This window comes from Podarcis gaigeae, assembly GCF_964106915.1.
Source record: "Podarcis gaigeae genome assembly, chromosome: 18".
Taxonomy (NCBI): Eukaryota; Metazoa; Chordata; class Lepidosauria; order Squamata; family Lacertidae; genus Podarcis; species Podarcis gaigeae.
In genome coordinates this window covers 10,795,301-11,367,291 of record NC_139696.1, presented here as the reverse complement: position 1 = coordinate 11,367,291, position 571,991 = coordinate 10,795,301, and the positions used below count along the sequence as shown (strand labels likewise).

Genomic DNA, 571,991 nt, shown 5'->3' with positions numbered 1-571,991 from the left:
ATGCAGAGGGAGGGAGAAAGCAAGTGAGGCAGAGAGTGAGAATGGGGGCTGCTTAGTTGGGTGTGCCTGTTTTTTGATGGCACTTAGTGAAGTCAAGTGGCAACCTGCCTCTCTGCACTGCATCCTGTGCAGAGGTGGGTTATTGGAATGAATGACAGTGGGGATGGGAGACCCTCATTGTTCTGACAAAGCTGGGGTGATAGGCACAAGTAGGCATCCCCTACCCTGTTCCTCTTTTTGGAGAGATCACTCTGTCCTCTTACCCCTCCCAGCAAACTTGGATTACTACTATTACTATTATCATTATGTAATGTGTTATGTATCCTGCTGTTCAGCCAAGGGCAGCTTGCATAAAATCAAAACAAGGCAGTCCCTGGTGCCCATACAATCTGCAAAAAACCCCACGACACACAAGGGAAAAGGGGCAGGGAGAGAAGAAGAAGATCAAAACAGGCAGCAATTCCTAATGAGTAGTTCCCTACAATGACCAGCTGGCAAAGGTCATGGGCAGGAGGTGCCTGATGGAGCTGGGCCCCCAGCAAAGATGATGGAGTCAGCCTTCTGCTTCCCCTCTCTCCCACTGAAGTAGCCAGTGAGTGTTCTGGTTTTCACACATTCTTTTGGAAACCGAATGTCCGACAGGGTTTCCGCAGCTTCCACTTGGCTGCAGGTGCTTCCTGCAGCCAATCAGAAGCTGCGCTTTGGTTTCCAAACGTTTTGGGAATGGAACAGAGTTCCAGAATGGATTCCGTTCAACTTCCAAGGTATGTCTGTATCAGTGTCTGATTTTAAATTGTTGTGAGCTATCTTGCAGATTTAGGATAAAAGGCAGGTACAGTGGTACCTCGGGTTAAGTACTTAATTCGTTCCGGAGGTCCGTACTTAACCTGAAACTGTTCGTAACCTGAAGCACCACTTTAGCTAATGGGGCCTCCTGCTGCTGCCGCACTGCTGGAGCCCGATTTCTGTTCTTATCCTGAAGCAAAATTCTTAAGCTGAAGCACTATTTCAGGGTTAGCGGAGTGTGTAACCTGAAGCGTATGTAACCCAAGGTACCACTGTAATACATCCTCCTCATTATCAGCCAAATTCCAAAGGTCTCCAGTCTCCTCAGTTACAGGCAAGAGACTGGCAGAATGGCAATACCATCAGCTTTGCTCCTTAACAGTCCCCTAGAAATCCACAGAACATTTTTTTGGGGGGGGGATACCCACCTTGCAGGGAGGGTGTTAGTGGGGGATTCCACCTTTTTAAGTGCCTCTGGTCACTGGACAAAAACCAGCAGGGCTTATTGCATTCCAGGTGTCGCTTCAGGCTCCTCCTTTTCTTTCCAACAGGCGTTTTCTGCGGGAGACGTTGAAAATGTCAAATGCAGAAGACCTGAATCGGTTAACAGCCTGCTCCCTCGTCCTCCTGGGTCACATCTTCTATGTTTTGGGGAATCACAGGGTGAGCAGCACAGGCTCTCTAGAATCGTGCTCTTGTCAATGTTTCACTTCTCCTCTGTCCCCAAAGGGGACTGGAGCGTGGAATCAATCCAGCTTAAGAATGCTGCTAAGCAATGCTTTCCATCCCCCTAAGCTCGTCAGGCCTCTGCTTACAAAATTCCCAAGAAAGCAGCGGTGCCTTGAGAGTATATTGGGCACATTGTGACACTCGCAATCAGTTGCCAACTTCTGTAATGTGGTTTGCTTATTTGTGTGTGTTGGGTGGGGGGGGGGGAGATGTACAGAATAGATGTCCAAGGGTTTGCTGAGGAGATTGGAACTGTAAATCCCCTCCCCCTGCCCCGCATCCCCTTTAAACTGGTGGAGGCATAGAATATATGTATCATAGAATATATGATAGAGTTGGAAGGGACCCAAAGGCCATCTAGTCCAACCCCCTGTAATACAGGAATCACAGCTAAAGCATCCAACCTCCGTTTAAAAACTGCCAGTTAGGCATAGTCCATCACCTAAGGTAGTTCGTTCCACTGCTGAACAGCTATTACCATCTGGAAATTTCTTCCTAATGTTTAGCCAGAATCTCGGGTCATCCCCTCTGGAGCAGCAGAAAACAAGCTCATAATGTCTTGCATGTTATCATATCTTCTCATTCTAAACACCCCCAACCCCCTCAACTGTTCCTCACAAGGCTTGGTTTCCAGGACCTTGATCATTTGGGTCGCTCTCCCCACTGTTGGAGTGCAGACAGTAATTTCCCCCACTGTACATAAATAAGTCCTACAGATAACTGTCCACGTGTTTAGAACAGTTGCTTCCAAAGTGCTGCCTTTGGAGAACTCTGCTAGGCTGCCGCAAGAAGTGAATTGATGGGATTATTTAAGCCCTCGGTGAGGAGGAGGGAGCCTCCTGCATCTCTGTGTGATTGGCTGCTCTGGAGTTGCTTCCATTTAGAGCTGGATAATTCTGCCACGGCTTTACCTGAGGTGTGGGTTGGAGTACTCATCCAGTCTAAGTGGAGCTCCTCAGAGGAGGCTGTGCATCGTGTCTCTGTAGGAACCTATGATCTGGAGGTGGAATAGTGACTCGCACAGGAACGTGGTGGGTACCACTCATTCTTACCCATCCGTACATCAAAATCAAAACTTGGAAGAGTGCTTGAGCTATCAGAAGTTTAGAAAATACTACTGTTTGGGGGTGGGGGAAGTCCAATTTGCTCGAGCTGCCTTGCCGCTTTCCTGCATTGCAGGAGGTTGGACTAGATGAGCTCTTGGGTCTCTTCCTGCTCTACAGTACTGTGATTCCAAACGGTGTTTGTGTGCTGCCACTGGGGTTGAGGCATTCTGGAATTCCATTCTTGGGAGTCTTTTAAGAGGTGGCAGGCACAGCCCACTCCTGCGGTTTGGTGTGGGGCATCTCATGCAGAAATTTGGGGAGCTGGGGGTGGATTTGTCCACATGTGATTTGCTCACACCCTTTGATCCAAGGCTCTGCTACCCCTAGGAGAGTAACAACATGGTGGTTCCCGCCATGCAGTTAGCAAGCAAGATTCCAGACATGTCCGTGCAGCTGTGGTCGTCGGCTCTCCTGCGAGGTGAGTGAGTAGCAGAGCAGCTGCTTGGCATGCAGAAGGACCCCAGCTCAATCGCTGATGGCATGTTTTGTTTCAAAAGGGGCAGTTAGCAGATGGCGAGACCCTGCCAGTCAAGAGTATACAATACTGCGCTAGATAGACCAAGAGTCTGACTTGTTTTTTGTGTGCTGCCTTTAAACTTCCTGCCAAACTGTCCTTGAGGGTGAACTCTCTTCCTAGTTATTGGAGGAGAGGTGGCTGGCGGGGGGGGGGAGACTTTCCCCCTTCCTCCAGGTGCCTGATACTCAACTTTGATTGGAGAGGGGGAAAGTCTTCGCTTTTCACTCACTGCAAAACAAGGCCTCTTGAAGAAAGAAAGAGGGCAAAGGGTTAATATGCAGGCATTTTTTTTTTTTGTTTGGGAACAGTCGGGATGCCACATTCAAATACAGAACCTTTGCTTCGTTCCTGGTAGAGAAAATGAAATGGTGGCCATTTCCTGGGCTTTCCAAGGACCCTTCGTGCAGCTACCATATAGGTGTATATAATCTTATTTTATTGCCGTGTTTGCTCTGCCACATGGCAGGCAGAGACTCATTCTTCTTTCATGGGAACTTATTTCCATTTTTGTGCATAAAGAATCTTATATGAACAACTTAATCATCTTTTGGGGGTATTCTTTCTCTATAATCCCTAAGATAAAAGCTTCCAGGGTGTTGTTTTTTTGTATAATCACTTTAAACATCTTTTTTATTCTATATCATTTGCCAAAAAGCCCTTGCCAAATCTGTGTATATCTTTTGCACCTGGATCTTCTTGGGGAGATATTGGGGAAAGTTCTGACTGTGTGGCCTATTGCCCTTGGCTCTGGTTGGTGTTCTACTAAAAAGGCAAATTAGGCCTGACAGGCCAAATGCCTGCCTGCCTACCTCCCTAACATTGCACCATCTTTGTGGGTTGGTGCTTCTGAAATGGACAGAGACTAGGTGTGTAACCCCACCGGGAGTCTGCCATCTCACTCTCCTTTCCTTTTTTCTCCCTTCCCTCTGCGGAAAAAAAGACCTGAACAAAGCCTGTGGGAACGCCATTGATGCCCACGAAGCTGCGCAGATGCACCAGAACTTCTCTCAGCAGCTTCTGCAGGACCACATCGAGGCCTGTAGTCTCCCAGAGCACAACCTCATCACGGTATGTCAGACCCTCTGGACGTTGCTGGATTCTGGCCCCCAGCCGCTGCCACTGTAGCTCATGTTCAGGGGGCGATAGGAGGCCAGCAGCATCTGTTTCCCAGCCTGCCTTTATATAGGCATCCTGAACTTCCAGATTTGAGCTGGTTTAGGGTGCCCCTTTAAATGTGTTGTGGGAGGGGGGATTATTGGTTTGAGGTTGGTCTTATTTCTGCCATGTCTTTCGTGGTTTTAATATTGTAATTCTGTGTTGTGGACCACCCTGAGATCTACGGGTCAAGGGTGGTATATAAATTTTAATGGTGACAATTATTATAATTAATCCTCTGAATGTCATTCGCTGGGTAGAGTCACCACCATTGCTCTTCAGTCCCTGCTCGTGGGTTTCCCTTTGAGGCATCTGGTTGGCCACTGTGAGAACAGGATGCTGGACTAGATGGGCTGCAGGGCAGTTCTTATGGGTGGCTTTAAAAATATATTAGATCAATTAATGGAGGAGGACAAGGCTGTTGGGAAGGCCGTCTGCCCTTGAATACCAGTTGCTGGGATCACAGGTGGGGAGAGTTGCTGCTGTTGTGCTTAGGCTCTTCTTGTGGGTTTCCAATTGTGAAAGGAGGCCTGCTGTGTTAAAATTACTGTTTTAACAGGGATGGGGGTTTAACCTGGGTGGGTGCTGTTTTATTTGGAGGATGGTGGTGCTTTAACTTTTTGTTAAATGTTATAGGTTAATTTGGATATTTTTATTTGTGAGCTGGAGTATTGTTTAGGGGCTTTGGTTGGGGAGTGTATTGTTTATTAGTGTGTATGCTGCATATGATGCTTTTTGAATAGCAAAGTGGCTAATAAACCCTACTTAAAAGTAAACAGTCAAGCATCCCCATAATGCAGGCTGCTAAATGGTACTGGTTTTGAGGGTAATATAACATTTCCCACTTTGGTTGCTCACTGACCCTCAGCTTGTGTTTCTCCACCCCCACCTGCAGTGGACAGACGGACCCCCACCTGTACAGTTCCAGGCGCAGAACGGACCCACCACCAGTCTGGCCAGCCTGTTGTGAAAGGAGGGCGATGTGCAGTCTTCACTCGGAGAAGAGGAGGCGACGGAGTTGGGGTTTTTCTTACGCTGAGCTTTTTTTAAACAGACAGTGGGCTGCAGATTCCTTGCCTTGCAAGTGTTGCGTTAGGGAAGGAGACTTCACAGACCTGCAGGATAGCATGGCCACTCTCAGCTCCTTCTTAAGGTTTCTGTGTTTTGCCTGGATTGCAGGTGTGTGTGTGTGTGTGTGTGTGTGTGTCCATTGCACACACACAAACACACACACAATTGTGAGAAGGGGTTTTGATACATCCGTTCCCTGACCCAGAATTAGGTTTTACGCAATTCACATGGAAAAGTGTTCTTTCCATTAAGCTGATTCTTTTCAACAAAACTTTACAGACAATTTTCTAATGAAGGAAAAAAACTGGGTGTGGGGAAGCAGGGGAGGAAACCACCCAGCTAATTTGAAACTGCCTGTTATAATGTCACATCCTTGCATTTTAACTGGCACACTCCCAAGGCTGTTGCGTTTGTTTTTTTGAAGGAAATCAATTCGGTGGTTCGGTAGCCACCAGCCAAGACGGACTGTGCATTCCCTAACAGTTGACTCCTTTTGGCTTGGCATATAGTAGAAAGAACTGTGCTTAGAAGCAAAGTGAATATGGAGTGTGGGGCACTTCAGGGAACATTTGTTCCATGTTCTTGGGGATGGGAGGCTTGGGCAGTTCATGCAGGAGAGCAGATCGCAACTACTACTGAATCTGCCGGGTCAGCTCCTCCCCCCCCCCAATAAATCTCTTTCCCTTTCATTGTTTTTCATCTTTGTTTCTTAAAAGCAAAACAGAAACCTAGATCAGTGATTTCCCACTGGGAAGGCAAGCTCCTCAAACCTTGTCCTTTTTCTTTCCGTAGCTCCTGAGGTTTATAGATGCAGGCTGCCCCAGTTGCCATACCTCCAGCTTACCAGAGCCAAGTGCCCCTTGCCCGCCCCCGCCCCCACCTTTTACCAAGGTGGCTCCGAAAGGACCCTGCTTCTCCCAGCCCTCTTGTCCTCAATAAAGAAAGTGGGAGCAAGAAGGAATGAAGGCTTGGCTTGGATGTGCCTGCATAGATGGACATCAAGGGGCACCAGAGAAGTGCAGGATGTGGTACTGGGGCCAGAGTTCAGTGCATGTAGAATCTTTCTCAAAAAGGCAGATTCCCAGCCTGCAGTGGACTTGAAGGCTTTCTGTGGGCAATTATGTTCCGAGATCGTAGAAATCAAGAGGCTTTCCTGTGTTGGGATAAAAGCGTGCCCTTGCCCCCTTGCCCTGCTCTGGCTAGCAAAAACAGGAATATTTTATGCAAAGTACTAAAACTAATTATGCATTGGTGATCAATTTGCATAATTTAATCGTGTTGCAGAATCCTGCTTTTCTTAGTGCAGAACTTCTGTTTTTGGCACAGGGACACAGTCATGCTTTTAGTGTGCGTGTGTGGGTTTTTGTTTTTAAAAAGGAAATATTTCCTTTCAACCAGATTAACTTGAGCATTCAATCATGGATTTTTCAAATCAAGAATACAGTCGCACCTCTTCTTACATATCCCTCCGGTTATGTAAACTTCGGGATTCGTAAGTGACAAACCCGGAATTATATTTCTGGGTTTTTGCCCCTTGTGCATGGGTAGAAACGCTCTACTGCTGCCCGTGTGTGCACAGAAGCAGTCTCTCCAGTTTCGAAAACCTCGGGATCCGGCCAGACCTCCAGAACGGATCCCATCCGCAACCGGAGGTACCACCGTATTCATAAACTGAAAAAATGGCCTGTGTCCTCTATCTAATCATGTTCTCTCGTGGGGCTGCTTCCTTCTGCTACTGAAACCTGTTGCAGACCCTCCAGGTTTTCTGGAGATGGTTGATGATGTGCAAAAAAAAAAAGTCCCAGCAGGGAAGTTGCTTTCAGTGTCTGCAGAGGGTTTGGAAGTAATGCCCCAAAGAAGCTGAGTGTGTTGGCTCACTAGAGCCTCTGCTTCTCTTACCCCTAGAAGAGATCATGAACTGAAGCTTCCCTTCAGCCTTGAGCTGTGTCTTTCTCATCCTTGCAGTGACCCTCGGACCTGCTTTTTCTCTGACAGGCTTGCCCTACACTTGGGATAAAGAGCACCAGAGTTACCAAATGTTCCAGGAAGGTGTTGAGACCAGTGATAATAGACCTGTTGCTTTCTGGGGGGTGGGGGGTGGGGAGTGTTTAGCTCCTCCTTTCCTCAGTAGCTTTTTCAGCTGAGACACAAGTCAAGCTGGATCTGCAAACCTGACATTTCTGCAAACCCTTTTGAATGGAATGGATCTTTCATTTGCTTGTTTGTCTGAGGGCAGCACAGAAGGATGGTGTATTCCCAGGATTTTCAGGCAAAGGGGAGGCGGTGATTATGTTGATTTTCCCAGACAGTTGCTCAGGGACCAGAAGTGTATACTGCCGCAGAGGCTGAACTCTTCACCCTCCCTCTGCCCCCACCTCTAAGACACCCTTTGGGCACCATCTCTAGACTTAACAAGAGGACAGGTTGTTCAATATTGGCATTAGTATTTTTTTTTTTTAAAAAAAAAGAGCAAAAAGTGATATTAGTGACAAATTAAGCATGTTTTGACAAATGTGTTTGAGAGGCATTAAGTGGTTCTTACAACTTGGAAAAAAGCACTAAGTTGATCCTGAGAGAACTCTCCCACACTTTGGGTTAGAAACTCCCCACCCCTTTGGGAAATCGCTTGTGGGGGTTGGCTCTATCAGGCCGTGTGTTGAGTATGTCTGCTGTAATACCTGCGCCCTCCTCCCCAAAAGTTTCCCACCTGCCCACCCCATCCCAGCAGACCCCTGCCTTACGACCAGGGGCCCCACCTTCCCAGAAAACCCTCACTTGGGCCAGTTAGGTGGGCACCTTTGTAACTTTGCACAGTTAAAAGGGTGGCACCTGCTCAACTTGATGTGAGAAATTATTTGCTTGGTCACTCTTAACAGTCCTCCTCTCTCCTGCTGATGTCAGGCTCTCTGTGAAAGAGTTCTTTTTATGTACTTAAAAAAAGAAAGTGCGCTTTAGTAAATTTGTACAGTTTTGTCTTTTAGCCTTTTTCCAAAAAAGTGTTTAATCTTTTCCTAGCGATAACGTGCAGACATTAAAAAAAAATGTACAGTTGTTTTATTTTGTCTTCATTCTCAGGAGCAAAAGTGGCTTTTCACCTTAGTTCATGGGGTAGGTTTTCGGAGAACCTTAGGTTTTCTTTTGTCATTGGGTGTGTCTCTCTATTTTGAGCAGAGCTGAGTGCAGGTGTCTGGATGCAGGTGCTTCCTTTCAGCTTGGTTTTTTAAAACGAAGTCTCTAATCAAGGTGTGACTCCTAGGTAGGAGCAGTGGACCAAGTGGTTTTCCAGCAGAGGTTGGATGACCATCTGTCATGGATGCTTTAGCTGAGATTCTACATTGCAAGGGGGTTGTACTAGATGACCATTGGGGTACCATCCAGCTTTACAGTTCTTTGATTTATGCATTTATCCATTAAGCAGTAGGTAAAGTGCAGGTACAAACATCTTGGTTACATGATGTGGTAAAATGTTTCTCAATTGTAGGTCAAGAAACACAAAAATGGCTAGCGAGCCATTTACGAGGTCTGAGCCTGGAGCCCCAGACAAGACCTTCAAGTACTTACAGTGGTCAGGCTAATAGAAAGATCAACTGGAGAAAACCTAACTTTCTTGTAGGTGAGGGGTGTGACCAATACCTAGCTGAGTCTAGGGATATAGATTTATGGTCTTAACCTCTTGGTGCAATAACTAGCATGGCACATGCTATGGTTATAGTTGGCTACAATCTCCCACAAAAATACTTATGCTTAAGCTAGAATAGAAGAGGCAGCAGTTCTTGTTCGTCAGCCCTGACCCCCAGGAGAGCTGAATCATTTGTTTGCATGTTTTGTGTTCTGAGAAAGAACTGTCTGGCTACATGCAAACTTGTAAAAAGGTGGAGGAGTGGGTGTGCTCTAAGGCCTGAGCTGGGAATTGAGCAAGTTCCCTGGTTTGAATCCTGCCTCACCAGGTGTTAAGCCCCTTCTGCATCGGATATCCACATCAGGTTTCCCTGCCTGTGCTATGGAGGCTAATAAATACTGATCTTGGGTTGTAAGCCTTGCAAAAAAGGAGAATGGGTAGGAGGAAATTTTGGCTACTATTCTTAAGAAAGAAAATCAAGTTAAAGTCTCCCTTGCAGAGCTATTCAGCCCCTCACATTCATTTCTCCTTAAAAGAAGCATGGAGCCTGTTGAGACACTTTTAAGTCCCAACCTATCCCTTTAAAAACTTTCTTATTGGTGAACTGGCTTTGTCAGTCAAAGAGAGCTGAAGAATCACTTGAAGGACATGGATTGTTATGGTACTGGGCCTTGATTATGGTACTGGGCCTTGATTTTGATAGGTTGGGCTTGCTTAATTGATGCGCCAACAATCCATTCTTCACAGAGGATGATGAGAACATTTGTGGAGCACAGCGGTAAAGGGTTGGGGAGTTTGAATCAGCCAACACATCCAGTTCTGATTCAAGTGCCCTGCTCCATTTCAGGGATTTAGAAATAAGATTAAATTAGCCCACAAATGTGCCTAACACTTACCTGGGAGTAAGTCCCATAGAATTCTATAGGGCTTCATCATGGTATGCATTCTTTCATTTAACCTCAATGTGTTTTCTACATCTATGCCCTAAGGCAGAGGTTTTCAACCTTTTTGAGTCCACAGCTCCCTTTACCGACCACATTATTTCTGTGGGTCCCCTATGGGATACAGGGGAAACCCCACTTAACACTGGGACTTGGATTTGAAGGTTGCTATGTTCTAACCCCAACAGACCTCACTGGAAATCAATGACAATGTCTGCCGTAACCATCAGCTTCAGTGGGCTTACACTGAGTAAAATTAACACTGGCAACAACCCTATAGAATATATGATACAATACAATACAATACAGTGGTGCCTCGCAAGACGAAAAGAATCCGTTCCGCGAGTCTCTCCGTCTAAAGATTTTTTCGTATTGCGAAGCAAGCCCATTGACGGATTAGCGCTATTAGCGGCTTTTAGCGGATAAGCGGCTTAGCGGCTTAGAAAAAGGGGGGGAGGGGAAAAAACCCGCAGGAACTCGAAAGACATTTTCGTCTTGTGAAGCAAGTCCATAGGAAAATTCGTTTTGCGAAGCACCTCCAAAACAGAAAACTCTTTCGTCTAGCGAGTTTTCCGTCTTGCGAGGCATTCGTCTTGCAGGGCACCACTGTATAATATAATATAAATCTGGCTCAGGGAAGACCCATTGGAGGCCAGTGACCCCCGAGTCAACCACACCAATCAGTTTTAGTAGGTCTCTTGGGTATTATTATTCTTACTATTGCAGTTTATTGCCCATCCATTACCCACCTATTTTAATGGGTTTCCTCTTGAGCAGGACTCAACATTGTCTGCAAGCCAATGATGATGAAGATGGGTTTCCCCAGCAAAGGTCTACTCAAGAGTAGAATCCACTGGGGTCAAGGGGTCCAGGTTGCTCCACTATCTTTCAACAGAGACAGCTTTGGCAGGAAGAAGTCACCCCATGGTGCCACAGCACACTGCTTGAAAACCTAGGCCCTAAGAAGTAGGTCACCACACAAAAAAACCAACCACAGCAAAAGCAAAAAGAGAGAGAGAGAGAGATACGGACACCCTAATAAGTGTCTGTGAGAGGGGAGGTCATTTTATCCTTTCCTAACTTCCTATTGAACCTGCCCTGAGGAGTAGAATCTTGCTGCATAATCTGGAAAATGAGAATTTACTTATTGGCAGTGCATAGGTTCTATCCCCAGTTACAACTGTGACCCTGAAAATTTACGGAGGAAATACAAAACTCCTTACAAAGTGGGTAAAAACAATTATAACTTTTATTTTTAAAAACTCCGTTGCTTTCAAATGGGAACCTGAGAGGGCCAGTGCAATAAATTGTACTTTTATGTGCTTTGACAGAGTCAGCAACAGAGTCTGTTGGGCAAAGCAATATATTAATACACCAACTTGCAATGGCACCTGTGTGCCTTTTATTATTAACTATCAATGCAAAAACGAAGAGGATTTTCCCATAGAGACCGACTGCCACTCTGATTCCATGGGGGGATAATATATCCACCATCTGATGCTTTCGCTTTCTTACCCGAAGACGCGATTGTCTCTCAACTAACTCTATGGCAGAAGAAAAGGGGCGTGGAGAAGGGGAATGACGAAGGAGGCGTGTCTTAAACCGGGTGCGATGAGATTGAAGGATCCTTTGAGACCCGCCCTCTGTTTGTTCTTATTGGCCTATTCCTCCCCTTCCTCCTCCACTGACCTCACCCTTTAGAACTTCCCATTGGCCGCATCCCGCTGCCTATCAAGCAAAATCGGCGGATTAGAATATCACGTGAGGGGGCGCGCCTCGAACCGGCGCGCAGATACGCGAGGCGAAAAGAGGAGGGGCGGGGAGTCACAAAAGGGGCGTGGCCTCTACAGAAAGTGGGTGCGGCTAAGAGGCACGCCGACGTGCGAGGCGAAAAGAGACGCGCGGAATTGCCGGAGAGGGGCGGGGCTTGATCGGAGAGGGGCGGGGCCTGGAAGGGGAAAGCTGTGACGGCGGAGAGGAAAAACAGAAGGGGGCGTGGCGCCGCGAAGCCGGCGGATAGGCTGCGGTCGGTAAGTGGGCGGGGAGAGCAGCCGGCGTCGCCGAAAGCGAGAGAGGCAAGAGGGGGCGGGGCCCGAGGCGGGAAGCCGATCGCCCGCCTTTTCCTCCCCTTTGCCCTTCCCCGCGCACGCGCACTGGCCTCCCGGGGCCTTTCCTCCCGCCTCCTGTCAGCGGCCACCTGAGGGAGCCTCCTCCCCTCCCCCACCGCGCTTCCCTCCCCTCAGCCGGGCCAAGCCGGGCCTTGCCTCGCTGAGGGAGGAGGAGGACGAGCCAGGAGGAGGAGGAGGAGGAGGCCCTCGGGAGGAAAAGCTGAGGTAAAGTCCGCGGGGCCTTCGTTCGGGGGCTTCGAGGGGAGGGCGAAGAAGGAAGTTCCTGCGTGAGGGGGGATTTTTTTTTGGGGGGGGGGAATCCCCACCCCCACCGCGTGTCACTGAGGAGGGAGGGAGAGCAAACGGAAAGGGGCGCATTTCTAATATTTTAATTATTTTCATAGTATTTCTTAAATTTCCATACCCCGCCCTTCCTCCCAAAGGAGCCCCCACATTTTCCGCCCCCTTTTCTGTCACGCGAGGGCGCAGTGTGGGGGAGGGGAGGGCAGAGGTGTGTGGCGTGTGCGCTTTTTCTGGGGGTACTCAGGGGGGGGGGTGCAGTACTGGCACCTTTTTCCCCAAAAAGAAAAGCACTGTTTATATAACATTATACCTGTATGTATGTCTGTCTGTCTGACAGGCCAGTGTGAGTATTCATAGATTTTTTCCCGAGTTGGAAGGGACCCTGAGGATCATCTAGCCCAACCCCCTCCAGGCAGGAATAGGCAGCTGTCCCTACGTGGCCTTCTCAGCACCTCGCTCTAACCGGGAGCCGTGTAAACGTCTGTGTGTTTTCGAGCTGGTTTTGTTGGTTAAGGCGCAGAAAGCAGGGGGTGTTCCAGAGGTTGAGCAGAGGGAGTTTTTTGGGGGGGTTGGAGGGGTTGAGGAGAGAAATCTGGGGAGGCATTTGGAGTTTAGGGGGCGTTCAGGTTTTGCGGCTGAGTAGAAGTTTCTTTGGGGGTGTTTGAGGGGCCGAGAAGCAGGAGTTTTGGGGGAGGGTGTTGAGAGGATGAGCAGAGGGAGGTTTGTGCTAAGGTGTCAAAGGATTTGGTACTAGGAAGCAGGAGGGGTGTTTGCAATGGAAAGGAGTTCAGTTTGGTGGTTTAGGTTCAGGGGGAGCAATAATAATAATAATAATAATAATAATAATAATAATCTTTACCATCAATGGCTAACATTCATTCATTTGTTCCCCACGCATCTGACTGGGTTGGTTGCCCCAGCCACTCTGGGTAGCTTCTAACACATAAAAAACATAATAAAATATCATACATTTCAAATCTTCCTTATACAGAGCTGCCTTCAGATGTCTTTTAAAGGTTATATAGTTACTTAGCTCCTTGACATCTAATGGGAGGGCTTTGGAGATGGTTTGTGGGAGGGGGGGTTCAGAGGGATTTTGGGGGTGCTCAAAGAATGAGCACCGAGGACAGCATTTAACAATATACCACTTGATTGTCACAAGTCTTTTAAGGGGTTTACAAGCAATATTAAAATTATCAATAAAAGCATTTACAGATAATTGAAATTAAGAGTTAAAAAACAATAATTGTGCTTCACAACATCTAGGGAGCCCAGCTTATGGGTCCATCCCTGTTGCACATTACAATTCTATGTAGCTTTCTGGATCTAGACCCTAAGGTTTTTCTTCTGCATGTAGGTGGCAACTTAAGCAAGGAGATGGTAAGTGTCTGGCACGTCTCCCTTCAAACATTAAGGGGGGGGGGGGGACTGTTGCAACACACTGTTTGTCAGGGCTGCTGTTCAAAATCATCTGGAAACCTGGTCCAAAATGGGCCTTCTCAGTAGTTTACACACCCACACTTATGGAGTAACTTTCCCAAGGAGGCTTGCCTGGCCCCATCTCTCTGGTGATGAAGTCCTTTCTTTTGATGTTGCTATCTGCAGCTCCCATTGGCCCCAGCATACATGACCAGTGGCCAGGGATTATGGGAGCTGTGGTTCATCAACATCTGGGGGAGGGGCAAAGATTTCCCACACCCGATTCTAGACTTTGGGTGTCCTGAATTTATATTAACCTTTCCCACCTTTGTTTCTTCCAGGTGTTTTGGACTATAACTCCCAGCTGCCACAGCCAGCACAGTTGGGAACCCATCAACCTTGACATCATAGAACCAGGCTGGCTAGAGCAGATGAGAACTGTAGTCCAAAACTTCTGGAGAGGTTGGCAAAGGCTGGCTTCAGTAATCTGAGCCTTTGATGTTTTTTATTTTGGGGGTGTGGCATGGCAGTTCTGTTTTGTTGTTTTCATCCACCTCCCCTTTTAAATGTTTTTTTTTAAAAAAACTTTTCTTTTTTTAGCCCCCCCCCCCCCATTTATCACCAGCCATCCAAAGGACCTTGTTATGGGGCAGCATAGAAATATCAAAAAATAAATAAGGAAGAGGTACCAAGAGTGGTGGGTGAAGAAGAAGGAATTTGCTTTGCACATATGGAGCTGACTTAGACAAAATCTGATCATTGGTCTGTTTGTCCCAGTATTTTCTGCACTAACTGGCAATAGTTCTACAGGGTTTCACAGTCAGGTGGTATTCCCAGCTCCTAGAGGTGCCTGCGATTGAACTTTGTACTTTTTACATGCAAAACATGTGCTATACTACTGAGCTGTGGACCTTCTAAAGATAATGTAAAGTTCTGATCCTCATGCTTATGAACAGGTTTAAATAGGAACATGCCTTCTACAGAGCTAGACTCATTGGTGTATCTGGCATTGTCAACACTGGCTAGCAGTGACTCTCCAGGGTTTTGGACCAGGAGTCCTTTCCAGCCTTACCTGGAGATACTGAGGATTGTATTTTAATATTCTGTTGGAAGCCGCCCAGAGTGGCTGGGGAAACCCAGCCAGATGGGCGGGTTATAAATAAATAATAATTATTATTATTATTATTATTATTATTATTATTATTATTATTAAACATGCCTTCTGCATGAAAAACAGTTTACCACTAGGCTACAGCCCATCTCCAAATATAGTTTCTAGAGATATGTGTGAGGGAACATGGAGGGCTCAATGAGAATGCCAGGAGAGGAGAAGAGCCGGTTCGGGAGACTCGGGAAGAGGGTGAGGTTGGTGTAATTATACACAGGGTAGTATGGGAATCCACTGGGTCCAGGTGTTCCAGGAAGGAAGGGCAAGCTGAACTGAGATCAGGGAGGTGGGGAATCAAGAGGTACAACTAACTAGAGGCATGCAGGGGCTTGTTTTGTCTTAGAGATGGAAGTTTTGCTGGTGGCAGAAGGCTGAGCACTGAAAGAGCAGCAAAGGGAAGGAAAGAACGCTCCGGGCAACATTTTGGCTAGCTGTGTTAAGTGTCTGGCAGGAAAAAGAAATTAAACCTTAAAAAGACGTAACAAATGTATTATGGTGGAAGCTGTCATGGACTGGAGTCTAGTACCCTCAGATACGTAAAGTCACTTGTCTGGTTTATAAACCCTGCCATATGCGAGCAGTGTGGTATCTAAAAGTATGCTTGGAGTGCCAAAAGTCGACAGAGAGTTGTTCTCTCCGTCTCTCATAACACCAGAATTCAGGACCATCTAATGAAGCTGAATCTTGGAAGATTTAGGACAAAGGAAATACTTTTTCAGACAGTGCATGATGAAACTGGAATCCTCTCTCACAAGAAGTAGTAATGGCTCCCAACAAGGATTAGATAAATTCATGGAGAATAAGGCTATCAGTTGCTGCTGCCTATGATAACCGTACATTACTTCCAGAATCGGAGGCATAATGCAAGTTGTTTGGGTTCAGAAGTGGGAGAGTTGCTGTGGTTGCACTCAGGTCCTGCTGGAGGCTTCCCATTGGGACATCAAGTTGGCCACTGTGAGAACAGGATGCCAAACCAGATCAGCCACTGAATGAACTGCAGTGCACTTTTAAAGTTTTTATGAGGGCTGGGGGGAATTAATATAGATAATGACAAGCATATATATATACACATAACCTTCATTCCTGCCCATCATCAGAAGACCTTAGGGCTGGTTACAGCAACTACGTAAATAAAACCCAGTAATAAAATATCACATAATGTTGTCAAGTACGCTTGTTTCTCACTACACAGGCTGATATTACAGTCTTCACAGAAAGGCAGGTCCTCAGCCAGCATCTAAAGCTGAGGACATTGCTCTAACCTGGTTCAGTTTTAATCTCAGGATTGTGGGTTCAAGCCCCACAATGGGCAAAGGATTCCTCATGGGTTTATCCAACTCTGCAGGACCATGAATGCTGCGGTCGGCCTAACTCCCAGAGGAAGTGCCTTCCACAACTGGAGCTTCTGTTGCTGAGAAGGCCCTCTGATGGGTGACTGGTCCTCAGATTTAACTAGTTATATTAGTTAAAGTGCAGTATTCATATGCCATTTAATTACCTAGATTTCTAAACTCTCTAAAAAATAATGAAAAGCATGTAGTGGATAAAACCTATTATGCAACAGAAAACTTCACTGCAGTGCATTGCTGAAATGGAAAGGCCATGGCAAGAAGACCTCTCTCCTCCCAGCCAGGAGGAAGCTCCACATAATTGGGCCCACAGTACTGAACACACTTAAGGCTGGAACTTGCGGCAGGGCATCCCCTGCAGATCTTGGGTCCCCAGCAGGACAATATGGCGAGAAGGCCCTGATCCCAAATTGTTAAGGACATTATATGGCAAGAAGCTACGGCTTAAATCAGTGTAAAGTGCTGCTGTTCACACGTCCTGGCATTGATAGGGCAGTTGAAACTTGTACTAAGATAAAAACCAGATCTAAGCTGTATGTAGGAAGCTGCCTTATGCTGAGCCAGATCAACACTGACTGGCAGCTGCTCTTCATGGTTTCAGGCAGGGGAGCTTCCCAGCCCTGTGTGGAGATGCTGGGGACTGAACCGGGGATTGACTACATACAATGCATGTTCTCTACCTCCGAGCTGCATCTTTCCCCCCTACCCACCCCCCTGGATAAATCCGTGGAGGGTCAGAAGAGGGGTGTCAAGCTATGCAGGCCCACAGAAGTAAACTAGCCCCTCAGATATTTTATTTGGAGCCAGCCAGTAGCCCAGGTACCTAGCACAGTGGCGAGGAACCTGTGGCCCTTCAGATCTTGCTGAACTATCAGCTTCCATCCAGCCGCAGGCAACATGACCCAGTGGTTAGGGATGACTAGAGTTGTAATTCAGCAACATCTGGAGGGCCACAGGTGTTCCCCACCCTTCCAATGGGAGAATCTGTTTCATTCTAAGCCCATGAGGCAGGTTGCTTGAGACATGATTTTTGGGGGGGACGGATGGATGGACTAGTGCTCTAACCACTTCACTTCACTGCCTAGGGTGGCCCAGGAATGCAATTCCAATAGCCTATGATGGAATGCTCAGCTAACCACCCTTCTCCCCTCCCCTACCCCGCAATTGATTTATGTTCCTGAAATAGCTGGGGAAGTGAGACATTTCCTTCCTCTTGGATACAATGACAGGGATGTTAAGTCCTCAGGTGATGAGAGAACTGCCCTACTTTTCAAATCATTAAGCCAGTGCTTTGTGTGTTTATGCTGGGGGTGGGGCCACCAAAAGCAAGGATTTCTTCTTTTCACATGTCACTCCCTCCCTCCCCAAGAAATGTGCTTTTGGAAGAAAATATTACATATGTGCCCCTCCCGCTTACACAGGCCATGGTTGGGGGTTTGGGTTGAACAATTCCTTATAGGAATCAAACCTTTGCTTTCTTGTGCTCCATTCAAAAAGTTATTTTAGAGATGGAGTTGCGTTGTGTTTGTGTGTGCGCCTTTGTTCTACCTTTCCATTATCTCCAAGACAACAGCTGAAAAATTAGGAAGGTTGTCAGCTGTGCAAATCTTCGGGGGGGGGGGGGAGTTTATTAGCCCATGCTGTGCACCCATCCATACCTGTGCTAGACAGCTGTGGCACGTACCCTGTGAGAAATGTATTTGGAGATATTAACCTTAGGAGACAGGGAAAGGCAACTAACACGGAAATGTAGAAATAAAGGGGTGTTTATTTTTTCCTTTATTTTTTCATAGTACTGGGAGTCATCTAGTAAAACATACCATCCAACATTTCTCTGATGAAAAAAGGGATGTCCTATTCCATAACATATATAGTAGTAGTAGTAGTAATAATTATACCCTGCCCACTTTGGGCGGCTTCCAACATACATAAAAATATAATAAAACATTAAACATTAAAAATAACTTCCCTATACGGGATGGCTTTCAGATGTCTTCTAAGTGTTGTATAGTTACTTATCTCCTTGGCTCAGGGGTTGCATAACACCCTACCCTCCAACATTTGTCCCATGAAAATTGGGACAGCCTACCATACCCTCCAACATTTCTCTGACGTTAATAGGGATCTCCTAAGGAAAAGTGGGACATTCTGGGATCAAATCAGAAACCGGAACAGCTTCTATAAATGTGGGACTGTCCCTGGAAAATAGGGACACTTGGAGGGTCTGGTAAAACTGAATGGAGATAGAATCGGAACTTAAGAACATAGGGTTGTATCCAATGTTAGAAAGTATGCATTTTGAAATGAATGGATATGACTAATGTAGGCCCATTATTTTCAGTGGGTCTGCTCTGGAATAGAACTTAGTTGAATGCAGCCCAAAGAAGAACTCTGCAGCTGGACCAGGCCAGAGGAGGACCGAGTAGTCCAGAGTCCTGTTTTTATAGTAGTGAACTGGATGCCCCAATAGTAAGTCCCCACAAGCAACACCAACTCTCCCCACCCATGATTCCCAGCTGCTAGCCATGATGGTTGTGCTCAGGGCCTCCTTGCTGGGAGACAGCAATGTTTCTGAATACCAGTTGCTGGAAGCCCCATGATGATGGTGGTTAGACCAATTTATGGAGCACACATTTATTAGCAAGTTATTAGTGTCATGCGAATGTGAGGTCCAGTTTAAAATATCCAACCAGCACCTGCCACTCCCTCAACGTTCAGCATACTTTTAACTGTCAGAATTGCCTGGTGCAGGCTGAGATTCCAGCATAAAGGCGGCAGCAGGGGGAGTTATCTAGAAACCTTTTGTGCATGGAACTGTATTTACTTCGAAAGCTTGCTTCCTTTTCTGTGTGTCCCCACTTCCATTCATTGAACAACTGCCAAATGTATAAAGGCCCATGTCAGACTGGAAGCTGCAGTCCAACTCACTGAAATGTTTTCTTGCAAAATTCTCTTAAAAGGGGGGTTATGAAACACACCTTTCCTGTTTATGTTGGGAGCGGGTGTCTTGCCACTGAAAGTGGTGATAGCTTCTTTCTCACCCTAGTAAACACATTGGTTGTCTCCAACAATTTCCTACTCAGAGTAGACCCATTGAAATTAATGGACATGAACCGAGCATGTCTTATTTTCAATGGGTCTACTCTGAGTAGTGTTAGCTTGTGTCCAGTGCTAGTCATCCTCAGAGTAGGCTCACTAATATTAAAAGGACACAACTTACTTAGATCCATTCACTTCAGTGGGGCTACTCTAGTTTAGTTGGATGCAACCTGCCTTTAAAAACAAAACTATTCTGAAGAATTTCACCCACCTTAAAACAATGCAACTCCCCCCCCCCGCCCCCAAAGAGTGTTTTATGAATTGCTAGTTTTATAATGACGATCTTAACTCTGGTTATGCCCTTCGGACTACACTGCCTGATGCTTCTCTTTGATGGCTTTGGATTGATGCTGGTCTTTGCTATGGGGATTGTTTTCTATAACTTAATGTACAAAAAACAATCTTAACTCACTTTTGCAGAGAGGGTGGGCCACATTTCATAGCCTACAGAAAGCATGATCGTTTATAGTGTGCATGTTCTAGAAACATGGCTCTGTAGGGGTACATGAGCAACAGGAGAGAAACGAGAAGTCTCTGTTCCAATGATTTTACAATTAGAAAGGTTGATGGCAAAGGAATGTGGGAGAGAAATGGAGCAATATGAGTATAGCACAATGGATGTGAACCAATGCGAGGCCGCATTCCCTTAAGACTTTATTTTGTTAGGGGAATGTACAAAGTAGTTTATAAAGGGGGGGGAGCAAGGGGGGAACCTCAGGCCCATTGCACAAAAGCAGCTCCATGCCTCTCCATTTGGCCGTCAGGACCAATGCTAGAAATTCACCAGGCACATTTTGCACTTGGCTATCGGCCACTTGCGACCATGTGAAGATGCCTGGGCACAAGGATGGCACCTGACGTCTCCACCATCTGGAGGTGCATGCCTAGGGGTCCTTGGACCTGGAACTTTTTCACAAACTAGCAACACATTCTGTAGAATTCTATCCATTATATTTTATCTGCACAATCAATGAATTTCAGGAACCAAAAAGTCATATTGGAAAAATACAACTTTCAAGCTGCCTGGCCCCAAAATGGCAACTAGTCATTCTGTTTTGGCGACTGTAACCCTGGTTTAAGGAGCCATTTTGTGCCAAGTTTTTTTTACTGCTTGGGACTCTACCCAGGCCAGCATCTCTCACCAGCCCTGCCTCTTTATCTCCTTGGGTAGGAGTCCTTTAATTCTGACAATGGATCTTGCTTACCTGAATGGAGGGCAGAGGGGTGTGTGGGCGTGGTGTAGAACACACCTATGTGTTGGACGAATGGTACAAAAGGTAAAATTTGCATTTATTGCTCTGCGCACTTTCCCTTCTGGCTCTGCCCATCACCGCAATCTAGCCCCTGGAAGATTAGCCCAGGTCTTTATTCCCATCCAGGGGCAGAGTGTGAAATGTGGATGAGGAAGGATGCCATAGGAAAAGCAGGAAGCTAAAAGAGAACAGGAAAAAAGGAACAACTTTTTGCTTGGTGCGAAATCTAATCGCTGTCGACAACTTTTCCAGGACTCCCAATTATTTCAATTGGAAAGTGGGGTGCAGGCCATTGCATGCCGAGGGAATTTCATGTCCGTTCTAGCTCCACAGGGGCATTCTCAGAGTTCAAGAACACATATCCCAACCCAATCTGTGAGGCAGGATAATAGCAGGCTTGCAAATGCCCCACACCTTGGTTACCTGTGGAAGAGCAAGAATCATCTCTGGCAGAACAGGTTGGGAAGCTTTATGAGAGCCCGTTTCTGTGTCTCTTCTTTCTAACCTTTTTGACACAAGTTGTGCATTTTTGGAAAACCATTTTAAAATATGGTTAGCAGCAGCAAAAAGATAAATGTGGGCGGGTGACTTAATTTGTAAGGCTGTTTATTCCCATTTTAAAAGATGGAAGTGAGCACTGGGAACTGATCCCCCCAGAGCCAAAGCCATCTACTGTTAGGGTGGGGTGTAGTGCGCAGGATAGCTGCGCCACCTCCAGAGTTCTGCAGCATACTACTGTTCTTGTCCCCATCAGCAGTTCAGAAAAACAACGAGTTGTATTTTAATCCCAGGTGTGCAAATCTTGCTTTGAGGTCAACAGATTCCTTTGCCCCTCCCTCCGTCTTTCATATACTGTACACAAACCTATTTATTTAATGTAAGTTGACTCATCACCTTGTCATTCCAAGTGCACCTTTCCGCATCCACCTGAACAAGTTATGCTAAGTGGTTTCACTTAAGAGCCCAGCTGAACAAGCCCCGCTAAAGTCTGACACCCAAGGGTGCTAATTCTCCAATGAATACATAGATAGGCAATCCTTTTAAGTCAGGGATTTGAGGTGGGGGGCACGTTTTTCAGTTCTAGGGCTGCATTCCCTTCTGGTAAAGGTTTTGAGGACTGCATGCATGTGGTGAGTTGGGCCACAGGCAAAACTGGGCAGAGCAATGGATGCAAATTTAAGCTTTGGGCAGTAGGCTGGTTTCTGCTCACCCACACTTTTCTCTCCATCCTCCATCAAGGCAAGCAGAGAGGCTTTATCACAAAGGCACAGTGCGGTCAAACCAAAACACTGTGACAGGATGATGCAGGGTGGCAACTTGAATCAAATATTGGGGGGCCCAGGTAAGCCCCACCCTGTATAATCGATCACATGACGCGGTACACACACACCATTTGAATGGCAATGCTCATCAACTCTGGGGGAGGGGCAGCACCCTCAAACATTTTATTGTGTGGGGGAGACTCTCAGACCATAGGAGTTGGCTCCTATGGGGTGATGCATGGGGAGAGTTTTGAGGGCCAGGTAAGCTGGAGGGCTGAATTCTGTCCATGGACCTGAGGCTCCTTAACCATCCTTTAAATGTTTTCCTTTTGAAAAACAAAAAAAGCAAAACTTAGATCCTAATAGGATTCAGTACACGAGTGATTTCCATGCCAGGGCTTGAAAAAGACAACTGCCATTTTGAAAGCATCATCTCCTTTGTGGAGCAGGGAGACCCCAAAGAGCATTGGCCCCTCTGTTGTTGTTAAAATTTCTATACAACCCTTCATCTGAGACTCACAGGGTGGTTTATAATACACCTCTCTGCCGTGGGCAGGGCTTTCAGTCTGGGTGGAGGGCAAGGAATAATAATAATAATTTTATTATTTGTACCCCGTCCATCTGACTGGGTTGCCCCAGTCACTCTGGGCAGCTTCCAACATACCGTATATAAAAACATAACTAAACATTAAACAATTCCCAATTCAGGGCTGCCTTCAGGTGTTTTCTAAAGGTTGTATAGTTACTTATCTCCTTCACGTCTGATGGGAGGGCATTCCATAGGTTGGGCGCCACTACCAAGAAGACCCTCTGCCTGGTTCCCTGCAACTTCATTTCTCACAGTGTGGGAACTGCCAGAAGGTCCCTGGAGCTCAACCTCATAGCTCTGTGATAGATTATCTGCTTTGCATGTAGAAAATTCTGTCCCTGGCATCTGCAGGCATGACAGGGAAGAGACCCTGCCAGAGCTGCTGCCAGTCAGTGTGGACAACACTAAGCTCAATGTACCAATGGTCACTATTAAGGTTTCTTCCTATGTTCCTAACTGAATGCCAGACTACATGGGCCTTTGGTGTAATCCAGCAGGGCTCTTCTTCTTTTAAAATCACCACCTCTGCTGTATGGATGGTTCCTGTGCACAAACCTCTTCTTATTCCCCTGCTCTTCTGCCATGTGCTGAAATATTCCTGTGCTTCATTATAATGATTTTAAAAGAAAAGTTCTGGTCTGTGTGGATCAGAGGGCCACACCTGCTTGGTACCATGCAGATTTTGTTGGCCACTGTGAAAAAAGGATGCTGGAAGGCAGGACTTGAACCCATGGCTTCAAGTGACAAGAAAGAAGATTCTGACTCAACCTCTGGAATAACTTTCTGACAGTGGAACAGACGCCCTCAGGAGGTGGTGGACTCCTTGGAGGTTTTTCAGCAGAGATTGGGTGGCCGTCTGTCCTGGATGCTTTAGCTGAGATTCCTGCATTGCAGGGGGTTGGACTAGATGGCCCTTGGGGTCCCTTCCAACTCAACAATTCTATGACTGGATAGGCCACTGGCTCAATCCAGCAGGGCTCTTCTTACATTCCTCGTTCTTGGCAATCAGCATGGCCCAATGGTCAGAGATGAAGATAGCAGAAGTGTACTCCAACAACATCTGGAAGGCATTACATTGGCTAACCCTAGGGGAGGTGACTAGCCTTCACACAGCCTACCAGGCAGACAGGTATACCTTGAACTGTGTCCCCCTTTTCTTCCCTCGCTCTCAAAACAGTGTGCAATCTCTGGCCTGTCTCAAGAGAACACACACTGTGTTTGTGTGTGTGTCCGCGCACACATTAATATTTAGGAAAGCAGATGATGTAACCCTTGCTATTTCTGTCGCCACTATCCTTAGCTGGAAGGAACCTAAAGGGAAACTGCTCCACGTTTTGTTCATTTTGAAATATTAGTAGTATTTAACTAAGGCCCTCCTCGCTTGACCCAACATGCTTGCTTCCTCTTCCAAGGCCCTGGAATCAGAACATTAATAGTTAAACAAATGTGAAAATGTAGGCCTGTGATTTGTGACTTGGCGTTGTTGTCTCCATGCCTCACCGTTGTGAAATGGCATTAACATAGTTTATTAGGCCTGCTTCCAGAGGGACTGTCTTTGTTCCCATATTTGCAAGAGGATGTACTGTATGTTCTGCTTTCCATGCAAAAGGTCCCAGGTTTAATTCCAGGAATTTCCAGGTAGGACTCGGAGACACTTCTATCTTTTAAAAAAAACAAAACCATGGGGACTGGAATCTTACTACATCTTTGAAATTATCCATAGGTTATGTTGTTCTTAACACTGCATGCTATTAGTTGCAAACCTATTATTCAGACAGCAACAAGGTTAGGGAGATCACATGCACCACACCATTAGCTTCCATTGGGGATGCGGGGCAATAGTCAGGGATGATGACAGCTAGAGTCTAGTAATAATACTAATACTAATTTATTTGTACCCGACCCATCTGACTGGGTTGCCCCAGCCACTCTCGGTCACTTCCAACAGAATGTAAAAGTACAATGAAACATCAGATATTTTAAACTTCCCCATACAGGACTGCCTTCAGATGTCTCTGGAAAGTCGTGTAGTTGTTTATCTCCTTGAAATTGGGCGGGAGGGCATTCCACAGGGCAGGTGCCACTCCCAGAAAGGCCCTCTGCCCGGTTCCCTGTAGCTTCACATTTTGCAAAGAGGGAACCACCAGAAGGCCCTTGGAGCTGGACCTCAGTGTCCAGGCTGAATGATGGGGGTGGAGACGCTCCTTCAGATATACAGGGCCAAGGCTGTTTAGGGCTTTAAAGGTCAACACCAACACTTTGAATTGTGCTTGGAAACATACTGGGAGCCAGTGCAGAACAAGGGAAGCATTTGCCAAACAGGTCACTCTGTGGCAGCCCCTAAGCTGTGGAACCCCCTCTCTACAGAGGTGAGCATGGCAGCTTAAATTGTATGGAATCAGAACTGTAGAGTTGGAAGGGACCCTGAGGGTCATCTAATCCAAACCCCTGCAATGCAAGAATCTCAGCTAAAAGCCATTCAACCTCTGCTTAAAAACCTCCAAGGAAGGAAAGTACTTTACTGTATGCTGAAAAAACACCTTTTTAACCCTCACCTTTGACACCCTAATTTGTTCCTCTGAATTTCAGTTCCTGGGAATCACAAGTGAGGAGAGATACTGTTGCACCTGTGTCCTGCTTGTGTTTTCCCCCCCTCAAAAGCGGCATCTGGTTGGTCACTTTGAGAACAGGATCATATGCTAGATGGCCTATTGCCCTGAGCAGCAGGGCTCTTCTTGTGTTGCTATATTTTAGGACCCAACCTATCCTTCCTGATTGTAAATTCTTTAAACAGTTTCAATATTGTCTTTATACATTGCTGTAACCTGCCCCAGCATCTTATGGAGAAAAGTAGTAGCGAGTGCTAGCCCTACTCACAACAGACATGCTACAATTAAAAGGCCAAAGTGAGTCATGACCATCAATTGCAGCAGGTCTACTCTAAGCAGGACTGGTATTGGGCTTTATTTCTTGGCCACTCTGACCTTAAACTTTGCACGTGGTCACCTGTTTACTGTACACTATCTCCAAACTCCCTCTTAAAATGCCAGCTTCTTCTGTAGCAGATTCCTGTTTCAACTTCTGCCCTCCTGTTGAGAATTTTTGGTTTAAGAAAGCTGGCCATGTTTCCCTGGCAAAATATAAGAAAATGAAAAAGGTCTTCCTCTATTCCATTTGTTTAGGTGAAGAAGGGGGGGAAAAGACAGTAGATAGCCATTTTCCCTTCGGACCCACCCTGCTCCTACAAACTCACCAGGGAGTATAATTAATGCAGCACAGCTGATGCCCTCCATTCTTCAAACACTGTGTTACCTTAAAGGCACACCCCAGAACGTGACACCTAAAAGACCTTGGAATGCTGACAGCCATCATGGCCAGCCTCAGCCTCATGACCAGCCAGACCACACCTTTTCACCTGCTTTGCATTCCAGGTTTTATTGTGTTCACCGAAGGGTAGTTGGTGTAAGGGCTGGGCGTGTTGCTGCTGCGCTTGCCTCTGGTGTAGGCTTGAAATCTCATCCTCAAACATGGGGTGGGGGAGCTGTGGGGGAGCTGTAGTGGGCACAAGAGATTGGATGGAAGTTATTAATACCGTATTTACTCAAATCTAATCTCATTTGAGGGACGCGGGTGGTGCTGTGGGTAAAAGCCTCAGCACCTAGGGCTTGCTGATCGAAAGGTCGGCAGTTCGAATCCCTGCGGCGGGGTGCGCTCCCGTTGCTCGGTCCCAGCGCCTGCCAACCTAGCAGTTCGAAAGCACCCTCGGGTGCAAGTAGATAAATAGGGACCGCTTACCAGCGGGAAGGTAAACGGCGTTTCCGTGTGCAGCTCTGGCTCGCCAGAGCAGCGATGTCACGCTGGCCACGTGACCCGGAAGTGTCTTCGGACAGCGCTGGCCCCTGGCCTCTTGAGTGAGATGGGCGCACAACCCCAGAGTCTGGCAAGACTGGCCCGTACGGGCAGGGGTTACCTTTACCTTTACTTTTTAATCTCATTTGGCCAAATTACGCTGCGAAAATTCAGGTGCGCATTAGATTCGATGGCACATTTGCATTTGCCAGCAAATACCTTTTTTGGTTTCAAGGGTCTGAAAATTGAGGTGTGCATTAGATCCAAGGGCACATTAGACTTGAATAAATATGGTAACCTTAAAGAGACTTAAAAGTTGCTGATGGAAGAAGCCAAAGAGCTGCAGCCCACAAGAGACTGGAGTAGGGTCCACCACTGTCCAAGCCTTGCACCCAAAGTTATACTCACAAGTAGACCCACTGAGTAGCACCTTCTATACAGGGCAGACCCACTGAGATGAATGGACCTGTGTTGGTTATGTCCATCAACTTCAACAGTTCTAATTCCTGGGTAGAATTAGCATTAGATACAGCCCACTCAAATGAAAGTACATGGCTAGATTGGGCCCATTCATTTCAGTGGCTCTACTGTTGAGTAGAACAATGCTTTTCATGCAGCCAATTCCTGGAGTCTCTCCTTCTAAATAGAAGATGAGGTGGGGTGCTTCTGTCTGCGACCCCTGGAAGCCACTGCCAGTAGAGCAGTAGATGGAGGTGGCTGGTGTGTGTGCCCCCCACCCCAGTGGCTTGAACCTGGGACCTCCTGCATACAAAGCAGGTGCCCAACTGCTCCCCCAAAACAAATTAAAATTACAGTCCTCCAGCTCTGAATCAAGTGCTGGTTTTAACGGGGAACACAAAGGAAACCTGCCTTATGATGGCTGTGGCTGATTGAAGTTTGGAGCCCAGCAGGGATTGGAGGCCTCAAGGGGTTTGGCCATAGGTGCTTCTTTATAGCTCTCCTTTTAACCCAGATTGTGAATGCCCCAATTTCGCGGAAACTTGTCCCGAGCAATTGTGGTGGAGTGGGTGGGAGAACCATAGAACTGCATAGTTGCGAGGGGCTTCAAGGGTCGTCTAGCCCAACTCCTTGCCATGCAAGAATCTTATCCCCGAAGTGGTGCTCGAACCCACGACCCGGAGAGCCAGACTCTACCGACTGAGCTGCCCTGTCCCTCGCATTAGGAGGCCCCAACCAAAATGCCAGAAAGGCGAGAGCAGGCTTTCAACTCCGCAGCGTCAGCGGAGAGCTCCGGAGCACCTGGAAGCTTGCTGACAGTTTAGTCGGCCGGCCCCGATAAAGGGATTACCGTTCCGGCCGCGGCCGCCCTTATTCCCGAGTAAACGCAGCAAGCAAACTCGTGTCGTCAGCACCCCTGGGCCTCGCAAAGCGCCAGGCAGCTGCGAGTCCCGGACAGCCGTCCTGCTCCTTCCTCTCCCTCTCCAGGTCCAACAACAAGCGCTCTCTGGCACCGAGGCCCTAAGCGAGGCTGGCCGGCTTCTCCGCTTCCTCCTCCCCCCCCCAGCATGCAAAGCCCCATCGGATGTAGCAGTTAGCCGCCACCTCCTCTTCCCTCCCCGGAGTGGGACACGCAGAAAGAAGCCCCCTGCCTCTATATCGGCACATACCCAGACTTGGTTTGCCGCGGTCCAGCCTCTCCACGTGGCCCCCAAGAGAAAGAGGAACACCAAAAAAGTGGGGGACCACCCCCGTCGCATCCTTAGCCATCCTCCCTTCCTTCTCTGCCCCGATCTCCAAGCCGATCCTTCGCTGCGCTCTCTTTCTACGCCTATCTCCTGCCCGAGTCTCCTCGTTGCGCGCGCGCGCGCTCTTCCAGCCGTTCCATTTTGCGCAAAGTTTTCCGAGCAGAGTTGGCGAGGGCGGGCGGAGAAAAAGGAAGGAGATGGCAGAGGCGGAGTTTGCCTGCTGCCATCTAATTAAGAGCTTGGCCGGGGGAGGGAAGAGAGGAAGAGGAAGATCGGAGGAGGATTCAAGAGCCAAGTGGGCCGGCGGCGGGCGGTGCGCGCATGCTCGTGCCCAGCGACTCCATGTGTAAAGAGCGCATTTGGCCAACGGAGGGGGGCGAGAGCGCAGCAGGATAGGGAGAGAGGAGGGATCTCGCCGGCCGGTTCGAAAGAGGAGGCTGCTGCTCTTCTTCCTCGCTCCCCCCCCCCACCCCCGGTGAAGGGGGTGGACAGAAAAGGGAGGCTTTTTGAAAAAGAAGCGGACCTACCCGACCTTTCGATTTGGGGGATCGTGGAAGCGGCTTTGTAAGTGCGTCTCTCTAAAAGTTGGGGGTTTTCCCCCTTGGGGGTGGGGGGGGGAGGAGGAGCGAGGCGGTGGGAGGGGGATTCCTGCGGCCTCTAGCGGAGTGGGGTTGGGGTTGGGGCCGAAAGCCTCCTTATCTCCCCGGCCTGGCTGGCTTGGGAGTTTGCTGCGCCTCCCGGCCCCTTCGCCCGGCAGGGTGGGGGAGGCGAGAGATTGCGCTTACTCGACTTCCTGGCAAAGCGTCTTCCGAACCTTCGACGGGGCAGGCGCGAAGCAGCTGGAGAAGAACTTTTTCTTTTTCCAAAAGGTTTCGTCTTCATAAAAACTCGCCAGGAAGTGGGTTTTCCTTCTTTCTTTGGCGTGCTTCACCGAGGATGGAAGTGGGGGGGGGGGGGACAGAGAGAGAGAGACAGGAAGCTGGAACTTAGGTTTTGGAGGAGGCTTCCTCTTGACAATATACACTTTTATTTCCACGAGAAGTAGTTTCCAAACTCCTCCGCTCTCTAGCAGCCAAACTCGCCGGGTTCTGTAGCGTTATCTGATAAAAACACCCACCGCGGCCTTTTGGGTGGGAAGGAGGAAAAAAGCTTGTTTCAAAAAGTTAGAGCCCTGTTTTGTCCTCCTTCCCCGGCCTTGCTTCTTCACTTCCTCTTCCTCCTCCTGCCACCGTCCCGCACTCCCTCCTTTCCCTCCCAGTTTGGGAAGAAGAGAGAGAGACTGGAGTTGAGTGGGGGCGGGGAGGCAGAGGGCGGCCGGAGCCCTTAAATACAAAGCATGGTTCAGAAAATAACTCCCCTCTGCCCCCCCCCCAAAAAACACACAGTTGTTTTCTTGCGTGTGGGGAGGGAGAGCACTTCTGGGGGGAGCTTAGGAGACAGGTCAGTGGGGTTTCTGGGGCGTCTGAAATGGCTTCCTGACTTTGAATGAGCAGGCCACTGGCTTTATTGGGCGTGGGGGGGGGGGCAGAGAGGGAGAGGTAAAAAAAAAATTCGGAGGGGAGGGGAGCTTGAGGACATAATTGCGTCTTCTCTTAGCACCTAAACCTGGCAGGTCGCCAGACAGGATTCTGTTCCAGAATAAAAGTCCCTCCTCAGTCCTCCTGTTAGGATGAAGATGATGATGATGATGGTGGTGATGATGTGCTGGAGGGGTGGGACCTAAGCGTCCCCCTGTAGCCCGATTCGCCTGGCAGAGACCTTTTCTCACTCTTGCTTGCCCCCTCCCCCACCATAAATCTTGCCCCACCTCTTCCTGGAGTTTTGCATTTATTTATTTATTTGATTTTCCACTGAGCTCTGTCTCTGTGACGGTTTCCTTTCCCACTCCATGGACTGGCCACTGTTGCTTCAGGCTCTCTGGTTAACCAGCTCTTCTTTTGCTCCAGATGGCTGCTCTCACTCTCTGTGTATAGGGGAGTAGTTCCTCTTCTCTTCTTTCCCGCACCCCCTCCAATCACCTTCAAATCCTTCTCAAAATATCATTCCTAATGGGCATCTCTTTAAGCTACAGAGAGGGAGGGAGGGGAATGGGGGGGAGCTGTGGCTCCTCTCCAGGTGTTATCGATGCCAGAAGGCCCAGATGTTGCCCCTCTTCAGTCTGCAGAGCCCCCACTGGTGTATATAAACAGGGAGCCGCTTTCCATCAGAGAAGACTCTGGTTGTTTTGGGACTATAACTCCCATCATCCCTAGCTAGCAAGACCAGTGGTCAGGGATGATGAGAATTGTAGTCAAAAACATCCCAAGTTGGGGAAACACTTCTCTAGCCGAATCCACCCTAATCTGTGAGTCATGCAGAATTCCAGGGGTTCCGAGTGCTTCACCAGGGTCTGCGCTTGGCCTTTGGGAATGAGGCACAGCGGAGACGCGGGTGTCTCTAGGATATATGGCTTATTTACACAGATATACCGCCCGAGCCTATAGTGGAGAGGTTCACAGCATTAACACCCCAAAAGCGTCTTGTTTCTCCCATAGCTGCGGCCTTGGATTCAAGCAGAAAGCTCAACATTGTGCTCTGCCTTTTCCATCCTGCAACCTTTTCCCATATCACAGCCAATTGTGAAACTCTGCTTCAAAACTCTGCTTTTTCTTCAAAACTAATTCTGAGTTGAAGGAGGGGGCCCCCCTCTTTTGCCTTCCTAATGGCTAATTACCTTCCTTTTGTCCACCACCCCAGGCAATTTCCTAGTCAGGAAATATATTTTAACATTTACCTTGATTAAATTCTAACTCCTGCTGGACACAGGAATTTAAGGTGTCTTGCACCCACAAACATAACATTTTCCAGTGATAGCCAACATGCTGCCCTCCAGCTGTCTTTGAACTCGCAGCAACCACAGAATTGTAGAGTTGGAAGGGTCCCCAGGGTCATCTAGTCCAACCCCCTGCAAGGAAGAAATTATGGGCAATGGTCAGGGAAGATGTTGGTGTTGGGTGTTTTGGTCCAGAGGCCACATGTGTTGTTCCCATCTCCGGAGCAGTCAGAGGGATATTCATCTCCCTTAACACTAGTGGTCAGGGTAATGGGAGCTGGAGTCCAGACACTTCTGAAGGGGCCCTATAGATGTTCCCCATCCCTGCTCCTAGGAATCAGCATTCCCTACTCATGCAAGAGATGGAAGAATGCCCCTATTTAAAAGAGGCATTCTCTCCAGGAGACTAGGGGATGCCTCTTAAATCAAATGGGAAATCTGTCACCCTCCTGATGTTGGGCTCCAGTGTTAGAAACTCAGATATATAAGCTAAGTGCCAAAAGGCTCCTTAAACCATTTGCCAAAACTTTGTCTACTTGCCGTTGTGGTTCAAGATTGCTCTCGTGTCTTATTTTTCCAGTGATGGGACTGCCTGATTGATTCTCAGTCAAACATCTGGCTAGTTCAGATGACAACCTTGAGCTAGGTTGAGAACTTAAAGAAGAAAAGTCACTTGATCCAGGGATTATCTGCCTATCTATTGGCCTGTTCCTACTTCTTTTTCTTAATGGTAACAGGAACCATTCATAACCTAGGAATATTCTTCCCAACTGTGAGCAGGGCAGTGGGGTAAGAGAAAACAAGCAACAATTCACTAAACCACTGTTTCCTGCTCAGGCTGCACAGAAAAAGCACTTTGGTTCCTGAAATACATTCTGATTGTACAGATAAAATAGATAGAATTCTACAGGATGTGGTATTAGCAAGTGAAAACAGTCCAAATCCATTGATGCCCACGCATGCACCTCCAGGTGGTGGAGATATCAGGTGCCATTGTGGCGTCCAGGCATCTTCACTTGGTTGCAAGTGACCAATAATCAGGTGCAAAAGTGCATCTGGCTAATTTCGAACACTGCCTGAGAACGTCATGCTGGCAGCTACCTCTGTGCTACATTGCAGAGTTATTATACACAGAGGACAGAGACTGATGCCGTAGAGTGATATTCAGCTCCATTTTACTCAGAGTAGACCCACTGAAATTAACAAACCTGTCTTGGTCGTATTCATACATTTCAGCGGGTGTACTTGCTGTGAAACTTAGTTGAATGCTGCCCTTGTGGTCTTGCTTGGAGTGTGTGACTGACCGCTGTTGGGAACAGGACACTGGGTTACATGGAATTTTGGTTTGATCCAGCAATTCTTCTTGCCCATGGATAATCTTCCTTTTAAGTCTCATGGCATGCAAGCTAGCAGCATGTCTTTGAAGACTAGATCACTGGGGTGATGCCACTGGGTAGGGTTTTGGACTCCCTGACATTGCTAAGTGAATTTCTCTGCTGACTGTCCTCTCTCAGAAGGCAGTAGATGGAAGCTTTGGGCCTGATCCTGCAGGGCTTCTTCCCTCTACTTCAGTTTATCTTCTTATTTATTTATTTAAGAGCAGTCTTATTCGGAAATAAGTCCTGTTCATGCTGATTGAACTGAAGACCCCCACCCCTTTTCAGAGCTTGCAGGGCCTGGGATTGTGGCTTTACAGATTCTGGGGTTAAAAGCTATCATGCATGCAAATGCTCATGGTTTTTACTTTCGCTTCTGAGCTCTGTACTTCCCCTTGCTCTTAAAAAAAAACCTGTGAAGGTGTAGGGGTGTGTGTGTGTGTAAGTGTAACTCTGAATGGGGGAGTGAGGTTTAACAGGTGGTCAAGGCAGGGTAAGACCCAAATATTGCTAAAATGGGTAAAAAGGTAAAAGGGACCCCTGACCATTAGGTCCAGTTGTGGCCGACTCTGGGGTTGCAGCACTCATCTCGCTTTATTGGCCGAGGGAGCCGGCGTACAGCTTCCGGGTCATGTGGCCAGCAGGACTAAGCCGCTTCTGGCAAACCAGAGCAGCGCACGGAAACACCGTTTACCTTCCCACCGGAGTGGTACCTATTTATCTACTTGCACTTTGATGTGCTTTTGAGCTGCTAGGTTGGCAGGAGCAGGGACCGAGCAACGGGAGCTCACCCCGTCGCGGGGATTCGAACCACTGACCTTCTGATCGGCAAGTCCTAGGCTCTGTGGTTTAACCCGCAGCGCCACCCGTGCTAAAATGGGTAGCTCTCCCATAATTCAGTAGAAGAGGAAGGTGGCTTGAGCACAAGGGGGAAAGACAGAGGGAGAGGTCTGCAGCAGTTGCAAAGCAATAATTTCCAGGGGGGTAACCTTGTTGTCTCCAGAAATAACAGGTTTTAAAACAGACAGGGGTGGTAAAAGTTGGCCTCTCACACAGGATTTGTTGTAAGGCTAGCTGTTCACTGGGGGCGAGAGTTAGTGTGGTGTAGGGCTAGGCGACATCATGGTATACTGCTATATCACGGTGTCTAAAATAAGGATGGAGCTGAGTAGAGCCATTGGCTGGCTTCATAGTCTTTCCCGCATCATGATTTTTGCTTAGCGCGCGCACGCATGCGCGCGCGCACACACACACGCACACATGATTTGTGATATATTGCCAGGTAAACAATAATGAAACCAATATGACAATATCGACTTCAAACTGGTTTTGGATGATATACAGTGGTACCTTGGGATACAGACGCTTTAGGTTACAGACTCCGCTAACCCTGAAATAGTACCTCGGGTTAAGAACTTTGCTTCAGGATGAGAACAGAAATCGCATGGCGGCAGCGGGAGGCCCCACTAGCTAAAGTGGTGCCTCATTTCAGGTTAAGAACAGACCTCCGGAACGAATTAAGTTCTTAACCAGAGGTACCACTGTATCAATATATCACCCAGCCCTGGTGTGGTGTGGTGGTTAGAGGGTCAGACTTGGACCTGAGAGACCAGGGTTCGAATGCCCACTCAGCTGTGAAGCTCACTGGACCATTCCCTGCCTCCAGGTAACCTACTTTGCAGGGTTGTTGTGGGGGTTAATTGAGGGGGGGGGAAGAATCATGTGTGCCACCTTGAGGTCTTAGGAGAAAAAGGTGGGGTAGAAATGCAATTAAAAACCAATAAGTAAATACCACTGTGGGGAAAGAGCCATAGCTCAGAAGTGGAGAACCTGCTTTGCAAGCAAAAGGTTCCAGCTTTTATCCCCAATGACGTCTCCAGGTAGGGTCTCTGAAAGCCTGGAGGGCAGCTGCCAGTCCGGGAAGGCCACACTGCTCCAGATGGACCCAATGAGAGCTGCCCCTGTGCGTTCATAACTCTTGCAGGTTTCCCCAGAGTTTGCAGCTGGTTAGGAGCCAGGATGTCAGGGTTGGTAGGCTGGAGACCCAGGATGCCTTGAGTTCTCCCTCGTGTTCCTAACAGACCCCCAGAATTCTGCCTGTTCCTCGCCTCTCCTTTTCCTGGGTCAGTGGGAGCATAAATTCCGCCTTATTACAATCACCTGGCTGCACGGTGAAGATCCCACACTACTTTTTTAAAAAATTCCTGCTGCGAAGGCATCTTGGCGTCTGGCTGCTGCGTGAATGGGCATGGGGGGGAGGGGAGGGAGAATGTTGCGTAGTCGTGTCCCAGCATTGCATCAGCATCGCTGTGTACTTGGCAAACATCCCAACCCTTGGCTGTTTTTCAACATCTGGATCCTTAAGACGTCTCCCGGGAGTTTGAGTTGGGGGGGTGCACAAGAAGGGTGGGTGCTGCAGGGAAGGACGCATCTGCCCCGTGGGGGGGGGGGGCATTTGGTGTTGTGCGCCCTCTTGCTCCCACCCCCTGATGCACATAGTTAACACATGGACACACACAGCCTCCATGGAATCCTTGAGCATTTGTTCATTCATTCCTGGTAATATTTGGACAATGTTCCACTGATGTCTTGGAGCAACTTGCAAACTAAAGCGTCGGAGATAAATTCATGGAGGAACCGTGTTAGAAACTCTGATATAAAAGCTAATTGCCAAATGACACCTTAAGCTTTGGTTGTGGTCTAGATGCTCCCCCCGCCTAAAATTTATTACTATTATTAATTTCATTTCTATACCGCTTTATATTTTAAAGAAAAAAATCTCAAAGTGATTTACAACACATTAAAGCATGAAATGAAACAATCCATAATAAAAGAAGTTCAAGCTTCCAGCAATATATTTCAGATCCTTCTCCAAGAGACATTTTGCTTTCCTCAAATTTATTCAGTGACTTCATTTAGAGCAAGCATGTCCAAAGTCCGTTTTGGGATCCCAATCCGGCCCGCCAGCCAGTTTAATCTGGCCCCTGTGGCAGTTAATTTCCTGGGTTAAAATCCTAAAAAAACAACCCTCAACAACCTCAATCCTAAAAAAAGGTCAACAACTTTGGTTGACCCATTGGTCAGCCTCCATGGGCCTTCACTTCACCAAATCCGGCCCTCTTTGAAAATTTTTTGGACACCACTGATTTATAGAGCTGCCTCATAGCAGAAGGACTCTAGGTTGGCAGGGTGGGGCAGTGGCTAGAGCGTCATACTAGGGAGAATTGAGAAATCAAGGCATCCTAGGCCTCAAGCGTACATCGTACTAGGACCTGGCAGATCAGGGTTCAAATCCCCACTTGGTCATGAAGCTCACTGCGTGACATTGGAGCCAGTCACAGCTTCTTAACCTCCCTCGCAGGGTCGTCATACGGAGTGTGACTCATGCACCACTTGAAGGAAAAGGTGGGGTATAAAGGCAGTAAATGAGCTGTTCTGCCGACCTGCTTAAGAAAGGTGGAAGGGCCGGCCAAATGGAGATTTCAGTCGCCCAGAGATCTCCGCAGGGTTGCAATTGGACCCGTGCCGGTTGCAAAATGAGCCTGGTTCCTGGGGAATTTTGAACACTGTGGAGGAGGGAGGGGCGCTTTCAAGGGCTACTGGGCACGATAGCTGTGCTCTGCCCACCTGTACAGTTGTGAAAACTAGCAAGTGGGGAGCTCAGGCTATGCTTGCAGGCTTTGTAAAAGTGGTGTCTGGTTTGCCATCATGAGAACAGGATGCTGGACTGACTGAATAATAATAATAATAATAATAATAATAATAATAATAATAATAATGTTTTATTTATACCCCGCCCTCCCCAGACAAGACCGGGCTCAGGGCAGCTAACACCAGGTATAAAAACAATCGATTAAAATACAACTTAAAAACAAGATTAAGTACAGAGCTGCACAGAGCTGCTCAGATCAGACCAGTGTTTCCTAAACTTGGGTACCCAGCAATTTTTTGGACTACCACTCCCATCATCCCTAGCTAGCAGGGCCAGTGGTCAAAGATGATGGGAACTGTAGTCCAGAAAACAGCTGGAGACCCAAGTTTGGGAAATACTAATTTAGATCTGGGGCAATAAAGCCTCTCATAACCAGTTGTTGGGAACAAGTGGGGAGACCTGCTTTTGTTTTCAGCTCTTTCTTGCCAGCTTCCCTTTGGGACATCAGGTTAGCCATTGTGAGGACAGAATGCTGGACTAGACGGGATCCCTTCGGCCTGACTCAGAAGCTAGACTCTCTTTATCCTTCTTACAAAATGCATTTTTTAAAAAATGATGCAGAGGAACAAATTGCAGTTTTAAAAATTGCATATATTCCTTTTTCTTTACCTCTGTAGCAACTTGGTGTGCATAGCAGTTTACAAAATGAAATAAGCAAAGGCAAACTCCTGTACTGTTTGCAGTCTTGAGTTCTCCTTGAGGAAGGAGATGGGGAGGACAAGGCAGGCAGGCAAACACTGCTGCAGGGGGATAGGAGCAAGTGGCAGGTTCAATATTCAGGGTTCCTTGACGGTGGGACAGCCTTTGGCTACGCCATGCAGGCTTGGCATTTAGCATTGGCATGGTTCAGCATCAACCATGCACCCACACCCCAGGAAAAGCCCCACTGGCAATGGCTTCCTAAACCTGTTCCTCTTTCTCACCATTGCAATATTATTATTATTATTATTATTATTATTATTATTATTCACATTTGCCTGTCGCTTTGCCCCAAAGGGGCTTTGCAACAAGATAAAATACAAAATGGGTAAAAATAAAGGAGAAGCCAATTTTTGAAAAGACAGAAGAAAGCAACACATAAGAAGCAAAAATTTCCTAAATAATATATCTTTATTGAAGATAATAAGGATTTAAAAAGCAAGGTGTTGATCTGCCACTCATTAGTGGCAGCCAGACTAACAGTAGCACTCTTCTGGGATAATATATCCAGGCTTACACTTTTGGAGTAAAAGGAAGTTGGAGCATCACACTAGCAATAAAAGCTAACGAGTAAAAATAAAAAGGGCAAGAGGGGCAGATCTGTCTGATCAGCTAGGGTTTATGATGCATGTTAACAGAACACGTAAATCACGCTGCCTCTGCCATATGCTGATCTTTGGAACCTACTGAGTATTGACAGACCACAGTGCCTCTAAACAGTCATAATAGTTCTTTGTAGTTCATATGTGTTTTGTGTGCACATGCACGCATGCTCTGAATAAAAAACATTCAAAAAAAAAAAAACAACCCTTGCCCCAGAATGGCTGAAAATGCTTATCTGACCATATAGCAAAGTAAGGAAAACCTCAACCTAGTAAGAACTCAAGAGACCTGGTGGGTCAGCTCAATGGCCCATCTGTCTAGTTCAGCATCCTTTTCTTACAGTGACCACCTAGATGCCTGTTGGAAACACACAGGAGCGCAGAGACGGGAGCATAGCCTCCCTCATGTCTAGCAGCCACAGATAGCCTTTACCTCCATTAATTTGTCCGATCTCCCTTTTAAAGCCACCCATAAGATGCACACCATTGTAGAGTATTATTGTTATTAATATTAGTATTATTGTTTATGTGTCATGGATGATTTAGTTGATATTCCTGCATTGTAGGGGGTTGGACTGGATGACCCTTGGGGTCCCTTCCAACTCTATGATTCTATCTCAGGTGTCAAGATAGCATGCTCTCAAAAAGGCCAAGGGGAGTCTTAGTTTGGAGCCTAAAAGCTGACTGTGATGGCACCAGGCAGGCTTCCAGAGGGGAGAGTTCCTCAAAGGCTTTAAACCTTGGGTCTCTGGTTGTCTTTGGGCTACAATTCCCATCATCCCTGACCACGGGTCCTGCTAGCTAGGGATGATGGGAGGAGTTGCAGTCCAAAACCAGCTGGAGACCCAAGTTTGGGAAACTCTGCTCTAAACAGAAGGCAGTTTTAAAATCCAGCATGAAGCACTGACAGAGCTTAAGAGCTAAAATACAGCTTTCACGCCTTGTTTTCTCATCTGGTGCTGAAAATATAGTATCCATGACGCCTCTCTTGCAGATTAGTTCCAAGAGCATGGTCCCATTACTGACAAGGCCCTGCCGCTCACCCTCTTCCACTCGACTTCAGGTGGTTGGAGTGCAGAGCCTCTGAGGCTGCTCTTTCTAACCCAACAGGTTCTTCAGGGAGCAGGGAGTTGGTTCAAGAAGCCTTGAACCCCGGAAGCCGCCTTTCTGCTGAGTCAGACCACTGCTCCATCCAGCGCTGTCAAGACCAATTGGCAGCATCTGTCCAGGGATTTAGGCAACAGACATTCCCAGCGCCACTTAGTGCTCAGCTATAGATGCTGGTCCTCATGGTCCTAGTTTTAAATAGGAACCTAGAACCTAGAAAGCTGCTTTTGACTGAGACAGACCGCTGGTCTATCTAGCTCAGAATAATAATAACAATAATTTTATTATTTATACCCCGCCCATCTGAGGATAGAATTGGGAGGAGGCGGCTCATGCATACCTTGAGCTCCTGTGAGAAAAGGTAGAATACATAGATGTAATCATAATTGTTCAGATACACATGAAAGCTCATAGTTGGTCTCTCAGGTGCTACTGGAAGGAATTTTTTTGTTTCGACTACGGCAGACCAACATGTCTAGCTACCTGTAATAATAATTATAACTGATAAATAAGGCATTTCCGAATGTTCTCTGCTTTTTATTTCAATCTTTTTGCAATTTTTGGAGGATGGGCATTTCTTAACTATGTCTACTCAGAAGTAGGTCCCATTGACTCTAATGCGGCTGACGCCCAGGTGCGTGGGGTTATGATTGCAGCCTTGGTCCACTCTGCCAGGGAGTCATGTGCTAATGTCATGGTGATGTCACTGCTTTGCGCAGCCAAATGGACTGTGTGATGTCACTGGGAGGAAAACTCAGGGATTCTTTTCAAGGTACCTGCTGAAACTACCTTGAGGGTGCTGTCCTCCCCCCTTTCGGTGTACAAATAATCACAGGAACGATGGCAGACTAACCCCCCTTTTTTTTCCTTTGCCAATGCTGAAAGTGTTAGCCAGCAAACAGCGAGCTTTGGTGCACTCCAACATGCCAAGAACTCAATCCTATAGACGTAATCGGATTATCAGAAGAGGCCCGCGGCTGGATCAGGCCCAAAGGGGCCCATCTAGTCCGGCATCCAGTCTTGACCGTGGCCAGCCATATCCCCCCAAAGGGAAGCCCGTAAGCAGCCTGAGAGCTCCGCAGTTACAGCTCCCAGCAACTGGTATTCAGTTTCCATTGACAGCCGTCTCCTCCTCCCCCATGAGTTCGTCTAATCCTCTTTTTCAAGCTGTCTGCAAGAACATCTGGATTTCCCCGTGGATCATGCTAAGGGGGGGGCATGCAGCCCATGATCCCGTTTTCACAGCAGCAGCCAGCCAGATGCCCCCAAAGGGGGATCCACAAGTGAGGTGAGCCATGCTGGCATTTGCGGATCTTGCCCATCCCCAGCAAAAGGCAGGAATCTTGAGCTACCTTTGGGCAGCTGAGCATCACAAAATCTGTGGGTGGGGAGAGAGGGGGGGGCTTGCATCTCATTTGCTAGCTGACTTTGGTCCCCTCTGTGCCAAAAAATCGAGGCAAATTGGCCAGCCAGCAGGAAACCTTTTTCTGGGCTAATTATGCTTTTTTTCTCTCTCTCTCCCCTCCCCCACCTGCAATCGCCAACCTCTCTCTTTGTGGCTAAATTAAGAACTTCACTTTCCTGTTAATGACACCTTTCAATGCCTCTCCCTCCAACTCTTCTTTCTTTCTTTCTTTCTTTCTTTCTTTCTTTCTTTCTTTCTTTCTTTCTTTCTTTTTCTCCCCGCTTTTTAAGGACCCTTCCCCCCCAAAAATATACAAGAGCTGCAAATGTACCAAGCTAAGGGCTGCAGCAAAACTTTGCAACAAACAAACAAAGCCTGCCTGTCTGCAATGTGTGTGTGTGTGTATATATATATATGAACATAATAATAATTATAGCGGGGGGGTGTCTATTGTACCACTTGAAATGGTGTCCGCCAAGCTAAGGTCCCCAAGGTGGTTGCTTAGCAACCACAGGAGTTCTCCGGCGACTCCCTCTTGAGAAATTTAGAAAGTCAAAAAAAAGGGCTGCTATTCCTCCAGAAGGGCCAGGCCTCGTGAAGCTGGCTGTGCTTCCTGCTACTAGCTCTGTTAATTCTCCTTTGCATTAAAACAATTGCAGAAGTGTCCAGTGTGGATGGAGGGGACCAGCACTTTCCTATCATAAAGGGGATTTGTTGGAGAAATGGTCAGACAGCAGATCTTGGTTTGCATTCTGTAGTGCAGGAAATGTTGCTTTTGTTGTTTGATTTTTTATTTATTTTTTTAAGCGCATTTGTCAGAATTACGATTGTCCCTAGTGATTAGGGCATTTCTTTTCTTCAGTGGGCAAGCTTACAAAAACACAGCCTCCCTGTCTTTCATCATATCACAAGAAAGATAGCTATTCCCTGTATAGGGGAGTAGTTTTAATGTTTTATTATGCTTTTATATTTGTTGGAAGTTGCCCAGAGTGACTGGGGAAGCCAAGTCAGATGGCAGGGTACTATAATTATTATAATAATATAATATAATATAATATAATATAATATAATATAATATAATATAATATAATATAATATAATATACAGTCATACCTCTTGTTATGCTTGCTTCAGGTTGAGTGTTTTCAGGTTGCATCCCGCAGCGACCCGGAAGTACCAGAAAGGGTTACTTCTGGGTTTCACCGCGTGCGCAGACGTGCAAAATGACATCATGCGCAAAAGCGGTGAATTGCGACCTGCGCAGATGCGGGTTGCGTTCTGCTCATGTTGCGAATGGGCCTCCGGATAATAATAATAATTAATATAATTAATATAACGAAACATAACATAATATGGCCTGCTCTTCAGCCAAAAAAAGCTTCCTCGAGTGGTTTACGTAAAACCAAGGCTTGCAATCTAAAATAAAAACAAAAACACGACATGCAAGGCAAAAGGGACAGGGAGGGCAGAGGAAAAAAGCAAACCCGGGCACTGATTCCCACACAGTGGTTTCTTAGAAAGGCCGGCTGGCATAGAAGCCGTCCGGTGTCAGGAGGTGCTGAATGGGGCTGGTCTTTCAGCAGTTGCTGATGGAAAGCGTCTCTCTTCTTATCTCCCCCTCAGAGGCAGCCTAATGGGATGCTGCTGCCTGGTGGGAAAGGAGCCTTGATGGAGCTGGTCTTTTTAATGTTGGCAGGACTCTCATTTCATCTGGGTCTGTCTCCTGCATGCGCCTGGCTTATATATCATGGAGAAAGTGTTATACTTTGAGGGAAAACGGAATGCAAATGATATACAGGTGGTATCTGACACCAAGCTAAGTTGGTGAAGATGCATAGATCTGCGTCAAACATCTGATGGAAATGTGAAGAAGTAAAAGACTCGTTTCATCACATATGATAGACGCATAAAGTGGCTAAGCACTTTTGGGAAATGATCTATAATGAGATAAAAAAGATATTTAAGGTAATTCTCCCAGAAAGTCCAGAAGCCACTTTATAATGGAAACAGATGTCCCCTTCAAAAACCAGGTAAATCTATTTCTTTACGCAGCAACGGCAGCTCAAATACTATATGCACAAAAATGACGGGGAGAAGCAGTGCCTACGAAAGAGGAGTGGCATTTGGAATTGGCTAGTTTGACTTGTAAAATTAGAGATAAAAAAGAGACTGACTTTGAGTAGGTTTTGAAAATATTTGTAGATTATTTAAAAACTCAGTGTAAACGTGTTAAGATACAAATAGGATTTGACTGAGAACAGCAGTGGGAAAGATGGTGGAGTTTTGTGTTTTGTGGCTTTTTGTTTTTTGCAGAAGCGAAGACATGGAGTAACGAATATGCAGCATAAATTTAAATTTTGGGCAAACCATGGAGGGAAGGGAGGGGAAGTCCTAGGTTGACCGACTGATTGCAAAGCCTGAAATGTTGTTGGATTATTGTTGATCTTTTAACAAACTCTGTAAATAGAATGAATAAGACAAATACATGGAGGAGAAGTCTCTCAGGGGCTACTGACCACTAGGGCTAGGCTCTCCCTCCACTGTCCGAGGCTGGTGGCTCTTGTGCCCCAGGCCTCCTTGTGGCCTTCTCATTGGGGTCATCTGGCAAGGATAGGGGGGGGACTGCATTCAATGGGCCCCCTTGGGCCAGATCCAGCTGCAGGGCACTCCATATTGAGCCCCTGCCCAAACAATTATTTCCAGGCGTCTGCAACCCCCTCCTCTTAAAAGAAGTGATTATGATCTCATCAGGGCGAACCATTTTTCATTTCCAGATGGATTTTTAAAATTTATTTCCTCCTCTCTCTTGCAGCAAGTGAACCAACTTCTTCCTGTGCACGTATTTTATATATATATATATATATATATATATATATATATATATATATACACACACATACATACATACACACACACACACACACACACACACACACACACACACACAAGCCTTTAGTGAAGGGAAGGCAGGCAGGGAAGGATGTCAAATTTGGGGGGTGGTTTTTTCCCTCTGTGTCTGACCTGGTGGTGGTTGAGGATGGCATGGGGGGTGGCGGCTTTTTGTTTTGCTTTTGGAGGAGGCGATTGCAGCTCCATTCTCACACGCACAGGCCCGCGTACACACACCAGGCCCGAAGAAGTGGGTGTGGCTCTGCTATATTAAGTCCTGGGCTGGTGCCAGCATAATGTTACGGTGACCATTTTAAGGCCTTCTCCTTGTGCAATCCACTGGGGAACGGGGAGCAAAAACTCCTGCTGCCTCTGAAAGCCAAGGATGCTGCGGGAAAGCTCTGGCTCCCATCACGAGGGATGAGAGCAAGTTGACTGTTAGAGCTGGGCAATACCTGCTTTTCAACATCGCAATATATCACCAGCCAAACATCGCGATCTGCTGGTGTATCACAATGTCTGAAATATGGATGGAGCTGTGTAGATGCATTGGCTAGCTTCACAGTTTCCCCCACATTGTGATTTTTACATAGTGTGTGTGTGTGTGTGTGTGTGTGCGCGCGCGCGCACACACACACACACACACACACATATCATGATTCACGATATATTGCCAGGTCATTATGAAACCAATATCATGATAGGGACTTCATACCGGTTTGGGGTGATATATCGATATATCACCCAGCTCTACTCTTTATGCCAAATTGGACCACACCAGTTTTGTCCACACTGACTGGCAGCACAGCTCTCCAGGGTTTCAGGCAGCAGATACCGTATTTTTCCATGTGTAAGACTAGGTTTTTCCCCTAAAAAATAATGTTAGAAATTGGGGGCGTCTTATACAGGGATACATCTCCGTCCCCCAAAATAGGGGGCATCTTATAGATGGAAAAATATGGGTGTCTTAGAGACGGGAAAATATGGTATCTCTCCCACCTCTACCCAGAGGTGCCTTTTGGGACTGAACCTGGGGCCTTGTGTGTACACCTGTGCCCCTTCCCTAAAAATAAAGCGCAAGATTGCAGTCCTCATGGCAACGAATCAAGAGCCACTGCCAGTCAGTGTGGGCAACATGAGTATAGGGTGGCTTCCTGTGTAAATCAGCTCTATTCGGAACATTGAGGACTGAGTACTTTGTAGCTCAGTGGCAGAGTAACGCTTTGTATTCAGATGGTTCCTGGTTGGAGCTCAGCATTTCCAGGAAGAGCTGGGAAAGGCTGTTTCCTGGAACCCTGGAGAGCAGCGTAGCAGTGTTAGAAACTCAGATATATATATAAGCTAATTGCCAGATGGCACCTTTAACCTGGGTTGTGGTCACCACAGCAGAATGTCTACTCGCCATCCCCCCCCCCGTTGTTGTTGTTGTTGTTCAGTTCATTTCTATGCTGCTTTATATTTTAAAGGAAAAACCTCTACAACACATTAAAACATCAAATAAAACAATCCAAAGTAAAGCAAATTCAGGCTTCCAGGGAAATATTTCAGATCCTTCTCTAAGTGACATTTAGCTTTCCCCATATTTATTTATTTACCTACTTAATTTATATAGCTGCCCCATAGCAAAAGTACTCTAGGAAGCAAGTGCGGTATAGTGATTTGGGTCAGACTAGAGCTAGGAGATCTGGGTTCAAATCCCCACGCAGTCATGAAGCTCACTGCGTGGCCTTAGGCCAGTCACAGCCTCTTGACCTACCTCACAGGGTCATCACAGGGAGGGTGAATCATGCACCCCTTGGAGAAAAAGGCGGGAGAATAAGGTAATAAATAAGTTCTGCTGGTTACATGCTTAGGAAAGCTGGAGGACCCAGCTAGGTGGAGATGCCAGTCACAAAATGAACCTGGGGGATTTCGGACACTGCTGGTGAGCTGTTCCAGTCAGTGTAGAAATTCTGATGGAGCCAGTGGAACTGACCTGATAAAAGGCAATTTCTGATGTTCTTATTGTATACTCTGATGGATCATCACCTAACTTTTCAACATATGGTGGGACCCTCCTAGATTTTGAGAGCAGGCTTTCTGTTTCAGTCGGGTGGCAGGGCGGCACAGATCCAGCATCCTGCTTCTCTCTGAAGTTCATCAAATGCTTCCACAAAGCCCATTAAGGAGAGCTGGAGAGCCATGGGCTTCACCTCCAGTGTCTCTCCCAGCTTTTGATGTTCTGGGGTATATTTCCTTGTCACATAAAGATTCTGTTTGTTTAGTAACCTATCTTACAATTTTATAAACAGCTGGCAGCTACTGAATCAGCATTCAATAAGGTGAAATGGAAAAAAGAACCCAAACTCTTGAAAATCAACAACAACAGTTTCATAATTAATGTTTGCTTCAAGGAAAGGGGGCCTTAAATGCAAAGTTCTTCAGTAGCTGCCGAAAACACTGAGACCCTGTCTTGATTTCAGCTGGTAACTTGATTCCAGAGGCCTGGGGCTGCCATTGTGGCTAATAACACAGAATACCGACCCTCTCCCCCCCCCCCCTCGGCTGCACATACAGTACTAGATTTGTCATTTGTGGCCTTGGAAGGGAGAAATTCAACACCACTTTGTAAATCTGGGATTGTGAACCTCAGCCCCTGAGGGGCCAAATTACCCCCCTCCCCCCGCCTCTATGTCTGCCCCTTGAAACTTGCCCCAGGCCACACCCCTCCACAGCCTCCCTCTGCACTCCCTCCAAGTGCTTGGGGGTTTTTTTTAGCGTAGAGAAAAGGCGAGAAATAGGTATAACTGTTGGAAGTTTATGAAATTATGCACAGCATAGGGGAAGTGGAGAGAGAGAAGTTTTCCTCTCTCATGGGTATCAACGGAAGCTGAACATTGGAAGATTCAGGACCATCCTCCTTCACACAGTGCGGAGTTAAACTGTGGAACTCACTGTTGCAGGAGACAGCGATGGGTGCCAGCTTGGATGGCCTTAAAGAGGATGAGACTGTCATACTGGAGGTAGAAGAAGCAGGCCATCAGTGGTTTCCAGCCACCATGGCTATGGTCCGAGGCAGTAATTGCTTCCAAATTCCAGTTGCTTGAAACCATGAATGGCAGTGCTCTTGTGCTCAGGTCCTGCTTGGGGATTCCCCACAGGCTCCTGGTTGGCTACTGTGAGAAGCAGTGTTCAAAATTAGCCAGGCGCCAAGCATAATTTTCACCTGGATATCGGCCACCAATTGATGGGGCCTGGGTGCCAGGATGGCACCTGATGTCTCCACCATCTCTTAACCAGGCAAAGGCAAACTTGGCCCTCCAGATGTTTTGAGACTACAGCTCCCATCATCCCTGACTACTGGTCCTGTTAGCTTGGGATGATGGGAGTTGTAGTCCCAAAACATCTGGAGGGCCAAGTTTGCCTATGCCTGCTCTTAACCCAGCTCAAGGTTGTCCTCTGAACTAGCCAGATGTTTAACTGAGAATCAATTGCAGTCAGTCCGTCCTTTGAAAAATAAGACTTGAGAGCTGTCTTGCCCCAAAATGGCAACTAGACATTCTGTTTTGGCGATTGCGACCTTGGTTTAAGCAGCCATTTAAGAGTCATGGAGGAGGAGGCTACGCTCTGTCTTCACAGTTGGGAAAGAGGAGGTGCTTCTGAATGCCTTTAACTGGAAACCACAGTAGGGGGGAGAGTTGTCTTCGCTTGCTTGTGGGCATCCCATGGGGGCATTTGGCTGGCCACTGTGATGACAAGATGCAGGTGGGTCTCCTTTGGGTCTGATCCAGCAGCAGGGGGGGATTGTATGCAAACATCACCTTTAAAGAAACCAAAAGCTTCCCTAGGTGAAATATCCCCATAAACACCTCTCCACCACTGACTGCTCCTACAAAGTTTTGCAAAGCTGTTGCAACAGGTCATGTGATCTTGGACCTAGCCCTTGAAAACAAACAAAAACATAAGCAAACCACAATTAACCTGTATCTCTCTTTTCCACCCCCACCCCATGTCTCAAAGTGCTTTGTTTGAAACTTGTGAGAAATTCCCTCTTGGCGTCCTAAGTTGGAGTCTCTCCTCACCTCTCTGCGAAATATTAAAGCAGGGCTGTCTCAGGGGTGCGGAGTGTGTGTGTGTCACAGTTTTGTGTGGCAGAACCAGCATGGCGTTCCGTCCCTCCATTTCCAGGAGGACAGTGGCCTTCCTTTTCCTGCTTCTTGCCTTCCATGGCCATCTGGTTAGCCCCTGTCTGGGGTTCTGTCGGCTTGTGACAAGCCACCCTGCTAGATGGACCCTTCTGTCTGCTTAGCAGATCTCTTTGTGATGTATGTGAAAAGGATCTAGGAGTCTTGGTTGACCACAAACTTGACATGAGCCAACAGTGTGACGCGGCAGCTAAAAAAGCCAATGCAATTCTGGGCTGCATCAATAGGAGTATAGCATCTAGATCAAGGGAAGTAATAATGCCACTGTATTCTGCTCTGGTCAGACCTCACCTGGAGTACTGTGTCCAGTTCTGGGCACCACAGTTCAAGAAGGACACTGACAAACTGGAACGTGTCCAGAGGAGGGCAACCAAAATGGTCAAAGGCCTGGAAACGATGCCTTATGAGGAACAGCTAAGGGAGCTGGGCATGTTTAGCCTGGAGAAGAGGAGGTTAAGGGGTGATATGATAGCCATGTTCAAATATATAAAAGGATGTCACATAGAGGAGGGTGAAAGGTTGTTTTCTGCTGCTCCAGAGAAGCGGACACGGAGCAATGGTTCCAAACTACAAGAAAGAAGATTCCACCTAAACATTAGGAAGAACTTCCTGACAGTAAGAGCTGTTTGACAGTGGAATTTGCTGCCAAGGAGTGTGGTGGAGTCTCCTTCTTTGGAGGTCTTTAAGCAGAGGCTTGACAACCATATGTCAGGAGTGCTCTGATGGTGTTTCCTGCTTGGCAGGGGGTTGGACTCGATGGCCCTTGGGGTCTCTTCCAACTCTAGGATTCTAGGATTCTATTCTGTGGTGGCTGTTGTGGAGCCTCCATATTGAAGAGCAGTCTTATCTCTTGAGTTCCAGGAGCTGGAGAAACAAAAATGCCAGGGAAGGCTGTTGCTTTTGCAGCCTGTTTCTGGGTTTCCCTGAGTTGGGCTGGTTGGAGGATGTGGGGACTTGGTCTGATCCAGCAGAACCTCCATGGTTAGAGGCAGTATATCCAGAGCCACTCACCATTCCTAGGAATGTTGAAGGGACCACCTCAACTCACAATAGCCCCAGCCAGGGTATGGCCGGGCATATAGACAGCAAAATAGCACTCCCTGCCATGGATGTCCTAAGGAGGACGGGCAATGGTCTCAGGTTCAGTCCCTAGTAACTCCACTTAGGGCTGGAATTACCTCCTGTTTGAAACCCTGGAGAGCTGCTGCCAGTCACTGCAGACAGTACTGAGCACAATGGACCATTGACCCAGCTTAAGACAGCTTCCTGCTTAGGGAGGGTCCATAGCTCATTGGTAGAGAACCTGCATTCCCTGTCTGAAACCTGAGAGAGCTGCTGCCAGCCAGTGTAAACAGTACTGGTCAGCATGGGCACCTTCTTTCACTCCCAGTAGAACCAGCACTTTATTCAGAACGATGAGGACATGGAATCCTCCTTTACTTGTGGCAGAGCGTCGGCTTTAAAGGCAGAAGGTCCTGGGTGCAAACCCAGGTGAGGACTAGGAAGGTTCCCCCTGTGCTGCCAGTCAGTGTAGGCAATCCCGGGAGCCAGATGGACTCGACACAAAGCGGCTTCCCAAGTTCGCATTTGGGGTCCTCTGTGCGAAGTGAAGCGGGTTCTCCTGGGACTCTGATCGCGCTCTGCTCTCCTTAACCCCCAATAAATCCCAAACCGCCGTCATCCTCCGGAGCTGACTTTTGCAAAACAAGCAAGCAGACAGCAGCAACAATACCCCCCCCCCCCCCAGTAAGTGGCTGGCTGTCTTGTTTGGCAGTGGGGCGGCATCCCCCCCTCCCTGCCGGGCTAATGGCACACGCAGGATCCATTTCCAAGCCCCTTCCTGTGCCACAAGCACACTTTGCTTTTGTGCATAATGGCACCGGGCGCGCGGGGGACTTAATCTTGCTTTGCAATCCTGCCTCTTTGAAGACGGTCCCTTCTCTCCCTCCCTCCCCACTCCAGAGTCCTAAGGTCATTCCTGCAACTGCCCCGGAAGCTTAAAACCAGCTTACAAGACGGGCATCACCGCCAGCCTCCTGTTATTGGCTCCCTTAAGAGGCGAAGGAGAGCTGCTTCCCGGGAGTCTCATCCCTGACTTTCTTTCTTTCTTTCCCCCCTTCTTCTCCTCCTCTTTTCGGAAACGCCCACGGGAGAAACAGCTCCCAGCTGCTCGGGATGCCAGGCACTTTCCGCGCGTAGGTAACACCGTGGTCCGGGGTGCTGGGCTCGCTTCTTTCTGCTCATTCCCTTCTGCACCCCAAAGCTGCACCCCTTTTTCTCTTCCCCTCTCTTGTTAGCAAATCACCCCCCCAAAAAAAGGCAGTTTCGGGGTGCGGGGTTGCGTGAGAGAAGTTGACTCGGAGTTTGCTGGGAAACAGGAGGAGGGAACCTACAGAAAGCCGGGCAGCTGGTAAATTCTTCTTTGCAAAGCAGAATGAGAGTGGAAGGGAACCAGATTCTGAAACCTTGCACCTAATATATGTATATATATATATATATATATATATATATATATATATATATATATAAAATCTTACAAAAGAGATCACTCTACGCCTCGCCTGGCACACCCAAAGGGGCTTCCTGTTTCAACAACAACAGAACCTGTCAAGATCCACAACTTCCATCCTTCCAGAATCCTAAGGGGCACAAGGGTTTTTAAGTGTGTGTGTGTTGAAAAACAGTGTTTTCAGTCTCGTGCTACTTTTGGGGGGGTGTGGTGGGGCAAAGGTGTTCCAACTCTAGTTTTAAAACCCTGTGCAGTTGGGGGTTTGTGTCAGCTGTGCTTGTGATCGAAACTCTGCCCAAGGAGAGGCTCGTTTATGTTGTTGTTCTGGTTTTTTGTTTGTTTTAAATTAGAAGAGCAAGGCTTCATGCGATAATAAAATAATCTGTGGCCTTGTATAAAGGAACCGTTGGCCAGTTACTCAAGTTTCTCTCTTCTCCTACAGCTCTTGGGGGAGGGGACTTCTGCCCCATCCCAAGTTTCTGAGGTGGGAGGGAGAGTTGATTTATTCAAGTGGTTTTCCAAGCCTAACCTTGGATCCCTGGGGGCCAGGAATTTGTGTGTTTCCTTGCTTTTTTTTGTGGGGTGGGGTGGATGTTCGAATTCAGAGCCCCTCCAGGATTGGGTTTCTGTAATATACCTGTCCGTTGCCCCGACCTGTAACTTGCTGGTTTGCAGATGTGCGCTTGAGCATTACTTAAGTGAGCATTTGGGTTATGCGCCTTGGATGCTGAAATAACTCAGTCAGTAGAGCATGAGACTCTTAATCCCAGGGTCGTGGGTTCAAGCCCCACATTGGGCAAAGAAATTCTTGCATTGCAAGGGGTTAGACTAGATGACCCTTGTGGTCCCTTCCAAATCTACAATTCTCTGATTCTATGATACTTACCATATGTGCAGCAGAGTAGGACCCTGGGCCCATCTGTAGCCCAGAGGTGTGTCCCTCCATATAGGCCAAGGATGGAGGAACATCTGGGGCGCTCTGGATGTTGCTGGGCTCTGCCTCCTACCTAGCACCCCCCCCCCCCCACGATCAGTGCCCATCCTGGCTGCATATACTGGGAACATAGGAAGCTCCCTTATGCAGAGTCCAGCACTGAGTGGCATCAATTGCTCTCCATCCCTTCAGGCAAAGGTCTCTCCCAACCTTCCCTGGAGAAGTCATGGATTGAACCAGGCAAAGCAGGTGCTTGACCACTGAGCTGCAGCTTCCTAACAATGATTTGTGCGGAATAGATCCCGATTAGCCTGTGGAACGCACTGCCACAAGAGGTTGCATCCAGCTGAGCCTACCTTTAAAGGTGACTCGAAAACTACAACTAATCCAGAATGCGGCTGCCAGACGGGTGACTGGAAACAGCCATCTGGATCATATAACACCAGTCCTAAAGGATCTACATCGGCTCCCAGTATGTTTCTGAGCACAATTCAAAGTGTTGGTGCTTTAAAGCCCTAAACTGCCTCCGTCCAGTATACCGGAAGGAGCATCTCCTCCCCCATTGTTCAGCCCAGACGCTGATGTCCAGCTCTGAGGGCCTTCTGGCGGTTCCCTCCCTGCAAGAAGTGAGGCTACAGGGAACCAGGCAGAGGGCCTTCTCGGTGGTGGTGCCCTCCCTATGGAACACTCTCTCATGAAATGTCAAGGAAATAAAACTACAATTCCGGAAGTCTGTTCTTAAATCAAAGCATTTTTAAACCAAGGCGAGCTTTCCCATAGCAGCGGGGGACTCAGTTTACAAATGGAACACACTTGACAGGAAGCGGAACATGTTCTGCTTCCAAGGCAAAGTTCACAAACCAAAACACCTACTTCCGGGTTTGCAGCGTTCTTAGTCCAAGTTGTTCATAAACTAAGCTGTTCTTAAACCAAGGTACCATTGACTTTTTGAAGGCAGCCCTGCATAGGGAAGGTTTTAATGTTTGACATGTTAATATGTTTTTATATGTGTTGGAAGCCTCCTGGAGAGGCTGGTGCATCTAAGGCAGATGCATTCAAATTAATGGGCCTATGTAAGTCATTTACTCCGATGCTATGGGTCTCCTCTGAGTATTGCTAAGCTTAGATGCAAGCCAAGAATCCTGGCCAAACAAGTACTGGCAGTGGAGATGCCGTGGTTCAGATTTTTGGGGTGGTTCTGCACGGCTCACATAGTGATGGGACAGGGAGGGCCATTTCCGTTAGTACCAGGGACAGCCTTGCAACCACTTTGTGAGCCCCCCCCCCCACTACAGTGTGAAAAAGCAGCGTGGGTGACAGGTGTGGGTGGGCTGCACCTTTTTAAAAGATATACTTAAGCCACCAACGTCCTGGCTCAAAGCAGAGCCTCTTGCCTCGGTACATTCTTGCTGGTCGTTTCCTTTCCCTTTTGCTCTTCAAGCTGAATATTATGCCAAGTCCGTGTCCAAAGAACTACTCTCAGTTAGGACTTCAAGACAATCTTTTCTCTCTCCACCCCTGGGGCCAAGCCATACAATATTCGAAATTAGCCAGGCGCTTTTTGCACCTGGCTGTCGGTCACTCGTGACCAAGTGAAGATGCCAGGATGGCGCCTGACGTCTCCACCATCTGGGGATCCTTGGATCAGGACTGTTTTCACACACTAATACCGCATCCTGTAGAATTCTATCCGTTATATTTTATCTGCTTTGTTTGCCTGGCTGGGATATGTCCTTGGAACTCTGCAGCAGCATGGTGTAGTGATTAGGGTGTTGGGCTAGTTCCAGGGTTCAAGTCCCTGCTTGGCCAGGAAATTCATTGGGTGACCTTGCTCTAGTTGCTATCTCTCAGCCAAACCTACCTCACAGGGTTGTTGTTTGAATTATAAATGCTGAGGGGGGGGGGACTGTGCACACCAGCTTGAGCTCCCTGCAGGAAAATGTGGGATGTAAAGGCAATTAATAATAATAATGTCTTCGTTTGAATAGAGCAGGGTTTCCCAAACTTGGGTCTCCAGCTGTTTTTGGACTACAACTCCTATCATCCCTAGCCAGCAGGACCAGTGGTCAAGGATGATGGGAATTGTAGTCTAAAAACAGCAAGACGCTCAAGTTTGGGAAATCCTGGAATACAGGATAGAGAGGGGGTGGAAACCCTCAGAAGGGAATGTGGCCTTTGGACTGGGAAGCCTGGAACAAACTAAGGTGGGGAACCTCCAGATGGTGTGGGGATCACAAGTTCCACCATCATCCCTGATCATTGGTCATGCCGCCTAGGGGGGCTGACGAGAGTCAGTGTCCCACCAATTCCCGCAAGGCCTCAGGCATCCCCAAATCCTGCTCTTAACAACCCCACCTGTCCACCTGGGTCGAAGGCAGCTTCAGATGAGAAGAGCTCTGCAGCTCACGCTTTTTATTTCAGCAGGGTACTCTTATCTCTGCATCAGAGTGTTCATTGGGGTGCTTTTGTTTTTATTTTGATTGTGTATTCTGTGTTTTTATATTGTGTTTTTATGTTGTAACCACCCTGAGACTGGCGGGTATAGGGCGGGATACAAAACAAACATGGAACATGTTGGGTTCATGCTCCTATCCTGCACCCCTTCTTTTTTTAAAAAAGCCAGTGAGTGGCTATTAGCCACAATGGGTATCTTCTCCCTCCGCTGTCATGGTCGGTAAATACTTCTGAATGCCACTGCAGGGAGAGTTGGTTGCTCTGGTCCTCCTTGTGGGCATCTGGCTGGACCAGTTGGACCCCCTTTGGCCAAATCCAGCAGGGACCAGGTTATGTTTTTAAGGTCTCTTGTCTAAATCTCTGCCTGCCCCACCAGTAACCCAGTACGCCTTTTTCTCTTTTGCCTTCTCCCTAGGTTTCTTGTAGTCGGGATCCCCCTCCCCAAAACAACCTTCGGAAGGACTGAGCAGACCTTTCCTGGGAACCCATGAACGGCTGGGACAGGTAGGAGCTTCCTGTCTTGTGTGACTTGGAGGGTTGAGCCCAACAGTAGTCAAACTCAGAGCGGATCCACAGAAACTGGAATGTGGAGCTCACTCGCCAACTTGGATGGCTTTAAAGCAAGATTGGACAGATTCATGGAGAAGGAGGAAGCGATCAGTGGCTGCTAGCCACGGTCAGAGGCAGCAAATGCTTTTCAGGAGACCAGAGGGGCCCGTGTGCTCAAATCCGACTTGGGGTTTCCCACAGTAGGCATCTGGTTGGCAACTGTGAGAAGATAATGATGGACTAGATGGGCTTGATCCAGCAGGCTATTCTTATTTTCTTACTGATGGACTTGACCGTGTAAGATCCGTTAATTTCAACGGGCCTTCTCTGAGGAGAACTTAGTTGGTGACAACCCTTGAGGATGATGATTTTAAGATGTCACTGTAGCCTGGTGTCTGGAAAAAAGAAAAATGATAAGAATTGGTTCTGGCGACTAAAGCTGGACTCTCCCATTTTGTTTTTTCCAAGGTACCACAGTTGCTGGAGGGCAATCTGCAGGGACCAGCCCTAGCTTCTGTTTCCCCAGAAACATTAAGCTGCCCTGATAAAGAACTTAGGCCCCAAATGGATCAGCCTGCTGGATCAGGCCAAGGGCTTATCTAGTCCAGCATCCTGTTCTTGCAGTGGCCAACCAGATGTTCACTGGGAAACCCAAAGCAGGACCCAAGTGCAACAGCAGCAGGGTTCGAAATTCACCAGGCACATTTTGCACCTGGCTATCAGCCACTTGCAACCAAGGGAAGATTCCTGGGCGCCAAGATGTCGCCTGACATCTCCACCATCTGGGGGTGGGTGCCTGGGAGTCCTTGGACCTCGACTGTTTTCACACACTAATACCCAACCTTGTAGAATTCTATCCATTATATTTTATCAGTGCAATCGGAATGAATTTCAGGAACCAAAATGCTTTTTCAGTGCAGCCTGAGCAGGAGCAGTGAACAGTGTTATAGTGAATTGTTGTAACATGTCTATTCTTGCCCCACTGCCCTGCTCAGAGTTGGGAAGAATATTCCCACGGCATGAATGGTCTGAGTAGTAACCATTAAGAAAAAAAGGTTGGAATAGGCCGGCATATATGGGAACTGGATAAAGTGACCTTTCTTCTTTTAAGTTCTCAAAGCTTCTTAACCTGGCTCAAGGTTGTCATCTGAACTAGCCAGATGTTTAACTGAGAATCAGTCACAGTCAGTCCATCATTTGGAAAATAAGACTTTAGAGCCGACTTACCCCAGAATGGCAACTAGACATTTCGTTTTGGCGACTGTGACCTTGGTCTATGGCAGGGGTCAGCCGACTTACCCCAGAATGGCAACTAGACATTTCATTTTGGCGACTGTGACCTTGGTCTATGGCAGGGGTCAGCACACTTTTTCAGCAGGGGGCCGGTCCACCGTCCCTCAGACCTTGTGGGGGCCGGACTATATTCTTTTTTTGGGGGGATGAACAAATTCCTATGCCCCGCAAATAACCAAGAGATGCATTTTAATAAAAGCACACATTCTACTCATGTAAAAACACGCTGATTCCCAGACCGTCCGTGGACTGGATTTAGAAGGCGATTGGGCCAGATCCGGCCCCAGGCCTTAGTTTGCCTAACCTGGTCTACGGAGCCATTTGGCTCCTAGCTTATATATCTGAGTTTCTAACACTGAACAGCAGCAACTCTCCCCACGTGCAACTCCCATCAACAGTAGAGGGAGAACATAAGTGACTGTGGCTGGTATCTGCTGATAAGTCTTGTCCTGTGCAGATTTGTCCAACCCACCCCCCACTTGCCTTGCAAGGGGCTGGAATAGATGAGCCTTGGTGCCTTCCAATTCCACAGTTCTGTGATTCTATTATTACAACCAGGCAAAAGGACTACCGTGATGAGGGGCATTGCCTGGGAGAGAAGGGGTGTGGTCTGGAAAAAGAGAGTCCTCAGGGCTGGACAGTGGGTCGCATTTGCCCCCAAGCCCCCCCCCCATTTCTGCTATAGAGGCAGTTAACTGTGCATCACTAGCATAGGAGCTCACTCCTAGGGGCTGAGGTCCCTTCGAGTCCCCACAATAAAATATTTGAGGGCCTAAGGCCCCCCAAAGTTGATGGGCATTTCCAATTCAAATGGTGTGTGTGCACCGCCTCTTGTGATCAATTATGGGGTGGGGGGCTTACCTGCCCCCTACAAACAATCTGGGGTATGTGGTGGCACGGTTAGGAACGGGCAGTAACTCATCTGATATAGCCAGGAAAACCTTGGAGACTGTTTAAGGGGCAGCCTTTAGTTAGGAGCACAACCAGTTCTTGCAATTCTCTGCCATGGGAAACAGCGAAGGAGGCAAATTGGTGGCAGCGAGGAATTCAAACAGCCCCTGAGTTTTGGAGTTTAAGATCAGTTGCCAGGGAGGGCTGGCGGTGCTCATCTCCTATTTGCAGGGTTCCCCCGTGGCATCTCTGGCTGGGCGCTAAGGGAATCCGGACACTGCTTGATGCGACAGACCTATATTCCTGCGTTGGAAAATCTGTGTGTGAGAGAGCAAGAGGCAGGAATAGGAAGTCCACCCTGTATCGTTTGAGGTGTGCTCAGCCTCGTTTCCTGTGCATTCCCTCCCTCTCTTTCTCCCTCTGGCAAACAAGGCCACTTGAGTCCGGCTGTTGCAGTGAAATTGCCATGATCCTTAAGTGACCCAGGTAGGGCTGGACCCGTAAAATGCAGGTGGCTGGTCCTTGGTGTGTGTGTGTGTGTGTGTGTGTGTAGGGTGTGTAGGGAAGCCTCTCTGCTTGCTCCCAGATACTCTCTTCTCCTCCTGACTTTGAGCAAGGAGGACCTAACCCCATAGCATAGCTGTCAACTTTTCCCTTTTCTTGCGAGGAATCCTATTTGGAATAAGGGAATTTAAAAAAGGGAAACGTTGGCAGCTATGCCCCATAGGTATGTAAGGGGGCAAGTCCTTTCCTACCAGCTGCCGAAAGTCAACAGGTGGAAACTTGAGGTGAAACTCGAGTTCCTTGGCATGGTAGTAATGGCTAACGCTACACTTGTTGGACTTGACACCTGCAATGGGACTCCCTGTAAGAAAAAGCAGCATCAAACACTACCTCCTTCTCCCCGTATCCACTGCCTGGCTTCTGCGTTGTGGTCATATATGAGTGTGACCAAGATGAGGACCCAGCTGCAGACCCTTTTTTTTAGTAGTTGAAGTTCCTGGTCAAGAAGACCTCCGCTCCTTGCACTGCGTCCCCTTCAGAGATCCTGAAGTTGTGTGCGCATGCAATGCATATTCCATCCACAGAGGGCAGGAGCTCCGTGGCCCTCCAGGCGCTGCTGTACTACAACTCCCATTGCCACACACACGTGTAACATGCATGCACACACACACTCTATCAAACAATTGGTGGGGGGCTACTGAGATCTGAGAGGCCAGCAATAGCTGGAGGGACACAGAAGTTTCCCTGTTCCTGACACTGGGAGGTACTGTGTCCCCTTTGCCGCCCCCCCACATCCCCTCCCCAGTATTAAACTTACAGCCTACCAACATGTTTCGGAATCTTACCACACTGCCCTGTGCCTTTTAAATTAAATAACTTCTAGTTAGCTTTAATCCTGAATAACCAAACAAAATGTTTAAAAAAACCCAAAACTTATGCACCCCCAACTTTTATTTATGTATTTTGCAGGCATGGTAGGGTTCCTTAAAGCACCCACTGTCCTTTCTTTCCCCCATTTCTCTACACTCCCCCCCCCCCGAAAAAGGCGGGGGTTGGTTGTTGGTTTTTTTTTTTTTGGTATTTTGGTTGTGTCCTCATGCTGCTTTCAACTCAGCCTGGCTCCTGTGACTGACAAGCGATGGGGATGTGTGGCACAGGAAGGGTTAAGGTCTGCCATTTTGTTATGTAACACCCTTAATGGACATATCAGTGAATGGCATGAAGATGGCAGGGCTTAACCCTTCGTGTGCTGCAGCTCAAAGCTCGACTCTTTAGAGTCCCCCCCCCCCTTTGTTTTGTTTTTAAAGCTTTGACTCCAAATACACACACCTTTTAAAAAGAATCCCAAAATGCAACTTGATTTCTCTCTCTTCAGACATAGCATATATATATATGCATGCGCATACATATCAGGTTAATGAAATAGAACTTGCCTTTTAAAATAAGTGTCAGTCTTTATTCAACTTGAGTCCTACTGTAAGTAGGTTGGTTGAAATCAATGGACCTACAGTTAGGCTGCAATCCTTAAACCTTACTTACCTGGGAGTAAGCCCCAGCAAATTTAATAGGACTTACTTCAGAGTAGACCTGACTGGATTGCACTGTCCTGCCCAACATTATTTTCAAGGAGCTACTCTGAGTAGAACTGAAGACAGCTACATTCCAGAATATGAGCTGTAATATCTGATATTTTTCTTTTTCCAAATAATTCTAGGAATGTAGGGGAAATGGTTTTTTGTTTTTTTTTTTTAAGGGACCTGTTTCACAAAGGAGAGAAACTTTTATTTTCTGCTTTTCTTTAAGACTAAAACATATATAACATTATTATTATTATTATTATTATTATTATTATTATTATTACAAGCAGGAATACTACTTTGTTTACTTGGGGAGAGCAGGGGCCTGCCTTTAAAAAAAAATAATACATATTTTAGTATGTCCACAGGTACAATCTCATGCTTTAGCTGAGATTCCTGCATTGCATGGGGTTGGACTAGATGACCCATGGGTCCCTTCCAATTGTACGATTCTGATTCAACAGAACAAATAAGGAAAGGGTGGGTTTATAAAGGATCAAGGGAGGAAGAGTGTAATAAAAAAGGTCCAGGCGGAAGAAACTTTTGTTTCACTTGACATTGAAAAGCTTGTAAATGAAAGTTGGAGCAAGCTATTTGCACTCGTACTGAGTGCTCACCACATAAAAAGAGCCCTGCAGCCGCAGGATCAGGCCATTTAGCCCAGCATCCAGTCCTGAGCATGGCCAGGCAAATGCCGCCCACAAGCACAACTGGAATCCAGACTGCAGAGTTTCCCAAACTTAGGTCTCCGGCTGTTTACTGGTGGGTTTTTTTGTTTTTGTTTTACTACAATTACCATCATCCCTGGCCACTGGTCCTGCTAGCTAAGGATGATGGGAGTTGTAGTCCAGAAACAGCTGGAGAAGAATTAAGTTTGGGGAAGCCCTGATCTAGAGGCATTTACCACCTCTGACCGTGCTGGCCGAACAGCATCCATCCTGACTGGCAGCCGTGGAATCGCCCTGTTCTCTTCACCTTCCTTACACACCAATGTTTTGCCTTGGTTGTCTAGTGGGGATTGTTTTTCCGCCTCTCCAGCATTCTGCTCTCTCTGGAGACCCATTTCTTTAAGATGTAGGCTTTGATTTGCATTAGTGCTGGAGGCAACAGCCCTGCTTCTTGTCCAGAGAGGCTGCCGTTCTGCGAGTGGCTTTCTGTTTTTCATTGGCTTGTTCGGTTTATCCTCCCTGCACCCCTACTTTCCTCCAGAAGGAGCTCAGAGAGGTCTGTGCATGTGGCCCTCCCTTGCAAGGTGGTTGTTGCCACTGCATTGCTATTTTTCCCAAAAGCAAGCATAGTTTCTATACATGGACTCTCACTTACCCCTCTGCATGCATCCAGGCAAGCGAGAGGCGCGATCAGGATTCCAGGGCAATTCTCAGTTGGTTAAGAGACTGTGACTCTCAGGGTTGTGGGTTCGAAACCCATATTAGGCAAAAGCTTCCCGCGTTGCAGGGGTTGGACTAGATGGCCCTTGTGGTCCCTTCCAACTATGACTCCAACCAGACAAAAACACTCAAGAGGAAGAGTGCCTTGCCCCCACCCCAGACAGGCTTCAACATCCCTGTCCCTGCTGTAGACAACGGCCCTGCAAGGTAGGCCTAGCCACAAAGCCAGTTGCACCTGTCATAACCCTAACCCACCATTTCCTCTCGAAGGAGCCCAGGGCAGCAGAGAGATGGGCAATCCAAAATTAAATAATAATAATAATAATAATAATAATAATAATAATAATAATAATAATAATAATTTATTATTTGTACCCCGCCCATCTGGCTGGGTCTCCCCAGCCACTCTGGGCGGCTTCCAACAAAGATGAAAGATACACTAAAATGTCACATATTAAAAACTTCCCTGAACAGGGCTGCCTTCAGATGTCTTCTGAATGTCAGGTAGATGTTTATCGCTTTGACATCTGGTGGGAGGGTGTTCCACAGGGTGGGAGCCACCACCGAGAAGGCCCTCTGCCTGGTTCCCTGTAACTTGGCTTCTCGCAGTGAGGGAACCGCCAGAAGGCCCTCGGAGCTGGACCTCAGTGTCCGGGCAGAACGATGGGGGAGGAGACGCTCCTTCAGATATACTGGACCGAGGCCGTTTAGGGCTTTAAAGGTCAGCACCAACACTTGGAATTGTGCTCGGAAACGTACTGAAACATTTAAAGCTGAAACATTTTTAAAGCAACTGCAATTAAAAACATCTCAGAGCTGTTACAGCATTCTTCTATCCAGTGGTCTTAGGGCTGCCCGCAACAGTCTTCTTCGGCCACCACCAAATGCTTGGGTAAACAAGGAACGTGTTCCGATAATAAGCATGCCGCCTCCTGTGTAGACCTGGCCATATGGTGAGGGCGATGCCCTTTCCCAAAGCTCTTCCCTCAATATCCCTGCATCAGAGGTGGAAATATGAACTTTGGAAGCAGCCGGACTACTTGTCCCTCTAGCTCTGCATTGCCTACACTGGCTGGCAGCAGCGGCTCTGCAGGCAGTTAGAAATTAGCAGGCACATTTGCAAGTGGTGCAGGTCCAATTGCGACCACACAGAGACCTCTGGGTGCCAGTTTGGCAACTGGGGTCCCTTAGAGAGAAGGATCTGAAATTTTTTCCTTGAAGCTTGAATTTATTTTATTCTGGATTGTTTGATTTGATGTTTTAATGTGTTGCAAACTGCCCCTTTCCTAATACGTTTGTTTGCACGCAGAGTTAGCTGGTTGCCCAAAACTCACAGGATCAAGAAAGATTTCTTTTTTCTTCCCCGGACAGCAGGTAGAACTCGCTCTGGAGGCTGTAGTGGCAGCTATGTATGGAAATGTCTGTATATACCCGATTTCTTTTTCTCTGAGCACCGGTTGCTGGCTGAGCTGCTGGGTATCGTTGCTGCTGCTTGCGTATTTCTGTTTGGGGGCCTCTGTGAGGGCAGGATGCTCAATGGGACTCCCCTCTGGTCTAGCCAGCTGCAGGGCTCTCCTTACCTTCATAAACTGAAATTTACCCTTTGCTTTTTCTTTTCTTTCCTTTCCCTTATAACCTTCCCAGCAGTGGCGAAAGAAAGCGGTATTACTCTCCCGCAAGCTCCTTTTCCCCTCGCCTCTCTTCCGAGCAGGAGGTGAATTTATGTCAATATGTGATAGGATTCTGTCACGAGGCACCCCATGCTGGAAAAGACACTGCCTGAATTATACCAGGTTTGTCTCCATTTCTTTAAAGGAAGGCGGTTGGGGGTATTTTTTAAAAAAATATGTTTCTAGGGCTGCAAACAAACAAACCCCGACTTCCTGTCTTCCAGGTGATAGAAGGGCCTGCCCCCCATTATTGTGACAGACAGGAAAAGGGGTGGCGGGTGTTAAGCAAGTGGCGAGTGGACAATTGCAGAGAGGCAACTAGGCTGAAACTGACAAAGGTTGTGAGGTTTTCTTCTTCCTTTAGTTTGCAGGCTGGACTAACCACTAAATCATAGAATTGCAGAGTTGGAAGGCTCCTTGGCCATTGAAAGGAGTCTCTGCCCAGGACTTTTGCGGCTTCCCTACCCCTAGGAAGGAGCACTTCAAGCGTAGCTGTAGGTCCAGTTCTCCTTCCTCCTAAAGTCCTGCTGGGATCCGGTTGTGCAAGGTGTTTACTCACACACAAACACAACTTTGTTCATAGCGCATTTTGGGCTTCTGTTTTGCATCTTTGTGCTGTCCACCGCCCTGGCAGGGCGTTGTGCCAATTTAACAAACAAACAACACACCGGCAGCTCTCTAAGGGTGCAAAATTCTGCAGACAAATTGTGAGCTTTGAGAATGGGGAGCACTTGCAACCCCCCCCCCCCAATGTTGGGCTCCGACTGCCATCACTCCTAACCATTGGCTATGCTGCCTGCAGGGAGGGGGGAGTCCCTACACCATCTGCGGAGGGGGGTGGGCAAGCCCCTTGATCTGAGGAGCCAGTTCCTAGGGGCCAAGGTCCCTTGGGCCCCCACCCTAGAATATTTGAGGGGGCCGCCCCTCTCCAAAGTTGATGGGCATTGCCATTCAAATGGTGTCCATGCACCGCAGCATGTGATTGATCCTGTGGGGTGGGGCTTACCTGCCCCCCCCCTCAATATTTTATTCAGGTTGGCACCCCTGGCAGCCGGTGGCAGAGGGCTGGGCGCCAGTGAATCCTGGCTCTCCCCCAAATTGACAAAGCAGCTTCCTAGACCTCGTGGTTTGCTAAATGCGCTGCTGCTTCGGCTCTGTGAAGTCTGGAAGGGTTTTCCGTTGCAGGGACAGACCACCTGCCGCAAATGCATTTATTTTCCTGCCTCCACCTTGTTTTTTTACGGAGGGGGAAGTTTCTTCCTCCTGTGCAATGCATCCTGGGAAGCCTTTCCTCCTCCCCCCCCCCCACCTTCCTGGTTTGGAGAAAAGTTGCTTTTTCTTTGCCAACTCCCCGCTGGGTGATTCTCCTGGGGGCTGGGCTCATGGTGTTCATTGCACACCCCCTAGTCCTTGACTTTGCACCCCCCTTTTTTCTATATCTGTCTTTTACGGGCACCCCGTCTCACCCCGCTTCTCCAAAATGGCTTTCTCAAGCCCGGCCGGCTGACCACCACCTGCGCTGCCCCTTTAAGAGCACGCTGCCGTGGGGTGGTCTCCCCCACCCCCTTCCCCTTATTCCCTGGGACTCTGTGTTCTGGAATGCCCATCTGCAGCCCCCCAGCCCCACCCCACCCACAAGCAGATGGAGGGACGGTGGTGGCCGCAGCCGCTCTCCTTGCGCTCTCTCTGCTGCGAGGGGTTAATAACACATAGCCTTGTTGTCTGGAACCAGTTCAGACCGGTTTTCTGGAAAGTGCTTTGTCTCTCCCACTGAATCCTGGGAAAGGGTCATGTGTGGACCCAGTGATGTCATGGGATCACAAACTGACTCAGCTCTTTGCTCCCTGCCCTTCCCCACCCCTGCAACGCCAGCCCCCAAATCAGAAGAGGTTTGGTGTGTGTGTGTGTGTGTGTGTGTCTGCCTCTCTTGCAGGTACAGTTGGAGAGGGAACACACGCCCCCCCCCCAGGGTGGGGGCAAAATGCAACCCTCCACCCCACCACCACTTTTTAAAAAACTTTTTTTTAAAGCCCCCCAAATCTCTCCCAACTACTTCCACTAGTTCTGAGCACTTCCTGTGCAAAACCGGTGGGGAGGGAGGGGTGCAGAGAATGGCCCCCCCACAGCCCTTCTCCTTTAAGACATTCTCTCTGGTGGCTTTTAGGGCCGGTGGCGGAATAAAGCCTGTAATCTCTTTAGCAGTAAAAGGCATGTTCTCTGTACCTTAAAAAAATAAAATGCAGGGCCTTTTCCAAACCCCAGGATGTGCCAGGAGGGAGAAGCAGGTGTTCAGGATAACGGGCAGGTTTTTAAAGGGGAGGGGGAGGCAAGCAAAAAAAATTGTGCGTAGGGAGTCTCCATATCTTCTTGCAGTGAACTTGCCCCTGATTTTCAAAAACCCATTTTGACTTTGCATTTTTCCATTTCCCCATGAATTGCGTTGTGAGTTCTGCTTGAAACAGAGCTGAGCGCCCACTTTTGCACTCCCTAAGCAGCTAGAGCAAACTGCTGCTTTTTTATTACTATTATAAAAAAACAACAACACATTGTGATACTCTGATCTGTGTTGCCTGGATGAATTTACCTTCTTCCTCTTCCCTCCCCTTTTCCTTTCCTTGTGTTACTTCCCCACTCCATCAGAGTACCATAATGACAGAAGAAGCTTGCCGGACGCGAAGTCAGAAGCGCGCCCTCGAGCGGGAGATCACCCAGAACGACGTGGACTGCAAGAAGATGAAGATGGACAAGGGGCTCCTGGGAGCCCCCGAGGCCAACGCGGAAGGGGGAGACCTCAAGGTGAAGAGTGAACCCACATCTGGGAGAGTCCAGGGACTGTTAAAAGGAGGGGAGATGAAAGCCACGATCAAAGTGGAGGTGCAGACGGGAGACGAGCCGGTGGACATGAGCACCTCGAAAAGGTAGGTGGCCTGTAGATGTCGAGGAGAGAAAGAACTACACATCTTGTGGAAGACATCTGGAGGCAGCCCTGTATCAGGGCGTTTTTAATATTTAACGTTTTATTGTGTTTTTATATGTGCTGGAAGCAACCCAGGGTATATGGATAGTATATTATTATTATTATTATTATTACTACTACTACTACTACTACTACTACTACTACTACTACAGTCATACCTCAGGTTACAGATGCTTCAGGTTGTGTTTTTTTTAGGTATGGACCGGCTGAAACCCGGAAGTACCGGAATGGGTTACTTCCGGGTTTTGGTGGTCGCACATGCGCAGAAGTGCCGAATCGCAACCTGTGCGTGTGCAAACGTGCCGCTGCAGGTTGCAAACGCTGCGGGTTGCGAACGTGCATTCCGCACAGATCATGTTCGCAACCTGAGCGCGTCCACTGTATTATTATTATTATACCACCCTTGGGTGTCCCAACAGCACCTGGGAGGATGCACATTTTCTTCATCTCTGATCCAAGAAGAGCCATTCCCCTTTCTCAGAAAAGAATTCCTCTTCGGAAGAGAGGCATTCCTCCCATGAGATCTGCAGGGCCACTGGTGCTTTCCCTGTCCCTGATCAAAGAAGAGGCATTTTTCTTTTCTCAGGGCGAATTGCTCTTCTGAAGAGAGGCATTCTCCAGGTATAGCTGGGAGAGACTCCTGCCTGAAGCCCTCGAGATCCACTGCCAGTTAAAGTGGGCAGTTCTGAACTCGTGGATCCAAGGGTCTGACTCTGTATAACCCCTGGGGGGGGGGATGCAGGTCTTTTGAGGTCCTGGTCTGAATGAAGGCCCTCCTCCATCTCTTGCATGCAGAATGAATGTGACTTCTTAGGTCAGGAAAACACCAAGATGCCTCCAGGGGACCTCCTTCCATAGTAGGGATGGGGAGCCTCTTTGGCCCTCCAGGTGTTTGACTCCCCATCACCCTTGGCCATTGGAGGGGAGAGCTGCTCTTGCGCTCCGGTCCTACCTGAGGTTTTCCAAAGGCACCTGGTTGGCCCCTGCGAGAACAGGCTAGATGACCTGATCCAGCAGGCTCTTCTTCAGGCAGAGGCTACAGTTCCCATCATCCCTGACCACTGGTTCTGTTAGCTAGGGATGATGGGAGTTGTAGTCCCAAAACATCTGGAGGGCCGAGTTTGCCTCTGCCTGCTCTTCTTATGTTCTTAAAGCAGACTAGGGGGAGAATCTTGGGCCCAGTCTTAGGTGAAAAGCCAGTTGTTCCTTATTTTGGGTTTGCAGTTTTTCTTGAGTGGCATGGTGTCCTCTTTGTAAGTTTTGGCTAAGGGAGCTGGGCATGTTTAGCCTGGAGAAGAGGAGGTTAAGGGGTGATATGATAGCCATGTTCAAATATATAAAAGGATGTCACATAGAGGAGGGAGAAAGGTTGTTTTCTGCTGCTCCAGAGAAGCGGACACGGAGCAATGGATCCAAACTACAAGAAAAAAGATTCCACCAAAACATTAGGAAGAACTTCCTGACAGTAAGAGCTGTTTGACAGTGGAATTTGCTGCCAAGGAGTGTGGTGGAGTCTCCTTCTTTGGAGGTCTTTAAGCAGAGGCTTGACAACCACATGTCAGGAGTGCTCTGATGGTGTTTCCTGCTTGGCAGGGGGTTGGACTCGATGGCCCTTGGGGTCTCTTCCAACTCTAGGATTCTAGGATTCTAAGTGCATGCCTTCATTTGGCCAAAAGACACACACACAGCGGCCATCTCTAAAAAGTGTTTTCCAAGGCTGGTGATGAGCAAGCAGCATTCTGGGGAGGCCATTTGCAGGCTCCGCTTTCCCTGCTCTTTTAAACTCTTAACCCTGGAGCCATTTATTCTGTGGGCACAATTGGTGGAAATGTGAGAAGGTCCGCATTTTAATTTTAATATCGACTGCCCCGTCCTGCCCAGGTGTCTCTTCGCCCTTCTTGGAAAACTACCTGACGCCTGGTAGCGTTTAAGGCTGTGCTGAATTTTAAAAGATTTATTTGGGATTGATAACACGGATCCTTGATCTACTGGCTCTTCCGGGAGGACAGGTTATGCTGATGAGCTGTGTGTGTGTCGTTTGTTTGTGTGTGTGTGTGTGTTCGTTTGTTCTCCACACCCCACCCTGCAGGCACTATTCACCACACAATTTCAAACTCTGCAAAGATGTTCTTCTGAGGTATTTTATTTTATTTGAGGAGGAGGGTGGGAGAGATGGCATTTATTTCTGCTCTTTTTACTTCCTGTTGGGGAGAAACTTCTTGGATTCCAAAGAGACTTCTTTCATCCCCAAGATAAGTTACTGCAGGCACACACCCACATGACTCTTCCTGTGGGTCCAGACCTGGGAGGGACATTCAAATCTGCTGAGTATCCAGAACAATAGAGACTGGAACCTTGCTACCTTTTTAGAGGAGAAGGCCTCGTGCAGGGCTCTTTTCTATATTGCACAATGTTAGCTGTGTCCATCAGTTTTGGTTCCTCTGCTCAGAATGTCCCATGTCCAGTCCCTGCCATCTCCAGGTAGGCGAGGTTCTCACCTGGGCAGCTTCCACCAGTAATTGGTAGGAGACAATACTTGCCATTCTTTGTTCTTTCATACTGAGCTAGATGGCCTAGTGGTCTGACTCTGTATCCTGTCTGGTTTCAGATTCCAGATCAGTGTTTCCCAAACTTGGGTCTCCTGCTGTTCTTGGACTACGAGTCCCATCATCCCTAGCTAGCAGGGCCAGTGGTCAAGGATGATGGGCATTGTAGTCCAACAACAGCTGGAGACCCAAGTTTGGGAAACACTGTTCTAGAACCATGAGGGCTAGAATCTTCTTCTTGTCTTTTAAAGGCAGGAGCCTGAACTCTGTGCTAGAGCACCTGCTTTGTACCCAGAACATCCCAGGTTCTAATCCTGATTTATATCCAGGTGGAGGCTGAGGAAGACACACACACACACACACACACACACACACACACCTAAAACTTTGGACGGTTGTTGCCAAGTGAACAATGCAGGGGAAGGAAGGCTGAGCTGAATAAAGCCAGGGTTCTGTGCAGGGCAACTTTCCAACAGCATGAAGGAGAAGCAGCATGGATGGATGGATAGATAGATGATAGATAGATAGATAGATAGATAGATAGATAGATAGATAGATAGATGATAGATAGATAAAAATTATTTGCATTGTATTGAGTTTATCATCCACTGCTTAGGGGCTGTTGTAATAAGTGGTACATAAATGGTTGAAAATGAATAATGATGATAATGATAATATTAAAAATAGAAATACCCACATGAACAATAAATGCTGCAGTAAAAGAAGAAAGAAGAAAAAGCTGCCTGGACAGCTATTGCAGGGGGTTGGACTAGATGACCCACAGGGGTCCCTTCCAATGCAACCATTCTATTATCCTTCATCCTTCCCCCAACCCCCTGAAAAAGGACTTTAATATTTGGGGGGAATAAGTTCCACTGGACCTGATGGAGGCTTGCTCCCAAGTAAGCGTATGTGGTATGTTGACGTTTGAACAAGGGAGGAGGCCCTACCTAAAAAGCGTTGTGGGCAGATAGAAGTGTGTGGTTTTGTGCACAGTTTTTCTTTGCAGTGTCTTCCTAGATTTGCATACATTTCCCACCATTGCACCCAAAGTGGGATACCCTGATATTTTCATTTTCAGCTGCTGTTGTTGTTTGCATTGTTTTGAGTTTATTATATGCTTCTGCGTAGAGGCTGCTGCAGTTGAGTGATATATAAATTGTTGAAAATAGTAATAACTCAGTTGGTTAGAGCGCAGTGCTGATAATGCCAAGGTTGCAGGTTTGATCCCCGGACAGCTACATATTCCTGCGTGATCCTCAGAGTCTCTTCTAACTTTATACTGTCATACCTCTTGTTGTGTTTGCTTCACATTGCGGCTTTTCAGGTTGCGAACATGGCAAACCCTGAAGTGTATACTTCCGGGTTTCACCGTGCCCGCTCCCTGCGCAGAAGTGTTCTGCATGCTTCGCACATGTGCAGAAGCGCTCTATCCCGCTCTGCGCTTGCGCAGAAGCACCGCTCTAGTTGTGGACTTTTCAGGGTGCGAACGGCACCCCAGAATGGATCGTGTCCGCAACTAGAGGTACCACTGTAATTCTAATAGTTATTTGCATTGTTTTGAGTTTATTATCCACTGCTTAGGGGCTGTTGTAATTGAATGGTACATAAACTGTTGAAAATAAATCATTGTAGGACCTTTTGGTATATAAAATTGTTGATGATGATGATGGTGATCATAATAGATATTTGCATTGTTTTGAATTTATTATACTGTATGCTGCTTGGTGGCTGTTGTTAAGAAGCGGCATATAAATAATTGAAAATAAATAATGATAATATTAAAAATAGAAATACCCACATGAACAATAAATGCTGCAGTAAAAAAGAAAAAAAAATGTGAATCAATACAGAAAACAAATTCAGTAATGTGGGTTATAGCAAGAGAGCAGAGCTATTGAAACGAATGAACTACCTTAAGTTTCTTAATGGGTCTACTCTTAGTTGGATGAAACCCACCTAGAAACATCAAATTGCGTGAGTAGGTAGATAATAATGAAAGCGACAAAACAGCACTTCAGACAAGTTTTTTCTTGAACCTAGTAGGATGCCATTAATCGCTGAAGCCACATATAGTTAATGGTTTGGCTTTTAAAAAATATGTATATTATGTTACGCATTTTGTGGTTTTATGTTGTAAACTTGCTTCTGATCTTTGGATGAAGGGCGATGTATAAATTTAATGAATTTATACAAATCTAAATAATAATCATAATATCTATTGCCATAAGATAGAAAGTTTCTGTTTGGCAGTCACTGCAATAAATATATAAAGATATTATGCAAAATGATGCAACTTGACCAACGAAATTAGTGCCTTAAAACGAAGCAGGAGGAATGATGATGTTCAATGCAGAAATAAAAAAAAAGTTAGGTGTACAAAATCTGCAGAATCTCACCGTTCAGCTGGTTTCAGAAAGTTTTTTAAGGTTCTCCGTCTTTGCCTGCCTGCCTGCCCTTTTTTTCTGTGTGTGTCTGAATGAGAGAGACTTTTCCTCCTTCCGACCCCCTCCATTTTCTTTCCACTACCTGTCTCCGCCTTCTCTTCCTCCTCCTCCTCCTCCCTTCCTTCCTCCCCTCGCCCCACCCCAACAACAACTTCCCACTCCACAAAATGAAAGCAAATGTGTCACGAAACCGGTTCCGACCGGTTGGTTGCCATGACTTTTCCCAGGATGTGGAAAGGAATTGTTTTTTGGGGTTGTTGTTTTTTTTTAATCCACATGACCAATGGGATCATGTGACTTTTTTGGCGGCATGGAGGGGGGGAAGTTCACCGTCTTATGATGATGCCGTGATAACTGATTATACAAGGGTGACCGTGTGCGTTGTGGATGTGTGCGAGAGATTTTTAGTTTGCACATAGCAGAAGGGGTTAAAACTTGCATGATTCTTTTAAGCGTGCAACAGAGGCATACAATTGAACAGTTCAGCTCAGGATCCCCAGCGACTCTCCAGGGTTTCAGATACAAGATCTCTTTTTCTCAACCATGTCTGGAAATGCTGGGCATCAAACCAAGAGCTTCTGAACCCAAAATCTGACCACTTCCCAGGCTGAATTTACACCTCGCTACTGCCTTGGACGCAGGTGGCGCTGTGGGTAAAACCTCAGCGCCTAGGGCTTGCCGATCGAAAGGTCGGCGGTTCGAATCCCTGCGGCGGGGTGCGCTCCCGTCATTCGGTCCCAGCGCCTGCCAACCTAGCAGTTCGAAAGCACCCCTGGGTGCAAGTAGATAAATAGGGACCGCTTACTAGCGGGAAGGTAAACGGCGTTTCCGTGTGCGGCTCTGGCTCTGGCCAGAGCAGCGATGTCACGCTGGCCACGTGACCCGGAAGTGTCTCCGGACAGCACTGGCCCCCGGCCTCTTGAGTGAGATGGGCGCACCAACCCCAGAGTCTGGCAAGACTGGCCCGTACGGGCAGGGGTACCTTTACCTTTACCTTACTGCCTTGGGCATCCATCTGTCTCGAGAGGCAATGGAGTCTGCCTCCGGGGGTGAAGCCAAACCGCTGTGTTAGCAGCACTGAAGTGACTTCCCCCCTGGGTGCAAGCCTGGGCCGTGTGTCTGGGGGGGGTCCTGGGCTACCCAGACAGCAAGACCCCCCTCAGCCTCCCTGATGGGGGTCCAAAGGAAATCAGAGCAAGACGTTGGGCACCAGCTTGGCTGCAGGAGTTGCCAGAAGGAGGCAGACAAGGCGCCATCCAACCGCCTTAGGGACTCCACTCTGCATTTGAGTAGGGTTTATTCTTTAGCCTTTTCTTCTCCCAAAGACCTTCAGATGAAGGGTGGTGGATGATGATGATGATGATGATGATGATGATGATAATCATCATCATCGCACAAGGCAGCAGAGGTTCCGGATCAGAGAAAACATCTTCCGCAGTTCGCAAATTGGAGGAGTGGGTGTGTTGGAGCTTTTAACAGAAGCCAGTGGTTTAGGAAGCTCTCTGCTTGATAGTATTTTGTGGCAGGGAAGATTATAGGCGCACGCTCTCCTATGTTGAAAGCAGGCTGGTGTAACGGGCCCTCTGTAAGAAGAGGATGCTGAGATTCCTGCGTTGCAAGGGGTTGGACTAGATGGGCTTTGGGGTCCCTTCCAACTCTACAATTCTGTGATCCAGACTGGACATTCCCTTCTGTAGTCAGGGCTGGAATGTTGCAGACGTCCCAAACCCAGGTATCTCCCAAAGAGAGGGCCTTATTTGCATTGTTTGAAATTGTAAGCTGTTTGTGTCCCCTCTCTACGACTGCCCCCTTCTCCAAACTTGGCATTGGCCTGGTAGAAACTGCTTTCTTCCTCAAGAGTTCATTCCTGCAAAACTTGACACTTTTAAAAACCACAAGCCAGAGCTGAAATGTTATCAAGGAAGAGTACAGCGTTATCTCTGGTTGCAAACAGGATCCGTTCCGGAGGCCCGTTCGCAACACAAAAAGAGCGCAACCTGAAGCGCTGTATCTGCGCAGATGCGTGGCGCGATTTGGCGCTTATGCGCAAAGCACGATTTAGCACTTCTGCACATGCGCAAGCAGCGAAACTCGGAAGTAACCCTTTCCGGTTCTTCCGGGTCGCCGCGGGACGTAACCTGAAAGAACGTAACATGAGGTATGGCTGTACATTGGCCAGTATCTGCATCAACTGCAAGAAAAATGTTTTACCTTAGTTCTACTTTGAGTAGACCCATTGAAATGAATGGGCTCCACGGTCAGAGGCAATAAACACCTTTAAATATGGGTTGCCGGGAGTCTTAACTGGGGAGAGTCGGTGTTGTGCTGTAGTCCTTCTTGTGAGATTCCCTTTGGGGCATCTATTTGGCTACTGTGAGGACAAGAGGGTGGGCTAGTATAGGATCAGAGTTGGAAGGGGCCCTCTAGGATCATCTAGTCCAACCCCCTGCAATACAGGAATATGCATCTATCCCTTATGGGGATTGAACCTGTAACTTTGGTGTTCTCAGCACCACACTGTAAGCAACTGATGGCTCCCCTCTGGCCTGGTTCAGCTGCAGGGCTCTTTTCTGTATTGCACAATGTTACTTGTGTCCATGCGTTTTGGCTCCTCTGCTCAGTGTGACTACCGCCAGATACAACAGGAATGCTTGCTTGCTTCCTTGAGAGTTGTTACAAGAGCTCTTCTGCAATGTAGTGTGGTGTGGCTAGCCCAGGGTTTCCCCAACTTGGGTCTCCAGCTGTTTTTGGACTACAGTTCCCATCATCCCTAGCTAGCAAGACCAGTGGTCAGGGATGATGGGAGTTGTAGTCCAAAAACAGCTGGAGACCCAAGTTGGGGAAACCCTGGGCTAGATTGTCAGACTAGGAGCTGGGAGACCAGTGTTCAAATCCCTTCACTCAGCCATGAATCTCACTGGGTGTCAGTCACGGCTTCTCAGGCTAACCTACCTCACAGGTACAGATAGGTAGCCGTGTTGGTCTGCCATAGTCAAAACAAAAAAAATTCCTTCCAGTAGCACCTTAAAGACCAACTAAGTCAGTTCTTGGTATCAGCTTTCGTGTGCATGCACACTTCTTCAGATACGTCACAGGGTGGTTGTTCTGTGGGTAGAATAAGGGGTGAGGAAAGAATTGAGCTCCTTGGATAAAAAGGTGGGATGTAAATGCATTAAATGATGTTTAAAAAAAGCAAACCAAAAAAACAAGCGAGTGGAAACTAAGTTGAGTCTGCAGCAAAAGTCCCGTGTTTAGATCCATCCATTTATTTATCTATCTTCTTCTCTGGAATCAGGTCTGCTTATCAAAATAAAGAGGGGGCCTGTGAGAGAGTACTTGAGCTAGGGGCTTGTTTTATTGTCTACTGAAAGAAGTGAGGGCGGGTGGCGCTGCGGGTTAAACCACAGAGCCTAGGACTTGCTGATCAAAAGGTCGGCGGTTCGAATCCCCACGACGGGGTGAGCTCCCGTTGCTCGGTCCCAGCTCCTGCCAACCTAGCAGTTCGAAAGCACGTCAAAGTGGAAGTAGATAAATAGGTACTGCTTCTGCGGGAAGGTAAACGGCGTTTCCGTGCGCTGCTCTGGTTCACCAGAAGCGGCTTATTCCTGCTAGCCACATGACTCGGAAGCTGTACGCCGGCTCCCTCAGCCAATAAAGCGAGATGAGCACCGCAACCCCAGAGTTGTTCGCGACTGGACCTAATGGTCAGGGATCCCTTTACCTTTACTTTTTGTTAATAATAATAATAATAAATTTTATTTATACCCAGCTCTCCCAGGCCAGAGCTGGGCTCAGGGTGGCTAACACCAATAAAATCACAGTAAAACCATAATGGGGGGGGGACAATTTAAAATACAGGTTAAAGTGCAATTTAATATGCAGCCACATTTTAAAAGTAGCCCATAGATCAAAACCATAAAAGGAGGGCAACATAAGGGTCAGACCGAGTCCAAACCAAAGGCCAGGCGGAACAGCTCTGTCTTGCAGGCCCTGCGGAAAGACGTCAAGTCCTGCAGGGCCCTGGTCTCTTGGGACAGAGCATTCCACCAAGTCGGGGCCAGTACTGAAAAGGCCCTGGCCCTAGCTGAGTCCCTTGCGACTTGGGAAAGTCAGCCTAGAGACCAGAGTTGGTTAGAGCCTAGTGCTGATAATGCCAATGCTGCAGGTTCAATCCCCATAAGGGGCAGCTATATATTCCTGCATCACAGGGGGTTGGACTAGAGGACCCTTAGAAACCCCTCCAACACTATGATTCTAAGAAGGAATAGGACCCTTTGGGTAATGTTTGCAGAGGAAGAAGTGTGCTCTTTCACAAGCCGTGCTATATCTGGCTTGAGCCTCTCAAGTTTAGTGGGTCTCCATTGAGTTAAGGTTTAATTGCATGGGGTCCTATCGGGTCCACAGATCTGCCGTGGTTCTTAAGAAATGGGGAAGGGGAATAACCTCTCTCTCACCTTTTGTCCCCATTTGGAGGAATGATGCATTTAGAATTGTATTGGACTGCCCTCTAGAGACTCTTCTAAGTATTGCAGCATCCACAGAAACCTCTCCTTGAGACCACTTGCTACAAGTGGGGTGAAAGTTCTGCCAATTTACAATAGCAATAATTTTATTATTTGTTCCCCGCCCATCAAACTGGGTTGCCCCAGGCACTCTGGGCAGCTTCCAGTATATACAAAAACATAATAACACATAGAACATGAATAATAGCAATCAGATCAATATAAAACGTCACAATAACTTTCAAATGAACAACTTATCAAATAAAGCAATATTCAATAATTCATTAGAATCTACTAATAAACAGTAAGATTAAACATCATCATAATAATACTTATTTCCTTGACATCTGATGGGATGGCATTCCACAGGGTTCCCTGTAGCTTCGTGTCTCACACCAGAAGGCCCTGAGAGCTTGATCTAAGTGTCTGAGCTGAACTAGAAGCTCCTAGTCTCAGGACCTTGAGAGACCTGGGTTCGAATCCCCACTCTGCCCTGCAACTTGGGCTACATGAGGCGTGCTTGTACGTGTGGCAAGAACCACACCCACCATCTCAATCTCCTTGAAGGAGATGTACATTTGGTAATAAATGAATAAAAATATTGGTGTCTCCCCTCCAAAGACCAGTCCACATGTTTGGCCAGCCTTCCCAAACCTAGAGCCTTCTCAGCATGTCCCAGACAACAGCCAGCCGTGATGGACATAGTTATAGCGCAACAACATCTGGGGGGGGTCACAGGTGCCCCATCCCTGCTCTCAGAAGGAACATTCAGTACTGCAGTGGTTCTCCAAGTGGGCAGTGCCACTGCCTAGCAGGTATAAATGGCTGTCGAAAAGCCAGCATCCCTGGATCAAGTTCATCGATTTTGTCGAAACTAAATAGTTTCAGTTGGATGTTGAATAAATGTGCACCCAGTTGTTGCTGAATTTGATTGTGTTGTCTGCTTCAGTGGGCTTTGCAAACCGCTGTTCTGAACGATGCTTTCTGCAGGGTAGGGGGCACTGGGGGTGAGTTTATGGGACCAGGGGGGACAGTGCCCTGAAAAGGTTTGGTAGCAGCTTTATACAAGAGGTGGAGGAATGCCTCAGTTTAGAAGAGCCATTCTCTCCTAAGAAAGAGGAATGCTGCTTCTTACTGCAGGACCGAACAACCTTTGGCGCTCTGGGTGCTACTGGGCTCCATCTCCCAGTAGCCAGCATGACTAGTGGTCAAGGATGATGAAGCGCAGCAGCCTCTCTGATGGACATACATTGGGGAAGGTGGGGTGTTAATTGAACAACAGCCAGCTGGAACTGTTTCACTGTGTTGTCTTAATTTACTGTTATTTTTTCTCTTCTCTTCTCTCTGCTTTTCTTTTTGCGTGTGGGGTGGCTCCTCCAGCGACGTCAAGCGAGAGAGGAGGGTCCCTTCGCCTGATGTAATAGTACTATCGGACAACGAACCATCGAGCCCAAGAATGAATGGATTGACGAAAATCCCGTTAAAGGAGACCAGCACAGAGGTGCTGATGGTAAGTCTTAGCCCTTGCCTTAACGTAGCTGCCTCTCCTCACTGGCATTCAGGCCAGGCGGCTGTGAGCTTTCTATTTTCATTGCTTCCCCCTGTTCTGTCTTCTGCTGGGACTTTTCCTTGGGTGTGGCGCTGAAACAAGCCATCCCTTTTTGTACATCTCTTCTGCCCCTCATCCACGCACATTTTGCTGAAACTCTGATTCACCCAGTCACCGCTTGCCTTGACTTCTGCAGCCTTTGGCGTTTTACCCTCAGGGGCAGCTGGAGCCCACTCAGGCTGGGTGCCAAAATTTATACAGATGTACCTTGGAAGTCAGGACGTGGGTGGTGCTGTGGGTTAAAACCACAGAGCCTAGGACTTGCCAATCAGAAGGTTGGCGGTTCGAATCCCTGCGACGGGGTGAGCTCCCGTTGTTCAGTCCCTGCTTCTGCCAACCTAGCAGTTCCAAAGCACGTCAAAGTGCAAGTAGATAAATAGGTACGGCTCTGGCGGGAAGCTAAACGGCGTTTCCGTGTGCTGCTCTGGTTCGCCAGAAGCGGCTTAGTCATGCTGGCCACATGACCTGGAAGCTGTACGCCGGCTCCCTCGGCCAGTAAAGCGAGATGAGCCCCACAACCCCAGAGTCGGCCACGACTGGACCTAATGGTCAGGGGTCCCTTTACCTGTACCTTGGAAGTCAAACAGAATCGGTCTGGAAGTCCGTTAGACTTCCAAGGCGTGGTTTCCGATTGGCTGCAGGAAACTGCTCCGGACGTTTGGCTTCCAGAAATCATTAGAAAACCGGAAAAATCATTTCCTGTTTTTGATCGTTCAGGAACCAAAACGTTTGAGTTTACAGGCATTTGGCTTCTGAAGTTCCACTGTACACTGTTTTATTATTGAAAAATAATATCACTAAGAAAAATTAACAATAATAAGATATTTGAAAAGCTAAAATGCAGTAGACTGCAAGCAGATTAAAACTCACACCAGCTTTCTAAATATCTGACTAGGCTTGTCTAAAGAAAAAATGTTTTTAGCCGGTGCTGAAAAGGGATCGGTGAAGGTGCCTGCTTCATCCCATAGAATTGTACAGTAGGAAGGGATCCCAAGGGTCACCTAGTCCAACCCCCTGCGATCTAGGAGTCTTTTGTCCAACGTGGGGCTTGAACCCATGACCCTGAGATTAAGAGTCACATACCACATGTGACAGTTCCAATCTGCAGGTGCTGTCCCCAAACCACGCCTGCAGACAAGCAAAACAAAAGGTTGTCCCTGGGCATCTGTAATGACAGGTGATTGACAGGTGAGCAGCCCCACCCACCTGTCAAAGGCGCCCATAGAGCAAGGAGGGGAGGAGGGAGGTCTGGATCCACTCTGCTGGCTGGGGCCAGTCCTGCACTCCTTACCACCCCATGGCTGCCACCTCTCCTCCCTGTAGACCCCTCCCCAAAACGTCATCCCTTTTGGCAAACCCCCTAACTGGAGAATTAAGCCCCCTTTCCCTCTTGCAGAAGAGCAGCCCCGAGGAGCGGGAGCAGATGATCAAGCAGCTGAAGGAGGAGCTGCGGTTAGAGGAGGCGAAACTCGTCCTGCTGAAGAAATTGCGGCAGAGTCAGATACAGAAGGAGACGACGGCTCAGAAGGTGAGAACGCTTCGCTTGCTGCCGGCTACTCCGCGGTGGATTGCCAAGGGGGTCCCAAGAATTTCAGGAACCAAATAGTCACATTGACTTTTAAGGCGTCAGGTCCCACACTGGCAACTTAGCATTCTGTCTGTTTTGGGGACTGTAACCCTGGTTGAAGGAGCCATTTGGTGCCTAGCTCTTATTTATTTCTAAGACTGTAGGCCAGGTGTGAGCAGCCCATCGAGGGCTCCATTCCCTCTGAGAGACTCTCTTGGCCGCACGCTGCCGCTGGGTGCAAAAGCCTTCTGGGTGAACTCACCTGGAATAAAGATTGCCCTGCTTCACCCTTGGATGCCCCTGGTTTAAAATATTCCCAATCCCTTGCAAGCTACTCAGAAGTAAGCTCCACAGAGTGTGATAAACAGTACATTCAAAGACTTATCCCAGTTCCACACCCCCCAACAACAACAGGCAAATAGAGATGTTGTTCTGGAAAGTGGCTTAAAGTAATTCTTTCAGTGGTGGGGTACAGGGATTAAGCCTGAGGACCACGCTCCCTTCTGGGGAGGGCACTGCATGGCCGTGGGGGGTGGGGCCAGGGGCAGAAGTGGGTGGGGCAACATTTCAGTAGGCTAATTTCTAAACGCAGTGGCACACCACCCCTCCCTCTGGAGCAAGCATGGGGACCTGTGGCGATTCAGGGTCCACCAGCCTCAAGCTCTCAGCTTCCCTAAGAGCTGGCTGTGTGGGGGCTGCTTGAGAGTTGCCTCTGACCGCATCTGGAGTGGGGGGCCCACAGGGTGCCCCATCCCAGTCTTGGAGCCGTCAACGGCTGTTGAGAAGCCAAACAGAACTTCCCTGTTCAGCAGCAGTCTACCACTTTGCTCTCCGCTTTCAGGCATCCCAGCAAGACATACAGTTGGTTGCTGGTGTCAGCCTGGGTGTGCTCTATAGAAAATACTGTAGGGACTGAGAAGCCTCCTCCCCCTCTGCCCACCCCCATCCCTGGACTTGTTAACCTCGAGATGTTGGGCAACGGTTCCTAGTGGCCCCCAGCAGTCAGGGAAGATGGTATACGGCAGATGGGAAATCCAGCTATGTTACTGCATTGTAATTTTAAATTTTATGTTGTAAACTTTTACGCTGTAGACTTTTATAGACTTGCATTGTGTGGTTTTACAGGGAAGCTTTTCTGCTGTTCGTTGTGAAGGCCTTTGGCTATATATATATATATGGATGTGGATATAGATATAGATATAGATACATACATTAAAAATTGATGGATTATTTGAATGCACTGCCGTTTAGGGTATACAAATCTGAGCTAGACAGACTATGGTCTGATTCAATACAAGGCAGTTTCTGTATCCCCAGGACACAGGAAGCGAGAGTGCTGGGTACGGGCAGGTGGAGAAGCCAACTACCGCAACACTCCCAAGGATTTTCAATTGTCTGTTCCCTAATTGATCTCTCTTTGATCTCTCTCCCCCGACCCCCTGCAACGTGCCCTTTTTGGCTGTTGCTCCTTGTAGCCCACCGGCTCCTCAGGAAATGCCGTGGCGACTCCCCCACCGTTGGTGCGAGGGACGCAGAGCATCGCCTCCAGCAAGTCAGCCCTCCTCCAGGTCAGTAAACACAAGGGAGCCGTCCGCACACGGCAGAACTGGAAGCAAAGCTGTGTGTGCATTTTGGGTGGGGAGTGAGGAGGTTAAGGAGGGGAATGCAGTTTGCTGGCCCGAATGCTCTGCCAGAGCCACCCCAGCAGATGAGACCTCTTGCAAGTTGGTTCAGACCAGCAAATATGCGGCCTTGCTTGAACCGTAGGCAGGTCAGTTTCTGTGCTGTTTATTGGGGGGACTGGGGAGCAGATCTTGCTCACACTAAGAGAACAGTGCAAGTTTGCAGGTCTGACAGATATCCAAAGCTGTTCAACAGCAAGGGAACCAAAATCTACACTGGTGCTCCCCAGATATATATTTTTTCCTGGATTACAAAGCTGCCACATTTCACTCCTTCCCTCTTCTTTTTAAGCAACCAACGGTTAAGAATTAGACACCTTCTCTCTGCCTTGGGATTGACTGAGTCTCCTCAAATGTAGCCCAGTACAGAGAGTCTCCTGCAGAAGCTGAAGGAGGCTGAGGCCAGGGAAGTGGCTTATTCAGAAACACAACAGGAAGAAGCCTCTGCTGGGTAAAGACACCCCAGAGGCTGACTCTTGGGACCCAGCCACTCACCCCCAGATGGGCAACAGGAAGCCTACCTGGAGGTTCTGGGGCAAGAAAGACATAACCCCCCCACCCCCAAGCGAATCTATTTATTTGCTGCATTTATATCCCCACTTTTTCTCCATGGAACTCAAGGTGGCTTACATGATTCTCCCTCTCCTTGTTTAATTCCCTGACAACAACCCTGTGATTGTGCCTTGTCAGCGACCATGTGATGAGGGCCAGTGTGGTGTGGTTAGAGCAGGGTTTCCCAAACTTGGGTCTCCGACTGTTTTGGGACTCCTGGTCCTGCTAGCCAGGGATGATGCAGTCCAACAACTGCTGGAGACTCAAGTTTGGGAAACCCTGGTCTTCCCCAGATCCTAGCCCGACTCTAACCACTACACCACACTGGCCCTAACGCTGTTCTTTAGTCCGTTTTGGAAATCACTGGTCTGTTTTCAGGACCTCCTGAAGAGTATAGCAAAGATTCTGGCGACAAATGATGCATTGGTGGGTGGGGTGCTTATAGAACGGACTTCCTCCTTCACTTCCTTTGTCTTCTCGTGCCATACAGAATTCCTCGCGTATTCCCGGGACTGTTATCCCTCCCCCCTTGATCCGCGGAGGGCAACAGGCATCTTCGAAGCTGGGCTCTCAGCAGAACGCGCAGATAGGCATGCCTCCTCTGGTGAGAGGAGCACAGGTGAGCTGCTTTTCCCCGCCTTGTGCTTTCCGTTTCCTTTCCGCCCCCACAGCCTCAGCTTGAAGGGCTCAGTTGGGGCTGCAGCTCGGGGGTAGAGCACGCACTCTGCAGGCAGAAGGTCCTGGGTTCAGTCTACGGCAGCTTCTCCAAGCAGGGACCCCTGTCTGAAACCCTGGGGGAGCCACCATCCGTCAGGGTAGAGGAGAGCTTTCCAAACTTTGTGTCGCAACACCTTAGTGTGTCGGCTGCAGTGTGTAGGTGTGTTGCACAAACACTCCCTGCACTCCTCCTGGTGCTGCAAGAGGCGTTAGTTTAACCTCCAGTTTGCTGGTGAAACTGAATGTGTCACAAAATGATGCATGTCTAAAAAGCGTGTCGCCAACATGAAGGGTTTGGAAAGCTCTGGTGTAGAGAGTGTTGAGTTAGATGGAGCACAGTGCTGATCATGCCAGGGTTGCAGGTTCGATCCCTGTATGGAACAGCTTGCATATTCCTGCTTTGCAGGGGGTTGAACTAGACTAGGTGGTCCTCAGCATCCCTTCCAACTCTGCAGGTCTATGATTCTGTAGTGGGCTCCTGCTTTAAATGGCGCTTCATTCAGACATCGGGATGCATCAGCTGCTAGCCCTACTCAGAGGACACCCATTGAAATTCCTGCATTGCAGGGGGTTGGACTAGATGACCCTTGTGGGTCTCTTCCAGCTCTATGATTCTGTGAAATCAAAGGACATGGATAACTCCATGCTCTTAAATCTTGGTGGAATTCAGTTGGGTGTTTCATTATGACTGGGAGTTTGGCAGATGGGGAAAGGCTGAACTGTCAGCTTCCAGCCTTGTGGTGTGGCCCAGTCGTCCCCTGGAGAACCAGTGGCGAGAGGGTCACTTCAGGACCCAGGAGAGACCAGGCTGCAAATCCCACTCGGCCATGAAGCTCCCTGGCAGGGAGGCAGACACTGCCTATCTCAACCTAACCAACCTATAGAATCATAGAATGGTAGAGTTGGAAGGGACCCGAGGGTCATCTAGTCCAACCCCCTGCAAGGCAGGAATCTCTGCTTCAGCATCCATGGCAGAGGGCCACCCAACCTCTGCTTGGAAACCTCCATGGGGAGTCTGCTCCGCTGTGGGAACAACTCTCACCGTCAGAAAGTTCCTCCTGAAATTTGGTTGGAATCTCCTTTCTTGTAACTTGAAGCCATGAGTTCGAGTCCTACCCTCCAGAGCAGGAGAAAACAAGTTTGTTCCTTTCTTCCATGTGACAGCCCTTCAGATATTTGAAGATGGCTCTCCTGTCTCCTCTCAGTCAACCTGGCAGGGTTGTTGTTCTGATTCAGTGAGGGTGCGAACCATGTATGCCACCTTGAGCTCCCTGAGGAAAAGCTGGGATATTAGTGGAGGATCAGTTTTTCTGCCATTTCTTGTCTTCAAAGGGAAAAAGAAGTTAATATTCTTGCTCTCTTATTCCCCCCTCCTTTCTGCATCTCCCCCATTGCGCCATCTTCCTCTCTGCCTTCTTCCCCCTTGGCTGTCACCCTCCGCTCCCCCTCTTCTAAAATTTCTCTTCCATCCCCCCTCGGATCCCATCTATATCAGCCCATCTCTGTGTCTCCCCAGCAAATCCACAACATCCGCCAGCACTCCAGCTCCGGGCCCCCTCCCCTGCTCCTGGCCCCCCGGGCCTCCGTCCCCAGCGTGCAGATCCAGGGCCAGCGCATCATTCAGCAGGGCCTCATCCGCGTCGCCAACGTCCCCAACGCAAGCCTCCTGGTCAACATCCCGCAGGTGAGGAGCTGCAAGAGCGGGGGGGGGGGGCGGGCAGGCGCCACCCCAGAGGCAGCAGCCAGGTGGTACTGGCTGGGGTCCCACTTATATGTTATATAACTTGTGTTTAAACACAGCTGCAGTGGTTGCCAGTTCACTTCCCTTGTCCAGTTTTTTAAAAATATATATATCTTTATTAGTTTAAAATAAATACATTTATGAAAAACAGACGTACATACAAGTAAACAAACATACAATCAAACAAACAAGTAACAGAAAAATCAAACCACCACACTATAAGATATAAGAAGATTAATATAATTATCATCATATATACTCCTGGTATTGAACACAATTATAAAATTTATAGAAAAGAAATTTAAAACTGACTTCCAATTTCTCTCACTGTATTTTGTCTATCCATTACTTTATACCGCACAGTTACATATTTCTTGTATAATTTCTTTTTACCTCCCTACAAACTTACATTTATACAATACAGGGATCAGTCTAATTCTGCCAAGATGTTTCCTTTATTCCATAGTTTTCTAAATATTCTTTAAAGATTCTCCAATCCTTAAAGGCTTTTCGTTTTGGTTGACCTCTTACTCTTCCTGTCACTTTCGCTAGCTGCAGATATTCTACCATTAGGATTTGCCAATCTTCCGTGTTGGGTATTGTTGTGTTTTTCCAATTTCTTGCTACTAAAATTCTGGCCACCTTCCGTGTCCAGTTTGAAGTTGCACATGTTTTTAGAATGTTGGATTATTTGATTATTTGACGTTAGCCGCCCTGAGCCCGGCTTCGGCTGGGGAGGGCAGGATATAAATAATTTATTATTATTATAATTATTAATATTATTATTATATTATTATTATTATTATTATTATTATTATTATTATTATTATTATTATTATTATTTTCAAAGCCCTGAACAACTCAGGCCCCCAAAATCTGAAAGGCAGCTTCCTTGTCTGCAGACCCTCTTGGGTGCTGAGATCAGCAGAGTGGCAATTTCTCTGACTTCAGATGCTTGGGGGGGGGGCCGTTGGGGGAAGGAGAGGTCTTCTGTGTAGCAGATCCTAAGCCTTCAAAATCTCCCCAGAGATTTTGGCACCTTCGCTAGACAGATTTTGACAAATGTTGAAGACACGTCATTGTTTATTTAAATTTGTATGCCGCCCTATACCCGCAGGTCTCAGGGCAGTTCATGAGATAAAACCACAATATAAAAACACAAAATGCATAATAAAAATTAAAACAGGAACAGCACAATAATCCCCTCCCCTCCCCGGGCATTGGGTGTCAATCAGCCAAAGGCCTGGTTAAAGAGAAAAGTTTTTGCCTGGCGCCTAAAAGTGTATAATGCAGGCCCCAGGCAAACCTCCCTGGGGGGAGAGCATTCCACAGACAGGGAGCCACTGCAGAAAAGGCCCTTTTATTGTGTTGCCACCCTCTGGACCTCTTGAGGAGGAGGCACACAAAGAAGGGCCTCAGAAGGTGATCTCAGGGTCCAGGCAGGTTCATATGGAAAGAGGCAGTTCTTGAGGTATTGCGGTCCTGAGTCATTTAAGGCTTTATAGGTCAAAACCAGCACTTTGAATTGGGACTGGAAACTAATTAGCAGCCAGTGCAGTCGGACCAGGATAATTAATAATAATAATAATAAATTATTTATACCCCCACCCATCTGGCTAGGTTTCTGCAGCCACTCTGGGCGGCTCACCACAGAATTAACGATAATGACAAAAAAGCAATAAAACATCAGACATTAAAAACTTCCCTAAACAGGGCTGCCTTCAGATATCTTCTAAAAGTCAGATAGTTGTTTATTGCCTTGAAATCTGATGAGAGGGCGTTCCACAGGACAGGCACCACCACCAAGAAGGCCCTGGGCCTGGTTCCCTGTAACCTCACTGATGGCAGGGAGGTGGACCTCAGGCTGAACGATGGGAGTGGAGATGCTCCTTCAATATGCTCAAACCGTCTTGCCCTGATGAGCAACCTGGCTACTGAATTCTGAGGGGTATATTTTCAGAACCTGCCTTATTTTTGAGACTGCAAAGGCTGTTTTAAAGTCTTAAACCAGGCCTTTGACCATTAAACAATCTATGACCTTTTAAAGGTGGGGAAGGGAGTCCGTTATTACGGGGTTTTTCTGTGATTTTTTAATTACCGTATTTTTCGCCCTATAGGGCGCACTGGCCCATAGGACGCACCTCGTTTTTTTGGGGGGGGGGAATGAATAAAAAAAAATATTCCCGCCACGGGGCTGGGGCGGGGGAAGCCTGAGCTTCCCCCGACCCCAGCCCCCAGAACAGGCTGCTATCCGCAAGCTCCCCCGGGCTCCCCAGGCTTGCAGATAGTTTCCTGAAGCCTGCATTCGCCCCATAGGGCGCACACACATTTCCCCTTCATTTTTGGAGGGGAAAAAGTGTGTCCTATAGGGCGAAAAATACGGTACTACTATGCTATATAACGTTGTACACCACCATAGGATCTTTGGATAAAGTGCAGTATATAAGTGGAATAAATAGAAAATAAAAAAGTGTTTTTGATATTGTAACCTGCTGTAGGACCTTAGGGTGAATGGTAGGCAATAAATGAGGGTGGTTATTGTGATAATATATGATTATTTCATAAAATTTATACTCAGCTTCATTGTTTTTTTAAAAAATGAATAAAACAAGAAAACTATTTGAATCAATAAGATTATTATTTTAGCCCAGGGTTTCCCAAACTTGGGACTCCAGCTGTTTTTGGCCTACAATTCCCATCATCCCCGATCACGGGTCCTGCTAGCTAGGGATGATGGGAGTTGTAGTCCAAAAACAGCTGGAGACCCAAGTTGGGGAAGCACTGTAATCTAGCCAAAGGCCATGACAAGTTTGTAGCCGTAATATTAACAAGATAATGCAGAACATACACCTGCGATATAAACTGACATCCGTGGTGTGGGCAAAAGGAGACACCGGAAAATGAGCTTAATTTCAAATTAAACCTCCCAATCACCAAAGCAGCTTTATAGCAATTTTATCTAACTCATTGTTCCCGATCTTTTTTGCAGCCAATGATCAAATTACTGGTAGCAACTGTCAAAACTTTTTAAAACAAGCAAGCAAGTAATGAGCTCTTATTTCAGTGTGACGGCACAAGGGCAGGGCAGTCTGCATGAATCATAAGAGTCCCAGAATCATAGGGGTTGGAAAGGGACCCGAGGGTCATCTAGTCCAACCCCCTGCCATGCAGGAATCTCAGCTCAACACCACCCCTTTTCTTTCCTTCCCGCTCCCTCAGGCCTCGCCAACTTCGCTCAAAGGTGCGGCCGTGACGGCGGCCCAGGTGAACGCTGCAGCCACTGCCACCAGTGTAGCCTCCATCGTCAACTCCAATGACTCCCCTGCCAGCCGCCAAGCGGCCGCCAAGCTGGCGCTGCGGAAGCAGCTGGAGAAGACGCTGCTGGAGATCCCTCCGCCCAAGCCGCCGGCCCCCGAGATGAACTTCCTGCCCAGCGCGGCCAACAACGAGTTCATCTACCTGGTGGGCTTGGAGGAGGTGGTGCAGAACCTCCTAGAAGCTCAAGGTAAGAAGAGGGATGTGCACACGCATTCTCTCCTCCGTAAAAAATCCTTCTTTTCTCCTTTTTAAACTGGAATCCAAGGCTACCTTCGCAGCATACATTTAAAGCAGGGTGATATCCCTTTAAGCAGCTGTGGTGTCCCCCAAGGGATTCTGGGAGCTGTAGTTTGATAAGGGTGCTGAGAGTTGTTGGGAGGACCCCGCCCCCATTCGCCTCCCAGAATTCCCTGTGGAGATGGAAGGATTGCTAATCCACTTCATTTGTTTAGTAAGAATAAGGGTAGGACCTGAACCAATGGAATCAGATGACTAGAAATGCAGGCAGAACAGCCTGAGCCCAAAGAAACCCAGACATTTCCTTTAAAATGTAAAACATGCCCATCTGACATGTTGGGCCTTCAAAAAGAGGACGTGTCTGTCTGGGTTTTCCCGGACGTATGGCAACCCTACAAATGACAATAAAGGAGAGTCTAACTGAACATTAGGAAGAATTTTCTGAGGGTAGGAGCTGCTCAACAGTGCGACAGACTTTCTCAGAAGGTGGTGGGCTCTCCTTCCTTGAGGCTGTCAAGCAGAGGTTGGATGGTTCTCTGTTAAGAACTTTGAGAACTTAAAGAAGAAAAGACACTTGATCCAGGGGCAGCCCACATATTTACTGGCCCATTCCATCCTGACTGCTCCTGCGCAATGAAAGCATTTTGGTTCCCGAAATGCATTCCGATTGTGCGGATAAAATTTAACAGATAAACTTCTACAGGATGTGGTATCAGTGTGCGAAAACAGTCCCGGTCCAAGGAACCCCAGGCATGCACTTCCAGATGGTGGAGAGTCAGGTGCCATCTTGGTGCCTGGGCATCGCAAGCTGGCGGATTTCCAACAGGGCTTGGGTGTTCTTTCCAGCTCTGCAATTCTGTGACCTGCGTGCATCCCACAACTTTGGGCAATTGATGGGTGGGGAAAGGCTGTCCTGTTTCGTTTTTTCTTCTTCTGGGCTGACTTACTCCGTTTCTCCCTCTCCCTGCAGGCAAGGTTTCTGCTGCCCCTTCCTCTCAGGACCCCTACACATGCGTCCAGTGCAAGACGGACTTCACCTGCCGGTGGCGGGAGGAGAAGAGCGGCTCCATCATGTGCGAGACATGCATGTCCTCGAACCAGAAGAAGGCGCTGAAAGCCGAGCACACCAGCCGGCTGAAGGCCGCCTTCGTCAAGGCCCTCCAGCAGGAGCAGGAGATCGAGCAGCGGATACTGCAGCAGGCGGCCTCCCCCGTCCAGACCAAACCCGAGCAGATCGCACAGCAGCATCACTCGCTCAAGCAGGTGGGGACACGGCACTTTCTCTTGCTTTTAGTTCATAAGAACCGTAGCATTGGAAGGGGTCCTGAGGGTCATCTAGCCCAACCCCCTGCAGTGCGGGAACAGGCAGCTCTTCCTTACAGGAACTGAACCTGCAACCTTGGCGTTATCAGCAGCATGCTGTATCCAACTTAGCTTTCCAGTTAGTTTGTTCTGCAGGGGAGAGAAATTTCCCCACCTGTGCCAGGTGACAGTGGTATAAATATACAAGATCATTGGCCGACCTCACCGGGTTGTTGTGGAGGGTGAGGCCTGGAGCAGGAGAGCCGTGTACTTGGAGCTCTCCTTGGAGGAAAAGGTGGGATATATGGCTCCGTGGCCGGGCTGGGCAATAGATTGGTAAAGGTAAAGGGACCCCTGACCATTAGGTCCAGTCGTGCCCCACTCTGGGGTTGCGGCGCTCATCTCGCTTTACTGGCCGAGGGAGCCGGCGTACAGCTTCCGGGTCACGTGGCCAGCAGGACTAAGCCGCTTCTGGCAAACCAGAGCAGCGCATGGAAACGCCGTTTACCTTCCCGCCGGAGCAGTACCTATTTATCTACTTGCACTTTGACGTGCTTTCGAACTGCTAGGTGGGCAGGAGCAGGGACCCAACAACAGGAGCTCACCTCATTGCAGGGATTCAAACTGCTGACCTTCTGATCAGCAAGCCCTAGGCTCTGTGGTTTAACCCACAGCGCCATCCGCGTCCCTTTTGGCAGATCCCTTTTGGTATATTGGTAGATCGTCCAAAACTGGTTTGAAGTCCATATGATAGTGGTTTTATAATTTGTGACTTGGCAATATATCACAAATCATGGGGGGGGGGGGGTGTGCTATGCCAAAATCACGATGTGGAAAAAACCATGAAGCCAGCCAATGCCACTACCTAGCTCCACAATATTTCAGACATTGTGATGTATCATGTATGTTTAGCTGGTAATATATCACGATGTTGCAAACCAGATATTGCCCAGCCGTACTCAGTGGTAGAACCACCTGCCTTGCAAGCAAAAGATCGCAGGTTCAATCTTTGACGCTTCCAAACAGGGTTGAGAAGGACTTTATGCCTGAAACCCAGGAGTGCTGCTACCAGTCAGTGCAGTGGTACCTCTAGTTACAAACTTAATTCGTTCCGGAGGTCCGTTCTTAACTAGAGGCGTGCTTTCGCTAATGGGGCCTCTTGCTGCCACTGCACCGCCGGCACACGATTTCCGTTCTCATCCTGGGGCAAAGTTCTCAACTCGAGGTAATTCTTCCAGGTTAGTGGAGTTTGTAACCTGAAGCGTTTGTAACTCAAGGTACCACTGTATAGACAGTACTGAGCTCGATGAAGCAGTGGTCTGACTCAGTAGGAGGCAGCTTCCTATGTTCCAAATGTAATAAAATAAATAATAATAATAAATAAATATAAATAATACTAAAATAAATAATAATAATCAGTTTAAACAATTTGCAACCAGATGAACAGGGGTGGGTCCTAAAATAGGGAGGGGTGGCTGGGTGTAATGACTGGCTGGCTAAACCAGGGGAGGGGAGTCAATGGGTCTCAAACCCACAGTTAGGGGCTTCTCCTGCATGCGAAGATCAGCTCCGGAGGATGGAGCGGATGAGACCAAGTGGTCCAGAAGGCGTCTCTGCGCATGCTGTGGAGGGAAGTGGGGCAGATGGGGCTCGTCCACCTGGGAAGGGAGCCCATTAAATAGAAGGAAGATCCTAAACCTTTGCTGCCTCGCGGAGTATCTTTGGGAGAAGAAAAGGCTCGGGAGTAAACCCTACACAATTCCGGAGTAGAGTCCCTAAAACAGTTGGATGGCGTCTTGTCTGCCTCCTTCTGGCAACACCTGCAGCCCAGCTGGTGTCCACCATCTTGCTCTGATTTCCTTTGGACCCCCTCAGAGAGGCCGAGAGGGGGGTCTTGTCATCTGGGCAGTCCAGGACTTTCAGATACACTGCCCAGGCTTGCACCCCAGGGAGCTGCTGCTCACCAGTGGTTTGGTTTCACCGCCGGAGATGCCCGCCATTGTCTCTCGAGACAATGCCAGCTACAATATAATCCACATGTGCATACCTCTCTTGGGTGCCAAGGCCCAGGGGAAAGAGCTGTGTCTTCCAGCATATAGTGGAAGTGCTACGTGCACCTCTGTCATATGGACCGACAGCTTGGTTCGGTGTCAGGCAGCTTCCTCTCTGCCTGTTTAAAACAATGAGGGCTGGGATCTTAGCTTTGATTTTAAGGGGCTGACCATGACTCCGCGCTTGTAGAAGGTCCTAGGACTTGGGTAGGCTGAGTGTTGCCTGGAGCAGCACCACTCAGGGCTGGACCACCTGTTATGCATGCAGAAGGTCCCAGGTCCGATCCACAGTAGGGCGGAGGGACACCTGAGTCTGACACCCTGGAGAGATGCTGCCGGCCCATGCAGGAAATACTCCACTAGCCAGCCGCCTCTATCTCCAGTATGAGGCCAACTTCCATCATCCTTACGGATCTAGAACAGTGTTTCTGGCTGGTTTTGGACTACAATTCCCATCACCCCTGAGCCACGAGGATGATGGGGGTTGTAGTCCAAAAACAGCCAGAGATCCGAGTTTGGGAAACACCGAATGTTTCCCAGAGTTCTCACTTGGGCACAGAGCGGGACTTTTGCTCCGGCCTCTCTCACCTTCCTCCTCTCTCCCCGTTTTCCCTCCCCCAGGCCTCCAGCCAGCTTCCCCGCAGCGCCAGCACCCCCCGCGGAGTGTTGCATGCATTTAGCCCGTCGCCCAAGTTGCAGAACGCCGCCTCCGGTGTGGCCGTACTTGGCGGCAGGCAAGGTAAGCGTGCTCAGAGACCCGTCGGCAAAGGAAGTGCTTGCACTTGGAAGAAGACTCTCGTCAACGCAGGTAGACCACTCGCTCTCGAGAACACTCTTAAAAACAAATATTTGCCGTCGCTGGCTGAGCTCCCTTGCCCAGCCAGCAAACGGAGCAAGGCTGGCTCTTTTCTCTTCTCTTTTCTTCTCCTGGGTGAAAAGGGTGCTTCTCTATTCCTTTGATTAGAATTATTAGTTCTTCCTCTCGCTCCTCTTTGGTGCCTTTTGCAAAGCATTCTGGGACTCCAACCCGCCTTGCAGAATTCCCCTCCTGGGACGCTTTCTCTCGCTTTCGGTGGTTTCTCAGGGCTCTGCTTTTAAAACTTCGATTTATGATTGTTTGTGTTTTTTGTAGAGTTGGGAGGGGACCCAAAGGGTCATGCAGCCCAAACCCCTGCAGTGCAGGAATTTGTAATTGATTGGTTCACATTTGCATATGGATGAAAAGAATCTCATTGTCTTTTGGGAGGCTTGTGGTAGGGGGAGAGGCTGTAGCTCAGAGGCAAAGGGATAATACGGCAATTCATAATTATTTATTTATTTATTTATTTATTTATTTATTTATTTATTTCCCGCCCATCTGGCTGGGCTTCCCCAGACACTCTGGGCAGCTTCCAACAAAATATTAAAATACAGTAATGCATCAAACATTAAAAACTTCCCTAAACAGGGCTGCCTTCAGATTTTTTTAAAAAGTCAGGTAGTTGTTTATCTCTTTGACATCTAATGGGAGGGCGTTCTACATGGCGGGTGCCACCACCAAGAAGGCCCTCTGCCTGGTTCCCTGCAACCTCACTTCTCGCAGTGAGGGAACCGCCAGAAGGACCTCGCAGCTGGACCTCAGTGTCCGGGCAGAAAGATGGGGGTGGAGACGCTCCTTCATGTTAGTGGTTTCTTTAAAAACCAAAGACTCAAAAGGTTTGGGCTTTTTCACATTGCCAGCATAAATGAACATATGATTCAGTAACTGATCCTTTTGATACCTTGCATTCCCCCCCCCCCCCCCGGTTTTTTTTTTTTTTTTTTTTACAGAATAGTAGAATTGTAGAGCAGGAATCTTTCTCGAGGTGGGGCTCAAACCTCCAACCCTGAGGTTAATAGTCTGGTGCTCTACCGACTGAGCTTTGTCTCCAAAACCATCCGCACGCTCCGGCAGAGTTTGCCATTAGCGGGAACGATTGTCAGTTACCACGTACCCTTTATGTGCAGGCGTGTGCTGTGCCACACACACACACCCTGACCCCCTTCTTTCCTTCCTTTCTTCTCCCCCTCCAGGTGGGACGCTGAACTTTGTCAACCCCAGTCTCGCTGTGCATAAAACTGCCGCCTCGGCTGTGGACCGCCAGCGTGAGTACCTCCTAGACATGATCCCCCCACGATCCATCTCTCAGTCTGCCACGTGGAAATAACGCAGGAACCTCCGCCTAGAGTGGAAGACTTCTCCCTTTTTCTTCTTGTCCCCCCCCCCCCCCGTTTCCCCACCCTCCCCAACCCAACCTTCGATTCCGCCACCTGCCCAGCATCCCACCACCCGGTGGGGAAAATGACGACGACAACAACAACAGCAAGCCTGCTTTCAAGCCTCGCCCGGATCACGCCTGCAAAGGTCGCAGGAGGGAAAAGCTTGCTCCCGCCAGCGCCGCTCTCAGCAAGGAATGGCGGCAGAGGGGGGGCAACGACACTTCCCTGCAGGGTGGAACGGACACTCGGGGAGGTTGCAACGGACATTAGGCAACCGGACTTTCGCATTTTCATTATTATCATTTTTGTTCTGCTGTCTTCGAGAGGAGAGTCGCCCTTTTATCATTCTTTCCTGCTGGCCACACACACCCTGAAACTTATTTTGTCTCTCTTATTAGCATTTTTTTTGGGGGGGGGGGAGTTACATGTCATTCTTCCCCCCAGCCAGCAGTAGTACAGAATGAGGAATAATTGCGCAAGAAACTTGCTCTCTCTCTCTCTGTCTTTCTCGCCTGCTTTCGTCCCATCCTCCCCTTTAAAGAAAAAAAAAGCCGCTTTTTTTTTTAGTTCCTTTTTAGATTTTATTGTTGTCGTTATTATTATTATTATTATTATTATTTCCGTTTCTGAGCGATCGTACAACGGTCGTTAGCGATCAAGGATGTACTATTTCCCGCTCACGGAAAGTGGAACTGGGACCCAGCGCTCATGGAGAGAGAGATCCGCAAAGGGGACGGACTGGCTCCAGCCCTGCCTTTTTCGTTTTTGCTCCCCCCCCCCCTGCAATTCCCGTGTGGCAACGTGATAAACGGAGGGGGCAGCGAGGGGGTTGTTGCGGTGGAGGGGGCGTGAGTGGCTTCTTAGGGTTGTTGGTTTTATTTTTTAATTAAAGACAAACCCGCTGATAACTTATGTTGTGAACAAATGCAAAACGGACTCTCCGCCCCCCCCCCCCCCGAAGATGTGGAGCGACAGGACTCAGCGGGGAGGGGGGGTTGCGTCAAGGGGGGGGGTCGGAGGCGCACCTGTCTTGTCTTTCTTTGAAATAAACAGGATCCTGTCTCAGATAGATGTTTTGCCCCGGACATTTGATAGCCCGAAAACTTTACCGGACAGTTTAAAAGGAGTTCCCTTCATCTGGAGAGAATGAACTGTGGGGAGGGGGCTGAGCCTCTCTTCCCCCTTCCCCACCTCAAACATCCCAACAGGGATCAAGGAAGAAGAGATGTATAATTTTTTTGAATTTTTATTTTAAAATCTCTACTGGGTCCCTCCCACCCCCTCTCCTCCTTCCGCTGTGCGCTTTCTGTGGCGGGGGGGGGAGTTGTACTTTGGTTTTCCAGAAGCCATATGCAGTTTTAGGCAACCTGGAGTAAAGAAAATGTCCGGTGGATTTTGGAAAAGGAAATTTTGTGGGGAGGCTGTTTTTTGTTTTTTTTTTAAGAAAAGGGGGTGGGAGAGAAAATTGATTCAGCTGTGCCACGAGATAGAGCCTCCCTCAGCCGCCGTTTGCTACCAGATTTTTTTTGGGGGGGTGCAAAACGGCCTTCGTACTCTTTGAAGAGTTTTCCGCAGGGCTGGTCACTGTCCTCAAAGCACCAACCCAGACCCTGCTCACAGTGCCCCAGACTTCATTCTCCTCCTCCCAACAAGCAAATTCTCTTCCCCCCTGCCCCCCAAATGTTTAATTTCTAGTAGCACCTTGGGTAACCTTTATTTTTGCTTTAAATTGCGTTCCCCACCCCTAACCCCACACAAAAAAACCAGAATACTCCAAGCTTTAAATCAAAGGAGCACCTACAGTTTGTTCCCTCTTTGTGTTTTTAAGGTTGTTTTAAAAAAACTTTTATTTTCTAGAGGTGGAATTACAGCCCCCGTTTTTAAAATGACTTATTCCTAACAACATGTTGGTACTAGATCTAGTGCTGATAGGAGAGGGGTTCGTTGCAAAATAAAAAATAAAAATTATATAAATATATAAATATATATATCTATATATAAAGAGGAAGGGGGTGGGGAAGGGTTAATGCAGTTGAACCTCTCTCTTTTTTTTCAGGCAGGTGGGGCAGTGGGGAGCCAGTCTGGTATTTTGTTAGCAAGTTAGATACTTAATTTAAAATAAATTTTTAAAAATACAAAAAAAAATTACAAAACAACCATTGCTGTACAGGGGTGGGGGGGGAGTGAGGAGGGGAGGTCCCCTCTTCAGATTATGACTGTTGCATTGTAATAAAAAGCTCCTTATAATTCCTCTTTCTTTCTTTCTTTCTTTCTTCTTCCCCTTCCCACAAGTGTGGATATTTGGGTTTTAACTATTGTACGTGGACCTGTCTATATGTTATAATATCCCACCTCCCCCCCCCCCATGGAGTTCAAGGGAGGGAGTCCTCCCCACCTTCACCTTCGTAAGAACCCTGCGAGGTCGGCCAGGGCTGAGGGTGATCGCTTTTGACGCAAGGTCACCCCTAGCAAGCTTGGTGGCTGAACGGGAGGATTCGAACCCTGGTCTCTCTCGGGTCCTAGCTCAACACCCAAGAGACACACACACACACACACACACATGATATCTGGCACTGCTGTCTAAAGGGTCCAGCGATGTCACACATGGAACAGACCACCTGAAACCATTAGGTTGTATCTGACCTCAGCTGTCCTACATTCCTGGCATCTCTACATAGGGCTGCAAAGGATTCCGTGCCAAAAATCCCAGAGAGCCACTGAGGAGGTGCTTGTTTTTATTCAGTATAAGGCAGCATACTCTGTTGATCTGGGACTTTTCTTTACAGAAAATCTGTGTTGCCCAGGTAGCCAAGAACTGGACCCAGCGTTGGGAATTAGCCAGCATTCTGCAGAGCCGTCCAGATATCTCTGAACTCCCCATTCCCAAGTCTGGATCAAACATCCTTTGGCATGCTGTGATCCCCATGCCTTCCTTCTCAACTACAGCAAAATCACTAGCACAATTTATTGGGGGGGGGGGTGTTTGCAGACATGAAGAATGACGTGGGGTGGGGTGGGGGTGACATGTATCTAGAAGACACTTGGTGAAAATTGGGGGGGAGTGTTTTTGAACTTGTTGCATCCTGAAGAAATGTCATCAGAGACTGGTGTTGCTCATGCCCTATCAATTTGCTCTTAAGGACTAGAACAGTGGTTCCCAAACGGGGAGGGGAGGGGGGGGGACGACCACCACCACACCTCCTCGGTTCTAATAATACAGTGGTACCTCAGGTTAAGAACTTAATTCATTCCGGAGGTCCGTACTTAACCTGAAACTCTTCTTAACCTGAAGCACCACTTTAGCTATTGGGGCCTCCCGCTGCTGCTGTGCCGCCGCCAGAGCACGATTTCTGTTCCCATTCTGAAGCAAAGTTCTTAACCTGAAGCAATATTTCTGGGTTAGCGGAGTCTGTATGTAACCTGAGGTACCACTGTAATAGTAATAATAATAAATTTCTCATACCCCTCCCCAGCCCCAGCTTCCAACAAAATACAGCATCAAATATTAAAATTTTCCCTGCCTTCAGATGTCTTCTAAAAGTCATAAATACTTGCTTATTTCCTTGACTTCAGACAGGAGGGCGTGCCACAGAGCGGGTGCCACCACCGAGAAGGCCCTCTGCCTGGTTCCCTGTAACCTCACTTCTTGCAGGGAGGGAACCGCCAGAAGGCCCTCGGCGCTGGACCTCAGTATCTGGGCAGAACGATGGGGGTGGAGATGCTCCTTCAGGGATACTGGGCCTAAAAGACAGGATTACCTAGCAGGGTCAGTTGATTTCCATCCAGCCAATTAACCTATTTTTCAGCTGCAGATTGTTCTGCTCAGAGCAGACCCATAGAAATTAAAAGGACATGGCTTATTTTTGCCTATTCATTTCAGTTGGTTTACTAGTCTAGAACCTTACTAGTTCCAGTTCAGCTCAATAGAATTGTAGAGTTGGAAGGGGGCTCTGAAGATCATCCAGCCCAACCCTCTGCAATGTAGGGACCGCAGCTCAAGAATCCCTGGCATATGGCAAACCAACCTCTGTTTAGAAAACCTCCAAGGAGAGAGAGTGTTACGAGTATTTCTGAACGTGCACAGAGTGCATTAAAAATCTTAAGAACCGGCAATAAGTAAGAACATCCTTAAACTCTTTATTCCTGTGCTGCAGGGCGTTGGATTAGAGGGCTTCTCTTAACAGGACTTCTTACTAAGCAGGGCAAGGACTTGCCTTGTATAGTTTTAGAAGTTATTTAAAAATAATCGGGAGCAAATGAACACACCCACCCAAAAAAGCATCCAGTACCTTAGCCCAGTTTCATTTCATCTGCCCTTTTCCCTCTGGTAACATCAGCCGTTTTGAGGAGTCATTTAAACCCTGCGAGGCAGGCTATTTATTAATTATCATTACTATTATATACTGCCTTTATTTTCCAAGGAGTTCAAGGTCGTGTGTTTGGTTCTTCTACTACCTATTTCATCCTCACGACAATCCTGTGAGGTAGGCTTAGGCGGGGAGAGGCATAGCCCCACCCAGTGAACTTCCTGGCTGCTAAGGGGGATTTGGACCCTAGTCCCTAACCACTACACCACACTGCCTCACATTGTTGGACTCCAATCAACTAAAGCAGTATTCAGTAATTTATTAGAATGTAATAAACAGCAAAATATCAGCAAATAATCATTAAATGTTGTTGTTTAGTCGTCTCCATGACCCTATGAACCAGAGCATTAAATAGTTTTTTAAAATTACTAAACTAATCAATAAAATAACAGCAAATCACAATGCATGAAATACCACAAAACCATGGGAAACGGTCAGATTGAGAAAGAAGGACACACAACTTAATTCAGGGATATTAATTAAAAAAAAAAATCACTGAACTTCTTCCAAAACATTACCAAATATACAATTTTCTCCCTGAACCTGTTAAGACTTTTTTTGCACATGGGCAAATTTATCCTTTTCTCCTGGGAAGCAAACCCTCTGAGGGGTGGCTGGTAGAGGGAGACCGCTGCTCACCTGCTGGGCATGCAGAAGCTCCCAGGCTCAATCCCTGATGATGGTCTCCTTGCGTAAAGAGAATCACAGAATGGGAGAGTTGGAAGGGACCCAAGGGTCATCTAGTCTGACCCCCTGCGATGCAGAAATCAGCTGAGGGCTGGGGGGGAGCCCTTTCTGTGTTTGATGCGCTAAATAAAAAAGCAACTTCCCCTCTTTCTATTTCAGTTACAATCGGCCAGATTTAGGTTTGATGAGGCCCTAATCTACTGAAGGTAATGGGGCCCATTATATGTCCAGCTGACCTTTGTCAACAACAAATTGTCGCTGTTTTTTGTGTTGAATATATGCTATATGGTAAATGATGGATCTCATAGGACCCGGAAGCTGTTTGCAGACAAACGCTGGCTCCCTCGGCCTATAGAGCAAGATGAGCGCGCAACCCCAGAGTTGGTCACGACTGGACCTAATGGTCAGGGATCCCTTTACCTTTACTAGGAATCTCAAGCCATTTTCACATAGCAAAATATGTATTTTATCAAAATAATTGTTGAACTGAAATGCAATTAAGAAGAAGTACAGTATATTAATAGTGAAATAATTATTAAGCTTGGTTTTGGAACGCTTTGGTTTTGGAACAGACTTCCAGAAAGGATTAAAGTTTGAGAACCAAGGCACCACTATATAGAAATGAGCAAACCAGTGATATTTTAGGAAGCAGGCCGGGCCCATCATAGGAACCTACACAACACAAAACACGGTTGCTGCATGTAGGTTTTATTTGTTTTTTGTCTTATATTTTGGAAATGTACATCCAGTTTTTTTTCCCTTTCAGTTTTTTGGGGCCCCCAAGAGAGCGGGACCCTAAACTAGAGCTTATTGAGCTTCTGCGTAAATCCGGCACTGAGTCTGATGGCCTGCGATGCAGAAATCAGCTTGTTTAGTCAATTAGTAGCATCGGACTCTTCGGGTGACCCCCTGGACCAGAGCACGCCAGGCACTCCTGCCTTCCACTGCCTCCAGAAATAATAATAATAATAATAATAATAATAATAATAATAATAATAATTTTTTATTTATACCCCAGCCAAGACGGGGCGGCTAAACCAGGTTAAAACAATTGATTAAAATACAACTTAAAAACAAGATTAAAATACAACATTAAAATGCATCCTCATTTCAGTAGAAACTCAAATCATGAACTTTTTGGGGGATGAAAACGTCAAATCTTCACCAAGGCCAACTATCCAGACTGGTCCTACGTGGGCCAGAAAAAAGCCAGGGAAATCAGCTGAGGGCGGGGAAAAAACAGAGCAACGTCTTTATATTTGCAATTGCAACCCTTGGCTAAGAGCCATGAGGATCGCTCCTTTTTTAACTGCGCCCTGCTCCCCAGAATGGCGTGCACCTCTGCTCGTGGGGTTACGGTAATAGGGAGAGGGCGGCCGGGGCGACGTCACGCTAAGGCGCCCGGCGGTGTCTCTGACGTCAGAGGGCGCGCTGCCAGGAGCGCTGGTCCCGCTTCCAAGATGGCGGCGGGAGCCGGGAAGGTGAAGCAGGACATGCCGCCGCCGGGCGGATACGGCCCCATCGACTACAAGAGGAACCTGCCCCGGAGGGGGCTCTCGGGTGAGGAGTCGGGCCTCCCCCGCCCGGACGCCTGGGTCCCTCGGAGGTGGGGGGAGGGGGGCTCGGGCAGCTGGGTCAGAAAGGGGCGGGGGGGAGACCCATCCCCAAAATCAGGGAAAACAAGAGACCTAACTAACTGCCCCCCCACACAAGTCCTGGCTGCCCCCCTGCCTGGCTCCCCGAGGGGTGGGGTCCACTCTCGGTTGGCCCCCCTGCATGGGGGGGGGACCTCCGAGGGTCGCTTGGGGGCCAGGATTCAGGGGCGCCTCGTGTCGTGGGAATGCAGCGGGACCTTGGTTCTCAAACAACTTGGAACCCAGCTTTGCCTTATATCCTTTTTCATATATCCCGCTAAGGTATTTCGTTCCATTCAGTTTTGTGCGACAAAACCATGGTAATGGAAATAGTATAATGAGAACGATTGGAAGTTTTAAGCAGAAATTCTTGTTTGATGAACATGATTTTGTATAAATGTTTCCCTTTTCCCTTCATCTTTTCTTTCTTTTCTTTTTCGTCTTTTTAACTTTTTTCTTACTCTTATGTCATGATGTTTTTTCTTCTGTGCTGAATTTTTCTATATTTACCTTCATTGTAAATGATCATTTACATCTGTATTTTAAACCAATAAAGATTTACCGGGGGGTGGGAGGGACTTGGAACCCAAACACTGCAAACCTGGAAGCAAGTGTTCCGGTTTGCAAACTTTTTTCGGAAGCCAAACATGCTTCATTTGGAGTGTTACGCTTCCGATTTGAGTGCCACACTTTTGTTTGGAGTGTTACGCTGAGGTCTGTTTGTTTTTGCTATTTATTTTGCATTTATGTTTTTACTGCTCTCTCTTTTTGTTTTTGTGACTGTGTAGAACCCAGTTCAGCTACTGATTGATTGATTGATTGTATGACTGGAGTACATTCTTGCTTTCATTTCATGGATCAATGGTCTCGTTAGATAGGAAAATCCATGTTGGAACGGATTAATCCATTTTGCATTACTTTCTATGGGAAAGCGTGCCTTGGTTTTGGAATGCTTTGGTTTTGGAACGGACTTCCGGAACGGATTAAGTTTGAGAACCAAGGTACCACTGCATAGAGGTCAAGTCCCGCTCTTCTTCTCCAAAGGGTTGGGGGAGACAAAATGTTCAGGGGCTCACATGTTTCCTCTCTTTCTTTATCATCTATCATTTGTTTGCTCGTTCTGCAAACGAAGCCCAAACAGGGCAGCATCTAAAGCCAACCAAATAACAATGAAAAATGCCCCTAAAAGTACAAGGAAAAACCTATAAACAAACATTTTGTTAAGGCAGCACATGCCAGTTCAGTAAATCAATGATATACATATGCAATTCACAAATGATAGGGAGTGCTCAGAATCAGTTTTCGGGTACAAAGACGATAATCTTTACTCGGTCGAGCATTATAGTACTAGTACTGGCCACTGGAACAGCTTCTCAGCTTAATTTCGCCATCCAAAAGGGAATAGCTGTCAAAGCAGCCAGAACCTCAATGTGGACTAGTAACCTTAATTCAAGGGATCTTCGTATAGGCAGTTGCTGAATGCTATCACCCTTTTGTTTTGTGTTTCTCCTTCCCCAGGCTACAGCCTCTTTGCAATTGGATTGGGGACCCTCATCGTCGGCTATTACAATATAGTGAAGTGGAATCGAGAGAGGAGGTGAGTTTCTCTAGCCTTTCTGCTAAGCAGGTGCTGCGTGGGAGATGAAAGAAGCCGAAACGACCCTTTTCTCTTGCAAAATCTAAGCCTCCACATCAGACTTGCCCACCTTCCATTGGACTCCCAGCAGCCAGCGGTCAGAGAATCGTAGGGTTGGAGGGGAAGCCAAGGGTCATCCAGTCCACCCCCTGCAATGCAGGAGTCTTTTGCCCAGCTTGGGCCTCGAACCCATGACCCTGAGATTTAAGAGTCTCATGCTGTACAATGAGGGTTGGACATTGAGCCACCGATTCCCTGTAACCTCAGTTCTCAAAGGGAAGGAACTTTCAGAAGGCCCTCGGAGCTGGACCTCTGTGTCCGGGCTGAGCAATGGGGGTGGAGATGCTCCTTCAGGTATACTGGGTCAAGGCCGTTTAGGACTTTAAAGGTCAGCACCAACACTTTGAATTGGACTCTGAAACGGACTGGGAGCCAGTGAATATATTTCAGGACTGGTATTATATTATTATTATTATTATTATTATTATTATTATTATTATTACTACTACTACTACCATCTTCTATTATTTATACCACACCCACCTGGCTGGGTTTCCCCAGCCACCCTGAGCGACTCCCAACAGTTTAAAAACAGAATAAAATACCAGACATTATTATTATTATTATTATTATTATTACTACTACTACTACTACTACCATCTTCTATTATTTATACCACACCCACCTGGCTGGGTTTCCCCAGCCACCCTGAGCGACTCCCAACAGTTTAAACACAGAATAAAACACCAGACATTAAAAACTTCCCTAAACAGGGCTGTTTCCAAGTCCCAGAGCGCATGGCAGTAGTCCAAGCAGGAGATAACCAGGGCCTGGACCACCCTAGCGAGACAGCCTTCTGTCCATGCCCAACTTCCTTGCAGATTCCTTCCTCTGTGTTTGACTCTGGCGCATGCTCACGCACACTAAGCAGCTACAGACTTATCAACTTTAGTGACCAATGTCATGAGGATATAACACTCCACTAATACGTTAAAAGCAAGGTTTCTCAAACTTGGGTGTCCAGCTGTTTTCGGACTACAGTTCCCATCATCACTGCCAGGGTTGATGGGAGTTGTAGTCCAAAAACAGCTGGAGACCCAAGGTTGAGAAACCCTGGTTAAAGAGTACCACTGGAAAAGAGAAACAAGGGGCAGGATTCACCTGTTCTTGCATGCGCAGAACGCAACAGGATTCCTCCCTCCCCATTGTCAAACCCAGAAGCTGGACCAATCAGATGGGCGGGGTGTTGTTATTGTTGTGTTTCTCCCTTCGCCAGACGTCTGAACATTGAGGATCTGGAGACACGGATTGCCATCTATCCTCTTCTGTTGGCGGAGAACGACCGGAGGTATGTGTGGATCCCATGGGATTCCTCTGAAGCAAGTGACCTGCTCCTCCTGGGTCCTTCCTTTCTCTGTGGACATAGACCTCAGAATTCGTGAAGTTGTGGTGGGTTTAGAAGCCCAGGGGGCTTGTTGTGATAGCCGCTGTGGCACCACCCCTCCCCGAGGAGAGCCCCAAACACAGGTATTTGCCTTGAATCCAGTAAGCACACCCATAAACAAACGAGGGGGCAGTGTGTACTTATTTCTTTTTTAAAAAATCTGTATATTGCTACATCAATTAAAAAATATATATCAAGGTGGTTTGCATCATTAAAACCATTAAAGTGTTTTAAATATTGGATTTTAAATTGTTGTGATTGGGACCTGAAGGTGCAGGGTAAGTAAGAAATTGGATTATTATTATTGTTGTTGTTGTTATTAATAATAATCGTGTGTTGCTGTGTTATTTGGGCCAGTAGGACTGTGATCCTTTGCACAGCTTCCTGGGAGTAAGCTTAGTTCAGCTCGCCAGCGTTCACATGCAAAAGCGCTCGTTCAGTTTCTAAAACACAGAAGAGGTTTAGCCAGAGATGCAACCTTCAGCTCTTAATGCAAGTGTGTGCTTATTTAAACTTCCAGTGATTAGCAGGGACCCTATCAAAGGAAAGGAAAGATGTGCCCAGCCTCTTGCTCCATGCTTTTCGACATTACCTGGCTGTCTCCATCTATGCTCATCTATAGCAAGCGAACTCGAAAGCCTCATTATTGCTCCATTCGCTTGTTTGAGCTGGGAGAGTCTTATCAATGTTGTGCATGACAGTACCCACGTTCCATCAAAAGAGTGGTGGCCCAGGCTCTCCTCAGAAATAATTATAGTCTGGGAGTCAAAGCACTGGCTCTGCCAGCTTTTTAGGTTTTTTCCCCATAGAATTGTAGAGCTGGAAGGGACCGAAGGGTCCTCTAGTCCAGTGTTTCCCAACCTTGGGCCTCCAGATGTTTTTGGCCTACAACTCCCATCATCCCTAGCTAGCAAGACCAGTGGTCAGGGATGATGGGAGTTGTAGGCCAAAAACATCTGGAGGCACAAGGTTGGGAAACACTGCTCTAGTCCAACCCTCTGCAATGCAGAAATCTCAGCTGAAGCATCCATGACCAATGGTCACCCAACCTCTGCTTAGTGGCCAGTAGCCTGCAAAATCCTTGAGTTACACCCAGGTCCTTCTCCAAGCAGGTGTTGCTGTGATAATTAGTGATGGATCAAATAAAAATGCAGATAAGCCAGCCTCCAACCCGCAGAAATAACCTGCTGACACCTGAGTAGATCCATTGAAATCAAGAGACTTGTGCAACTTGGCTGTTTTCATTTTGTGCCTCACTTTCTTGTCCGTCTCTCGTCTTAAAGGACCCTGCGCCTCTTGCGGCAGAATTTGGACGAGGAAGCCAAGATCATGAAGGACGTCCCTGACTGGCAGGTGAGGACCAGCCTGGGGTTGCTTCTGGGGTGCAGTGTTAAAAAAAATGGGGTTGCTCAAGCACTTTCCTACCCTCGTGGCCTTAAAAGAGCCAAGTCCCTTGTACAGTGGACTGAGAGCGTCCGCTTTTGAATTAGCGCTCACCTGTGGCGAGCTTAGGGACTTTCCCAAGCGACCAAAGAAGGAAGCTGCCAGACTGAGCTGCAGTGCCCCCACAATAAGTGGTCAGAGGTGGTATCACTTATCATAAGGATATTGGGGGGGGGGGGGTTGTTCTTTTAAGTTCCTTGTTACCTGACCCAGGTGAGGCCGACAGATTATCAATAGCTTCTCTTCCTCCCTGCAGGTGGGCGAGTCCCGCTACCACACCACCCGCTGGACGAACCCCACACTAGACGAGCTCTACTTCCTGCACCCGCAGAGCAAGCAGGAAGAAATGAAATTCGGGTGCCAGTTCTACGTGTGAGCTGCCCGGGAGGCGGGGGGAGAGGGCTGTGGGGTGGGCAGCCCATTTTTCACGATATATTTCTCAATAAACAAATCGAAGGGAACACATTTTCGTTGTGTGTTTCTGTTGTGCTCCTTTAACCATCCTCCCTCTTATATCATAGAATCACAGAGGTGTTGGGAGCAGGCAAGATCTTGACAGGGGCTCCACGGATAAGGGTGATGGGTGAGCAGCTGAGAGTCCAAGAGAGAGGCAGCAAGGTTTAGTGCTTAGAGCAGGCATAGGCAAACTCTGGCCCTCCAGATGTTTGGGACTACAATGCCCATCACCCCTAGGCAAACTCTGGCCCTCCAGATGTTTGGGACTACAATGCCCATCACCCCTAGCTAACAGGACCAGTGATCAGGGATGATGGGAATTGTAGTCCCAAACATCTAGAGGGCCGGAATTTGCCTATGCCTGGCTTAGAGCATATGGGAGGCCAGGGTTCAAATTCCAGCTGAGCCATGAAGCTCCGTGGGGGGGACCTTGGGGGACGATTGCCGCCTTTCAGCCTAGCCTACCTCACAGGACTGTTGTTCTGCAGATAAGATTCTTTCTTTTTCTTATTTGCCCATTAATATTTATTGGTATCTCCAAATTTTTAACGGATCAGTGTGAAATTACATCAGATTTAATGTTCTGTGGATACGGTTAAGGGTTGTTGAGGAGAACCATCTTGAACTCCTTGGCGGACTAGGCAGAATATGAATGCCCCCCAAAAGAGAAAAACATACAGAGGGACTGAAATTGGAAAGAATGCTATCTGGTGTGCTTCCGCCACTAGAATAATGAAATGTGGTGTGTGTGTGTTTACAGACTTGCATCCAGAAATTATGCAGCTGCTCAGGCCCTGATCCTGTACACACTTATTCCAGGAGTAACTGCTCAGCCTTTGCCTGAGTAGATGTGGATAGGATTGTGTGGTTAGGAAACCTGTCTAAAGATGGTGGACTCTGCTTCCTTGGAGGTTTTTAAACCAGTTGGATGGCTGTCTGCTTGGGATTCTCTCTTTGGCTTCGAAGCCCGCGTCGCAGGGGGTTGGGCTAGATGACCCTTGGGGGCCCCTTCCAGTTCTATGAACAGTCACAGTCAAAGGTCCAAAAAGCAAAAAATTAAAGCCAGCACACTGGACTTTATTTATTTAAGAAAAAAGCAGACCCCCACAATCATGAATATATATCTATATCTATATATATATAACCTTGCAAAATAATTGGTTCAGCTTCAGTAGTAGAGCTGTTGAAATCCAAAGACATTGACTGGCTTGGGTCGATAAATTTTAGTGGGTTCTATTCTGAGCAGAGTAAAGTTCCGTTCAAACCCCTGTTATCAGCAAAACTTCTATGGGTCAGAATGGACCCATAGAAACCAACGCTCTTAAGTTGTTCGTTTTGTAACAACAGCAACATCATCTTTAATAAAAGGCCTTGCAGCAACTCAAAGGTCTGTGGCTTGTGGGGCTGAGCCGGCCCCATAGACAGACCTGTGGCACCTGCGCCAGGTGAACTTGCCAAGCATCCTTTCCGTGGCCACTTGGCTGGGCTTGAAATGCTTCACCTTCTGGCCTCCCGTCTTCCTTTCTGGAGCTTTGATGCTGGGCTGCTGCAGGAGGGGGCTTGCCTTGTCCCTGGAAGTGCAGAGAGAGAGAGAGGGAGGATGAATCTGTTCACCTTGTGGTCCACTGAGACCCCTAGATCCTTTGCAAGCCAGGTGTGCCCCATCTTACATTTGTGCGCCTGGGAGGAAGAAGTCTCCTTACCCACTATCCAGAGGCAGCTGCTCTTCCATCAAGAGTTCCTCCCGCAGCGAACTCAGGACTTGCGCGATCAGCGAGTGATGCCGGCTGGTGGTCGTCTCCTGAAGCCTCTGCAGCAGCAGCTGTGTGGGGAGATGGAAGTCTGGGGGGGAGGCGGGAGGCTGGGGAAAGTGGGTCAGGAAAGCAGGGGGGGTGTGAAGAGAAAGAGGCAAAATAGTGTTTTAAATTGGGGGCATGTCCAACGCTTGACCCAAGAAGGTAGGAAGAGAGGCAAGACTTTGCAGTGACAAGAGCATACCCTCCCATATTTCTCCAATTAAAATAGGAATGCCCTATTCCATAATAATGATAATAATAATAATAATAATAATAATTTTATTATTTATACCCTGCCCATCTGACTGGGTCGGCCCAGCCACACTGGGCAGCTTCCAACACATATGAAAACATAATAAAAATTTAAACATTAAAAACTTCCCTCCCCAGGGCTGCCTTCAGATGTCTTCTAAAGGTGTGACTTATCTGACTTATCTCCTTGCTCCAAGGGTCGCATAACCTCCATATCCTCCCACATTTCTCTGATGAAAATAGGGACATCCTAAGGAAAAGCGGGATATTCTGGGATCAAATCAGAAACCAGGACAGTTTCTGTAAACGTGTGACTGTACCTGGAAAATAGGGACAGCTGCAAGGGTCTTCCCTTGAGCATGTTTAAAGTGCATTCCGGTTGCACTAAGCAACCAGGCCTTGGAAGGTGAGGGTCCCAAGAAGAAATCTGCTCATCCCTGGTTGAAAACCCATCCCCATCCTCAAGCACGGACAGACCTGGGTCACACCAGCACCCATATTGGGTGTGTGAATTTACCTTGATTGATTGCAATAAGTGATCTTCTCCTAGCTCTTGCGGCGTAATCTTAAGCAAGGAAACAGCCGTTCTGAGTTTTGGTTCCTGGGTCAACGCGGCCAGCAGCGTGGTTTCCTCAAGCTCAGTCAAGTCGTCCAACTGAGGACAGATCTCGGGGGCCTTGCGGGTGCTCTCAGCGTGGGCACTGGGTGCTCGGAAGGGATCCCTGGGGAGCAGCGGCAAGGTGTCCTCAGGGATGCTGGTATCTATGGAAGCAGCAGTGGCCATCTCTGAGCTGTGTCCTCCTCCTTCAGTGGGGAGATCTCCACTCTCCATCTGCAGATGTTCTTCATCGTTTTGGCAGTCTCTCTCCGACATCTCTGGAGAAGAGTCCGAGAGGTCCAATGCTTTCTCCAGGATGGGTCTCAGGTCGACGAGGATCGTTCGGACGGCACGCTTTTCTTGAGAGTCTCCATTTTCTGGAGCGGACGAGGGAGGCACCGTGTGGCAGGCCGGGGCAATGGGCTCCTTTCTGTCTTCCGCCTTGGCTCCTCGGGTGCAATCCTGGCAGCGCTGGGGCAGATGTGTCCTCCTGCTCCTTTGGCCCAAATTGTGACCCTCGCTTCCTGGGTGCTGCTTCATGACTGCCGCAAAGGTTGCGTCTTGCATCTCTTTGGGTGCCACTGAAATGGCAGATAATATTCTTTTCCATTTCATTTTGCAATGTAGTAAAAAATGATTTATTAATTTATTATTTTCACCCCACCCATCTGCCTCGGTTTCCTCAGCCATTCTGGGTAGCTTCCAGCATATACAAAAACATAACAAAAATTAAACATTAAAAAAACTTCCCTCTCCAGGGCAGCAGAGAGAACAGCTGTAATGACCGATGAAAATTAAAACAGGGAAAAAATGCAACAAAAAGAAGCACAGGGGTTACCTTTGGACCGGCTGTGGTGCAGAGGGACCCGGAATACGAGATCAGCCCAAACGATGTGCGGTGGCCTCGTTGTCTCATGGGGGCCCCAGCCGGCTGGCATCATGGCTGTCGTCTTCTTCCAGGGAGCAATGCAGCGACTGGTGGGAGCTGAGCGCAACGAGCATCCGTGCACCAGCGAAGCAGCTGAGCTCTGGAGAGATGCTCCTTTCCTCCTGCTCCTCCACGCAGCTGACCTCTAGCACAGCTGATCTCAGTCACCACTGCTTAGCTGATTTCTGTGCATGAGATGATGGGAAAGGAGGCGATAAGGGAGACCAGGAAAGATGCAAGGATGGCGTTGCCCACCTCTGAAAGATAGTCTGCCTTTCGGATAATTTTTTGGGAGGATGGTATTGGGGCTGGGACCCTTCAGCTTGTGTGGCCCCACCAAATCCGTATTGTGTGGCAGATTTCCTGCTTTCCGGGGCTCCGTTCAGTGTCCCTTTTTCACAGATATTTTCTCTACTGTGTTCAGACCCAGCTAGTATCTAAGCAATGAGGGCTGGAGTGCTTCAAAACACTCTGCTCACAAAACACACAAAGGAAATAATGCTTAAATAATAGCTTGGCCGCCCCGTGGAACAATATTTGTTTTATCTTCCTGCAAGAATTGGCAAGGTTACCAAGGATTAAGGTGCAAGTCGGGACGGGCAAGAGCTCTTGAATTTCATTCTGCTCCTTATGAGGATACATTATTTGCCTGTGCAAAATTAACAGCAGGATTAAGAGAAGCGAATGGTGTGTGTTCTTATGGAATAATGGTTGCCTTTTTCGGACTATGTAAAGAAATGTTATGGTATGATGAACTTGCAAACAGGATTTGAGCAATGAGCAGCAGGAGGAATTAGATTATAATAGAGAGAAAGAGCAACTCTGGAAAACGGGGTGGGAAGTCAACAAAAATAAGAGAAAAGATTAACTGTGTTTGGATTGTATTGTAGCACCCTGCTTGTGGTTAACGCTTAGCTGGAATGAAATATTCAACGCAGCAATAGAGAAATTAAAATAATAATTTATTTGTCAGACAAATAAATGAGAGGCACAGTGGTATGGTTACCAAGCTCTGGCCCTGGCCTCCTGCCATTCTGGCCAACACTTATATTTCCTTAATCCAGCCCCCTTGCTCCTCCTGTGGCTGCCTCTGTCCAATCAGCCTGGTTGAAATTCCTATTGGCTGTTTGCTAGAACCAATCACAAAAGATACACCCACTTCCTTCTGTCCTTTTATGGAACACAAAGAGCTATATATTCTTCCATCTATAAATGACAAATAAGTAGTAATATATCTTACATGTGTCTCAACAAGGAATCTTAATTACCAGCTCACCTCTTGCCCTCCTTGCCCTATTGCCTTCCAAAACAGATAGTTAATCTTGAATTTTTATCTTCAACAGATGTCAAGGATCTTGAGTTCACATCAACATTGAAAGATCTCCTTCATTTGAAGGTTTCTAAACAAAAAGCCTGACAACTATATATCAGGAGTGCTCTATGGCGTCTCCTGTCTGGCAGGGGGGCTAGGCTGGTGGCTGACTTAATTTCAGGATAGTTAAAACTCTTACAACTATATGAAATAAGAATCTAGCATTTCTTAAATCCTTTGCATAATTACATTTAAGCCAATATATTTAATACATTATCATAGGTAGCCTTTTAAAAGGAATAAGGCCTTTGTAAAGTAAAAAAGGAACTCAGTAAAAAAAAACAGCTTCAAAAGAAGCCTCTTCAGTTTACACCCCTCCTTTCACCCCTCCTTTCCCATTAGCTCTTCCCAACATTTATTGCCCTTTAACTCTCTCAGTTAAAAAAAAAAGAAACAGCTTTAAAAGATTTCCTTAAAATGCTCTCTTTTTCTGCCAGCTAGATGCCTCTCCATTGCTCTTGGCCTTTTTAACCTTAGGAAGAAGATATGGCTCATTTTACTGGGAGGCACATGGTATCATTTTATTATTTACTCATTCCTAATTATGTTTATCTCTGCTTTTTTATCTTCTGTAACATGTAGGATCAGTGTCTGCTCTCAGCCTGTAATTTCCTTTTTTACGACTTTGAGAATTGTTTTCTGCTATAAATCAGGGGGCCCCTTGTCTAGGAGGAAAAAAACATTGCCAAGGCCTTTTAGGCAGCTGGTCTTTTGCCTGGCATGAAACATTTGAAAATCTTTAAGATACAGGCCCTGATTGAAATATATAAGCTTTGATAAAAAATGCAGGCTTATGATTAGATGCCTCAGTATAGGTTTAAAAAGTTGAAATTTAATAAAATATAATTGGGGGAAAATATTATTAAGTGTTAAATAAATTTATTAGTTGCTTCTTCTTCTTCTTCTTCTTCTTTTTTTTGCCACAGCATTTACAATACTTTAATCAGCAAAACCAAACGCACGCAAGCATGAAAAAGCCAATCTAAAAGACAATTCTATTTTTAAAAAACCCAGATTAAAACATCCTACCCATAGACAGGTAAATGCCAAAGGTCGGTTTAAAAAGGAATGTTTTTTCCTGGTGCCTGAAGATCATGTAGCACCTCTGGGGAGAGCATTCCACAAACAGGGAGCCACCACAGTAAAGGCCCCGTTCTCGTGCCCCTCAGAAGGGACACATACAAAGAGGGGTCTCAGATGACAATCTCAGGGTCCGGGTAGATACATATGGAAAGAGTATTGTGGTCCTGAGCTATTTAAGGCTTCATAGGTCAAAAGCAGCACTTTGAATTGGGCCCGGAAACTAATTGGCAGCCAGTGCAGCCGGACCAGGATCGGTGCAATATGCTCAAACCTTCTTGCAACCTGGCAGCTGAATTGTGCACTGGCTGACATGGCCACTAGAGCCCAGATAACAAAAAATTGTATGTATTCAGAATGGTGAGGATTAGAATCTGACTTCTGGGGAAGGTTGCAGCTGAGCGGCTGCCTTGAATTGTAGTAGTCTAGGTCAAGGAGGGGGTCGCTTTCCCCAGCCCTCCCTCCAAGCTACTAGTCCAGGGGCCAGCAAACGTACTGCACCTCAGGCCGGTGTCTCCAGCGCTGATCGTGTAGCGGGCCGGAGGTGGGGGAGCATGTGCCCATACGCGTGTGCACACGCTATTTCTGGTGCACTTCTGGGTTGGAGGAGCACCGGAAATAGCTTGTGTGCATGTGCATGGGCCTCCTCTGACCCAGATGTCCACCGGAAATAATGCTTGCGCATGTGCAAATAATGCTTGCGCATGTGCACAAGCTATTTCTGGTGCTCCTCTGACCTGGAAGTGGGCAGCTACACAGTCCAGTGCTGGTGGCGGCGGGGATCGCTGCAGGCCAGATAAATGAGTCCCTCAGGCCTTATCCGGCCCGCAGACCTTAGTTTGGGGACCCCTGTACTGGTCCATCACACACAGGAACCGAAGGGGTTCTGGGGCTTTATTGGCTTCTTCTCTGGCACCAGCTACAGAACATCAAGTCCAAAAGGTGGCATGTTCTCTCCCCAGGGCAGGCTAACCCCAAGATTTATAGGGGCTGGGGGATGCTGGCAACCAGCTGGCCCCATCCCATGCATCCCCCTTTGGGGACTGTGACCTCCTGCCTGAGAGGCCCCATCCCAGGATCCCTACTGCCTAGGCTGGGCATCTTCACCTGCAGCCTACCTGGCAAGGCTGTTGTGCAGGGACAAACTCGGGGAAGGGCAGGGAAAATGAATTGAGTTTGGAGGGGGAAAGAAGATGGGAATAGGGAAAAAAGAGAACCAAAGAAGTAGGTAACTGATTTAAATGGGCCTACTATGCAAATTCTATGGCAGAGCCCTTCTTCCCCCCAATTGAAGGCAAGACATTGCAAAAGTGGTTATGAGGTTAGCAAAGGAGAGGAAAGAGAGGTCAGAGGGTGACAAAGAAGGACCGAACTTTTTTTCTGTATGCAACAACGGCAGCAAGGATACTCATCGCTAAATACTGGAAAACCCAAGATCTACCCACACTGGAAGAATGGCAGATGCAACTGATAGGCTACATGGAACTGGCCGAGATGACTGGCAGAATCCGAGACCTGGGAGAGGAGAGGATGGAAGAAGACTGGAAGAAATTCAAGATTTATTTGCAAAAACATTGTAACTTGGTTGAATGTTAAGAAGGATGCTAGATCATAAATAATTTGGCACCACTAAACTAGATGGAGTAATGAGGATAAGCTATTTAAGAATTTAAATTTTTTTGAATAATTACTAGATTATATTTAAATTATCAAGATTTGGTTATAGGGCGTTGGAGATTGATAAATTGCTGGCAAAATTTTATTGGAATGAAGGTAGGAGCGGGAGATGAGAGGAAGTCCAAAGAAGTGGTGAAACTATGTTGGGATATATGTTATATTGTTTTATTTTTATGTATTGTATTAAAAAAGTCTTAATAAATATCATAAAAAAGAGAGGAGGGAGGATGCATTTATTTTAAAAAGGGACATATGCATGTATGAATATATTTTGCATGTGGATCACTTAGCTAGAATTGCAAAATATCCCTTCGCAATAATTGCAAAATATGGAACGCTTCACGAATTTGCGTGTCATCCTTGCGCAGGGGCCATGCTAATCTTCTCTGTATCGTTCCAATTTTAGTATATGTGCTGCCGAAGCGAGCACGCATGCTACATGCGCGCAGTTGCTATATAAAGCTCGGGCGATAGAAATGTTGTAAGGTCATGGTGACCACAAATGCAAAGCCATTATTTCCCTTTAGAATTTTTCTCGCATTTTTTAATCAAGGGAAATGATTCTGCGCCTCTTCTCCTCTGGAGTGAAGTTTTTTTAAAGGAAAGTAGCAAAAGAATGGGAGAAATATAAAAGGAAACTTGGCATTGATCTGGCGATGCATGATGGGGAAAGGAGGCGGAGTCTTCATAATGAGGTTGACGGGGCGGGTGAACCTTGGGACAAAGAGGTAGGAAAAGTGCTTCTGCGATGGAGCATCATTTCCGGATTTCGACCGCAGCTTCCGGTATTCATAGGTACTAGGGAATCAAAGAGGTCAAATGAGGGGGGAGGGGGAGTTTTCCTTCGGCATCTGCAATAGCTTTCTTCACGACGCAGGTAGAAATTCAACAGGTGGAGGTGCATTCATGGAAAGTATTGTGTGGGTGAGTGGAGGAAGTAAAAGAAAAAAAATCATTTTTTGAACATTTCCCCCCAACCTACCCAATCACATTCAGGGAAAGATAAAAGTGCTTTTTTTAAAAAAAATAATTGATCAGTCAAGACTCAAGCTCATCTCATCTCCACCCTCTAGGACACATGTTAATTCAGAGCCGGAAGCGTTGTGTTACAGCCTCTCAATCTTGACCGCATCCCCTTTGGAGCTCCTCCTCCTCCTCTTCCGCAGTTTAGACATGACGTTCTACTAGAGGGTCTGCGTCCTTTGCGTGCTTTCCCAGAATCCTCTCCGTCCCTCCCATTCTCCCGGCTCGGCGCTTCTCTCTCTACCTCTCTCTCGCCCCGCCTTCTCCACCCGCTGACGTCACCGCGCCCGTCGTGGTGGGCGGGGCGAGGAGGAGGAGGAGGAGGAAGAGGAGATGGGAGGGAAGAGAACCAAACAAGATGGCGGCGGCCGGCGCGGACGCGAAGGGGGACTGAGCGGAGGCAGCTCGGCGGCGGGGCGCTCCTTCGCCGGCCCCCCCTCAGAGGAGGCGCCCCGAAAAGGAGGGGAGAAGCCGGCCCAGCTCGAGCCTCCCTCCCCGTAGGGCCTCGCTCCCACCCCAGCCTGGTATCCTCTCACCCCCCCTCCCCACACCTATTGACATCTGTGGGGCGGCGCTCTCTTTTTTGGGGGGGCATTTTTTGGGGGGGAAGTTAGTCCTCCTTCCTCCCTCGCCCCCTCCCTTGTATTTCTTTTTTTTGGGGGGAAGGTGTCTGTTCCCCCACCCCCCAGTTCTGAAGGGGAAGGGTGTATATGTGGGGTTTTGGGGGCCCCCGCAATCGCCCCACATCCATCTTCCTCCTCCCCCCTTAGATTGGGGTGTTTTAAAATAGGCATATTCCTCCTCCCTTTAATATCTTCCTTATCTTTCACCCCCACCCTTCGATTTTGGGGTCTGCTTAGCATCCCAGCCAACCCCCCCAAAAAGGAAGGGGCTTTAAGACTCCTTTTCTCTTTCTCCCTTTTTGAGGCTGGCATTTCCTCCCCCCCCCCCCCATTCAACCTGATCCTCTTCCCACAACGGTGGCATTTGGCAGCCCTCAACATCTAAATCAAAGGTTTTAACACCCCCACCCCTTTTTCTTTTCCTCTCCCCAGCCCAACTTGGGGTGTTTTAAACTTAGGCATTCCCCCCCCCCCTTATTATTTTGCTAGCATAGTCTCTTCTTTGTCTGACCCCTTTCCCCAATTTAAAGAAGGGCTTCACACAACTTGATCTCTTTAGGATCTCTCTCTGCCCCCCCCTCGGAACCCTACCGTGTTGGACCCCCCCCCCCGACTCCCTTTTGCTCTGTTGTCTTGGGGTAGCTCCTCTTCTTACTGGGGACTATTAGTGTTGCACCCCTCCGACCCAAAAGTCCCATTAGATTCAGTCTCTTCCCCCCCCCCCCCAGCCACCTTCCAACATTATATAAATTGCAGCCTAGGAAGCTTAACATTCCCCCTCCCTTGCTTTCTTTCTCAGTATCTGAGGTGCCTCCCCCCCCCCAAAAAAAATTCCCACCGGTTTACAAAGTTGCTGAAACTTTTGCATCAGCCCATTTAAAAGACAATTTCTCTTTATCCTGCTGTGCGTGGATTTTTTTTCCCTTGTGGGGAAGGAGTGACTCTTCTTTTTTTTGTTTTTCCGCCTCCCCCTTGGCCACTTTCCCCCACCCCCTGGAGAAACCTTACCAAGACGACCCCACCGGCCGCTTCCTGAGCACTTTCTGTTATCCAAATCTGAATTCGCCCGTGGAAAGCTAACACCTGTCTTGGAAAAGGATGTCAGAGAACCAAGGCAACCACCACCACCACCCAATGAACAATAATGTGGGCGGTAGGGCCCCTGCCGGAAACAACCGTGGGGTCCGCAACCTCAACCAGAACCCCCTCATCAACGTACGTGACCGCTTGTTCCATGCCCTTTTCTTCAAGATGGCCGTCACCTATGCCCGCCTCTTCCCACCTTCCTTCCGTCGTATATTTGAATTCTTCGTACTTCTCAAGGTAAAGTGGGTTTTTTTTTGGGGGGGGGGGGAGGTTGACTGCATTCAACATCTGAAGCCCTTCTTTGTGTACCCTCTTCACGTGAGGGTGGCAACATGAGAACAGGGCCTTTTCTGCAGTGGCTCCTTGTTTGTGGAATACTCTCCCCAAGGAGGTTTGTCTGGCGCCTCCACTATATATTTTTAGGCACCATATGAAAACATTCCTCTTCAACTAGGCCTTTGGCTGATTAATATCCTACAGCCTTTTAAATGTATCTGTGGGAAGGGGTGGGGGTTGTTGTTTGGGTTCAATTATTTGGTATCTTGTATTTTGTTATGTGAACTGCACTGAAATCTTTTGAGGAAGGGTGGTATGTAGATTAAATAAATGGATAAATGAAAGTCAAATACGTTGTGCTGCAGGGACCTTTAACTCAGATCAGGCCTCCTCCTTGCCTGGGCGGAGCAGAGACAAGGTGTGTAGGAACTAGTCTACGCAAAGTAAAAAATACATTTCTTGCTCTGCCCACTTTTGCCCCTGGCCCCACCCAACACTGGCCCCTCCTGAAGGTTTCTCAATGTGCTCCTCTGCCTGAGAAAGGCTCCCCACCCCTTATATATCAAGGAAGCCTTTACTTTCCACCTGCTGAAACCCAACTACTTCCAGTTTCAAACATACATTTAACACAGCATTTGCGCACCGTCACATGGAAATAATTTGTGGCACATAAATTTTGAGTTGGAAACACTTTCCCTCCCCACTCCTCTCTTAAGCTTTTACAGGATTCTTCCTGGTTGGCCGGCTGCAACATTTAACCGACACAGGCGATTAGCAGGGTTTGAAATTAGGGCGCCAGGTGCATTTTGCGCCAAAATATTATCCATTTGCGAGCACCTCAAAAAATCTGGGTGCCATTTTTTGTGCCCAGCTGATGCTCAAGGATTACTGTAAAGTATGTGCTTTGAAGCCTCAAAGTTAAGGATAGACAATATGTTAAGGAGTTTAATAATAAAGAATAGAGTGTTTTGAAAACTGAAGTATGGTACCAATATTTTTATTGTAAACACCAAATTAACATGTATTAACAATTTCTGATAAAAACGTGATATTAGCAGTGTGTCTCATGTGGATTACGTATTAGTTCATGCTTATCAAAATAACAAATAAAACGTGTTGCCGACCCCCCCAAAATGGTGACTAGACATTCTGTTTTGGCGCCCACAGCCCAGGTCCCAGGAGCCATTTGGCTCCTAGCTTTTCTATCCCAGTTTTTATCACTGGCAACTAGCCTGCTGCATTGCAGGGGGTTTAACAGGATGACCCCTGGGGTACCTTGCAACCTTACAGCTCTTAAGAAAGAGGAAGGTGGGTTTTTTCGGTGGCTTAAGCACACACACAGAAGTATTAGGAATGCTAATGTTGATATAGGCTGCAGCTTGGTTGTAGAGCTTGCAAAAGCTCCTCGTTTGATCTCTGGCATCTTTGGATAGAGTTGAGAAAGGCTCTTGGCTGGAGATCCCTGTGCCTGTCATTGCGTTGCAGTTCTGGGTTTGGATGGTCTGGCCAGGTGAAAGGAAGTTCCTTCTCTGTTAACCCCACAAAAACAGCCCCCCTAGCAGAACTTACTGAGAGCTGTCAACTTGCATGGACAGTTTTGCAAATCCAGGCTCATAGAATTGCAGAGGGGATCTTGTAGGTTATTTATTCAAGCTTCTCGCTTCAGGCAGGGAATCCTGACAGGTGCTACGTCACTTTGTGTGGGGCTGCCCTTGAAGACTACCTAAAAGACGTCAACTCATCCAAAATGCAGCTGCCTGTTTACTGGCTGGCCTCCGTTTTGGACTCTCGTGACCCTTGTTATATAACAGCTGCATTGGTTGATGGTTCATTCCTGGGTCCAGTTCAAGGTGGTGCTGATATTAGTATTCATGACTCGGGTACCAAATATCTAAGTTGACTTTGGCCGCTTCCCTTCAGACACTCTCAGGAGGGGGCTCTCACTGGAGGGGGGGGGTCCCTCTTGGTAGTTCCACTGCCCTCAGAGTTTTAGGGTGGTGATGACTCGGGGGAGAACATTCTCTGGAAGCTCCTCCAAACAGTCAGCCAAAGTCTACCGTCCTGTAACTCCTTTGGCTCTACTCAACCCACTTGGCCAAGACTCAAAGATGACCAGCGTTAGAGTGCAATGGCTTCTGGGAGGCCCCGGGGGTCCCTATCCCTGTTGTAAACATTTGAGGAAGTTTCCTGTTCATTCAGCCTTGCAAATTAATACACAGAAGCTAACTAGCCCACAAAAATTATCAGTCAGCAGCTTTTTTGGGGGGGGGTGTCCAAAAAACGTTCTCTCATCTTTGTGTGGTCTGGGATGTGTCCATGTACTCTGCTAATGCCTCTATAGGACAGAGTGGAGTGTGTAAGTGTGTGGACGTCAGGCATTGGTTGGATGCAGAGGGATGTTGGAGGTACCAGCAGGTGAACCCCCAAAGGAAGAAGGCTCAGAGCCTGGGGATTGGTGGTGGGACAGTGATTCTCATAGCGTTGGAAGGGACCCTGAGGATCATCTAGTCCAACCCCCTGCAATACAGACATATACAGCTGTCCCTTATGGGGATTGAACCTGTAACCTTGGCATTATCAGCCCTGCACTCTAACCAACTCTAACCTTGGTCAGAGGGAGAAGAATGGGAAGAGTTAGAGTCGGAAGCTGAAGGGGTAACAGGGCTTAGTGAGCAGGGAGAGTCTGTGGCAGAGAGCAGTCCAGAATCAGAGGTGGAAGCTGCAGCAGGAGAGGAGGGAGGCCAAGATTATGAGTCCAGCTGGTGAAGTCACGGGTGTCCCCCCTCCTGCTGTGACAGGTCTTGTCTCCCAGAACCAGGAGAGGCATGAAAGGGTGGAGGAGAGGTTGCCTTCACTCTGTTGCAGTTTCTGATTGCTTGGAGAGGAGGGGACTTTAATGGCTGTGGGGAGGCAGGGACTTTCAGTCTTGGCAACTGATCTATGGGTGCCTATTGGGCATGAGTTCCTGTGCCCATTGCACCTGACCCTCCACCAGGTCTGTGCAGATCCTGTTCTAATAAAGAGTTAACTCCAGTGTGCAGGGTGTGATTTATTGCTGGCTAGCTCCTGTCCCAGTAGTGATGTATGGAAGTGAAAGCTGGACCATCAAGAAGGCTGATTGCCGAAGAATTCATGCTTTTGAATTATGGTGCTGGAGGAGACTCTTGAGAGTCCCATGGACTGCAAGAAGATCAAACGCATCCATTCTTAAGGAAATCAGCCCTGAGTGCTCACTGGAAGGACAGATCGTGAAGCTGAGGCTCCAAGACTCCCTGGAAAAGACCCTGATGCTGGGAAAGATGGAGGGCACAAGGAGAAGGGGACAACAGAGGACGAGATGGTTGGACAGTGTTTTCGAAGCTACAAACATGAGTCTGACCAAACTGCGGGAGGCAGTGGAAGACAGAAGTGCCTGGCGTGCTCTGGTCCAGGGGGTCACGAAGAGTCGGACATGACTAAACGACTAAACAACAACAACAACAAGCTCCTGTCAGTATGTCTAGAAACTAGCTTGCCATCTACTGCCTCTATTGGCGTCTGCCTCTATTGCCCCGCCCACTTTTGCATTTGGCCCCAGCCAGCACAGTCATGTGACCCCAGGAAGGTTGACCCCTCTGATAATGCCACTTGCTTGTTCAGATGGAGGAGAGAGAGACGGGTGGGAGTGTTCAGAAACTAGCCTGTGGCACTACTCTAAGAAGGGAATGTGGTCCTTGATTCCTGTTTCTCCTGCTTCTAATTTTCCCGCCTCTCTCCCTCTTCCAGGCCCTGTTTGTGCTCTTCATCCTGGCGTATATCCACATCGCCTTCTCCCGCTCCCCCATCAACTGCCTGGAGCACGTCCGAGACAAGTGGCCGCGCGACGGGATCCTGCGGGTGGAGATCCAGCGCAACTCCAGCCGCGCCCCCATCTTCCTCCAGTTCTGCGAGAGCGACCGCTTCCCGGGTATGGTGGTTGAGGCAGCTGGCGGGGAGGAGGAGGAGGAAGAAGAGGAGGAGGAAATGAGCGTGGAGATGTTTGAGAACAGCTCCATCAAGGTAGGGTGGAGCACAGCAGACCATCTCTAAGTGGGTGGACTCTCTCCTTCGTTAGCAGTTTCTAAACAGAGGTTGGACGCAGCTTTCAAAACTCCCATTATTCTTGGTGCATGGGAAGTTTGGCTTTGCTTTTTGCAGGCTTCAGATGAGGACTAGAACATGTGAAAAATGAACATAAGATTTTAGCTGCCGTTCATTCATTTTCAGCTTTGTATTCTTGTTATAAAAAAAGCCTGCTTAGACACTCAGTTGCAGCGCCCAAGACCTAGGTTTAAGGTGCCTTTAGCTCCTAGCTTTCATGTCTGAGTTTCTATCAGTGGTTGGACGGCCACTTAGCTTTGATTCTTGCATTTCAGGGTGTTGGGATGTATGAGCCTAAAGGGGTCTCTTCCAACTCCAGAGTTCTGCATTCTTTTCCCATCTCCTTGCTGTGGAGATCCTCTTGGGTATGATCCGTTATCACTGGTTCTCCCTGCTGGGAATTCAAAACCTGGATGCTTTTTAGAGAGAGGACTTCTCAGTGGCTAATTGAGGCCCCAAGGAACTGTTTGTGAGCAGCCTCCGTTCAAGGCATTGCGTAAGCAACACCAGCAGCTGGGAAACCCTAAGTGTGGACCTTCTAGGCCTCTCTATTTAGCGTTGGGGACTTTCCCCTAGGCCACGCACCCTCACCAGCCCTGCTCCGCACCCTCCTTGAGCATTTTTTGCCTGGCTGAAACGTGTCCTTGCACTCTGATCGTGACTCTTGCTTCCCTAGATAGTGGATCAGGAGAGCTGAAAATAATATTTCACATCTGGCAACCCATGCGCCCCTTTGGTTTCAGTTAGTAAATGAGTAAACGAGTCTAAAAATCCCTGGGCACAAATTTTCACGGCCCTCCACTGACTCTGGTGGCTCATCTACTAGAGGTAATGTATTTTGTGCCAACTCTGGAAGTGTGTACTTGATTCTGACAAAACTCAGCCTCCAAGATGCTCATTGCCTTTTAAAGCCGTCAGGCTCCTGTCCCATCAGATTTCACTCCCATCTAGTCCCAGAGCTAGACAGTTGCTTCTAGGAAGCCGTCGAGTAATGAATGATCTATCAGCACAGCTTTGAAAGGTTCAGCCCTATATTCTTGATTCAGCATTGGGTCCAGTTGTATCCCTACTTGGACGAAAACATGCTCTTGGGAACCGTCATGCAAAATATGGTTCAGTATTATAAAGAGGTTCCAAATAACATTGCGAACAAAAGCTTTCCAAAAATATATAGGGTTTGTCTCTGCCTTTAGTCCTACTCAGAGTAGACTCGTTGAAATTAAAAGGCGTGACATTACAGCCTATTAATTTTAGTGGGTGTACCCTTGAGTAGAACTTTGTTGGATGCAGCCCATATAGTAAATGTATGCAAGTTTTTGGCAGGTGTCTGAAACAGTACAGTGAAGGCGCCTGCCTCATATCAAGAGGCAGGGAGTTCCAGAGGGCAGCTGCTGCCACATTGAAAGGTCTGTTTCTCACTAGTGCAGAAAAAGACGTGGTCCTGCTGGGCTGAGTTTTTGTTTCATTTCTTCCAAGCCCTACGGAGCCGGCAATAATTAACGGGTCCTCTTCCCCACCCACCAAACAGTAATTTCCTTTCCTCCCTTGCGATCGAACCAGCATGTAGTACATTAAAGGTTTGTTAAACCAAATTAATGCCTTGTGTGAACAAATTGCCATGAGTCCCTGGGTGGCAACGCAGCTGATTTAGCTCACTCAATTTACTCCTTAATTTCATTTAATTTTCTCCAATATGGCTCCTCTTTTATATATATATATTTCCATTTGCGTTGAGTGCAACCCAGAATGGCGATTAAATAAACCAACTGAAAGCTACCATTTGCTGTCTGCCACCGCAGTTGTGCTTCGTATTACACCTCATCTTGCCTTTCAGGGCTGGGGGACTATTTCATTTCTCTGTTTAGAGATTATTTTGCCTTGGGGGAGGATGGCATGAGGCTGTGGGGGCTTGTGTGTGTGTCTAGCTTCTCCGTATGGCTGTTTAAAGGTTGCTGCATGTTATAAAAGTGATTTTGGATCCTTAACAATGATGCACAATTTCTCCGTGGCACAACAAATGTTCTTCCTGAGAGGAGCTGTAAAACGCAGCGTAAACGACTAGATTCTTTATCGCCCACTGAGAGAAATGCCTTGTTGCACAAAAGTACAGAGGCAGATCCCGCAGATGCAGCAAATGGTCAGATGTGACTGTGCATCTGCATTCTCATTCAGGGTTAGGCAGGGTGGGGTCCTCAAGATGTTACTCCCATTTATTTAGGCTCTTAGCCATGTTCATTATGCTGCAGACACACCAGGCTGCCATGATCTTTGACACCTGATATATGTGGTTGATTGGCATCCGTCTGTCTTGGGAGACAGTGGAAGAGTGTGCTTTAGTGGGTGAAGTCAACCTGTTGGAGAGTTGCAGCTCATGTTGTGGCTTCAGAGACTAAAGCGGGAGAGACGCACTTCGTTGCATCTGTGGGAGATGAAGGCGTGTGTGTGTGTGTGTGTGTGTGTGTGTGTCGGGACTCACCCTCTTCTTCTGACTGTAAATGGTTTTAATGGTTTTGGATATTGCTTCTTTTAAATTGCTGCCATGTGCCCTGCAATCTTACAGCGGACAAATAATAATAATAGAAGCCAACAGGTTAGATCGGTGGTTCCCAAAAATACTAGGTCACTGCCCCCTTGGTTCCATCCCCAGTGCCTCCTATAAAAAGGTAAAGGGACCCCTGACCCTTAGGTCCAGTTGTGACTGACTCTGGGGTTGCGGCGCTCATCTCACTTTATTGGCCGAGGGAACTGGTGTACAGCTTCCGGGTCATGTGGCCAGCATGACTAAGCCTCTTCTGGCAAACCAGAGCAGCGCACGGAAACGCCATTTACCTTCCCACCGGAGCGGTACCTATTTATCTACTTGCACTTTGACGTGCTTTCGAACTGCTAGGTGGCAGGAGCAGGGACCGAGCAACGGGAGCTCACCCTGTAGCGGGGATTCGAACCGCCGACCTTCTGATCGGCAAGCCCTAGGCTCTCTGGTTTATCCCATAGCACCACTCGCATCCCTTACCTACCCTATAAAAAGCCCTAAAATTCAAAACAGTAACAGTTAATTGCACGTTTCCCCCCCAAAATCCTGTTTAAGCTATTTACTAGGACTGGGCGATACTTGGTTTCAACATTGTGATCTATCACCAGCTAAACATTGCAATCTACTGATATATCACAGTGTCTGAAATGAGGATGGAGCTTTGTAGAGGCATTGGCTGGCTTCACGTTGTAATTTTTGCATAGCACCCCCCCCCACACACATTATGATTCATGATATATTGCCAGGTCAAAAACTATGCAACCAACATCATGATTGGGACTTCAGACCAGTTTTGGACAATACAGTATATCAATATATTGCCCAATCCTATTATTTAGCTGAATTAATTCAACACAATGGATGAACTTGATCCAGTGATGACAGCTTTCTAGAGTCTGGTGGTCATTTACACCTCCCGCTGCCCCCCCCCCCCGCTGCCCTCTTGCCCCTTAGCACCCCCCCAGGCAATGCCCACTTTGGACACCGCTGAGTTAGAAGGACCAGTGGATCTGATGTTTCTGCGTTTCCCTGAACTCTTCTCCTCTGTTTCTGCTGATCCCAGTTTGAGCTGGATATCGAGCCCAAGGTCTTCCTCAAGCCCTCCCGCCTGGGCGGCGCCAAGGTGGCAGCCCCCAACGAGAGCCAAGAGTTCTCCTTCAGCGGCGAGCCGGCGTCTAAAGGTATGCAGCCCCTCAGCGAGACGGTGTCCCAGTTTGAGATGCTAGCCAAAGCAGGTAAAGAGACGACATTGCAGACCCTTTAAATAACCCTCCTTCCCACTCCTCACCTTTGCCACACCCTTCCCTTTGCACCTGCCACTTTCCTTTTCTTTCGCTGTTTGCCTCCTCTCCTTGTGTGTGGGAGAGGTTCCTTTTTGATGGGAGTGGGGCCACAGCAGAGAAGGCCCCGCTGCCTGCGCACTCTCGGGGCATGCAGCCTTTGAAACTGACCCGCTCTCAATGACCTTAATGCCATGGAGAGGGGCGGGCAGCGATATTAAGAGGTTGAAAAGATGCACTCTTTATAAAAGAATGGAGGCATTGGCGGTGGGGACTATTTTGGAAAGCACTACAAACAAGTTAAATTGCAGGCAGGAAAGGAGCAGGAGAAGGAAAATGATAACGTAATTGTACTAGAGGCATTTTTGCAATAGGCAAGAGTTTGATATATATACATACAAAAACACGGGAGGTGGAAGTGGGAAGTCTATCAGGAAACGAATGTAAGCATTTGATTTAAAGTCAATTTGTAAAAAAATGGAAATTCAGTAAAAATTGTATGGGGGGGCGGGACAGTGTCCTGAATCTCTCAGCGTTCAGTTTCATTAGACGTCCACAACTCCTAATGTTATGAGAGAGCGAGGAAAACCTTTCTCTTTTTCCATGCCCTGCATTAATTTTACAGGCTTCTAGCATGTTATAATGATAATAATAATAATAATAATTTATTATTTATACCCCGCCCATCTGGCTGAGTTTCCCCAGCCACTCTGGGCGGCTCCCAATCAGTGTTAAAAACAGTACAGCATTACATATTAAAAACTTCCCTGAACAGGGCTGCCTTAAGATGTCTTCTGAACATCAGATAATTCTTTATCTCTTTGACATCTGATGGGAGGGCGTTCCACAGGGCGGGCGCCACTACCGAGAAGGCCCTCTGCTATGAGGAATGTTGCCTCTTATTTCCTTGACTAAGAACACCCAAACACTGTAAGCTTTCCTCATAGCAGAGTCATTTTCCCTGTCCTTTTCCCCAGCTCCTTGGAGCACCCAGCGAGGCTTCTTTTAATCGACGGGCGTGCTGTGGTGAACTAGGCTGAGGCAGTACCCCTGGGGGCACCTCTGGGTTTCCATCCTCTTGGCCTTTTCAAAAATACCATTTTCTTCCAGTCTGGCCCCAGGAAGAGTACATCGTGGAATACTCCTTTGAATACGGGTTCCTTCGCTTGTCGCACAGCACCCGCCAGCGTCTCAGCATCCCGGTCATGGTTGTGACCCTGGGTAAGAAGGTTTGCTTTTCCGTTCAGCTGAGGGTGGAGGTTTGTTCATTTGCTGAGCCTGCTTGGGGCAGGGGCAGAGGGAGGTTGAGCAGCAGGGTACAAATGTGGTTGTTATTATCTTTATCATCTAGATGATTTGTTAATGGAAAAAATAGTGGCAAACATAATGAAAGAAAGAATCAACAATTTACCGTATTTTTTGCTCTATAAGACTCACTTTTCCCCTCCTAAAAAGTAAGGGGAAATGTGTGCGCGTCTTATGGAGTGAATGCAGGCTGCACAGCTATCCCAGAAGCCAGAACAGCAAGAGGGATTGATGCTTTCACTGCGCAGCTGTTCTGGCTTCTGAGATTCAGAATATTTTTTTTCTTGTTTTCCTCCTCCAAAAACTAGGCATGTCTTGTGGTCTGGTGCGTCTTATAGAGCGGAAAATACGGTAAATCATTAAGTATCACAGCCTGGAGGTACAAAAGTACAAAGGTGCAGCAAAGGGGATTTATTGCCACGCTGAAAGATTGATTCCTGTGTTGCAGACGGGAAACTGCCTGCCTGAAACTCCACCTAGTGAGCTTAAAGGGGTGGTGGCAAGATTTGAACCCGGGATTGCTCCTTGTTGCTTTTAGGCCTGCCACGACTTGGTCCCAGCTTTTTCTTTTCCCTGTGCCATGGTGCCTCCCTCCCAAATCACAAAACGCCCACTCCTTCCCCTCCAGAAGTTGGAGTATTTCTGAGCATCCCGTGACACCCCTCGACTTGCTTCTTTCTGCTGCTGTCAGCACAGCCAGTTTTCTTTCCACCTATTTTCACAAACCCTCTTCTCCATATCCTCCCCAGACCCCACTCGAGACCAGTGCTTTGGAGACCGGTTCAGCCGCCTGCTCCTGGACGAGTTCCTTGGCTACGACGACATCCTCATGTCCAGCGTGAAAGCCTTGGCTGAAAACGAAGAGAACAAAGGTTTATATTATATAATTGGTCTCTGTTCTCACTCAGTTACAGATCTGGGCTGGGCTGTTGCAATCTCTGGTGGGGCAGAAGGCGGCAAGTCCAACACTAGATGGTGCCAGAGCCAACTAATTGGACTAAGTCCACTTTGGGAGATCTTTGTTGCTGAAACTTCCTTGTTTTTCCCCTCTGTCCATCCCCACCACTGCTGCCTTCCCTTCCCTTCTATCCTTGCTCAGGATTCCTCCGCAATGTGGTATCTGGGGAACACTACCGATTCATCAGCATGTGGATGGCACGGACCTCGTACCTGGCAGCATTCGTCATCATGGTCATATTCGTGAGTATTCTGTGTCAGCTCGTGGGCTGCTTTTCAGCCCCAGTAGATCCCAGGAGAGTTCTTCAACAATTATTATTATTGTTGTTGTTGTTGTTATTGTTATCATCATTATTATTATCATTATTATTATTATTATATTTTCTATTAAATTTGTATCCCACCATTCACCCTTAGATCTCGGGGCAGTCCACAACATAAAATTGCAATTATTATTATTATTATTATTATTATTATTATTATTATTTATTATATATACCCCACCCATCTGGGCGGCTTCCAAAAAAAATATTAAAATACTGTAATACATCAAACATTAAAAGCTTCCCTAAGCAGGGCTGCCTTCAGATGTCTTCTAAAAGTCTGGTAGTTGTTGTTCTCTTTGACATCTGGGGGGAGGGCATTCCACAGGGAGGGGGCCACTACCGAGAAGGCCCTCTGCCTGGTTTCCTGTAACATGGCTTCTCACAGTGAGGGAACCACCAGAAGGCCCTCGGAGCTGGACCTCAGTGTCTGGGCTGAACGATGGGGGTGGAGACGCTCCTTCAGGTATACTGGACCGAGGCCGTTGGGCTTTAAAGGTCAGCACCAACACTTTGACCTTTAACAACAAATCAATAACCCCCCCCCCCCACAACACATTTAAAAGGATATTGGAAATGAATACCCTTTTAACAGCCTCGGGCCTGTAGACCTGAAGGAGCGTCTCCACCGCCCATTGTCCAGCCCGGACACAGAGGTCCAGCTCTGAGGGTCTTCTGGCAATTCCCTCACTGCGAGAAGTGAGGTTACAGGGAACCAGGCAGAGGGCCTTCTCGGTGGTGGCACCCGCCCTGTGGAACGCCCTCCCATCAGATGACAAAAAAATAATGGAAATAAACAAGTATCTGATTTTCAGAAGAAATCTGAAAGCAGCCCTGTTCAAGGAAGCTTTCAATGCTTAATGTTTTATTCTGCTGGGAGCTGCCCAGAGTGACTGGGACAACCCAGTCAGATGGAAATAATAATAATAATAATAATAATAATAATAATAATAATAATAATATCAGCCAAAGGCCTGGTTGAAGACGAACAACTTCACCAGGTGCCTAAAGGTGTATAATGAAGGAGCCAGCCAAAGCTCCCTGAGTGGTCTGTGGTTAAAATAATTGACCGAGAACCCAGTGAGGTTCCTGGCTGGGTGATGTTGAGGAATGCCTCTCAGAGGCCTTCACAACCAGCAATGAGGTCTGCATAATTACTAAAATCATCTTCTTCAAGGGGAGAGGGTTGTTCCATGACAGATCACCACACCTTTAAAACATCTGCACTACTGACATTCAAACTTTGGGAATGTTGAAATATTGTATATACAACAACAAATTAATCGATCTGAGTTGTGCGATTTCAAAAATTTTAGGCAGTGTGGACTAAATTCGCTTCCGGGGTCCCTCTGGAATTGGAGGCCCTGAAGCTTAAGGTTCATTAGTTTCCTAGCTGAGCCACCCCTCGATCACAGAGTCGGAAGGGGACCCCGAGGGTCATCTAGTCCAACCCCCTGCAAGGAAGGAATCTCAGCATCCATGTCAGGTGTCCATCCATCCTCTGCTTAGAAACCTCCAAGGAAGAAGATGATTAAATAAGCACTGACTATTAAATAGCACTGGAGATAAGATTATTAAAAGCTAATTATTTGGGAGCTCATGTGTACAGTGCCTTCAGTATTTAATTCAGGCGAAAGGGCAGGTGTCTGCAACTATTAGAATTTTGGTTGGTTGGGGGTGTTTTTTTTGGGGGGGGGTGACACTGCCCTACATTCATAGGGAGCTGGGGCTCTAACACTTGCCCACCCCTTCTCTTTTCCAGACTCTGTCTGTCTCCATGCTTCTGCGATACTCGCACCACCAGATCTTCGTTTTTATCGGTAAGTATTTCATCCGGTCTTGCTGGCTTTCCGAGAGCCCAAGTGGTCCATTTGCTGGAGGACAAAGACAGCAGTTTTCTTCTTTCCCCAACCCCCTGGGTAGAGGGTTCAAACAAGACTTGCCACTTCGGATCAGTCAGCATCAGAAGGTTCGCAGTTTGAAGGGAACCTGAGGGTCATCATTCTTGCAATGCAGGAATCTCAGCTCAAGCATCCATGACAGACCAACCTCTGCTTAAAAACCTCGACAACCTCCTGAGGGAGACCTTGTATATAACAGTTAGAGAATGTGAGGCCCTTGTGGAAGCGGCCGCTCTGGCTGACCACTTTACTGCCAATCCAGGTTCAGGGGTCTTGTATTAATTTTAAAAGCCCTGAACAACTTAGGCCCGGGGTTGCTCAGGGGCCTCCGGAACCCTTATATTCCAGCTTGATAACTGACGCCACCTGCAGGAGCGTCGCTGGTCCTTCCCCGAGTCGGTGAGGCTGGTTTGACAACAACAAGAAACGGAGCCATTGTTGTAGTTGGCCCAGTCCTGTGGAACTCCCTCCCACTAGAGCATGGTTGTCAAAGGGTGTCAGAAGAGAGGATGGCAAGTGTGGCAGAAAGATTCAAGGGCAATCAAATAAATTTTGAACAGCTTTTATGTAACTGCATTGTTTTATACTTTCTGGATTGTATTAGGAAGTAGTTGTGTTCTATATTATAAAAGAAGCACTGCTAGGTTTTTTTGTTTTGTTTTCCAGTGTATTTCTTATTAATAAAAAAATAGGTGTGGTGCGAGCAAATTTTTATTCTGAAAGTGTGACTCAGAGAACCACTGCACTAGAGATTTAGCAGGTGCCTTCTGTGCCAATTTTTAAACACCTGCTGGAAACTTTTCTATTCCGCCCAGCCTATACAGGCGATGAAGAATGGTTAATTGGTGTCTAACTTTTTAATTTTAATTGGGACGTGGGTGGCGCTGTGGGTTCAACCACAGAGCCTAGGACTTGCCGATCAGAAGGTTGGCGGTTCGAATCCCCGCGACGGGGTGAGCTCCCGTTGCTCAGTCCCTGCTCCTGCCAACCTAGCAGTTTGAAAGCACACCAGTGCAAGTAGTTAAATAGGTACCGCTCTGGCGGGAAGGTAAACGGCATTTCCATGCGCTGCTCTGGTTCACCAGAAGCGGCTTCGTCCTGCTGGCCACATGACCCGGCAACTGTACGCCGGCTCCCTTGGCCAATAAAGCGAGATGAGCGCTGCAACCCCAGAGTCGGTCACGACTGGAACTAATGTTCAGGGGTCCCTTTACCTTTACCTTAACTTTTTAATGGTTTCATTGCTGAAACTGCTTTGATACTTTTTTAAAAAGAGAGAGAGAGATGCAGTGGTATGATAATTTAACTTAATTTATTTACAAAGTTAAAAATAATATTTTGAAGCCAAGTTGTAGTTAGCACTAACCACAGTTTGTCGACTGATTTGGCAAAATTTGCAGCCCCTCTCTTGCCTCTGCTTTTCGCATTCCTTCTAACTGGAGATCAACCCTGGGGTCATCTGTGTTGAGGGGTTCCTCTTCCCCCACCCTGGGCTGCCACTGCCTCCTCTCCTCTTGAATGTTTTTTCCTCCTCCCTCTCACAGTGGACCTTCTGCAAATGCTGGAGATGAACATGACCATTGCCTTCCCAGCAGCCCCGCTGCTGACCGTCATCTTGGCTCTCGTGGGTAAGGAGACCGCCTCGCAGGAATGTCAGGAACTGCCTTTGATATACCAGGCCCATTCATTCTGTCTCTTACATCTTGCGCACCACCTTTTCCTCCCAAGGAGCTCAAGGTGATGGGCATGATTCTTTCCCCTCCCCGTTTTATCCCCCCAGCAGCCCTATGAGGGAGGCTAGGCTGGAAAAGAGTCAGAGGCTACTGGCCCCTGGTCACCCAATCAGCTTCAGTGGCTGAGTGGGGATCTGAACCTTAGGTCCTGAGCAACAGTTCCTGGGAATCACAGGGGGGGGGGGGAGTTGCTGCTGTTGCGCTCAGGTCCTTGGGGCAGGTGGGTGTGTGGGACTCCCTGGGGCAACTGTGCCCCTGAAGGACCAGGTATGCAGCCTGGGGGTCATTTTTGACTCACAGCTGTCTGTGGAGGCGCAGGTGAATTCTGCGTCCAAGGTGACTGTCTGCCAGCTCCATCTGAGACCCCCTCTGCCTGCACACTGTCTCACTAGGGTGATGCATGCTCTGGTTATCTCCCACTTTGACTACTGCAATGTTCTCTCTGTGGGGCTACCTTTGAAGGTGACTCAGAAACTACAACTAATCCAGAATGCGGCTGCCGGGACCATATAACACAGGTCCCAAAGACCTGCATTGGCTCCCAGTATGTTTCCGAGCACAATTCAAAGTGTTGCTGCTCACCTTGAAAGGCGTAAACGGCCTCGGCCCTGTAGACCCAAAGAAGCATCTTCCCATCATTCAGCCCAGACGCTGAGGTCCAGCTCCAAGGGCCTTCTGGCAGTTCCCTCATTCCCTCCTTGTGAGAAGTAAGGCTACAGGGAACCAGGCTGAGGGCCTTCTCGGTGGTGACGCCCACCCTGTGGAACGCCCTCCTGTCAGATGCCATGGAGATAAAGAACTGTACAACTTTCCAAAGACATCTGAAGGCAACCCTGTATGGGGAAGTTTTTCATGGTTGTTGTTTTACTGTGTTTTTAGTATTTTGTTGGGAGCCACTCAGAGTGGATGGGGCAACCCAGGCAGCATATAAATAATAAGGATAATAATTCTCATCTGGGCATCTGGTTGGCCACTGTGAGGAGTGGTTGCTGGACTAGGGGGGCCCATGGCCTCATCCAGCAGGCTGGTCTTACATCTCTCTTGGGACGCCAAGCTCCCTGATGACTTGCTGGCCTTCTCTCCCCCCTCCTCTCCACCATCCTGCGGCAGGCATGGAGGCGATCATGTCGGAGTTCTTCAACGACACCACCACAGCCTTCTACATCATCCTCATCGTGTGGCTGGCAGACCAGTACGACGCCATCTGCTGCCACACCAACACCAGCAAGAGGCATTGGCTGAGGTAAGGGCACACAGAGCTTCTAATTCCTGGTGTTTATGGGCCTCCTTTTCTCCCAGCCCGCTTGAGGTGGCCTGTGACGTCCTCCTTCCACCCCTGCTTTATTCATGCAATGGCTCTGTGAGATAGGTTGTGGTTCCTGCATTGCGGTGGGGTTGGGCTGAGTGACCCTGGGGTCCGTTGCAGCTCTGCAATTCTTTGATTCTATGAGAGGCAAGGGATGGGCCCCAGGGTCACACGCAGTGAGCTTCATCGCCAAGTGTGGGACTTGAAGCATGGTCTCCCGGTCAGCGTTCAAAATTAGCCAGGAACCAGGAACATTTTGCACCTGCCTGTTGTCCACTTGCAACCACGTGAAGATGCCTGGGTGCCAGGATGGCGCCTGATGTCTCCACTATCTGGAGGTGCCTGCCTGGGGGGATCCCTGGATCCGCCTGTTTTCACACACTAGCAACACATCCTGTGGAATTGTACCCGTTTTATTTTAACTGCAAAATCAGAATGAATTTCAGGAACCAAAAAGTCTTACTGAAAAATACGATTTTCCAGCTTTCCGGCACCAAAATGGCAACTAGGCATTCTGTTTCGGCAACTGTAACCCTGGTTTAAGGAGCCATTTGGAGCCCAGTTCGATTGTAAGAAAAGAACTAGCAACAATAACTTAAAACTTTCAGAAAGTTAAAATAGCAATAGACTAGAAACACACATCAACTTTCTGGTTTGTTGGCATCCGTCTGTCTCGAGAGACAACGGAGTGTGCCTCTGGGGGTGAAGCCAAACTCCTGTGTTTGCAGCACTGATGTGACCTCCCTGGGGCGCAGGCCTGGGCTATGTGTCTGGAGATCCTGGGCTGCCCAGACGGCAAGACCTGCCTTTCAGCCTTGTTGGTGTCCAAATGAAAGCAGAGCAAGACCTTTGGCACCAGCTTGACTGCAGGAGTTGCCAGAAGGAGGCATGCAAGACACCCTCCAACTTCTTTAGGGACTCTGGATTTGTGTAGGGTTTATTCCAGACCCTTTTCTTCTCCCAAATATATTCCTCAAGACAGTGGAGGTTTAGGATCAGATTCCTTCTCCCAGATGGGCTCCCTTCCCTCCACAGCATGTTCAGAAGGCCCTTTTTAAACAGGCATGTTTTTAGCAAGCTCCGGAAAGAGCACAGCGAAGGCACCTGGCATCAGTAGACAGGGAGTTCCACAGGTGCTGCCATGATAAAAGGCCGAGTTCTTATAAATGTGGAAACGATCTTTATGTGGAGTCTGTAACAGGGCTAGTTCAGTTGATCCAAGAGGTCAGTACCCATCATTCTGCACTAACTGCAGCTTCAGATCAAGTGTGATTGAAGCCCTACGGAGCGTGTGCCGCCGCAATCCAGTATTGATATATGTGCTTTAACCTCCTTTCCCCCATGTCTCTGTTCCTCTCCAGGTTTTTCTACTTGTACCATTTTGCCTTTTATGCCTACCATTACCGCTTCAATGGGCAATACAGCAGCTTGGCATTGGTCACATCCTGGCTTTTCATACAGGTACGTTGGCAGTTTCACCATGTTTGTCTGGAATGCAGGAAAATCCGCAGGGTTAACCATTCAGGATGTAGAACTAGCCATAGCAAGGAAGCAGGATGATGTAGAACTCAGCAGGACTTTGTGGAACAGTAAGGGGAGCTGGGTGCTTTTAGCCTGGAACCAGCGGCTATTGGCCACTTGTAACCAAGTGAAGATGCCCGGGTGCCAGGATGGCTCCTGAGATCTCCGCCATCTGGAGGTATTTGCCTGGAGATTCTTGGATATTGACTGTTTTCACACACTGCGGAATTCTGTCCGTTCTGTTTTATCTGCACAATCAGATAAAACAAATTTCAGGAGCCGAAAAGTCGTGTTGAAAAATACAAGTTTCGAGCCGTCTGGCCCCCAAATGGCAACTAGGCATTCCCTTTTCGGCAACCGTAACCTTAGTTTAAGGAGCCATTTGGAGCCTAGACAGAGAGGTGAAATGAGACCCATCTGAAGGGCTGTTCCATAAAAATGTTTAATAATAATAATAATAATAATAATAATAATAATAATAATAATAATGTGCTGTCCATCTGACTGGGTTTCGCCAGCCACTTTGGGTGGCTCTCAACAAAATATTAAAAACACAATGCAACATCAACCATGATGAACAGGGCTACCTTCAGATGTAGTTCGGTTAGTTCCTTTTACTGTGTTGTGAAAACATCAATAAAAAAGTTCAAAAAGAGGGCACAGAATTCAGCATTCTTCAGTACTGGGCCTGGGTTATTTCGGTGGGTAAGCTTTCTTTTAAAAACACCAAGTTTCACTCAAGGGGCTGGGAGGGGGAAGCAGGCAGCGGAATGGGCCAGGATTCAGAAGGCTTGGCCAGTGCGGATGTCAGCCGTCTTTGCCCCCCACCCCCAGCTCACCCCTTATGCCCCTTGCCTTTCCCACAGCATTCCATGATCTACTTTTTCCACCACTACGAGCTGCCGGCCATCCTGCAGCAAATTCGGATCCAGGAGATGTTGCTCCAGAACCAGCAGGGAGGGGCCCAGACCACCCTGCAGGACAACCTCAACAACAACAACACTGTTGCTCCCGCTGACCCGGCCGGACTGCGTCCCCACCTGGACGGGGGCCCCGCTGGGGACGGCCCCCTGGCCCCCGAAGATGCCCACACAGCAGCCGTCGTAGCCGCCACGGTGGCCTCTCTGGGCGACAACTTCAACTGGGTAGCGGAGACCGCCGTCATCGCAGAGGCCTCCTTCATGTCCAACCTGAGCGGCTCCCTCCTGGACCCCAGTGTCGCGCCAGAAGCCGCCGGGCCCAGCGGGGACCTTCAGGACGTGGCGTCGGCCTCGAGCGTCATGACCCACCTCCTGGTCAGCAGCGACCTCGCAGAGGCTCCTGTAGGTTCCATTGCCATCGAGGTCACGTCCACTGTTGGGGTTCCCTCACCAGGCAGATCGGCGTCTGCTGCCGCCGCTGCCGCCCCCCTCAGTCCAGCCCGTGAGGACATCCCACAGCCTCCAGAGAGCTCAGCTGGCCGCGGCAAACCTCCGGACACAGACTGCCTCGCAGGCTGCTGTCCACTCGGCTCTGCTGCAAGCGGGGCCCCGGACGAGGCCTCCGAGGAGGGACTCGCGCAGGCGGACTCCTCGGCGCCGGTGCCTTTGGACAGTGCGGCTGATGCGGGCCCAGATTCCCACTGCCTCTCCTGAGCTTCCTGCGGACGGGATGCTTCTCAGTTTGACCGTCCATTGTCCCTGGGCTCACCTGCAGTTCCTCCGTTGAGGTGCAGAGCTTGAAAGGCCAGAGGGAGAGGGAGAGAACCTGCCCCCCCTTTCTCTCTTTCTCCCACCCCTTCTTCCGCCAAACCCAGGAAAGGAAGGGAAAAATGTGAATAAAAAAACGAGGGGCTCACACCCATAGCCAGTTCGCCCCCCCGCATCTGAAGAGAGTCCTCTGGTTCCTTCCTGTTGGGCGTACGGAGCCACAGCCCCCCCCCCCCGCCAGTCTCTCTGCCCCCCACCAAGCTTTTTTCAAATCATGGGACTCCTCGCCCCTCCGCCTTTGGTGTCTGCCAGAGACGTGGACTTAATTTTGCCCTGGAATTACTGCTGTTTTTCTGCGTGTGCTTCTCTGCTTTTGTCAGGAGGGGGCGCTGGGGAGGCGAACAAAACGGGTATCATGGCGAACTCTGCGTCCGGGGAGGGGCGGAAACGGGTGGCTGCTGGAGAAGGACTTGAGACCCTTGTGCGGAAGGGGGCCCTGAGACGAACCCCCTTTAATTCTGGGGTTCCTGGCAGCCACCGCTCTCGAAGATCTGTCACCCCAGAAGCGCTGGAGTCATAGAAACGTCTTCCTGGCTTTTTCCTTTCCTTTTTTTTCTTTTTAGCATGGGGGACAGACTGCATTTTACTCTGAAAGAAGCCACGTTTATAGATGCATATACGCAGCCTCTTTCAGAGTAAAACAGCAATAGATCTTTCTTGTTAGAAGGGTGCTTTTAAAAATTAATGTGAAGGGGAAGATCTGGAGGTGGATTCTATCTCTCTCTTGACAAGGAAGCCCTTTTTGGCCACTGGGGAAGGGGGTCCTCAGAAAGCCACCCCCCCAAGGTTTGGCTGACTTTGCAGTGGCTTGCCTGGTCGCTGGACTGTGTGTCGTCGTCCCCCCACCTCCCTGTTTTTAACCTCTACATAGGAAAGCCCAGCAGTTATTTTGTTCTCAGAGCTCCAAGGTTCTAGCAAGTTGCATCTTAACGGTGCATCCTTAGCGACTGCGAGAGGGAGCAGCTCCTGATTTTCAGTCTGACATGGGCTTGATGATTGAGGACCGGGTCACTCGCAACACCCTTTCTTAAATGAGGGGGGTTTGGGGGGGCTTTAAAAATTGGGTGGTGTGTGTTTTTTTAAGCTGTCATTTGGTGAGAACCCTCGCAGCTCCCTCTCTCTCTTATGCCCTTGCACAGATGTTGACAGGTGAACTCAGTTCTTGTTTTATGCAGTGTGGTCATTTAGGATTATTCTCCACTCCCCCACCCTAAAAAGTTTCCCAGCCCAGTGCCTTATCTCGTAAGCAGGATGTGTTTTGAAGAGTGTGCATGTCAAAAAATGCCACCTAAGTTCCTGGAAACATAAGGAAGAGAGTGGGGTGGGGGGCAGGGGGCACCCCTCCCCAAAAAGGACCCGCTTCCCAGGAGACTTTGCCCATCCCTTTCTGGAGCAGAGCTGTACCCCTTAAATTGTGGGGTGCATGTGTGTGTGCGCTAGCTGGGAATAGGAAGCATCGTAGAACGCAGCTGGCTCCAAACTTTTGATTGCCTTTGTACTCAGGTGATCTAGCAATAGCAAGGGGAATTCCGAGACTGGAAGGTTCAGGGGGTAGCGCGGCTGGACCTAAGGAAACCCTGCCCCCATGACCTCACTGTCCTGCCACATGGTCCTTGGGAGCAGGCAAGAGCCAAGGACCCTGGGAATCTTAATTCTTATTTTTTTAGTTCTGCCATGAGGTGCAAAGTGCAGTAGGCAGGTACCCCCTTAAGCAAGCAGCAGCCTTTTTCGAGACTGGAGCCCAGGAGCGCCTGTGAGATGCTCTGATTTTGCAGTCAAAATCACCTTTGGCTGCTGTGCTCTACCCTAAAGCCAGGGAAGGGAGAATCCCTTAGATGGGTGACGTGTAAGTAGTTTGGGGTGGAGGGTGGGTTGGCCGACAACAAGCATAGTGGTGGTATTCCCCCCCCCCGACCCCCATTCATGTGCAATATGTTGGTGGGATCATTCGCTGCCCGCCCGCCCACCTCTGCTTGGCAAAGGAGTGCTTGTAGATAACCGGACATTAGGGTTTTTACGTTGTAGTCGTCAGGCAGAAAGGATTGAGGGGTTGAGAAAAAGAGAAGAATCACACCAAACTATACCAGGAATGAAGAGTAGAGTTCATTCTATTTAATGTACAAAAAAGTATGTATATATTATATATATTATATATATAATAAATACTATATCTAACAGCATTGCTTCCGTGCTCCTTTTTTCCCTTTACCTTGGGGTGGAACAGAGTACGATTTGAGGCCGGGGCAGAGAGGGAGAACTTCGCCCGCCCCCCAAGCTGTGCAAAATCCAGTCACGTCTGCAAGGCGGCTTCTGTTCCAGAGAAACGCTCGGTTCATGGAGGGCTGAAAAACCAAATCTCCATTTTACACACCACAATCATCCCAAAATCAAACCAGTTGTCTTCTGCTCAGCACCACAAATGCTTGCTCTGCACCCCGCAAAATCCCAGAATTAAACAAATGTGATGCTCGTCACATCAGCCATCCCCAGCAGCCATGTTCAACACTCCCATTGTTCTAGGCGCGTTTTGCAACGGAATTTCATTAGCGCGAGCAGTTTCTGAGAGCAGCGCAGTCCTGAGCCTAAGATTTCAGATTAAAACTGCAGTGGAAGGAAAGGAGGACCTTTTTCTGCCTCCCCACTTCCAGCCACTCTCTGAAGACTGGAGGAGACACTCTTAAGAATATTAGCGGGGTGGTCAGGGGAAGGTCTAGAGCATGTGAAAAAAATGAACATCAGATTTTAGCTGCAGTTCATTAATTTTTGGCTTTGTATTCTTGTTATTTAAAAAGTGCCTAGACATTCCGTTGTTGCACCCATAACCTAGGTTTAAGGTGCCATTTAGCTCCTAGCTTTCATATCTCAGTTTCTTACACGGCCCAGCAGCTCCCGTCCGCAGTCCCAGCCCGACCTCTTAGGGTTATCTCCAGCGAAGGCTTTCTCAGAGCAGAACGGACCTAGATTAGTCACATGCATTGATTTCCGTAAGTTCGCTTTGAGCAAGTCTAACACTGGCCGCAGCCCTTATTTCTTTGAAATGCTGTGTGGTTTATTTTCTGCACTCCAATGACCAGACCTCAAGGAGTGGTCCAAACTGATCTTGCCATCCTCAGCCCCACCTGTGAAGAGTTTCACCCGGTGGTTATCAGCCTAAATTGAGCATGACCTGCCACACTGCAGCCTGAAATCTGTGGCAACTTCTTGAGGTTATTTTGCCCCAACGTATAATCTGTGCAGAAACACCACCCTCTTATATTCTGGATGTCAAGAATTCTAGGCAGTTTTTGTGAGTTTCCGGAACACAGCTAGACAGAAGCAAACAAATGACAGAAGCTAGCGCATTTGTCCGTCTAGCTCAGAGGTTTTGAGACAGAGCCACTACCAGGAGCTGCTGTTGGGCATCAAACCTGCAATCTTCTGCATGCAAAGGAGAGGCTCTCCCACCTTCAAAATAGAAGTTTCTAGTCCTCATTATTCTGAGTAGTAAAGTTACCTTGCAGTTGGTCCAGCTAGTTTACAGCTCTACACTTACTGGCAGGGAACACAGCCAGCTCTACGTGGAAATTCAGGATTTGAACCCGGGACCGTCTTGACTGCGAAGCGGGTGCTGTGCAACTTAGCTACAACTATTCGAAAAACCCGCATCCTAATCTTTTTTTAAGAAGATGGCAGAAAGCTGTTTTTGGGAGTCCTTAAAGTCTACTGAGTATTGTAATAAGCAGTGGAGCTAGTCTTTTGAAACGAGACCAAAATCTGAGGCTTAACCACAGTTCCAAAGTTCTCTCATACATTCAACACCCTCTAAATTTGTTTTATATTTATTATTTGTCAACATCCAAATATTTGGTCACGTAATTGCATGTGTGCCTAACGGAGCCTTTGGGCTTGCATTAATTCGGATCTGTGGTAGTTTTCTTATTCCTGCATTGCAGGGGGTTGGACTAGAGGACTCTTGGGTGTCCTAACTCTGCGATTCTAGAAAATGAGATGATCCAATGCAATTCTGGCATCATATGAAGCTGAAATTGCTTGTTGCCCTGCCCTATTGTTGCATTTTTAAAGGGAGATGCCAGCGACTGAACTGGAGGTGTTCTGCTGGTCTACAACTCCCACCATCCTCTGTTCCTAGGCCGTGTTGACGGGCTCTAATGGGCACTGGAGTCCAATGTCAGTCAAATGTTCCCCATCCCCGATCTCCAAGGAGAGGAGACCTACACCAAACTGGGTGTTGCTGAACTCCTAACAAAACCAGCAAGCATCGCTGAGGATGATGGGAATTGTAGTCAAGCAACATCTGGCAGGCCACCTGTACCATCCATCTGCCCATCATTAGGAACAGGACCCCCTCTGGGTGCCCAAAGGCTAAATGCCAGCCTTCGCCAACCAAGCACCCTATAGAAGTTTAGACTACAGCTCCCATCAGCCAGTGCAGCTGTATAACACTGCAGCTGATGGGAGTTGGAGTCCAAAACCGAGCTTGGTGCCGCGTCAGTTGCAACGGATGAATTCTAGAGTGATGGCATTGGTGGCTTCTCAAAAATACATCAAATTATTTCAAACAGAGCATCTTACTTGGAATGCAGATTGCATTTGGGGTTATTTTCCAAGTCTTTCTTACCTCCCCGCCCCCTTATAATCTTATCCCCTGTCCTGCATTTCGTTTATCTTATATGAAAGGCAATTCATGAATGAAAATAATATTACGTCCTGAGCATAATCAGAACAGCTTCTGGCTAGGCTGAATAAAAAAACAAAGAGGTCTCTTTTTAATAAATAAAAAATAGAACCCGCTACATTTTCTTCCCCCTGAAGCAGAAGGTATAATGAGCTCTGAAATGTGGGTGTACTGAGATTATTATTTTTAATGAATATTTGACAGCTGGGGTTTTCGAGCAAGGTGCTGTTATTTTTGTAATAAATTCTTCAAGCAGAGAGGGATTCCGCCCCCCTGAATTTTTATCTTGTTTGCAGGTTTGGTTTGTGTTCCTTTTTCAGGTCTTTGCCTAGCCAGTAGCCAGGTGAGATTTGGGGTGAATTGTTTGTGAATTGCATCATTAGAGTACTGCAGCATTACATCTGCAAGGAAAATGGGGTCTGAACATCAAACCTCCACAAAACAGGCTAGTATTTAGGGCACATCTATACCAAAGATTTGAAGCAGCTGTCTTTCCATACAGATTCCTGGGAACTGTAGTTCATTAATGGTGCTGGACACTGTAACTCAGGGGTCAGCAAACTTTTTCAGCAGGCGGCCAGTCCACTGTCCCTCAGACCCTGTGGACTATATTTTGGGGAGGGTGGAAAATGAACGAATTCCTGTGCCCCACAAATAACCCAGAGATGCATTTTAAATAAAAGGACACATTCTACTCATGTAAAAACACGCTGATTCCCGGACTGTCGCAGGCCAGATTTAGAAGGTGATTGAGCCGGATCTGGCCCACGGGCATTAGTTTGCCTACCCATGCTGTAACCCAGGGGTCAGCAAACCTACCGCGCCTCGGGCCGGTGTCTCCAGCGCCGATTGTGCGGTGGACCAGAGGGCGGGGGAGCGTGTGCCCATGTGCATGCGCACACGCTATTTCCGGCGCACTTCTGGGTCGGAGGAGCACCGGAAATAGCTTGTGCGCATGTGCACAGGCCTCCTCTGACCCGGATGTGCAACAGAAATAACACTTGCGCATGCGCAAATAATGCTTGCACATGCGCTCTAGCTATTTACAGTGCTCCTCCAACCCAGAAGTTGGCAGCTGCGCAGCGCAGCGCTAGTAAGAGCGGGCGGCAGAGGTCGCCGCGGGCTGGATAAATGAGTCCCTCGGGCCCTATCTGACCCTCGGGCCTTAGTTTGGGGACCTCTGCTGTAACCCTTTGAGGGGTGAACTACAGTTCCCAGGACTGTGGGGGCAGGGGGAGCCGTGTGTTCAAATATATGGTGTGGATGTGTCAATAGAACAACTATGGTTTTCAGCACGCACCTCCTGCAGTGATCTATTATGAAGCCACCCACCCATGTATATATCTTCTTATATGCATAAAAATGTAGGGTCCTCATCACCCAGCCCACAGTGGAGGATTTGTAGTGCAAGCCCAGATCTGCGTGATGACAGCCTTACAATATTATATATATAGGAAGACATATGCACATACACAGTGAATCAATTTAAAATGCTCTGTACAACCAGAGCAAAAGAACAGGCACGTTGAATTCTCTTTCTAACAAATGAGCATTTAAAAGTAATACCAGTTTAAATTTGTTCCTTTTCACGTTATAAAGTTGTTCTATATAACTATACTATTCTATTTTGCAGAATTTTGATGTTCCCTTCAACACTCCAGTTCACAGACACTGATCTGGCTCTTTCAATATGTGTTTGCAAGTGATGATTGCATGGGTGAATTTTTTCACTCTTTCGATGTGGGTCTTCTTGGAAGGCGGCAGCATTGAATGAACTGTGAACTGGCTTGTTGCCTCTCAGCCTCAGTTTTTCCCTGCTGCAAAAATGGGCAAGCAGGTTCATTCGCTGCACCTACGTGCTGTGAGGATAAGCAGAAAGGAGGAGGGGGGTAAGAAATTATACTAGCAACCTGAGGATCCCCAATATCTATGCCCCCCCCCTTGTTCCAAGGGGGAAAGCTCACATCTGAGCTTAATTATATTGTTGATTAACGAAAGCAAGACTTTTCCGGGAACTGATCTTTGCCCGAGCAATGATGTCATTTTTAATATGTCCTCTGCAACCTAATTTTGGAAGAAGCTTTCCACTTATTCCCTCTGCTCCTTGGCAAGTTAGTTAATCTTTGCTATAAGCTAAGCATTGCTAAACATGAGCTGCTTGATCAAAGCAGAACACCCCACCCAGTTTTGCTAAACTGGCGCTGCCTGAACAAAAAGCCCACTAAACTCTGCACAAGCCCCTTACCCTGTCCTCCAGTTCTTCAAGTTACTTAGGCTAAACTTTGCAAAACCTGAGCTGCTGGCTTCAGTTGACCTTCGCCAAACCTGAGCTGCTCAACAGATCTTGGATTGTTCATCGTAAAATTGAGAATGGGACGACCAAGCCTGGTATCCCAGCAGAAGACTGTGGCTAGGAGCCTACACCGCACTGGCAAGGACCTGTAAGCCCCAAATCACATGATTCCATTCTGGCATTCCTAGTCCGATAACATTTCTGGTGTTATGATGCCACTTCAAACAGCCACAGTTTTCCCCATGGACTCCTGGGAAGTGTAGTTAGCTCAGGGTGCTGAGAACCGTTAGGGTGCCCCCTATTCTCCCTCCCAGAGAATTTGCAATTCTCAAAGTGGTTAATTGGTTGTTAAACCACTCCAGGAATTGCGGTTGATTCTCAGTGCCCCGAGCAAACTACACTTTGGGAGAAAAAGCCAAGAGCATTTAAAGCAGCATAGCACTGCTTTATCTCTATAGTGTGGATTGGGCCCATGCCAGCCATTAAGGGCCACTCAAGGGAGGGGCTAGGGGAGGTGCATGAAGAGTCCGTGTTGCTCCCACTGGCTCTCAATCTTGTCAATCATTGCTTAAGAACCTCTTTGGCAACCTAGCCCAACACCTGCATTCGAACAGGTGAGGAATGCTAGCAATCTGAGCCCAAACAATGCAATCTATTAATTATTATTAACAATAATAATAATTGCCAGGTTGTAGCCTGATTAGGCCAAAGGCCTCTGAGCTGTGCAGGAAACCCAACAGGTCATCATAAGGAATAAATGCATTAAAATAAAACCGCCTGCGGAAAGGCGAAGGAAAGGCCCCATCAGAAATAGACCAAAAACCTCCGAAATGTGAACATCTTAATCTGCCATTAACAGAGTCAGACCATGGGGCGTCCACCCCAGGGATCGTGGGGGAGTCTTGTGTCCCTCCAAGAAACTGCTGAACTCCCAGCTCAAAAGAACCCGAGATGAGTTTTGCAGCTGGTTGAGGACAAAGAGAAGCATCTAGTCTAGCCCCCTGTCCTCACCAGATGCCCCCAAAATGCAAGCAGCAGCATCTCTCCCCCTGACACACACCGCCCCAAGGTCTCCAGCAACTGGGATTCAAAAGCGTGACTGCCTCTGACCGTGGACACAGAGAGCACAGCTGTCCTGGCTCGTAGCTACGGCTGGGTGATATATCAATATATCATCCAAAACCGGTTTGAAGTCCATCTCGTGATATCATGATTTGTTTGTGTGCTATGCAAAAATCACAATGTGGGACCAGCCAATGCCTCTACATAGCTCCATCCTTATTTCAGACATCGTGATATTTCTATGTATCGCAATGTTTAGTTGGTGATATCTATCACAATGTTGGAAACCAGATACTGCCAGCCTCACCAGTAGCCCTCAATCGCCCTCTCTTCCTCCGCAAATTTATCTGGTCCTGTTTTGAACCATCCAGACTGGTGCCCATCACTCCTGCCTCTTGGTCAGCAGCCCTGACCTCTGAAGAGGCCTTCCCTGCTCCCAGGAGAGAATGCCTCTTCTGAAATTGCCCATCTCTCCTTTGCCACTGCTGAGGACACCCATGGCTTTCCTGGTGTTGCAGGACTCCAACTCCCATCCTCCTCCTCCTTGACCACTGGCCCTGGGGATGCTGGGAGTTGGAGTCCTACATGGAGGGGCTCAAATACAACAGCTCTCCCAAGCCCTGGTGTTGCTGGAAAGGATTGGACCTCAGACTGCCTTCCGTTCAAAACTCTGTGTTTTGTCCCTGACCGACTGCATTTCCCCTTCCCTGATTGTTCTGTCATTCCAATATACGTTTCACTGGGACGGCACCTGGTGGCCGGAGAGTGCGCCAACTGATTGCTGGCAGGCCTGCTCCTATGCGCCCAGCGGCTGCTTGGCGAACCTACCGAGAACCAGCTTGCGGCGGCGAGATCTAGCGTGTCGGGGCCTGAACGTACGAACAAAGCAGCCTTATATATATATATATATAACGGCTCTCTCCTGGGACTCGCTTGCTAGTTGAGATCTTTTAAAAAAAGGAAAACTGGCATTGCCGCAAGTTGATCCTGGAAACGTCTGCATGCAAAGTGCAGGCTGAGCACGCCACCGGCCGCAGCCCCCTCTTGCAAAACGACTCCGGGAAACATGGCAGACTCCAGAGCAAACCTTTTCCCTGCGCCCCCGGCTGGCCACCCCAAGCTGTTTCCCAGCAGCGCTCAAGCGCAGAGGTCCTCGTGCAGCCTTTCCGAAAGTGTTCCAGAGCCCGAGCGCACGTTGCTGTTGCTGTCCGTCTCCACAACTGGCTGGAGCCGCCCCGCACAGCCAGCCGGTGAGAGGCGGCCCCCGTCCCTGGGCATCACCTCTTCTCGTTGCTCTCCTTGATCAAGGCCTTGAGGGCGGGCGGCAGACGGGGCGCCTTGGGTGGTGGCCCCAGCGCCACCATCAGCTCGCTCTTGCGCGCCAGGGCAGCCCGCAGCTGCTCGCGCATGTCCTCGATCTTGCTCTCCAGCTCCTTCAGCTCCTTCTCTTTGTCCTCCTTGCTGCCCTGCTGCGGATCCTGGCCGTTCATGCAGTGCCAGACGGGGGCCTCTCGCTCCTCATCCGAAGCCTCCTCCGGGGCGTTCTCAATGTTGAAGTGGACGCGCTTGTCCTCCTTCTTCACAGCTGCCCGGCGGAGGTTATTCCAGCCTGGCTGGTTGGAGGGCGGTGGCGGCGGCGGCGGGACCTCTGGTTCCTCTTGGCTCTTTTGGATGTTGCACCTTTGGGGGAAGGTGGAGAGGAGAAAAGAGGGAGAATTGGCTTTATTTATTCATTCATGCCCCACTTTTTCCTCCCAGGAGCTCAAGGCAGATTGTCCTCAACACAACAACCCTGTATACGGATGGCACAGTGGGAACATATAATAGAAGCATAGAACTGTAGAGTTGGAATAATAATATTTAGAAGAATTTTATTATTTATAAAGGTAAAGGTAAAGGGACCCCTGAGCATTAGGTCCAGTCGTGGCCGACTCTGGGGTTGCGGCGCTCATCTCCCTTTATTCACCGAGGGAGCCGGCGTACAGCATGTCCCAGCATGACTAAGCCGCTTCTGGCGAACCAGAGCAGCGCACGGAAACGCCGTTTACCTTCCCACCGGAGTGGTACCTATTTATCTACTTGCACTTTGAAGTGCTTTCGAACTGCTAGGTGGGCAGGAGCAGGGACCGAGCAACAGGAGCTCACCCCATTGCGGGGATTCAAACCGCCAACCTTCTGACTGGCAAGTCCTAGGCTCTGGGGTTTAACCCACAGCACCACCCACGTATAAAAACATCATAAAATGTGAAACATTAAAAAACTTCCCAATACAGGGCTGCCTTCAGATGTCTTCTAAATGTCAGGTACTTGTTTATTTTCTTGACATCTGGTGGGAGGGCGTTCCACAGGGTGGGCGCCACCACCGAGAAGGCCCTCTGCCTGGTTCCCTGTAACCTCACTTCTCACAGAGAGGGAACCACCAGGGGCCACAATGGACATCTAGACCAATCCCCTGCAATACAGGACACATGCCCAACTTGGGCTCGAACCCATGTCTCTGAGATTAAGAGAATTTTGAAGACTGATTTTCAGCTAAAGCCAGACCTCTTCCTGCTGGGACTTATGGGTATACAGTTAGAAAAGGACTAGGGAACTTTGTTACAAGATACAGTGGTAGCTCAGGTTAAGTACTTAATTCGTTCTGGAGGTCCATTCTTAACCTGAAACTGTTCTTAACCTGAAGCACCACTTTAGCAAATGGGGCCTCCCGCTGCCGCTGTGCCGCTGGAGCATGATTTCTGTTCTCATCCTGAAGCAAAGTTCTTAACCCGAGGTACTATTTCAGGGTTAGCGGAGTCTGTGACCTGAGGTGTATGTAACCTGAAGCGTATAACCCGAGGTACCACTGTATGTTCACGGCTGTGAGACTTTTACATGCGCTAACATGGCGGAAGGACAAATCATGGCCAACGATGGAAGAATGGCTGTTAAAACTTATGGACTGAGCCGAGATGGCAAATGGACATGTTTAATCAGAGAAAAGTCATTTGTTAACATTTCTTAAAGATTGGAAACCTCTCAAAGACTTTTTGCGTGAAAAAGAAAAAGAAATAATGACATTAGGATTCAAGGATTGAAGATCATGTTTGCTTATAGAAAGTAGATTTGTTGGGTGTTATACTGGACAAAGTGGATATTGTTTATATTTGAAGCATAGATGAAGCATCAGAAGTCCTTTCCTTTCTGAATTTTATTTCTCTCTCTTTTAACCTCTTCTCTCTCTCTCTCTCTCTCTCTCTCTCTCTCTCTCTCTCTCTTCCTTTCTCTCTCCCCCCCTCTTTATTGTATTTAGATCAAAGTCTTAGTTTGGACAAAAAGAGAGCGGAAAAGCACAACAACCCTGTGAGGTAGGGAAGGCTGAGAAGCAGTAATTGCCCCCCCCCAGGTCACCCAGTGAGCTTCATGTCCAATTGTGGGGGCATTGCTGGGTAGTTGAAGAGCTTGGTGCACAGGCTCCCAAAGGAAATTTGCATAAGATTTGCCTATGCCAATTTACATTTGCTTGTGCTGGTTTGCATATTTGCCCTTGCTAATTTGGGGGACATTTGCATGACATTTGCCAATGCTAAGCTGCATAACGTTTCCCTGCGCTGTGTTGCATAACATTTGTCTGTACTAATTTGCATGACATTTGCATATGCTAATTTGCATGGCATTTGCATATGCTAGTTTATACTGGGCACCTGGTCAAATCCTGATGTGGAGTGGCTGCCTCTCCTATAACAGGGGTGGTCAACTCCCAAGAGACTGCGATCTACTCAGAATTAAAAACTCCCCTTCGGCAGATTGTGCTACAATGGAGGACAGGGCAAGGGGGCTGGAATCTATTTTACCACCGCTAAGGAAAGGGAGCTAGCAATCTACTGCGATCTACCAAAACCTCGCAGGGATCTACCAGTAGATCGTGGACCTGTTGGACATCCCTGTCCTACAACAACAGCCTCCCCCTTCCTCCATCACTACACTTCCATCTTTCTTCGTGCCCCCTGAGAAAGTCCTGCATCATTTTTAAAAGACGATAGCATGACAACAGCCTTACAATTTTATGTATATAGGAAGAAAAGCCCAATGGCATAAACTCCTCCTTAGCAGCTGATTAAATCTGGACGATGGAAGCCAAATTCTTTCCGGCTGCAAAATTTATCCCGAGATAAAGCGACAGAGTTCAGAGCAAGCCGCAAGGCCGAGTGTGGAATGGTTCCTTAATTACCTTTTCTCCAAATTCAGCTTTTTGTTCCTCTGCTCCTCCAAACCCATGTTCAGCGCCCGGTGGATTTTCTGGCATATATTAAAAACAAATTAAGAAAGTAATGGTGAGGCTTCAGATTGGCTAGATAACATCTAAATTGGCAAAAAAACAGTGTCTGAGCATGTGAAGTGCATGCAGCTCTCGCTGATACTCAGAAACATGATTTCCTTGGGAATCCTCAAGTTTTCACAGTTAAATGCTTTGCAACGTGAGCAGAAAGCAGGAAAGTGGTCCAATCAGCATGCAACAGAACGATAGAGTTGGATGGGATCCCAGGAGGTCATCCATCCCAACCCACTTGTTGAAACCAGAAACACCTTGGAACGCCACCCCTGCAAAGTAGCCTTCCCGTATTTGAATTTAAGCTGCAAATCCTGTCAACAACGCAAGCTTGGGAGCCGGTTCTTTTGAGACACGAAGAGCTGGCTGATCTCTGGTGGGCAGGGATTCTCTTCTTTGCAGACGCACCTGGGAGGAATGCGGTGGGTGGATAAACAAGCCGCCCTCTATCCCAGGCTTAAGAGAGTTGGGAACAGAAGAGGAGGCTGCCACCTGCGGATCGCCGCCCTGCAAGCTCAGGTTGGGCTTTGGCAAGTTTGGGAGGCGACCTCTTACCTGGCTGGTGTGAAGCCAGTAGTTGAACTTCTTCTTGCGTTTGATGCGAGGCAAGATGAGGCGGTAGAAGATGTGCTCTCCGAGGGAAGTCAACAAAGAGCCACAGAGACCAATGCAAAGCAGGACAAAGAGACCCGAAAAGTGGTAGATGCCCATCTGCAGGGTCTGGGCAAGGAGAGAGAGACAGAATGAGCAGAGCTCGGAGCCCACACATACTGTGAGCACTCGCCGTGTTTGGAGGAGGAGGAATGCTGCCTATGACCCCAAGAACACCATCCCCACCGTCAAACATGGAGGGGGACATATTATGCTTTGGGGGTGGTTTTCTGCTAAGGGACAGGGCACCTTCCCTGCAACGAAGGGACGATAGACAGGCCCATGTATCGTCAAATCTTGGGTGAGCACCTCCTTCCCTCAGCCAGGTCATTGAAAATGGGTGGAGGATGGGTATTCCAGCATGACAATGACCCAAAACACAGGGTCAAGGCAACAAAGGAGTGGCTCAGGAAGAAGCACATTAAGGTCCCGGAGTCGCCTAGCCAGTCTCCAGACCTTAATCCCATCGAAAATCTGTGGAGGGAGCTGAAGTTTTGAGTATCTACACATCAGCCTCGAAATCTTCCTGACTTGGAGAGGATCTGCAAAGAGGAGTGGGACAAAATACCGTATTTTTTGCTCTATAAGACTCACTTTTTCCCTCCTAAAAAGGAAGGGGAAATGTGTGCATCTTATGGAGCGAATGCAGGCTGCGCAGCTATCCCAGAAGCCAGAACAGCAAGAGGGATTGCTGCTTTCACTGCGCAGCGATCCCTCTAGCTGTTCTGGCTTCTGAGATTCAGAATATTTTTTTTCTTGTTTTCCTCCTGCAAAAACTAGGTGCGTCTTATGGTCTGGTGCGTCTTATAGAGCGAAAAATGCGGTACCTCCTGAGATATGTGCAAACCTGGTGGCCACCTATGTCTGACCTCTGTAATTGCCAACAAGGGTTTTGCCACCAAGTACTAAGTCATCTTTTGCAAAGGGATCAAATACTTATTTCACTCATTATAATGCGCATCAATCTCTGACTGTTGTCTTCTGGGTTTCTGGGGATTTTCCTGTTGTTATTCCGTCTCTCACAGCTACAATAAACCTACCATTAAAATTATGGAGTGGTCATTTCTTCATCAGAGGGCAAACGGGCAAATTTAGCAGGGGATCAAATACTTTCCCCCCTCACTGTATCTGTTATCATTATCTATTTATGCCCCAGCTTTTCCTCCAGATGGCTCTCCCCCTTCGTCATTTAATCCCCCCAACACCCCTGGAAGGCTGGCAAGGCCGATGGCGGTGACTGGCCCCAAAAGGCCACCACTTGCGAGCTTCACTGCCAAGCGGGATTTGAACCCAGGTCCTTTTTTAAAAAAAAATTATTCATTTTTCTTTTTCAATTCATTACACACATCTCATATTCATAACATTTGCTAATGCATTCCTTCCTCCCTCCCCTGCTAGGCTTCCCCCATCTTCTGGTTTGTTTCTCTATTCGCCCACTTTGCTGCCTCCTAAAAGAAAAAGTTACTAATAACATATTTATACAATAACATCAAACCGAAAAACATAAAAATGAGTAGTACACCATATTATTTCTCTATCTTCTACACATTTTCTAATACTAACAATGTGAATGTTTATTTAAATCCTGCCGTCCAGCCTATAGACTTTCTTTGTTTCTGCAAGTATAATGTAAATGGTTCCCATTCTTTTTCAAAGTCGCTGTTGCCTTTTTCTCTTAGTCTTTCTGTCATTTTTGCCAGTTCTGCATAGTTCATCAACTTCTCTTGCCATTGTTCTTTAGTTGGTATTTCTCTAGTCTTCCAAATTTGTGCAATCAGCATTCTCGCAGCTGTAGTGGCATACATAAATAGAATCCTCTTTTCTTTGGGTATATCTTGGCCTAAAATACCTAGTAGGAAGGCTTCTGTGAACCCAGGTCCTAGTCTGATACTCTAACCCAGGGTTTCCCAAACTTGGGTCTCCAGCTCTTTTTTTGGACTACAACTCCTATCATCTCTAGCTAGCAGGACCTGTGGTCAGGGATGAAGGGAACTGTAGTCCAAAAACAGCTGGAGACCCAAGGGACCACAGACCCTGGGCGAGTGTCTGGAACCCCCTGGAGTCTTGCAGAGAGTGGGGGCTGGCACCCAACCTTTGCAACAATGCATGATTGTTCTTTCATTGTGTGCTCCCCAGCCCCCTCCATACCTCAGTGACAGCAAAGACCCGCTTTCCACAGGGGACCATCTTGTACCATTTGTCGTGGAGAAGGTCCATGAAGCCGGACGATTTATAGCGGCTGATGAACTCCGAGATGTTGGAGGTCAGGGGCGAGTTCTGGGGAAGGCCGATCCCGTAGCCTGGAAGGTGGCACAAACACAGATATTGTGGTGGGTCGATGCAAAAAAAGAAATAAAGGGTGTTGCTAGAGGAACACCAATCTGGGTTTCGAGCATGTGCAGAGTGCCTTCTGGTTCCAATATCAGTCAGATATTAGAACATAAAACAAGGAGAGCCTGACTGCTAGATCAGGCCAGTGGCCTCTCTGGTCCAGCATCCTCACCGTGGCCAAGTCCTCCTGAGAACCTAAGGATCAGATAGATTGCCTCTGGACATGGAGGTTCCATTAAAATATCTTCAATATGCAATGGCCGCAGCTCAGACTTTGGTGGCAAAGGGGTGGAAGGAAGAAGAAGCCCCAACAATAAGGGACTGGCATAACAAGCTACAAGAATTTGCTGAAATGGCGCAGTTGACAGCCTGAGAGGCAACTCAAAACAAAAAATTATGGAAAAGTGGGATAGATGTAAGATGTATGTTCAAAAATACAGCAAAGGTTGGTGATCTATGCTAGCATTCGATTGACGTTGGAGAGAGACTGAGTTGAGAAATAAGACCAAGGGTACATATTGATATAGGAATGTATTAGACAAAATGTAAAGAAATATACAGTAATAAGAGTACATTCAATTGTAAAAAAGGAATATACAACGGGATAGACAGGAAGTCCAAAGTGTTGGTACGGATACGGCTTTGGAATAGTTTTTTGTCCTTGTTCCCCCCCCCCCTTTTTTTGTTACCTTTAGGTATATAAACTTAGTATATAAATTTTGTGTACATGTAGAAAATTATATAATAAGCATTGTATTGTAATATCATATTCTTTACTGATGTAACATAAGAATGTTAATAAATAAATAAAATATAGTTTAACTGCGTGAAAAAAGTCCTTTCTTTAATCCGTCCTGAATACCCCAACCTTCAGCTTCATGCAAGCTGTAGTGTTTCAGGAGAGGAAGGAATAATAATAATAATAATAATAATAATAATAATATTTATATCCCGCCCATCTGGCTGAGTTTCCCCAGCCACTCTGGATGGCTTTCAGCACATATAAAAACTTAATAAAATGTCAAACATTAAAAACTTCCCCCATCCACTTTCTCCACGCCACGCATCATTTTACAAACTTCCCTCAGGACATCTCTCACTCGTCTTTTCCCTGAACTGGAAAACTCCAAATGCTGCAGCCTCTCCTCACATTTGATCCGTTCCATCTGATCATTCGGGGACCAAAACTGGACACAGAAACCTAAGCATTTGGCTGTTAACCAGGAGGTTGGAGGTTTGAGCCCCACCAGCAACAGTTGTGGGCAGGATTATTTTGCCGCATCAAGCAGTTGGTCCCTTCCCTTTCCCGCCCCGCCCTGGCCACAGTGATCCATGTGACGGTCACCTCCTGGCTTGACTACTGTAATTCGCTCTAGGCGGGGCTGCCCTTGAAGCTGTCCCAGAAACTCCAGCGGGTGCAGAATGCTGCAGCGAGGCTCCTCACGGGGTCCCTGCCATGGGAGCATATTCACCCAGTGCTTTACCAGTTGCACTGGCTCCCGGTGGAGTATTGGGTCAGGTTTAAGGTGCAGGTCTTTCTTGACCTTTAAAGCCCTTTGTGGCTTAGGGCCCTCGTACTTACAGGACTGCCTCTCCTGGTCTGCCCTGCAGAGGACCTGAAGGTCCATGAACAACCATAGTTTAGAGGTCCCGGGCCCTAAGGAAGTCAGACTATCCTCCACCAGGGCCAGGGCCTTCTCAGTGATGGCTCCGACCTGGTGGAATGCTCTGCCCCATGAGACCAGGGCCCTGCAGGATTTAACCTCCTTCCGCAGGGCCTGTAAGACAGAGCTATTCCACCTGGCTTTCAATTTGAATTCAGCCTGATCTTTTATTCCCCTTCCTTCCCTCCCCCTCCCCTTTTATGAAGATTACCCACTCTGGGATCCCACAGCTAATTCTCCCCTGGTCTCCTCGCTGGCCCAAATAGGACTAATTTAGCCAGCTAGACCTGGTGATCATCTAATGTTTATTGGATGGATTTTCCCCCTAAACCGATTTTTGAATTCTGAATTTATTGTTATTCACATTTTATACTATATTTTATGCTTTTTTTCTTGCATCAATTAAGTGTTTTAAATTTGTTGTTGAGCCCAGTTTTCTGAACTGGGAAGGGCGGGGTATAAATAATAATAATAATTATTATTTATTTATTTATTTATTATTGCAGGGGGTTGGACTAGATGACCCTGGGGGTCCCCTTCCAACTCTACCATTCTATGATTCTACAAGTGTAGTCTGACCACAGATGGATATAAATGGTGTTACGGTACTGGCAGTTTTATTCACTATATTCTAGCGGGTGGGCGGATGGAAAAAAAGCTATTCAACCTTCCTATTGTTGCTGATGCAACTTTGCACCTTAATGTGACTGATCCGTGGAAAGAACTCTATGAACTGAAAGCAGAGACACTGTATGTACTTAGGTAACCCAAGGAAATATTTAATAAGAACTATTTTTTTCCAAACCCATTCTCGTTTTTGTTTTTATTAAAAGTTTTTCTTGGCTTGCAAAAGTACATACAGAGCCTCTGCTTTCAGTTCATAAGAGTTCTTTCTACAGATCATTCATATTCAATATGAGACACTAATGTTATAAACAGTCTACAGTTGGGGAAGAAGGAGAATTGCAGCTTTGCTTTGTTGGGGGGGGGTGGAGATTCTCTGACCTGTCAATCACTTCACCTTGGGGTCAAGAATATCCCCTGGCAGTCAACTCTCATTTAGGGTGGAATGTACACACTGGTAAAAGATTTCTGGAGTTAAATCTTGGCAGAAACACTAAACATTACTAAAGAAGCTATTGTTTGCTGTTCAAAATTAAAAGTCACAGAATATTTTTGGCGATATATTGTCAAAACAATCAGTCTCCTCTTGACAGTCGTTGCCGCTCAATGAAAAACACTTCTCAAATCCTACACTGGCCACTTGGTACCACTCACTCTGGAATAGGGAGAAAATTACGCATGATTTGATATTTTGACAAGGACTTCTGGCACTTTTAATGCAATTTGGCACTCCTTTATGCCACGTGAAGCATCATTTTCACGGCAGCCCGCATCACGAGCCTTGCAAATAGATAATCTGATAAAACTTACATTCTCAACTGAGATTTTGTTATTTGAACCCCTCTGCGACTGCACTCATTCTATCGTTTTCATCTTTCAATTTTCACCTGTCCTCTCTGTTTGATATACGTTATAAAATGAAATAAAAAATCTCCTACCCACCCACCCCCGGCAACCCCCCCCCCCAAAAAAAATATAAATCTGGCAGATGAGACTGGATCAATTATTGGGGAGTGGGAAGAAGTGTGGTGGTGGGGGGCGAAAGAGAGAGAGAAATAATGGGTTCATTTGTATTCCACTCAGCTCCCCAGTTTGCCGAAGAGCTAATGAGAAACAGAAAGATCAAAAAGCATTTCAGATGATGCTCCAGCGAGGGCAGCCTGGAAATAATTAGGGATGTCAAGAAGGAGCAAAAGCGTTAGGGGGTATCGGGTGCTCCCCTCCTCCACCTCCGCACCCCATAAACCCAAAGAGGATTTGCAGCAAAGTTTGCAAGGCCGCCCCCTGCAGACCCCTGGCTGCTCCTGGGGCAGAGGGATGGGGAAACAGAATATTCCAGCATGGAGAGGAAGTAAGAAACAAAAAATGAAACAGATTTTCATGCAGGAGCAGTTGCAGGGAACGGCTCAGTAGAACCCCCAAATGCTAGGGACAAAGAGGTGCCAGACACAAACACTTCACCCAAACACACACACACACACACAAAACCCGATTGTGAGCTCTACTCAGAGAAGACTCCTTGAAATTTGCAGATGTAGAGAGTCCCACTCAGAGGCAACCTATTGAAATGAAAAGGTGGTGACTCACTTCAGTCCACTGATTTAGTGGGGGCTACTCTAGAACCTCCCCTTCATGGATCACTGCCTTGCCGTGGCGAAGGGGCTTGAAGCACTCAGAGAAGCTATGAACTATGCCGAGCAGGGCACCCAAGATGAACAGGTCATAGTGGAGAGTTTTGACCAAATGTGATCCACCTGGAGGAGGAACCGGCAAGCCACTCCAGTATCCCTGCCAAGAAAACTCCATGGACAAAGACAATAGGCATATAAAAGATATGACGCTGGAAGATGAGCCCCTCAGGTCGGAAGGCGTCCAACATGCTACTGGGGAAGAGCGGAGGACAAGTACAAGTAGATCCAGAGCTGATGAAGCGGCTGGGCCAAAGCCGAAAGGACGCTCAGTTGCGGATATGCCTGGAAGCGAAAGGAAAGTCCAATGCTGTAAAGAAAAATATTGCATAGGAACCTGGAATGTAAGAACCATGAACCTGGGTAAGTTGGAGGTGGTCAAAAATGAGATGGCAAGAATAAATATTGACATCCTGGGCATCAGTGAACTAAAATGGACGGGAATGGGTGAATTCAGTTCGGATGACCATCATATCTACTACTGTGGGCAAGAAACCCGTAAAAGAAATGGAGTGGCCCTCATAGTCAACAAAAGAGTGGCGAAAGCTGTACTGGGATGCAATCTCAAAAATTATAGAATGATCTCGATACGAATCCAAGGCAGACCTTTTAACATCACAGTAATCCAAGTTTATGCACCAACTACTTGTGCTGAAGAAACTGAAATTGACCAATTCTATGAAGACTTACAACAACTTATAGAAATGACACCAAAGAAGGATGTTCTTCTCATTATAGGGGATTGGAATGCTAAAGTAGGGAGTCAAGAGATAAAAGGAACAACTGGCAAGTTTGGCCTTGGAGATCAAAACGAAGCAGGGCAAAGGCTAATAGAGTTCTGTCAAGAGAACAAGCTGGTCATCACAAACATGCTTTTCCAACAACACAAGAGACGACTCTACACATGGACATCACCAGATGGGCAGCATCGAAATCAGATTGATTATATTCTCTGCAGCCAAAGATGGAGAAGCTCTATACAGTCAGCAAAAACAAGACCTGGAGCTGACTGTGGCTCAGATCATCAGCTTCTTATAGCAAAATTCAAGCTTAAACTGAAGAAAGTAGGAAAAACCACTGGGCCGGTAAGATACAATCTAAGTCAAATCCCTTATGAATACACAGTGGAAGTGAGGAACAGGTTTAAGGATTTAGATTTGGTGGACAGAATGCCTGAAGAACTATGGATGGGGGCTCGTAACATTATACAGGAGGCAGCAACGAAAACCATCCCAATGAAAAGGAAATGCAAGAAAGCAAAGTGGCTGTCCAACGAGGCCTTACAAATAGCGGGGGAGAGAAGGCAAGCAAAATGCGAGGGAGATGGTGAAAGATACAGGAAATTGAATGCAGATTTCCAAAGAATAGCAAGGAGACACAAGAAGACCTTCTTAAACGAGCAATGCAAAGAAATAGAGGAAAGCAATAGAATGGGAAGAACCAGAGATCTGTTCAAGAAAATTGGAGATATGAAAGGAACATTTCGTACAAAGATTTCCATAATAAAGGACAAAAGTGGAAAGGACCTAACAGAAGCAGAAGACATCAAGAAGAGGTGGCAAGAATACACAGAGGAATTATACCAGAAAGAAATGGATGTCTCGTATACCCCAGGTAGTGTGGTTGCTGACCTTGAGCTAGACATCCTGGAAAGTGAAGTCAAATGGGCCTTAGAAAGCACTGCAAATAACAAGGCCAGTGGAAGTGATGGTATTCCAGCTGAACTATTTAAAATTTTAAAAGATGATGCTGTTAAGGTGCTACACTCAATATGCCAGCAAGTTTGGAAAACTCAGCAGTGGCCAGAAGATTGGAGAAGATCAGTCTACATCCCAATCCCAAAGAAGGGCAGTGCCAAAGAATGCTCCAACTACCGCACAATTGCACTCATTTCACACGCTAGCAAGGTTATGCTTAAAATTCTACAAGGAAGGCTCAAGCAGTATGTGGACCAAGAACTCCCAGAAGTGCAAGCTGGATTTAGAAGAGGCAGAGGAACCAGAGACCAAATTGCAAACATGCACTGGATTATGGAGAAAGCTAGAGAGTTCCAGAAAGACATCTACTTCTGCTTCATTGACTATGCAAAAGCCTTTGACTGTGTCGACCACAGCAAACTATGGCAAGTTCTTAAAGAAATGGGAGTGCCAGATCACCTCATCTGTCTCCTGAGAAATCTCTATGTGGGACAAGAAGCTACAGTTAGAACTGGATATGGAACAACTGATTGGTTCAAAATTGGGAAAGGAGTACGACAAGGCTGTATTTTGTCTGCCTGCTTATTTAACTTATATGCAGAATTCATCATGCGAAAGGCTGGGCTGGATGAATCCCTAGCCGGAATTAAGATTGCCGGAAGAAATATCAACAACCTCAGATATGCAGATGACACAACCTTGATGGCAGAAAGTGAGGAGGAATTAAAGAACCTTTTAATGAGGGTGAAAGAGGAGAGCGCAAAATATGGTCTGAAGCTCAACATCAAAAAAACGAAGATCATGGCCACTGGTCCCATCACCTCCTGGCAAATAGAAGGGGAAGAAATGGAGGCAGTGAGAGATTTTACTTTCTTGGGCTCAATGATCACTGCAGATGGTGACAGCAGCCACGAAATTAAAAGACGCCTGCTTCTTGGGAGAAGGGCAATGACAGGCCTAGACAGCATCTTGAGAAGTAGAGACATCACCTTGCCAACAAAGGTTCGTATAGTTAAAGCTATGGTTTTCCCAGTAGTGATGTATGGGAGTGAGAGCTGGACCATAAAGAAGGCTGATCGCCGAAGAATTGATGCTTTTGAATTCTGGTGCTGGAGGAGACTCTTGAGAGTCCCATGGACTGCAAGAAGATCAAACCTCTCCATACTGAAGGAAATCAACCCTGAGTGCTCACTGGAAGGACAGATTGTGAAGCTGAGGCTCCAGTACTTTGGCCACCTCATGAGAAGAGAAGACTCCCTGGAGAAGACCCTGATGTTGGGAAAGATGGAGGGCACAAGGAGAAGGGGACGACGGAGGACGAGATGGTGGGACAGTGTTCTCAAAGCTACCAGCATGAGTTTGACCAAACTGGGAGGCAGTGGAAGACAGGAGGGCCTGGCGTGCTCTGGTCCAGGGGGTCACGAAGAGTCGGACACGACTAAACGACTAAACAACAACAACAACAACAACTCTAGAACCTAGGGAAACGGGTGGCGCTGTGGGTTAAACCACAGAGCCTAGGACTTGCCGATCAGAAGGTTGGCGGTTCGAATCCCCGTGATGGGGTGAGCTCCCGTTGCTTGGTCCCTGCTCCTGCCAACCTAGCAGTTCGAAAGCACATCAAGGTGCAAGTAGATAAATAGGTACCGCTCCGGTGGGAAGGTAAACGGTGTTTCTGTGCGCTGCTCTGATTCGCCAGAAGCGGCTTAGTCCTGCTGGCCACATGACCCGGAAGCTGTACGCCGGCTCCCTTGGCCAATAAAGCGAGATGAGCGCTGCAACCCCAGAGTCGGGCACGACTGCACCTAATGGTCAGGGGCCCCTTTACCTTTACCTTTACTCTAGAACCTATTAAGGTTCAGTTCAACTCACAGCCCCACGGAGTGGTCGAGTTTGAGGGGATCCCTTTCACTGGAGGCTTTTAAGCAGAGGTTGGATGCCCACCTGTTGGGGATGCTTTAGCTGTGATTCCTGTATTTCAGGGGGTTGGACTAGATGACCCTTGGTGGACCCTCCCAACTCTACCATTCTACGCGTCTCCACGGTCTTGCTTCTCCGCTTCCCATAATGCTGGAGTAGACAGACCTTTGGTCTGATCCTGCAGGCTCTCCTAATGTTCTTACAAACCTTTTTTTCAAACTTAAAGCCACAATCCCGATAGGTCACTCAGAAGAGCACATGGCCCTCAAAGGGGGGGGGGGCTTTCCCCTAAAGGACAGGTTGTGTGTGTGGGTGGGGTGGGGGTGGGAATGTGAAGTCTGCAGTCTCCAAAGGAGCCAACTGTGCCGTTGCGTCTTCCCGCCTCCTCCCCCAAAGGAAAACAGTTGACCCCCGGAGAGGCATCTCTCATCTCCCGCACTTTAATATTTAACAGCCCCACTTAAAAGATTGATTGAGGTGACCCAGTTTCATTACGGCGAGATTGGGACTGCGATCTCCCCCCTCCCGCCCCCCCTCCTCTCTCTCTCCATCTCAAAACCCTTCCGCTAGGATTCCTCGCTAAATGAGCAGGGCTCGGGGAGCCATGAAATAAAGCCCTTTGACGTTTCCCCCCAAACCTTCGATCGCAAAGGGTTTCCCGACGGTGAGGAGCTTGCAGTCGGAGTCGATGGACACCTCGTAATCGAGCAGAGATTTGTCCATGATGAAGGCGTTCAGCTTCGGAGGGTTGGTCCTGATGAGGAGAGACCCAAAACCCCGAGTTAATTAAGACAGATAGACAGAGCTAAGACTGAAGCGCTAAAGGTTTTGCAAGCAGACACCATAAATTATTAGAGGTATGAATTGCCCAGTCTGAATTGCCCTTGAACCACATAACCCAGTTCTGTTGCAGATCAACTGAGCTCCATTTCAGGGGGTTGAACTAGATGACCCCTGGGGTCCCTTCCGACTTTACAAGTCGATGTTTCCAGCTCCTTAGAGAACTGAGCTAAGCACCAAACAAATGATGGCAAATGGCGCTGAGCCTCTGTTGCTCCATCTTCAGTAAAGCAGCCATTCCTTTGCTGCAGAACTTTGGCAGGTCAGCAAGCCATGACCTTTGCTAAACCTGAACTGTTGCATAGCTCAGACCTAAGGTATTGCAAAGAGCAGATGCACAAACAGTAGTATATATTGTTGGCCTCCATCAGTCTTGAGAGACAGTGGACTGTGCCTCCAGGTGTGAAGTCAAATTGTTGCAGTGACCGGCCTGGGGGGCAAACCTGGCCAATGTGTCTGGGGGTCCTGGACGGCCCAGGCAGCAAGACCCCCTCTTGGCCTTGCTGATGAGGTTCAAAGGAAAGCAGAGCAAGACGTGAGCAGTGACTACATTATTACATGAGCACTGTTCCACAGCATTTGATATTTTCATTTACATACATTCATTCGAAATAAGATGGGTTTATGAAGCAATTCTATATCCTCCCACCACGCTGACAAAGAATTCTGCGAAACAGTAGTCAATATCTGGAATCACTGTTCAGTGTTGGACATCATATTTGCTGAATACACAAAGCTTCACAGCTTGTCTTTCATCCTACACAGTCTGGTACCTTGATTCATTTAAAGATTTTCAGAGACTTTGAGACTAAAGATTTCATTTTGTTATGGTTTGAAGGAATTCTATAAAGGTTGTCCATTGCGTATGTATATGGTCATCGTGTTGTCTAGACATTGCTGACGTTCTCTTTGCAACACAGGGGGTGGTTTGGTTACCTACTGGCTGCAGGAGTTGCCGGAAGGAGGCAGACAAGGCGCCATCCAACCGCCTTAGGGACTCCACTCTGCATTTGTGCTGGATTTACTGCTGGGCCTGGTCTTCTGAAGATATCCCGCAAAGCAGCGGAGGTTCAGGGTCAGAGTTTTCCTTCTCCCCAATGGGCTCCCTTCCCAGGTGGACAAGCCCTGCCTGCCCCTCCCTTCCCTCCACAGCATGCACAGAAACCCCTTTTTCAACAGGCGTGTTTTTAGCAGGCACCGAAAAGAGCACAGTGAAGGCACCTGCCTTCTTGACTCCTGGACCCACACTTGGTCTCGTCCAATTATTATTATTATTACTATTATTATTATTAAAAGGTAAAGGACCCCTGACAGTTAAGTCTAGTCGCAGACGACTCTGGGGTTGCGGTGCTCATCTCGCTTTACTGGCCAAGGGAGCCGACATTTGTCCGCAGACAGTTTTTCTGGGTTGTGTGGTTAGCATGACTAAGCCACTTCTGGCGAACCAGAGCAGCACACGGAAACACTGTTTACCTTCCCGCCAGAGCGGTACCTATTTATCTACTTGCACTTTGATGTGCTTTCGAACTGCTAGGTTGGCAGGAGCTGGGACAGAGCAATGGGAGCTCACCCCATCGCGGGGATTCGAACCGCCGACCTTCTGATCGGCAAGCTCAAGGCTCTGTGGTTTAGACCACAGCGCCACCCATGCCCCTTTATTATTATTATTACTACCCCCCCCTAACACCCCATACTCCCCATCTATCTATCCATGGGCGTAGCCAGGATTTACTGTATGTCGTGGGGGGAAGGACACCCAACTCATTATTCTTTATCTGGCTTTGTCTAGCAGATTCGGAATGAAATGTCTCCACAACCATTGTTTCGAATTACTTTCTTTTGACCCCAAGTGGTCAGAAAAATCTGTCGTAACCCTTCTACAATTTCTGCTTTTAGTTAAGTATTGTTATTTATGTAATTGATCACAGAAGGGGGCTATGCTCATGTATCTCTTTTACCTTTCCAATGGTACCTCTCCTGGCTGTGCTGGCACCACCATTTCAAAAGATGGGTTTGTTTTGGCTTGCATATTTCGGGGGGGGGGGGGAGTGTTGATTTGGTCGGTCTCCCTTCAAATGCAAACCGAACCGAGTTTTCCCACCCCCTCCACCCCCAACTCACTTGAGCATTTTGATGCCTGCGGGGGTCGTGGGGACACTCAGCCGCCGCATGTATTCGTGCATGTCTGGGAAACTCTTCTTGATGTATTCCTCCGCGCTGCTCTCCCAGACGGTCCCAAATCGGAATCCTTGTGACGGATGGTGCAGCTGCCAAAAAGCAAAACAGGGACCACATGGTGGGGGTTTTTTAATAGAAGCAAGCGGACTTAAAATCTTAATTTGAGATTCCTGTATTGCATGGGGTTGGACTAGATGACCCTTGGGGTCCCTCCCAACTCTGAAGTTGTGGTCTGGGAGCAACAGCTGGACTACGGCATTAGTTGTATAAATGGCAAGGGCCAATAGGTGGTGCTGTGCAGGTGATGCTGTGCCGTGCGAGGGCCACTAGGTGGCGCTGTGGAGCAGGCAGAGCCATGCAAGGGCCACTAGGTGGCGCTGTGGAGCAGGCAGTGCCGTGCAAGGGCCACTAGGTGGAGCTGTGCTGCAAGCAGAGCCGTGCAAGGGCCACTAGGTGGAGCTGTGGAGCAGGCAGAGCCGTGCAAGGGCCACTAGGTGGAGCTGTGGAGCAGGCAGAGCTGTGCAAGGGCCACTAGGTGGAGCTATGGAGCAGGCAGAGTCGTGCAAGGGCCACTAGGTGGAGCTGTGCAGCAAGCAGAGCCGTGCAAGGGCCACTAGGTGGAGCTGTGGAGCAGGGAGAGCCGTGCAAGGGCCACTAGGTGGAGCTGTGCAGCAGGCAGAGCCGTGCAGGGGCCACTAGGTGGAGCTGTGCAGCAGGCAGTGCCATGCAAGGGCCACTAGGTGGAGCTGTGCAGCAGGCAGAGCCGTGCAAGGGCCACTAGGTGGAGCTGTGGAGCAGGCAGAGCCGTGCAAGGGCCACTAGGTGGAGCTGTGGAGCAGGCCGAGCCGTGCAGGGGCCACTAGGTGGAGCTGTGGAGCAGGCAGAGCCGTGCAAGGGCCACTAGGTGGAGCTGTGCAGCAGGCAGTGCCGTGCAAGGGCCACTAGGTGGAGCTGTGGAGCAGGCAGAGCCGTGCAAGGGCCACTAGGTGGAGCTGTGGAGCAGGCAGAGCCGTGCAGGGGCCACTAGGTGGAGCTGTGCAGCAGGCAGTGCCATGCAAGGGCCACTAGGTGGAGCTGTGCAGCAAGCAGAGCCATGCAAGGGCCACTAGGTGGAGCTGTGGAGCAGGGAGAGCCGTGCAAGGGCCACTAGGTGGAGCTGTGCAGCAGGCAGAGCCATGCAAGGGCCACTAGGTGGAGCTGTGCAGCAGGCAGAGCCGTGCAAGGGCCACTAGGTGGAGCTGTGCAGCAGGCAGTGCCATGCAAGGGCCACTAGGTGGAGCTGTGCAGCAGGCAGAGCCGTGCAAGGGCCACTAGGTGGAGCTGTGCAGCAGGCAGAGCCGTGCAAGGGCCACTAGGTGGAGCTGTGCAGCAGGCAGTGCCGTGCAAGGGCCACTAGGTGGAGCTGTGCAGCAAGCAGAGCCATGCAAGGGCCACTAGGTGGAGCTGTGCAGCAGGCAGTGCCATGCAAGGGCCACTAGGTGGCGCTGTGCAGCAAGCAGTGCTGTGCAAGGCCAGCAGGTGGCGGCACTCAGAGGTTACCCAATCCTGCACTGACCTTGGGGTCGTGAATCCCAGACAGCTCCTCAAAGGTCTTCTCTCCCACCATCACGGCAGCCAGGTTGGCGGTGTAGCTGGAGAGGACCAAGAGGCAGAAGATGGCCCAGAGGTTCATCAGGAAGCGCCCGGTCCAACACTTGGGGGTCTTGCTGGAGACGGTTCGCCCAAAGAGGATGGCGTAGCAGAGGTTGAGCGCCGAGGAGTAGGAGAAGATCTTCATGCGGTTGCGCCCGTGGGGGGTCATCCCGTAGGGGCTCTTCCACTCGTAGAGGGTGAGGAACAGGGCGGTCATGTGGAGAGCCACAAAGATGCCCACCCACATCGTCCAGTGCAGCGGCCACATGAAGGCTCCAATGGGAGAGGCCGTGTCCCGGATCCTCACCAGGATGCCCAGGCTGGTGGAGAAGAAGGGGCTGGTGAAGTCGATCACTTGGCTGCGGGCTGAGTTGATGCTGAAGGACGTCACGGCCATGTGGGCCGTCCCGCTCAGGAGGTCCCCCACCAGCCCTGTCCAGCGGCCGTTCTTCCAGGCCCCGTACTTCCCATCCCCCACGATGTAGAGGTCAAAGTCAAAGGGGAGGTCCTCGGCCAACTTCTCCAGGAGGTCAATGCAGTAGCCGTAGCAGCATTTCCGGTATTCGGCGGGGACCGAGCCATTCTCGGAGTTGAGCTCGTCAAAGAGGGTGTCCAGCACGGCTGAGTCGTTGGTTCGGGGGTCCAGACACAGCTGGCCAGCAGGACAGTTGCCTTCTTCATCCACCTGCATAAACCACAAATTACCGTAGTCTCTCTCTCTCTCTCCTAGATGTCAGGAGCCAGCCAGCAATAAATCACACTGTGCAAGTTGGAGTTAACTCTTTACCAGCAAAAACACGATCTGCACAGACTTGCCGGAGTGTCAGGCCTCATGAGCACAGCAGTTCACCCCCACTAGGTCTTGCCATGGATCAGTTGCCAAGACTGAAAGCCACCCATAGCCATTTAAATCCCCTCCTCTCCAGGGTTTCTCCCAAGCAATTGGAGACTGCGTCTGTGGGCAGGCAACCTCCCCTCTGCACTTTTCATGCCCCTCCTGGTCCTGGGAGACAAGAGGGAGGGGAGCTTCTTGCAGCAGGAGGGGGAGACACCTGTGACTCTTCAACATCTCTGCCTCCTGGCCTCCCTCCTCTCCTGCTTCCGCTTCTGCCACTGACTCCCCCTGCTCACTAAGCTCAGTTACTCCTTCAGCTTTCGACCCTGTGGCGTTAACTGGTGGAACTCCTCGCTGCCGGGTGTTCCTTATCCCTAGGACAGAGGTTTTCAACCTTTTCGAGTCTACGGCTCCCTTGACCAACAACTTTCTTCCTGTAGGACCCTTGTGGGCCTCAGGAGCCCAGTTATGTCCCCCCTTGCCTGCAGAGCTGGCAGCCTCTCATCCTTTTTTGGACACCCTCCCTTGTTGCCCCTCTGCCCTCTCCTTGGGAGTCCTCTGGGCAGCCTGGGAAGAGGATGCTCCCAGCCTAAGTGGCTCAACAGAGACTGGCCAAAGGTGAACATGAGGCCAGCAGCTTACCTGTTAGAATTCCTGCTCCCTGATTGCAGTCATGGGACTGTTGTCTATCACAAGACGGTATATGTTTTGACTCCACAGAGTGGGAAGTGACGGAGCCAGGATGTTTGTGTTCCTGTGTTCCGTGAAGTGGGACTATTGTCCTTTGTTCTTTTTCTCTTTGCTGTCTGATGCTAGAGAAAGAGGGAGCCATGTTGCAGTGCTCCGTGTGTGTTTATATGTAAATAAAGTAGATTAGCCAAACTGCTGAGTTGCTGGGGTCTGTCACGCATGATGCGCAAACTCTGCAGATCCCTGAGTGTGCCGGGGCCTGTTGGCATTGGTCGCTGTGATGTTCGGGCTGAAGAAAGCTTATGAAGCTCCCGAACGATTGACCAGGAGGGAGGGAACATGCCAGTTGGGCATGTGTCTCTGCCAGGGTCCTACTCGAGTGTAGGCTGATCTCCTGACATTACCTTGGGAGGCAGCAGTGGCAGCAGTGGGCACTGCCAGGCCTGCACGGCAGAAAAGCTCCTCTTCTGAGCACTGGGCACTCAGCTCCCAGGCAGGCCTGGCAAGCAGGAAGCACAAGGCCAGAATAGTGCCTGGCTGCCCAGCTGCCCACTTGTCTATCCATTCCCAATTGGCTGACTGGGCTCCCTCACCTGCTTGCTTGCTTACTCCAAGGCTGCCTCAGCCCCTGGCACCCAGCACCCCCTGGCCAGCCCCAGAGGCACCATTCGCCTGCGGAGCTTGTAGCCAGGGCTGCTGCAACAAACAGCTGTGCAAGCCTTGGAGAGGCAGTGATAGAAGAGGGCATGAGGGAAGGGAAGAGGAATAGAGGACAGTGATGCCCGCTGCACCCCAGGGTGCCACAGAACACGGGTTGAAAACCCCTGCCCTAGCTCAACAAGGAAGCTTGGCTTAAAATGATGGGGAGAATGGTTATGTAAGCTTTCAGAATATTGTTGTTGTTGTTGTTTAGTCGTTTAGTCGTGGCCGACTCTTTGTGACTCCATGGACCAGAGCACGCCAGGCACTCCTGTCTTCTTCAGAATATTTAGAATTAGCCAAATTGACAGATATAAGAAGACAAAAACCAAAAAGTGAAGTGAAAAAGGAATGGGGGTGCCTAAATGAATACCTTAAAAGTCAAAGTTTGAGGACAGAAATCTGGCTGAGTCTGAAATAACCTTGTGAAGTGACAGGATAAGAAAGAGGGATTTATATCTAGATGTTAGGATAGAGATGATCAGGAAAACAGGAAGACACAATGAGAGGTAAAGGAGGTGCTGTGGGATTGGTGGAAGTCAATGTTTGTTTTTCTCTTTAGTGTTTATATTATTAACTTGTAAGATATGGATTTCTTGTTTTTTTGTATGCTGGTTTTTGTGTTTTGTGTATTTTTATTTTTCAATATTTTTCGTGTGGTTGCTGTTGTGTGGAAAATATTAATAAAATGTATTTTAAAAATTTTAAATTACAAATAAAATAAAATGATGGCTCTGTCTCCTTGTCCTCGTGGGTTGTGTCGTACTCAGAGTAGGTCCACTGAAATCCATGGGCATGACCAATTTAAGAAAGTGGAGCTCCTCTGAGTCTGACTTGCATGGACACCCTCCTCTGTGAGTGGTTAATGTGTGTTAACAGCCAGCCGTTCTGCACATTGACCAGCCTTCCTAGAGAATGTGCACATCACCTGTCCACGGAGAGGGGATTTTGCACATTTCCTGGTAATGTAGACAATTACCAGCAGGCTTTGGGGAGCACGTGTATCTTGACTGCTTTATTCTTTTTTTCCTTTGGTACATTTCCCAGCCATTGTGCATAAGGTACAAGAGGCTGTGAGGAATGTTGCACAATGACTGGCTGTTATGCACATTAACCCACACCTCTTACCCGACGCAAACAAGATTCCTTTTTTTAAAAAAAAGCTTTTGAATAAATGCAGGCGCTTTCTGGTTCGTACACACCTCCCTGGTGAAGACGAAAGGGTGCTCTACCAAGGTCACCACGCGCAGTTTCATGCGGCAAAACCCCTCTGCCTGGTTCCTGCGCTGCAGGTGTTGGGGCCACGTCCCCTCCTCCACCTCCATCTCGCCCCCTTTCCAGGTCCCCACCGTCACCCAGGTGGGCTGCCCCACAGAGTCCCTCAGGAGGCTCCAGACTTTGTAGTGGCGATCTGTGTGGACGCGGGACGTGTTGTGCACGAAGACCTCCCCCGTCTGGCCGCGGAAGGACGTGTTGGCTAAAAACCTGGAACCGAGAGAAGAGGGAGAGGAAAGCAGGAGGCTGGGTTCCTGGTAAGATACGCTGCATTGGTTGTATATGTAAACTTGTGGAACTACCTGCCACAAGAGAAAGGGGAGCAGGAGCATGACATTCCTGGTCGGTCGTGCTGCAATAGTTGGATGTTAACTTGTGGATGTAGCAGAGCCTTAAAACTGTCTCAGGGGTTAACAGGAAGTGAGTGCAAACCCCTCCTGATGAGGAGCACCCAGGTTCCCAAAGGAGCCTGCGGATCTGGACCTGCCTCCTACCACTCCCTCCATGACTCCCTCTCTATTCTGGGGATAATTGAATCAGTCGTTCTCTCCCACTGCAGGGATACAGCACAGCTGCTAGTCCTCACAGGCAGCTGCCCGTCGCAACTCTGTATGAGTCAGGGCTTGCCAGACCAGATCACCTCCATTCCTGCAAAGAAGAAATGGAACCACCTGCCCACAGGAGAGGCTGCCTGTTGCATCTCTGGAAGAATCCCCATTCTTAGCCTGTCACATCTCTTGACAGGTCCCTGTTTTGGGATTGCCTCTATGTCAGGCATCACCCAATCCATGCAGAGATGAGGCTCAATCACCTTCCTGTTGCACTTCTGGATGAATGCCCCTTCTCAGTCTGCTGAGAACGGGAACTCGCACTGGCCACAGGTCTTCTAAAATGCTTTTTTGTCCTCCCCCTAGCCATCACAAATTTCTGGGACCCCCGGCTTACTCACTGGGAGAGGTAGCGCCCTGAGGACTCGGAGGCGACGGTGTGCTTGTCGTTGCAGTTCACCATGTTCTGGATGAGGGCGAGGTCCGGGCGGACGTAAACGGCCCTGGAGATGGCCCTTGAAACCAGCTCCACTGCGTCGTGGACAAACTGCTCCAGGGACGGCCTGCCCACCTCCCCGTAGGCTAAGAGCCCCAGGGGCAGCCCTTCCGTCCGAAGCTCGTCCACATTCTGGGGTTGCCCCAGCACCCAGTGGAACTCCTGGAGCACCCCGAGGTCCCTGGCCGTCCGGAAGACCAGCTGGGAGTGGCGGGCGTTGCAGCCAAAGAGCAGAGCGGGGCCGGGAAGTTCCCGGTACTCCTCTAAGTGGCGGCGCAGGAGGCGGGCAGCCTCTTTCTCCTCCAGGAAGCTCAGGTCCACCACGGCCGTCCTCTCCAGCTCGGCGTAGCTGCTCCACAGGTCCACAAAGGCAGGGACGTCCCAGGCCTGGCACAGCACCAAGGTGACCTCGCGCCATTTGTTGGAGCGGAATATGTTAGCCAGCAGCTCCAGGAGCGTCTCAAAGTCGTTGCTCCGGTCCATGTGAAGGTGGAAGGGGTTCTGATCCGGGAAGGATGAGAAACAAGGGGGGGGGGGTTTGAATTATTTGAAGAGCAGCTGTAATCAGCAAATTACACTAGTAGGACTACAAGAAGTTTCGTAAGGAGAAATATACAAAGTGTCACCAAGTAGTAAAAGATAGAGATATTGGTTATGAGTTTGAAATGTACAGTGGTACCTCGGGTTAAGAACTTAATTCGTTCCGGAGGTCCGTTCTTAACCTGAAACTGTTCTTAACCTGAAGCACCAATTTAGCTAATGGGGCCACCCGCCGCCACCATGCGATTTCTGTTCTCATCCTGAAGCAAATTTCTTAACCCGAGGTACTATTTCTGGGTTAGTGGAGGCTGTAACCTGAAGCGTATGTAACCCGAGGTACCACTGTAATAGGGAAGATAAGAAATGCATACTAAGAGATTAGACTGGAAAATTTTCAGACAGGATTGATGGAAGTCAAAAAATTTGAATAAGGTGTAAAAGTATGTTTAATTACTGTTGAAAATGATATGTCATAAAACTAATATATATATATATATATATATGAGAAACAAGGGGGGCCCGCAGGGAAGAGAGTTATTTGTTGATTTCTTTACACAACCACGGCAACACAAATATTATGCGCCCCAAAATGGCACAAGGAGGTGATACCTGCCAAAGAAGAATGGCAGCTGGAATATGGAGAACTGGCAAGTTTTGACGTGCAAAATTAGAGATCAGAAAGAGACCGGTTTTAAAGAAGGTTGGAAAATGTTTGCAGAATACTGAAAAAATGTTAGAATGCAAATAGGATTTGAGTGAGAACAGCAGCGGGGGCGGACTTTTTGTTTGTACAGTGAGATTAGGTGAAGGTCTAGAGTTACTATGACATTGCAGCATAAATTGAATTTTTGAGGGAACCGTGGAGGGAGGGAGGGAGGGAGGGAGGGGAAGTCACAGGTGGAATGACTGATTGATAAATTTGAAATGTTGTTGAATTGTTTATTTAAAATAAAAAAAAAAGTCTGCTGCTGGGATCGCCATCGGCAACAATGCAGGAGAATGTGGTATTTGTCTCACGGAACCAGTAACGAATTTGGTTTTATTATTATTATTTATTTATGTATAAAATTTGTACACCGCCTTTCATCCATAGATCTCGGGGTGGTTCGCAACAGAAAATTACAAGATAAAAAAAGCAAAATGCATAATAAAAAACGAACCCAAAATCCCACTTAAGGGGCGATTCTATGGCAAGATCTGCAGGGATCTAGCTTAGGATTCAGTGGATCTCCAGCTCATCTGGCTGATTCCTGTTTGGCCAGCTGTAAATCCCCAGTACCGGGACAGTCAAATATATATAGGCATAATTTGTTCATTCTGGACCGGGGGCGGGGGGGGGACTTAGACTGGATCCTAAGCCTGCTCAGTTCTGTTCTGGCAACCCAGCATGGAACACTAACAAAAATTAAAATTGTGATTAAAATTGTATAACCTGATTAATATTCTACAGGCTGATTAATATTCTACAGCCTTTTTAATGTGTCTACAGGAAGAGGGGGGGGGTTACTGTTTTGCTGTTTTGTTTCAATTATTTACTTGTTTTTATCTTGTATTTTATTCCGTGAACCGCCCTGAGATCTTATGATAATGGTGGTATAAAAATCTAATAAATGAATAAAAACTAACTCCATCATGCATTAATTAGACTTAAGCATGTTGGTTATATGAAGCTGGCTATTCCACAGCTGTCTCATAGGTTTTTATTACACACACACACAGAGAATTCAACAATTCAACATCATTTCAAGTTTAGCAATCAGTCATTCCACCTGCGGCTTCCAGTCCCTCCTTCCAGGGTTTCCCCAGAATTTCAATTCATGCACCATATTATAGTTACTATAGACCAGGCATAGGCAAACTCGGCCCTCCAGATGTTTGGGACTACAATTCCCATCATCCCTGACCACTGGTCCTGTTAGCTAGGGATGATGGGAGTTGTAGTCCCAAAACATCTGGAGGGCTGAGTTTGCCTATGCCTTCTATAGACCTTGCCCTTATCACAAAAGAAAAATGGAAAGTTCACCCCCACTGCTGTTCTCACTCAAACTCTACTTGCATTTTAACATGTTTTACACTGAGTTTTTAAGTATTCTGCAGGCATTTTCCTATCATCTTGAAAAACCAGTCTCTTTCTTATCTCTAATTTTGCACATCAAACTTGCCAATTCTACATGTTCTCTCAATTTCAGCTGCCATTCTTCTTTGGTGGCTGACACAACCCAGCCAGATGAGTGGCTAATAATAATAATAATAATAATAATAATAATAATAATACGTAGGTGAGCCCCCAGTTGAAAGCAGAGCAAAGAGGCAGGCGGCCACTAGAGGTCAGCAGAGTTTAAGCTCACCTGTGCCAGAGATGGAAAAGAGAGGTGGACTTTTAGGAGGGTGGGATGTTTGAAATCCCCCTCCTCTCATTGGGAAAGGAGGGGTGCCTTGCAGAATCACGAATGTGGGCTAAAGTTTGCTGGGCCAGGTGGCTCTTTACGTCTGAAGAGCCCTTCTGGATCAAGACCATCTAGTCCAGTGTGCTGTTCTCACAGTGGCCGCAAGTACGATTCGAACACAAGACCAACTCTCTCCCCTGCTGCCATTTACAGCAACTGGAGTTCAGAGGCATCGCTGCCTCCATGGGGGGTGCAGAGCATAGCCATCCTGGCTAGCAGCCACAGGTAGCCCTCTCCTCAGTCGGTAGAGCAAGAGACGCAGGGTTGAGGGTTCAAGGCCCACGTAGGGCATTGCAGGGGGGTTGGACTAGATGACCCCCGTGGTCCCTTCCAGCTCTAGGATTCTATGAATCTTCCTCATCTAGCTCAGTATTATCCACACCAGCAGTTCTTCTCCGGGCGACACTTTGAAAAGAAAAATTTGCAGCATTGGAAAATAAAAACAAACAAATAAAAAACACTGTGGAACGTCCTCCCGTCTGATGTCGAAGAAATAAACAACTATCTGGTGTTTAGAAGACATCTGAAGGCAGCCCTGTTTTGGGAAGTTTTTAATGACTGATGTTTTAATGTATTTTTAATCTTTTGTTGGAAGCTGCCCAGAATGGCTGGGGAAACCCAGCCACATGGGCTGGGTATAAATAAAATAATAATCTCACCCGGGAAGAATGGCAGATGAAGGTGATGGACTACATGGAACTGGCGAAAATGACTGGCAGAATCTGAGACCAAGGAGAAGAGTCGGTGGAAGAAGATTGGAAGAAATTTAAAGTCTATTTACAGAAACATTGTAAAATTAAGGAATGTTAGAAGGATGTTGGAATGAAGTTATGTGGTTTTAGCAGAAATGATATAAAGGTTTAAGTAAAAATGGATTGGTAATTAGTGAAAGAAGAGATTGTAAAATTATAGTATATTAGGATAAATTATTAGGATAAAAACGAAGATGGAAAGGATTTGCTGAAATATATAACTGAACTAGAATACAAAAAAGGGAGGTGTGAGGAGGTCAAGGAAATAAGCAAATGAATGTTAAGTTATGGGAAGGTTTGATTTGTTTTTTTTAATTGTTTGTATTTTTTGTATTTTTTTTAATTGTTTGTATTTTTCTATTTCTTTTTTCCTTCTCTTTTGTAACTTTAAAACTTTAATAAATATTATTTTTTAAAAAAGAAAATAAATAAATAAAATAATAATAATAATAATAATAATAATAATAATAATAATAATAATAATACAGTTCCGAGCAGTACTTGATTTATAACACAGAACACCACTAATTTATCATATAATCATGGGGCACCCAGAAAGTATAAAACAATGCAGTTACATAGGAACAGAGAATCATAGAATTGTCGAGTTGGAAGGGACAGCAGAGTCATCCTGCGACAGCCTTTGAGAACCACTGATCTACGCAGATCCTACAAGTGTCCCTATTTTCCCAGAAAAGTCCAAGACTTACAGAAGCCATCCCGGTTTCTGATTTGTCCTACTTTCCTATTGGACGTCCCTATTTTCATAGGAGAAATGTTGGTGGGTATGGAGTTATGCAACCCCCGAGCAAAGGAGATAAGTCACTATACAAGCTTTAGAATACAGCCCTGACGACAGCCCTGGATAGGGAAGTTTTTTAATGTTTAATGTTTTATTGTATTTTTATATATGTTGGAAGCCGCCCAAAGGGGCTGGGCCAACCCAGTTGGCTGGGCACGATATAAATAAGAAAGTTGTTGTTGTTGTTGTTGTTATGATGGAATAGGACATCCCTAGAGCCTAGGGCTTGCCGATCAGAAAGTTGGCGGTTCGAATCCCTGCAACGGGGTGAGCTCCCGTTGCTCGGTCCCTGCTCCTGCCAACCTAGCAGTTCAAAAGCACGTCAAAGTGCAAGTAGATAAATAGGTACCGCTCCAGCGGGAAGGTAAACGGTGTTTCCGTGCGCTGCTCTGGTTCACCAGAAGTGTCTTTGTCATGCTGGCCACATGACCCGGAAGCTGTACGCCGGCTCCCTCGGCCAATAAAGCGAGATGAGCGCCGCAACCCCAGAGTTGGTCACGACTGGACCTAATGGTCAGGGGTCCCTTTACCTTTACTTTATTTTCACTGGAGAAATTTTGGAGGGTATGCAACAGCCCCCCAGGGTGTCAGAATTAGGGGAATCTCCCAGCCCTACCTGAAGATGCCACTGGAGTTAAACCTTCTGCATGCCAAGCAAGCGCTCTGGCACTGGGTATCATCTCCTCACCCCACCCAAGTCCCATGTTGCTCTGGGACGTTCTACAAGACTGGCATGCGCTCTGCGCCAGCGACTCCCAACCCTTCTTTTACACACCAAGTCAAGGTTCCGGACCTCATCATTCTGATTTTCAAACTGGAGCAAATTGAGCTGCCTAATACTGACTCGGAACGCCAAGCTACAGCCGCCCCCCTAAAAATAAATAAAAATAAAGCATGATTCCAGCACGAGGCGTGAGAGTACGCACGGTTGGTTCAGGCGCCTTCCCTCATGCGCACATATGTTGTTGAACACTGGGAGTGGAAGAGGAGCAATGCTCAGAAAGACGAATCGCCAGCCCAGAGCTGGTACGATCACGTCAAGGTCGTCTCCACAGGGCGCCTTGAGCCACACTTATTGATGTTTTCATTACTGTTTTTCTTAATAAAAAAAGTGTTTATCACTTTGGGATGCTTTAATGGGAAGTGATTGATGAACACAATGAAATACACTGAAGAAAATGTGCCCGTGTTTGTGGGTGATGCAGGAAATTGAGGTGGGTGGGTGAGGGAATTGGAAACGGTAACCACGTCCGATGAAGACCATCATCACATGTGAAATGTCGGTTGCTAGCTAAGCAAATAGATCTGAAAAGAGCGCAGGGATTATTGCAGGGTTTCTATGGTGCCTGCTTGCTCTCAAGAGGCAGGGAGTTCCACAGAGCCACACGCACAAAATGAAAAGGTCACAGTGGAAACCATTAGCCCCCTGCAATCGGAAACTGGAACGAAATAGTGACTGAGCAGGAGATCCTAATTCTGTTTGATGCAAACAGCTCATTCGGTATGCAGAGGCCTGGTTGGAAAAGTGCTCTGTGTCTCTTAGGAGAGAATGCCTCTTCTGAATCAGAGTTTTCCCAAATTGGGGTCTACAATTCCCACCATACCTGCTAGCTAGGGATGATGGGAGTTGTAGTCCAACAACAGCTGGGGACCCAAATTTGGGAAACCATGTTCGAAACAGAGGCATTCTTCCACCTCCCGGAGAATTGCTCTTTTAAAATAGAGGTGTTCCTTTGTCTCTTGCATGCGGCAGGAAATATTGAGGCAATGTCTCTTCTGAACAGAGGTGTTTCTCCATCCCTTGTAAATTTATTTTTGTTCCTCATAGAATTGTAGAGTTGTAAGGAGCCATGAGGGCCATCTATTCAAATCGACTTTTGCCCAACATGGGGCTCAAACCCAGGACCCTGAGGTTGAAAGTCTTATGCTCTACTGACGGAGGTATCCTGGCTTTAAAACAGGGCTGTCCAGCCCACCAGATCTCCTCCTTTGGCTGACTTTGCTGTTTCAGCCAAGTCCCAAGGAGAACCACCGGCCCCAGCTGCCTATGTCCAGAACTTTCTAATAGACTGCCTGGAGACAGAGGAAATACAGCACAATAAAAGCCTCTTCTCCGAGTTCAGCCATCATTTATATCGCTTTGGACAGGAAGCAGGAGGAAAACAGAAAGTGCCCAGGCAGCTTTTCCAAAGTTAACTCAGGCTCCGGACTCCGGGTGGCAACTCTGCTGCAAGAGAGATTTGTGGGCTGGATGGAAGCCCTGGTGGAGGTTTGCAAGATGACACCACACAAATAGGAGTTGTTGGTGCCCGTCTCTGTAGGAAAAGGAAACATTTGGGAATGGCACAAACCAACGGGACCTCATATTCAAAGGTAGGTGCTGACTGGCCATGGAGGTTCTATTGAAATATTGCCAGTCAGATGAGTTGGGTATAAATAATAAAATGATGGTGGTGGTGATGGAATAGGACATCCCTCCTTTCATCAGAGAAATGTTGGAGGGTACCCATTTTCAGAGCTCAAGGACACATTTCCAGGCTGCCAAAAGCACTAAAGCAGGACTGGTGAGGGGCATGGCCCGTGGAGAGGGGGTGTGGCTTGGGGAAAGCCCTGAGGCTGGGGGGGGGAGAGGTCTTGAGGGCCACATCAGACCACCACGTCCTCTCTGATCCAATGAGCCCCTGCCATAAGGCTGCCTAATCTGGGGTCTAAAATTATCAAAGTGCAGCGCGGATGAGCCCCCGATCCCCAAATTTCGAAAGTGAGCCAGACTCCCAGAAAGTTTCTCGTTGTGCTGCCTACAGAGTCGGTCTCTCCCCCTCCCCAAATGACACACTTTCCAGCAGCAGTGATGGGAGCAGTGACTAATTGGCCATGGCAAAATCTCCAGGGGGATCCTCACTGTGGGATCATGAAATTATCATAACCCTTCTTGCCTCGCAGCTGATAAAGATCACCAGGAATGCCCTGGCAGAGGAAAGCCCCTATCTCCTGCCCCCTCCCCAAACCCCACTCGGCTGCTACCTCATAAATATACGGCTGCAACTCCAGCCCTGCTGAGAATGAGGCTTTGGGGAGACCTCTGCAATGGATGTCCTTGAGATCGTAAGTGGGCAAAGCAATTATTTACTAATGGAAGCCGGTTATCTTTTTGGAGAGACTCAGCGGGACCCCAGGGGTCACCCTGAGCAAACATTTTCCTCTCTGCTGACAGGCTCTGGCTGCTTTTATTTAGCAAAGAGTGAAATGGCAGGGAGGACGAGGTGACAATTTGAGGCAAATGGATGCAGATTGACACAGCCATCTGGCTTTAATTGTGGGCCCCTCATTGTCAACGGGTGGTTTCCAAAGCTCTCAATGAATGACTCTCACAAGAGAAGGGAAGGATCTGCCCCTCTCCCCAAGGCCAGACCCTCCAAGTGTCTCTATTTTCCAAGATTTACAGAAGCTGTCCCAGCTTCTGATTTCACCCCAGAATGTCCCGCTTTTCCTTAGGAAGTCCCCATTTCCATGGGGAAAATGTTGGAAGAAATGCGACCCCAGAGCCAAGGAGATGAGTTAACTAAACAACCTTTAGAAGACATCTGAAAGCAGCCCTGGATAGGGAAGCTTTTAAAAATGTTTTAATATACAGTGGACGCTCAGGTTGCGAACGTGATCCGTGCGGGATGCACATTCACAACCCACAGCGTTTGCAACCTGCAGCAGCACATCTGCGCACATGCACGGAACCTGTTCCGGTACTTCCGGGTTTCGGCGGGTCCGTAACCTGAAAAAACACAACCTGAAGTGTCTGTAACCCGAGGTCGGACTGTACAGTCATACCTCAGGTTAAATATGCTTCGGGTTGAGCACTTTCGGGTTGCGCTCTGCTGTGACCCAGAAGTAACGGAATGCGTTACTTCTGGGTTTTGCTGCTTGTACATGCGCAGACGTCACGCGCATGTGTGGAAGCGGCGAATCACGACCTGCGCATGTGCAGACGTGAGTTGCATTCGCTTCAGCATGTGAACGGGGCTCCGGAACGGATCCCATTCGTATCCAGAGGTACCACTGTATGCTGGAAGCCGCCCAGAGTGGCTGGGCCAACCCAATCAGAGGAGCAGGGTATAAATAATATGCCAGCATTTTTCTGCATTCCTGGGGGTTGGACTAGATGAGCCTCAGGGTCCCTTCCAACTCTATGATTCTATATTGCCTGTGTGGTGTGGCTTTATCAGGGCCAAACAAAGCCTGAGAGATGGAAGAACACCTCCATTTGGAGAGAGAAAGTGCCCCTTCAAAGACCAGGCATGGAGAAATCTACAGGCCAAGGGGAGGTTAACTTTCCCCGTGTTGCACCATAAACCGTGCTCAGCCCTGAAGCCACCTCTATTTCAGCCCAACTCCTTCCCTCTCTCCTCTGCAGATGGGAGACCTCGCCTTGCCAAGCAGTGACCGTGTTGACTCATCTTTCATTTGTTGCAGGAGAGAGATCTACGATGTCACTTTACCTTGGATCCAGAAGTTATCTGCTCCATAACGAGGCTATTTTTCACAGCAGAAGGGAGCGATGTCAAGGTAAAAAAAACCTCCGGAAAAGTTGCCAAATGTATTTTTTTTTAATTTGTTTTTTAGCTGGAACCTCAACACCTGCTGGGCTTTCTTGACGGATGGGTGTGTGGCAACGTCAAAGAAATGGCTGTTGCGTTCTAAAGAGCGAGGCAAAGAAGGCAGGATGGACGGTTCTAAAGATCTTGGGGAATTTACAACACCACTGCTAAACCTGCCGTGCAAATTGGGCTTTGCAAGAACTTATTGATGGCCAAATGTTCTGCCTCCAGCATCTAGTATCTCTGAGCACAAGCTGCTGGGCGTGGTATGTGGGGAGAGTGGCTGTTGCACTCAGGTCTTGCTTGCGCAGGGGGGGGGGCTTCCCATTTGGGGTATCTGGTCAGCCTCTGTTAGGACAGGAGGCTGGACTTAAGTGGCCCATTGGCCTGATCCCACTACAGGGCTCTCCTCAGTGGAGCCTGCATGAAGAGAGCTAGTGTACCTTAAGGTAAAGATAAAGGGACCCCTGACCGTTAGGTCCAGCCGTGACCGACTCTGGGGTTGCGGTGCTCATCTTGCTCTATAGGCCGAGGGAGCCGGCGTTTGTCCGCAGACAGCTTCCGGGTCATGTGGCCAGCATGATTAAGCCGCTTCTGGCGAACCACAGCAGCGCATGGAAATGTCGTTTACCTTCCCGCCATAGCGGTACCTATTTATCTACTTGCCCTTTGACGTTCTTTCAAACTGCTAGGTTGGCAGGAGCAGGGACCGAGCAACGGGAGCTCACCCCGTCGCGGGGATTTGAACCGGCGACCTTCTGATCAGCAGGTCCTAGGCTCTGTGGTTTAACCCACAACACCACCCGCGTCCCTTAGAACACGTCTACCTTAAAACAGTGGTAAACAAGTGTGGGAGAAGATTATTGCTCTCACATGGATGGCAGCTAACAGATTGGGCTTAAAAAGTGCCGTTTTGTGGGGGACAAGGGGTGGGTGGGGCTGGGGGACTCCCCGGTCCTGAATGGGGTCACTGTGCCCCTGAAGGACCAGCTGTGCAGCCTGGGGGTCATTTTGGACTCACCGCTGTCCATGGAGGCACAGGTCAATTTTGCATCCAATTTTGTCTGCCAGCTCCATCTGAGACCCTCCCTGCTTGCACCCTGTCTCACCAGTGGTCCATGCTCTGGTTTTCTCCCACTTGGACTACTGCAAGGCACTCTCTGTGGGGCCACCTTGGAAGGTGACTCCAAAATGACAACTAATTCAGAATGCGGCAGTCAGGCTGGTGACTGGGACCATATAACACCAGTCCTGCAAGACCTACATTGGCTCCCAGTACGTTTCCGAGCACAATTCAAAGTGTTGGTGCTGACCTTGAAAGCCCTCAATGGCCTCAAAGGCCCAGGATACCTGAAGGATACCCATCATCCAGCCCAAACATGGAGGTCCAGCTCTGAGGGCGTTTTGGCAGTTCCCACACTGTGAGAAGTGGAGTTGCAAGGAACCAGGCAGAGGGCCTTCTCGGTGGTGGCGCCCACCCTGTGGAATGCCCTCCCATAAGATGTCAAAGAGATAAACAAATGACTTTTGGAAGACATCTGAAGGAGGCCCTGTATGGGGAAGTTTTAATGTTTGGTATTATGTGTCGGAAGTTGCCTAGAGTGGCTGGAACCCAGCCAGATGGGTGGAGTATAAATAATAAAATTATTATTATTATTATTATTATTATTATTATTATTATGCTTACGGGCTTCCCTTTGAGGCATCTGACTGGCTGCTGTGGAGATAGGAAGCTGGACTTCTTATGTGCTTAAATGCCACAAGAGCGCACCTCTCTGCTTGTAGCCCCTGGGAATCATGTAACTCACAGGTCTGAAAATGTGATGTTTGAAAGAGGCTGTGCTTTTCTTCTTCAGGTTTATTTGGAAACCTGTTTAAAATCGAGCCTTTTGCTTCTGCGCCGAGAGGGAATTGGTTTTTTTCTCCCTCCTTCCCCCATCGAGAACCTGTGAGCAAAATACAGATTGCCTATATTGGCTGCGGGGAATTGGACCAAAGGAAACCAGCGATGAGGAAGGAATTCTCGGAGATCACTAATGTCCTGGCGACAAGACAGCGCAGTTGAAAGGAGGGGAAACAACAGAAAAGAAAGAATCAAATCAAATCAAATCAAATCCCTCCCTTTGCCCCCAGATCTTGGCAAGACCTTGGGAGGATATTACTATTTATCATCTTGGAATAATTCCTGGATTTTTCCAAACAGCAGCCTTGAATGGCAAAGACGAAGAAGGAGACCTGAGCTTGTTTGGTGTCACAAAACAACCAACTCCTTCTAAAGCTGGAACCAGATTCCACCCCAATCTTTGCACCTGATTTGGCTATCTTCTGCTCCCCAAATCCAATAGGCATTGTTGGGGTGTTGCTGTCCCTAGAAACTGCAACAGACGGCTGCTGCTATGACAAGGTCCCGGTGCCCCAGCACATATTGATTAGCAATTTCTTCCCCTATTCCCACTGCAATTGCATTCCCCATGCATTCAAGGAGAGTTGGGGGGGCTCCCTCCGAGTTTTGCAAAAAATAATAATGACTGATTATTTTTTTTTGCTGTCATCTGCTGGGAAAACAAGGGGCAGAGTCTTTGCACTAGGCCTGCTTGCCAGGGGGAGGGGGTATCTGTTTTGACCCAGAGTATGAAGAACATAGAACTGCAAAATTGTAGAGGTGGGTGGGACCCCCAAGTCCAACACCCTGCAACGCAGGAAACATTCGCCCAATGTGGGACCCGAACCCACAACCCTGAGATTAAGAGCCTCATGCTCTACAGACTGAGCTATGTGGTAGCAAAGCTGCCGCTTCTCAGCTCTCAGGGGTGGTGCGGTGCAATGGGTAGCGTGGTGGAGGAAGAAGCAGAGTGTGCTGGGTTCGAATTGCCTTCTGTCAACAAAGCTTACTGGGCGACCTTGGGTGCCTCTCTTTTCCTGAAAGACTGCCAGTTAGTGCAGGTAACACTAATGTTGATGGGCCAAAGGATCTGAGCTTCTGGTAACCCTGTTCAAACCAGAATCTTGAGGACCAACATCTTTTCATTTTAGGGGGCAAAGGCCCCACGGCTCAGCAGTGACGTCCCCTGCTTTGCACACACACAAAGTCCCAGGTTTGAGGCGTCTCCAGAGAGAGACCCCCTCCCAGCCAGAGACCCCCAGAGAGTCAGCAGCCCTGAGCTAGACCGTCTCCTCTGATATAAATCAACTTCCCAGGCCGAGAGCTACCAAATCCTTTCCCGTTAAGAAACAAAATTAAATGCAGAACGGCCAAGAGCCCGGCACAGATGGGGTTCCTGGTGGCTTTGGGCCACCGGAATGCAGTAGCATGGGCTCATATGTGCGGAGGAAGGATATCTATGTAGAATCACAGACTCGTGGAGTCGGAAGGGACCCTGAGGGTCATCTAGTCCAACCCGCTGCAATGCAGCTGCCCCGTACGGGGATCGAACCTGCAACCTTGGCGTTCTCAGCACCGTGCTGTAACCAGCTGAGCTATCCAGTGAATCTTCCGGTATCTATATCTATAGCTGTAAAACAGACCAGCTCAATGGGAGGATTACTGACTCCCTGCATGAATTGGCAGAGGACCGTGGCAGGATTACACCCACCCACCCCTCTGCTTTCCTATCTTGATTTATGGGCCACAAACAGGTCCCGGGGCCCAGGGCGTCTCTGAGCATGACATCCCATCGACAGGCATCGTTCTTTTTTGAACAACTGCTCAGCTGCGCCTGTTTATTCCAGAGCGGGGCGATCGGATGCCTCTTGCATCAATCACCGGCATTAAAAGCCAGCAGGCAGGCTGACGGTCCTGGGCTGAGAGCCGAAAAGCCTAATGACAGTCATCGTCCCCCTCAATTTAAAAACCCACTCTGTTGGGTTGTGCCTCATTTACTGGGACTGATCATCTTGAGTAAGCAGTGCCTTTCATTTCAGTACATCTACTCTGAGTAGGGATAACATTGGGTTCAAACTGAACAGGTGTGGGAAAGGAAAAGTTCAGTGTGTGTGTGTTCCCCCGAAACAGAAGGGTTATACCCACCCCAGTTTCCTGTCTCCAACAGTGGGGTGCAAAATGGACGCCCACTAATTCTTTGTCCGTAGCACCAGGGGGTAGACTACCCCTTGGATACAGAGGCTTTTGCTCTAAAATAAGAACAGGGGTGGGTGGGGGTGCCCTTGCTGGGACTGGGGCAAAAGGACCACATCCTGCTTCCAAACAGGAGGCAGATCCGTGTCCTCAGAAAGGACACCAACATGGAATAAAGGCGATGCTGCCTTCCTAGTCCCCGGCGGCTGGTGCTCAAAGGTAGACTATGTCTATATGGAGACGCTCAGTTTCATTATAGAATTGGAAGGGACCCACAAAGGTCATCCAGTCCAACCCCCTGCCATGCAAAGGCTAATAAGGTCTGACAGAACCTTTTAAGGGCAGAAGCAATGAACTTACAGGGCTGTTCTGAAGAAGGGCTGTTCTGAACTTACAGGGCTGTTCTTACTGTGTATCTGAAGAAGTGTGCATGCACACGAAAGCTCATACCTAGAACTAACTTAGTTGGTCTTTAAGGTGCTACTGGAAGGAATTTTTTTATTTTGTTTTGACTATGGCAGACCAACACGGCTACCTATCTGTTACAGGGCTGTTGTTATTTTTTATTCCTGCATTGCTGGACTAGATGACCCTTGGGTACATCATCATTATCATCATCATTATTAGAATATATATTTCCGTTCACTTCAGGAAGAAGTACCGATTGAGGTCTCCATCTAGTCCAGCCAACCAGGGAAAGGGATATCCTTCCCTGATTATCCTTGATCATTTATTATCCACCCACAACCTCCCTCTTAGCATGGGTGCAAAATGGGCATTTGCGACCGACATATTTGCCTCAAGCTTCCAGCTTCAGATGCAGCCGACCTCTTGAGGGCAAGGAGGACCAAAAAGGCAGCTGGCAACACTGATGATGGAGGAGGAGGAGGCTCACAGCCTTTCTCTCCAGCCGAGGTAGACTGCCCCTGCAATGGAAGTTCGCCAGGTGTACTCGCAACTCAGGGACCGCCTGCTCTGCTGCCTTTTGCCAGCCTCTGGTGCTCAGAGGTTGACTTCTCCCAAACATGGAAGCTCAGGGATCGAAGCAATAAAAGGATTATTAATCATAGCTAATAGCTGCAGACATTCCTTGCCCTTTCTCCCCCTGTGTCCAGGACCCTCAGGTAAGATTGACCCTTGACATAACAGCCACTTGGGCTGCAATCCTTTACCTGCTTACTCAGGAGTAAGCCCCATGGCCTCAGGTGGGACTTAATTGTGCGTGGATATGATTCCTGTATTGCAGATTCCCATGAGGTCCCTTTGAATTCTACAGTTCTATGATCCTATGTGAAGCCTTACATACAATTAATACAGCACAGTTGTATTAATAAGTTATGTAAGTAATAATAACTCTTGAATTATGAGAAAAGAACACAATACTGCATTATAAAATGGTACGACGGCCACAATCACAGCAGTATTAATGAGTTATGCAAGTAATAAGAATAACAAGTATTTCAGGACAATAAAAAATAATAGATCATATTACGTTATTACCGTTCGTAATGAAGCTGCAACCTGCTGTGGACTTTGCTTATGATGGGTGGAGAAATATTTTAAAGTAATAGCCACGTTTAGCCTGTGCGCTGCCTGGGTGACTCCAAGATAGACTGCTCCTGACTGTGGATGTTCCTAGACACCAGCCATTCAAAGCTGTGATCCTTGCACTGCAAGTGGTGGCCTTGAGGTTCCTTCCACCTCTACAATTCTGTCATTCTGTGAGCAGAATCCTGTGAGAAGGCTCTCTAATAGGGAGGGCTGCCTTCCTCCTGAAGGGCAATGATAGGCTCATTTAGCTACCTGTCCCCAAAGACTCTCCAAGGTAGACTGCCCTTGAATGTGGAGGTTCAACCATGTAAGTAATCAAAGCTGAGATTTCGGCACAGCAGGGTGGGCCCTGCCCACATGACCCACAGAGTCCCTTCCAGGTCCATCACTCAGGGAACCCAACCAGAAGGTCTGTCATTTGAGCTCAGGACGGCTGTGGGCAGGATTCCTGCACTGCAGGGGGTTGGACTAGATGACCCTTGAGGTCCCTTCCAGCTCTGCGATTCTATGATCCCTAAATCCAGTGCTATTTTTATAGAGAAAGAGGCACCAGAACTCACCATGAACACCTCCCTTGTTCTCTTATAATGGCAATGGGGGGGGGGTAGCCAAGGGTGGCAGGGGGCAGCTGCCCCCCCCCTAAATCAAGTAAATAAGTACAAATACTTAACTAACTGATCAATTGTTTTGCAGAGCTCGGTTCTGCCTCCGAAACATAAAACCTGACCCCACAACATAAATCCTTGCTATGCTCAAGGTGCCCAATCTGTAGCCTGCTTGCTCGTGGGCTGGTAGACTGCTCTTGACCTAGGAGGCTCTCCATCGGGGAGGATTTTTTTAAATGAAAAAGAGGGGGTGTTTTTCTCCTTACCCGGCTCCTGAAGGGCATGGGGGTCTTCGCACTTTGTCCCCCTCTGCCTTCCTCCTCCTCCTCTTCCTCCTCCCGGATGCTGACGAAGGGGATCTCCAGGAAGGCGGCGGCGAAGTCCAACTGGAGCAGCTCCCTGCGGGACGCGGGGAAGGCGAGCACGGCGGCCACTCCGCGCACCACCAGCGCCTGGCACAGCCAGCGGGCCAGCGAGGCCGGGTCCCTCTGCCGGGGCGCCCCGGGGACCACCTCCAGGCTGAGGTTGTAGGGCAGCGCGGAGGTGGCCGTGCGGCTGGCGCGGGCCAGGGCGTTGCGCGCCCGGCTCTCGGCTTCGCCTGCGCGGGGAAGCAGGGCGCCCAGGCGCACGGTGTGCCCGATCCGTGCCAGGATGTGGCACGGCTGCGGGTGCCCCCGGGCCGCCGGCTGCCCCGCCAGCAGCAGCGACAGGCACCACCAGCAGCAAAGCGCCCGGCGCCTCTCCATAGGGCAGGGCGCGCAAGGCGCAGGGGCGCGCAACCCCTGCGCCCGCCCCCCACCCGCGCTGGGTGGGGGGTCCCCTAAGGAGGCAGCCGGGAGGGGGTCTCCCAGGGGCCGCCCATCAGGGTCCGCTGAAGTGGGGCAGAGCAGGAGCAGAGGGAAAGAGCAGCAGCAGAGGGAAAGTGAGGTCCCCCCCGCCCTATCCAAACGCAGCCGCTGCCGCCGCCGCGCCTGGGCTCTTGCGCTCTGGCTGCTGCTCGCTCGCTCTCCAGGCGGAGCTGGAGGCTGCTCTGGCGGGAGCGCGCCGCTAGGGGCGGCAGAGGGCGACCCTGCCAACCTGGGGATGAAGATGGTACTTGGGAGATGATGGCACCCTCGCCAGCCTGTTGGAGAGGAGAAGCGCCGCTTGGCACGGGCGCCTAACGCGCCCACAAGCAGCACACATATAGAGGCTGCATCGGAAAGAGACGTCTGCGTTCCGGAGAAGGAGATGCAGGCGGCGCGAGGCGAGGAAGCGGAGAGGAGGACGAGCCTGCCTCTGGGCATGCACAGAGCGCGGGCGAGGAAGAATCGCAGAAACCTAGAATGGCAGAGTTGGAAGAGTCATCTAGGTGAGGTGAGAGGTCTGCGCTTCGTCCAAGGAGATGCAGGCGGCGCGAGGCGAGCAAGGAGTCTCTGGGCATGTACAGAGCGCGGAGAGGCAGCGAGGGAGGAGCCCCGCTGGCGCTGTGGGGAGGGAACGAGGCAGACAGAGCATGTGCAGAGTGCAGGGGGAAGGAGGGACGTGAGCTCGGTGGGCTCTGGGTGTGTGCAGAGTGCGGAGCGGGGAAAGCGATGGAGGACTGAGGCAAAGCGAGGAAGACGAGAGGAGATCGGAGATGCCAAGGGAATGGAGCATGTGCAGAGTGCAAGGAACAAGGGATCGGAATAGACGCTGCTGAGAAAGATCCTCAAAGGAGGAGAGGTTGAGGGCGGGCTCCTGGGAAAGCAGGCTGCGCGCGTGTGTGTGTCCATGGGCACGTGCAAAGTTCGGAGAAGGTGCTAGAAAGGCACAGAGGTGGGAGAAGACTGGGCTGGGCTGGGCTGGGGCGCACCAGACTTTTCCAGAAACGCGGGTCGGGGGGGGAGTGACAGATGGAAAGGAAAAGAATCTCTGAGCATACACAGAGGGGCAAAAGAAGGCAGGGTTGGTGATGCCGACACTGGACATGGGCACCCAAAACCGCTTAAAAATTGGCTAGTTCTGATCCAATTAGCCGAATTCACTAATTAGAGGTCAATAGAGGGGCATTAGGTACCCTGGACGTAGCCAGTATTGGGGGGGGGGCAGAACCTCAGTTAGCTATGTATTTTTATTGATTTTCGGGGGGTGGGCAGTTGCCCCCCTGCCCCCCTTGGTTATGCTCATGTTAGTAGAAAAGCAGAATGGAGCCTCCAGGTTCAGAAACAGTCTACCTCTGGAACAACAGGTGCTGGGATCAAGAGAAGAGGGAAAGGTGTTAGCTTTCATTTTGGCTGCCCACTGACAGAAGCAAGTTGCTGGGTGCAGCGTAAATTTTGCTCAGGCTCCGGGTTGCGAAAAGTGGAAAGAGCTGCTCTGAACATATGCAGAATGCCGTGCCCCCCACAAACTGTGTTCTTATTAAACTCCTCCTGTTCATATTTAGAGTCATAAAATTTATAAAATTCACAAGGATACTTTTAAAACTCATGTGATATACAAAAAAACTGGTCAAAGTCAAGATATATGTGCATCAATCTAGGAAGAAGCATTCCTCTGCAAGGAAATGTATCTTCTGAAATTAGTAAAGGCATCTTCTAAAATGGTCTTTTTTTTAGGAAGACTCCAAAATTGTTGAACTTTTTAAAACAAACCCCAAAGTTGTTGGGTTTTTGTTTTGTTTTTTTACAAAAATACCAAAACCCCCACACTATTTTCCTAAGATCCAGGATAAATTCATTCCCCCCGTCAATTCCGCCTTTGAAATCCCCGTAATGTAGCAGCCCCACTAAAATAGTAGCAGTTGTTGCACCATGTATTGCTTTGTGCTGTTTTCTTTTTAAATTGAATTTGTATGCAGCCATTTTAATTAATTTTTAATTAAAAAAAATAAAATAAGAGGCACCCTTCCATTTCTTGCCTGGGGCAGGAAATGCCTCTTTTTCAGTTGACGGACCTGTGACCTCCGGATAATGTTGCCCTTCATGTCCCATCATCCCTGACTGGCAGCTAAGGCTGATGGGAGTTGGAGTTTGACAACTCCTCGAGCAGACGCACGTCCCACCCCACTTCCCTGATTTACCCACACCTTTGAGACTCTTGAGACTCTTGAGAGTCCCATGGACTGCAAGAAGATCAAACCTCTCTATTCTGAAGGAAATGGAGCCCTGAGTGCTCACTGGAAGGACAGATCCTGAAGCTGAGGCTCCAAGACTTTGGCCACCTCCTGAGAAGAGAAGACTCCCTGGAAAAGACCCTGATGCTGGGAAAGATGGGGGGCACAAGGAGAAGGGGACGATGGAGGACGAGATGGTTGGACAGTGTTCTCGAAGCTACCAGCATGAGTCTGACCCGACTGCGGGAGGCAGTTGAAGACAGGAGTGCCTGGCGTGCTCTGGTCCAGGGGGTCACGAAGAGTCAGACACGACTAAACAACTAAACAACAATTGTTTCTTACACAGAGGGAAAGCAAATCCCACAACAAACAGGTCAAGGCCCAAACTCAGGATTTTAAGCAGTCTGCAAATGGTGGTCAGCCATGACAGCTAAGGAGAACCTCCTTGTTCAGCCACAGTCTATCTCCGAATTCCAGGCCCAGGGGACGTATGAAGTGGGGAGGGCTGTGCCTTAACTGGGACCCCGGAGAAGGCCAGCCGGTCAAATGGCCAGGGATGAGAAGCGCAGACACGCGTGCGGAGCGCCAGCCACAAAAGGCTTTCGCTGCTCTTTTCCTTTTCAGCGGCCTATTGATGAATGCCGTCCCCATTCGCTTCTCTCCTGTTTTATTTGGAGACCAATTCACTTACGGCGGTAATTGTGTTTTCAACCTGCGTTACCCTTCGCTGTCACGGAAGCCCTTCATGGACCACTAGGGGATTTTGGCAAGGTGGCGAAATATTAAAATGCCGTTAGAGTCCGGGAGCTGTGCGAAAGCACCACCTCCTCACCAGGCCTTTCCCATCTCAGTTCTCTGTCTCCCTTTTTTCTCTCACCTTACTGAATCTTTCAGCCTCCTTGCCTGTGGACTCCCTTAGCCGCCCTGCCAGATTATGGTGATGATGATGATATTTATACCCTGCCAATCTGGCTGGGTTTCCCAAGCCACTCTTACAACACATATAAAAACATACAAATATTTCTGTTTGGCCGCACCCACAAATCCTGTCCTCCTTTGTGTGGCTCTCCGTGATGTTTTAATCCCAGCCAAACTGACGCCTTCCCCTTCCCTCACAGAAACTGGACAGCCTACATTGGTGAGGTCACAGCCACCGGGCTGATTGGTGCTGGACGCTTCCCCGCCACCTAAGGAAAATACAACATATTCATAATAATTAATATCCAGGCTGGAGATCAAACCTGCAACCTTGGTGTTATCAGCACCATGCTCTAACCAACTGAGCTATCCATTGGATATTAATCATGTTTAGCCTAGAAAAGAGGAGACTGAGAGGAGCTATGAAAGCCATCTTCCAATATCTCAAGCAAGGGCTGTCACAGGGAAGAGGGAGCAAGCTTGTTTTCTCCTGCTCTGGAGGGCAGGACTCGAACCCATGGCTTTAAGATTCCAACTAAACCTCAGGAAGAACTTTCTGACATGAACAGCTGTTCTACAGCGGAAGGACTCCCTCAGGAGAAGGTGGACTCCTTCCTTGGAGATTTTGAAGCAGAGGTTGGGTGGCCCTCTGTCCTGGGTGCTTTAGTTGAGATTTCTGCATTACGAGGGGTTGGACTAGATGGCCATTAGTGGTCCCTTCGAACTCTACAATTCTATGATTCCACTGAGGGGGAAACAGAAACAGACTCTGAGTGCCATAAATAGCTTGACTGCATTAATAATATAATATATATATATATGATAACACTTCCAATGTTCCGTGTACTAGTTGACGGTTACAACAGGCCTGCAAGGTAGGCTAAAGTTCCCATATTTCAGATGGCAAAACCGTGGAGGCAAAGCAGAGTCACCAGGGTTAGAAACAAGCAACGTGAATTGCCAAAGTGAGATATAAACCGGGGGAATTCCTCACCAATGCACTCCACCGTCCCTGCTTTCTCAGCTTCAGGTCCACACCCTCCAACATTTCTCTGATAAAAAAGGGACACCCTATTCAATAATAATACAGTAATAATAATAATAATAATACCCTTCCCATCTTGTTGGGTTGCCCCAGCCACTCTGGGCAGCTTCCAACGTATATAAAAACATAACAAAACATTAAACTTTGAAAAACTTCCCTCTACAGGACTGCCTTCAGGTATCTTCTAAAGGTTGTCCAGTTCCTTACTGGAGGGTTGCAGAAATTCCTGGACATACCCAGAATACTGCCGTCAGAAGCAGTCTCCAGGCGGAAATTAGCAAAATGTCCGAAGGTATGGCAACCCATGTCAGCAGTGCCGTTTTTGGCAATTTTACTTTTTTAAAAAGCTCAAAAACATCCTATTTATCTCCTTGTTTTGGTGGTTGCATAACTCTATACCCTCTGATGAAAAGTGGGACATTCTGAGATCAAATCACTTCTGTAAGTCCAGAACTGTCCCTGGACAATAGGGACAATTAGAGGGTCTGCAAGTTTCTAGATCTCAGGGCAACGAAGGCGATAGGTGAGAGCCGTGGGAGATGGAAAAGTGTGCAAGACCTCCTTGCAAAGAAATTTGTGCCATATTCCGCAGAATAAGACAGGTTTTGTGGATGCTCTTAAGATGCTCCTGTTTGTTTGCAGGGCTGTGAAACTCTGGGGTTTTTGTGATGCAGAATTATTGCGGGTTTCCCTCCCTCTTGTTTTCGGTTGATGCTGTCCTCCTTGTTGGAGCATTGTACGCAACAGCCCCGGAACGTGCTCTGCATGGCTAAAAGTCATAAGCCCCAATTGAGAACCTTGAATAGCCTGACTCCATTTAGCTTTATCAGTAATGAAAGAAAGAGAGAGAGAGAAAGAGAAGCCACCTCTTGCTAATTTTACAATTTCCTTGTAGCGCTTTGGAAAAGCCGGGCAACTCGGATTTCCTCACCGCTCCTCCAAAGCAGACGTCAAAACGCACGGAAGGTTTTTTTGCACAGTGCAATTCAATGTCAGTCGCGGCTGCCCTTTGCTCTTTTCCGAGCCAGATTCCTGCAAGTACGTTGAATCACTGACTCCACCTCCAGGAATAACATAGGACTGGTCTGGTTTCTTTTTTCTTTTTTAAATGAATAATAGAATCAAAGAATTATAGAGTTGGAAGGGACCCCAGGGGTCATCTAGTCCAACCCCCCGCAATGCAGGAATCTCAGCTAAAGCACCCATGATAGATGGCCGTCCAACCTCTGCTTAAAAGCCTCCAAGGAGGGAGAGTCCACAGCCTCCCACTGTGGAACAGCTCTCACTGTCAGAAAGGTTTTTCAAACGTTTAGTCAGAATGTCCTTTCTTGTAACTTGAAGCCATGGGTTCGAGTCCTGCCCTCCAGAGCGGGAGAAACAAGCTTGCTCCCTCTTCCATGTGACAGCCCTTGAGATATTTGAAGATGGCTATCATATACTGTGGGACACAGATGGCGCTGTGGTCTAAACCACTGAGCCTAGGACTTGCCAATCAGAAGGTCGGCGGTTTGAATCCCTGCGACGGGGTGAGCGCCCGTTGCTCGGTCCCTGCTCCTGCCAACCTAGCAGTTCGAAAGCACCTCAAAGTGCAAGTAGATAAATAGGTACCGCTCCAGCGGGAAGGTAAATGGCGTTTCCGTGCGCTGCTCTGGTTCACCAGAAGCGGCTTTGTCATGCTGGCCACATGACCCGGAAGCTGCATGCCGGCTCCCTCGGCCAATAAAGCAAGATGAGTGCCGCAACCCCAGAGTCGGCCACAAGTGGACCTAATGGTCAGGGGTCCCTTTACCCTTTACCTTTATCATACAGTGTAAGTAATATTATTTGGTCTCGTCTTCCTTCTGACAGTCTCTGCTTTTGCCCACACAACAACCCTGCGGGGTAGGACAGGCTGGTGAACGAGCGCTTGCCCAAGTGGCAAGTGGGCAGAATTGCTCCAGTTGTGGTCCAGTCCCACTGGGAGGCTTCTTTTGGGGGGCATCCAGTCAGCCATTGTGAGAGCAGGAACCTGGATTAGATGAGCCCCCTTTGGCCTGCCCAACCTTAAAAAGGCATTAGACAAATCTTTGGTTTTTTGCCCAATTTCTATTAAATTTTAAAATCTTTACCTATAAATTCCAGATTCTGAATTTGTTATGCGTTTCTCTTTAAGACTTGACTTCCCATATTTCCCTCCATGCTGTTCTTAATCCCATCCCATTTGCATACTTCATTCTAAGACAAATTGCCTTTCAGATATTATCAATCTTCTAGCGCTGCTCATATTTCAAATTCTGCTCACAAATCCACCTGGTTATGATATTTTTTCAGATATTCCAAAAAGGGCTTCCGTCCCTCCATGAACAGTTTGTCATGCTGATTTCTTATTTTTGCTGTTCATTTTGCCAGCTCCACAGAGTCCATTAGCTTTAAAATCCATTCGTCTGGCATTAGACAAATCTGTGGAGGGGAGGGGTCTGTCGCTAGCTACTAGTCCTGATGGCTGCCTTAGAATCTGAGGCAGCCGACTCTGGGTTCCAGCTGTTGGGGAGAGTTTTCAGTTGTACTCAGGTCCTGTTTGGAAGGGTCTGGTTGTCCAACAAGAAAATAGGATGCCAGACTTAGATCAGGGGCAAAACTAGGCTTTATTTCACCCGGGTCAAAGATCCAGTTTGGCACCCCCCTACTCACAGTTGCATGGAATGCGGGTGGCGCTGTGGTCTGAAAACCACTGAGCCTAGGACTTGCTGATCAGAAGGTCGGCGGTTCGAATCCCCATGACGGGGTGAGCTCCCGTTGCTTGGTGCCTGCTCCTGCCAACCTAGAAGTTCAAAAGCACACAGTGCAAGTAGATAAATAGGTACCGCTCTGGCGGGAAGGTAAACGGTGTTTCCGTGCGCTGCTCTGGTTCGCCAGAAGCGGCTTAGTCATGCTGGCCACATGACCCAGAAGCTGTACGCCGGCTCCCTCAGCCAATAAAGCAAGATGAGCACCGCAACCCCCGAGTTGGCCACGACTGGACCTAATGGTCAGGGGTCCCTTTGCCTTTACCTTTCTCACAGTTGCACACACACACACACACACCCAGGCAGGGTGCCCCCCCCCCCAGCTACAGTCCTGGTTTGGAGGAACCCTCTTTGGCGTTGTCACTTTAAAATCCAGACGCTTCCCCGCTTCTTATCCCATTCCTGAATGGAGCCTCCATGGAGAGAGACAGTCTAGCTTAGAATGCAGGAGAACCAGAACTGGAGAAGGCTATTGCCCTCACTTCGTGTTTGTGGGGTTTCCCATTTTGGGCAACTGCTGGGAGGACAGGATGCTGGGGCCCCTTTGGCCTGACCCAGCTGCGGGGGTCCTCTTAGGCCAAAAGAGGCCTCGTTCTCCTGCCCCCAATCCTGGGCATGCCAAGCGATGCTCACGGGACCTTATGCATGCAAACTGAGTGCTGAGCCTCAGAAAAGACAGTTGCACAGGGGTTAAATCCCCCCCTTAAAAAAACCTAGGACTTTTTGCAATTGAAAAACGCCCACACCCACACAGATACCCCCTCCCTCTCCGCCATCAGCTCCCACATCCCTACCTATGCGCACTGGGCGTGTGACAACAGGTGGCACCCAGCGGCAGCACTGGCACGGAGCGATGGGCTGTGCCAATGCGCCAAACGTCCGTCACCCACCCACCCACTCACCCAGGATATTGCAGCCTGCGTGCCCACAGCCAGCCAGCCAGCCAAATCTCTTCGGCAGATTCGGGGGGGGGGGTTAATGCGGCAGGATTGTGGGGGCACCGGCTCCCTGCCCGCCCTGGCTCCATTACGGATTCCAGAGATCTCTATTGTCGTGGCATTAATGCTGGCAGCGAAAAAGCCTTTTGGTGTCTATAGGTATTGAATGGGACTTGCGAAAGCCAGACCGTTTGGAGAGCTCTCTTTTTAGTAACCAGAGCTAAGCCCTCCTGTTATTATCACTCTCCGCCGCTTTCCCTCAGTCATGCATCGATGTGCATGTGACCAGAATTCAAAAATCTAAGCCCCAGACTTCATTTCAGGGAGCTGGGGGAGAGGGGGGGGATGTTTTCAAGAGAGTGCTTGCAGAAAGTCTTAAGGAGATCACTGTTCCCGGGAAGATGGGACTTTCAGAGAGGCTTAGACAAGCGTCTTGGAATGCGTTTCTTAAAACAAACGAAAAAACCAAGCCCAGAAAGGATAAAACCAGCTTCTTTTTTCCAGCGCGGGGAGCTTCTGAAATGTCTCCTTGGATTTTGCAGCGCTGATCTGCAGAGCCTTGGGGTCTAGGTGGCATCAAGCAGGGCCGGATTTAGATGAAGAGTGGCCCTCGGCTACTCCACTTGTGAGGCCCCTCCCCCACCCTCACAACTAGAAGAAAATGGACGAGTGTTATAAACAAAATTGAGTGAAACCAAGGATGGTGACGTGTATTTAAAATTCTACAATTCACAATTTCTCCTCTAAAGGACATAAGATGATACAGTCATACCTCGGGTTAAATGTGCTTCAGGTTGAGCGTTTTCAAGTTACACTCTGCGGCGACCTGGAAGTAATGGAGTACGTTACTTCCGGGTTTCGCCACTCGCGCAGACGCTCAAAATGACGTCACGTGCATGCGTGGAAGCGGCAAAACATGACCCGCACGTGCGCAGACGCGCTGTCACGTCTTACGTCCTGTTCGGGATGCGAACGGGGCTCCGGAATGGATCCTGAGGTACCACTGTATTGTTAAATACCATGGTGATTTTTAAAAATGCATAAAATTAACAATGAAAAACTTTTGCAATAACTGAACTTTGTAAACCTTTTGTGGCCTAGGCACAGGGCCGTCTTAAGCATATCCGGCAACATGGTGCAAAGATCTCTCTGCTCCCGCCCCGTTTCCCAGAGTTGTTGACCTTTCCCCAAGCCTCTGCGGGGTTCACTCTTCTCCCGCAGAGGCCCACCCGCCAGTCATATGGTTTACCGGGCACAGCTGGCAGGCATGCAAGGAAAGGGGAGGCCGCTGGCAAAATCGCGCAGCTCCCCCACTCGCTGGGGTGCCCCTGAGAGGCCAGCGCCCTGGTGCAATGCGCCAGTAAGCCCAATAGGAAATACGGCTCTGTCCAGGGAGGCCTGGAACTAGTTCCCATGTCTTGTTCCTCTCTAAGGAATCAGGTTCAGCCTTCATGGCATTTAAGCATGGCTCAGCATCCTCCGAGGTTAAACTTTGGACCTCTTCGAAGCTTGAAGGTTCCCAAAACTTCTCTGAGTTACTAACAACAGTTGTATCTGCTTTGACTGTTTTAGTAAACTCTTCAGCATACCTTTTGGGTGGATTACCCTGTGTGGCCCTTTCAGATCTGCGTACTATACGCATGTCTTCCATGCTGGGCAAGCCAGGTCACCCTCTTATATACCTGCTGGGATTGACAAGGAATCTGACCCTCACCTGAATCTCATACCTCTCCTGTAGCTGCCTCTGATTAGTCATCATTTAACTCTTGGGGGAAATAATTAGCATCACACGTCATGTGCATAGAAGTTGCCGAACCAATTAACCAACTAGAAGGATTACTGTTAATAGGACCAGTTCTCCTATAACTTGATATTGCTGGATAGTTTTGATGAACTGCAAAAGCATTTTTAGTTTACTTTCTGTTGCCACCCTGGAACCTTTCTTTATTAGTGCCACTTTGTTTTGTACGATTCCTTGCAAATGAAGGAAAACAACTTTTCTGCTTGTATATGTTGATAACATAATTTTGGTTACTGAGGAAAAACAAGATTATATGAAAACAAGATTGGGTGCAGGCGTCCTGACTGTGACAAAGGGGACCTGTGTGCTTGCTTGCTTGCTTGCTTAACAGCTGTTGGGAACTTCAAGGCCCCTGCTCTCCCTTCTTATGGTCTTTGTACTGGACCTGGAGACTCCAATAGAGAGCATTCCAGGTCAAGAAGGAGGGCAAGTGGGCACTCTATCAAATGACAGGGCAGGAGTTACATGGAGCAAGGCCTTTTCACTGGTGGTGCCCATTGTATGCTTTGCTCTTCCCAGACCTGCTCTCTTTTGGCCTGTATTTTGGAGCTTTATAAATTAGGAATACTTTGGAAGAACTGGTTGATAAATCTTATCCGTTGCTGACGTATGAGCGGATTTTATTTGCTGCTATTCTGTGCTTCTGGTGCACCAGGGTTTACACCAGCGTAATAGAGTTGGCCAGGATGCCAGAAGGGATACAATTTATGAGCTTTCTCCATTATCTGCACAGCAGTGGGTGTTCAGTCAACAGTGCAAAGGCTGAGCTGAAGCATTCCTTGCTGGTTACCTGCTTTCAGCAATAGGGGTTACTGTTTGGTAGTACCCAATTTGTTAGCTATCAGATTCTAGAACTCCCTACTGGTGGCTCGTAGGTAATTCACAAAATACAGAGTCCATTCATAAAACACAGTGTTCATTCATAAAGCAGTAACATAAATCTCCATTGCTACATATTGGGTGTATATTTCAGCGGTTGAACATACAAGTTTATGGCCATGCTGTAGTGTAGTGCCAATGCAACTGTGAATAAAAGGTGGCTGGGCTCATTGTCTCGAGGTATGGGAGGGAAGGGGTGACAAACTGATTTCCAATAAGTGCCCCCTCTTTATTTCCATAACAAGTCCTTGAGTCTGTACTCTGAATGGTGACACCGGGGACCTAGAAGGTGCAGGGCTTGTCAGTCCAACCCCTGCACAGTCTTATCAGGGCTGACCTTAAGGCAGTTGGAACAATTGAGCCAAATTGGGCCCCGTGGGCCACTCCTAAGGGGGTCCCTGCACCAGGGCAATCTAGATGGATTTTATTTATATCTATAAGATTTTGCAGACTTTGGCTGTGAACTGGGGCCCTACAAAAAAAAAAAAATCAAGTTGCACCCCACTGCTTCAAATTGTGCCCCACTAGCTAGACCTAATAGTTGCTGGGCCTGAGTTGCCCTGTCCTTGCATGAAGTATTGGGTTTACAATTTTGGGAGAGGGGAGACTGCAGCACTGGGGAGCAGTAGGGCTGGCGAGGCCCCCTAGATTTAGGGGCCCTAGGCTTCAGCCTACTTAGCCTATATATAAATCTGGCACTGGGATCAACACTCTGTGTGGTGTAGTGGTTAGGAGCAGAAGACTCGTAATCTGGTGAACCGGGTTCGATTCCCTGTTCCTCCACATGCAGCTGCTGGGTGACCTTGGGCTAGTCACACTTCTTTGAAGTCCCACAGAGTGCTTGTTGTGGGGGAGGAAGGGAAAGGAGGTTGTGAGCCGCTTTGAGGCTCCTTAGGGTAGTGATAAAGCGGGAAATCAAATCCAAACTCTTCTTCTGGGTTCTTGGCAGCTCTGCTGTGGTTTTTTAGTTTTGTACAGGCTCGTGAGCTGTCAGACGCCGATTTCCTCCGGTTAAGGACTTCAGAAGAGGCTGCTGCATCAGGCTGAAGGAGCCTGCTGTGGCAACCATAACCCAGCTTAAGGTTCCATTTGGCAATTAGCTCATATATCTGAGTTTCTAACACTGTGAGCTAGATAGGCCATTGGTCTGAGTAGTCAAAATTAGCCAGGCTCTAGGTACATTTTGAAGAAGAAGAGTTTGGATTTGATATCCCGCTTTATCACTACTAAGGAGTCTCAAAGCGGCTAACATTCTCCTTTCCCTTCCTTCCCCACAACAAACACTCTGTGAGGTGAGTGGGGCTGAGAGACTTCAAAGAAGTGTGACTGGCCCAAGGTCACCCAGCAGCTGCATGTGGAGGAGCGGAGACGCGAACCCGGTTCCCCAGATTATGAGTCCACCACTCTTAACCACTACACCACACTGGCTCTCAGCACCTGGCTATCGACCTCTGGCGACCAAGTGAAGATGCCCGGGTGCCAGGATGGTGCCTGACATCTCCACCATCTGTAGGCGCATGCCTGGGGATCCTTGGACCTGGACTGTTTTCACACACTAACACCGCATCCTGTAGAATTCTATCCGTTATATTTTATCTGCACAATGAGATTGAATTTCAGGAACCGAAATGCTTTCTCTGTGCAGCCTGAGCAGGAGCAGTGAAGGGCGTTATAGCGAACTGTTGTCACTTGTCTTCACTTACCCCATTCGACTGCCCTGCTCACAGTTGGGAAGAATATTCCTACGTTATGAATGGTCCATATATTGTCACCATTAAGAAAAGCAGGTCAAATAGCACAATATCTATGTGGCTTGTCCCTGGATCAATTGACTTTCCTTATTTTAAGTTCTCAAAGCTCTTAACCCAGCTCAAGGTTGTCCTCTGAACTAGCCAGATCCTTAACGGAGAATCAATCAGAGTCAGTCGATCATTTGGAAAATAAGACATTAGAGCCATCTTGCCCCAGAATGGCAACGAGACATTCTGCTTTGCAACCTTGGTTTAAGGAGCCATTTGGCACCTAGCTTGTATATCTGAGTTTCTAACACTGGTTTGACTGGGTATATGGCAGCTTCTTCTGTTCCTATACTGGAAAAGAGGGAGGTGCTGGCCCAATATCACCCAGTGAACCTCAAGGCTAAAGGGTGGTGGGTGGGATCTGGAGACCCTCCAAGGGACAGTCCATAATATACAGAAGCCTTCTGATTTGATCCTGGAATTTCCTGCTTTTCCTTAGGACATCCCTATGTTCATTGGATAAATGCTGGAGAGTATGGAGTTATGTGGGACGTGGGTGGCACTGTGGTATAAACCACAGAGCCTAGGACTTGCCGATCAGAAGGTCAGTGGTTCAAATCCCCGCGACGGGGTGAGCTCCCGTTGCTCAGTCCCTGCTCCTGCCAACCTAGCAGTTCGAAAGCACATCAAAGTGCAAGTAGAAGTGCAAAGTGCAAAGTCCCGCTCCGGCGGGAAGGTAAACGGCGTTTCCGTGCGCTGCTCTGGTTCGCCAGAAGCGGCTTAGTCATGCTGGCCACATGACCCAGAAGCTGTACGCCGGCTCCCTCGGCCAATAAAGCGAGATGAGCGCCGCAACCCCAGAGTCGTCCGTGACTGGACCTAACGGTCAGGGGTACCTTTGCCTTTTTCTGGAGTTATGTAACCCCTGAACCAAGGAGCTAAGTATAGGGAAGTTTATTAATGTTTAATGTTTTGTTATGTTGTTATATATGTTGGAAGCTGCCCAGAGTGGCTGGGGCAACCCAGTCAGATGGGCAGGGTATAACAACAACAACAACAACAACAACAACAACAACAATAATAATAATGGACATCTCTATTTTCATTGGAGAAATATTGGAGGGTATGGATTTGAACCCTGGTCTCCCAGGTCTCAGTCGAACCATTTTGCTACTCAAGGACCAGGTTCAGAATGAGACCTGCTTCCCTTTTTGTCTTATCAGTTCCAAAACTCCATCTCCACCTGGTCCTCAGGCCACACCCTTTCTCTAGCCACACCCAATCCTCCCAGGCCACGCCCACTCTTCCCCAGGCCACGCCCCCACCAGCCCTGCCTCACAGCTTCCTTGAGGCTTTTGGTCTGGCTGGCATTGTGTCCTTGGACCCTTGCAATGCCTCTTCCTTGCCTGGCTAGAGGGGGGCTCAGCCTACCATCCCAAAGCAAACAATTTGCATTTGTGGCCCCGCCCACTCTCACTTCTGGCCCTGCCCACCAAAGTTGCCCGGAACGGATTGTAGACCTTGGATTGGATAATGTTTGCCAGTCCGATTTACAATGAACAAGAGTGCGTTGAAACTCTCCCTTTAACAGTTGACTGCTAAATAAAAACTCGTTAAGGATTAATTAAGTTTTCTACGTTAATTTGCTCAGTTTGCCAGCAGTGGTTGGGACTTTGCAGAGTCTCCCCAAACCAATTACTAGGGACAATTAGTACTGCGAGATCAAGGCTGAAGTGTGACCTTCCCAAACAGGTAGTTTCTAATTACAGTGATATCTAATTACAGCAACTCTCATTCTCCATCAAACCCTCCTGGATCCCTCTTCTCTTCTTGTTCACTCCACACCCACCCTTCAAAAACATGAGACTTGTGGTTTTGTTACGTATGATTTTATTTTGAAGCTGTCTGTTTATTTTGGAGTTGTTTGTTGTAAAGAATATATATGATGTGAATAAAACAATAAAGGATTTTAAAAAAGAGAAGCATTTCCTTTCCCTCGGCAGATCCACACACCTAACGCTGAAAGTGTGCGCCTTCCTGCAAAGAATCCTGGGAACGATAGTTTCCCCCACGCGCTGCTGCAGCGCCCAGAAGCCTTTGCAAACTATGCTTCCCAGGATTCTTCAGATGTGCTTTAAGTGTATGGTGCAAATCTCAGAAGGCAATGGATGACCAGCAACCCCAAATCAGGGAAGATAGCCATCTTCAGATATCTCAAGGGCTGTCACATGGAAGATGGAGCCAGCTTGTTTCCTCCTGCTCTGGAGGGTAGGACTCGAACCCGTGACTTTCAAGTTACAAGAAAGGAAATTCTGACTAAACATCAGGAAGAACTTTCTGACAGAGCTGTTCAACGGTGAACGGTCTCCCTTGGGAGGTTGTGGACTCTCCTTCCTTGGAGGTTTTTAAACAGAGTTTGGCCACCTGAATGCTTTTGCTGAGATTCCTGCATTGCAGGGGGTTGGACTAGATGACTCTTGGGGACCCCTTTCAGCATGACAATTCAGTGATTCTTCCTAGAACTACAACAAGCTGATGCCCCATTTCCCCCCTTTTTAAAACATTTTCCTTTTTAAGGAGGGTACTGCTGTTGCAGCCACCTTTTGCTCATATTTTTACTTTTTAAATCCCAATTCCCTCCACCCCTTTCTTAAAATAAGAATAACAAATAAATCTTTTCTCTCTCTCCTTCTCCTTAAAAACATGTGTCCCCCCCCCCATTTCCCCCTTCCTTTCTCCTTTTTAATTATTTTCTTTTCTAAGGGGGGCACTGCCGCTACAGCCACCTCTTACTCGTATTTTTACCTTCTAAACCTTAATTCCCTCCCCCCCTTTAAAAAAAAATCTCTTAAAAACCGGCTGATGACCGTGCAAGAGTGTAAGCCCCAGCCGAACGGATGGCTGCCCTTTCCCTCACGGAAACGGGTCTGCTGGCGTTCCGAAGGCAGGAAGATAAGGGTCACTGAAGAACAATAGTTCATGTATTAAATCTATAACCAACTCTTGCTCCCAAAGGGGCCCAGGGCAGCATTTTTTAACAACCATGTGAGGTTTTCTGTTAGCATTATTCATAAAGGTTTTTATTTTATCTCTTTAATAACCCACCCCTTCCTGTTTTTTGTCACATTTACAAATGAAATAAGAGCCACAGGTTTGCTACTCAGCCCCGAGGGACCCGCGAAAAAGTGAGCATGTTGGAATACAAATAAAAGTAGAATTTAATAAAAATGTAGGAAAAGAAATGGCCCAGTCCGAGCCAATGGGAGCTGAGAGCTTTTAAAGAAAAACTTCCCCTAGAAATTAGATGCATGGAACTAAGAGAGCGAAGGGTAATGCTAGCCTGCCAGGAGGCCTAGAGAGGACGAAGGCCAAATTGGTGTTAGAATTCCTGCTCCCTGATTGCAGTCATGGGATGGTTCTCTATCACAAGACGGTGTGTGTTTTGACTCCACAGAGTGGGAAGTGACGGAGCCAGGATGTTTGTGTTCCTGTGTTCCGTGAAGTGGGACTATTGTCCTTTGTTCTTTTTCTCTCTGCTGTCTCTCTCTGCTAGAGAGAGAGGGAGCCATGTTGCAGTGCTCCGTGTGTGTTTACATGTAAATAAAGTAAAGGTAAAGGTACCTCTGCCCGTACGGGCCAGTCTTGACAGACTCTAGGGTTGTGCGCTCATCTCACTCTAGAGGCCGGGGGCCAGCGCTGTCCGCAGACACTTCCAGGTCACGTGGCCAGCATGACGAAGCTGCTCTGGCGAACTGGCACCAGAGCAGCACACGGAAACGCCGTTTACCTTCCCGCTATAAAGCGGTACCTATTTATCTACTTGCACTTAAGGGTGCTTTCGAACTGCTAGGTGGGCAGGAGCAGGGACCGAACGACGGGAGCTCACCCCGCCGCGGGGATTCGAACCGCCGACCATGCGATCGGCAAGTCCTAGGCACTGAGGTTTTACCCACATGTAAAGTAGATTAGCCAAAATGCTGAGTTGCTGAGGTGTGTCACGCAAGCTGTGAAGAATCTGCAGATTCCCTAAGTGTGCCAGTGTCTGTTGGCATCAGTCGCTGTGATGTTCGGGCTGAAGAAAGCTTTTGAAGCTCCCAAACGATCGACCAGGAGGGAGGGAACATGCCAGTCGGGCATGTGTCTCTGCCAGGGTCCTACTCGAGTGTAGGCTGAACTCTGACAATTGGCCCCACCCACTTTTCCTTCCAGCCCCACCCACCACTGCCATGCGGCCCCCGGAAACTCGCTGAGAAAAGACTGCGGTCCCCAGGCTTGGGATAAAAATCATCTCATTTGAAACAAGGACCCAAATTGGCCTTTCCCCCTAAGCTTGCGGCATGTTCTAATTTTTGCAAATTCAGTTGACTGAGGAAAAAGTTTATACCAACCAGTGGAGTAGCGTGGGTTGCAGGTGCCCAGGGCAGCCAAGCCAGTCACCAATGCTTGGTGACCCACCAACCCCACAGCCAAGCAGGGCTGTGTTGTGCCACCTGCCTGCTTGCACAGGGGGGAGCCCTTGGCAGGTAAACGCCCCCAATGCCCACAGAGAGGAACATGGGGCTGGATCAGCCAGGGTCGCCCCTTGCCCACCTCCCTAGATCTGTGCCCACTCACCATGGGCCTGGGCTGCTCCTGCTGCCATCTGGGAGCACAGTGCCCTGAGCAAACAGGGAACAATTCCCCTGTTCCCTGTCCCTAACAGCGCCAGGGCGGCGAGGCCAGGCTGGGCTCTGGGGAGCAGAGACCCTTGCCGGCAGGTAGGCAGGGACAGGTCCCGCCAGGGCACACCTGGACAGCGGTGGCAGCCCCTGACAAACTGATCTGCTCAGCTGCCTTTGCCGTGGTGGGGATCCCCGCATGGGGCGCCTGGTTGTTTCCCCCTCCGAATATTGTGCCCAAGGCCACGGCCCCCTGCCCCACCACGCTATGCCACTGTATTAAACCGAAAGCCCTATTTAGCAAAACAAAACCAGACAGTTTGCCTTCCAATAAATAATAGAGGTGCCACTTGAAGGATGAGGCTTCCGAGACAAGCGCGTTCCTCGTTCGTCTCGTATTAGCTCATTTATCCACATCTCTCATTTTGAAAACCTTCATACGCTGTGCTTTATGAGACAGCAGAGTCACACTTTCTCCATAACTGGCCATGACAATTGCTGTGGCGGCTAATAAATGGATAATTAACTATCTTTCATAGAAGGTGGTGTTATTGGGGTTTTTTGCTGTTGTTCTTGTTTTCTTATCTATTTTGTGCTTCTATCTTGCATGGGGAGGGGTAGCACCTCTCGTGGGCGTCATATTTGCTCCTTCTGGGGTTGTTTGTCCACAACACCACAGCCAGTGTGGTGTAGCGGTTAAGAACCGTAGACTCATAGTCTGGTGAACCGGGTTCGCGTCTCCGCTCCTCCACCTGCAGCTGCTGGGTGACCTTGGGCCAGTCACACTTCTCTGAAGTCTCTCAGCCCCACTCACCTCACAGAGGGTTTGTTGTGGGGGAGGAAGGGAAAGGAGAATGTGAGCCGCTTGGAGACTCCTTCGGGTAGTGATAAAGTGGGATATCAAATCCAAATTCCTCCTCCTCCTCCTCCTCCTCCTCCTCCTCCTCTTCTTCCTCCTCCTCCTCCTCTTCCTCTTCTTTGTTCCCCACCTGCACTCCGCTCTCACCTGCGGCTCCTAGAAGCTGCCAGCAGACGACAGCGGCCACAATCCTGGGAACGGTTTAACCAGCTGAGGGGAGCCGATGGGTCGCAACCCCTCTGCGAGTTAGGGGCTTTCTCTGCATGCGAAGACAGGCTGCATACAAAGATGAAGCGGGTGGGACAGGTCCATCAATCAAGAAAGCGGTTTCTGCCTGAGCTGTAGAGGGGCCCATCCACCTGGGAAGGAAGCCCATCCAGGAGAAGGAAACTCTGACCCTAAACCTCCACTGCCTTGCAGGATATCTTCAGGAGGAAAAAAGGCTCAGAGTAAGCCCTACACAAATCCAGAGTGGAGTCGCTAAGGCGGTTGGGTGGCGCCTTGTCTGCCTCCTTCCGGCAACTCCTGCAGCCAAGCTGGTGCCAAACGTTTTGCTCTGCTTTTCTTTGGACCCCTTCAGTGAGGATGAGAGGGGGGTCTTGTCGTCTGGGCAGCCCAGGACCCCCAGAGAAGCTGCCCACCCTTGTGTCTCGGGGAGGGCACTTCTAATGTCTCTTGAGACAAATGGCCATGTAATCTCACTGTATACAAGTTGTACAAGTGACAATAAAGTATTTCAATTCAATTCAGTGTTGACTGGGGTCTTATGGGAGTTTATGGAGGAGAGCCAATGGCATCACTGTCGGCAGAGCCATTTCTCTCTCCCTAACTGAACTCCCAGCAACTTTGCAAGAGGCAGAAATCCAACTGGTGCAGCTGTGGCTACTGCCTTCCAGGCAGTTTGTAACAGTGCAGTTTTTAAAGGTGGTGGAAGAGAAGGTGAAATCCCCGCATGAGAGTCAACTAACACTTTATATAAAGGATAATTGTCTCCCCTTTGGAAGAAAGATTGTCTCTTTCACATCAACAAGGGATCGATAAAACATCTCACAAACTGTTATCTATTTAAGTCCGGACTCCTATAAAAGAGAAAGGAATCGGAGAGTTTAAAAAGCTTTATTCCTATGACAATAGTAAAATAGTACATTCCCAAAATAACATCTTCTGGCCTCTTTGGTGCTTATTGATTTGGTATGGAAACATCTTAATTTGAAGACTCACCACCCCATGCAGACCCAGAATCTATTCTGAGCGCAGCCTCTGGCCTTCAGCGGGTGATATGGCGAGGAGGGAACCTCTGAGCATGTGCAAAGGGTTCTTTCCCATTGCAGGACCCTGCAGTCAAGATGTCCCATCTCCCCACATAGATGGGGTTATAAAATGGGATTTTGAAAGTCTGGGGAGAGGGGGCACTCTGGTTGCTCAGCTGTTGCAAATGACAGCCATTTTCAGGTACCTAAAGTGTCTGGACCTCAAATCAAGACTCTGTAGCAGGAACCCCCCCCCCAATCATTCAGTTTGTACAAACTTCACACACACTCACACTCACACACCACATACGCTACGCTTCTGTTATAAATTCATAGAAAATCAACCATACATCGGATTTGCACTGTTCCACTTTTATTTTACTCCATGAAGGAAGGACTACAAAATGGGGAAGGTTTGATACAGGGCAGCCATAATCCCTTGAACATCCCAGCACATACACGGGAGCCCTGCCCAGTTGCTATGCCAACCCTGATGGTCCCAGACAGAAGACCATCAAGATCACAAAGAACTTGCATATGGGAGTGGATTCAGCACAGGGACTGGAACAAGGGACAATGATCAGCTCTTCCCTCTGGGGGCAGGAAACTGTAAACTCCCCTCTGTCACCTTGAAAGTACTCATGGGGAGTGGGGAAGGGGGAACCAGCCAGGTAACTCAGGTTACCACCACAACTCCTCCCTCAACCCCTCCTTTCTGTGATGTATGTATGATGTTTCTGGGGGTGGTCTTGATCTACAGGGTGGCAATTTCAAAAGTCTTTATAAGACCTGGCACACCATTTTTGTGGGTCTCTCCTCTCTCCTGCAAGTGAGGGGAGCACCCTGTTGCAACAGTTCAATAAAGGCCAAGCCTACAGGCTGCTGTTTTGCTCCAAGTTATCCTGGTTGGTGTCTTTGTTTTTGTCCAAGGGAGCCCTCGGATTTTTCCGGTAACACTCATACAACAACAACAAAAATAATATTTAGAACTTACTGGACTCCATTATGCTTGTTTATGAAAGGAGTATTCTAAGACATCAAGCTGCTGGAGATATGACAGAGATAACACTACTCTAAAGCAGACATTTGTGCAATCTCCCACATCGAAAAATTTCTGGCAGATGGTAAGAGAGACGATCAACACACCTCTACGGAACAATCTTACATTTGCAGAGGAAAAGATGTGAATTATATACCCAATATATGAAACCTAACAAGGGGACAATACTCTCCACACTCTTATTACAGCAAAAAGACAGGTATTGATGAACTGGAAAAATTAAAACGCATCTCCCTTCAGCAGTTGGACTGAAGATATGTACAAACTTGTTTCGCATGAACAAGTTGCACAGAAGCGTAGGCTTGCCAGGGTCAAGTTCAGCAATATTTGGAATTCATTTTTATAAATTCTGTATTAGGTTACGGTCTGGTTAACTACAATAACATTTTTATTTTTATTTGGTAATGTATATAGTTTTTTCACAGAATCACTGACTTGTAGAGTTGGGAGGGAGAACGGGGGTCATGTAGTCCAGTCCCTGCAATGCAGAAATCTTCCACCCAATGTGGGACCCTGATGTAAAAACTGGGGTTTGGCTTTTGCTGCCCAGCTCCCCATGGGACTCTGAGTCCCCTAAGTCCATGATCCAAGAATGGATGGAGGCAGGATCCAGTGTAAGGCAAGGAGGGAGAGACCCTGAACAAAAGTGTGCAGGAACCTTTAAAGACTTTTGATGTTGCCCAACCCCCTTAGCCAAAGCCCATCACACATACATCATCGGAGGCGATCTACAGCAGAAATCTTGTCTGCCAGGATACCTGATAATGGTCACTGATTGCATTACCTGGGCAAGCTGGCCATTCTTTTGCGATAGTTTGTGATGGTTCCTGAGTCCAGGTAACAGCCTCACCCTATTCATACACAAATACGCCCCTTAAAACAGGATTTGTAAGCGAAAAGACGCCTCCCTTACTGCGAAGGAATATTTGAGGTCACTGGGAGAGTCACAATGGCTTCAGGGTTGCTCTCCTGTACTATTTCAGACACATGGTTTATATACAGGTGTTTAGATATGTGTGCATTTATGAATATTTATTCTATATTTGAGACCTTAAAATTCTTATAACAACTTGAACCTACAAGCCTGAGAAGCCTAAGTGACATTTTGTTGTTGTTCTGTTTAATTTTCTACCCGGGTACTATTTCCTTACATTTCCCCCTTCCTTTTTTGTGTCTTATCTTACTCTGTGCACTTGTAATCATGTTCTTTTCATCTTTCAATAAAGAATTAATAATAATAATAATAATAATAATAATAATAATAATAATAATAATTTTTATGTATACCCCGCCCTCCTGTGCCAGAGCCAGGCTCAGGGCGGCTCACAACAGTAAAAAACCAATTTAAAATACAGGTTAAAATGCAATTTACATATTTTAAAAGTACAGCTGGAGGCATGGTCCCTCCAGAGGAGAGGGCCTGGACCAGTGGATCCAAATGGCAAGAAAGGACGGACTTTGGGGTTTCGGGAAGAACTTTCTGACAGCAAGAGCTGGTCCCTCAGTTAGATGTCTGTCTGTATGTCAGGGATTCCCTAGGGGCGTGGCCTAAGGAGAGGGGCGTGGCCAAAGAGAGAGCCAGACAGAGAAATTGAGAGGGACGCAGCTGGCCTGGCTCTGCAGTTTATTCCCACATCATTTGACCAACCATCGCTGCTTTCTTCTTCTCACGTTATCTCTCCCTGTGTAAGTTTGAGCAGTTTTTAAAACATAGGGGCAAGAATCGCAGGGGATTGGACTAGATGACCATTGGGGTCCCTTCCAACTCAACAATTCTGTGAATTCCCCCTCCCTTTTCCTTTAATCAGTTTTTTTCCATTTTGAAAGAACTGCGAGAGAAAGATAGCAGGTCTTCGAGAAACTCCGCAACAGCTGTGCAGAGGTATAATCAGGTAATCTATTTCCCCCGCTTTTAGATTTACAGAGGCTTTAAAAAAAATGGCATGGGAAATCGGAAGGGGTGAAGAGACGGTCTCTGCCAGCTGTGCGGAATAAGTCAAAACCTTGCCAGCAAAATAAAGAAATTTAATCACATTTGTTCTTTTTGTTTTTTGGCATTTTCACACTGTTCTCCCCCCCCCCCCCCGTTCAAATCAGATCCAAGCCAGGGTTGGTATTCAATGCTAATCCTACTCAGAGTAGACTCTATGGAAGTTAATAGGCATGACTTAGCTTGGGTTCATTCATTTCACCGGGTCTAACTCTGAGTAGGATTTGGGCACAGTGATTGCAACAAGGTCACCCAGGATTTGAACCCGGGTCTCCCATGTCCTTGTCTGGCACTGTGACCACTATACCAGCTTGCCTTGAGGTCACGGGGACAAGCAGCAACTACTGCTGCCATCTTTGTGACATTCCTGTCCGTCAATGACTGTGGGTTGCATCCAAATATTAGTCCTACCCAGAGTAGACCCCTTGAAATTGGGGGGCAGCGTGGTTTGAGTGTCTGACCAAGACCTGGGAGACAAGGGTTCAAATCCCCACTTGGCCATGAAGCTCACTATTCCTGCATTGCAGGGGGTTAGATTAGATGGCCCTTGGGGGTCCCAACTCTACAGTTCTATGGTTCTACCTCAGCCCAACCTACCTCAGAGGGTTGTGGGGATGAAACAAGGAGCGGGGGAAGCTCTGTGAGCCCCCTTGATCTCCTTAGAGAGGAAGGCAGGATATAAATACGGTAAACGGATTGACGTTAATAACTTAGGTGCAGTCTTTGAAATAGGTCTACTCTAACTGAGCTGCATACGCCCCTCCAATGGGTCTATTTGAAGGAATCTGCGCTCCTTTTACGGGGGTTGTTGAAATTGCAAAATCTTGTTTTAATCTCAGCTGGCCCCCAAACAGCAGCTCCCTCCATAAAACCAAAAACCAATTATGATAATAACCACCACTTTTAAAAGTGGTGGTTTTTTATAAAATGAATCATAATTGCCAAATGTCCCTGGCCCAAAAATATTGATCACCCCGCAGGCAAATGTAATGAGCTGCAATGAGCTGATGGATTCCGAACCTTCTCCTTGCAGCCCAGTTCTGCCCATGTCTTCAGCTTTGGATACATGGGAAAAAATGCTCTCCCATTTTTTAAAACCAGTAGGGGGGAGAAGTCAGACGACGACCAACACCCCCCTCCCAAATCGAAGGCTTTTTATGGGAACAGACTGGAGAACTGAACCAAAGCAAACAAAATTAATTTTTATAGTGGCAAACGTAAGGTTCTGCACTTAGGTGGGAATAATCGGGCGCAAAAATATTGGACAGAGAACACCTGGCTTGCCAGTTATACATATGAAAAGGACCTAGGGGTCTTGGTGGACCACAAGATGAACATGGGACAACCGTGTGATGCAGCAGCAAAAAAAAGCTAATGCTATTCTAGGCTGCTTCAACAGAGCAAGGAAAATAATAGTTCCACTCTCTTCTGCCTTGGTCAGACCATACCGGGAATATTGTGACCAATTCTGGGCACTGCAATTTAAGAAGGATGTTGACAAGCTGGAAGATGTGGAATCACAGAATCGTAGAATTGTAGAGTTGGAAGGGACCCCCCAAAGGTCATCTAGTTCAACCCCCTACAATGCAGGGATCTCAGCTAAAACATCCAGGACAGGTGGCCAGCCAACCTCTGCTTAAAAACCTCCAAGGAAGGAGCGTCCGCAACTTCCAGAGGGAGATCATTCCACTGTTGAACAGCTCTTGCCAACAGAAAGTTTTTCCTGATGTTTATTTGGAATCTTTTTTCATGTAACTGGAAGCTATCGGTTCGAGGTCTACCCTCCAGAGCAGGAGAAAACAAGTTTGCTTGATCCTCTATGTCACAGCCCTTGAGATATTTGAAGATGGCTCTCATATCTCCTCTCAGTCTCCTCTTTTCCAGGCTAAACAGTTGGCTAAGCAGTTGGCTCCTTACCTCTCTTGCCCTGACCTGGCCACTGTGATCCATGCGACGGTCACCTCCAGACTTGATTACTGTAACTCGCTCTACGTGGGGCTGCCCTTGTGACTGATCCAGAAACTCCAGCGGGTGCAGAATGTCGCGGCGAGACTCCTTACGGGGTCCTTGCCGTGGGATCACATTCACCCGGTACTGTACCAGCTGCACTGGCTCCCAGTGGAGTACAGGATCAGGTTCAAGATGCTGGTTTTAACCTTTATATCCCTCTACGGCCTAGGACCCTCGTAGTTACGGGACCGCCTCTCCTGGGATGTCCCACTGAGGACCTTACGGTCTTCCAAACAAAAACATCTTGGAGGTCCCGGGCCACAGGGAGGTTAGGCTGGCCTCAACCAGAGCCAGGGCTTTTTCGGCTGTGGCCCCAATCTGGTGGAACGCTCTGCCCCAAGAGACTAGGGCCATGCGGGACTTGACATCTCTCTGCAGGGCCTGCAAGACAGAGCTGTTCCACCAGGTCTTTGGCCAAGGCACAGCCTGACTCCCTCCTTTGGCAATCCTCACAGAACTCTCGCCCAATGGCTGCCATTAATTTGATTTTGAATTGATTTTAGAATGAATTTTAACTAATTGATTGTGCTAATGCAATTCTTGGTTGCATTAACAGAAGTCTAGCATTCAGATCAAGGGAAGTCGTAGTCCCACTCTGTTCTGCCTTGGTCAGACCACACCTGGAATACTGTGACCAATTCTGGGGACCGCAATTTAATAAGAATGTTGACTAGCTGGAAGGTGTACAGAGGAGGGAGACCAAGATGCTCAAGGGTCTGGAAACCAAGCCTGATGAGGAACAGTTGAAGGAACTGGGGGCATTTAGCCTGGAAAAGAAGAGACTGAGAGGAGATAGGATAACCTTAACTTCCTTAGAAAGGTGGTGGACTCTCCTTCACTGGAGGATTTTAAGCAGATGGCATCAAGAATTTTTCAGATGTGATTCCTGCATTGCAGTGGGTTGGACTAGATGACCCCCAGGGTCCCTTCCAACATCACAGTTCTATGATTCTTATTTCCTTCCCTGCAGGCTAAACACTAGATTTCCTGAGACAGAAGGAGGTGGTGTGATATGAGTTAACTGTTTTGCAGGAGGAGGAGGAGGTTTGCGGGGGTGGGGAACCCTGAACATCTTTCATCTCTGCTTTGTACAGATGCAGATAGACGAGTTGTACAGCACCCTGCAAAGTCACCAGAGTGAAAGATGGGCTGACTCAACAGGTCATTTTTCTCCATCTCTCTCTCTCTCTCTCTCTCTCTCTCTCTCTCTCTCTCTCTCTCTCTCCTTCTGCTGAACTATTAGCCTTTTAAATCATCTCGATTGCTTGCCATTTCTGAGATGGTCGTTGCTTTTTTTCTGCTGAACGGGGAGGCTGAATTTTGATGGAATATCTTCCTCTTGCTTTCTCTCAAGGAATCAGGAGACGGAGAATCTGTCCCACTGTTCAACAGTAGCTGCTAGCCACACTTCAGAAGAGATGCTTGTCTTGCAACATCTTAGCTGTGATTCGTCCATTGCGGGAGGTTGGGCTAAATGGCCCTTCTAACTCTGCAGTTCTGAGAGACAATGGAGTGTGCCTCCAGGGGTGAAGCCCAACTGCTGCATTCTCAGCACCAAAGTCACCTCCTTGGGGTGCAAACCTGGGCAGCGTGTCTGGAAGTCCTGGGCTGCCCCCTCTCAGCCTCACTGAGGGGGTCCAAAGGAAATCAGAGCAAGACATTGGGCACCAGGAGATGCTGGAAGGAGGCGGACAAGACGCCATCCAACTGCCTTAGGGACTCCACTCCAGATCTGTGTAGGCTTTACTCCAGGGGTCAGCAAACTTTTTCAGCAGGGGGCCGGTCCACTGTACCTCAGACATTGTGGGGGCCAGACTATATTTTTTTTGGGGGGGTGAGCGAATTCCGATGCCCCACAAATAACCCAGAGATGCATTTTAAATAAAAGGGCACATTCTACTCATGTAAAAACACGCTGATTCCCGGACCATCTGTGGGCCGGATTGAGAAGGGGATTGGGCTGCATCCGGCCCCCGGGCCTTAGTTTGCCTACCCATGGTTTAATCCTTGGCCTTTTCTTCTCCCAAAGATGTTCTGCAAGGCAGCGGAAGTTTAGGGTCAGAGTTTTCCTTCTCCTAGATGATGATGATGATGATGATAATAATAATAATAATAATTTATACCCTGCCTATCTGGCTGGCTCCACGGTTTCCACTGCTCCATCTTGATTTTGCATAGCACACAAATGCACACATGGTGATATATTGCCAGGTCAAAAATTGTGAACCTGATATCATGATAAGGACTTCAAACCGGTTTTTGCATGATATATAGCCCAGTCCTGTCATCTTCCTCCTCTTCCTCCTCAGTCTCAAGTCTTCCCCCTTGTAGAAGTCAGCAGGGAGGAGAAGGAACAGAAGGAGGAGGTTGGAATCTGAGTGGTTCCCATCACGTTCTCTGGCTCTGCCCAATTCTGGGTCTTCCCTGCCTTCTGCCCCACTGGTCTCAGTTGGCAGCAGAAATGGTTGGGAACCTGTGACCTGTGTTCAGAGTGCATCTATTTTGATTGCCTCTCAAATTATTCTTTTACTCAGAGTAGACCCTTTGATATCAGTGGGCCTAAATTAACCATGCCCCTTTTATTTCAATTAGTCTCCTCTGAGTATGACTAATAATGGATACAGTCCGCTCTAACCAGGCTGTTCTGGACAGATCGATCCTCTCCCATCGATTTTGTCTAATCCCACCTCCTTCTAATAAGATCATTTTTAACAAGATCAAGTCTTTCTCAGTGGAGAGGAGATATATATAAAATATCAGTTGGTATCTGGATGAATTCAAAATTGTTTCTAATATGTGTGATTCTTACATTCTACTGCAGAATACTTGGAGATGTAGGAAGAGTTTCGTAAATGAAATGGATAAAAATAAATAATGGTAATAAGCAATAATAATTGACAATTATACCTAGCTGAGCTAGGGCTTGTTTTCCACAACAAATCATTGAATTGTAGCCTCATCTAGTCCTACCCCCTTCAAGGCAGGAATCTCAAGGGATCCATCCACGACAGGCTCCATCTTTGGCGGGTCAATCCTCTTGCATCCATCTTGTCTCATCCCACCTCTTAAGATTTGAGGATTCTTCCCAAGCGAAAGAAAACAGCAGCATCTTCGGATGAACGGAGTGACCATCTCTCCTCCGTCAGCAAAACTTAGCCAAGCATCTTCACTTTGCACTTTTGGGTCAGCAGCGGATGATTGACGGGGCAGAAGGGGAATAAATAGGACAGGGGAAGGAAGCTCGGGTTCTCCCCCAACATTTAATTCCTGCCCAGGGACAGCATGACTGACAGTATGAGATCTGCCAGGGAGATCTCCCGCCAGGCGTGCAAACCGGAGAGGAGATGGCGTCTCTGCTTGGTGCGCCGCAGAGATGGAAGTGCCCCTCCCTGCCGTGTGGTCAAGGGCACAGAAATGCGGGATGCTGCCGTTCTCCTCCAATCTTTCCAGAAGAGCTACTCGCCTGTGGTGAGCGGGTGAACAGCTAAAGGCGCACTATTGCGTTATGAGAAAGAACACTGTTCCTTTTCCCTTATGGGGCACCCAAGAGCCCATATTGTAGATTCTCTTTCGGTAGGAGAAAATAATAGAGACCAACCAGAGAATATTGAGAAGCAAAGCAGTTAGTAAAGGTAAAGGGACCCCTGACCATTAAGTCCAGTCGTGGCCGACTCTGAGGTTGCTCATCTCGCTTTATTGGCCGAGGGAGCCGGCGTACAGCTTCTGGGTCATGTGGCCAGCAGGACTAAGCCACTTCTGGCGAACCAGAGCAGTGCACGGAAACACCGTTTACCTTCCCGCCAGAGCCGTACCTATTTATCTACTTGCACTTTGTGCTTTCGAACTGCTAGGTTGGCAGGAGCAGGGACCGAGCAACGGGAGCTCACCCCGTCATGGGGATTCGAACCGCCGACCTTCTGATCGGCAAGTCCTGGGCTCTGTGGTTTAGACCACAGCGCCACCTGCGTCCCTAAGCAGCCAGTAAGCCTGATTAAAGCTGTTGCAACGGGGGGGGGGGGGGGACGAGGCACCCCGAGCCATGCGTGCAAACCCTTATATAGACATTTTAAATTGCCCACCCTGGAGTCCAAGACCATACATACTTCACAGAAGGGGTGTGGCCCAAGACCACCCCGTTAATACATCAGAAAAGGGGCAGAAATCGGGGTCTGTTGTTTCTTCCTGTTTGCCAGGTTACCTATTTGGATTACCTGGGCATCCTGGCCACTCTCTTGTTCTGATAACTACTCAATTCCTGAATCCAGGTGACAGGCTCACACCCTATGCATATCTTAAATGTGCCCTTAAGACAGGATTTGTGAAAGAGACAATGGGGAGAGTTCCCATTTCCTTCGACCTTGTAGAGAAATATTTGAGGTCATTTTGGGAGAGAGAAAATGGTTTCAGGACTTTTCTGTGGGTTTCAGACATGTGGTTTACATACTTGTATGTGTTTGCTTGGTACATTAATGAACATCTATTTTATATCTGGGATGCGGGTGGCGCTGTGGGTTAAACCACAGAGCCTAGGATTTGCCGATCAGAAGGTCGGCAGTTCAAATCCCCGCGACGGGGTGAGCTCCCGTTGCTCGGTCCCTGCTCCTGCCCACCTAGCAGTTCGAAAGCACAAAGTGCAAGCAGATAAATAGGTACCGCTCTGGCGGGAAGGTAAACAACGTTTCCGTGCCCTGCTCTGGTTCGCCAGAAGCGGCTTAGTCCTGCTGGCCACATGACCTGTATGCTGTATGCTGGCTCCCTCGGCCAGTAAAGCAAGATGAGCGCCGCAATCCCAGAGTCGGCCACGACTGGACCTAACTGTCAGGGGTCCCTTTACCCTTTACCTATTATATATATATAAGACCTTTATAAAACTCTTATAGCAACCCAAGGGGTGCCCTCCTGTTCTCAGTGTGACCCCCAAATACCCCCAAAGTGAAGCTGGCAAGCAGGACCTCGTTGCAGATATTAAATACTGCAAAGCTTGAAGCAATTGGAAGCATAAGAACTGGCTCCTTTGGAAATGAAGCCTTGTCCAGACCCCTGAAAATATTATTCAAACTTTTACAGGCGGAACTTTCTTCAAAACATCGGAAATATCCATACAATATCTTGTGCTGTGCAGCACAGGCTGAGTATCTTACAAAATATGAAATAATCCAAACAGACCTATAAGCAAAGGTCTCTCTTTCTCTCTCCAGGCTGTTTTCCTTCAGGAGAGCCATTTCCATGCCTTATTCTCCCTGTGGCTTTAAGAGAGACATCTCCCCTTGCATCTTCAACCCATTCATTTTGGGAGGCCAAGAGGACTCAAAAGCAACTCCTTTCAAAATGGAGATGGTGACCCAATACCTCTTGAATGATCCCAGCTTTGCAAACCCTCACATGTTAGCTACCTGTTAGTTAATCATTAATAATAATAATATAATTTTTTATTTATATCCTGCCCTTCCTGGTTCAGAAAACCGGACTCAGGGCGGCTAACAACAAATTCAAAACACTTAATTGATGCAACAAAAAAGAGCATAAAATGCAGTATAAAACGTGAATAACAATAAATTCAGAATTCAAAAATCAATTTAGGGGGGAAATCCATCCAATAAACATTAGATGATCCCCAGGGCTAGCTGGCTAAATTACGTAGTCCTATTTGGGCCAGCAAGGAGGCCAGGGAGAATTAGCTGTGGGATCCCAGAGCGGGTAATCTTCATAAAAAGGGGAGGGGGAGGGAAGGAAGGGGAATAAAAGATCAGGTTAAGTTCAGATTGACAGCCATGTGGAATAGCTCTGTCTTACAGGTTTAAGTTAACTTAAGCTAATCTTTGGTGCTGACCTTTAAAGCCCTAAACTGCCTCGGTCCTGTATATCTGAAGGAGTGGCTCCAGCCCCATCGTTCTGCCCGGACACTGAGGTCCAGCTCCAAGGGCCTTCTGGCAGTTCTCTAGCTGTGAGAAGTGAGGTTACAGGGAACCAGGCAGAGGGCCTTCTTGGTGGTGGCATCCACCCTGTGGAACGCCCTCCCATCAGATGTCAAGGAGATAAACACTACCAGACTTTCAGAAGACATCTGAAGGCAGCCCTATTTAGGGAAGCTTTTAATGTTTAATAGGTTATTGTATTTTAATGCTCCATTAGAAGCCGCCCAGAGTGGCTGGGGAAGCCCAACCAGATGAGCTGGGTATAAATAATAAATTATTGTTATTGTTATTGTTATTGTTACAGTTAACTTAAGTTACATCTTACAGTTAACTGAACAAGAGCTCAGAGTCCTTTAGAAAAACTCTTGTGGACCCCTCCCCCCCCCCCCCCCCCGGTGTGAGCAACACACATGGAGCCATTTTCCATTTTGAACCTTTGTTAATACATTTCTCATTTCTGTACAAATTAAACTGTTATGTTTAACAGACCTGAGCACACCAGTCTGTGCTGATCCTGAACTTGTACGGAAGGAAGTGTACTGGATAGCTCAGTGGGTTAGAGCCGGGTGCAGGTAACGCCAAGGTTACGGGTTGGATCCCCAAGTGGAACAGTGGCATATTCCTGCTTTGCAGCGGGTGGGACTAGATGATCCTCAGGGTCCCTTCCAAGTCTATGATTCTATGAGTCCAGGTCAAGTAGGGTTGCCATATTTCACAAAGGAAAAGCCAGGATCCCACAAAAATTGCTGAGCTTTCTTTAGAACACCAAAAAAGTGATTTTTTGATTGACTTCCCTAAGATCTAGGACAAAGTGATACCTTTTATAAATCCCCCCTGGACGTCAATTCCACCTTTGAAATCCCAGTAAAGTCAGGGAAAATCCAGGCACATGTCAGCCCTAAGGTCAAGGAAAGTCTAATCCCACTCCCTTCTGCCTTGGTCAGACCACATCTGGAGTCCTGTTTCCAATTCTGGGCACCACAATTTAAGAAGGACATTGACAAGCTGGAAGGTGTGCAGAGGAGGGAAACCAAGATGATCCAGGGTCTGGAAACCAAGCCTGATGAGGAACGGTTGAAGGAGCTGGAGGTGTTTAGCCTGTAAAAGAGGAGACTGAGAGGAGACAGGAGAGCCATCTTCAAATAGCTCAAGGGCTGTCACATGGAAGAGGGAGCCAGCTTGTTTTCTCCTGCTCCGGAGGGCAGGACTCGAACCCATGACTTCAAGTTACAGGAAAGGAGATTCCAACTAAACATTAGGAAGAGCTTTCTGACAGTGAGAGCTGTTCAGCAGTGGAATGGTCTCCTTCAGGAGGTGGTAGCCTCTCCCTCCATGGAGATTTTAAAGCAGAAGTTGGATTCACATGCACATGGATGCTTGAGTTGCAGTTCCTGCTTGGCAGCGGGTTGGACTAGATGACCCTTGGGGTCCCTTCCAACTCTACCATTCTACTGTGATAAGAATTTTAAAGTCTTAAATATATTATAAATGTTCATAAATGTACCAACCAAGCATGTACGTAGATCAGCACAGGAAGACCGACCTGAAATCATTTTTGATTCCCAAACTGACCAAATGTTTTCTCTGCAAAGGAAAATGGAAAAGCCTTCCCATTGTCTTTTCCTTCACAAATCCTGTATTAAGGGTTTGTCTGTGTTTGAATAGGGCGAGCCTATGACCTGGCTCAGGAAATAAGTATTTGTCATTACAAAAGACTGGCCAGGCTTCCCAGGGTATCCAATCAAGTGAGCATTGACAGGTAACCTGTCAGACAGGAGATAAGCAATGCACTCAGATTTCTGTTGTAGACCGCCTTTTCTGTGATGTACATATGATGTATGGGGTGGTGGTCTTGGGTTACACCCCTTCTGTGATGTGGTGGTCTGGAGCTCCAGGGGTGGTCTGGAGCTCCAGGGCAGGGAATTTAAAATTTCTATATAAGGGCAGGCACACCTTTGTTCTGGATTCCTCCTCCTTTCCTGTGTGTGAAGTGGGCACCCTGTTGCAACAGATCCATAAAGATCAGGCTTCCTAGCTGCTTTGCTTCTCAATATTTTCTGGTTGGCCTCTATTATTTTCTCCTACCAATAGGGAACCTACGTAAGGACTCTATATGGGCTCTTGGATACCCCATAAGGGGGGAAAAGGGAGATTTTTGTTTACAAAAGTGCAGGTTGATCCAGACGGCCTACCCAAAAGGTATCTTTGCACATTGGCAGTAAGTCAGCCTTGGGTGACAACTTTGAGATCCCTCCCAGCTCTTAGGATTCTATGAGCACATACAACCTTGGCTGTGGGATCCTCTCGCCCTGCCGCTCCCCACATCCAAGAGAATTGCCGAAAGGTCTTCTGCTTATGTAAACAAATCAATGCAAGCAGCAGAAATCGACTGCCGTTTGGAGAATTAACGTGCCCGGCGAGACGATGAGCTTCTTTCAATTTAGCCTTTTATCTGTAAAGTGCTCCCCAGACGCCAAGGTGGGAACGGATGTGTCTTAGCTGGAAAGAGAGATGTGGGAGCCTGTGGCCCTCTCTGGATGTTCTCAGACTCCACTTCCAGCAGCCCTGGCCAGCCAGCAGGACCAATGGTTAGGGCTGGGAGATGGAATCTAGCAGCATCTTTAAGAGGGCATGTTCCTCATCCTTGATCAGAGGAGAAACTTTCCAGAGGTGGAGTCATGCCTCTGTTCAGAAAAGGCTTCCCTCCTGAAAGCAAAGAAGGCCTCTTCTCAGATCAGGGAAGCTAGAATCATAGAATGGTAAGAGTTGGAATGGGGCACCCAAGGGTCATCCAGTTCAACCCCCTGCAATGCAGGGATCTCAGCTAAAGCATCTAGGACAGATGGCCATCCAACTTCTGCTTAAAAGCCTCCAGGAAAGGAGCGCCTGTCACCTGCCAAGGGAGCCTGTTTCAACGGCTCTTACTGCCAGAAAGTTTTTTTCCTGAAGTTTAGTTGGAATCTCCTTTCTTGTAACTTGAAGCCATGGGTTCGAATCCTGCCCTCCACGGCAGGAGAAAACAAGCTGGCTCCCTCTTCCGTGTGACAGCCCTTGAGATATTTGAAGATGGCAATTGATCTCTTCTATTCCAGGCTAAACATCCCCAGCTTCTTCAAGCGTTCCTCATCAGGCTTGGTTTCCAGACCCTTGGTCATCTTGGTCACCCTCTTGGGCCCACATCCCAGCTTGTCAACATCCTTCTTAAAGGATTGAACCTGCAGCCTTTGGCATGACCAGCACCATGCTGTAACCAACTGAGCTATTCAAGAAGGACGAAGAACAGCTTCTTTGCAAGGCTGAGAAGGCAGCATTTTTGGCGACCGAATCCAGTGGGAGGGGAAAGGAGGAAGATCGTCTTCTCAGAAGAATAGCACAGAGGGAGAGTTTTCCTTAACACACACAAAAAAACCATATATTAGCAACAAGGCCAAATAAGCAATTAAGCAAATTCCCAGGATGGATAGTTTATCTGCTCAACGGCTGACAGTTAATTAACTAGATCGATGGCCAAGGCAGGTGCACGAGATACAAGGCAGGCAGGCCCGTTCCCCAAACCCCCATTTGAAGGCTGTGGGGGGTTGTGGGGAGATGGTGTCCAGAGGGCAGGTTTTATCTAGAATCAGAGGGGAGATGGAAGACCCACGAGTGACCTGGCAGGAAAACCCACCGTTGGGCAAGGACCGTTCCAACCCATTGCTGGCAAGCCAATTTTTCATTTCTGGTGCCCCGACAGGCTAAAGTGAGATAGATGAGGCACCTTATTCCTGAGGAGAGAAAAGGATGGAGATTGCCATTTTGGGGCTTGGGCGGCAGCAATTGGCCAGCCACCCTGATCTAATAGTCCTGCTGCCTCCTGCCCCCAAAACGTGCAAGCAGAGGCTCTTGCTTGGGAGACAGCGTGGCACAGTGGTTAGAGTATTTGGCTCGGGGGAGAGACCAGGGTTCAAATCCTCCCACTTGTCCAGGAGGCTCCCTAGGCGTGACCTCTTGGCATAACCGACCTCACAGGGTTGTTGTGGGGATCAAAAGAAGGAGGGAGAAGCATGTATACCGCCTTGCACTCCATGGATAAAAGGGGGTATAAAAGGTAAAGGTAAAGGGACCCCTAACCATTGGGTCCAGTCGTGACCGACTCTGGGGTTGCGGCGCTCATCTCGCTTTACTGGCCGAGGGAGCCAGTGTACAGCTTCCGGGTCATGTGGCCAGCAGGACTAAGCCGCTTCTGGCGAAACCAGAGCAGCACACAGAAACGCCATTTACCTTCCCACCGGAGCGGTACCTATTTATCTACTTGCACTTTGATGTGCTTTCGAACTGCTAGGTTGGCAGGAGCAGGGACCGAGCAACGGGAGCTCACCCCGTCGCAGGGATTTGAACCGCCGACCATCAGATCGGCAAGTCCTAGGCTCTGTGGTTTAACCCACAGCGCCACCCGCTTCCCTTAAAAAGGGGGTATATGAACGCAATAAATAAACTGTAGGAAATATTCAGATATTCTTCTTCTTCATCATCATAATTTATTTATATCCCGCCAAAACCCGGCTCAAAATAGCAGTTTACATAAAATCACAGTCAATTACAGTGGAACCGCGGGATCGAACGGGATCCGTTCCAGAGCCCCGTTCGCATCCTGAATAGAATGTAAGACGCAACTGCACGTCTGCGCATGCACGGGTCGCGTTTCGCCACTTTCGCGCATGCGCGTGACGTCATTTTGACCGTCTGAGCATGCGCGGGCAGCCAAACCCGGAAGTAACGCACTCCGTTACTTCCGGGTTGCCGTGAAGCGCAATCCGAAAATACTTATCCTGTAGCGTATTTATCCCGAGGTATGACTGTAATTGAAATACATTCTAAAATCAGTTCAGATTCAAATTAATGACAACCATTGGGCCAGAGTTCTATCAGGATTACCAAAGGAGGGGGTCAGACTGTGCCCTGGCCAAAGGCCTGGTGGAACAGCTCTGTCTTGCAGGCCCTGCAGAAAGATGTCAAGTCCCGCAGGGCCCTAGTCTCTTGGGACAGAGCGTTCCACCAAGTCGGGGCCAGTACTGAAAAGGCCCTGGCTCTGGTTGAGGCCAGCCTAACCTCCCTGTGGCCTGGGACCTCCAAGATGTTTTTGTTTGAAGACCGTAAGGTCCTCCGTGGGACATACCAGGAGAGGCGGTCCCGTAGGTACCTACATCAGCTGTAGATACAGGGCTCAGGAGTCAGCATCTGAGACCCTCCAAGTGTCCCTATTTCCCAGGTACAGGCCCGGATTTACAGAAGCTATCCTGGTTTCTGATTTGATCCTGGTAATGTTCTGCTTTCCCTTAGGACATTCCTATTTTCATTGGAGAAATTTTGGAGGGTGTGGCATCGTGGCCTCCAACCATGGAGGCAAAGCATCGCTGTCATGGCTAGTAGCTAAGAATAGTCTTCCCAGACACAAATTTGTCCATCAGGATGTCAGATGTGGCTGGATCAGACCCCCGAGGGGCCCCATCCTGCACCTTGTCTTTGCAGTGGCCAAGCAGAACCTCAGTGCAACAGCATTATCTCCTCTCCTGCAATTTCCAGCAATTGCTATTTGAAAGCATCACTGCCTTGGTAGCTTGTTTTTTTAAAAAAAAAATCAGTCCGGGGTGCTCTGGGGACAGCGGAATAAACCCATCTGGCTGACGGGCCCCGTTAAAAACTCTTTAATTTGCGAGGTCGGGAACAGATCAAAATATGCATTCCTCCTGAAAACATAAAACAACCCTCAGCTCCTTGTTGGAACGAGGGGAGCAGGCATTGATTAAGCTAAAAGCACTATTATCTAAGCCTACTGGCATGCAAGATGGGCAATCGGTCCAGACACTCTAGGTTATTAAGCCACACTTTAAATCAAAATGGGTTCTCCCCACTTTTTGGAATAGCCTGTTGGGTCTCCCGCTCCTGCTTTAAGAGGGAAAATACTTTAAAAAGAAAAGAAAGAACTTAAGGAGAGTCAACAGCCCATCCTGTTCCTACAGCGGCAAAATACCAGGAAGAAGTTAGGAATCCAGATAGACTGCCTCTGACCTGGAGGTTCCACAAGGACAGAAGAAGAACCTGATAGCTGAATCAGGCTAACAGCCCATCTAGTCCAGCACCGTCTTCTCACACTGGCCAACCAGGGGCCCCAGAGATATTCCCGCAAGCAGTATTCAAGTCCTCTCCCCTTTTCTGGTTTCCAGAAACTGGAATTCAGAAGCTCTGTGTGTGGATTGACTGATGAATTCAGACTCTTGCAAAAGATGCTCTTAATCTCAGGGTTGTGGGTTCGAGCCCCAAGTTGGGCAAAAGATTCCTGCATTGCAGGGGGTTGGACTAGATGATCCTCATGGCCCCTTCCGACATTACAGTTCTATAAAAAGGTAAAGGGACCCCTGAACGTTACGTCCAGTCGTGGCCGACTCTGGGTTGCGGCGCTCATCTTGCTTTATTGGCCGAGGGAGCCAACGTACAGCTTCCGGGTCTTGTGGCCAGCAGGACTAAGCCACTTCTGGCAAACCAGAGCAGCACACGGAAACGCCGTTTACCTTTCCGCCAGAGTGGTACCTATTTATCTACTTGCATTTTGATGTGCTTTCGAACTGCTAGGTTGGCAGGAGCTGGGACTGAGCAATGGGAACTCACCCCGTCGTGGGGATTCGAACTGCCGACCTTCTGATCGGCAAGTCCTAGGCTCTGTGGTTTAACCTACAGTGCCACCCGCGTCCCTACAGTTCTATAATTCTATAATTCTATTTAAAACCCATCCACATTAGTGGCCACCCCTGCCCCTTGTAATGGCTGTTCCTCTTTCTGGGGTAGACTGTGTTGGGATATTAAAAACACAATTATGGGTTATAGCAGGCAATATTATCATTTTTGATTAAATTTCTATACCACCCTATAACCATAGACCTGAGGGTGGTTCACAACATAAAATCATGATATAAAAAACAGAAAATACAGACACACAAAAATAAGAGCAGAAAGGAACAAGCAATCTCCCCTTTCATAACACATTTAAATCAGTCAAAGGCCTGGCTAAAAAGGAACATTTTTGCCTGGTGCCTAAAGGTGCATAATGAAGGCTCCAGGTGAACCTCCCTGGGGAGAACATTCCATAGACAGGGAGCCACTGCAGAGAAGGCCCTGCTCTTGTCTTGCCACCCTCCGGACCTCTCACGGAAGCAGTACACGGAAAAGGGCCTCAGAGGACGATAAGCTGTTTCTCCCTCCTCCCATAGAATCGTTGGAAGGGATTTCAGGGTCATCTAGTCCAACCCCCTGCAATGCAAATCTTTTACCCCATGAACCCGTGATTAAGAGCATATTTTGCTCTTAATGTGTATCCCCCATGTTAAAGTTGCCTTAAGCAAGTAGCAATCCCATCTCCTGGCAGCGAGTTCCACAGAGTAATGGTTTGAGAATAGGCCTTCACCCCCACCATTTCCTCTAGGGGTGCGCTGGAGTTGCAAATGACTGGGCCACCACTGAATGAAGTTCGCCTCTTCTGTAGAATTTTTTTTAACTGGGTTTTGTATTATGTGTGCCATTAATCACTGACGCTTTGAATTTCATTGCGCTGTTCTCTTAGTGTGCCATACAAACTGCGGTTGCATTTTCCAGGGCCGGGGGCACTGGGGATGAGCTTATGGAACCAAGGGGGATGGCGGCCACCCGGAGAAAAGTCCAGGAACAGCTGGCTTAGAGGCTGAACAGCAGGATATAAAAATGGCAGCCTCTGCCTGGCGCTGCTGCAGAAACAACAGGGTCTTCAGGGAGGAATGACAACCAGAAAGTGATCTCTGCATCCCAAGGCGCCTATTTGCTTGAGGAGGAAGCTGCTGGTCCCACCCTGCGCTCAGAGAAGCAAAGGCCCCTCCAGGAAGCCAGGATGAGAGCAATCAGCTCCAGGGGCAGAGAGACGAGATTGAATGGGACATGCACAAGCCGCTCCCCGTTGTGCAGTAGGGAAAGAAGAACCCGAAATCTGCAGATCAGCTTGCGAAGCCACATCTTCCTTGGAGGTTTCTAAGCAGAGTTTGGGTGGCTCTCTGTCATAGAATCATAGAGCTGGAAGAGACCACAAGGGCCATCGAGTCCAACCCTCTGCCAAGCAGGAAACACCATCAGAGCACTCCTGACATATGGTTGTCAAGCCTCTGCTTAAAGACCTCCAAAGAAGGAGACTCCACCACACTCCTGGGCAGCAAATTCCACTGTCGAACAGCTCTTACTGTCAGGAAGTTCTTCCTAATGCTTAGGTGGAATCTTCTTTCTTGTAGTTTGGAACCATTGCTCCGTGTCCGCTTCTCTGGAGCAGCAGAAAACAACCTTTCTCCCTCCTCTATGTGACATCCTTTTATATATTTGAACATGGCTATCATATCACCCCTTAACCTCCTCTTCTCCAGGCTAAACATGCCCAGCTCCCTTAGCCGTTCCTCATAAGGCATCGTTTCCAGGCCTTTGACCATTTTGGTTGCCCTCCTCTGGACACCTTCCAGTTTGTCAGTGTCCTTCTTGAACTGTGGTGCCCAGAACTGGACACAGTACTCCAGGTGAGGTCTGACCAGAGCAGAATACAGTGGCACTATTACTTCCCTTGATCTAGATGCTATACTCCTATTGATGCAGCCCAGAATTGCATTGGCTTTTTTAGCTGCCACGTCACACTGTTGGCTCATGTCATGTTTGTGGTCAACCAAGACTCCTAGGTCCTTTTCACATGTACTGCTCTCAAGCCAGGTGTCACCCATCTTGTATTTGTGCCTCTCATTTTTTTGGCCCAAGTGCAATACTTTACATTTCTCCCTGTTAAAATTCATCTTGTTTGTTTTGGCCCAGTTCTCTAATCTGTCAAGGTCGTTTTGAAGTGTGATCCTGTCCTCTGGGGTGTTAGCCACCCCTCCCAGTTTGGTGTCATCTGCAAATTTGATCAGGATGCCCTTGAGTCCATCATCCAAGTCGCTGATAAAGATGTTGAATAAGACCGGGCCCAAGACAGAACCCTGTGGCACCCCACATGGAGGCCTTAGCTGAGATTCCTCCATTGCAGATGAGACTGCTGGGGCCGCTTTCAAACTACAATTCTAGGAGACTGTGTACTGAGCGATGCGCCCCCTGCAAAGACCCGGAGGCAAGCGGGGAATCCTCTTTGCAGAGAAGTGCCAACGGCCACCAACCATGGCTGTTTGCCCTCTGCCGAAGGAGGAAGTAAATGCCTCCAAAGGCCAGTTGGGTCCTGCTGGTTGGCCATGGGCAGGGTATCAGGGCAACAGATGCACTCAGGGGTAGGCTGCCCCTGAATTTGGAGGTTCCATTTAGCTGTGATGACTAAGGACAAGGGGAGCCTTCAGCATTCGGCTTCTTTGAATGTCCTCGAGTTCTAGTGTTGTGAGGGGAAAAAACCCTTTCTCTAGTCAACTTTCTCCATGCGTAATTTTGTATGCTTCAATCCCGCTGCCTCTTAAGTCGCTTTCTCTCTAAACACTCCACCAAAATGCAATTTCAGTAAACAGTCCTTTATTTAAAAAAAGTACAAAACGAAAACAAAACAAGAAATAAAAGGAAAAGGATTTGTCAGAGGTATTTCTTCTAAAGGAAGTAAAATGAAGAAAGACAAGGGTTGTGGGTACAAAAAAAGTTGCTTGGGATACAGAGCTGCGTGTCCTGACCAACAAGAGGAGGGTTAAGGATACGATCTGGCGCACCGTGCATGACGGAGCTGCGTGAATTTTAGTGGTTCAGTTCAATGGCAGGAAGGTCTAATTTGTGCAGGCTCAATAAAAATGTAAATAAATAAATCTCTCCCTGCATGTAAAAATGGCATGGGGGGATGGCTAGCTTTCATAAAGCAGGGAGCGCTTGGGAGATTTGTGCACGTTTTTAATGAGGGGAGAGAACTGTTGAGAAGCACAGCTCACCCGGAGAGGTTTACCCAGCCCAGAATCCAATGCCTCATTTCTGCAGCCTGCGGAACGATGAAACACAAGACTCTCTCCTCCCCCCCCCTTCCAAAAGAGGGGGGCTCTGTCGCTCTCAAAAACACAGTGTTAAAAGGAATTGAGGCCTCTTTGCTGACAATGGCTTTGGACCGTTCTCCTCCTGAACTGACAGCGGCCAGGAGATCTGCCTGCCGGTTGGGGAATGCCAGAACGGCTGGTGAACCCCCAAAAGCCGCCTGCATGCCCCCTCCCCAAAGGAAGCTGGCGTACTACTGATCATCAATCCCCGGCGGCAAAGGCAGCGGTGGAGCAGCAATAGGTCGTATGGCGCAGCCCAGAATCCTTTACAAAATGAGAGGATGCGGAAAGGGCCCGTTGGTTTGTTTGAGGAAGAGGAGCAGGAAGGGGGAACTGCCATGTCTCCTTGCAACGCCCTGTTGGAACCATCCTGAATTACACCATCTCTGCCCCCCACCCCCCATTTCTGGATGTGTGAGGTGCGGTCCTGCCAGCGGGCAAGGGTATGAACAGCGTTCCTGCCCCTCTGACCAGGGAAGAAGTTTTGGCAATCCAGGCGCTGTGTGTGGCTGCCACCAGGTTCTTGTCCCAAGGGGGACAGCACTCTGCTGCCACCAGGCTGGGCTCGGAGGAGCAGGTTCGCCCTCCCCCCCGCACCGCTATTTGCCCTGCTTCATGATGAGTCGGCTGGAGAAGTCGAAGAGGCCTTTGTTGATCTTGCGCAAGGTGCCCACCTCTTCTTCCAGTTGAGTCACTTGGATCTTCAGCTGCTCCTGGTCTCCCATCAAGTTCTGCAAGGGAAAAAGGGGGTTGAAAACTAAATGGGGAGTGGAACCAGGGCGGGGGGAGAAGCGGAGGAAGGATCAGAGTATCGCCTTTGCCCGTCCTGGGACCCTGAACTCAGCGGCAACGAAGGCGGATGGCGTGAGGGCCACAGCGACCTTCATCCCTGGTAAAAGGTGGAGAAAACCTGTCTCCCACCAGGCAGAATTTGAGGAATGGTTCTATTCAGAAGAGGCACTCCATCCTGGGATGGCGAAACCCGTATCCATCCAGAGGGCATTGCAACTCCAGATGCCACGAGCTTCTGCCCACACAGCTTTTGCCCATGCAAACCCTTAAGATAGCTGCATCCAATATGGAAGTAGTGACTCTCTTCCCCTGCCAAAGGCTTGCCTGACCCTTTTCTCCCCTCCCGGTTTTTAAGATGAGAGAGATGAAGTCGCTTTGGAGAGTTGCTTTGGGGTCGCCACAACCAGTTTGACAGTGGCACAGTCTCCCTCGGGAGGTTGTGGCCTCTCCTTCCTTGGAGGTTTAAAGCAGAGGTTGAGTGGCCATCTCTCAGGGACGCTTTAGCTGAGGTTCCAGCAATGCAGGGGGTTGGACTAGATGACCCTTGGGGGTCCCTCCCAACTCTCAAGATTCTATGGTTCCCCTCACTGCTTCCACCAGAGGCCCAATCTGATTTTTCACGGTTCTTTTTTCAAAAAGCACGTCTTGCCGCCTGGCATTAGGCTTTTATTTCTCAAGGTTTTTATTTTTCAATTTCAGCTTTTCAAGGGGAGCAAAGTGAAGGATTACCTGCCGCAGTGCACAGTGTAGGAATCGCTGGCCTACTGTTAAAAAAATTTGCCAAAACTTTACTGCAAAGCAAAATGCTAATGGTATTTTAGTGCGCCTTATACACCTGCCTTGTTTTTATTGTCTGATTTGCAAATGGCACGATGGTTGACTTAACTAGCAATAAATCTGATTTGGTCAAGAAAAAAATAAAGTCTGCACTGTGTCAAGATCAAGCCTCAAAATTCGCCTGTTGTAGGGAAAGAGAGCCTCACCTTTTCTCTTGTCGCACACATCTGCGAGTACAGCCGCTCTTTTTTCTCCAGGTTGCTCTCTCCGGATCCCTGTGGGAGACAGAAGAACAGAGGGCTCCAGATACAAGCCAAGGATATTTTTGAAAATGCCATTGTGTAGACATATTGTCAAAAGAACCAGTCTTATAGATGGTCTGAGCAGCTCAAACAGTAATTGCAACCCAGTTGGAAACAGCTGACAAATCATACATAGGGCGCTGGGTACCCACTGCTCTGGAAAATGGGAGGAAATTGTGCGTAATTTGAGATTTTGACCAGAACTCCCATGCACTTTTTGTATGATTTGGCATTCCATACACAGAGAGAAGGACCATCATTTTCGAAACCCTTGCTACAAGCCTGGCAAATCTGGCATGGAATTGCAGCGATGGAAGGGACCCTAAGGACCATCTAGTCCCACCCCCTGCAATGCAAGGAATTTGCAGCTGTCCCTTGCGGGGACAGAACCTGCGACCCTGGCCTTGTCAGCACCATGCTCCAACCAACAGAGCTACCCAGGCTGTCCCCACTAGACTTGATAACCAGGTAATGCCTATATCCTATACGGTGGATGCTCGGGTTGCGAACGTGATCCGTGCGGGAGGCACGTTTGCAACCAACAGCGTTTGCAACCCGCAGTGCCGTGTCTGCGCACGCGCAGGCTGCGATTCACACTTCTGCGCATGTGGCAAAACCCAGAAGTAACCCGTTCCAGTACTTCTGAGTTCGGCGCGGTGCGCAGCCCAAAAACACACAACGTGAAGCGTCTGTAACCCGAGGTATGACTGTACTCATAGACTTCTGTTATTTCAACCAATGTGCAACTGTACCCGTTCTACAGCTTTGTTTTCCATGTTTCATTTTTTATCTGTTGTTATGTTATTTTTGCTATATCAAACACACACACACTACAGTATGAAATAAAAAAATCCTTAACCCCCACCCAGAGGATACAAGAAACTGCTTTACACAAAACTAAGCATATAGCCCTCATGGTTCCTAAACAGCTATTTTAAATACATATGAGTCAGACTGTTGGGGCCACCTAGCTCAATATTCCCAGCACGGGCTGGCAGTAGCTCTCCAGGGAGATGCTGGGGATTGAGCCTAGAACTGAGGTATGTCCCAGGTTTCTGCTTCGGTTGAGCCAAAGGCAAACTGTCGGCTTAAGAGCCACACCCTAGGAGCAAAAGCTGTATTCCAGCATAATGGCGGGGAGGGAAGCCAAAGAATTTCAAGTGCTCCCTGATAAAGAGTTTCCGCAGCGCTTAAGGAAGAAGCTAAAGGGATAATCTCTCACAAAGAGATCTGGAGAAGCTCTGCCAGCCTTGGAATTCTTTTAAAGGAAGAGGATCACACTGCACCAACAGTGATAACAGGGGACAAAACGATTGCTTGAGAGGCTTTTTTTTTTTTTTTTGAGAAGGCATCCATCAGAGAGAGAGAGAGAGAGAGAGAGAGAGAGAGAGAGAGAGAGAGGACTGATACGATCAGCTGGCCGGCCATGAGAGAGGAGTGACAAGGCAGGCCGCTGGAGGGAGCAAGGTTTGAACATGCCTTTCGACAGGAGAGAGCAGCAGTAAATCACACCGAGCGACTTGCAGTCAAGTCTTTATTAGCAAAAACAGGATCTGCACAGGCGTGCCAGGTCCAATGAACACAGCAAAGAATCCCTGGTAGGTCTTGCCCCCATGATGCAGTTGATGAGATTGAAAGTCCCTGCCTCCCTACAGCTGTCTAAGTCACCTCCTCTCCAGGGTTTTCCCCAAGCAATCAGAGACTGGGCCTGCATGCAGCCAACCTCTCCTCCGCCCTTTTCATGCCTCTCCTGGTTCTGGGAGACCAGCAGGGAGGGGAGCTTTTTGCAGCAGGAGGGGGAGACAACTGTGACTCTTTACCAGCCAGACTTCCCCTCTGCCTCCTGGCTTCCCTCCTCTCCTGCTTCAGTTTCTGCCTCCAATTCTTGACTTCCCTCTGCCACAGACTTTCCCTGCATGCTAAGCCCTGTTACCTCTCCAGCTTCTGACACCTCCCCCCCCCCAGGCTTCTCCCTCTGACCACTCACTCTTGTCCCACCACCATTTCCTGGGCTCTGAGCCTTCCTTCCTTGGGGTTCCCCCAGTTGGGACCCCCTCATTCCTCTGCCTCCAACCAGTCCCAGACACCTTTGCGGTTCGAGGCAGCTTTGCCATTTGGCATACCAAAGCTCAGCACTCTGTGTCCAGAGAGCCATTTTGGGACTCTGCGCTGCTGCACGCTGAAAGAGAAGCATCGGAGTTGGGGGCAGGGACCCCTGGGTGCAGGGACCAAGGAGCGTCGCCCTCTGGCTCACAGGAGTATCCCCAAGCAACAAAGCGCAGAAGAAATTACTAGCTACGCGAGGCCTTTCACTACCTGGGCTGACCACACAGGGCTCCTTTCCTGACCACATCGCAACAGCCTCAGTATTGTCCACACAGACTGGCAGCAGCTTGCCAAGTTTTCAGGCCCCACCTGGCCATGACATTAGTGGGGAACTGGACCAGGAACCTTCTGAAGGCCAAGCAGGTGGTCTGTCAGCGAGCTGTGGTCCTTTCCTTCCAAATAATGCAAGATTCTGGTCCTCATGATTCCAAGCAAAGAGCTGATCTAACTAGGAAGGTGCCTTATACGGAGCTAAACCATCAAGCTGTCTAGCTCAGCCCTCTCTGGAGATTCGAACCTGGGACCTTCAGCGTGCAAGGCAGCTGCTCTGCCGCCTTGCAGAAGTGCCTGAAAACCTCCCCCCACCACCACCTCGAGCCTCAGCAGCAGCTCATCGTGAACTCCAGACACGCAGCCCGAGACTCTCTGTTCTAATTTCGGAGCAGACACGCAGCCGATAATGGGAGATAGAGGAGATCTTTATCCTGCGCGCAGGACGGAGGGGATCCGCAGAGCCCGGCTCTGGCACTCTCATTCCAGCCTCCCCCCTATCATCTCTAGATTATTACTGTCTGCAAAAGGAAGACATTGTGTTATTGGGGTTTCTCTCCCTCTCTCAACGCACACAGGACCTTCACAGCAATCTCTCTCTTTTATTTTATAGCAAGGGAGCAGCGACCTTTTTCAAAGGTTACAGAAACTCTTGCTTCTCTCTCTCTGCCCCTCTAGGTCCTTCTTCACCTTCAAGGACATAATAAAGGTCAGGCCAGTGGCCCATCTAGTCACAGAATCATAGAGTTGTAGAGTTGGAAGGGACCGTGAGGGTCATCCAGCCCAACCCCCTGCAAGGCAGGGATCTCTGCTCAAGCGTCCATGACAGATGACCATCCAACCTCTGCTTAAAAACCTCCAAGGAAGGAGAGTCCACCATCTCCCTGGCACAGCTATTCCTTTAGATATCTGAAGCTGGCTCTCATATCTCCTCTGTCTCCTCTTTTCCAGACTAAACATACCTACCTCCTTCAACCATTCCTCACAAAGTTTGCTTCAGCAGCCTGTTCTCACAGCGGCTGACCAGATGACCGAAATGGGAAGCCAAGTGAAAGATCCTCCTGTGGCCTGGGGGTAGGAAATTTCAGCCCCTGGACCTCTGAAGTCCCCCAGACCTCAAGATGATGTAGCTATCAGTCACCTCCCCCCCCCCCCTGACACCTGCCCATGTTGTCTTGAGATTTTCATTAAAGCTTTCCATACTGCAGCAAGATAAGCGCTTCAAAAATTACAAATGGAATCCACAGAATGTGGAGTCCTTTCTTAAGTCCACCTGTCCAGGCTGCCTTGGAGGAGGTGGGTGGCAAACATGGGAGGGTCTTTTCAGCTGTACCCTCTATTTGTGGGGGACATGATCTCTCTCTCACCTGGTCTGACACCAATTGGTAATAGTGATTTCATTAATTATACCCCACCCATCTGGTTGGGTTGCCCCAGCCACTCTGAGCAGCTCCCAACAAAATATTAAAAACACAACAAAACACCATCCGTTTAAAACTTCCCTGCCTTCGTGTCTTTCTGATGCCAAGCAGATACGTTTCTCATTTTCCCAGGTTTTCAACCTCTGATTTATTTATTTTCTGTCAACGCTGGGTTTTGCTTTTTATTGAATTGTGCTGCTTTTTTTTATTGCTGTTTTACGGTCTGTGGTAAAACCGCTCTGGAAAATGTTTCCGTCAGAGGGTGGTATTAAAAAAAAAGCAGCTATGTTTTAAAACAAACCGGGGACAAAAACACAGCCTCAAAAACGAGCTAAAGAACCCTCAATTCAGGAGCGACAAGCGAGATGGTTCTGCACAACTGATGCCAATGGCTTTTCAGAATGCAACCAATGGCTCAAAAAATGCTGCATCAAAAGCAGTTAGCCCCACGAGCAGAAGCAGTGATGCTTCTGAACTCCAGGAGCTTGAACCTGCCTTCTGGTTTTCTATAAGCACCTGGTCAGCCACTGTGAGAATAGGATGCTGGAATTAAGGGCTCTCCTTTGGCCCCTTCATGGGTTCTTACGGATGGCTCTGAAAACAGAATTAACCAAAATTAATCCTACTAGCTACAATGGCTAAGTTCTCCCTCCACTATCACACTCAGGTCCTCTTCCGAGAAGGAGGATATGGTCTGCAGTGTTAGAAACTCAACACACACAAGCCAGGCACTAAACGACTCCTTAAACCAAGGTTGCAGTTGCCAAAACAGAACCTCTAGATGCCATTTGGGGGCAAGACAGTTCTTAAGTCTTATTTTCCAAATGAGGGACTGACTCTGATTGATTCTCAGTTAAACATCTGGCTAGTTCAGGGGACAACCTTGGGTTCAGTGGTGGAGCTAGCCATTCCGGCATCTGGAGCGGTGCACATGTCGTGCACCCAGGGGAGGTGTGATCCTTCGGCGGGGGGCCCATCGCAGTGCGGTGGCGCAATCCACCCAGGGGGGATTTTGTCACCTGCCTCTGGAATCACACCCGGGGCAGACCACCCCACCACACACCCCTTCCTACGCCCCTGGCTGGGTTAAGAGCTTTGAGAAAGCAAAGAAGAGAAGTCACTTGATCCAGGGACAGTCTACATATGTATCGGCCCATTCCGACCTCTTTTTCTTCCTAGTGACACAGACCATTCGTAACATAGGCATTCACAACTCTCAGCAGGGCAGTGGGGGGGAGCGAAGACAAGTGACAACAATTCACTATAACGTTGCTCACTGCTCTTGCTCAGGCTGCACTGAAAAAGCATTTTGGCTGCCGAAATTCATTCTGATTGTGCAGATAAAATACAACAGACAGAATTCAACAGGATGGCGTATTAGTGTGTGAAAACAGTCGAGGTCCAAGGATGCCCAGGCATGCACCTCCAGATGGTGGAGGTGTCAGGCGACACCCAGGAATCTTCACTTGGTCGCAAGTGGCCGATAGCCAGGTGCAAAATGCACCTGGAGCCGGACTAATTTCAAACACTACTGGTTGGATACTGTGAGAAACAGAATGCTGGACTAGATGGGCCCTGACTGGCCTGACCCTGCAGGACTCTTCTTATGTGTTCTCGCAAGTTTTCAGTCTCCCACCCTCCCCCAAGCAGTCATGAGGGCTAGAATCTTGTTCTGCTGTCAGGATTCTGCCAGACTCCCCAAGGTGAGGGGGAGCTGAAGTTTCCCAAACCAGTCCAACCTGAACAACCCCCTTTCCTGGTTTGGAAACATCCTTCTTTTTGCTGGGTGAACAAGAGACATCGCACCTTGGAGGTTTGGGGCCGCTGTCAACGTTGCAGAGGAAAGGAGTAGGGCTGACAGTGGACGCTCCTGGGAATCTGTTACAAGAACGCTAGATGAGATACCTGGCGAGAGCCTTGGGGTGGGCAGCTGGACACTTTGCCCGCCGCAGCTCAAGGAAACTCAGAAGACGAAAAGGACGAGCCGTGCGGTGCCAGGGGAGAGAAGCGGGCACGAGGCCTTCCTTCGCAAGGAGCTAATCCATCAAAGAAGACGGCCCCATCAGTCTCGCGGGTGGAGAGGGAAAAATGACAGGCAGGAGAGATAACACATCAAAGTACCCTTTGTGTTTTGGGGGGAGAGGAGACAGGCAGGAGAGGAGAAAATGCCTCCGCAGTGAGCGATGGTTAACAGGCAAGGCGGATGAAACGCCGGCTTCCCTCCTTCTCCCTCTCCTTGGAGCGGCTGCGAGAGGGCATCGGACGCAACCCCTTGCTGGGAAAACAAAATGCATTCCTGGCCAAGGGGGCTTGGCGGGTTTGAGTGGGGAGGCTGAGATTTTATGACGTTGTGGGGGGACATGAGAGCAAAGCCACCTCCCATTTCCCTGCAGTCAGGCAGCCAGGTGTCCCCGGAAAGCTCGCCAGCAGGTAGCGGGACCCTTTCCCCGCTCCCTGTCCACCTGAAGTCACGTGGTCTCCACTCAAAGCCACCTGCATAAACCCAAGAGAAGAGTCCCAGGCAGAAAGGAGAACCTCCTGGATCGGAGCAGAGGCCCAGCTCTTGTGAAACCCAAGTCTCAAAGAGGGAAGGAGGAATGCTCAGTCGACTCTGCTCAGAGACCAGCTGCCCTTTGCTTATCCTCAGCTGTCATTCTACCAGACGGCAGTCAAGGGAGAGAAAAGAGGCAAGGCCTGTCTGACAGCACCAAGAGAGCCCCACCAGAAGGTCTCTGTGATCAAGGCAGGGCAGAAGGAATCGGGCAGTCCTTGAAGCACTTCAGATCCAAGCTGTCGACACAAGGAAGGCCTGGCTGGAAGATTCAAGACAGATAAAATAAAACTCTTGTGCTCGGATCCTGCTGGTGGGCTTCCCTTTGGCACAACTGTTTGGCCACTGTGGGGACAGGATGCTGAGCCAGATGGGCCACTGGCAGGGATCTTGCTGGCCCCCCCCCCCCCAACACTGGAAGTTAATTTATGTGTTACGGCCGACCTCATCCCTCAAGATGCCAAGGTGCGGTGGAGATGTTCCAGCCTATTACTGCCTCAGTGCCCAACAACAGGATTATAATACACTCCCTCTCTCTCTCCTGCCAACCTGTTCCTTTCCCTGAGGGATAATTGTACCAGAACATTCAGCCCTGCCTCTCTCAGATCTGCATCGCCTCCTCCAGCAGGGAACAGCCACCTGCTCCCGCTTGCATCGGAAGGCGAAGGAGGCTTGGCACACAGGCATGCAGAGCTCAGAGGTGTGCCCTTCGCCCACCACGCCTGGGTCCCACTTCCGTCCCTTCTCTCTCCCCGTCTTCTGCTATAAAACATGTCTTTATTTGGTTTGATGCGTAATCAGAGAAAGCAATTACAAACTGCAAGAAAAAGACAAACTCAGCCCTGTAGACCCCCATCATTCAGCCCAGACACAAAGGTCCAGCTCTGAGGGTGGTTCCCTTACTGCCAGAAGTGAGGTGAGAGGGAGCCAGGCAGAGAGCCTTCTTGGTGGTGGCGCCCTCCCTGTGGAACGACATCCCAGCAGATGTCAAGGAGACAAATAACTACAGTGGTACCTCGGGTTAACAACTTAATTCGTTCTGGAGGTCCGTTCTTAACCTGAAACTGTTCTTAACCTGAGGTGCCACTTTAGCTAATGGGGCCTCCCGCTGCCGCCGCATGATTTCTGTTCTCATCCTGAAGCAAAGTTCTTAACCCGAGGTACTATTTCAGGGTTAGCGGAGTCTGTAACCTGAAGCGTCTGTAACCTGAAGCGTCTGTAACCCAAGGTACCACTGTATACAACTTTTAAAAGACATCTGAAGGCAACCCTATATGTGGAGGTTTTTAATGTTTGGTGTTCTATTATGTTTTTATATGTGTTGGAAGCCGGTGAGAGAGGCTGGGGCAACCCAGCCAGATGGACTGCATATTATTATTATTATTATTATTATTATTATTATTATTATTATTATTATATGCATTCAAGACAGAAGTCCTTTTAAGCCCCCTGCCTTGCTGGGGGTGGGGGACAAGGCCCTCTCCATGTGCCAGTTCTGGCATAGGCTTGCGAGATCTCCCAGGACTGTCTGAATTCCTGCAAGATCTCCTGCGAGCATCTCTAGCCAAGAATCATGGTCAATCGCCATTTCTGAAGACTGAGCTGTGAGAGTGGAAGAGCAATGAATCTGCTTTTTGTACATTCTTCTAGTTCAGACACGTCCCACTCTCTATTCTCCACCTGGGCAGCCAAAAGGCCTTATTCTTAACTTTGACCCCTGCATCACAGGGGACTGGACTAGACGACCCCTTGGGTCCCTACCAATTCTATGATTCTGCGACTGTGCCTTTCTGACCGAGGATCGAACACCGGGAAATAGCCTCAAATCTATCGGTCTTAGTGAGACCTTTATACCAGTGGACCTGGGGCGTTAAGCATTCGGCCATCCTTTTGCCCACCTTCCTCAAGAGTGAAGGGGGATTTCTAGCTTGGTGGCCACTTGGCCCATGTTTGCTGGGGAAGCAGCCCAAGACCCCCTACCTTCTGATGTATTCCCAGGCACAGCATCATCCCCTCGCTGGCAGGGCTCCCCGCGTTCTCCAAGGTGTAGAGGTGGCGGCTGAACTTGGGCAGGGGGACGCGGGGCTTGCTCTCCGGGTTTAGCATGTTGGCTGGAGCCAGGGTGATGAAGGCATTGGTGACGGGACCTGCAGGAGCAAATTGGAGAGAAGGAAAGATTTAGTGGCAAGGTATGTTTATGGCAGGGATGCGGGTGGTGCTGTGGGTTAAACCACAGAGCCTGGGGCTTGCTGATCAGAAGGTCAGAGGTTTGAATCCCCGTGATGGGATGAGCTCCCGTTGCTCAGTCCCAGCTCCTGCCAACCTAGCAGTTCGAAAGCATATCAAAGAGCAAGTAGATAAAGAGGTACCGCTCCGGTGGGAAGGTAAATGGCGTTTCCGTGCACTGCTCTGGTTCGCCAGAAGCAGCTTAGTCATGCTGGCCACATGAACCGGAAGCTGTACGGTGGCTCCCTCGGCCAAGAAAGCGAGATGAGCGCCACAACCCCAGAGTCGGCCACAACTGGACCTAATGGTCAGGGGTCTCTTTACCTTTATGTTTATGGCAGGGCAAATAGGCATGTGGGATGCCGTATGAGGGGCTAACTGCGGAATTATAGAAACTGGAGAGTTTGGAAGAGGCCCCCAAGGGCCTCTCGAACATGGAGCTTGTGGACCCTCCCCTGAAAATGAAGCAAGATGATAGTCCTCATGGTTCTTAATAAGTCAAAAGCAGCCTTATGCTGAGTCAGGACACCAAGCCATCCATCTCAGGACTGTGACTGCCAGCAGTTCTTTGGGCTATCGGACGAGGAGTCAGTCCCAGCCTTTCTGCACAGAGCACGCACCTTTCTATTTAGGAGACAAGTCCCACAGCTCAGTAAGGTTTCCAGTCCTCATAATGATTTAAAGGGGTAATTCAACAGAGGCACAGGAAGACTGCCTTAGACGAAGCCAGACTTTGGGTTCACTTTGCCCAAGATTGCCTGCCACAGTGGTTCTCAAACCTTTTCCAGCTTGGTTCATCAACTCGCCCCGTGTGCTCACTACTCTGCACCACAAAAAGCATCATTCAGAGTAGCGGCTTGCACGGCGCACTAAGGGAGATGATGACACGATAAAATTCAAAACAGCGGCAATTAATTGCCCGTTCACTCAAAGCCCAATTAAAAATTGTTCAATTAATTCAGCAAAGCCGACAAACTTGATCCAGGGAGACGCCAGCTTTCCAGAGCCTGACTGTCATTTACAGGGGCCCCCTGCTGCCCCCTAGCAACCCCCACTTAGGTATTCGCCCCACCCAGGGGGCAGTACTATTCTCTTTGGGATACACTGGTCTACACTGGCTGGCGGAAGCTCTCAAGGGCTTCAGGCAGGGTGTATTTTCCAAGCCCTGCCTGGGGGAATAATGGACGGGACCCCTTGGGGTCCTCTAGTCCAACCCCTTGAAGTGCAGGCATCGCAGCTGAAGCATCCATGACGGATGGCCATCCAACCTCTGCTTAAAAACCTCCGAGGAATCACATCTCCTCTCCACCATCTTTTGGTGGTTCTGCTCTACAGAATCCAAGGCATGTGTGTGTCTGCGTTCCTCCTCGCTGTCGGTTCCCCTGCCAGCTCTCCAAGCTTCTCCTCCAATTAGCTAGGAAGGCATCTGGAGGCGACCGGAGGGAACTGTTTGGAGACCTCCCCGGGGGCGACCAGGCGCAGCCCCAAGCACCGCGGCCTCTCCGTCCTCTGCCGAGCGAGCCATCCATCACCCAGGCCCCGGTGCGCTCGCGGTAATGATCTATCGCACACATCCGCTCAGCGGAGTTAATGAGCGCTTTAATTACCGCATTTACCCACACGGGCTGCCGTCAGGCTCCCGGCGCCTCCCTGCCACAACCTCAGCTCACCCCTCTGCACTCACAAATTGTTGCATCCATTGCCCTGGCAAACTAAGTGGAGGAAGAAGACTTCGGAAGCAAGAGGACAGGGCCAGGAACGGCCTGCTGGGTGGGTCAGACAGGGTCCTCAGCTCATTGCTCACCAAGCCAGGCGTTACTCGGTATATATACACACAGTGCATCCAGCAAGTCCTTCCTCCTTCCCAACCCATTTGAGAGCAACACCCGTTGGAAACAGCAGCCGGAATAACAAAATTCGAATCCCCTGCTTGCAGCTGCCAAAGGCTCAAGGCTGGTCTTTTGACTCTTCAGATCTATTTCCAGCAGTGTCCCTGTGAGCTTTCTCTGCATCTACCCCCCCCCCCAAACCTGGTTTTGCTTTAGAGTTTGCATGCAAAACCAGGCGGACCTCCGCAGGGCCCGCAACTGGAGCTCTCAGGAGCTTTTGGTTAAGTGCGCCCCCCGCCACCCCCCCATCTGCAAGGCACTGGGGCAGAACAGGGTGCCACACCCATCCATTTCCCAGTGGCAGGGAGGCAGGTCAAAGAGGATTCGTCCATAAATAACTTTTTAAGAGCTCAGATGAGCCTCTGGTTCTATTTATTGATTGCATTTCTGCCCTACCTTTCTCATCCTCCCCATTTTATCCTCGCAACAGCCCTGTGAGGTAGGTTGGCCTGAGAGAGGCTAGTTTCCAAGGCCACCCAAGCAAGCTTCATGGCTCAGTGGGGGGATTCGAACCCTGGCCTTTCTCCCAGGTCTTAGTCCTGATGCTCTAACCACACTGGCTCCCCCAACTCAGTGTCAGAAAGATAGTAAGTTCTGCCTCGGACTGGCCTGCGGCCCACTGGTACTGATGGAGGAGAAGGCATCAAATCATGCATTTCTTGGAGAAAGCAGAGAGCAGCTTTCCTCCTGCTGTCATAACATTATAGCAGGTAAAAGAAAATCCTTCTCCATCAAGGGAAGTTATGGTACCACTCTTTTCTGCCTTGGTCAGACCACACCTGGAGTACTGTGTCTGATTCTGGGCACCACAATTTAAGAAGAATGTTGACAAGCTGGAATGTGGGCAGAGGAGGAAGACCAAGGTGATGAAGGGTATGGAAACCAAGCCTTATGGAGAACGGTTGAAGGAGTTAGGTATGTTTCATCTGGGGAAGAGGAGACTGAGAGAAAATAGGAGAACCATTTTTAAATATCTCAAGGGCTGTCCCATGGAAGAGGGAGCCAACTTGTTTTCTCTTGCTCTGGAGGGCAGGACTCGAACCCATGGCTTCAAGTTACAAGAAGGGAGATTCCGACTAAACACCAGGAAGAACTTTCTGACAGTGAGAGCTGTTCGACAGTGGAATGAAATCCCTGAGGAGGTTGTGGTCTGGATGGCCGAAGGGTCTGATCTGAAACAAGGCATGTGCTGATGGGAAATCTCTCTCTGCGGAGAGAGGACGGGTTGTTGTGAAGTGTGAAAAGCATATTTCACCCTGTCCGCTTCTGGCACTCCTGTTGAATCTCTGCATGAGTCACTGCCTTGGGCTTGCATCCTAGGGAGTGGAACGGCACCTCGCACAAGAAACGGATTGTGGGTTCATTCTCTGCCCATGTTCCCTGTGCAAATCACTACTGCACTCCCAAGGCAGCAAACCCAGGGCAACAACTCATTCAGAGGGGCAACAGCAGCCCCCTGCTTCACTACTACTACTACGTTCGCGTGACCAAAGAATCCTGCAGCAACCCGTGCCATTATGTGGCGGGATTAACTGGGTCTTGCCAAGGTGAGGCTGGAGCAGAGACTCACGCAGAGAAGCGGCAGGCATGCTCACGGGAGACTGACGCTATTTCACTTGCTCATTTCTCGTGGCACAGCTCCCGGCTCAGCCATTGTTGACCCAAGTGCTGCTCCTAAAGCTGGCGAGTGCTTAAAACCAGCTGCAGCTCGTTACAAAACGAAGGATGGCTTCTTTCTCTCTCCTCCCGCCGCCCCGGAGCTCAGTGGAAGTGCCGGACACGGAATGTTATTAAATTACCCGAGTTTGAGCGGCGCTCCAAAGCCTCGTTATTAGGGCTGTCTCGCCGCTTGCACCGCACAGAGGATTTACTGGCTTCTGCGCCCTGAAAAGAGATGAGTTTTGAAGGGATGGAGCAAATGCGAAGAGAGGCAGGCGGCGCTGGGAAGCAGAGCAGGCACCCTGGCTCAGGGTTTAGCGGGTGGGGAGGAGGGAAGCTCCGAGGCCGACGTTGAAAGGGGAGGGTTTAGAAGAAAAGAGAGACGTGTCGGGAACTGAGCTGCCAGCGGCGGCGCCTTATCAAGTGTTCTGCGCAGCCGAGATAAAGGATGTTAATGCCTCCCCCGGGGCACCGATAACAGCAGAGAGAGTTGCCAGCGTCTGGACAGGATTCTTTTCGGAGAAGGGAGAAAAGTAATTAGACATCTGGAGGGGAGGAGGGAGGGACGAACAACGCTGTTATATAAAGGACAGGGAGAAGAGGGCTCTTTGCCCTGTTGCGAAGGGGGGAGCAGTTCAAAGCTAGTTTGGAGACTTTCCCTGTCCTACCTGGAGACTGGACCTGGGACCTCGTGCATGCAAAGCAGGGCTAGGGCCCTTCCGCTAAAAGTAAGATTCTAGTCCTCATGTTTCTGAATAATGGGATGTTTGAAAAGCAACAGAGGAAGCTGCCTTATGCAGAGCCAGGCCATTGGGCCTTTTCAACCTCAGTGTTCACAGAACTGTAGAGTTGGAAGGGACCCTGAATGTCATCTAGTAACCCCCTGCAATGCAGGAATTTCAGGCTAAGGATCCATGACAGATGGCTATCCAAACTCTGCTTAAAAACCGCCCAGGAAAGAAAATTCCACCACCTTCCGAGTGAGACTGTCAAACAGCTTTTACTGTCAGAAAGTTTTTCCTGATGTTTAGACAGAATCTCATTTATTGTAACTTGAAGCCTTTGGTTCGAGACCTACCCTCCGGAGCAGGAGAAAACAAGCTGGTTCCCTCTTCCATGGGACAGCCCTTGAGATATCTGAATATGATTACAGTGGTACCTCGGGTTACATACGCTTTAGGTTACATACACTTCAGGTTACAGACTCTGCTAACCCAGAAATAGTACCTGGGGTTAAGAACTTTGCTTCAGGATGAGAACAGAAATCGTGCTCCAGTGGCGCGGCAGCAGCAGCAGGCCCCATTAGCTAAAGTGGTGCTTCAGGTTAAGAACAGTTTCAGGTTAAGAACGGACCTCTGGAATGAATTACGTACTTAACCCAAGGTACCACTGTATCATATCTTCTCTCAGCTCCTTCAAGCGCTCCTCCTAAGGCTTAGTTTCCAGACCCTTAATCAGTCTACACACAGACTGGATCGCAGTGGCTCTCTAGGGGTTCAGGCAGGAGATGCTACCAGTCCTGCCTGCAAACTGGACCTGGGACCTTCTGCGTGCCCAGCAGAGGCTTTGCCACAGAGCTATGGCACTGGTTTGCATCCAACTGCATCATGCCAGGCACAATCAGTAGCAGGTCTCTGAGCTCCAGTCCACTGCACTGCTCCTGAAGGAGCATCTCCACCCCCATCGTTCTGCCCGGACACTGAGGTCCAGCGCCGAGGACCTTGCGGCAGTTCCCTCACTGCGAGAAGCCAAGTTACAGGGAACCAGACAGGGCCTTTTCAGAAGTGGCACCCACCCTGTGGAACAACGCCCTCCCACCAGATGTCAAAGAGAACAACAACTACCAGACTTTTAGACGATATCTGAAGGCAGCCCTGTTTAAGGAAGCTTTTAATGTTTGATGCATTACTGTATTTTAATATTGTGTTGGAAACCGCCCAGAGTGGCTGGGGAAACCGAGCAAGATGGGCGGGGTATTAATAATAATAATAATAATAATACTACAGTGGTACCTCAGGTTACATACGCTTCAGCTTACATACATTTCAGGTTACAGACTCCACTAACCCAGAAATAGTGCTCCAGGTTAAGAACTTTGCTTCAGGATGAGAACAGAAATCGTGCTCCAGCGGTGCGGCAGCAGCAAGCCCCATTAGCTAAAGTAGCGCTTCAGGTTAAGAACAGTTTCAGGTTAAGTACAGATCTCCGGAACGAATTAAGTACTTAACCTGAGGTACCACTGTAATAATAATAATAATAATAATAATAATAATAATAATAATAATAACTCCTGTGCCCAGGGAGAGACCTGTGTGGTAGAGCAAGGAGTTTTCAGGGGCATCAGGCATGTTCAGCCTGGAGAAGAGAAGGCCAAGGGATGGCATTATGGCCATCTTCAAGTACAGTCATTCCTTGAATCTCAAAGGAGATTCAACTCAAGGAGTTTGAGATTCTCAAAGGAGATTCAACTCAAGGAGTTTGAGATTCAACTCAAGGAGTTTTCAGGGGCATCAGGCATGTTCAGTCTGGAGAAGAGAAGGCCAAGGGATGGCATTATGGCCATCTTCAAGTACAGTCATTCCTTGAATCTCAAACCCAAAATTGAGTGTTCTGGTTTTTGAGCTATTCAACAGCGCAACGGTCTCCTCGGAAGGTTTTAAAACAGGTTGAATCCTGCCAGGGATTCTTTAGTTGTGAATCCTGTGGTGACGGGATGCTGGACTCCGTGTGCCCTTGGGCTCATCCTGTGAGGTTCTTATGTTTCTTCCAGCTCTACAATTCTATGATTCCATAACTGGGACCCTGAGGGCACCCACTGGCACACAACACTTGCTTAGAGGGTCAAGGGGACATGCAGCCACAGCATGGAGGAGCAGTTCTAGAGTCAGGACACACAGGGTGGCCAGCCAGATGGGTGGGGTATAAATAACAAATTATTATTATTATTATTATTATTATTATTATTATTACCACCACCACTACCTGCCCACACTGGCTGACGCATGGGCATCGGCTGGTGCCTGGAGTCCTAACCACCCACGCCAGTTTTCCAAATGCTGCTGCACCACAAAAGGTCTTGCAAACCCGGCAGTTTTATCTCCCAATCCCCTTTCCTAATAAAACTTGTGCGAAAATAATTTGCCTCTCCTCTCCAGGAAGGAGTGGGTGGACAAGGGCTGCCTCCCCATTGGCCGATGCCGAACCAGCACTCCCCATGCCAGCTGCATTGTTATATCCTGGCACTTTTTTCTACCCAGGATTAGGGGGAAGAGGGTGCAGGCACCAAGCGCAGCTCAGCACATTGAGAAATTTACGATCCTCAAGTCAGATCGTGAGGTTTTTAAGATTCAGCCATGCAGGCTTTATGGCTCCTTTTCTCTTTGCCAACGCAAGGCTTTGAGCATCGCTTCAAAACAAAGCAGGGCACATGCCAAACACACGCACACAACCAGCCAGGGCTAAGAGGATTTTGCAAATTGGGCTGTGTTCTTGGGGGTGGGGAAGAGAAGAGTTTTGCCCCTAGACAAAGAGAGATAGCTAAAATGAAGATTACGTAAAGATGACCCGATATGAGGCAATGGTGGCTCGGATAACAACAAGGACACCACTTCTCCTGTTCAGGGAGAAGAATTCCAGAAGAAAGGAACCCATAACGGTTTGCTGAGAATGCCTAAAAACTCTGCTCTGGAGTAGAAAGTTCAGCAGCCTGGTATAAACAAAATATTTGGGGTATGTGAGCTGGGAAGGGCACCTCCCAGGAAAGGGACTCTGATCCTGAAACTCCAGGAAGGATTCTGCTAGATGGACAACGGGTCTGATTTGGCATAAGGCAAAGTCGTCCATTCCGATTTTAGCTATTTGCTTGGAAGCATGAGGACTAGCAGGGTGGCTCACTTTTACTCCCAGCATCTCCAGGCAGGGCTGGGGAAAGAAACTTGAGTTTTTAGTGTGGCCACTGCAGCCCTCTGGAATCCCGGTTACCAGCTGAAATCAGAGCATCTTAACATTCAGCTAGATAGCAGAAGGGGACGCAGGTGGCACTGTGGTCTAAACCACTGAGCCTCTTGGGCTTGCTGATCAGAAGGTTGGCGGTTCAAATCCCCATGGCGGGGTGAGCTCTCATTGCTCTGTCCCAGCTCCTGCCAACCTATCAGTTTGAAAGCATGTCAAAGTGCAAGTAGATAAATAGGTACTGCTCCGGCGGGAAGGTAAATGGCATTTCCATGCGCTGCTCTGGTTTCACCAGAAGCGGCTTAGTCCTGCTGGCCACATGACCCGGAAAAAACTGTCTACGGACAAACGCTGCCTCCCTTGGCTAGTAAAGCGAGATGAGCGCCACAACCCCAGAATCGTTCACAACTGGATTTAACTGTCCGGGGTCCTTTACCTTTACCTTTTTTACTCTGTGTAAAACTTGAGCTGGATGCAAGCTAGTGTGCTTTGCTTAACTGAGCTTGCAATTCCCTGCCTTTTCTGCATTTCATCTGATCTTACGTACTGCACTGGTAGCTTTTCGCCAAAGAGAGTTTGATAAACCTGCAAAACAAATATGCAGAACTGGCAAAACTAACAGGAAAATTAAGAGACTCTAATGGTGTGTGTTTTATGGAAGAATGGATGCCTTTTTTGGATATTTAAAGAAATATTATAGCATGAACTTGTGAGCAGGATTTGAGCTATGAGCAACAGAAGGATTTGGACTATAATATTGTGGTTGTGATTCAATAGGCAGAAGAGGAGTAGCAGGAGAAGGGGAGATGCAACAACACCGTGGAAAATGGGGCGGGAAGTTGAGAAAAGACGAAACTGTGTTTTGATTGTATATGTTGAAGATGTTGAAACTTAAAAAATATAATTTTTAAAAGCAAATGAACGAACGGACTGTAGGGAACCTGCCTCACACAGAGACTCACCTTGGTCCACTTCACTCAGGGCTGCCTGTGCTACTTGTGAGCAAGGTCTGTCCAGGGCCCCAGGTGGGAGTTCTGCTCAAGAGATGCAGGAGAGGGTTCAAACCTGGGACCTTCTGCATGCAAGGCAGGGGCTGCGCTGCAACCCTTTGCGGAGGTGCATATAGGACCACAGCACTTGCGTACCTTTGTAATTCACCGTGCGCAGACACTGCTTGCTCTGGATGTCCCACAGCCGGACGGTTTCGTCATGCGAGCCGGACAGGAGCAGGCTTCCGTCGGTGGAGACGGAGAGACACGTCACCTGGTTCCTGGAGGGAAGACAAAGGGCCTCCAGGTTGTGTCTTGAGCGTAATTGAAGTCATCCCCGTTGATAGAGAAAGGGGCTGAGCATGATGCAGGGTGCGCCCGCAACCCCAATGTCTGGCCCCTCCCCGCCAAAGCCCCTTAGAATCTAAGGTTTATGTTGGGACGGGCAGCCCTCAGACCTGTGTGTTTCGCGCACCTTCTCCTGAGTGCTGTGGCCTGGCTGGAATTCCCCCCACCCGATCAAATGAAAGAATTGCGGATTTGGAAGGGACCCAGAGGGTAATCCAACCAAACCAAAAATCACCGCATGTAGGTAAAAAAACCGTCCCTTTGTTGCTCTACCCCACCTTTGCTGCAACACTCACCGATGCCCTTTGAAGATCTTGGCAGACTCCCTTTCTGTCTGGAAGCCCCTCTCCCTTTGCACGGGCTGAGAGAAAGAGGAGGGGGAAGTTACAAACTATATTTTGAAGTATTGCCAGGACAAGTGGGTAGGTGGGAACCAGGAAGCTGCCTTAGGTACTTGGTTGGGGCTGCTGGTTCACACAGCCAGGAACTCAGTTCCGGCCCCTCTCAGGTGGGCGACATGGCCATTCTAAGAGAACAAGGGAGGCGTTGGTGGTCAGTTCCAGCTCCTCTTTTTCTCAAAAAATAGCACTGCATACAGCCCAGATTTGTCTGCTCCAGAAGTGGCAAATCTCCAACCCGCCCCACAAGTGTTTTTTAGTGATGTTCAGTAACTGACAGGTGGGCAGACCCACCCACCTGTCAATCACTGAACGTCACTAAAAAACACTAAGAGTGGACTGTCCGCACCCTTACCGTGGCAAAAAGACTGGTACTGATGAACTGGAAAAATAACCATGCAGCTCGCTTTAATGATTGAAGGTATGTACAACTTTGCTACACATGAACAAGTTGTGTACAAACGTAGACTTGCCATGGACAAATTCAGCGATATTTGGAATTCATTTTTATAAATACCTGTTAGATTAAGGTCTAATTAACTACAGTATCAAATTTCCCTGCTTTTTTGGGGGGGTAATGTACACAATATCCCCTCCCCCCCGTTTTGGTACTATTTGTTTCTTCTCTTTTTTGTGTGTCTTATCTTACTCAGTGCGCTTGTCATTTTGTACTTTTTTAAAATAAATAATATAATACAAACAAAATCTCTTAACCTGCCCAACACCTGACTTCCCATGTAGCTCATTGGCACTTCAAGGTAGGGTTGGGAGAAACACCTGCCTGGCCCGGAGAGCTGCTGCCAGTCAGTGTTGACAGTATGAAGCAACACAGAACATACATACTTTGGTTCAGTGTGTAAGGCAGGCGGGTTCCTTTGTTAAGTGCTACATTTCACTTTTAATTTGTATACTGCCTTTCCATATTACAGTGCACAAGGCGGTCTATAGCAACACAAAAACACCCCCACAAAAAAAACCCCACACCTTATATTAATCTGGTCCAATACAGAAAATTGTAATAAAACATAACTTTAAAACAGAACGACTTATTTCGAATAAAGTGACATTCAGTAATGTATTGGAATATAATAAATAGTGCACAATCACATTAACATGCAAAACATCAGCAAATAATTATTAAACAGAAATTTGCTCTTAACAGTTACAATAAATAATTACTAAACTGCGATCAATAAAAATAACTGCAAGGTCACAATGCATAAAATGCCATGTGTGGAACTGGACCTACCCAGGCGCAGAGGTCGACCTGGAAGATGGAGCCGTCCATGCCGCCACAGAACATGTGGTATTCTGTGAGGTCGAGAGTCACTGACAGGATGCCCACATCGAAGACGACAGAGAGCAGGAGGTCACCAGAGGAGATCTCCCAAAGCTGGAAGAGAGGAGAAGAGGAGCCATACAGATAGCTCAACTGATACAGCACGAGACCCCTTAATCTCCTTGTCGTGGGTTCGAGCCCCATGTTGGGCAAAAGACTCCTACATTGCAGGGGGTTGGGCTAGATGACCCTTGTGGCCCCTTCCAACTCTACAATTCTATGGATTTATTTAGGACCAATCAGCCAAGGGTGTACAAAGGTGGGCCAGGAATCCCTGCAGCTCAAGAAGGAACGGCAGTGGAACACGACAGAGGGGCTTGGGAATGGATGGGCAAACTCTTGCAAGTGAACATGAGATAAAACCAGGGGAGGGGATAACATTTGTTGTCCCATCCTTCCTGACCCTATGACAGAGGGCGGGAAGCTTCTATCTAGAAGAGACATTCCCTCCTGAGAGATCAGATCAGGGATGGAGAAGATCTGTGGCCCCCGCAAAAGTTGCTGGGCTCCAGCTCCCATCTTTCTGAGAAGGAGGGGCAGGTGTCAGGCAGGAGGGGAAGCTGCAGGGGTCCCCCGCAGGATCAAACCCCTCCTGCCCTCTCCTCCCATGCTCCCCAGTATGTTTAATGTTAAAGGAACCTGTTATTTATTTGTTGCAATTCTATCCCTCCTCTCTCTCCAAGGATCCCAAGGTGGCATGCCTGGTTCTCTCGTTCCCCATATAATCCTCACAACGAACCAGCAAGGCTGAGAGGCCGTGGCTGTCACAGGGCCACTGACGGCCTTCGCCATGAACTTTTGGGCTGACTTGGCTGAATAATGTTCAGGCCACAAGAGATCTGTAGCAAAGAATGATGTCGCCGGTAAATGAATTATTATAGCTGATGCAGGCAAAACGTACAACAGGGAGGTGTCAGCAGTCTTGGAGGAAGCCCTAATGTTCGAAGATATATACACACACATGCGCACACACACAAATCTTTATAGAAAAAACTCCCGGAAAACAGAAGAATACCAAGCGCTCCATACTACATTTTCTTGCTGCTCCCGTTTGCATCTGTACAAAATGTAGCCGTGTGCATGTTTGTGTGTGTGTATGTGTGTGTATGAGGCTGTGTACAGCACCCCACAACCTGAGAACCACCTGCCCTGAATCAATTTGGAGGGGGGAGTTTAACGCCCAATTAGAGAGTCAGTGTGGGGCGCAGTGGTTAAGAGTGTCGGACTAGGACCTGGGAGATCAGGGTTCAAATCCCCACTCAGTCATGGAACTCCCGGGATGCCCTTGTGAGTCAGTCACAGCCTCTTAACCTACCTCACAGGGTTGTTGCAGGGGTTAACCGAGAAGGGGTGGTGTTGAACAAGGGACTCCTTGGATAAAAAAGCGGGAGATAAATGCAATAAATAAGCTCTTCTGCTGACCTGCTGGAGAAAGCTGGAGGGGCCAGCCAGAGACAGATGTCAGTCGCCAAACTGGCATCCAGAGATCTCCATGGGGTTGCAATTGGACCCATGCAAGTCACAAAACGCACCTGGCTAATTTCTAACACTGGGGCTTCCCACTGGGCCATCTGGCTGGCCACTGTGGGGGAAAGACGCTGGACTAGAGGGGCTTGATCCAGCTGCCGCAGGGCTTCCTTGCTGCGACGCTTCTGCCCTGCTGTCAGGACTGGAGTCAGATGCAGGTCAGCAGGAAAAGCGCAGGGCTCCGTGGTCAGTGAAGTTAACTTTTTATTCAAGGAAATGGCATACAACTTAGCGACCCTTCCCAGGTGGTCCTGCCCCCTGGAGCCGTTGCCAGGACTGAAGTCACTTGACTCCCCTCCCCTCTGCTTCAGCCGGGAGTCTGAACTGCTCCCTGTCACAGACTCCTCCTGCTCACCAAACCCTCTTGCCTCTTCAGGATCCAACACCACCTCCTAATCTTCCCCCTCTTCAGTGTCCCACCACCAATCCCTGAGCTTTCCTCCTCCAGGATTTCCCTTGGGGGTTCCCTGGCTGGCACCTCCCCCCACGCCTCCCCGTGCAGGAGCGCCACTCCGCTCCCCTGGCCTGCTGGCCTCCCTTACCTTGGCCGTCTGATCTAGGGAGGCTGTGGCAGCACGGGCCATGGGACCACCCATGCCGCAGCAGAGGTCCGTGATGGGAAGGCTGTGTCTCGACCACACATGGCGGGGCTCTGGGCTCTGGGAGTTCTCAGCCTGCAGCACGCTGGGGAAAGGGGGGAAGGAAGAGGCCTCAGCACACAGCAAGCGGGGCAAGGAAAGCGGGGGGGGGGGTCCCAGGAAACGCGCATGGCGGGTGTGAGGGAATGTCCTCAGAGCACCCTCTGCCATTGGATGGCAGTTGACAAACAGTGGAGAGCAAAGGAGGTTGGGAACAGCGGCTGCAGGATCCAACCATGGGAGCCTCCCCTCCGGCTGGCTGTCCTTGCAGCCTCAATGGCCAAAGCAATTAAGGAAGAGATGCCGCCTGTCAAAAGCTCTGCTGGCCCAGGGGGTCAGGGACGTGCTGGCATCTCCATGCCAACTGCTGCTTCGGTGTGGAGGGAGCCAGCAAACAACGTTGGCACAGTGTGCAAAGTTGGGGGGGGGGGGGAAGAGTCAGAGGCTTCCATAGTGCCATTATTTCTGTCAAAGGGGGCCCAAAGCAGCCTGGTTAATGAGAATTGAGTGCCTGCTTGCAATGGGAGGCGAACAGAAGAAGGCTTGGCATCCTGGCAGCTCCTGTGCTACAAAACCTAAATTGTTTCAGGAGGAGGAGGCTGCCCACAGGGTCCCTGCATGAGTTGCTGTTCCACCCTCGCCTCCTTCTGATCAACCACTGGTCTGTGCAACGGGCTCAACCGCCATCATCCCACAACCCTGCCCCAGAAACCGCCTGCCGTGACTCTGCAAGACCTGCGGCTCTGGGGCTGCATCAAAGCCAGCCATGGTGGGAAGCTTTGGAAAACGAGCCTTCATGTTAAGAAGAGACTCAGCCAGAGACAGACAGGAGTGGGCCAAAAGGTTGTGGAAGAGGAAACCTCTGCAAACGGAACAAGCAAGTGAAGACTTTTGCCTCTTAGAATCGTCTGATCGCAGAGCTGGGAGGGAGCCCAAGGGTCAACTAGTCCAACCTCTAGGTTAGAAGGGATATAAAAGGAGAAGGAAAGCAACCTTGGAGAGCTGCTGCCAGTTTGTGTATGCAACACTGAACTTAATAATAATAATAAGAATGATAATAATAATGATAATAATAATTTATTATTTATACCCCACCCATCGGGCTGGGTTTCCCCATCCACTCTGGGCGGCTTCCAACAAAACACAATAACAAGATGGATCATAGAATTGTAGAGTAGGTAGATGGCTATTGTATCAAACCCCCACAGCCTGAGGAGGAACGGTTGAAGGAGCTGGGAATGCTGAGCCTGGAAAAGAAGGGACTGAGAGCAGATGGGAGAGCCATCTTCCAATATCTCAAGCAAAGGCTGTCCCGTGGAAGAGGGAACAAGCTTGTTTTCTCCTGCTCTGGAGGGCAGGACTTGAACCCATGGCTTCAGGTTACAAGAAAGGAGATTCCGACTAAACATCAGGAAGATGCTGACACTAAGAGCTATTCGACAGAACGGCCTCCCTCGGGAGATGGGGACTCTCCTTCTTTGGAGTCTTAAAGCAAAGGTTGGAGGGCCATCTGTCATGGATGTTTGAGCTGAGATTCCTGCATTCAGGGGGTTGGACTAGATGACCCTTGGGGTTCCTTCCAACTCCACCATTCTGTGGTCTCTCACTCGCCTCCTTCCCAGGCTAAACATACCAAGCTCCTTCAAGTTCCTCATCAGGCTTTGCTTCCAGACTCAGGATCATCCCAGTCGCCCTCCTTGGCACACCTTTGTCCATCTTTTACCTGTACAGGTTCCACACTATCACAAGGCTGTCCTTTGCTCCGGAGAGGAAGTGGCTGCTGTCGTCTGTGAAGGCCACGCAGGAAAGATCCTGGTAGTGTCGGTTCAGAATGGCAAGCAGGTTCCCGCTAGACACCTGGGGAAGCGACCCCAACATATTTGGGAGGTGGGGAAGAGAAGAGGAAATCAGGAGAGATTAGGAATCGAATGACACCCTGGACCTGATTTACCAAGGGAGACTGTAAATATCAGAGTTCAACACCTAATACCCACTTCTGACACCGGGTAGATATTGTACCCCAATATTTCCCTAACAAGACCACCTGCAAGCTCAGGACTAGCAGAGTTTCCCAAAACTCGGTTTCCAGCTGTTTTTTTACTATAATTTCCATCATCCCTCACCACTGGCCCTGCTAGCTCGGGATGATGGGAGTTGTAGTCCAAAAACAGCTGGAGAACAGAGTTTGGAAAACCCTGATCTGCAGTGATTCAAAATGCCTCCCCAGGGATGCAGGTGGGGGATATTCCAGCTCTGCCTGGATACAGCACCGAGGATTAAGCCTGGGACCTTCTGAATGGGAAAAGCAGGTACTCTGCTGCTGAGCTTATGCCCCTTCCTCTAAAAAGAAAGCAAGGCTCCGATCCGTGTGAAGGCTCATTTCATAGGAACGCAGGAAACGGACTTTTTAGAGAATCAGATGCTGGTACTGTCAGCACTGGCTGGCAGCGGTTCTCCAGGGTTTCAGACTCAGGGGTCTTTCACAGCCCAACAGAGAAAGACCCTGGGAGCTTCTGCATGCAAAGCACTCACACCTCTGCTGAGTTAAAGTCCTTCCCCTAAACTCTAGAAATTAATAAATGGTAGGGTTTTTATTGATTGGGATGTGGAGGGAGAAATACAAGCTGCAGCGGAATTCCTGGACTAGCCTACGCAAAAGGACCTGGCCACGCTAGGGCCACTTAGGAAGAAATAGAGGGCCACTGAGGTCAACTGTCCTCCCTCCTTGCCCTGAGACTGGCGGTTTGGAAGGCTGCAGGATAACTGGGTGTGGAGTGGCAGGAAAAGAGAGGGGTTTTAAGCAAGGTGTGCTGGGAAGAAGAAAGGGAGAGAAGGATGGGATCCATCTTGGGCAGGTTGGCTGAAGGCTGGCTGGGAGAGATGCCTTGGAGTCCAGGGCTGCACAAGCCCCTCTTGAAATGACCATGCTGTAAGATCGGGACTCCCTCCAGGCAGACTGAAGGTGTAAATAGGGGACTAAACCATATTTCTTAAAGGTATATCAGTCTCCGCCGTGTCTCAATTCTCCAAAGGACCACAGACCCTGCGTGGGTGCCTGGAACTCCCAGAGTCTTACAGTGGGTGGGGGTGGCACCTGACTTTTGAAACAATAGGATTCTGGTCCTCATTGTTCTGATTTAGATAGGAACCCACGAAGCTATACCAAATTACATTGTCAGACCTTCATGCTCAGGACGATCTACAGTGAATCTCTGGCGTTTCAGGCTGGGGCTTGTGTGTATGATATTCCAAGCCCTACCTGGAGATGCTCAACAGCTAATCTAGGCACAAAGGCAGGAAGAAGCAAAATGTTAAATGATTCTAGTCCTCATGACTAGACTGACATTCAAAGGACTGATTTAAACAGGAAACCTAGGAAGCTGCCTAATGCTGAGTCAGGCTGCTGGCCCAGATCATAAGAAAGGCATTTCCAGATGAAGGACTACAAAGGAAGACTTTGTGTTGGCCACCAGGCAGTGGCTTTTCCACCTGCCTTGACCTCCAGCCCTGGGAGCCTTTCCCAGAACATGACTTTGAGAACAGTAGAAGCATCCGGGAAGAGAGGAGTTCCTACATTTAAACCAATTTTATACGTTGTGTGTCCTTGTTTTTCAATTTGATCCTTTTACATGGCTTTGTATGTTTTGTTTTGTTTTATGCACTGTGACTTGCCATTATTTACCGGTATATTGATTATAGTTGAGTAATTCTTTATTGCAAACGCCTTAAAGCCTAGATAGCTCAATTGGTTATGATAACGCCAAGGTCGCAGTTTCGATCCCGGGGTTGAACTAATGATGAGTCCCTACGATGCTATGATTATTTGCTATTTTAATTTTACTGCTTACTATTATATTCTAATGGATTACTGAATATTGCTTTATTTGACAGAAGTTGTTTATTATGACTTCTTTTTGTCTTGGATCAGATTCTTATTAGAATCTGCGCGATCTTTGCTGTGTATTTTGTTGTCCCTTCAGCTCATAAACCGCCCTGTGTACAGTAATACAGAAAAGCGGTATACAAAAAGTGAAATGAAACCGTCCATCTAGCTTAATATTGTGTACACTGACTGGCAGAGGCTCTGCAGGGCTTCAGGCAGGGAGTCTTCCGCAGCCCTACCTGGAGAGGCCCCATGGGAACGAACCTGGGTCTTTTGGCATGCAAAGCAGGTGCCCAGCATGTTATTCCCAGGCACGCGTATTCAAGGCTGCAGCCCAGTTGTCTACCTCTATATCCTCCTGTCTGATGACACAGTGACAAGGCAGAAGGCGTCAAGACCAAGACAGAGACAGGAGCCTCATAGCCTCGGGGCTGCTGCTTGGGTGAACCTGTAAGGAAGTCACAAGCCACAGCCGCCTGGCGTATTATTAGCCGCATCGCGGAATGATTTGCATTACAATAAGCGGACAGTTATCAGCCCTCTGGGAGTATCGCTTGAGCTGCTGATCTGGTTGGAGCCATGCCAAGGCCGCTCTCCTCCTCCAGAACCAGCACCCAAGGGATACCCGTCTGACCCCCCTCCAATGGCAGCTTCTCAAAAGCAGGGCTGGAGAAAGTCATTTATCTCCAGCTGCCTTTAACTAAGAGGCCGAACTTTTAAGCTCTGTATTGTTACTGGGTTCAAATCCTCGGTTTTTGATTCCTTGCAATGCGGTTCAGTTAAACACAGATGTGATCCTGGCCTTTTGACTGCTGTTTCCACTTGCTTTGATTTTTAAAAATTTGAATCCTGGTCTGTGTCTTAAAGGAAGCTACTCTGTGAAGGGTTTGAGTTTAAAGGCACACCAGAAATCTTTAAAAGAAATGTATTTTGATAACCGCCCCGCCCCAAATTGGTTACTGGACATGGGGTAGGGTTTCTTGTGTGCCACGGGGAAGGCGACTTGTCTGCCCTGAACTTTTCTGCACCCCTATTTGAATTCAAAGCCGGATAGACAGCATAATAACTATAAGGCTAGAAAATAAGGTTACAATCAATCAATCAATTTCCTTTATTCGACCGATAGTCAGAAATAAAACACAGAAATAAAACACAATAGAAAATAAGGTTACAGAAAAACAGAAACACAAAATTTGATTCCTGGGAGTTCAAGGAAGGAGTTCTATATAGAGCTTGTGAGTACTTCATCTCAGGAACTAAGAGGAGGGCCTGAGAGATCTATTTTTTTTTGTTTCTCTATGTGCTGGAAGCTGCCTAGAGCGGATGGGGTGTAAGTAATAAAATTATTTATTCCTCCCTCCAGCTGCCCAATTGCTCACCTGCATAGACACTGCTGCTCGCCCTAGGCTACCAGGGTGCAAATCCTCCCACACTCAGCCTTGAAGCTCAGTGGGTGTGACCTCGCGAGCCAGTTACAGTTCCTCAGACTAACGCCACCTTGCAGGATTGTGACAAGGAAGAAATGGCAGGAGGCAGAGTACCAGGTAGGCTCCCTTGAGCTCCTCAGGAAGAAAGCTTCATGCCATTGCCTTTCCTCTCAATGGTCACCTGGGGAGAAGCCGTTCCACTAGACTACTTCAGAGGGAGAGAGATAGGAACCACCAGGCACTTCTTGCCCCTGAATTGTGCTGGCTGATAGTTACAGAAACCAGTGCCTGAGTTCGGATTTTCCTCTTCCCTCCTCATTCCTTTCCCCTTGTGTGCTATGCCTTTGTAGACTGTAAGCCTGCAAGCACCAGCGGCTGAACTGTATGAAAGCCATTCTGGGAGCATTTTGGAGTACAAACGCTCAAAACAAAATAAATGTTAAATATATATATATATAAAATAAACAGCCGTCAGTCCTAGCCAGGCTGATTATCAGCATCTCCCAATATTGACGCACCAAGCAGACGAGTCAGTTGATGCGAGGCTGTTCTGGGAGGGGCTCACTGGCAGATGGTCTTAGCCAGGCTGGAGAAGCCAGGGGGCGTTTTGATATCTTGCCAGCCAGGTGGAAAGGCTCTGCTGACGGAGGCAGAGGTGGGAAGGAGGAGCTGATCCAGACTTGTTACAACTCGTGGGAGAGGAGGGGGCTGCCATGCTTCCCTGCTCTGATGCAGCCGAGCGGAAGGGCTGCTGACGGAGGCGGTTCTGAGGAACGCGGCAGATTTCAGAGATCATGGTTGCTGGGGTGCCGGCAGCAGGTGAAGGGTCACTGGCTGCCCCTGGGCCCTGCTTGCACAGAAGCATCTAGCTGGCCATGGAGGAAAAAGGGAATGCAACAGCAGGTTGGGGGTGTGGAAGGAGAAAGGCAGGCAGGCTCCTTGCGTCCACACCCCCACCAGCAAAGTTTGTATAAAGATAAAAGAAACGACTTCTTCACGCAGCACAGAGTATGGAAACCCCTCCCACAGAAAGCAGTGCTGACTACCAACTTGAGACGAGGGCAGGGCGATATATGGCCCTAAACCGTTTTGAAGTCCATATCATACCAATATCATAGTTTTCGACCAGGCAATACATCAGGAATCATGATGTGTTAGGGCTGGGCAATATATCGCCCAAAAACATTTTGAAGTCCATATCATGATATTGGTTTCATAATTTTTGACCTGGTAATTTATGGCGAATCATGGTGTGTGTGTGTGTGTAATAGAGAGATACAAAAATCTCAATGCAGGGAAAAATGTGAAGCCAGCCAGTGCCTCTGCATAGCTACATCCTTATTTCAGACATTGTGACATATTGCTATGTTGTGATATTAAAAAGGTAAAGGGACCCTTGACCATTAGGTCCAGTCGCGGACGACTCTGGGGTTGCAGCGCTCATCTCACTTTATTGGCTGAGGGAGCCGGCGTACAGCTTCTGGGTCATGTGGCCAGCATGACTAAGCCGCTTCTGGCAAACCAGAGCAGCGCACGGAAACGCCATTTACCTTCCCGCCGGAGTGGTAGCTATTTATCTACTTGCACTTTGACGTGCTTTTGAATTGCTGGGTTGGCAGGAGCAGGGACCGAGCAACGGGAGCTCACCCCGTCGCAGGGATTCGAACCGCCAACCTTCTGATCGGCAAGTCTGGGGAGTCTGTGGTTTAACCCACAGCGCCACCCGTGTCCCTTATCGTGATATTATCTGGTTATAAATAGCGATGTTCAAAACCAGGTATCGCCCAGGCCTAACTTGAACTTGGCAAATTTAAGGAGGAGGGGAAGGCTATCAGCAGCTACTAGCCATGATGGCTCTGCCCTCGCAGTTGGAGGCAGCAATGCATCTGAATCCCAGTTGCTGGAAACCGCAAGAGGGCAAAGGGCTCTTGCGCTTGCACCCAGCTTGCAGGTTTCCCCACTGAGGCCTCTGTTTGGCCGCTGTGAGAACAGGTTGTTGGTCTTGATGTGACACTGGCCTGATCCAGCAAGCAAGCTCTACTTATGTATTTGAAGTCACCAAGAAGTCACCAAAAAAGGAAACTCAAATTTGATTCCATTACGGCTTTAAACTGTCCAAGACGGATCTAATTATTTTACAGTGCTGCCAATATTGCTATCAAGCCACCCACCACTTTCCCTCCCTGCCGCCACCAAAAAGCATAAATGTGACACCTTCTGGGCTTGATGGGCGGGTGTCCTTTTGCTTCCTTCACCCTGGGGTGAAGGGTTACTGCAAGCAAGCGTCTTGGGCGGACAACTTCAAAAGGAGAAAGTTTTAAGGGGGAAAAGAGACTCCGTCAGCAGTTCCACAAGGCTCATCTTTTGCAATATTCATCCTGCTCCTTACCACCTTGCTCAAACGTGCAGAAGAAATTGGGGCAGGGACAGGATACTGGGTTGTGAGGCAAGGAAGGAGAAGAAACTGCAGCTAAGTGGAGCATAAGGACCCAAAGGTTGTATTTTTGGGAGCAGCGCTGGAGGGCAGCCAGGAGAACTGGGTATGCTGCCAGATACCTGCTCAGGCTATATGTGCTCTACCTAGTGCGGCTACTTGCCGCTTTTTCTCCCTCTCTCGTAATGCCAGAACTCGGGGCCATAGGATGAAGCTGAATGTTGGAAGCACAGCTCCCTCTGTTGGCTCTGCTGTGACAGGCCAACTCCATCAGGCCCCCTCTCCATATCCCCTCAGCCTCTTTATTACTACTATTAAGAGACTGGAGAAGCCAGTATAAGTTGCATTTTCAGCTGAATTTGGGGAAACCACTCGAAGCATCCGTTGTGTTGAGCTATTTAAATTGCTTTTGTTTGATGTGTCAATGGAAACAGCTAAAAGTCTGTAAATTTTAATAATACAGTGGTACCTCTGGATGCAAACAGGATCCGTTCCAGAGCCCCATTCGCATCCAGAGGCGAACGCAACCCACGTCCAGCGTGTCGCGATTCACCGCTTCTGTGCATGACATCATTTTGACAGTTTGCGCATGCGCGAGTAGCGAAACCCAGAAGTAACGCTTATTCCGAAAATACTTATTCCGAAGCTACTTCAACCCGAGATATGACTGTAAACCTGATTTGCAATGGGGGTTGAATAATTTCAATGGCAACTGTAGGAAGAAGAGCTCCCTCCATCAGATCTGCTGCGACAAGCCAGCTCCACTGGGTCTCCTCTCCCCTCAACCTTCATCTGGAGGCAGCCTCAGTGGGAAAGATAGAAAGCAGGGCTCCCTCCATCAGCTTTGCTGGAAGCCCAGCTCCAACAGGCACCTCCTGCTCCTGAACTGTGCCAGATGATCATTACAGGAACAACTCTTTAGAAACTGGTGCCCAAGTTTCTGTTTTCCTCTTCCCTCCCAGTCCCTCTTCCCTTGTGTGTCGTGTTTTCTTTAAGACTGTAAGTCTGTAGGGAAGGACTGTTTCATTTTGACTGTATGCAAGCTGCTCTGGGAGACTCCTTGGTTGAAGAGCAGCATAAAGCTGCTCTAACTAAATAAAACAATTATTTACACGGGGAGGTTCAGGCAGAAGGAAGGACTTCTTGGCATGGTGCATTTTTAAACTGTGGAATTCGCTCCCGTAAGAGGGTGTGATGGCCATCGATTCCACGACTGCTTTAGAAGAGGATTAGACAAACTCACAGAGGTGGCTGTCATTGGCCACTTGCCACAATGGCTATATTTTACATTGTGATTTTAAACTGTGAACCACCCCGAGACCTGCAGGTATACTACCGTATTTTTCGCTCTATAACACGCACCTGACCATAACACGCACGTAGTTTTTAGAGGAGGAAAACAAGAAAAAAATATTCTAAACGAAACAGTGGATGTATGATTTTTGTGGTTCATGCTGTGGCCACAGACGTGATCTGACGGTGAGTTTGGGGTAGCCCAATGCAAAAATCCTGAGGATCCATGCTTTGTAACCACATTTTTGCGCCATTGCAGCCCCATGAAACAGTGGGTGTGGGTGTGTGTTTTTGGTGCAGGCTGTAGCCATGGATATGCTATGTGATCTGATGGTGAACCTGGGGTGACCCAGTGCAAAAATCCTGAGGATCCATGTCGATCCGTGCTTTGTAACCATGTTTTAAGTGGGGAGGGAAGGAAAAGCATTCAAGGGACAAGGAGCACGCGTGGGGTGTGTGGAGAAGGATGCGGCTAATAATGCAGGCGAGGGGTCTAAGGGGAGAAGGAACACGTGTGGGGTGTGTGGAGAAGTATGCGGCTAATAATGCAGGCGAGGGGTTTAAGGGGAGAAGGAGCTCGCGTGGGGTGTGTGGAAAAGGAGCTTTTCGGCGAGCTGAGCGGGGAGGGGGGAGGGAAAGAGCACTGTTGCTTTAAAGGAGCCAACCGGACAGCAGCCACTTACAGCAGTGTAAGCAGCTCCTTTCCTCTCTCGCTTTCCTCCTTCTCTCCCTCTTTGCTGCTTTACACAGCTAATGGCCCAAGTCCTGCTCAGCGGATCCCCCTCTCCCTCATCCCGTGCCCTCCTGTCCCCAGCAGCCTTTTAAAAAACTTTTTTACTGGTTTTCACTGCGCTCGTGGCTCAGAGCCCTCCTGTGCCCTGCCGTCCCTCTGCAGCCTCATTGCTCCATTTAGAGAGCGCACGGACCTTTGCTAGCTGAGGCTGCAGCAGCTGTTGCTGGCTACGCTGCGCTTTTTCTGGCTCGCTATGGCTCCCGTCTGTCCCTCCTCGCGTGTAAGTGGCTGCTGCCCGCTTTGCTGCCATGGCTCTCCTTCCCTCCCTCCTCCCCGGCTCCTCCCCCTCCTCCTGGCTGTAAAGCAAGCAAAGTTAGAGCGGGACAGAAGCCCTGCAAGCGGCTCCCCCTTTGCTTGACTGACGGCAGCCATGAGTGCTTTCGCTCCGTAACACGCACAGGCATTTTCCCTTACTTTCCAGTAGCAAAAAAGTGTGTGTTTTGGAGCGAAAATTACGGTAATTTATTTATTCTTCTTCTTCTTCATCATCATCATCATCATCTAGGTCTGCTGTTAGAGGCAGTAAACGCCTCTGAACGCCAGTTTCTTGGAATCGCAGGAGGGAGAGATCCTGCTGCATTCAAGACCTGCTTGAGGGTTTCCCTTCGGGGCATCTTTTTGGCACTGGATTGGGGTTGGGGGAGTGCGCTCCCTTGGACTGACCCAGCCCAAGGGCCCTCCTGATGGTCTCTTCTTGCATAACACCTGGCTGGAGAGCTTTAAAATGGCTGCAGGAAAAGGAACAAAGCTAACTAATTTGGGCCAGATTGAAGAACTCACTTTCCCAGCCTTGCTCCTTGCCTAGGAAACAGGATTAGCATCATGGACAGGTGAGGAGACAAAGTCAGCTCCTGCCCCCTTGTGGCAAGGTCTCATCCTGCACATCAATAAGGCTTCCAAATATCTTTTATTTCAGGTATGGTGGCAAAACGTGAACAGCTTATAATATTAATTTTATTATTTGCACCCCACCTATTTGATTGGGATGCCCCAGCCACTCTAGGTGGCATCCAACATATATAAAAACATAATAAAATACTACACGTTAAAAAGTTTCCCAATACAGGACTGCCTTCATATGTCTTCTAAAGGTTATCTGGGTACTCCTCTCCTCGACATCTGATGGGAGGTCATTCCACAGGGTGGGTGCCACTACCAAGAAGGCCCCCTGCCTGCACCTAGCTTGCTGTTTGGACTGAGGAGGGAGGAATACAGTAGCCCATCTCCCACTGTTGCATTCTGCCTCTTTCCTAGTGGCTCTGTATCTGTAAAGTGACCTTCCCTACTGGAGGTTTTTAAGCAGAGGTAGGATGGCCATCTGTCATGGATGCTTGAGCTGAGATTCCTGCACTGCAGGGGGTTGGACTAAATGAGCCCTGGGGTCCCTTCCAACTCTACGATTCTATGATTCTTTACTGAAGTCGCTTCTACAAGGGCTGAAGCATTAAGGACCAAGCATGCAGAAGGTCCCAGGTCCTTGAAACCCAAATTAAGCTTAGGCATCAGGCACATTTTGCACCTGGATATCGACCATTTGCGACCAAGTGAAGATGCATGGGTGGCAGGATTGCATCTGAAATCTCCACCATCTAGAGGCCTTTGCCTGGAGATTCTTGGATCTGGACTGTTTTCACACACCAACACCGCATCCTGTAGAATTCTACCCGCTATATTTTGTCTGCACAATCGGAATGAATTTCAGGAACCAAAATGCTTTTTCTGTGCAGCCTGAGCAGGAGTGGTGAACAGCGTTACAGTGAATTGTTGTTGCTTGCCTTCGCTCCCCCCCCCCACCCGCTCCTACGTTATGAATGGTCTGAGTCACCATTAAGAAAATGAGTTCGGAATAGGCCAGTATATATGTGGACTGTCCCTGGATCAAGTGACTTTCCTTCTTTCAATTTCTCAAAGCTCTTAACCTGGCTCAAGGTTGTCATCTGAACTAATGTTTAATTAAGGGGAGAGTGCTTTTGTGACCTGGTTCTACCTGCGGGACCACCTCTCCTGGTATGCCCCACGGAGGACCTTAAGGTCCACAAATAACAACACTTTGGAGGTCCCGAGCCTCAAGGAGGTTAAACTGGTTTCAACTAGGGCCAGGGCCTTTTCAGCACTGGCCCTGATGTAGTGGAATGCTCTGTCACAAGAGACTATGGCCCTGCGCGACTTGACATCTTTCCGCAGGGCTTGCAAGACAGAGTTGTTCCGCCTGGCCTTTGGTTTGGACTCGGCCTGACCCATGTTTCCCTCCCCTTATGATTTATCAGCTACTTTAAAATGAGGCTGCATTTTAAATTGCATTTTAACCTGTATTTTAAATTGGTTTTTTTCTTCTTTTTCTCCCCCCCCCTTTCCCCCCTATTATATTTTTACTGTGATTTTATTGGTGTTAGCTGTCCTGAGCCCGGCTCTGGTGGGGTATAAATAAAATTTATATTATTATTATTGGTTTTCCTGCTGCCACCTGGGTAGGCACTGTGAGGACAGGATACAGGACCAGATGGGCCATTGGCCTGATTCCACAGGCTCTCCTTGTGTTCTTATGAGGTTCTCCAATCCTGCTGAAGGCCACCGGTTCCTCCCACCCCACCCCTGAGTGGCCAAGAGAGATCACCCACCCACCCACATTTGCCACCTTCCTTACCTCCCAGAGGTAGATGCTTTCGGCGATACCTGCCAAGATGTAGAGACCGTTGGGAGCTGCAGCCAAGCAAGACACCAAGCCTGGGCAGATTATCTTCTGCTGGAGCTGATCCTACGCAAAACATCAACAGCAAACCTCTGGTTACGTGAAACGTATTCAATAAACACATATTCAATAAATACTACTCATTGTACAGAATTGTAGATTTCAACAGAAGTAGCTCATAAAGTTCAACGAAAAAAGTAGACGACCCAGTGGATCAGTTCATTCTCTAATCAGTTTATGCATAAGGTGTTTATTCCACCTGTCTGTTCATAGAGTCCAACAATCCACATTCGTGGACCTTATGCATAAACTGAAATCTACAATTCTATACAACGAATAGCATATATTACTCTTTCAAATGTTCAGCCGGTTATGTCTTGTGTGTTTATTGGAGTTTATCCTAGGGGCAGTGGAGGGAAAGAGTATTATTTATTTGTTACTTATTAAAATATTTCTGTACTGCCCCACACATCAATCTCTGGGCAGTGTACCTCAATAAAAACACACACAGCCTAATACCACAATAAAAACATGGGAAGATTCAGGACAGATAAAAGAAAGTACTTCTTCAACGCAGCACATAGTTACTGTGGAACTCGCTCCCACAAAAGGGTGGGACAGCCACCAACTTGGTTGGCTTTAAGGGACAAATGAACAAATTCATGGTGGAGAGGTCTATCAATGGCTATTCACTGTGACAATATGCTCTGCCTCCACAGACAGGGGCAGCAATGGTTCTGAATACCAGTTGCTGGAAACCACAGGAGGGGAGAGGGCTCTTGTGTTCAAGTCCTACTTCATAAGATCACAGAACCGTAGAGTTGGAAGGGATCCCAAGGATCCTCTAGCGCAATGCAGGAATATGCAGCTGCCCCATTGAACCTGCAGCCTTGGCGTTATCAGCACCATACTCTAACCAACTAAGCTATCCAGTTGGGTTTTCTTGTTTTCCACAGGCATCTGCTTGGATACAGTGAGGATGCTGGATGCTGGACAGGATGGGTCATTGGCCTGATTCTTCAGGCTTCTTATGTCAGTGAGTAGATTAATCATTAAAAAAATTAAAAACCCATATTGGAATGGAAAGCTGATCAGATGCTGAAAATGGATGCACTAAAAGAGTAGAGTGGTACCTCAGGTTACAGACGCTTCAGGTTACAGACTCTGCTAACCCAAAAATAGTACCTCAGGTTAAGAACTTTGCTTCAGGATGAGAACAGAAATCCTGTGGCGGCGGTGCAGCAATAGGCCCCATTATCTAAAGTGGTACCTCAGGTTCAGAACAGTTTCAGGTTAAGAACGGACCTCTGGAACGAATTAAGTTCTTAACCCGAGGTACCACTGTATCCACTTGTGGATAGCTCAGTCAGTAGAGCATGAGGCTCTTAATCTCAGGGTCATGGGTTTGAACTCCATGTTGGGCAAGAGATTCCTGCATTGTAGTGGGTTGGACTAGGTGATCCTCCTTTACAAATCTAGGATTCTACCCTACATAGTAAAGCAGGGGCCTGCAAAATGTGGTCTGCAAGCTTCATTTGGAATGTCTGCCGCATTTCTGTGAAGACTTGATCTGGTGGAAGTCTTTTGTGTGACTGGCGGAGATACTTCTCCCTACCTGTTCCCCAGTGTGGGGCTGCATACACATTACAGTTTACTACAGAGCAGGTGCCACTCTTAAAACAACCTAGATCTGAGTTTGATCGCTGAAATAAGATGCCTTTGTGTGCATCCCCAGTCAGGAGTTTAAGCTACTGGGAGATGTCGCTGAACACTTCTTTTTTTAAAGTGAGTTGGGATTTCAGTTCTAATCCATTACAGTATTTGGGGAAATGCTTAAAAACTCTGGCAGAGCACAGTTGAGAGAGGAGGAGGCGGCTTAAGACGATAAGAGGGCTGGGAAGAAAGCAAATGAACTGTGTTGTAGCAGAGAGGGATATCAAGCTATCCAGGACAGAAGGGCTAGAGAGGAACTGCAACCCAGACAGGCATAATAGGCTTGGCTTTTATCTTTCAGCTGGAGTGACATAATGCGAGTGGAAAGACGGTTGGAAATTCTGCAGCAGCTAGTGAAAGATTACCCGGTTCTGAGGGTCTAACGATTTAAAGCCCTAGCACACAGAAGAACCACAGCCAAGCTATGCTCTGTGTTACTTCTGCATGCAGATTACAATTAACTTGGGTGGCTTTAAAAGTAGACTGGGCAAACTGGCACCAGTCAGAATGGCCAATCTCTGCTTCCCTGATCGGAGGCAGTAATGTTTCTGAATACCAGCTGCTGTAAACCACGGGAGGGGAGAGGTGCTACTCTTGCACTGGGGTCCAGCTTTCAGGCTTCCCATTGGGGCATCTGGTTGGCCACTGTGAGACCAGAATGATGGACTAGCTGGACCCCCCTTTGGCCTGTTCTGGCAGGCTCTTCTTACATTCTCTCTCAGCTCCCCTCCATCTGCAATGCCGGGTTAACAGTACAGGGCTACCTTGCAGGGCTGTTGTAAGCCTTATAATGCAATGCACGCAAAGCCCAAGATAAACAAACTGTATCATTATCAAAAGTTTTCTATTTATTATGAGGAGGGGGTGATGTTTTAGAAGGGTGCTGGTCTCCCACAGCTTTTCAGGCTGTTGTGGAGGAGAGCCTTGTCTCCCCACCCAGAATGTATTGGAGTACAACTCCCAGCATCCCTGATCATGCGCCATGATGGATACTGGAGCAGGCGAGAGCTGGAGGTCCGAAAAGCAGCTGGCTATCGGCCACTTGTGATCAAGTGAAGATGCCAAGATGGTGCTGGACATCTCTTCCATCTGAGGATCGTTGCATCTGGACTGTTTTCACACAGTAATATCCCATCCTGTCAAATTCTATCCGTTATATTTTATCTGCACAATAAGGGTGAATTTCAGGAACCAAAATGTGTCGTCAGTGCCGCCTGAGCAGTAGCAGTGAACATCGTTATAGTGAATGGTTGTCACTTGTCAGTTGCCCTACTGCCCTGCTCAGTTGAGAAGAATATTCCTACGTTATGAATAGCCCATGTCCCTATTAAGAAAAAGGGATCGGAATAGGTCAACATACAGTGGTACCTCGGGTTACATACGCTTCAAGGTTACATATGCTTCAGGTTACAGACTCCGCTAACCCAGAAATAGTGCTTCAGGTTAAGAACTTTGCTTCGGGATGAGAACAGAAATCGTGCTCTGGTGGCGCAGCGGCAGCAGGAGGCCCCATTAGCTAAAGTGGTGCTTCAGATTAAGAACAGTTTCAGGTTAAGTATGGACCTCTGGAACGACTTAAGTACTTAACCCGAGGTACCACTGTATATGTAGACTGCCCCTGGGTCAAGTGACTTTTCTTCTTCATGTTCTCAAAGCTCTTAACTGAGCTCAAGGTTGTCCTCTGACCTAGCCAGATGTTTAACTGAGAATCAATCACAGTCAGTCCATCCTTTGGAAAACAAGACTCAGTCTAGAGCAGGGGTGCCCCTACTTTTTTCAGAGAGGGCCAGATTTGATGAAGTGAACATGTGTGACGGCTGACCAAAGTTACTGAGCTTTTTTTTTTTACAATTTTACCCCAAAGTTGTTGAGCTTTCTTTAGGATTGAAGCTGATGAGCTTTCTTTAGGATTTTACCAGGACATATACAGTGGTACCTCGGGTTAAGTACTTAATTCGTTCGGGAGATCCGTACTTAACCTGAAACTGCTCTTAACCTGAAGCACTACTTTAGCTAATGGGATCTCCTGCTGCCGCTGGAGCACAATTTCTGTTCTCATCCTGAAGCAAAGTTCTTAACCTGAAGCACTATTTCTGGGTTAGCGGAGTGTGTAACCTGAAGCGTCTGTAACTCGAGGTACCACTGTACTACCACGTGGGGGGCGGATTAGGCCCCCCGAAACAGACTTTCGACATGCCTGGTCTAGAGGGAATCTGGGGGGGGGTTGATGTCTAGAGTTGGGGTTTCCATGGGAACCCCATCGGGGGGTCACTCCCGGGGGCGGGGCTTCCTGAGGATGCGCACGCACGCGCAGCCCCCTTCCCCCCCCCCGTGGTCCTACCTTCCTCTGGAGCTCCCAGGCGCCCACGCAGGCCTTGCCCAGCTGCGCCCCGAGCAGGTGCTCCCCGCCCAGCAGCGCCATCCCTCGAGCCGCGCAGCTGAACCCGCGGTATCCGGCCACCGACGCCCCGGAGCCCACTTCCCACACCGAGCAGCCGCCTCCGGACGACGAGGCCGCCTCAGCCGCCGACACCAGCGCCACCTCCACGGGGCCGCCGGCAGCCGCCATCTTGGGCCGTCACGCCTCCTCCCCGCGCGCATGCGCGGCCGCAGAAGGGAGCGCGAGGGAATCTTCGCCTACTAAAGACACGCCTCCTCCGGCTCCAGGCCCCGCCCCTTGATTGTCGGAAGTGACGAACAAAACAATAGAGGCGGAGAACCATAGAGTTTGCCCTTAGGACTACAGCTCCCAGAAGCCCTCAGCCCCCAATGGTCAGGGATGGGAGCCGTACAGCGTTTCCCAACCTTGGGCCCCAAGCTCCTTTTTTTGGACTACAACTCACCTCATTCCTAGCTACCAAGGGGTGATGGGAATTGTGGTCTGGAAGCAGCTGGAGACCCCTGGCCTAATGGATCTGGGTGGGTCCCTGGAACTCCCTGCCTCTTGAGATCCAGCAGGTGTCTTCACAAAATCATAAAATTTGAACGGACCTCCCACATTATTCTGGCTGAGTTATTAATAAGAATGCTATCATTGTCTTGATTATGGCAGTATCGTTGTATTTTGTATTAAGCATATGAATATGTGTACTACTGTTTTTTTAAGCATCAAGTGGCACTTCCCACAAGCTTGTTCTAGTTTTCGGAAGGATGCCATTAATTCCTAAAAGGCGGGTTGGGAAGATGCTGGCTGAACTCCCAGCTCAGCTCCAGCAGCCAGCATGGTCAGTAGTCAGATACGATGATTTCTGGAAGCCCAGTATCATCTGAAAGACCACAGTTCTCCCATCCTTGCTCTAAGAAGTAGGATTCCCTTATTCCATGTGAGAGATTGAGGGATGCCTCTATTTAGAGATGAGGAATGGTGAAAGGCGGTATCCCTCCAGATATCACCGAAGGAATGCCTGTTTGTTCAGGAAGGAATGCCTGTCTCTTCTCAGACCAGGGATGGGGATCCAAATATTGTTGGAAATCAAATTCCCACAAGCAACAGCCAGCACAGCCAGGGGGTCACAAATCCTTCATTCGTGTGCTAAAACCCTATTATTGTGGTGATCTTGTAGTCGTCTGTCTCAAGAGGCAATGGAGTGTGCCTCTGGGGGCAAAGTCAAATCGCTGCGTGAGCAGCACCAAAATGACCTCCCTGGCTGAAAAAGCTTCCGTGCCCCATGAAAGCCAATCAATAAAAACAACAAATACAGCTCACAAACACCAGATCTATCAATTAATGCAACTCTTTTATTGGTTATTACCTCATTAATCTCTGTAAACTTGTAGCAGTACAAAAATATTATTCTTTGAATTACAATGCATTTCAGGAGTTTTTATTATTACTTACGGTGGAGAGAGGAAGCAGCTTGCCCCAACCTTTACCCAACAAATCTAGCCATTACCCGAGTTCCGGCGAAGGGAACCATAATACAGACCGTTGTGTGGGATGGGCGCTTAAAAACTGAACACCAGAGAAACAGACACTTGTCAGTAAAACGGTAACTGAAGGTGTCATGGAAGGGGGGGGGGGACAGGTATCAGGGTTAAGCCCAACAAAATTCTACTCAAGAGTAGACCCACTGAAATCAATGGATGTGACTACTGATTTCAGTGGGTCAGTGCTGAGTAGGTCGAATGTTGAGCACAACCCAGTACTGGGATGCAACTGAACACTTAGGGTAGCTCAACAGCTTTTAACTTTTCTGCCCTCTTCTAAATTTGTTTTTGGGATTCCCCCCAACCCACTCGATTTGGGGGGCAGGCAGGCAATTAGAGGAGGTGGGGAAGTTTCACTGGACAGGTAAAAACTGTTGTGGTGGCGTTAACTGTTTACACTGGATACCTCTAGGAAAAAGTACCTAACGGGATGTTTATAACAGATGTTAAGAAGGGAGTGGAAGCAGTGGGCAACCTCTGCTTAAGATGGTGGGCTAGGAGAGCTGAAACTAATGCCAATATATTTTGTACCTGGCAACCAACGCGTCCCTTGGGCTTCGGATGGAACATGGGTAGACAAGTCTGAAAACCCGTGGACGCAAATTTCCACATCCTCTAGCAGCTATGGTGACTCATTTTCCAGAAGAAATGTAATCCGAGTCAACTCTGGAAGTGTACACTCAATTCTGACCAAACTAAGAGTCCTGATGTATATTTTGCTCCAGGAGACTTTATTTGGTCATAATTGATTCTACACTTCTAGAGTTAATGCTAAAGTCATTACATCTGGCCAATGAGCCACCATAGCAGTTATAAATCTGAAACCCAAGGCGCGCTTTGGTTGCCAGCCGCAAAAAAAATTCCAGCTCTTCTTCGCCACTAACAAGGCAAGCACATACACACTCTTGTGTCAGATATAAGGTGCATCATTGGATGATGGAAAAAGTAGCGCAGGAAGAGAAATACTTTTAAAGGGGAGTTTAGAGGAAGCCGCGATGGAGGCTGCTGTGTGCTCCAACCCTCACGGAGTCAGCAAGAGAACCAGGAGAGGGGAGCAGATCTGCACTTCTTTGGAACAGGGCACAATGCAGCTAACACCACAGGCCCATGCATGGACAGAGTGCGGGCAGGAAAACACGGCTCAAGGAACTGGGAGCGCCCCGAGTGGTGGAGGAACTGAGCTCCGCTATCAACACTCGTGCCCGGCAAAATGGAGTCGGGGATGAACTCCAAATTGCTTCTTCTCACGAGAAATGCTACCACTGTAAAAAATGTCCTTGTGTGGATTCGGGGTATATAGCAAGTGCAGAGGGCTGCATTGAAGAAAGCTCCTCTTGGGGCAGACCCCTTGAAATTAATGGCCCCACGTTCATGATGATTCATTTCACGCAGGTCTCCGAAGAAGTTTGGATAGAACCGAGTGCTTCTTGCATGTTATTCTGTTTACAGGGTAGCAAATGAACCAGCAGGCAGCCGTTGCAGGGACACACAGCTGACACACAGTTGGCCAATTCCCCGAAAGCTGCACATTTGGGGCTGATAGCATCCCTGTTAGAGAACAATCTTTTGAGCACATGCAAGTTCATGTGTGTCTTAAGCATGGTTATACCGTTGGCGGGGAGGCTGGAGGTAGCCCTCAGTGAACACACCCAATCGTGCAATTGGGCAAACACCCCCCCCCCCGATGCAGTGTGTTTCCCCCACCCCCCAAAAATGTGAACTAGCTGCTCACCGTTTTGCATATTCAGCATAAAAATCACAGATCAGCACTGCGGGGGAAGACGGCGGTTCATGCAAGAAAAGCCACTTTTGCCCAGGTTTGCCCCTCTCTCTCAGACGCAAAGAAACAGCTGGCCAAGACAACACAGAAAATACAGGTTGGTTGGTGTTTTGTTTTGTTTTTTTAAAAAAAGAAGGGGGTCGCCAGTTTGCAAGTCCAGAAGCAAGCAGGGATCGAGACGGCGCATCAGTTCGCCCCACGCGAGAGCTTCACTGCAGAGACTAGTCCGTCTCATTGTCGTCATCTGTGATGCTCTGCCCATTCACCGCTGGCGAGTCGTACGGCCCCTGGGAAAGGTCCTCAAAGTCGTGGCTGGTGGCAGGGGAGATGATGTCCGGGCTGGTGTCACAGGACTCCGTGCTCTGCTCCGAGGTAGCAATGGTGGTGGCGGTGCTTCTGGGGATCGGGTCGAAGTCGTCGTCTTCCAGGATGGGAGATTCGTGGATATCTGAGGATCAGAACAGTAATGAGGCAGACCAACAGACGGGGCAGGTAAGAGCGGGTGGCTAGAAAGCACATGCTGCCTTCGCCAACGGAACGAAGCATTAGGCGTGTTACCTGGAAGGCAGAAAGGTGGTCTAGCCTATGGGACCACTGTGAAGACTGTTACTGTTAATGCAGGTGAAAAGGGTTTTGAGAGCACAGGAAAATAATCGGCGCTGGGCTTGGGGGTTTTGAAACATGTGCAAAGTGAACTTTTAGGAGAGGCTTACAAGAGTTGTAAAGACAATAAAACATGTTCAGTTCTGGACACCAAAATTTGAGAAGGATGCTGACAAGCTGGTAGGTATGCAGAGGAGGGTGACAGAGATGATGAGGGGTCTGGAAAGCAAGCCTGGTTAGGAGCGCTTGAAGGAGCTGAGGATGTTTAGCCCGGGAAAGAGGAGACTGAGAGGAGATAGGAGAGCCACCTTCAAATATCTCAAGGGCTGTCACATGGAAGATGGAGGAAGCTTGTTTTCCCCTGCTCTGGAGGGCAGGACTCGAACCCATGGCTTCAAGTTACAACAAAGGAGATTCCGACTAAACATCAGAAAAAACTTTATGATAGTAAGAGCTGTTCAGCAGTGGAACAGTCTCCCTTGGCAGGCTGTGGACTCTCCTTCCTTGGAGGTTTGTAAGCAGAGGCTGGGTGGCATCTGTCCTGGATGCTTGAACTGAGATTCCTGTATTGGACTACATGACCCAAGGGGTCCCTTCCAACTCTACAATTTTATGATTCTATACGACTACCTTACACTTGTTTACACAGCATTGCATTTGATGTTTTACTGTTCATTCACACAGCCTGGAGAGCAAAATGCACACTATTTCCTAGGAAATATGACTGGTTGGTGTTGTGGTTTTTTTTAAGGAAATGGTTTTTAAAAAGTGCTGTGCTGCTTTTACAATACGTATTTTAAAAGGTCTGCTTCTATAGGGTTTATAGTTTAATTTCTATGCTTTTTTAACCTTCTGCATGTGTGTCACTGGTGTAAGCTGCCTTGTCTCACTCTGGGGAATAGGGGGATATAAATATAACGACAATTAATAATAATAATACTCACTACTAAATGCCTCTGGATACTGTTTCGCGAGCTTCCCTTTAAGAGTCCTGTATGAGACACAAACATGAAAATCTGTCAGGTATTATTTAGCTAGGATTCCTCTGTTGTTTGGGGTTGGACTAGATGATTGGGTACCTTCCAATTCCACAATTCTATGGTTCTATGGCATACCATTAATGCCACAAAAGTAGAATAAAATGAGCAGCCGAAAATACAAGGGTGGGTGTGTGTCAGAATAATTTCCAGACCTCCCCCCTCTCTGTTTTATCCCCCAAAAACCTGTGAGGAAGGCTCGGCTGAAAAACAGGCTGCCCAGTGAGCCTTGTGGCCGAGGCAGGATCTGAACCCTGATCTCCCACATCTTAGACTTAGATCTCCCACACCAGGGGTGGCTAACCTGTAAACCTGAAGGTGTTACTGAGCCACACCTCCAATCACCCATAGGTGCTGTAGCCAATAGCAAGGAATGATGGGAGTTGTAGTTTAGTAAGATCTGGAAGGCCGTAGATTCTAAGCAACAGCATTACTTGCCCCGTGGACAAGATGGGAAGAATGCCCTAGTGGTCGGCCAGCCTCACCTGATTCTCCGGAAGATGCTATCCAGATCTTTCTTCATCTCCACTAAGGTCCGGGTGTGGTGCAGGAACTGCTCGCTCATCTGTTGCATGCGGACGCCAGACAGGTTATTGAAGTTGAGCAGCATCTCGTTGGTTTTCTCAAATCGGTCCAGCCTGGGCAACAAAGACAAGCTGTTGGCTTGGGTTGGCTCAAGAGGCAGGTTTAAGATTACCAGGATTAAGGAATGTTTTGGGAGCTGCAGGCAAGCATGAAGAATGTGCAGTGTTCTAGACTTACCAAGTTTTGGGAAAAAGTGCTGGATTGTATAACTGACTGCAGAAAAAATTAAATCTTTCAGCAGAGAATATTCTTTTGAATTATGTACCTAGTGTATGGAAATGGGATTCTACACACCCTAATGGTACCCAAGAGACTGATACTGATGAACTGGAATAAAGATATGATAACCTTTAATCAATGGATTGACAATAGGACAACACTCGCTACTTATGAACGGACTGCTTACGGATGCAGACTTTGCTTGCATAAAATGACAACATTTAGAATGAGTTTGTACAGAATGTATAAACATCTATATAGGTATTAGGATGATAACACTATATCAATTTATGTATGGGAGTACACTACTTTGCATTTTTGCATTTTCTTTCTTTATTATATGAATGTTTGTTCCTTTGTGTCTTTATAATTGTAATTTATTTATTTCTATTTTATTATAATTGCTAATTCTTTCAATAAAAATATTAATGGAAAAGCTTAATAATAATAATAAAAAGCATGAAGAACGTAAGCGGAGCGAGGCCAAAGGGAGTCCACTGAGCCCAGCCCAGTGGCCAACAGATGTCCCAAAGGGGAAGCCTGCAATCAGGACCTCTCCCCACTGACAATTGCCAGTAAATGCATTCCAGGGGCATTTACTGTCTCCAACGTTGAAGGGAGAGCACAGCCAGAGTGACTGGTAGTCACTGGTGGCCTTATCCTCCTTCAGTTTGGACCAGTCCCAATAATAATAATAATAATGATAATGATAATCATAATCATAATAAATTTTATTTATATCCTGCCCTCCCCAGCCAAGACCGGGTTCAGGGTGGCTAACACCAGGTATAAAAACAAGATTAAAATACAACATTAAAATGCAGCCTCATTTCCGTAGAAACTCAAATCAAAAACTTTTTGGGGGATGAAAATGTCAAATCTTCACCAAGGCCAACTATCCAGACTGGTCCTACATGAGCCAGAAAAAAGCCAGGGAAGTCCCCAAATAGGAGTTCCATCAGAGAAGGAGAAAGGAAAAAGGAAAGAGGGGAAGGGGATCAAGTTGATTCCAAGCCAAAGGCCAGGCGGAACAACTCTGTCTTACAGGCCCGGAAAGAAATCAGATCCCGCAGGGCCCTGGTCTCATGAGACAGAGCGTTCCACCAGGCCAGAGCCATCACTGAAAAGGCCCTGGCTCTGGTTGAGGCTAATCTGACTTCCTTAGGGCCCGGGACCTCTAGAGTGTTGCTATTTATGGACCTTAAGGTCCTCCGTGGGGCCTTCCAGTGGCCACCACTGCCTTCTGCGGGAGTGACTTCCAAAGTTCAGTGCTCCTCTCCAGTGAATGCTGAGAGCCATGGAAGGGTAAGGCAAGAAGATGGAGACATGGAGCAGGAATTTGGAAGGAGAACACCCTGCCCACCATGCATTGCAGGGGGTTAGATTAGATGACCCTTGGGGGCCCCTTCCAACTCTACAATCCCACGAGTCTATGATGAGAAAGAAGCACTACCAAGGTGGGTAAGTCCAGTGCTGCAAAATAAGAACAGGGGCCACTCACATGTTCTTTTGAGCCAGAATGATGGCGTTCACATCCTCCGAGTTGACCATGCCAAGGACCCGGCTGCAGAAGACAGCTGAGGCCGTGGGCTCCATCTTAACGTGGGGCTTGTACCTGAGGAGGAGAAGGAAGAGGTCAGGGTGGAAAGAAGGAAGAGGGAGAACACTGAGGAAGTGATTCAGAGAAGCCACGAGGATCTAGCAGGCAAGGCGCAGATCAGAAGAGCATCTGCGCGAGAGGAGGCAGGCGCTAATCTACAAGGAATGGGGATGTTATCTCAAGTAAGTGAGCCAAGCTGCGAGCAGCAGCAGAAGAGACCAAGCAGCCCTGGCCTTCCTGGGTGGAAAGATCCAAAAGGGAAGTGTAAACTGTCTTTTTTCTTGTTGAAAAGTAAGCAAGCCCCTTCCCCACAATTAAAAGCCCCTTGTTATCTGAGAAGCACTTTTGCCACGACAGGCAAAGCCCCTTCCCCATAACAGGAGCACCCCTGCCAAGGAAGCTTCCCCACTGACCACCTCCTCCTTCAAAGCCCCTGAAACAAGACAACCCCCCAACAACAGACAATCCCCACCCACTCCAACCAGAAGCCCCACCCACAACAAGCCCCTCCCATGCAAAACCACGCCCACCAATGCAATAATTCCCCGCCCACAAGCTTCCAACAACAAAGCCCCGCCGACCAAAGACCCCGCCCACAAACTCCTCCCCAATAAGCCCCACCCATTGAAACCAGAAGCCCCGCCCACAACAAGCCTCCAAGAGCAGAGAAAGCCCCGCCCACCAAGGTAAAGGCTCCACCTACCTAATGCAGAAGGCCCCGCCCACAAGCCCCCCCAGCTTACTCCCCCCCCTCACAAGAACAGCTCCTGCCCCTGGGAAGGGAAGGCGCCCCCCCTCCCAGGAGACCCCGCCCCCGGCCTACCTGAGGGGCCTCGCCAGTTCCGGGCTCACCTGTCCGTGGCCGGGGCGGGGGAGCCTTGAGGGCCCGTCGAGGCGCCGGAGGTGAGGGCGGCGGCCCCTCGCTCCGCGCCGCCGCTGCCCCCGCCGAGGGCCGCCTCCTGCCCCGGACAGGCGCGCGCACGGAGCCCAGCTTGCTCGCCCGCTGGCTCACTTCCGGGTTGGGGCGTGGCCCCACGCACGGCGCGACCTCGCCGTCCCCTTGCGCGCATGCGTGCGTATGGAACCCGGCCCGTTTCCTTGGCAACGCGGGGCCTACTTCCGCGCTTAGCCCAGCGAGGCTCTTCCTCCGTCTCGATTGGGGAACTCCTCTGGCCACGCCCCCTTGCCCGCCCTAGGCCACGCCCCCAAGCGTCTGGCTAGGAGCGCGGAGGAGACGCCAAGCGGGTGCCCCTGAGCATGTGCAGAGTGCATCTCCACAGACAGCAAAGTAGGCTCTAGATTTACGATATATAACGAAGTAAATGTAATAAATTATAATTTAAGGGAGGGGGAGAACCCCGGGGTTCTGGGCACGTGCAGAGTTTATCTCTTATTAAGAAAATAGAAATAAAAAATTGACATTTACACCCTGCCCGTCTGGTTGGGTTGCGCCAGGCACTTTGGGCAACTTCCAACACATATATTAACAACATGGAAAACGAATTAGGTAAAGCTTGACACCCTTCTCCGAGTTTCTGAGCATGTGCAGAGTGCATCTCCACAGACAGCAAAGTAGGCACTATATTTACAATATATAACGAAGTAAATGTGATAAATTATAATTTAAGGGAGGGGGAGAACCCCGGGGTTCTGGGCATGTGCAGAGTTTATCTCTTATTAAGAAAATATAAATAAAAAATTGACATTTACATCCTGCCCATCTGGCTGGGTTGGGCCAGGCACTTTGGGCAACTTCCAACACATATATTAACAACATGGAAAATGAATTAGGTTGACCACCTTCTCCGAGTTTCTGAGCATGTGCAGAGTGTGTTTCTCCCTACACAGCAAGATGGGAATATGCTGGCCCCCAGGGTTTCTGGGTATGTGCAGAGTGCATCCCTGGACAACCGGTTAGTTACAATCTGCTCCCAGTTGGGTTTCTGGGCGTGTGCAGAGGTTTCATTTCTCCTTAAGCAAGATGGTCGGTCGCACCTTCCCCCCTGGGTTTTCTGGCCACATGGAGAGGGTGTTACTCCAGAGGCAGCAAGGTAGGCATATGTTGGCTCACCAGGGTTTCTGGGCACATGCAGAGCGTAGATCTTGATAAGACTAGGTAGGCACAGGCTGGCTTAGCCTACCTGGCAGTGGCGCATGGCCTGAGGCTGAAATGTGCTTTTGGGGTGCAGTTTTCATTCTACTGCCTGTTTCACGCTGCCTTGAGCAGAGTCCTCTTAGAAGCCAACCCAAAATGTGATTAAAGCAAGTTATAAAAGTAGCTAATACAAACAGCACCCCAAACCACCACGGGAGTTACTTCTCAGAAGACATGTGCAAGATTAGATTTGCAGATTAATCCAGTTTAATTTTGCAGTGTGTGTGTGTGTGTGTGTGTGTGTGTGTAGAAGTCCCTTCTTTTATCTCTCCTGAATCTTACAGCGCTGAATCTTTTCCAGCTGTATAATATCCTTTTTGAGGTGAGGCGACCAGTCCAGCACACCGCATTTCAAATGTGGCTACATCATAGATTTGTAGAACAGCAGCTTTATTCTCAATTTATTTCCTAATGATCCCTGGCATGGAATTTGCCTCTTTCATGGCTGCCACATACTGGGTTTAACATCTTCATTTGAGCGAACTACTATGAACCCAGTGTTACATTCCTGGTCAATTATTGCCAGTTAAGACCCAAGGAGCATATATGTAAAATTTATTTTTTTTTTTGTCTCCAACATGCATCCCTTTACATTTGCATTGCACCTCTAACAATTTAGTTTCATCTGTAAACTTGGCCACATCAGAGCTCATTCTGTGACTGCGAAACTTGGCAAAAGCTGATTTATTGCACACTTAATGTAATTAAATGCCAGCTATTGCAATTTCCCCTCTCCTTGGCTCTTTTATTTTTGAGAAATCAAAGGTGGAGGGTTGCGTGGGACAAATACTTGGCTGAGAGACAAATACTTGGCTGAATGGTTAATGCATAACCTGACTCTTGTGTTAGGCAATCCAGGCGAGTCTGCACTCTGCTTTTAAGGACACTGGAAGTTAATCCTCTTCCCCATCCAGCATTTTCCCACAAGGTGTGGGAAGTTGAGAGAGTTGCCTGCTGAGGTTTACTCTGCAGGCAGGTAGACTGCAGCTGAATGTGGAGCTTCTGTTGAGTGTGGAGGGGGTCTAAAACAAGAATTTCCTCGGTTATAAGCTGGTTTGAGCCAGTTAAATGTTTTCAGGAAGCTCCTGTACCTGGGACAAGTACCTGCCTGCTGTTTATCCCACATCCAGTAGTCAGAGATAGACTTCCTCTGTATAGGGAGGTTCCCTCTCTCTCTCATGGCTAATAGGTGACAGTGGCCAGCCTCATTGTTGCTGGATTCTGGACCCCCATCGTTGGTGATGGCAAAGACATGGCATTGCAGGGGCTGGACTAGATGACGCTTAGGGTGCCCTCAATACTCCTATTAGATTATTAAACATTCCTATGAGTTGCTAAGGACGCGGGTGGCACTGTGGTCTAAACCACTGAGCCTAGGACTTGCCGATCAGGTCAGCGGTTCGAATCCCCGTGACGGGGTGAGCTCCCGTTGCTCGGTCCCTGCTCCTGCCAACCTAGCAGTTCGAAAGCACCTCAAAGTGCAAGTACAGTCATATGCTTCAGGTTGCGCACCACATCAAACCCAGAAGTACCGGAACTGGTTACTTCCGGGTTTTGGCACATGCGCAGAAGCACTAAATCACGCTTTGCGCATGCGCAGAAGCATCGAATAGCGACCTGCGCGTGCGCATATGCAGCTCTGCAGGTTGTGAATGCTACGGGTTGCAAATGTGCTTCCGGCACGGATCACATTCGCGACCCGAGCGTCCACTATAGATAAATAGGTACCATTCTGGCGGGAAAGTAAACTGTGTTTCCATGCACTGCTCTTGTTCGCCAGAAGCGGCTTAGTCATGCTGGCCACATGACCCGGAAGCTGCACGCCGGCTCCCTCGGCCAATAAAGCAAGATGAGCGCCGCAACCCCAGAGTCGGCCATGACTGGACCAAATGGTCAGGGGTCCCTTTACCTCTACCTTTTTATGCGTTGCTAGGCTGTATATAACACATTTAACAGGGACAGAAGAACAATGAATAGTGCCCTATTTTAATAGCTAAATGTTGGGCCAGATCTTATTCTTAATATGTCCTGGGGCCCCCCAGGGTTTGGACCCTGTGCCTATTGGCCAGCTGCTGGTTACACAGGAGCAAGCTGAATTATGACTGTGATCCTTACCTGGGAGTAAGTTCTATTGGATGCAATAGGACTTATTTATTATCCTCACAATGTCCCTATGAGGTACCTTGGGCTGAGAGGCAATGACTGGCCCCGGGTCACACAATGACCTTCATGGCCAAGTGGGGGGTTCAACCCTGGCCTCCTAGTGCTCTAATCACTACACCACATTACCCGTCAGAAGAGCCCATGTAGCCTATTAGTCCAGGATCCTGTTCTCACAGCGGCCAGCCAATGGGAAGCCCACAAGCAGGACTCACAGATTCACAGAACTGTAGAGTTGAAAGGGACCACGAGGGTCATCTAGCCCAACCCCCTGCAGTGCAGGAATCTTTTTGCCCAACGTGGGGCTCGAACCCACAATCCTGGGATTAAGAGCCTCATGCTCTACCAACTGAGCTATCCCAGGTTCCAAGAGGAATCCAAGCACAAAAGCTTCCAGCAAGCAGCATTCAGAAGTGTTGCTGTCATGAGGACTAGTACCCTGAGGAAACATATACAGAATTACTCAGTTGAATGGGCTTGCTGGACTGCTATAGGTGGCTATAGCAGTGTAATTTGAAACGAAGGCCAATGCCTTTATTTTGCTATTAATCTGTACCCAGAGTCCTTAAATTTATTTATTTTTGCCCTTTGCATCCTATTCCTCATTTTATTATCACACTTCAATAGTCTGCCCTCTCTTCAGAAGCAGCCCAAGGAGGCATGCAGACGTCTCTCCCTCCCTGTTTCCTCCCTAACAACGACCCTGCGAGGTTGGGTTCTGGACACCCTTTTGCTAGGGAGCAAGCCCTGCACAAAAACATGGAAAAGGACCAAACTGAGAAACAAGGACACACAACTTCTAAAATTATTTAAAAAAATAATTTCATTTTTCCAAAAATGAAATAATGCAATAATACAATAAAATTTTACAGTCAGGCTGTTTACGAATTTTAGGCAGCAAAATAAATCAGATCTGCCTGGGAAATATTTTTCCTCCCTTTCCCTTTAAGAGGGAGGGGGCAGGCTTTGACTGGCAGCCCCATTAGCCAGTAGCGTTGACTTCCTGTTGTCAGCTGAGCCAGTGGTGGGGGAATTGAGGTGGGGGTTGGTGGGAGAGGAATCATTTCTGGACCAGGTGAGTGCCTTGCAAGCAATACATTTGGGGGGGGGGGAGAAGAGGGGAGGGCAGGAATGTGGGGGGAGTTCTTAACAGTGGGGAAGGCAGTGATTGCACCCATGCAATGGGGAAAGGGGGTGCTGGTGGTCCAGGAAGGGCAGTTGCCTGGACTTTGCAACCTGGGCGGGGGTGTTTGTGTGTTTGCAATCCTTTCTGCATTAGCTGCCTTCCCCTCTCTCTCCCCCGCCCCCCTAAAATTTTATCTTGTTTTGCAGGTCGTGCATGTGGCGCCTTTCGAATCCGGGACTCGAGGGCTCGAACTCCACGCAGCTCTTGGGAAGCCCATAGCGGTAAGCCCAGGACCCCGGATTTGCCATTTGCTCCTCTGTCTGGCTGCCAAGTTTTAGGCAGGGGGGGGCGGGGAGGGATTGGAGGGAGCGCCTGGGGATTAAGGCCTAAACCTTGGAGCCCAGCCAGGGGGAGCCTGGGCCCATGTGGGGTGGGTGGTGTTTCAGAGGCTAGGCCACATCACGTAGCCCTGCTTTGAAATCCAACACAAATCTTCTCTCCGTTTCCCCCGTGTTGCTTCCTAGTCCTCAAGATCTTGTGCGTTGGGTGTGGGTGTGCACCCTTGACTCACTTTTGTGGTCTAGAAATACACATTATTATTATTTTTATTATTATTACTAATTTCATTTATCCCGGCCTCACCAGCCCTTGCCACCTCTCTGCGTATGGGTTGAGGTGAGGCACGAAAATATGTCCTGGGTTGCAGCCGTCTTTGCCTGCCTGCCTGCCAGCCTGCTTGGATGTGTTGGGGCAGAACCTGGCTTTTGGATCAGGCTGCTGGGTCTGAGCTTTGCTGTCCTTTTGTGCCTGCCTGTATCAGAACGCTTTAATTTTAATTATAATCCTGAGATGGCATGCTAAAATGGAATGGTGGTTATTATTATTATTATTAGATAATTTATGACGGTCAAAGACCAGCTCGCATAACATAATAAAAACAGCGTTCATAAAGAGAAAATATACAATCAGAGCAGATTGCAGCAATAGCTCATGAGTTAAAATTGAGATATATACATGCACAGGTACAGCTGAGATTTGGGCTACCATAAAAATTGACCCTGAGGTGCCCCAAACAGTGACTTCAGCATTTCCCTAGTAAGCTATTTTATTCTAGAGGATGATCTGTGCCTACATCTGGGTGCAGAATCTGGCTACCAGGTAGGTCATATTATTATTATTTTATTATTATTATTATTTATTTATTATATTTGCCAGAATGGTCAGATCAGAGCACCAATGAATTACAACAACCCTTCAAAGTGTTGCAGCAGGTGGGGCCCAGGGAAGGGTGCCAGGGGTTTGGCTCAGAAAGAAACAGAGGGCGTCTTGGATAAGGATATCTGCTTAGGGAGTTCAGCAGAGGCGAGATTCGAACCCGCCCTGGCTTCCTGCTTTTCCCCTTGCATGCACACAGAATCATAGAGTTGGAAGCGATCGCTAGGGCCATCTAGTCCAACTCCCTGCAATGTCTCGAACCCATAACCCTAAAATTAAGGGTCTTGTGCATAATAGTACTCTGATATTGTTCCGTCCCATCTCTTGAGCCGTGAGCATCCCTTCTGCAAAAGGCAAAATTGCAGGCAGACTTGCTCAAAGCTGGGAGGCTTTATCTTCTTAAAAACCTTTTAGCTGGCTTAACACTGTGTCCCTGGAGCTCAGTACTGCCTGCACTGACTGGCAGTGGCCCTCCAGGGCTTCTGGCAGGGCACATTCCCAGATGTACCTGGGCATCCCATTAGGGATCGAATGAGCAGCCTTTTGCATGTGACGCAGGCATTTCGCAACCAAGCCCTTCCCTCGGGGAGTTCCACAGGTTAATGACATGTTGCGCAGACACTGGCTGCTTCCTGTTGTTTGTGCTGCGAATTTGCTGACCGTGAGTTGCTTGTTCCCTTCCCTGTCCTGGTGGAGCCTGAGAAAGGGGTCAGCCTGGGGCGCCCCGGGGTCTGTGCTGGGGAGAGGATGGGTGCTTGTGAGTGTAGAAGGCATGTGAATTTCTGAAGGTTCAGGGAGACTTGGCCCCCAAAATAGGCTCCTCTAGGAACAGAACCGATGAACAAACTCATCATTACTTAGATTTAGAAGACATCTAGATTTGTTTTATTATGTTTTTACGTATGTTGGAAGCCACCCAGAGTGCCCGGGGCAGCCTAGTCAAATCGGCGGGGTACAAATAATGAAATTATTCCTGTTATTATCATTATTAGGAAGGCATGTGAATTTCTGAAGGTTTGGGGAGTTTTGTCCATGAAAAGCTTCCTCCAGCAGCAAAGTCTATGAATAAGCAAATTTACTTATTATTATTTATTGTTGTTGTTATGGGAAAGTGGGATTGATTTGTTATTGATTTATTTGTTTGTTTGTTTATTTCTCTGAGGACCCCAAGGTATTGTATGTGGTCCCCCTGCTCCTCATTTCATCAACACAACAGCCCTACAAAATAGGCACTCTATCCGCTACACTTCCCAGTGTTAGTATTAATATTATTATTTTTCTGTAGGAAACAATTTCCAAATTCTCTCTCTCTCACACACACACACAGAGGAAATCATAGAAAAGTGAATATAGCGCTATATTATATAATATATTTCTCCAGCTAAGGGAGCTATTCAAACCTATTGGACTTGGTTAGTCATACCCAGCGACTTCAATGGGTTTATGCCGATTGCTATGACTAACATTGAATACAGCTCATGATCATTGTTTTAAAAAAGGACATTTCCAATGTAGGTCATATCCTGAGCAGATCCATTATTGAGATCCATGGGCATTGCTAGCGCAGGTCCATTAATTTCCAAGGCGCCTGCTCCTGAAAAGCTCAGCTGGGAACGACCCATTCTGTTTATTCTTAAGGTAATGTTTTCTGACCCTGCAGTGAGGCAGGTGCCGTATTGGCTGTGATTGATCCCTGCATTGCTGGGGGTTGGGATGCATGACCCTTGGGGTCCCTTCCAGCCCTGCAGTTCTGTAATGAACCCGCAGTAAAAAATTGGCAGCTGTCTGCCTGCAAACCCTCAGCTTGGTCCCCAAACTGGCTTAGGGGACCTTCGCCCTGGTGGGTTTCTCTCTTGTGGCCTAGCCTACCTCGCAGGGATCGGCGCAAGAATGAAAATTCTGATGATTCTGATGATGTGTTATGGGAATGAGGATGGGAGTGCAGGGATTATTGGTTTTTTCTTGTTTTTGTAACATAAACGGCCTCGGTCCAGTATACCTGAAGGAGCGTCTCCACCCCCATCGTTCTGCCCAGACACTGAGGTCCAGCTCCGAGGGCCTTCTGGCGGTTCCCTCACTGCGAGAAGCCAAGTTACAGGGAAGCAGACAGAGGGCCTTCTCGGTGGTGGCACCCACCCTGTGGAACGCCCTCCCACCAGATGTCAAAGAGAACAACTACCAGACTTTTAGAAGACATCTGAAGTCAGCCCTGTTTAGGGAAGCTTTTAATGTTTAATAGGTTATTGTATTTTAATATTTCTGTTGGAAGCTGCCCAGAGTGGCTGGAGAAACCCAGCCAGATGGGCTGGGTATAAATAATATTTATTTATTTATTTATTTATTTATTTTGTGTTTTATGTTGTGATTTTATGTTGTGAGCCACCCTAAGACCCACGGGTATAAGACGGCATGCAGATTTAGTAAGTAAGTAAGTAAATAAATAAATACAAATAAAGTAAATAAATAAAAACAAACATTACATTTGCATACTGCCCTTCAATCTGTAGCTCTCAGGACGGTTCACTACATAGAAAAAAATAGGGGGTCTCTGGGTAGCTCAGTCAGCAGAGCACGAGATTCTTAATCTCAGGTGAGTTTAAGCCCCACACTGGGGGAAATCTACCTGCATCGCCTGGGGTTGGACTAGATGACCCTTGGGTTCCCTTCCAACTGTACAGATTCTATTATTCTTGCTTCCCTCCCTCCTTCCCCCCTGCCCACCCACCTCTTGAACTTTCGGGCAGGAAGGGATAGGATCAAAATCTCTATGGGTTTTTTAAAAAAGTTATCAGCGTCTGCAATCTCACTGGGTCACAGGGTGGCTAAGACCCTGGAGATGTCTTGATCTGTCCATACGGTCATTTCCCCACCCCCAAACCTCGGGGGGGGGGGGGCGGCCTGGCGATTTCTCCAATACGCATGCTTGGGGTTCTGTTAAAGACAAAGGGGAGATTCGCACCGTCTCCTCCTAACAGCTGGGAGGTGGTCTTGTCAAAATAGGAGCTGAATTGTAAGCTAGGAAGTCCCCAGTTATCATGGCTGCCTTTTGATGTGGGCTAGAACCTGCTAGAGAGTGCAGGGTTCGAATCGTTGCAGAGACATGAAGTGTGAGCTTGGGGGCCGGTCTCCTCTTTCCACCAGACCTACCTTGCAAGGTTGTTGTTGGATCTTAAAATTAAGAATTGGGATCGCCAAGTATGCCACATTGAGCTCCTTGCACAGAGGAGGAGGGTGGCTGAGATGGAAACAGAACCTTATTAGGAATGGGGTGTTTGGCCTGGAAAAAAAAGAGACTGAGAGGGGATAAAACCACGGAAAGGTCCCCCAAAGGTCATCTAATCCAACCCCCCGCAATGCAGGGAATGGCCATCTTCCAGTATCTCAAGGGCTGTCACACGGAAGAGGGAACAAGCTTGTTTTCTCCCGTGTTGGGAGGGCAGGACTCGAACCCGTGTCTTCAAGCTGCAAGAAAGGAGATTCCGACTAAATATCAGAAGGAACTTTCTGGGGGTAAGAACTGTTTGACATGAAGATGTGGTGGACTCTCCTTCCTTGGAGGTTTTCAAGTGGAAGTTGGTGGCCATCTGTCCAGGACGCTTGAGCTGAGATTCCTGCATTGAAGGGGGTTGGACTGGATGACCCTCGGGGACCCCCTTCCAGCTCTTCAGTTTCTGTGATTCTGTGATCCTTGGAGGGATACAGGGAGAAAGGTGGGCTGAGACCTGCGGGTATAGGGTGGCATACAAATTAAGTAAGTAAGTAAATAAATAAATAAGTTAATGCCGTACCCGAAAAAATAAGAGACCCAAGCGCCCCAACCTTTCTTCATAGGGGTTTCACACCATTCCCTTCCCTTGATTCCCTCTCCCCATTTTATTTTATTTTTTAGAAATAATTTTTATAAAATTTCTGTTTTACATTTTAATAATAAATAATAATAATAAAATTTATTTTATTTATACCCCGCCCTCCCCGGCCAGAGCCGGGCTCATGGCGGCTAACACCAGTAAAATTACAGTAAAATCATAATAGGGGGAAAAAACCCAATTTAAAATACAGGTTAAAATGCAATTTAAAATGCAGCCTCATTTTAAAATAACTGATAAATCAAGGCCATAAGGGGAGGGAAACATAAGGGTCAGACTGAGTCCAAACCGAAAGCCAGGCGGAACAGCTCTGTCTTGCAGGCCCTGCGGAAAGATGTCAAATCCCGCAGGGCCCTGGTCTCTTGGGACAGAGCGTTCCACCAAGTTGGAGCCAGTACTGAAAAGGCCCTGGCCCTAGCTGAGATCAATCTAACCACCTTGCGACTTGGGACCTCCAAGGTGTTGTCATTTGTGGACCTTAAGGTCCTCCGTGGGGCATACCAGGAGAGGTGGTACGTGGGTCCTAATATTCACTTAACCATCCTTAAAATATCAGTAACTTCCCTTCCTCTCTTTCCATGGTTCATTTTGCACAACATAAATACCTGCATATTTTATATAAACTAAACCGTTCAGTATTCCATTATTACATCCATCAAAACTTATTTACCCTGTTGAGTTTATCTTAATGCTGCCCACGTTTCCAAATAAACACAATTTCCCTCCATATATTCAATAAACATTCCCCGATCTTTTTAAACGTATGTTCTTCTTCCCTCCCCTTTTTCGTTTTCCAGCTGCCCTGATCCGCCGCCATGGCTTCCGGGGGAGAAGGTCTGGACGACATTTCTCCGGACTGGGCGGGGGCCAGCCTGGTGGACCTGACCTCTCCCGAGCTGGCGAAATCCAACACCTCCACGCTGGACAGCGGGGAGGATTTCGAAGTCCTGGATAACGACGAGGAGGAAGAGGAAGGGCGAGACGAAGACCTGAGCGGCCTCCCTCCGCTGGAGGACGTGCCCAGAAACGACGGCCGAGGGACGGCCGCCTCGCAACCCCCTGCTCCAGAAGACGCAGAGGAGACCCCCGAGTGGGTGGATGTGTTAGGTGAGGGCACCTTGCCTTTGGACGGCGCCTTCAGCAAAAGCTGTGGCAGGCAGAGGTTCTGCCGGTGCAGCTGGGATTGGCTTCTCCTCAGGCCCACCTCTGTTTCTCCCTTCTGGAGAAATTCTATGATTCTGTGATTTTCCCACTTCTGCCTTCACTTCTACTTTTTCCTCGTTGTCTCCTTCCCACCATGTCAAAATTCATTGCAAAGGATGCAGGTGTCAGGATGGTTCACAAGATAAAACACAAAATACATAAGAAAAATAAAAATAGGAACAACTCAAAAAAAAACCCCTCTCTGCCTTTATATATGTCACAATATATGACAGATGTCTGATAAAGGGTCTTTTTAGTTACTTTTTCTCTGCTCTTTTTCCTCGCTTTTGTAAGGATCATGAGTATTTTATTTTATATTTTCTTTTTCTTTATTATGCTTCTCTCTTAATATATTGATTTTTATTATAGATGAGTTTGGCACGGGTGGCGCTGTGGGTTAAACCACAGAGCCTAGGGCTTGCCGATCAGAAGGTCAGTGGTTCGAATCCCCGCGACGGGGTGAGCTCCTGTTGCTCAGTCCCTGCTCCTGCCCACCTAGCAGTTCGAAAGCACATCAAAGTGCAAGTAGATAAATAGGTACCACTCCGGTGGGAAGGTAAATGGGGTTTCCGTGCGCTGCTCTGGTTCGCCATAAGCAGCTTAGTCCTGCTGGCCACATGACCCGGAAGCTGTACGCCTGCTCCCTCGGCCAGTAAAGCGAGATGAGGGCCGCAACCCAGAGTCGGCCACAACTGGACTTAATGGTCAGGGGTCCCTTTACCCTTTACCTTTTATGTTAAAAATCTTCCATAAAGTTGTTGAAAAAAATCAGGAAGAGCAAAACTTGCTTCTCTGATAAAAAATACACATTTCTGGTATCTTATCTGTTTCACATTCAGTTATACATCTGCAAAAAATATACACAGAAGGTCCCATCAATTGCCATCTCCCCTCATTCATAAACCCAATGCCTTGTTGCTGACCCAATGAGGAACACCAAATATCATCCCAATTAATTAAAGTGTATACAAACTTCTTTCTGCTCTCCTTCATGTGTCTCTCGGTTCCTCCCCGCAGGGAGCGGTTTGCTGAAAAAGAAAGTCATCGTTGCAGGTCAGGGACCGGAGACCCGGCCGGTTAAGAGCCAGGATGTCACCGTTCGCCTTAAGACCATGCTGCAGGGCGGCACGGTGGTCGAGGAGAACCCCAGCCTCACCTTCACGCTGGGGGACTGCGATGTCATCCAGGTGCGTAAAACTCTCTTTTGGGTTGTGAATACCAGTTTTGAGGGAACCAGCTTCTGAATACCTGTGGTGGCCTGGGAATCTGATTCAAAGGCTGAACCGGAGGAATCCCAGCCTGCACAGGAGTCCCCGCCTCCAGGGCCAGCTGAGCTGGGGCAGGGGCTTGAACCTGAAGGGCCCTCACCTGTGCCGGATCTTCAGGAGCAGACACCAGATGAATCCACTCTGGCTCTGGAGGTGATTGAGGACCCATTGCCTACAGGTGCTCCTCTCCCAGCCCTGTCAGGGGAAGGTGAGCCTCCCCCTGGGTCCAGTAACCCTCCAGCCTCTCCTGAGCTGCAGAGGCTCAGGGCAGAGAGGCGGAGGGAACTGGGTTCTCTCAGGAGGAGTGCTCGCCTTAAGGCCAGGAGAGGTGGGTCACCTGTGGGGCCGGGACCGCCCCTGGCCTCAGATGTTCCCGACCACGCCCGGCTTTTGCTTCGAACCCAGCTTCCCCCTTGGTGGACACTGTCCAGACCCTCGGCTCAGGACCGGACTTTGACAACGCCTCACGGTAACCCCCCGGGACCAGCACAATACCAGTTGTGAGGGAACTGCACCTGGTTGGTCTCAGCTTGATCCAGTTTGGTTCCAGAGCAGGAGAAAACAAGCTTGCTCCCTGTTCCATGGGACAGCCCTTGAGATGTTGGAAGATGGCTCTCCTATCTCCTCTTCTCCAGGCTAAACATACCCAGCTCCCTCAACCATTCCTCATCAGGCTTGGTCTCCAGACCCTTGGTCGTCTCATTCGCCGCCCTCTGCACATATTCAGGCATCTCAATATCCTCCTTAAATTGTGGCTCCCAGAACTGGACACGGTGTTCCAGGTGGGGTCTGACCAAGGCAGAACAGACCTGGATTGTGCCTTCCCTTGACCTTGACCCTGGACTTCTGTGGATGCAGCCTAGAATAACATTAGATTTTTTTTGGTGCTGCAACACATGGTTGACTCACGTTACGCTAGGGGTCTACTTAGGGTCCTAACCCTTGTATTTACGGGACCGCCTCTCCTGGTCTGCCCCGCAGAGGACCTTAAGGACCATGAATAACCATTGTTTAGAGATCCCGGGCCCTAAGGAAGTCAGATTATCCCCCACCAGGGCCAGGGCCTTCTCAGTGGTGGCTCCGACCTGGTGGAATGCTCTGTCCCAGGAGACCAGGGCCCTGCAGGATTTAACTTCTTCCACAGGGCCTGTAAGACAGAGCTATTCTGCCGGGGTTTCAATTTGAATTTAGCCTGATCTTTTATTCCCCTTCCTTCCCTCCCCCTCCCCTTTTATGAAGATCACACACTCTGGGATCCCACAGCTAATTCTCCCCTGGTCTCCCCACTGGCCCAAATAGGACTAATTTATCCAGCTAGCCCTGGTGATGATCTAATGTTTATTGGATGGATTTCCCCCCTAAATTGATTTTTGAATTCCAAATTTATTGTTATTCACGTTTTATACTGTATTTTATGCTGTTTTTTGTTGCATCAATTAAGTGTTTTAAATTTGTTGTTAGCCGCCCTGAGCCTGGTTTTTTGAACTGGGAAGGGCGGGGTATAAATAAAAAATTATTATTATTATTATTATTATTATTATTATTATTATTTATTGATCTTTTACACATGTACAACTTACTGACAAGCCAGGTGTGCCCCATCCTGTGTTTTTGCAGCTCTAAGATGTTCTCACAACTCTTCTTATGACAGCTGAATGGAGCCCCTACCTCCGGGTGACAGATTCTGGGGAGCCGCAGGTAAAGAGGGCTATCACCCTCCGATCCTGTCCTCAGGCTGCCTTATAATAATAATAATAATTTATTATTTGTACCCCGCCCATCTGGCTGGGTTTCCCCAGCCACTCTGGGCGGCTTCCACAAAGACCAAAAATACACTAATGTGTCACACATTAAAAACTTCCCTGAACAGGGCTGCCTTAAGATGTCTTCTGAATGTCAGGTAGTTGTTTATCTCTTTATCTGGCGGGAGGGCGTTCCACAGGGTGGGCGCCACCACCAAGAAGGCCCTCTGCCTGGTTCCCTGTAGCTTTGCTTCTCGCAATGAGGGAACCACCAGAAGACCCTTGGCGTTGGACCTCAGTGTCCGGGCTGGACGATGGGGGTGGAGATGCTCCTTCAGGTATACTGGGCCGAGGCCATTTAGGGCTTTAAAGGTCAACACCAACACTTTGAATTGCTCTATCCTCTTGGCCACAGTGAGAACCAGATATTGGACTAGATGATCCAGCTTTTCCTGCTAGCTGAAACGGCTGTGTTCTCCCTCAGAGTACCAGCTGCCAAGAATCTTACTTCTGCTCTGGGAGGGGTCTCCTTCCGTCCCAACAGTTGCTGGAGTCATTTTCTCCCTTTGCAGGCCCTGGACCTCTGTGTACAGCTAATGGAGATGGGAGAGACAGCGCTCATCATCTCAGACGCAAAGTACTGCTTCGGCCGGCAAGGGAGGTAGGTGAGGGGGGGCGAGGGATCCCTTCCCCCAGAGGGCTGACGGCAGATTCAGTCCCCGAGGAAAGAGGATCCGCTGAAACCTAAAGAAATCCTTTTGCTTGTCCAGAATCTCCCATTCCTCCCCTTCCTAGGATGACCCTGCAGGATTCAAGTGTCATGAGTGTCCTGTGTAAACCGGATAAGAATATTAATTTTATTATTTGTAGTCCTCCCATCTGAATGGGTTGCCCCAGCCACTCCGGGTAGCTTCTAGCATATACAGAAACATAATAAAACACCAAACATTAAAAACGTCCCAATACCGGGCTGCCTTCAAATGTCTTCTAAAAGTCAGAAAGCTGTTTATCTCCTTGACATCTGCAGGGAGGGCATTCCGCAGGGCGGGCACCACCACCGAGAAGGCCCTCTGACCAATTCTCTGTAGCCTCACTTTTCACTACCAGAAGGCCCTCATAGCTGGACCTCAGTGTCTGGGCTGGACGATGGGGGTGGAGATGCTCCTTCAGGATCTTTGGGGTGCCTCACCTGCAGTCTTGCTGTCCTCTGTCGGAGTCAGGGTCCTGGGCTGGTGGGACTTTGGCTCTGATCCCGTAGGGCAATGCCCATGCTTTTTATGAATGGGGTATTTTTTCCTTGGCCTTTCCAACCAGGAGTCCGGACATCCCCCCTGACTCCTCTCTGGAACTTGAAGTGGAGCTGCTAGCGGCCCAGGATGCCCCCGACCTGGAACTCCTAAGTGGGAAGGAGAAGATTGAGCTGGCGAACCGGAAGAGGGAGCGTGGCAACTTCCACTACCAGCGGGCAGACTACGTTCTGGCTATCAACTCGTACGACATTGCGCTGAAGATTATCGGCTCCAGTTCAAAAGGTGCCTGGTCCTCCATGGTGGATGGGGGTGGGGTGGGGCTAACAGGCACTCTTGCTAAATATAGGAGGACGAGCAGCTTTGAGCCCCAGTTTTCAAAAGAGTTCATTAACTTCTTGAGCTGCCTTGTACCCTGAAAGTTCAGTATCAAAAGCAACAACAATCTGATAAAAGATATCTCCCTGTACACATAAAAACGCAAGGCAGTCATGGCAGGATTTGTAGTGACTCATCACAGTCCTGGACTTGCGTGGAGGCAGGGTGCAGTCGGCGAGCATCATTCAGCCCAGACACAGAGATCCAGCTCCAAGGGCCTGTGGAGCGCCCTCCCATCAGATGTCATGGCGGGCGCACATGCGCAGAAGCGCTAAATCACACTTTGCACATGCGCAGAAGTGCTGATTCGCAACCCACGCGTGCGCAGAAGCGCCGCTGCGGGTTGTGGACGTGCATCCCACACAGATCACGTTTGCAACCCGAGTGTCTACTGTACACGACTTTTAGAAGACCTCTGAAGGCAGTCCTGTATCAGGAAGTTTTTAATGTTGATGTTTGACTGTGTTTTCATTTGTTGGAAGACGCCTGAGTGACTGGAGAAACCCAGTCAGATGGGCCGCATAATAATAATAATACAGTCATACCTCAGGTTAAATATGCTTCAGGTTGAGCATTTTCAGGCTGTGCTCCACGGTGACCCAGAAGTATTGGAACGGGTTACTTCCGGGTTTCGCCGCTTGCGCAGACGCTCAAAATGACGTCGCGCACATGCGCAGAAGCGGTGAATCGCAACCCGCACAGACGCGGGTTGCGTTCTACTCAGGATGCGAATGGGGCTCCGGAATGGATCCCGTTCGCATCCAGAGGTACTACTGTAGTAATAACAATAATAATTTAAAAAATAATAAAAAATAAGGAATGGAGAGACATAGAGACAGCGCAAAGTGAGCAGGGCAGCAGACCCTACACTACTTATTCCATCTTCTGCTCTCTTCCTAGACACTTTGGATGAGTTGGGTTTTATTTTATACTTTTACAGCTGGGGCGGCAGAGGGGGAGATTTAGGTTGCGGGGGGGGGGTGTCTGCATTCCCTTGCAAGACAGAAGCAGGGGAATGATGCTTAATGGCAGAATGTGCTCCCTTGAGAGGTGGTGGTCTCCCCTTCCTTGGAAGTTTTCCCACAGAGGTTTGAGGGCCACCTGCCAGGGGGTTGAGCTGGGTGACCCTCAAGGTCCCTTCCAGCTCTACAGATTCTTTGGAGGTCCACAGGTCTCCCATTCCCAGGAAGAGCCCTTGTTTTGCCATTTTGAACCCTGCCCAAGCTGCAACCCTGCCCCCTTTCTAGTAACCCCCCTTCCCCCCCCCCCGCAGTGGACTTTACCCAGGAGGAGGAGGAGGAGTTAGTGGACGTCAAGATGAAGTGCCTGAACAATTTAGCCGCCTCTCAGCTCAAGTTGGACCACTACGACGCGGCCCTGCGATCCTGCAACCAAGTCCTGGAACAGCAGCCGGACAACATCAAAGCCCTTTTTCGGAAGGGGAAGGTAGGGGTTGTCTTTCAGGGGGTGGGGAAGGGGAAGGGTAGAGGGTCCAGGTGGCTCCTTGTTTCACCCTCGCAACAGCCCTAGGTGTGGCCGAGACACAGGGAGTGGTCCAGGGGCACCTGGTGGACCTGCATAGGTATGGTTGGATTTGAACCCAGGCCTCCGGAAGGTGCATGGATGCCCCCCCCCCCGGGATGCTGGCAGTGTGGTGCAGTGGATAGAGTGCCTGGCAGCCTGGGTTTCAAATCCCCCACTTGGTCATGGAAGGGTTGCAGCGTATGGGGCCTTTTTCTTCAGCTGTTTTTGGACTACAACTCTTTCATAGCCAGCAGGACCAGTGGCCAGGAATGATGGGAATTGTAGTCCAGAAACAGTTGGCTTTTCTTATGTCCTTGAAAATGGCGGAGTTTAGAAACCTGCAAAACGATCCACTGTAAACACGGGTTTCGTCTATGCTCTCCTAGGTCCTGGCACAGCAAGGCGAATACAGGGAGGCCATCCCCATCTTGAAAGCCGCCTTGAAGCTGGAGCCATCGAATAAGGTAAGGCCCAGAGCATCGTAGGTCTGGAAGGGGCCAGAGGGTCATCTAGCCCAACCCCCTGCAATGCGGAAATTGGTCAGAATCTGACCCGCTGCAGGATCTTGAACCGGGTGGTTGTCAAACGGCTGGTTAGTTAGTTAGTTAGTTTGATTTATTGGCCCATATCTAAAACAATACATCAAAATTTATCCATAAACAATACAATTTAAACAGTTCCAAGTTAAAACACCCATATAAAACCAATTTTACTTCAATTAAGTAAACACTATACACAATAAGCTCCCTCTATGTAAACCGCAATTCAAATCCCTCAGATTTTGGGGGATATGCGTCTTAGTTCTGGCACTTATTGATGGTTCTTAAGTTTAGCTAAGCTGTCAGAGTCATACAGTGATCCATTTCTCCTCTTTTGAAATAAGACATTAATCAGGTATCTAGCGACTGCAAGGGATCTACTTGTGTCTTCGTCGTTTAATAAGTATATTATTTGGGCTTCCTGAGGTCTGTCAGCAATTCTCGATAAATATGGGGCCAGAAACTTGGACCGTGAAGCTGAATGTAATGGGCAACAGAAGATTATATGATATAACGATTCTATAGGTCCACTTTTACAGTCACAGAGGAGTGAGATCTGTCCGTGTCAACGGCTGGTAGCCAGAGGCGTATGTCGCCGCTGCCCCCAGATGTGGCTTTCTTCTGGCTTAGATGGCTGATAGAATCCTGGTACCCTTTGAGGGCATCCAGTCCAACCCGGCGCCTGAAGCTGGTTGCCCAGATCCCTGACCAGCAAGGGAGAGAGTCCACCAGCACGTTAGGTCATTGCAAACACTCTGTTGCCCTGCATTAAATTAAGCCGAGAGCCAGGTACGGTGGGGTTGAGGGCCACAGGTTCCCCCAGGAAGCGTGGCAAAGCCCAACCGGGGTTTAGGCTCAGGTGAGGAAACTCTGAGGTTGCTCTAGCAAAGGGCAGGTGGCAGCTGAGTCCTTATATATAATAGATGCAACAGGTGTAACCCAAGTTTTAGGACTCACCTGTCCTGCAAGAGTCTGAGTCCAGCAATCTCCAGCAGAATCCAGCATTTGCGATGCTCTTATTACGTTCTGTCATGTTCTTATAATTTCTTGCACGGTTTCCAGCTGTTTTTGGACTACATTGCCCATCATCCCAGAGCACTGGTCCTGGTAGCTATGGATGATGGGACTTGTAGTCCAAAAAAACAAAACTGGAGACCCAAATATATCCATGGCTAGTAAAACTTTCCTCTTCAACCAGGCCTTGGGCTGAGTGACATCCTATACCCTTTTAAATGTTTGTGAGAGGGGAGTTAATGGGTTCCCCCCCCCCCCCCGTTCTTATTTTTATTATGCATTTTGTGTTTTTATCTGGTGTTTTTATGCTGTGAATTGCCCTGTCATCTATGGATGAAGGGTGGTATACAAATTACATTACTTTTTAAAATTAGTTTTCAATGTCTTATTGATATTCTTCAATTTTTTTTTTTTGGTGTAGATTGGTCTATGTATTTTAGTCATTTTTTTTTTTCAAAAACACTTAATTGAACCGCTCAACTTTTTTTAAAAAAAAATCGAGTGTGGTATAGTTTTTCTATAAGCCAAACATTGGCCAAGGCATCTGAATGGAGCCTCCACATTCCACAACAGTCTATCCCTTGAAACAACATATAAACCCAGAGAGGCTCGTCTACGTACCCTTTTGGTCTGACCCAGGAAGGCTCCCTCTCCTGCTTCCTCAAAAATACGTCTTCCTTCTTTCCCTGCGCCCCCCACCAGACCATCCACACGGAGCTCTCAAAGCTGGCGAAGAAGCACGCTGACCAGAAGTGCGTGGAGACAGAGATGTACCGCAAGATGCTGGGCAACCCCAGCGGACCCACCGCCAAGTGCAAAGACAAGTCATCGCGGGTAGGTCACACGACCACTGAGCCGGGAGGGCTCCCATGGGTCATCTAGTCCAACCCCCCGCAAATGCAGGAATCTGTGTGCACGTGCAGGCCGGCATCCGTCTGTCTCGGGAGACAACGGAGAGGTGCGCCTTTGGGGGTGAGGGAGGTCAAGCCGCTGGACGGTTGAGGTCCAGCTCCGAGGGCCTTCTGGCAGTTCCCTCGCTGCGAGAAGCCAAGTTACAGGGAACCAGGCAGAGGGCCTTCTCGGTGGTGGCACCCGCTCTGTGGAACGCCCTCCCAGCAGATGTCAAAGAGAAAAACAACTACCAGACTTTTAGAAGACATCTGAAGGCGGCCCTGTTTAGGGAAGCTTTTAATGTTTAATAGGTTATTGTATGTTAATATTCCATTGGAAGCAGCCCAGAGTGGCTGGAGAAACCCAGCCAGATGGGCAGGGTATAAATTAATAATAGTAATAATAATAATAATAATAATTATGCTGCGGCCGCAGAGACCCAGGTGGGAGAGACATGTTTTCTCACAGGCAGGGCAGAGGAAGGCGCCCAGCTGTGCAGCTGTAGATGCAGCAGGGAGCTCCTTCTCTCTTCGCTCCTCCCAGCGGTCATTCCTCCTCTGGTCAGGAGAAAACTGTTGGCAAGAGCTGTTCAAGAGCGGAACAGTCTCCCTCTGGAACTTGCGAAGTCTCCTTCCTTGGAGGTTTTTAAGCAGAGCTGGGATGGCCGTCTGCCAGAGATGCTTTAGCTGCGTGACACTCCAGCAATGCAAGGGGTTGGGTCTGGTCTTCATTTTAGAATTGCTAACACCTTACCTTAGTGTTGCTGTGTTGTTGTTTTTTACCATTTTAACATAATTCTTTGACATTTCTCATTTTTAACATTGCTTTTAACTTCATGTTGAATAGTATGCTTTTCTTATTTCTTCTCTACTAGTCGTTGACTGAAATATTTATATAAGAAATAGAATATAATAATAGCAGTAATAACGATTAGTATTAATACAATAATAGTACAGTGGACGTGCGGGTTGCGAACGTGATCTGTGCGGGAGGCGCGTTCGCAACCCGCAGTGTTCGCAACCCACAGCGCCACGTCTGCGCATGCGCAGGTTGCGATTCGGCGCTTCTGCGCATGTGCAAAGCGCGATTTAGTGCTTCTCGCATGCGCGAGCTCCGAAACCTGGAAGTAACCTGTTCCAGTACTTCCGGGTTTGGCACAGTGCACAACTCGAAAACGCACAACCCGAAGCGTCTGTAAGCCGAGGTAGGACTGTATAATAATAATAATAGTAATAGCAGTAATAACGATCAGTATTAATACGATAATTGTAATGCAATAACAGTAATTGTAACGACAGTACCATCTCTCTTTCCCAGTCAATTCCGTGGAAGTGGCTCTTTGGCGCAACAGCCGTGGCGCTGGGGGGCGTGGCCTTGTCGGTTGTCATCGCAGCCAGGAACTAGCGCCATCTGCTGGCAGGGACGGCGAGGAGCCCAAGCGGAAACCAGCCCCTCTTTCCTCCATCCCTTCTCCCCACCACGGCACCCCCATCCCACCCCCACTCCGGCTCTCCTCGACAGACGCACACGAAGCTCTGGACTGTAGGGTGGCAGCTGGGGTGGGGGGCGGGGCTTAGCCCCTCCCCTCCCCAGAGGCTCCGCCCACCCTCCTCTTAGTTGCAAGATGCAACAGACCCCTTTGCAGTGGGGCCGGCGGAGAGATCTGTGGGGCAGGGTGGTGGTGGTGGGGAGGTTCGGCGCCATCTCTCTCACTGCAGAGACTGGAATTCGCAGGATCTCAAAGGGACCTGGACTTGTGGGTATCTTTTTGCGGTGGGGGGGACGGGACTTGGATTTCACTGGAAGTTCTGATCAATCCTTTTTTGAGTGCCCCTTTTGGCAGTTCCTTGTTTCTGTCGGGAGGCGTGTGGCGGGCACAGCTTGTGCAGCCAAGTGTGTTGGGGGGGTCTTTTAGGGTCCGGTGCAGAAGAGGGGGAGCCAGTACATTTCTGCGCAGGGGTTGATATGGAAACAGGACCTCCGCAGCGAGACAGGGGCAGGTGGGTTGTCTCTTTGCTTTGGTCCGGCCACGAGGAACCGTGGGGACGGTTTAGGGCTGTGCAGGGAACCGTGGGAGCTCTAGCTGTACTGATTCCGACCCACAAAGCGAGCACCATGGAAACTCAGCACACTTTTGGGGGGCATGCAGTGGGTTGAGGGGGGAGAAGAGAGTGGAGATGAGGACGGGTGGGGGGAGAAGAGAGTGGAGATGAGGACGGGTGGGTGTTTCCCCCCAAATCCCCCCCTCCGGAGGCCAAACGAAGGGGCAGAGGCCCCCTTTTGAATCCCCCCTTCTGAATTTCCCCCATGACTCCTTCGCCCCCATCCCAGAGCCTTTCTGGCACCAGCCTTATGGCGGCATTCTTGGGTCCCCACCCCACCCCCCACTGGTCTGGCCTTCCCCAGGACATGTCCCGCCCCCAGCCCAGGCAGGACGCTCTCGTTTATTAATTATTATCATTATTTTGACCGCTGTCAGGTTTTAAACTGTGGATACCACCACTGCCCCACAAATTCTCTAATAAAGAAAATCTGTCAGCAGCGGACCACAAGAGTGTGATGCAATTTTTTAAATTTTATTTTTTTGAGGGGAGGGCATTATGTAAAAGATTTGGGTGACCGAAGAATAAATATGGAGCCTGATGTGTATTAAAACTGGGGGAGCACAACCTGCTGGGAAAGTGGCCCTCGAGGACTGTCTGTGTGGCCCCCAGAAACCTTCCCCGGTAACGTAGTTTCAACTACATTTTGTTTCTGGATGTGTCGCCTCTGTAACAAAGGTTGCTGCACCAACAGGCGATCATTGACGTGTTTTCAAATGGTTCAGTTTAAGGGTGTTGCCATGGCTTGAAAATTCTGAGTTCTAGCTGTTCAGATAGACTGCTCCTGGCTCTTGCTCTTTGCAGTAAATCAGCTCAGAAGCTCTTTAAAAAACCCATTTTTAAAGCAACACACACACACACACACACACATCATTGTTCAGATCTGTTGCTGACAATTCCTAAGTGCATGTAATGTATTAGTGCAACCATCTAAAAAAAGAAAGTCCTTTTTGGGGAAATTTGGGGGCTCCCAGAGGTCTGCTTGCTCCAGCTTTCACCCTCCCACTAGGGCTGCCCAGATGCCTCTGTAGCTGCCCCAGGCCTTCCTTCCTGTTTGCCTCCCAATAATCTGGCATTTGTAGGTAGACTGTTGCTAAAGATGGAGGCTCTCCTTCAGGATAGCTAATGGCTATCTCTCAGCCTGTTTTGCATCCTGATTCCCACTGTGATGATGAATATACACGGTATATATATATATATATTATTTGTCCCCAGCCACTCTGGGCAGCTTCCAATGATTAAAAATACATTAAAACATCAGTCATTAAAAACTTCCCTAAACAGGGCTGCCTTCAGATGTCTTCTGAACATCAGATAGTTGTTTTTTATTAAATGATTATTTACAATTCTGTACTCAAACAATTGCAAATATTCTTTACACCAAATTTCAAATATTCTTTACACACACACACAACTACCTATGATTCTAAGAAATTGATCATCTGAAACATTTTAACATTTAACATTAAGGTCTCTGAAGCATCTAATGTTTGGGCTCCTACTGCAAGGCCAGGGTGATTTTACAGACAGGATCTATTGAGTAAAACTACAAGTAGAAGGTGCAGGGTTTGACTTTCTCTTTGGAAAGTAAAACTAGGATGTTTAATGATGATCCAGTAAACCCACAAATAAGATTGTTCCCCTCTGAAATAAAAAATTGGCTGGAGGCTCAACCACGCATGGTTATAAGTCACCGACAAGGCCGTAAATCCATCTCATCCAACCACAAAACGATGTTTGTTAGCCAAATGTGCTTGGCTGTGGTAGGCTGCAACTACAGGACCACTGAACCGCTGCAGGGGGCACTCCAAAATTTGCCTGGCCGTCTGCCCTTACTAAGCCTCCCAGCAACTGATAACTTGGGTTTCCGTCTTGAAATCCTGCCAAATTGAATCCTGCCTTCAAGAGGAGGAGAACCGTGCCATTGGAAGAGTTGTGCCCCCTATGTTAGTCATGCTCAAAGCAGACCCACCGAATAGATGTTGGTAGAGCACAAGAACTCTTAGTCTCAGGGTCTTGGGTTCATTGCAGGGGGTTGGACTAGATGACCCTCATGGTCCCTTCCAACTCTACAATTCTATGAAAGCAAGCAAAAACACAACCAATGTGCAAAAATAAAACATCATTTTTTATTGTGGATAAGGAACAGAAGCATAAATCAGGTTGGTGATTAACGTGGAAAAAATAAGACACACAATTTTTAATTGCACACAAGGAAAAGAAGTGCACATCGCTTTCAAAGGTGATTAATAAATTGGAAATATTAGTCAAGGCAAAACGCTCTTTTGAATGGGGAGCCAAGCTAAGATGTCGCACTAATTCCCACAGTAGCTGCTGCGTGCCCAAAACGTCCACACTTTTCAAGCCTCTTGCGGCTTCTCCGGGTCCTTCTCTGCGCTGGTTCCCGGAACCTGCTGGTCGGCCGCCTTCACGTCGATGGGGATGGCTTTTGCGGCAGCCAGGCGGGGGGCCTCGATGCACAGCTGCCCGTCGGGTGCCAGGGAGCACGTCACGGCCTGGAGGTCCACGTCGGCGGGGAGGAGAGTCTCGCGGTGCACCTCGTGGTGTTCCCTCACGCAGCCGCCCTCCTCGCTTGTGTTCTCATGCAGCCGCTTGGCGGACACCGTCAGCTTCCTGCCGTCCAGCTGCACAGCCACGTCCTCCGGCGCGAAGCCGGCCACGTCCACCGAGAGGCGAAACTTTCCGCCCGCCTCGCCGTCCCGAGCCACGCTCTCCTCCGGCGACGCTTCCCGCAAGAACTTGTGCAGCGGCGAGGCCTGGAAGAAGGCCCTGCTCATCGCCTCCATTTCCACAAACTGCCTCTCCACGTCGGCTGCGACCCGGTCGACGAAGCTTTGCCCGGCTGCCGGCCAGAGGGCCTCGCCAGCCGATTGCGGCCCACTGAGCCAGACGGGGCCAAAGCCCTGCAGCGGCCAGCGGCACACGGGCAGCATGCGGAGCAGGTAGCGGGAATAGCTCGCCATGGTGGTGCCGCAGCTGAGGAAGAGATGATCTAGCAAGCGGAGCTCCTTCGGCAGATGATCTAGCAAGCGGAGCTCCTTTGGCAGATGATCTAGCAAGCGGAGCTCCTTCAGATGTGCTTCCTTTCTGTCTGGCCGAACAGCTGGGGAAGAGATGATCTAGCAAGCGAGCTCCTTCGGCTGATGATCTAGCAAGCAGACCTGCTTCGTCTGTGGTTCCTTTCCGTCTGGCTGACTCCGAGTGCGCTGCGGCTTTTTATCTGCCGGCCAGCTCCTTGGCACGAGCCCAGAGACTGACGCAAGGTGTTGTAAGAGGCCTTTCCCGGCGGACCTGGAACCGAGGAGGCCCTTCCAGAGACGTCGAGACGCAGCCGAGGGGAAGGCCTTGGCAGAAGTCCAGAAATGACGCCACAGTTTGCAAGAGGATTTGCTAGCCGGTGTTGTGCCGAGAAGCCCCAGGGAAGGCACAGAACTGGCAAAATTAGCAGCAAAATTCGGACGATGAGTGTTTTTATGGAAGAATGGATGCCTTTTTCGGACCGTTTAAAGAAATATTACAGTACAACGAAGAATGAGCAACGGGGAATTGGATTGTAATATTGTGGTTGTGATTTGATAGAATAGAGCGTTTGCAGAAGGAGAGAAGCAACAATTCAGTGGAAAACAGGGTGGGAAGTCGAGAAAAAGAAGAGAAATTGTGTTTTGACTGTATATGTTTAAAAATGTTGAAAGTTAATAAAATATAATTCAAAGAGGGAGAGAAAGGTGCAGGGTTCAGCTAGGCTCCCCCACCCTGCAAAAAAAGTGCCGCGGGGTGTTGGAAGGGCGCCAGAAGCACCCCCCACCCAAAGCTGCTGTATGGAAAACAGGAAATCAGCAGATCCTTCTGGAAGACTCTAGACTCTAGTAGAGAAATTCCTCCCACTTTTTTTTGAGGTCACAGTAATCTGAGAAGAAAAGGCTGCCTGTTCTTGTGAAGGGGGGGGGGGTGCCAGACTGGGCTGTGGGGCCAACAGGGATACTGCTGGCCAGACCTGCTTTCCAAACCTGAGCTCTGTCTTTGTCATAGAATCGTGGCGTGGGAAGGGACCCTGTGTGTCATCTAGTCCAACCCCCTGCAATGCAGGGGTCTCACACAGCCCCCTCCCAGATGCCAACCACGTTTTCTTCCTACCAGCCCTGCGAGGGTGGCCAGGCTGAGAAACAGCACCGAGTTAAATTCTCTCACCTAGATTTCCACATCCATCCATCCCTCCTTTACTGTCTCCCGAAGAAACGACGCAGTCCTGCTTTTGCTAGGCAAAGGGGAGTTATGGAAAAGCTAAGAAAGGGAATTTATATTTTTTTAAAATAGCACATCCACTTCCTCACTTCCTGCTTCAACCCCCTTCTGCTTCAAGTCTCACAATTTGGGTGAAAGGTGTTGAGAGAGGGACGGCATCATTGGTTTCTTGCAAGTCCTTGCATCAGCTCCCAGTCCAGGCCCAAGATAGAAAAAGGAAGAAGCAAGGATATTTTTTTTCCTGCCACTCAAAATTCCCCCAGGTGTTCCTAAAACATTTCAAGCCCATGAAAACCGGGAATTTAATGCACACACTTCGAATTGCTAAGGGGCAGTGTTGATGTGGGTGTATCTTTAATTTCTACCTCTCACAAGTCAGACCTTGGGACACTGACCAGGCCTAAATCTACATCTGAACCACCTCAGTATAATAACAGTAACAATAACAATAATAACTTCTTTTTCTTCTTTGACTGAGTTGCCCCAGCCATTCTGCGTGGCTTCCAACACTTATAAAAACATAATCAAACATTAAAAACTTCCCTGAACAGGGCTGCCTTCAGATGTCTTCTAAAAGTCAAATAGTTGTTTATCTCCTTGACATCAGATGGGAGGAAGGGCGCCACCACCGAGAAGGCCCTCTGCATAAAAGCATAATATCAAATTCTGGATTTGTAAGAAATGTATCTTTTCACTCCCTGCCTCTTGACGTTGGGCAGGTGCCGTCACAGTATTATTTTCGGCAACTGCTAAAAACATTTTTGTTTAGGGCAAAGCCTGTCTAGACACAAAGAATGTGGACCCAGGCCTTACAACAGTCAATTGTAATCGTATTTCAGATGATTTTAAATAAGCACCCCATAATGCATAAATAGTATTGTGTATAAATATTTATTATTATTATTATTATTATTATTATTATTATTATTATTATTATTATTGAATAGGACATCTGTTTTCCTCGGAGAAATGTTGGAGGGTATGAGATCCGAACATAAAACACAGCATCGAAACATGAGATATGAACAAGGACAAAAAACCCAAAAAATCCTCCACCCTGACCTGCAGGCTTCTGCTTTCGTTCATGAAGCCTGTTTTCCAGAGATATATCTGCAAATTGACCGACCACCACAAAAACATTCATAGGCAGAAAAGCCCTGCTCCAGAGTCCCAAGTCCACCCAGAGTCTCTGCTGCGCCTCGCTTTCCCCTCAGCCTTTGGTCCTGCGGCCTTCTGTGGTGGAGGCGGCTTCCTGGCCGCTGCCCGGTGCTCGGCCGACCTCGATGGGCACCGTCCTGGCGGGCGGCCCGGCGGCCTCGATGCGCAGCTGGCCCTCTTGGGAGATGGAGCAGCTGAGCTGCTGGCGGTCCACGCTGCCCGGGACGTCCCACTCGCGGCGGAAGAGCTCGTAGCGGAAAGGTCCTCCGGGGGTCTGCGTGGCCTTCCTGCTGGTCAGCACCAGCTTCTGGCCCACCAGCTTGACCACCAGTTCTTGTGCAGATGGGCGTGCGGCCCCCGGGACGGAAAGCCTTCTGACTGAAAGGGGACCTGGACTGTGCAGGAGGGGAGGCGGCTCCATGGCAGCATCTTGGTGGCCTGAGGCCAGTTCTGGATGCTGCTCTTTGGAAGAAATTTGGAAGAAATTCAGAGGAGGGCAAAGAAAAACAATCAGAGATAAGTGGGGAGACAGAGGAAGCCCCTGGGGGAAAGTGTGAAGGAGCTTGCAGAGAGAGGTTCAGCTTGGAGGGGCGGAGGCAGAGAGTTAAGACCTCAGCAGGCTTTGAGGCCCAGCTGTTAGAGAACCAGAGTTGGGAGGGGTCCCCAGAGGTCATCCAGCCCAGCCCCTGCAATGCAGGACTCTCAGATAAAGCATCCCTGACAGATCCCCGCCCAAGCTCTGCTTAGAAACCTCCAAGGAAGGAGAGCCCCCCATCTCCTCAGGGACCCATTCCAGACAGAAAGGGCTTCCTCGTTCTCAGCTGGATTAGTGACCCCCACTCCAGCCCCTTCTGCCCCACTGCCTGGTGGCAAGAAGAGGCCAGAGCTCAGCACTGTGGGGCGGCAGCCCCCAGCAAAGAAGACAAACCGTCCTGAGTTCTGCAGGTGAAGGGTGGTGCACTAGTAATCATCAACAACAACAACAGTAATAATGACACCCAGGACTTACCTTGCTAGCTTTCGCCTTGGTACTTGTGCTGGGACCCACCTCCTCCTCCTCCCCTTCTGCGATTGCTGGAGAGGGAGCAAAAACACCCCAGAAGTCACAGCTGAGCAGGCGGAGCCCAGGGTGGTTGGCTGGTGGCAAGAAGAGGCCAGAGCTCAGCACTGTGGGGCGGCAGCCCCCAGCAAAGAAAGGAAAGGAACTAAAGACCACACATTTTCCAGCATAGGAACATAAAGAGAGCCCATCTAGTACAGCCAGGGCCAACCATGTGCCCACTGTGGGTTAGGACCCGAGTGCAAGAGCCCTGCCACTGGTTTGCCATTCAGGGGTAGACCGCCCCTGGCCCTGGAGGTTCTGATATCCCAACAGACCTGCTTAAGAGGAGTCTGGCTGCTGGGGGAAGCCAAAGGGTCACTGGTCAACCAGCTGCCCCACAAGCAGGACCCCGAGCAGAACAACTCCCCACTGATGAATCCCAACCATTGCCCTTATTCTCCTGCCTCTGTCCATGGAGGCCACCAGCCCCCCTGCAACCACAGAGCCAGGGGTGGTTGTGGCCCTTCCTCCTTACCTCCCAGCCTTGGTTTCTCCACAGGAACCTTGGCCGCTTCCTTCGGGGTGGACGCTGTTTTCCTTCGGTCTGGGCTCTTTCCCGGGCTCTTCTCCCCCCTGGCGTACGCTGAGCCCAGCTGGAGGCATTGGGACACAAGAAAGGACATTTAAGAGCAGGGAGAGAAAAGGCTCCCTCTCCCCAGGAGTTCTGGGGGATGGGGGATGGGGGTGGGGGTCTTTCTGAGCTCTCAGGGCAGATTCCGCGGAGATGTTTGGCTCTAAATCAGTGTTTCCCAAACCCGGGTCTCCTGCTGTTGTTGGACTACAACTCCCATCGTCCCTAGCTAGCAGGAGCCTGTCTTCACATGCAAGGGAAACTCACTGAGGGTCAGAGATCCCTCAGCTCCCATCAGCTGCTTCAGCTGGCCAGTCAAAGCCATCTTGGGATTGTGGCCGCTGTCACCTGCTGGCAGCTTCTAAACGGTGGGAGCTGAGTGCGGGGTGGGGCTCAGAAGGAGCAGGACATGTCCCCCACCAGATACCACCCCTCCACTAACCCCCCACAGCCCCTTCCCCTCACCTGGAATCTCCCTGTGGCTCCCAGTGGGAAAGAGTTGCGTGGCCGGACGAGGCAGCTCCTTTTCAGACCTCTGGCCAGGGCGATCTTCAGGCCGTACTTTAGGCAGATGGGGTCCACCCGGGGGTAGGTGCCCAGGATGTAGTTCTTTATAGCTACAACAGAAGCCCCCTTGCCTTTGTCCAGGGTCTTCACGGCCTCTATTACCATGGTCATCATGGGCAGGTTGGGGCAGTTCAGGGGGGGCCGGGGGCCGGCCAGCGAGGCAGAGGACTTGGCTGCAGAGGCAAGAGAAGGAGCGCATTTGCCAGGCACCCTGCAACTGCCCCCCCCCTTAAGGACCACCGTCCCCCTGGGCAAGCATTTCCCTTCAGAGCCCTCCAGCGGTGGGACTCGGTCCCGCAGGCGAATTTGCGGCGCCCCCACCTGGAACGCTGCAGAGAGGTGCACCTGTGGGCAGCCATTGCCCCTGTGGCTGTTGCTGCGTCCTGCGCGTCCATCAAGGGGCGCATGTGTCTCCCCCCACCCCAGCCGCCTGCTTGGAAGGGGCCCCACTTCCACCTCCCCAATCCAAAGGGGCTTTGCCCCCACATGGGAAGCGGCTGGGGCTTTGGACCTACCCAGCGTAGACACACGTTGGCCACCACCCCTGAGCTGCTCTGGCTAGTGGGGGCCACTTTGGGCACCCCCTCCCGCAGTGCTGCCACATTGTCCAGCCCCCACCAAATTCCTGTAGCTGAGCCCCAGTCAGTGGAGCCCCCAGCCCTGCAAGGGAAGACCTCCACCTGCAGCATGGGCAGGTTCTGGGCTCAGGTGGAGACACCACCTGCAAAGATTACTCGCATGTAAACCTTCCCTCTGTTTTAAGAATTCTAAGGTGCCAGAAATAAAATGAATGTTTGTAAGTTCACAAGCTAAAACACACACAAATGTAACCCAGTCAGATGGGCGGACTGTAAATAATAAAATTATTATTATTTCTAAAATAGAACAGGGGAGCAATCCAGAAGTCATCTTCACACTTAAGGACCCCAAATTTGTTCTCTGCAAAAGAGAATAGCTTGGAAACACCTCTCCCAAAGGTTCTTTTCACTTACAAACCCTTCCAATCCAGTCAAAAGGGCACATTTTGTGTGTGAATAGGGCAGGTTTCAGAAACCATTTCAAAAATCTCCCAGACTGGCCAGGATAAGGCAACCTGCCAGCATTACCAGGTCTTCTGACAAACCCTCTCTTTGGCTAAGGGGCGGGGCAGTCCCTAAAATCTTTCAAAACTGCCACACCCCTTGGTTGGGGGTCCTATCTTTTGAATAACACCTCCAAGGACTCCTGGGAGGGCAGGGGGCTGAGGACCCCCTGCTTTCTTTCTGGGTGCCTTAAGAGATCCTCTCCCTCACCCCCCAAGTGCTCCCCCCTCCCGGGAGAGAAGCCTCCAGGTTTGGCTGGAGAAAGCTCCCAAACCAGCACTCCCAGCACCTACCTGCTGACAAGGCCTCCAATGCAAGCAGCTGCCCAACTCTTCCTCCCCTTCCCTCCTGAAAGCTTCTTTCAGCCAAGCCCCTTGCTAAGCCCCTTTTATGCAGGAGGGAGCCTGGGCTGCAGATGAGTCTCACCTGGGCTGCAGGTGGACTCCTCCCTTGCCAGCCCTGTGGCCCCGATCCTGACCCCACTTGCACCAGGGAGCCCAGGAGGGAGGCTCTGCTGCAGGGTATTGAACAGGGCAGGGGGGTCTCCTGTTTGGGGGGAGAAGCCAGAAGCTTGTCCTGCCCTTTTTCACCTGTCTCTGTGCAGCCCTTCAAGGCACCGTCCAATTGTCCTGGAACCTGTCTGCATAAAACAAAAACAACCCAATCCCCCCCCCAACACATTTTTAAAGTTCATTGAATGTCAGTCAGCCAAAGGCCTGGTTAAAGAACCTAGACTTGATTTCACCTGGGTCAAAGACCCAGTTTGGCACATTTGTGTACATGCACACCGGCTGGGCACCTCAATGGAGGCAAAACCCCCGGCTAGCCCCCTGGCCCGCCCCTAGCTAAGGCACTGGGCAGCCAATTTCTCCCATAGAGCTCAGAATGTATTAGAAAAATTATATAGAAAGGTTTAATTTTTTTTGTACATTCAAATGTAAGATAAAACATGCAAAGGGACTTGACAGGAAGTCAAAGTTGAAGAAAAGATTTTGGAAGATAAAAGTGGGAAAATATTTACTTTCATTATTATTATTTTGTGGGGGTGTGTGGGTGTGTAGGTGTCTGCACATATGTGTATTGTTGGATGCAATATTTGGGAGGAAATAAGATGGTAAATAACAAATAACAAACTAAATATTGATGCATGTAATTTTTATTTCTTAATTATATTTAATGGTGGTATGGCTGTATTGTTTTTTGTAACATAAAATCATTCACTAAAAATTATTTTTTTTAAAAAAATTCTCCCATAGAGCTTATACCCTGCTGAAATCCCCTCGGTGCAGAAAGCTGTTCAAGGTGCAGGAACCCGGAAACAGAAATGAGAGCGCAATCTGAATCCAAGCAGGGGTTGGGGTGTGTAAAAGAATTTGGGACCCCCCCTCCCCTGCTGGCATTTGGGCAACCTCCTTTCTCTCCCCCCCCCCCCCCAGCTCTGTGTCAGATTGATATTTATCCCCATTCAGAAAATAAAATAAAAAATGTAAGCTTTCCTCTCTCTTTCTCTGTCTCCCTCTCAGGTGTGTTCCAAGGACGTTGGAAGAAAAGGTATGTTTGCAGGTGGCTGTGGAGCGGCTTCTGTAATGGGGTTTGACTTGGGATCTTATTCCTGGGCTGCCTTCTCTCAGGTGTGTTGGAGGTGGCGGTTGGTGACATTGACCTTTTTCTCTTGCCTAATGGACTGATCTCTGGCCGTGAAGGGGATCCAGGGACTGGGCAGACACGGATGGTTTTGCCTCAGGGGAAAGGGGTCTGGGGTCAGACTCGGGAGAGGGGAGCAGCGATTTGTGGAGACCTGCAGCAGCCAGGAGGCAAGAGTCAGAGGCCAGGGAAGCTTCAGAGCTGGAGGAAGAGGAGCAGGAGGCAGACTAGGCAAGGGAAGGGAAGGGACGCCCTCTCCTGCACCACTTGTCTCCCAGATCCAGGAGGGGACTGACAAGGGAGGAGCAGAGGACGTTTCCATGCAGGCGCAGTCTCCAGCTGTGTATGCGCAGTCCCTCAGGGAGAGAGACACAAACGGGTGGAGGAGAGTGTGTTGAATGGTTTCTTGAAATGTAAAGGTTCATCATTGTTCCACCCGATGTCTATGTCTTTAAGGGGCCAGAGCAAAATAACAAGACCCAGCTTTACCGCTGTGAAACATGGCAGGTGCTGCTGAGTTGTGTTCATCAAGCTGTGTCAGCAATTGGGTCAAGTATATTAGCAGCAGCAGCACCTAACTCCTCTCCCGTTACCCTGGGGGAGGGGTTGGTGGTTGGGTCTGGTTTGTTGTTGATGTATTTAGTGTAATTTTTTTAAGCTGACCTAACCTCTGTGCATGTGCAGAGTTCATGTCTCAGCAAATCTTTTATACCATTTAAAATGTTGCATCTTTGGGCTAAATTCCATTTGAATAAAGGAAGGGAAGGGTAAGGAGTAGATTTTTAAAATAGGGTTAGATTTTTTTAAAAAATAAATAAGAAACTCTGCAATTCAAGGGATCATGTTTCCTTCTCATCTGGCCAATATTGTTTTCCTGCAGCCCAAGCAAAGGGAGCGGTTCCTTTATTTACAGGGAATTGAGAGCAGGTGTTTATTAAAAAATGTGGGCTATCATTTTGTGTGATTTCCCTCTGGTCATTCATGGAACAAACAGCCACGCCCTTATATATGGGGGGAAATGGCCAGAGTCAGAATTCATAGGATCTTTAACATTCTCAGTCATTTCAGCCTCACCATTTGCAGACAAAATTTTCTGCCCTTTATTTATTTTTTAAGTCTATTTGCCAATACTTCTGCAAAAATTTTGTAATCATTGTTTAGTAATGATATGGGTCTGTAATTTTTTATATTCAATCTATCAGTGTCGGGTTTGGGAATCATCGTGATATGTGCCTCCTTCCAAGTGTCTGGTATCTTCCCTCCTCGCAAAATGCTGTTCATGACCTCGCATAAGACTGGAGTGAATTGATCTTCTAAAATTTTATAATACTTGGCCGATAATCAGATTAGTTTGGGTTCCCATTTTTCCTTAACATAGATCACTACCCCTCTTTTTTTTGTTCACATTTGAGTTAATAAACTCAACCCCTAACCTTTTATTTGTCAAAATATGTTTATGTTTTTTGGCCACATGCGTTTCCTGTAAACAAATTACATCAAGATTCTTTTTCTTCAATACATTCTCAATTTTATTCCTGGATATGGATTTATATGACACTCTACATAATATGAAAGCTGATCCTGACCATGCTTTTTTAAATATCATTTTAAAAGTCATTCTTTAGTAATAAGGAATTCCAAGTGTATCCAATACCATCTGAATTGCTTGCAGAGGATCAACAATCTCTTTTATATTACCTTTCCTTAAAACCCATTCTGGTCTCTGCCTTAAAACTATTGTTGTCCTTAGAGGAGTTGCTGGGACAGAGAAATGCCCCTTTTTGTATGCGGCCAACTTCTGTTTGGCAAGCATTCTTCGTGCATCCATTTGATGTTTCCGTGCTGGGAGTTTAAACAGGCTCTGAAGGCGAGTACCTACTCGGGAGCTGCCTCGGATCTCAGAAGCTCTTCTTGAGTCCTTTGAAAGAAGAGCAAGCAGCTGGAAGCTATTTCCAATTATTTTAGCTTAACAAATTTAGCTAAATAGTCATTAAATTTATTCCATTCTTCGTGGTGTTCCTCCTCCTTCTGGTCGCAGACTCTTCCGGTTAGATCGGCTAGCTCCATAAAATCCATCATCTTCATCTGCCATTCTTCTACTGTTGGTAATTCTTGAGTTTTCCACTTTTTAGCTAACAAAATACGAGCCGCAGTTGTGGCATACAAAAGTAAATTAACGTCTTTCTTGGGCAATTCTGAACCTATTATTCCAAGAAGAAAGGCCTCTGGTTTCTTTATAAATGTATATTTCAACATTTTTTTCAATTCGTTATAAATCTTTTCCCAGAAGTCTTTCACCTTGGGGCAGGTCCACCACATATGAAAGAATGTTCCTTCTTTTTCTTTACATTTCCAACATGTATTATCACAATTTGTAGCCTTATGAGGCTTTGCCCTCGGGTGGGAAAAATATTGCGCCCGGGAAAAGGAAGTGGGAGTCAACAGACACTCAAGGAATAGTTTCGGAGAAAAGGCTTTTATTTCTACCATCCATGAACTGGTAGAAGAAGCAAGTGTGATAAGTCACAAAAAACATGCACAAAGTTCACAGTCATGTGCACAAGCATATATACCCCTTTCCAGTTCCCTCCTCCTTTCTCCTCCCTCAGGAGTCCTCTGAGCATGAACAGAAAGCTGTCTTGGGACTATTGGGACTCTTGGCACCCTTCCCAGGAAAGGGGTTTCAGAGTGTTCAGATATGTTTCAATCTCTTGTTCTGGCATCGCTCCCGGACAGAAAGCAAGTTGCAATGTGGTTCTTTAGCAAGTCCAGAAGGCATCAGAAAGGCCTGAGAAACAATGGACTGTGTTCCCTACCTTTGTTGCAATCTTTTTAGTTACAGCAAGCGGAATGTTTCTGATGCTTAGCTAATGCCTTTTAGCTGCTGAGAAAAATGATTTTGAAAAGCTCTGAGAAGCTTTGAGCCTGCTTTGGTGGGGGGTGACTTCGGACCTAGGTGAGGTCACCTGTCCTCACCTTCCTTCAGATTATGATACATCTTTGCTAATTTTACAAGAGTCAAATACCATCTATACATCATCTTCATAATATTTTCCTTTAACAAAGTACATGCGGTGAACTTCACTCCTTTCTTCCACAATCTTTCCCAGTCCTCAAACATTATATTATGTCCTAAATCTCTTGCCCAATCATCACCAATTTAACTTGTTCATCTTTCGTAGGCCACTCCAGCAAAAGCTTGTACATTTTAGATATGTTTTTACCTTCAGTATCTAACAACTCCATCTCCAACTTAGATTTTTCCAAGGCAAAACCATTTTTCTTATCCAATTTATACAATTCGTTAATCTGGTGATAATGTAGCCAGTTTAGCTTATCTTTAATTTGCTCAAATGGTCTTAATTTATAACCTTCCTCCTCCTCTATTAATAAGTCATAATATCTCAACCATTTGGTATCCATATTTAATTTTTTCTGGGCCTTTGCCTCCATTGGTGAAAGCCATCTGGGCATCTTTCTTTCTAAAAGGTCTTTGTATTTTATCCAAACATTATACAACAATTTCCTAATTATATGATTTTTAAATGCTTTATGGGCTTTTACTTTATCATACCACAAATATGCATGCCAACCAAACACATTATCAAATCCCCCCAAATCTAGTAAATCTGTATCTTCTAATTTCATCCATTCTTTAATCCAACAGAGTGCAGCAGCTTCAAAATAGATTTTTAAGTCTGGCAGAGAGAATCCTTCTCTTTCTTTAGAATCCGTAAGTAATTTGTATTTAATTCTGGGTTTCCTCCCCTGCCAGATAAATCTAGAAAGAGCTTTTTGCCATTCTTTAAAACATTTCACATTGTCTATAACTGGGAGGGCTTGAAACAAAAAAAGCATCTTTGTAATTCATCTTAATCACAGAAATCCGGCCCATTAATGATAATTTTAAGTTAGACCACACCTCTAAATCTCTTTTAATTTCATTCCATATTTTCTCATAGTTATCCTTATACAGATTCAAATTTTTCCCAGACAGGTTCACCCCCAAATATTTAACGTTTTCCACAAAATCTAGGCCCATTTTTTCTTGTAATATTTTCGTTTCTTCATTATCCAGATTTTTCTCTATTACTTTGCTCTTGCTCTTGTTTAATTTAAATCCTGCTACCTGACCAAACTCATGTATTAGCTCCAGTGCTTTAACTGCACTGGAGTGTGGATCTTGTAATGTCAGAACCAAATCATCAGCAAAGGATTTTAATTTGTATTGTTACAAACCTACTGTGATACCTTTGACTTGCTAAGTATGATTAGAAAAGATGAACAATACCTCCAGAACCGAGATAAATCGCTTTAATACCATTTATAAAATCATGACCTCTCCTCCTTCTCCTTTCGTTCATAGAGACGCCTGTTTTCCAGCATTATATCTGCAGATTGACTGACCACCACAAAGGGAAAGGTTATAGTGAAAAACATTCATGGCATGGGCAGAAAAGCCCTGCTCCAGAGTCCCAAGTCCACCCAGAGTCTCTGCTGCGCCTCGCTTTCCCCTCAGCCTTTGGTCCGGCGGCCTTCTGTGGTGGAGGCGGCTTCCTGGCCGCTGCCCGGTGCTCGGCCGACCTCGATGGGCACCGTCCTGGCGGGCGGCCCGGCGGCCTCGATGCGCAGCTGGCCCTCTTGGGAGATGGAGCAGCTGAGCTGCTGGCGGTCCACGCTGCCCGGGACGTCCCACTCGCGGCGGAAGAGCTCGTAGCGGAAAGGTCCTCCGGGGGTCTGCGTGGCCTTCCTGCCGGTCAGCACCAGCTTCTGGCCCACCAGCTTGACCACCAGCTCCCGGGGGTCAAAGCCCGCCATGTCTTGGGTCACTGCAAAGGGGGCCTCTTCTGGCCCCCGGGACGCTTCCTCGTGGCCCCGGAGCGGCCAGTTGCTCCAGTTGCCCAGCAGCTCCCACAGCGAATCCATCTCCCTTTCCAGGTCCTCAAAGAGCGAGCGGGTGGGGGGCCACAGAGCCCGGCGGAGCAGGGGGCTCTGGGGGGCCATCAGGTGCAGTCGGCACAGCATCTTCGCCTCAGGGATGCTTCGAGGGTCTTCTCGCTTTTTGGCTGTGGTCCTACAGAAGCGGCTCTGTTCTGCTCTCTCTTCGAGAGCCGGAGACCTTTTATTGGGGTCCCAGGCGTCCGGCGCTCTCCTCGCCCCCAAAAAGGACTTGGTGCAAAGGGAGGGGGCTGTTAGTCAGACCCCCAAAAGGGCTCGGTGAGGCAAGGGACCTGCTGCTGTCATCCCTCTGCTCTCAGTGCTGAGGAGACTTTATAATTAGGGACCAGCTTCCATGCGCAGCCAGGCCAAAATAGAAATCGACAGCCACCTGAGTCACTGGGAAGACAGCTGTGACTTAAACCCTGAAGGACACGTCAGTAAGATCCGAGGCTTGGAACCCCCCCCCCCCACATACAGATGCTTTGTGGATGTGTGCACGCTTAATCCGTACCCTCCGACATTTCTCCAATGAAAATACGGATGTCCATTCCATCACAATAATAATTTTATTATTTATACCCCACCCATCTGACTGGGTTGCTGGAAGTCTGTCAGTTTTGATAATAAACCTGATTTGCAATGGGGGTTGAATAATTTTGATTGCATCTGTATAAAACCTTGATAAAACATGAAACATAAAAAAAATTCCCTATTCAGGGCTGCCTTCAGATGTTGTATATAGTCACTTATCTCCTCGGCTTGGGGGTTGCATAACTCCAGACCATAGCTGTCAACGTTTCCCTTTTTTAAAGGGAAATTCCCTAACACGAATTTCACTCTCTCAGACAAAATAGCCATGATCAAAATGATCACACTCCCAAAACTAACCTACCTATTCCAAACCCTCCCAATCTGGATCCCCTCAACCCAACTTCGCAGTTGGCAGAGAAAACTACACTCTTTCATCTTCTCACATAAAAAACCAAGAATAAGCCCCAAATACCTGCACCTCCCCACCTCAGAAGGAGGATGGGGAATCCCCAACATAGAAGCATATTACAATGCCAACCAAATACACCATATAATCCCATATATACTAGAAGATGAGACAAAACAATGGGTACACCTAGAGAGGGACACAATTGAAAACACCTGCACCACAACATACCCACTCCTCCCAAACAAACTAAAGAAAATTCCCACAACACTTAACAGGTACACACAGACCATGCTCAAAGCATGGAAAACACAAATAGGCAAACTATCCCCAACCCCATCCCCACTAATCCCCCTGGCGTACCACCCATTATTCCACCATGCAGCACAAAACCTCCAGATAAAAGCCTGGCGAACCAAAGGCTTATATCGCCTAATAGACTTTTATAAAAATAACAAACCCTTGTCAACACAAGAAATACAAGACAAACTAGAAGACACCCAAATGCCCTGGTTAACACAACACCAACTACATGCCCTCTTAAACAACCCAACAGTAAAATCAGCAGCAACTAGGCCCCTGACAACCTTCGAAAACCTCCTCCTAACAACAAAGGGAAACGGTAAAGGGACGGTATCCGCAATATACAAAATACTACTCCAAAATCCCGCAAATCCCCTAGACACAATCAAAAAACAATGGGAGAATGACATAGGCTATGAGATTAACCCCACTCAATGGACCAGAATGTGGTCTAAACCCCCCTTTAAATCCATATCAACAAAAAGAAAAGAACTCACACTGAAACTCACCTACAGGTGGTACCTAACACCAAGGAAACTAGCGCTAATACACCCAGGAACCTCACCAAAATGCTGGAGAGGGTGCACCTCCGCAGGCACATACCTCCACATGTGGTGGGAGTGTCCCAAAATTCAACTATTCTGGACAACAGCCATACAAGAAATATGTAAAATAACTAAGCAAGTAATAGACATCACCCCAGAATTGGCCCTACTAAACATCTTCCAAGACAACAATGCCCATTTACACCACAAAGAACTCATAACCCACCTGCTCTCAGCAACCAGAAACATCATAACCAGACACTGGAGAGACCTGTCAGGAGTAAGCATGGACCAATGGTACCAAATAGTATGGGAAACAGCCCTACTAGAAAAATTAACTAATAAACTGAAACTGACACGGGGACAAACAGAAGAAGACGCCTTCACCCCGGTATGGCTCCCCTTTATCACATACACAGCCCAACAGGACAACGACAATAATCCACCAACAGCATACAAATCAATATGGCTAACCTGATCCAAAACACCCACCCACCTCACTCACACAAGAAAACAAAGATCACCACAGCCAATCACAAACAAACAATCACACCCTAAGCCAACCCCAACCTCTCTCACCACCAAAGGAACACAAGTGAACAACACAAGCAACGCTGACACCAAACTCTACATACATTAAACATAATAGAAACACCGCCACCCGACCCCCATCCATCCTCCCTCTCCCCACCCCCCCTTTCTTTTTTCTTTCTGTTTTCTTCTCCCCCTAATGCCTCAACAAATGAAACGGATTTGTAAAAACGTTACATGGAAGAAGAAGAAGAAAAAAAAAATACGAGGCGCTACACTTCTGTAAAACAAGAAAATCCTTAATAAAAAATATTTTAAAAAAACAAAAAAATAAAGGGAAATTCCCTTATTCTGAATAGGATTCCTCGCAAGAAAAGGGAAAAGTTGACAACTATGCTCCAGACCCTCCAACATTTCTCCAGTGAAAATAAGGATGTCCTAAGCAAAAGCAGGACATTCTGGGATCAAATCAGAAACTGTCCTGCTTTCTTTCTCTCCCTGCATTGCTGAAGTACCACATAGAATCATAGAATTGTTGAGTTGGAAGGGGCTCCAAGTGTCATCCAGCCCAACCCCAAATGAGGGGCTCGAACCCACAACCCTGAGATTAAGACTCCCATGCTCTACCGACTGAGCCGTCCTAGACATGTTATGCCACTCTGGAGCAACAGACCAGGACCAGGATGATCCAAGTTCAAATCCTGCGGTCAGCTGCTGCCTCCCAGCCTGGCCTACCTCCCAGGCTTGCTGTGAGGATCACCACAAATGGCGGGTGCTGCTGGAGTTAGCAAAATTGACAGATTTAATAAGGCATACGGTAAGTCAAAAATTTTAATTCAGAAACAATGGAAATGTTTAAATTATTATTTATACAAGCAGGGCTCAAATACGAATGTTTGGTTGTGTGTTTGTATGTAAACACTTTTTCTTTGTTTAATTTCTATTTTTTGAAAAAATATAATTAAAAAAAAAATTAAAATGGCGGGTGCTGCCAAATTGCAACGATGAACCAGACGTCAGGATGGATCTGTGACCTGGAACCAGAGCTATGGGAACACACTGCTCACATAGTTTATCCCGTTAGGAGGTTTCTATTTATATGCATCCGTTGTAAACATCGCAAGGATGCCAAGCCCACAGGCCTCTTGAAATAGACACTGACCCCTCATGAGTCACCCAGATTCCTCCTTTCCACCCACCAACTAGCAAGAAATATTTCCTGCAGCAGCTGTCAGGTCCATTCCTTCCACATCATATGAAAACATCACTTAAAAAATGCCGAACAGGCCAGAACGTTGCAGAAGCTGAGAAAAGTCTGGGTGCAGGATGAAGTCAAAGGGGGCCCATCTAGGAGACCCATTCCTTATTTATTTACATTATTATTCTCCTTCCTGGGACGCGGGTGGTGCTGTGGGTTAAAACCACAGAGCCTAGGACTTGCTGATCAGAAGGTCGGCGGTTCGAATCCCCGCAATGGGGTGAGCTCCCGTTGTTTGGTCCCAGCTCCTGCCCACCTAGCAGTTCGAAAGCACATAAAAGTGCAAGTAGATAAATAGGTACCGCTCCGGCGGGAAGGTAAACGGCGTTTCCATGCGCTGCTCTGGTTCACCAGAAGCGGCTTAGTCCTGCTGGCCACATGACCCGGAAGCTGTACGCCGGCTCCCTCAGCCAGTAAAGCGAGATGAGCGCCACAATCCCAGAGTCGGTCACGACTGGACCTAATGGTCAGGGGTCCCTTTACCCGTTACCTATTCTCCTTCCACATGGAAAAGGTTCAGAACAGGGCAACCCAAAATGACCAAGGGGGTGAAGACGCTTCCCTATGGGGAAAGGGTGCAGATTTTTTTTAGTTTAGAGAGAAGGAGAGGAAAAGGCCACACAATCAGTTTATAAAAATTATGCCTGGGTTGGAGAAAGTGGAGGGCAAGAAGTCTCTCTCATAACACTAGAATGTTGGGAGAGTAAAGGCAGAAAAAAGAAAGTACGTTTCTGGTTGGACTTTGGAACTCCTTGCCACAGGAGACAGTGATCTAGGTCACCAACCTAGTAAAGGTAAAAGGACCCCTGACCACTAGGTCCAGTCGTGGACGACTCTGGGTTGCGGCGCTCATCTCGCTTTACTGGCCGAGGGAGCCAAGGTACTGCTGTACTTGGATTCAAAAGAAAGTAAGTTAAAACAACTGCTAAAATCTGCTGGATACAGCCAGACAGGGGATGAGGGCAGGTGAGTCCAAAATGAAATCCTGGCTCTGCCCAGGCCTGGAAAGCATGGAGGACAGGTAGGCGTGGACAAGGTCCTGAGAAGGTCCTGTGTTGGATGCCCAATGGCTTGTCCAGGCAGGGATGGGAGAGACCCATCTCTGAAATGCTGGAGTGCTGCTGCCAGCCAGTGTAGACAATATTGAACTCTTTAGAAGGCATCTTCCTCTGTTGCAGAAAGTGGTGGTGGGGATGAGTGTTCAGACACCTGGGCTCTCACTTGTGGGGTGCCTCGGGGTTCCGTCCTCTCCCCCATGCTTTTTAATATCTATATGAAGCCGCTGGGAGAAATGATCAGGGGGTTTGGGCTGGGTGTTCATCAGTATGCAGATGACACCCAGCTCTACCTCTTTTAAATCAGAACCAGTGAAGGCGGTGAAGGTCCTGTGTGAGTGTCTGGAGGTGGTTGGAGGATGGATGGCAGCTAATGGATTGAGGTTGAATCCTGACAAGACAGAAGTACTGTTTTGGGGGGACAGGGGGTGGGCAGGTGTGGGGGACTTCCTGGTCCTGAATGGGCTCACTGTGTCCCTGGGAGTCATTTTGGACTCACAGCTGTCCATGGAGGCACAGGTCAATTCTGTGTCCAGGGCAGCTGTCTACCAGCTCCATCTGGTACACAGGATGAGACCCTCCCTGTCTGCGCCTTGTCTCGCCAGAGTGGTGCATGCTCTGTTTATCTCCCACTTGGACTACTGCAATGCACCTTTGAAGGTGACCCAGAAACTACAACTAATCCAGAATGCGGCAGCTAGACTGGGGACTGGGTGCAGCCGCAGAGACCACATAACACCGGTCTTGAAAGACCTACATTGGCTCTCAGTACGTTTTCAAGCACAATTCAGAGGGTTGGTGCTGACCTTTAAAGCCCTAAACGGCCTTGGTCCAGTATATCTGAAGGAGCGTCTCCACCCCCATCGTTCTGCCTGGACACTGAGGTCCAGCTCCGAGGGCCTTCTGGCAGTTCCCTCCTTGCAAGAAGCCAAATTACAGGAAACCAGGCAGAGGGCCTTCTCGGTGGTGGCGCCCGCCCTGTGGAACTCCCTCCCACCAGATTTCAAAGAGAACAACAACTAGCTGACATTTAGAAGACATCTGAAGGCAGCCCTGTTCGGGGAAGTTTTTCATGTGTGACATTTTGATGTATTTTTAATCCTTGTTGGAAGCCGCCCAGAGTGCCAGGTGGGTGGGGTACAAATAATAAACTATTATTATTATTCCTACGGAAAGCCAGAGTCGGTCAGACAGAAGCCGCCAAACACCTCAGTGTGAAAAATTAAGGCTTTATTGCAAATTCCAAAAAGAGAGAAGACGTTTCAGTATGAAAAAGAGGGCATCCGGTTTCTGGAAGGCGGCAAACAGTCAGAAAGGTTCCCCTTGCTATGTTGCAGTGCCAATCTCAGCCAGGAAAGGAGACAGTTGCCGTTATTCTAGGGAAGGGAAAAAGTCAATAGGTAAGTTCTCCATTCCAGGGTCAGGGTGTGTGTGTCTGTCTGTGTGTGTGTGTGTGTGTGTGTGTGTGTGTGTAATCAGTTGTCAATTCCAGGGGAACGCTAATCAGAGGTGAGCACAGCACACACCCAAGGAAAACAAGCTGCAGTATTCCAAATTTTTAAAAGGCATTTCGGTTGCTCAGCAATAGGGCATGCAGAATTAAATTTATATACCTCCTTTCTTCCAAGGATCACAGGGACGTTTTACAACATAAAACGCCAAAAAAAATACATAATGTAGTAAGAAATGAAACCGTACCAACACCCCCCTCCACGATTAAAAAGGCCATAGATTGTTAAAAGAGCCAAAGGTTTAACCCCTGGCATCTGCAGAAAGGATGGGAATATCCCCTGCCACACACACACACCCAACGAGAGTCTGCCAGTCAGTGTTGACAACACTTACTGTATTTTTCTGTTTATAAGACAAGGTTTTTTATTATTATAAATTACTGTTAAAAATTGGGGGTCGTCTTATACATAGAAAGTGCAGAGGGGGGATGTGTGATTGGTGGCAGTTGTGAGCAGGAGATTGTAATTGGTGATTGGGCGGCTGTGGCAAGGCCTGCTGGTGATTGGCGGCTCCTGGTGGGCAGGCAATGGGTGGCTTTGTTGAGGCGTGTGATGTGTGATTGTCAGCGGCGGTCAGGCAGGTGAGCCAATCTCCCCCCATTTCCTAAATTTGGAGTCCCCCCAAAATACGGGTCGTCTTATACACGGGGGCATGTTATACACGCAAAAATACGGTAGCTAGATAGATCAATGGACCAACTCTGTATAAAGGCAGCTTCCGAGGTTTCCTATTGAAATCAGCCAGAACCATGAGGACTGGCACCTTCTACGTTTTTTGTATTTTTATGAGTGGTTTGTAGTTTCATTGTTAAGACGAGAGGGATGTAACAAACCTGATTCAATTTCTTTTTATGCTTTTTGACTCTTCTTTCCTCTTTAAAAATTATTTTTAAATTCTCATTTTCTCTTCACCCCCCCCCCCTATTTTTTCCCGGTAGCCAATCCCCCAAATGGTGAAGACCCCACAAGCAGGATGTGGAGAGCAGTAGCCCCTCCCACGCTTGTTCTCCATCCTTAGGTAGACTGGCTTTGTCCATGGAGGTTCCATGGAGGGGTCATAAGGAACTAAGAAGAGCCTGGCTGCAGGATCCGACTCAGAGGGGGACCATCTCATCCAGCATCCTGTCTTTACAGATTTTTTTTTTGGGGGGGGACAAGGAGGGGATTGTGATGACGGTGATATCACACACAAACTTCTGATGCCAACTTTCTAGAACAAGGTTTCCCAAACGTGAGTCTCCAGCTGTTTTTGGACTACAATTCCCATCATCCCCACCACTAGTCCTGCTAGAAAGGGATGATGGGAGTTGTGGTCCAAAACAGCTGTTTTTCCTTTCCTTTTTTTAAGGGCAAAGTTGAAAAGTCAACCTTTGGAATATTTCAAATCCCTGTTTTTATAACTTTTAAAAAACCCCTGATTATTTTGTTTCTGCAAACAGCTCAGAAGGTATAAATTTGGTCAAATAAACGGCACCCCTGCTGCGCACCCCCCACCCATGACATTCCTCCAGAATCCGAGTCTCTTTCTCCCCCACACACCCAAGAAAATGTGCATTATCCCCTCCAGGTCAGCAAGTTGTAGTATTGCTGTTCTGCCACTAGAGGGAGCGCCTGGACCACCACGATTTCATTTTGCGAATTCTTTGCTTCCCGGAGACTCAGCCTGTCGAGTTCATCGAGCCCCTAGCTTAACCCATTTTTATTATTAAATATCCTTACTAATAAAAATAATAGCAACTGTAAGACCTAGTAAGTATTATTAATTATTATTAGTTGCTATATAAATGCAGCCTTTTGCCCTAAGGTTCCAGGACAGGTTACAACAATGAAAAAGTATTTTTAAAACAACTTGCAAATCATGGAAATTCCTAGGCAGAATGTTGGATCAGGACTTCTGCAGGAGCCCCCTAGAAAGGAAATTGCAACTAAACATCAGGGATAACTTTCTGACTACGTGAATGGATTCTTCATGTCCTTACTCGTATTTACGGGACCGCCTCTCCTGGTCTGCCCCGCAGAGGACCTGAAGGTCCATGAATAACCATAGTTTAGAGGTCCCGGGCCCTAAGGAAGTCAGATTATCCTCCACCAGGGCCAGGGCCTTCTCAGTGGTGGCTCCGACCTGGTAGAATGCTCTGTCCCAGGAGACCAGGGCCCTGCAGGATTTAACCTCCTTCCGCAGGGCCTGTAAGACAGAGCTATTTTGCCTGGCCTTTAATTTGAATTCAGTCTGATCTTTTATTCCCCTTCCTTCCCTCCCTCTCCCCTTTTATGAAGATTTCCCGCTCTGGGATCCCACAGCTAATTCTCCCCTGGTCTCCTCGCTGGCCCAAATAGGACTAACTTAGCCACCTAGCCCTGGTGATCGTCTAATGTTTATTGGACGGATTTCCCCCTAAATTGATTTTTGAATTCTGAATTTATTGTTATTCACGTTTTATAAAATATCTAATATTATCCAAACAGATGTAGAGTTATGGAACTGGATTTGCCAGCTGTTCTACTGATGCCCTATGCCCTCAAATAAATAAGAGCTTTCTGATCTTAAGAGCTGTCTGCTCAAATATAGCCACAACACGGAGCTAATAAGTATGGCAAATGTATTATTAGTAGTAGTTAGAATATAATCCAAATTTTACAAATCATAAACATCTATAATGTATGTATAAGTACAAGAAATAATTCTGCCTGCGTCGTGGTGTTCCCTGACAGCAATTTATTACGTTGACTATTTCTTGTTTATGGAATTATACATACATTATAGATGTTTATGATTTGCAAATTTTGGATTGTATTCTAACTACTACTAATAATGCATGTGAAACTCGAAAAATTAGAATATCGTGGAAAAGTTCATTTGTTTCAGTAATTCAACTTAAAGGTGAAACTAATATATGAGATAGACTCATGACATGCAAAGCGAGATATGTCAAGCCTTTATTTGTTATAATTGTGATGATTATGGTGTACAGCTGATGAAAACCCCCAATTAAAAATCTCAGAAAGTTAGAATATTGTGAAAAGGTGAAGTAGCTACTCAATCCATAACACCTGCAATGGGTTCCTGAGCCTTTAAACGGTCTCTCAGTCTGGTTCAGTAAGAAGCACAATCGTGGGGAAGTTGAATTACTGAAATAAATAAACTTTTCCACGATATTCTAATTTTTCAAGTTTCACCTGTACATTTACCATACTTATTAGCCTTGTGTTGCGGCTGCATTTGAGCAGATTATTCTGCATTGCAACCCAGGGGTAAGAGCTGTCCGACAGTGGAGCCTCCCCTTCCTTGGAGGTTTCTAAACAGAGATTGGGTGGCCGTCTGTTAGCCGCCATTCCTGCACTGCAGCGGGTTGGACTAGATGACCCTCGAGGGTCCCTTCCCTCTCTGCAATCCTGTGATTCTGTGACGCTTACCGCCGCTCACATTCACCCACTGGTCCTGGGAGTTGTCACTGGAGGTCATCTCAGCACTGGGGTCGCGGGACGGCAGGAGCATTCCGCTCTCCGGTGGAGCAGGGCTGGTGGGATTCGCACCCGGGTTGTCACCGCCACTGTCGGGCACCTCCTTGTCTGGCTGCTCACTCCCGTCCCCGGAGCAGCGGGGGTCCAGGGCCTCCTCCCCAGCCCCAATTTCCTTCCCTGGATCCTCCTACAAACACAGTGAAAGAGAGAGAGAAGCTGGACTGTGAAGGAAGCTGCGCTCTGCGAGCAGGATTCGAACTCCGAGCAACAGAAGGAATTAGAGATTCCTGGTATGTTGGTTAAGATAGGAGAGAGAGAGAAGACAGGGTGCAGCAAGGGGGAGAAATTAAAAAACACAATGGAAAATGGAGTGGGAAGCCAGGAAAATAAAAATAAAAAAATCTCTTATGTATTGGAATTAAGCCTTAAGCAATCTTAGCAGGACATCTTGAGGCAGTGAGTTCCACATGTTAACGCTGTGCTGTGTGACAGCCTCCTTGGCTCATCCAGAAAGGCAGAATGCGGCCCCCCACCCATCTTTAAGTCTAAGCCAGTAAGAAGAAACATGTCCTCTTTCGGCATTGGCAAGATGTCAAGAGCACCTCTGAGGACGTGAAGAGGGCCCTTTCCCCCTCACTGCCTCCCCCGGGGCAAATCATCTTTCGTAACCTGCTGAGCTGGATCTTCCTTCAGCATCAAGAATCCATCTTTCTCCTCTACCTCCAAATTGACATCGGTGTCGTTCTGAGATTTGTATTCTTCGCTGTCCGTCTCAGAGACGGTAAACTGGGAAGGAGACACAGAGAAGGGGCTGATCAATGGCTGTTCAGTCAATCAATCCATCACTCTCTGCGCCAAACTCTGGGAAGTGTAGGCCCATTTTAAGTCCCATTGAAAAAACAATAATTTCATAGATTTGTTTCTCAGTTTGACCCTTTTACATGGTTTTGTATGCATGGTTAGTCATTGGGGCCTGCTGTTTTATATTGTTCCTAGTTTAGTTTTTAAAATTTTTGGTAACAGTTTAGTTTTTTTATTGTAATTGTTAAGAGTGAATTTCCATTTAATTATTGTTTGCTGATATTTAACTTCATTGTGTACCATTACACGATGATGGAGTGCTGCTTTATTTGAATTAAGTTGTTTATTTTAAAGTTATGTTTTTATTACGGCTTTTTTGTTTTGTTTCAGATCAGATTATTATGGCGCCTGTGATCTTTGTTGTTTCTTCAGCTTGTAAACTACTTGTGTATACAGAAAGACAGTAATGCAAATTAAAATTTGAATTGAATTGTAGCTCTGTGAGGGGAATGGGAGCTCTCTAACAACTCTCAACACCCTTAAACTACAACTCCCACAATTCTTTGTGAGGGGGAACCTCAGCTGTTTTAAATGGTATCACAGAACTCAAAGAACTCGTAAAATCATAGGGTTGGAAGGGACCCTGACGATCATCTAGTCCAACCCCCCAATCAGGAATCGTATGGTGTGAGCGTGGCCTTAAGTAATGATTGGGTGCTTTTTAACATCTACACGAAGCCGCTGGGAGAGATCATCAGGGGGTTTGGGCTGGGTGTCCATCAATATGCAGATGACACCCAGCTCTACCTCTCTTTCAAATCAGAACCAGTGAAGGCGGTGAAGGTCCTGTGTGAGTGTCTGGAGGCGGTTGGAGGATGGATTGTGGCTAATGGATGAAGGTTTAATCCTGACAAAATAGAAGTACTGTTTTTGGGGGACAGGAGGCGGGTGGGTGTGGAGGATTCCCTGGTCCTGAATGGGGTAACTGTGCCCCTGAAGGACCAGGTGCGCAGCCTGGGAGTCATTCTGGACTCACCGCTGTCCATGGAGGCGCAGGTTAATTCTGCGTCCAGGGCGGCTGTCTATCAGCTCCACCTGGTATGCAGGCGGAGACCCTCCCTGCCCGCAGACTGTCTTGCCAGAGTGGTGCATGCTCTGGTTATCTCCCGCTTGAACTACTGCAATGCACTCTACGTGGGGCTTCCTTTGAAGGTGACCCGGAAACTACAACTAATCCAGAATGCGGCAGCTAGACGGGGGACTGGGAGCGGCCGCCGAGACCATATAACACCGGTCTTGAAAGACCTTCACTGGCTGCCAGTACGTTTCCAGCACAATTCAAAGTGTTGGTGTTGACCTTTACAGCCCTAAATGGCCTCGGTCCAGTATACCTGAAGGAGCGTCTCCACCCCATCATTCTGCCGGACGCTGAGGTCCAGCGCCGAGGGCCTTCTGGCGGTTCCCTCATTGCAAGAAGCAAAGTTACAGGGAACCAGGCAGAGGGCCTTCTTGGTGGTGGCGCCCGCCCTGTGGAACGCCCTCCCGCCAGATGTCAAAGAGATAAACAACTACCTGACATTCAGAAGACATCTTAAGGCAGCCCTGTTCAGGGAAGTTTTTAATGTGTGACACATTAGTGTATTTTTGGTCTTTGTGGAAGCCGCCCAGAGTGGCTGGGGAAACCCAGCCAGATGGGCGGGGTACAAATAATAAATTATTATTATTGGAAAGAAGTGCATTGCAGGGGGTTGGACTAGATGACCCCTGGGGCTCCCTTCCAAACTTTACAATTCTATGATTATATGTCTTAAAGGAAAAATAAAGCAAGGAGCAACTTATGGGATTTATCTGTGGTAAGGCGTGATCCGGATGAAATCCAAAATAAGTCAAGGGCCGACGTTTCGATGGCTGTGTCAAGCGGTTGTGGGGAAAACAACTTGCTTGCGTTAACAATGTGCTCCCAAGTCCCAGAGGTACCTCATAAGTCGGGTCCTCGGGATCATCTTCATCCGGTAATTCTTTCTGGAGAAGCTCAGCCCAGCAGAGCTCCTCCTCTAGAGTAACATCGTCCTTTTTCCTTTTGTTCCCTTTGCCTGATGGGTGGACGGGGGCGTCCAATGTCTCTGCAGGAGGAGCAGCAAGATTAAAAACCAAACAAAAACAAAACAACCTGCAGGTGTCTTGGCAAGGTTGCAGGTTCGGTCCCCAGGTGGGGCAGCTGCCTCTTCCTGCATCGCAGGGGGTTGGACCACTAGGTAATCCACAGGGTCCCTTCCAACTCTATGATTTTGAACAGTAAGAGGAGATCCAGAAAAGCAGGCGTGAGGCAGGGTGGTGCCCTGGTTTGAGTGCTGGCCCTGGGAGACCAGGGTTCAAATCCTCCCACTCGGCTATGAAGCTCACTGGGACTGGGTGACCTCTCAGCGTAACCTACCTCTCAGGTTTGTTGTGGGGATTAAATGAGGAGGTGGGGGGAAGCTGCTTGAAGGAAAGGTGGGAGAGAAATGCAACAAAATGGGGGGGGGGGAGTGTAAAAAAATGCACATGAAATTAATTAATTAATAAAATAATAATAATAATAATAATAATAATACCCCACCCTTCCCGGTTCAAAAACCGGGCTCAGGGCAGCTAACAACAAATTTACATAACAGCAGCAGCATAAAATACAGTATAAAAACATGAATAACAATTTTTTAAAAAAATCAAAAATCCATCAGGGCTAGCTGGCTGAATTGGTCCTACTTGGGCCAGCGAGGAGGCCAGGGGAGAATTAGCTGCGGGGTCTCAGAGCGGGTGATTTTCATAAAAGGGGGAGGGGGAGGGAAGAAAGGGAAAGATCAGGCTGAATTCAAATTAAAGGCCAGGAGGAATAGCTCTGTCTTACAGGCCCTGTGGAAGAAGTTAAATCCTGCAGGGCCCTGGTCTCCTGGGACAGAGCGTTTCACCAGGTCGGAGCCATCACTGAGAAGGCCCTGGCCCTGGTGGAGGATAGTCTGACTTCCTTAGGGCCTGGGACCTCTAAACTATGATTATTCATGGACCTTCAGGTCCTCTGCGGGGCAGACCAGGAGAGGTGGTTCCGTAAATATGCACCCTATATAGCAACGCCTGCCCCCATCCTTTGCCCCTGCCCCCGGGTCTCACCTTTGGGGACCAAATCCCGTTCCATGACGGTCAGATATCCGAAAGCACGCTGGAACCTCAGAGGGGCAAAGGCAAGGATGATATGCGCTACGGTTCCCAGCCGCTTCTTGGCGCGGCGCACGGGTCGGTCCGGAGACTGTGCCAGGGATCCTTTGGCCGTGGGGGTCCCTGCAGGGATGGCGAGGCGAGCCCAGGGGAAGAATTTGCGAAGGAGCTGGAACTGAGCAGCCAAGAGCAAAGGAAAGCGATTTAGAGACGTACACCAGTCGCAGGCTTTCGTAGCAAACACAGACATGTAGAATGGGATATATAGGGAGAATAAAACATAAATCTGAACCTCAGCAGCGGATCCCAAGAGGAGAAAGGAATAAACACTGGGAGATTTGGCTGTTGAGGTTTCACCAGTGCTGCGTATTATTCTTATTTCCATTTCTATACCACTTTACATTTTAAAGAACAAATCTCAAAGCAGTTTAAAGGTAAAGGGACCCCTGACCATTAGGTCCAGTCGCGAACAACTCTGGGGTTGCGGCGCACATCTCGCTTTATTGGCCAAGGGAGCCGGCGTGCAGCTTCTGGGTCATGTGGCCAGCAGGACTAAGCCGCTTCTGGCAAATCAGCAGTGCACGGAAACACCTTTTACCTTCCCGCCAGAGTGGTACCTATTTATCTATTTGCACTTTGAAGTGCTTTCGAACTGCTAGGTTGGCAGGAGCAGGGACCGAGCAACGGGAGCTCACCCCGTCGCGGGGATACGAACCACTGATCTTCTGATCGGCAAGTCCTGGGCTCTGTGGTTTAACCCACAGTGTTTACAACACATTAAAACATCAAATAAGACAGCCCAGAATAAAAACAAATTCAAGCTTAAAGGGATATATTTCAGATCTATCAAGCCACCTTTGGGATGCCTCTGGGAAGCCTACAGAAAAGTCCTTCGTGTCCCCCTTCACATTCAGCAGGTAGACTGCCCCTGACTAGGCAGGTTCTATTCTCTAAGAAAGCTTAGAGGACTATTTCAAGGCCTCTCCAGCTTATGTCAGGCAGTCTACTAGCACCCCAGAAGCTAAAGTGGCCCCACCCTCCTGGAATAATAATAATAATAATAATAATAATAATAATAATAATAATAATAATAATTTATTATTTGTACCCGGCCCATCTGGCTTCCAACAAAGATGAAAAATACATTAAAATGGAAAAGCTTGAAAATCTAGGGCTGACAAACTGAAGATGTCAAGGCTGTGAAAAACAACTTGCCATGTCCTGGTGCAGCAAGAGAACGAGTGAAAAAGTTCCCTTTTCACACCTCTCTAATTCATTTTGCCAATTCACAATTCCTAAAAGATGCTCTCTTTTATTCTGTCCCAATTTGACAAATTCCTAACCGCCTCAAACCCTGCGAAGTAATATTAAGAGCATCTCAATAGTTTTTCATCTTCTAGCCTAGCAACCTGCCTCCAACAGGGGACAGCCAGGTAAAGCCAGGAAGCCTGCAAGCAGCCCTTCCTTGCTGCCGGGTTCCTCGCCACCCCCAGGGACCAGATTCGGGGAGACCGGCAAGCACCCCGACACCCTAAAAAGGCCCAATCCACAACCCCACCCCGACTGTGACTTACCAGATACGCCAGCAGACGACAAGGGCTTCTTACAAACCAGACTGTCCGTGGCACGGAAGTCTATAGGAAAAGAGCCCAATCTGCCAAGTTAGTAGGAGGGAGGGGAAGCGCATACTGTCCCATGAGATTTTAAACAGGGCGCAAGAAATCTGATGCCCTTTCAAAATGTGTTGGAGAGGATTATTGGATTGTTTTTGTCTTACGTATTTTGTGTTTTTATATTGTGAAGTGCCGTGAGACCTGCAGGTATAGGGTGGTATACAAATTTTATTCATCATCAGCTCCTGCACCTGTCCTTGTTGCATCAGTGAATACACAACTATTAAAAAAGAAGAAGAAATGGCTTCTTTTGCACCTCACAGGTGTGCTGTTGAAGGAACAGCCTCTAAGCCCTGAGCCCTTGCGTCCAGGAAACTTTGCTTCCAGGGAAACAGGATTGGAGAAAGATGGTGTTGGAAATGCCCTCGGTGCCAACCCATCAAAATTTCCCCAGAGAAACATGCACAGATATCGGCCACAGGACTTCAGCCCTCCAAAATAAAACCCTTTGAAGTAACTTGCTGTATAACTCCTGGTTGCTGTACCCAAGTACAGTAGTGCTCTCTCTAACAAAAAAAAATTATTATTTTTTTTAATTTTTAACCAACAACCAAAACCCAGCAGTGAAACCTCCCAGGCGGCTGATACATTGGGTATACATAATCAATAATAACATATTCAAATAGACCATATGTACAATTCTATATACGTTAACACTCCTCCCTCCACAAGTTTTATTTAACTTTTAACATTTTAATTGCCCCCAATTGTTCAAAACTACCCAAATAATTCAGTATCTTCTCAAACCAAAATCTTCTCAAATCCTCCTCCTCACTGACCTTAAACCCTTTCACTTTGTGTATCTTCACAGTTAAATTATAATATTTTTCAGTTTTTCCCTCCATTGGTTCACCCCTAGCTCTTCTCTGCATTTTTCCAAGTACTCGCTATAACCCATCTGGCTGCAATTACCATCAATTCTACCCATTTACATTCTGCTTTTGTTTCTAACTTGGTGCTAATAAGAACCATTAATTTAGATCTACAAAAAACTAGATCAAAACACAAAGGTTCACAGTTCGTGTGTCAGACTGGGAGCTGGGTTCAAATCCACTATGCCACAAAGCTCACTGGGTGACCTTGGGTCAATCATGGCCTCTCGCTCTCATTTTCTCTCTCTGCCTCGCCTACCTCCCAGGGTTGTTGGGACCGGGATATACGCTTCCTCATTATATCCTCACACAGAGCTTTTCTCAGGTGCACAGGTGAGAACAGTAACAGATTACCTCCCAGGTTTGCTGCAAAGACGTAATAATGTAGGTTTCCTCAACCTCGGCCCTCCAGATGTTTTGAGACTACAATTCCCATCATCCCTGACCACTGGTCCTGCTAGCTAGGGATCATGGGAGTTGTAGGCCAAAAGCATCTGGAGGGCTGAGGTTGAGGAAGCCAATGCAAAACGCACAATTCAAGCAACTTACAGGAACCACAGAAAAACAGGCATAAAGTCAGAAGGGACCCCGAGGGTCAGGGAGTGCCATCCTTTGGCCAACATGGGGCTCAAACCCACAGCCCTGAGATGAAGAGTCTCGTGCTCCACTGACTGAGCCATCTTGGTTCTCAGGAGAAAGAGGTGAATGGCTTGCAGAATGATACAACCATTCTCCCAAGAAGGTCTTTGAAAGGAAAGTCAAAAAAGTCTTCCCCCCAAATCAATGCAGTACGAAATAAACACAAGTATTAATTAAAATAAATGCTAAATAAATGGAGAAACTCCCCCCCCGACCCTGCTGCTGCAAGCCTTCCCCCTGGAAGCCAAAAAACGATGAATTCAGAAAGTCTTAAGAGCTGAACAATTTCCCTTCCTTACTGGAACACGGCAGTTTGATGCAGGTAGACCTACCTTTGCCGGACTCCTTGGTTCCTTCTGCTCCATTGCATGGAAAGCAATGGGGACAAACTCGGATTCAATTAAGCAGCACACCCCACCCACCCTTTAAATAGACCCTGACTCAGCTGCCCCCCCAACAGATGCTGCCTTAGGTCCCGATCCTCAAATCACTTAGCCAGGGATTGACCTGAGACACGTTTGACCACATATCCAACTCAAATGGCACTGAAATGGAGAGCTCAGCCGGTAGAGGAGGAGACTCTTAATCTCAGGGTTGTGGGTTCATGCCCCACACTGGGCAAAAGATTCCTGCATTGCAGGGGGTTGGGCTAGATGACCCTCGGGGTCCCTTCCAACTCTATGATTTGTTTTAATTCAGACCCTGTGATTTCCTCTAGATTAGAGGCTGCCTCCAACTCCAGCTGCCTTTACACTGAGTCAGACCATACGCTCATTTGGCTAAGAATGCCTACACTGTCTGGCAACGTCTCTCTGTTAGAATTCCTGCTCCATGATTGCAGTCATGGGATTGTTGTCTTTCACATGGCAGTGTATGTTTTGACTCCACGGAGTGGGAAGTGACGGAGACAGGATGTTTGTGTTGCTGTGTTCCATGAAGTGGGACTATTGTCCTTTGTTCTTTTTCTCTTTGCTGTCTGATGCTAGAGAAAGAGGGAGCCATGTTGCAGTGCTCTGTGCATGTTTATATGTAAATAAAGTAGATTAGCCAAACTGCTGAGTTGCTGGGGTCTGTCACGCATGATGCGCAAACTCTGCGGATCCCTGAGTGTGCCGGTGTCTGTTGGCATCGGTCGCTGTGATGTTTGGGCTGAAGAAAGCTTATGAAGCTCCCGAACGATTGACCAGGAGGGAGGGAACATGCCAGTCGGGCATGTGTCTCTGCCAGGGTCCTACTTGAGTGTAGGCTGAACTCCTGACACTCTCCAGGTCTTTTCAGGCAGGTGATTGTTCCTGGAGACAGCAGCAAAGTGTGGGGTTGCCGCATAAAACAGGGAATAAGCCCCATTGACCTCAGCAGGGTTTACTTCTTCGTAGGCATTGCACGAGACCGCATGGGCACTCTGAGAGTGGGCCTACCTGACAAGGTAAGGCGGAAATGCCAGCATGAGAAAGCCGGAATGCAGCCTTGAGCTTATTGGAGGAACGGCTGGGTAGAAATCCAATCAGCCAGTCTTTCAAAGGTTAAACTAAGAGCTAAGGAGAGCCTCGCAGGATCAGGCCCATTTAGCCCATGGTCCACCGGCCAACCAGCTCTTGCAAAGCTAGCAAGCAGGAACATGGTAATTTGCCTTACTAGAGCTGGAAGGGACCTCATCCATACCCTCCAACATTTCTCGCTAGGGTGGTCCATGCTCTAGTTATCTCCCGCTTGGACTACTGCCATGCGCTCTATGTGGGGCTGCCTTGGAAGGTGACTCGGAAACGACAACTAATCCAGAACGCGGCAGCTAGACTGGGGACTGGGAGCGGCCGCCAGGACCACATAACACAGGTTCTGTTGAATTTGTATCAAAATGGGAGGCCTTAAGAACATATCTTAAACAAAATTATACCATGTTAAAATCTGTAGCAGCTTTTGAGTGATCCCAGCAGTTTTTTTATTAATTGCTTATATAAATAGAAACATTTATAAATTGTGAAAATATTAACATAAAAAATAGTATTTTGATATGGCAGTAAAATTATGTAAAAACAATTAAGGAATAAATGGGAAGTCGGGCATAAAAGATAATGAGATTTTTTACTTTTATTGTAACATGAAATTGTAATCAAAATTTTTTTGTCATAATTTTTATCTTAATAACAGATTGTGTAAATTTTATTTTCTTTCCTTTCCCCTCCCCTCTTAAGTTGTACCCCCTTTTCAGTATCATTCCCTCTTTTTTTGTATGTAGTAATAATGGAAATAAGCATGAGAAAAACAAACAAACCAACAAACCAATAATAACACATGTTCTAAAGTATCTACATTTGCTCCCAGTGTGTTTCCGAGCACAATTCAAAGTGTTGGTGCTGAGCTTTAAAGCCCTAAACAGCCTCGGCCCTGTATACCCGAAGGACCATCTCCGCCCCCATCATCCAGCCCAGAGACTAAGGTCCAGCTCCGAGGACTTTCTGGCGGTTCCCTCCCTGTGAGAAGTGAAGTTACAGGGAACCAGGCAGAGGGCCTTTTCAGTGGTGGCGCCCTCCCTGTGGAACGCCCTCCCAGCAGATGTCAAAGAGAAAAAGAACTATATGACTTTCAGAAGACATCTGAAGGCAGCCCTGTATAGGGAAGTTTTTAATGTTAGGTGTTTAATTGTGTTTTTATACATGTTGGAAGCTGCTATCATTATTGTTCCACGGCTTCTCACGGGGTTTTCCTGGTTCATCCTGGACCAGGCTGTTTCTGGGACCTCCGCTGAACTCCTTGGTAGATCCCAAAGGCAACAGAGGCAGAGAGCAACCTTGTGCAGTATCTGAGGAAAGCCACCTCCAACCCAGACCTCCCCTTTGTCTGCTGGGCTTCTGGCTAGACAGGCAGAGATGCCTCAAGACAGCTAATGACAGGTTTCCACCATGCCGTTGATGGATGGGCTGGTTCTTTTGAGAAGGCCAGGGTGCTGGAGTCGTAGGGCAGGGCGTGCTTTGCAGGAAATGGCACTTTGGAGATTAGGGTCGGGGAAGAATCTCTGCAACTCTGCAGATGTCTCCAGGCTCCAACTCCCAGAGGCCAGCAGGTCTATTTCTCCATCCCTGATCTAAGAAAACACCATTCTCCGCTGAATTTAGGAGGTGGAAGGAGATCTCTATTTATAAGAAGCATTCTCTTCTAAGCAAAAGATGAACTGGTTAAATCAGCATACCCTCCAACCCTGATGAAAATAGGGATGTCCTATTTAATAAAAATAATAAAAATAAAACAAATAAAACAAATAAAACAAATAAAACAAATAAACAACAACAACAACAACAACAACAGCAATAATAATATACCGCCTCACCCATCTGACTGGGTTACCCCCAGCCTCTCTGGGTGACTTCCAACATGCATAAAAACATAATATGACATTAAACATTTTTTTTAAAAAAACCTCCCTATACAGGGCTGCCTTAAGACGTCTTCTAAAGGTTGTAATTTACTTATCTCCTTGGAGCTCGCATAATAATAATAATAATAATAATAATAATAATAATAATTTGTTTATACCCCACCCATCTGGCTGGGCTTCCCCAGCCACTCTGGGCGGCTTCCAAGAAAATATTAAAATACAGTAATGACTCCCTACATACGTAACTCCCTACTCTGATGAAAATAGGGACATCCTAAGGAAAAGCGGGACGCGGGTGGCGCTGTGGGTAAAACCTCAGCGCCTAGGACTTGCCGATCGCATGGTCGGTGGTTCGAATCCCCGTGGCGGGGTGAGCTCCCGTTGCTCTGTTCCAGCTCCTGCCAACCTAGCAGTTTGAAAGCACATCAAAGTGCAAGTAGATAAACAGGGACCGCTTACCAGGGGGAAGGTAAACGGGGTTTCCGTGTGCGGCTCTGACTCGCCAGATGCAGCTTCGTCACGCTGGCCACGCGACCCGGAAGTTTCTGCGGACAGCGCTGGCCCCCGGCCTATAGAGTGAGATGAGCGCACAACCCTAGAGTCTGGCAAGACTGGCCCGTACGGGCAGGGGTACCTTTACCTTTTACCTTTAAGGAAAAGCGAGACATTCCAGAATCAACTCAGAAACCAGGACAGATTCTGTAAATCCAGGACCATCCTTCAAAAATAGGGGCACTGGGTCTTAATCAGTCACGACACAAACTGAGGCCTTTATTTTAGGAATAATAGGGTCATATCCCCCCAAAAAAAAGATGATTAGCTTATTTATGAATGCAACAACAGCCGCCAGAATCTTGTATGTGCAGAACTGGGATGAAGAGAAAACACCAACAAAAGAAGAATGGATTTTAAAGCTTATGGAGCTGGCAGCAAAAATAAAAAAACGAACCAAGCCATTCATGGATGAATTGAAGCCCTTTTTGGAATATCTGAAAAAAATCACAAAGAGATGAAATCATGACTTTTTTAAAAAAGAGACTTTTAATCTCAGGGTTGTGGGTTTGAGTCCCACCATGGGCAAAAGATTTCTGCATTGCCTGGGGTTGTGCTAGATGATCTTTGGAGTCCCTGCCAACTCTGTGCTTCTGTGATCTATGATCCAGTCCTCTCCGGAGGCCTCAGGGCTTAGCAGAGAGAATGCCGTGAGCCAGGATAGAGCCCGAGGCCCCAGGCAGGGGCAGGTTGGCTCCAGGCCCGTTTGCAGCCGGTTGGGCAACCCCCATGGAGAGATCCGTCAAGGTGTTTGCTGTCGAAAAGCTGCCCGAGAAATAACAACAGAGCAAAACAGTTTCCCCAAGCCGGGGGCTGTTTGGTGCAGTGATACCAGGTTGCTTAAGCAAACTTCCTAACCCCGGGGAGAAACTTCTCCGCACATGGCAAGCGTCCACATTTCCAGACCAAGTGTGACGGGTGATTTCGCCCCAAAGGGAGAGGCGCTGACAGGCTGCTTAAGCCTGCTCTGCCCCACCCTCTCCCCTCTTCATAATTTGGCCCCATCCCTAGATGTCTTTTTTCTTGGGGCTGAGTAGGATCTTTTCTGGTAGACTCTAATTGACCGGGGTCTTCTTTTTTCGCCTACTCCATACTGCATACCCTCCGATGAAAAAATAGGGATTTCCTAAGCAAAAGCGAGACATTCCTGGATCAAATCAGAAACCGGGACGGCTTCTGTAAATCCAGGACTGTCCCTGGAAAATAGGGACACTGGGAGGGTCTGCGTGATGTTTGTTGGAGTGTTGTTCCTTCAGTTTGGCTAATTGGCATGTGGTCCTGGCAGGGACGTGGGTGGCACTGTGGGATAAACCGCTGAGCCTAGGACTTGCCGATCAGAAGGTTGGCAGTTCGAATCCCCATGGCGGGGTGAGCACCCGCTGCTCGGTCCCTGCTCCTGCCAGCCTAGCAGTTCAAAAGCACGTCAAAGTGCAAGTAGATAAATAGGTACCGCTCTGGCAGGGAGGTAAACGGTGTTTCCATGTGCTGCTCTGGTTCGCCAGAAGTGGCTTAGTCCTGCTGGCCACATGACCTGGAAGCTGAACGCCGGCTCCCTCGGCCAATAAAGCGAGATGAGCGCCGCAACCCCAGAGTCGGTCACAACTGGACCTAATGGTCAGGGGTCCCTTTACCTTTACCTGGCAGATTTCAGAGATTTCAGATTTCCAGATTATTTCAGAGACAATGGAATGCTCACCTGAGGCAGTGTTTGGCCTTTGGCCTGACGGACACATCAGGGTGAACGTTGGCTAATGGAGCCACGGATGGAGGATCTCAGGAGACCTTGCTGTGGGCACACAGAGTGCAGCTGTTACCTTGCCCAGGTGATCGGGGCAGAAATTACCCCCATGTATTAATGAACACCTGCCCACATTTAAGTTGATTTGGTTACATTGGTTGAATCTGGCTAGTTCATTGTTTTTGCAGATCCTCAAGTGGTTAAAGTTAATAAATAAAACCTATTCATCCACGTTGGGTTTTCTGGACCCTTCTTCCTGATATGTTGGCAATGGAGGGATGCCTTTAAATTTCATCCTCACAACAACCCTGTGAGGTAGGTTAGGCTAAGAATCACGGAATTATAGAGTTGGAAGGGACCCTGAGGGTCATCTAGTCCAACCCCCTGCAATGCAGGAATCATCCAATCTCTGCTTAAAAACCCCCAAGGAAGGAGAGGCCACAACCTCCTGAGGGAGACTGTCAAATGGCTCTTACTGTCAGAACGTTTTTCCTGATGTTTAATCAGAATCTCTTTCCTTGTAACTTGAAGCCATGGGTTCGAGTCCTACCCTCTGGAGCAGGAGAAAACAAGCTTCCTCCATCTTCCATGTGACAGCCCTTGAGATATTTGAAGATGGCTCTCAAATCTCCTCTCAGTCTCCTCTTTTCCAGCTCCTTCAACCATTCCTCATCAGGTCTCGTTTCCAGACCCTTGATCATCTTGGTCTCCCTCCTCTGCACACCTTCCTGCTTGTCAACATCCTTCTTAAATTGCGGTGCCCAGAATTGGACGCAGTACTCCAGTTGTGGTCTGACCAAGGCAGAAGAGTGCAGTACTTTTACTTCCCTTGACCAGGACACTATACTGCTGTTGATGCTGCCTAAACCTTTTTGCTGCTGCATCACACTGTTGACTCATGTTAAGCTGGTGGTCCACCAAGACCCATTTAGAAGAGGTATCCCCTCCAAGAGATTGAGGAATGGCATTCCCTATGACAGATGCACGGACGTCTCTGTTTAGTAGAGGCATTCCCACCTGGGGAAAAGGGACGGCCTTTCAGAACATGTGGCAAATTTGGTGAGTCCCTAGCATTTTGTCTTGTCTCTAGCATTTTTGTCTTATCCTGCTATGGCTGTATGCTAATACAATAAAGGTTTAAAATGAATGAAATGGTGAGTCCCAGGCGGTGCAAACTTCAGGGACCTGCAGACCTCAGCTGGAGCTGGTATCTATCAACCTTTGGGGTGCAGAGCTGCCCCTCGTCCCTATATGATTGCAATGTTGGCCTACGCGGAAGACTGAGAGGTTGTACCCGGTCTATGGGAGAAGCTGCAGAAGGCTCGGGGAGAAGATAAATCCATCAAGTGACCACAAAGTGGCCTGTTTGGTCTGGCAGAGGGTGCGTCGCGTCCAGCAATGCTGTCTTGCCGGATCTCCCAGCAGCTTACAAGGTCTGGATGGAGACACTTGACCTCCCATAAAGGGGGCCTCATACATTCAATACGTCAGAGATTGCATTTGTCTGCCCCATAAGCCCATACCCTCCAACATTCTCTGAATAAAATAGGGGTGTCTTATTTTATAATTATTCTCATTGGGGATCAAAATTTTTGTTGCATTGACACCTGCAGTTGTTCTAACCTAATTTCGACGTGCCGATTTCATATCTGAAGTTGGTTTTGTTCTGTAAGCTCTAGTTTTATTTTTGCAATTCATGTTTTTCACTTTTCACCATAATCTTTGTTTTCACAATGCAAGAATTCAATATTTTATTAAACACATAGCCAAAGTAGTACAGTATGAGTATAAATGTAAGTGACTTGGAGGTATGCAAAAAAAAATGTATTCCCTTGGGATACACAGTATACTGGGGAACAATTTTTTTTTCCATTTTCTGTTGCATGAGATTTTTCAACTGTTCTTATAGTCGTAAATTGAAAGATAACTAGAGCGTGTACACGAAAATCAACTTCAGATTTGAAATCAGCATTGAAAGAACATATAGGAACAGTTGAAAAAACTCATGCAACAGAAAATGAAAAAAAACTTGTTCCGCAGTGAATTTCTTCAATGGAAATAGGGCTATTATTATTATTATTATTACTCCCCACCCATCTGACAGGGTTGCCCCAGCCACTCTAGGTGGCTTCCAACATATATAAAAACATGAAACATTAGAAAACATCCCTATACAGGTAAAGGTAAACTTATCTCCTTGGCTTGAGGGTCACAAAACTCCCTCCCACATTTCTGTGATGAAAGTAAATGTAAAGGGACCCCTGACCATTAGGTCCAGTCGTGGCCGACTCTGGGGTTGCCGCGCTCATCTCGCTTTATTGGCCGAGGGAGCTGGCATGCAGCTTCCCGGTCATGTGGCCAGCAGGACTAAGCCGCTTCTGGCAAACCAGAGCAGCGCATGGAAACGCCGTTTACCTTCCCGCCAGAGTGGTACCTATTTATCTACTTGCACTTGGACGTGCTTTCGAACTGCTAGGTTGGCAGGACTGATGAAAATAGGGACGTCCTAAAGGAAAGCGGGATATTCCAGGATCAAATCAGATACCGGAATGTCTTCAGGACTGTCCCTGCAAAATAGGGACACCTGGAGGGTCTGCAACAGGTTCTGAGGTTCTGGAAACAAACAGTTTTGTGTCACTGTAGCCGAGAAGCCCCACTTCTGAACATTGTTATCTGCAGGGCTTTTTTCTAACAATCTTTCACCTTCTCCTCCATTAATTTGCCCAAACTTCTCTCAAGGTCAGTGGCCGTTGCCATCTGCAGTGGCAGGGAGTTCCATAGCTCAGCTATGCGCTCCTGAATTACAGCCATGCAAACAATGGTCCTTTTGTTCTTATTTTCACTTTCTCCTCCAACAGAGACCTTTTCATCTGCCTGGTGAGTCATTTGTTCTGCAAATGATATTTTTTAAAACACCCCAAGGCACACACCCGCTGAAACACACCTTTATTGCTCCTCCCCCCCCTTTTCAGTGGGGCTATTCCAAAACCTGGCACGGCTTGGAGAGTTTGCTTGCCAACGGTAATCCTCCCATTTTAAGGAAGGGGAGCCTCATTGTTCTATCACTTCATGTTGCCCAACATATCTGTCTTACGCCCTTCAATCTCTCCAACCTCCCATCACCTTCCTTGAACAAAATGCATCCATCCTGCAGCTCCCTAATTTCAGGGATTAGCGACCTGACTCCCAAAGAGGCTGATTCGAGATGAGAGAGCAGCGAGCTTTGATAAGGCAGATTCCTATTTTTCCAGAGATGTTTTTATTATTGGATTTTTAAAAAATACTTTTATTTTGCTTTAAACAAATACAGACAAATGTAGACAACCAAAATTACAAAAGGAAATTCCTTAAAAATATTGAAAAAAGCTAAAAAAACTACAAAAAATATCAAAGTACATGGCATAGAACATAAGCCATTATGGGAAGGAAAAAGGAAAGGAGGAGGAGGAGGAGGGAAAAGAAAAAAAAAAAAGAAAAAAGGGGGAAGAAAAAAAAGAAAAAAAGAGGAAAATGAGCCAAAACACAAGAAGGCTCATCTATTGTCAAGGTCACAACAGATCATTATTATTATCAATTCTCTCTATCTGCATTCCATAGATTCCCTCATCTTGGTATCAGGGAACATTTCCCTGATATGTTCCCTGTTTTTATTATTGTTATTTCATTAAACTCCGCCCCTTTTTACCTTTGTTTTCATAGTTTTGTGTGTGTGCGCAGACCCTCCAAGGCTCCCTATTTTCTGGAGACAGTCCCAGATTTTCAGAAGCCATCCCAGTTTCTGATTTGATCCCAGAATGTCTCACTTTTCCTTAGGACATCCTTATTTCCATCGGAGAAATGTTGGAGTGTGTGTATCTATATGTCTATGTCTGTCCTTGGAGGTTTCTAAGCAGAGGTTGTGCGGCCATCTGTCCTGGATACTTTGGCTGAGATCCCTGCATTGCAGCGGGTTGGGCTGGATGACCCCAGGAGAGCCCTTCCAACTCTACAATTCTTTCTATCATCTATCTATCATCTATCTATCATCTATCTATCTATCTATCTATCTATCTATCTATCTATCTATCTATCATCTATCTATCTCTATCTATCTCTATCTATCTATCTATCATCTATCTATCTATATCTATCATCTATCTATCATCTATCTATCATCTATCTATATCTATCTATCTATATCTATCTATCTATCTATCTATCTATCTATCTATCTATCATCTATCTATCTATCCATCTATCTATCTATATCATCTATCTATCTATCTATCTATCTATCTATCTATCTATCTATCTATCTATCTATCTATCTATCTATATCTATCTATCTATCTATCTATCTATCTATCTATCTATCATATATCTATCTATCATATATCTATCATCTATCTATCTATCTATCATCTATCATCTATCTATCTATCTATCTATCTATCTATCTATCTATCTATCTATCTATCATCTATCTATATCTATCATCTCTCTCTTTCTGCAGGTCACTTGCTGTGCTTTAATAATAATAATAATAATAATAATAATTATTATTATTATTATTATTATTATTATTATTTATACCCCGCCCACCTGGCTGGGTTTCCCCAGCCACTCTGGGCGGCTTCCAACAAAGTATTAAAATACAATAGTCTGTTAAACATTAAAAGCTTCCCTAAACAGGGCTGCCTTCAGATGTCTTCTAAAAGTCAGATAGTTGTTGTTCTTCTTGACATCTGGTGGGAGGGCGTTCCACAGGGCTGTGCCACCACCAAGAAGGCCCTCTGCCTGGTTCCCTGTAGCTTGGCTTCTCGCAGTGAGGGAACTGGCAGAAGGCCCTTGGCGCTGGACCTCAGCGTCCGGGCAGAACGATGGGGGTGGAGACGCTCCTTCAGGTCTACTGGACCGAGGCCATTTAGGGCTTTAAAGGTCAGTGCCAACACTTTGAATTGTGTTCATGTACAAATAATGAAGAATGCAGTGTACCAATTCCATCTTCTGACGTGGGCTCCAGTCAATATTTAGACTGCCACGCTGGGACATGCCTCTGTCTTCATAGCAGCGCTTATTTTTAGCCCTCTGCAAACAGTCGCAAGTGTCTGCTCAAGGACCACAGCTCAGCTGAGGAAATGGCACAACCGTCATCCCAAAGCTTTCAAAGAAGGATGGGGAAAACTCCCCTTTTAACAGAAAACTGGGTTCTCTCCAGGAGTCCCTTTGCAGAAGCTTTGATCCAAAGCCGGAGAATTGTTGTCCGTTTACTGCACTGGGCTGCTGTGAAAGAAGGGAAGAATAGAATAGAATAGAAGAATAGAGTTACAGACTTGGAAGGGGCCCCAAGTGCTCCGACCGAGGACCCTGAGATTAAGAGTCTTGTGCTCTACTGACTGAGCTGTCCACTCATAGCTGTTTGTTAAGAAGGAAAGCTGGCAGCTCTTCCAGGTCTGGATTCAGCAGAATTTTAAACTGTGGAACTCCCTGCCACAACGACGGCCATTGACTCGGATGGCTTTCAAAGGGGGCTGGGCAAATTCATGCCACAATGGCTTGATTCCAAATTGGCACCTGACAACATCTGAAAAGAGGTGAAAACCTGTTCCTCCAGCTCAGGAACCATCGTGCTAAACAGAGGTGTCTGAATGGCAGGCCGATAACTGCCTGAAATAAGTCTTGTCGATCTTCCCCACCCAAGAACAAAAAACAAAAACAATGTAAATTTTAAAAATCCATTTTAATTTTTTTTAAAAAAACATTTAATTTTTATCCACCCTGAATTTTGAAATATAAGCAGTGGATTGTTGAAATATTTAATCAGACATTACTCTACTGTATGACAATTCTACAGTTCACTGGATGTTTTCAAACAGGTCAGCTGCAGTTCCTGCGTTGCCGGGGGTTGGACTAGATGACCCTTGGGGTCCCCTCCAACTCTAGGATTCTATGAACTGCTTCTCGGTTGGGCAGGAATGTGCCCGTTGGCTTGTGGCAAAGGTCAGCTGGGTGTGTTGGCCGAGATGTTTGCCAAGCCAGGAGCCCCCAGAGCCGCCGCAGGGGATGTGGGTGACATAGCCACTTCTGCCTTAGGAGGAGGCGGAGTTGTGGGCACCCATGACCCCTCCACGTGCGCAGGGGTGTGGGCAGCCCTGCACGATTGGGGGGGGGGGATTCCCAGCTGTGTCACTGCCCAGGCAACCGTAATAAACGAAATTCTGCCCTTATTCCCTTATGGGGGACACAAGAGCCCTTATAGAGTCCTTTGCAGGTTCTCCATCGGTCGGAGAAAATAACAGAGGCCAACCAGAGAATATTGAGAAGCAAAGCAGCTAGCAAGCCTGATCTTTATTGAACTGTTGCAACAGGGTGCCCCCTTCACACGCAGGAAAGGAGGAGGACCCAGAACAAAGGTGTGCCCACCCTTATATAGACATTTATAATTGCCTTCCCTGGAGCTCAAGACCACCCCTCCATACATACATCACAGACGGGGTGCAACGTAAGACCACCCCCCAGACACATCATACCTACATCACAGAAGAGGCGGTCTACAACAGAAATCTGAGTGCGTTGTTTACCTCCTGTCTGGCAGGTTACCTGTTAATGCTCACTTGATTGGATACCCTGGGGAACCTGGCCAGTCTTTTGTAATGATAAATACTTATTTCCTGAGCCAGGTCACAGGCTCACCCTATTCATACACAGACATACTCTTAAGACAGGATTTGTAAAGGAAAAGACAATGGGGAGGCTTTTCCATTTCCTTTGACCTTGCAGAGAAAACATTTGGTCAGTTTGGGAGTCAAAATGGCTTCATGGCTGTTTTCCTGTGCTGCTTCAGACATGTGGTTTATATCTTTATATATTTATGTACGTGTTTGCTTGGTACATTTATGAACATTTATTATATATGTTGTTGTTGTTGAGTCGTGTCCGACTCTTTGTGACCCCCTGGACCAGAGCACACCAGGCACTCCTGTCTTCCACTGCCTCCCGCAGTTTGGTCAGAATATATATTATTATATATATAAGACTTTATTTTTTTTTATTCCAATCTACTGGTGGTTAACTCTTTAAAGATGGGCGGGAGTCAGATATAGTCAGTTAGGTCCAATGCCTAAACCAATACCGCTCACAATCTGTAACCTATGAAGTTGTGGCCTTTTTTTAGCTCATTAACCTAAAATACAAGTGTCTTATTCAACCTTGTGGGGATTGGGACCTTGCCATGCAGCACCCTGGCAGGGCCACCTTGGAGCAGAGCCCGGGGCGGCAGTGGCATAGCGTGGGTTGTCAGCACCCGGGGCAAGGCAAGTAATTTGCACCCCCTAACCCGTGGAGAGTGAGTGAGCCAGGTAGGGGCAGAGAGCTGCGAGTGCGAGCGCCACCCCCAGATGTTGCGCCCGGTGCGGCCGGCCCCTCCTGCACCCCCCACACTACGCCACTGCGGGGCGGAAATGTTGCAAGGAACCCCTGGAGACGCAGGATGCAAGGGGTCAGGGAGAAGAGGCCTGCGGGTGGTCAGTGTTTGAAACAATGCTGTGGTTTCTTCCCAGGCTGGTTTCTTGAGCTTCTTCCGGCACAGGAAACGATTTACTCAACCCTCTGCAAGGCAAGAGGAATCTTTCATCCGGCGTGGGGCTCAAACCCACAACCTTGATACTAGTTACCTCATGCCCTACCAACATATGTTCTCCTCCTGCACAAAATGAACCTTCCTGGGCACATTATATTACTTCTGACCTCACGGTCGGTCAGGTTTAAGGGGGGGGGGAGAATTTCTCTGGCGTCAGAGTAAAACCCGGGGCTGCCTTTCGTCAAGCGTTCTGACAGGGCATAGAAAGATTATGGGTGTTTCTCTTGCCAGAACAAAGGCAGTGTTGTCCCTTGTTGGCACTGCGGGAAATATTTAGGTTATGCATTCTGGTCATTTTCCACACCCCAGTTCCCCTACCCCACCCCGCCGGCTCCGTAGTTTCACCTTGGAAGCCTGACCCCAACCCTGAACACCAGCGATTTATGTGGGACTTCACAGAATCGGGCCGTTAAAGGCTCCCTGAGCAGCTGCCGAGGAGCTCAGGGTGGCAAACAAAGTTCTTCTGCATTTAGCCCCTACAACAACCCTGCGAGGGAGAGCAGGCTGAGAGAGGCAGGGACCCCAAAGTCACCCCCATCAAGCTTCCTGGCTTGGTGGGGATTTGAACCCAAGTCTCCCAGGTCCTCATCCGGCACTCTAACCACTGTGCCACCCCATCTCTCTGTGTGTTTGTTGCAAGATAACACATTTGTTGTGACATGGGGTTTGTGATTTCAGCTCTCTTGACTACTAATGCACCTCGGCAAAGCCATTTCCCTCCAATAGGTCTGTCATTTACACTAGCATTTTATCGTACACTTTATTGCACGCACATTTTTTCATGCACATGATTTGCACGTATTATTTGTATAAAGGTGTCTATTAGGAGAAGTCAATGTTCGCGATGGCTTTTCAGAACGTCAAAGGGTATGAAGAACACTTTGGACTCGATGGCCCTTGTAGTCTCTTCCAACTCTATGATTCTATGAAATGGGAAGAGCAAAACTTAAGATTGTGGGGTGGGAAACAGAAATTGAATTTGTGTACCCCTGGGGGTGGAGATTCATGATGTACAGGAAGATTCCAATGTGAAGGAAATAAGCAGCTATCCTGTCTTTAAAAGACATCTGAAGGCAGCCCTGTTTAGGGAAGTTTTTAATATTTAATGCTGTATTGTTTTTAACACTCGATTGGGAGCCGCCCAGAGTGGCTGGGGAAACTCAGCCAGATGGGTGGGGTATAAATAAATTATTATTATTATTATTATTATTATTATTATTATTATTACAACAGAAAATCCTATGAATCTCTCTTATTACTTTTATTTTTACTTAAGATTTTTATTAAATTTTCATAACTTCAACCAATTAATATAACATTTCAGATCTGTTATACATTCCTCTAGGAATTTGACTTCTCACTCTTCCTTCCACACTGCTAATAGGCCCATCATTTTCACATTCTGCATAACACCACACATTTCAGCTAATATAGCTCCTCCATTTCATATATTATCGTTATCTTCCCACTGCTCAAACTTCAAATCCTGCCCATGATTTCATTTGATTTAGCCCTTCTGTGAGTGCACTCTTTCCCGCCTGGGCAGGGGGGGAGGACAACACAGCCTGACTTTACAAGCCTGTTGTAAGGGTGAAAATGGTGCCATGTTTCTGAGACTTCACCCTCCACCCCCACCCTCTCTATGGCATAGCTGTCAAGTGTCCCTTATTTGAAGGGACAGTCCCTTATTCCAGCGCCATGTCCCGCTGCTGTCCCTTATTGATGGAAGTCCCTTAAATGATGTCCCTTAAATTTCAAAGGAAGCAGCTCCTCCCTCCCTCCCTGCTGGCCAGGGAGGAGGGAGGCTCCAACTGTGTTGCTTGGTTGTGTTGCTCACCCAATAAGAAGTCTAAGAATGACTGGGGGGTGGAGCTTGCATGCCTTGTGTGTGGCTAGTTAATGCAAGCTGAGGGGGTTTTTGAATGCTGGATGCCATTTTGTTGCACGTGCTGCTGCAAACCTTGCAGTGCAAAGCCAGGCCGGGGAGCCATCTTAAGTTGAGGCTGCATAGGCCTTGTGGTGCATGTGATTCAGATTCTATTCAGTTGAACCTCTGGTTACAAAGTTGGTTGGACAGTGTTCTCGAAGCTACCCAGCATGAGTTTGACCAGACTGCAGGGGGACAGGAAGACTGGAGTGCCTGGAACAGGTGAGGCTGCAGGTCCTTTATTTTGGCTGCTGGTCCCTTATTTTCAAATCTGTAAGTTGACAGCTATGCTCTATGGGGGCTTTTCACCTTCCCAGCGGGTGTCCCAACCACTGCTTTCCCCCTTTCCGCCAGTTACACACTCTTCAGCATTTCCCTGATCAAAATAGGGACCTCCTATTCCATTATTATAACAACAGCAATAATTTTATTATTTATACCCCGCCCATCTGACTGGATTGTCCCAGTCACTCTGGGGGGCTTCCAAAATATAGAAAAACAGAATAAAACTATATAGTCAGATGTCTTCTAAAGGTTGCATAGTTACTTATCTCCTTGGCTGGGGGGGGGGGTGTCACATGACTCCATACCCTTCAACATTTCTCTGATGAAAATAGGGGCATCCTAAGGAAAAGCATGCAAAAGGTTGGACTGGATGAATCCCTAGCCGGAATTAAGATTGCCGGAAGAAATATCAGCAACCTCAGATATGCAGATGACACAACCTTGATGGCAGAAAGTGAGGAGGAATTAAATAACCTTTTATTGAGGGTGAAAGAGGAGAGTGCAAAATATGGTCTGAAGCTCAACATCAAAAAAACGAAGATCATGGCCACTGGTCTCATCCCCTCATTGCAAATAGAAGGGGAAGAAATGGAGGCAGTGAGAGATTTTACTTTCTTGGCTTCCATGATCACTGCAGATAGCAACAGCAGTCACGAAATTAAAAGACGCCTGCTTCTTGGGAGAATAGCAATGACAAACCTGAACAGCATCTTAAAAAGCAGAGACATCACCTTGCCAACAAAGGTCCGTATACTAAAAGCCATGGTTTTCCCAGTAGTGATGTATGGAAGTGAGAGCTGGACCATAAAGAAGGCTGATCGCCGAATAATTGATGCTTTTGAATTCTGGTGCTGGAGGAGACTCTTGAGAGTCCCATGGACTGCAAGAAGATCCAACCTCTCTATTCTGAAGGAAATCAGCCCTGAGTGCTCACTGGAAGGACAGATCCTGAAGCTGAGGCTCCAAGACTTTGGCCACCTCATGAGAAGAGAAGACTCCCTGGAAAAGACCCTGATGTTGGGAAAGATGGAGGGCACAAGGAGAAGGGGACGACAGAGGACGAGATGGTTGGACAGTGTTCTGGAAGCTACCAGCATGTTTGACCAAACTGCGGGAGGCAGTGGAAGACAGGAGTGCCTGGCATGCTCTGGTCCAGAGTTGGACACGACTCAACAACTGAACAACAACAACAACAAAGGAAAAGCAGGACATTGTGGGATCAAATCAGAAACTGGGACGGCTTCTGTAAATTCAGGAATGTCCCTGGAAAATAAGGACACTTGAAGGGTCTGCAATTATATTTTTCACTTGCTGTTTTCCAGCTGTGACCTCCTTCCCTTGTCCTCCTCCTGCAGCTGACCCCATTTCCAGCTTTGGTGTCCCCTATGGAGGGGTTGGGGGGGGGGACTTGGGTGGCAGGGAAAGGGTTAAGCACACATGCAGGCCCCATACACCCTTCTGCCTGGTTCCAGCTGGAACCAAGCTCCCATGTGCGTTAGCATTCAGAAGAATTCAGCTGTTTCCTTTTTTGCACCACAGGTGAGATATGGGGATCAGGTGACTGTACCGCCAACAGAGCCCAGATCTCCCCCTTGCCAATTTCATTGCCAATCCCCCCCCCCCAGCTCCCCAAGGTGTGATTGATGGGGTGGCTTGGCAGACAATGGGTGGCTATTTTTGTTGTTGCGTCGACACAGCGGTCCGGGACACAGCACTTCCTTGCTGGAGGTGTGAAGAAACGTATAGACGTCAGACGAGACCGGCTGCTGGATCAGGTCCAAGTGGGCCCACCACCTAGCCCAGCAACCTGTCCTTGCAGGGGCCAGCCAGAGACCCCCTTGAAAAGCCCCCAAGCAGGACCTGAATGCAACAACGGCACTTGCAATTCGCAGCCACTGGGATTAAGAGGCATATCTGCCCCTGTTGGTGGAGGCAGAACACCAGCAGCCCTCTCCTACCAGAATTTGGTTTTCAAAGCCATCCACGTTGGTGGCCAACGCTGATTCCTGTGGCAGTGAGTTCCATGGTCCACTGATTCACTACTTTCTCTTCTTTGTCCTGAATCATCCTGCATCCAACTTTGATGAAGGTCTGCGAGTTCCAGTGTTATGAGAGAACTCATTATATTTCACAAGCCCTATATCTCCAGCCACTGTCGGCTTTGTCACTATTCCTGAATTTCCAGTTCCTGTTAACAACCCCAGAAGAATTTGGTTGCTTCCCATGAATTTGGAAAGCCAGCATTGACTCTCCAAGTTATGTTACAAACTCAGCCATAAATAAATCCCATGCTCCTTAACAACAACTTAGAGTTGGGACCAGGAGTTTAGAAAGTCAGCGGGCATAAGCTCAGCCCAAACTGGATCTCCAAAGGCCAGTCTTCCAGTTTTAAACCCTTCCCTTCTTCTTGGCCTGCAATGTTGAGAATTCAGAGATAGGCTGCTCCTATATATGGAGGATTCATTTAGTTGTTTACCTGCTGGTGGCTGGGTAGGGACATGAAAGCAGGTGTTGTACATCTTGGCTTCCTGATGGAGGGAGAGAGAGAGAGGAGGAGAAGAAGGAGGAGGAGGAGGGGGAGGGAGGAAGGAAGAAAGGAAGGAAGGAAGGAAGGAAACGGAAGGGAAGAAATGGAAAGGAAAGATCCTTTAGATATTTATTCCTCATTATATTGGCCACTGTTGGAGACTGTTATGATTCTTAGATCAGGGAAACCACAGGAGGAAACTGCAAGGACTATGTCCCCCCTTCATTTTTGGAGGAGGTAAATTCCTCGGAATGCCAATTTGCTGGGAATCATAAGTGGGGACATTTGCTTCTGTTGTGCTCAGCTCCTGCCTGGGGGCTCCCCAATGAGTTCCTTTGTTTTGTTTAACAACCAAGCGAGTTATTGGTTTCTTTTAGTTCTTGTTTTTGTTATGTATTTTTTTTTGTGTTGTTTTTTTTAAAAATCTTGCCAGGGTGTTTTATTTTTATTTTGCATTGAAACCATGACGTCCTGAGCGCAGTTCTAACTGGAAAGATTCCTGGATCAGGCGGCCGTGAATTAAGATAACACACAATGGCGCCATAAGATGCAACCAGCTGCGCAATAGGGGTTTGGCACAGCTGATGGGGAAACCCCGCCTGGGCCCTGCCAGCTCTCTCTGGGCAAGTGGCAAGCATTTCTGAAATGCTTTTTCTCTTCATTTTTGCCCACCCTGCAAACAGATCCAAGCAGGTATGAGGGACTCCCTGGTCACTATGACCCTAAAGGACCAGGTGTGCAGCCTGGGGGTCATTTTGGACTCACTGCTGTCCACAGAGGTGCAGGTCAGTTCTGCATCCAGGGCGGCTGCCTACCAGCTCTATCTGAGACCCTTCCTGCCTGCTCCTTGTCTCGCCAGAGTGGTTCATGCTCTGGTTATCTCCCGCTTGGACTACTGCAATGCGCTCTCCGTGGGGCTACCTTGGAAGGTGACTTGGAAACTGCAACTGACCCAGGATGAGACAGTCAGACTGGTGACTGGGAGCAGCTGCCAGGAACATATAACTCCAGTCCTAAAGGGTCTTCACTGGCTCCCAGTCCGTTTCCAAGCACAATTCGAAGTGTTGGTGCTCACCTTTTAAGCCCAGTATACCTGGAGGAGCGTCTCCACCCCCATCGTTCTGCCCGGACACTGAGGTCCAGCGTAGAAGGTCTTCTGGCAGTTCCCTCCCTGCGAGAAGTGAGGCTACAGGGAACCAGGCAGAGGGCCTTCTCGGTGGTGGCGCCCTCCCTGTGGAATGTCCTTCCATCAGATGTCAAGGAGATAAAGAACTGCACAACTTTTAGAAGACACCTGAAGTCAGCCCTGTACTGTATAATAATAATAATAATAATAATAATAATAATAATAATAATATTTATATCTAGCCCTCCCCAGCCGAAGCCGGGCTCAGAGCAGCTAACAACAGTAAAATGACAAAACATTCTAAAATCATTTCATTATAAAATTATTATTATTATTATTATTATTATTATTATTATTATTAAGCTGGTTTTCAAGCTGCATCTGTCCAAGCTGTCTGTGGAATCTTATCGGGTTTGGTTCTCAGTGAAGAAGATAGATAATGGTGAATGAAATACCTGAAAGGAGACCTTCTTTCCCCCAGACCCTCTCAGGTGCAGAGATCAGCAAAGGGGACCTCCTAGTATCTCCTCCTCCATCCATCCTCAGAGACTTGGGTTGGGGGCTAAGCTGCCCCAGGAGGAGGCCTTCTCTGTAGTGGGCCCTCAACTGCAGAACTTCCTCCCCCCAGAGGTCCGCCTAGCACCTTCACTTATACAGCTTCTGGAGAACGCTGAAGACCTCTTTCCCCTGACGTTTGGCACTTGAGGTATGTGTTTTCAGCACCCATCTTATTTTTATAAGTTGCTTTTAATGCTATGTTTTAATGTTGTAACAGAATCCTTCAGGTATTGCAGTCCTGAGCCATTTAAGACTTTATACAGGAGTCAGCAAGCTTTTTCAGCAGGGGGCTGGTCCACTGTCCTGCAGACCTTGTGGGAGGCCAGACTATATTTCTTTTTTTTTGGGGGGGGGGAATGAATGAATTCCTATGCCCCACGAATAACCCAGAGATGCATTTTAAATAAAAGCGCACATTCTGCTCATGTAAAAACACCAGGCAGGCCCCACAAATAACCCAGAGGTGCATTTTAAATAAAGGCACACATTCTACTCATGTAAAAACACGCTGATTCCCACACTGTCCACGGGCCGGATTTAGAAGGTGATTGGGCCGGATCTGGGCCCCGGGCCTTAGTTTGCCTACCCATGGCTTTATAGGTCGAAACCAGCACTCTGAATTGGGCCCAGAAACTGATTGGCAGCCACTGCAGTCGAGCCAGGATCAGTGCAATATGCTCAAACCATTTTGTCCCAGTGAGCAACTGGCCGCTGAATTTGTTGGGTTTTCCAAGACGTTGAAGTGATTACCACCCAAACGCTGTTTCCAACGGCCGACAGATTTCTGACGATGGCTGTGCTTTGGTTCTCATATTATTTGGAAAAGGAGCTGCATCACACAAACCTCTCCCTCAAAACTTGTTTGCTATAATGATGAATATTCACTACTGGCAGTCACTACAGCTGATCTCTTATACTTGAATCCCTGTGGGTACGACCCATTGAAGAAGTAGAGGGTTTTATCCAATGGTAGCCATACTCACAGCAGACCCACTGAAAGAGACCCACTGCTTTGGGTCTCTTTAATTTTGCCAGAAGTGGCTTAGTCCTGCTGGCCACATGACCCAGAAGCTCTCTGCGGACAAACGCCAGCTCCCTTGGCGAGATGAGCGCGCAACCCCAGAGTCGTCTGCGACTGGACCTAACGGTCAGGGATTCCTGTACCTTTTTACCCTGAGAAGATCTTAATTGGCGACAAACCCTGAGTTTGTTTACACCTTCAGGATGGACAAAAGAACCCCAAACACCGAAGATTTCAAGAAAAAAAAACATTCTTACAATCCGTCACACCTGGCGAATAATGATTTGTTTTGGTTTTGACACATGGCATAAATAAGAAGGTTGCGTCTCTTTCGAATCCTGCCCACTTTCTTTGTTTGCCAACAAAAAACCTGCAACTTTGGAGAGGAGTTTCCCCTGATTCCGGCCTCTTGTCCTCTCATAAGTAGGAGAAAACCAACAGCCACCAATGCAAACCCTTCCCCGCGTACATACAAAATCCCTGATCGACAGGAAATTCTCACGGAACTGGAAATCTGAGTGGAACCAGGCATCCAAGGAGATGGAAATCTGCACGAAATGGCACCGGATGAAAACTTCACCTTGCCCCAGAAGTCCTCCAAAACTGAGAATCTTCTTGCGAAACAACTTTCACAAACAAGGCCGGATACAGCTATGCAGCACCGAGGGGGTGGCTTTAATTGAAAAATGCGTAGCGCCCCTCACAACACGGTCCCAAAAACCAGCCTTTGTCCCCCCCAACAGGTGTGGGGCATCCGCTGTTGACTGAGTGCCTTAATTAGGCTGGAAACCCCAGGTCTCTCTCCCTGTGATTTTTTCGTTCCTCCCCACTCCCCTCATTAACCGCAAAAATAATATTTGCTGAGGCTGGCTGTTTAATGAGACCTGGCCCGTTGGGTCCGATGTCTTGAGATACGGTTGAGCTGTCTTACAATGTTATGAAATCGCTCCTTTTTTCAGGTAAGGGTTGGGTTCTGCCATTGATTGATGCCTTTGCTGAGGGTGTGGCAGCCTCTTAAGCTCATAGATCCGCCGTCCCTGGCATTAGACGTGTCCACCGTACTGGGAAGGCTTGCAAGGGCAGACGTGGGGGACAGCTGATCTCCAAGGCCTTGGAAGATGGACTGGAGACGCCACTCAGTCCAGCATTTCCTCAGGAATATATTTATCATCTTGATGGTTTCCTACCATCTGTGGGCAGCACCAGGTAGGGTTTATCTCCACGCCTCCTACCCTTCCCCAAATGGCTAATTCTTTGGTTGCAACCATCGAGGCAACCCGCACAACACTGCAGAAGAGGTGCAGAAATGCTAAGGGGACACAGAAGTCTTGGAGGACTCCGTTGGTTAGAGTGTGGTGCTAATAACGCCAAGGTTGCAGGTTCGATCCCTGTAAGGGACAGCTGCATATTCCTGCATTGCAAGGGGGTTGGACTAGATGGCCCCCAGGGTCCCTTTCAACTCTACAGTTCTAAGATTCTGACTTCTTTCTGAAGGCACCCAAGACAGGGAGCTTAGCAGTTTGTCAACTGGGTGTCCCATGTGGCACAAACTCGTTTCAGGGGGATGTGTTGGAGAGTTTGCAGTGGGGTCTTTGTCATGGGGAAAGAAAGGCAACAGTGGGAGATGTTGAAAATAGCATCTGTTAGACTCCTGGTTCTGAAATCTGCCCTTGATATGTTTCCCTGGAGAAAATCCTGCAGGAAGGCAAGGAAAACATCTGATCCTCTTGGATCAACAAACAGCCAGATTTTGCAGAATTCCCTCTTGCAGAATTCTGAAAGCAGGAGAATGGGGAATGAATTGGACAACATGTTCTCTCTGGAGAAAATAATAAAGGTGGGAAGGGAAGAAGTTAGCTCCTCTTGGGTCAATGAACACCCAGATTTTGCAGCTTTCCCTTCTGCAGAATTCAGCCTGCGGAATTGCATCTTTGGACCTGAAAGCAGGAGACTGGGGAGTGAATTGGATCCTCTCATTGGAATAATGTTTGTTTCAAGTCTGCAAAAGGTTGTTACAGTCTTCCCTCAGGCACTTGTCCATTTGCAGTACAAACAGCAAAGGTTCCTTGGAATCCCACCCAAACCTAAGTATTTGTGCCACGGTGTTTGATCAATTTTGCCCTTCCATATCAGTGTGGGACCATTGGACAGAGCCAGTGGACTGATCCATTTAGCCCAGCACTGTCTGCTCTGGCTGGCAGCAGCTCTCTACGGGGTTTCTGGCAGAGTCTTTCCCCACCCCCACCACCCCTGCCTGGAGATGCCCCTGAGAATACCTAGGACCTTCTGCATGCAAAGCAGGCGTTTTACCTCTAAACCATAAACAAAACCAAGTTTCCAGACCTCATGATTGTAAGGACTAAATGAAGCTGTTTGATACTGAGTTGGACCAATTGCCCCATCTAGCTCCATAGTGGCCGGTTGGCGGTGGCTGTGCAGAGTATCAGGCAGGGAAGCCTTGAACCTGGGACCTTCTGAATGCCAGCAAGGGTCCTGCTACTGAGCTGCAACCCTTCCACCTTCCTGGAAGGGCAAAATGTTGAATGGTTCGTTTGTTTTTGCGTGTTTTTGTGGGTGGGTGGGTGGGTGGGTGGGTGGTGTTAATGTTCCCATTTTGCAGACAGGTCCGAGACTGCCCAGGGAGAGAGCCCTTCAGACCTCCATTTCCTCAGTCCATCCGCTGGCAAAGAGCCCATCAGATAAGGAAATGCAATTCGCAAATAAATCAAGTGCCTTCCAGAATGTTATAAATCCTCCACGTGTAATGAAGCAGAACTGAAAAGAACACAATAAACACACCGATTTGTTAGTCTTCTTTTTTTTTTAAACAAATTTTATTAAACAAATTTTAAAAAAGCATACATACCAATAGATAGAAATACAAATACAAAAACGAAAACAGTCAGATAAAGAATACAAAAAAGGAAAGAAAAAAGAAGAGAAAAACAAAAAAAAGAGACCTCCATCCATCTCAGTTTTGGGTTACATAATCTTATACAGTTTCTGCAGTTGTTCTAACAATGACTCTAAACATCGTAAGTGTTAATTACCGTCTACTGTTAGATTGTTAATTCCCAAATTAATCTCAATATAGTTTAGAAATTTAATCCACTCACTTTTTAGTTTTGCAGTGCTATGGTGCCTAATTCTTTGTGTTAAACTTGCTAATTCTATATATTGAAACAATTTCGCTTGCCAATCTCTGATCGAAGGTATGTCGGGTGATTTCCACTTCTGTGCTATTAAAATCCTTGCCGCCGCCGTGGCATATTGAAAAAAGGTTTGGTCTACATTTTTTATCTCCTCACCAATCATACCCAAAAGAAATGCCTCAGGTATTTTAGGGAAATTATACTTCAAAATCTTTTTCATCTCCTCATAGATTTGTCCCCAGAATCTCTTCACCCCATCACAGGTCCACCAAACATGAAAGAAGGTCCCTACCTTGTCTCTACATCTCCAACATATATTGTCCGCATTCCTGTACATCTTCCCCAGCTTTGCCGGGGTCAGGTACCAGCGATACATCATTTTTTCTAAATTTTCTCGGAGAGTTGCACAAGCCGTGAACTTCGTGCCCTTCTTCCAAAGCATCTGCCATTTATTATATTCCACCTTGTGCCCAAGATCTCTATCCCATTTAACCATCACTCCTTTCACCACTTCCTCTTTGGTGTCCCATTCCAGTAATTGTTTATACATTTTGGAGAGGAGTTTATTATTACTTTCTAGGATTTCCACTTGATATCTCAATTTTTTTTCGCTCATCCCTAGTTTTTTGTGTTCACCCCACAATGCGTTAATTTGGTGAAAGAGCAACCATTCCTTAATTTTATCTTTCATCTCCTCATATGGCCTGACCTTCCACCCCTCTTCTGTTTTAACTAGCAGGTCTTCATACGTCCACCTTTCACCTATCATATTTACTTTTTTAATTTTGACAATATCAACCGGGGAGAGCCACCAAGGTGTACCTTTTTCAATCAGATTTTTATTTCTATTCCAAACTTCAAGTAACGGGCCTCTAATGATATGGTTGGAGAAGCCCCTATGGATCTTCCCTTTCTCCTGCCACAGATAGGCATGCCATCCAAACCTGATGTTATAGCCCTCTAGATCTAACAAGTCTGTGTTCTTTAGAGTGGCCCAGTCCTTTATCCAACATAGGCAGGCTGCCTCATAATAAAGCTTTATATTCGGGACTGCGAAACCACCTCTCTCTCTAGAGTCCGTAAGGTATTTAAACTTAACTCTGGCCCTTTTCCCCTGCCATATAAACTTGGCCGGGATTTTTTGCCAGTTCTTAAAACAGGTGGTACCTTTGATTACTGGAATATTCTGAAATAAGAATAGCAGTCTTGGAAGAATACACATCTTAATCGCAGCCATCCTTCCTGTCCATGATAGTTTCAGTCTATGCCAGGTATCTAAATCCTTCTTAATTTCTTGCCATACCTTGTTATAATTATCTTCCACAAGGTTTATATTTTTCGGCGATAGCCAAATTCCTAAATATTTTACCCTATTCACAACCTTGATTCCAGTCCTTTGCTCCAACCCGATTTTTGCATGTTCGTCCAAATTCTTTGTTAAGATTTTAGTTTTTTTCCTATTTAGTTTAAATCCTGACAATTTTCCAAAATCCTCTAAAAGTTCTACTGCACTGTTGGCACTGTCCACAGGATTCTCTAGAGACAAGACCAGGTCATCGGCATACGCCTTAAGCTTATATTCCTTTTCCCCGATTTTTATCCCCCTTACATTTGATGTTTCCCTTATTTTATTTGCGACTACCTCCAAAACCATAATAAATAACAGGGGTGACAGTGGGCACCCCTGTCTTGTCCCCTTCATAATCATAAAGGGCTTGGACAGATTATTATTAATGATCAACCTGGCCCGTTGCCTTGAGTATATGGCCTTGATGCCTTCCATATAAGGACCTTCTATTCCTGCCACTTTCAAACATTGTAATAAAAATTCCCAAGAGACATTATCGAAGGCCTTCTCGGCATCAATAAACATCAAGGCTGCCGGAATGTCTGTCCTCATATCCAGGTATTCTATAATATTTAATATGTGACGGACGTTATCTTTCAGCTGTCTATTAGGGAGGAATCCCGCTTGGTCTTTATGGATGTATTTCTTTAGGTGCTTCTTGAGTCTATTTGCCATGATATCTGCAAAAATCTTATAATCACAATTAAGCAATGAAATTGGCCTATAGTTCCTTATATCTGTTTATTCCTTTTCCGTTTTTGGTATTAAAGTAATATATGCCTCCTTCCAAGAATCAGGGATCCTCCCCCCTTGGAGAATGTTATTAATGACGTCCGTAAGCACCGGCGCTAGGTATTCCCCTAACGTTTTATAATACTTCGAGGACAGACCGTCCGGCCCCAGAGCCTTTCCGGGCTTCATCCTCTTAATAGCCTCTTTCACCTCATCTATTGTAATATTCTTATTCAGTTGTACGCTATCCTCTTCTGCTAGATATTTCCCTCCGCATTGGTCCAGGTAGCATTCTATTTCTATACTATCTTCCTCTCCTTTTTCATACAGCTTCTCAAAGAATTGGATAAACCTTTTTTCTTTCTCATCTGGGTCTTCCGTCGTATTATCCTCCGTTGTAAGTTTATTAATCACCTTTTGTTTGTTCCTTTTTCTTAGCTGCCACGCAAGTAACTTTCCCATTTTATTTGCCGACTCAAAATATTTCTGCCTCATAAATTTAATTCTCCATTCTACCTCTTGGTTTAATAAGGCTGAATATTGTGACTGCAACACTTTAGAAGTTTGAATGATCTCTTCGTCTCCCGGGTTTGTAATCAATTTCCTCTCACAGTCTCTTAACTGTGTAAGGATATCTTCTTTCTTTTGTTCCCTTAATTTCCTTCTATAACTATTTTGTTGTATTAAAAAACCCCTTAGGACCGCCTTCCCGGCGTCCCAAACTGTATCTATGGGGGTGTCTCTATTCAAATTTAAATCAAAATAATTTTTCAAAGTACTTTTAGCCTTTTCTATCACCTCTTCAATTTCGAATAAATGTTCGTTCATCCTCCACCTATACTGTCCCTTTGCTGCATTTTTTATTTCCAAGACTAAGGGGCAGTGGTCAGAGAGGGTCCTGGGTTGAATTTCGAAACTCATTACACTCAACGATACTACCCTTGATACCCAGATCTGATCAATTCTACCCCAGCTCCATTTCCTCAGTCCATCCGCTGGCAAAGAGCCCATCAGATAAGGAAATGCAATTCGCAAATAAATCAAGTGCCTTCTGGAATGTTATAAATCCTCCACGTGTAATGAAGCAGAACTGAAAAGAACACAATAAACACACCGATTTGTTAGTCTTCTGGTAACCACAGGTCTCTGGGCTAGGCTTTAAAAAATGTTCCTGCAAGAGTGTGGATTCAAACAACCGGCAGTCTGCGACCATAGGGGTGTAGCCAATGTCAGCCACCCTCGGAGTAGACCCATTGGCATTGCTGACTTAGATGCATTAGTTCCAATAGGTCTGCTCTGAGTAGGATCTAGTCTGATTGCAACCCTTAACCTGTTCATCATACAGGAGAGTTTCGGCATGCCCGCTTATGTCCTACTCCGAGTAGACCCAATGAAGCCCAGGGACTGGGCTAACTCAGTGGACATGCTCTGAGCAGGATTTACTTGGCTACAATCTGAGGGTCTTCTGGTATTTAGGTTTTGCATCACATCTAATAGGATCATAGAATGGTAGAGTTGGAAGGGAGCCCCCAGGGTCATCTAGTCCAACCCCCTGCAATGCAGGAACCGCAGCGAAAGAATCCCTGGCATTGCTGTCCAACCCAGACCCTCCCACATTTCTCTGATGAAAACAGGGATGTCCTATTCAATTATTAGGTAAACGTAAAGGGACCCCTGACCGTTAGGTCCAGTTGTGGCCGACTCTGGGGTTGCGGCGCTCATCTCACTTTATTGGCCGAGGGAGCCGGCGTACAGCTTCCGGGTCATGTGGCCAGCAGGACTAAGCCGCTTCTGGCAACCAAAGCAGCACACGGAAACGCTGTTTACCTTCCCGCCGGAGCGGTACCTATTTATCTACTTGCGCTTTGACGTGCTTTCAAACTGCTAGGTTGGCAGGAGCAGGGACTGAGCAACGGGAGCTCACCCCGTCGCGGGGATTCGAACCGCCAACCTTCTGATCAGCAGGTCCTAGGCTCTGTGGTTTAACCCACAGTGCCACCTGCGTCCCATATTCAATTATTAATTATTAATCATTTATTATTTATATTATTTATTATAATTAAATTATTTATTATTAATTTTATATATGTTGGGTGGCTCCCAACATATATAAAAACATAACAAAACGTTAAACATTAAAAAGCCCTTCACTATACAGGGTCGAGGGTCAGATGGGTCGAGGGTCAGATAACTCCATACCCTCCATCATGGATATATACAGTGGTACCTCGGGTTAAATACTTAATTCGTTCTGGAGGTCCGTTCTTAACCTGAAACTGTTCTTAACCTGAAGCACCACATTAGCTAATGGGGCCACCTGCTGCTGCCGCGCCGCCGGAGCCTGATTTCTGTTCTCATCCTGAAGCAAAGTTCTTAACCTGAAGCACTATTCAGGTCTGTAACCTGAAGCGTATGTAACCTGAGGTACCACTGTACAGTTGCGTTTTAAGGCTCCCTCCAGCATCTATACCCATAGCTGTCAACGTTTCCCTTTTTAAAAAGGGAAATTCCCATATTCCGAATAGGATTCCTCGCAAGAAAAGGGAAAAGTTGACAGCTTTGCCTATACCCTCGGTCACGAATGCTTTAGCTGAGATTCCTGCGCTGCAGGAAGCTGGACTACTCTAAGTTTCCTTATCTAATTTCACCCTCTCAAACATGTTTCTTTTATATATATATATAAATTTTATTAGTTTTCATTCAGTTATACATTTTATCCCAAATACAACAAATCATGACTGTTTTGGACTTCCTTCAGCGTCTCTGACAATCATCCATATTTATACCTTTAGTACACATTCCCTTCTTTCGTTTCTTAATATATATTGCTGTTTTCCTACACTTCAAACCCCACTGTGGTCTTCACATATAAAAATTAGAAAACTATTTCCTCTTCTCCCTTCCCAGCTGCTTCTGCTGTACTTAAAAGTTTGTTGCCAATAACAATGACCACATTGGATGGTCATGTAAATAGGCCAAAGATTATTGGGAGATGATCTATGTGGAATTAAAAAAGACATTGATGATTATAATGATTTCGATTTTATTGCATTAGCCATGTGGCCATAGCATAATATATATAGAAATAACAACATAAAATGGGGGTGGGGAGATAAAAGTGGATGTCGTCCTGGGCGAATACTTTGAAAAAATGAGGATAACAAAAGTAACAAGGGATTTAAAACATCGAGTGACAGAGAATACAAAAACAGGTTCGATTGTGCGGCGTATCGACTACATCTGGGGTATTAAAGAAGAAGCTGGTGCCGCTTTCCTCTTCATCACACTAAACAGGAAGTTAGCTGTCATCTCGGTAATCCAAAGGTCAGAATCCTGCAGAAGAAGGGACACTATCCAAGGCTGGATTGGGAGATGAAGCTTGTTCACAAGAGGAGTTAGAAACCGAGATCTTTCATCTGTCCAGTTGGGACAGAAGAGCATTACATGTTCCAGAGTCTCCAGAGCCGTGTCATTGCAGGTGCATGTTCTATTTGCGATGGGAACTCTGGAGTAACGACCCGACAGAACTGCTGTAGGAAAACAGTTGAGACGGGCACAGGTAAAGGCCCTTCGCTTAGCCTCCGAAGGAATTGTAAAGCAGTATAGAGGGATCCCTTCAGGGGGTGGAATAGCTAGGGCTAAGCCTGAACACGGCCCTCTTGCTTGGGAAGCTGTGTTAGAGAAGTCAAGTTGGTGTAGCTTCTTTTTGATTGGAGGTAGGGCCGCCGGGCTAATACACTCTAAGTTAAAAACAGTTTTGCGGTTCAAGTTGAGAAGAGAGCGGAATTTGAGATTAATTGCGGTTTTCCAAGGAGAATTATGAATATCTCTTAGGATCGGATTGGAGAAACCACCTCTAATTCGAGCTCTAATTTTAATTTTTAAAAAAGACGTTTAAATCTATGTTTCTTTTTTCAAAAAATGACGCCTTCTTCCAGGGTATAATAGATGATGCAGTTTCAAAGAAAGCACTCAGTCTATTTCTTTATGCAACAGCAGCTGCCAGGGAGGTATATGCCAGAATATGGAAAGAAAGTGAAATTCCAACCAAAGAACAATGGCTGAATAAACAGATAGAAGACGCAAATCTAGCAAATATGACAGCAGAAATAAGGAATCAGGATGAGAAGCAGCTAAGAGATGAGCGAGAAAATTTTTTGGGGAGAGTATTTAAAGAGATATGGCACCAAAATTAACCTACAAGTAGGAATAATTATATGAGCAACAGCTAATAATAACAAAGGAATTGATGGGAGGAAATAGCGTGATTTGCAGGTGGCTTGGGAAGTCCATAGAGCATGGGTAGGCAAACTAAGACCCGCGGGCCGGATTCGGCCCAATCGTCTTCTAAATCCGGCCCGCGGATGGTTCGGGAATCAGCATGTTTTTACATGAGTAGAATGTGCTCTTTAATTAAAATGCATCTGGGCTATTTGTGGGGCCTGCCTGGTGTTTTTACATGAGTAGAATGTGTGCTTTTATTTATAATGCATCTCTGGGTTATTTGTGGGGCATAGGAAATAGTTCTCCCCCCCCCCCAAAAAAAAATATAGTCCAGCCCCCGACAAGGTCTGAGGGACAGTGGACAGCTGAAAATGTTTGCTGAGCCCTGCCGTAGAGTAACCATCGGTAATGGAAATGTATGACGTACAAGCAGAAAACTGGAAAATGTATAAATGAATAAATAACCCAATGAGCTGGATGGAGCGATGGGGCTGGATGAGTCAGCTCACCTGTTTCACTCACCTGTGCATTTCGGCCGTTGGGACGGAGGTGGGGAAAGGCGAGGAAACCCATAGCATAAAAGGCAATTAGAAACGGGTTTCCCAGTTGGTGTTACTCTGCCAACTTGTCGGGTAGCGAAGCCTCACGGTATCTGTGACATCTTTGGTGTTTTGGAAACAGAGCGGTTGAAACAATGCCGAGATATATAAACAGAGGAGCTCCTTTGAGCAAACCACAACAAACCTCCTTTTTAAAAATTAGTTTTTATTAAATATTTTTTGTGTGTGCTGTGGGAAGGAGTACTTTCCTTTGGCTGATCTGAATCTTCCGATGCTCAGGTGTTACCCTACTACAATCAGGAATTCCCAGTCAAATAAAACGATGGTTTTTAAAGGCCTTCCTTTCCTTGGGGAGCTGTGTGGCTGTTTCTGCACGTAGATCTGCATTTTCCTCCCCACACTCTGTTCTACTCTAAACACACGGACTCCAAAAATATAGATTATAATCTCTACTAAGGGGCAGAGAAAGAATGTTTCTTCATCGCAGGGACATCCCTCTGCTGATCTCAGGAGATTAAAACTGGTGTTACATCACTCACTTTCGTTCCCTGAAAATAGTGTTGCAAAAGTTGTCCCCCTCCCCACTTTCTGCTGAGCGGTGGCAAAATTCCACAGGTGGTTTTTTTAGGGGTCTATGTTCCCTTTTCCAAAACAACAACAATAATCAGTGCTTTTTAAAAAAAAGAAGGTGGGGGAACTCACCACAAAATTTGTTTGCTTGCTTGTTTATTGTGGGCCCAGTCGCAGTGCCGCCCGCAGTGGCTAAATGTAAAACGTGATTAATAAACTCAAGCAGACAATGATCTGGATTAGAAATGGCCACAACTTTATTGATTTTCAAATATGGGTAGATTTTTGGCTCAGGCATTTGCTGTATATCCATCCCAGCCCCCAGCCCCCCCGACAAAAAGCATATTTATCAGTGGCAAGAGCCAGTGTTAACAGCAAGAACCTTCCTGCCACTTACCACCTGGCCCAGGGCAGGGCCTGACGGGCCTCACTAAGACAGTTGCTGTTACTGCTGGAGGGGTGCAGAGTGCTTTTAAAATGTTTTAAAATTTTTATTTTGAATTTTTTGTATGTGGGGGTGGGGGTGGGATGGATGTTTATTGGGCCTGGGAATTTGTTTTGATTGTATTTTTTTGTAATTTTCATTGTTTTTTGTTTGTATTGTTTTATTTGTTTTTTTTTTTAAGGTTTATTAGTTGTTCTTAAGGGGAGGGGTCAGGGCTGCTGGGGAGTAGGTCCCAGCCCACAAAATGGCTGGGGCATGTTCCACAGGGGGGGAATGCACTGGGACAACCGATCTCAGTGATCACGGGTAGGAGGAGGAGTTACGCTAAGACCAGACCATGTCATTACAGAGGAGGCAGGTTTAGTCGTTGTCTGAGGACTATCCCTGCCTCCGGGTCTGGTCCTGACCGGATGGATACTAGAATCAGCAAGGGATACCCACATGACCTGAATGTGTTGCTGTGCAATGCCAGGTCAATGATTCATAAGACCACTGCCATCCATGACTTGATCATGGATGGAGGACTTGACCTGGCATGTGTAACAGAGACTTGGTTGGATGAAGCAGATGGGCCTGTCCTTGCCGCTGCTTGTCCACCAGGTTTCTCTTACGCACAGCAACCCAGGTCATGTGGGCGGGGAGGGGGGGTTGCAGTGATTTTTAGGAAGTCATTAGTTTGCACCAGGCGTCCTATTGGGAAGACCCAATTTTCCGAGTGCATGTTCTGGAAGTTGGGCAATAGGGGCAGTACAGGATTCCTTTTGGTGTACCGACCTCCCCGCTGCACCAAGGATTCCCTGCCCAAGCTGCTTCAGGTCGTGGCAGATGTTCTCCTGGAGACACCTAGCTTGGTTGTCCTAGGGGATTTTAACATCCATGCTGACACGACCTTACAAGGGGCAGCTCGGGACTTCGTGGAAAGCATGGCCTCCATGGGGCTGTCCCTGAATAAGTCTGGCCCAACTCATAGTCATGGACATGCCTTAGACCTGGTGTTTACCTCTATGGATGTTGGTGATCTGACACTAAGTAAAAGCGAAACGAAAGAAGTACCATGGTCAGATCACTTCCTGGTGCAACTGGACTTCTCTGCCACCCATCCCCTCTGCAGGGAGGTGGGACCAATTCGGATGGTCCGCCCCGCCACTTAATGGATCCAAATGGTTTCCAGAGAGTGGTAGGGGATGCTTTATCCCATGTTGATGGCCTTTCAGCCGATTCCCTGGTGGCCCGCTGGAATGTGGAGTTAACCAGGGCTATTGACTGTTTGGCTCCGAAGCACCCTCTCCGATTGCATGGAGCCCGGAGAGCCCCGTGGTTTTCCACGGATCTGAGGGCAATGAAACAATCGTTGAGACGGCTAGAGCGCCGGTGGCGGATAACTCATTCCGAATCTGACCGGACACAGGTTAGAGCTCAACGTCGAGCCTACCAAGTGGCGATAGCGACGGCGAAGAAGACTTTCTTCACCGCCTCTATTGCATCTGCAGAAAACAGCAGCAGGAGACTTTTTCAGGTGGTTCACAATTTAGCGGAACCACCTGCAACATCGGGGCCCAGTCGGGATTCAGGCCTCATCATGGGACTGAAACTGCCTTGGTCGCACTGGTTGATGATCTCCGGCGGGCTAGGGACAAAGGTGAGAGCTGTTTCCTAGTTCTGCTGGATCTCTCAGCGGCGTTTGATACCATCGACCATAACATCCTTGTGGACCGTCTTGAGGGGCTGGGAGCTGGGGGCACTGTCCTACAGTGGTTCCGCTCCTTCCTCCTGGGCCGTGTTCAGAAAGTGGTGGTGGGGGATGAGTGTTCAGACCCCTGGGCTCTCACTTGTGGGGTGCCTCAGCGTTCTGTCCTCTCCCCCATGCTTTTCAACATTTACATGCAGCCGCTGGGAGAGATCATCAGGAGGTTTGGGCTGGGTGTTCATCAGTATGCAGATGATACCCAGCTCTACCTCTCTTTTAAATCAGAACCAGTGAAGGCGGAACAGAACTGTACAACAGGGGCAAAGCAACCGCTTATATACATTTCAGAAGGCCTGGGCCACTCCCACTCCCAACGTGATTGGCTGCCTAAACATCCAAGCTGCGAATCGTGACTCAGAGTTTAAGGGCCAATGGCAGAGGCCCAAATCCTGACATGTTCTGTGATTGGATATCATGTATTGAATCAGAACACAGAAGCTCAGAATCCTTAGTTCAGGCAAACACAGACCACTGAATACATAACAGTAGAGCTGGAATGGATCCTAAAGGACATCTAGCCCAACCCACTGCAATGCAGGGATCTTTTGTCCCACATGGAACTCGAACCCACGACCCTGAAATGAAGAGTTTCATGCTCTACCGACTGAGAATGGGTTTAATCCGATTGGATGGGGAACTTGTGGCCTTCCCGATTTTGTTGGACTCCGACTCCCATCAGCCAGTGTGGCTATAGGGCAGGGACAATGGGATTTGTAGTCCAGGGTCGTCCAGAGGGCTGTATCCTGGCTATCCTCTGCAATGTAGCTCGAGGCCCTTCACTGCAGGAGTTGTGCAAGGCTGGGCACTTGTTTGCTTAACTTGAAGGGACGAGCAAAAGAGCGGCAGGGACAAAAGAGAGAGGCTTAGAAGTTCAAAGAGAGTTTGGTCAAGGATCCAGCTGCTATGCCGTTGCTAGGCAACCAGGGGTGTGTGGGTGTGGGTGTGTGGGTGTGTGAGAGAGAGAGAGAATGTGAGTCACAGGCTCTCTGAGTCATCCCTGCAAAGTGGAGAGGCCTGGGGTGGAGAAGAGGGGGAGGCACAAAGGGTTGCAGCCAACAAAGTCCCTACTCAGAGTAGACCCATTGCAACGAACAGGCATGAAAAACTTGGAATCATACAGTTGGAAGGGACCTTGAGGGTCATCTAGCCCAACCCGCTTCTTTAATTTGCAACTGCCTTTTCCATACCCTCCAAAATGTTATCTGATGGAAAAAGGGACATCCTATCCCATAATTTTGCTGTTTATACCCCACCCACCTGACTAGGTTGCCCCAGCCACTCTGGGCGGCTTCCAGCATATATAAAAAAATAATAAAACAATAAACATTTTTTAAAAACGTTTTAAGAATTGTATGAAATAGAAATAGAAATAAAAAAAACATCCCTACACTTCAGATGCCTTGGGGGATGGATAACTCCGCACTCTCCAACATTTCTCTGAAGAAAATAGGAATGTCCTAAGGAAAAGCGAGATATTCCAGGATCAAATAAGAAACCGGGACACCTTCTGTAAATTTGGGACTGTCCCTGGAAAATTGGAGAGTCCTCATTTTCTGCACAGATATTCTGAGGGTTGTTAGGCCCCAAAGACATTTCCTAAATAGGGAGTTTATCTTTTGGAAATACGTTCCAGATATAAAAGATGGCAGTCCTCTCAGAATATAGATGTGGGAATAATATTCATTTTGAGTGTGTGCATCCTTTCCTATAAGGTAAAGTTTAATGACGCCGATCTGTCAATTTCTAAAGACTCAGAGCAAACACAGAATTGATATTCCTTAAGTGAAGGAATAATCTCTTATTTACCTAATTGGCACTAGTAGGTAAATACTGGTCTGATTTGGACTAGTTAATGGAATTCCCTGATTTTTTACCAAAAGCTTTCCATTGTTTGCAACAAAAGCAGGAATACTAGTCTGAGGCTTGGAAATGAACGAATGAATAACATTTGCAAATAAAACCAATTTATATTAAACTGCATCAATATGAACTGCTCCGTCAGTCTCACATTTCACCTTTTAATGTGCAATACCTGTTAATGTGTAATGTTTTTATATATGTTGGAAGACGCCCAGAGTGGCTGGGGCAACCCAGTCAAATGCGCGGGGGTATTATACTCACCATCATCATCCTCATCCTCATCGTCATAATGTTGTCTAATAGCGCAAGCTAGGGGTTGTAAACAAAAATTGAAAAACAAAGGTAAAAGTGGGCATCCCTGCCTAGCCAGTGGAAAGGTGGCAGATATAATGCCGTCCACATGATCTCTAGAGATAGATGAGTCATAAATTACTTTAATATATTTTATAAAATCCAAAAGGAAACCCAATTTGGTTAAAACTACTTCCATATACTATTATTATTTTTTTGTCAAAAGCCTTTTCAGAATCTAGTGATTGAATTAAAAACAGATCAATATTTCTATTTAAATCTATCAAATCCAACACTAACAATATTATCTGCTGCCAGTTTCATTTTTATAAAGCCAGTTTAGTCATTTTCAATAACCACTGATATTACTTGAGAAATTCTATTTGCAAAGGTTGCTGCCAAAATCTTCATATCAGCATTTATTAGTGATGTAGCTCAAACGTTTGCACAAAATGTGTAGTCTTCATCTGATTTCGGTATAAGCTCGATAAATACCTTTATTAAGTAATATAATATAATATAATATAATACAATATAATATAATATAATATAATATAATATGTAATATAAGTAATGTAATATAAGCTCGATAAATACATTTATTAAGTATCTCTACATAAAATTGGTGAAGTATTGGTACTAATAAGTCAACATATTTATTGTATGATTGGAGGTAAAACCCATGTGACCCTGAAGTATTTCCAATTCTTGTTTTAAAAATAGTTCACTTAATTTCTGACTGCATTATCGGTGCAAACACTGTATGCCTTTGTAAATAACCCAAAAAAAGTAATTTTATCTTACTGGGGGAAAACGGCACGGTATCTACAAAAATGACGCCCTTCAGATTACTAAATAATTCTGAATAAAATGTTAAACATTGAAAGTTAGTATCTTTACATACTTTGTAAAAATGAACATCCCTTTGGGATACAGTTTTACTTTTATTTAACTTTAAACAATTTCCCAATATTTAACGTTATCATTAATGATTCACCTAATATCTCACATGAAGAAACAACAGTTTCTCAAGTATCTCAAGTTACCGAAATGGGAAAGACGGCAGCTGAAACAACGATTTCTCACTCTACTCCAGGTACATCCCCCAAGAGCGGAGAGGGGACCTTAGTTGAAGAAAGTGCCCCATCACCAATAAGTAGCGGAACCCCAACAGAGAGCAGAGAGGAGACGTCAAGCCCACCTCAAAGAACTTCAGTTACCGAAACAGGAAAGACGGCAGCTGAAACCATGATTTCTCACTCTACTCCAGGTACATCCCCCAAGAGCGGAGAGGGGACCTCAGCTGAAGAAAGTGTCCCATCAACAAGTAGCGGAACTCCTGCAGAGAGCAGAGAGGAGACGTCAAGCCCAGCTTCAACAACTTCAGTTATCGAAACGGGAAGGACGGCAGCTGAAACATCGATTTCTCACTCTACTCCAGGTACATCCCCCAAGAGCGGAGAGGGGACCTCAGCTGCAGAAAGTGGCCCATCACCAACAAGTAGCGTAACCCCTACAAAGAGCAGAGAGGAGACGTCAAGCCCAGCTCCAACAACTTCAGTTATCGAAACAGAAAAGACGGCAGCTGAAACAACGATTTTTCAGCCTAGTCCAGGTACATCCCCCAAGAGCGGAGAGGGGACCTCAGCTGAAGAAAGTGTCCCATCACCAAAAAGTAGCGGAACCCCTACAGAGAGCAGAGAGGAGACGTCAAGCCCACCTCCAACAACTTCAGTTATCAAAACGGGAAACAACGCAGCTGAAACAACAATTTCTCACTCGACTCAAGGTACATCCCCCAAGAGCGGAGAGGGGATCTCAGCTGAAGAAAGTGCCCCTTCATCAACAAGTAGAGGAACCCCTACAGAGAGCAGAGAGGAGACGTCAAGCCCAGCTCCAACAACCTCAGTTATAGAAACGGGAAGGACGGCAGCTGAAACAACGATTTCTCACTCTACTCCAGGTACATCCCCCAAGAGCGGACAGGGGACCTCAGCTGAAGAAAGTGGCCCATCATCAACAAGTAGCGGAACCCCTACAGAGAGCAGAGAGGAGACGTCAAGCCCAGCTCCAACAACCTCAGTTATAGAAACGGGAAAGACGGCAGCTGAAACAACGATTTCTCACTCTACTCCAGGTACATCCACCAAGAGCGGAGAGGGGACCTCAGCTGAAGAAAGTGGCCCATCACCAACAAGTAGTGGAACCCCTACAGAGAGCAGAGCGGAGACGTCAAGGCCACCTCCAACAACTTCAGTTATCGGAACGGGAAAGACGGCAGCTGAAACAACGATTTCTCACTCTACTCCAGGTACATCCACCAAGAGCGGAGAGAGGATCTCAGCTGAAGAAAGTGCCCCATCATCAAAAAGTAGCGGAACCCCTACAGAGAACAGAGAGGAGGCGTCAAGCCCAGCTTCAACAACCTCAGTTATCGAAACAGGAATGACGGCAGCTGAAACAACGATTTCTCACTCGACTCCAGGTACATCCCCCAAGAGCGGAGAGGGGACCTCAGCTGAAGAAAGTGTCCCATCACCAACAAGTAGCGGAACCCCTACAGAGAGCAGAGAGGAGACGTCAAGCCCAGCTCCAACAACCTCAGTTATCGAAACGGGAAAGACGGCAGCTGAAACAACGATTTCTCACTCTACTCCAGGTACATCCCCCAAGAGCGGAGAGGGGACCTCAGCTGAAGAAAGTGTCCCATCACCAACAAGTAGCGGAACCCCTACAGAGAGTAAGGAGGAGACGTCAGGGCCACCTCCAACAACCTCAGTTATTGAAACGGGAAAGACGGCAGCTGAAACAACGATTTCTCAGTCTCCTCCAGCTACACCCAGCAAGAGCGGAGAGGGGACCTCAGCTGAAGAAAGTGTCCCATCATCAACAAGTAGCGGAACTCCTGCAGAGAGCAGAGAGGAGACGTCAAGCCCACCGCCAACAACTTCAGTTATTGAAACGGGAAAGACTGCAGCTGAAACAACGATTTCTCACTTTACTCAAGGTACATCCACCAAGAGCGGAGAGGGGACCTCAGCTGAAGAAAGTGGCCCATCATCAACAAGTCGCGGAACCCCTACAGAGAGCAGAGAGGAGACGTCAAGCCCATCTCCAACAATTTCAATTATCGAAACGGGAAAGACAGCAGCTGAAACAATGATTTCTCAGTCTCCTCCAGGTATACCCACCAAGAGCGGAGAGGGAACCTCAGTTGAAGAAAGTGCCCCATCATCAACAAGTAGCGGAACCCCTACAGTGAGCAGAGAGGAGACGTCAAACCCAGCTCCAACAACCTCAGTTATCGAAACGGGAAAGACGGCAGCTGAAACAACGATTTCTCACTCTACTCCAGGTACATCCCCCAAGAGCGGAGAGGGGACCTCAGCTGAAGAAAGTGGCCCATCACCAACAAGTAGCGGAACCCCTACAGAGAGCAGAGAGGAGACGTCAAGCCCACCTCCAACAACTTCAGTTATCAAAACGGGAAACAACGCAGCTGAAACAACAATTTCTCACTCGACTCAAGGTACATCCCCCAAGAGCGGAGAGGGGATCTCAGCTGAAGAAAGTGCCCCATCATCAACAAGTAGCGGAACCCCTACAGAGAGCAGAGAGGAGACGTCAAGCCCAGCTCCAACAACCTCAGTTATCGAAACGGGAAAGACGGCAGCTGAAACAACGATTTCTCACTCTACACCAGGTACATCCCCCAAGAGCGGAGAGGGGATCTCAGCTGAAGAAAGTGCCCCATCATCAACAAGTAGAGGAACCCCTACAGAGAGCAGAGAGGAGACGTCAAGCCCAGCTCCAACAACCTCAGTTATAGAAACGGGAAGGACGGCAGCTGAAACAACGATTTCTCACTCTACTCCACGTACATCCCTCAAGAGCGGACAGGGGACCTCAGCTGAAGAAAGTGGCCCATCACCAACAAGTAGCGGAACCCCTACAGAGAGCAGAGAGGAGACGTCAAGCCCAGCTCCAACAACCTCAGTTAAAAAAACGGGAAAGACGGCAGCCGAGAAAACAATTTCTCACTCTACTCCAGGTACATCCCCCAAGGGCGGAGAGGGGACATCAGCTGAAGAAAGTGCCCCATCATCAATAAGTAGCGGAACCCCTACAGAGAGCAGAGAGGAGACGTCAAGCCCACCTCCAACAATGTCAGTTATCGAAACGGGGAAAACGGCAGCTGAAACAACGATTTCTCACTCTACTCCAGGTACATCCACCAAGAGCGGAGAGGGGACCTCAGCTGAAGAAAGTGGCCCATCACCAACAAGTAGCGGAACCCCTACAGAGAGCAGAGAGGAGACGTCAGGGCCACCTCCAACAACTTCAGTTATCGAAATAGGAAAGACGGCAGCTGAAACAATGATTTCTCAGTCTCCTCCAGGTACATCCCCCAAGAGCGGAGAGGGGACCTCAGTTGAAGAAAGTGGCCCATCACCAACAAGTAGCGGAACCCCTACAGAGAGCAGAGAGGAGACGTCAAGCCCAGCTCCAACAACCTCAGTTATAGAAACGGGAAAGACGGCAGCTGAAACAACAATTTCTCACTCGACTCCAGGTACATCCCCCAAGAGCGGAGAGGGGACCTCAGCTGAAGAAACTGTCCCATCACCAACAAGTAGCGGAACCCCTACAGAGAGCAGAGAGGAGACCTCAAGCCCAGCTCCAACAACCTCAGTTATCGAAACGGGAAAGACGGCAGGTGAAACAACGATTTCTCACTCTACTCCAGGTACATCCACCAAGAGCGAAGAGGGGACCTTAGTTGAAGAAAGTGCCCCATCATCAACAAGTAGCGGAACCCCTACAGAGAGCAGAGAAGAGACGTCAAGCCCACCTCCAACAACGTCAATTATAGAAACGGGAAAGACGGCAGCTGAAACAACGATTTCTCAGTCTCCTCCAGGTACATCCACCAAGAGTGGAGAGGGGACCTCAGCTGAAGAAAGTGCCCCATCATCAAGAAGTAGCGGAACCCCTACAGAGAGCAGAGAGGAGACGTCAAGCCCAGCTCCAACAACCTCAGTTATAGAAACGGGAAAGACGGCAGCCGAGAAAACAATTTCCCACTCTACTCCAGGTACATCCCCCAAGGGTGGAGAGGGGACCTCAGCTGAAGAAAGTGCCCCATCATCAATAAGTAGCGGAACCCCTACAGAGAGCAGAGAGGAGACGTCAAGCCCATCTCCAACAATGTCAGTTATCGAAACGGGGAAAACAGCAGCTGAAACAACGATTTCTCACTCTACTCCAGGTACATCCACCAAGAGCGGAGAGGGGACCTCAGCTGAAGAAAGTGGCCCATCACCAACAAGTAGCGGAACCCCTACAGAGAGCAGAGAGGAGACATCAGGGCAACCTACAACAACTTCAGTTATCGAAACAGGAAAGACGGCAGCTGAGAAAACAATTTCTCACTCTATTCCAGGTACATCCCCCAAGAGCGGAGAGGGGACATCAGCTAAAGAAAGTGCCCCATCATCAACAAGTAGCGGAACCCCTACAGAGAGCAGAGAGGAGATGTCAAGCCCAGCTCCAACAACTTCAGTTATCGAAACGGGAAGGACGGCAGCTGAAACAACGATTTCTCAGTCTCCTCCAGCTACACCCACCAAGAGCGGAAAGGGAACCTCAGTTGAAGAAAGTGCCCCATCATCAACAAGTAGCGGAACCCCTACAGTGAGTAGAGGGGAGACGTCAAGCCCACCTCCAACAATTTCACTTTTCGAAACGGGAAAGACGGCAGCTGAGAAAACGATTTCTCACTCTACTCCAGGTACATCCCCCAAGAGCGGAGAGGGGACATCAGCTGAAGAAAGTTCGCCATCATCAACAAGTAGCGGAACCCCTACAGAGAGCAGAGAGGAGACGTCAGGGCCACCTCCAACAACTTCAGTTATCGAAACAGGAAAGACGGCAGATGAAACAACGATTTCTCAGTCTCCTCCAGCTACACCCACCAAGAGCGGAGAGGGGACCTCAGCTGAAGAAAGTGGCCCATCACCAACAAGTAGCGGAACCCCTACAGAGAGCAGAGAGGAGACGTCAGGGCCACCTCCAACAACTTCAGTTATCGAAATAGGAAAGACGGCAGCTGAAACCATGATTTCTCAGTCTCCTCCAGGTACATCCCCCAAGAGCGGAGAGGGGACCTCAGTTGAAGAAAGTGGCCCATCACCAACAAGTAGCGGAACCCCTACAGAGAGCAGAGAGGAGACGTCAAGCCCAGCTCCAACAACCTCAGTTATAGAAACGGGAAAGACGGCAGCTGAAACAACGATTTGTCACTCGACTCCAGGTACATCCCCCAAGAGCGGAGAGGGGACCTCAGCTGAAGAAACTGTCCCATCACCAACAAGTAGCGGAACCCCTACAGAGAGCAGAGAGGAGACCTCAAGCCCAGCTCCAACAACCTCAGTTATCGAAACGGGAAAGACGGCAGGTGAAACAACGATTTCTCACTCTACTCCAGGTACATCCACCAAGAGCGAAGAGGGGACCTTAGTTGAAGAAAGTGCCCCATCATCAACAAGTAGCGGAACCCCTACAGAGAGCAGAGAAGAGACGTCAAGCCCACCTCCAACAACGTCAATTATAGAAACGGGAAAGATGGCAGCTGAAACAACGATTTCTCAGTCTCCTCCAGGTACATCCACCAAGAGTGGAGAGGGGACCTCAGCTGAAGAAAGTGCCCCATCATCAACAAGTAGCGGAACCCCTACAGAGAGCAGAGAGGAGACGTCAAGCCCAGCTCCAACAACCTCAGTTATAGAAACGGGAAAGACGGCAGCCGAGAAAACAATTTCTCACTCTACTCCAGGTACATCCCCCAAGGGCGGAGAGGGGACCTCAGCTGAAGAAAGTGCCCCATCATCAATAAGTAGCGGAACCCCTACAGAGAGCAGAGAGGAGACGTCAAGCCCATCTCCAACAATGTCAGTTATCGAAACGGGGAAAACAGCAGCTGAAACAACGATTTCTCACTCTACTCCAGGTACATCCACCAAGAGCGGAGAGGGGACCTCAGCTGAAGAAAGTGGCCCATCACCAACAAGTAGCGGAACCCCTACAGAGAGCAGAGAGGAGACATCAGGGCAACCTACAACAACTTCAGTTATCGAAACAGGAAAGACGGCAGCTGAGAAAACAATTTCTCACTCTATTCCAGGTACATCCCCCAAGAGCGGAGAGGGGACATCAGCTGAAGAAAGTGCCCCATCATCAACAAGTAGCGGAACCCCTACAGAGAGCAGAGAGGAGACGTCAAGCCCAGTTCCAACAACTTCAGTTATCGAAACGGGAAGGACGGCAGCTGAAACAACGATTTCTCAGTCTCCTCCAGCTACACCCACCAAGAGCGGAAAGGGAACCTCAGTTGAAGAAAGTGCCCCATCATCAACAAGTAGCGGAACCCCTACAGTGAGTAGAGAGGAGACGTCAAGCCCACCTCCAACAATTTCACTTTTCGAAACGGGAAAGACGGCAGCTGAGAAAACGATTTCTCACTCTACTCCAGGTACATCCCCCAAGAGCGGAGAGGGGACATCAGCTGAAGAAAGTTCGCCATCATCAACAAGTAGCGGAACCCCTACAGAGAGCAGAGAGGAGACGTCAGGGCCACCTCCAACAACTTCAGTTATCGAAACAGGAAAGACGGCAGATGAAACAACGATTTCTCAGTCTCCTCCAGCTACACCCACCAAGAGCGGAGAGGGGACCTCAGCTGAAGAAAGTGCCCCATCATCAACAAGTAGCGGAACCCCTACAGAGAGTAAAGAGGAGACGTCAAGCCCATCTCCAACAACTTCAGTTATCGAAACGGGAAAGACGGCAGCTGAGAAAACAATTTCTCACTCTATTCCAGGTACCTCCCCCAAGAGCGGAGAGGGGACTTCAGCTGAAGAAAGTGTCCCATCACAAACAAGTAGCGGAACCCATACAGAGAGCACAGAGGAGACGTCAAGCCCATCTCCAACAATTTCAGTTATCGAAACGGGAAAGACGGCAGCTGAGAAAACAATTTCTCACTCTACTCCAGGTACATCCCCCAAGAGCGGAGAGGAGACATCAGCTGAAGAAAGTGCCTCATCATCAACAAGTAGCGTAACCCCTACAGAGAGCAGAGAGGAGACGTCAGGGCCCCCTCCAACAACTTCAGTTATCGAAACAGGAAAGACGGCAGCTGAAACAACGATTTCTCAGTCTCCTCCAGGTACATCCCCCAAGAGCGGAGAGGGGACCTCAGCTGAAGAAAGTGGCCCATCACCAACAAGTAGCGGAACCCCTACAGAGAGCAGAGAGGAGACGTCAAGCCCAGCTCCAACAACCTCAGTTATAGCAACGGGAAAGACGGCAGCTGAAACAACGATTTCTCACTCTACTCCACGTACATCCCCCAAGAGCGGAGAGGGGACCTCAGCTGAAGAAAGTGGCCCATCACCAACAAGTAGCGGAAACCCTACGGAGAGCAGAGAGGAGACGTCAAGCCCACCTCCAACAACCTCAGTTATAGAAATGGGAAAGACGGCAGCTGAAACAACGATTTCTCAGCCTCCTCCAGGTACATCCCCCAAGAGCGGAGAGGGGATCTCAGCTGAAGAAAGTGCCCCATCATCAACAAGTAGAGGAACCCCTACAGAGAGCAGAGAGGAGACGTCAAGCCCAGCTCCAACAACCTCAGTTATAGAAACGGGAAGGACGGCAGCTGAAACAACGATTTCTCACTCTACTCCACGTACATCCCTCAAGAGCGGACAGGGGACCTCAGCTGAAGAAAGTGGCCCATCACCAACAAGTAGCGGAACCCCTACAGAGAGCAGAGAGGAGACGTCAAGCCCAGCTCCAACAACCTCAGTTAAAGAAACGGGAAAGACGGCAGCCGAGAAAACAATTTCTCACTCTACTCCAGGTACATCCCCCAAAGGCGGAGAGGGGACATCAGCTGAAGAAAGTGCCCCATCATCAATAAGTAGCGGAACCCCTACAGAGAGCAGAGAGGAGACGTCAAGCCCACCTCCAACAATGTCAGTTATCGAAACGGGGAAAACGGCAGCTGAAACAACGATTTCTCACTCTACTCCAGGTACATCCACCAAGAGCGGAGAGGGGACCTCAGCTGAAGAAAGTGGCCCATCACCAACAAGTAGCGGAACCCCTACAGAGAGCAGAGAGGAGACGTCAGGGCCCCCTCCAACAACTTCAGTTATCGAAACAGGAAAGACGGCAGCTGAAACAATGATTTCTCAGTCTCCTCCAGGTACATCCCCCAAGAGCGGAGAGGGGACCTCAGTTGAAGAAAGTGGCCCATCACCAACAAGTAGCGGAACCCCTACAGAGAGCAGAGAGGAGACATCAAGCCCATCTCCCACAATTTCAGTTTTCGAAACGGGAAAGACGGCAGCTGAGAAAACAATTTCTCACTCTACTCCAGGTACATCCCCCAAGAGCGGAGAGGGGACCTCAGCTGAAGAAAGTGTCTCATCACCAACAAGTAGCGGAACCCCTACAGAGAGCAGAGAGGAGACATCAGGGCAACCTGCAACAACTTCAGTTATCGAAACAGGAAAGACGGCAGCTGAGAAAACAATTTCTCACTCTATTCCAGGTACATCCCCCAAGGGCGGAGAGGGGACATCAGCTGAAGAAAGTGCCCCATCATCAATAAGTAGCGGAACCCCTACAGAGAGCAGAGAGGAGACGTCAAGCCCACCTCCAACAATGTCAGTTATCGAAACGGGGAAAACGGCAGCTGAAACAACGATTTCTCACTCTACTCCAGGTACATACATCAAGAGCGGAGAGGGGACCTCAGCTGAAGAAAGTGGCCCATCACCAACAAGTAGCGGAACCCCTACAGAGAGCAGAGAGGAGACGTCAGGGCCACCTCCAACAACTTCAGTTATCGAAACAGGAAAGACGGCAGCTGAAACAATGATTTCTCAGTCTCCTCCAGGTACATCCCCCAAGAGCGGAGAGGGGACCTCAGTTGAAGAAAGTGGCCCATCACCAACAAGTAGCGGAACCCCTACAGAGAGCAGAGAGGAGACGTCAAGCCCAGCTCCAACAACCTCAGTTATAGAAACGGGAAAGACGGCAGCTGAAACAACGATTTCTCACTCGACTCCAGGTACATCCCCCAAGAGCAGAGAGGGGACCTCAGCTGAAGAAACTGTCCCATCACCAACAAGTAGCGGAACCCCTACAGAGAGCAGAGAGGAGACCTCAAGCCCAGCTCCAACAACCTCAGTTATAGAAATGGGAAAGACGGCAGCTGATACAACGATTTCTCACTCTACTCCAGGTACATCCCCCAAGAGCGCAGAGGGGACCTCAGCTGAAGAAAGTGGCCCATCATCAACAAGTAGCGGAACCCCTCCAGAGAGCAGAGAGGAGACGTCAAGCCCATCTCCAACAATGTCAGTTATCGAAACGGGGAAAACGGCAGCTGAAACAACGATTTCTCACTCTACTCCAGGTACATCCACCAAGAGCGGAGAGGGGACCTCAGCTGAAGAAAGTGGCCCATCACCAACAAGTAGCGGAACCCCTACAGAGAGCAGAGAGGAGACATCAGGGCAACCTGCAACAACTTCAGTTATCGAAACAGGAAAGACGGCAGCTGAGAAAACAATTTCTCACTCTATTCCAGGTACATCCCCCAAGAGCGGAGAGGGGACATCAGCTGAAGAAAGTGCCCCATCATCAACAAGTAGCGGAACCCCTACAGAGAGCAGAGAGGAGATGTCAAGCCCAGCTCCAACAACTTCAGTTATCGAAACGGGAAGGACGGCAGCTGAAACAACGATTTCTCAGTCTCCTCCAGCTACACCCACCAAGAGCGGAGAGGGGACCTCAGCTGAAGAAAGTGCCCCATCATCAACAAGTAGCGGAACCCCTACAGAGAGTAAAGAGGAGACGTCAAGCCCATCTCCAACAACTTCAGTTATCGAAACGGGAAAGACGGCAGCTGAGAAAACAATTTCTCACTCTATTCCAGGTACCTCCCCCAAGAGCGGAGAGGGGACTTCAGCTGAAGAAAGTGTCCCATCACAAACAAGTAGCGGAACCCATACAGAGAGCAGAGAGGAGACGTCAAGCCCATCTCCAACAATTTCAGTTATCGAAACGGGAAAGACGGCAGCTGAGAAAAAAATTTCTCACTCTACTCCAGGTACATCCCCCAAGAGCGGAGAGGGGACATCAGCTGAAGAAAGTGCCTCATCATCAACAAGTAGCGGAACCCCTACAGAGAGCAGAGAGGAGACGTCAGGGCCCCCTCCAACAACTTCAGTTATCGAAACAGGAAAGACGGCAGCTGAAACAACGATTTCTCAGTCTCCTCCAGGTACATCCACCAAGAGCGGAGAGGGGACCTCAGCTGAAGAAAGTGGCCCATCACCAACAAGTAGCGGAACCCCTACAGAGAGCAGAGAGGAGACGTCAAGCCCAGCTCCAACAACCTCAGTTATAGCAACGGGAAAGACGGCAGCTGAAACAACGATTTCTCACTCTACTCCACGTACATCCCCCAAGAGCGGAGAGGGGACCTCAGCTGAAGAAAGTGGCCCATCACCAACAAGTAGCGGAAACCCTACGGAGAGCAGAGAGGAGACGTCAAGCCCAGCTCCAACAACCTCAGTTATAGAAACGGGAAAGACGGCAGCTGAAACAACGATTTCTCAGCCTCCTCCAGGTACATCCCCCAAGAGCGGAGAGGGAACCTCAGTTGAAGAAAGTGCCCCATCATCAACAAGTAGCGGAACCCCTACAGAGAGCAGAGGGGAGACATCAAGCCCATCTCCCACAATTTCAGTTTTCGAAACGGGAAAGACGGCAGCTGAGAAAACAATTTCTCACTCTACTCCAGGTACATCCCCCAAGAGCGGAGAGGGGACATCAGCTGAAGAAAGTGCCCCATCATCAACAAGTAGCGGAACCCCTACAGAGAGCAGAGAGGAGATGTCAAGCCCAGCTCCAACAACTTCAGTTATCGAAACGGGAAGGACGGCAGCTGAAAAAACGATTTCTCAGTCTCCTCCAGCTACACCCACCAAGAGCGGAAAGGAAACATTAGTTGAAGAAAGTGCCCCATCATCAACAAGTAGCGGAACCCCTACAGTGAGTAGAGAGGAGACGTCAAGCCCACCTCCATCAATTTCACTTTTCGAAACGGGAAAGACGGCAGCTGAGAAAACGATTTCTCACTCTACTCCAGGTACATCCCCCAAGAGCGGAGAGGGGACATCAGCTGAAGAAAGTTCGCCATCATCAACAAGTAGCGGAACCCCTACAGAGAGCAGAGAGGAGACGTCAGGGCCACCTCCAACAACTTCAGTTATCGAAACAGGAAAGACGGCAGATGAAACAACCATTTCTCACTCGACTCCAGGTACATCCCCCAAGAGCGGAGAGGGGACCTCAGCTGAAGAAAGTGGCCCATCACCAACAAGTAGCAGAACCCCTACAGAGAGCAGAGAGGAGACGTCAAGCCCAGCTCCAACAACCTCAGTTATAGAAACGGGAAAGACGGCAGCTGAAACAACGATTTCTCACTCTACTCCAGGTACATCCCCCAAGAGCGGAGAGGGGACCTCAGCTGAAGAAAGTGTCCCATCATCAACAAGTAGCGGAACTCCTGCAGAGAGCAGAGAGGAGACGTCAAGCGCAGCTCCAACAACTTCAGTTATCGAAACGGGAAAGACGTCAGCTGAAACAACGATTTCTCAGTCTCCTCCAGGTACATCCCCCAAGAGCGGAGAGGGGACCTCAGCTGAAGAAAGTGCCCCATCATCAACAAGTAGCGTAACCCCTACAGAGAGCAGAGAGAAGACGTCAAGTCCAGCTCCAACAACTTCAGTTATCGAAACGCGAAAGACGGCAGCCGAGAAAACAATTTCTCACTCTACTCCAGGTACATCCCCCAAGAGCGGAGAGGGGACATCAGCTGAAAAAAGTGCCCCATCACCAACAAGTAGCGGAACCCCTACAGAGAGCAGAGAGGAGACGTCAGGGCCACCTCCAAAAACTTCAGTTATCGAAACGGGAAAGACGGCTGCTGAGAAAACAATTTCTCAGTCTCCTCCAGGTACATCCCCCAAGAGCGTAGAGGGGACCTCAGCTGAAGAAAGTGTCCCATCATCAACAAATAGCGGAACCCCTACAGAGAGCAGAGAGGAGAAGTCAAGCCCCTCTCCAACAATTTCAGTTATCGAAACGGGAAAGACGGCAGCTGAAACAACGATTTCTCACTCTACTCCAGGTACATCCCCCAAGAGCAGAGAGGGGACCTCAGCTGAAGAAAGTGTCTCATCACCAACAAGTAGCGGAACTCCTGCAGAGAGCAGAGAGGAGACGTCAAGCGCAGCTCCAACAACTTCAGTTATCGAAACGGGAAAGACGTCAGCTGAAACAACGATTTCTCAGTCTCCTCCAGGTACATCCCCCAAGAGCGGAGAGGGGACCTCAGCTGAAGAAAGTGTCCCATCATCAACAAATAGCGGAACCCCTACAGAGAGCAGAGAGGAGAAGTCAAGCCCCTCTCCAACAATTTCAGTTATCGAAACGGGAAAGACGGCAGCTGAAACAACGATTTCTCACTCTACTCCAGGTATATCCCCCAAGAGCAGAGAGGGGACCTCAGCTGAAGAAAGTGTCTCATCACCAACAAGTAGCGGAACCCCTACAGAGAGCAGAGAGGAGACATCAGGGCAACCTGCAACAACTTCAGTTATCGAAACAGGAAAGACGGCAGCTGAGAAAACAATTTCTCACTCTATTCCAGGTACATCCCCCAAGAGCGGAGAGGGGACCTCAGCTGAAGAAAGTGTCCCATCATCAACAAGTAGCGGAACCCCTACAGAGAGCAGAGAGGAGACATCAAGCCCATCTCCAACAATTTCAGTTATTGAAACAGGAAAGACGGCAGCCGAGAAAACAATTTCTCACTCTACTCCAGGTACATCCCCCAAGAGTGGAGAGGGGACATCAGCTGAAGAAAGTGCCCCATCATCAACAAGTAGCGGAACACCTACAGAGAGCAGAGAGGAGACGTCAAGCCCAGCTCCAACAACTTCAGTTATCGAAACGGGAAGGACGGCAGCTGAAACAACGATTTCTCAGTCTCCTCCAGGTACATCCCCCAAGAGCGGAGAGGGAACCTCAGTTGAAGAAAGTGCCCCATCATCAACAAGTAGCGGAACCCCTACAGAGAGCAGAGGGGAGACATCAAGCCCATCTCCCACAATTTCAGTTTTCGAAACGGGAAAGACGGCAGCTGAGAAAACAATTTCTCACTCTACTCCAGGTACATCCCCCAAGAGCGGAGAGGGGACATCAGCTGAAGAAAGTGCCCCATCATCAACAAGTAGCGGAACCCCTACAGAGAGCAGAGAGGAGATGTCAAGCCCAGCTCCAACAACTTCAGTTATCGAAACGGGAAGGACGGCAGCTGAAAAAACGATTTCTCAGTCTCCTCCAGCTACACCCACCAAGAGCGGAAAGGGAACATTAGTTGAAGAAAGTGCCCCATCATCAACAAGTAGCGGAACCCCTACAGTGAGTAGAGAGGAGACGTCAAGCCCACCTCCATCAATTTCACTTTTCGAAACGGGAAAGACGGCAGCTGAGAAAACGATTTCTCACTCTACTCCAGGTACATCCCCCAAGAGCGGAGAGGGGACATCAGCTGAAGAAAGTTCGCCATCATCAACAAGTAGCGGAACCCCTACAGAGAGCAGAGAGGAGACGTCAGGGCCACCTCCAACAACTTCAGTTATCGAAACAGGAAAGACGGCAGATGAAACAACCATTTCTCACTCGACTCCAGGTACATCCCCCAAGAGCGGAGAGGGGACCTCAGCTGAAGAAAGTGGCCCATCACCAACAAGTAGCAGAACCCCTACAGAGAGCAGAGAGGAGACGTCAAGCCCAGCTCCAACAACCTCAGTTATAGAAACGGGAAAGACGGCAGCTGAAACAACGATTTCTCACTCTACTCCAGGTACATCCCCCAAGAGCGGAGAGGGGACCTCAGCTGAAGAAAGTGTCCCATCATCAACAAGTAGCGGAACTCCTGCAGAGAGCAGAGAGGAGACGTCAAGCGCAGCTCCAACAACCTCAGTTATCGAAACGGGAAAGACGTCAGCTGAAACAACGATTTCTCAGTCTCCTCCAGGTACATCCCCCAAGAGCGGAGAGGGGACCTCAGCTGAAGAAAGTGCCCCATCATCAACAAGTAGCGTAACCCCTACAGAGAGCAGAGAGAAGACGTCAAGTCCAGCTCCAACAACTTCAGTTATCGAAACGCGAAAGACGGCAGCCGAGAAAACAATTTCTCACTCTACTCCAGGTACATCCCCCAAGAGCGGAGAGGGGACATCAGCTGAAAAAAGTGCCCCATCACCAACAAGTAGCGGAACCCCTACAGAGAGCAGAGAGGAGACGTCAGGGCCACCTCCAAAAACTTCAGTTATCGAAACGGGAAAGACGGCTGCTGAGAAAACAATTTCTCAGTCTCCTCCAGGTACATCCCCCAAGAGCGTAGAGGGGACCTCAGCTGAAGAAAGTGTCCCATCACCAACAAGTAGCGTAACCCCTACAGAGAGCAGAGAGAAGACGTCAAGTCCAGCTCCAACAACTTCAGTTATCGAAACAGGAAAGACGGCAGCCGAGAAAACAATTTCTCACTCTACTCCAGGTACATCCCCCAAGAGCAGAGAGGGGACCTCAGCTGAAGAAAGTGTCCCATCATCAACAAATAGCGGAACCCCTACAGAGAGCAGAGAGGAGAAGTCAAGCCCCTCTCCAACAATTTCAGTTATCGAAACGGGAAAGACGGCAGCTGAAACAACGATTTCTCACTCTACTCCAGGTATATCCCCCAAGAGCAGAGAGGGGACCTCAGCTGAAGAAAGTGTCTCATCACCAACAAGTAGCGGAACTCCTGCAGAGAGCAGAGAGGAGACGTCAAGCGCAGCTCCAACAACTTCAGTTATCGAAACGGGAAAGACGTCAGCTGAAAAAACGATTTCTCAGTCTCCTCCACGTACATCCCCCAAGAGCGGAGAGGGGACCTCAGCTGAAGAAAGTGTCCCATCATCAACAAATAGCGGAACCCCTACAGAGAGCAGAGAGGAGAAGTCAAGCCCCTCTCCAACAATTTCAGTTATCGAAACGGGAAAGACGGCAGCTGAAACAACGATTTCTCACTCTACTCCAGGTATATCCCCCAAGAGCAGAGAGGGGACCTCAGCTGAAGAAAGTGTCTCATCACCAACAAGTAGCGGAACCCCTACAGAGAGCAGACAGGAGACATCAGGGCAACCTGCAACAACTTCAGTTATCGAAACAGGAAAGACGGCAGCTGAGAAAACAATTTCTCACTCTATTCCAGGTACATCCCCCAAGAGCGGAGAGGGGACCTCAGCTGAAGAAAGTGTCCCATCATCAACAAGTAGCGGAACCCCTACAGAGAGCAGAGAGGAGACATCAAGCCCATCTCCAACAATTTCAGTTATTGAAACAGGAAAGACGGCAGCCGAGAAAACAATTTCTCACTCTACTCCAGGTACATCCCCCAAGAGCGGAGAGGGGACCTCAGCTGAAGAAAGTGCCCCATCATCAACAAGTAGCGGAACCCCTACAGAGAGCAGAGAGGAGACGTCAAGCCCACCTCCAACAACTTCAGTTATCGAAATGGGAAAGACGGCAGCTGAAACAACGATATCTCACTCGACTCAAGGTACATCCCCCAAGAGCGGAGAGGGGACCTCAGCTGAAGAAAGTGCCCCATCATCAACACGTAGCGTAGCCCCTACAGAGAGCAGAGAGGAGACGTCAAGTCCAGCTCCAACAACTTCAGTTATCGAAACAGGAAAGACGGCAGCCGGGAAAACAATTTCTCACTCTACTCCAGGTACATCCCCCAAGAGCAGAGATGGGACCTCAGCTGAAGAAAGTGCCCCATCATCAACTAGTAGCGGAACCCCTACAGAGAGTAAAGAGGAGACGTCAAGCCCATATCCAACATCTTCAGTTATCGAAACGGGAAAGACGTCAGCTGAAACAACGATTTCTCCGTCTCCTCCAGGTACATCCCCCAAGAGCGGAGAGGGGACCTCAGCTGAAGAAAGTGGCCCATCACCAACAAGTAGCGGAACCTCTACAGAGAGCAGAGAGGAGACGCCAAGGCCAGCTCCAACAACCTCAGTTATAGAAACGGGAAAGACGGCAGCTGAAACAACAATTTCTCACTTGACTCCAGGTACATCCCCCAAGAGCGGAGAGGGGACCTCAGCTGAAGAAAGTGGCCCATCACCAACAAGTAGCGGAACCCCTACAGAGAGCAGAGAGGAGAAGTCAAGCCCCTCTCCAACAATTTCAGTTATCGAAACGGGAAAGACGGCAGCTGAAACAACGATTTCTCACTCTACTCCAGGTATATCCCCCAAGAGCAGAGAGGGGACCTCAGCTGAAGAAAGTGTCTCATCACCAACAAGTAGCGGAACTCCTGCAGAGAGCAGAGAGGAGACGTCAAGCGCAGCTCCAACAACTTCAGTTATCGAAACGGGAAAGACGTCAGCTGAAAAAACGATTTCTCAGTCTCCTCCACGTACATCCCCCAAGAGCGGAGAGGGGACCTCAGCTGAAGAAAGTGTCCCATCATCAACAAATAGCGGAACCCCTACAGAGAGCAGAGAGGAGAAGTCAAGCCCCTCTCCAACAATTTCAGTTATCGAAACGGGAAAGACGGCAGCTGAAACAACGATTTCTCACTCTACTCCAGGTATATCCCCCAAGAGCAGAGAGGGGACCTCAGCTGAAGAAAGTGTCTCATCACCAACAAGTAGCGGAACCCCTACAGAGAGCAGAGAGGAGACATCAGGGCAACCTGCAACATCTTCAGTTATCGAAACAGGAAAGACGGCAGCTGAGAAAACAATTTCTCACTCTATTCCAGGTACATCCCCCAAGAGCGGAGAGGGGACCTCAGCTGAAGAAAGTGTCCCATCATCAACAAGTAGCGGAACCCCTACAGAGAGCAGAGAGGAGACATCAAGCCCATCTCCAACAATTTCAGTTATTGAAACAGGAAAGACGGCAGCCGAGAAAAGAATTTCTCACTCTACTCCAGGTACATCCCCCAAGAGTGGAGAGGGGACATCAGCTGAAGAAAGTGCCCCATCATCAACAAGTAGCGGAACACCTACAGAGAGCAGAGAGGAGACGTCAAGCCCACCTCCAACAACTTCAGTTATCGAAATGGGAAAGACGGCAGCTGAAACAACGATATCTCACTCGACTCAAGGTACATCCCCCAAGAGCGGAGAGGGGACCTCAGCTGAAGAAAGTGCCCCATCATCAACACGTAGCGTAGCCCCTACAGAGAGCAGAGAGGAGACGTCAAGTCCAGCTCCAACAACTTCAGTTATCGAAACAGGAAAGACGGCAGCCGGGAAAACAATTTCTCACTCTACTCCAGGTACATCCCCCAAGAGCAGAGATGGGACCTCAGCTGAAGAAAGTGCCCCATCATCAACTAGTAGCGGAATCCCTACAGAGAGTAAAGAGGAGACGTCAAGCCCATCTCCAACAGTTTCAGTTATCGAAACAGGAAAGACGTCAGCTGAAACAACGATTTCTCAGTCTCCTCCAGGTACATCCCCCAAGAGCGGAGAGGGGACATCAGCTGAAGAAAGTGCCCCATCATCAACAAGTAGCGTAACCCCTACAGAGAGCAGAGAGAAGACGTCAGGTCCAGCTGCAACAACTTCAGTTATCGAAACAGGAAAGACGGCAGCCGAGAAAACAATTTCTCACTCTACTCCAGGTACATCCCCCAAGAGCAGAGAGGGGACCTCAGCTGAAGAAAGTGCCCCATCATCAAGAAGTAGCGGAACCCCTACAGAGAGTAAAGAGGAGACGTCAAGCCCATCTCCAACATCTTCAGTTATCGAAACGGGAAAGACGTCAGCTGAAACAACGATTTCTCCGTCTCCTCCAGGTACATCCCCCAAGAGCGGAGAGGGGACCTCAGCTGAAGAAAGTGGCCCATCACCAACAAGTAGCGGAACCCCTACAGAGAGCAGAGAGGAGACGCCAAGGCCAGCTCCAACAACCTCAGTTATAGAAACGGGAAAGACGGCAGCTGAAACAACAATTTCTCACTTGACTCCAGGTACATCCCCCAAGAGCGGAGAGGGGACCTCAGCTGAAGAAAGTGGCCCATCACCAACAAGTAGCGGAACCCCTACAGAGAGCAGAGAGGAGACGTCAAGCCCAGCTCCAACAACCTCAGTTATAGAAACAGGAAAGACGTCAGCTGAAACAACGATTTCTCAGTCTCCTCCAGGTACATCCCCCAAGAGCGGAGAGGGGACATCAGCTGAAGAAAGTGCCCCATCATCAACAAGTAGCGTAACCCCTACAGAGAGCAGAGAGAAGACGTCAGGTCCAGCTGCAACAACTTCAGTTATCGAAACAGGAAAGACGGCAGCCGAGAAAACAATTTCTCACTCTACTCCAGGTACATCCCCCAAGAGCAGAGAGGGGACCTCAGCTGAAGAAAGTGCCCCATCATCAAGAAGTAGCGGAACCCCTACAGAGAGTAAAGAGGAGACGTCAAGCCCATCTCCAACATCTTCAGTTATCGAAACGGGAAAGACGTCAGCTGAAACAACGATTTCTCCGTCTCCTCCAGGTACATCCCCCAAGAGCGGAGAGGGGACCTCAGCTGAAGAAAGTGGCCCATCACCAACAAGTAGCGGAACCCCTACAGAGAGCAGAGAGGAGACGCCAAGGCCAGCTCCAACAACCTCAGTTATAGAAACGGGAAAGACGGCAGCTGAAACAACAATTTCTCACTTGACTCCAGGTACATCCCCCAAGAGCGGAGAGGGGACCTCAGCTGAAGAAAGTGGCCCATCACCAACAAGTAGCGGAACCCCTACAGAGAGCAGAGAGGAGACGTCAAGCCCAGCTCCAACAACCTCAGTTATAGAAACAGGAAAGACGTCAGCTGAAACAACGATTTCTCACTCTACTCCAGGTACATCCCCCAAGAGCAGAGAGGGGACCTCAGCTGAAGAACGTGGCCCATCACCAACAAGTAGCGGAACCCCTACAGTGAGCAGAGAGGAGACGTCAAGCCCACCGCCAACAACCTCAGATATAGAAACGGGAAAGACGTCAGCTGAAACAACGATTTCTCAGTCTCCTCCAGGTACATCCCCCAAGAGCGGAGAGGGGACATCAGCTGAAGAAAGTGCCCCATCATCAACAAGTAGCGTAACCCCTACAGAGAGCAGAGAGAAGACGTCAGGTCCAGCTGCAACAACTTCAGTTATCGAAACAGGAAAGACGGCAGCCGAGAAAACAATTTCTCACTCTACTCCAGGTACATCCCCCAAGAGCAGAGAGGGGACCTCAGCTGAAGAAAGTGCCCCATCATCAAGAAGTAGCGGAACCCCTACAGAGAGTAAAGAGGAGACGTCAAGCCCATCTCCAACATCTTCAGTTATCGAAACGGGAAAGACGTCAGCTGAAACAACGATTTCTCCGTCTCCTCCAGGTACATCCCCCAAGAGCGGAGAGGGGACCTCAGCTGAAGAAAGTGGCCCATCACCAACAAGTAGCGGAACCCCTACAGAGAGCAGAGAGGAGACGCCAAGGCCAGCTCCAACAACCTCAGTTATAGAAACGGGAAAGACGGCAGCTGAAACAACAATTTCTCACTTGACTCCAGGTACATCCCCCAAGAGCGGAGAGGGGACCTCAGCTGAAGAAAGTGGCCCATCACCAACAAGTAGCGGAACCCCTACAGAGAGCAGAGAGGAGACGTCAAGCCCAGCTCCAACAACCTCAGTTATAGAAACAGGAAAGACGTCAGCTGAAACAACGATTTCTCACTCTACTCCAGGTACATCCCCCAAGAGCAGAGAGGGGACCTCAGCTGAAGAACGTGGCCCATCACCAACAAGTAGCGGAACCCCTACAGTGAGCAGAGAGGAGACGTCAAGCCCACCGCCAACAACCTCAGATATAGAAACGGGAAAGACGGCAGCTGAAACAACGATTTCTCAGTCTCCTCCAGGGACTCCCACCAAGAGCGGAGAGGGGACCTCAGCTGAAGAAAGTGTCCCATCATCAACAAGTAGAGGAACCCCTACAGAGAGCAGAGAGGAGACGTCAAGACCATCTCCAACAATTTCAGTTATCGAAACGGGAACGACGGCAGCTGAAACAACAATTTCTCACTCTACTCCAGGTATATCCCCCAAGAGCGGAGAGGGGACCTCAGCTGAAGAAAGTGCCCCATCATCAACACGTAGCGTAGCCCCTACAGAGAGCAGAGAGAAGACGTCAAGTCCAGCTCCAACAACTTCAGTTATCGAAACGGGAAAGACGGCAGCTGAAACAACGATTTCTCACTCGACTCAAGGTACATTCCCCAAGAGCGGAGACAGGACCTCAGTTGAAGAAAGAGGCCCATCATCAACAAGTAGCGTAACCCCTACAGAGAGTAAAGAGGAGACGTCAAGCCCATCTCCAACAACCTCAGTTATAGAAACGGGAAAGAAGGCAGCTGAAACAACGATTTCTCAGTCTCCTCCAGGTACATCCCCCAAGAGCAGAGAGGGGACCTCAGCTGAAGAAAGTGGCCCATCACCAACAAGTAGCGGAACCCCTACAGAGAGTAAAGAGGAGACGTCAAGCCCATCTCCAACAACCTCAGTTATAGAAACGGGAAAGACGGCAGCTGAAACAACGATTTCTCACTCTACTCCACGTACATCCCCCAAGAGCGGAGAGGGGACCTCAGCTGAAGAAAGTGTCCCATCACAAACAAGTAGCGGAACCCCTACAGAGAGCAGAGAGGAGACATCAGGGCAACCTGCAACAACTTCAGTTATCGAAACAGGAAAGACGGCAGCTGAGAAAACAATTTCTCACTCTATTCCAGGTACATCCCCCAAGAGCGGAGAGGGGACATCAGCTGAAGAAAGTGCCCCATCATCAACAAGTAGCAGAACCCCTACAGAGAGCAGAGAGGAGATGTCAAGCCCAGCTCCAACAACTTCAGTTATCGAAACGGGAAGGACGGCAGCTGAAACAACGATTTCTCAGTCTCCTCCAGCTACACCCACCAAGAGCGGAAAGGGAACATCAGTTGAAGAAAGTGCCCCATCATCAACAAGTAGCGGAACCCCTACAGTGAGTAGAGAGGAGACGTCAAGCCCACCTCCAACAATTTCACTTTTCGAAACGGGAAAGACGGCAGCTGAGAAAACGATTTCTCACTCTACTCCAGGTACATCCCCCAAGAGCGGAGAGGGGACATCAGCTGAAGAAAGTTCGCCATCATCAACAAATAGCGGAACCCCTACAGAGAGCAGAGAGGAGACGTCAGGGCCACCTCCAACAACTTCAGTTATCGAAACAGGAAAGACGGCAGATGAAACAACCATTTCTCACTCGACTCCAGGTACATCCCCCAAGAGCGGAGAGGGGACCTCAGCTGAAGAAAGTGGCCCATCACCAACAAGTAGCAGAACCCCTACAGAGAGCAGAGAGGAGACGTCAAGCCCAGCTCCAACAACCTCAGTTATAGAAACGGGAAAGACGGCAGCTGAAACAACGATTTCTCACTCTACTCCAGGTACATCCCCCAAGAGCGGAGAGGGGACCTCAGCTGAAGAAAGTGTCTCATCACCAACAAGTAGCGGAACTCCTGCAGAGAGCAGAGAGGAGACGTCAAGCGCAGCTCCAACAACTTCAGTTATCGAAACGGGAAAGACGTCAGCTGAAACAACGATTTCTCAGTCTCCTCCAGGTACATCCCCCAAGAGCGGAGAGGGGACCTCAGCTGAAGAAAGTGCCCCATCATCAACAAGTAGCGTAACCCCTACAGAGAGCAGAGAGAAGACGTCAAGTCCAGCTCCAACAACTTCAGTTATCGAAACGCGAAAGACGGCAGCCGAGAAAACAATTTCTCACTCTACTCCAGGTACATCCCCCAAGAGCGGAGAGGGGACATCAGCTGAAAAAAGTGCCCCATCACCAACAAGTAGCGGAACCCCTACAGAGAGCAGAGAGGAGACGTCAGGGCCACCTCCAAAAACTTCAGTTATCGAAACGGGAAAGACGGCTGCTGAGAAAACAATTTCTCAGTCTCCTCCAGGTACATCCCCCAAGAGCGTAGAGGGGACCTCAGCTGAAGAAAGTGTCCCATCACCAACAAGTAGCGTAACCCCTACAGAGAGCAGAGAGAAGACGTCAAGTCCAGCTCCAACAACTTCAGTTATCGAAACAGGAAAGACGGCAGCCGAGAAAACAATTTCTCACTCTACTCCAGGTACATCCCCCAAGAGCAGAGAGGGGACCTCAGCTGAAGAAAGTGTCCCATCATCAACAAATAGCGGAACCCCTACAGAGAGCAGAGAGGAGAAGTCAAGCCCCTCTCCAACAATTTCAGTTATCGAAACGGGAAAGACGGCAGCTGAAACAACGATTTCTCACTCTACTCCAGGTATATCCCCCAAGAGCAGAGAGGGGACCTCAGCTGAAGAAAGTGTCTCATCACCAACAAGTAGCGGAACCCCTACAGAGAGCAGAGAGGAGACATCAGGGCAACCTGCAACAACTTCAGTTATCGAAACAGGAAAGACGGCAGCTGAGAAAACAATTTCTCACTCTATTCCAGGTACATCCCCCAAGAGCGGAGAGGGGACCTCAGCTGAAGAAAGTGTCCCATCATCAACAAGTAGCGGAACCCCTACAGAGAGCAGAGAGGAGACATCAAGACCATCTCCAACAATTTCAGTTATTGAAACAGGAAAGACGTCAGCTGAAACAACGATTTCTCAGTCTCCTCCAGGTACATCCCCCAAGAGCGGAGAGGGGACCTCAGCTGAAGAAAGTGCCCCATCATCAACAAGTAGCGTAACCCCTACAGAGAGCAGAGAGAAGACGTCAAGTCCAGCTCCAACAACTTCAGTTATCGAAACGCGAAAGACGGCAGCCGAGAAAACAATTTCTCACTCTACTCCAGGTACATCCCCCAAGAGCGGAGAGGGGACATCAGCTGAAAAAAGTGCCCCATCACCAACAAGTAGCGGAACCCCTACAGAGAGCAGAGAGGAGACGTCAGGGCCACCTCCAAAAACTTCAGTTATCGAAACGGGAAAGACGGCTGCTGAGAAAACAATTTCTCAGTCTCCTCCAGGTACATCCCCCAAGAGCGTAGAGGGGACCTCAGCTGAAGAAAGTGTCCCATCACCAACAAGTAGCGTAACCCCTACAGAGAGCAGAGAGAAGACGTCAAGTCCAGCTCCAACAACTTCAGTTATCGAAACAGGAAAGACGGCAGCCGAGAAAACAATTTCTCACTCTACTCCAGGTACATCCCCCAAGAGCAGAGAGGGGACCTCAGCTGAAGAAAGTGTCCCATCATCAACAAATAGCGGAACCCCTACAGAGAGCAGAGAGGAGAAGTCAAGCCCCTCTCCAACAATTTCAGTTATCGAAACGGGAAAGACGGCAGCTGAAACAACGATTTCTCACTCTACTCCAGGTATATCCCCCAAAAGCAGAGAGGGGACCTCAGCTGAAGAAAGTGTCTCATCACCAACAAGTAGCGGAACCCCTACAGAGAGCAGAGAGGAGACATCAGGGCAACCTGCAACAACTTCAGTTATCGAAACAGGAAAGACGGCAGCTGAGAAAACAATTTCTCACTCTATTCCAGGTACATCCCCCAAGAGCGGAGAGGGGACCTCAGCTGAAGAAAGTGTCCCATCATCAACAAGTAGCGGAACCCCTACAGAGAGCAGAGAGGAGACATCAAGCCCATCTCCAACAATTTCAGTTATTGAAACAGGAAAGACAGCAGCCGAGAAAACAATTTCTCACTCTACTCCAGGTACATTCCCCAAGAGCGGAGAGGGGACCTCAGCTGAAGAAAGTGCCCCATCATCAACAAGTAGCGGAACACCTACAGAGAGCAGAGAGGAGACGTCAAGCCCAGCTCCAACAACTTCAGTTATCGAAACGGGAAGGACGGCAGCTGAAACAACGATTTCTCAGTCTCCTCCAGGTACATCCCCCAAGAGCGGAGAGGGAACCTCAGTTGAAGAAAGTGCCCCATCATCAACAAGTAGCGGAACCCCTACAGAGAGCAGAGAGGAGATGTCAAGCCCACCTCCAACAACTTCAGTTATCGAAATGGGAAAGACGGCAGCTGAAACAACGATATCTCACCCGACTCAAGGTACATCCCCCAAGAGCGGAGAGGGGACCTCAGCTGAAGAAAGTGCCCCATCATCAACAGGTAGCGTAGCCCCTACAGAGAGCAGAGAGGAGACGTCAAGTCCAGCTCCAACAACTTCAGTTATCGAAACAGGAAAGACGGCAGCCGGGAAAACAATTTCTCACTCTACTCCAGGTACATCCCCCAAGAGCAGAGATGGGACCTCAGCTGAAGAAAGTGCCCCATCATCAACTAGTAGCGGAACCCCTACAGAGAGTAAAGAGGAGACGTCAAGCCCATCTCCAACAGTTTCAGTTATCGAAACGGGAAAGACGTCAGCTGAAACAACGATTTCTCAGTCTCCTCCAGGTACATCCCCCAAGAGCGGAGAGGGGACATCAGCTGAAGAAAGTGCCCCATCATCAACAAGTAGCGTAACCCCTACAGAGAGCAGAGAGAAGACGTCAGGTCCAGCTGCAACAACTTCAGTTATCGAAACAGGAAAGACGGCAGCCGAGAAAACAATTTCTCACTCTACTCCAGGTACATCCCCCAAGAGCAGAGAGGGGACCTCAGCTGAAGAAAGTGCCCCATCATCAAGAAGTAGCAGAACCCCTACAGAGAGTAAAGAGGAGACGTCAAGCCCATCTCCAACATCTTCAGTTATCGAAACGGGAAAGACGTCAGCTGAAACAACGATTTCTCCGTCTCCTCCAGGTACATCCCCCAAGAGCGGAGAGGGGACCTCAGCTGAAGAAAGTGGCCCATCACCAACAAGTAGCGGAACCCCTACAGAGAGCAGAGAGGAGACGCCAAGGCCAGCTCCAACAACCTCAGTTATAGAAACGGGAAAGACGGCAGCTGAAACAACAATTTCTCACTTGACTCCAGGTACATCCCCCAAGAGCGGAGAGGGGACCTCAGCTGAAGAAAGTGGCCCATCACCAACAAGTAGCGGAACCCCTACAGAGAGCAGAGAGGAGACGTCAAGCCCAGCTCCAACAACCTCAGATATAGAAACGGGAAAGACGGCAGCTGAAACAACGATTTCTCACTCTACTCCAGGTACATCCCCCAAGAGCAGAGAGGGGACCTCAGCTGAAGAAAGTGGCCCATCACCAACAAGTAGCGGAACCCCTACAGTGAGCAGAGAGGAGACGTCAAGCCCACCGCCAACAACCTCAGATATAGAAACGGGAAAGACGGCAGCTGAAACAACGATTTCTCAGTCTCCTCCAGGGACTCCCACCAAGAGCGGAGAGGGGACCTCAGCTGAAGAAAGTGTCCCATCATCAACAAGTAGAGGAACCCCTACAGAGAGCAGAGAGGAGACGTCAAGACCATCTCCAACAATTTCAGTTATCGAAACGGGAACGACGGCAGCTGAAACAACAATTTCTCACTCTACTCCAGGTATATCCCCCAAGAGCGGAGAGGGGACCTCAGCTGAAGAAAGTGCCTCATCATCAACACGTAGCGTAGCCCCTACAGAGAGCAGAGAGAAGACGTCAAGTCCAGCTCCAACAACTTCAGTTATCGAAACGGGAAAGACGGCAGCTGAAACAACGATTTCTCACTCGACTCAAGGTACATTCCCCAAGAGCGGAGACAGGACCTCAGCTGAAGAAAGAGGCCCATCATCAACAAGTAGCGGAACCCCTACAGAGAGTAAAGAGGAGACGTCAAGCCCATCTCCAACAATTTCAGTTATCGAAACGGGAAAGACGGCAGCTGAAACAACGATTTCTCAGTTTCCTCCAGGTACATCCACCAAGAGCAGAGAGGGGACCTCAGCTGAAGAAAGTGGCCCATCACCAACAAGTAGCGGAACCCCTACAGAGAGTAAAGAGGAGACGTCAAGCCCATCTCCAACAACCTCAGTTATAGAAACGGGAAAGACGGCAGCTGAAACAACGATTTCTCACTCTACTCCACGTACATCCCCCAAGAGCGGAGAGGGGACCTCAGCTGAAGAAAGTGGCCCATCACCAACAAGTAGCGGAAACCCTACGGAGAGCAGAGAGGAGACGTCAAGCCCAGCTCCAACAACCTCAGTTATAGAAACGGGAAAGACGGCAGCAGAAACAACGATTTCTCAGCCTCCTCCAGGTACATCCCCCAAGAGCGGAGAGGGAACCTCAGTTGAAGAAAGTGCCCCATCATCAACAAGTAGCGGAACCCCTACAGAGAGCAGAGGGGAGACATCAAGCCCATCTCCCACAATTTCAGTTTTCGAAACGGGAAAGACGGCAGCTGAGAAAACAATTTCTCACTCTACTCCAGGTACATCCCCCAAGAGCGGAGAGGGGACCTCAGCTGAAGAAAGTGTCTCATCACCAACAAGTAGCGGAACCCCTACAGAGAGCAGAGAGGAGACATCAGGGCAACCTGCAACAACTTCAGTTATCGAAACAGGAAAGACGGCAGCTGAGAAAACAATTTCTCACTCTATTCCAGGTACATCCCCCAAGAGCGGAGAGGGGACATCAGCTGAAGAAAGTGCCCCATCATCAACAAGTAGCGGAACCCCTACAGAGAGCAGAGAGGAGATGTCAAGCCCAGCTCCAACAACTTCAGTTATCGAAACGGGAAGGACGGCAGCTGAAAAAACGATTTCTCAGTCTCCTCCAGCTACACCCACCAAGAGCGGAAAGGGAACATCAGTTGAAGAAAGTGCCCCATCATCAACAAGTAGCGGAACCCCTACAGTGAGTAGAGAGGAGACGTCAAGCCCACCTCCAACAATTTCACTTTTCGAAACGGGAAAGACGGCAGCTGAGAAAACGATTTCTCACTCTACTCCAGGTACATCCCCCAAGAGCGGAGAGGGGACATCAGCTGAAGAAAGTTCGCCATCATCAACCAGTAGCGGAACCCCTACAGAGAGCAGAGAGGAGACGTCAGGGCCACCTCCAACAACTTCAGTTATCGAAACAGGAAAGACGGCAGATGAAACAACCATTTCTCACTCTACTCCAGGTACATCCCCCAAGAGCGGAGAGGGGACCTCAGCTGAAGAAAGTGGCCCATCACCAACAAGTAGCAGAACCCCTACAGAGAGCAGAGAGGAGACGTCAAGCCCAGCTCCAACAACCTCAGTTATAGAAACGGGAAAGACGGCAGCTGAAACAACGATTTCTCACTCTACTCCAGGTACATCCCCCAAGAGCGGAGAGGGGACCTCAGCTGAAGAAAGTGTCTCATCACCAACAAGTAGCGGATCTCCTGCAGAGAGCAGAGAGGAGACGTCAAGCGCAGCTCCAACAACTTCAGTTATCGAAACGGGAAAGACGTCAGCTGAAACAACGATTTCTCAGTCTCCTCCAGGTACATCCCCCAAGAGCGTAGAGGGGACCTCAGCTGAAGAAAGTGTCCCATCACCAACAAGTAGCGTAACCCCTACAGAGAGCAGAGAGAAGACGTCAAGTCCAGCTCCAACAACTTCAGTTATCGAAACAGGAAAGACGGCAGCCGAGAAAACAATTTCTCACTCTACTCCAGGTACATCCCCCAAGAGCAGAGAGGGGACCTCAGCTGAAGAAAGTGTCCCATCATCAACAAATAGCGGAACCCCTACAGAGAGCAGAGAGGAGAAGTCAAGCCCCTCTCCAACAATTTCAGTTATCGAAACGGGAAAGACGGCAGCTGAAACAACGATTTCTCACTCTACTCCAGGTATATCCCCCAAGAGCAGAGAGGGGACCTCAGCTGAAGAAAGTGTCTCATCACCAACAAGTAGCGGAACCCCTACAGAGAGCAGAGAGGAGACATCAGGGCAACCTGCAACAACTTCAGTTATCGAAACAGGAAAGACGGCAGCTGAGAAAACAATTTCTCACTCTATTCCAGGTACATCCCCCAAGAGCGGAGAGGGGACCTCAGCTGAAGAAAGTGTCCCATCATCAACAAGTAGCGGAATCCCTACAGAGAGCAGAGAGGAGACATCAAGCCCATCTCCAACAATTTCAGTTATTGAAACAGGAAAGACAGCAGCCGAGAAAACAATTTCTCACTCTACTCCAGGTACATTCCCCAAGAGCGGAGAGGGGACCTCAGCTGAAGAAAGTGCCCCATCATCAACAAGTAGCGGAACACCTACAGAGAGCAGAGAGGAGACGTCAAGCCCAGCTCCAACAACTTCAGTTATCGAAACGGGAAGGACGGCAGCTGAAACAACGATTTCTCAGTCTCCTCCAGGTACATCCCCCAAGAGCGGAGAGGGAACCTCAGTTGAAGAAAGTGCCCCATCATCAACAAGTAGCGGAACCCCTACAGAGAGCAGAGAGGATACGTCAAGCCCACCTCCAACAACTTCAGTTATCGAAATGGGAAAGACGGCAGCTGAAACAACGATATCTCACCCGACTCAAGGTACATCCCCCAAGAGCGGAGAGGGGACCTCAGCTGAAGAAAGTGCCCCATCATCAACAGGTAGCGTAGCCCCTACAGAGAGCAGAGAGGAGACGTCAAGTCCAGCTCCAACAACTTCAGTTATCGAAACAGGAAAGACGGCAGCCGGGAAAACAATTTCTCACTCTACTCCAGGTACATCCCCCAAGAGCAGAGATGGGACCTCAGCTGAAGAAAGTGCCCCATCATCAACTAGTAGCGGAACCCCTACAGAGAGTAAAGAGGAGACGTCAAGCCCATCTCCAACAGTTTCAGTTATCGAAACGGGAAAGACGTCAGCTGAAACAACGATTTCTCAGTCTCCTCCAGGTACATCCCCCAAGAGCGGAGAGGGGACATCAGCTGAAGAAAGTGCCCCATCATCAACAAGTAGCGTAACCCCTACAGAGAGCAGAGAGAAAACGTCAGGTCCAGCTGCAACAACTTCAGTTATCGAAACAGGAAAGACGGCAGCCGAGAAAACAATTTCTCACTCTACTCCAGGTACATCCCCCAAGAGCAGAGAGGGGACCTCAGCTGAAGAAAGTGCCCCATCATCAAGAAGTAGCAGAACCCCTACAGAGAGTAAAGAGGAGACGTCAAGCCCATCTCCAACATCTTCAGTTATCGAAACGGGAAAGACGTCAGCTGAAACAACGATTTCTCCGTCTCCTCCAGGTACATCCCCCAAGAGCGGAGAGGGGACCTCAGCTGAAGAAAGTGGCCCATCACCAACAAGTAGCGGAACCCCTACAGAGAGCAGAGAGGAGACGCCAAGGCCAGCTCCAACAACCTCAGTTATAGAAACGGGAAAGACGGCAGCTGAAACAACAATTTCTCACTTGACTCCAGGTACATCCCCAAAGAGCGGAGAGGGGACCTCAGCTGAAGAAAGTGGCCCATCACCAACAAGTAGCGGAACCCCTACAGAGAGCAGAGAGGAGACGTCAAGCCCAGCTCCAACAACCTCAGTTATAGAAACGGGAAAGACGGCAGCTGAGACAACGATTTCTCACTCTACTCCAGGTACATCCCCCAAGAGCAGAGAGGGGACCTCAGCTGAAGAAAGTGCCCCATCATCAACAAGTAGCGGAACACCTACAGAGAGCAGAGAGGAGACGTCAAGCCCAGCTCCAACAACTTCAGTTATCGAAACGGGAAGGACGGCAGCTGAAACAACGATTTCTCAGTCTCCTCCAGGTACATCCCCCAAGAGCGGAGAGGGAACCTCAGTTGAAGAAAGTGCCCCATCATCAACAAGTAGCGGAACCCCTACAGAGAGCAGAGAGGAGACGTCAAGCCCACCTCCAACAACTTCAGTTATCGAAATGGGAAAGACGGCAGCTGAAACAACGATATCTCACCCGACTCAAGGTACATCCCCCAAGAGCGGAGAGGGGACCTCAGCTGAAGAAAGTGCCCCATCATCAACAGGTAGCGTAGCCCCTACAGAGAGCAGAGAGGAGACGTCAAGTCCAGCTCCAACAACTTCAGTTATCGAAACAGGAAAGACGGCAGCCGGGAAAACAATTTCTCACTCTACTCCAGGTACATCCCCCAAGAGCAGAGATGGGACCTCAGCTGAAGAAAGTGCCCCATCATCAACTAGTAGCGGAACCCCTACAGAGAGTAAAGAGGAGACGTCAAGCCCATCTCCAACAGTTTCAGTTATCGAAACGGGAAAGACGTCAGCTGAAACAACGATTTCTCAGTCTCCTCCAGGTACATCCCCCAAGAGCGGAGAGGGGACATCAGCTGAAGAAAGTGCCCCATCATCAACAAGTAGCGTAACCCCTACAGAGAGCAGAGAGAAGACGTCAGGTCCAGCTGCAACAACTTCAGTTATCGAAACAGGAAAGACGGCAGCCGAGAAAACAATTTCTCACTCTACTCCAGGTACATCCCCCAAGAGCGGAGAGGGGACCTCAGCTGAAGAAAGTGGCCCATCACCAACAAGTAGCGGAAACCCTACGGAGAGCAGAGAGGAGACGTCAAGCCCATCTCCAACATCTTCAGTTATCGAAACGGGAAAGACGTCAGCTGAAACAACGATTTCTCCGTCTCCTCCAGGTACATCCCCCAAGAGCGGAGAGGGGACCTCAGCTGAAGAAAGTGGCCCATCACCAACAAGTAGCGGAACCCCTACAGAGAGCAGAGAGGAGACGCCAAGGCCAGCTCCAACAACCTCAGTTATAGAAACGGGAAAGACGGCAGCTGAAACAACAATTTCTCACTTGACTCCAGGTACATCCCCAAAGAGCGGAGAGGGGACCTCAGCTGAAGAAAGTGGCCCATCACCAACAAGTAGCGGAACCCCTACAGAGAGCAGAGAGGAGACGTCAAGCCCAGCTCCAACAACCTCAGTTATAGAAACGGGAAAGACGGCAGCTGAGACAACGATTTCTCACTCTACTCCAGGTACATTCCCCAAGAGCGGAGAGGGGACCTCAGCTGAAGAAAGTGCCCCATCATCAACAAGTAGCGGAACACCTACAGAGAGCAGAGAGGAGACGTCAAGCCCAGCTCCAACAACTTCAGTTATCGAAACGGGAAGGACGGCAGCTGAAACAACGATTTCTCAGTCTCCTCCAGGTACATCCCCCAAGAGCGGAGAGGGAACCTCAGTTGAAGAAAGTGCCCCATCATCAACAAGTAGCGGAACCCCTACAGAGAGCAGAGAGGAGACGTCAAGCCCACCTCCAACAACTTCAGTTATCGAAATGGGAAAGACGGCAGCTGAAACAACGATATCTCACCCGACTCAAGGTACATCCCCCAAGAGCGGAGAGGGGACCTCAGCTGAAGAAAGTGCCCCATCATCAACAGGTAGCGTAGCCCCTACAGAGAGCAGAGAGGAGACGTCAAGTCCAGCTCCAACAACTTCAGTTATCGAAACAGGAAAGACGGCAGCCGGGAAAACAATTTCTCACTCTACTCCAGGTACATCCCCCAAGAGCAGAGATGGGACCTCAGCTGAAGAAAGTGCCCCATCATCAACTAGTAGCGGAACCCCTACAGAGAGTAAAGAGGAGACGTCAAGCCCATCTCCAACAGTTTCAGTTATCGAAACGGGAAAGACGTCAGCTGAAACAACGATTTCTCAGTCTCCTCCAGGTACATCCCCCAAGAGCGGAGAGGGGACATCAGCTGAAGAAAGTGCCCCATCATCAACAAGTAGCGTAACCCCTACAGAGAGCAGAGAGAAGACGTCAGGTCCAGCTGCAACAACTTCAGTTATCGAAACAGGAAAGACGGCAGCCGAGAAAACAATTTCTCACTCTACTCCAGGTACATCCCCCAAGAGCAGAGAGGGGACCTCAGCTGAAGAAAGTGCCCCATCATCAAGAAGTAGCAGAACCCCTACAGAGAGTAAAGAGGAGACGTCAAGCCCATCTCCAACATCTTCAGTTATCGAAACGGGAAAGACGTCAGCTGAAACAACGATTTCTCCGTCTCCTCCAGGTACATCCCCCAAGAGCGGAGAGGGGACCTCAGCTGAAGAAAGTGGCCCATCACCAACAAGTAGCGGAACCCCTACAGAGAGCAGAGAGGAGACGCCAAGGCCAGCTCCAACAACCTCAGTTATAGAAACGGGAAAGACGGCAGCTGAAACAACAATTTCTCACTTGACTCCAGGTACATCCCCCAAGAGCGGAGAGGGGACCTCAGCTGAAGAAAGTGGCCCATCACCAACAAGTAGCGGAACCCCTACAGAGAGCAGAGAGGAGACGTCAAGCCCAGCTCCAACAACCTCAGTTATAGAAACGGGAAAGACGGCAGCTGAGACAACGATTTCTCACTCTACTCCAGGTACATCCCCCAAGAGCAGAGAGGGGACCTCAGCTGAAGAAAGTGGCCCATCACCAAGAAGTAGCGGAACCCCTACAGTGAGCAGAGAGGAGACGTCAAGCCCACCGCCAACAACCTCAGATATAGAAACGGGAAAGACGGCAGCTGAAACAACGATTTCTCAGTCTCCTCCAGGGACTCCCACCAAGAGCGGAGAGGGGACCTCAGCTGAAGAAAGTGTCCCATCATCAACAAGTAGAGGAACCCCTACAGAGAGCAGAGAGGAGACGTCAAGACCATCTCCAACAATTTCAGTTATCGAAACGGGAACGACGGCAGCTGAAACAACAATTTCTCACTCTACTCCAGGTATATCCCCCAAGAGCGGAGAGGGGACCTCAGCTGAAGAAAGTGCCTCATCATCAACACGTAGCGTAGCCCCTACAGAGAGCAGAGAGAAGACGTCAAGTCCAGCTCCAACAACTTCAGTTATCGAAACGGGAAAGACGGCAGCTGAAACAACGATTTCTCACTCGACTCAAGGTACATTCCCCAAGAGCGGAGACAGGACCTCAGCTGAAGAAAGAGGCCCATCATCAACAAGTAGCGGAACCCCTACAGAGAGTAAAGAGGAGACGTCAAGCCCATCTCCAACAATTTCAGTTATCGAAACGGGAAAGACGGCAGCTGAAACAACGATTTCTCAGTTTCCTCCAGGTACATCCACCAAGAGCAGAGAGGGGACCTCAGCTGAAGAAAGTGGCCCATCACCAACAAGTAGCGGAACCCCTACAGAGAGTAAAGAGGAGACGTCAAGCCCATCTCCAACAACCTCAGTTATAGAAACGGGAAAGACGGCAGCTGAAACAACGATTTCTCACTCTACTCCACGTACATCCCCCAAGAGCGGAGAGGGGACCTCAGCTGAAGAAAGTGGCCCATCACCAACAAGTAGCGGAAACCCTACGGAGAGCAGAGAGGAGACGTCAAGCCCAGCTCCAACAACCTCAGTTATAGAAACGGGAAAGACGGCAGCAGAAACAACGATTTCTCAGCCTCCTCCAGGTACATCCCCCAAGAGCGGAGAGGGAACCTCAGTTGAAGAAAGTGCCCCATCATCAACAAGTAGCGGAACCCCTACAGAGAGCAGAGGGGAGACATCAAGCCCATCTCCCACAATTTCAGTTTTCGAAACGGGAAAGACGGCAGCTGAGAAAACAATTTCTCACTCTACTCCAGGTACATCCCCCAAGAGCGGAGAGGGGACCTCAGCTGAAGAAAGTGTCTCATCACCAACAAGTAGCGGAACCCCTACAGAGAGCAGAGAGGAGACATCAGGGCAACCTGCAACAACTTCAGTTATCGAAACAGGAAAGACGGCAGCTGACAAAACAATTTCTCACTCTATTCCAGGTACATCCCCCAAGAGCGGAGAGGGGACATCAGCTGAAGAAAGTGCCCCATCATCAACAAGTAGCGGAACCCCTACAGAGAGCAGAGAGGAGATGTCAAGCCCAGCTCCAACAACTTCAGTTATCGAAACGGGAAGGACGGCAGCTGAAAAAACGATTTCTCAGTCTCCTCCAGCTACACCCACCAAGAGCGGAAAGGGAACATCAGTTGAAGAAAGTGCCCCATCATCAACAAGTAGCGGAACCCCTACAGTGAGTAGAGAGGAGACGTCAAGCCCACCTCCAACAATTTCACTTTTCGAAACGGGAAAGACGGCAGCTGAGAAAACGATTTCTCACTCTACTCCAGGTACATCCCCCAAGAGCGGAGAGGGGACATCAGCTGAAGAAAGTTCGCCATCATCAACAAGTAGCGGAACCCCTACAGAGAGCAGAGAGGAGACGTCAGGGCCACCTCCAACAACTTCAGTTATCGAAACAGGAAAGACGGCAGATGAAACAACCATTTCTCACTTGACTCCAGGTACATCCCCCAAGAGCGGAGAGGGGACCTCAGCTGAAGAAAGTGGCCCATCACCAACAAGTAGCAGAACCCCTACAGAGAGCAGAGAGGAGACGTCAAGCCCAGCTCCAACAACCTCAGTTATAGAAACGGGAAAGACGGCAGCTGAAACAACGATTTCTCACTCTACTCCAGGTACATCCCCCAAGAGCGGAGAGGGGACCTCAGCTGAAGAAAGTGTCTCATCACCAACAAGTAGCGGGTCTCCTGCAGAGAGCAGAGAGGAGACGTCAAGCGCAGCTCCAACAACTTCAGTTATCAAAACGGGAAAGACGTCAGCTGAAACAACGATTTCTCAGTCTCCTCCAGGTACATCCCCCAAGAGCGTAGAGGGGACCTCAGCTGAAGAAAGTGTCCCATCACCAACAAGTAGCGTAACCCCTACAGAGAGCAGAGAGACGACGTCAAGTCCAGCTCCAACAACTTCAGTTATCGAAACAGGAAAGACGGCAGCCGAGAAAACAATTTCTCACTCTACTCCAGGTACATCCCCCAAGAGCAGAGAGGGGACCTCAGCTGAAGAAAGTGTCCCATCATCAACAAATAGCGGAACCCCTACAGAGAGCAGAGAGGAGAAGTCAAGCCCCTCTCCAACAATTTCAGTTATCGAAACGGGAAAGACGTCAGCTGAAACAACGATTTCTCACTCTACTCCAGGTATATCCCCCAAGAGCAGAGAGGGGACCTCAGCTGAAGAAAGTGTCTCATCACCAACAAGTAGCGGAACCCCTACAGAGAGCAGAGAGGAGACATCAGGGCAACCTGCAACAACTTCAGTTATCGAAACAGGAAAGACGGCAGCTGAGAAAACAATTTCTCACTCTATTCCAGGTACATCCCCCAAGAGCGGAGAGGGGACCTCAGCTGAAGAAAGTGTCCCATCATCAACAAGTAGCGGAACCCCTACAGAGAGCAGAGAGGAGACATCAAGCCCATCTCCAACAATTTCAGTTATTGAAACAGGAAAGACAGCAGCCGAGAAAACAATTTCTCACTCTACTCCAGGTACATCCCCCAAGAGCGGAGAGGGGACCTCAGCTGAAGAAAGTGCCCCATCATCAACAAGTAGCGGAACCCCTACAGAGAGCAGAGAGGAGACGTCAAGCCCACCTCCAACAACTTCAGTTATCGAAATGGGAAAGACGGCAGCTGAAACAACGATATCTCACTCGACTCAAGGTACATCCCCCAAGAGCGAAGAGGGGACCTCAGCTGAAGAAAGTGCCCCATCATCAACACGTAGCGTAGCCCCTACAGACAGCAGAGAGGAGACGTCAAGTCCAGCTCCAACAACTTCAGTTATCGAAACAGGAAAGACGGCAGCCGGGAAAACAATTTCTCACTCTACTCCAGGTACATCCCCCAAGAGCAGAGATGGGACCTCAGCTGAAGAAAGTGCCCCATCATCAACTAGTAGCGGAACCCCTACAGAGAGTAAAGAGGAGACGTCAAGCCCATCTCCAACAGTTTCAGTTATCGAAACGGGAAAGACGTCAGCTGAAACAACGATTTCTCAGTCTCCTCCAGGTACATCCCCCAAGAGCGGAGAGGGGACATCAGCTGAAGAAAGTGCCCCATCATCTACAAGTAGCGTAACCCCTACAGAGAGCAGAGAGAAGACGTCAGGTCCAGCTGCAACAACTTCAGTTATCGAAACAGGAAAGACGGCAGCCGAGAAAACAATTTCTCACTCTACTCCAGGTACATCCCCCAAGAGCAGAGAGGGGACCTCAGCTGAAGAAAGTGCCCCATCATCAAGAAGTAGCGGAACCCCTACAGAGAGTAAAGAGGAGACGTCAAGCCCATCTCCAACATCTTCAGTTATCGAAACGGGAAAGACGTCAGCTGAAACAACGATTTCTCCGTCTCCTCCAGGTACATCCCCCAAGAGCGGAGAGGGGACCTCAGCTGAAGAAAGTGGCCCATCACCAACAAGTAGCGGAACCCCTACAGAGAGCAGAGAGGAGACGCCAAGCCCAGCTCCAACAACCTCAGTTATAGAAACGGGAAAGACGGCAGCTGAAACAACCATTTCTCACTTGACTCCAGGTACATCCCCCAAGAGCGGAGAGGGGACCTCAGCTGAAGAAAGTGGCCCATCACCAACAAGTAGCAGAACCCCTACAGAGAGCAGAGAGGAGACGTCAAGCCCAGCTCCAACAACCTCAGTTATAGAAACGGGAAAGACGGCAGCTGAAACAACGATTTCTCACTCTACTCCAGGTACATTCCCCAAGAGCGGAGAGGGGACCTCAGCTGAAGAAAGTGTCCCATCACCAACAAGTAGCGTAACCCCTACAGAGAGCAGAGAGAAGACGTCAAGTCCAGCTCCAACAACTTCAGTTATCGAAACGGGAAAGACGTCAGCTGAAACAACGATTTCTCAGTCTCCTCCAGGTACATCCCCCAAGAGCGTAGAGGGGACCTCAGCTGAAGAAAGTGTCCCATCACCAACAAGTAGCGTAACCCCTACAGAGAGCAGAGAGAAGACGTCAAGTCCAGCTCCAACAACTTCAGTTATCGAAACAGGAAAGACGGCAGCCGAGAAAACAATTTCTCACTCTACTCCAGGTACATCCCCCAAGAGCAGAGAGGGGACCTCAGCTGAAGAAAGTGTCTCATCACCAACAAGTAGCGGAACCCCTACAGAGAGCAGAGAGGAGAAGTCAAGCCCCTCTCCAACAATTTCAGTTATCGAAACGGGAAAGACGGCAGCTGAGAAAACAATTTCTCACTCTATTCCAGGTACATCCCCCAAGAGCGGAGAGGGGACCTCAGCTGAAGAAAGTGTCCCATCATCAACAAGTAGCGGAACCCCTACAGAGAGCAGAGAGGAGACATCAAGCCCATCTCCAACAATTTCAGTTATTGAAACAGGAAAGACAGCAGCCGAGAAAACAATTTCTCACTCTACTCCAGGTACATCCCCCAAGAGCGGAGAGGGGACCTCAGCTGAAGAAAGTGCCCCATCATCAACAAGTAGCGGAACCCCTACAGAGAGCAGAGAGGAGACGTCAAGCCCAGCTCCAACAACTTCAGTTATCGAAACAGGAAGGACGGCAGCTGAAACAACGATTTCTCAGTCTCCTCCAGGTACATCCCCCAAGAGCGGAGAGGGAACCTCAGTTGAAGAAAGTGCCCCATCATCAACAAGTAGCGGAACCCCTACAGAGAGCAGAGAGGAGACGTCAAGCCCACCTCCAACAACTTCAGTTATCGAAATGGGAAAGACGGCAGCTGAAACAACGATATCTCACTCGACTCAAGGTACATCCCCCAAGAGCGGAGAGGGGACCTCAGCTGAAGAAAGTGCCCCATCATCAACACGTAGCGTAGCCCCTACAGACAGCAGAGAGGAGACGTCAAGTCCAGCTCCAACAACTTCAGTTATCGAAACAGGAAAGACGGCAGCCGGGAAAACAATTTCTCACTCTACTCCAGGTACATCCCCCAAGAGCAGAGATGGGACCTCAGCTGAAGAAAGTGCCCCATCATCAACTAGTAGCGGAACCCCTACAGAGAGTAAAGAGGAGACGTCAAGCCCATCTCCAACAGTTTCAGTTATCGAAACAGGAAAGACGTCAGCTGAAACAACGATTTCTCAGTCTCCTCCAGGTACATCCCCCAAGAGCGGAGAGGGGACATCAGCTGAAGAAAGTGCCCCATCATCTACAAGTAGCGTAACCCCTACAGAGAGCAGAGAGAAGACGTCAGGTCCAGCTGCAACAACTTCAGTTATCGAAACAGGAAAGACGGCAGCCGAGAAAACAATTTCTCACTCTACTCCAGGTACATCCCCCAAGAGCAGAGAGGGGACCTCAGCTGAAGAAAGTGCCCCATCATCAACAAGTAGCGGAACCCCTACAGAGAGTAAAGAGGAGACGTCAAGCCCATCTCCAACATCTTCAGTTATCGAAACGGGAAAGACGTCAGCTGAAACAACGATTTCTCCGTCTCCTCCAGGTACATCCCCCAAGAGCGGAGAGGGGACCTCAGCTGAAGAAAGTGGCCCATCACCAACAAGTAGCGGAACCCCTACAGAGAGCAGAGAGGAGACGCCAAGCCCAGCTCCAACAACCTCAGTTATAGAAACGGGAAAGACGGCAGCTGAAACAACAATTTCTCACTTGACTCCAGGTACATCCCCCAAGAGCGGAGAGGGGACCTCAGCTGAAGAAAGTGGCCCATCACCAACAAGTAGCGGAACCCCTACAGAGAGCAGAGAGGAGACGTCAAGCCCAGCTCCAACAACCTCAGTTATAGAAACGGGAAAGACGGCAGCTGAAACAACGATTTCTCACTCTACTCCAGGTACATCCCCCAAGAGCAGAGAGGGGACCTCAGCTGAAGAAAGTGGCCCATCACCAGCAAGTAGCGGAACCCCTACAGTGAGCAGAGAGGAGACGTCAAGCCCACCGCCAACAACCTCAGATATAGAAACGGGAAAGACGGCAGCTGAAACAACGATTTCTCAGTCTCCTCCAGGGACTCCCACCAAGAGCGGAGAGGGGACCTCAGCTGAAGAAAGTGTCCCATCATCAACAAGTAGAGGAACCCCTACAGAGAGCAGAGAGGGGACGTCAAGACCATCTCCAACAATTTCAGTTATCGAAACGGGAACGACGGCAGCTGAAACAACAATTTCTCACTCTACTCCAGGTATATCCCCCAAGAGCGGAGAGGGGACCTCAGCTGAAGAAAGTGCCCCATCATCAACACGTAGCGTAGCCCCTACAGAGAGCAGAGAGAAGACGTCAAGTCCAGCTCCAACAACTTCAGTTATCGAAACGGGAAAGACGGCAGCTGAAACAATGATTTCTCACTCGACTCAAGGTACATTCCCCAAGAGCGGAGACAGGACCGCAGCTGAAGAAAGAGGCCCATCATCAACAAGTAGCGTAACCCCTACAGAGAGTAAAGAGGAGACGTCAAGCCCATCTCCAACAATTTTAGTTATCGAAACGGGAAAGACGTCAGCTGAAACAACGATTTCTCAGTCTCCTCCAGGTACATCCCCCAAGAGCAGAGAGGGGACCTCAGCTGAAGAAAGTGGCCCATCACCAACAAGTAGCGGAACCCCTACAGAGAGTAAAGAGGAGACGTCAAGCCCATCTCCAACAACTTCAGTTATCGAAACGGGAAAGACGGCAGCTGAAACAACGATTTCTCACTCTACTCCAGGTACACCCACCAAGAGCGGAGAGGGGACCTCAGCTGAAGAAAGTGCCCCATCATCAACAAGTAGCGGAACCCCTACAGAGAGTAAAGAGGAGACGTCAAGCCCATCTCCAACAACTTCAGTTATCGAAACGGGAAAGACGGCAGCTGAGAAAACAATTTCTCACTCTATTCGAGGTACATCCCCCAAGAGCGGAGAGGGGACCTCAGCTGAAGAAAGTGTCCCATCACAAACAAGTAGCGGAACCCATACAGAGAGCAGAGAGGAGACGTCAAGCGCATCTCCAACAATTTCAGTTATCGAAATGGGAAAGACGGCAGCTGAGAAAACAATTTCTCACTCTACTCCAGGTACATCCCCCAAGAGCGGAGAGGGGACATCAGCTGAAGAAAGTGCCCCATCATCAACAAGTAGCGGAACACCTACAGAGAGCAGAGAGGAGACGTCAAGCCCAGCTCCAACAACTTCAGTTATCGAAACGGGAAGGACGGCAGCTGAAACAACGATTTCTCAGTCTCCTCCAGGTACATCCCCCAAGAGCGGAGAGGGAACCTCAGTTGAAGAAAGTGCCCCATCATCAACAAGTAGCGGAACCCCTACAGAGAGCAGAGAGGAGTCGTCAAGCCCACCTCCAACAACTTCAGTTATCGAAATGGGAAAGACGGCAGCTGAAACAACGATATCTCACTCGACTCAAGGTACATCCCCCAAGAGCGGAGAGGGGACCTCAGCTGAAGAAAGTGCCCCATCATCAACACGTAGCGTAGCCCCTACAGAGAGCAGAGAGGAGACGTCAAGTCCAGCTCCAACAACTTCAGTTATCGAAACAGGAAAGACGGCAGCCGGGAAAACAATTTCTCACTCTACTCCAGGTACATCCCCCAAGAGCAGAGATGGGACCTCAGCTGAAGAAAGTGGCCCATCATCAACAAGTAGAGGAACCCCTACAGAGAGCAGAGAGGAGACGTCAAGACCATCTCCAACAATTTCAGTTATCGAAACGGGAACGAAGGCAGCTGAAACAACAATTTCTCACTCTACTCCAGGTATATCCCCCAAGAGCGGAGAGGGGACCTCAGCTGAAGAAAGTGCCCCATCATCAACACGTAGCGTAGCCCCTACAGAGAGCAGAGAGAAGACGTCAAGTCCAGCTCCAACAACTTCAGTTATCGAAACGGGAAAGACGTCAGCTGAAACAACGATTTCTCAGTCTCCTCCAGGTACATCCCCCAAGAGCGGAGAGGGGACATCAGCTGAAGAAAGTGCCCCATCATCAACAAGTAGCGTAACCCCTACAGAGAGCAGAGAGAAGACGTCAGGTCCAGCTGCAACAACTTCAGTTATCGAAACAGGAAAGACGGCAGCCGAGAAAACAATTTCTCACTCTATTCCAGGTACATCCCCCAAGAGCAGAGAGTGGACTTCAGCTGATGAAAGTGCCCCATCATCAAGAAGTAGCGGAACCCATACAGAGAGCAGAGAGGAGACGTCAAGCCCATCTCCAACAATTTCAGTTATCGAAACAGGAAAGACGGCAGTTGAAACAATGATTTCTCACTCTACTCCAGGTACATCCACCAAGAGCGGAGAGGGGATCTCAGCTGAAGAAAGTGCCCCATCATCAACAAGTAGCGGAACCCCTACAGAGAGCAGAGAGGAGACGTCAGGGCCACCTCCAACAACTTCAGTTATCGAAACAGGAAAGACGGCAGCTGAAACAACGATTTCTCAGTCTCCTCCAGGTACATCCCCCAAGAGCGGAGAGGGGACCTCAGCTGAAGAAAGTGGCCCATCACCAACAAGTAGCGGAACCCCTACAGAGAGCAGAGAGGAGACGCCAAGCCCAGCTCCAACAACCTCAGTTATAGAAACGGGAAAGACGGCAGCTGAAACAACAATTTCTCACTTGACTCCAGGTACAACCCCCAAGAGCGGAGAGGGGACCTCAGCTGAAGAAAGTGGCCCATCACCAACAAGTAGCGGAACCCCTACAGAGAGCAGAGAGGAGACGTCAAGCCCACCGCCAACAACCTCAGATATAGAAACGGGAAAGACGGCAGCTGAAACAACGATTTCTCAGTCTCCTCCAGGGACTCCCACCAAGAGCGGAGAGGGGACATCAGCTGAAGAAAGTGTCCCATCATCAACAAGTAGAGGAACCCCTACAGAGAGCAGAGAGGAGACGTCAAGACCATCTCCAACAATTTCAGTTATCGAAACGGGAACGACGGCAGCTGAAACAACAATTTCTCACTCTACTCCAGGTATATCCCCCAAGAGCGGACAGGGGACCTCAGCTGAAGAAAGTGCCCCATCATCAACACGTAGCGTAGCCCCTACAGAGAGCAGAGAGAAGACGTCAAGTCCAGCTCCAACAACTTCAGTTATCGAAACGGGAAAGACGGCAGCTGAAACAACGATTTCTCACTCGACTCAAGGTGCATCCCCCAAGAGCGGAGACAGGACCTCAGCTGAAGAAAGAGGCCCATCATCAACAAGTAGCGGAACCCCTACAGAGAGTAAAGAGGAGACATCAAGCCCATCTCCAACATCTTCAGTTCTCGAAACGGGAAAGACGTCAGCTGAAACAACGATTTCTCCGTCTCCTCCAGGTACATCCCCCAAGAGCAGAGAGGGGACATCAGCTGAAGAAAGTGCCTCATCATCAACAAGTAGCGGAACCCCTACAGAGAGCAGAGACGAGACGTCAAGCCCAGCTCCAACAACTTCAGTTATCGAAACGGGAAAGACGGCAGCTGAAACAACGATTTCTCACTCGACTCAAGGTACATCGCCCAAGAGCGGAGACAGGACCTCAGATGAAGAAAGTGGCCCATCACCAACAAGTAGCCGAACCCCTACAGAGAGCAGAGAGGAGACGTCAAGCCCCTTTCCAACAATTTCAGTTATCGAAACGGGAAAGACGGCAGCTGAAACAACGATTTCTCACTCTACTCCAGGTATATCCCCCAAGAGCAGAGAGGGGACCTCAGCTGAAGAAAGTGTCCCATCACCAACAAGTAGCGGAACCCCTACAGAGAGCAGAGAGGAGACGTCAAGCCCATCTCCAACAATTTCAGTTATCGAAACGGGAAAGACGTCAGCTGAAACAACAATTTCTCAGTCTCCTCCAGGTACATCCCCCAAGAGCGGAGAGGGGACCTCAGCTGAAGAAAGTGTCCCATCAAGAACAAGTAGCGCAACCCCTACGGAACGCAGAGAGGAGACCTCAAACCCACCTCCAACACCTTCAGTTATCGAAACGGGAAACACGGCAGCTGAAACAACGATTTCTTACTCGACTCAAGGTACATCCCCCAAGAGCGGAGAGGGGACCTCAGCTGAAGAAAGTGCCCCATCATCAACAAGTAGCGGAACCCCTACAGTGAGCAGAGAGGAGACGTCAAGCCCACCTCCAACAACTTCAGTTATAGAACCCGGAAAGATGGCAGCTGAAACAACGATTTCTCACTCGACTCCAGGTACATCCACCAAGAGTGGAGAGGGGACCTCAGTTGAAGAAAGTGCCTCATCATCAACAAGTAGCGGAACCCCTACAGAGAGCAGAGACGAGACGTCAAGCCCACCTCCAACAACTTCAGTTATCGAAACGGGAAAGACGGCAGCCGAGAAAACAATTTCTCACTCTACTTCAGGTACATCCCCCAAGAGCGGAGAGGGGACATCAGCTGAAGAAAGTGCCCCATCATCAACAAGTAGCGGAACCCCTACAGAGAGCAGAGAGGAGACGTCAAGCCCACCTCCAACAACTTCAGTTATCGAAACGGGAAAGACGGCAGCTGAAACAATGATTTCTCACTCGACTCCAGGTACATCCCCCAAGAGCAGAGAGGGGACCTCAACCGAAGAAAGTGCCCCATCATCAAGAAGTAGCGGAACCCCTACAGAGAGTAAAGAGGAGACGTCAAGCCCATCTCCAACATCTTCAGTTATCGAAACGGGAAAGACGTCAGCTGAAACAACGATTTCTCCGTCTCCTCCAGGTACATCCCCCAAGAGCGGAGAGTGGACTTCAGCTGATGAAAGTGCCCCATCATCAACAAGTAGCGGAACCCATACAGAGAGCAGAGAGGAGACGTCAAGCCCATCTCCAACAATTTCAGTTATCGAAACAGGAAAGACGGCAGCTGAAACAATGATTTCTCACTCTACTCCAGGTACATCCACCAAGAGCGGAGAGGGGATCTCAGCTGAAGAAAGTGCCCCATCATCAACAAGTAGCGGAACCCCTACAGAGAGCAGAGAGGAGACGTCAGGGCCACCTCCAACAACTTCAGTTATCGAAACAGGAAAGACGGCAGCTGAAACAACGATTTCTCAGTCTCCTCCAGGTACATCCCCCAAGAGCGGAGAGGGGACCACAGCTGAAGAAAGTGGCCCATCACCAACAAGAAGCGGAACCCCTACAGAGAGCAGAGAGGAGACGCCAAGCCCAGCTCCAACAACCTCAGTTATAGAAACGGGAAAGACGGCAGCTGAAACAACAATTTCTCACTTGACTCCAGGTACATCCCCCAAGAGCGGAGAGGGGACCTCAGCTGAAGAAAGTGGCCCATCACCAACAAGTAGCGGAACCCCTACAGAGAGCAGAGAGGAGATGTCAAGCCCACCGCCAACAACCTCAGATATAGAAACGGGAAAGACGGCAGCTGAAACAACGATTTCTCAGTCTCCTCCAGGGACTCCCACCAAGAGCAGAGAGGGGACCTCAGCTGAAGAAAGTGTCCCATCATCAACAAGTAGCGGAACCCCTACAGAGAACAGAGAGGAGACGTCAAGCCCACCTCCAACAATTTCAGTTATCGAATCGGGAAAGACGGCAACTGAAACAACAATTTCTCACTCTACTCCAGGTACATCCCCCAAGAGCGGAGAGGGGACCTCAGCTGAAGAAAGTGTGCCATTACCAACAAGTAGCGCAACCCCTACGGAGCGCAGAGAGGAGACGTCAAGCCCAGCTTCAACAACCTCAGTTATAGAAACGGGAAAGACGGCAATTGAAACAACGATTTCTCACTCGACTCAAGGTACATCCCCCAAGAGCGGAGAGGGGACATCAGCTGAAGAAAGTGCCCCATCATCAACAAGTAGCGGAACCCCTACAGAGAGCAGAGAGGAGACGTCAAGCCCACCTCCAACAACTTCAGTTATCGAAACGGGAAAGACGGCAGCTGTAACGACGATTTCTCACTCTACTCCAGGTACATCCCCCAAGAGCGGAGAGGGGACCTCAGCTGAAGAAAGTTTCCCATCACCAGCAAGTAGCGGAACCCCTACAGAGAGTAAGGAGGAGACGTCAGGGCCACCTCCAACAACTTCAGTTATTGAAACGGGAAAGACGGCAGCTGAAACAACGATTTCTCACTCCACTCCAGGTACATCCACCAAGAGCGGAGAGGGGACATCAGCTGAAGAAAGTGCCCCATCATCAACAAGTAGCGGAACCCCTACAGAGAGCAGAGAGGAGACCTCAAGCCCACCTCCAACAACTTCAGTTATCGAAACGGGAAAGACGGCAGCTGAAACAACGATTTCTCACTCTACTCCAGGTACACCCACCAAGAGCGGAGAGGGGACCTCAGCTGAAAAAAGTGTCCCATCACCAACAAGTAGCGGGACCCCTACAGAGAGTAAGGAGGAGATGTCAGGGCCACCTCCAACAACTTCAGTTATTCAAACGGGAAAGACGGCAGCTGAAACAACGATTTCTCACTCCACTCCAGGTACATCCACCAAGAGCGGAGAGGGGACATCAGCTGAAGAAAGTGCCCCATCATCAACAAGTAGCGGAACCCCTACAGAGAGCAGAGAGGAGACGTCAAGCCCACCTCCAACACCTTCAGTTATCGAAACGGGAGAGACGTCAGCTGAAACAACGATTTCTCAGTCTCCTCCAGGTACATCCCCGAAGAGCGGAGAGGGGACCTCAGCTGAAGAAAGTGTCCCATCAAGAACAAGTAGCGCAACCCCTACGGAACGCAGAGAGGAGACCTCAAACCCACCTCCAACACCTTCAGTTATCAAAACGGGAAACACGGCAGCTGAAACAACGATTTCTTACTCGACTCAAGGTACATCCCCCAAGAGCGGAGAGGGGACCTCAGCTGAAGAAAGTGCCCCATCATCAACAAGTAGCGGAACCCCTACAGTGAGCAGAGAGGAGACGTCAAGCCCACCTCCAACAACTTCAGTTATAGAACCCGGAAAGATGGCAGCTGAAACAACGATTTCTCACTCGACTCCAGGTACATCCACCAAGAGTGGAGAGGGGACCTCAGTTGAAGAAAGTGCCTCATCATCAACAAGTAGCGGAACCCCGACAGAGAGCAGAGACGAGACGTCAAGCCCACCTCCAACAACTTCAGTTATCGAAACGGGAAAGACGGCAGCCGAGAAAACAATTTCTCACTCTACTTCAGGTACATCCCCCAAGAGCGGAGAGGGGACATCAGCTGAAGAAAGTGCCCCATCATCAACAAGTAGCGGAACCCCTACAGAGAGCAGAGAGGAGACGTCAAGCCCACCTCCAACAACTTCAGTTATCGAAACGGGAAAGACGGCAGCTGAAACAATGATTTCTCACTCGACTCCAGGTACATCCCCCAAGAGCAGAGAGGGGACCTCAACCGAAGAAAGTGCCCCATCATCAAGAAGTAGCGGAACCCCTACAGAGAGTAAAGAGGAGACGTCAAGCCCATCTCCAACATCTTCAGTTATCGAAACGGGAAAGACGTCAGCTGAAACAACGATTTCTCCGTCTCCTCCAGGTACATCCCCCAAGAGCGGAGAGTGGACTTCAGCTGATGAAAGTGCCCCATCATCAACAAGTAGCGGAACCCATACAGAGAGCAGAGAGGAGACGTCAAGCCCATCTCCAACAATTTCAGTTATCGAAACAGGAAAGACGGCAGCTGAAACAATGATTTCTCACTCTACTCCAGGTACATCCACCAAGAGCGGAGAGGGGATCTCAGCTGAAGAAAGTGCCCCATCATCAACAAGTAGCGGAACCCCTACAGAGAGCAGAGACGAGACGTCAAGCCCACCTCCAACAACTTCAGTTATCGAAACGGGAAAGACGGCAGCCGAGAAAACAATTTCTCACTCTACTTCAGGTACATCCCCCAAGAGCGGAGAGGGGACATCAGCTGAAGAAAGTGCCCCATCATCAACAAGTAGCGGGACCCCTACAGAAAGTAAGGAGGAGATGTCAGGGCCACCTCCAACAACTTCAGTTATTGAAACGGGAAAGACGGCAGCTGAAACAACGATTTCTCACTCCACTCCAGGTACATCCACCAAGAGCGGAGAGGGGACATCAGCTGAAGAAAGTGCCCCATCATCAACAAGTAGCGGAACCCCTACAGAGAGCAGAGAGGAGACGTCAAGCCCACCTCCAACACCTTCAGTTATCGAAACGGGAGAGACGTCAGCTGAAACAACGATTTCTCAGTCTCCTCCAGGTACATCCCCGAAGAGCGGAGAGGGGACCTCAGCTGAAGAAAGTGTCCCATCAAGAACAAGTAGCGCAACCCCTACGGAACGCAGAGAGGAGACCTCAAACCCACCTCCAACACCTTCAGTTATCAAAACGGGAAACACGGCAGCTGAAACAACGATTTCTTACTCGACTCAAGGTACATCCCCCAAGAGCGGAGAGGGGACCTCAGCTGAAGAAAGTGCCCCATCATCAACAAGTAGCGGAACCCCTACAGTGAGCAGAGAGGAGACGTCAAGCCCACCTCCAACAACTTCAGTTATAGAACCCGGAAAGATGGCAGCTGAAACAACGATTTCTCACTCGACTCCAGGTACATCCACCAAGAGTGGAGAGGGGACCTCAGTTGAAGAAAGTGCCTCATCATCAACAAGTAGCGGAACCCCGACAGAGAGCAGAGACGAGACGTCAAGCCCACCTCCAACAACTTCAGTTATCGAAACGGGAAAGACGGCAGCCGAGAAAACAATTTCTCACTCTACTTCAGGTACATCCCCCAAGAGCGGAGAGGGGACATCAGCTGAAGAAAGTGCCCCATCATCAACAAGTAGCGGAACCCCTACAGAGAGCAGAGAGGAGACGTCAAGCCCACCTCCAACAACTTCAGTTATCGAAACGGGAAAGACGGCAGCTGAAACAATGATTTCTCACTCGACTCCAGGTACATCCCCCAAGAGCAGAGAGGGGACCTCAACCGAAGAAAGTGCCCCATCATCAAGAAGTAGCGGAACCCCTACAGAGAGTAAAGAGGAGACGTCAAGCCCATCTCCAACATCTTCAGTTATCGAAACGGGAAAGACGTCAGCTGAAACAACGATTTCTCCGTCTCCTCCAGGTACATCCCCCAAGAGCGGAGAGTGGACTTCAGCTGATGAAAGTGCCCCATCATCAACAAGTAGCGGAACCCATACAGAGAGCAGAGAGGAGACGTCAAGCCCATCTCCAACAATTTCAGTTATCGAAACAGGAAAGACGGCAGCTGAAACAATGATTTCTCACTCTACTCCAGGTACATCCACCAAGAGCGGAGAGGGGATCTCAGCTGAAGAAAGTGCCCCATCATCAACAAGTAGCGGAACCCCTACAGAGAGCAGAGACGAGACGTCAAGCCCACCTCCAACAACTTCAGTTATCGAAACGGGAAAGACGGCAGCCGAGAAAACAATTTCTCACTCTACTTCAGGTACATCCCCCAAGAGCGGAGAGGGGACATCAGCTGAAGAAAGTGCCCCATCATCAACAAGTAGCGGAACCCCTACAGAGAGCAGAGAGGAGACGTCAAGCCCACCTCCAACACCTTCAGTTATCGAAACGGGAGAGACGTCAGCTGAAACAATGATTTCTCACTCTACTCCAGGTACATCCACCAAGAGCGGAGAGGGGATCTCAGCTGAAGAAAGTGCCCCATCATCAACAAGTAGCGGAACCCCTACAGAGAGCAGAGAGGAGACGTCAGGGCCACCTCCAACAACTTCAGTTATCGAAACAGGAAAGACGGCAGCTGAAACAACGATTTCTCAGTCTCCTCCAGGTACATCCCCCAAGAGCGGAGAGGGGACCTCAGCTGAAGAAAGTGGCCCATCACCAACAAGTAGCGGAACCCCTACAGAGAGCAGAGAGGAGACGCCAAGCCCAGCTCCAACAACCTCAGTTATAGAAACGGGAAAGACGGCAACTGAAACAACAATTTCTCACTTGACTCCAGGTACATCCCCCAAGAGCGGAGAGGGGACCTCAGCTGAAGAAAGTGGCCCATCACCAACAAGTAGCGGAACCCCTACAGAGAGCAGAGAGGAGATGTCAAGCCCACCGCCAACAACCTCAGATATAGAAACGGGAAAGACGGCAGCTGAAACAACGATTTCTCAGTCTCCTCCAGGGACTCCCACCAAGAGCGGAGAGGGGACCTCAGCTGAAGAAAGTGTCCCATCATCAACAAGTAGCGGAACCCCTACAGAGAACAGAGAGGAGACGTCAGGGCCACCTCCAACAATTTCAGTTATCGAATCGGGAAAGACGGCAACTGAAACAACAATTTCTCACTCTACTCCAGGTACATCCCCCAAGAGCGGAGAGGGGACCTCAGCTGAAGAAAGTGTGCCATTACCAACAAGTAGCGCAACCCCTACGGAGCGCAGAGAGGAGACGTCAAGCCCAGCTTCAACAACCTCAGTTATAGAAACGGGAAAGACGGCAATTGAAACAACGATTTCTCACTCGACTCAAGGTACATCCCCCAAGAGAGGAGAGGGGACCTCAGCTGAAGAAAGTGGCCCATCACCAACAAGTAGCGGAACCCCTACAGAGAGCAGAGAGGAGATGTCAAGCCCACCGCCAACAACCTCAGATATAGAAACGGGAAAGACGGCAGCTGAAACAACGATTTCTCAGTCTCCTCCAGGGACTCCCATCAAGAGCGGAGAGGGGACCTCAGCTGAAGAAAGTGTCCCATCATCAACAAGTAGCGGAACCCCTACAGAGAGCAGAGAGGAGACGTCAAGCCCACCTCCAACAACTTCAGTTATCGAAACGGGAAAGACAGCAGCTGTAACGACGATATCTCACTCTACTCCAGGTACATCCCCCAAGAGCGGAGAGGGGACCTCAGCTGAAGAAAGTTTCCCATCACCAGCAAGTAGCGGAACCCCTACAGAGAGTAAGGAGGAGACGTCAGGGCCACCTCCAACAACTTCAGTTATTGAAACGGGAAAGACGGCAGCTGAAACAACGATTTCTCACTCCACTCCAGGTACATCCACCAAGAGCGGAGAGGGGACATCAGCTGAAGAAAGTGCCCCATCATCAACAAGTAGTGGAACCCCTACAGAGAGCAGAGAGGAGACGTCAAGCCCACCTCCAACAACTTCAGTTATCGAAACGGGAAAGACGGCAGCTGAAACAACGATTTCTCACTCTACTCCAGGTACACCCACCAAGAGCGGAGAGGGGACCTCAGCTGAAAAAAGTGTCCCATCACCAACAAGTAGCGGGACCCCTACAGAGAGTAAGGAGGAGATGTCAGGGCCACCTCCAACAACTTCAGTTATTGAAACGGGAAAGACGGCAGCTGAAACAACGATTTCTCACTCCACTCCAGGTACATCCACCAAGAGCGGAGAGGGGACATCAGCTGAAGAAAGTGCCCCATCATCAACAAGTAGCGGAACCCCTACAGAGAGCAGAGAGGAGACGTCAAGCCCACCTCCAACACCTTCAGTTATCGAAACGGGAAAGACGGCAGCTGAAACAACGATTTCTCACTCTACTCCAGGTATATCCCCCAAGAGCAGAGAGGGGACCTCAGCTGAAGAAAGTGTCCCATCACCAACAAGTAGCGGAACCCCTACAGAGAGCAGAGACGAGACGTCAAGCCCACCTCCAACAACTTCAGTTATCGAAACGGGAAAGACGGCAGCTGAAAAAACGATTTCTCACTCGACTCAAGGTACATCGCCCAAGAGCGGAGACAGGACCTCAGATGAAGAAAGTGGCCCATCACCAACAAGTAGCGGAACCCCTACAGAGAGCAGAGAGGAGACGTCAAGCCCCTTTCCAACAATTTCAGTTATCGAAACGGAAAAGACGGCAGCTGAAACAACGATTTCTCACTCTACTCCAGGTATATCCCCCAAGAGCAGAGAGGGGACCTCAGCTGAAGAAAGTGTCCCATCACCAACAAGTAGCGGAACCCCTACAGAGAGCAGAGAGGAGACGTCAAGCCCACCTCCAACAATTTCAGTTATCGAATCGGGAAAGACGGCAACTGAAACAACAATTTCTCACTCTACTCCAGGTACATCCCCCAAGAGCGGAGAGGGGACCTCAGCTGAAGAAAGTGTCCCATCAAGAACAAGTAGCGCAACCCCTACGGAACGCAGAGAGGAGACCTCAAACCCACCTCCAACACCTTCAGTTATCAAAACGGGAAACACGGCAGCTGAAACAACGATTTCTTACTCGAATCAAGGTACATCCCCCAAGAGCGGAGAGGGGACCTCAGCTGAAGAAAGTGCCCCATCATCAACAAGTAGCGGAACCCCTACAGTGAGCAGAGAGGAGACGTCAAGCCCACCTCCAACAACTTCAGTTATAGAACCCGGAAAGATGGCAGCTGAAACAACGATTTCTCACTCGACTCCAGGTACATCCACCAAGAGTGGAGAGGGGACCTCAGTTGAAGAAAGTGCCTCATCATCAACAAGTAGCGGAACCCCTACAGAGAGCAGAGACGAGACGTCAAGCCCAGCTCCAACAACTTCAGTTATCGAAACGGGAAAGACGGCAGCTGAAACAACGATTTCTCACTCGACTCAAGGTACATCGCCCAAGAGCGGAGACAGGACCTCAGATGAAGAAAGTGGCCCATCACCAACAAGTAGCGGAACCCCTACAGAGAGCAGAGAGGAGACGTCAAGCCCATCTCCAACAATTTCAGTTATCGAAACGGGAATGACGTCAGCTGAAACAACAATTTCTCAGTCTCCTCCAGGTACATCCCCCAAGAGCGGAGAGGGGACCTCAGCTGAAGAAAGTGTCCCATCAACAACAAGTAGCGCAACCCCTACGGAACGCAGAGAGGAGACCTCAAACCCACCTCCAACACCTTCAGTTATCAAAACGGGAAACACGGCAGCTGAAACAACGATTTCTTACTCGACTCAAGGTACATCCCCCAAGAGCGGAGAGGGGACCTCAGCTGAAGAAAGTGCTGCCCCATCATCAACAAGTAGCGGAACCCCTACAGTGAGCAGAGAGGAGACGTCAAGCCCACCTCCAACAACTTCAGTTATAGAACCCGGAAAGATGACAGCTGAAACAACGATTTCTCACTCGACTCCAGGTACATCCACCAAGAGTGGAGAGGGGACCTCAGCTGAAGAAAGTGCCCCATCATCAACAAGTAGCGGAACCCCTACAGAGAGCAGAGAGGAGACGTCAAGCCCACCTCCAACAACTTCAGTTATAGAACCGGGAAAGACGGCAGCTGAAACAACGATTTTTCAGTCTCCTCCAGGTACATCCACCAAGAGTGGAGAGGGGACCTCAGCTGAAGAAAGTGCCCCTTCATCAACAAGTAGCGGAACCCCTACAGAGAGCAGAGAGGAGACGTCAAGCCCATCTCCAACAATTTCAGTTATCGAAACGGGAAAGACGGCAGCTGAAACAACGATTTCTCACTCGACTCCAGGTACATCCACCAAGAGCGGAAAGGGGACCTCAGCTGAAGAAAGTGTCCCATCACCAACAAGTAGCGGAACCCCTACAGAGAGCAGAGAGGAGACGTTAATCTCATCTCCAACAATTTCAGTTACCGAAACGGGAAAGACGGCAGCTGAAACAACGATTTCTCACTCTACTCCAGGTACATCCCCCAAGAGCGGAGAGGGGACCTCAGCTGAAGAAAGTGTCCCATCACCAACAAGTAGCGGAACCCCTACAGAGAGTAAGGAGGAGACGTCAGGGCCACCTCCAACAACTTCAGTTATTGAAACGGGAAAGACAGCAGCTGAAACAACGATTTCTCAGTCTCCTCCAGCTACACCCAGCAAGAGCGGAGAGGGGACCTCAGCTGAAGAAAGTGCCCCATCATCAACAAGTAGCGGAACCCCTACAGAGAGCAGAGAGGAGACGTCAAGCCCAGCTTCAACAACCTCAGTTATCGAAACGGGAAAGACGGCAGCTGAAACTACGATTTCTCACTCTACTCCAGGTACATCCCCCAAGAGCGGAGAGGGGACCTCAGCTGAAGAAAGTGTCCCATCACCAACAAGTAGTGGAACCCCTACAGAGAGCAGGGAGGAGACGTCAAGCCCATCTCCAACAATTTCAGTTATCGAAACGGGAAAGACGGCAGCTGAAACAACGATTTCTCACTCTACTCCAGGTACATCCCCCAAGAGCGGAGAGGGGACCTCAGCTGAAGAAAGTGTCCCATCACCAACAAGTAGTGGAACCCCTACAGAGAGCAGAGAGGAGACGTCAAGCCCATCTCCAACGATTTCAGTTATCGAAACAGGAAAGACGGCAGCTGAAACAATGATTTCTCATTTTACTCCAGGTACATCCCCCAAGATCGGAGAGGGGACCTCAGCTGAAGAAAATGCCCCATCATCAACAAGTAGCGAAACCCCTACAGAGAGCAGAGAGGAGACGTCAAGCCCACCTCCAACAACTTCAGTTATTGAAACGGGAAAGACAGCAGCTGAAACCATGATTTCTCACTCTACTCCAGGTACATCCACCAAGAGCGGAGAGGGGACCTCAGTTGAAGAAAGTGCCCCATCATCAACAAGTAGCGGAACCCCTACAGAGAGCAGAGAGGAGACGTCAAGCCCAGCTCCAACAACCTCAGTTATCGAAACGGGAAAGACGGCAGCTGAAACAACGATTTCTCAGTTTCCTCCAGGTACATCCACCAAGAGCGGAGAGGGGACATCAGCTGAAGAAAGTGCCCCATCATCAACAAGTAGCGGAACCCCTACAGAGAGCAGAGAGGAGACGTCAAGCCCATCTCCAACAACTTCAGTTATAGAAACGGGAAAGACGGCAGCTGAAACAACGATTTCTCAGTTTCCTCCAGGTACATCCACCAAGAGTGGAGAGGGGACATCAGCTGAAGAAAGTGCCCCATCATCAACAAGTAGCGGAACCCCTACGGAGAGCAGAGAGGAGACGTCAAGCCCAGCTTCAACAACCTCAGTTATCGAAACGGGAACGACGGCAGCTGAAACAACGATTTCTCACTCTACTCCAGGTACATCCACCAAGAGCGGAGAGGGGACCTCAGCTGAAGAAAGTGGCCCATCACCAACAAGTAGCGGAACCCCTACAGAGAGCAGAGAGGAGACATCAGGGCAACCTGCAACAACTTCAGTTATCGAAACAGGAAAGACGGCAGCTGAGAAAACAATTTCTCACTCTATTCCAGGTACATCCCCCAAGAGCGGAGAGGGGACCTCAGCTGAAGAAAGTGTCCCATCAGCAACAAGTAGCAGAACCCCTACAGAGAGCAGAGAGGAGACGTCAAGCCCATCTCCAACAATTTCAGTTATTGAAACGGGAAAGACAGCAGCTGAAACCATGATTTCTCACTCTACTCCAGGTACATCCACCAAGAGCGGAGAGGGGACCTCAGCTAAAGAAAGTGCCCCATCATCAATAAGTAGCGGAACCCCTAGAGAGAGCAGAGAGGAGACGTCAAGCCCACCTCCAACAACTTCAATTATAGAAACGGGAAAGACGGCAGCTGAAACAACGATTTCTCACTCGACTCCAGGTACATCCACCAAGAGCGGAGAGGGGACCTCAGTTGAAGAAAGTGCCCCATCATCAACAAGTAGCGGAACCCCTACAGAGAGCCGAGAGGAGACGTCAAGCCCATCTCCAACAACTTCAGTAATCGAAACGGGAAAGACGGCAGCTGAGAAAACAATTTCTCACTCTACTCCAGGTACATCCCCCAAGAGCAGAGAGGGGACCTCAGCTGAAGAAAGTGTCCCATCACCAATAAGTAGCGGAACCCCTACAGAGAGCAGAGAGGAGACGTCAAGCCCATCTCCAACAACTTCAGTTATCGAAACGGGAAAGACGGCAGGTGAAACAACGATTCCTCCCTCTACTCCACGTACATCCCCCAAGAGCGGAGAGGGGACCTCAGCTGAAGAAAGTGCCCCATCATCAACAAGTAGCGGAAACCCTACGGAGAGCAGAGAGAAGACGTCAAGCCCACCTCCAACAACGTCAGTTATCGAAACGGGAAAAACGGCAGCTGAAACAACGATTTCTCAGTCTCCTCCAGGTACACCCACCAAGAGCGTAGAGGGGACCTCAGCTGAAGAAAGTGTCCCATCACCAACAAGTAGCGCAACCCCTACAGAGAGCAGTGAGGAGACGTCAAGCCCAGCTCCAACAACTTCAGTTATCGAAACGGGAAAAACGGCAGCTGAAAAATCGATTTCTCACTCTACTCCAGGTACATCCCCCAAGAGCAGAGAGGGGACCTCAGCTGAAGAAAGTGTCCCATCACCAACAAGTAGCGGAACCCCTACAGAGAGCAAAGAGGATACGTCAAGCCCCCCTCCAACAACTTCAGTTACCGATACGGGAAAGACGGCAGCTGAAACAATGATTTTTCACTCTACTCCAGGTACATCCACCAAGAGCGGAGAGGGGACCTCTGCTGGAGAAAGTGCCCCATCACCAACAAGTACAGATAGAATCACTACTGTCCCACTGGAGAAAACAGATTTGGCAGAAAAGTCAACCACTACCCTTTTGACTCCAGCTTCCAATGTGAAAGTTTTGTCCTCATCACCAGAAGAGACCGTTGCTTCTTTTTTGACTACAACCACTAACTTTGGGAAGACAGGGATAGCACTAGTTGGAGGGACTTCCTCACCTACTCCATCTCTCACAAGCCTGTTTCCAAGTACTGAGGTAGTATCAGGAACAACAGGAGCAACGACCTCCAGTTATCTTCATTCTACTGGTGTTATTACAGAGATACCATCGCATGGTGAGATATCCCATTTCCCAATTTCTACAACTCTTCCCATTGAGACCACAGATGTAACATCTTCTCAAGAGACAGACACATCTCCCCTTTCCAAGAGTTCTTTCACGCAGAGTAAAAGGGTCTCACCAACAGGAGTAGAGATGCCCCCTTCTCTCCGGTTGACAGTATCTCCTTCTGATAGGACAGTGTCCACGTTAGCTGGAGAGCCAACCTCTTCTGTCCTGAGCGCTATCCCTCTACATGAGGGGGCAGAGTTAACATCAGCTGGGATGGATATCACTCACCCTCTGTTTGTAACATCTCCCCCACCAATGACCATGTTAACATCAGCTGAAGGCCCAACTACCTCTCTAATGACTGAAGTGACACCATCTGAGGGGAATCAGCTAACTTCAGAGACAGCCTCAACCATTTCTCCCATAACTTCAGCGTTTCCCCCTGACACACCAACAGAAGTGAAGACATCGATTCCTTTGGATTCCACTGGGCCTTCTGCAGACACTGACAAAGCACAGTCACAGGAAGTGGCATCTTCTAACCCTTCCACTGATAGTACAGAGGTGCCAACTTCTCTCCTTTCTAAAAGATCCACCGTTGAGAGTACAGCGCTCACGTCAACCATAGCCAATACATCCTCTTCTCTCTTTGCTGCATTATCTCCCACAGAGAGTTCTAAGTTAGCATCAACTGAAATGACACACACTTCCCTCTTCAGTACGGTGTCCAGATCAGCTGAAGGGACCACCACTCCTCACCAGACTATATTTCCCGTGGAGGGGACAGTGGCAACGTCAAGTGGAACTGAGTCATCTTCTTCTGTCTTCACTCCCTCTCAGCGTATGGAGGAAATACCCACCGAAGAGACGTCTTCTCGCCTGGCATCAACAACCAAGACCACAAGTGCTACTACATCCACTGAGCTGGAGGCATCTCCAATTATCCAGACTGTGAGGACTACCATCAAGACACCCGCATCTCCCACAACTACAGCAATGGTCTCTGCAAAGACGACCCCTTTGCTGTCTACTACACCATTAGCCACAGAGGTCACCTCAGCCAAAAAGGTCCCAAGCTCTGTCCCAGAGAGAACGAAGGGGATCTCATTTGAAGAGACAACCATCTCCCTCCTGATTGCGACATCTCCCTCTGCGAGGACAACAGTTTCATCAGCTACAGTAGAGATTCCGGGTAGGTTTGGATTTTGTATATATATATATATATATATACAGTACTGAGGATTATAGTTTGGAGATAAAGGATAATTACAACATATTATGGCCCACATATTTAGTTCCCACTGGGATTTGCAGGAATTGCATGGTGGAATTCTGAAAACGAGAAAGGGGTAGAATGAGGAAGGCATGGTCAGGCTAAACCTGAAGTCTTCTTGAAGGAGGACCAGGGGGACGCAGGATCACCACAAAGCCTAATCTGACAAGCCACACAGCTTTGTGACAACACTATGCTGCTTCCATGATACCTTATTGCATGGGTAGGCAAACTAAGTCCCGGGGGGCCGGATCCGGCCCAATGGCCTTCTAAATCCCGTCCACGGATTATCTGGGAATCAGCGTGTTTTTACATGAGTAGAATGTGTCCTTTTATTTAAAATGCATCTCTGGGTTATTTGTGGGGCATAGGAATTCATTCACCCCCCCCAAATATAGTCCGGCCCCCCACAAGGTTTGAGGGACAGTGGACCGGCCCCCTGCTGAAAAGGTTTGCTGACCCCTGCCTTATTGGCTGGGTCATGTAACCAGGGGCAGGGCAAGGAAAGGAAATGTGTGAAAGGCAACCAGGTTGAGGGTGTTTCTTGGGAAACATTGCGAGATCCACAGATTCTTTAGCACCCCAAAATGTTCATATGTGGGAATTTGGCTCCACAGTGATGTGTTTGCTTTAATAGAATCCTAGAGTTGAAAGGGACCTCAAGGGTAAAGCATCCCCGACAGATGCTTTCCATTTCAACCTCTGTTTAAAAATCACAAAGGAAGGAGAGTCCACCACCTCCTGTCAAACAGCTCTCACTGTCAGAAAGTTTTTCCGAATGTTTAGTTGGAATCTCCTTTCTTGTAACTTGAAGCCATTGGTTCGAGTCCTACCCTCTGGAGCAGGAGAATACAAGCATCTCCCTCTTCCATGTGGCAGATATTTGAAGGTGGCTCTGCTATCTCCTCTCAGTCTCCTCTTTCCCAGGCTAAACATCCCCAGCTCCTTCAGCCGTTCCTCGTAAGGCTTGGTTTCCAGACCCTTCGTCATCTTGGTCTCCCTCCTCTGCACACCTTCCAGCATGTCAACATCCTTCTTAAATTGTGATGCCCAGAATTGGACACAGAATTCCAGGTGTGGTCTGACCAAGGCAGAATAGAGTGGGATTATTACTGCCTAGAGCATGGTGCTGACAATATCAAGGTTGCAGCTCTGAGCCCCATATGGGACAACTGCATATTTCTGCATTGCCAGGTGTTGTACTAGATGACCCCTTCCAGCTCCACAGTTCTATTATTCTATGACGCATTCTAGAATAGCATTAGCTTCTTTTACTGCTGCATCACCCTGTTGACTCATGTTCAGCTTGTGGTCCACCAAGGCCCCTAGATCTTTTTCACATGTACTACGAGTAAGCCAGGTCTCCCCCATCCTGCATTTGTGCATCTGGTTCTTCCTGACTAAGTGCAGAACCGCACATTTGTCCCTATTCATTTTGTTAGCTTGAGCCCAGTTCTCCAATCTGTTGAGGTCATCTTGAATCCTGATTCTGTCTTCTGTGACATTAGCTACCCCTCCCAGTTTGGTGTCATCTGCAATTTTGATGAACATCTCCTCAATTCCTCAATTTATAAAGATGTTGAACAACAACGGGCCCAGGACAGAACCCTGTGGCACCCCACTTGTCACTTTCCCCCAGTATGACGAGGAACAATTAATGAGTACTCTTTGGGTTCAGTTACTCAACCAGCTACAAATCCATCTAACAGTTACCTCATTAAACCCACATTTTACCAACTTCCTCGTGAGAAGATCTTTTTATATATATACATTTTTATTGGTTTTTTTAACATATCATTTCCCACAATCATATAACCTAACTTCTTATCTTATACAATATTTTAGACTTCGGTCAACGCCTCTGATGATTTTTCATTCTTTATCACTTATTCTGCATTTCTTTATTTTTCTATTACTCTTCATTATCATTAACTAATAGTTCTCCTCATAGTCTTTCTTGCAATATTTCGAATAATCATCCTTACAAAACTTCTTGCAATCCTACTAATGTAATCTGTTCATTACTACTACTTTTCAAATAGTTCGTATATTTACCCCAGTCTTCTATGAATCTCTGGTCCTGCAGGTTTCGAATCCTTCCTGTTAATTTATCCAATTCTGCATAGTCCATCAATTTCATCCGCCATTCTTCTTTCGTCGGTAATTCTTCTTGCTTCCATTTTTGTGCCAATAATATTCTTGCTGCTGTCATTGCATGTAAAAACAACTTACAATCCTGTCTATTGATATCATCTCTTACAATGCCGAGTAAAAATGCTTCTGGTTTCTTAATAAATGTGTATTTCAACATCTTTTTCCTCGTGAGAATATCATGGGGGACTTCGTCAAAAGCCTTACTGAAATCAAGATACACTATGTCCACAACTGGTTTTACATTTGCTTGCTTGTAAACATGGTGCCGTCAGTGTGCATGGAATTTCACAGAGGTCGAGAAATTTCACAGGTTCACTGTCCTTGATAGGAAGTACCTGTCTGATACTTTTACAAAACTTTGGGGGGGGGGATTTAATTTTTTTATTAATTTTCCAATATAAAATTGTACAAAACAAAGCATCCAATTTATCACCAACATCCTCTTTTTGGACTTCCATCAGCATGTCTGATAATTCTCCAAACAAAAAAAACAATTCCTTCCAGTAGCACCTTAAAGACCAACTAAGTCAGTTCTTGGTATGAGCTTTCGTGTGCATGCACACTTCTTCAGATAAATTCTCCGTTTTACTCACTTCTTCCACATTTCTTAATTTAATATTGCACTACATTAATATCTTATTTTTTAAACAATATTTCTACTGTACATTTTCACAGAACTTCCTGAAAGCTTACAAACGTTATCTGATCATCACATATACTTTTCATATAATCTGTAAATTTATTCCAGTCTTCCGTGAATTTCTGGTCTCGTCAGTTCCGGATCCTTCCTGTTAGTTTATCAAGTTCTGCATATTCCATTAATTAAATTGGAATTAATTAAATTCCATTAATTTAATTAAATTGATACTTTTACAAAACTTGGGTGTCTGCACCCCTCTCTTCTGAGCAGCGGCAAGAGCCCCTGGGGTCCCAGGCACCTGCACAGGGTCGGTGTCCCTTTGGAGAATAGAAGATGCGACGGAGACTGTTGTGGCTTTAAGAATAGGTTTACTCACCTATTTCAGGGACGCGGGTGGCGCTGTGGGTAAAACCTCAGCGCCTAGGACTTGCCGATCGCATGGTCGGCGGTTCGAATCCCCACGGCGGGGTGCGCTCCCGTCGTTCGGTCCCAGCGCCTGCCAACCTAGCAGTTCGAAAGCACCCCCGGGTGCAAGTAGATAAATAGGGACCGCTTACTAGCGGGAAGGTAAACGGTGTTTCCGTGTGCAGCGCTGGCTCGCCAGATGCAGCTTTGTCACGCTGGCCACGTGACCCGGAAGTGTCTCCGGACAGCGCTGGCCCCTGGCCTCTTAAGTGAGATGGGCGCACAACCCCAGAGTCTGTCAAGACTGGCCCGTACGGGCAGGGGTACCTTTACCTTTACCTTTACTCACCTATTTACACCTTCAGCCTGCACGGAGGGAGTCTAGATCTTGCGGCATAGTCATTTCCAGGCAAACTTGTCCGCCTCCACCCCAAAATGGATGCCTCTCATTTTCTTTTTTTTCTTTTTTTGAATAATATTTTATTAAGTTTTAACAATAAAGAGATTATAGAACAACAAATAAAAAAACACAGGAAGAATACAAAAACACAAAAATACAAAGATACAAAAGAACAAAAATACAAACATTTAACATAAAAAAGAGAGAGAAAAGGGAACACAAAAAAACAAAAAATCCCTCTTTTTTAATTTCTCATCTTTGATTAACTTATTTTCCTGACTTCCTCACGCCTCCCTTTTTTTGTATTCCGTTTAAAAATTGGTTCAGCAAATTCATATCCTGTTAGTTTATCCTTAATTATTTTTCCTCACATATTATAGCTTCAGGTTTTCATCTAATATCAACCCAATCTTTCATTTTACCTTGTTACTGGATGCCTCTCATTTTCTCCTCCTCCTCCTCCTTCCCAGAACCCTTGCCCAAAAACACCCCCATCGCCCTTCAAACCCCTCAGGGCACATGGGGCAGTTTTCTTGCATTGGCAACAACCCTCGGTGGCCCTCTATTGTTCCCCTAATGGCCCTCGCTTGGCCCGCCTACCCAGGAATCTCGCTGCAGCTTATATTTCTCCCTTCCACCCCAAATATGGCGGCTGACAGATTGAGGTTGAATCCTGACAAGACAGAAGTACAGTGGTACCTCGGGTTAAGTACTTAATTCGTTCCAGAGGTCCGTTCTTAACCTGAAACTGTTCTTAACCTGAAGCACCACTTTAGCTAATGGGGCCTCCCGGCGCTGCCGCGCAATTTCTGTTCTCATCCTGAAGCAAAGTTCTCAACCCGAGGTACTATTTCTGGGTTAGCAGAGTCTGTAACCTGAAGTGTATGTAACATGAAGCGTATGTAACCTGAAGTATATGTAACCCAAGGTACCACTGTAATAGTAGTAGTACAGTGGTACCTCAGGTTAAGAACTTAATTCGTTCCGGAGGTCTCTTCTTAACCTGAAACTGTTCTTAACCTGAAGCACCACTTTAGCTAATGGGGCCTCCTGCTGCCGCCATGCCGCCGGAGCACAATTTCTGTTCTCATCCTGAAGCAAAGTTCTTAACCTGAAGCACTATTTCTGGGTTAGCGGAGTCTGTAAGCTGAAGCGTATGTAACCCGAGGTACCACTGTACTGTTTTGGGGGGACAGTGACACGCAGTGTAAACTAATAATGCAGAGTTTTAAAGAATAAAGGCTTTACTGAGTTAAAATAAGCTTCTTCCTAAACAACACGGTTCCAAACAGTTTGACTGAGATGACGTACTGACTCTGCTCACAACTGAAAACAGACAGATTCTCAGTGACACAAAGTGGAAGTGGCTGCTGAGTCACACGACCCAGAATGACTCAGCAGTTAGCAGTTAGGCCTGAATAACTTTAGCAGGCCCAAATGATTGTCCAGTCCCAGCACTTCCCAGCATGCTTGGCTGCTTCGGCTCTCAGGTGTCTTTGTCACATGACAGACAGGAGGTGGGCAGGTGTGGAGGACTCTCTGGTCCTGAATGGGGCAACTGTGTCCCTGAAGGACCAGGTGCGCAGCCTGGGAGTCATTTTGGACTCACAGCTGTCCATGGAGGCACAGGTCAATTCTGTGTCCAGGGCGGCTGTGTACCAGCTCCATCTGGTACGCAGGATGAGACCCTCCCTGTCTTGCCAGAGTGGTGCATGCTCTGGTTATCTCCCGCTTGGACTACAGCAATGCGCTCTACCTGGGGCTACCTTTGAAGGTGACCCAGAAACTACAACTAATCCAGAATGCGGCAGCTAGACTGGTGACTGGGAGCGGCCGCCGAGACCATATAACACCGGTCTTGAAAGACCTACACTGGCTCCCAGGACGTTTCCGAGCACAATTCAAAGTGTTGGTGCTGACCTTTAAAGCCCTAAACGGCCTCGGTCCAGTATACCTGAAGGAGCGTCTCCACCCCCATCATTCTGCCGGACGCTGAGGTCCAGCACCGAGGGCCTTCTGGCGGTTCCCTCATTGCAAGAAGTGAGGTTACAGGGAACCAGGCAGAGGGCCTTCTTGGTGGTGGCGCCCGCCCTGTGGAACGCCCTCCCACCACATGTCAAGGAAATAAAGAACTATCTGACTTTTAGAAGACAATTGGAGGCACCCCTGTTCAGGGAAGTTTTTAATTTTTAATGTTTTATTGTGCCTTTAATTCTGTTGGGAGCTGCCCAGGGTGGGTGGGGAAACCCTGCCAGATGGGTGGGGTATTAATAATAATAATAATAATAATAATAATAATAGTTACAGATAGGTAGCCGTGTTGGTCTGCCATAGTCACAACAAAAAAAAATTCCTTCCAGTAGCACCTTAAAGACCAACTAAGTCAGTTCTTGGTATGAGCTTTCGTGTGCATGCACACTTCTTCAGATACACACTTCTTCAGTGTATCTGAAGAAGTGTGCATGCACACGAAAGCTCATACCAAGAACTGACTTAGTTGGTCTTTAAGGTGCTACTGGAAGGAATTTTTTTTTAAAATAATAATAATTATTATTCTTCACAATCCTAGAATTCATTAATTTCTAGGATTATGGGGGATCCCTTCCAATCTATAATAATACTTAAAGATTGGACTCCAACTCCTCAGACAACAGCCATGCTAGCTGAGGCTGCTAGGAGTCAGAGTCCAGCAACATCTAGAGAGGCACAGATTCTCCGCCCCTGATCTTAAGAAGAAACATTCCCTTCTTTCAGTAGGGAACAAAATGAAATTCCTACTGTGAATCTCAGTTTGCTCCTGCGCTTCAGCATCTGGCGAGTGGAAAGCCGATTTGTGTCGAAATTTAATTCGGGTTCTTTGTCCTGCTCCAAGTCCCTGAAGGGTTCGTTTAAGACTTGCACGCTTCGTTTAAAACTGTAATGAGGCAAAGGGTAGCGAGGAAGAAACTTGTTAATTAAATTAAGGCTTGCCCGGCAGCCCAGACTGCTACAGTGAAGAGCCAGCCGTGCCAGAGTTTCCTGGGCAGGGGAAAAAAACAGATTTAAATCAGGCCTGTTCCTTGGTTATCCCAGCAATTTTACAAGTGTTACTAGCCTGGCAATTGTGAGGATGATCAGGGAGGCAGGAGAGGATATATTATTTAATGCTATCCTTCCAAACTTGCGCTAGCAAGTTCCGTATTCTAGCAGAGTTCCAAACATCCCCCTTTTTAGATTACGCAGCGATCAGCTTGTTGCTGAGTCGTCTGAGTCTTACTATTAAAGATTCCTTCCCGGTAAAATCCCTTGCCTTTCCCTCTTAAAAAGAATAAACACAAGAATCTGATTTAACTTAATATAAAAATAGTTTACTCACAGATTCATTCAGGTTCACAGACATGTCCCTGAAGGCAGGCTTAGGTTACTTAACAACTAGAACTATTCCATAAAGAAGTGACTATGACTAAGCACTCACTTCTCCAAACCCACAGCAACATACACAATGGAGAACACACACACACAGATCAGAACATGAGGCTGTGGGCTCCTCCATGCTAGTACAACACAACACACCCTCTTCAAGCCACAGGTCTACTGTAGGCATGTTGTACTTGACTGCAGTTTTACGTCCCACAACTATTAAGAACCAGAGAGAAAAGAATTACAGACATCAAATTCAAAATCCATATGCGTTTTGTAACATAAGCCTATTACATAATTGACTAGATTAAAATATACCTAATTGCTACAGACTTCCCTTTGCTATATATAAATGCAACGCAATTAGAAATATTATATTAGAGGGTTTTTTTATAAATTCCCCTATACCCCCCACTCTGCAGTTCTATGATTCTTTGATTTAACAGCTCCAGCAAGCTTGAAACAGGAGCATTTTAGGGGAATCGCAGAGTTGGGAGAGGTTTCAGGAAGAGGGTAAGGAGAAAGGCAGCCCCCCCTCCCATCCCCCCCTAGAAAGCTTCCTTTGATGTATTTGTTTAGTCGTTTAGTCGTGTCCGACTCTTCGTGACCCCCTAGACCAGAGCACGCCAGGCCCTCCTGTCTTCCACTGCCTCCTTCGAGAACACTGTCCCACCATCTCGTCCTCTGTCGTCCCCTTCTCCTTGTGCCCTCCCTCTTTCCCAACATCAGGGTCTTTTCCAGGGAGTCTTCTCTTCTCATGAGGGGGCCAAAGTCTTGGAGCCTAAAAGTGTGCTAAAAGTGGTCAGGTTTAAAGGTGATCAGTCACTTGCAAACCTGAGTGCTTTGTTTATATGGAAAGGGTGTGTGGATGTGGTTTGTTTGGGAGAGAGAGAAGGGCGATTCTATTTTTCTGCACCCTCTCCACCAACTTTTTATAATGCAAGGGGGGTGAGTTTTAAAATTCCATGGCATGCTCCCCCCCAGTCCAAATCCGTGCTATTACCTAAGCTTTCCCACGGAATGCTGAGCACATCCAGACCTTCAATTATTTTCTTTTAATCCACACATTGTGGCCGGTTTTCTGAGCTGCTTTGGAACTGCTGTTGTTACGCTATGTATTGCTTTGTGCTGTATTCTCTGTTTTACTGAATTTATTTTTTTAAAAACTAATATAATTTTGTGTAGCTAAGAAGCCCCTAGGCGATGCCCAAATAACCAGTTCTGTTGCTTTGCTGCCAAAATGTTTGTTGTGGAAACACCCACCCTGGGCATTAGGAGGGTGACGGTGACGATGCAAAAAAACAGTGACTTTGCCTGTAGTTGGCCCCAATTCGCTGCCAGAATGATTGTCACGGGAACACCCAAATTTGGTATTTAGAAGGCGTACAGCAGTGACGAGAGCATGAAGTATTTGGGGATTCCTCAGTTGCAGTGAAGTGGAAGAGTTAAGATTCCAAGTGATTGTGGTGCTACACCTGTTCTCAGCAGGCTGCAGTTACCAGATGAGTCCAGCAGGAGACGGCATCTAATCATGGGAGTTGAGGTAGACCTGGGCAAGGTGGCATCTTCTCAGAATAATAATAATATTTATTTATTTATTTATTATTATTATTATTATTATTATTATTATTATTATTATTAATTTATACCCCGCCCTTCCTGGTTCAGAAAACCAGGCTCAGGGCGGCTAACAACAAATTTAATTACCGTCTTTTTTGCTCTATAAGACTCACTTTTTCCCTCCCAAAAGTAAGGGGAAATGTGTGTGCGACTTATGGAGTGAATGCAGGCTGTGCAGCTATCCCAGAAGCCAGAACAGCAAGAGGGATTGCTGCTTTCGCTGCACAGCAATCTCTCTTGCTGTTCTGGCTTCTGGGATTCAGAATTTTTTTTTTCTTGTTTTCCTCCAAAAACTAGGTGCGTCTTGTGGTCTGGTGCGTCTTATAGAGCAAAAAATACGGTAAATTTAAATAACTTTAAAATTTAAAATTTAAAACGTGAATAACAATAAATTTAGAATTCAAAAATCAATTTAGGTGGAAAATCCATCCAATAAACATTAGATGATCACCAGGGCTAGCTGGCTAAATTAGTCCTATTTGGGCCAGCGAGGAGACCAGGGGAGAATTAGCTGTGGGATCCCAGAGCGGGGAATCTTCATAAAAAGGGGAGGGGGAGGGAAGGAGGGGGAATAAAAGATCAGGCAACAGCAGTATTTTACTATAATAGGGACGGAGGTGGGGGGTAGAAATAACCTCTCAAAGAAGCACTTCCGTAAGCTAGATGTTAAACAAAAATGATGCTCTTGAGCATGGGGGGGGGGAAAGAGAGAAATTATCATTTATTTATTAATCACCTTGCGAACAACTCTAATTCCTGCAATGAAAGTGGGTTGGACTAGATGACCCTTGGGGTCTCTTCCAACTCGGAATGTCTTACTTTTCCTTAGGATGTCCCTATTTTCATTGGGGAAATGTTGGAGGGGATGGAAAAGGACGTCCCTGTTGTCATTGGAGGACGTCCCTATTTTCATTGGAGAAATATTGAAGGTTATGAAATAGGATGTCCCTATTTTCACCAGAGAAATGTAGGAGGGTATGCAAGAGTTACCTCCAGCAACGTTATTCTCAGAGTAGACCTATTGAAGTGAATCGGCATGGCTAATTGTGGTCCATTCACTTCCATGGCACCACATTCACATCAGACAATTTGATTAAAACAGGGACATTCTACCACACTCTCCAACATTTCTCCAATGAAAATAGGGATGTCCTAAGGAAAAGCAGGACATTCCTGGATCAAATCAGGAACCAGGACAGCTTCTGAAAAATCTGGGACTGTCCTTGGAAAATAAGGACCCTTGGAGGGTCTGCTTCCTTTGCAGACACAAATCCCATTTAGCTGCCGTACGTAGTTAATAGCAATTTGTCTAACCCTCCCCAAAGCCACCTTAATCCCCCGGGGCCATCGCCACACCTGCTCTTCGTGTGTTTCATAAGGAAATAATTCAATGTATGCAGAGATATTTCCTTCTGCCAATCTGTGGTCACCCAAGAAGCAATTTCCTTGAGCTCTAAGTGTTGTGAAACAGCACTTTCTCCCCACAGTGCATTATCTTAAGAACGTAAGAGGAACCTGCTGCAGGATCAGGCTAGTGGCGCATCTAGTTCACACAGAAGCCAACCAGATGCCTGTGGGAAACCCAGAAGCAGGATCTGAGCACATGAGCAATTTCCAGCAAGTGCTTTTCAGAAGCCTTGTTTCCCCCGACCATGGAGACACAGCATAGCCACCTGCCTAGTAGTCTTCAATAGGCTTCTCCTCCACTATTAATTCGTCAAATCCTCTTTTAAAGCCAACCAAGTTGGGGGTCAGCACGGCCTCCTGTGGGAGTGAGTTCCACCGTCTAACTGTGCACTGCAGAAATAAGTCCTTTCTTGTATGATGATAATGATGATGGTGATAAATTTTATTTATACCCCACCCTCCCGGCCAGAGCCGGGCTCAGGGCTGCCAACACCAATAAAATCACAGTAAAAACAAAATCGGGGGGAAAGGGGGGGCAATTTAAAATACAGTGGTAGCTTGGGTTAAGTACTTAATTCGTTCTGGAGGTCCATTCTTAACCTGAAACTGTTCTTAACCTGAAGCACCACTTTAACTAATGGGGCCTCCCGCTGCTGCCGTGCGGCCAGAGCGTGATTTCTGTTCTCATCCTGAAGCAAAGTTCTTAACCCGAGGTAATATTTCTGGGTTAGCGGAGTCTGTAACCTGAAGCGTATGTAACCCGAGGTCTCAACCAGGGCCAGGGCCTTTTCAGCACTGGCCCCAACGTGGTAGAACGCTCTGTCACAAGAGACTAGGGCCCTGAGGGATCTTTCCGCAGGGCCTGCAAGACAGAGCTGTTCCACTGGCCTTTGGTTTGGACTCAGTCTGACCCTTATGTTTCCCTCCCCTTATGGTTTTGATCTATGGGCTACTTTTAAAATGAGGCTGCATTTTAAATTGCATTTTAACCTGTATTTTAAATTGGTCCCCCCCCCCCATTATGTTTTTACTGTAATCTTACTGGTGTTAGCTGCCCTGATCCCAGCTCTGGCTGGGGAGGGCGGGGTATAAATAAAATTATTATTATTATTATTATTATTATTATTATTATTATTATTATTATTATTATTATTATTATTATCCATCAGTACCAGGCCCTTTCCTCTGTCTATGATGAGCCCCAAGGGACCTTCTCCATTTCTGCCTGCCTCTCTGCTCTGTAACATGCAATAGACAACCTTGTTCTGGGGGGCTTGCAGGCCGTCAGCAGAGAAGCTGTTGGGGTGGCTCTGCAGGAGAACTGCCAGGACTGATTCCTGTCTCTGCCCTGTGCTTGGGCACCTGCCTGTTTCCTCCTCTTTCTCAAGTGTTGGACTAGGACCTGGGTTCAAATCCCTACTTGGCCAGAAATAATAAATAAATAAATAAATAAATTTTTATTTATACCCCGCCCTTCCCGGTTCAAAAACCAGGCTCAGGGCGGCTAGCAACAAATTTAAAACACTTAATTGATGCAACAAGAAAAAAACAGCATAAAATACGGTATAAAACGTGAATAACAATAAATTCGGAATTCAAAAACCAATTTAGGGGGGAAATCCCATAAACATTAGATGATCACCAGGGCTAGCTGGCTGAATTAGTCCTATTTGGGCCAGTGAGGAGACCAGGGGAGAATTAGCTGTGGGATCCCAGAGCGGGGAATCTTCATAAAAAGGGGAGGGGGAGAAAAGGAAGGGGAATAAAAGATCAAGCTAAGTTCAAATTGAAAGCCAGGAGGAATAGCTCTGTCTTACAGGCCCTGCGGAAGGAGGTTAAATCCTGCAGGGCCCTGGTCTCATGGGGCAGAGCATTCCACCAGGTCGGAGCCATCACTGAGAAGGCCCTGGCCCTGGTGGAGGATAGTCTGACTTCCTTAGGGAATAACTATGGTTATTCATGGACCTTCAGGTCCTCTGCGGGGCAGACCAGGAGAGGCAGTCCCGTAAGTACGAGGGCCCTAAGCCACAAAGGGCTTTAAAGGTCAAAAGCAGCACCTTAAATCTGACCCTGTACTCCACTGGGAGCCAGTGCAACTGGTAAAGCACTGGATGAATCTGCTCCCATGGCAGAGACCCCGTGAGGAGCCTCACTGCAGCATTCTGCACCCGCTGGAGTTTCTGGGTCAGCTTCAAGGGCAGCCCCGCGTAGAGCGAATTACAGTAGTCAAGCCAGGAGGTGACTGTTGCATGAAGCCCTGTGCGTGGCCTTAGGAGCCAACAACTCTTGCCTCTCAAGCCTAACCTCCCTCGCAAGGTTGTTGTTGGGATTCGACGAGGTGGAGAACCCTGAGCTCCTGGGAGGAAAAGTAGAATAAATAAATAAGACGCAATTCAAAGTACGTCCCCTCCGGAGCTTAAATATTTGGGGCGATTAGTGTCCCTTGCAATGAGTCACATGCTGCACTGTCCCAGATCAATGTTCCAGGAAATGATGACCTTTCTTCAGAACACAGAAAGTTTCTCTTGACTCCTCTTATCAAGGGCGGGGAAGGCGGAGCTCCAAGAAGCAGCGATGGGTGTGTCTTCTGACACCTGCTCCTCAAACAAAGGGTTTGGTCAAGTGAGCAGGAGATGGCACTTGGGGACAGGACTGATCCAAGCCAGAAGCATCGTGCTCACAGTCGGAGAGAAACCACAAGCAGTGCATTGCATTCTCACAGCACCTGCACGCTGGAGAAAAACAACTTTCATGACAGAGGGGTGCAATTTCGCGAAGTTTCCATGAGATGGGAGTGTACACAGTTGCGTGTTACCTTCTGGGTGAGTCGCTTTTTTGGGGTCTTTTTAGAGTTATGGGTTGCATTCAGGGTAACACTGAGGATCATAGAATTGTGGAGTAGGAAGGGATCTCCAAGGATCAACAAATCCAACCCTCTGTATTGCTGCAGAATCCCTGACAGGTGGGCATGCAACCTCGGTTTCAAAACCTCCTCCGTTGCAACCTCCACCACCTAATGGATTTCTCTGCCAGAAAGTTCCTCCTGATGTTAAGTCGGAATTGGCTTTCTTTTCTGTAAATGATTTTTATTAGATTTTCCACTTTTATCATATTCACATTTTGTTACATAATTCTGTAACTTAATACGTTATAAGAGCATCGACCTCCTTCCCTCCCTCTTTCTGACTTCCACACACCTTTCTATATTCTTCGCATTTCTAGAATCACTTGTTTATCTTCTGTCTTATTATAATATTTCACCTTGATATCGGTAAATCAGTTCCTTATATTTACCTTACAAAACATTTCAGTTCAAGCCTACAAATGTTTTCAGATGTTTACAATTTTCTTTCATATAAAGTATAAATTTGTTCCAGTCCTTTTGAAACAGTTTGTCACGCTGATTCCCGATCTTCCCCGTCAACTTGGCCATCTCTACATACTCCACCATCTTGACCTGCCAATCTTCCAGTGTTGGGAGTTCCTTCTGTTTCTGTTACTGAGCCAGGAGTATCCTTGCAGCCATTGTGGCATGAATAAACATATTTTGCCTTTCTTGCAACTTGGATCCGTCAGTTCAGGATCCCCCCCTCTGGAGTGGAAAAGGCAAGCTTGCTCCATCTTTCACGGGACAGCGCTTGAGATATTTGACGGTGGCTAAGGTGCCATCACTGTGAAGCTTTTTCCTTGCATGATTCCCAGGTGAATCCACTGTGTCCCTCCTAAATTTGTTCAGGGAGTTTCCCCAACACTCCAGAGCAGATTTTGGGCTGGAGGGTGGGAGAGGAAGAGGAAATATCCTTTGTGTGCTAATAAACCATCAATGGTTCTCTGCTCCACAAATTTGCCGCCTCCGGAAGTCCATTTGTCTTTTAAAGACATTCAAGTTGATGGCCACCCCTGGCTCTTGTGGGAGTGAGTTCGATAGTTTAACTCTGTGCTGCACGAAGGACTTTTTCATATCCTCCAACATTTCTCTAATGAAAATAGGGACATTCTATTCCATGTTGTTGTTTAGTCATTTAGTCGTGTCTGACTCTGGACCAGAGCACACCAGGAACTCCTGTCTTCCACTGCCTCCCACAGTTTGGTCAAACTCATGCTGGTAGCTTTGAGAACACCATCCAACCATCCCGTCCTCTGTCGTCCCCTTCTCCTTGTGCCCTCCATTTTTCCCAGCATCAGGGTCTTTTCCAGGGAGTCTTCTCTTCTCATGAGGTGGTCAAAGTATTGGAGCCTCTGCTTCAGGATCTGTCCTTCCAGTGAGCACTCAGGGCTGGTTTCCTTCAGAATGGAGAGGTTTGATCTTCTTGCAGTCCATGGGACTCTCAAGAGTCTCCTCCAGCACCAGAATTCAAAAGCATCAATTCTTCGGTGATCAGCCTTCTTTATGGTCCAGCTCTCACTTCCATACATCACTACTGGGAAAACCATAGCTTTAACTCAATGGACCTTTGTTGGCAAGGTGATGTCTCTGCTTTTTAAGATGCTGCCTAGGTTTGTCATCGCTTTTCTCCCAAGAAGCAGGCATCTTTTAATTTCGTGACTGCTGTCGCTATCTGCAGTGATCATGGAGCCCAAGAAAGTAAAATCTCTCACTGCCTCCATTTCTTCCCCTTCTATTTGCCAGGAGGTGATGGGACCAGTGGGCAGGATCTTCGTTTTTTTGATGTTGAGCTTCAGACCATATTTTGTGATCTCCTCTTTCACCCTCATTAAAATGTTCTTTAATTCCTCCTCACTTTCTGCCATCAAGGTTGTGTCATCTGCATATCTGAGGTTGTTGATATTTCTTCCCGCAATCTTAATTCCAGTTTGGGATTCATCCAGCCCAGCCTTTCGCATGATGAATTCTGCATATAATTTAAATAAACAGGGAGACAATATACAGCCTTGCCGTATTCCTTTCCCAATTTTGAACCAATCAGTTGTTCCATATCCAGTTCTAACTGTAGCTTCTTGTCCCACATAGAGATTTCTCAGGAGACAGATGAGGTGACCAGGCACTCCCATTTTTTTAAGAACTTGCCATAGTTTGCTGTGGTCGACACAGTCAAAAGCTTTTGCATAGTATTCCATACTACTACTAATCTTATTATTTGTACCCAGGCCATCTGACTGGGTTGCCTCAGCCACACTAGGTGGCTTTCAACATATATAAAAACATAATAAAAGATTAAAGAATGTCCCTACACAGGGCTGCCTACAGGTGTTTTCTAAAGGTTGTCTAGTGACTTATCTCCTTGTCTCTGGGGTTGCATAACCCCTCAAACATTTCTCTGATGAAAACAGGGAGTCCTAAGAAAAACCGGGACATTGCAGGATCAAATCAGAAACCAGAATGGCTTCTGTAAATCCTGGAAAATAGGGACACTTGGAGGGTCTGAAGCAGAACGCCAATTACGTGACTGCAAACGCACGCGGTGAAACGATTGGTAATTTGTTAATTAATATACTGCATGTTAATGGGTTTCGGATTTCAGCAGGTGCTTTTAAGGTTGGAATTTATTTATTTATTGTTTCTCTGGTTGGCTGGTGCAACTTTGCCTGGTCTGAGAGAGTGTCCCTGTTCCTCCGGTTCTCTTCCACACCCTCTCATGGGCAACGGAGCAGAACCTCTCTGCCTCGTTTCAGATGGCACTAGGTGTGGCAAGGTTGCCTGCCGAGAATGGCACAGGGAGAAGCTGGCAGAGCCCTGAGGACATTTTTTAGAAATAGGTTCCCAGCTTCTACCAAGAAAGTCCTTACCTTCTTGTTGACAAACACCTGCGGCTCTACTCTGTAAACCATATCCTCCTATGGCCTGTGGTCAGTGGACTAGGGGGACCAGGCTAGCCCCCGAAATCTTCCCCTGCCAGCTCCTTCCCAAAGCTCAGGAAGCTTCTGCTGGCTTAGGGAGGGAGGTGTGATGCTTACCTGCCTCTGAACAGAGCCACAATTAATAACTTAAGAGGGCTGCATTGCAGCAGGTTGGACTCAATGACTCTTAGGGTCCCTTCCAGCTCTGTAGTTCTGTGATCAATGACAAGCCCATTTGGACGCAGTGGAGAAGGAAAACTTGCTCCTTACCTCTGTGGCTCATTTGATGCCTCTGGGGAAGCCGTGGCTTGAAGGCCAGAGCACAGAATCCCTTTTGTTAATCATAATTTTTTAACTGCTTTCCGTATAGTTTAACAAATTCAGATCAGTTTCCTTTAGCCTTTTGACTTCCCAGTGGCGTAGCGTGGGGGGTGCAGAGAGGGCCGGCCGCACTGGTCGCAACATCTGGGGGTTAGGGTTAGGGGGCGCAAATCCACGGGTTAGGGGGTGCAAATTACTTGCCTTGCCCCGGGTGCTGACAACCCATGCTATGCCACTGTGTACTTCCGTGATGTTTCTGCTCAAATCCTTTTCTCTGCTGCCTTAAATGCAACACTTGTTTTTTGTAATACATATCCTACATTATATTCCTTTCTCATTCTCATTCCTTCGCTTAAATTTCTAGTCCTGCCTCCGATTTCGATTTACTATAACATTTTCTCAGGTATTCCAAAAAGGGTCTCCACTCTCCCACAAATATTTTGTCTTTGGGGGGGGGGGGTGTCTCTTATTTTTGCTGTCAATTTCGCCATCTACATATCGCCCAGCAGTTTTAGAAGTCCACTCCTCTTTTGTTGAAATAATAGAATGACAGAATCAGAACCGTAGAGTTGGAAGGGACCACGATGGTCATGCAAGAATCTTTGGCCCAACCTGGGGCTCGAGCCCACAACCTTGAGATCAAGAGTCCCATGCTGTACCGACTCAACTTCTTCTTCTTCCCATTTCTACCAGAGCACAGAATCTTGAGGGACCCAGAGTAGGAAGTGACATCCGCTCTTAATAAATTGTCTATATTAATTTACACTGCCCATTGATTATATCCCAAGGGTGGTTTGATGCTTGATCCCCAGTTTGGGGTGACTCTCAGGTAGACTGCCTTGACTGGGGAGGCTCCATTGAGCGCTCATGCTTAATTGCTCAGGAGAAACTAATCCTCGACGGAGATGTCCTTTCTATTTTTAGTGATAAGGGACCAAACTTGCTTGGTCTGGAAAAGGTCACTGAACATTAAGGGCCTGAGCTGGCTCTGAGGAGCAGCATGCTAAATGCGTTCTTTCACATATTTTCTTCTCCATTGCGTCTTAGTCAGAGTCAATGTCAAAACTGTTTGAGATCAGGCATTGGAAGATCTAATCTTCTGTGACACCACCTGTCATATTCTGGTGAGCCACAAGCTGTTGACCTTGGAGGCGAAATGAAGCCAACCAATTAAGCAACCTGCCTGATGCTCTCTCAAGGTGTTTGCTTTGCTTAACAGCTCCTCCTCTCCTTCCGTGTAAAGGTGCCAGAGAACATCGGAAGAGAATGGGAACAGGATCAGGCCGTCTAAAACCCTCATCCTGTCCTCGCAGTGGTCAACAAAATGCCCTGATGGGAAGTAAGGACCTGAGTGCAACAGCAACTCTCCCCACTTGCAGTTTTTAATTAATTTACTAATTATTAATTTTGAATACTGCCCCTGCACCTGCAGGTCTCAGGGCGGTTACAACATGAAATCACAATATAGAAACACAAAATACATAATCAAAACCAAAACAATCAGCCCAAGGCCTGGTTGAAGAGGGACGTTTTTGGCAGCTAAAGGTGCATAATGAAGGCACCGGCTGAACCTCCCTGGGGAGCGCATTCCACAAATGGGGAGCCACTGCAGAAAAGGCCCTGTTCTCATGTTGCTGACCTCTCGTGGAGGAGGCACACAAAGGAGGGTCTGGGTAGGTTCATATGGAAAGAGGTGGTCCTTGAGGTATTGTGGTCCTGAGCCATTTAAGGTATTCAGGGTTAGATGATCTCTGGTACTGCAAGTAATATGTAACCATCATGGCTATTAGCCATCAATAGTCTTCTTCTCCTCTGTGAGTGTTCCCAGTCCTCTTTGAAAGCCATACAAATTGCTAGCCATCACTGCCTCTTGTGGCAGTGAGTTCCGTAGTTTAGCTATGCATGAAGGAGTACTTCCTTTGATCTTTGCTGAACCTTCCAGCATTGAGGTCCTGCTCTGAGTGCTCCTCTTCCTCCCTCTGTGCTGAATAGTTTGCAAATATTCACCAAAATCTATCTTTTGCCATCTTTGCTGGGGTGTGTCAGGGTTCTGTTCTTTTCTCTTTTTTATATATAATTTTTTATTAATTTTCAACATATTATTTTCAACAATAATTAAACGTATTTTAACATCTTATACAGTTTTTTGCCTTCCATCAATCTCGTCTGAAAATTTCCCAATCTTATCTCTAAATATACATTTCTCACTTCCACAATTACATTTAACTCCTAACTAATATCACTATTTTTTCTCTAATTTGCAATGCTTCATATATATCTCCTTACAAAACTTCTTGTAGTCCTACTAACGCAATTTCTTGATTACAGTTGCTCTTCAAATAGTTCATATATTTCTTCCAATCTTCTGTAAATCTCTGGTCCCGCAGGTTTCGAATCCTTCCTGTCATTTTATCTAATTCTGCATAGTCCATTAATTTTGTCTGCCATTCTTCTTTTGTCGGAATTTCTTCTTGCTTCCATTTCTGGGCTATCAATACTTTTGCCGCTGTTGTTGCATATAAAAACAATTTAACATCTTGCCTATTAATATCCTCACCTATAATACCAAGTAGAAATGCTTCTTTTTTTAAAAAAAAGTATATTTCAACATCTTTTTCATCTCATTATATATCATTTCCCATAAGTTTTTTACTTTCTTACATTCCCACCACATATGGTAAAATGTTCCTTCTTTTTCTATACATTTCCAACGTTTATTATTTGCCTTATACATACTAGCTAATTTCACAGGTGTGATATACCATCTATACATCATTCTCATCATATTCTCTCTCAAGGCATTACAGGCTGTAAATTTTATTCTTTCTTTCCACAAGTTCTTTTCTCTTTTTTTTAGAGGGGTGGGGGAGGGATAGTTAGAGTGTGGCCCAAATGTACGGAAAATTCCCAGCTTGCAGTTTTCATTCCATTATTGACAGGTGAGCAGTCACCTGTATCTAGAAAACAATGGTCTGTCTTTTGGAAGGGAAGGTGTTTGGGATGATGAACTTTGAGACCACATAAAAAAAGGAGGAAGAGGTGTTGGGTTGAGACCAACGTTCCTTCCCGAGGTTGTTTTCACTGGCGTCCTTCTGCTATTTGGTTGGGAACGGAAAGGGCAACAGGAAATGGCATGTTTTTGTTGTCTTAGGGTTAATTCAGTGTCGCAACAACAGCCGTACATGTCATGGTTGCCTCTTTCAGGTTAAACTTTGGGTGAATCTATCAACAGTGTTAATGCTTTGCCACTGTAGCTGGAATCCCAGTTGCTGCAAATTTCAGGAGGAGAGAGTTGCTCATGGGATGGACTCCAGCATTCAGGTTTCCCCACAGGCATCTGAGCGGCCACTGTGAGAACAGATTGCTGCATTAGATGGGCAGCTGGCAGCAGGAACCTCATATGTTAGCTCCTGGGTAACAATAATAATAATAATAATAATAATAATAATAATAATAATAATAATATATTATTTATACCCCGCCCATCTGGCTGGGCTTCCCCAACCACTCTGGGCGGCTTCCAAAAGAATATTAAAATACTGTGATACATCAAACATTAAAAGCTTCCCTAACCAGGGCTGCCTTCAGATGTCTTCTAAAAGTCTGGTAGTTGTTGTTCTCTTTGACATCTGGTGGGAGGGCGTTCCACAGGGCAGGCGCCACTACCGAGAAGGCCCTCTGCCTGGTTCCCTGTAACCTCACTTTTCGCAGGAAGGGAACCGCTAGAAGGCCCTTGGCACTGGACCTCAGTGTCTGGGTAGAACTAGCAGTACATGTGAAAAAGATATCGAGATCTTGCAAGATCACAAGCTGAACATGAGCCAACAGTGTGATGCAGCAGCAAAAAAGGCTAATGCTACTCTAGGCTGCATCCACAGAAGTCTAGTGTCCAGATCAAGGGAAGCAATGGTCCTACTCTGTTCTGCCTTAGTCAGACCACACCTGGAACACCGTGTCCAATTCTGGGCACCTTCCCATTGACAAGCTGGAAGGTGTGCAGAAGAGGGCAACCAAGATGATTAAAGGTCTGGAAACTAAGCCTTATGAGGGAATTGGGGATGTTTAGCCTGGAGAAGGTTGAGCCTGAGGTTAAAGCCTCAGCGCCTAGGAATTGCCGATTGAAAGGTCGGCGGTTCGAATCCCTGCGGCGGGGTGCGCTCCCGCTGCTCGGTCCCAGCGCCTGCCAACCTAGCAGTTCGAAAGCACCTCCGGGTGCAAGTAGATAAATAGGGACCGCTTACCAGCGGGAAGGTAAACGGCGTTTCCGTGTGCAGCTCTGGCTCGCCAGATGCAGCTTTGTCACGCTGGCCACGTGACCCAGAAGTGTCTCCGGACAGCGCTGGCCCCTGGCCTCTTAAGTGAGATGGGCGCACAACCCCAGAGTCTGTCAAGACTGGCCCGTACGGGCAGGGGTACCTTTACCTTTACCTAGCCTGGAGAAGAGGGACGCGGGTGGCACTGTGGTCTAAACCACAGAGCCTAGGGCTTGCCGATCAGAAGGTCAGCAGTTTGAATCCCCGCAACAGGGTGAGCTCCCGTTGCTCAGTCCCTGCTCCTGCCCACCTAGCAGTTCAAAAGCACACAGTGCAAGTAGATAAATAGTTACCACTCTGGCGGGAAGGTAAACGGTGTTTCCGTGCGCTGCTCTGGTTCGTCAGAAGTGGCTTAGTCCTGCTGGCCACATGACCCGGAAGCTGTACGCCGGCTCCCTTGGCAAATAAAGTGAGATGAGCACCGCAACCCCAGAGTCGTCCGCCACTGGATCTAATGGTCAGGGGTCTACCTTTACTTTTAGCCTGGAGAAGAGGAGACTGAGAGGAGATATGAGAGCCATTTTCAAATATCTCAAGGGCTGTGACAAGGAAGAGGGAACAAGCTCATTTTCTCCAGCTTTAAATGGTAGGACTTGAACCAGTGGCTTCAAGTTAGACGAATGGAGATCCTGACGTCAGGAAGAACTTTCTGTCAAGTAAGAGCTGTTTGGCAGTGGAACCGTCTCCCTCGGGAGATTGCGGACTCTCCTTCCTTGGAGGTTTTTACACAGAGGTTGGATGGCCATCTGTCATGGATACTTTAGCTGAGATTCTTGAATTGCAGGGGGTTGGTCTAGAGGACCCATGGGGTCCCTTCCAACTTTATCATTCTATGATTCTGTCATTAACCTTTCCCCCCCAAGTTTACTGGATCTCTAAGAGGTCCAGCCGTACCGTTAGACCTGTGTAACAGCAGACTCAGCTGGCAGGGGGCAGGTAGTGCCCAAGTGTTGAGAGCACAGAGCTGTTGTAAGAACATAAGCAGAGCCCTTCAGGATCAGGCCAATGGCTCACCTAGTCCAGCATCCTCTTCTCACAGTGGCCAACTAGATGTCCCAAACAGAAACCTCCAAGGAGGACCTGAGCACAACAGCAACTCTCCTCTCCTTTGGCTTCCAGCAGCTGGTATTCAGAAATATTACTGGCTCCAGTAATAGCCAACCCTTGCCATGATGCAATGGAAAGAGTGGGGAGGAGTTATTTCTCCTTGGCTCCTCTCCCTGTCCATTATGGGATTAGTTTGGATGGCGGAAGGTTGAGGGCTTGGCCTTTGCCTGCTAAATGCCAAGGAGCGGGTTGCTGCCATTTGACGCTAGGAAAACACACCAGAGGATTTCTCAGCAGGTTAATTCACTTGCAAGCTGGAAAAGGCTTCTGCGCTCTTGACTGTGACCATACAAACTTCTGCATGACAACAGCCTTATATTCCTATTTATATAGGAGGATGTGAAGTCTTAGTTGTGTCTGATGTGCTCAGAGAGTGATAGGAGGACCTGTCCATTTTGATTCTCAAGGTTTCACATTTTTTCAGTCTGAAATTCTGTTCCCCACTTTTTGCAAAAGTTTGCGATTCTTTCCTATTCCTCGTCAAAATCTACCAGCCTTTTAGTGTAGCTTTCTCCCATTGAACCTATTTTTTACCTTGCAGTTTTGACGAATGTCCATATTTCTGCCAGCAATTTTCCTTAATGCATTGCAACTTTACAATCTGTTCATACACTTTCCCTCAATATATGCCTTTTTGTTAGTGTTGGAGAACTGCATTGCAAATTTTGGATAAGTACAGATGGCTGCATTTCGGTACTAAAATTGTTTCAGAAAGTGGAAATTAGTTTTCCTTTAAATGTGAACAGTCCCTACTCGCCATTGCATCTGAATCAAAAGAGGCTGTGCAGGTGTATGTTATTGGAAGCATAAGACCATAAGAACAGCCGGATGGATCAGGACCAACAGCCTAATCCAGAGATTGACTGGATTGAGGCCCAGTGAAACTTAAGCTGAATCCTGATAAATTAGAAGTGGGGGTGGGGTGGGGTCCATTTCCGCCAAAATTTGGTGGAATGAATTATGTCAGGAAAGGATGAACTACCCCTGAAAGAACAGATTCATAGTCTCAGACAGTGTTTGCCAGAGATTGTGCTGGGCCCGGGGGTAACCCAAGTAACGCGGTCCAGGGCCGGTCCTGAATCCAAGGGTTCCGTGAGGAGTCAGTCCGACAGGGCCAAGGCAGGAAACCAGGCAAAGTCAGGCACAGGATCACAGGCAGGCTCTGGCAAACAGCAATGTTGCTCCCGCAACCTGGGGTGGGGTCCAGCAGCCTTTTATCTTTGTCGGGGTAATGGGTGGTCCTGATCCCCCGGTGACTCTCCTCCCTGTCTCACCCAAAAGCGAGCACTCCTCCTGCGAGTACTCAGGTCTCTCCTTCTCTCAGACCTCAGTCTCTGCAGCTTGGGAGACATCGGTGGGTTACTAGAACCAGAGGCTGCCTCAGCCTCTCCTGACCCAACTGGTAGTGGAGCAGCTGTAAGTGATGGCCCAGCTGAAGGCAAAGAGGTAATCCCCACATCTGGAGCTAGGGCAGGCTCAGGCACCTGCCGGGGAACATGTGCAGACTGGGACTTTTCAGAATCAGGCCTCAGACTAGGTTCAGCTGCCACCTGAGGCCAAGGATCCAGTGTGGACTGAGACTCCTCTGGTTCCAAGTTCAACCCCGAGTCCCAGGCCATCACAGAGATGATGGGAACTGCAGTCCAAAACAGCTGGTGACCCAAGTTTTGGAAGCACTGGTCTAGAAGAATTCCTAGCTTCAGCATGTCAGTAGAGTCCAAAGTGGCCGAGTGCTGAGACTAGGAGTGTCAATGCCCACCTTAAACTGCTTTTGAACCAGGATAGCCTGGACTCCATTCTCCAGAGACCTCCTGGATTGACTACTGCAAAGCATTCCATGTGGGGATGTCCTTGATGGTGGCCCAGAGGCTGCAGCTAGAGAAAACAGCAAAGGCCCCTGTCTGTATAATGTAATGTCGTATGTTTTGGCAAGAGAACTTGCTCGGTAAACAATGGTCCGTTGTAAAATTGGGTATTGCAAATGGAAAAAGGAAAAAGGAAAATGTAATCCATGGGATTACAAATGCACAAAGTCAAGAAACACATGCCAAGGGAAATCTTCAAACAGACATGAATGTGCTATTCATAATACCTTTCGTGTTGCTTTAACAAATTGCAGATAACAGAATCTAATAAAATTGTGTCCAAAGCATGAAAGTAACATTAATGTGTTTCACTTTAAAGTAGCAGGAAGCCTGCTGCCTTTGTCTACAACAGAAGCAACAACGGCATCTGCAGAAGGCACATCTTCTCCGATCTCAATTGCGGTGCCCCCATCAAGTACCAAAACTGAATCCAATGCTACCACAAAGACAACAGGACCGATAACAACATCTGCAGAAGACACAGCTTCTGTGATCTCTACTATGGTTCCACAATCAAGTACTGAAACTGAATCCAGTACCACCACAGAGACAACAGGCCCAACAGTGACATCTGCAGAAGCCACAACTTCTGTGATCTCCACTATGGTTCCCCCATCAATTACCGAAACTGAATCCACCACAAAGACAACAGGCCCAACAGTGACATCTGCAGAAGCCACAACTTCTGTGATCTCCACTATGGTTCCCCCATCAAGCACCGAAACTGAATCCAGTACCACCACAGAGACAACAGGGCCAACAGTGACATCTGCAGAAGCCACAACTTCTGTGATCTCCACTATGGTTCCCCCATCAAGTACCGAAACTGAATCCACCACAAAGACAACAGGCCCAACAGTGACATCTGCAGAAGCCACAACTTCTGTGATCTCCACTATGGTTCCCCCATCAAGCACCGAAACTGAATCCAGTACCACCACAGAGACAACAGGCCCAACAGTGACATCTGCAGAAGCCACAACTTCTGTGATCTCCACTATGGTTCCCCCATCAAGTACCGAAACTGAATCCACCACAAAGACAACAGGCCCAACAGTGACATCTGCAGAAGCCACAACTTCTGTGATCTCCACTATGGTTCCCCCATCAAGCACCGAAACTGAATCCAGTACCACCACAGAGACAACAGGGCCAACAGTGACATCTGCAGAAGCCACAACTTCTGTGATCTCCACTGTGGTTCCCCCCTCAAGCACCGAAACTAAATCCAGTACCACCAGAAAGACAACAGGGCCAACAGTGACAACTGCAGAAGCTACAACTTCTGTGATCTCCACTATGGTTCCCCCATCAAGCACCGAAACTGAATCCAGTACCACCACAAAGACAACAGGGCCAACAGTGACATCTGCAGAAGCCACAACTTCTGTGATCTCCACTATGGTTCCCCCATCAAGCACCGAAACTGAATCCAGTACCACCACAGAGACAACAGGGCCAACAGTGACATCTGCAGAAGCCACAACTTCTGTGATCTCCACTGTGGTTCCCCCCTCAAGCACCGAAACTGAATCCAGTACCACCAGAAAGACAACAGGCCCAACAGTGACATCGGCAGAAACCACAACTTCTGTGATCTCCACTGTGGTTCCCCCATCAAGCACCGAAACTGAATCCAGTACCACCAGAAAGACAACAGGGCCAACAGTGACATCGGCAGAAACCACAACTTCTGTGATCTCCACTATGGTTCCCCCATCAAGCACCGAAACTGAATCCAGTACCACCAGAAAGACAACAGGGCCAACAGTGACATCTGCAGAAGCCACAACTTCTGTGATCTCCACTATGGTTCCCCCCTCAAGCACCAAAACTCAATCCAGTACCACCAGAAAGACAACAGGGCCAACAGTGACATCTGCAGAAGCCACAACTTCTGTGATCTCCACTATGGTTCCACAATCAAGCACCAAAACTGAATCCAGTACCACCAGAAAGACAACAGGCCCAACAGTGACATCGGCAGAAACCACAACTTCTGTGATCTCCACTATGGTTCCCCCCTCAAGCACCAAAACTGAATCCAGTACCACCAGAAAGACAACAGGGCCAACAGTGACATCTGCAGAAGCCACAACTTCTGTGATCTCCACTATGGTTCCACAATCAAGTACTGAAACTGAATCCAGTACCACCAGAAAGACAACAGGGCCAACAGTGACAACTGCAGAAGCTACAACTTCTGTGATCTCCACTATGGTTCCACAATCAAGTACTGAAACTGAATCCAGTACCACCACAAAGACAACAGGCCCAACAGTGACATCTGCAGAAGCCACAACTTCTGTGATCTCCACTATGGTTCCTCCCTCAAGTACCGAAACTGAATCCAGTACCACCACAAAGACAACAGGGCCAACAGTGACATCTGCAGAAGCCACAACGTCTGTGATCTCCACTATGGTTCCCCCATCAAGTACCGAAACTGAATCCAGTACCACCAGAAAGACAACAGGGCCAACAGTGACATCGGCAGAAACCACAACTTCTGTGATCTCCACTGTGGTTCCCCCATCAAGCACCGAAACTGAATCCAGTACCACCAGAAAGACAACAGGGCCAACAGTGACATCTGCAGAAGCCACAACTTCTGTGATCTCCACTATGGTTCCCCCATCAAGCACCGAAACTGAATCCAGTACCACCAAAAAGACAACAGGGCCAACAGTGACATCTGCAGAAGCTACAACTTCTGTGATCTCCACTATGGTTCCCCCATCAAGTACCGAAACTGAATCCAGTACCACCACAAAGACAACAGGGCCAACAGTGACATCTGCAGAAGCTACAACTTCTGTGATCTCCACTATGGTTCCCCCATCAAGCACCGAAACTGAATCCAGTACCACCAAAAAGACAACAGGGCCAACAGTGACATCTGCAGAAGCTACAACTTCTGTGATCTCCACTATGGTTCCCCCATCAAGCACCGAAACTGAATCCAGTACCACCAAAAAGACAACAGGGCCAACAGTGACATCTGCAGAAGTCACAACTTCTGTGATCTCCACTATGGTTCCCCCATCAAGCACCGAAACTGAATCCAGTACCACCAAAAAGACAACAGGGCCAACAGTGACAACTGCAGAAGCTACAACTTCTGTGATCTCCACTATGGTTCCCCCATCAAGTACCGAAACTGAATCCAGTACCACCACAAAGACAACAGGCCCAACAGTGACATCTGCAGAAGCCACAACTTCTGTGATCTCCACTATGGTTCCCCCCTCAAGCACCAAAACTGAATCCAGTACCACCAGAAAGACAACAGGGCCAACAGTGACATCTGCAGAAGCCACAACTTCTGTGATCTCCACTATGGTTCCACAATCAAGTACTGAAACTGAATCCAGTACCACCAAAAAGACAACAGGCCCAACAGTGACAACTGCAGAAGCTACAACTTCTGTGATCTCCACTATGGTTCCACAATCAAGTACTGAAACTGAATCCAGTACCACCACAAAGACAACAGGCCCAACAGTGATATCTGCAGAAGCCACAACTTCTGTGATCTCCACTATGGTTCCCCCCTCAAGCACCGAAACTGAATCCAGTACCACCACAAAGACAACAGGCCCAACAGTGACATCTGCAGAAGTCACAACTTCTGTGATCTCCACTATGGTGCCCCCCTCAAGTACTGAAACTGAATCCAGTACCACCACAAAGACAACAGGCCCAACAGTGACATCTGCAGAAGTCACAACTTCTGTGATCTCCACTATGGTGCCCCCCTCAAGTACCGAAACTGAATCCAGTACCACCACAGAGACAACAGGCCCAACAGTGACATCTGCAGAAGTCACAACTTCTGTGATCTCCACTATGGTGCCCCCATCAAGCACCGAAACTGAATCCAGTACCACCAGAAAGACAACAGGGCCAACAGTGACATCTGCAGAAGCCACAACTTCTGTGATCTCCACTATGGTTCCCCCCTCAAGCACCAAAACTGAATCCAGTACCACCAGAAAGACAACAGGGCCAACAGTGACATCTGCAGAAGCCACAACTTCTGTGATCTCCACTATGGTTCCACAATCAAGCACCAAAACTGAATCCAGTACCACCAGAAAGACAACAGGCCCAACAGTGACATCGGCAGAAACCACAACTTCTGTGATCTCCACTATGGTTCCCCCCTCAAGCACCAAAACTGAATCCAGTACCACCAGAAAGACAACAGGGCCAACAGTGACATCTGCAGAAGCCACAACTTCTGTGATCTCCACTATGGTTCCACAATCAAGTACTGAAACTGAATCCAGTACCACCAGAAAGACAACAGGGCCAACAGTGACAACTGCAGAAGCTACAACTTCTGTGATCTCGACTACAGTGCTCCCATCAAGCACTGAGGCTCTATCCACTTCACCAAAGGAGACTACAGTGCTGGCATCAACTGCAGCAGAACCCACTACTTCTCCACTGCAGACCACAGAGCTCCCATCAAGTACTGAGGCTCAATCCACTTCACCAAAGGAGTCTACCGGGCTGACATCAGCTGCAGCAGAAGCCACCACTTCTCCACAGCAGACCACAGAATTCCCACCAAGTACTGAGGCTGTATCCACTTTACCAGTGGAGACTACCGGGCTGACATCAGCTGCAGCAGAAGCCACCACTTCTCCACTGCAGACCACAGAGCTCCCATCCAGTACTGAAGCTCTATCCACTTCACCAATGGAGACTACAGTGCTGACATCAACCGCAACAGAAGCCACCACATCTCCACTGCAGACCACAGAGCTCCCATCCAGTACTGAGGCTCTATCCAGTACACCAATGGAGACTACAGTGCTGACATCAACTGTACCAGAAGCCACCACTTTTCCACTGCAGACCACAGAGCTCCCATCCAGTACTGAGGCTCTATCCACTTCACCAATGGAGACTACAGTGCTGATATCAACTGCACCAGAACCCACCACTTCTCCACTGCAGACCACAGAGCTCCCATCCAGTACTGAGGCTCTATCCAGTACAGCAATGGAGACTACAGTGCTGACGTCAACTGCAGCAGAAGACACCACTTCTCCCCTGCAGACCACAGAGCTCCCAACAAGTACTGGGGCTCTATCCACTTCACCAATGGAGACTACAGTGCTGATATCAACTGCACCAGAACCCACCACTTCTCCACTGCAGACCACAGAGCTCCCATCAAGTACTGAGGTTCCATCCACTTCACCAATGGAGACTACTGTGGTGACATCAACGGCACCAGAAGCCACCACTTCTCCACTGCAGACCACTGCGCTCCCATCCAGTACTGAGGCTCTATCCAGTACACTAATGGAGACTACTGTGGTGACAACAACTGCACCAGAAGCCACCACTTCTCCACTGCAGACCACAGAGCTCCCATCCAGTACTGAGGCTTTATCCAGTACACCAATGGAGACTACCGGGCTGACATCAACTGCACCAGAAGCCACCACTTCTCCACTGCAGACCACGGAGCTCCCAACAAGTACTGAGGCTTTATCCAGTACACCAATGGAGACTACCGGGCTGACATCAACTGCACCAGAAGCCACCACTTCACCACTGCAGACCACTGCGCTCCCATCAAGTACTGAGGCTCTATCCACTTCACCAATGGAGACTACCGGGCTGACATCAACTGAACCAGAAGCCACCGCTTCTCCACTGCAGACCACAGAGCTCCCATCAAGTACTGAGGTTCCATCCACTTCACCAATGGAGACTACCGGGCTGGCATCTACTGTACCAGAAGCCACCACTTCTCCACTGCAGACCACGGAGCTCCCAACAAGTACTGAGGCTCTATCCACTTCACCAATGGAGACTATAGTGCTGACATCAACTGCACCAGAAGCCACCACTTCTCCACTGCAGACCACAGAGATCCCATCAAGTACTGAGGCTCTATCCACTTCACCAATGGAGACTACCGGACTGACATCAACTGCACCAGAAGCCACCACTTCTCCACTGCAGACCACAGAGCTCCCATCAAGTACTGAGGTTCCATCCACTTCACCAATGGAGACTACCGGGCTGACATCTACTGTACCAGAAGCCACCACTTCTCCACTGCAGACTACAGAGCTCCCATCAAGTACTGAGGCTTTATCAACTTCTCCAAAAGAGAAAGCAGTGCAGGCATCAACTGCAGCAGAAGCCACCACTTCTCCACTGCAGACCACAGAGCTCCCATCCAGTACTGAGGCTCTATCTAGTACACCAATGGAGACTACCGGGCTGACATCAACTGCAGCAGAAGCCACCACTTCTCCACTGCAGACCACAGAGCTCCCATCCAGTACTGAGGCTCTATCTAGTACACCAATGGAGACTACCGGGCTGACATCAACTGCAGCAGAAGCCACCACTTCTCCACTGCAGACCACAGAGCTCCCATCCAGTACTGAGGCTCTATCTAGTACACCAATGGAGACTACCGGGCTGACATCTACTGTACCAGAAGCCACCACTTCTCCACTGCAGACCACAGAGCTCCCATCCAGTACTGAGGCTCTATCTAGTACACCAATGGAGACTACCGGGCTGACATCAACTGCAGCAGAAGCCACCACTTCTCCACTGCAGACCACAGAGCTCCCATCCAGTACTGAGGCTCTATCTAGTACACCAATGGAGACTACCGGGCTGACATCAACTGCAGCAGAAGCCACCACTTCTCCACTGCAGACCACAGAGCTCCCATCAAGTACTGAGGCTCTATCCACTTCACCAATGGATACTACAGTGCTGACATCAACTGTACCAGAAGCCACCACTTCTCCACTGCAGACCACAGAGCTCCCATCCAGTACTGAGGCTCTATCCAGTACACAAATGGAGACTACAGTGCTGACATCAACCGCAGCAGAAGCCACCACTTCTCCGCTGCAGACCACGGAGCTCCCAACAAGTACTGAGGTTCTATCCACTTCACCAATGGAGACTACAGTGCTGACATCAACTGCACCAGAAGCCACCACTTCTCCACTGCAGACCACAGAGCTCCCATCCAGTACTGAGGCTCTATCCAGTACACCAATGGAGACTACAGTGCTAACATCTACTGTACCAGAAGCCACCACTTCTCCACTGCAGACCACAGAGCTCCCATCAAGTACTGAGGCTCTATCCACTTCACCAATGGAGACTACAGTGCTGGCATCAACTGTACCAGAAGCCACCACTTCTCCACTGCAGACCACAGAGCTCCCATCAAGTACTGAGGCTCTATCCACTTCACCAATGGAGACTACCGGGCTGACATCAACTGCACCAGAAGCCACCACTTCTCCACTGCAGACCACAGAGCTCCCATCAAGTACTGAGGTTCCATCCACTTCACCAATGGAGACTACCATGCTGACATCTACTGTACCGGAAGCCACCACTTCTCCACTGCAGACCACAGAGCTCCCATCAAGTACTGAGGCTCTATCCAGTACACCAATGGAGACTACAGTGCTAACATCTACTGTACCAGAAGCCACCACTTCTCCACTGCAGACGACAGAGCTCCCAACAAGTACTGAGGCTCTATCCACTTCTCCAAAACGGATGACATCAACTGAACTAGAAGCCACCACTTCTCCACTGCAGACCACAGAGCTCCCATCCAGTACTGAGGCTCTATCCACTTCACCAATGGAGACTACCGTGCTGGTATCAACTGTACCAGAAGCCACCACTTCTCCACTGCAGACCACAGAGCTCCCATCCAGTACTGAGGCTCTATCTAGTACACCAATGGATACTACAGTGCTGACATCAACTGTACCAGAAGCCACCACTTCTCCACTGCAGACCACAGAGCTCCCATCCAGTACTGAGGCTCTATCCAGTACACCAATGGATACTACAGTGCTGACATCAACTGTACCAGAAGCCACCACTTCTCCACTGCAGACCACAGAGCTCCCATCCAGTACTGAGGCTCTATCCACTTCACCAATGGAGACTACCGTGCTGGTATCAACTGTACCAGAAGCCACCACTTCTCCACTGCAGACCACAGAGCTCCCATCCAGTACTGAGGCTCTATCTAGTACACCAATGGATACTACAGTGCTGACATCAACTGTACCAGAAGCCACCACTTCTCCACTGCAGACCACAGAGCTCCCATCCAGTACTGAGGCTCTATCCAGTACACCAATGGAGACTACAGTGCTGACATCAACCGCAGTAGAAGCCACCACTTCTCCGCTGCAGACCACGGAGCTCCCAACAAGTACTGAGGTTCTATCCACTTCACCAATGGAGACTACAGTGCTGACATCAACTGCACCAGAAGCCACCACTTCTCCACTGCAGACCACAGAGCTCCCATCCAGTACTGAGGCTCTATCCAGTACACCAATGGAGACTACAGTGCTAACATCTACTGTACCAGAAGCCACCACTTCTCCACTGCAGACCACAGAGCTCCCATCCAGTACTGAGGCTCTCTCCACTTCACCAATGGAGACTACAGTGCTGGCATCAACTGTACCAGAAGCCACAACTTCTCCACTGCAGAGCACAGAGCTCCCATCAAGTACTGAAGCTCTATCCACTTCCCCAAAGGAGACTACAGTGCTGACGTCAACTGCAGCAGAAGCCACCACTTCTCCACTGCAGACCACAGAGCTCCCATCCAGTACTGAGGCTCTATCCACTTCACCAATGGAGACTACAGTGCTGGTATCAACTGTACCAGAAGCCACCACTTCTCCACTGCAGACCACAGAGCTCCCACCAAGTACTGAAGCTCTATCCACTTTTCCAATGCAGACTACAGTGCTGACATCAACTGTACCAGAAGCCACCACTTCTCCACTGCAGACCACAGAGCTCCCATCCAGTACCGAGGCTCTATCCACTTCACCAATGGAGACTACAGTGCTGACATCAACCTTACCAGAAGCCACCACTTCTCCCCTGCAGACCACAGAGCTCCCATCCAGTACTGAGGCTCTATCCAGTACACCAATGGAGACTACAGTGCTGACATCAACTGCACCAGAAGCCACCACTTCTCCGCTGCAGACCACTGCGCTCCCATCAAGTACTGAGGCTCTATCCACTTCACCAATGGAGACTACCGGGCTGACATCAACTGCACCAGAAGCCACCACTTCTCCACTGCAGACCACAGAGCTCCCATCAAGTACTGAGGTTCCAACCACTTCACCAATGGAGACTACCATGCTGGCATCTACTGTACCAGAAGCCACCACTTCTCCACTGCAGACCACAGAGCTCCCATCAAGTCCTGAGGCTTTATCAACTTCTCCAAAAGAGAAAGCAGTGCAGGCATCAACTGCAGCAGAAGCCACCACTTCTCCACTGCAGACCACAGAGCTCCCTTCCAGTCCTGAGGCTTTATCCAGTACACCAATGGAGACTACCGGGCTGACATCAACTGCACCAGAAGCCACCACTTCTCCACTGCAGACCACAGAGCTCCCATCAAGTACTGAGGTTCCATCCACTTCACCAATGGAGACTACAGTGCTGACATCAACTGCACCAGAAGCCACCACTTCGCCACTGCAGACCACTGCGCTCCCATCAAGTACTGAGGCTCTATCCACTTCACCAATGGAGACTACCGGGCTGACATCAACTGCACCAGAAGCCACCACTTCTCCACTGCAGACCACAGAGCTCCCATCAAGTACTGAGGCTCTATCCAGTACACCAATGGAGACTACAGTGCTAACATCTACTGTACCAGAAGCCACCACTTCTCCACTGCAGACGACAGAGCTCCCAACAAGTACTGAGGCTCTATCCACTTCTCCAAAACGGATGACATCAACTGAACTAGAAGCCACCACTTCTCCACTGCAGACCACAGAGCTCCCATCCAGTACTGAGGCTCTATCCACTTCACCAATGGAGACTACCGTGCTGGTATCAACTGTACCAGAAGCCACCACTTCTCCACTGCAGACCACAGAGCTCCCATCAAGTACTGAGGCTCTATCCACTTCACCAATGGAGACTACAGTGCTGGCATCAACTGCACCAGAAGCCACCACTTCTCCACTGCAAACCACAGAGCTCCCATCAAGTGCGAAATCTTTATCCACTTCTCCAGTAGAAACTACAGAGGCAACATCAACCATACATGTTGCCTCCACTTTTCCCATGGTGCCTGTGGAGGTCACGTCTAGTGGAGAACATCCATCCACTTCTGCAATGCGTACTACTGAGTTAGCATCATGGTCAATAGCTTTTTCTACTTCCCATGGAGAGACTACTGGATTCACATCAGAGACAGCCACCACTTTAGAGACAGAGAGAGGTATGTTCCTTTATTTCCTAAGGGCTCATCCACATGTATCTTTCCCCAAATTTTCTAGGCGCAGGTCTGTGGCTTATAACGCTGTATCTGAATGTTAAAAACAAGACAAAACAACCCTCACTCTTTCAGGACAAAAACTTGCTGTTTAATGCTGAATTGCAACAAATCTGCCAATTTAGTGATAAAGTGTCAGCTTCTGCAGAGGAAACCGCTGTGGCAGGCAAAAAAGGACTCAGCCTTTCTACTTTTTAAAAAGTTAAGAGTTCTTTACTTACAAACTCTCCTATGGTCAGATTCATGTAATTTTCCATACAGAATTCAGAAAAAGTTGCACAGGCAGTAAAACTTAGTTTAGTTACAGTGGTAAATTTTTCCTATATTATTGGTTTAGTAACTCAAGAGACGCGGGTGGCGCTGTGGGTTAAAGCCTCAGCGCCTAGGACTTGCCGATCGAAAGGTCGGCGGTTCTAATCCCTGCGGCGGGGTGCGCTCCCGCTGCTCGGTCCCAGTGCCTGCCAACCTAGCAGTTCGAAAGCACCTCCGGGTGCAAGTAGATAAATAGGGACCGCTTACCAGCGGGAAGGTAAACGGCGTTTCCGTGTGCAGCTCTGGCTCGTCAGATGCAGCTTTGTCACGCTGGCCACGTGACCCGGAAGTGTCTCCGGACAGCGCTGGCCCCTGGCCTCTTGAGTGAGATGGGCGCACAACCCCAGAGTCTGTCAAGACTGGCCCGTACGGGCAGGGGTACCTTTACCTTTACCTTTAACTCAAGAGAGGCTTATAAGAGCAATGTTCAGCTTCTCCTCACATGTTCAGCTTCTCAGGCGCTGTGGTTTAAACCACTGTGCCGCTTGGACTTGCCGATCAGAAGGTTGGCGGTTCGAATCCCCGTGACGGGGTGAGCTCCCATTGCTCAGTCCCTGCTCCCCACCTAGCAGTTCGAAAGCAGGCCAGTGCAAGTATATAAATAGGTACCACTCTGGCAGGAAGGTAAACGGCATTTCCGTGCGCTGCTCTGGTTTCGCCAGAAGCGACTTGGTCTTGCTAGCCACATGACCTGGAAAAACTGTGGGCAAATGCTGGCTCCCTCAGCCAGTAAAGCGAGATGAGCGCCGCAACCCCAGAGTCGTTCGCAACTGGACTTAATTGTCAGGGGTCCCTTTACCTTTAAGCCTGTCAGGACAGCTTACTCTAGGGTCTTAACCCTCTCATGCAAAGGGCGAACCTCAGCCTAGGAACACGGCACAAAAGGAAACCTGGATGATCCCTTCCTTTATATACAGGATGCTTTGCAAGGAACAGGTATGGGGTCACCTGGCCCAGGCACTCCCTGTCTGACACAAACAGGAAGCAGTGGAGGATGGGGAGACCTGGAGGATGAGTTGGTGTCCTGAGACCTATGGAGAGATCTTGGAAGGTTTGGTCAGAGCGGGTGGAGGAATGGGATGAGGATGTAGAGCTCTCAGAACTGGATCCCAAGGAGGTGCTCAGTAGATTAGGCGGCCTTGGCCTTGGGGATGGCCCGAGAGAAGCCAACCCCAGTGGATCCTGAGACCCCAAGTGTTGTATCGTAGCAGTCTGATGTGACCCCAGCACTGTCAGAAAAGAGTCATTTGGATTTGAATATTCTCAACAGGTACAAATATTATAATGTTTGTTATTAACATAAGGAGGTGACACATTTACCGTATTTTTCGCTCTATAAGACATACCAGACCACAAGACGCACCTAGTTTTTGGAGGAGGAAAACAAGAAAAAAAAAAGTGAGTCTTACAGAGCAAAAAAGACGGTATTTTCTATCCCATGTAAAGACTTTTCGACAGTCCACTGTTGTTGGGGGTTCCCCCAGACCTCCTCTCACTGGTCCAGCCTGAGGATCAGGACACCAACCATGCAAGTGTCTGACTTCTCCGCTCATTGAATGGGAGGCCCCATGGGGCCAGTGGCGTAGCGTGGGTTGCCCAGGGCCGCGTGGAGCAGGGTGGGAAACAAACAGTTGGAGTACACATGCACATTCAACTCCATAAGTGTCACCCAGGAGATCGCAGCTGCAGAGATAAGAAAATAGGAGCCGTTCCATGGTCTGGAGACGTCACTTCCGGGTTCCCATGGAGAAGCCCAGTGACGGAAGCATGTAGCTGTATTGAGGCAGCAGCGGGTGTTGAAATTTTGTGCCCCTTACCATTTTGTGCCCAGGGCAATTGCCTCTGGGTCCCCCCTATGCCACGCCACAGCACTGGGACTATCAGTTGTTGGCACAACATCTTAGCTTCTCCTTTGCCACATACCTCGGCCTCGGTTGCATTTCTTGACCCGCATCATAGCAACCGATGCACTGGCTGATGGAAACCGAACTGAGAGTCTGTGTCTGAAAGTGGGAGCAGGGACATGTTAGCAAAGATCTTTGGTCGGCAGTAATGGAAATCTGTCCCCTTCCAGCCACCAAACACAATGAATCTGTGATCCAGCCTGTTACCGAAAAGCCAATCCTGCAACCAGGAGGTGTTAAGAATGCCACAACGCCACAGGCAACTACGCCCCGTGTCGGAACAACAAGTGAGTATTAACTATTGCTGATACTGTTCGGGATAATTCACTTTCTGACCCACCCTTCACTACAATGTCCCTGGCCGGTCTTGCTCTCATTTTGAAAAGATGTCTATCCATATTCTGCAAATAGATAGATGATAGATAGAGAGATAGATAGAGAGATGATAGATAGATAGATAGATAGATAGATAGATAGATAGATAGATCAGTGTTTTTCGACCTTTTTTGGGCAAAGGCACACTTGTTTCATGAAAAAAATCACGAGGCACACCACCATTAGAAAATGTTAAAAAAATTAACTCTGCGCCTATTAAAGTAATTCTCTTGAATAGGAATCAAATAAACACAAAGAAAGTATTTTATAATTACTTTATTATGAAATAGTAAGTAAACAGAAATATGAAAAAATTATAAAATACTTTATTTTCAAATCTTTCAAATTTTTCAAATTTTCCCACGGCACACCAGGCAACATCTTGCGGCACACTAGTGTGCCGCGGAACAGTGGTTGAAAAACACTGAGATAGATAAATGATAGATAGATATTCTACTACACTGAAATGTTTCTTGGATTGTCCTTGAATCTTCCTGCCACACTTGCCACCCTCTCCTTTCAATTCTGGATCCACACATCCTTTTCTAGTCCCTCCCCCTTTTCGGGGTGAGCAGAGTGGATCCAGAGCAGGGGTGGCTCAGAGATGGGTGCAGCTGCCGAGCTGCTCAACTGCCTCATTCCTTTAGTCAAAATGACAGAATCTGTATCCGCCACCCATGTGGTTCATGACTAGGGCGTCCACATTGCATGGTTCTGCTCCTGTTACCATTTGCCAATCACCATGGGACTTTTTTTGAGGGGTGGGGTGGCTTTTTTGAAGAAGCCTGTGTGTGAATTTGTTTTATGTGTGGGGATCAGTAAGGCTGTATTCCGATGGCATGAGTATCACGGCGACCGGTAGTTTCTTCATCTGCCTTCACAACCGTTGTAACATGCCCCTTGTTATCTTCCGCCTGTTCTGCTGTTGAGGACTTCTTGGATCCTTCTTTGTCTAGCTCCTTCCCTTTGACCTTACCGCCTTGGGTGACCCTGCTGGGAGTACAAGATTCCCGAAATCTTCGGTCACATGCAAGCCCACTCACCATGACGAAGCGATGATCCTTTGAGAACCAGTGCTCTAAGCATGCATCGCATAAGCTCTTTTGATTTCATTGATATGAACCCTTTCTGGGGACTTAAAGGCCAGGCAAGGGAGAAGGATTATCTCATCTCCCCATCACATCTTCTCATGGCAACCCCCGGCTCTCTATTTCCTCCATAGGCTCTTCCGCAAAACCTCCGCTTCCTCCACTTATACCCGCAACAGCCCGCACAACCATCAAAACCACCCCGGTAGTGACAACCCCCAGACAGCCGCCAGTGATTTCCTCCACGGCATCCCAGTTGACAAGTAAGAAAATTTCACAGTGATGGTTTTGTTTTTAATTATTTAAAAATGATTTTTTAAAAGGAGGGGGAGCTGGAAGCATGTTAATAATGATTTTATTATTTAGACCCCGCCCATCTGGCTGGGTTTCCCCAGCCACTCTGGGCGGCTTCCAGCAGATACAAAAACATTAAACACTGAAAAACATTTTTAAAACTTCCCAACACCAGGCTGCCTTTAGTTGTCTTCTAAAGATTGTAAAGATTCTAAAGATTGACCGCTTTTGCGGCCTAGTCAGGAGTCAGGCGCTGGCAGGGAGCGATGCCGCCCGCCCCCCCGCCACTGAAAAGAAGAAGAAGAGTTTGGATTTGATATCCCACCTTTCACTCCCTTTAAGGAGTCTCCAAGCGGCTCACATTCTCCTTTCCCTTCCTGCCCCACAACAAACCCTCTGTGGGGTGAGTGGGGCTGAGAGACTTCAGAGAAGTGGGACTGGCCCAAGGTCACCCAGCAGCTGCAGCTGGAGGAGCAGAGACGCAAACCCGGTTCCCCAGATTACGAGTCCACCGCTCTTAACCACTACACCACACTGGCGTTCTGCGGCCTAGTCAGGCCCGCGCCACCCTCTCAGTGCCCCCCCCCGCCGCAAATACAAGCTAGGTAGGCTAGTTGGCCAACCTAGCGGCCTACTCAGGGGGCCGTGATGCCCACTTGGGCTGGCAGCACCCTGGGCAAGCATCTGCCGGTGAAGGAGCAAGCTCCCCCCCCACACACACTGCTGCCAGGGAAAAGCTCCAAAAAAGTAAAGAAGACCGGTTACTTACCTCAGTCCGGCCGCCTGGACACACTCCTGATCTTGATCCTGATTCTGGAAGCGAGAACGGCAAAAGAGGCTGGAGCCCAGGAGTCAGCCTCTTTCCTTTTGGCCTTAGGCCCAGCCCTGGCCGGCCGTCCATTGTCCTCCCTGGCCAAGGGCGGGTCAAAAGCCAGCTCAAGCAGGTGGGTGGCACTCGCCCATGTGAGCCTCACTCGGTGCCGCAAACCCCGCCAACCTGTGGGGAAGGGAGGGCGGATATTGTATAGTTACTTATCTCCTTGACATTTGATGGGAAGGGGTTCCAGAGGCCCACCTCTGGGGAACTCCCACCTGAAACCTGTCAGCATTGGCCAATTGGCCGGCAGTTGGAAGATCCTTCCCCAGCCAGCCAACAGATCACTGGAGCCCCCTGGCCACGCCACCTTTGAAGGCGGGCAAACCTATGACATTCATTTCAAATATTGTATTCTGGGTATTGCTTTCTTTCATTTCCCCCTTTTAACCATCCTGGGTGTCCTTTGCTAAGAAAGAATGGGGTAGAAATTTACCGAATACACACGTTCATTTATTCCCCCCTCTGTTCCAGCCACTCTGCCGACGCCAGCCCAAACAACCCCAATTCCAGCGGTTGAACAATTTACCCTCAATTTCACCATCACCAACCTCAAGTACAGGGAAGAGATGGGAACTCACAATTCCAAAATATTCAATGCAACAGAGAGTGATCTCACCCATCTGGTAAGCCGGACTCCATGGCAGTTAGCAAGGGATGTGTAGATCAATTTGTACACTTTCTGTAGGGTGGAATATGCTCAATGTCTCTTTCCTTCCTCAGCTTGATGGAATTCTCCTCAACAGCAGCATTGGCCCGGCATATCTGAGGTGCAGAGTGACTCAACTCAGGTAAGCCTTCCCCAAAGGTCGGAACATATCTGCTCTGCTGGCAACGCAGGCAAACCAGGTTGGCATCTTCTGTCCTCCCTTGTCCATATCTGTGGTCAATCCTGAATCCTGATTTCCCTCTCCTCCCAGACCGGTGAGAGACGGGGATGAAACCGGAATGGACGCCGTCTGCACTTACCGCAACGACTCCACCAGGCCCGCCTTTGACCGGGTGAAGGTGTACCACGAGATCGTCAACCAGACCATTGGTTTCACTGAGATGGGACAATACTATCTGGAAAGATACAGCCTCTACGTCAACGGTAGCTGAGTAGTTTTTAAGCTTTGGATGTGCATCAATTATCTGGATGGGTGTGTGTGTCCATGAATGTTACTAGAAGCAACACAGCAGTTTCTCCAGCCCAGCCTTCTCCAGAGGCCAAATTTCTAGGACAGAATGCTGCGGACTTGGATGAATATGATACTGTGTGTTGTTTGGGTAGAACGGGGCTAATCACGATGCAGAGATATGACTATGGAGGTTTTCACCAGATGTTGTGTGAGGGTCTGAGGCTCCCTTGGCAGTGAGGTGTTTTTTTCATAGAGGTGAAGGCTGTTCATTCCTGTGTACAGGCAGTGCACCGTCCAAAATAGTGAAAAATCCCAACCAGTTACTATTGTATTTGAAAAGCCTGTTTGTTGTATTACATTATGCAATTTCCTGAATTAACGTCTCTTCCATTTCCATAGGTTATCATGAAACTCCTCCTGAAACGAGTAAGTAGAACCAAATTTAAATTCTAACACGGCAACCCCCCCCCAACATTCAGAGGAGCAGATGTTGACAATGCATGAGTTGAAGACTACCAAAATGAAGCTTCTTTGATTCAAGTGATTCATTTGTTAGATTTATCAGTCTCACCATGTGATCAACACCTAGTTGACATTGAAAATATTTGAATCTGTTAAGAAGGGGATATATAATTTGAGAATATGGAGCTTCACGGCCTTCGTTTTAATTCTTGCATTCCTAATATTGCTTTATTTGGTTTTCTTTTCTGAATTCTCAATCACACCATTCCATCGACTTTTGCTGCAGTTAAAAGTATTTCGATCTCTTAAGGAGGAAATATATATTGTGAGTCCTGGGAGTTTGATGTCTTGCATTTTAATTATTGTATTCTGGGAATTCCTTCATTTGATTTCCCCTTGTTTTAACCATTCTGCTTCCCCTTTGGGAAGGGTGGAATGGAAATTCATAACATACCTACATCTATTCCAGCCACTCTGCCAACGCCAGCCCAAACAACAACCCCAATTCCAGTGGTTGAACAATTCACCCTCAATTTCACCATCACCAACCTCAAGTACAGGGAAGAGATGGGAACTCACAATTCCAAAATATTCAATGCAACAGAGAGTGATCTCACCCATCTGGTAAGCCTGACTCCATGGCAGTTAGCAAGGGATGTGTAGATCAATTTGTACACTTTCTGTAGGGTGGAATATGCTCAATGTCTCTTTCCTTCCTCAGCTTGATGGAATTCTCCTCAACAGCAGCATTGGCCCGGCATATCTGAGGTGCAGAGTGACTCAACTCAGGTAAGCCTTCCCCAAAGGTCGGAACATATCTGCTCTGCTGGCAACGCAGGCAAACAAGGTTGGCATCTTCTGTCCTCCCTTGTCCATATCTGTGGTCAATCCTGAATCCTGATTTCCCTCTCCTCCCAGACCGGTGAGAGATGGGGATGAAACCGGAATGGACGCCGTCTGCACTTACCGCAACGACTCCACCAGGCCCGCCTTTGACCGGGTGAAGGTGTACCACGAGATCGTCAACCAGACCATTGGTTTCACTGAGATGGGACAATACTATCTGGAAAGATACAGCCTCTACGTCAACGGTAGCTGAGTGGTTTTTAAGCTTTGGATGTGCATCAATTATCTGGATGGGTGTGTGTGTCCATGAATGTTACTAGAAGCAACACAGCAGTTTCTCCAGCCCAGCCTTCTCCAGAGGCCAAATTTCTAGGACAGAATGCTGCGGACTTGGATGAATATGATACTGTGTGTTGTTTGGGTAGAACGGGGCTAATCATGATGCAGAGATATGACTATGGAGGTTTTCACCAGATGTTGTGTGAGGGTCTGAGGCTCCCTTGGCAGTGAGGTGTTTTTTTCATAGAGGTGAAGGCTGTTCATTCCTGTGTACAGGCAGTGCACCGTCCAAAATAGTGAAAAATCCCAACCTGTTACTATTGTATTTGAAAAGCCTGTTTGTGGTATTACATTATGCAATTTCCTGAATTAACGTCTCTTCCGTTTCCATAGGTTATCATGAAACTCCTCCTGAAACGAGTAAGTAGAACCAAATTTAAATTCTAACACAGCAACCCCCCCCAACATTCACAGGAGCAGATGTTGACAATGCATGAGTTGAAGACTACCAAAATGAAGCTTCTTTGATTCAAGTGATTCATTTGTTAGATTTATCAGTCTCACCATGTGATCAACACCTAGTTGACATTGAAAATATTTGAATCTATTAAGAAAGGGATATATAATTTGAGAATATGGAGCTTCACGGCCTTCGTTTTAATTCTTGCATTCCTAATATTGCTTTATTTGATTTTCTTTTCTGAATTCTCAATCACACCATTCCATCGACTTTTGTTGCAGTTAAAAGTATTTCGATCTCTTAAGGAGGAAATATATATCATGAGGCCTGGGAGTTTGATGTCTTGCATTTTAATTATTGTATTCTGGGAATTCCTTCATTTGATTTCCTCTTCTTTTAACTATTCTGCTTCCCCCTTGGGAAGGGTGGAATGGAAATTCATAACATACCTACATCTATTCCAGCCACTCTGCCAACGCCAGCCCAAACAACAACCCCAATTCCAGTGGTTGAACAATTCACCCTCAATTTCACCATCACCAACCTCAAGTACAGGGAAGAGATGGGAACTCACAATTCCAAAATATTCAATGCAACAGAGAGTGATCTCACCCATCTGGTAAGCCTGACTCCATGGCAGTTAGCAAGGGATGTGTAGATAAATTTGTACACTTTCTGTAGGGTGGAATATGCTCAATGTCTCTTTCCTTCCTCAGCTTGATGGAATTCTCCTCAACAGCAGCATTGGCCCGGCATATCTGAGGTGCAGAGTGACTCAACTCAGGTAAGCCTTCCCCAAAGGTCGGAACATATCTGCTCTGCTGGCAACGCAGGCAAACAAGGTTGGCATCTTCTGTCCTCCCTTGTCCATATCTGTGGTCAATCCTGAATCCTGATTTCCCTCTCCTCCCAGACCGGTGAGAGACGGGGATGAAACCGGAATGGACGCCGTCTGCACTTACCGCAACGACTCCACCACGCCCGCCTTTGACCGGGTGAAGGTGTACCACGAGATCGTCAACCAGACCATTGGTTTCACTGAGATGGGACAATACTATCTGGAAAGATACAGCCTCTACGTCAACGGTAGCTGAGTGGTTTTTAAGCTTTGGATGTGCATCAATTATCTGGATGGGTGTGTGTGTCCATGAATGTTACTAGAAGCAACACAGCAGTATCCCCAGCCCAGCGTTCTCCAGAAGCCAAATTTCTAGGACCAAATGCTGCGGACTTGGATGAATATGATATTGTGTGTTGTTTGGGTAGAACGGGGCTAATCTGTCAGCATCGCCCTTGAGTCAGTGTACCAACTGGACTCATGCACTTCAGCCCCGACTGGGCTAGGCAAGCTGGGTAGCACTTCCAGAGACCACCTTCTTCACAGGAACAGGTCAAAGTGCTGTGGACTCACAGCTTAGAGGTGTGAGCACCGGATTCACTTCCACAATACAGTCGTCGCACAGCAGAGTATAGCAGAGTCTGGCAGTGTATAAACGACTCGGAGAGCAGCTCTGTAGAATATCTTGTTTTATTCTATAACTACGACTATAATACAAAACTATATACAGAGCTAAATAGATCTAAGCATAAATGAATGCTGCACTGAGTGTCTGCAGCTGCTCTTAGCAGCAACCTTATCTCTAGACACGATCTCTAACACTCAGACTTTGATGTGGTGCTGGAGCTGAATAAATAGAAAGCAGAACACTGCTCCTCCTCTCTGGAGAATCAGCAGACTCGTCAGGAGATTCTTGGATATGGGAGGGGTGAAACCTCCTCATAATCATGATGCAGAGATATGACTATGGAGGTTTTCACCAGATGTTGTGTGAGGGTCTGAGGCTCCTTGGCAGTGAGATGATTTTCTCATAGAAGTGAAGGATGTTCATTCCTGTGTACAGACAGTGCACCGTCCAAAATAGTGAGAAATCCCAACCAGTTACTATTAGCTTTGAAAAGCCTGTTTGTTGTATTACATTATGCAATTTCCTGAATTAACGTCTCTTGCATTTCCATAGGTTATCATGAAACCCCTCCTAAAACGAGTAAGTAGAACCACATTTAAATTCTGAAAACAACACCCCAATCTGACAAAAACAGGGAAAAGAGTGATGGGATGGGGGGGGGGGTGATTTGGAAAATGCACCAGGGGAAGGATAGCAACATGAGCACTCTTTGGTTTGTTTGTTTGTTTGTTTGTTTGTTTGATTAGATTTCCAAATCTTGCCATCATGTGATCGACTTCTGGTTGACATTCAAAATATTTGAATCTGTTAAGAAGGGGATATAAAGTTTGAGAATATGGAGTTTCATGACCTTTGTTTTAATTCTTGCATTCTGAATATTGCTTTGTTTCGTTTTCTTTTCCTCAATTTTCAGTCACACAATTCCATCAACTGCTTGTTGAAATTAAAAGTATTTCAATCTCTTAAGGAGGAAACATATATTGTTTGAGTCCTGGGAGTTTGATGTCTTGCATTTTAATTATTGTATTCTGGGAATTCCTTCATTTGATTTCCTCTTGTTTTAACTATTCTGCTTCCCCCTTGGGAAGGGTGGAATGGAAATTTATGAAATACCTATGTCTCTTCTAGCCACTCTGCCCACACCTGCCCAAACAACAACCCCAATTCCAGCGGTTGAACAATTCACCGTCAATTTCACCGTCACCAACCTCAAATACAGGAAAGAGATGGGACAACCCAATTCTACAGTGTTCAACGCAACGGAAAGAGCACTCGTCGCAGTGGTAAGTCTGATAGCGACTGCTTGTGAGAATGGCTTGTGAGGAGGGGTAGACCAGGCTCTTGTTTTGACATCGTGTCTCATTCCTCTCTCAGCTTGGCAGATTCCTCAGCAACAGCAGCATTGGCCCTGCGTATCTGGGGTGCAGAGTTACTCAGCTCAGGTACGTCTTCCTCCAATGGGAGAACATTTCTGTGCTGCTCATGCCACACCTTGGCAAGGGGGACTCTATCCTTTCTTCCCTGGTGGACCATTCTGCATCCTGAATGATCTCCCTCTCTCTTTGTCCTCCCAGGCCAGTGAAGAACGGGGATGAAACTGGAATGGACGCCGTCTGCACTTACCGCAATGACTCCACCAGCCCCGCCTTTGACCGAGTGAAGGTGTACCACGAGATCGTCAGCCAGACGGACAACTTCAGCAAGATGAGGCCCTATGAGGTGGAAAGATACAGCCTCTACGTCAATGGTAAACAAGTTGTGGAGCCCTTGATGTACATCGATTATCTCTCTGTGTGTGTTTTCTGCAGTACCCCCAAGCCCAGCCTTCATCTGAGTCAATGTTTGCAGAGATATTCAGACCCTTTCTTGCAAACTAAATGCTGGGGTATTTTCATGTGATTTTGTTCCTGCTTGAGTTGCTGTGCCAATCTGGGTGCAGAGATGATGCTATGAGGTTTTTGTCCTCTGCCCAGGAGGCCTCCCCATGTCATGAAAGTGTCCAAAGCTGATTGAGGTGATTGTCATGTGATGGACATGATTGTGTCATAATATGTGTGAGATGCTTCTCACTGCCTCTGCTTAGTGCATCTTCTGAATACAGGAGGACATAACAATTCTCCTGCCCCAGAAAAGACCTCCTTATTTTAAACATCATTATATTGAGAGCTTCTCAATGACGATCTCTTACTTTTCTGTAGGTTATCATGAAGACCCTCCTGAAACAAGTAAGTAGAACCACATTGAAATTTTAACACACCACACTCCCAGTGTATCTTGACCTTTTCTGGGTTACAATGAAGCCCCTCTTGAAGCAAGTAAGTACCACCTAAGTATTTTTAAGTAGAGTCTCTTACAACATAGTCAGGGATGAGACTCATGATATTAAAACCTTTGGTAATACATCACTGAACCGCATGTCAATATGTGCACCCTTTAATGGATAGGGTATAATAATTGTATAATGCTATAAATCTCTTGACCCTAGTACATATCCTTCTCCTCCTGTTCCAGCTACTTTGCCAATGCCAACACAAATGCCAACCCCAACCCCAACACAGGAACACTTCACCATCAATTGTACCATAACCAACCTCAGATACAAGCCAGAAATGGGAACTCCCAACTCAAAGGCCTTCAACGCTACAGAGAAAGTGCTCACCATGCTGGTAAGTCTGATCCCCATCTACTTGTGAGACTGGCATGGGATGTGTTGTGGGTGATCCTGATGATTTCACCAATTCAATGTTTCCTTCCTTCTTCAGTTTGGAAGAATTCTCCGCAACAGCAGCATTGGCCCGGCGTACCTAGGATGCGAAGTGACTCAGCTCAGGTAAGCCTTCCTCAAATGTGGAGACATATATCCTCTGGTCCTTTCTCACTCCGGCAACAGTGACTTCATCCCTCCTCTGTTGTCCACCTTTTTGGTCTGTCCTGAAATTCTTTCTCTCTCCTCCCAGACCGGTGAGCAATGGGGAGGAAACCGGAATGGATGCCGTCTGCACTTACCGCAACGACTCCACCGCGCCCGCCTTTGACCGGGTGAAGGTGTACCATGAGATTGTAAACCAGACCAGCGGCTTCACCAAGATGGATCCCTACAGAATGGAAAGATACAGCCTCTACGTCAACGGTAGCCAAGAGATTCTTAGTCACTTCATGTGCATAGATTAACTGTCTGTGGTTTGTGTAATGGAATAGAATAGACTGTCCTCTGAGCTCAGTTTCTTGTTGTGTCCATGATTTCCTGAGAGATGAGGCTCCTCAATCCCAAAATGAGGATGTCATGTTTCATAGGCAGAAGGAAATTTGGGAGTGGGGCATGGAGAGGGGGGAGCCTCCCCTGAGGAGGATTACACTCAGTGGAAGTCTGAATTGAACCTTTTTCAAGTGTCTACAACTGAAATACCACTGTCTTGGTCCAATCACAAACCAGCCTGTCTTCCTTTGTCCTAGGTTATCATGAGGTCCCAGCTGAATCAAGTAAGTTTACTTTTAAAAATCCTACATCTTAAAGCCCTTCATGGAAGGCAATAGTGTTGGCTGTTTGTCAATGGAAGAGCATCTGTGTGGACACATTTAAATTGATTGGTTGTTATTTTGGTCAGTCACACCATGCGATGAGCCGCTAGCCTCTGCCTGATCCATTTATTTCATTTCCTGTGGTAGCCCCTCCACCAGCCCTGACACCAACCCCAGCCCTGGCAGTTGAACCCTTCACCGTCAACTGGACCGTAACCAACCTCAGGTATAACCCAGAAATGGGGACGCCCAACTCAAAGGCCTTCAACGCTACTGAGAAAGCTCTCACCACGCTGGTAAGTCTGATTCCTGCCCATTGTGAAAATAGCTTGCCATGATCCTATTGGTTTGATGTACTCAATGCCTCCTTCATTTTTCAGCTGGGAAGAATTCTCCGCAACAGCAGCATTGGCCCGGCATACGTGGGATGCAAAGTGACTCAGCTCAGGTGAGCCATCCCCAAATACGGGAACCTTTTAGCTCTGATCATCCCTTGAACAGACACGAATGATCCTCTCACCCAACCGTTCCAACTGCTCATAATGCTACTCAACTTCTCTCTCTCTTTCCTCCTAGACCTGTGAGTGATGGGGATGAAACCGGGATTGACGCCGTCTGCACTTACCGCAACGACTCCACCACGCCCGCCTTTGACCGGGTGAAGGTGTACCACGAGATCGTCAACCAGACCACCGGTTTCACCAAGATGGTTCCCTACAGCATGGAAAGATACAGCCTCTATGTCAATGGTAACCAGGTGTTTCCTAATCATCTCGTGTGCATGCCTTATGTGGGGTTTGTGTCATAGTACAGAAATAGACTCTCCTCTGAGCTCAGTTTTTTTGTTGTGTCCATTATTTCCTGAGAGATGAGGCCTCTCACTCCAGAATTGAGAGCTCTCTAAACGGGGATTTCATGTTTCATAGGCAGAAGGAACTTTGGGAGTGGGGAATGGAGAGGGGGGAGCCTCCCCTGAGGAGGATTATGCTCAAGAGGAAGTCTGGATTGAACCCTTTTCAAGTGTCTACAACTGAAGCACCATAGTCTAGGTCCATTCATAAACAAGCATGTCTTTCTTTGTCCTAGGTTACAGAGAAGTTCCTGTTGCATCAAGTAAGTACCATATCATTATCCATAAATTGTGCTCATGGCAAACTCAAGGGAACAACTAAAATGAGGGTGTCAGCAATGGCCATGCCTCAGTGGAAGAGCATGAATTTTAACATGCTTTTGTTGATTGCTTTGCTGTGTGTCACAATCCCATCACACCATGTACTTCCTATGCTTCCACTTGCAGCCACTCTGCCAACGCCAACACAAACCCCAGCAACAGTCCCAACACTTGAACGCTTCACCCTCAACTGTACCGTAACCAACCTCAGATACAAGCCAGAAATGGGAACTCCCAACTCAAAGGCCTTCAACGCTACAGAGAAAGCGCTCACCATGCTGGTAAGTCTGATCCCCATCTACTTGTGAGACTGGCATGGGATGTGTCGTGGGTGATCCTGATGATTTCACCAATTCAATGTTTCCTTCCTTCTTCAGTTTGGAAGAATTCTTCGGAAGAGCAGCATTGGCCCGGCGTACGTGGGATGCGAAGTGACTCAGTTCAGGTAAGCCTTCCTCAAATGCGGAGACATATATCCTCTGGTCCTTTCTCACTCTGGCAAGAGTGACTTCCTCCCTCCTCTGTTTTCCATCTTTGTGGTCAGTCCTGCATCCCAAATTCTCTTTCTTTTCCCAGACCGGTGAGAGACGGGGATGAAACCGGAATGGACGCCGTCTGCACTTACCGCAACGACTCCACCGCGCCCGCCTTTGACCGAGTGAAGGTGTACCATGAGATTGTCAACCAGACCAGCGGTTTCACCAAGATGGTTCCCTACAGCATGGAAAGATACAGCCTCTACGTCAACGGTAACCAAGTGTTTCTTAAGGATTTAATGTACATCCCTTATCTCTCCGTGTGGTTTGTGTCGTAGTTACAGTGCAGGTGTCCTGAGGGTCCCGTCTCCTCATCAGGTCTAATGTTTTCAGAGAGACATGCTTTCAAATGGGGGATTTCAAACTCTATGAGTTGAAGGAAGGTGAATTGGCAGCAGAGATAGATTGTGGAAGAGGCCATCAACAACTGAGAAGGATGCCTCATTCCTGGTGCTGCCCCTATTACTGCACCACGTAGCCCATGTTGATGAAGCGTTCCCAATCCCCACAGAGCTGGTTTAGAGAGAGATAGATTGGAGACCCACCCACCCCGCTCTGAGCAGTACACCACGCAAGGGAATTCCGGATGCAACCAGTTACCGTATTTTCCGCTCTATAAGACGCACCAGACCACAAGATGCACCTAGTTTCTGGAGGAGGAAAACAAGAAAAAAATAATCTTGAATCTCAGAAGCCAGAACAGCAAGAGGGATCGCTGTGCAGTGAAAGCAGGAATCCCTCTTGCTGTTCTGGCTTCTGTGATAGATGAGCAGCCTGCATTCGCTCCATAACATGTACACACATTTCCCCTTACTTTTTAGGAGGGAAAAAGTGAGTCTTATAGAGCAAAAAATGCGGTATATTTTTGCCGGGAATCTCCATCTGAAACACCACTGTTTTGCCTCATTTATAAACCTGTGTTTCTTCTTTTTCCCCAGGGTATCATGAAGTCCCAGTTGAACCAAGTAAGTTTGCTTTAAGAGTTCCAACTTCTAAAAACTCTTCATGGCCCTTTCACCAAACTCAAGGAAAGGAGTTATAGGAAGGCAATAGTGTTGGCCAAACACATTTAAATTGATTGGTTGTTATTTTGGTCAGTCACACCATGCGATGAGCCACTAGCCTCTGCCTGATCCATTTATTTCATTTCCTGTGGTAGCCCCTCCACCAGCCCTGACACCAACCCCAGCCCTGGCAGTTGAACCCTTCACCGTCAACTGGACCGTAACCAACCTCAGGTATAACCCAGAAATGGGGACGCCCAACTCAAAGGCCTTCAACGCTACTGAGAAAGCTCTCACCACGCTGGTAAGTCAAATTCCTGCCCACTTGTGAGAATGGCTTGCCATGATCCTATCGGTTTGATGTACTCAATGCCTCCTTGATTTTTCAGCTGGGAAGAATTCTCCGCAACAGCAGCATTGGCCCAGCGTATGTGGGATGCAAAGTGACTCAGCTCAGGTCAGCCATCCTCAAACACGGGAACCCTTTAGCTCTGATCATCCCTTGAACAGACACGAATGATCCTGTCTCGCCCAACCGTTCCAACTGCTCATAATTCTACTCAACCTCTCTCTCTCTTTCCTCCCAGACCTGTGAGTGATGGGGATGAAACCGGAATGGACGCCGTCTGCACTTACCGCAACGACTCCACCACGCCCGCCTTTGACCGGGTGAAGGTGTACCACGAGATCGTCAACCAGACCAGCGGTTTCACCAAGATGGTTCCCTACAGCATGGAAAGATACAGCCTCTATGTCAATGGTAACCAGGTGTTTCCTAATCATCTCGTGTGCATGCCTTATGTGGGGTTTGTGTCCTAGTACAGAAATAGACTCTACTCTGAGCTCAGTTTTCTTGTTGTGTCTATGATTTCCTGAGAGATGAGACCTCTCACTTCAGAACTGAGAGCTCTCTAAACGGGGATTTCATGTTTCATAGGCAGAAGGAACTTTGGGAGTGGGGAATGGAGAGGGGGGAGCCTCCCCTGAGGAGGATTATGCTCAAGAGGAAGTCTGGATTGAACCCTTTTCAAGTGTCTACAACTGAAACACCATAGTCTAGGTCCATTCATAAACAAGCATGTCTTTCTTTGTCCTAGGTTACAGAGAAGTTCCTGTTGCATCAAGTAAGTACCATATCATTATCCATAAATTGTGCTCATGGCAAACTCAAGGGAACAACTAAAATGAGGGTGTCGGCAATGGCCATGCCTCAGTGGAAGAGCATGAATTTTAACATGCTTTTGTTGATTGCTTTGCTGTGTGTCACAATCCCATCACACCATGTACTTCCTATGCTTCCACTTGCAGCCACTCTGCCAACGCCAACACAAACCCCAACCCCAGTCCCAACACTTGAACGCTTCACCCTCAACTGTACCGTAACCAACCTCAGATACAAGCCAGAAATGGGAACTCCCAACTCAAAGGCCTTCAACGCTACAGAGAAAGCGCTCACCATGCTGGTAAGTCTGATCCCCATCTACTTGTGAGACTGGCATGGGATGTGTCGTGGGTGATCCTGATGATTTCACCAATTCAATGTTTCCTTCCTTCTTCAGTTTGGAAGAATTCTTCGGAAGAGCAGCATTGGCCCGGCGTACGTGGGATGCGAAGTGACTCAGTTCAGGTAAGCCTTCCTCAAATGCGGAGACATATATCCTCTGGTCCTTTCTCACTCTGGCAAGAGTGACTTCCTCCCTCCTCTGTTTTCCATCTTTGTGGTCAGTCCTGCATCCCAAATTCTCTTTCTTTTCCCAGACCGGTGAGAGACGGGGATGAAACCGGAATGGACGCCGTCTGCACTTACCGCAACGACTCCACCGCGCCCGCCTTTGACCGAGTGAAGGTGTACCATGAGATTGTCAACCAGACCAGCGGTTTCACCAAGATGGTTCCCTACAGCATGGAAAGATACAGCCTCTACATCAACGGTAACCAAGTGTTTCTTAAGGATTTAATGTACATCCCTTATCTCTCCGTGTGGTTTGTGTCGTAGTTACAGTGCAGGTGTCCTGAGGGTCCCGTCTCCTCATCAGGTCTAATGTTTTCAGAGAGACATGCTTTCAAATGGGGGATTTCAAACTCTATGAGTTGAAGGAAGGTGAATTGGCAGCAGAGATAGATTGTGGAAGAGGCCATCAACAACTGAGAAGGATGCCTCATTCCTGGTGCTGCCCCTATTACTGCACCACGTAGCCCATGTTGAAGAAGCGTTCCCAATCCCCACAGAGCTGGTTGAGAGGGAGATAGATTGGAGACCCACCCACCCCGCTCTGAGCAGTACACCACGCAAGGGAATTCCGGATGCAACCAGTTACCGTATTTTCCGCTCTATAAGACGCACCAGACCACAAGATGCACCTAGTTTCTGGAGGAGGAAAACAAGAAAAAAATAATCTTGAATCTCAGAAGCCAGAACAGCAAGAGGGATCGCTGTGCAGTGAAAGCAGGAATCCCTCTTGCTGTTCTGGCTTCTGTGATAGATGAGCAGCCTGCATTCGCTCCATAACATGTACACACATTTCCCCTTACTTTTTAGGAGGGAAAAAGTGAGTCTTATAGAGCAAAAAATGCGGTATATTTTTGCCGGGAATCTCCATCTGAAGCACCACTGTTTTGCCTCATTTATAAACCTGTGTTTCTTCTTTTCCCCCAGGGTATCATGAAGTCCCAGTTGAACCAAGTAAGTTTGCTTTAAAAGTTCCAACTTCTAAAAACTCTTCATGGCCCTTTCACCAAACTCAAGGAAAGGAGTTATAGGAAGGCAATAGTGTTGGCCAAACACATTTAAATTGATTGGTTGTTATATTGGTCAGTCACACCATGCGATGAGCCACTAGCCTCTGCCTGATCCATTTATTTCATTTCCTGTGGTAGCCCCTCCACCAGCCCTGACACCAACCCCAGCCCTGGCAGTTGAACCCTTCACCGTCAACTGGACCGTAACCAACCTCAGGTATAACCCAGAAATGGGGACGCCCAACTCAAAGGCCTTCAACGCTACAGAGAAAGCTCTCACCACACTGGTAAGTCCAATTCCTCCCCACTTTGAGAATAGCTTGCCATGATCCTATCGGTTTGATGTACTCAATGCCTCCTTCATTTTTCAGCTGGGAAGAATTCTCCGCAACAGCAGCATTGGCCCAGCGTATGTGGGATGCAAAGTGACTCAGCTCAGGTCAGCCATCCTCAAACACGGGAACCCTTTAGCTCTGATCATCCCTTGAACAGACACGAATGATCCTGTCTCGCCCAACCGTTCCAACTGCTCATAATTCTACTCAACCTCTCTCTCTCTTTCCTCCCAGACCTGTGAGTGATGGGGATGAAACCGGAATGGACGCCGTCTGCACTTACCGCAACGACTCCACCACGCCCGCCTTTGACCGGGTGAAGGTGTACCACGAGATCGTCAACCAGACCAGCGGTTTCACCAAGATGGTTCCCTACAGCATGGAAAGATACAGCCTCTATGTCAATGGTAACCAGGTGTTTCCTAATCATCTCGTGTGCATGCCTTATGTGGGGTTTGTGTCATAGTACAGAAATAGACTCTCCTCTGAGCTCAGTTTTTTTGTTGTGTCCATTATTTCCTGAGAGATGAGGCCTCTCACTCCAGAATTGAGAGCTCTCTAAACGGGGATTTCATGTTTCATAGGCAGAAGGAACTTTGGGAGTGGGGAATGGAGAGGGGGGAGCCTCCCCTAAGGAGGATTATGCTCAAGAGGAAGTCTGGATTGAACCCTTTTCAAGTGTCTACAACTGAAGCACCATAGTCTTGGTCCAATCATAAACCAGCATGTCTTTCTTTGTCCTAGGTTACAGAGAAGTTCCTGTTGCATCAAGTAAGTACCATATCATTATCCATAAATTGTGCTCATGGCAAACTCAAGGGAACAACTAAAATGAGGGTGTCGGCAATGGCCATGCCTCAGTGGAAGAGCATGAATTTTAACATGCTTTTGTTGATTGCTTTGCTGTGTGTCACAATCCCATCACACCATGTACTTCCTATGCTTCCACTTGCAGCCACTCTGCCAACGCCAACACAAACCCCAGCCCCAGTCCCAACACTTGAACGCTTCACCCTCAACTGTACCGTAACCAACCTCAGATACAAGCCAGAAATGGGAACTCCCAACTCAAAGGCCTTCAACGCTACAGAGAAAGCGCTCACCATGCTGGTAAGTCTGATCCCCATCTACTTGTGAGACTGGCATGGGATGTGTCGTGGGTGATCCTGATGATTTCACCAATTCAATGTTTCCTTCCTTCTTCAGTTTGGAAGAATTCTTCGGAAGAGCAGCATTGGCCCGGCATACCTGGGATGCGAAGTGACTCAGTTCAGGTAAGCCTTCCTCAAATGCGGAGACATATATCCTCTGGTCCTTTCTCACTCTGGCAAGAGTGACTTCCTCCCTCCTCTGTTTTCCATCTTTGTGGTCAGTCCTGCATCCCAAATTCTCTTTCTTTTCCCAGACCGGTGAGAGACGGGGATGAAACCGGAATGGACGCCGTCTGCACTTACCGCAACGACTCCACCGCGCCCGCCTTTGACCGAGTGAAGGTGTACCATGAGATTGTCAACCAGACCAGCGGTTTCACCAAGATGGTTCCCTACAGCATGGAAAGATACAGCCTCTACATCAACGGTACCCTAGTGTTGGTTTTTAAAGAAGATTTAGTAGTAAGGGGTGGGGGGGGGTGTTTGCATTATTCTAATGCTTCTGAATGGTTGTTGTGGCTCTACACTTTGGAGTAAGGGGTGGCAAGTTAGGAAGTTTGGGAAACTTTGTGCATCAGGTTGTTCCTTCACATTCAGGGAGGAATAACCAGGTGCAGAAAAGAGAACTGGGGAGTCACCTGGCTTGACAGCATGTGAAAAAAGTCTAGGTGTCTTAGTAAACAACAAGCTTAACATGTATCAACAGGGTGAGACCGCAGTATGCTCTGCCATAATGGGAATCCTTTTTCACACAACATTTATTGTGCTTTCCTTATATATATGGAGGGGTTTGGTGCCTGCATATTGCAATCAGGGATCGTCGTAATAATTCTTTCTTCCCCTTGCCTTTCATGATAGATAGATAGATAGATAGATAGATAGATAGATAGATAGATAGATAGATAGATAAATTTATTACGGTCGGAGACCAGCTTATAAAACACACTTGGGGGTACAATCCCAGAAGGAAAACGAAACATTTAAAACAATGTACAACAGTAAATTTAAAATTTATAAATGCGATAAGGGGACGCGGGTGGCGCTGTGGGTAAAAGCTCAGCGCCTAGGACTTGCCGATCGCATGGTCGCCGGTTCGAATCCCCGCGGCGGGGTGCGCTCCCGCTGCTCGGTCCCAGCGCCTGCCAACCTAGCAGTTCGAAAGCACTCCCGGGTGCAAGTAGATAAATAGGGACCGCTTACCAGCGGGAAGGTAAACAGCGTTCTGTGTGCTGCGCTGGCTCGCCAGATGCAGCTTCGTCACGCTGGCCACGTGACCCGGAAGTGTCTGTGGACAGCGCTGGCTCCCGGCCTATAGATTGAGATGAGCGCACAACCCTAGAGTCTGGCAAGACTGGCCCGTACGGGCAGAGATACCTTTACCTTTACCTTATAACAGTAAATTTAAAATTTATAAATGTGATAAGCGTATAGACACTTAAAGTTTTAACTTGGTCACCGCAGAGAGATGACCCAGAATCACCCATGGAACCGAGTTTGGGGATTTTCTTAACGAACTAGTTTGGGTCGGGGGATGCTCTGCGCCTACAGATCTGTACACAGAATCTGGCCACCATCCAGGTTGTCTTATGATCTTTGCCTAACAGGAAAAGGTCAATTTTTTGCTTTTCCGGGAGGTCAGCGAGCCTCGCCAGCAGGGGATCAATGGTCTCACTCCGTGCCTCTTCCTAAAAGGGACATCTAAAGAACAAGTGCTCGGGGCTTCCTAGCTCCCCCAATGAACAGGCGCAAAGTCTCTGAGCATATGGGACTTTTTTAAAGGATCCTTCCAGGACCGGCGAGGGCAGAGCTGAGCTTCTGGCGCGTGTAAAAGCCCTTCTTGCATTTTTGGATGCGAGAAAGAAGGGATATGCTGCTGACTTTCATGCTAATTGCTCTTATCTTTCCTTTTTGCATAGGCTACAATGAGCAACCTCTCAAACCAAGTAAGTCCCACAATCAAATCCTAACTTTGTTCAGAACGTGGGGAGAGGGGAAGGGGAGCCAGAGCGTGCTGGGTCTCTTGCAGAGCTTTAATGAAAGAGCATTGATTTATATCTGTTTTCCTTTCCAGCTGTTTTACCCTTGGTGACCAAAGCACCAACCCCAACCCCAGCCCTGGCAGTTGAACGGTTCACCATGAACTGCACTGTAACCAACCTCAGATACAAGCCAGAGATGGGAACTCCCAATTCGAAGGCGTTCAACTCCACAGAGAAAGCACTTACCACTCTGGTAAGACTGGTTCCAGTTGGTGTCGATTGTTTGGGATGCTATGGTGCTGTTCACTGGTAGTTTGACCTCCAATAGTAGGCTAGGACCTTTTAGACATAAGCTTCGGTCCATAAACTGGCTATTAAATAGGTTGTAACTGTTGGGATGTGACTTGATGCTAGGAGAGGATAAATTTATTAGATATTATCTTTCCTTCCTCCTGTTTGTGAGTTCAGCAGCTTGAAAGGGAAGCTTAGATCAGCTAATTTTAGCCTTAATCCAGGATACTTTACGGCAGACTGGATTCTCCTGGTATTTCCCCTTAAAATAACAATCACACAATCTTGTAAAAGGTACAAGTAACATTTACTCACTCAGAATATTGGATTCAAAATAACAATACTCAACGGATCCTTTCTTTTTCAGTTTGGAAGAGTCCTCCACAGTAGCAGTATCGGCCCGGCATATATGGGATGCAAAGTGTCAACTCTGAGGTCAGCCTTCCCCTTACTTGTAGACATTTCAGCTTTGATCATCTCTTCCCCAGACAGCAGCAGCTTCATTCCTCTCGGACCCACCCCTTGGGCCAGTTCCAAAGGCTCCTGCTCAAATCCTTTCTCTTGCCTTCCAGACCGGTGCAAAACGGGGACGAAACTGGGATGGATGCCGTCTGCTCTTACCAGAACAGCTCTGCTGCCCCGGCATTCGACCGAGTGAATGTGTATCACGAAATCGTTAACCGGACAAGTGGCTTCACCAAGTTGGAGCCCTACGACTTGGAGAGATACAGTCTCTACATTAACGGTAGCGAAGCAATTTGGGGGCATTTGCTCATTATGCTATAGATTGCCTCAGGTGCCATGCTTTTGAGTGGCCTTCCCATTGGGGTGTCAAGGGGCTCAGGTCATTCCCAGGTCAGAGAGGAAGACATGAGCCTATCGCCCATTTAGTTTATTAATTAAGGGAAGGAAACAATACCGTATTTTTCACCCTATAGGATGGACCATAGGACGCACCGGACCATAGGAGGGGAGAACAGGGGGAAAAAAATTGTCCCTCTCTCTGCTCAGCGCCCCTACAGCGAAGCGGCCGGAGAAACGGAGCCCCTTCCATTTCTCCTCCCGCTTTACTGAAGGGGCGCTGTGCAGAGAGGGAAAACTGTGCAGCGGCTCTCCAGGCTTCAGGCGGCTATCCGCAAGCCTTCCAAGCACAGCCTTCCTGCTGCGCTCCGAAGGCTTGCGGATAGCTGCCTGAAGCCCCCGGAGCGCAGCCTTTGAAGCCTCCGCAGAGCAGCGGGGTAAAGGCACCCCACTGCCCTGCGGAGGCTTTGCGCAGCCATCCCCAAGCTAGCGCTCCGTCTCGCTGTTCTGGCTTTGGGCTTAGCCGCGCAGCCTGCATTCGCTCTATAGGACGCACACACATTTCCCCTTAATTTTTGGAGGGAAAAAAGTGTCCTATAGAGCAAAAAATACAGTACAAGGAGGCACCAATCCCAATATGGAGAGCTGCAGGGCAGAGGGGAGGGAGAATCTTGACTATTTTCCTGCCGGTTTTGCCTTAGAGAAAAATGCTTCAATGTCTTCTTTTTCTCTCCACAAACTATCACCTCTTCTCTTCCCCCCCACCCCAGGATATCATGAAGTCCCTCTGGAACCATGTAAGTAGAACTACGAAAGGCTGTAGAATCCTCACAAGAGGCATATGGGTGTCTTGATAATGGCTCTAATGGGAATGAAGTGCAAACCTGTAAGTTCTGCACTGAAATGAGAGCCAAGCTGAATTTTCTCCCTCTTGCCTAAGACTGCCTCCGTCTCCACTTTATTCCAGCAACAACTCAGACCCCTCCAGCTCGGGCAATTGAGCACTTCACCGTCAATTACACTGTCACCAACCTCAAATACAAGTCGGAGATGGGAATTCCACATTCGAAGGTCTTCAATGCCACGGAAAAAGCTCTCACCACGGTGGTAAGAGTCCGGTTCTGATCCAGTTGTTGATAATTGCTTGTGGTCCTTTTGGGTTGGCGTAGTTAGTGTATCTGCTGGAATGTTGCTCCTCAAAGGTGCCTAGGAGCTCTGGGTTCTGTTTGTGTCAGAGACCAGCCTTGTGCTGGACCCCTGCCCAGTTGGGCTTTCCTCTCTGTCTTTTAAACTTTTATTCACATGGTTTCATCATCATAGTTTTCATTCAACATTACAATCAAAAACTTTAAAATTAAAGCATTGACTTCCCTTCTGCCTTTCCATGCCTTCCTTCTAACATCTTTTACTGCTGCATATTATAATCACGCGGGTGGCGCTAGGACTTGCCGATCAGAAGGTCGGCAGTTCGAATCCCTGCTGGTGAGCTCCCGTTGCTCAGTCCCTGCCCCTGCCAACCTAGCAGTTCGAAAGCACGTCAAAGTGCAAGTAGATAAATAGGTACCGCATTGGTGGGAAGGGAAACGGTGTTTCCTTGCGCTGCTCTGGTTCGCCAGAAGCGGCTTAGTCATGCTGGCTACATGACCCAGAAGCTGTACGCCGGCTCCCTCGGCCAATAAAGCGAGATGAGCGCCGCAACCCCAGAGTCGGCCACGACTGGACCTAATGGTCAGGGGTCCCTTTACCTTTACCTTATTATAATCACTCTGTCTTTTCTCTTTTCACATTTTATTTCCACATATTTTGCACTGCTGAATTTATTCTAAACCTGCTATTGTTTTGACCCATTTACAGAAGTTCTTCATATAGTCTACAAACATTTTCCAATCCTCTTTAAATGATTTTTCCTACTGCTCTCCAATTCCGCTGGTTAGATTCACCAGCTCTATGTATTCCATCATATTTGCCATTCCTCCCTCGTTGGGACTGCCCCCTCCCTCCACTTTTGAGCACATAAAATCCAAGCTGCAGTTGTTGCATAGAGAAATAAATTCTTATAGTTCTTAGAAACATCTGACTTCAATTATTCCTAAGAGAAATGGCTCTGGTCTTTTTGGGAACAAACTTTTAAACATTCCCCTCCCCATCTCATTATAAATTGTCTCCCCAAAGTCCCAGCTGGGCTCTTCCCATCACAGAACGCCTATTTTCCGGAGGGTATCCCACCTACAACCCCATGTTGCAGGGTTTTTTGTAGTCTAAATGAACTGCATTAGAAATAAATACCACTGTCTAACCTCCCATGTTTTTTTTAGGGGGGGGGGGAGTTTCTCCTGTCTACAAGGTATTTTTGGTAACAACGATATTAACAAATTTAAACAAAGTTTACCAATGGTATTTTTTCTCTTTCAGCTTGGCAAAGTCATCTCCAGTGGCAGAGGCGTCGGCCCAAACTATCAGGGATGTCAAGTGACAGCTCTGAGGTCAGCCTTCCCCAACACAACCCTGCCTTCCCACTCTCTAAGGCTCCTCAAACTGTGTCTGTGTACCTCTGGCCTCTGTTCTGCCCTCCTCATTATTCTGCGTGTTCTTGGAGAGAGCTTGTTGCAGCCAGAAAGGACTCCCTGGTTCTTCTGCAGCCTCTTGACTCCCCTCCTCTGCTTCAGCCAGGAGTCTGAACTGCTCCCTGTCACAGACTCCTCCTGCTCACCAAACCCTGTTGCCCCTTCAGTATCCAACACCACCTCCTAATCTTCCCCCTCCTCAGTGAGATCTGAGCCTTCCTCCTCTGGAGGTTCTGTTGAGGGTTCCCCGGCTGGCTCCTCCCACCACTCCTCATTATCCAGGCAGTCCCTGGCACGTGCTTACGTTGTCCAGACAATAGGAATTGCATCTTCTCCATCACCTCTGGTCCACTCTGAGTGTTTCTCTTTTCATTCTTCCTTTCCTTCCAGGACGTTGAGAGATGGGGAAGAAACAGCAATGGATGCGGTCTGCGCGTATAGGGCTCCATCCCCCTCCTCCCCCTTTGACCGAGTAATGGTGTACCACGAAATTGTGAACAAGACCAATGGCTTCACCAAGATGGGGCCCTACAATCTGAGCTCAAACAGCCTCTATGTGAACGGTAACCAGGTTTTCGATTCATCCGATATTTTCTATCTGCCTGCTGTGTCTCAGAACGTTTAGGATATAAGCCAGTAGGGTTGCTAACCTCCAGTTTCAGGGCCTGATCTGCCCCACCAAGTCTGACAAATTAAGAAAATAGGTAAAGAAAGACCCCATCCATCCATCCATCCATCCATCCATCCATCCATCTCCTCCTCATTTTATTATTTGTACCCAGCCACTCTGGGTGGCTTCCAGCATATACAGAGGAACATAATAAAACATTAAACATAAAAAACTTCCTGATACAAGGCTACCTTCAGATGTCTTCTAAAGGTTGTATGGTTACTTATGTCCTTGATATCTGATGGGAGGGTGTTTCACAGGAGGGTGCCACCACCAAGAAGACCCTGTGCCTGGTTCTCTGTAGCTTCACTCCTCCCAGTGCGGGAACCACCAGAAGACCCTCAGATCTGGACTTCTGTGTCCAGGTTGAACAATGGGGGTGGAGACTCTCCTTCAGAGGCCGAGGCTGTTTAGGGCTTTAAAGGCCAGCACCAACACTTTGAATTGTGCTCAGAAACGTTCTGGGAGCCAATGAGGGTCTTTCAGGACCGGTGTTATATGGTCACAGCGACTGCTCCCAATCACTAGTCTGCCAGCTGCATCCTGGATTAATTATAGTTTCCGAGTCACCTTCGGAGGTAGCCCCACGGAGAACACATTGCATTATCCCAAGTGGGAGATAACCAGAGCATGTCCCACTCTGGTGAAATGGTGCACAGACGGTCTCAACCATCGTACCAGATGGAGTTGGTAGACATCTAGTTGCAAGTGGACCAGAAATGCAAAAACATTAGCCACTCCTGATATAAAGAGACCCAGCCCTATCCTAGGACAAAAGTGGGCGAACGTCCATGCTAGAAAGTGGAAGCAACTGAACCCAATTCTACCTTTAAACAAGTGTTCCTTTTCTTTCTAGGTTACAATGAAGCATCTCTTCCTACAAGTAAGGGCATAATAATTGCAATGCTTAATTTTTATTCGTTGTGGGCAGGCTAATCCAAAATTGTGGTGCATCAGTGATTCTCAAAGTGGGGAGTTCTGCCCCCAGGGGAGAATGGGATTGCTTAGGGGGTTGCTAAGAGGCAAGGAAGGGGGCAGCACAGGGGTGCAGGAAGTGTAAAGTTCACTGAATGAAAGTGAGTAGTTTTATTTGAATTCTGAATGAAAGGGCAATCAGTTGTTCCTGTTCTATTGTGTCATGATCTTCCTCATGAGAACCGCTCTATTGAACAATGCTTTTCCTTTTTTGCAAATATTATTTTTTACTACGTTTCCAAAATTTCTCAAATTATCTTCAGGTTAGATAATTACATAGCAGCTTTGTTTCATGGATTGATTTCCCACCCTGACCTCCACAGTGTTTTTATTCAAACCCATTGCATCATTGTGGACTTAATTAATTCATCTTGTGTTGAACAATGCTGTAAAAAATAATAATAATATAGAGCAGAGTAGGGGCACTGGGGATGAGTTTTTGGAACTGCCAGGAGGCTGCCCTGAAAAAGCATGGCAACCACTATGCAGAATTAGATAAATTAACAGGAAAGATTTGAAACCTGCAAGACCAGAGATTCTTAGAAGACTGGAGTAAATAGATGAACTATTTGAAAAGTAATTGTAATGAACAGATTACGCTTGTAGGACTGCAAGAGGTTTTGTAATGTGGATTATGTGAAATATTACAAGAAAGACTATGAAAAGAATTATTAGTTAAGGACAATTAAATGTAATATAGAAATTTAGAAATGCAGAATAAGTGATAAGGAACGGAAAATCATCAGAAGTGTTGACGGAAGTCTAAAATATTGTATAAGATAAGAAGATATGTTGTATGACTGTTGGAACTGATGTGTTAAAAAAATCTATAAAATGAGTTAGATGTTGGGCTGGAAAAAAGAAAAAAAGGGGAAAAAAGAAAAAGCATGGCAACCTCTGACCTATCAGTTAGATGGATAGCCAATTTCAGCGCTGAGAAGCCAGATCAGAAATAATTAAAAACTGGGAGAGAGCAGGAAACAAAGCCTGGAATTGAAGCCATGTGTGTATAGAGTGCGAATCATCTCAGTGTGACTAATCAAGTGACTCAGGTCATAGGAGACATTTCTGGGGGGGCCTGGCTGCCAAGGCACGCACAAAACTATCACTGCGAGTGCCCAGCCAGGTGACCCAACACGGTGTGTGCATGACAACACACGGCACGCCAAGGCCCAACAGGGCCATTCATCATGTGTGTGATGCTCATGAGGTCATGCGCATGCGCAGGGCACCCACAATGCGGGCAGACCCCGCACCACCCCTGCACTTTGCATTATGTCCCATAGCCATATAAGCAAAAGGGGGTCTGATTTAAGTTTTTTAAAGGGAGGGCAGCAGTTCCAGGACCCAATGAACCAGACCCAGGGGGCTCAGACCCCTTGGATGACCCCCTTCTGGTGGGAGGGTCTGGAGAAGAGAAGGCCAGCGCACTGTTCGGAGATGTCTGAGGCAGTAAGACAGGATAGTGAGGATGTGACTACCTCCTGTTGAACTCCAAACCTCATCGTCTTCAGCCAGCATGGCCAACGGTCAGGGATGATGGGAGTGGTAGTCCCGCAACATCTGGAGGATCAAGTCTGGATAGGCTTGCATAAACAAAAAATGTTTTTGGCTGGAGTCAGAAAGAGTACAGGAAAGGCGTCCGCCTGTTGTCAAGAGGCAGGGAGTTCCAAAGGGTAGTTTCTGCTACACTCAAAGATGAATTTCTTCCAAGTGTAGATTGGGTATTATGTGCTGGTAATGCAGACTGGTGAGGTTGGGGGGCATACATGGGGCAAGGCTGTGATCTCACAGATTATCTCCCTTACAGCTGCCTCGCCCACCACTCCCCGGCCCCTAACGGCAGCAGTGGATCACTTTACGGTGAACTACACCGTGACGAACCTCATCTACAAGCCGGAGATGGGCACTCCCCAGTCGAAGGTGTTCAACGCGACGGAGAAGGCCCTGTCAGCACTGGTAAGCCCCCCCCCCCCGCCCCAAGAGCACACCTTCTGCTTTTTAAGGGCAGGAATAGATAAATGACAGCACCTTCCTTTCTGCCTAGATGGGTCGAGCAGTGCGGACAAGCAGTGTTGGATCTGCGCTCATGGGATGCAACGTTTCGGAGTTCAGGTATGGATGCAGGATGGGAGCTTTTTTATTATTATTTTAAAGGTGGCCTTTGAAATTTTATCAAGTAAGAGATGCAAAATAACAAATACATCACAAAGCTTGATTGTGAATGCAGTCCTTGTATTAAAAACCTCAATACGCATCTTAATCTCTGGCAGGGCAAGCGGCTCACATGGAGCTTTCCATGGTGCTGAAACGTCTGACCTGCCTTGTCCTCTTGGAGGTGCCACTCCAGCAAAGTCCCTGCTCCTTGCCAGCACCACTGGTCCTTTCCTGGGACATCTAATTTAGGGCCAAAAGTGTTGAACTGGAAGGAGGAGGAAGAGGTCCCACTTAGGAAGAGTTTTAAAGTTTTTAACCTTTCCATTTCCAGATCCATAGATGACGGGAAGAACACTGGCGTGGACAGTTTCTGCAGCTACCAGAAAGACTTGATGGCATCCCCTTTTGACCGGATGCAGATGTATCGGGAGATTGCCAACAAGACAAAGGACTTCACCAAGATGGGGCCCTACGACCTGGACCCGGACAGCCTCCTCGTGAATGGTGAGGAGCGGAAGCTTGCTGTTATGGTTGAAGCATGTGGAGGTGTTCTTGTGGAAATCAAACCACAGGACAACTCTTGTTTCTCAGCTGAAGCTTCTCTCTATTCCAAATGCCCGGGGCAGAGATCTCTGCTCTCCTGAGAGCCAGAGAGTCCTCTGAGCATGACACAGAGGGCAGAATATTTCTGCAATGATTGATATGCCATAAGTGCAGAGACTTACTTCCTCAAATATAAATGCAATATTACAAAGCAATATGTCAACATGTTCCAGAATAGTTGCTTACTCTGGCAGTGTATGGTTACATGTGTTAGATTAGAACATTGTTCTCCATCCTGATTTCTTTAGCCTGGGTGGGACATTCCCCCAACAATGCGCTCTCTGCCACCTTCTAACAAGTCTTCCCTTCTTCAACAGGTTATCATGAACCATCTCGTCAACCCAGTAAGTGTGCTATTCACAGAACTGCGACACCTCAGCCACATCCCAGCCGAACATAGAAAAATGCCTTAGCATCAGCTTCCCAGCGTTTCAGACTCAAGGGCCTTATCCAGACCTGCCCTGGAGATGCTGGAGATTGAACCCTTTGCTTTCCTTTAAAATAAAGCAAAATTTCAGCCCTTGTGGCCAGTGGCGAAGCGTGGGTTGCCAGTGCCCAGGGCATTCAAGCATCACCTGGAGTACTGTGTCCAGTTCTGGGCACCACAGTTCAAGAAGGACACTGACAAACTGGAACGTGTCCAGAGGAGGGCAACCAAAATGGTCAAAGGCCTGGAAGCGATGCCTTATGAGGAACGGCTAAGGGAGCTGGGCATGTTTAGCCTGGAGAAGAGGAGGTTAAGGGGTGATATGATAGCCATGTTCAAATATATAAAAGGATGTCACATAGAGGAGGGAGAAAGGTTGTTTTCTGCTGCTCCAGAGAAGCGGACACGGAGCAATGGTTCCAAACTACAAGAAAGAAGATTCCACCTAAACATTAGGAAGAACTTCCTGACAGTAAGAGCTGTTTGACAGTGGAATTTGCTGCCAAGGAGTGTGGTGGAGTCTCCTTCTTTGGAGGTCTTTAAGCAGAGGCTTGACAACCATATGTCAGGAGTGCTCTGATGGTGTTTCCTGCTTGGCAGAGGGTTGGACTCAATGGCCCTTGTGGTCTCTTCCAACTCTAGGATTCTATTCTATGATCACCCAAGAGATCTCAGCCACAGACGTAAGAAAAGTATGGAGAGGTCATTTCCTGATTTACATGGAGAAACCGTTTTCAGTGAAGCCCAATGACAGAAGTGTGCAGCTGTATTGAGGCAGCACCAGGTGTTGAAATTCTGCGCCCCTAACAATTTTGTGCCCGGGGCAACCCCCTCCGGGGGGCCCCCATGCTACGCCACTGCATAGGGTCTGTCAGTTGTTGGTATAACATCTTCGCTTCTGCTTTGCCACGTATCTCGGCCTCGGGGCAGCCACCCCTGTGACCCTCCCTCACACCACGCCACTGCTCGTGACCTTACCTGCTGCCTTGCGGGACATCTGGGGGGCCCTGCACAAATGCAGAGTGGAGTCCCTAAGGCTGTTGGATGGTGCCTTGTCAGCCTGCTTCCAGCAACTCCTTCAGTCAAGCGAGTGCCAAACGTCGTGCTCTGCTTTCTTTGGAATTTACGGGACCGCCTCTCCTGGTCTGCCCCACAGAGGACCTTGAACAATCATAGTTTAGAGGTCCCGGGCCCTAAGGAAGTCAGATTATCCTCCACCAGGGCCAGGGCCTTCTCAGTGATGGCTCCGACCAGGGCCCTGCAGGATTTAACCTCCTTCCGCAGGGCCTGTAAGACAGAGCTATTCCACCTGGCCTTTAATTTGAATTTAGCCTGATCTTTTATTCCCCTTCTTTCCCTCCCCCTCCCCTTTTTATGAAGATTACCCGCCAGCTAGCCCTGGTGATCATCTAATGTTTATTGGATGGATTTCCCCCCTAAATTGATTTTTGAATTCTGAATTTATTCACGTTTTATACTGTATTTTATGCTGTTTTTTGTAGCGTCAATTAAGTGTTTTAAATTTGTTGTTAGCCACCCTGAGTCATTTTTTGAACCGGGAAGGGCGGGGTATAAATAAAAATTTATTATTATTATTATTATTATTATTATTATTATTATTATTATTATTAGACCCCCTCAGCGAGACCTCCAGACACACGTCTCAGGCTTATGGCATTTCAGGGATGGTGATGATCATGATGGTGCAAAATGAAAAAACTGTTTCAGCTCAGCTCTTGGAGACAGCAATATTCTTGAGGAGACAGACATCTACGTCAATAATGGCTTCTTTTTCTCCGTTATGCAGGCCCTGTCCCAACTCTTCCCCGCCCTCCAGCCAGTGAACGCTTCACGACCAACTTCACCCTGACCAACCTCAGATACAAGGCGGAGATGGGAGATCCGAGTTCGAAAGCTTTCACTTCCACAGAGAGAGTTGTGACCACTTTGGTGAGTCTCAGTTTCTCTGTAATTCATGGGCACAGGATATTCGTAGGTCTGGATGAGAAATTTGGTCTTTGCAAAGTCCTGTATGGTCTGGCATGTTGTGCAAATGAGGAGCAAATACCTCTGTTCTTTCGCCACTTCCGTGGGAAGAAGGCCCATTGAATTCAACAGGACTTCTGAGCAGATAGTCATAGAATCATAAAACTGTAGAGCTGGAAGGGACCCTTAGAGTCATCTAGTCCACCCCCCCTGCAATGCACTAATGTTCAGGTGTCCCATATGGGGACTGAACATGCAACATCATGCTCTAACCAGCTGAGCTATCATGCGCTGGTCACAATCCACCTGCTTTCGCCCTTCCCAAAATTTCCAATGTGAGTGTTTTCATTTTTTGCAGGGGAGGGGAATCAATTAGTGCATAAATGAGACGGAATACGTATGCGCTGACAGATTATGCCTCATATTCCTACCAGCAACAAGAGTATTAATTATTATTGGTAATTAACAATGGGTTGGCTCCATCTAAGTTCTAAGAGTAGACTCCTTGAAATTAATAGGCCCAAGCTAGTCAATAGATATTAGCTTCGGTGGGGCTACCTTGAATAGGGGCAACATTGAGCACTGCCCAATATCATCTGTTAATTATTATGGAATATATAATTATTATTAAGCATTCTTAATATCATTTTAAGCTGCCCGTTCAAGTATTAGTACAGTGGTACCTCAGGTTAAGTACTTAATTAGTTCCAGAAGTCCGTTCTTAACCTGAAGCGTTCTTAACCTGAAGCGGACTTTCCCATTGAAATAATGGAAAGTGGATTGATCCGTTCCAGACGGTGAAAAACACCCCCTAAAACAGCATTTTAACATTTTACTGTCTGATGAGACCATAGATCCATAAAATGAAGGTGCTAATCAATGTACTGTACTATAAAATAAATAAGACAGTATTTTAGATTTTAAAAATTAACATTTTTTTCCCTTGCGTGCACTGATGATAATCAGTTTGGATGGGGGACTTTTATCCATTTCTGTAGTCACACAGTCAACCAGTAGCTGAACCCTAAACCCCACATGACCCCCAAAACAGTGGCAGAAGGCAGAGTCCCCCAGAAGTTCCCCAAAAGAAGGAGCAAAGCAGAGGCAAAGGCACAGGGCAGATACACATAATCAAATCCCAAAATCCCTTGCAGAATCCCAAAATTTTCCACTCCCTCCCCACCACAGGGTAGGTGGGCTTACCTGGCCAGGTGCCCCCCATCTTGCTACAGCTGGGGGTGGGGCAAGGTTGGTCAAGGGCTTTTTGGCCCAGGCTCACCTTTGTTTCTTAACAGCTTCACTCCTCTTGGTCTTCTCTAGGTAAGTGTTCCTTAGCTAACTTTGGGGCTGGGATGCGACCTGCTGGGCATCCTGCGGATGTCGGGGCTTGGCTCAGGGCTCTTGTGGAGCCTCCGTAGGCCCCACGGATGTCGGGGCTTGGCAGTGGCAAGGCCTCCGAGAGCTCAGAAAACTCAGTTCCCGATTAAAATTGTTATTAACCCAAAAACCATAACTTGAAGCATTCGTAACCTGAGGTAAAGGTAAAGGGACCCCTGACCATTAGGTCCAGTCGTGACCAACTCTGGGGTTGCGGCACTCATCTCGCTTTACTGGCCAAGGGAGCCGGCGTACAGCTTCCGGGTCATGTGGCCAGCAGGACTAAGCTGCTTCTGGCGAACCAGAGCAGCGCACGGAAACGCCGTTTACCTTCCCGCCGAAGTGGTACCTATTTATCTACTTGCACTTTGACGTGCTTTCAAACTGCTAGGTTGGCAGGAGCAGGGACTGAGCAACGGGAGCTCACCCCGTCGCAGGGATTCGAACCGCCAACCTTCTGATTGGCAAGTCCTAGGCTCTGTGGTGTAACCCACAGCGCCACCTGCATCCCTGAGGTACCGCTGTACTATTACCATTAATCTACTCATAATAATCATCAATCTATTATTGTTACTGTTAATTTATTATCTCTCAACAACAATAATAGCAACATTTAAAAATACACACCTGTGCTTCCTCCAATGAACTCGAGGTCACACCCCCCCCTAATCACCCCTCACAACAACCTTGTGAAGTAGGCCAGGCCCTAAGGTCACTGGCCCAACATAATGTACAATCATACCTCATGTTAAGTCTGCTTCAGGTTATGTTCTTTCAGGTTACGTCCCGAGGCGACCCGGAAGTACTGGAAAGGGTTACTTCCGGGTTTCGCCGCTTACGCATGTGCAGAAGCGCAAAATGACATCATGCGCAGAAGCGGCGAATTGCAACCTGCACCACTGTGCGTTGCGTTCTTTTCATATTGTGAACGGGCCTCCAGAACGGATCCCGTTCGCAACCAGAGGTACCACTGTACAGTTAGTTTAGTCATAGAATCATAGATTCATAGAATCATAGAGTTGGAAGGGACCCCCAGGGGTCATCCAGTCCAACCCCCTGCAATGCAGGAACCTCAGCTCAAGCATCCTTGACAGACGGCCATCCAATCTCTGCTTAAAAACCTGCAAGGAAGGAGAGTCCACCACCTCCTGAGTAAAGAGTAGGTTCTACTCTATTCAACGGGACTTATTCCCCATTAAGCGTCTGGTGCAGTCTTTCCTAAACCTGGGCCAAAGGGCCAGGCTAGATGCCAGACAACCCGGAGTCAGGATTTAATAATTCCTTATCCAGAGTGTGAGTCGGGCTAATATGAGATTCTTTTCTGCCTTTAGCTGGGCCAAATGTTGAGGAAAAGCAGCGTTGGAGACGCCTATTCCGGATGCAACGTTACGGCTCTACGGTAAGATGTCTCGACATTCCGGAACCTTCCATGTGGCCATTATCGAAATGAACCCGAATGTTGCCGTAAACCAGTATTTCCATTCCAATGAATTTCAACGCCAGTGTCCTGCAACCTTTAGTCGAGGGTCATAGAATTGTTGAGTTGGTTTAGCAAAGCAAAGAGTAATTCTGTTGGTTTTTTGGAAAACATGTTATAGGGTTGTAATTGTTGTTGTTTTTCAGAAATGTTTATTAAATTTTTCGCAATATAGTAAAAAGTACATCTAGAATAGATGAAATCATAAAAAAGAGAGAAACAGCAAATAAAAGAGGAAGACAAAGGAAGAAAGGAAATGGAGGAGAAAGGCAATAGAAATGATAATAAAACACACACACATATATGTTAATAAAAGGAAGGGCAGGGATTGAAATATACACAATGGAAAATGATGAGATGAAGACTTAAAAAATAATAATGTTAAAATGATAAATTGTTTTAAATAATAAAGAGACAAGTAGATTAAAATATGTTTTATAATGCAGCAAGATAGGAAGAACAAGGACAAACGTGAAGGAAGGGTGGGAAAGCAATACAAAAGATAAACGGGAGGGAAATAATAATTGTAGAGTTGGAAGAGTCATCTAGCCCAGCCGCCTGTGATGCAGGAAAAGAAATTCCTGTTCAGTCAGAGTAAAGGGTGGTGCACCAAAATGAAATAAAGGAAAAGGAAAAAGAATATAAAGCAATCAACAGTAGGATTTGAGAACCACAGGCCTGGCCCTCTAGATCTTTTGCTATCTGGCCCTTGGCAACTCTCCCCAGGCCACACCCCTCTCCCCAGGCCACACCCCCTCTCCCCAGGCCACACCCCTCACTTCACTCCCCAGCTGACTGGTTTCCACCAGGCTAGAGATATGCCCTGGGCTGCTGATCTTGCCCTTTACTTGCCTGCTGAGGATTCTGTGACTTTGCGTAGTGGGTAGCCAGTGGTACAACAATTGCCCTGCCCATTTCTGCCCCTGGCATGCGGCCCCTGCCGGAAAAGTGTCCCGGGCCGGAAAAGTGTCAACCCCTGCCTGCTTAGGGACTGACCATCGCGCCTTCGATCTTGCAGGTCTTCGGATGGTGGGACGGCAACTGCGGTGGACATAGTCTGCAGCTACCAGCGAGATGCAACGGCGCCACAATTCGACCGAGTGAAGGTGTACCGGGAGCTGATAAATATGACCAATGGCTGCACCAAGATGGGGCCCTACACTCTAGACAAGGACAGCCTCTACGTCAATGGTGCATTTTTAATAATAATAATAATAATAATAATAATAATAATAATAGTAATAGTAGTAGTAGTAATAATAATAATAATAATATTTATAGCCTGCCACTCTGGGAGGCTTTCAGCAGATATAAAAACACAATGAAGCATCAAACATTAAAAACTCCACAGGGCTGCCTTCAGATGTCTTCTAAAAGTTCTATAGTTTTTTTTATTTCCTTGACATCTGATGGGAGGGTGTTCCACAGGGAGGGCGCCACCACCAAGAAGGCCTTCTGCCTGGTTCCACATAACCTCACTTCTCACAATGAAGGAACCGCCAGAAGGCCCTCGGAGCTGGACCTCAGTGTCCGGGCTGAACGATGGGGGTGGAGACGCTCCTTCAGGTATACTGGAATGAGGCCATTTAGGGCTTTCAAGGTCAGCACCAACACTTTGAATTGTGCTCAGAAACGTACTGGGAGCCAGTGTAGGTCTTTCAGGACCAGTGTTATATGGTCTCTGCGGCTGCTCTCAATCACCAGTCTAGCTGCCGCATTCTGGATTAGTTGTAGTTTCCGGGTCACCTTCAAAGGTAGCCCCACGGAGAGCGCATTGCAGTAGTCTAAGCAGGAGATAACCAGAGCATGGACCACCCTAGCAAGACAGGGCGCAGGCAGGGAGGGTCTCAGATGGAGCCTTGGACACAGAATTGACCTGCGCCTCCATGGACAGCTGTGAGTCCAAAATGACCCCCAGGCTGCACACCTGGTCCTTTAGGGTCACAGTCACCCCATAGAGGACCAGGGAGTCCCCCACATCTGCCGAACCTCTTGTTATCTCTCCAGAACAGTACTTCTGTCTTGTCAGGATTCAACCTCAATCCATTAGCTACCAACCACCTCCAGGCAGGTGACTCCAGGTGAGGAGTCTTCTGGGCCAGCAGAGAGAGAACACCTGGCTTCACACACAACAAACTTCCCCAGTCAGCAGGCTTCAAGACGGACCCTGAATACATCTTTGGGGGTTTTTTTTAGATAGCATGGCTCTAGTCCTCATGAAGGGGCAGGAGTAGCAATTTTATTTGTTTAGCTCTAAGCCCTAAGCATAACAAAAGGCCATCCCAGCTGAGCCACCCATTTGGCAGCCTAGGCAAATGAACCCCCGGGAGTCCATAATTTCCCTCATCCGACAGCAGGAAAGCGTGCAAACTCACTTGATGCAAGATCCCCCCCCCCCATATATTCTATATTCTATAGACTATATAGATGGATATATTTCACGGGGACCTTTGAATAGAGGAGGCTGGGTAATGCATTGAAGAATGTCCCCTGTAACTGTTTTTTGGGAACACGCAGAGGGTGATTTCTTACTGCACCATCCAGATATAAAGGATATTAATATTAAGTATTAATTTTGTGGGGGAAATGCACAATTCTACATGGAGGCACGAGCTCATCTGCAGTTAGTGACAAAGCAGCCTCAGCTTGGAAGCCTTTATTTTTTATTTTTTTCACACAGGGCGATCTTGTTTCTTGAGCAGAAAACTTAATTTCTTTACTGTCTGTTCTTTCCTTTCCAGGTTACAGCGACCTGCGTAGCATTCCGTGTAAGTTTTCCAAAGTTTCACCATGCAAACAGAAAACTCTCCGATTGAAACGACTTCCGTCTTGAAATTCACATTGCTTCTCCTCCTTCCAGATCTCCCCGCCGTGACCCCTGACAAGATGCCAACTTTGCGGAATTTCACAGTCAACTATACCTTGTCCAGCCTCCCCTACATGAATGACATGGGGACCCCTGGTTCTCGCAAGTTCAACGCCACAGAGAAAGCCCTGAACTTCTACGTACGTTTCATGTCCCCCACTTGTGTGCGCCACCTGCAGCACAATTAGCCCAGTCCTGGAGACTTCCTGGTTAGACTACTGCCCTGCATTAGATGTGGGGCTTGCCCTTGAAGACTGCCTCCAGTGCTAGAAACTCCGATGTATAAGCTAGATGCCAAATGGTTCCTTAAACCAAGGTTGTAGTTGCCAAAACGGAATGTCTAGTTGCCATTTTGGGGCAAGATGGCTCTAAAGTCCAATTGATGGGCTGACTGTGATTGATTCTCAGCTAAACATCTGGCTAGTTCACCTTGGGCTAGTTTTAAAACTGGGCACAAAAAAGCACTTTGGTCCCAGAATTTCATTTTGAGTTATCTATTTTTAGCCTATTGTTATTTTAATTTCTTGAAAGTCTTAAATTATGGCTGTTCCTTTTTTCTTATGTATATTTTTATTGCTTTACCCTTTTTTTGTAATCAGCTTTGAGGCCGTTGTTTTGCTTTTGTGCAATCAAGCAGTGCAAAATTTTATAAAATAAATAAGCATATGAGGCTGGGTTGCTAAAAGGGGCTCTTGCCACTGGACCCCACTGTTAGTTGTGGGTCCTTCGAAAATGCCTCCCTGGGCCAATTCTTGATGCCTGTTCCCTCTTGAGAAACCTTTAATATCCCCCTTCTATCTCTTGTGTGCATTTATTTATTTTGCAAAAATCTATACACCGCTTGATCATAGGAAACCTCAAAGCACTTTACTAAAAGAATACAAGAGTAATAGTAAAAACAATTACAGTGGTACCTCGGGTTAAGTACTTAATTCGTTCGGAGGTCCGTTCTTAACCTGAAACTGTTCTTAACCTGAAGCACCACTTTAGCTAATGGGGCCTCCCGCTGCCGCCGTGCAATTTCTGTTCTCATCCTGAAGCAAAGTTCTTAACCCGAGGTACTATTTCTGGGTTAGCGGAGTCTGTAACCTGAAGCGTATGTAACCCGAGGTACCACTGTAAAATATTCAGAAAATTAATAACAAACAAAACCAGCAGCAACCTAAAAACTCATCAGCATTCTAAATTTCTGAGTCTAATAAAAAAAATGTCTTTAGCAAGTGCGGGGAAGAGTACAGGGATGGTGCCTGCCCAATGTCAAGCGGCAGGGAGTTCCAAAGTTTAGCTTCCACCATGTGCTGAAAGAATAATTTCTTACAAATGCAGAATCTGCTTCTTCCTTAGCAATCGCTCATTAGGTGGCACCGTTAACAGTGCCCCCTCCGCAGATCATTCTGCCTTTCAGTTAAAGCTTTCAAAGCGACTGATCTGCAGGTGACGGACCTCTGCCAATATTTTCCTTTCCTTTCCCCCCTCCAGATGGAGCCTCTTCTCAAGAAGACACATGTTGGCCCAGCGTTTGCATATTGCAGAGTGGAGAGATTTTGGTAAGAGTCAGGGATGGGCAGCTAAGAGGGTGGGCAACAGCTGGGCTTTCCAATTCCAGCCAATTCCCCTGGCAGGCCTCCCGAGGTAGACTGCTGCTGAACGTGCATGTTCCATATACCCATTTTGAGCCCCAACCACCCCCCCCCCCGGTCTGGAAACCAAGCCTTATGAGGAACGGTTGAAGGAGCTGGGTATGTTTAGCCTGGAAAAGAGGAAACGGACAGCCATCTTCAAATATCTGAAGGGCTGTCGCAGGGAAGATGGAGAAAGCTTGTTTTCTGTTGCTCTGGAGCAAAGGACCCCCTTTCATTGCAGGGGTTGGGCTAGATGACCCCTGAAGGACCCCCTCTGATTTATATGATTCTATAATGCGCAAGGGACGCAGGTGGCGCTGTAGGTTAAACCACAGAGCCTAGGCCTTGCCGATCAGAAGGTCAGCGGTTCGAATCCCCACAACGGGGTGAGCTCTCGTTGCTCAGTCCCTGCTTCTGCCAACCTAGCAGTTCAAAAGCATGTCAAGTGCAAGTAGATAAATAGGTACCACTCCAGCGGGAAGGTAAACAGCGTTTCCGTGTGCTGCTCTGGTTCGCCAGAAACAGCTCATACATGACCCGGAAGCTGTACGCCGGCTCCCTCGGCCAATAAAGCGAGATGAGCGCCGCAACCCCAGAGTCGGTCACAACTGGACCTAATGGTCAGGGGTTCCTTTACCTTTACCTTTATAATGCGCATTTGCCTTTCCTTAGGGCTCCACACACCAGGCATGCTGCGGCGGTGGACACTGTCTGCAGCTACTGGGAAGATCTTCTCCCTGCCCCCTTTGACCACATGAGGCTTCACCGGGAGATCAGCAACCTGACGAGGGACGGCACGAGGCTCGGCCACTACAGCCTGGAGAAGGACAGCCTGTCTGTGGATGGTAAGCCAGTTGGGGGCCAGAGGCTGGATGGGAAGAACCCGAGACCCATGGGAATTGACAGGCTTAAGCCATGCATTATTGCGCCTATTCATCTCAAAAGGGTTTGCTCCTTTCCCACCCTGAGGGCCTGAGTTACCTTCCGAGGGCCGCATGCCAGGGGTGGGCGGGACCAGGTGCAAAAGTGGGCGGGGCAATGGGTGGTAAATGAGATTCCTTCAGTTGAGATTCCTGCATTGCAGCAGGTTGGACTAGATGACCCCCGGGGGTCCCTTCCAACTCTACTGTTAATGGAGGAATCTGAAGGCTCCCTTGGACAAAAAAAAAAAAGGACACCAGCCAGGAATACCAGAGCAAAACAGCAGCCAGTAGGCTTGGTCTTTACTGAAGACTGTCGCGACAGGACTCCCACCTGCCACCAGGTGGAACAAGATAGAAGCCCCCAACAAGAGAGAACTCAAACTTTTTTTAGCGTCTAATCCCCATGTTACACCCCCCCAAACTACATCACTAATACATCATGGATACATCATGAAAGGGGAGGTCTGGTGGCAGGAATCTGAGCATCCTGGACCCTGCACCATGGTTCCCCTTGCCCTCCACCAAACACCCATCAAGTGGAACAAAACAGATATTTACATTTCCCTGTTTCCCAGCCAAGTTAATCCCACCCTTTTGTCTTCATCTGGGTTTGTTCTTTCTGGAATGGCTACCTGTCTGGCACTCAGGTATCAGGATGCCAGGGATTATCACTCAGGCAGAGGGGCTGCTGAGTAGCTGAGCTCACATCTCTATATGAATTTCTGAAGTTTTCCTAGTGTGCCAGTACATAGAGACATTGATCAGTGAATTCTTACATTTGGTATCGTGCAGCAGAGGCCCTTTGAATAGATAGGAAGAAACTGTGATGAAGTGTTTTGTGGGGACAAATCACAAAAGTCACAAAAGTGATTGTGCTGGTTTTGGTAGTGGGCTGCATGTGCCTGATATCTGCTGGAGGGGCAACCCTCCCACCCTATACATAAATTCCTGCAACACTACGATTCTATAAAATGTAAGGAGGCCGGATCTGAGTTTGAAACACCCAAGGAAGGTGTGGAACAAGGAGGGCCTAATTCTTTTTTTAAAAAACCCGATTCTCAGTTTTGTACATTTCAATAATTTTACAACCATTTTAACATTTCAAAACTCGACTTCCTTCCCTCTCTTTCTGCAGTTCCTTAATTTTTTTAAAAAAAATATTTTTTGCATATTCCAAACTAACTTAATTGACCCATTTATTCATTATACAGTACTATTTATACAATAATCCTGCCAATGTTCTTATCTGTTTACAATTTATTTCTGAATATTCAAAAACCCGTTTCCACTGGGGAGGGCCTAATTCAGTCCTCCTCTGAGGGCGACTACATTCACACTATGCCTTTAAAGGGAGGTAAATCCAGGACTGTCTCTGTTAAAATAAGGACACCTGGAGGTCCTGCCATGGCCTACACACCTGTTCACCACCTGCTCTTTCCAATTCCTTGCAGGATACCCACCAGTCCTCAGAGGAGGGGAGGAAGGAGTTGGCTATGAGCTCGGCTTCACGGTCGTCAACCAGAACTTGACCCACACGGACCCGTCCTCTCCAGAATACCAGCGTGTGAAGTCTGCCATCGCCCACGAGGTCAGGATTTGTGAGCTGGGACTCACCAGACCTTAGAGTGCACAGGAGCCTTGAGGAAAGGGTCTCATGCACTTCCTTCAGTGTCCTCATTTTCTATGTGTTATATTTATATTGAAATAATTTCAGTAGTAAAGAAATGAAGTGATAGAAAGGGGGAAAGAGGAGAAGTGGGGGGGGGACCAAAGATGTGTAATATATATATATATATATATATACACACACACACACACACACACACACACACATACCCACACACATACATACACACAAATACACACACACATACACACAAATACACACACACACAAAACAAACAAACATGCAATGTAATAGACTCCCATTCATTGCAATCTAAAATGATATAGTGTTATTATCCGTGTTAAATTTTTAATTGACCATCCTCGCACCTTCCTTCTGCCGTTCTGGAGTTTAAGGAAGAAGAATGACAAAGCCTGTTTTGTCTAATCCCTTTGTAAAGCTGTCCCTAAGAACAGCAGCTGGATGAAACCCAAATTCTGAAACCCTCACAGCAGTCTGGGCAGATAAAATGCAGCACTGAGATCGCTTCCCATTCCTATTTTTATTTTACCATACATACATATGGCAACCCATGTCAAATTTCCTTAAGAATAGCTCAACAACAACAACAACAAAAAACTCAACAGCTTTGCCAAAAAAAGACCAACTTTTGTGTCTGGATTTTCACTTTTTGAAATATGGTAGCCCTATAGAAGCGCCTTCCATTATTTGTAGAGTTGGCCCATAGCTCAATTGTAGGGTGTCTGCTTTGTATGGGGAACATCCCAGATTCCACCCCACAACATCTCTAGGTAGGCCTGGGAAAGACTCTCTATGTTAAACAGTGAGGCTGCGTGGTTTTTCTCATGCTTTGCAATGCACAGAGGCAGCGTGGTGCAGTGGTTAGAGTGTCGGGTTAGGACCTCAGGGCCCAGGGTTCGAATTCACACCAATCCATGGTGCTCAGTGGGTGTCCTTGTGGGCTAGTCGCTCGCTCTCAGCCCTACCTACCTGGTAGGGTTGTTGTGAGAGTTAAGCGAGGCAGAGGAAAACCATATTAGCCACCTCCTCGAAGGATGCAAATGCAATAATAATAATAATCCCAGCAGTTCCTAATTTTAGTTTGTTCTACCCACTCCAGTTAAATCAACTCTTCCTCCGGAGTGCCATCCGAAACGGATTCAACATTTGCAAAGTAACTGGACTGAGGTCAGTACTGATAGGAAGGAAAGTGTAAGCAGTTGTCCAGGCTCCTGAGACATCTACCTGAATCAGAGATAAGGAATCTTTGGACTTCTTTATGTTGAGGGGCTCCAAACCCCATCATTCCTTGCATGTTGAGGGACTCCAACTCCCATCATCCCTTGCATGTTGAGGGACTCCAACTCCCATCATCCCTTGCATGCTGAGGGGCTCCAACCCCCATCATCCCTTGCATGTTGAGGGGCTCCAACCCCCATCATCCCTTGCATGCTGAGGGGCTCCAGCCCCCATCATCCTTTGCATGTTGGCCTAATGGGAGATGGGAGTCACAGATAAGAACATCAGGAGAACCTTGTGGGATCAGGCTGGTTTTTTGAATTAACCATGTTGTTCAGAGGGATTGCCTGCCTCTTGGGGTCGGGTTTGTTTTTGTCTGGGATGTCCTCTTGCCCCTGACTCTTCCTCTGCACATTGCAATTCTCAGGCACGGCTCCATCGTGGTCGACTGCAAGTGCTACTTTGACCCGGCGACAAACACCAGCCAAGAGGTCGTCCGAGAGACGTTCCAGCAGGAGACGAGGAACGCCACATCTCTGTGGCTGGGAAAACAGTTCCAGCTCAAGGGCGTGACTGTGCGAGGTACAGAAAGACCCTTCAGCATAAATCAAGAAAGGTCACCGGTTGTGAGAAGTAAAACACGCGTGGTTCTGTTGGGTCCACGATTTGGACCAGGGCAGCCTTTGGCTCAGTTGATCAATGAAAGCCAACAGACTCAGGAGATGCAGGAAAAATACTCTTTTTAATCATCTGAGTAAAACAGAGGACAACACTTTCAGTACAGAGAAAGAAACTGCTGCAAGGGGAAAAACTTTCCCCTTGCTCTTTAAATCAGGGGTCAGCAACCTTTTCCAGCAGGGGGCCAGTCCACTGTCCCTCAGACCTTGTGGGGGGGCAGACTATATTTTTTCGGGGGGAATGAACGAATTCCTATGCCCCACAAATAACCCAGAGATGCATTTTAAATAAAAGCACACATTCTACTCATATAAAAATACACTGATTCCTGGACTGTCTGCAGGCTGGATTTAGAAGGCGATTGGGCCGGATCCAGCCCCTGGGCCTTAAGTTGCCTACCCATGCTTTAAAGCTTTTTCGTGCCCCGCTCTCCCCCTCCTTTCCTCCTTACAATTCCTGTAGGTTGAGAACTTGCAGCTAACAGACTTCCCTAAACGCCCGTTTCATATCTTCTCCCTGATATGTGCCCCCTCCCTTTACATACGACCCATGTTCATGTAAATTAGCAATTTAAGGACAAGGGGTGTGTTTTTTAATATTAATGAGGCTCTAGAGCATGCGCAGAGCCCTCGAGCTAGCATCTGCTAAATCTCCCAGTTTAGGAACTGACCCTAAAACTATGGTTGCCAGATTTTTTTCAATGAATCCGGGGACATTTTTTTAATTATTATTATTTTGAAGCTGAGTAGCAACAGGGAGTCAGTAGTGGGGATGGTGAGGCAAAGGACTCTGGGCCCAAGCACACATGCATATTGTATAAAGGTGCAAAGCCCTTCTTTCGCACACTGTGAAACATAAATGCGCAGAGTTTTTTAAAAACTGGGGAACGGCGCGCCACCCACCTGTGACTCCCAAGCCTCCCCCGATCTCCTGCCCCCTTCCTCCTTTGTTTTGACTGATCGATCGGGAGAGGCTCGGGAGTCGCTGCCGGCTGGCCGTTGCCCAGTTTTTTAAAAATTCTGTGCATTTATGTTCCACAGGGTGCAAAAGAAGGGCTTTGCACCTTGAGTGGCAGAGAAACCGCACACCTTGCGCCCCTCCTGGGCAATGGCATGTCAAAATGCAAGCTGATAAATAGGTACTGCTCTGGCGGGAAGGTAAACGGTGTTTCCGTGCGCTGCTCTGGTTCGCCAGAAGCGGCTTAGTCCTGCTGGCCACATGACCCAGAAGTTGTTCGCCGGCTCCCTTGGCCAATAAAGCGAGATGAGCGTCGCAACCCCAGTCGGTCATGACTGGACCTAATGGTCAGGGGTCCATTTACCTTTACCTTTAGGTCACGCAAACCACTCTTTTAAATAATATCAGCTGGGAGCACTGGGAACCAAGGGGACAGTGGCCGAAGGGGTATTTTTTTGAATTTTTAGGATCCTTCCTTCCTCCCCAGCTCCCGAATCGGCCATTGAGTCCGCCACTGCTGCCCTGCCGCCCCAACTCCAGATGAAGAACTTTGCGGTCAATTTCACCGTCACCAACTTGCCGTACTCAGGGGAAATGGCAGATCCCGACTCGGATGTCTACTGGAAGACCAAAATGAGTCTTGAGAGCGAGGTAAACGGCTCAGGAGAGACGCTAAGCAGAGTCCAGGCCTCACTCCTGACTGTGGCTGCGGCCCTCCAGAGCATTCTGCCAGGCCCCCGGGACTCCCTTCAGGCTTGGAACCCTGACCAGCCTTCTTTCTCTCCCTTCTCAAGTAGCCATTGCTATTTCTCAAACTTCTATATCCTGCCTTTCCTCCCCGAAGTTCCCAAGTGCGAAGTTTAAAAAACAAAGGGAAAACATTCTAAGAGCCGATCCAATTTTAAAAGAGTTAGAATTAAAATCATCTCAAATCATGTTTTGTTTTATACTCTTCATTGGAAAATGCAGAGTACAAAATTAAAACTGAACAGGGTAATTATAAGACACAAGAAGTAACACCTATGTGGGAAATGAAACAGAAAAAAGATACTGTGCACATTACAAAAAAGAGGAAATTGTTATTGCAATTAACCATACCTTAATCGGGATGTGGGTGGTGCTGTGGTCTAAACCACTGGGCCTCTTGGGCTTGCCAATCAGAAGGTCGGTGGTTTGAATCCCCACAATGACGGGGTGAGCTCCTGTTGCTCGGTCCCTACTCCTGCCCACCTAGCAGTTTGAAAGCGTGCCAGTACAAGTAGATAAATAGGTACGCTCTGGTGCACTGGCAGAGGAAGAAGAGTGTGGGGGAACGCACCACCCATAGCAGTGCGATCCCAGTGGGGTGCCATTGCAGCTGTCCCCACCCCACCCCTCAGGTGGCGCGACATGCCCCCAGGACGCGCGCCAGCCCCGCCCCCGCCTGCTCTCCACCCCCCGGTGCCAGAGCATGAAGCTCTGCCACTGCTCCGGCAGGAAGGTAAACAGCGTTTCCATGCGCTGCTCTGGTTTTGCCAGAAGTGGCTTAGTCATGCTGGCCACATGACCCAGAAGCTGTACGCCAGCTCCCTCGGCCAGTAAAGCGAGATGAGTGCCGCAACCCCAGAGTCGTTCGCAACTGGACTTGAACTATCAGGGGTCCTTTACCTTTATACCTTAATCAAAAATGGTATTTATAAAAATGGATTCCAAATATCATTAAGTTTGTCCATGGACAATTTTTAAAATCATCTCAAATCATGTATTTATTTCGTTTATATATCTCTTGCTTCTCTGAGCTGATCAGTGTAGCTTATGTGAGGTTGGTGGGCCTGAAAGTTCACTCAGTGAGCTCCACAGCCGAGCGGGGATTTGAACCCTGGTCTCTCACCGAGCCGAGAGGGCAGCCAGCCTCCATGAGGAGCGGCTACCACAGGGGCACAGCGAGCGAAGTCTACCCGTTGCCTCCTGCATGATGCCTGCAGTGAGGTTAGGGGGCGCAACCCTTGCCTTGCCCCAGTTGCTGGCCACACATTTTATGCCACCCGACTAGAAATGCTCTTGTTTTGCTATGTGAACTAAGTTTAATACATTCAAATAAAGTGGCTATTATTTCCAAAGAATATTTCCCAAATTGCTGAAGGGTGAAGGGTTGGTTTTCTGCGGGGTGAGGGGCACACCTTAAAACCCATGTAACAAAGGCACAGGCCATGCCAACGTGATATGACTCAAAGAGGGACCTGAATTACACCTCTCTCTGGCAACGTTCACCCTAAGTTTCCAGAGAAAGCTGCAGAGATAGCGCAGGATAGTGCGGACCCCGGAAATGATCTCTTTCAGCTTCTGCCTTCTGGAAGAAGGTACAGGGTCATGAAGACTAGGACTAGCCGCCTGAGAAACAGTTTTTATCCAAATGCGATTTTGATTTTAAATGCAGTGTAAGGTAGTCTCTGTGGGAGTATATTGTATTTAATTATGGGGTATCAGAGTTTTTAGTGGGTTAACCAGGCTGGGATAGCTGGGATAGCAGGCTCGTTGGTTTTTGAATGTCTAAAGTAGATTTTTCAATTTTGTTGTTCTGTATGGGACAATGACAATAAAGATTATTGTATTGTATTGTATTGATACCGTTCTCCCCTTCTTCCTCCAAACAGCTCCACCAGTTATACCAGCGCAGCAGCCTGCAGAAGGAGTTTGTGCAGTGCTCTGTTGAGAGCTTCAGGTGTGTGTTTGTGTGGTTCGAATGCAGTCTAAGTGAGGGTCAGTAATCTCCCCTGCCATTGGGAGTCTCCAACATCCCTGCTTAAGAGACATCAGTCATGGCGGTTGACCAACATTTGCCTGTGTTTTAATTTTTGCATAGACCGACTGACCTGCAGACCGAGACGGCGGTTGGCGCTGCCTGCACATTCGCGATGGATTCCTCCACAAGGACGTTCGACCGAGCTCTGGTGTACGATGCGTTTAGGAACTGGACGGGCAATGCCACAGTGTTGGGGGTGTACACACTGGACAACAGAAGTCTGCTGGTCAGCGGTAAGAGTGCAGTGAGTGCCAAAGATCCTGGACAATGGCAGAAGCTTCCAGGGGAAAGTCGGAAGGGCCTGCAGGATTAGGCCAATGGGCCATCTAGTCTAGCGTCCTCGTCTCACTGTGGCTCAAGAGTCACTCTCCCCTGACTGGAAGCCAGAGGCATAATTGCCTCCAAGGCTGGGGTGTATAGGGTGCTAAAGGCACTGGTGTTTGTGTGTTACCTCTGGTGGGGGACATACCATGCTCTTTTTGCAGTTTGCCCACCTTTGGTCCCCACCTGCACCCAAGTCTCACCTGTGGCTCCTGGAAGCTGTCAGCAGGCAACAGCAGCCACAACTCCAGAAGGGCTTCAACTGGCCGGCTAAACCAGACAAGGGGAGCTGATGGGTCCCAGTCCCTCAAGGAGTTAGGGACTTTCCCTGCATGTGGAAACAGACTCCAGCAGACAGGGTGGACGAGACCAAGCGTGGGTCCAATGGTCAAGAAGGTGATCTCTGCACAAGCTGTAGAAGGAAGTGAGGAGAAGATGGGACTCACCTCCTATCTGGGAGAAGGAAAACTCTGGTCCTATACCTTGAGGGACATCTTTGGGAGAAGAAAAGGCTAAGGAGGAAAGCCTGCACAAATCTGGAGTAGAGTCCCTAAGATGGTTGGATGTGCCCTTCAGGGGCACAGTTACCCCATTCAGAACCAGGGAGTCCCCCACACCTGCCCGCCCCCTCTCCCCCAGAAACAATGCATTGGATGGGGCCCTTTTTGGCTTGATTCTGCTCCTGGGTTCATTTCACACTGTTATGTTTATGCTGTATTTACTTATTTACAGGTTATCCTTCAGCAGTGACCCCAGTGCACCACCAAGGAGGTTAGTGATGCTTCTTTGGTTCAGCATTGATTCAAGGTTGGAGGGGTCTTCCACCGGCCATCGGATTTACTCAAACGCCCCAGCCTCAGAAGCTGCCCACCATTTTAATTCTCCACAATGCCATGGGTCAAAGCCTGCCGACATTTAATACTCTTTTTTTTTTTTTTTGTCTTTCCAGGGTTACCTTTCTGGGCCATCATCCTGATATGTCTGTCTGCTCTCCTGGGCTTCCTCCTCCTCTTCCTTGTCTGCTTCCTGGTATGTTCATCCTCTGCATTCAAGACAGAGGGGAAAGGAAGTTCTTTCCTCTTTTTTATCATTCTTTATTTTAAGAATGTCCTGCCAACCTAGCAATTTGAAAGCACGTCAAAGTGCAAGTAGATAAATAGGTACTGCTCCCATGGGAAGGTAAACGGTGTGCTGATGGTGGTAGTTTTGGGAGGGGAGGACCCAAATGTCATTTAACTTCAGTGTTTAGTTGGAATCTCTTTTCTTGTAACTTGAAGCCATGGGTTCGAGTCCTACCCTCCGGAGCAGAAGAAGACAAGCTTGCTCCCTCTTCCATGCGACAGCCCTTGGGACATTTGAAGATGATGCTCATATCTCCTCTCAGTCTCATCTTCTGCACACTAAACACACCCAGCTCCTTTAACCATCCTTCATAAGGCTTATTTTCCAGACTCTTGATCAGGGGTCATTTAACTGGCCCAGCCCAAGCCACCCACTCGGCGAGCCCCCCCATGCTGCGCTAAACTGGTGCGGGGACTCGCTTCCGTGGCGCCAGAAATCACAGCTGCTCAGGCACAGGTGTTGGAAATGGTGCGCATGCGTACGTGCAGTCAGTCCGGCCCATGGAGGGATCTCCACTGGAGTGAACCAGCCCAGGCGAAGTAAACCTCGCCCCCCTCTGCCCTTGATCATCTTGGTTGCCCTCCTCTGCACACCTTCCAGCTTGTCAACATCCTTTTTAAATTGTGGTCACCGTATTCCAGGTGTGGTCTGCCCAAGGCAGAACAGAGTGGGACTATTACTTCCTTGATCTGGATGCTAGACTTCTGTGGATAATAATAATAATAATAATAATAATAATAATAATAATAAATTTTATTTATACCCCGCCCTCCCCAGCCAGAGCCAGGCTCAGGGTGGCTAACACCAGTTAAATTACAGTAAAAACGTTTTTAAAAAAACCATTTAAAATACAGGTTAAAATTCAATTTAAAATGCAGCCTCATTTTAAAAGTAGCACATAGAGCAAAACCATAAGTGGAGGGAAACATAAGGGTCAGACTGAGTCCAAACCAAAGGCCAGGTGGAACATCTCTGTCTTGCAGGCCCTGCGGAAAGATGTCAAGTCCTGCAGGGTCCTGGTCTCTTGGGACAGAGCATTCCACCAAGTTGGAGCCAGTACTGAAAAGGCCCTGGCCCTAGTCGAAACCAATCTAACCTCCTTGAGGCTCATGACCTCCAAAGTGTTGTCATTTGTGGACCTTAAGGTCCTCCGTGGGGGATACCAGGAGAGGCAGTCCCATACGCAGCCTAGAATAGCATTTGCTTCTTTTGCTGCTGCATCACACGATTGGCTCATGTTCAGCTGGTGGTCCATCTGCTGGTGCAGGAAGGGGAGCATTGTCCGCACACAGACTTGTATGACAAGTGTTCTTTTTCACTCCCCTCTGTTCTTTCTGCACCAACCAGGTTGTCTTCTGTCTGCGGAAGAAAGCCGGGAAGTATCAGGTGCAACAGGACATCCTCGGTCTCTACTTCCCACACTTGGACATGAGGAAAGCGCGATGATGTGCAGACCCTTTTGCGGCCTTGACTCTCTGCGCCCCACGAGGTGGGAGTGGGGGGGGGGCTCCTTTGGCACACTGCTCCCACCGTCCACAGCAAACAACTGTTTTGGCACAGCTGGAACAGACGTCTAGATTAAGAAGTGAATCACAACCAATCAACGCTAGCTTGTCTTAGACCAGAGAGAGAGAGATGGTTCCTTCATTGCGCGGGGTTGGACTAGATGACCCTCGTGGTCCCTTCCGGCCCTATGATTCTATGCCTATTGAGCATGCTCTATGAGATATTTTGGACATTGACCTCAGCGACCCTGAAGACTGCCGGATTCAGAACTGAGTGGGGAAGCTCCGTTCCAATTTATTTATTAACACATGGTGGACTTTGGAATGTAATTTTAATATATATATGTAGCCACAGATTATTTAACTATTTGTAGACTGATTCTGCCTGGGATGCAGAAGTCTTTCTTCCCCCCTCTCCCCACGTTCTCTGAAATGTCCAGAGATGCGTCAAAGGAAGTTCAGACTGTATTGCACTTTAGATTCCCTTAGAATTTTGCTTTTCAGCCTTTATCGGCATACTTTAGACAGTAGAATGGGTTTTTTTACAAACCATACATAAAACATTCGTAATCTAGATATATTAAACTCATAAAACATAAAAAAGACCCAGTAGCCACCATTAAATAAATTAAGCGGTTTTAAATTTGACTTTAAAAAACTCAACTAAATAATCCCGAAACAATCTCAGCAGTTTCGGGAATATCATCCCTCAGCAGATATTGTATCTGCTTGCAAAAAAGAGTTCTGTTTAGCTCAGAGATTGGGAGATCTCGTTCAGCTCAGGGGCCGGGCCCCTACTTGGGGGATCTTCCGAGGGCCACATACCGTTGGCGGGCGGAGCCGGGAGCAAAAAGTAGGCAGACCTATGCTAATTACCTATGTGTGGTAGGCTACACGCCGCCAGAACGACGACCAGAGGTTTCTATGTCCGGCCACTCCTCTTTCCATCCTCCGTCCAGGCCAGTAGGAGGCATTATCAAAGACACATTTCCCGCCAGGCTAAAGCACTTCTGGAAGGTGGGGTGGAAGGTTGGTGAAGGATCTGGCCTGACAAGAAAGCTGTGGCCCCGGAAAGAGTCCTAAGGGTGGGGGACACACGAGCCGAAGGTCCCTTGCCCCGTTTTACCTAAAACAAAATAGCAATATTTAGTGATTGTCAACAGGGATGGTTTTTCTATTTAAATTAGGGGTGCTCTTTTTGGAGAGGTGATGAAGTTTATTACACTGGAAGGATAATTCCACACGCACACACACACACGCCCCCCAAAAAACAACTGGGGTTGTGGTTTAGGAGAGAACCAGATTCCAAAGTAATATATATTTGAATGCCAGCGATTGATATGATGATTGTTCTTTGTTTTCTAAAATATCTCAATATTTAAAAACGTTCTCGATTTCTTACAAGCCAATCAATAAACAGCAAGCTGAAAAATGAACTTGAGATGCTGTGTGTGTATACGTATAAGCATATCTGGAATCTAAAGCCAACCTACAGGCAAATGATACCCGACAGTAATCATATATCCATTATGCCACAATGCAGCTCATGAAGTGAGAGTTGAGTCCTAATAACATAAATTTATTTGCCTTAAGGGGACTGGAAGGGCAGAAGAGGAAGATCCAGTTTCTGAGTTGAGACTCCTTGATCTTTAAATCCCCAAATGACTGCCATATAAAAGAGGCAAAATCCTCAATTTCTATGATTGTTGTCTTAAGAGGGCAAACCCTCTCTTTTTATGATTATTAAATTGAGAGCAGGGTGTGGGGGTGTTAGAGGAGGGGTAGCCCCAGCCCTAAGTGCTCACTGGAAGGACAGATCCTGAAGCTGAGGCTCCAATACTTTGGCCACCTCATGAGAAGAGAAGACTCCCTGGAAAAGACCCTGATGTTGGGAAAGATGGAGGGCAGAAGGAGAAGGGGACGACGGAGGACGAGATGGTGGGACAGTGTTCTCGAAGCCACTAACGTGAGTTTGACCAAACTGCGGGAGGCAGTGGAAGACAGGAGTGCCTGGCGTTCTCTGGTCCAGGGGTCACGAAGAGTCGGACACGACTAAATGACTAAACAACCTCTCTTGTGGGTGTCATGTTGGGGGTTGTTTGCCGACCTGCACTCTGCTCTCACCTGCGGCTCCTAGAAGCTGCCAGCAGGTGACAGCAGCCACAATCCTGGGAACGGTTTCAACTGGCCAGCAAAGCCAGGTGAGGGGAGCTGATGGGTCTCAAACCAACAATGAGTTAGGGGCTTCCTCTGCATGCAAAGACAGGCCCCCAGGGATGGAGTGGATGTGACCAAGAGGGGGTCCAATGGTCAAGAAGGTGGTTTCTGGCCATGCTGTAGAGCAGGGGTCAACAAACTTTCTCAGCAGGGGGTCGGTCCACCACCCCCCTCAGGCCAGACTATATTTGGGGGGGGGGGTGAAAGAATTCCTATGCCCCACAAATAACCCAGAGATGTATTTTAAATAAAAGGACACATTCTACTCATGTAAAAACACACTGATTCCTGGACCGTCTGTGGGCCAGATTTAGAAGGCATTCAGGCTGGATCCAGCCCCCGGGCCTTGGTTTGCCTACCCGTGCTGTAGAGAGAAATGAGGGGCAGATGGGGCTCATCCACCTGGGAAGGGACCTCTGTTTAAAAACCTGCAGTGAAGGAGTCCACCACCATTTTTCTGACACTATAGATGATAATTGCATCTAAGCCATATCATGTCTTGGATAGCTCAGTTGGTTGGACCATGGTGCTCATAATGCCAAGGTTGCAGGTTCGATACCCGTGTGGGAACTGTAGTCCTAAAACAGCTGGAGACCCAACTTTGGGTCTAGATTAACAGCTTTTCATTTTGGTGGGATTGCGATTAATTGATTCACTCCTGCCACCTGCTGGCAAACTTAAGACATTGTTGCCTTAACTACTGTACGTTCAGTACGTTAGGCCTTGTACCCTCTGAGGCTAATGGTCTGTCTAGTTTAATATTGTCTACACTGACTGGCAGTGTCTCCCAGGTTTCCCAGCCTTACCAAGCTGCAGATGGATTGTTGGGGCAATGAAAAAATGGGTATAAAAAAGTCAAATTCCTGGATGCCAAGATCCAGATTTGTGGCAGGCACTTTGAAGAAGCATTTTCCTTTACTGGTCCCGAATTTCCCAAAATCTGCCTTCATTGGATAATTTATTTATTTATTTATTTATTTGTAAAATATTTATTAAGTTTTACAAAAACATCAGTACAAAACCACATAAAAAGAAAGAAAAGAAAATACATCAAAAAAGCAAAAGTAGGAATATATAAAGAAATACAACTTACAAAGATAATAATAAAAAAACTACATACAAAAAACAAATAAAAAATTAAAAAATTAAAAACAATACCATTTTTCATAACTTTAAATTCCTTAACTTGTTCCTTTGACCTCCTCACACCTCCACTTTTTGTATTCCCATTTACATAATCAAGTCAGCAAATCCTTACCCTCTTTCCTTTACCTTCGCTCTATTTCTTAACATTTATGACTCTATAATTTCATCTAATATCTGTTCATTTTTACATTTCTTATTAACTTTGTCGTTAATACCACTTATTTTCAATCCAACATCATTTTAACATTCATTAATTTTACAGTGTTTCTGCAGATAGCCTTTAAATTTCTTCCAATCTTCTTCCACCAACTCTTCTCCCAGGTCTTGGATTCTGCCAGTCATTTCCGCCAGTTCCATATAGTCCATCACCTTCATCTTCATTGGATAATTTAAAAAGTACGGTAACTTTTCCCGGCTGCATTCCTATCAGCTAGTGCTCAGAGATAGACCACCTCTGAAACTGCAGGTAGTAGCCACTGCTGGCCTTCTGTGAATTTGTCCAAAGAACATCAGGAGTTCCCTGTTGGATTGGGTCAAGGAGGCCCCCATTAGGATATGCAGAAAGTCGCAGGTTTGATCCTGGGGAGAGAGAAGTCCCCTTGTCTAAAATCCTGAAGTGCTGCTGCTGTTAGTCAGCGTACATAATGCCTGCTAAATGGACTTGTGGGTCTTTGACTCACTCTGTATCCATGAAGGAGAACATAAGAATGTTCATATACAGTGGTACCTCGGATTAAGAACTTACCGTATTTTTTGCACCGTAACACTCACTTTTTTCCTCCTAAAAAGTAAGGGGAAATGTCTGTGCGTGTTATGGAGGGAATGCCTACGGGTGGCATGCCTATGGATTTTCCTCCTCTAAAAACTATGTGCGTGTTATGGTCGGGTGCGTGTTATAGAGCGAAAAATACGGTAATTTGTTCCAGAGGTCTGTTCTTAACCTGAAACTGTTCTTAACCTGAAGACCACTTTAGCTAATGGGGCCTGCCGCTGCACCGCAGCCATGCAATTTCTGTTCTCATCCTGAAGCAAAGTTCTTAACCCAAGGTACTATTTCTGGGTTAGCAGAGTCTGTAAGGTGAAGCGTCTGTAACCTGAAGCATATTTAACCTGAAGTACCACTGTAATGGGACGCAGGTGGCGCTGTGGGTTAAAGCCTCAGCGCCTAGGACTTGCTGATCAAAAGGTTGGCGGTTCGAATCCCTGCGGCGGGGTGCGCTCCCGCTGCTCGGTCCCAGCGCCTGCCAACCTAGCAGTTCGAAAGCACCTCCGGGTGCAAGTAGATAAATAGGGACCGCTTACCAGCGGGAAGGTAAACGGCGTTTCCGTGTGCGGCTCTGGCTCGCCAGAGCAGCGATGTCACGCTGGCCATGTGACCCAGAAGTGTCTCCGGACAGCGCTGGCCCCTGGCCTCTTGAGTGAGATGGGCGCACAACCCCAGAGTGTGTCAAGACTGGCCCGTACGGGCAGGGGTACCTTTACCTTTACCTTACCACTGTAATAATGATCTTCTGGATCAGGCCAAAGGCCCATTGAATCCAGCACCCTGTTCTCTGGGCAACTTCCAACACATATAAAAACACAATAAAACACCAAACATTAAAAACTTCCCAATACAGGGCTGCCTTCAGATGCCTTCTAAAAGTCAGTTGTTTGTTTCCTTGACATCTGATGGGAGGGTATGTTCCACACGGTGGGTGCCAGCACTGAGAAGGCCCTCTGTCTGGTTCCCTGTAACCTCACTTCTCGCAGCGAGGGAACCACCAGAAGACCCTCGGAGGAGGACCTCAGGGTCCAGGCTTAGTGATGGGGGTGGAGACGCCCCTTTGGGTATACTGTGGTACCTCGGGTTACAGACGCTTCAGGTTACAGACGCTTCAGGTTACAGACTCTGCTAACCCAGAAATAGTGCCTTGGATTAAGAACTTTGCTTCAGGATGAGGACAGAAATTGTGCAGCAGTGGCGCGGCGGCGGTGGGAGGCCCCATTAGCTAAAGTGGTGCTTCAGGTTAGGAACAGTTTCAGGTTAAGTACGGACCTCCGGAATGAATTAAGTTCTTAACCCGAGGTACCACTGTACTGGGCTAAGGCTGCTTAGGCTTTAAAAATCAGCACCAACACCTTGAATGATGTTTGGAAAGGTACTGGGAGCCAGTGTAGATCCTTTAGGACCAGTGTTATATGGTCCCGGTGGCCACTCCCAGTCACCAGTCTGGCAGTCACATTCTGGATTGGTTGTGGTTTCTGAGTCACCTTCAAAGGTAGCCCCATGGAGAGCACATTGTGGTAGTTCAAGCAGGAGATAATCAGAGCATGGACCACTCTGGCAAGACAGGGAGGGAGGGTCTCAGCCGCCGTACTAGATGGAGCTGGTAGGCAACCGCCCTGGAAACAGAATTGGCCTCCATATAGCTATGAGTCCAAAATGACTCTCAGGCTGTGCACCTTGTCTTTCAGGGGCATAGTTACCCCATTCAGGACCAGGGAGTCCCCCAACTGCCTGCCCCCTGTACTCTAGAACAGTGTTTCCCAACCTTGGGTCTCCAGCTGTTTTTGCACTACAACTCCCATCATCCCTAGCTAGCAAGACCAGTGGTCAGGAATGATGGGAACTGTAGTCCAAAAGCAGCTGGAGACCCAGGGTTGGGAAACACTGCTCTAGAAACAACAGTTCTGTCTTGTAGGGATTCAATCCGTTGATCGCCATCCAGACCCGAACCGCCTCCAGACACCTACACTGGATGTCCTCTGCCTTCACTGGTTCTGATTTAAAAGAGAGGTAGAGCTGGGTATCATCCACATACTGGTAAACACCCAGCCCAAACCCCCTGATGATCTCTCCCAGAGGTTTCAAATAGATCATAGAATCCTAGAGTTGGAAGAGACCCCAAGGGCCATCGAGTCCAACCCCCTGCCAAGCAGGAAACACCATCAGAGCACTCCTGACATATGGTTGTCAAGCCTCTGCTTAAAGACCCCCAAAGAAGGAGACTCCACCACACTCCTGGGCAGCAAATTCCACTGTCAAACAGCTCTTACTGTCAGGAAGTTCTTCCTAATGTTTAGGTGGAATCTTCTTTCTTGTAGTTTGGATCCATTGCTCCGTGTCCGCTTCTCTGGAGCAGCAGAAAACAACCTTTCTCCCTCCTCTATGTGACATCCTTTTATATATTTGAACATGGCTATCATATCACCCCTTAACCTCCTCTTCTCCAGGCTGTTGAAAAGCAGGACAGAACCCTGAGGCACCCCACAAGTGAGGGCCCAGGGGTCTGAACACTCACCCCTGAACACCACTTTCTGGACATGGCCCAGGAGGAAGGAGCGGAACCACTGCAGAACAGGACCCCCAGCTCCCAGCCCTCCTAGACAGTCCAGGAGGATACTGCGGTCAACAGCCGCTGAGAGATCCGGTAAGAACCAACTACCCCAAAGGAAAGCCTGTAAACAGAACCTGAGTGCAACAGCCCACTGTGATTCCCAGCAGCTGCAACTCCCAAGATGTTTCCTGCCCCCAGCTGTGGATGGAGGAACCCTCACTTATCTGTGTTTCCAGATACAAAATGTGAAGCCCTGAGACGCCGCTCACTCAGGAGAGAACATGCCCAGCTGACTTGTGGTGTTCCATGTTCATGGAATCATAGAATCACAGAGTTGCAAGGGACCCAAAGGTCATCTAGCACCGAAGATTCCAGGATTCCAGGCCTGCCACCCATTGTCTCTCGCGGAACAATTCAGAGCCTCCTGACGACCAGCGGTGGGATGGACTGAACGCCCAGGTTTTGCGCTTTGAGCGATGGTCGGAGGGAGGCAATCGCAGCCGGCCGAGACCACGTGGCCTGTCCCAAGCCACGTCACCCACGGAGCTGGTGTGGTGTCATAGTTCCCTTTGTGACAGAGTGAGGCAGAATTCTGCAGGGCACTCTGGTGTTGTTGTTCAGTGGCTGACCTTGAAGAAGGGGGTAGCTCAAGGGCCCGTTCAAGATGTCATTCAGGAGTACCAGGAGAACCAGCCCCGGCCCTTCACGGACAAGGAGCCCAGCATCCTCACGATCAAAGAGCCCCGGATCGAGGCCGGTCAGCCCAGGACGTGCTGGAACAAGGAACGCATCCCCGGGATACACACTGGACCGCTCGTCCAGATCGCGGGCATCCTCGAAAGAAGCTCCCCGGTCAAAGACTCCGGAAAGAGGGCGCTCAGTTGTGAAGACAGGAGCAGTAATCATCGATACAGGTACGGGGACATGTAAAGCGGGGTTCGCAGGTCAACAGACTCCTCAGGCAGTCATTGGAACGTTGGTTGGGCACCCCACTGAGAAGTCCATGAGGACCAGGAGAGACAGGCCAGATACCTTTGTCGGGGAGCGGGCGCGGTTAGAGCCGGACGTCGATATCATTTTGCCCGTCCGGCACGGCATCATCATCGACTGGGACGCGGCGGAAGTTCTGTGGAGGCACCTGTTCTACCACGACCTCAAGGTTGCTCCGGAAGACCACGCCCTCTTGATGTCCGACCCTCCGCTCTGCCCCACGACCAACAGGGAGAAGTTGGTGGAGGTGGTCTTTGAGTCGCTCAACTCGCCCGGGATGTACGTGGCATACCAGTCGGTGTTGTCGGTGTACGCCCACGGCAAGATCAGCGGTTTGGTAGTGGACACGGGACATGCCACAACCCACACTGTCCCTGTCCACCAAGGGTACAATCTGCCGCACGCCACCGAGAGGATGGACATCGCGGGCGCAAACATGACATCTTTCCTGATGGACCTTCTCAGGAACATGGGACATTACTTTGACGAGAGGATGCTGGATGTCATTGACGACATGAAGCAAAAATGCTGCTACGTGGCCTTTGATTTTGAGACTGAGTGGAACCGTCCGAAGAGGGAGTACATGGCGGACTACCAGCTGCCCGATGGCCAGATCATCAGCCTGGGCAAAGAGAGATTCCAGTGTCCAGAGATGTTGTTCAACCCTCCGCAGATGCCCGGACTGAACCTTTTGGGGCTTCATGGTATGGCGCTGAGAAGCGTCCGGAAGGTCCCCGAAGAATCCCGGAAGGAAATGTACGAGAACATCATGCTCTGTGGTGGCTCGTCCCTCTTTGAGGGGTTCGAGAAGAGGTTCTTGCACGACCTCATGGTGGCTGTGCCCACCAACACGAAAGTGAAAGTCACAGCCATCCCTCTGAGGAAGTACTCTGTTTGGACTGGGGGGTCCATCCTGGCTTCCCTGAAGAACTTTCAGCCATGCTGGATCCGGAAGGAGCAATATCACGAACACGGCCCCTACATCGTCCACCGGAAGTGCTACTGAGACGGGCCAGGCGAGAATCCCTGGAGTTTGGGGCTGGGGTGCCAGGGGACCAAAAATAAATCAGTTTGCATAAGAATGACAAGGAGGCTCGCAGTTATTGGCTGGAGGGGATGAGCTCAGCGCCGGAGGCAGTGTTGGGGTCAGGGAGACAACAAGGAAAGCAGCTGTTAAGAATGAACTTTATGGGCTCCCCACACAATTTATCTCCAAAAGGGCTTTTGCTCACTCCTGGGAAGGAGGGGGCAAGCCCCGAAGCCTCCTTGAGGCCGTTACAACCATAGCCGTCTTTGCTGCAGGCAAGGAAAAACAGCAAAGGCCTCTTTTCCTCTTCTTTTTAATAGATGGATTTCACAGAGTGAGAAAAAGAAAGGAAAAAGTGAGTGAAATGGGGGGGGGGACACACTGTTACATTAGCATGCATATTCATATTCATATGCATATTACATTAACATGTATATTCTTATTATCCTAATACACACATACTGTATTTTTCGCTCTATAAGATGCACCAGACCACAAGACGCACCTAGTTTTTGGAGGAGGAAAACAAGAGGAAAAAAAATCTGAATCTCAGAAGCCAGAACAGCAAGAGGGATCTCTGCGCAGCGAAAGCAGCAATCCCTCTTGCTGTTCTGGCTTCTGGGTTAGCTGTGCAGCCTGCATTCGCTCCATAAGACACGAACACATTTCCCCTTACTTTTTAGGAGGGAAAAGGTGAGTCTTATAGAGCAAAAAATACGGTAATTGCCAATAATCTAGTATACTCTGTGTGAACCCATTCCCAATATAATTGCATTTATCCAAGTATTTGTCTATAAGCTGTCTGTTCACAGACCCTCCAAGTGTCCCTGTTTTCCAGGGACAACCCCAGATTTACAAAAGCCATCCCAGTTTCTTATTTGATCCCGTAATGTCCCACTTTTCCTTAGGATGCCCATATTTTCATTGGAGAAATGTTGGAGGGGATGGCATTATCCAAGCCCTGAGCCAGGGAAGTTTTTCAATGTTTCATTCCCCCCCCCCCTGTTTGTGCCCCAGATGGACAGGGTATAAATAGAATAATAATAATAATAATAATAATAATAATAATAATAATAATAATAATAATAATAAATAGGACGTTCCTATTTTGGTTGGAGGGTATGAAAAAGATGAAAATAAGGGCATGAAATAAGTTGCCAATGTTGTCATGCTGTCAAACCACTGATTAAGAGGAACTGTATCTCTATTCTTCCAATTCACTCTCCTGTTGTCCATTTCCATACATTGGGTATATAGTTCAGGAGCATATTCACCTCTGAAAATCTTGAGTTTTTCTGTAGTGCATTGCTTATATAGTCCAGGCCTTTCTCCCAAAACCTAATCAGTGTGTGAAATAGCAGAAGCCTATGTTTCAAAGAAGCCATTGTCCATATTACATCTCGAACAGAGAGATACATTAGATGGTCCTTTCTTATGCAAACACCAGGGAGTCCAATAGATTCTAGATAATATTTTATTTTGTATAAGTCTTAGTTTAAGATCCATTGGTATGGTTGATATGGAAGCCAAGTCGTTTTCACGCTGTCTTTGGCCTCTTAACTTGCAGCCAAATTGCTCGTGCTAGGCTCCATGCTGCGGTTGTAACCACCACGGTCTGTGGTCAATTCTGCTTGCAACATTTTGCAAAGCCTCTTTGTGGTTGGTTCCCTTTATCAATACATCTCCTGCCTCCCCCCCCCCCAGCAAAAGCCCCTCCCTCCCAGCAACAGGAAAGAGGAAACATAATGTCGCCATTAAATAAAAATAATTTTTTATTGCTTTTAGAGCAGGTGCATAGAGACACAATCAAGGATTTGCCCGTTTTTGGTTTTGTGGTGCCAAGTTCTCCTGAGCATGGGCAGAGTGATTTCCTCTCCTCCTCCTTTGAGTAGAACTCTCCCTTTCCCCCAAAATTGTAAGCATGCAAGGGCAGAGAGCCTTTCTTCTGTAAAGGGAGCAGGATTGCGTGGGATGCGATTTTAAAGGTCGCTCATAGTGCCTCTGAGCATTTGCAGAGTGCCTTCTCTAATGAGAAGCAGCAGGTGGGTTTTAATGCATCCCTTAATGGTGGAAGACTCAAGGAAGGAGCAAATTTAGTTCCCTGTTGTGGACTCTCCTTCTGTGCAGGCTTTTAAGCAGAGTTTGGGTGTCCACCTGTCCCAGATGCTTTAGCTGAGATTCCTGCATTGCAGGGGGTTGGACTAGATGACCCTTGGGGTCCCTTCCGACTCCACGATTCTACACTCATTCTATGATAACAAAAAAACCAAACAAACCAATAAACCCCCCCCAAAAAAACCCACACCCCACATTTAAAAGGCCATGGGTTGTTTAATTAGCCAAAGGCCTAGTTCTAGAGAAACACTTTTTGTCTGGATACATAACGAAGGTGCCAGGCAATCCTCCCTAGGGAGAGCATCCCACAAACGGAGCCACTGCAGAAAAGGCCCCGTTCTCGTGTGGCCTCCCTCTGGACCTCTTGTGGAGGAGGCACGCGGAGAAGGGCCTCAGATGTTGACCGTGGGGTCTGGGTATGTTCCTGTGGTGGTCCTTGAGTTCCTTGTTATTATAATTTTCATCCCTATTCAGCCTTTCTTCCAAGGGGCTCAGGGCAGCATACAATAGTCGTTCCTGCTGCCCACCATTTTATCCACACAACAGCCCTGCAATGTAGGCTAGGCGGAGAGTTTGTCTGGCCTAAGGTCACACAGAGAGCTTCAGGGCCGCTGGGCTGCTGGCAATTTGAACCCGTCTCTCCCCAGTTCTTAGTTCCGTCATTGAAGTTCTGCCACCACGTTTGAGCTAGTGCAAGTATACAAAATTAATTCTACCTCCAACCTCTTTTCCCCCTCTTCTTCTCTACCTCTCCCCCCCCCAGGCAACCCCCCTCCTCTTTAACAATCACCCGGCTTTATGGAGTCAGGGAAAATATTGCGGGAAAGGACCACATCTGCATGTATGTCCTGCACTGATTGTTTCGTCCTTCCCTTCCCCACAGTAACACAACATTCCTGCTTCTGATCTTAATCTTGTTTTGCTGTGGACTCAAAAAGGTTGCAAACCACCGTCCTGATCCAAATATCTGCATCCAAAAGTTGGTTGCTATGCCATAAGTCCCATATCATCCTTCATCTCCAAGGACTGACCCTCGTCCTTTTCCGTACAGTGTCTGTGGTTGCTCCCATTTCCCCAGGAGTTCAAATAACTTGCCTTAATCCGAAGTTTATGGGGCAAGACAGAGCGGCGTTTGTTCGCCTGCAGCGTTTCGGAAGCATCCGGCAACCTGCAAGGGGGCGAGTTGGTCCCACCCAAAACCCTTGGCGGAGTTTGGGGTCGGCCATGCCTCCCTCCTTCGCCAGCGGTCAGTGACACAATTGGGAAAGGGGGTTCTCCGGACCCCGGGAAACAATGGCCGTAACTGTGGACGAGGTGGTAGTCGAGGAACTTTGGGGAGAAGGCTGATCTGCAAAAAGTGGGTTCCTCGTGACCTCTTTTTGGCAGAGAACCCAAGCCTGGCGGAGAACCTGGGAGGTTTCCAGAGAGGTAGATAAAATCAACTGGTTCTTGAGTTGCTTGGGGGTCAGGATGAGCCCTAAAGCAGCCCCCGTCTTGTCTGGGAAGGAGAGGGAAGACTTGGGGGTCTGGGGTTTGCTGGGCACAGTGGGCCTTCAAGTCGGCGAGGCTGAACCGGGCCCTCAGCTCTAGGACCTCCCAGCGGAGGCGCAGGTTCTCCTCTTGGAGCGTGGCCACTTGGCTCTCGATGGCGAAATCGTTGAAGCGCTTCCTTTCCCGGGACCGCCTGGCTGCCTCGTTGTTCTTCTTCCTCTTCTCCCAGTAGGTGGTGTCCTTTTTGTCGTCGGGGGTGAACTCCCGCTTCCTCCGTGGAGCCCCCTTGGGGGGAGGGCCTGTTGTGGGGCGAACGGCGAGGGGGCTGAAGACCCCGTGGGGGGCCTGGAAACCCTCCCCAGTCCGCTCACTGCCTTCTATGAAAGAAAGAAAAATGGGTTCAATAGGGGTGAGAAATCTCGCTTCGTCAAAGCCATCAGGGATGCTTGGCCTGAGATTCCTGCCTGGCTGGGGGTTGGACTAGATGACCCTCGGGGTCCCTTCCAACACTACATTTCTATGATTCTATGAAAGGGGGAGCTTTGCTGAATATGCACGCAAAGGCAGAAGAGAGTTTTTTTGCTTAGCTCCATGGTAGAAGGTTCTAGGTCCTGGGAGACATAGGTGCCAATTCTATGGGGCTGAGGACACCTCAGCCACCGCCCCTCAAGTATTTGGGGATGAAACTGAGCCCCCCCCCAATCTTGAGGGGCCAGGCCCTGCTGGTTTTCCCCACGGTGGCGGCAGGCCTTGCTGAGCCTCACAGCCTTCTGACATGTATGACGTCTCACATGGGTGTCACACGTGTGACATCACACCCACAATGTAGGGCGGAACTCTGTGCCTCTGCTGTGAAATCTGAGGAAGACCCCTGTTTGAGACCCCAGGAAACCTGCTGCCAGTCAGGGTCAACAACACTAAGCTAGAATAAGGCAGCTTCCCCTTTAATTTCAACCTCCCCCCTACCCCAAGATTCATGAGGACTAGAATCTCTGCAAAAAGTCCCAGGTTTGAGTCTGCGTTTCTGCCGGTAGAGCTGGAAATCCCCCTTGCCTGAAATTTTGGTGCGCTGCTGCCAGTCAGTGTAGACAATACTGGCCCAGGGAGTAAAAGGTTCCCATTTAAATCGACTTTTTAAATTCAGGACTAGGATGTTACATTTTCTTTATGGGAGGGGCAATAGCTCAGGGGTTCAGTATGCAAATGGCCCCCTGCTTCAATTCATGATGGCATCTCCAGTTGCTGCCCTGCTGCCAGCCAGTGTCAACAACACTGAGGTAGATGCACCACTGGTTTGATGATGCAGCTTTAGTTGTTCTTGCTTAAACAAGCCCTCCATTCCGAATCACATCTGGGCCATGTTCCCCCCATCCCTGGTTCACTGCCCCCTTAGTCCATCTGTCCTGGTTGCTTTAGCCGAGCTTCCTCCAGTGCAGGGGGTTGGACTAGATGACTTGTGGGGTCCCTTCCAACTCTACAATTCTATAATTCTATGATAATTGGGAGGGGATCATGGCCAGCTGCCGCCTCACAGCCTCTTGCCAGGCATTATATTTCAGGGCCACGGTCCCCTTGCCCTCGTTTCAGGTCTGCGGTTCCTTACTAGGCTTCTCTGCTGCCTCGTTGTGTTGCTGGCGCTGAAGGGGGCGCGGACTCAGCGGAGGCGCAGGGGGTGGCCCCTCCTCCATCAAGGGACAAATCAGCATTTTGCCACCAGCTTCTCTCACGCCCATTCGCCCCCAGGAGGTTTCCTCTTCAGCTCCTTGGGCACCACCTGAAAGTGTGAAATCATAAACTCTTGAAAAAAACTGCCATTTGGGTGAGTTGGGGAGGGATGAGTCATCCAATGAAATGTGGAGGTTCTTAAGGCAGGGGTCATAGCCTTCAAGTGCCCCTATTTTCCAGGGAATTACGAAAGCCATCCCAGCTTCTCATTTGATCAGAGAATGTCCCAATTCCCCCCTTTAAAAAGGTAAAGATAAATGACCCCTGACTGTTAAGTCCAGTCGCAAACGACTCTGGGGTTGCGGCGCTCATCTCGCTTTACTGGCTGAGGGAGCCAACATTTGTCCCCAGAGAGTTTTTCCCAGTCATGGGGCCAGCATGACTAAGCCCCTTCTGGCGAACCAGAGCAGCGCACAGAAATTCTGTTTACCTTTTATCTACTTGCACTTTGACTTGCTTTCGAACTGCTAGGTTGGCAGGAGCTGGGACCGAGCAACGGGAGCTCACCCCGTCACGGGGATTCGAACCGCCGACCTTCTGATTGGCAAGCCCTAGGCTCAGTGGTTTAACCCACAACGCCACCTGCATCCCTCACTTCCCTTGATCAGGACAGTCAACTTCTATAGGTGCAGCCTAGAACAGCATTAGCCTTTTACGCTGCTGCATCAGTAGATAAATAGGTACCGCTCCGGCGGGAAGGTAAACGACGTTTCCGTGCACTGCTCTGGTTTGCCAGAAGCGGCTTAGTCCTGCTGGCCACACGACCCAGAAGCTGTACGCCGGCTCCCTTGGCCAGTAAAGCGAGATGAGCGCCACAACCCCAGAGTCGTCCGCGACTGGACCTAATGGTCAGGGGTCCCTTTACCTTTATTCTGCTTTGCTCAGACCACTTTCTGTTGGAGTTGGGCAGAGTGGCCATCACCCTGCGGTGTCACAGTCCTGCGACAGGAAAGCCGGTGGGTCTCTTCCACCAGGGGTTGCGGTTATTCATAAAATCCTGCTAAGCGTGCCTCGTCTGCTTAGCTCAACAACTTTGAGGGTGTCAGGATTGTTGCTTTTTGAAAGAAAAAAATCAGTCTCTTAAACTTAAGCGAAGAAAGAGTATTCTCCATAAGACTGAATATCAATACATGTACCAAGACTTTGAGATTAGACCACTGAAGAAGCACAGAAAACTACTTTGGGAGTGTGCTACCTCCAAGCCCCAGAAAAAGGGTCCCATCGGGGACGAACAGCGACCTCTGGATTACTTGGACTGCCAGGGCGAAACAGGTGCAAAACGCCGCCGGCACCCAGTCATCTACAACTTCATTGTCTACAACTTCATTAACATCCATCTACAACCTCACTAGCATCTCTTGGTATTGTGAATAACACCGAACTTACCTTTTATTGGTATCTTCATGAACTTATCTAAAAGGCTGAGTTAAGCATTTGAAAAATCTATTGTAACCAGACATTATAAGTTCATCTTAGGTTGGGTAGTTCGCAAGTCTCTGTGGCTTTGTTTAATGTTTTGTATTTTTCTCAGAAGGTTGATAAAGTATGTATAATTATTGTTCTGTGTATATTAATCGCCAATGTGTTGCATGAGTCGCACCACTGCTTTTTGAAATATGGCAAGCCTAATTGTGTTCAGTTCTGGGCACCACAATTTAAGAAGGATGTTGACAAGTTGGAACGTGTGCCGAGGAGGACAACCAACATGATCAAGGGTCTGGAAACCAAGCCCTGTGAGGAACGGTCGAAGGAGCTGGGTCTGAGACTGGCATGTGAATTCACTTTAGCTGACTTGCGTTGCTGGGGATTGGACTAGATGACCCTTGGGGTCCCTTCCAACTCTACAGTTCTTGATTCTATGATTCTAAGATCCAGTCCAATGCCCGGTAATGCAGGACTCCTCATCTTATGTTCTTACTACAGAACCCCAGCTCAGCTCAGCATGAAAATATAAACACGCCAACTCTTCTTTCTATGCACGTCATTTGGGGTCACCTGGGGGCCGATTTGCCCTGTTCCCCCAAACACGTCAGCTGCTGGGAAGGAACGGTGCCTGGAACAAAACCCACCTCGCAAAACGAAAGGCGAATGGCAGTTACCTAGAAGAGGTGCCTTATTGCCACGAACTAGTTGACCTTTCTCCATGGAAACGTCAATCTCACCATTGCCAGAGCAAACCACAGATTGTTTTGTCAATCTCTTACTGATACCTAAGTTCCGGTAACTGGCGTGGGAGAAGAGGAAATCGTTGGGGGTTATGAAATGAGGCTGGTGCTTGCAAGATCTAACAGGTCGATAAATTCCACTTTATCAAAGAACAAGGACACAGAGAGAGAGTGCATGGCAGCGAAACATTCAGCTAACTTGCAACCCACGATGGCGGGTTAAATATCTGCAGATTAGTTAGGTTGTTGCCCACTAAATTGCACACTAGGGATCGTTAGCAAATAAAACTGCTGGCATAATAACCCAGGCTGAGACCACAGTTGAAATATTGTGTGCAAAACGGCTGCAAGTATGATGTTTGCCCAGAGATGGAAAGATGACAAGATGCCTACGAAGGCAGACTGGCAGATGAAACTATTAGATTACGCAGAGATGGCAAGATTGACCAGGAAACTTAGAAAACTGGAGGACCGAAACTTCAGCAGAGATTGGGATAAATATAGATTGTATTTGCAAGAGCACTGTGAAAACTTGAACTCCCTGGCAGCCTTGAAATAACTCCTGCAATGTTACAAAGGCTTTGGAAACAACGGAGAACTGAAATTTGGATGAATTATAATATGCAGTTGATATAGGTATTTTAAGAATCCATGGAGGGGAGGAGGAAAGTCTTAAGATTCGAACATTTCAAGAAGGCTAATTGTGTGATTGATTTTGTAAAACCAAATAACAATTATTATTTTTTTAAAAAGAAAGAAATACTGTGCGCAGTTCTGGTCACAAAAAAAATGATCTTGCAGAGCTGGAAACAGTTCAGAAAGGGAAGAAGAATTATTTTCTTTCACTTGTCCCAAATCTCCCAATTTTGTGCTTCCTTTCTGACCCTCAGCTTTTCAAATTCTGAGAGATGGAGTGGGGAGGAATCGGCTGTCTCCTTATCGTGCATAATTTTACAGATCTCAGTTGTATCTCTCCCCTTCCTCCCAACAACTCACCCTTTCTCTAAACAAAAGGGGATTTTTAATTCAGAAAAAAATGGGGGTAACGTCATGCATCAGAGAACTAGAAAGAATCCACATCTGGGAATCCATGCGCCACTTTGGTTTCAGATAGCGCCTGGGAAGACAAGTCTTAAAAAGCAAGGACACAAATTTTCACGGTCCTCTCCCAGCTACAGTGGCCCGTTTGCCAAAAGTAATGTATTTAACATTAACTCCGGAAGTGTAGGCTCGATTCTGACAAAACTAAGCCTGCTAGATCAGGTGTCAGCAAACTTTTTCAGCAGGGGGCCAGTCCACTGTCCCTCAGACCTTGTAGGGGGCCGAACTATATTTTTGGGGAGATGAACGAATTCCTATGCCCCACAAATAACCCAGAGATGCATTTTAAATAAAAGCACACATTCTACTCATATAAAAACACACTGATTCCCGGACCGTTTGTGGACTGGATTGAGAAGGCGATTGGGCCTGATCCGGCCCCCGGGCCTTAGGTTGTCTACCAAAGTCCTAGAGCAAAATATACATCAGTATGACCTCCCCCCAAAAAAGACCATAAAACCTTCATTCCCTCCCCCCTTTAATCATAGATATGAGGCATCCTTAAGACATAACTGGAATTTTAATTACAGTAAAAATCAGGAACCGGGACGGCTTCTGTCAATCTGGGAGTGTCCCTGGAAAATAGGGACACCTGGAAGGTCAGATATTGCGTGTGAACATTCATTGTGTGTTTTCTCCTGCCTCGGGACCTTAGGGTGAAAGGCAGGTAATAGAATCATAGAACTGTAGAGTAACAGGGGACCCCAAGGGCACCGGGAAGGTCAGGGTTCAAATCCCCACTCAGTTCTGACACTCCCTGGGGGACCTTGGGGGAAAGTGGGTGCCTCTCAGCCTAACCTGCCTCTCAGGGTTGTTGTGGGGGTTAAATGAGGAGAGGGGGGAACCACCTTGAGCTCCTTGAGGAGAAAGGTAGGATATAAATGCAATAAATAAATATGCATTTATATGAAAAACAAAGAGGGATTTATATGATGCAGAACAATTTGAAAAGACCCAGTTCCCTTCTGTTAGCAATAGGAAGCAAGAGTTTAGTTTGGACACCGTTTCACTGCTGAGATAATGAACTATTAAGATGAATTAGACTGGGCTGTACAGTGGTACCTCGGGTTACATACGCTTCAGGTTACAGACTCTGCTAACCCAGAAATAGGACCTCAGGTTAAGAAGTTTGCTTCCAAACGGTCCAGCAAAACCAACTTTTTCATCACACCTGCCCCTTTCTGGCTGTGGCTAATCACACGGCTCCTTGTTATCCAATCACCCGGAGACCCAACCGGGCATCATTTGCACAAGAGGGACCAGGGTGAGAGGCTCCACCCACCTTGGTGGGCATCCGATATTTTGGCTCCCACAATGCCCTGGATTGTTGTTTCTGGTGCCACAGAGATGCCCTTTTGTCTCTGACCAAACCCAGTTTAATGTGCCGACCTCCCAGTTCTTAGGCTGCACTATTCCTTTGAAAAATCAGATTTGAAATAAGAGTGCCTCTAAGCTAAGGTTACCAGATGTCCCCATTTCCCAGGGACAGTCCCCAGATTTACAAATCAGTTCCCATACAAAATCCACTGAAGCTGAAAAGTGTCCCCGGATTCATTGAAAAAAATCTGGTAACCTTACTCTAAGCATGCTTAGAGTGACATTAACTCGCACTCTTAAAACCCACTCTTTTTTTCTGGGGGAGGCGGCACAGTCTTCATGTAGTTATATTGGCTTTAAATGACTGCCCCTTTGTTAGAAAACTATTACAGTGGTACCTCGGGTTACATACGCTTCAGGTTACAGACTCCGCTAACCCAGAAATAGTACCTCGGGTTAAGAACTTTGCTTCAGGATGAGAACAGAAATCGTGCTCCGGCAGCAGCGGGAGGCCCCGTTAGCTAAAGTGGTGCTTCAGGTTAAGAACAGTTTCAGGTTAAGAACGGACCTCCAGAACGAATTAAGTTCTTAACCCGAGGTACCACTGTATTCAGCTAAGGTCAGGGGTCAGCAAACCTTTTCAGCTGTGGGCCGATCCACTGTCCCTCAGACCTTGTGGGGGGCCGGACTATATTTTGGTAAAAGATAATGAATGAATTCCTATGCCCCACAAATAACCCAGATGCGTTTTAAATAAAAGGACACATTCTACTCATGTAAAAACACACCGATTCCCGGACCGTCCGCAGGCCAGATTTAGAAGGTGATTGGACCAGATCCAGCCCCAGGGTCTTAGTTTGCCTACCCATGAACTAAGCTTGTCCTGAGAGGAAACTTGTTGATTTCTATGGGGAAAGAAATTGGGTTCAGTTTGCATCTGAATACTATCAAATTCGTACTTTCTGAAGCAGTACAAGAACCGAAATTTGCACCAATCTGAATTTTATTTGAAATTTGCACTTATCTGAATTTTATCAGAAATTTGCAGTTACTTGCATTTCCAGAAATGCATATGTTCGGGCAGGGGAAGTCTGTTTTTAAATTAACTTGTTAGTGAAAATAGCACACAAGAACACATTGTGTTAGGGGAAATCACTTGCAGAAAATGGGTACATTAGTCAAAACTGACTAGAAAAATGTGTGTTAGGAAAAATCCACACTATAATTCTAAAGAGGTCTTGTGAGAATTTTTAAAAACAGAATTCACTAAATGCTGCAGAAATTTATACTCAGAGGAGATCCCTTGAGAGCAATAAACCTAAATTTGCAGTGTCTGTTCCTTTTAGTTGGTCTACCTATGTAGGACAAAACTTGGCTACAACCTGACCTAGTTATCTCTTTCTTTAAAGATTTAATATAAAAATATTTGTACAGCATGGAACCAAAGGAGTGTGTGTGTGTTATTTTTATAGACATATATGCACAGAACCATCCTTGGTTTGCTTCCATAAATGAAAATAATAACATATTTCTATCAGTCTAACCTGGGGGAAATTACCCTTGGCTATGACCCAACCTAATTATCTCTTTATTTACAGGTTGGTTTGTTTTTTTTGAAAATTCTTATTATTTTCTTAAATGTATAACAAGCAAGTCTGAAGTATTCCAATAATTTGACAAAGAAAGAATGAGAAGAAACTGTTGAGCATGGCCAGGTATAAGATAAGGAGATGGGAAAATGTGTAGACCAAGTAGTAGAAACTTGTACAAAGGAAGCAATGCAGCACTATTCCAAGAAAAGACCTAAACAGCGGATCAAAAACTTTTATTGGATATGTTATATAGTGAAATTAAGAAAAAAAATAAAGTGATTTTTCCCAAGGGGCCAGAATCCTTCCTTCTGGGAATAATAGTGAAATCTCAAAAAATTGAAATACTTGGAGATGGCAAAACTGATAGCACTAAACCCAGATTTAGAATCTTTTAAAGAAGACTGGGACCCATTCCTAGTCTATATGAAAAGTTATTTCCCATACGCAAAGACCACAGCAGGGTTCGAAGAGCAAGAAAACAGCAGAACGTATTAAGAAATGTGCTAGAAAGGATGAAATCAGATAAGACACTGAGGACTGGAACCTTAAAACGCAATTGTGTGCAATTTGAGTTAAAAGCATTGATGTTGGGTGAGCGGGAAGTCACTAGTTTTGTTGAATTGGAACAGAACTGTTGAATAGCATAGAAAAAGATAGAGATATTGGTTATGAGTTTGAAATAGGGAAAATAAGAAATGCATACTAAGAGATTAGATTGGAAAATTTTCAGACAGGACTGGTGGAAGTCAAAAAAATTGAATAAGATGTAAAAGTATGTTGGAAATGGTATGTTAAAAAACTAATAAAAAATTATATTAAAAAACCCTGTTGAATAGCAAATGTAACTTTCTATATGGAAATATATATATATATATATATATATATATATATATATATATATCTCACATATAATAAAAACCAGCACAAGGCGAAATTGTATTTGGGTGGCATTGGTCATTAAATTGGCTGCCCCAAACCCATCAGACAGCTACAAAGTCCAACAGATCCACTTTCCCTTTGAGAACCTGGAGTCTGTGGGTCAATTTCTCTTATGCGGCTCTAAGTATGACTTTTAAAAACCGATTTATAATAGAGTACATAGAAGCCAGGACTAAGCTGTGACTAAGCGGGTAGCTGTTAGCAAGGAAGTTATTTGCGTTAATTTACAGACTGAATATAAATATTTCTGTATAGAACCAAAGGAATATATAGAGAGAGAAAGAACCATCCTTTGGCATGCAATGTTCATAAAAAATAAAATAGTTTGATAGGCCTACCCTGAGTAGGACTAATTTCGACTGTGACTTGATGCATCTATCTCTCTGTTTGCAGATTTAATATAAATGAAGGTGCATAACCAAAGCAATGTATATAATGGGGGGTTGGACTAGATGTCCTTTGGGAGTCCCCATCCAACTGTGCAATCCTGTGAATCGTATGCCGTCCTTCGACATTTGTGCCGTGTGAATTTTGGAAGATGGCCGAGTTTCGGTTCGTTCATTGGAAAATGTCAGTAGGTAAAGAAAACGACCAAAATTATTTATGTATGTGACAACAGCAGCTAGAATATTGTATGTGCAGGAATGGACAGAAGAGAAGGTAAATAATAATAATAATAATAATAATAATAATAATAATAATAATAATAATATAGCGGCTTTTGAAAGCAATGGACTATCAGAAATGGCACAGTTGACCACGAAATTAAGAGATCAAAATGATGAACTTTTCGCAGAAGAATAGAAGCCTCTCATGGACTATTTTTTAAAAAAACAACAACATTACAGTCAAATGAAATCTCGGGCAGGATTTGAGATGAAAGCAGCGGAAGAAAAATAATTGTAATAGATAAACCATTTTTGTAAGAGATAAAGATATAATGCAGTAGAAAAGGTTTGAGTAATTGTAGAGGGGAGGAAGTCAATTATGAAACTGCATTTGATTTGAAGGTTATGGTAAAAATGTTTGGGAAAAAAATAATTAAAACTTATATAGGAAAATGTTGATAGGTCCGCCGCTGAGGGCGAACTGAATTTGATTTCTAGCTCATCCCTATGAGGAGGAAGTCCAACGTACCTGCCAACATTTGGAAGTTGAGAACAGGGTTCCCGCAATCTTTCTAAGATGAACCCCCCAGTGGGTTGGGGACGTCTAAAGGTCTCAACTCTGTCTGTCTGTCTCCAGTCCAAGAAAAACGGGTGAGCATCTCACAATTATGTGAAGGAGAGAGAGCGAGGGAGGGAGGGAAGGGAGGCGGTAAAAAAGGGACGCAGGTGGAGATCTCATTTCCCTTTTGAACCCGACTCCCCAGATGGAAAGGGGGGGAGACAGACCGGGTCAAAGTGGCTGATCCACAGGGCAGCAGGTTTATTTCTAAGCTCAGAGGGTGGGAAATGAGTCACTGGGGAAGTTGTGTGTGAAAAAGAGAGAGCGCCAACGATCAGATGAGCGAGGCATCCACGCAGGTTGCAAACTTTTCAGCCCAACCTTTGCTCCTGGACCACATGGAATAGGGCGTCCCTATTTTCATTGGAGAACTATTGGAGGGTGCTATAAGGGGGGGGGACTGCCCCCTTTCCCTTATGTGGCACCCAAGAGCCAGTATAGAGTCCTTAGTTCTCTGTCGGAAGGAGAAAAATAACAGAGGCCAACGAGAGAATATTGAGAAGCAAAGCAGCTAGTAAGCCTGATCTTTATTGATCTGTTGCAACAGGGTGCCCCCTTCACACACAGGAAAGGAGGAGGACCCAGAACCAAGGTGTGCCTGCCCTTATATAGACATTTTAAATTGCCCACCCTGGAGCCCAAGACCACCCCCCTAAAACATCATACATACATCACAGAAGGAGGTGGTCTCCAGCAGAAATTTGAGTGTGTTGCTTCTCTCCTGTCTGCCAGGATGCCTTATCAATTGCCTTTTCTGGGAAGCCGGGCCATTCCTTGGAGATGGTAAATACTTCCTGAATCTCTTACACATATTGATCATGTGCTCAGCTTAACAGATACTTGCCAGACTGTATTTGTAGGGAGGTGTAAGCCCCTACAGTCCAAAGACAATTGGAAAGCTTTTCCCAATTCCTTCCTCCTTGCAGAGAAATATTTGCGGTCGATTTGGGAGAGTCCAAATGGCTTCGGGATTGTTCTCCTGTACTATTTCAGACACGTGGTTTATATACTTATGTATGTGTTTGCCTTGTACGTTTATGAACTTTTATTTTTTGTATATAAAACCTTAGAATTCCTATAACAAGGAAATGAAGATTCCTTTCATTCATTAATTCATTCATTAATGGGTGTCCTATTTAGCAATGGCTGAATTTGAAACTTTTACGTCACAGGAGTTTCTGCGGGCTTTCTGGAACGGAAAAGTAATTTCTGGGGAAGACAGGGGAGTAGTTTCAGAATGAAATGGAAAAGGAGTGGGGTGGGAGGGGACTTAATACGCACAAATTCCACAAAGTTGCACTGGCTTCTGAATGGAAGAAAGAGAAACAGGACGTAAGGAGGACATCAAAGTCCCCACTGTCTGTCTGCTGGTGAATCAGATCAAGTGTCCATCGGTTTTTCTCTGCTTTAGCACTAAAAGGGACGTTTCTAGGGGGAAAGAGGGGCAAACTGCTTGGAGCCATGCTTCCTAGGCACGCAACATCTGGGAGTGTGGACTAGTCCTAGATAGTGCTATTGTTATTATTAATGCCGTTGTTATTATTATATTTATATTTATGTGCCACCCATCTGACTGGGTTGCCACAGCCACTCTGAGCGGCTCCCAACAAAATATTAAAAATGCAATAGAACCTGAGATGGCCATCTGTCATGGGTGTTTTAGCTGATATTCCTGCATTGCAGGGGGTTGGGCTAGATGACCACTGGAGTTCTTTCCAATTCTACAATTCTAGGGTAAATAATATTTCTATTATTTATACCCCGCCCATCTGGCAGGCTTCCAGCAAAATATAAAAAATAATAAAATGTCAAACATTAAAAACTTCCCGATACAGGGCTGCCTTCAGATGTCTTTTAAAAGTTCTATAAGGTTTTTTTTTTTAATCTCCTTGACATCTGCTGAAAGGGCGTTCCACAGGGAGGGCGCCACCACCGAGAAGGCCCTCTGCCTGGTTCCCTGTAGCTTCACATTTCACAAAGAGGGAACCGCCAGAGGGCCCTCGGAGCTGGACCTCAGTGTCTGGGCTGAGCGATAGGGGTGGAGTCGCTCCTTCAGGTATACAGGGCCAAGGCTGTTTAGGACTTTGAATTGTGCTCAGAAATGTACTGAGAGTCAATGTAGGACCATTGTTATATGGCCCCAACAGTCACTCCCAGTCACCAGTTTGGCTGCAGCATTCTGGATTATTGCAGTCCTGAGCAATGAATTTGCGGATGTTATTTTCCACAATGTATTATTTTTTGTGCACATATTCCCCTAATACAGTGGTACCTCGGGTTACAGACGCTTCAGGTTACAGACTCCGCTAACCCAGAAATAGTGCTTCAGGTTAAGAACTTTGCTTCAGGATGAGAACAGAAATCACGCGGCGGCAGCAGGAGGCCCCATTAGCTAAAGTGGTGCTTCAGGTTAAGAACAGTTTCAGGTTAAGAACGGACTTCTGGAACGAATTAAGTACTTAACCTGAGGTACCACTGTATGCCATTTCTGTCAATGGTGGTGTGTCAGCAAGCCACGCCGCAAAATTTAGATACCTGTGAATTTTGAAAGATTGGCGTGTTTTGGGTTTCAGATTGCTTCCAAAACTGCAAATTCGACAGATTTCTCTTTGGATGTGAACTGAATCAATCTTTCCCCCCATCCCTAGACTGGCAAGTTATTCAGATTTGCCTTTTTAAAAGACCTGTTTGGCTGTGGTCCTTCCTTTGCAGAGGGTTGGACTAGATGACCCTTGGCGTGGCTTCCGAATATGTACATTCTGTGATTTATAATGTTCGAGGGTTCTTAAAAGGTAAAGGTACCCCTGCCCGTACGGGCCAGTCTTGACAGACTCTAGGGTTGTGCGCTCATCTCACTCTAGAGGCCGGGAGCCAGCGCTGTCCGCAGACACTTCCGGGTCACGTGGCCAGCGTGACAAAGCTGCTCTGACGAGCCGGCACCAGCGCCGCACACGGAAACGCCGTTTACCTTCCCGCTATAAAGCGGTACCTATTTATCTACTTGCACTTAAGGGTGCTTTCGAACTGCTAGGTGGGCAGGAGCTGGGACCGAACGATGGGAGCTCACCCCGCCGCGGGGATTCGAACCGCCGACCATGCGATCGGCAAGTCCTAGGCCACGGATCCTGCTTGCATGGTGGCCACTGTGAAAATAGGATGCTGGACTGGATGGGCTTGATCCAGCAGGCTCTCACGTTCATATTCGCTGAGGGAGGGGGAAGGGAGAGGGAAACCTGGAGCCACTACTGAATTTGGATCAACAGTCTTACCCACAGCGCCACCCGTGTCCCTCGAGGGTTCTTACGAAACCATAAATGAGCACTGCCACAATCGCTGCCACCCCCACCTCTGTATTAAACAAACAAGAACATAACTTTACAGTCAGAACCTAAAACATTCACCTATAACTAAAATACATCAGATCTCTATCTCTCCAGGGCTGGTCACATTTTAGCAGAGGACGGCTGTCCATCCTTTCAGAAGTGTTGTGCTTGCCTCTTGCTTTGATCAGAGGTGAGGGCTGGCTGGCCTTCACAGACCCCGCAGGGAGAAAAAAATGGCCGAGTGACCTCAGCCCTTAAAAAAACTCCTTGATTAAACATCTTTGAAGATACAAATGAAAAATTAAATATCCAAGAGATGAGTTATTAATGTGAGAGAGATCCATAACTATGCACACAAATAATCTTAATGCTTTCATTCTCCTTTATATTTCCTTTAGAGGGTTTTCCTCTGCAGGGTTTCGAAGTGAAGAGATTACTCAGTGGACTGGTATAGCTCAGTCGGTAGAGCTTGAGGCTCTTACGGTTGGGGGTTCGAGTCCCATGCTAGGCAAAAAGATTCCTGCTTTGCAGGGGAAGTACCAGAAACTGGAAGTACCAGAAAGGGTTACTTCTGGGTTTCAGCGCTTGCACAGGTGCAGAAGCACCGAATCACAGCCGGGGTGTGCACAGACATGGCGCTGCGGTTTGCGAACGCTGCGAGTTGCGAACGTGCTTCCCGCACGGATCATGTTCGCAACCTGAGTGTCCACTGTATATTTAAAAGAATGAAAGAAATCGCAGGCAGGATTCAAGATCGGAGCAGCGAAAGAAAAATGATAAACAATGAGACATTTGAGTTTGATTTATAATGCAGTAGAAAAGGGCATGAACAGAAAAATTTGGAGGTGGGGGGGAGTCAATACATGAAACAATGCAACTATTTAGTTTGAAGTCCATTTGGAAAAAAATGGAAATTCAATAAAAAGTACATTATGTATAACAAAACAGATATCTCTTGAACTTGATGGCCTTTGGGGCCCCTTCCAATGAATTGTATTCTATGAAGGCTACTAGCCACAATCTCTAGGCTCTGCTTCCACAATCAGAGGCAGCGATGCTTCTGTACAACAGTTGCCAGAATCTGAAGGAGGGGAGGAGGCTCTTGCGCACGGATCCTGCTTGCATGGTGGCCACTGTGAAAATAGGATGCTGGACTGGATGGGCTTGATCCAGCAGGCTCTCATGTTCATATTCGCTGAGGGAGGGGGAAGGGAGAGGGAAACCTGGAGCCACTACTGAATCTGGATCAACAGTGTGTGGTGTACAAGAGGAGGACTGCCAGCAGGTGGCACCAGAGTCAACGAGAGGCAGAGAAGCTGTGCAAGACCAAGGATGAGGGAGGGAGCGGACAGGCAGGAGGGCTGGTTGCACACAAGAGGGCAGGCGGTTGTGGGCCTGGGCGAGGGCCGACTGAGCTTGGTCTCCACCAACTCTGGATTTGCAGCCGCAGAGAAACAGCGCAGCCTGCAAAGAATCCCTTCCCAAAGGCGGAAAGATGCCTTGGCTGCAGAGGGTTTGGGGTGGGTGTCTGGAGCTCAATCGGGCGTAGTTTTCGCTTTCTCCTCTTGCCTTTCCTCCGTCCGGGCGGCGATGCTGTAGTAATAGGTGCGGATGAGCGTCTCCACCGTGGAAAAGTCCGGCCGGTCTTCCCACCTGGGAAACGAAAGAGAGAAAATTAAGTGGGAGATCTGCATATTTGCCAATGAGATTTGAAGGTTGCATACTGGAGACTCGTACTTTCACTGGCCTCTCCCAACCCTGCAGCAGGGAGTTCCGCAAGTTAACTCCGTTCTGCACGAAGAAGCATTCCCCGTCTCAGATATCAGGCGTGGGTATTCCTTGGCTCACAGAGTGATCATTCTGGGATGTTATGGCAGTGGGGAAAGTTGTACTGTAACTTTTGAATAAATGTTTTTTTAACTAAAAGAATCCCAGATATTGGCCTGCCATCCCTGTATGGTTTTTGAGAGGGCTCGGCTTATTTAGAGCACTGAAGGAAGGTCTTACTTGAAAGTCCAGCACTGCTGCATCAGCTTGTACATCTCCGGGGGGCATTTGGGGGGGCAATCCATCCTCTTCCCTTCCTCAAGGAAAGTTATCACCTCCGGTCCTTTCATTTTCTAGTGGAATGGTGGCAGAGAAATTGACTGGTTTGTCTTAAGAGCAGAGAATGATAGAATCATAGAGTTGGGTCATCTAGTCATAGCTGTCAACTTTCCCCTTTTCTTGTGAGGAATCCTATTCGGAATAAGGGAATTTCCCTTAAAAAGGGGGAAACGTTGACAGCTATGCATCTAGTCCAACCCCCTGTAATGCGTATGATTAAGAGTCTCATGCTCTAACAACAACAACAACTGCATGGTAAATAATAAATATAATTTTATATATATATATATATATATTTTGGTGTCCTCGGGTGTCTTCCCGTGTAAAAGTTGGGGTGTCTAGGCGACGTTTCGACGAGGTCTCACTCGTCATCTTCAGGCTGGTGCTTTCGGCTTCTTGTTACTGGAACAGAGCGGGATCTCAATGTTTGAGTTCCTATAAATACTGTAGAGGGGGTGTGGTGTCTAGCCTCCAATGTTCTGGGCAGAGAACATTGGAGGCTAGACACCACACCCCCTCTACAGTATTTATAGGAACTCAAACATTGAGATCCCGCTCTGTTCCAGTAACAAGAAGCCGAAAGCACCAGCCTGAAGATGACGAGTGAGACCTCGTCGAAACGTCGCCTAGACACCCCAACTTTTACACGGGAAGACACCCGAGGACACCAAAACCTGCATTCCTGTACCCGTGAAAATCTACGAAAGCATATATATATATATATATATATAATTAAATAAGAATGAACATATAGGTAGATAGATTCTTGGGACGCAGGTGGGTGCTGTGGTCTAAACCACAGAGCCTAGGACTTGCCGATCAGAAGGTCAGCAGTTCGAATCCCCGCGACGGGATGAGCTCCCATTGCTCAGTCCCTGCTCCTGCCAACCTAGCAGTTCGGAAGCACGTCAAAGTGCAAGTAGATAAATAGGTACCGCTCCGGCAGGAAGGTAAACGGCGTTTCCGTGCGCTGCTCTGGTTTGCCAGAAGCGGCTTAGTCATGCTGGCCACATGACCCGGAAGCTGAACACTGGCTCCCTCGGCCAATAAAGCGAGATGAGCACCTCAACCCCAGAGTTGTCCGCAACTGGACCTAATGGTCAGGGGTCCCTTTACCTTTACCTTAGATAGATTCTGATGGACAGATAGATGGATTCTTATGGAATCATAGAGCTGTAGAGTTGGAAGGGACCCCCGAGGGTCATCTAGTCCAACCCCCTGTGGTGCAGAAGAATGCAGTCCCCTGTCCAATTAGAAACCAAAGCAGATTCTGCTTCGTTTGCGAATGTGCCAGCAGTTGAGCCTGGTGGAATGTTGCAGGGTGTGGGGCTCCCGAGCTACTCAGCTTAGGGGTGCTCACCTTGTAGGGTTTCTGTCCGTAGCTAAACGCCTCCCACATCGTGACGCCGTAACTCCAGACATCACTCTTGCTGGAGAACTTTCGGAAGAGGATGCACTCTGGGGCGTACCACTTCAACGGCCACTTCCCTGTTGTCTTGGCCTGCATCGAAAGGCACAGAAGAGGGGCAGTGAAGAATCGCCAGGTCATGTGCGTGGTGCAGAAGGAGAAGACTCGGGTGGACGACTCGCTCTCCCCAAGCAGAGACAGGCCCCACCTTAGCCCAGCATGCTCTCCTCACAGGGGCCAACCAAAGGCTTCCTCCCTCCTTTGTTCCCCGTCATTCTAAGGTAGACTGCCTCTGCCCATGGAAGCTCTACTTAGCAGTCGTAAGAAACTCAGAGGAGCCTGAGCACTGAAGAAGGGACCCTCCTATCTTCATGGCGTCCGACAATATGCCCTGACCTCTGAAGCAACTCTCCCCAGTTGTGATTCCCAACAGCTCAGATCCAGAGGTAAGTCATTAGAAATTCATCTCAATGGGCAAGACCTGTTTTTTATTCCATTTCTAACCCAGATTTCTTCCCAGGAACTCAAGGTGGCATGCATGACTCTCCTTGGGCCCATTTTTATTATTCTGAGGAACGCTAGGAGACTGTGGCTCACCCCAAAGTCACCGGGTGAGCATGACTGAGGGTTTGAACCCTGTTCTCCCAGGTCCTAGTTCATAACACCATCACCACCACCATCAGCAACAACAACAACAACTTATTGCTTACACTCTAACCATGCTGTAGTTGGAGTCATCTCGATATAATCAAATGCCTTCTTGTTTTCTCAGGATCTAGTTGAGCAGTTTCTGCCCCCCTCCCTTAGATATCTTAGCTAGGGCTGGACAATATATCAATATATCGCCCAAAACCAGTTTGAAGTCCATATTGTGATATTGGTTTCCTAGTTTTTGACCTGGCAATAAATATATTGCGAATCATGATGTGTGTGAGGGCTGGGCGATATATCGTCCAAAGCCGGTTTCAGGTCCATATCGTGATATTGGTTCCGTAATTATTGACCTGGCGATATATTGCAAATCATGATGTGTGTGTGCTCTGCAAAAATCACAATGTGGGGGAAACAGTGAATGCCTCTACATAGCTCCATCCTTATTTTAGACATTGAGATATATCAATATATCTTGGTATTTAGCTCATGATATATCACAAATTTGAAAACCAGCTCCTTCCTTATTTCAGACATCGTGATATATCTATGTATGACAATGTTTAGCTGGTGTTGAAAACCAGATATCCACCAGCCCTAATCTCAACCATTCTTGCATCCCAGCAGATCACTCTCTGACCTTCAATGGATCCCTAACCCGTTTTTCATTTCTCACCAGATAGTAACTGTCATCAGCGGCCAGAGCTTTGGACAGCCCAAAATCACTGATCTTGGCGTAGTGTTGGTTGACCAGCAGAACATTCCGGGCAGCCAGGTCCCGGTGGACAAAGTTCTTCTCTTCCAAATATTTCATGCCAATGGCCACCTGGTGCATCAACTCGACCACATTATTCACGGGGACTTCATCTCTAGGGGAGGGGGAGAAAGTTATTCCACGGTTAAGGCACTGACTTAATGAGGGTTCCTGATCTGGAGAACCCAATTGCTTTAGAACAGGGAAGAGGAAACGTGTGTGTGTGTTTAAGATATTAAAAAATAAAATCCAAACTCATGTATGAAAGAATGATAAAAATCAACATATCAAGAGAATAAGAAAAGAGAAAAAGCAAGGGGGGGAAGAGAGAGAGATTGAGATAGAAGAAAAGTACCTCCACAACCCTCTCTGTCAATTGTTAGTACTACCATTATTATATTATTTAATATAAACACTCCATGAAAATTCCTGGCTGTAATTTAAATTACAGTTTTCACACTATTCTGCTAAATGGTATTTTGTTACATTTCCCTCCCAGGCCCAGCCTTCCTCTTTTGTCACTCAAAAAGTCCAAAATGGAGAAAGTTTCTTAGCCTGAGGACTTACTTGTATTTGTTTGGTAGAATCAGATTTGGGAGGGACCTCGAGGGTCATCTAGCCCAACCCCTCAGGGTCCCTTCCAGCTCGACAATTCTATGACCTCAGTGTCAGGAGCTCGTCCTACTCTCGAGTAGGACCCTGGTAGAAACACATGCCCAACTAGCATGTTCTCTCCTTCCTGTTCGATCGTTCGGGAGCTTCAAAATCTTTCTTCTGCCTGAACATCACAGCGACTGATGCCAACAGACACCGGCACACTTAGGGATCCACAGAGTTTGCGCGGTTCGCGTAACAGAACTCAGGAGCTCGACATTTGGCTAATCTATGTGTATTTACATATAAACACACACAGAGCACTGCAACAAGGCTCCCTCTTCTCTCTAGCATCAAACATCCTGTCTCCGTCACTTCCCACTTTGTGGAATGAAAACATACAGCATCATGTGATAGACCTTGTGCCTCCAGCTGTTTTTGGACTACAATTCCCATCATCCCTTGCCACTGGTCTTGCTAGTCAGGGATGATGGGAGTTGTAGTTCAAAAACAGCTGGAGGCACAAGGTTGGGAAACACTGATAGACAACAATCCCATGACTGCAACCAGGGAGCAGGAATGCTAACATCCAGAAGGTGGTGAACTCTCCTTCATTGGAGGTTTCTAAACAGGGGCTGGGGGGGGGCACCTGTCAGGGATTCCTGAGCTGTGAGTTCTGCATTGCAGAAGGTGTCCCTCCCAACTCTACAGTTCTATGCTTCTGTGGTAATATAAACACTCAGTGGTACCCCGTGGCTCGCACCTGTGGCCCACATCTCTCAGGAGCCAAGCATTCCATAGTGTGATCTCAATATCGTAAAACTCCCTCCCGGCTGAGATGAGACAGGCCCCTCCCTTGCTGAACTTGACATAGACATTTTTTATTCCGGGTTGGACTGGGTCCCTTCCAACCCTACAATTCTAAAGGAAGTCGCATTAGGCCTATTTGTAGCCCCTTTTATTCAACGGATGAACTGCTTCATCGATCTGCCACCCGCTTTCTGACCTTCTTTGGAGAAGAAGAGTTGTCCCTAAACCTTGGAAATAAAGAACTGGATTTGCAGTTCCGCCCGGGACCTGCAGATCCAATCTGCAGCGGGATCGACTCACTTCTTAGAGGAGAGGAATCTGTTGAGGGACCCTCCGGAGGCCATCTCCATCACCAGCATGAGTGCCTCTGCTTCGCAGACGCCGATCATGCGGACAATGTGAGGGTTGTCCAGCTGGTGCATGAGCTGCGCCTCCTTCATCATGTCGTCCCTCTCGGCTTTCTCGTTCCCGCTTTTCAGGATCTTGATGGCCACGTCGATGTGCTTCCTAGGGAGGAGGGGAGCAGAGGTTATGGCGATGGGTGGCAGTTGGCCTTTCAGAAGAAGTAGGGAAAGGAGGCTGGGCTCTTAAAGGACTCTTTGGAAGACTATTTGAAAGAGGCATTCCACCAAAACTGGAATAATAATAATAATAATAATAATAATAATAATAATAATAATAATTTATTATTTATACCCCGCCCATCTGGCTGGGCTTCCCCACCCACTCTGGGCAGCTTCCAACAAAAGATTAAAAATACATTAAAACATCAGTCATTAAAAACTTCCCTAAACAGGGCTGACTTCAGATGTCTTCTGAACATTAGTTAGTTGTTTATTTCTTTACCATCTGGTGGGAGGGCGTTCCACAGGGCGGGTGCCACCACCAAGAAGACCCTCTGCCTGGTTCCCTGTAGCTTTACTTCTCGCAATGAGGGAACCGCCAGAAGGCCCTCAGAGCTGGACCTCCGTGTCTGGGCAGAATGATGGGGGTGGAGACGCTCCTTCAGGTCCACTGGACCGAGGCCGTTTAGGGCTTTAAAGGTCAGCACCACCACCAATAATAATAATAATAATAATAGTAATAGTAGTAGTAATAGTAGTAGTAGTAGTAATAGTAGTAATACTTTCCTGCTCCAATAAGAGGCTTTCCCCAGTGTGGGGAACAATATGTGGAGGAATTATTATTATTATTAAAAAATAAATTTTATTTAACATAATTATTACAAAATAAAAGCAAAATACTGCAAATATGTACATATACCTTTCAGATAAGCACACATATATAAAAAAGAGCGAAAAAGAAAAAAGGAAGAAAAGAAAAAAGAAAAAGGAAAAATATGAAAATTTGGAAGAAGAAAAATTGGAAGAATTTCTTCCAAATTTATTCTACAAATATCTCAATAATAAGATTTCATTGATTGACTTCCATCACTTACACTGCACTTCCTATATACATTTTAAGCAAAATTGTATCTGTTATTCCGTATTTTCCCCATACAATCTCATACAAATATTCTTCTATTATTATGATTATTATTGTTATTATTGCTCTAAGAAGAGGCATTCCCCCAACACTGGATATAACCACCACCATCACCACCTATCTGACTGGGTTGCTTTCCCGATACAGGGCTGCCTTCAGATGTCTTTCATAGGTTTTTTTATCTCCTGATCTGATGGAAGGACATTCCACAGGGAGGGCGCCACCACCGAAAAGGCCCTCTGCCTGGTTCCCTGTAACTTGGCTTCTCACAGTGAGGGAACCGCCAGAATGCCATCAGCACTGGACCTCAGTGTCCGGGCAGAATGATGGAGGTGGAGACGCTCCTTCAGGTATACTGGGCTGAGGCCATTTAGGGCTTTCAAGGTCAGCACCAACACTTTGAATTGTGCTCGGAAACGTACTGGGAGCCAAAGTAGGTCTTTCAAGGCCGGTGTTATGTGGTCTCGGCTGCTGCTCCCAGTCACCAGTGTTCTGGATTAGTTGTTGTTTCTGAGTCAACTTCGAAAGTAGCCCCACATAGAGTGCATTGCAGTAGTCAAGCGGGAGATAACCAGATCATGGACCACTCTGGTGAGACAGGGAGCAAGCAGGGAGGGTCTCAGATGGAGCTGGTAGACAGCTGCCCTGGACGCAGAACTGACCTGCGCCTCCATGGACAGCTGTGAGTCCAAAATGACCCCCAGGCTGCACACCTGGTCCTTTGGGGTACAGTTGCCTGATTCAGGACCAGAGAGTCCTCCACACCCACCTGCCCCCGTCCCCCGAAAACAGTACTTCTGTCTTGTTGAGATTCAACCTCATCATCCATTTTACAATGGGGGTGGGGGGTTGTTAGCCCCATGAGGACTGGAATCTTACTTTGAGCCCCAGCTCTGCATATAAAATCATTCCCCAGTGTCTCCATGTGCAGTTGGGACGAATCCTGCCTGACTCTCTGGAGAGCTGCTGCCAGTCCGTGCAGGATATACTGAGGTAGCCAGATCATTGCTCTCACTCACCATGAGGCAAACTTACTTCTTCATTTTGTAAATGCCTTTCCGGACGGAGCCGAAATTGCCTGCCCCCAGCTCCATGTCCTCAACAATCAGGTTGTTCCTTTTCAAGAATAGCTTCTTCTCCTTCAGCTCCTCAGGGTCGCTGTAAGGGCTTTCGTAGCAGGAAGTGTCCATGGGCAGGATCCGGCCCTTTTTCCCACGGCCTGCACCCATCCCCAAGAGATTTTTTAAAAAATGAATTTTATAATTTTCATAGTCACATAAACAAAGCAAAGCGTTAAATTAAATTGAACACTGACTTCCCTTCCTCCCCTCCCGGACGATCGCCAGATTCTGTGTACAGATCTGTAGGCGCAGACCATCCCCTGACCCAAACTAGTTCGTTAAGAAAATTCCCAAACTCGGTTCCATGGGTGCCTCTGGGTCATCTCTCTGCGGTAGCTTATCTTAAAGTTTTAATTGCCTATACGCTTATCGCATTTATACATTTTGAATTTACTGTTGTACATTGTTTTAAATGTTTGTTTTCCTTCTGGGATTGTACCCCCAAGTGTGTTTTATAAGCTGGTCTAAGACAGTAATAAATTATCTATCTATCTATAAAAACACAACAGTTCACCTTTGCTGGTTTTTTCCCTTGCCCTTTACTCACCAATGGGGTCAGGTGTGTAACCATCAGAGTTTTGTGATACGAGTCTCCGTTGAGCCTGGCAAGGAAAAATAAAATCACAGAATTGCAGAGTTTGACCCTGGGGCCATCTACTCCACCCCTTGCAGACGCAGGATTTGCTTCCATGCAGAGATTGGTTCAATGGGATTTCCCTGGCCGCTGATGGAAACCACGGCTGATCTCTCACTCAGGACATGCCTGTCCCCCGGTCCTTAAACCGACCCTGAAAGACTGTGACAAACAAAGAGATACTTACGAATGCAGATGGGTGAGTCGGTGGGGCAGGCGTCGCGGTTTCTGGAAACAGGAGGGAAAAGTTTGCTTAGGTGACATCTGCAAACGACAAGCCTGAGCTATGGTCCTTCTAGCTCTCCCATGCACAAACAAACAAAGCCAAGCTTCCAGACCTCATGAATAATAATAATAATAATAATAATAATAATAATAATAATTTATTATTTATACCCTGCCCATCTGGCTGAGTTCCTGGAAGGAACTAGGTGGAAAGAAGATACAGTCCCGACTAAGGAAGAGTGGCAGATAAAATTAATGGACTATGCCAAAATGGCAAAACGTATGGGAAGAATTAGAAACCAGGGAGAAGTCACTTTTCATAAAGAATGGGGAGAATATATTATCTATTGGAAAAACTATTGGGGGGGAAACTAAACTCATTAGCAGGACTGATGTAGAACTTGAGAAATAATGGGAAATAAGGAACAGTTAAGGATTTAGTAAAAAATTCAAATTATCTAGTCTTTTATATATTGTATGTGTTTGGATTATCAGTGCATTTGGATGACTTTGTATGATTTTAATGTTTTAATTTATGCCAATAAAGGCTAGTTACAAGCAGGTCTGTCTTACCCACAGAGGCTAGTGGCGCGGGGCGCCGGGGCGCCAAGTTCTGGAGGGTGCCAGGCGAGAGTCTGGGGAACTGAGTGGACGAGGGTGCGTGCACTGCTCCTGCCAAGCGTTGGCTCGGTTTTTTTTCTCTTTTAGCCTGCAGGTGTCGAATTCTGCGGAGCACCATAAGGCTAAAAGGGAAAAAACCGAGCCAACGCTTGGCAGGAGCAGAGCACACACCCTCGCTCGCTCGACACAGGCCCGCTCGCTCGGTGTGCTGCCTGCTGTGGCCACCGTGGCACGAAGCGGCCAGCGGAGCCGGGAGGCGCTGCATCCAGCCGCCACCTCTTCAGCCGCTCTCCAGCCACTGCCCGCCCCCTCCAGCCCTAATAAAACTCTGGGAAAGGGGGGTGCCAGAGGGATCTTTGCACCATGGCACCGGATATGCTTAAGACAGCCCTGGTTACAAGTAAGAATTGAATATGGGTATTATTTTGCTTTGCTTTTTAATTGTTGCTTTTAAAATTTGAAAAATTCAAACCACATGTGGTGGCTCTGTAAAAAAATTAAATAATTCTTGAATATCATATATGACGAATTGGGGGGGGGGGAAATGTTGAAAGTATCCTTTCCTAAGAAGGTAAAATCCTACTGGGAAATGATATACAATGAATTGAAGAAAATGTTAAAAATAACGTTTGTAAAAAAAACCCAGAAGCCTTTTTATTAGGTATTTTAGGTCAAGACATACCAAAAGAAATGAGGACTTTATTCATGTATGCCACTACAGCAGCAAGAATGCTGATTGCACAAAATTGGAAGACTGGAGAAATACCAAATAAAGAACAATAGCGAGAGAAGTTGATGAACTATGCAGAACGGGCAAAAATGACGGAGAGGCTAAGAGAAAAAGACAACAGAGACTTTGAAAAAGACTGGGAACCATTCATATTGTATTTGCAGAAACAAGGAAAGTCAATAGACTCGATGGCGGGATTTAAATAAACATCCACATTGTTAGCATCAGAAAATGTTTGGAAGATAATGAAATAAGATGATGCATTTAATTTTATTTTTATGTTTTTTAAGGTTTGATGTTATGTTATTAGTAACTTTTTCTGTTGAGAGATAGCAAAGTGGGTGAAAATATAAATAAACCAGAAGTGCAAGTTGGGGGAAGTCTTGGAGGGGAGGGAGGGAGGAATATATAGGAAATGTTAAGAATTTGAGATGTATGTAATGAACGGAAAAGAAAAATGAATAACATTTTTTTAAAAAAAGAAAAGAAAAGAAAGTAAGTATCCTTTCCAAAGAAACTGGGGGCTTTCTTCTTGGAAATATCAAAAGGCCTAAAGGAAATATTTCCGTATGCCACTGCGGCCGCAAGGACCCTGATTGCAATTAATTGGAAGGGGGATAAGGTACCATCTAAATCAGAGTGGTTAAATAAAATCCTGGACTATGCTGAGATGGCACAATAGACGACCAGACGGAGAGGCAATTTCAATCAATGTTTTACTCCAAAATGGGACATATTTTAAAAATATTTACAGAATTACAATCACGGTGTGGCAGCTATGGTAGTGTTTGAATGATTTCTGTGTAAATAATATAATATTATGTGGGAAATAAAACAAGACGTAAGGTTTAGTTTCTTTAAAAAAAAGACTTTAGGTATATGAAGAACTTTATTGAAATATGAAATTTATTTTAGTATGATCGGTGTTCTAAAAAGGTATGTACATTGGGTGCAGATGGGACGTCATGTATAAAGATACAGATGTAGAATAATAGAACAGAAGATGATCGATATTTTATCAAAATGGAAAATTATTACTGTTTTTGTTTTGGTTTTTTTTGTGACCTTCTCTGGTCTTTTCAATATTCAATGTAAATTCTATGACTTTTTGAATTTACCCAATTCTGTGACTTTTTGAATTTACCCAATAAAATCAATTTACCCAAATTCTATGACTTTTTGAATTTACCCAATAAAACTTGAAAAATAAATAAATGAAAATGAAAAATTCACATATGTTTTTTAAAGAAACTAGGCCCTATTTAACAAACTCCACTAAATGTAAAAAAAACAAAACACAAAAACCCAACAAGTCTTGAATTGCACCTGAAAGTAGTTCCAATATTTCGCATGTGTCAAATATTGGTGTCTCACCTGCTGGCATATCGGGATTCGGTGTGCTTTCCCTCAAATAATAGATCAGGCCATCCGGTTTCAGTTTGAGATATTCCACGAGCTGCAGTTGGGAAGGGAGGACAAAGGGGTTAGAAGCCCAGAAACAGAGAGAGAATATTATTTTATTTTATTTTTTAAGGGCTCAACTTTGCCTATTCCACATTCTCCTTTTGCTCGAATCCCAAGATCTCCTTGGAGATCGCAAGACGAAATATAGGAGGTGAAATCATAAGCCCAACTAGGGATGGTCCACAACGACAGCAGATTTCATGAATGCAAGGGCCAGATTCCTTTCTTGGCAGCCTCTTAGGGGCCGCCTGCCAGCAGTGGGCGGAGCCAGTGGAAAAGTGGGTGGAGCCACAGAGCCACAGGCTATACCTGAGTACAGCAGGATAATTTCCTCGCACGCTCAGACTGCTTTGAGGTTTTATTTGCACAACCGAGCAGAATATAACTTTAGGAAATTAACACACAACACCCCACTGTCCTCCATTCACTCCTAGCTAGGAATATACACACCCCTCACTTTCCCCCCCTCTGTATCACTTTATTTATATACAATCGAAATATATATTAGACGGAAGGGTCGAAGCAAAGCCGGGGAGGGGTGTGTCCTGGGGAGGTTTCCAAGGTCCACACTGAATGGTCCTGAGGCCTGCATGGTGATTGATGCTTGGCTGATACCCCTCCAATCTGCAGAGCCATCAAGAAAACTCCCACTGGCTCTATTCAGTCTTGTTGCTGTTTCCCCCCCCCCCCCAAGTCTCTACATGGCTATTAGTCATGCTGATGAGTGGAAGCTGCAATTAATGGTCCACTTCCATGACACTCTAATTGGGTTCCACTGCCCATCTGGCTTTTTGTTTGTCTCCCTCGACAGCCGCCACACATACTCAGTCCAAATCCCTGGCTTAAAACCGTCTATCAAAAACTTCACTCTAGTGGCCTATCCCCTCAACACCTACTCACTGTGGGCCCTGCTAAAGCAAACAGTCTAACTGGTCAATGTCTAAAAGATATCGTCTAAAAGATATCTAAAATATATCGTCTAAAAGATATTGAGCATCAGGACACCTGCCCACTATAAGAAAATTCTGCCCTTGGTATGTTCAGTTTCCACCTCTCCATTTTGATTCTCTGGCCCCATATCTGCACAAACCTATTATCCCAAAATACAGAGGTGCTTTTACACTTGCAAGACGGGTGTTTTGCCATCTGCGGTGCTTGAGGGTCAATTCCAAAAGATCCCACCTGAGAAACGTCTTTGCCCCTGTGGAGATGGTAGCACCAAAACAACGGCAGACGTCCTCCTGTCCTGTACTCTCTACAAAGACCTGAGGAACAAGAATATCTCCCCACTCGTACTAACCATCCCAGGGCGCCCAGCCACTGCCACCATGTCCTTTCTTCTATCAGATCAAAATGAGCAGATAACAGCAAAGGTTGCTAGGTTCGTAGCAGGGGCAATCAGAATAAGGGCCACTAACTGACGGCTGATTCAGGACTTTGAATTGTGCTCTGATATCAAAATTCCTTTCCTGCGTATACTGTAATGTTTTACTGTTGCTATGGCCATTGGCTAATGCGAATAAAGTTTTATCAAAGTGCTCAGTCCAAATGGGTCTGCTTTGGGGGCTCCCCCTCCCTTTAGGTGTCCACTCATCCCCCCCAATAAAAGTTGTACCCCTGCAAACCTTGTGGTTTGTCCATGTTTGCTGACGCCTTCTTGGGTGGCAGTGCCATCTTGCCCCCCAAAAATAATAAACCCCATTGCAGGGGGTTGGGCTAGATGACCCTCAGGGTCCCTCCCAACTCTTCAATTTGATGATTCTCTTCTCTTAATTGCAATGCAGGTAATCCCAGAAGGAGGAGGGTCTCCAGCCCCACGCACTCACACAACCCACCTGCCACAGCGTATCAAACTTCGTTCCGTCTTCCACCGAATATTTTCCTGCTTTGTCCTGTCCGATCCGGTAGTGATAAACCGTCTTTCCGTAGACGAGGGACAGAGCATAAGAGCCCTTCTCCTTTTTCTCTCTCAGCCTGGAGGGAAATGGCATGGAAGTTGTCAGGATCAGCTCTGTTCCTACTAAGGGGCACCTGGTTTTTATCCAAGGGGCTGGCGAATGCGTCCATTTTCTGTTCCTCATTCTTCCAATCTCAGCTTCCCTTTGCAAAGCAGTGTCCCCTGAGATAGTGCAATTTTGTATGATGTTTGCACGAATGTGTGTCTTTTTATGGGCAGGTGGCACTATGGTCTGAACCACAGAGCCTAGGGCTTGATGATCAGAAGGTCGGCGGTTCGAATCCCCGCGACGGGGTGAGCTCCCGTTGCTCGGTCCCTGCTCCTGCCAACCTAGCAATTCAAAAGCACATCAAAGTGCAAGTAGATAAATAGGTACCACTCCGGCGGGAAGGTAAATGGTGTTTCCGTGCGCTGCTCTGGTTCGCCAGAAGTGGCTTAGTCATGCTGGCCACATGACCCGGAAGCTGTACGCCGGCTCCCTCAGCCATTAAAGCGAGATGAGCGCCGCAACCCCAGAGTCGACCACGACTGGACCTAACGGTTTACAGGCCGAGGGAGCCGGCGTACCGTTTCTGGGTCATGTGGCCAGCATGACTAAACCGCTTCTGGCGATCCAGAGCAGTGCACGGAAATGCCGTTTACCTTCCCACCAGAGCGGTACCTATTTATCTACTTGCACTTTGACGTGCTGCAACAAGAGCTCACCCCGTCGCGGGGATTCAAACCACCAACCTTCTGATCGGCAAGCCCAAGGCTCGGTGGTTTAACCCACAGTGCCACCCGCATCCCTTAAGGGTCATTTAGTCCAACCCAATTGGCTCCATTAGTTACAGGTAGCAATTAACAAGAACCATAAGCGGTTCTGAAAGCAAAGCAAACTCTGAGTAGCTTCCAACATATATAAAAACATAATAAAACATTGAGCATGAAAAAACTTCCCTATGCAGGGCTGCCTTCAGATGCCTTCTAGCGGTTGTCTAGTTACTGATCTCCTTGGCTTGGGGGTCTCATAACTAATCATACCCTCCAACATTTCTGCAATGAAAAGAGGGACGTCCTAAGGAAAGGCGGGACATTCCGGGATCAAATCAGAAACCAGGACAGCTTTTGTAAATCTGGGTCTGTCCCTGGAAAATAGGGACACTTGGAGGGTCTGTTAGTACCGGGCAGAAACTGAACTGCAGCAGAGCCAACATTGGCAACGCTGGGTCGGAATGGAAGTGGATGCTTTCTGACATCCTTACGGGGAGGTGGGCTTGGCTGAAATGGCCTCGCAGGCCAAATGAGGAGACTGAGGGCTCCTCACGCCTCTTGTGGGACATTAGGACGGCAGTTCCTGGACTCGGCCTTTCCAACTCCTTCACCCTGGTTGATAGATGCCCCGGCAAAGTGAGGCATAATAGCAGCAACACAAAGACAACAGACAGGTTGGGAAAACAATGCAGCAACGAGAGGAAATGATGGACGCATTGAGGACAGAGTGCAGGAAGACATTTTGGGGGAAGATTGTATTGAATGTGTTTTCATTTGTGGTTGATTCGTTAAAATTTGGAAAATCAATAGAAATGATTTGGAAGAAGAAGAAGAAGAAGAAGAAGAAGAAGAAGAAGAAGAAGAAGAAGAAGAAAACAGACAAGAAGCTTTGTGCTTACAAGAATTTCCCATCAGGCTGCGAGCCTGAGTAGAGTCTGCTTTCCGCTTGCGCTCGAGTGATGGAGCCGTGGTACCAGGGCATCTTCTCGTGGGCTGTGGTGGCCAGGAGCTTCTCTACCTGGGGGGCCTGGCTGATGATGGCCTGTTCGAGGGTGTCCCCCTACGAAGAAGGAAGAGGAGAGAACAGAGACTCTATTGCCTTTCTGGGAATTATTTAAACTTCCGAGACGAGCTGTGCCTGGTGGGGAAAATGATCAGCCTCCCATTTAACCCCAGTTGGCTCCTACATAAGAGCAGCACTCAATCCCTGGATGTTGGAGATGGAAGGAACTGCTTCTGTAATTCTACATTGTTCTAAACTTCTCAAAATGGGTGGTATGGTCTCTGAAGGACAGTGGGGTTACCTGGGGGGTGCGCTCAAAGGAAAGGGGGTGCTGGAAATGTAAATGACTATCTAGTGCCATAGAATTGTAGAGTTTCATAATTTTTGACCTGGCAATATGCTGCTAATCATGGTGTGTGTGTGTGTATACTTGGGCCATGCAAAAATATTGATGCGGGGAAAACTGTGAAGCCAGCAAATGCCTCTACACAGCTCCATCCTTATTTCAGACATAGTGATATATCAGTATATCACGATGTGTAGCTGATGATATATCATGACGTTGGAAACCAGATATCTCCCAGTCCTGCTTTGTGATACCCTCCAATAGGAAACAAAGGGCGTTGTAAAAGCTTTATCTCAATGGAAAGCAAATAATGGATTTGAGAGGCTGTAACTCATGGGACGCAGGTGGCGCTGTGGTCTAAACCACAGAGCCTAGGGCTTGCCGATCAGAAGGTCAGCAGTTCGAATCCCTGCTGGTGAGCTCCCATTGCTCGGTCCCTGCTCCTGCCAACCTAGCAGTTCAAAAGCACATCAAAGTGCAAGTAGATAAATAGGTACCGCTCTGGCGGGAAGGGAAACAGTGTTTCCATGCACTGCTCTGGTTTGCCAGAAGCGGCTTAGTCCTGCTGGCCACATGACCCGGAAGCTGCACGCCGGCTCCCTCAGCCAATAAAGCGAGATGAGCGTGGCAACCCCAGAGTCGGTCACGACTGGACTTAATGGTCAGGGGTCCCTTTACCTTTAACTCAATAACGAAGACTGAACATTGAAAGGAGATAATCTGGTTTGCCTATGGAAAGGAAAAGGGTTTGCGCAAACAGGCAGAGGCTGAAAACTATCAGGGATAAGAGAATGAATCTACAAGCAAGTTGGAAAGAAAAACGAAATGTTTAAATTACTATAAGCGCTCACTTGTTTTTATTTGATGTAATTGTTTTTAATCCTTATGCAGGAGTCAGTAAAGGGACAGCTGAGGGACGAGAATTTTGCTTAACAAAATGGACGTGAAGCAGAAATAAATCTGTAAAATAAGCAGCATGTAAAAGGGGATGAATTGGAATATACCTGAGATAGTGGGAAACCAGTTTTTTTGGGGGGGTTAAATCACCTTTAATTCAATTTGGATGTGTTATAAATTTGAAAATGAATACAAATCAACTTTCAAAAATGTTGCTGCTTTTTTTGACATTTTGCCCTTTATCCTTGGGTGCCGCTCCATATTCCACTGGCCCCAATGTTTCCCCTCTGCTGCCCCCAACCACAGGAAAGGCCCCGATCCTGCCCGTACCTCCAGCTGCCACGTCTGCCGGATATATTCCCGCACCATGTTCTCTCGGATAGAGTCGAAGATGCCCGGCTGGGGTTCGAGGCCGCCGGGACGGTTGCACGGCCTCTTGAGCGGGCAGCAGAGCCCGTCCGCATCCTTGGAGTAGAACTCGCAGAGCTCCTCGGGGCCGCAGTGCGCCTTGCCGCCCGCGATGGCAAAGGTGCCGTTCATTAGCCGCTCAATGGGGTAGTGGTGGAAGCGGAGGTTGTGGGTGACCGAGAGCACATAGCCCCCCAGGCTGCGAAGGCACTGGCGCAGGAGGAAAAGGCCGTCCATCATTCCGCCCAGCTTGAGATGCTCCTCAGCATCGGAGCGGGAGATGCTGCCATAGTAAAAGGGCAGGTGGGCAGCTGGGTTGGGCATCGCGCGACAGGTCCTGGGGCTGCCCAAGCAGGGAGCATAGGATGCTCAGGAGAACACCTGGGAAACAGGAGCAGGCAGGCATGATTATTACTATTTAAGAGGAAGATATTTAGCTCTCCCAGAATCAGAGCATATCTGCAAATGTAGTAAACAGGAACCTGATAAAGGTAAAGGGACCCCTGACCATTAGGTCCAGTCGTGACCGACTCTGGGGTTGCGGCGCTCATCTCGCTTTATTGGCCGAGGGAGCCGGCGTACAGCTTCCGGGTCATGTGGCCAGCATGACTAAGCCACTTCTGGTGAACCAAACGCCGTTTACCTTCCCGCCGGAGTGGTACCTATTTATCTACTTGCACTGTGACGTGCTTTCAAACTGCTAGGTGGGCAGGAGCAGGGACCGAACAATGGGAGCTCTCCCCATCACGGAGATTTGAACTGCCGACCTTCTGATCGGCAAGTCCTAGGCTATGTGGTTTAACCCACAGCGCCACCCGTGTCCCAGGAACCTGATACTTTGGAGCATATTTTCTTTTCTTGTGATTTTGGCATTCATGCCAGAAGACAATTATTAGAGGCCTTACAACTCAAGAGGCTCAATTCTATGCCCCCAACGGTTCAGGACCTGCTCTCGGACAGGAATGATCAAATTACTTTAATAGTGGCTGAATCTTTGAGTGCTGTCTATGTAGAAAGACTGGGCCGTTATAAAGAGATTTAGTGGTTCTTAATTGATCGGTGATGCAGTGGTGTTGTGTTGTATTATTTATGCAAATTTTCTCTGGAGTTAAAGATCTGACTGGTACAAACCTTGTTATGTTGAGCTCGTATTTTGCACAATTTGTATACGGTGTCTGATAATGTGTGATTTGCTATGCCTAATAAAGGATATATATATATATTATTACTATTGCGTACAGTCATACCTCGGGTTAAATGTGCTTCAGGTTGAGCACTTTCAGGTTACACTCAGCGGCGACCCGGAAGTAACGGAGCGCGTTACTTCCGGGTTTTGCCACTTGCGCATGTGCAGATGCTCAAAATGACGTCACGCACATGCGCGGAAGCAGCGAATCGCAACCCGCGCAGACGCGGGTTGTGTTCGCTTCAGGATGCAAACGGGGCTCTGGAACAGATCCCGTTCGCATCCAGAGGTACCACTGTATTGTGTTTTATTAAATTTATTTTTTTTATGGTAAATCTTTATTGGTTTAAAATACAAACTTACAATGAAGGTAAGTATAGAAAAGTTCAATACAAAAAGAAGAAAACACCAAGACATAAAAGTAAGAAAAAATTTAAAAAGACAAAAAAGAAAAGAAGAAAAGGGGGGGACCAAAAATTTATAGAAAATCATGTCTATCAAATGAAAATTTCTTCCAATCGTTCTCATTATACTATTTCAGTTGTCATGGCTTTGTCACGCAGCTTTACTTTACATCCTTTTTCATACAATCCACTAAAGTATTCGCTTCATTCGTTTTTGTTCACAAGTATCATTCAAGTTCTGCTAAGATGGTATTGTTTTTACAATATAATCTTATATATTCCTTAAATATATAATCAAATTTATTAAATTTAATTTAATAAATAATTTATTATATTTCAACAAATATAAAATTACACACGCAGTTCTGTGCAGCTTAGTTTGGTTTATTGTGTTCTACCAAACAGCCACTTCACACGTAAAAAATAATAATAATAAGAATTCTGCTGCTAACCGTGGTTTACATTTTTGCTCCCTGACCTTTAGAGGATAAATCATTTCCCATACCCCCTTTTCATTACACAAATTTATAGGGCTTTAGTGAGAAATGTGGATGTTCTAGAAGAGATAGACTTCTCTACATCAGACAGCAGAATAAAAGGTCTTTGCAATACATGATCTTCCCTTCTGCGATCTTCACCATGGGCAGACGCAATTGTTTCTAAGATCATTATAAAAAGGGCATTCAATGAGTACTTGGGTTACGTCTTCCATTGACACTTGCAATCTATGCCCTCCGAGACATAATACATTTTTCTTGGGTTTTTTGACTTCCCCTCCCTGGAGACCCAAGTCTGCCAAGTCAGTGTAGGCTGCACTGAGGAAGGTGCCCAAATAGAATTCATGAGGATTAGAGCCATCTTAAAAAAAAGAGAAAAAAAATATCCTGGGGGAAAAATTATTATTAAATTTCTCAAAAATTCACATACCCATTGCAATGCATAATAGATTTTTCTTTTGCTTTGGCAACTTCCCACCTCATTTTCCATAATGTTTTTCATTTCTCCCCCTTGCTGCACCATCTTCTCTCTCTTATAACTTTACAGTCATACAATATTCTCTAATTCCTTCTCTCCCCCGTAGTTCAAATCCCGCGTGCGAATTCATCATACTATGACATTTATTTAAATATTCCGAAAAAGGCTTCCATTTTTGTTTTTGGCTTTGCCAATTCCACGTAGTGAATCATTTTACTTCTTCTTTGGTGGGAACTTCTTCTTCCTTCCATTTTTGTGCAAAAAGAATCCTAGCTTATTCTAGCATGTGTTATTATTATTAGGGTCATTTTGGACTCACCGCTGTCCATGGAGGCACAGGTCAATTCTGCGTCCAGGGCGGCTGCCTACCAGCTCCATCTGACACCCTCCTTGCCTGCGCCCTGTCTGGCCAGAGTGGTCCATGCTCTGGTTATCTCCAGCTTGGACTACTGTCATGAGCTCTCAGTGGGGCTACCTTTGAAGGTGACTAATAATAATAATAATAATAATAATAATAATAATAATAATAAATTTTATTTATACCCTGCCCTCGCTGGCTCAGGGTGGCTAATACCAATAAAATCACAGTAGAAACATAATAGGGGGAAAAGAAAAAGAAAAAAACCTAGGTAATTTAAAATACAGGTTAAAATGCAATTGAAAATGCAGCCTCGTTTTAAAAGTCAAAATCATAAAGGGGAGGGAAACGTAAGGGTCAGACTGAGTCCAAACCAAAGGCCAGGCGGAACAGCTCTGTCTCGCAGGCCCTGCGGAAAGATGTCAAGTCCTGCAGGGCCCTAGTCTCTTATGACAGAGCTCTCCACCAAGTCGGGGCCAGTACTGAAAAGTCCCTGGCCCTAGTTGAAGTGTAGGTGGGTTCCCACACAGCAAGACACAGCAATAACAGCAAGAAACTTTATTGAACTACATAACTGGTAAAGGGGCAAAACAACTGCTTATATACATTTCTGAAGGCCTGGGCCACTCCCACTCCCAACGTGATTGGCTGCCTAAACATCCAAGCTGCGAATCGTGACTCAGAGTTCAAGGGCCAATGGCAGAGGCCCAAATCCTGAAGTGTTCTGTGATTGGACATCATGTATCAAATCAGAACACAGGAGCTCACAAGCCTTAGTCCAGACTCAAGCTCAGGCAAACACAGACCGCTGAATACATAACACCTTGGAAACTACAACTAATCCAAAATGCAGCTGCCGGTATGGTGACTGGGTAATTTTATTGTTTTATCTTCTTGGGAAGTCTAACTGCACAAAAAGGTCCTTTCTTCGGTCTGTCCTGAATCTTCCAACCTTCAGTTCTAGCGTGGGGAGAGAGGGAGGACAACTTTTCCCTATCCGCTTTCTCCATTGTTGTTGTTGTTGTTGTTGAGTCGTTTAGTCGTGTCCGACTCTCCGTGACCCCCTGGACCAGAGCACGCCAGGCCCTCCTGTCTTCCACTGCCTCCCGCAGTTTGGTCAAACGCATGCTGGTAGCTTCGAGAACACTGTCCAACCATCTCATCCTCTGTCGTCCCCTTCTCCTTGTGCCCTCCATCGTTCCCAACATCAGGGTCTTTTCCAGGGAGTCTTCTCTTCTCATGAGGTGACCAAAGGCTTGGAGCCTCAGCTTCAGGATCTGTCCTTCCAGTGAGCACGCAGGGCTCATTTCCTTAAGAATGGAGAGGTTTGATCTTCTTGCAGTCCTTGGGACTCTCAAGAGTCTCCTCCAGCACCAGAATTCAAAAGCATCCATTCTTTGGCGATCAGCCTTGTTTATGGTCCAGCTCTCACTTCCATACATGACTACTGGGAAAACCATAGCTTGAACTATACGGACCTTTGTTGGCAAGGTGATGTCTCTGCTTTTTTTCTCCATGCCATGACTAATTTCATACATTCCTAGAGTCGTGTCTCTTCTTCTTCGCCTTTTCTCTAAGCTAAAAGGTCCCAGACACTGGGAAAGGTTCCCTCTAGGGAGTCTCTCTTCTACATGCTTGATAGATTTTGCAATTTATGGCATCCATGTGTTCACACTCCTCTTCTGATACTGGGAGACTCTTGAAGAATCAGAAGGTGCTCGTATGTCATTTGGGGGGAAGGAAGTTGCGGCAGGAAGCCCAGCGGTCAAGAGGCGTGACTTAAGAGCAGGCAGATGGTCGCTCTGTGTTTTTGTGCCAGGGGCTTGCTGTGCAAATGTAGCTACGAAATGAAGCCTCTGACACCAGGCTGCTCTCAAGCCTTCCGGGACACAGCAGTCGGCGGGGCCGTGGCTTCGACCCCCACAATGGGCAAAAGATTCCCGCATTGCAGAGGGGTGGATTAGATGACCCTCGTCACCCCCTTTGGTCGGGCAAAATACGGGACAAGTCAGGGTGGGGAATGGGGAGGCTAAAATTTTATTTCCCTGTTGCAGAAATGACTTCAAAGAATCCATTACAATGGCACACAGGATTTGCAGTGGTTTGCAGCCTCGGCCCAGTATACCTGAAGGAGCGTCTCCACCCCCATCGTTCTGCCCAGATGCTGAGGTCCAGCTCCGAGGGCCTTCTGGCGGTTCCCTCATTGCAAGAAGCAAAGCTACAGGGAACCAGGCAGAGGGCCTTCTCGGTGGTGGCGCCTGCCCTGTGGAACACCCTCCCACCAGATGTCAAAGAGATAAATCACTACCTGACATTTAGAAGACATCTGAAGGCAGCCCTGTTCAGGGAAGTTTTTAATGTGTGACATTTTAATGTATTTCTAATCTTTGTTGGAAGCCGCCCAGAGTGGCTGGGGAAACCCAGCCAAATGGGCGGGTAACAAACAATGAATAATAATAATAATAATAATAATAATTATGGACAACAGGTTGAGGTTGAAACCTGACAAGACAGAATTTCTGTTTCTGGGGGCACAGGAGGCAGGTGGTGTGGGGGAACCCTGGTCCTGTTCAGGGTCACTGTGCCCTTGAAGGACCAGGTGTGCAGCCTGGGGGTCATTTTGGACTCACCGCTGTCCATGGAGGCGCAGGTCAATTCTGTGTCCAAGGCAGCTATCTATAGCTCCATCTGAGACCCTCCCTACCCACAAACTGTCTCACCAGAGTGGTGCGAGCTCTGGTTATCTCCTGCTTGGACTACTGCCGTGCGCTCTTCACGGGGTTACCTTGGAAGGTGACTAATCCAGAAGGCGGCAGCCAGACTGGTGACTAGGAGCGGCCGCCAGGACTGTATAACACCCATCCTAAAGGATCTATGCTGGCTCCCAGTATGTTTCCAAGCACAGTGGACAACCCAGTTAGATGGGCAGGGCTGAAGTAATAAAATTACTACTACTTCTACTACTTTACCTTTTGGGGAGATTATTATTATTATTATTATTATTATTATTACTCCCTCCCCGGCCAAAGCCGGGCTCAGGGCAGCTTGCACCAGTAAAATTACAATGGAAACATAATGGGGGGGGGACAAACACACACACCCCAATTTAAAATACAGGTTAAAATGCAATTTAAAATGCAGACTCATTTTAAAAGTAGCCCATAAATCAAAACCGTAAGGGGAGGGAAACATAAGGGTCAGACTGAATCCAAACCAAAGGCCAGGCAGAACAGCTCTGTCTTGCAGGCCTTGCGAAAAGATGTCAAGTCCCGCAGGGCCCTGGTCTCTTGGGACAGAGCGTTCCACCAAGTTGGGGCCAGTACTGAAAAGGCCCTGGCCCTAGTTGAGACCAATCTTGCGACTTGCGACCTCCAAAGTGTTGTCATTTGTGGACCTTAAGGTCCTCTGCGGGGCATACCAGGAGAGGCGGTCCAGTAGGTATGAGGGTCCTAAGTGGGAGAAACCGAGGAAGGTGGGAAAACCAGTAAAAAAAACCCCAAAAAACCTTCTGTGTTTGTCTCTGATTAGCATACATTATCTTTAAAAGGCGTGCGATCACAACAGCCATCCAGCCTCCCTGCAACTGAGTGTTTGTGGTTGGAAATTTCTGCGCATCGCTGTGGCTGGTGGGTGTGAAGAGGCAAGCAAACTGCAGTTGCCTGCTCAGCAGGCAGCCGATGTGTTTGGCCTCGAGGAAGTGTTGGCTAAATGTGGCCTGGTCCTCTGGGAAGATATGTTTGCACTTTTAAAAGCAGGCCAGATTATTACTAATTTTTACCATTAAGAAAGTTGGTGCTTCCTGGAAAAAAATGCTCAAGTTTAACTAAACTTTGTGGATGTTTGGGTCCCACGTGCTCAACGTTTCCCAAGTTTTGTGCTACCTTTTTCTGGAGAGAAATTGATTTGGTCTTTTTTTACAGGTTTCCCTCCCCGCAAAGTTTGCTGGAAAAGATGTCCACATGCCATTGACAGATTTAACAATATTTGGAATTCATTTTTATAAATACCACATTAGATTAAGGTTTGGTTAACTACAATAACAATTTCCCGCCTTTTTTTGTAATGTATACAATGTTTTTTCTGTTTTGTTTTCTATATGGGTGCTATTTCTTATTTTTTTGTATCTTATCTTACTCTGTGCATTTTGTACTTTTTATTTGGCAATAAAGAATATAAAATACAATAAGAAAGTTTGTTGGAAAAGATGGCTCGGGAAAACACAAGAAGGTTTGGATGTTGCTTTCGGAGCAAAGCTCACTGTGCACATGTTTGCGTCCTAATTATTATTGTTGTTGTTGTTGTTGTTGTTGTTGTTGTTGTTGTTGTTATTGTTATTAATTTATACCCCGGGCCTCCCGAGCTACTCTGGGTGGCCTCCAACAAAATATTAAAATACAGTAATGCATCAAACATTAAAAGCTTCCCTGAACAGGGCTGCCTTCAAATGTCTTCTAAAAGTCTAGTAGTTGTTTATTTTTTTTGACATCTGATGGGAGGGCGTTCCAGAGGGCGGGCGCCACTACCAAGAAGGCCCTCTGCCTGGTTCCCCGTAGCTTTGCTTCTCGCAATGAGGGAACCGCCAAAAGGCCCTTGGCGCTGGACCTCAGTGTCCGGGCAGAACGATGGGGGTGGAAGCGCTCCTCCAGGTCTACTGGGCCTTTGAGGCCGTTTAGGGCTTTCAAGGTCAGCACCAACACTTCGAGGGATGCGGGTGGCGCTGTGGTCTAAACTACAGAGCCTTGGGCTTGCCGATCAGAAGGTCGGCGGTTCGAATCCCCGCAATGACGGAGTGAGCTCCCGTTGCTCAGTCCCAGCTCCTGCCCACCTAGCAGTTCGAAAGCACGTCAAAGTGCAAGTGGATAAATAGGTACCACTCCGGCGGGAAGGTAAACGGCGTTTCCGTGCGCTGCTCTGGTTCCGTAGGCCAGTAAAGTGAGATGAGCGCCGCAACCCCAGAGTCGGCCACGACTGGACCTAATGGTCAGGGGTCCCTTTACCAACACTTTGAATTGTGCTCAGAAACATAATTTATTATTTATACCCCGCCCATCTGGCTGGACCTCCCCAGCCACTCTGGGCGGCTTCCATAAAAGCCAAAAATACAGTAAAATATCAGACGTTAAAAACTTCCCTGAACAGGGCTGCCTTAAGATGTCTTCTGAATGTCAGGTAGTTGTTTATCGCTTTGACATCTGCTGGAAGGGCGTTCCACAGGGCGGGCGCCACTACCGAGAAGGCCCTCTGCCTGGTTCCCTGTAGCTTTGCTTCTCGCAATGAGGGAACCGCCAGAAGGCCCTCAGCGCTGGACCTCAGCGTCCGGGCAGAATGATGGGGGTGGAGACGCTCCTTCAGGTATACTGGACCGAGGTATACTGGACCGAGAACAATTAGTCCCTTTTTCAGTGTTTCTAAGCAAAAGTTTATCCCTTTATGACACAGGAAATCAGGTATTTGGGGGGGGGGGGAGTCAGAAAGTTATAACCCTATTGAGCATGCAAGACCCAAGCAGTCAATACTTGTCCCTAAATCACATTGGCCCGACGTTCACCACCAATAGTAGTATTCATGCCTGCCAGCCAGAAGAAACTGGTTATCAACTTCATAATTTCATTTCACAAGCCTCCGAGCTCGAATGTTGCAGCCCCCGCAAATGAAGCACAGCTCAAAATGTGCAGACACTCGGTGGAAATGTAAGTCGGCAATCATGCGCAAATTCGCAAAAATAACACGTGGGGATGCATCATATTAGGGAAACTCCACACAGAAACCCGTCGATGGGAGGCAAAAGTCCTGATGAACTTCCATCAAGGCTTTTAAAATTATTTTATTAAAGTTTGCAAACGGATGTGGAAACATGACAAACTGGAAACTGGAAGGGTGGAAAACCTGAGAGAAACCGAAATCAACCCAAAGTCACAGTACAGATGTCAATCGCAAGACTCCGCTTCCTCTGAAAACACTGAAAAGTTTTAGCTCAGAGAAGACCTGTTGGAAATTAATGGGCCGAAGCGAGTCCAACGGGGACTACTCTGTGTCTGGCTAAGTTAAGCACAGAGGAACTTACTGAAATCAAAGGAGCTAAATAAAGCAGCCTGCAATGATTGTGCTCCGAGCAGGACACAGAACATGAAGAATCTGTGATTAGGTTTTGAACTATGAACAACAGAAATATTTAAATATCATTGTGTTATGACTATGTTAAATGAGAGGGAAGACAGAATGAAGCAAAGGGGGAGGATAAGAAAAACATAACAGAAAATGGGATGTGACGTCAAAAATATGAAAGAAATCTTTTAAAATTTGCACTGGAATTTTTTGTGGAATTTTTGGACATTTTGTTTTATTTTTTAAAAAGAAACTCCATTGCACTGTGTCAGACCCCTGGGCCATCAAGCTCAGTATTGTTTACACTGGCTGGCAGCTTGAACATGGGACCTTCTGCAGGCAAAGTAGCCAGGGAGCTCCTGCCTTGCCCTGAAAGTAAAACTAAGTTTGCTAAGTCCTGGCGGTTCTGGAGAAAGCATTTGACAGGGTTGACTGGGAATGTAGGCAGCTGCCTTTCAGCAGATTCCCCTGCAACTGAGCTGTGGCCTCCCCTGTAAATCTAAAGTTAGTTTCTGGTCCTCATGATTCTGATTTAGATAGGGACATATACATGGGTGTAGCCAAGGGGGGCAGGGAGGGGCAGTTGCCCCCCCATCAATAAAAATCAATAAAAATTCATAGCAAACTGAACAAACAAAAATTCTGGCTATATATACCAAGTCAGACTATGGCTCAATCAAGTTTAGGACTATTTGCAGTGATTGAAGGTGGGTCTCCAGGCTTTCAGACAGGGGACTGAACCCAGGACCTTCTGCCTGCGAAGAAGTTTCTAGTCTTGTGGTTTTGGAGAAGTGGCTGGTTTAAATAGGAAGCTGTCTTACACGAAATCACACCACCGGGTCTATCTAAACCCATTGCCAGCCCACCCTAACCAACCTTTAACAACCAAGGACCCCCTTGAAGTTTGATCACTGAAACCACACCTTGAACCTCCAACTTTTTTTGCTATGTGCTTTTTCCATAAAATGTCTATACCACTTGACTATAGAACAACAATCTCAAAGTGGTGTTTCTCAATAGAATTAAGGCCATTAAAAGTATCGGGGGAAACAATTCTTTAAAACTTTCCAAAGATAAAACCTGTGATAAAATGAAAACAGATTAAAACATATGTCAACATTCCTGGGTGGGAATAGATGTCCCTTGTGATTCATTCCTAGTCTATGATTCTATGATTCCACATGTCTGGAAAGGCTTGTCTAAACAGCAACGAAAATGTATTTAGCCGACCACAGGAAAGAGTACAGTGAAGAAGGTGTCCCCTGAGCATAGAATTGTAGAGTTGGATGGGACCCTGAGGGACATCTAGTCCAACCCCCTGCAATGCAGAAATCTCAGCTAAAGCATCCAGGACTGGGGGTCCCTCAACCTCTGCTTAAAAACCTCCAAGGAAGGAGAGCCCACCACCTCCTGAGGGAGATTGTTCCACTGTCGAACATTTAGTCAGAATCTCCTTCGTTGTAACTTGAAGCCACGGGTTCGAGTCCTACCCTACAGAGCAGGAGAAAACAAGATGCTCCATTTTCCGTGTGGCGGCCCTTGAGGTATTTGAAGATGGCTCTCCTATCTCCTCTCAGTCTCCTCTTTCCCCGGCTAAACTTACCCAGCTCCTTCAACCGTTCCTCATATGGTCTGGTTTCCAGACCCTTGATCATCTCGGTCGCCCTCCTCTGCACACCTTCCAGCTTGTCAACATCCTTCTCAAATTTTGGTGCCCAGAACTGAACACGGTATTCCAGTTGTGGCCTGACCAAGGCAGAATAGAGTGGTGCCATTACTTCCCTTGATGTGGACACTCGACTTCTGTTGATGTCAATAGGCAGGGAGTTCCAGAGGGCAGATGCCACCACAATGAAATATTGATTTCTTACCAATGTGGAGCAGCGCCAGTTCAGCACCGAATGGGGAGAAAAATGGTTATCTGTGCATCAAATATCTCAAGATCCTTACCTGATCCAGAGGGCAGGGAAGACAGTGGACACTTCCGTAAACGTTTCTGTCCGAATCTTTCTTTTTAAGAGGAAATGAATGGAGTCAGATGTCCATCCCAAAGCAAAATGATAGTTTTTAGGGGTGTAAAGGGAACGAGAGAGAGAGAGAGAGAGAGAGAGAGAGAGAGAGAGAGAGAGAGAGGTCTGGTCTCTGGCAGTGAAGTGTCTGAGTTTGCTCTGCAGACGTCGACAGGGTGAAGTGGGGGTGTCTTTGAAGTTTTGACCCAATTTCCGTACTGCGTAAGCAGGAAGGTTAAAAAAGCGCTTTTGAAGAAAGGCTTCTGGTTTTGAGAAGGTGTAAAGAGCACAAGTTAGGCCTGAAAAACTCACATTCGCCACTTCCTTTCTCAGGGAGAGCTCCTGTGCTGTCTGAGTATTGTGCCGCAGGCAGAAATTAGACCGGTAGAGCCATAACTCTCCTCCCGGACTCTTTCCCCTCTCTTATGGGAAAATCTGCAGGTCTTGCTTCCCTGCCTGGTAGGGTAAGGCATCTTGCCTGGGGTCAGGGGGAGCAACACGACCTAGTGGTTGGAATCATCGCATGTGGGAATTCCAAAGGAAAATTGGAAGCCTCAGGTCAAAGATTTTGATGCATTGCCAGTAGCTCAGGAAGGAGAAATAATGATTTGGATACAAATGAAAATGTCCAATTGAGTTTTGGCATATTGGCATATCAAAGAATTATAGGGCTGGAAGGGACCCCAAGGGTGATCTAATCCAACTCCCTACAATGAAGGAATCTTAATACCCAACATTGGACTTGAAACCACAGCCCTGAGATTCTGTGTCTCATAGTTTATGGATTGAGCTGATACTCTAAAACCATATCCTTACCAGAAGACCATTGCAACAAGGGACAAGAACTCCACATTTCCTCATCTGAATCAATCGAGAACTTTTGACATATGTTTACCTAATTTGTGTTCATTTTCATGTCTGGGGGAAAGGGTTGGTTTTCAATTAATGAAAAAGGGTGAGTTAATAATAATAATAACAATAATAGTTTTCTAACCAAGGGGCAGTAATTTAAAGTCAATATAACTACATGAAGACTGCGCCGCCTCCCCCAGAAGAAAAGACTGGGCTTTAGAAGTGCGAGTTAATGTCACTCTGAGCATGCCTAGAGGCACTCTTATTTCAAATCTGATTTTTCAAAGGAATAGTGCAGCCTAAGAACTGGGAGGTCGGCACATTAAACTGGGTTTGGTCAGAGATGAAAGGGCATCTCTGTGGCACCAGAATCAACAACCCAGGGCACTGTGTGAGCCGAAATATTGGATGTCCACCAAGGTGGGCGGAGCCTCTGACCCTGGGTCTCCGGGTGATTGGATAACAAGGAGCCGTGTGATTAGCCACAGCCAGAAAGAGGCAGGTGTGACGAAAAAGTTGGTTTGGCTGGACCGTTTGGATCAAAAAGTGTTTCTTTTTTCCCTTTATTTCCCCACCAGCAAATGGACGGCAGCCTCTGATTGGCCGTGGTTCCAGGAGGGAGAGTTTAAAAGGAGAGGATCTGGGGAGAGAGAGTGGTTGTGGGAGTTGAGAGGGTTGGTTTCGGAGGGTTGGAATTGAGGCTGGAGCGGTTCTCAAGCTGTGGGTCCCCAGATGTTGTTGCACTACAACTCCCATCATCCTTGAGCTCTGGCCTTGCTAGCTAGGGGTGATGGGAGTTGTAGTTCAACATCATCTGGGGACCCACAGGTTGAGAAAGGCTGGGTTAGGAGAAAGATAGGGGACGCGGGTGGCGCTGTGGGTTAAACCACAGAGCCTAGGATTTCCCGATCAGAAGGTCGGCGGTTCGAATCCCCAGCGATGGGGTGAGCTCCCGTTGCTCGGTCCCTGCTCCTGCCCACCTAGCAGTTCAAAAGCACATCAAAGTGCAAGTAGATAAATAGGTACTGCTCTGGCAGGAAGGTAAACGGCGTTTCCGTGTGCTGCTCTGGTTCGCCAGAAGCGGCTTAGTCCTGCTGGCCACATGACCCGGAAGCTGTCTGCGGACAAATGCCGGCTCCCTCGACCTATAGAGCGAGATGAGCGCCACAACCCCATAGTCAGCCACAACTGGACTTAACAGTCAGGGGTCCCTTTACCTTTACCTAGGGAGATAGGTAAAGATAGGGACCTTGCCAACAAAGGTCCATATAGTTAAAGCTATGGTTTTCCCAGTAGTGATGTACGGAAGTGAGAGCTGGACCATAAAGAAGGCTGTTCGCCGAAGAATGGATGCTTTTGAATTCTGGTGCTGGAAGAGACTCTTGAGAGTCCCATGGACTGCAAGAAGATCAAACCTCTCCATTCTGAAGGAGATCAGCCCTGAGTGCTCACTGGAAGGACAGATCCTGAAGCTGAGACTCCAATACTTTGGCCACCTCATGAGAAGAGAAGACTCACTGGAAAAGACCCTGATGTTGGGAAAGATGGAGGGCACAAGGAGAAGGGGACGACGGAGGACGAGATGGTGGGACAGTGTCTTCGAAGCTACAAACATGAGCCTGACCCAACTGCGGGAGGCAGTGGAAGACAGGAGTGCCTGGCGTGCTCTGGTCCAGGGGGTCACGGAGAGTTGGACACGACTAAACAACAACAACAGGGAGGTAGGATAGGAGACAGGTTGAGGAATAAAGAGTGAATGTGAGAAAGAGTTGGTTCTGGGTAAAAACAACTTCCATTCTGAGCGTATTGCGAAGGACAGAGTGTGGTGTCCTGTAGGAGGAATAGACCGGAAATTTTACTGGGAGGCAGAGGTTGAGCCAGGAGCTGGAAAGGAACAGCCTCCTTGGGACTCAAATCTAGTCTGGAGGGGAGAGAGGCCTCCGAGGAAAAGAAGAACGTCCCAGACCCAGTGAAGGAAAGGGGTGTCGAGAACTCTTGGGTCTATTACTTAAAGTACCTCAGGAGCAGGATTGTTAAAGGGGGTGGATAACTGAAAGAAAGTATCACTGTATAAAGCATGGGTAGGCAAACTAAGTCCTGGGGGCTGGATCCGGCCCAATCGCCTTCTAAATCCGGCCCACGGATGGTCTGGGAATCAGCGTGTTTTGACATGCGTAGAATGTGTCCTTTTATTCAAAATGCATCTCTGGGTTATTTGTGGGGCATAGGAAATAGTTCATTTCCCCTGTTATGTACTAAAGTTCTCACCCTGGGCCAGCAGGGGGATACTGTAGATAGTTCAGGTCCACATATGCAAATAAGGGATAGAAAGTGATGTTCAGTGATTGGATAGTTACAGAAAGTTGTTACAGTTACGTTGTACTGGAGCTCTATATAAGCAGGCTGACTGAACCCTTCAGTTCAGTTCTGTTCTGGCCTCTGAATAAACAAGAGCTGATTGAAGAATCGCTGTGTCGTCTGATATGTTCGCCCACAACTTAACATCCCCCCCCCCCCAAATAAAGTTTGCTGACCCCTGGTATAAAGGAACCAAACCTATAATGCAAAAACAACCGAGGTCGAATTAAAGAGAAATTGCAGTGTATTCGTGAAGTTACCTAAATTTAATCCATGAGTGTTATATACTATCTTGCCTTAAAGAAATCTTTATTGTTTGTTTAAAGGAAACCTGTCTCCAACTTACTCACAAAGGTGAGGATACTCTGGGCTAGAATTTGAAGAGGAAAGGAAAAGAAACCTTTGGGTAAAGGGTTGTTCAGTGAGGGAGGAGCAATTTATCTGAGTGAGAGCAGGTCTTTAAATGCTTTCAGGGGTGAGGAAACCTCCAGAAAGATGGGCGTGTTTCTTATTTTAGTGTGATGTTTTCGGAAGCTGGATATGAACTATGGAGATTATTTCATTATTTTTATGATATGAGAGAGGGAAGATAGGGGGAGAAATAAATAAAAAAAAACAACCCTGGAAAATGTGGCAGGAAGTCGACAAAATGAAAGAAAAATCTATTGTGTGTTGGAATGTATATGTGAAATTTCTAGAGTCCTTCTGCTATACGGCAATCTATAAATTAAGCCAGTCTAATAAATAAGGAAGGGACGCGGGTGGGGCTGTGGGTTAAACCACAGAGCTTAGGACTTGCTGATCAGAAGGTCGGCGGTTTGAATCCCCGCAATGGGGTGAGCTCCCGTTGCTCGGTCCCTGCTCCTGCCCATCTAGCAGTTCAAAAGCACGTCAAAGTGCAAATAGATAAATAGGTAGCGCTCCAGCAGGAAGGTAAACGGCGTTTCCGTGCTGTCACCGGAAATCGCCCCCCCCCCCCTTCATTTACACATGTACCGCATAAGCACACACACAGACCTACACGCATCTCCCCTCTCTGACCTGAGAGATGTCCCTCTAGAGGGTCATCCCTTAAAAAAAAGCCTTCCGTAAATAAGGAAGCGCTAGACTGACAGCCGTCCGCCATAAGCACTCCGCTTCGCCCCATTTTACTGAGAGTAGACCGGGCGCCTGAACTCTAGGTCAACCAGCGGCCGTATCAACCAATCACCATTACCGAACAGCGCCCCTGGTGGCGGCTACGCTGGTACTGCAGCCGGCATTCACTGCGTCCCTGTTTGACACCTCACTGATACAACGTTTCCGAGTTCAGTCAACCATGACTGATCCAATCAAGACCTTGTTACATTGTTTCCTGAACTTGGAGCCGGTTTAAACTTCAAAGTCTTTCACCGTTTTATATTTACTAAAAATCAGCCGTACGTCGGATTTCCATCGGACCACTTTTATTCCACTACACGTAACAAGGACTATCAAAGGGGGGTGATTTGGGACTGAGTGGCCATAATCCCTTCACCGAGCAGTCACGTACTCTGCGACCTTTTCCCCCTGACAGGACAACCTTGATAGCCCTCGTGATGGGCCCAGACACAGGGCTATCGGGGATACAATAACTTGCATATCTCAGTGTATTCCGCACGGACTCTCACAAAGGACAGTAACCGGATTCCCCTCAGGGGGCAGGAAACTTCGCCCTTTCCCTTTGTTTTTCAGGTTGACTCATGATGGGAGGGGAGAGGAAGCTCTGGCCAGGTGTCAGGACACTCAGATTACCTGCGAAGCCCCTCCTCGACTCCTCCTAATTCCAATGTAATCATGATGTAAATATGATGTAATTTCGGGGGTGTAGTTTGGGGGATTAGCAACTAATAAAAGTTAGGGTCATCCTTTGTTCGGGGCTTCCATCTTGTTTCACCTCGTGGACGGTGGGAGCCCTGTCGCGACAGCCCTTTTTCCTAAATAAAGACCAAGCCTCCTGGCTGCTGTTTTGCTCTGACTTGCCCTGGTCGGTGTCTTGTTTGTCCAAGAGAGCCCTCGGATTTTTCCCGTAACAGTTTTGGCGACCGTGCTCAGGGACCCTTGGTTCTCCTGCAGAGGTGAGAGGGGAGATAGAGGGGATCGGGCGCCACTGGGCAACCTTAGCCCAGGGATCCTTTTTTCCTCTCCCTGCCTCCTCTTTGCGGGCGGTAATCAACCGTCACCAGAAGCCCGACCAGGGAGAGCAAAGGCGAGGTAAAAGCCGGCTAAAAAGAAAAAGGATCCCGGGATCTGCGGGGGACATCTTCGAACGTGAGTATGGTTTGAAGTAAAACACATTGGGAGGCGGGTGGAGAAGCAGCGTCCTCACGACAGCCAGACTTTCCTTCTTTCATTTCTGACGTTCCCTCTCGGGGTCGGCCAGGAACGTCTTACCTCTATTCTTTTCTCCCCCGATTCTCCCCTTTCGGAAAGTGGCCAGGGAGGTCGCGGAACTTTACTGTCTGACGTTCCCTCTCGGGGTCGTCCAGGAACGTCAAATCCTTTCCCTTCTCTCCCCCCAATTTCTTACGCGGGACATAACCGGGGAAATTGTGGTACTTTTACTGTTTTCCGACGTTCCCTCTCGGGGTCGTCCAGGAACGTCTTAATCTCTCTATCCCTTTTCTCCCCCGTTTTCCGTCTTGGCATTAAGTCCGGGAAAGCGTGGCTCTTTACTGTTTTCTCTGACGTCCCTCTTTCGGAGTCGTCCAGAGGGGTCCATCCAAGCCTTTTCTCTCTCTCACTCTCTCCTTTCTTGTCTAAAATGCAAACGAAGCCGCCCCTCCTGCCTGGCGACCTTTGTTAGGGATGACCCGGGTACGTGAGAACGCAAGGTCGTTTGTTTCCTTTCCAAACTATCGTTTTTCTCGGACCTTGATCTGGCATTGCACTGCGCAAGCGTCCAGTAGGGGTTCTGAATTTAGTCTCAAAGACTAGGTAGGAGGCTGTCGTGGAGGGTAGAAGGGGTGGCTCACAAATTGGGACCCCACACTAGGACCAGTTGTGTAAGTAGTACTGCAGTGGAAATTCAGGAGTTGTGTTTATAAATCGGGTAGAGAGAAGGACCCGTGAGTTCAAAGCTGATGTTTTAAAGTATAGATGATAAGTCAGTTACAGTTAATGGTAGAAAGGATTAAAATCAATAGGAATAAGCTGAGGTACCTAAAAGACTGAGAAAAAAAATATATACTATTTTTTTTCTATTTCCCTCTTCGTGTGTGTGTGCGTGTGTCCCCTTGTCTGTCTATTTTCCCTCTGTAGTATACATCGCTAGCGAACCCCATTTCCATAGAACAGAGCAATGGGAGCCACCGTTTCTCAACACTCTGACTGGACTCCTCCTAGCGATAAGGCTTCTATGAAGCCTTTTTGCTCCGGGAAGGACTCCGATACCCCTCTGCAATTTGTCCTTCTCAACTGGAAGGAACTGAGAGGGAGAAAGGGACTCTCAAAGTCCAAACTGAGAGATCTCTGTAACATCTCGTGGGTCGCTTTTACCCACCACCTGGAACCATCCTCCCAATGGCCGCCTCATGGTTCCTTTAATCTCATAAAAATGCAAGCACTTAAGTCTTATTTGGTTGACGAGAAACCCCAACAAGTATATTACCTAAATGTCTTCGTTGAAGCCCGTGAATTATTTCAACGGCAACAAGCGCAAATTGCCCATCAGATGGCAGTCCTGAAACCAACTAGACCCCCTCCATATGACGAGATTAGAGCCCAGGAGGAACAATTGGATAGGACCCTCGTCCCATTCTACTACCCCGAACCACAAACTCCCCGATTGCCAGGACCCGGGGCAGGAGACAGGACAGGATCCGGTGGAGGGGGCGCGGGACCGAGGGAGAACGCAACAGATCCAACTGCCGTTACCCCTTCCCAAGGTATGGGACTAGGACAACGCGTAGTGGACCCACCCGCTGCTGCCTCTTTTCAAAACATACCGGGTGTCTCACCACTTAACCCTTCCTCAAGTACTCCCACCGCGGGAGAAGACCAAGTAGGCTTAGAACTGGGACCCCTCCTAAATGGACAACTTCTAAACGGAGAAAGAGAGGGACCTGTCTCCAGCAGAACTAGAAACAGGGATAATCTGCAGAATGGAGAAATAGAAGGTGCTTTCCCTCTGCGTGCGTTACCTATACCTCCAGCCAGGGCAGGAGACCCACCACGCATGGTCTTTACTCATCAGCCCTTCCTTACCTCGGACTTGATGAATTGGTCCGACAAGATGCCCTCCTTAAGAGACGACCCCGACAAATGCCACCGCCAGGTGGCCACCATTTTCTCTACTCACAATCCTACTTGGGCAGATGTTCATATGTTGCTTGGGGCCCTTTTTAATGAAGCAGAGAAGCGAGAAATATTGGCAAAAGCGGGGGAGGCTCTAACGCGAGAAGGCTATCAACCAAATCGCCCCGCCTCGATGACCCCACTGACCGCCCAGACGATACTTAATGATCCAGACTGGGACTACAACACTGACAATGGCATGTGGGGTTTGAAAATTTTCAAAAAGGCCATCTTAGATGGAATAAAAGCTGCGGGTCAGCGAACCGTGAACTGGACAAAGGTCCAGGCCGTCCTTCAAGGGCCAGAAGAACACCCGTCCGATTATTACTCCCGTCTAGTCTCTGCTATCAAGACCTGGGGTGGGATAGACCCGGAAAGTCCCCAGCATGAGGTCATAGTCAAAGGCTTCTTCAAAGACCAGGCAACGGCAGATATAAGGAAAGCCCTAAACTCTCACCTGGGGTACGACGGAAAGACTATAACCGAAATCCTTTCCATCGCCAAGTCAGTCTTTAATTCTAGGGACGAGCGGAGAAAGAAAGATCAGAAACCCGACTCGCCGCGAGTTTTAGCTTATGCGGGAGGGGTTTCCCCGTACAAGGACAAAAGTAAACAAAGAGGACCTGACCCCCGGGACAACCGCATTTGCTATAAATGCGAGGAAATAGGACATGTAAGGAGATTTTGCCCCCTCCTGACTGACACTGGAAGACCAGAATACAGAGACCAAAAAACGTACAGAACAAATTATCGAGACTCTAGCTACCCCAGGTCCAGAGAATCAGACCCCTCATATGGATATATTCCACCTACGACTCAGCCGCCACATCGGGAGGGTCCACCACTTCCACAACCAAGATCTAGGAACCCCACTCAAAACCCTATAAACCCCTTCAAATCGGCAAATCGCAACACTAGTCCAGCTCATGAGATGGTGATGGACGAGTATCAATCACATTGACAATTAGAAGCAGATCCCGCCTCCTTCTCCTTTCTCTGTCCCGTTTTACAACTGTCATCTTCCGACCCAATTTGCACAATGCAAATCGATGGACAGTCCTACGATTGTCTTTTAGATACGGGGGCTACCTACTCCACCCTCACAAATAGCCATCTGACCCCCGGGGAAGACACCAGAACCGTAATGGGACTGGATGGAATCCCTCGAAACTGTCCCCTTTCCCGACCTGCGAAGGTTTCTGTTGGACCGCTATCCGTTAAACATACTTTCTTGTTGACTTCTAGCCCCGTCAACCTATTGGGGAGGGATCTGCTCTGTAAATTAAACGCCACCATACAATGTGGCCAAGAAGGGATTTATCTACATATGCCGAATGAATCCATCTTTAGTTTCCAAGGAGTCTTACAGGAAGCCCGCAACACCACAATTGATCTTCCGCCCGAATTGTTAGACAATGTCTCCCCTTCTTTATGGGGAACCGAGTCAACCTCCGTGGGGCTCTTAAGGTCCGCAGTCCCAGTCAAAATTAACTACAGAAAGGATCTACCTTTCCCTTGCACAAAGCAATATCCCCTTCCTCCAGACGCAATAGACGGACTGACCCCAATGATTGATGAATTCCTGAGAATGGGAGTTCTAATACCATGCGCCTCTCCCTGCAACACCCCTCTTCTTCCCGTCAAAAAACCTAACACAAACCCCGTCAAATGGCGGCTGGTCCAGGATCTCAGACTCGTTAATTCTTTCGTCATCCCCCGCCACGCGGTAGTTGCTAACCCACACCACCTCCTAAGCACCATTCCGGAAGGAACTGTGGTGTATTCTGTCATAGACCTATGCTCCGCTTTCTTCAGCATTCCTGTAGACCCAGAAAGCCAATTCCTATTTGCCTTCACCTGGCAGACAGGGCAGTTAACGTGGACCCGACTGCCCCAAGGATATGTAGAATCCCCAGCGATTTTTTCATCAATATTACACCAAGACTTATCGGACGTGACTCTACCGGGGGGCTCAGCTCTCAGACTTTATGTTGATGATATTTTACTCTGTTCTCGGAACCTAGAATCTTGCAAGAACGACACTATAACTCTCCTAAATATATTAGCACAAAAGGGACACAAAGTATCCCCAAAAAAGGTACAATACTGCAAAAGGGAAGTGAAATATCTTGGCCACATCTTAGGAGAGGGCACTCGAGCACTAACCACGGACCGAATTGAGGCTATAACCAAATTACCCTTACCAAAAACAAAAAGGCAACTCCGGGGTTTCATTGGAATGAGTGGATTCTGCCGAGCATGGATTCCGCGCTACGGGGAATTCACCCGCCCCCTCACAGCAATGACACACGACAATGCCCCAGATCAACTACAGTGGTCTGCGGAGGCGCTTGAAGCCTTTGAATCTATTAAGAAAGAGCTGCGGTCCTCTCCTGCCCTTGGACTTCCGGATTATAGACTACCCTTTTCCTTATTCGTACACGAGAATAAAGGAGTAGCTTCAGGCGTCCTTACACAACCCTTCCAAGGGAGGAATAGACCTGTCGCTTATTACAGCCTTCAACTAGACACGACCGTATTAGGAAACGTAGGATGCCTTAGGGCCGTAGCAGCCGCAGCCCTACTCCTAGAAAAGGCACAAGAAACTGTCCTGGGACATGATCTAACAGTTAACGTTCCACATGCCGTTGCAACCCTCCTTAGCTTGCAAGGGTGTCAACGCTTTACAATACAACGTTTAAATCGATATGAGGCCATTCTCCTCAGCCCATCTAATGTCACTATAAAAAGAGTCAATTCACTGAATCCTGCAACCCTCCTGCCTCTTCCCGATGATGGCACCCCACACCATGACTGTTCCCAGATAGTCCGCCATGTGGAAAAACCTCGGGAAGATCTCGATTACCTCCCTCTAACAGAGCCTGATCTCATTTTGTATACGGACGGGAGCTCCAAGGTTGTGGGAGGTGAACGGAAGAGTGGATATGCTATAGTAACCGATAGCGAAATCCTAGAAGCGCGACCAGTCCATCCCAAATACAGTGCACAAGCGGCTGAACTTATTGCTTTGATTAGAGCTTGTGAACTAGGGGCGGGACAACGCATCACCATTTACACGGATTCGAAGTACTGTTTTGGGTTGGTGCATGCTACCGGACAAATCTGGTTACAAAGGGGTTTCTTGACCACTGCAGGCACTCAAATTGCACATGCATCCCTAGTGCAACGTCTCATGAATTCTATCCATCTCCCTGAGGCAATTGCAGTCGTACATTGCAAGGCACACACAAAAGGCAAAGACCCAGTGTCAACAGGGAACAGACGCGCCGATAGTACGGCACAGGAAGCCGCCCTTCAACCCCTCTCTACCGATAATGAGTTCCAGGGACCACAAGTCCTATCAGATATAAATTACTCTGAAATGTACAAAACCGCAACCCCAGATGAAATTGAAAAATGGCAAGAACAGGGAGCTCGCTTACAAAATGGGGTCTGGTATTTCCCAGATAAAAGACTCATAATGCCTAGGCTATGGGTACCTAAACATCTAAGAGTTCTACACCAACGTACCCACTGGGGGAGAGAGAAACTTATCGACACAATACAACGCTGCTGGTACGCCCCGGGTCTTGCCCTTGCCGCTAAAGCCGCTGTCAAAAATTGTCATACTTGTCAGAGTTTTAATCCAAAGCATACCGCCAGATGCCCACCAGGGGCCAGACCATGGGCTTTCGTACCATTCGAAAGCCTTCAAATAGATTTCATAGATTTACCTCCCTGCCAAGGTTACAAACATGCTTTGGTAATCATTGATCAGTTGACGGGGTGGGTAGAATGCTTCCCTACTCGCAAAACAACTGCACACATCGTAGCAAAGATTTTAATACAAGAAATCATACCCCGTTTCGGAGTCCCTAGGCATATAGACAGTGACAGAGGCTCACATTTCACGTCAGACATAATCCAGCAAGTAGCCAGCGCCCTCGGAGTCAAATGGAAATTACATACCCCATACCATCCTCCTTCCTCTGGACAGGTCGAAAGAATGAACCAGCAACTTAAAACACAGCTGGGAAAACTTTGCAAAGACTCTGGCATCAAATGGGTCAATGCCCTTCCACTAGTTCTGCATAATTTGAGAGCATGTCCCCGCGGAAACCTCAAAATATCCCCTTATGAATTACTATTCGGACGACCTTCCCCAGTATACAACACCCAATTTCCCACATCAGAATTAGAAGTGGGCGAATCAGAATTGACTAACTACGTAATACAGCTGCAAAAACAACTCACTCTTATCCACAAATATGCAGCCTCAAGTCAAAACATTCCTTTAGATGAAAATGTCCACCCATACCAACCAGGGGACTGGATACTGGCAAAAACCTACCATAAGATACCCCTACGGCCCACCTGGGAAGGTCCTTACCAAGTACTTTTAACCACTCCAACTTCCGTTAAGGTAGCTGAAAAGACGGCCTGGTTGCATCACACCCGCTGCAAACCCGCTTCCCCACCTGAACCTACCACTGACAACTCACCCTACAGCGTCCCAAGCCAGCCAGCAGACGACGACACAGATACAGAAGACGACCAACAGACCGGACCAGATCGGGGCACGAATCGAGCCCAACAGACCGGACCAGATCGGGGCACGAATCGAGCCCAACAGACCGGACCAGATCGGGGCACGAATCGAGCCCAACAGACCGGACCAGATCGGGGCACGAATCGAGCCCAACAGACCGGACCAGATCGGGGCACGAATCGGGCCCAACAGATCGGACCTGATCAACCACCCACACAGACCCACTGGACTTCAGACATAACCACAACATCCGACCAGAACAACCAACCCCCAATTCGCCTCAAACTACGCAGAACAAACATCCCCGTTTGACAGCTCCATTTGACAGCTCCGTCTGACAGCTCCATCTGACAGCTCCATCTGACAGCTCCATCTGACAGCTCCATCTGACAGCTCCGTCTGACAGCTCCGTCTGACAGCTCCATCTGACAGCTCCATCTGACAGCTCCATCTGACAGCTCCATTTGACAGCTCCATCACACAGTTCCGTCTAACAGCTCCATCTGACAGCTACGTTCGACAGCTCAACCTGCCATCGCCATGACAACCACGATACCCGCCTTCCTCGTCCTTTTCATTACCTCTGCCCTTTCTCAACAATCCATAAGCTCTCACCCCTCGTGCCCCGGATTACAAATGGAATACAAATATCTAGACTTTGGGATTGTCGATATGGTGAAGGCAGGGACACCAGACCGCCTAGGGGATTTTGACTTCTGCTTACCCGAAACCCGTCTGCTCCTTCGACATTCCATACTACCCGTCCTCTCTACTCACCAAACTTGGGAACTTTTTATCCGCTCACCCACCTACACGCCGCTTGGCAAACTCATCCTCACCAAAGATGGCTCTTGGAATAGAGCCCACTGCTTCAATGGTTCCTATGTACTCTTTTCCGATGGTACCCCTGAACAAACTATTAACTGGACACTTCTAGACAATGGTGGCGGTGAATCAGTCTATACTGACAAAAATCACCCCACAGACCATCTAATTCACGGCTTTCATTGTCAACGAGTGGATTCCGCTCCCCGCAAAACTATACTACAGGGAGTCTGCCTCCGAAGGTACTGCTGCGTCTGGGATATCGGACTCGCCTCCGATTGGGACGGGAAAGCGTACCTCGAAGGTTGGCACCACTCAATTACACCTCCAGCAGAATGGGACACTACCGGACCCCAAAGGTGTGGAGGTCTCACCACGAATCTCACCTACCTACTCCGCCAAGACCCCCTACATCCCGCGGGTACCGCACCTCGGCAAAGGGGGGAACTGTCAGTATCTGAAAACACCAACAATAATGACTTTTTGTCCACTTGGCATTCCAACACCTATGTGAAATTAATCTCTCAAATTGCAAAACAAACAACAACCAAAGAGTGCTGGATCTGTGCCAATGCTCCCGCACACCTTCACAGTGGCATACCATTTCTAGGAGTACCTCTCACCCTGCAACAACATCTCTCAGCTGACGTGCAGTCCTGGAACCTGACTGCTGTGAACTTGACCCACCAGTACATCTACCTAACTGGACCTACTACGGGCGACCTTTGCCGGAAGTTCAGCGGGAACGACAAAATCATCGGCGAGAGCAACTGTAAGTACACTATTGACATTACTTTAAATGGCAAAATTACCCTATGGCACCAAGGCGACCCCTCCATCCACCCCACCTTAATGTCTGCATGGAAACACGTTATGACCTTACCCAACTCCTGGAGTCCCTCCCCTGTCACCCAGTGCTTCTTCCGCACTTTTCTCACCGGCCGCATAGACTCATGCCTACAAGGCTTATTCTGGGTCTGTGGCCACCGCGGCTATGTATGGGCCAGCCCCCACTCCCGTGGTACATGTTATCTCGGCCTGATCTTGCCCGGAGTCCGGGTCACCCAGGATTTACCTCCCGGAAGAAGGCGCAATAGGAGGGCAAAGGACTTGTCACAACTCTCTGATGTAGCAGCCAATAGCGAAACTTATGGCCGGGCTCTCTTTCCTGCGTATGGAGCCGGTTCCAACCACGTTGACATCCTTAAATTAACGGACATCCTATTAAATTTCATGGAGGAATCCAATGCGGCTACTCAATCTATCCTGACGGAGTTGACAGAGGTCAGACAGACTGCGATACAGAACCGTCTTGCTTTGGACTACGTTCTTGCCTCGACCGGAGGCGTTTGTGCTCTCGTCGGAACCGAATGCTGCACACACGTGTCCGACCAAACCCTCAATATTACTGGACATCTTAACAACATTCATAAACTGACGGAAGGGCTTAAAGACATCCAACATGAAGGACTGTCAGATGCCCAGTTGTGGAGCTGGCTGCCTGGGTCGGGGTGGATAAAGCAACTCCTAGGAAACGGACTCCTAATCCTCATAACTGTAACCATTTGCGTTGCTGTCTCCTGCTGCGCAATCCACTGCTTCCCGATGTGCTGTCAGACGTGTGGCTCTTGCCTTCCGACACATCTCCCGCGATCAGCTGCGGCCCACAGGCTGCCGGCCCCAAGAACCCAAGCGACTCCCATGGAAATGGGACCCCTGAAGAACTTCCGGAATCTGGATCCTAGGTATGACATGTCAGACTTTTATTGATCATGCGGAGAGAAGGATTGCACGGTTTCCAACCTCCGCAATCTTATCTCCGAAGGGGGGAACTGTCACCGGAAATCGCCCCCCCCCTTCATTTACACATGTACCGCATAAGCACACACACAGACCTACACGCATCTCCCCTCTCTGACCTGAGAGATGTCCCTCTAGAGGGTCATCCCTTAAAAAAAAGCCTTCCGTAAATAAGGAAGCGCTAGACTGACAGCCGTCCGCCATAAGCACTCCGCTTCGCCCCATTTTACTGAGAGTAGACCGGGCGCCTGAACTCTAGGTCAACCAGCGGCCGTATCAACCAATCACCATTACCGAACAGCGCCCCTGGTGGCGGCTACGCTGGTACTGCAGCCGGCATTCACTGCGTCCCTGTTTGACACCTCACTGATACAACGTTTCCGAGTTCAGTCAACCATGACTGATCCAATCAAGACCTTGTTACATTGTTTCCTGAACTTGGAGCCGGTTTAAACTTCAAAGTCTTTCACCGTTTTATATTTACTAAAAATCAGCCGTACGTCGGATTTCCATCGGACCACTTTTATTCCACTACACGTAACAAGGACTATCAAAGGGGGGTGATTTGGGACTGAGTGGCCATAATCCCTTCACCGAGCAGTCACGTACTCTGCGACCTTTTCCCCCTGACAGGACAACCTTGATAGCCCTCGTGATGGGCCCAGACACAGGGCTATCGGGGATACAATAACTTGCATATCTCAGTGTATTCCGCACGGACTCTCACAAAGGACAGTAACCGGATTCCCCTCAGGGGGCAGGAAACTTCGCCCTTTCCCTTTGTTTTTCAGGTTGACTCATGATGGGAGGGGAGAGGAAGCTCTGGCCAGGTGTCAGGACACTCAGATTACCTGCGAAGCCCCTCCTCGACTCCTCCTAATTCCAATGTAATCATGATGTAAATATGATGTAATTTCGGGGGTGTAGTTTGGGGGATTAGCAACTAATAAAAGTTAGGGTCATCCTTTGTTCGGGGCTTCCATCTTGTTTCACCTCGTGGACGGTGGGAGCCCTGTCGCGACAGCCCTTTTTCCTAAATAAAGACCAAGCCTCCTGGCTGCTGTTTTGCTCTGACTTGCCCTGGTCGGTGTCTTGTTTGTCCAAGAGAGCCCTCGGATTTTTCCCGTAACAGTGCGCTGCTCTGGTTCGCCAGAAGCGGCTTAGTCCTGCTGGCCACATGACCCGGAAGCTGTACGCCGGCCCCCTCGGCCAGTAAAGCGAGATGAGCGCCGCAACCCCAGAGTTGGTCACGACTGAACCTAATGGTCAGGGGTCCCTTTACCTTTACTAATAAATAAGGGGAAAGCAAAACGTCACTTAGAGAAGGATCTGGAAGCTTGGATTTGCTTTATTCTGGAATGTTGTATTTGATGTTTTCATGTGTTGCAAATCACTTTGAGATTTTTCCTTAAAAATATTTTTTAAAAATTCTTTTAAAAAGCAATAACAATAAAATATATCTGAAAAAAGGAAAGCTTTTCCTTCTTTGGCCACCAGAGGGCACTTTGAAAGTGAACACTAACACACGTCCCATCCCATAAAGGGCCCCTTATAAATATATCTATTTATTATCATTAATGTTATTTAAATGCATTCCCACCCTGTGCCTCTGCACCATTTTGCAAGGGGAGTCAGCTTTTAATAAGTGATGTCACCCTGTGGCATTATGAGAAATGTACACTCTTGCACACTGAAGCGCTGTTTTTCAAAAATGGGAAGCACACTCCCCAATCCATTCCCCGTGACATTTCCCTCCAAATGTAAACTAAGGATGTAGTCCTCATGATCCTGAATAAAGATCTGGTTTGAGTTAGGAACATAGGGAAAAGGTCCTGTGAAGGCAGAGCAAACCCACCAGGGGCCCTCTTTAAAAACCACCCAAGCCAGCACAGATTGCCTTGTGGCAGGGAGTTCCGTTGGCCCACTTCTATGGCTCCCACAAAGTAGGACCCCTTTGCCTGACAAGGCCCGTCACAGTTACATCACCCATCGCAGGCTTCTGTGGAAGAGATCAAACTGAGATGCTCTGCATTTTGAAGTTACATTTTAAAAAGTATTATGCCAATAAGGGCTGAATGGATTAAAAAAACCACTCTGTTTTCCTACCTAGAATTGGGTAAGTGAGACAACTAACGAAAGGGAAAGAAGACCTTCAAATACAGGCTGGGGTAAGGTAAAAGGTAAAGGTAAAAGGTCAAGGTAAGGACAAGGGCCCCTGGACGGTTAAGTCCAGTCAAAGGTGCGACGAAAGAAGAATGGCAGACAAAATTAGTGGACTATGCAGAATTGGATAAAATGACAGGAAGGATTCGAAACCTGCGGGACCAGAAATTTACAGAAGATTGGAAGAAATATACAAACTATTTGAAAAGTAACTGTAATGAACAGATTACGCTGGTAGGATTGCAAGAAGTTTTGTAAGGAGAAATATATGAAATATTGCAAAGAAGAGAAAGAAGAGAGACATTAGTTATGAGATTTAAATGCAATAGTGAAAGTAAGAAATGTAAATTAAGTGAAAAGATTGGAAAATTTTCAGATGTGATTGATGGAAATAAAAAAAATTGTATAAGATACAAAAGTATGTTTAATAATTGTTGAAAATGATATGTTAAAAAACATATATCTATATCTATATCATCTATATCTATATATATCTCCAGTCAAAGGTGACTCTGGGGTTGTAGCGCCCATCTCGCTTTCAGGCCGAAGGAACCGGCATTTGTTTGCAGACAGCTTTCCGAGTCATGTGGCCAGCATCCCTAAGCCACTTCTGGCACAATGGGACACCGTGACAGAAACCAGAGTGCACGGAAACGCCGTTTATCATCCCGCCGCAGTGGTACCTATTTATCTACTTGCACTGGTGTTTATTCGGACTGCTAGGTTGGCAGGAGCTGGGGCAGAGCAACGGGAGCTCACCCCGTCGCAGGGATTCGAACCGCCGACCTTCTGATCGGCAGGTCCTAGGCTCTGTGGTTTAACCCACAGCACCACCCGCATCCCATTTCCACTATTCCTTAGGACGTCCCTATTTTCATCGGAGAAATATTGGCGGATCTGCAGTTATGGAACCCCTGAGCCAAGAAGATAAGTCATT

At 48.1% G+C, this 571,991-nt stretch overlaps 15 protein-coding genes and 1 long non-coding RNA gene across 45 annotated transcripts in view; 7 read left to right on the top strand and 9 right to left on the bottom strand.

The window, feature by feature from the left end:
- MAU2 (MAU2 sister chromatid cohesion factor) overlaps positions 1-8,414 on the top strand; it is a 26,228-nt gene extending 17,814 nt beyond the window's left edge. The window contains exons 16-19 of the mRNA XM_083720376.1: positions 1,338-1,449; positions 2,949-3,039; positions 4,079-4,206; positions 5,189-8,414. Of these exons, the coding sequence (XP_083576502.1) occupies positions 1,338-1,449; positions 2,949-3,039; positions 4,079-4,206; positions 5,189-5,263 (406 nt within the window). The 3' untranslated portion in view covers positions 5,264-8,414. The remainder of the gene's footprint in view (positions 1-1,337; positions 1,450-2,948; positions 3,040-4,078; positions 4,207-5,188) is intronic.
- Positions 8,415-12,131: 3,717 nt separating this feature from the next.
- On the top strand, positions 12,132-91,505 carry GATAD2A (GATA zinc finger domain containing 2A). 22 transcript variants are annotated; one of them, XM_083720427.1, is made up of 13 exons: positions 12,133-12,257; positions 53,128-53,216; positions 60,562-60,707; positions 63,225-63,502; positions 74,437-74,566; positions 76,062-76,193; positions 77,708-77,800; positions 78,957-79,085; positions 80,679-80,867; positions 84,144-84,429; positions 85,450-85,742; positions 88,454-88,640; positions 89,885-91,505. In XM_083720427.1, exons 3-13 carry the CDS (start codon positions 60,675-60,677, stop codon positions 90,016-90,018), a joined length of 1,884 nt encoding a protein of 627 aa, XP_083576553.1. In that variant the 5' UTR covers positions 12,133-12,257; positions 53,128-53,216; positions 60,562-60,674; the 3' UTR covers positions 90,019-91,505. The 22 variants fall into 22 exon arrangements, 19 of the variants coding, with proteins under 19 accessions (XP_083576571.1, XP_083576553.1, XP_083576562.1 ...); XR_014559717.1 differs by lacking the exons at positions 88,454-88,640; positions 89,885-91,505 and adding exons at positions 86,502-86,864; positions 87,073-87,166 and having other exon boundaries at positions 12,134-12,257; positions 80,700-80,867; positions 85,450-86,123; XM_083720431.1 differs by having other exon boundaries at positions 12,134-12,257; positions 88,454-88,571.
- On the bottom strand, positions 25,124-28,105 carry LOC310835882. The gene is made up of 2 exons (XR_014559761.1): positions 27,952-28,105; positions 25,124-26,015 (listed from the first exon to the last, which is right to left on the bottom strand). It is a non-coding gene; the product is annotated as an uncharacterized lncRNA (long non-coding RNA).
- A 5,021-nt stretch (positions 91,506-96,526) lies between the features above and the next one.
- Positions 96,527-101,742, top strand: NDUFA13 (NADH:ubiquinone oxidoreductase subunit A13). The gene is made up of 5 exons (XM_083720112.1): positions 96,527-96,684; positions 98,277-98,355; positions 99,671-99,742; positions 101,122-101,191; positions 101,538-101,742. The coding sequence occupies exons 1-5, from the start codon at positions 96,585-96,587 to the stop codon at positions 101,655-101,657; spliced, it is 441 nt and encodes a 146-aa protein (XP_083576238.1). The 5' UTR covers positions 96,527-96,584; the 3' UTR covers positions 101,658-101,742.
- A 1,103-nt stretch (positions 101,743-102,845) lies between these two features.
- Positions 102,846-106,177, bottom strand: LOC310835710 (uncharacterized protein). Of its 2 annotated transcripts, none has more exons than XM_083720642.1 (4): positions 105,222-105,823; positions 104,303-104,964; positions 103,441-103,598; positions 102,846-103,308 (listed from the first exon to the last, which is right to left on the bottom strand). In XM_083720642.1, the coding sequence occupies exons 1-4, from the start codon at positions 105,322-105,324 to the stop codon at positions 103,119-103,121; spliced, it is 1,113 nt and encodes a 370-aa protein (XP_083576768.1). In that variant the 5' UTR covers positions 105,325-105,823; the 3' UTR covers positions 102,846-103,118. The 2 variants fall into 2 exon arrangements, with proteins under 2 accessions (XP_083576768.1, XP_083576769.1); XM_083720643.1 differs by having other exon boundaries at positions 103,117-103,308; positions 103,445-103,598; positions 105,222-106,177.
- A 4,674-nt stretch (positions 106,178-110,851) lies between these two features.
- On the top strand, positions 110,852-133,351 carry TMEM259 (transmembrane protein 259). 4 transcript variants are annotated; one of them, XM_083720366.1, is made up of 12 exons: positions 110,852-110,987; positions 112,086-112,409; positions 116,214-116,486; positions 120,164-120,281; positions 121,491-121,601; positions 122,435-122,557; positions 122,785-122,885; positions 124,728-124,785; positions 126,411-126,494; positions 127,710-127,842; positions 129,267-129,366; positions 130,293-133,351. In XM_083720366.1, the coding sequence occupies exons 2-12, from the start codon at positions 112,185-112,187 to the stop codon at positions 131,058-131,060; spliced, it is 2,094 nt and encodes a 697-aa protein (XP_083576492.1). In that variant the 5' UTR covers positions 110,852-110,987; positions 112,086-112,184; the 3' UTR covers positions 131,061-133,351. The 4 variants fall into 4 exon arrangements, with proteins under 4 accessions (XP_083576492.1, XP_083576490.1, XP_083576489.1 ...); XM_083720364.1 differs by having other exon boundaries at positions 120,164-120,335; XM_083720363.1 differs by lacking the exon at positions 110,852-110,987 and having other exon boundaries at positions 111,621-112,409; positions 120,164-120,335.
- Positions 133,352-137,138: 3,787 nt separating this feature from the next.
- GRIN3B (glutamate ionotropic receptor NMDA type subunit 3B) lies at positions 137,139-179,391 on the bottom strand (the record flags this gene model as incomplete). Of its 2 annotated transcripts, XR_014559697.1 has the most annotated exons (11): positions 137,139-137,708; positions 140,033-140,884; positions 143,415-143,482; positions 144,069-144,233; positions 146,313-146,464; positions 154,727-154,842; positions 157,050-157,195; positions 158,662-159,423; positions 162,165-162,447; positions 163,187-163,782; positions 178,912-179,391. XR_014559697.1 is itself a non-coding variant. In XM_083720239.1 (10 exons), the coding sequence occupies 10 exons, from the start codon at positions 179,389-179,391 to the stop codon at positions 140,482-140,484; spliced, it is 3,171 nt and encodes a 1,056-aa protein (XP_083576365.1). In that variant the 3' UTR covers positions 137,948-140,481. The 2 variants fall into 2 exon arrangements, 1 of the variants encoding a protein (XP_083576365.1); XM_083720239.1 differs by lacking the exon at positions 137,139-137,708 and having other exon boundaries at positions 137,948-140,884.
- A 39,665-nt stretch (positions 179,392-219,056) lies between these two features.
- On the bottom strand, positions 219,057-259,665 carry WDR18 (WD repeat domain 18). Its single transcript, XM_083720582.1, has 10 exons — positions 259,330-259,665; positions 255,231-255,341; positions 244,480-244,613; positions 242,661-242,802; positions 240,502-240,645; positions 239,151-239,215; positions 238,663-238,787; positions 229,773-229,939; positions 221,349-221,417; positions 219,057-220,304 (listed from the first exon to the last, which is right to left on the bottom strand). Exons 1-10 carry the CDS (start codon positions 259,555-259,557, stop codon positions 220,173-220,175), a joined length of 1,317 nt encoding a protein of 438 aa, XP_083576708.1. The 5' UTR covers positions 259,558-259,665; the 3' UTR covers positions 219,057-220,172.
- Positions 259,666-260,706: 1,041 nt separating this feature from the next.
- Positions 260,707-267,788, bottom strand: KXD1 (KxDL motif containing 1). Of its 2 annotated transcripts, none has more exons than XM_083720812.1 (5): positions 267,563-267,788; positions 266,641-266,754; positions 264,821-264,973; positions 264,243-264,289; positions 260,707-263,143 (listed from the first exon to the last, which is right to left on the bottom strand). In XM_083720812.1, the coding sequence occupies exons 2-5, from the start codon at positions 266,733-266,735 to the stop codon at positions 262,917-262,919; spliced, it is 522 nt and encodes a 173-aa protein (XP_083576938.1). In that variant the 5' UTR covers positions 266,736-266,754; positions 267,563-267,788; the 3' UTR covers positions 260,707-262,916. The 2 variants fall into 2 exon arrangements, with proteins under 2 accessions (XP_083576938.1, XP_083576939.1); XM_083720813.1 differs by having other exon boundaries at positions 267,603-267,770.
- A 90-nt stretch (positions 267,789-267,878) lies between these two features.
- FKBP8 (FKBP prolyl isomerase 8) lies at positions 267,879-289,613 on the top strand. 2 transcript variants are annotated; one of them, XM_083720608.1, is made up of 10 exons: positions 267,879-268,027; positions 272,387-272,461; positions 278,059-278,368; positions 279,482-279,651; positions 282,047-282,135; positions 282,789-283,006; positions 284,373-284,545; positions 285,010-285,087; positions 286,879-287,010; positions 288,385-289,613. In XM_083720608.1, the coding sequence occupies exons 3-10, from the start codon at positions 278,077-278,079 to the stop codon at positions 288,469-288,471; spliced, it is 1,239 nt and encodes a 412-aa protein (XP_083576734.1). In that variant the 5' UTR covers positions 267,879-268,027; positions 272,387-272,461; positions 278,059-278,076; the 3' UTR covers positions 288,472-289,613. The 2 variants fall into 2 exon arrangements, with proteins under 2 accessions (XP_083576734.1, XP_083576733.1); XM_083720607.1 differs by lacking the exon at positions 267,879-268,027 and adding an exon at positions 272,054-272,129.
- A 1,667-nt stretch (positions 289,614-291,280) lies between these two features.
- LOC310835813 (heat shock protein Hsp-16.1/Hsp-16.11-like) lies at positions 291,281-292,971 on the bottom strand. Its single transcript, XM_083720793.1, has 2 exons — positions 292,352-292,971; positions 291,281-292,195 (listed from the first exon to the last, which is right to left on the bottom strand). Exon 2 carries the CDS (start codon positions 292,151-292,153, stop codon positions 291,530-291,532), a length of 624 nt encoding a protein of 207 aa, XP_083576919.1. The 5' UTR covers positions 292,154-292,195; positions 292,352-292,971; the 3' UTR covers positions 291,281-291,529.
- Positions 292,972-303,909: 10,938 nt separating this feature from the next.
- Positions 303,910-304,886, bottom strand: LOC310835832 (heat shock protein beta-11-like). The gene has a single exon (XM_083720815.1). The coding sequence runs from the start codon at positions 304,579-304,581 to the stop codon at positions 304,072-304,074; it is 510 nt and encodes a 169-aa protein (XP_083576941.1). The 5' UTR covers positions 304,582-304,886; the 3' UTR covers positions 303,910-304,071.
- An 8,713-nt stretch (positions 304,887-313,599) lies between these two features.
- On the bottom strand, positions 313,600-506,032 carry LOC310835821 (uncharacterized protein). Its single transcript, XM_083720803.1, has 6 exons — positions 505,897-506,032; positions 319,667-319,726; positions 318,048-318,267; positions 316,878-317,023; positions 314,769-314,885; positions 313,600-314,286 (listed from the first exon to the last, which is right to left on the bottom strand). Exons 3-6 carry the CDS (start codon positions 318,070-318,072, stop codon positions 313,993-313,995), a joined length of 582 nt encoding a protein of 193 aa, XP_083576929.1. The 5' UTR covers positions 318,073-318,267; positions 319,667-319,726; positions 505,897-506,032; the 3' UTR covers positions 313,600-313,992.
- LOC310835466 (mucin-16-like) lies at positions 450,945-500,930 on the top strand (the record flags this gene model as incomplete). Its single annotated transcript, XM_083720095.1, has 75 exons — positions 450,945-450,970; positions 452,423-452,551; positions 453,460-453,545; positions 453,931-454,082; positions 454,180-454,247; positions 454,377-454,549; positions 454,977-455,003; positions 455,551-455,663; positions 455,761-455,828; positions 455,958-456,130; positions 456,558-456,584; positions 457,089-457,243; positions 457,341-457,408; positions 457,538-457,710; positions 458,643-458,669; positions 459,219-459,373; positions 459,465-459,532; positions 459,665-459,837; positions 460,289-460,315; positions 460,602-460,756; positions 460,853-460,920; positions 461,048-461,220; positions 461,544-461,570; positions 461,757-461,905; positions 461,990-462,057; positions 462,186-462,358; positions 462,696-462,722; positions 462,907-463,061; positions 463,158-463,225; positions 463,357-463,529; positions 464,255-464,281; positions 464,476-464,624; positions 464,710-464,777; positions 464,908-465,080; positions 465,418-465,444; positions 465,629-465,783; positions 465,880-465,947; positions 466,079-466,251; positions 466,977-467,003; positions 467,198-467,346; positions 467,431-467,498; positions 467,629-467,801; positions 468,139-468,165; positions 468,350-468,504; positions 468,601-468,668; positions 468,800-468,972; positions 470,462-470,488; positions 470,617-470,777; positions 471,183-471,250; positions 471,388-471,560; positions 472,387-472,413; positions 472,584-472,723; positions 474,029-474,099; positions 474,571-474,743; positions 475,707-475,733; positions 477,636-477,784; positions 477,873-477,940; positions 478,314-478,486; positions 478,903-478,929; positions 480,820-480,962; positions 483,707-483,774; positions 484,871-485,043; positions 486,594-486,620; positions 486,713-486,858; positions 488,198-488,265; positions 489,013-489,185; positions 490,715-490,851; positions 492,011-492,078; positions 492,557-492,711; positions 494,252-494,415; positions 496,398-496,465; positions 496,607-496,779; positions 497,600-497,638; positions 497,817-497,896; positions 499,337-500,930. 75 exons carry the CDS (start codon positions 450,945-450,947, stop codon positions 499,433-499,435), a joined length of 7,869 nt encoding a protein of 2,622 aa, XP_083576221.1. The 3' UTR covers positions 499,436-500,930.
- A 523-nt stretch (positions 506,033-506,555) lies between the features above and the next one.
- On the top strand, positions 506,556-508,255 carry ACTL9 (actin like 9). Its single transcript, XM_083720571.1, has one exon. It carries the CDS (start codon positions 506,842-506,844, stop codon positions 508,171-508,173), a length of 1,332 nt encoding a protein of 443 aa, XP_083576697.1. The 5' UTR covers positions 506,556-506,841; the 3' UTR covers positions 508,174-508,255.
- A 14,106-nt stretch (positions 508,256-522,361) lies between these two features.
- ZAP70 (zeta chain of T cell receptor associated protein kinase 70) lies at positions 522,362-554,366 on the bottom strand. 2 transcript variants are annotated; one of them, XM_083720457.1, is made up of 14 exons: positions 554,135-554,366; positions 543,079-543,537; positions 541,402-541,562; positions 539,628-539,766; positions 537,703-537,784; positions 534,940-534,980; positions 534,666-534,720; positions 534,033-534,216; positions 531,813-532,019; positions 530,031-530,223; positions 528,656-528,796; positions 527,197-527,309; positions 525,136-526,842; positions 522,362-524,991 (listed from the first exon to the last, which is right to left on the bottom strand). In XM_083720457.1, the coding sequence occupies exons 2-13, from the start codon at positions 543,478-543,480 to the stop codon at positions 526,725-526,727; spliced, it is 1,836 nt and encodes a 611-aa protein (XP_083576583.1). In that variant the 5' UTR covers positions 543,481-543,537; positions 554,135-554,366; the 3' UTR covers positions 522,362-524,991; positions 525,136-526,724. The 2 variants fall into 2 exon arrangements, with proteins under 2 accessions (XP_083576583.1, XP_083576584.1); XM_083720458.1 differs by lacking the exons at positions 522,362-524,991; positions 543,079-543,537 and having other exon boundaries at positions 526,004-526,842; positions 554,135-554,331.
- Positions 554,367-571,991: the final 17,625 nt, after the last annotated feature.

Bases quoted from the DNA above. Each gene is read 5' to 3' on its own strand.
- GATAD2A (XM_083720427.1), top strand. From the start codon at position 60,675: ATGCTGGAAAAGACACTGCCTGAATTATACCAG. The intron at 79,086-80,678 runs GTGAGCTGCTTT...CATCTATATCAG, and splicing joins CTCTGGTGAGAGGAGCACAG to CCCATCTCTGTGTCTCCCCA. The intron at 84,430-85,449 runs GTAAGAAGAGGG...CTCTCCCTGCAG, and splicing joins GAACCTCCTAGAAGCTCAAG to GCAAGGTTTCTGCTGCCCCT.
- NDUFA13 (XM_083720112.1), top strand. From the start codon at position 96,585: ATGGCGGCGGGAGCCGGGAAGGTGAAGCAGGACATGCCGCCGCCGGGC. The intron at 98,356-99,670 runs GTGAGTTTCTCT...TCCCTTCGCCAG, and splicing joins AAGTGGAATCGAGAGAGGAG to ACGTCTGAACATTGAGGATC. The intron at 99,743-101,121 runs GTATGTGTGGAT...CTCGTCTTAAAG, and splicing joins TTGGCGGAGAACGACCGGAG to GACCCTGCGCCTCTTGCGGC.
- LOC310835710 (XM_083720642.1), bottom strand. From the start codon at position 105,324: ATGATGCCAGCCGGCTGGGGCCCCCATGAGACAACGAGGCCACCGCAC. The intron at 104,965-105,221 runs GTAACCCCTGTG...CTGCCATTTCAG, and splicing joins GCACCACAGCCGGTCCAAAG to TGGCACCCAAAGAGATGCAA. The intron at 103,599-104,302 runs GTAAATTCACAC...CACTTTCCCCAG, and splicing joins ACTTATTGCAATCAATCAAG to CCTCCCGCCTCCCCCCCAGA.
- TMEM259 (XM_083720364.1), top strand. From the start codon at position 112,185: ATGTCAGAGAACCAAGGCAACCACCACCACCACCCAATGAACAATAAT. The intron at 122,886-124,727 runs GTGAGTATTCTG...TCTCTTTTCCAG, and splicing joins TCGTCATCATGGTCATATTC to ACTCTGTCTGTCTCCATGCT. The intron at 127,843-129,266 runs GTAAGGGCACAC...GTTCCTCTCCAG, and splicing joins AGCAAGAGGCATTGGCTGAG to GTTTTTCTACTTGTACCATT.
- WDR18 (XM_083720582.1), bottom strand. From the start codon at position 259,557: ATGGCGGCTGCCGGCGGCCCCGTGGAGGTGGCGCTGGTGTCGGCGGCT. The intron at 242,803-244,479 runs GTAAAAGATGGA...CCCTTTCCCCAG, and splicing joins ATAGTGTGGAACCTGTACAG to CGTGCTGCAGGCTGAGAACT. The intron at 221,418-229,772 runs GTAGGGGGTCTT...TGTCTCCCACAG, and splicing joins GCCTGGGAATACATCAGAAG to GGATCCGGAGAGAGCAACCT.
- KXD1 (XM_083720812.1), bottom strand. From the start codon at position 266,735: ATGGAGCCCACGGCCTCAGCTGTCTTCTGCAGCCGGGTCCTTGGCATG. The intron at 264,290-264,820 runs GTGAGGCTGGCC...TGTCTCATACAG, and splicing joins AGCATCTTCCGGAGAATCAG to GACTCTTAAAGGGAAGCTCG. The intron at 263,144-264,242 runs GTGAGTATTATT...TCTGATCCTCAG, and splicing joins GTATCCAGAGGCATTTAGTA to ATATCCACGAATCTCCCATC.
- FKBP8 (XM_083720608.1), top strand. From the start codon at position 278,077: ATGGCTTCCGGGGGAGAAGGTCTGGACGACATTTCTCCGGACTGGGCG. The intron at 278,369-279,481 runs GTGAGGGCACCT...TCCTCCCCGCAG, and splicing joins CGAGTGGGTGGATGTGTTAG to GGAGCGGTTTGCTGAAAAAG. The intron at 282,136-282,788 runs GTAGGTGAGGGG...CTTTCCAACCAG, and splicing joins TGCTTCGGCCGGCAAGGGAG to GAGTCCGGACATCCCCCCTG.
- LOC310835813 (XM_083720793.1), bottom strand. From the start codon at position 292,153: ATGGCGAGCTATTCCCGCTACCTGCTCCGCATGCTGCCCGTGTGCCGC.
- LOC310835832 (XM_083720815.1), bottom strand. From the start codon at position 304,581: ATGCTGTGCCGACTGCACCTGATGGCCCCCCAGAGCCCCCTGCTCCGC.
- LOC310835821 (XM_083720803.1), bottom strand. From the start codon at position 318,072: ATGGAACGGGATTTGGTCCCCAAAG. The intron at 317,024-318,047 runs GTGAGACCCGGG...CTCCTCCTGCAG, and splicing joins ACGGGATTTGGTCCCCAAAG to AGACATTGGACGCCCCCGTC. The intron at 314,287-314,768 runs GTTACGAAAGAT...CTGTGTTTGTAG, and splicing joins AGGAAGATCCAGCTCAGCAG to GAGGATCCAGGGAAGGAAAT.
- ACTL9 (XM_083720571.1), top strand. From the start codon at position 506,842: ATGTCATTCAGGAGTACCAGGAGAACCAGCCCCGGCCCTTCACGGACA.
- ZAP70 (XM_083720457.1), bottom strand. From the start codon at position 543,480: ATGCCCAACCCAGCTGCCCACCTGCCCTTTTACTATGGCAGCATCTCC. The intron at 541,563-543,078 runs GTACGGGCAGGA...CCTTCTTCGTAG, and splicing joins GGCAGACGTGGCAGCTGGAG to GGGGACACCCTCGAACAGGC. The intron at 532,020-534,032 runs GTAAGTTTGCCT...CCTCCTCCCTAG, and splicing joins GGCATTTACAAAATGAAGAA to GAAGCACATCGACGTGGCCA.